General features: G+C 42.3%; 1 protein-coding gene and 8 long non-coding RNA genes across 10 annotated transcripts; 1 reads left to right on the top strand and 8 right to left on the bottom strand.

Moving 5' to 3' along the window:
* The first annotated feature begins 17,870 nt into the window (after positions 1-17,870).
* LOC121060565 lies at positions 17,871-42,188 on the top strand. The gene is made up of 4 exons (XR_005814865.1): positions 17,871-18,288; positions 30,977-30,981; positions 41,077-41,083; positions 42,175-42,188. It is a non-coding gene; the product is annotated as an uncharacterized LOC121060565 (long non-coding RNA).
* Positions 41,921-64,841, bottom strand: LOC121060562. Its single transcript, XR_005814862.1, has 4 exons — positions 64,500-64,841; positions 52,758-52,962; positions 44,828-44,946; positions 41,921-42,166 (listed from the first exon to the last, which is right to left on the bottom strand). It is a non-coding gene; the product is annotated as an uncharacterized LOC121060562 (long non-coding RNA).
* A 41,462-nt stretch (positions 64,842-106,303) lies between these two features.
* On the bottom strand, positions 106,304-218,435 carry LOC121060563. The gene is made up of 6 exons (XR_005814863.1): positions 218,286-218,435; positions 218,111-218,196; positions 217,339-217,456; positions 154,239-155,123; positions 107,047-107,201; positions 106,304-106,597 (listed from the first exon to the last, which is right to left on the bottom strand). It is a non-coding gene; the product is annotated as an uncharacterized LOC121060563 (long non-coding RNA).
* Positions 120,792-127,863, bottom strand: LOC121060564. The gene is made up of 3 exons (XR_005814864.1): positions 127,838-127,863; positions 127,582-127,764; positions 120,792-122,281 (listed from the first exon to the last, which is right to left on the bottom strand). It is a non-coding gene; the product is annotated as an uncharacterized LOC121060564 (long non-coding RNA).
* A 22,686-nt stretch (positions 218,436-241,121) lies between the features above and the next one.
* On the bottom strand, positions 241,122-245,530 carry LOC121060572. The gene is made up of 4 exons (XR_005814877.1): positions 245,370-245,530; positions 244,385-244,475; positions 242,457-242,544; positions 241,122-241,577 (listed from the first exon to the last, which is right to left on the bottom strand). It is a non-coding gene; the product is annotated as an uncharacterized LOC121060572 (long non-coding RNA).
* A 481-nt stretch (positions 245,531-246,011) lies between these two features.
* LRRTM4 (leucine rich repeat transmembrane neuronal 4) lies at positions 246,012-453,645 on the bottom strand. 2 transcript variants are annotated; one of them, XR_005814857.1, is made up of 6 exons: positions 453,395-453,645; positions 452,858-453,138; positions 452,399-452,603; positions 448,768-450,314; positions 246,715-247,310; positions 246,012-246,538 (listed from the first exon to the last, which is right to left on the bottom strand). XR_005814857.1 is itself a non-coding variant. In XM_040538445.1 (5 exons), the coding sequence occupies exons 3-5, from the start codon at positions 452,400-452,402 to the stop codon at positions 247,089-247,091; spliced, it is 1,773 nt and encodes a 590-aa protein (XP_040394379.1). In that variant the 5' UTR covers positions 452,403-452,603; positions 452,858-453,138; positions 453,395-453,645; the 3' UTR covers positions 246,693-247,088. The 2 variants fall into 2 exon arrangements, 1 of the variants encoding a protein (XP_040394379.1); XM_040538445.1 differs by lacking the exon at positions 246,012-246,538 and having other exon boundaries at positions 246,693-247,310.
* A 21,398-nt stretch (positions 453,646-475,043) lies between these two features.
* Positions 475,044-484,636, bottom strand: LOC121060615. Its single transcript, XR_005814897.1, has 4 exons — positions 484,445-484,636; positions 481,948-482,178; positions 481,054-481,284; positions 475,044-476,182 (listed from the first exon to the last, which is right to left on the bottom strand). It is a non-coding gene; the product is annotated as an uncharacterized LOC121060615 (long non-coding RNA).
* A 25,344-nt stretch (positions 484,637-509,980) lies between these two features.
* LOC121060588 lies at positions 509,981-546,825 on the bottom strand. Its single transcript, XR_005814883.1, has 4 exons — positions 546,083-546,825; positions 545,325-545,431; positions 527,673-527,790; positions 509,981-510,521 (listed from the first exon to the last, which is right to left on the bottom strand). It is a non-coding gene; the product is annotated as an uncharacterized LOC121060588 (long non-coding RNA).
* Positions 514,763-522,610, bottom strand: LOC121060589. Its single transcript, XR_005814884.1, has 4 exons — positions 522,409-522,610; positions 521,033-521,125; positions 519,159-519,261; positions 514,763-514,847 (listed from the first exon to the last, which is right to left on the bottom strand). It is a non-coding gene; the product is annotated as an uncharacterized LOC121060589 (long non-coding RNA).
* Positions 546,826-547,273: the final 448 nt, after the last annotated feature.

The raw sequence follows: 547,273 nt of genomic DNA, 5'->3' as shown, positions 1-547,273 counted from the left end.
TTTTAATGTGGAAAGCTAAAATAGTCTGTCTGATCCTCATCATTAAACCCGTATAAAAGCAGTTGATGAAATGCTTTTTAATGCATCATGTGGCATTTGCATTACTGCAACATTGACATTGATTATTAAATAATCACTAAAAGGAGCAAACAGGAAGTAACAGTAATTCTAAGTCGTAGTTTTTGCCTGCCATTCACTAATGCTAGATCAAGACCCCTGAGACTTGCTAGGATTCAATACATGTTCTGGCAGGTCCTCTTGCAGAATAAGGACCTTTAATTTCTTGTCATGAGTGAGTCTGTATTGAACAGGTGTGTCTTGATTCATACGAATAGCCTTGCATCCAGGAGTTTTAAAAGAGCTGTTTGGAATGCTCACTAACTGATTAATATTAGTTCTTATTTATTTGATTTGGTATACCTTGGTAACTATGAGGTTTGTAATGGACTTAAAAAAACAAAAACAAAAAAAAAAACTGAAAATGCAGAGAACATCTACCTGGGATAGCCTGATTAGGCTGGGGTGGGAGAAGAATCAAGTAAAAAGTAAAAGAAGAAATATGCAAGAGAATTTTGCAACATAGCTGAGTTGTTTATCTTGCAGTCTGTTATTTGTTTTTGTCTTTATTGAAGTTAGAAATTGATTCCCAGAGCATCCAAAATTCCAGCTGGAGCCAGTAAGAGGCGGAAGTTCTCAGAAACCTTGGGAAAGTGGGCTGCTATATAAGGAAATACCATCAACTAGTGGTTAAAGAAAAAGACTATGCAATCAGGACTCCTAGGTTATATTTTTAAATTTACCTGCTGTTTGAATATACTTGAAAATCTCAATATCCCATCTCTCTAGGGAAGGCAGTGAGGAGGAGATCAGGTGAGTGACCTCTCAGTTTTGAAAAAGCAAAGGTCTAAAACTGGAAGAGCTGTGCACCACCAGGGGAACTCTACAGAGGCAGTTGAAGCAAACTCAGTCCTGTTTCAGGAAACACAGGGAGAATGCCTCTGGTGTATTTGTATTTAAATATGATGAGAACAAGTAAAAACTTGGTAGTTTTGTATCTCATGGAGTGTGAAATGCAGGCACAGGGTAAATAATATGCTTGTCAGTCTGCTTGGATAATGGAGGAGAGAAATTTATTTCATAAATATATTCACTAGAAGGCAGCTTAAAATCAGTTTATGGTGGTTCAGTAGTGTTTTTTTCATTGTAGATGATCACTTCTGATGTCCGTGGTTTGTGAACTCCTAGTCATACCTTTTGTTTCCATCAATTAGAATTAGTGTTATTTTCTGCTCGTCTTGGCAGCAAACAAGCTGGGATGAAGGATAGAATAGAAGCACTGAATCCCAGAAAGCTTGAACATGCTGCACTTGAGGAGAAAGAAAAGCTGTATTTCTCCTTTCCACAATATCCCGTTCTTCAAAGGCAAATGTGCAGCTCCAGATGCTTGTGGATTCCTGTGGCTGTTTGTATACCTGCTGTTGACTAAGATCCTGTCCTGTAGAGCAGTAGGAAGTGGAAGATGCCAGGACAAAGGCAACAGAGCATTGTATATAGTTTAGAGTTATTAACAGTGACTCTCCCTGAATTGTGAAGGGTTTCCGTTGAACGACTGTGGCATAGCTAAGCCTGTCTGCTGTAAACTGTTGGCACCAAGGAATGAATTTGCATGAGGTGCCCTCTGGCTAACACAGTGCAGCAGCCTTAAAACAAAATGACACAGAGTTATTGGTCCCAGGGTTTTGCTTTCTGGGTTGACTCTCATCACCACAGTGGTATTGGTGTGCATCATTCTCTGTTGTCAGAGGTGACACTTGTATGGTTTAGGAAAAAGATCGATTTCCTATCTGTAAGGTGGAGACAGGTACAGAAGGACTACGAGACTATTTTAAGCACTTGTGTATCTAATTCTTAGTAACATCAGTGGTTACGCAGCGGGAGTATCTTTGAGTGAGGTTTGTTCCAGTTCCCTGATGGCATGAGAAGCTGAATTTCCATCTCTCGTGTCACATCCCGTAATGCTATTTTCTCCTCTGACATTCACTCAGAGGTCTGTCCTTGCATTCAAATCTCTTCTGACATTCAGATTGGCTATGGCAGATGCTCTGTTGGTCTTTGGGTTTCTGGCTTTCCATGCTAGCTGTATTCATTGGCCCCCCATCAATAGTCTGTGCTCAGCCACAGAGAGGGACCTGCAAATGACTGGTATGAACTGGGGATGCCTCCATGTTGAGTCTTCATGTGCTGCATATGAGATTTTTCATGTGAATAGTCAGATTTTTCATATGAATCCAGTCTCCAAAGATCTAAATAGTGGACTACTTCAACTCTCCTCTCACATAGTTCAGCGTGCTTTTATGATGGCCAAGAGCACATGGAAATTTTTAAGGGGAAGGCTCCAAGAGCCTGAGGAGCACAGCAGTGTTAGAATCTACGGCTTGTGCAACACGGTTGAACAAGGGGAACAACATAAAGGGCAGCCGACTGCAAAGCTGTTAGCATTCTGCATGGCACACAACTTCAGCTCACTGTTAGATCTGCTATTATAATTCTCTGTTAATTACATATTGTTGATTATATAACTACTTAGCAGTTCCCCCTCTTTTAATGAGCACAGCTATTTTCTGTCCAGCTTCAACGGGGAAAATTTCAGATCTCTAATTTAAAAGTAATACGCTCAAAGAAAACTCCAGAGGGCTCCTGGGCTTATGCTGTTTAATATGTTTTAATGCTCATGGTGCCTACAGGCTTCTTTCAGCCTAAAGAGCACTTACGGTCATTCCCCTTATCATATTAAATGATTTTTTTAACTAATAAACTTTATTAATAGAGCTAAAAACCTGACAAAGCCCTCATCTCATTGTGAAGAAAACCATTTTATCTAGGTATACTGACACAAGTGGTCATGTAACTCTGTTAATTTGGATCAACACACTGAAAGCACTTTTTTTCTGACCAAACACTTTTTACACAGGTACTTTTCCTCTGAAAAGCGTGTGATACAAGTGTGTGTTTGCTTACAGAAAGGTAGCTGTGAGCTCCCATAATTATTAATGTTGGCTGAGAGAGGCCAATGTGCTGGAGCATAAAAGGAAAATTAAGGCATAGGCAAGCAGCAGCCTATGGACAAAGGCCTTCAGGTCACTGCTTGCCCAACAGATTTGTAGCAGACAGGCTGCATCAGTGACAGTAACATCTTAAAGCATGTGCTGAGAACCCCCTCCAGTTTTGCATGCTGCAGCAGCAGAACAAATGTTTTGGACATGGACAGTTTTTTCATTGGAAAATATGTTTTTGTCTGAAATTGTTCCCCAGGAAGATGTAGGCTTAGAGAAAGTTTTAGGTGGAAGACTTGTCAAAACAAATCACTTCAACTTTCGAGCTTGGTTTTCACAAAGTCAAATTCATTTCACTAAGTTGTTACTAACTTCTAATTTCTCAGATACATGATAATGTACTGGCATGTTTTGACACTGATTGTGGTCTGAGCAGGATGCATAAGAATGTTCATTAAAGAAAAAAAAAATAATAAAAGTTTTGTTCTACAAGCAGGTTTGAAGGTATGACGTGGAAGGAAGAAGTGACTGAACCAGATCTACCGTAGTGTCAGGAAGGCTATAGCAGGAGTTCAGTTTTATTTTCCAGCTCTTGTACCTGAACTGGAGGCACATCATTTATGCTTGGTGTTCTCCATTTTCCTAACATGATCAGGGACTTTCTCAGTCTTTTAGCATGATCCTGCTGCCAATATTTTAAAGGTTCAGTAAATGATAAATATGTGAGCAAATGATTAAACATTCTGTGGAGCTGCAAGCTGATTATAACCACCTAAAATAACTGCTGTTGATGTGCTTTTAAAGCACTACTCTTATCTGTAACAGCCATTAATTATTTATTAATCCTCTGTGCACTCTTTATAGGTGTGACCTTACTATAAATTGAGCCTGTTTGATCTGCTGTTGAGGGCAAAGACTGCGTTCCTAGAAAGATGATGATTTATCTGGAAGTTGCTCTTCATCTTTGCCTTTTTTTAAATGCTGCACAGATAAATACATCTCTTTAGCTAGAGTGTCCTTTTGTTTCCCTAGTATGCTTGATTGTAAACATACATCAAGTTGTTTCCCTCAAGGGGCCCTGTTCAGATGCATCTTGAGTCACATTATGGTAATAACATTCATTTTTTGCATTAATAATTACAATGAATGCCTCTTGTTCAGCAAAGTATTATATTGCTCTGATGTTTTCCTTGCTATTATGAACTGCTGTGCTGTTGCTGTGTATTTTATGCTGACAGTGCAGGTCACACATTGTCCATGTATTTTCTTTTTCTGCATTACTTGTGCCTCTGGATTATATTGGATAAAACAGAGTTAGGGTTAGCTAATCCATTCAGTTCCTGGATCTGGCGGGTGAGGACAAACTGAGCATTGACATTGACTGCCATGCTGCTCTGGTGAATTTTTCTAATGTGATCAGGCAGAGACACCCACAGTCATGTCTGTTATACTGTAGTTTGAATTTGAGTTTTAACCTGAATGATGAAGTATTTTTTTAATCTTGTATGTTGTTCCTATTTCAAGAACAAATAGAGAGAGGAGTCAGGGGGAAGGGAAAAGGAGGAGCTGTGTAATTGTGCTTATTTACAAAGGATATTCAAGTTCAGTTTCCCAAATGAAAACTGCAGACATTAGAACATATATATATATATATATGTATATATATATATTTTATTATTATTATTTTTTTAATCAGCAGTGACCAGAAAGTTTTTTATCTTTCTTGGCTTTTTTAATGTCATTCAGTGTCTGGCCTTTGCTTTCTTCTCCCCTGCACCATTCTTTTTCTCTCCCACACAGCTTCAGTATCTGTGTTAGATATATTAACTCAGAGGAAACTGTGGCTAGTCAAAATTTAAGTTTTGTCACTCACTTCTCTTGGCTGAATTAACCAGTTAAAATAGAGGCACTGCTGTTTCATTTTCACGCTATGTAGGAAAGCACTAGAACAACCAGCATGAATAAAGTTAAAGATGGTTGAAAACAAACTCTAGAAGAGAATTCCATGCCCCTAACCTGTACAACTTATCTAGATAGGAGGTGGGAAGAAAGGCAGACTATCCACTTCTGCAGAAGAGGAAATAAACTCAGGTGGTGACTTGCCCTAGGATCAGATGGAGTTTGTTTCAATGCTATGAAATTAAGACATTTTTGGTTTTCTAATCCAATGCCTTTAGCAGAGTTTATGCTTGAATTCTAACTTGAATTCATCTAAGGCTCTGCTGGTGCATTACAAAAAAGAGGGAAAAAGCTTTGCCTCCATATTGTAGAGGAAACTGAACTACAATAATCTCATAGGGTTTTTAATGTCTTTTTTATTTTTTTACTGGTACATCCATTCACCTGGGGTCCAGAACTATGGCAGAAAAGGCAGTTGTGAGGAATGCACACCACAAAACTTCATGCAGTTTTTTTTATATTGGCAGGGTAAATCAGTTAGGTTGGTTCAAGTATTTAAGGTATTGCTGACTACTAACGCTAGCTTCTAGGTGGTGTAGTTGAAACTGTATGTGTGTTTGATGGAGTGAGCTGAGGGAGCCAGTAAAAGGTCAAAGAAAATCCCACTAGTGACACCTGAGCATCCTCTTCCCAGGAAGAAACCAGTCTAGTATAATAGGGAAAAGCCCTGTAGCAGTGAAGTGGGTAGATAGCAGCATTTACAGAACCTGCTTGCTAGATTTCCTGGGCAGAAAATACATACTCTGTGACTGGTGATAATCTTCTAACCTGGTTAGCCTAGATGCAGAGATGGAAGTGGTAGTACTGGGAACTCTTGTTTAGCATTCACACAGAGCAACTTTCAGCTTGTTGGTCAACTTGAGAGCCAGTCCAAAAAAAAGAAATTAAAGACAGCTTTTCTTTCTCCTGAACAAGGCTAGGGTGTAGAATTGCTAAGGAGAATCTTCTTTCCCCTGTGAACAGCAGAAGGGAAGGGATGGCCGCAGATGAAACCCTGTGCTAGCTTAGAAAGCCAGAGGCTTTGTTAAAAGCCATGACCCCTTAAGTTCTGAAGACTGTCATAGAAAGAAAAGATCCTTTGGATCTTTTTGGCCCTTCTCCAACCCTTTGTCTCTCCCTCTTTCCTTTAAAGCAGCAATTTTTCTTTGTGCTCCCCCCCGTCTCAGTTCTGCTTAGCAAAGACTCTCCAAGGAGCCAGTGCGGACTTGAACTTGGCACAAACAGCCAGGATGACGGCTTGAGCTCAGTGTCTATACAAATGTCCAGGATAAACTACTGTATTAATATTTTAAATGATTTCCTAATAGAGTGTGAGCTATGGCAGGGACCCATGGAACAAAGTTTTCCTGGTGAAAACTGCAGTCTCTTTTTAATATGCAGCTATAAACAGTTTATTTTTAAAACTTATGGGGAAAGAGCAATGTTTTTGTTAATGGAAAATCCCAACACCCTGCTTTTGGCCTTACACCTATTTTGTTTCTATTTCTGTGGAATTACGCCAACTTTTCTTGGGAGTGACCCTGGGGAATTTAGTCCTGTCTCTTTACAGCTATAATACTGTAAATCAGTGGGGGAAGATCATCATTAGGGAGAACTGGAGAACTTCACCGCAGTGAACTCTCACATCAAATAGGTTTTATGTGGCTTTACAAAATGGGCTGTGGTTGCATTACCCTAACAGCCTATCCAGTGTGAGACTCCTATGTTACCTCAAAACAGATTTCCAGCCTTCACGCTGTCCTCCAGCATTGTACAATGGGGATATAAGTGAGAGCTGGCCATCATCTGAAAAAGGGGTTTAAAGTGTTTTGCAAAAATGTCTTTGCATGCGTGTTTTCCATAGGAATGAACTGATTTCAACTTAAGAAAAGGAGAACAAAAAATTCTGAATTCAAAATCCAGTGTAATCTAAGGAGGACCTTTTTACAGCGGTGCAGTGTGTCATTTCAAAATGACTGTTAGAGGTTTGTGTTTGTCTGGATTTTGGAATTTAATGCAGTACTCCAGCTGACATGATACAATTTAAATTTTTTCATGTGAAAGATGCATTCTTCTTTTCTTTGTTTCAAGTCACAGTGAGGTTATATTTTCTCTAGAACAGAAGTGCAAAATATGAAGGCTGTGGGTGGTCTACGTTTTATATTTGTATATACATAGTCCTAAAGCTGGTGTTAAAAAAAAAAAAAAAAAAATCATTCTGTGCATTAAAGGTGAGGCTAGAAGACGATTTATTTACTCCACCTCCCCGTGCTCAAAGCAGTGTCAATTGGAGCAGCTTGTTCAGGGCCACGTCCCATTGGATTTTGAATGTCTCCAAGGATGGAGACTCCATAATCTCTCTAAGGAAACTGTTTCAGTGTGCGACACCCTCACAGCAATAAATAAGTAAATAAGCTTTTTCTGATGTTTAAATAGAATTTTCTGTATTTCAGTTTTTGCCTGTTGCCTCTTGACCTGTCACTGCATAGCACGGAGAAGAGCCTAGCTGCATCTTCCGGAGTCCCTCCCATCACATATTTATTTATGTGGATGAGGATGAGATTTGCCCTTCCCCACCTTGAGGCTAAACAATTACAGTGCTATCACCCTCTGCTTGTAAGCACTTATTTTTTTTTTTCTGCAGAGGATTTCTGTTTCTAGGGTAGGATATAATTCTATGAAAAAAAGAAAAAAAAAGACAAACCTGAAGAACTGCCTTCTTTTCTAATACTCATGTGGAGAGCAGGGAATTCTGACACTAAGTGTGTTTGAAGCCCAGTGACAGCTACCTTAAGGTCTGACTCAAGAGCTGTTTAACTTGGCAAAGTCTTTGATTTGACTCTGGCTTCTGAAAGTACTGAAAAAACGTTTACTGTTTTGTACATGTAACTAGATGAGTCAATTCATAATACTATGTGGAGAGCTAGTCCTTGAAGGCAGTCATATTGTGTTTCTCATCCATTCCATTTATCAAGGGCAATCACCCTGCCAGTATATCTCTATGCGACCCAAAGTGCACATAAAGTAGACTTCTGATTTTTAACAGGAAGCAAGTGCTGTGGTGTCTTTTAGTCCATTGTGACGCACATTTTATCAGAGGAAAATATTTGGGGTCTACCTTTAACACAAGCAGATTCCTGACATATGGTAAAGGGTTATTTTTTATTATTTACGAAATTAATGGAAAGGAAACAGCAAATGTCTTTGATTAGAATTAATGGTTCATTAGCCTGAGCTGCCATTCCCTGCTAGCACTGTGGATCTGGATGGTGAAGCTGATGAATGACTCTGGTTAGAAGAGTAGTGGGGATGGGGATTCACACAGAAATACTAAGTATGAATAGAGCAGGAAAACTGTGGAAATGGTTTCTGAGGGCAGGTGTGTGAATGTCTGACCCTGCATTCCTTCTGGGCGTAGCTAAATGTGCACTTCATAAACAGCTGTAGCTGTGGCAGATGTTACTGCCTCGTGAACCTGGAGACTTAGTCTTTTGTGTTTTGAAGCAAGAACTGCCTCTTCACACGATGCTGTAATGGAACCTGTGGGGTCCCAGCACTGAGACAGGGAACTAGATGAAGGATGTTGATTCTGTAGGTCTTAGCTAACACACTTGTCCTATCCTTGTGGTTAACATACAACCCCAAAGATAAGGGAGTAAAAGACTGTATGCATAGATCATGGAGCCAGCAAGAACTGGCTTAACTGCTGAAGTTTATTAAAGAAAGAAAAGGTCGGAAGTTTAGCAGCAAGGAAGACTTCTGACCTTCATCAGAAGACCACCAGAGTACACTGGACGACCATCTAAGGACTCCAGTACGTGTGCGAATAGGGGCGGGAACCTATGTTAATAATTCTTCGGAGACCTGATGAATATGCAAGAGACGTATGGGAAATGAAACGAATATTTATATATCCCACTAATATAAGCACACTGCCAGTAACCCTTGGTGTGTGTGTTAGGCGGAGCGATCCCCCAAGCCCCCAGTGCCGTAATAAAGAATATATCCTTAATAGCTTTGGTTACTGAGTTTTCACTGTATCAGCACAAAGAATGGGACCCAGGAGGTCCACAAGCTGTACTGACATGGAACGGGGTAGGTGATAAACCTGAAATCACACTTATATTGAGGAATCTTTTTCATGACCAACCAAAAACTTAGGCTGTTTTAACCAAGGTTTAGATTTGGGTGTTATTCCCACCTGGGAAAGGCGGGTGTGTGTGTGTGAAACAACACAAGAATTTCAGGGACATTAGTGAGAAAATCAACTCTTGTAGACAAACAGATCAGTTGTCACCCCTCAAAGCACTCTGTTGTGTCAGAGACAGCTGTTGCCTTTTATGTCTGATGTGGGTGTGGGTAGAGAGTTACTGTAACATTCATAGCTGGGCCCCACAACAATGCAAATGTAATAATTTTCTCACTAATACATATTCTTGGTGTTAGTAGCAAAGAAGCCAAGCAAAAAGTAATCCATCATGTTCTGTAAAATTGCCTATATAGTCAGAAAAAAACACACAACACACCCCTCTCTGTGCTGCTTTTCTTATTTCTATTTTATTGTTTCTATTTAATGAACTGGCAAATAAATTACATAAAACTGTTTTATAAGCCAGTTACTTATTAATTCCATATTTTCTGCAACAGGTCCTTAGATTAATGAATCAAGGAGAAGGAAAAGTCTGGTAATGTAATTACACAATTACCATTACTGTAGCATTTATTTTAAGGTCATGACATAGCTAATGGAAGTTTTATTTATTTATTTAAAGCAAGTGATCTTAATATTCGAAATTTTACTTTAATTTGTGAGTTTTGGTATTTCCTCCCATTTCTTTTTGCTTTTTCTGTTTTTCAGTGAAAACATTAAAAAGGGGTTGTTGACAGGACTGGAACAGCTACCTTCTTTATGCAGATCCAACTGTGGTTGCAAGCTACAAACTGTCTCTTGCTCTAAAAATGACTTTGTTTAGTGTTGAGTCAGGGAAAAAAAAAATGTTTCTGAATGAATACGAGGCACTAAATACCACACATCTCCAGTAAGGAGAATTTTGTGCCAAGTCCAAATTATACTGTTTGTAATTGCCATCATTTAGGTGTAACCTGAGGTTTTAAAAAAAAAAAAAAAAAAAGAACAAAAAGTCCAGTTCAGCCAAGAAAGTAGCAGTCTCATTGCCAGAAGAAGACAGACATGCTGTATTGCTTATATTCTTCAGAATCTGCCTAAAGAAAGTGTTATTCTGGTAAAACAAAACCGTGTCTTTGAGAAACAATTCACTATGGAGGAGGTAGAGATTTTTACTGCTGTAGTTACCTGCAAGAAGGTGGACAATTAATAATGGTATTTTTGCATTTGTATGGCTAAATATTTTTCCCGGGATACTGATGGAAGTTTTGGCAAACACAGGAATAGCCATTTGGTTCTACAACCACTGGTCCTCTCCACAGGCTGCCGGTATCTGCTTGGTCATTGAGACCCTACTTCAGGATGGGGCCAGAGGGCAGCATTTCCTCCAGTTCAGAGGGTCAGCACCTTTCAATTTTTCAAGCATGCAAGATGCTCATCTTTATCCTACTCTTTTTGTATTGATATATTCAACCAAGAAGGGGAGAGTTTGTTTTTTTTTTTAAGGTTTTATATATATTTATTATGTATATACATATACACACATATATATTCTCATGTTATATATAAAGGTAACACTTTATTCAGTTCATTTATACCTGTTTGAAGCTTTCCTAATGAAACAAATTCTTAGAAACAAATTCTTAAAATGGGGTTTTGAGCAATAGTTTCATGCTGGAAAAAAAAAAAAAGTATACACAAAGAAAGGAAACATGTCCCATTAATCTTGGGAGTGTAGGATATATTATTACTATTAATTCCAGCAATTAGGAGGAAAACATAAGAAATTACTCTTAATAAGCTTTTCAGATAGGATTTTCTTACAATCTACAGGGTCATTTGTATCTATTTATTTTTATTTTTTTCACCAAATGAAATTAATATTCACTGCACACTCTGATGTGACCTTTATTTGTTCACTGGCAGATACAACTCACAGCTTAATATCCAAGTATTTTTTTTAATCTTTTTTTTTTTTTTTCCTCTTTACTTGTCAGGACTGATACATGGGGGAAAGTACTTGTTTTTTTTTTTTCATGATGCAGAAAGACTTCCACTGTCTCTGTACACTTCTTCCTTATTTATCTTGTAAGTGGAGGTATCAATGGTAAAAGGGAAAGATCCTTCTTTTGGGAATTGTATTCTAGGAAAACATGGACATTTCTCTTACCGTTCAACCCGCAGGAAATATTTTGGCTTTCATGATTTCACGTCTATTTACTTAAGTGATAGAAAAGTAAGGACAGCCTTTTCAAAGTCCTCTGCTATGAGAATAGCACAGAATTTAATTGTTTCAGTGGTTAAGAACTTTTCTGAGTTCCAAGCTAAGTATTTTTTCACATGCATTTGTGCAAGCTACAGTAGATGATTAAATACTGCAGCAGAGTTTTTCTACATACTACTCCTTATTGAAGTCAGTAGTTATTTTGACAGCATCTGCAATTATATTTGTAGTTTGTTTATTTACATAACATACAGCCCAAGCATGTAACTGGGACTTGCAAAACAACTGTATTTTTACTCCTGTAACATCATAAGCCTTGAATTAGGGGACAGAGAAGTTAAAATCATTCCCTAAACCTCTGCAGCAGCGAGAATTTTAACAATAACTCTCCCTGCAAGTTTACTGGAACTATCAATCACCTGAAATAAAGTATTTTTTTCCCTCTCATGTAGTTAAATTAGATGAACCCTCATTTTCTCTTGTTCAAATTTTTGACATTTTCCAGTCTTTGGCATGTAAAGTTAGCCTTTAGACCACGGTATTAGTTTTTAATATAGAAAGATGCACAATGTTTTCATTTTAGTCTTGCAAGGAACAAATCTTCTGCAAATAATGTTCTGATAATACTTTAAATTAGGGGTTCTTTACCAAATCAGTCTACCTAAAAAAAAAAAAAAAAAAGAAAAAAAAAGTATCATTCAAAAAGGATTTTAAGTATTCTTCTGATGTCATAGGCTAATAAAAAATAAAATCAATTTTAAATGTGAGGAATCTTGTATATAATTTCTTGTAAAGCAGAAGGTGGGTAGTAAACCTATAATCTTCCACCAATTTATTCACATAATAGCATTCAACAAAATATTGTATTGAGTGAGTAGCTGATACATCTTCCAGTAATTTAAACTTTTATATGTAGTTACTGCTTAGACAAACTACTTTCTAGTCATTATTAGTGCAAAACATGAAGTAAATTTTTCTTCAGCTCTCCTGTTCTCTGCTTCTCCTTTATTGACTAAGTGCTCTTAGTCACATGGTCTGAATTTTTGGGTAGACCTGTGTGATGTCAGGAGTTGGGCTCGATGATCCTTCCAACTCGGGATTTTCTATGATTCTATTACTGGCCGTGTAATCTGCCTTCTTAAGATAAGACTATTTTCATGTGTAAATTGTTATCAAAACTATACTAGTATTTCGGGTGGTTTTATGTGTTTGTTTGTTTATTTTTGAGATGGAGAGAAAGCTTGACAATTGTAAAGGAGAGAAAATGCCGTCATGGAATATGGAATATTCCATATTCCAATATGGAATTTTCAGAAACACTTGAGATTTTTGTTTCATGGTTCTAAGGCTTAAAAAACTTATGTTTGAAAATGGGATTTGATCTCTGCCAATTTTTCAGAGCTTTTTAGCTGTTTTCCTTCACTGTTTAAGGCTTCTGAGGATGAGCATAAAAAGCAATTGTTACCTTCTTGGTTTTAGATGCTGTCCTATACTTTTATTTGTAATTATTTAAAATAGCCTTTCAGAAGGGCATGCAATCTTGGTTTGGAAACTACTGATGAAAAATCCCCAACCTTCTCTGGGTAGTTTGTTTCAAGAGTTATTCATGTCAATTATCAAGATAAGCTTCTTATTTCTCATTTGAATCCCAGCCATTTTTCTTATATTTCTTTATATGCTAAATTATAATGGTTCTTTATTATTTTTTTTTTTTTTTTTACTAGGGCTTTTGATTTTAGAGTAAAATGTTGTAGACTTTTTTTTTACTCAGAGGGTGGTGAGGCACTGGAACAGGTTGCCCAGAGAGGTTGTGGATGCCCCAGTCCCTGGAGGCATTCAAGGCCAGGCTGGATGTGGCTCTGGGCAGCCTTCTCTAGTGGTTGGCAACCCTGCCCAGAGCAGGGCTGTTGAAACTTGATGATCTTTAAGGACCTTTTCAACCCGGGCCGTTCTATGAAACCCTATGAGAGATTTGAAGGAAAAGTATACTACTACATCTGTAGTAGCGGGAAAATCTAATTCCATATAACTTTATGCTTCCTCTGAAAATCTGAGTTTCTGAAAATTAAATTCTCTGATTAGGGTCCTGTAATAATAATGCTTATGAGCTCTCAGCCCCCAGCTGTTAAAGATGGATTGGCAGTTCATGGAAGATAGCTTGTTGTAACTTAAAATGTGCTTCTCCATTTTTGGCTTTAAGTTAGAGGACTTCATACTGTAATCTGCAATACCTAGCATGTTTGATTGCTTGGTATCATGCTGTAATTTTGCCAAAGTCTTAGATTGCTTCAAAAGATAGTCTAGAGCTGTTCTGCAAGTATTTGCTTTCCTGTAAGATGCGTCTCTAGCAAACGCCTGAAGAAAATAATAGCAAAGGATAGAAAAGAAGCCAGTCAGATATCCACTATAAATTGCATTTATGAACACATTTTCCTTTCCAATCTACTGGCTGTACTTCACAATGCTTTCGAACAGATAGTTAGTATCTGGGCATTGGAATATGCTACTCTCTTTAAACAGTCACTTAAAGATACGCTTAAGACTGCTATAATCTGTGCTAGCATTCAGAGTTTTCAAGATGTCTAATGTTAAATGCCTTCTTAGTCATGTTCCTCCACCAGCTATGAAGGGACATAGGCTCCTGTTCAAAAGCTTTCTGCTTCTTAGACATGGATAAAGCAACTCTGCTCACGTGCAGGTGGGCCCTGTGCAGCAGTGACTGTGCCGTGTTGGCTAGAGAGTTAATGCCACTGGGGACTAAGATGAGGAAGATAGACCTTTTTAGTCTCCCTGCTAAATTTATATTTTACTTTAAGATCCTTCTTTCTGGGTTAAATTCTCCGAAGGCTAAAAATCACTAGATTTAGGAATAAATTCTTTTCTTTTAAAAGTGGTGGGATATTAAATTTAGAACCTTTTTTTTTTCTTTTTTTTTGTTCTGGCAGTTACTTAGATGGAGCAATGTTATTTATTTATTTATTTCCCTTTGTCTATTGTGGACAGTTCTACCACAATTATTTGGGTGGGGGAGTAAAGGGGGCATTTCTATGTTGCTTAATCACAGCTTTTTAGGAAGCGAGGAGGACTGTGATATGCTCAGGAAGTGGACAGACAGAGGCATTTCAAGTGAAAAGCTTATTCCATTTGTTGTGGGGTTGAATTTATCCTACATAAACAAGAATTTATTCTGTTAGCTTTGCCTGGCACTACTATGAACTTCAGAGTAGCTCCAAATACAGCTTTACCAAAGAATAATAGTGTGCTCTGCTGCATGTTATTCCGTTTAGGATGCATCACAGTTGGTGGATGAGATGTGCCGTGGAGCTTTAACGAAGCAGGTTTAAAGTTCTTGCAAGTTGTTCATGGCTTATGATCATAGGCTTCTACTTAGTAACACGTTGCAGTATTTATGGACAGGAGCAGAGCATGCAGAACCATGTTGTTGGCTCTTTTTTAGCTCCTTATCTTAACACACAAAGAAACAACCATCCTTCGTTAATTGATATTGAAATTTAATCTAAATCAATTTGTTTGGAATTTAAGATTAAATTAATTTAAATAACTTTTGACAGAATAATCTTTTGAAAGGCTTTCCCATATAAGTTCCCTACCAAAGTAAATCCTTTTCATTGAATTATTTACTAGACAATTTCATAGGGAGAGTTTCAAAAGCCCTCCAGGCAATAATAAAATGATCTTCACTGTTACAGTCACAATTTGTTCTGGATAATTGGCTGCCTTTTCCCATTGGGGAATAGTATAGGTTTCTGTGCTAGATAGGTGCCTCTTTGTGACAAGAGGACAAAGTTGTGTCGTTCTTATGGACCAAGTCCGTATCTGAGTTTTCACTAAACAAAAAACCTTATACTGTAAACCTGACATGTAGACTTGCAGTGCATTACAGGAACAGACTTTACTGTATTTTTCTTTGTTTTAATTATTTAATATCCCAGATGTGTAACTATCCTATAAAGAAACATCACTTAACAGGCCATTTTGTTGTCATATATAGGTGTATAAATGTAGACAGTATGTTTGCAAATGGTTGTTTACAAAGCTAAATGGAAAATAGGTTTCTTCCTGTGGAAGGTTAAAAAAAAAAAAAAAAGGGGGGAAAAAAAAGTGTATTCCATAATTCTGTTATCAGTGCTTCAGAGGAGCAGTGAGTTAATGCTTAGGAAAAAGGAAAGAGCAAACTTTGGATATTTTTTCTTTGACTCTGAACCCTTACATTTTGTAGGAACATGCATGGTAAAAGTAGATGAAAGTTGAGACATCAAAGAATTCCTCATTCCTTAAACTATTTTTTAATTACATTTTAATTGTTCTAACTGAAAAGCTTGCTTACAGAGTTCCTCCTGAGAACCAGAAAAAAACTCTTGATAGTACCTGGTATTCCCTTGCACATTGACATGCACTGCTGTGCAAGGCGGTACCAGTGGTAGAAATCCCTTTCCATACGATGAGAAAATGTGCATTAGAAGCTGTTCGTCTTTAAACTTCAGCGGTGACCCATGAAGTGTTATACACCCAGTTCCTTTCTAAGTGTTTATATATAAACACACACATAAATACATATATATGTTCCCCATATAAACATATATATTGTGTGTGTATATATATACACATGTATATATATATATAGTTAAAATTGTCCTTTCTAATTATTTATTTACTTAGAAACTTGAAAACAAGCATAATGTTAGAAAGCAAAGAATGAAAGGAAAAGAAAATGATCACAGTGTGCTTTTTTTCATTACCTTTGTATGCTGTGGCAAGTGACATAATTCTTTTGTTCTTGTAGTTCTTATTTAGAAAACCTTTTATTCTTTTCAGAACTGTTCATGATACATGCAGTAATATTAACTTAGCCTGTTGTTCCTGACAGTCACAGTGTTTGATAAAAGATCATAATGAAGAAAAATGAATAAAATACCTGTTCTATGATAGCTCATGAAAACTCCTCTGAAAGGTGACTGATTTAGTGTGGTATTTCCAAAGATTCTGGGAACTGGGTACCTAATTCTCCTAAATTCCTAGTGTACCTAGTGTAAGCGTAGTGGGTTTATGTGGTGTACCATGGTGGGGCAGGTTTCCACACTGCAGCCTATCAAGGAGACCACGGTGGAGCAGGTAGAACTGCCCTGAAGGAGGCTGCAGCCTGTAGAGAATCCCCGCTAGAGAAGATTCCAGGCTGGACCTGTACCCCATGAAGAGTGGACCATGCAGGACCACCTCCTCCTCTCTTTCTCTTTTCTTGTGCTTTGCCCCGCCTCTCTCCCAGGTAATTGGGGTGGGTGCCAGGTGGGGCCTAATGGTATGTGAGCCGCAGGTGTCCCATCAGAGAGCTCTTTCTGTCTGAGCTGCTCTTTAGGGTAAGTGCTTTGTTTTTCCTTCTGTCAGTTGCAGGGTTTAGGGTGGGTTGGAGTCTATGGGCTGATGCATTTCCAAGTTGAGAGAGGTAAGCACATCTTTTTGAGGTAACAACTAGTAGGGTCTTTTAGAGTAAAGCAATCTATATAGTAGTAGGTGCCTTTATTGCGTGCAGCTCTTCTTCAGGTGAGTAATTCTTATAGCATGTTTACAGATAGGATGACAATGTTACTTTGCGTGTTTGCTTTGTGGTTCTAGGTCCCTTATGATTTTTGCAGAATTACAGGGCTTACTGTGAATGTGACTGTATGTCTTCACCTGTATGTCAAATATTATCAAAGTTACAACCTTCGTGGTAAAGTGGTTTAGGGGAAATGTATCATCCGAGTTCTCTGTGTCAGTATGTATCTGAAAACAGCAGCAGTAGGCATGTAAGGTGTAGTCTTTTTCAGGGTTAGGGACAGTCTGTTATATTTTTGGAGCTTTTTCCTGCTGTTTTGCTGGCTGTAGAGTCTTTAGACCTTGTAGCCTTCTGGATTTTAAGTGCTTGGAATTCCCTTAATAGAGGGATATTTAGCAGAGGTTGCTGGCTAACTTGTTTTTGGGACGCGGTGGGGTATGCTTCTGTTTTTGGGTTATATTTTAATCTCTAGGTATATCAAGCCATTTGTGTAACTCTCCAGAGGATTCACAAAGAGCTTCAGTGTGCACCGCAATGGGCTTGACCACATAGGTGCAGTATTACCAAGAGACTGAGCAGGGTCACCTTCTTCAGCTGTAAAGGGTAAGTCTGTGTTTGGAAAGAGAGAAGGAGCAGAGTCCTGTTGTGTGTGGGGTTTCGTAAAGGCTCCCAAAGGGAGTTCAGGTGTACCCAAAGGCTTCCGCTGGGAGCACTTTTTGATGGGAGAAACTGGCGCCATTGGGAGTGTGGCCATGGGGGTCGACAAGCCCCATGGTTGGTGATAACACTGGACTCTTAATGATGAGGCTATGAGGAGTGTTTAAAAGAAAGAAAGAAGCATGATTCAGGAGATGCCTTGCTGTCTCGGTCTGCTTGTTCTCCAGTGTTAAGACATGGAAGTTGCTGGGTGTTTGCTGTTGCTGGGCAAAGTTGTTGACCAATGAATAGTTAGTGGAAAAGTACTGCTGTAGAGCAAATGGTTTAAGAAGTGAGCCTGTCCTCAATAGGGGGGAGTTGAAATTATGTCATCAATAAAGTAGTAGCAGTTACTGGTCCTGAATGAACCCTGGTGTCCATGTGGTCATTACCCCACAAATGGCGCGTGAACAGGGACCTGAAGAAAATGAACAGGGACAACTTGAAGAACAGGGACAGGGTAACAGAACAGGGACAAAAACAAAAAAAAGAATGAACAAGGACAGGCTAGCAGAACAGGGACCAGGACAGGAACAGGGACACTGATCGCCTCATTAAGATAGGTTTGGTCAAACTCAGCAAACCGCTCAGAGAAGCTTGTACTGAAAGTCACTGAAGGGAAGCACACCCGAGCTGGAAGGAAGCTGAAGCTGAGACAAGCGGACCTGCGCACACAACTGCCCCTCACTGGCCGAAGGTAAGCAGTTGTGCGCTATGGGGAATCATATGTCGTTAGAACCAAAGAATGTCCTGGTAACCTCCCAGTTTATTCCTGTTACTACAAATCAGACAGTTTATGATCCTGAAACATGGGACCAAATTGAGGTCAAGCTTTGGGACTCTGCTACTAAAAATGACAAGGTTGTGGCGGGATTGCTCAGCACCTGGCAAGCAATCTCTGAGGCCTTAAAGAGCCATGTGGGACCACAATCAGAAACACGTGGTTTGCCAGATAGCGAGGGAGTTGCAAGCTCATCCACCGATCCTCCTGCTATGCCATCGCCTCCCCCGCCATCACAGGCCTTTGCTGTTGCGCCCCCTGGTGACTTGGACGTTCCTTTTGATCCAGGCCCTACAGGCCCTGAAAAGGCGCCGGATCTGTTTCCCTTCGATCCGGGAGGAATAGGATACACAGGGCCCGAAGGCCGCGTTGCTTAACAGCTTAAAGCGAGACATATTGTTCCCACGACCTAGCTCCTGAAACTCACTGGTGTTTGTAATCAAGAAAAGGAATGGAAAGTGAAGACTGTTACATGATCTGAGAAAAATTAATGAAGTCATGGAAGATATGGGAGCACTTCAGCCGGGATTGCCATGCTCCCCCGGTCATGGACAATTAATAGTAATAGACTTAAAGGATTGCTTGTTACATGTTTGCTGGAATTTGGAAAACTTTGCTAAGTTTATGTTTCAATTGATACCTTTTCTGCCCTTATTTTTGCATCTGTCCATGCAGGAGAAAAGGCAAAGTATGTCCGTAAAAATCTTCTGTCAGTATTTGCGACATTGGGAGTGCCAAAAATGATTAAAACAGATAATGGGCCAGAATATGTGGCCCACGCAACCCACTTTTTTTCAACAGTGGGGTATTCAACATCTGATGGGTATACCTCATTCTCCCCACGAGTCAAGCTATTATTGAACAGGCCCACTGTACCCTAAAAGCTATACTTCAAAAACAAAAAAGGGGGAGTAGGGGTGTGACCCCCAGAAAAAATAGCTAAAGCATGCTACGTTCTTGAATTTTTAAATCAATGGACAGAGGAAGGTCATCCAATTCACAAACATTTTAATCACAATACTTTAAACTCAGTTAAAGAAAGGGCACAAGTCATGGTAAAAAATTAAAGCACCAATCAATGGGAAGGGCCCTACTTGAGGCCGAGGTTATGCTTGTGTTTTAACAGGAGCCGGTCCTAGATGGGTGTCAGCACAATGGGTCCATCCATCCGACTCATCATCTGCCTTAACATGATCGCAACATTCTCCTCCGCAGTTTGGAACAAAACTCCGTCTCAAATAAAGAACAAAACTCCGTCTCAAACAAAGAACAACATATGGGAGGGTCCTGCTGGCATGCAGGGCCCACAAACAAGGACTCCAGGAGCTAAAGGGGCAGACAGAGCCCCCCGCATGGGCAGCACTCAGTGCCTGCCTCTCCCAGGGATGTGGTTACAAAGTTTGTTAAAGATAGGATTAGTATGCCTGGTAGTTTTTTGCTGTGTCTTAATTAGTGTTAATCGTGCTTTCTTAATTTGTGTTTATTGTGCTTTCTTTGTTAATAAAGAAGGGGGAGACGTGGGAGTGTGGCCATGGGGTTCCACAAGCCCCATGGTTGGTGGTAACATCTGACTCTTAACGATGAGGCCATGAGGAATGTAAAGAGTTTAGAAGGAACACAGAAGGGTGATTCAGGAGATGTCTTGCTGTCTCGGACTGCTTGTTCTCCAGTGTTAAGACATGGAAGTTGCTGGGTGTTTGCTGTTGCTGGGCAAAGTTGTTGACCAATGAATAGTTAGTGGAAAAGTACTGCTGTAGAGCGAATGGTATAAGAAGGATGCCCGTCCTCAGTAAAAAGAGAGTTGAAGTTATGCCCTCAATGTGAGAGAGTTGAAGTTATGTCATCAATAAAGTAGTAGCAGTTACTGGTCCTGAAAGAACCCTGGTGTCTGTGTGGTCATTACACCACAAATGGCACCTGAACATGGGCCTGAAGAACATTACACCACAGTCTGTCATTTCCAGCTGCTGAGCACCCATATAGCAAACCCAGCTTATACAGAGCTTGTAAATTCATATCCTTTTTTTTTTTTTTTTTTTAATCATTTTCAGGTTTGTAAGGCCACTCCTCTGGGCTCGCGGTTTCTCCCAAGGTTTACTTTCATCTGAAAATTTTACTGGGATCTTCATTACTGGTTTGGTGCCGAAAGTAGGAAAGTAGAAAGCCAAGCAGCGCTGGGCCCTGAGGGTCTCCCCCAGACCTCTTTTCAGCGCCATTTTCTGCCAACTTTCTTTAAGCTTTTACCCCCAAAACAACCCAACCACGTGCTCCTTGCAAACACTGATTTAGAGAGTCAATTTTTCTCCTTCCCAATGGATCATTGCAAGACTAGGGCCAAGCTCACCAGGTGGACTACGAAGGCTGACAGCCCCTGGAACGGATGGAGCCTATTTCAGTCCAGCTGAACACCTCGAACAGAGCAGGTTTCCCCTCGTGGAGAGGCAGGAGCAATGCCTCACTTCTTCCTGCTAGCAAACAGAGCGCATGCCAAGCACAACTTGGTTTTTCTGTTGTTTTGCAACCACTTCTAATCCTGAATACTTGAAAATGTGGCCTTGGAAGCGTTGGAAAAAAAAAAAAAAAAAAGCTCTACATGTACATAAATACTTTTTTCTTATTTAAAAATGTAATTATACAGCCACAGCGGGACAGAATTTACAGTATAATTATGCAAACAGAAGTCAGCGAGGCCAGCGTCTGCTCTTCAGTCGAGACAGGCAACATCTCAGCCTGCAATAACCCTATTAGCAGAGGCTGATGAATAATACACGTTTCCTATATTTGCTTTAGGGTGCAATTCACCCATCTGCAGAGGGTCAGCACAAGAGCTATGTTCTAGTGAAGTCTTATTTAATACCTATAAATAAGGCATAAGTGATGCATGGCCTTGCACTGTTCCTTTACATGGGGGGTGAAGTACAGCCTTATGAAATCTTTGTCTCAGCATGTGCCTTCTCCTTGTAATCCTATTCAATACCAAGTGGATAAAACTCGATTGCATTTCCCTCTGGTTCCCTCTCACTGTACTTCGAGAAGGACAGTTCGTACTTGGGTGCTGGCAGCCAACTTTGTGCACTAAAAAAAAAACACCATAAATCTACATACATCATTTTGAGTTGAACTATTACAGCATTACAATCAATATTTGATAAATGTGTCTTACAGAAAAAAATACCTAAGTCCCCCAATAACTATTTCACTGCTTCATCCTGTACCAGAAAACACAGAAAAAAATCAGGGAGAAAAATATAAGGACCTTTTCTGGCTGTTGATGTTGATTTCCAGTCTTGATTGTTTTTCCTCTTTCATTTATTCACTGAAGAAAAGGAGGATGGCAAATGGGAAAATTATGAAAGAAGGGGAAAAGCCTAGATAACAAGGATAAAATTATAACTAAAAGACAAAGAGGTGGTTTAAAAACTGGACCTCTTAGGTTTTTCTCTTAGTTTTCTACTCTTACAGTAAGAAATCAGAAAACCTCAACAGAGAGAAATTGCTACCTCCATCAGAAGGCAACATCCTGACAAAGTATTTACCATCAATCATGCTTGTAAGGAACTAACTCTTGCGATGGGAGATGAAATGTAGGCTGTGCAGGTTTTCTGAGGATGCACTGGTCATGTAGACTGCTGCTTGCCAGAGCGTGTTGTCCCGAAAATGGCCAAATTTAAGGTGACCAGCCCTCCAATCCCTTTGCTTTAATAGAGTCTGTTTTAGCAGAAGTCTTTTAACATATTTTTCGTTCCTGCAATTTGCCACCAGATGGCATGCACATACCACGCCAGCTGGGAAGGAATCCGGTGGGTCAGCAGAGGACAGCCCTGGGCCGAAAAATTTGGTTAAAAAAAAAAAAAAAAAAAAAAAAAAAACCCTTTGGCTACCTTGCCAAAGGGAGGAGGTGATGCTGGGGTTATGCCTCTGGTACTGGAGTAGGAGGCTCTAAAGTTGCTTTTGTTCACACCAAGTGACCACACGTCTCTCCAGAATGTATTTCCTTTGATTAAGAGGGAGGATTTTTCATTCATGTTGGTATTTGGAGTGGCCATCAGCCTCGACGTGCCAAAGAAGCTGTGACTTCCTTCTAATCCTTTGTGTCAGAGCAAGTGGTGCTATTGCCCCTGCAGAGAGAGGGGGGTCTCCGAGGGGCTGTGACCGGCTAAAATTCAGAGCAAATCTGAAAGATTTCTTTCAGAAAGATGATATCTGTAAGAAACTATGCAGCCCTAAGCCTGTGCTGGTTTGTGGTTTGAATTTATTTATGCCTGATGCTCTGTTGAGATTCTCAGCAAGGGAGAATACTGTGAATAAGACCTGGACATGAGGGAGGGTGAGGACAGTGCCAAAACTCTGCTGCTGCCTTTCTGTCCCCAGCTCCCTGGTCTGCAAGTGCTCAAGTGACATACAAAGGTGACAGCAGAGGCAGAAACGGGACTGGCGTGCTACAGGCAGTATTCTCTGCTGAGCAGCAAGAAAAGGTCAAGATATCCAGCAATTACCATCCTAGCACGGGCTCACTTTTGCCTACTGGAAATGCTCTCTTCCAGGGTCCTGTCATATGCTAAATGCAATCTCTCGCGTTTTTTGAGCTATTTAATTACTTTTCTTAGTATCATTTGTGTTGATTACATTTTTTTTGTTTTGGTAAGAGAGCTGGAGAGTGCCTCACACCACGAGCAAAAACGCTGCGTGATTGGCAGCACTTCTCAGCACGGCTTCTGATCCCACTCCCCCCCGCCCCGGTGCTGGAAATGCTAATGATGTTCTGAAACGATGCGGGGCTCCTTCAGAACGAGCTGATATTTCCCTGGTGCACACCAGGTACTGATGGAGGGAACTGACACTCACTCCTGGTGTTTCTAGCTGGACCACAAGGTCATTTTTCCTTTACTCCAGAAGTGGAGAAGGCTCTGCCCTGCCCTAACCATCCTCGAGAGGCCATGAAAAGCGTCTTTTTCAGGGAGGATTTTTCCTAAAGCAGTAACAAACCTCCCCTAACAGCAAATTAAGGCAGGAATTTCTGCACCTATTGTCAGCTTTGCCATACGGGGCATTGTGTCGAGCCGTGTCCTCCCACTGCCTTCACTCTCCTGGCGCAGCTCTGCTTGCTCCCCAGGCTGCCTCCGTCCTCCTAATCGTGGTGACCTCAAGCAGAATAATGACCTCCTATGACATTCTGACAACACGCTGCTTAATACCTTTTTGCATTTAATAAATTAATACCTTTTTGTGGTGCACAAGCATCACAGCATTGGCTTATTCCATTAGCTTCACCCCCAATCTCTTTCTGTGCTAATACTACATAGCCAGCTATTTCATTTAGTATTTCCGCACCCACCTGTCCTTATTCTCTTGGCCATTTTTCCATGGCACGGGCTCTTTTTGAATTGCCAGTCTGTCCTCCAAGGGCTCTAAGCTTCCCCTCCTCTTGATGGCAACACCTGCAGTGGGATGGGCGCTTCGATCTGCCCCGTTTGGGAGACACAAACACCCATCAGTCCTTCTCCCACCCCAAACTGCTCCACGCTTGCTGCTGGACTCATCCAAGGGCAGGTGGCAAAAGAGGTCAGGGCTGGCTACGGTGCTCAGAGCAGCACCCTGCTCCCAGCTGCAGCATCTCGTGGGGACCTTTCGTGTCACCTGGGGCACAGCGGGGGGGTCACCTGGTGGGAGAGGAGGTGCTGTGTGATGGGAGATGTCCTGCCCTGGGCTGGCTAGGGAAGGACAGGAGCACAGAGGGATGTGTGTGCTCCCTGCTGCAAACTCCCCTTAAAAACAATTTGCTTGAGTCATTCCCCGCGCACCACCCCCCCCCCCCCCAGCCCCGACCTGCAAGCCTGGTTTTTATGTACTGTGGTAAATGTTATGCCTTGAAAAGACCCACACATGAATAAAAAATCAGGCTGTCACTCTGCCGAGCTCCTTTTAAAGAGAAATTGCTTAAAGCAGCAAGAAAGATGTCTAATCTTGGGAACCTGGGAGTCAGTGTTTGCGAACGGCTGTGCGAGGGGGAGAGGCAGGAGGTCACCGCAGTTGATGCTCATGAATAATGAATCTGACATCGTAGCTATGCAAATGTAACCTAACAAGCTCCAAACTAAATAAAAATCCTGTTTGTTACGTTGGTTTTTCACCAGCCTCTTTTCCCAGCACTCGCTCGGATTTCTGGCACAGTGCGTGGGTATCTGAAGAGGTGGAAGTGGGCGATCGACAGCATTTTGGGTGCCCTTACGAATCCCAGAGCTCTGAGCCATTTGTGCATCCTATAAATATGAGACAAGATGAGCACAGCCCAGGGATCTGGTCCTAGGCAAGATTTCCTGGACTTTTCCGGGAAGAAATAGGCAGCACCAGGAAACTTTCTGTGTCATTGAGCTGTTCTAGAGCAAACTATTTCAGGCTCGACCTTCTCCTAACCATCTGGTGACAGCCCCCAAGGGAGATGGAGGATTGGCAGCTTCTCTGATTGTTGCTTAACCCCTCTTCATTCTTCAGCTTGCTCATCTCGTGCACAGCACTGAGGCTCACTATGGTCCTGAGCTGATGGGTGCTTGGTGTGTTGAAGCACGTGGAATAGATGGGAAAAAGTGTTATCGGTGCGATACGGCCACTTGAAGGTACTTAGTGCCTGTGACATATTATAATACAACACTCCATGTCTTCTAGCCATTTTATAAACCCGGATTGACTGGATGCAATTCAAAACCACTGGAAAAAAAACAACAAAAACACGCTGAATTCAAGAGCGGGCCTGACCCGGGGGTGCTGCGTAGCCCCTTTCCAATCACTAGATCTTTCTCCTTGCCTTCAACAATCTCACAAATGGATTGCCCAAAGGAATACAAAGCCAAAAGCTGCAGACCTTATTTCTCTACCGAGGTAACCTTTACAGCTCCGATGAACAATATTTTACACGGCTATTGCTTGAACAGAAGTCACTGCATTGTTTTTTATACCTCTGTCTCTTGTCAGGAAGAAGGTAGAGTAAATTCTCCTTGGACAGCTCGGTGAAATCCTGACCCGTGTGCTGATCGTAGCTGTGTTTTCTCAACTCAGAGCATGGGCAAGGATGCGCGTCAGGTTATTGATGAGTCCAGCTCAGCTTTCACCTTTTTTTTTTTTTTTGTCAGCCTTATATGTCTGGTTTTAGTTGTGCTGTGCCTGTTTGAGCCAGTAACACAACCTGACAGCAAGGCGTTCCCATCAGAACAGCTGGGTCTAGGTCCATCTGCTTCTCCGCAGAGATAAAACCAAGCCTGCACGGTCCTTTTGCGATGACCAGCAGCTTTGGCCAAGCGCAGAGCAGAGGAGAACAGGAGTAGATGTGTGCTGGATTCAGTAAACCCAAATGGGACCAAGACCCCAGTACTGCACTCCCACTTCTGCCCCCACTGCTCAGACCAGGGGCTCCCTGGAGCTCAGCCATGTTAAGGTTGATGCAACCTTAATTGAATCATTTTTTTACAGGGAGCGTGTAGCTGGGAAATTACCAAGTCCCTGATTTTTTTTTCTTGCTGTGCCTCTTGTGCCACATATTGACAGGTGCCCTACGGGCAACGGGAACAACTCGGTCTGCATCCCGGTGTCAGATAGCGCTCGTGGTGAATGGCCACCAAGGAGCCAGTCTTCTGACGAAGCACAACCATCTTCCTACTCTTCACCTGCTAGAAATTATGCCAAGCAATTACTGAAATTGAGTGTGAAATAGTGCCAGTGACAGAGCCTGATGCAGGCACCAAAGGGAAGATGGATCCGTGCCTCTTCCTTCCCTGTTCCTCTCCTGGGCTTCCCCCGTGGCCAGCTCTGCCTCCAGCCCACACCTCACCGAGGGTTGCAAAGGGTGCTGAGCTGGAAGATTGCCTCCAAACCTCTTCCCCCTGTATGGTTGGTCGTTCCCCAGTGCTGGCTGCAGTTCTTTGTGGAGGAGTACAAAACACCAGAGGAAGGTTTATGCTTTCTGAAAGTTGTGATCCATGACTCCTGGGGCCCCAAGGAAGCCTGTCCGCTTCAGCCATGCTGCCTTTTGTACCTTCCTTAACATCTCTGCACTTGTCAGCACAGGGACGTAGAGGCATGAGGACAGAATAGAGGAACCTGTGTCCTGTAACGACACTGACCAAAGCTGAGCTACGAAAAAATTAAGAACAGAAGCAGCAGTTCCCCAGAAGTGGGCATAAAGGACAGTTGGTTCTCATCGTCACTCGTAAACGAAGAGGAGGACGAAATTTAAAGAAAAAGAAGGAAAGGTTGGTGTTAGGAGGCTACTGAGGCCAGAGGTGCAGGGAGCTGCTTACCGGAGGGTTGCAGAGCCCTCGCCTCCCTGTGCAAAGGAGTTTGCTGCCAGGCTGTCCCATGGGATGGTGACAGCTACAAGCCCCCTGCCCGTGTCTAAGCAATGTCTGGTTTCTGCATGCTCTGTACAATAGTTTTGGGTAAGCAGAAAACGTCAGCTGTATCATCTTAACCTCGCTGAACGAGTGGGAATTACAACCTAGAGGCAACATAGTTAACGCGGGCATTAAGGACGTTACAGAAGGGGTAGCTCTAAGTAAATCTTTCATGTAATTAACGGTACCGTTCTGCAAATTAATGGAAATTACACATTGAAATGCTTGGACGACAGCCACGCTAGAGGGAAAGCGCCGACTTCTGTCTGATCTCAGAGATTGGCTGCTCCTGGCCTGCCAAATGCTTGAATAGAAACTACCTGGAAACCCAACGTGTTTTTGGCACAACACAGGAACGGAGCAGAAGGCCGCTGAGACAAAGCGAGGGGAAGGACTCTATCCTCACTGCTGAATTCCTACCCGAGGATAACAAAACCAAACAAACACAGAAGCCCAGAAACCACAGACCACGAGGAAGCAATCGCACAGGTTAAAACCTTTCTGTCCCTTCCCCTTTACCTTCATCCTGGCTCCTTCACCACAGGAAACTCTGTGCATGGGAAAACATACAGGGAATGAGTCATACTCCAAATATTTAGATATTTATGCCTTTATCTTGGGCAGAAACAAAAACAAGAAGGAGCAGACACCTGGTGAGCATGCCTCCTGCTTGCTTCTGCACGGAGGGCTGATGTAGCCTCGAGTCCTTTGCAGCAATCCTGGGAGCGGCCAGTTGGAAAGCTGCATGCAATCATGACCTTCTTAAAAAGAAGGAACCAAGGGAGCACGGGCTTCTGCTTTGTACGAGGCATGGAAACTCAGATCATTGCCCACAGACAGAAAAAGGGCCCCTCTGAAAACCACCAGCCCCATGGAATGAGGTCACACATCCTCACTCCTCTGGTTTCACCCGTTTAATAGCAAGGTATCCATCCGAGGGCTACAGTAATACCCATCAACCTCTAAATCAAGCACAAAGTCCATTACCACTGCACAGCATACACATTTTTGCCATTCCTGCCCTCCTTGTTTCCACTGCGGCTCCGGGAGGAGCACTGGAAACAAGGCGAGATCGGATGAGAAGAGCTCCTAATTGCGCAGCGCTTCCCCTGGTGCCAGCACGACGGTGTTTGCTTTGATGAGGAACTTGGTGTAGCCAGCAAACATGCAACAGCCTCGCATGGAGGCTGTTAAATAACGAGGAAAGATGCTGCTTTTACACAAAACAATGCTTTGCTCTACACGACAGCAGCAGCTACGCTAAGCACAGCCTTACAAAGAACGCGGGGGACTCTCCTCCTGCTCTCCACCTTACCTTTTATTGTTATTGTTATTTTTCTTTGAGCATTTGGAAGTCGCCGCCCCTTTTTTAGCAGAGAGAAATTACAAAAGGGGTCTTGTCAGGAAGCCTGCAAAAAGCTACAAGAGCCCGCACCTACACACGGAGCTAACGAGGGAGATGCTCCTGAGATCTCGGTGTTGGACTGTGGGCTCCTGGCTTCCTCTCCCCACAGCTTCCCCAAACCCTGAGCATCTTTCTGGGTTTATCTCTGGCCGATCTGAAATGAGAAAGCATCATTTTTTTTGCTCCTCAGGACTGCATTTTCAGGAAATAAAACCGCTCATGCTCCAAAAGCCCTGGGGTTACCCGTGCAGGATGCACTCGGAGCCTTTATGCACAGCTGCAGCTTCTCAGAGCGCAGGCTGTAATTTCTCCATGCCTTCCCCTCGCCCATGCTGACAGCATGAACTTTCCCTGGGCGCTGGGTGCTCGCCTGTCAGGCAAACAGCAGCTACTTTCATATTTTTATTCATTAAGGGAGTGAAGAGCGGAAACAGCCAAATGTCTCCCATGGTATCGGCGCACTCTTTTTAAGGTGATATGGGCCTGATCTCGTCAAAATTAATGGCTTATGGTTATTCATGCTATTATTCTTAATGGGGCCAAGCATATACTGTACCCAGCAAGAAGCAGTGCTTGACTTGTCAAAGATTTATGGCACATCATGACCTGGCTGGGCTAACTGTAAAGTATAAAAACTTCATTGTTAATAACGATGCTGTGCTCAGAATGAAAAAAATGAACGAGGAGGGAAAGGTACTGCAGGCATCCACCCATCCCAGCATCTTCTCAAGCTGGTCATCTCCTGGCCACAGATTGCTTAAAAGCATCATCGGAGGCTAAAAGATGCAGCGAGAAGGGGACTGCTAGGAGATGGCTCTTCAGACTTCATGGCAAGAGCCATCCTTTTATCTGGCAATTGGAAAGCAAACATTATCCTTATGTGCCTCACGATGCTGATCCAGCTTTCCAACTGGTGCAGCCCTCTTTAGAAAGCCATCAGCCCAGGATCAGCCCCTTAAAACCCCTGGTAAAAGCACACCTGCACCACGGAAGACAGAGCTGGGTCCCAGGGTTGTAACTGAGGGGGTCTCTTTTCATGATGGGGCTCTCCAGCAAGGCAAGGGCATCATGTGAAGACAACTGAGTTCAGAAAATCCCATCAGATTCCCCCCATCGGAGATCACGCCAAATAAATTGCAAATGAAAAACCTGCCACGACAGGGAAAGAATGAAATTCAATCGAGCAGGGGAACCCCATCATAATTAAAGCTCAGATGCTGAAAACATTTGCACAGCCTAAATGATCGCGGAAAGACTCAGTGAAACCACTAGGACTTCAGAGGACACAGACTGAAAATTGCCTTAATTAAATAAAAAGAAAGAAAAGGCATGGAGATTTATAAGCATTGTAGGACTCCTGAATACTAATTCCTGACTGTAGAAAAAAATATTCTCCCATATGTTTATTAAAAACATATGCCTCTACTCATTAGGCTGCAGAGAAAATGATTTTTTGTTCCTCCGCTAGAAAGAAATGTTTTTCTGATTGCAAATAAGTATTTCTGTAACAGAAGGAAACCTCCTAGGAAACAGTCTCCTGTAGAAATGGCTCTGGGTTCCTTCTTTGCTCTAAGTGCATTTCTTTTTTTTTTTTTTAATCAATGCATTAATTATTATTAGCCTTACAAACAAAACATCCCTAATCGCTTTATTCATTCATAACAAGAACTGTGAAGAAGTATGAAAAGGGCGGGTTGGAACCACAGATTGGAGACCTAAAAAAAAAAAAAGTTTCCCTAGTTTTGATGTCTTAAACACCTGGGTCCCCGGGTTCATTAAGAGAGAGCCATCTCTGCACCATGGTTGATAAGGAACTGAAACACCGAAGGCCTTGATTAAAGTGCTAATATTTCTGCATCAGAGCAAGAGAGAGATTTAAATTGACGTTAAACTCTAGTGAGAGCCTAACCTGCCCAATTATAGGGCTAACACCCCATGGCTCTCGGAGCTGTGAAGTGTATGTGTTTTAATGGGGATTTCACGCTGGACTGCCAGTTCTGGAGCCTAAACTTCCCCGTGGACTACAGAGGAGAGGTAACAAAGGCAGCTGAAGTCGAATCCTTTCTCACGTTTATGGAACCACCTCCCTCTGTCCCCATTCTCCCCATATCGAGTAAAGGGTGGAAAAATGAAAAAAAAAAAAAAAAAAAAAAAAAAAAAGGCCACCCCTTCGGCAATTTTACTGAAGATGGACAATCTCGCTCAGCTCCTAATACAAAGCCTCGTTTCCCACTCAACATAGAAATATGACCTAAATTTGATATATTTGGATTGTTTGTATCGACTGCGGTGCCTACACATTTGCTCACATCCCCAAATGGCACGCACAAACTGCTGGTTGTGGCAGCACAGGGGAAAATCTGGAGTCCTACTCCAACACCAGCTCCTCAGGCCTGCTGCCCATGCTCCCACGGAAGCACTTGGGATCTCACAAGGCTCCTTCAATGGGAAAACAGAAGAAAAGACACAAAGGGAGCAATCAACAGGGTCAACGCTTACAGTCACAAGAAGGGAAAACGGAATTATTGCATTATGCATGCTATTAGCAGCATCTATAAGCAAATCATTTAGCCCATTCATGCCCCAGCCACCCCACATGAAGAGTATTTCTGAAAGCTCTTGAGAACCACAAATATAAATGGGTACTTGTCATCGATTAGCATGCTTTTTTTCTTTTAATCCAGCCTTGGTGTAGTCTTAAAAGAAAACTTGGTATTTCACATAAATAGCACAAGACTCTAGAAGAAGATTTTTTAAGGAAAATATTGACTAGTATGATATTATTTAGTAAATCACAAACTGAGTCAAGAGTTAGCGTGTGTTTTCTACGTGTCTAGGCATACCGCACGAAACATTTGCAAGAAAAACAGAGAAGATATTTAAAATTGTTTTTTAAAAATCCATTAAAACCCAACAAGAAGTAACTTCCAGTAATAGCAATGCTTCGCGCTGAAAAGCTCTTTTGTCTGCGTATTGGAAAACATTTTACTTACAGATAATGATAGTTTACAGCACTGCCACATTTTGCTACGCCTATATTTAGTCTGCAGCAACGTGAAAGCAGCCTTCAAGGTGCAGGTCTTCTACCGACAAACACTGCATGTACACGGAGTACGGGGCACTTTCAGAGCTCAGAGGAACTGTAGGTTATATAGATGGGACAAAGAACTGGAGGATGAAAATTATTGTGGTGTACAAGGAGTTTTTTTTAAAGCCTGGAGGCATAAATGACCAAAATCAGACAGTCAATCATATGAAGCCTGCCTCTGCTGGGGATTCATGCTCACAGCCCCTGAGCCTGGTGCCTTCAGGTGGTGATGTCCAGGCCCAATGGGTTGGTATCAATTAGCAGAGCCAGTTGATACAGTACTAAATTTATCAAGAACGTCACCGAACTGAAAATAGGCTTACATCATATAGGTTTGTCTGCTACTGCTGTTATTTTCATGGCACCAGAGCATGTGCAGTGCATGCTCATGCATGTTGTGCCCTTGGGGGAGTCTGGGTACGTACCAGCACCTCTTGACGCTACTCCAGCCAAGCTCTTTTCTTTGCTGTCTTGTTTACAAATGACTCGTTTTTAAAAGTAGTTCCTTGAAGCATATTTCAATTAACTGAGATCTGGAGATCTGCTTCATGCTGATGAAAGATCACCGGGAGGGACCCGAACACCTCAAAGCATCCCAGGTAAAGGACAGATACACGTAGCATTATAGCAGCACTCTCCAGGCCTTAAAACATGCGTACAAATCAATAAAAATCACAGCTGAAAACACAGGTATCTTCTTTGTGCTCTGCCTCAGGTTCAGCACTGTTAGATCTCGCTGATGGTAGCAGGGAGCTGGAACACAAATCCAGGGAAATTTGCTGATGATAATAAAATAGCATGTTGCCTTGGAACCGACACACGTAGCACACCTCCTGGCTTGTGCTTTTTTTTTTTTTTTTCCTTCTTGTAGCTTTTTCTGCAAAAGAAGGAGCCCTAAATCTTATGCAAACAGTTCCCACAGTGTGGACAAGTACGGAAGATTTCAACAAATCTTCCAAAATTACAGGGATTCGCATGCCATCTGTGTCTCTGAAAAGGCAACAACCAACATCGACAAGCTTATCATCTCCTCTGCTCCAAAAGGCGAGGAAATTAATGCCAACAGTTTCTGCCACGCAAAGGCCACCCGGTCCAGCAACCGGGCCACCAGCAAGCAGGGTCTGGAGCCAGTCACCAGAATGTGCAGGTTGTGGGTGGACAACGGGTGCCAAGAGAGACCCGGCACGTTTTAAGAGGGGACAGCCAGCATCCACAGCTGTTCTCCTGAAACACAACCCTGGCTAATACCAACGCTGACAAACCAGCAAAGGAACAGGCAGTAGTAACAGATACAAGCACACAGAACTGCAAACTGCACCCATGCTACCCAAAAGGTGGATAATGAAGAGTTGGCCAGTGCTGAAACTGCACGTTAATGAATATTTGCTTTTGGGAAATAGAGGGTGAAAATCTTACAAGTGTTTTGCTGTATATGCAGTTTCCTGTGTTGTTTATGAAATACCTGAACCAATGAAAATTATTTGCAGTCCCTTACCCATAGCTGAGGTACAGGTACATTACAGGTGCTGAGTCATTGATAATTAAGGAGATGTTAGGAACATATTTTTGCAGGTAAAATACCCATTAAAATACAACAACACCTACCTGCAACCACTCAGCCAAGGCTATCAGATCAAAGCAATGATGCACAGACACGTGTATCTCCTAAAAGCATTGCTAGAACTTGCTACCCAAAACCAGCAGCCCAAACAGTCTCACTGAATATGTGATTCCCAAGCTTTCAGCAGCAACAGCTGATAGAAATCACAAGGAGAAGGGTAGGATTTCTGAACGAAGGGCCTTAAATACGTAGTAATTAGAAAATGGAGAATACCTTTTACAACCAACTGTAGTGTCTGGAACTTTCCTTTTAGCAACAGCCAACGTAGGAAAACAATCAGTCTGTTGTTATCTCTGATGTTTCTGCACACAAATAGACTGTAAAAACATTCAATTGATCTCCTTTTTCTCCCCAGAAAAAAAAAAATCTTACAGAAGCGGAGAAGCTTCATGTATTGAACAGCACGAGCTGTCCTCAGGCCCATCCAAAGGGAAATGCCCTCTTGCAAACGTCCCAAAGACACTTAAAATCCGCTGTCAACACAGCAAAAACAAATTGGAGATGTGCTCTCATTGTAATCCCATTCTCTGAAACATTGCCACAACTCAGTGCTTGCTCTACACACTAGGAGTCACGCCGATTTCTTCCTCTTCTCCTGTTTGTCTTATTTTGACTATATACTCACTGAGATACGGTCCTAAATGTACATGTGGGCACATGCAGCACCAGCACAACAGGGAGTTGCAGATGATTGACCACCATGAATGCTTCATGAGATAAAAACTGGTATCAGTATATCATTTATATCGCTGAGCTATCCCCTCACTCTCTTAGGTGTAGTTAAAAAATGAAAGGTTCATTGCACAAGTCCTTATTCTCTGGAAGGAAGGTTATAAACTTTTTCTCTGATCTCATGTTGTTTTAGTCCGTAATTTGCATTTTGGGAAAGGAAAAAAAGCCTTTCCGTAAGACTCCAGTGTATAAATCTCAGTTTATTGTTTTCTATCAGGGCAAAATCTTAGATCTATGCCAGGTGTCTTAAATTAATAGGCTACAGGTTTAAAGGAAGGAGAGAATTGCCAAAAATGTTCCTGCATTTGTTCTAGCCTTGAAAAGCCCTGATTTAATTAATCTTCCTTCATCAGCAGCAGAAAGCATGGGTCTAATTGCAAGCTCAGAAGCACCAGTTGTCCAAGTGATTGGATAGTAGTTAGAGATGAAAGAGAGTAAAACAAGGCATTGATGAATGCAGGTTTATTAGGAGCTCTGTCTCATTGACTTGTCTCGTGAAGCAGTTGGAAATCGGCTACAAAGTAATAAAAGAAAATTAAAACACATAAAACTTTGTTAAAGTAATGTGGAAAGGCCTGCATTAAACCAAAAAAAAAAAAAAAAAAGAAAAAAAAAAAGAAAAGAAAGCAAGGAGCTCAGAAGTGAGAAGTAAAACACATTGTAAAGACTTGCTGTCCAATCCAAAGCCCACTGAAATCAATGGCACAGTGATATACTGAGTGGAAGCACGTTGCTTGGCCATTAGAGGTCTGTGTGGGCTATACGGGACCATGGAGCTCATGTACTTATTGCTACAGAACAGGGCCACCTTGGGTAGAAACATCTTTGTGCAGGGGTACAGGTTGGTATATGCAACAAAGGCAGAGCACATACAGGACAGCAGATTATCAGCATCACAGTGCTGGGGAGAATTCCCCAAGGACATCACCTGCCCCTACACAACTTCTGCGGAGGCTTCAGCACGGGGCAAATTCTCCATGTCGGATACACCGGGGCAACTGAAAACCTCCAGATCCTACAACATTATGTTTTATCCAACATTGTTTCTTTGGAGCAGTCATTCCAATAAAGTAAAATCAAGAACCTTACAAACTTCCTCATCTTGTTGGGAGTAAGGTTTGGAAGAACTAGAAACTCACAGGGCTTTTTTTTTTTTCTTTTTTTTTTTTTTCCCCACTCCATTTTTCACACCTCGGCTCTGGTGAGCTACAGAAGCCTGGAGATGACTCAGGTTTACGACTGAAGCTGCACATGAAGCGTCCTTTTGTGCTCCGTGCTGACTGCACGCCACCCACCGAGCAGTCCCTGCTCCCGGCAGCTCGCAGACGTTCTTTTTGGGGCTGTGAGACTGAGACATCGCTCGTCTTCGTTCCTGCTTTTGGTCCTACTCCTTCCTCCCTGGCTGCCTAGTCATACATCCTGGCTGGATGCGGGCTTTGTCCCTCTCGGTGCGGTTTGTCACAGCAAAAACCTAATCTTGGCTGGGTCTCCTGGGTGTTCATGTAGTATTTAAAAAAAAAAACAACAAAACTCTACAATTTTGGTAATATGCAGCTGGCATAGATGGAGATAATGCAGTGGGAGGAGAGAGAAGACAAGGTAGCAGTGGAAATTAGTGTGCTTGCATAAGTCAATAATCACAGGGGTCTCCCAGGTGGCACCCATCCTAGCTTCTAAATTTAATAGATTAGATGGAAAATAATGCCTCCCCCAACACTTCCCCTTAGGGGACTGGTACTTCTCAGGAAAGCATTTCCCAGTAATTAGCACCTGTGTCTTACAGAAATCAGAGCCTGCCATGGCTTCTCAAGCAGGGCAGTGGGAAGCTCTGGCACATTTGCATTTTTCTTGCTATCAGAAATGTGCTACAGATCATGCAGTCACCTGAAGCTCCTGGGCTGAGCCTCTGAGGAGGCTGGTGGCAGCGCCCTGGGGTTCAGCCCGATGCGGGATGCTGAGAACAGAGGCAGCAGCCAGTCCCCAAACAAAATAATCGACTTACTGGCACTTAAAGAAAGCTTGAGATTATTCTAGATTAGACCTGAGAATGCAGATCAATAGCAGAATTTATTGTATACCTGCAAAGGTTCAGGTTAGTCCCACAATTTCCTTCAAAAAAATCAGGGCTGTCCTCAAGGCAAGCTTTGCCTTCTCCCCATGCCCAACTCTATTGCAATCAGCTCGTCTGGATTTTCCAATCTCTAGCAGTTGACAGTGAAAAAAAAGAAAAAAGTTTTCAAGAGGGTTGAGTGTTACAAGGAGGTGCCATCAGCTGTATCAATGACTGAACACACAAAGAAGAACAGAGCAATGCCGTTCACTCACACCGTACATATGTACCAGCTTGTCCCGATCCAACAGAGGAGATCACCACATCAGACGATGTTCATACTTAGGCTCACTCCTATATATACACTCAGAAGTACAATTTGAAGCCTTACACTGGTGCAGATACGTACCATAATCTAGAATCCCACTATGATACACTCAGAGGCTTTTTTGGGAACGACAGGAAGACCACAACATTGCTGGTGAACCCCAAAGCCTCTGCTCATACCTGCTGGGTTAGCTTTGCTAGGTGAGAGGAGAAAAATAATTGATGAGCACAGAGACTCGAGGGACTTGTCTGCTTCTAAATTAAGAGATAGCACGCTGGTAATCAGGAAATGGAATTTGAATAATAAACCTTTTCCCCCCTCAGCTGCATGTTTCCCTGTTTTCACTTGCAAATCATCAGCGCCATGCTCGGCGAGGACAGAACGCTCTCTGACTTTCCTGGGAGAGCAGCCTTGGTGTTGAAGAAGAGCGATTTGAGCAGTGCGAGGTAGCCACAAACTCATCACAGAGGGTCGGGCTGGCAATTAGGAGCTGAGCAACGGAGATAAAGCCCTTGTATAACTGCCCTTCCCCATGGAGCTGTCCTGGTAGGTACCTAACTTCCTTTCATAAATCCTCCGAGTATTAGATTGCATCTGTAGATGGCTAAATACTCTAGTAAATATGACACAACATGTGTTTGTTTCCCCCTCTCAAGCAAACATAACTATAAAGAGATCTGCTAAAGTATTATAATCAATATGCCATTTGAATGTGGAGAAAAGGGATTGATTTTTAATGAGGCACTTAGTTTTCTGAACGAATCCCATTTTCTTCCAGCATTTTGATTACAGCCACTTCTCTGATCCCAAAACATCTCCTGCTTCGAGAATTACTTAAAAATAGTCTTTGTGTATGGAAAGTGATTGATTCCTTTATTTTATTTTGCAAACCCAATTTTGCTTGCTCTGTGAAGAAGATCATACAATTTTTTATTTTGCCTCTTTGTCACTTTGTTGCTTCACAGGAGGAGAAAAAAAAAAGGAATGTAATTATTTTGTGCTAGTGATTAAAACAACGACAACAACAAAAAATCCCTTTGTGGTAGGGATATAAACTATCAGCTCATCAGGACTGCGAGGGCTTTCAATCTACCATGACTGCTGCTACTTTGAATTTGTTCATAAACTGCGTCCCCATTGCGGCAAGGGAGAGGACAGGAGCGTTATCTGGGAGGGAACCGTCTCGTGGGTGATTTTAGCCCGACACAAAAGTGTACGTAGCTTCATTCAGCTCGGTCCATACCTAGAGCTGTTTTGCCATAGGTTGTGTTTGTCACTAGCTGAAGCTGCAAAGAAAGCTCCTGCAGAGCACCTGCGCGATGGGAAGCTGGCCGTAGCTTCTGGTCCAAGAAGCCTTTGGTCCTGATCCCTGCAGAATATGGGGAAATACTTCTTTCGGGGCCTGTCTCCACTAGGCAAAGCAATATCTGACGCTTGAGCTCGATGATATGAGTGCCAGGATCCTAAACAGCACTGCGTTTGTGCTGACCCCAAACTGGAGTTGCGTACTGGACGGGAGCCAGCTGAACCTCTCGGCATCAACTCCGTGTGCCAACGTTTGTAGAGCAAGGACCGAGCTCGCTACCTCAGCTACTGCTCATGTCCTACCTCCAGGGACCAGCAGCTTGTCATTTCTGTGGCTGTGCACTGCTGGAGCTCCACTGGGCAACTGTCACTGGAGGAGATCAGGCCCATGGTTCTTTCTTATCCAAGGTAAATGGAAAACAGACATCCAGCACCCAGGCAGGCACACGAAAGAGAGAATTTATTGCTTAATGCTGCTTTGTTTGACTTCAGCTGAAGCAGGATTGTGACCTAAAAGTAAGGGATGATTTATTTATTTTTAAATCCACATATTTCTAAAGAGGAACGCTTTAAAAATAAAACCTTAGTGGAAAATCTGCGTTAAAGATATAATCCAGTAGCATTGTGGTTCCTTATCCCATAAAGTTGCAATTGAAAAAATGGGGCAGATAATGTGAGCTTTTGTCATTTATATCTGAGAAGACTTCAGGAAGCAAAGACTTTCATGTGAATCATGTAAAAGGATTTTCTGCAAAACTCTGTCTGAGCGAGAATAAAAAAATCTCTCAACTCAAGAAAGGGCATCGTGTTAAACAGATGTTACAATATTGCCTGACAGGTCTAAAACCCTCATGAGCTCTAATTTTAAGTTTGCTAAACCTTAAAAAGTTTTCAATTTATTTGTGTCCAAGTGTTCAGAGGGTTTTTTTTTTTTTTCCTTCCCTTTTGAGTACAATCTCTGTAGGAAAATCCTGGTTATCAAGATTGCAAAGTCAATGATTTAAAAATACTTACAGAAAGGAGCATGCCAGATTTTCTGCATTCAAACCACCCTCCTGCAAGCTAAAATATGTATTCAAATCAGGCCACGTGACCAAAAAAAAGATGGGATTTTGAGACATTGGCTCGAAAAGTGAGATCCCTATGGTTGGAAACACAAGAGACACTGGATCTAAATTAGCATTGCACTGTTTGCATAATTTTCTCATGACAGCACTGGCTCCTATGACATATCCAACATTCATTGTTCCTGCCACGATGCTTTAAAACACCAGATGTAAACAGTAAATCTTTGTTTTCTCTTCCGGTAAGTGGGGCAAATGCAAAAGATCCATCATCCAGCTCCATTTTGGAGTTGGGAGTAAACTTCCCCCTTCTGCAGCAAGTGTTAAAGCATGCTCTGAACTTCCTGATTAGTATTATCTCTGATTAGGCTGCAGATAGTCCTCTGATTAAAGTGCTCTTGGCTATTTTGGAGCTTCACATAAATATACATGAATGTAAGAGAGGAGAAAAGAGTAAAGAGACAACAAAGCAGGGGCTGGCAGCTACTGCCCTGGGATACAGGGGGAGAGCCAGGGCCTGATGCTGCCCTGCATGAACCAGACATGGGACCAATGAGGGGGAACTTGTCCCTTGGGAATGGTGCTCGGTGCTGGGATGGACCCACCCGAGGGCACTAAGGGCTCCCAAGCAGGGCCAGACTGAGCTTGACATGGTCCAGGTGTGATGAAGGAGACAGGGATGTTTCGGGCTCAGTTACAGCAGTACATACTGCCACGCAAAGCTGGGCTCTGCTCTGAGGTTTTACGTTCAGGTTTCCAGCTCCGGATTAACAAATTCACATTTCAAGTTTTTCATTTGGTACATTTTCATCCGGTACATTTTCATTTGGTGCACACCAAAAAGCAAAGATCCTCCATTTGCCCACTCAAGTCCATCCTACATCCCTAAAACCAAACACTCTTCCACTTCTAGGATATGTGGGGAAAATATAAACGTGGCCTGGGGTACCACAACTATACTTCAGCTCCCTGCGATCAAAAACCTTGTGATTTAGGTCCTGAAGTGCTCTCTAGCCATGAAGAAAAAGGGATGAAGCTTTATCCCATACTTGCTGAGCTTCTCCCACACCAACTTCCCTCCTCAATAGCTGACAGGGCCAGGACCTGAGAGACAAGACCGATGCTGTGATCTAGGCTGGTAATTCTTACTTCTCCCATCCTTCAAAGCCTTTTTATTATCATCTAAATCAGACAGAAAGGAAAAGCAAAACCATATGGCGCTTCCCAATACAATGAAAAATCAGTAAGATCAAATTAAATCAATAACACTCATACTTCTCTACCCCTTCCCTGCACCTTATTCCTTTCCCAGCAGATGTTTCCAGCGTGTATTCGCCACGGCTGTCACACTCCTGGGTAAACAGCAGCCCCCTCTGCTGCTGCTGGTGCTCTTTTGATCTGAAAGCAAAAAAAAAAAAAAAAAAAAAAAAAAAAAAAAAAGCAAGCACTCCTAACCAACAACGCTGCTTTTCGTTTTAGGCAGCTTATTAGTAGAGGCTGTGGGCACAAACCTCCCTCCCCTCCTCTCCGACACCTGGAGAGCTGTTACCAATTGTTTTCTCTTGAGGCTTTTCATCCTGAATCCCTGTCTCCCATGGTGACCTTTATTCTCACCAGGTTTTTTATTTTATCTCTGCTTTCCCTCTGAGGCTTTGCTAAAGATGAAGGAGAACTTGTTCGGCTGTAATAGTGAGCAACCAGGCTTTCAACCCCTGAACCGTGCGGCGGTATCTGAAACAGAAGGGACAGAAATAAGGCAGTGCCCCCATGGTCCTGCAGCATGCGTGCAGAGACCAACATGTGCCTTCAGAAGAAGATGCAAGCCCCCTTTGGCTGCTCGGTAATAGAGTTTCTTCTTTCATTTACAGAGTAAGTGTTCATGCTACAATAGGGGAAGACGACCGTAAAAAGAGGTGCTCAATATTTCCAAATGTCAGCGTGTCAAACTGACAATGCTGAGCAACACGCAATTAAGGTTTCGGTGAAGGCTCCCCAGTAGTTTGCTCCCCACCGCTGGAGCTGCCTAATTTTTTAGTGCTCATCCGTATTTGACGAATCACAAAATTTCAGATTTAGGAGAGCGAACAGCAACATCCACCTTTTTCAGCCCAGCTCGAGGGCTCTCAAGCACAGCCAGAAAGTAAGAATGCTCCTTATGTCTCTCAGGGAAGCTGTCCCTTCAGATCTCTACAGCAGGATGTGACTGTGTGCGCTAAAATTACAATCTGGCCAGAGACGTGGACGCGTGCCCATTTACTGATCAAAAGCACCAACTGTCACGGTAACGAGAGATAAGGAACTACTTATTTTCACAGCTTCCTCTGTGCTCAGCGCACATCACAACCTTTAGATTACCATCTCTGCAGCTCTCCTGAGCTCCATTTCCATCTCCTGCATTTTACAGGTGGGGAAACCAGCCGGTGACCCCATTAAAGTCATAAAGGGGTGCCCAAAGCCTCCCGAGGCTGGCCCCTACGCGCCGGAGTGTCCCACATCCCAGCTTGGCAGTAACAGCCTGCTGAGTCTTTGTTCCGACTCCATCAATCCAATGGCCATTTAATAATGTCCTATTTTTATAATGTGGATACAAGTCTGCTGGGAACTGGACTAAGACCAAATCATCTTACGCGAGCCCTGAACATCCATCAGCTGTTTTACAGCGGGCAGTCATTTCTTGCCTAGGTGTGACTCACTGTCCATAAACCAAGGAAGAATTCCACAACTAAGATTAACTGTAATTAAGATGAGTGACCACAATGACGAAACGTGCCCGTTAGTGTTTGGTTAAAAAATACACATTGCAGGCCCTTCCATTTTTTCAAAATCAGATTTGTTGCTACGCACACTTAATTGTTAATGAAACCAACTGGAACTGCATGTGCAGCTTATTTGGAGCCACCACCTGAGATATATCCGATCTGAACGACCGGGTCATTTGGTCTATCAGTTATGGGACCATGGGGAAAACATGCGTGGAGAGCTGATGTGTGCAGGGAAGTGCTGAGGCACTAGCTGGAAAGCTGGGAACTACTCTAATTACTGCTCTTTAACTTCGTATGCCTGATGCACTTTGTTACACTACATGGGGCATCTCCCCTCAGCACCTCAGGATTAATGAGTAACAGGAACAGGTTCCCGGTTCCAACACGTTAGGCTATAGATCACTGTTCAGCCTCACAACGTCCCGACGTTGGTATGAGAGGCTGCATATTCAATTGCTCCTCCTGAAAGTATTTGCAACTTTGAAAGCAAATATATTGTGCGTAGCAGGAGAAAAATGAAGTTTTCTGGCAAGACAGGCACACTTCTTTCCATCAGTGGAGGCAATTCAATCAAGAATGCGGGCCATTTATTGCAATATGCACCTTCTCTGGGGCACCTCCTGGAGTACAATTCCATTAAATCTCTCTTTAAGTCCCTGCCTCTCACTTTGCTACTGACTATTCTCTGTCTTTTTGTGGCCACAGCTTAGTGCAGATAGAAGACAGACCTCTGCTGTTAGATAAAAGCTGGATCTAAAGAAAAAAAAAAAAAAGGCAGATAAAAATTCACAGCAAGAAAGGATGGGTAAAGTAATTTGTTTGCACAAAAATACTCCAGGGTCAATTCATGTAACTGGGTGACTATGTTGATTAGTGCTAGACACAGGGTCCACATGCCTGAGTTTAACACAGCTGCAGCATTTTCTTAACATCAGTCCCTGTCTTCCTGCAGTTATGTGAATATCTGCTCCTTAGCCACGAATAAATACCCCTTTAAGAGTTGCTCCATTCTTAGCAGCTTGCTCATCTCCTTGGCTCTTCAGCAAATGCCAGATCTGTAGAGTGGAAGAGAGAGCAAGAAAAAGCACTGAGGAGCACTCTGCGATAAATACGCTCTCCTCCTTACCACCGGGGTGGAAACAGAGTCCTTCGCAGGAGGCCCCTGTGCCACTTGAGTTCCACTTAAGCCCTTGAAACTATGCTTTTCAAAAGACCTTGCATTTCTTCTCAAGCGCTGAGTGGTGTTTAGGCATGCACAGGACTTGAACCGATGCTCCACGTGAGACTGAATTTCACCCCCTAATAAACAGAGGTCCACAGACCTGTCTCAGTAATACCAGGGAAAATCCAGGACAACCCCCTTGATAATAATGAATTTACTCCTGTTTTTAGGACCTGCAGGGTCGGAATTTAGCCCTTTAGCCATCACACAACTGCAGTGAGGGTGCTTTAGCTCGAGTGTATGCCACCACATCTTATTTGCATATCTGTCTGCAAGCTAGATCTATAAATGGTCCTGATGCAACTAATAATTCAGAGTAAAAAATGTATCATCTTAATGACTCCCTCCCAGTGATAATTATGTATTTAAATAGTTTCTGTCAACCAAGAAATATTTTCTCTTCTCAAGGCATTATTTTCTTTCTTCCGGGAAAGAAACAAACTCTTGGGCTGACATTTCTTTGGTAAGCTACAGAACATCAGCAATGTTTTCAAAATTGTCCATGGTGGTGAAGGGTATCCTCATTTCTCCATAAAGGAACAGAAAATAAAAACTATCACCATCAACAGATGGACAAGCCAGCGGGAGGATTTGCAAGAGCCACCTGAAATAAACTAAGCTGATAGAATTTGGCACTTCTATCAAAACAGATCTTGAGCAAAAGCTTCTAAATTCAGCATGACATACATTTACATTTCTTTTACATTTTTTTTCACTGCGCTGCTGCACCTGAACAGTAACACATGAACACCACCAAACGTACTGTTATCGCCTTCCTCGTACCCCAGCCCACCCGAAACCAAGTCGATATCTTCTGCACCAAATAACACAGCATCACACTTGATTCGCACGTGGGAAAGGTTCTGGATTTGCAGGGTCTGTGTTTCGTCTTGGAAACCTCCGTCCCACTCACACCTGAGCTCCTTACACTCACTTGACTGTTTTGCCCTCCAAACGGGGGTAACTACTCCTACTCGTTTGCCAGAGGAATTTCTCTTTTTCCAAAACTGTCCTCAGTGAAGCAAATAAACTGCATGCCATCTGGGTTCTGCCATATTTTTCCATAAAGGTACCATCCTGCACTATGCACCACAGACGCCATACGTCTGGAACAACCTGGATTACCAACGGTTCAACTTCAAAGGCTTGCTCATCTGCAGAGAGCAACCAAGTACAAGGCTCCAATTTCTTTTTGATTAGGCCTTTCAAAGCATCCCTCAAGAATCAAAAGGGAAGAATATAACATTATTCTATGGCAATTCTAACATAAAAGCTGCAATATTAGGCTGTTTAAAACAAAAAAAGGGTTGCTCTCCCCCCCCTCCCGGTTCTGGAATGAAAAGTGCATTATTATAAATATAAGAAAACCCAACAGCCTCCTGATGATAATGACTCAGTCAATTTATCATAACAAAATGTCAATGTCACCCATAGAATGATCATGTAAGAATACTTCAAAAATAGAAAAAAAAAAAAAAAAGAAATGCACCCAATTCTGGGATGACTGTAGGGGTTGCTTATGAAAGCGGTGAAAGTCACAGGCTTAAGTGATTAAGTTGAATATATAGCTCATTCATTTGCAATTTGATTTTAACTACGGACAAGATGAGTGAAAACAAGAACGGGAGCGTCTGCATCATAATATTAATAAAACTTAATTAGGAAAAGATTAGCATAGGAGAAAGAAAAGCATCTTAATTCACCTTCCCTTAGCCTGCCAATGCGTCTCTTGCTGTTGATTATTATTTTCAGAGAGCTGGTGTTTACAAAGGTTTGATTAGATTGGAAGAATGCAAATTAAGAGGGAACTGGCTGACAACATATTCCCCTCTGTGTGCAAGAAGGTGCTGGAAATCACAGCAGGCACCACCGCAGGATACCCGGACTATCTAGGGATGGTGTTGGCCATTGTGCATGGCCATGCCCGAGTCCCAGTCCAGAGAGGTTCATGGGTTTTGTTAAGGTTGTGGGCTCAGCAAAATGGATGGGGAAATACGGTGGGCAATGCTGTAGGCAGAGTTGCATGGAAGAAGACACAGAAATAGTGCTGAGAAGAGGCCATGGAGCCAGGTCAGATGTGGCAAAGATGAGCAAAGCAACCGTAGCAAGGAAAAGACAATATATTTATTACCAAGCAGCGGAGTATTAGAATAAAAATGAGAGGAAGCATCATGTGTTCTCACTGTTTCCTCAACGGGAAAATATGCTTTTCCTGCCTACATTTATTTAAACACTAGCACACAATTTGCCTTTGGTAATACGTTTTAGTTTTAATCCAGAAGGCTGTTCCTAGAACAAGAAGTGTCTCTTGCGCGTCCCATAGCCACTCGAGGGGGGCTGGGGAGAAGGAAGCTTCCAAGTCGAACAATGGCTGAAAGATAAATAAAAGGGGCTTTTTTTCTATAGCCAGCTGCTGGACTAGAAGGGCTGAAAATGATTTTGGCTTCTGCACAATAGCACAAAGTGGAAAAAAACCCCACACCACACAACATACCTCGCAGGCAATGTGGAGGATAAGGGATTTTGAGAACAGCAGTTCGGCTTCCTTTATACATCCAGGTTGCCCCTTGCCTCTAACACCCAATTCTTTATTTCTGATGGATTCAGCAGAACCTTCAAGGACAGAAAAAGATGACAAAAAATTCTTCTTCAGACACTACCCTACATCTTTTGTTACAGTATAAAGGCACATAATCTGTAAAAATCATTTACTCTCTCTCCAGCCGAGGCTAGCAAACTGATAGCTTAGAGAGAAAGCCACTTTGACATTTTATTCACATAATATTTTTAAATTATATAAGCTCTGTTCAAGTCTCAACACTGAATATAGTCTGAACCAGTCAAGAAAGAAATCTGGCTTTTTGTAACTGCTACCAATAACTTAGGCATTTACTGCAGAGATGTGATAATAAAGAGCAAAGAATTGTTTATTTTTATACTTAACCTATAATACACATTTCCTTACAAAAAGGAAGATTAAACCAGTTTATACACCACAACTGTTTACAGAGGTTAACAGCTACCTTTGACCTCGGTTTAGAGAGCAAATGCAAGGCATTAAAATTAGAAATATGACCTTTACTGTACCTATTCAGGTACGTCCTCCTCATGACCGGCTGTAATAATGGTAAACAACAATGCAGATAATTTAATTACTCTGTTATTCGTTCCACCATGTCATCCCTTCTCCTAGCCCATACATGTACGAGTCGTGTCCCTGCAATAAAACTCTGGCTTAATGAAAACTCGGCTGCAGAGTCCACCCACTACCCATACACCATGTCCCAGTGGTTTAAAATTCATCTCCCACAGCTATTGTCACTTGGCTTGCATAACTCCTTTGGGCAGGCATTTATCAGCAGAACCGACTTGCGCTTAATCACAGTGAATGCAAAAATAGATTTTTCTGCCTGGTTGGTATAGCTTTCTCATATCTATGAGTTTTTATATCACATGCAAAGAGTGATTCCCTTCCACATGACACTTAGGAGTAGAAATGTTTTAACTAGAAAGCTCACGAGTGTTTGACATTTCTCTTCATAAGATTTATCATCATCATCCACAATTTTCCACTTCTGAGTGGGCTGCAGCTGATGCATGAAGATCTGTTCTGCCTTTGTAATCCACCCTAGGATGAAAAAAAGCCAGGTGAACTGAGCCCTGGAGAAATACCAGCTCCTTTTCTCCAGCCATTCGAACCCTGCTCCACCAGGGCCAAAGCCATGAACGACCCAACCTGTCTTAAATAGCAGCACGAGGCTTGCAAAATGGATGGCAGAGCATCAGACATGAGCTATTCTTCCAAAAATTGTCATCTTGAGCATTCCCATACCTGAAGCACTGTTGTGGTTTAACCCGGCCGGCAGCTAAACACCACACAGCTGTTCGCTCACCCTCCCCCCTACCTCTCTGGGATGGGGGAGAGAAACAGGAAAGTGAAGCCTGTGAGTTGAGATAAAGAAAGTTTATTAAGACAGGAAAATAATAATAACAATAATAATAATAATAATAATAATGATAATAGTATTACTAATAATAATGTGTACAAAACAAGTGATGCACAATGCAATTGCTCACCACCCATTGACCGATACCCAGCCTATCCCCGAGCAGCCAGCCCCCCAACCCTGGCTAGCCACCCCTATATATTGTTCAGCATGACGTCAGATGGTATGGGATACCCCTTTGGCCAGTTTGGGTCAGCTGTCCTCGGTCTGTCCCCTCCCAGCTCCTGCTGCACCCCTAGCCTGCTCGCTGGCAGGACAGAGCGAGAAGCTGGAAAGTCCTTGGCTTGGTGTAAGCACTGCTCTACAACAATTAAAACATCAGCATGTTATCAGCGCTCTTCTCATCCTAATCCAAAACATAGCACCCTACCAGCTACTAGGAGGAAAATTAACTCTGTCCTAACTGAAACCAGGACAAGCATTCACAGTGCTGTAAACTGCCCCAGCTGGGAACAGCAGCAACAACAGGAACAAGACAATAGGGTTTTAGCAGCGGTTTATTCTGTTCAGCCAGTTTCCACACGTTTTCACAGGCTGCACAACCACACAGGTGTGTGAATCGATCACATTAACGCCTGCAAACCCCAACAATGGTATAAACGAGATGTTAGTGCAACATTTCCTCATCGAGCTCTTACTTCTCAATTTAAAATTCACCCACAAGTTTAATAGGACAATTACCGTCAGGAACTCTACTGAAAGGGCCTAAATTTGCAACTGCTGCTATCTGGAAAAGAAACAAAGACATGATAAAGCAGCTGTTGTCACTGCCTTGTGCATGGCAGCTGAAGGTCTGGCATTAGCCCTGAAAAATCACTTTCTGAAGGCATGGGCTTAATACGAGAGAAGGTAAGAAAGCCACGGTCCCAGGGAGCAAAGTTTCAAGATGCAGAAGCTAAATCCACGTTGGCAATGGAGGTCTCTGTGCCTGGGACCAGAGGCTCTGCGGGGCACACAGCAGGCTTCGTCCTGATGGGCTCGGACATCATTGCCCAGAATCATATCACACAATTAACAAGAGCAGCCAGAAAACACGAGAACAGGAGTTTGGCTGAAACGCTAGCAACTGTGATGCTCTGATTCCTTGTGCTACCCAGAAAGACAGCAAGGAGTTTACCTACAGCCCCGGAGGTAATAAAACCCAGTGTCATCCCTGAGATATGATAAATGAGCTCCCTTTTCCAGTAGCTGTGTTTCCAGTTGCTATGTTTAATGAGAAATATGCCTCACTACACTTGTCTTATTTGCTTCTTCACACGCCTGGACGCGATGTGGAGGGTCTGGGGGTTAACCCCTCCTCTCCTCGAGCAGCGCAGAGTCGCAACTGCAGGGCACGGCGTTGCTTTTGCTGCCACCGCTGCAGTCAACCATGGGATGCGGCAGAGAAATGTGGCGTGACCCCTGCCCAAAATGAGAGGCTAACACGTGGACGTCTCTCCCCAGGTGTGGGCATATCTCTGTCTGCAGTGAGAGGTGTTTTCTTCATAGCTCCCACTGCAGGCCATGACAAGGAGAACAAGAAATGTAGCAGCATCTCGTCGTGTTGTCCTTACTTGTAGCAGGGGATTTACATGCGTGTCACTCTTCCAAAACACTCTGCTGTTATTTCATCGTCCACCCACTGGCAACAGGACACTAACAAGTGTCAGAAATCACAGCATTAACTCTGGGCATTGTTTTGCATTCCATTAGGTCTACTACATGCTTAATTAATTACCGGCACACCAGTAGAGATCTGACTGATGACGACTGCCTGCTCAGTGGGCTTCTCCTGGGTGTGTTCCCTGCTGCAGAGGCTGAGCTGCTGCAAAGCCTATTTGATGCCAAATGACACCGTACGACTCCTAGTTCGTGGGGAGTCCTGCCCGAGCAGGAATGAGCTACAGCTATGCAAGAAAAAAGCTCATCCCAAGTGGCCTGAGCCCCCTGAAGCAAGGGAGGAAGAAAGGAAGAAATATTGAGGTCCTGCCCACTGTAGAGGAGCAGGCTGCAATCTCTCTGCGCCGCAGGGAGTGCTGGCACAGCAACCTCCTGCCCACCATCGCAGCACAAGCATCCCCTGAGTAATGAGGCAGGTGAAGGATGGATGGCTGCAGCTTCACAAAGAGCCAGGGATGATTGATGGGCCCAAAGAGAAAGATACGATTCCTTGATTAAAACAGAAACTAATTGATGGGCTTGGAGATGCAGATGATGGCTCTCAGCTTCCGTCCAGTGACAGTGAAAGGTGGCTGGATGGAGAGCCAGGAAATGCTGGTTCAGCACAAAAAGGTAAAAGGAAATGAGAAACTTGGGTGTCACCAGTGTCAAACGCCGGTAGAAGAAGAACAGACTCAGCAGCACTTTTTCCAAATATCCTGGGGGACCTGTTCTGGTCACATGAAAGGAGTGGACAAGGACTCTTCAAGGATGCTCGACACTTCTCCAGTCTTCAGGCGATCAGAATTTACGGAGTACTCAGCAAAGACAACAGGGAGAGAGGGCAATGGGAGGAAGGATGGCAAAACACGTGCTGGTTTCAGAGTTCCAAGGGCGTCAGAGCAGAGGGGCAAGTTTCCAGCCAAGGCTAAGCCTAAAAAGGCTTCTCAGCCCATCTTACTTCACACGTTACTAGAAAATGGATTTGAAAATAAATTCTGCACATTTACATACAGCTAGGTAATTGCTCCAACACCTCAATGAGCCAGGGTCTCGAGTCTCAGGACAAAGGAGTTATGTCCCATCACTTTCACCATTCCACCCATCACTTATACAAGATTATCATATCGAAATTTTTTATTTTCTAGTCCCCTCCATGTCATATCAAAATTACCCAATACAAGGAAGGTTCAAGTTTCTGTCTGCCACAGCATCCCTTTGGCTAAGCACTTAGGCTCCTCATTCCCAGTCAGAAACTGGGATTAATATTCCCTTTCTCTTCCCTATTTAGACGAGAATCTCTCTGAATGACTCTCCTTGAGCAGGTACAGCACCATGCACAATAACTTCCCCATCCTTGACACGCGCTGTAACATAAACATGAAACTAAATGATCCCTTCGTTATTAATGTATTGCATCCAGAAAACTCACTGCAATTTCTGCTAAAGAAGGTCCTGAGTGTTTTTATAGCTCTCATCATTTATCCCCAATGGCCGCAATTTTGAAATTATTAACAAACTTAATGCACAAATAAGGATTTACAAAAGTTTCGCTTGAGTTTAGTCACACATTTAGGTCCAGGAAACTTAAATTTAGATCTATGACAGATAGTCTACGAAAGCTTTTGGAAACCTCAATGAGGAAAAATCCATTACAAACTCAGAATTAATCTCAACAATCTTACCTATTGATTTTTTGCCTTTTATCAATTGAACTTCTTGTTCCTGAATAACTCATTTACAGGTAATAGACTGAAATAACAAAGTCCTACACAGTTATAATTGACACTATTTCCTAGAACATGTTCATCAGAAATTATTGGTCTAATAATGATTTTTCAGATACTAGGATAGGCTAAACAAACTCCAGGCTGCCATAAAGAAGCAGAAAGCTTAATTAAATTTCATTTCAGACATCAGACTCCAGCATCTATCTTCTCTACCCTCTGTAAAATAGGACAAAAATCCTTTGATTCATTTGCATGGGCACAAATGACCAATCGTAACTCACACCATAACAGACAGAAATTTTGCTTTTCAAGCCAGGCTTTGTCCACGATTTGCTTTCTGTAGAACCCCATTTAGACACGTAAAAAGCTAACACTGAACAAAAAAAAAAAAGATATATATATATATATGGGTAACAAAACACTGAAGCATTCAGCGGGGACTTTCTCAGCCCACAAGCAGGCACGTAACGGGGTGTGAGCAAACAAGGCAAGCTACTTCTCTTTTCTGGCTAAGGACCATAAGAGAGAGGCTCCATGTCAGTAAAGTTACAACAGGGCAGAAATTTTTCTGGATTGTCTACCTGCCTATTAAGGTATTGATGCTACCCCAATGGTCACAGCATCTCTCTGATACCTGCTCCTGCTGGGTACTCCCAAGCAAAACGTCATCCCCAACTCATCTGTTGGTGCATTCTGCATTCACAGAAGTCAAACAGCTCAAATAATTTCAACAAAAACACATGCTTGCACAAGAACAGCTTTTCCCTTATGGCAGAGACTGCATGGCCACCCTTATAACTCTGGTGGATTTCTGCTTTGCTAGAAGACAACAGAAAACGGTGGAGGGACCAAGAGAGTGGCCTTCCATAGTTAGCAGAGGCAGGGATACAAACACAGCAAGGAAAAGGAGCCTTATTGGATTTGCCATGAAGAACAACGATACTATCCTGCATACAGGAGGAATTAAGGATTCTCTCCTTTGCTGTTTTATTTCCTCAGAGGTTAAGGGGAGTGAGAGAACTTGTTGAGTATCCTTATTTCCATGCTCCTTGTTTTTTGACTGATTTGTTCCCTGTGGTATGATACGGAGATTGTGTATTACAGAGGTCAGCACTGAATCCCAGGCGCTTTCCAGGCTCTTCATTGCTATATAACTGCCAGTGCAGTGGGGTTTAGAAGCCCAGGACAAGATTACAGTACATTTGTAAGCACTCTGTACTGCTACAGTGATAACTTTCATTACCCCAAGGAGCTTACAACTTGAATTATACAGAAGACGGAAGGAGTCAGAATATTATATCCATCTCCCCTCAGTATGGGAAACTAAAACAGAGAAATTCAGTGGCCTTATAACAAAGCTTTCAGAGGATACTGAGCAAGCAACCAAAGCTTCATCCCAAAGTGCCATTTCAGTCCTTTAACCTACAATAATCCAGAGTGAGAGGAGGCAACAGGCAATGAGAAAAAGCACCTCAGTTAAGAGAAACTGCCAGTGATCGCTGGCCTCACTTTATTTGGAAATGACCTGAAAAAATGCATATTTCCCTGAACAGCGGTCACCTATCGCCTACCGCCAACATCCCATTCCCCTTCTGTAAGTCATCACAGCCCAAGGGAAGGGGAGCTGGAAGAGGCTGGAGGACCCGATCGCTTCTTCCCTGCTCCCTTCCAGATACGTACATGGATTTAATGAGCAACGTCTACTTTTGCATTTCCAATCTATTTTGCAGAATATCGAGCGGGACATTCAGAATTTATTATGTTGGTGAAAGCAGCGTTGTACAAGCCCGCTTCCATTTCCACCATCACAAGGCTAGAGCCTGCCAACGTGAAATTAGCTACAAATCCAGGGAGCTGGCGCTAGGTGAAGCAGGTGGCCAGGCCTATAATTAATCCATATACTTCCTTGCTCTGGCGGCACGCCAGCAATCTCAACTGAAACTAATGCGTGAGCAGCCAGAGTTGCACTGGAAATAGTCAAGCATCAGGCCCAGGGAAATAATTAAATCCTTTGGGTGTCCGTTTCAAAGTGGGGCTCTGGAAGAGTTTGCTCGTCACTGCTACTGCTTCTTCGGTGCTCCAGGGGATGGGAACAACAACAGGGAAGATCCAGGTTAAAGCTCATTTTTAAATAGGGCCAACATCTGGGCCACTTGTTTCAAGGAAACTTTCCCGGGTTGATTGAAATGCAGCTGTAAGTCCAAATCCCATTGGTTTTGACTGGAAAGCCATCCACAGGACAAGGCCCTCCCAAGGAGCATCGCTGTCACTCTTGCTCTCTTTCGAACAAAATAACACATGTCTTTTCCTGAGCTCTGAAACTTCCGATGATAAGAGCAAAAACCGATGGGCAGCATGCTGATTAAATTGTTCAATTATTTGGTTTGCTTGCTGAGGTTTCTGGTTTTGATGTTTTTAAATATATCCACATTCTTCTAGGCCAAAGTTTCTTGCCTTTGAATTTTAAATAAGGGCTTTTGAGACTATAAAAAAAATCGTGAATTAGAATTCTCTAGTTAGGTAAAATGGGGTCCTAATTGATAATAATCAATTCAGTGTGTTCAGCTATTGTCATTAGATACAAGCCTAGAATATATGGCGCAAAGAGTAATTGCTGATGATGAATGCAGGAAAAGGTAGTCCATGTTTCATTTGTACCACGTCCTTTTTATTTGCATGAAGTATTATGAAACTAGACAATCATTAAAGAAATGTAAAAATCACCAAATGGACTCTGCAATAGAGGTTCATCTTTTATTTCGCCCCATGTTTTCCCAGAGTTTTCTTTGGACTATCTTATCTTTGCATTTCTATTTAGTCAAAATTTTCATTTCTCTCTCTTAGCCACAGAACTGATTGACAGAGTGACAGCAGAAGAAAATAAAGAAGGAATTAATAACAAGAAGTGTTTATTCCTTTAAGAGAGACGAGGTGAGAGGGGACTATACAAATATGAGCTGCTGTCAATGAGAGTCAGTGCAGAGGTTAAAAGGTCCAGGAGGACCAGACTGATTGCCAGCGGGGCCGAGGGGAGCAGCAATAGCCCTACCTTAACACTTGACAGATGACTGAGAGCCACCAAAGATCTGGAATTGCCAATGCTATCGTCTGTGACTCCTGCTGGGGAGTTCTCCATCTGCAGCCCGTTTTGACTCTTGATCCAGCTGAACATGGCAAGTGGGCGTGAAGAAATCAAACCTGGACGTGGCCCATGGGCAGAAGGAGAAAGAGAGGAGAAGGAGCAGCTGTTCTGCCTGTCAAGGGAGATGAAGATCACTGAGTGAGAGTGATTTACGGGCCGGCAGTATCCACTGGGACAAGTGTTAAAGGTCCTCACTGCTGCTGCCTGTTCTGCCTCCTTCCCAGCCAAGTGCCTGAGCAGTCTCGATACACTTCTTATCTGTGCAGTGTCTGAGCAACAAATATGCCACCAGAGAGACGCTGTGGGTTCCAGATGTCAAAAGCAGTTGGTGAACAGATTAAAATGAAGTTTGCTGTAGAGCCTCTAAAGGACAAACCCTGAGCAGGAGAAATAAACCTCCCCATTGGGGCAGGGGTGGCACTCCTGCACTGCTGGCTTGATGTATCACACTAAACAGAGATGTGAAAGGTCTCTCCCTCCTCCTTGGTTATTTTATCTTTCCCACCGAGCAGGAAACCAGCATGCTGCAGCTTCAGTCCTTATGCAGCCCCCGTTTTCCCCTAACACACATGGTAACTGGTCTGAGCTGAGCTCCTCCTGCTTTGCTTAATGCCTGCAGCAGAGATACCCACTGCAGATCTCATGCTGGAGCAGGTCTCTCATTTATCTTTTCGGAGGCCGTATGAAGTCTTACAAATACTTAGCTCATTTCCTTACTTCCATTTTTTACTTCCATATCATTTAGGCAGCAGTGTATCTCTCAGGGTTAGCTCATTCTAAAGGAAATGTAAGATACGGCGTCTAAAATGCACAGATTACAGAATAAATAAATGGCAAGTCCATTTTATGGTATTCCAGTAACTCTAGAGGGTACTTACGCCTGTCTTTTACAGATTATTCATTCCTGCAGCATGCTCCTAACACTTCTTAATCATGCATTAAGTAATCACTAATGAAAAGAAAGCTGCATCTTGCACATGGCTGTGACCAACCTTTTAACACACTTCATCACTGAGCATTTTCCCGCAGTCTTTGCCTAGGCTGGCCACACTCCACAGTTGGTATGTCATTATTTTAGGCACCGCTGGGTGTCACAAACAGGTTCCCAGTCCCTCACTGCCCTCCCAGCCCAGTTTTGGCAGGAGGGATGGGAGCCTGGGCTGCAGATGGGAGCAGCAGCAGAGGTGCACAGCGGTGACTCTCCTGTGAGCATTTCATGTTATCCATGTGCTCAGAGGGGGAAAAAGGTGAAAAAAAAAAGTGAATATTTTAATCTAAGGCCAGGTTTCCAAAGATGGTGCTTGGGAGCCAATGTCCTCTTGCAGTTGGTGACAGCTGGGGGAGCTCAGCACCTTTCGATGCCAAGCTGGTTATTTTTTATTTTTGCAATGTCACTGCCACATCAGTTTTACCAGCACTTCTATTTGCTCCGTAGTAATACCTACAGACCCTGTGCAGACTGAAGCTGTGTTCTGCTGGGCCCTGCCTGGAGGTGCAGGAGGAGATGCCTGCAGCAGCAAGAGGTGGTAAAAGGAAGAGAACCGCTGCCACAGGGCAGCTCAGGGCCACGTTCAAGGTGTGGATACCCCCTGGAGATGTCAAACCCAGCGGCTAGGCCGACCCAGCAGCCCAGCAGGCCTGCCCCGACTGCCAGCCCATCTTCTGCCCATTAGGAAAACTCGGCTGTTACCACTTGTAATGCATCTTCTGGCTTAAACAATCTCCAGCTCCCCGGAAAATAAAATAAACACAAACGCGCAGCATCTTAGCAGCCCCATTTCTTATTCAGTCGCTGACAATACCTAATGAAGTGGATAAATGATTAATTAGGAAATGATATTTCTTTACAGAAACAAGCTCTTGGGGATTAAAAAAAAATAATAATCCCTTGACACTGTTGTTCACTGGTCTGTTACCCACTATTTTTAGCAAGTGGAGAAGGAGCCGAAACAGCACGAGAGGAAGCACAGCAGTGGTTGATCAGAGTGCTAACAACAAACAGCCCTCCAAACAAATCGCCAGGCATCGTTTAATGCATAGCTCCCTCGCTATGCAATTAAGTCCTCTGCCATTCCTGATAAATACAGAGCTCCAGGAATGGTAATTCATTGTTAACATCAGACTGCTGAAAAATTAGAAATCTAAGGGGGAAAAAAGGGGTGACTTTTTGTGATCCACGTTGCATTGTGGGAGATACACTGCCTGGAGCAAAAAAATAATGAGAATAATATAATATTGAACCTTTCTCTCAAAGAAAATCATTTTACAGCCTTCCCATACCAATACACACTAGACTACCGTGTCCGAAACACCAAGCAGGATATTACATCTCTTAAGGTATCTTTCTGCATAAGTCCAGGCTATTATTAAGAGACATCCAATTAATAGTTTTAAAAGATGCATATAAAAACTGCAGCTACAAAACTTTTATTCCAGTTCCACCCTAGCAGTCAACTGAATTATGCCATAATGTCTTTTAATTAAGATATTTACAATAGCACTGGGCAAGAAATTCAGAGCGAGGCATTTGTCTGCTTGCCATTCATATTCAGGAAGGAGATGGCAGCGCTCAAAGCCAGCAGCACAGCCGTCGAGAGTTCAGTTTAAAAGTTCCCTTTGTACCTGCTGCTTTATAATACATAGTTTTGCTTCTTTTTATGTTCCAGAGTATAGCAAAGTAAAAAAAAAAAAAAAATTAAAAATATAATTCATATATCCAGCTGCAATAATGAGAATAGTAATAGAAAGGTCAAATCAACCGTACTATCCCAGGCAATAGAAAACAAACCATTGATTTTAGCTTTGGATTTCTGACCCTTAAGTCTTGGCTATTTTCATTAAGGATACCTTGTTTTGTAAGCAAAGCAGCAAAACCAATGAAATAACTCGAAGAAACACTGACAGCAGTGATTCTAATTTTTCTCTACAGCTACTGACAAACAGCTGAATGCTTTCAATTTTCTTCCCATTCCTGACAGTACTTTTGGAGAGAAACACTTCAAAAATGCATGCTTACATTTATCCCACTGCAGTTCAACCTTTGCAACACCCAGGTCCTCCCCATGAAAAATAAATAACTCGCTCTCACTTCGCATTTGGAGAACTTCTAATATGACATTGAGTCCTGCCTGCATGTGGTTGGTGCTCAAGGTCTCTCCTAGCGGCGTCAATAATCATCTGAGCTTTGCCTTTGGAGTTGTTCTGCCTCCATTTTCTTTTGTATAAAGCACAGAAAGAGAGCAGCTGAAATCAATCTGCCTTTGCTGTGTTCACCTCCCTCCTTTCTCATTTCTCTTTCCTTCTCCCCAGAGAGCGGAGGTGTAAAAAGCCATTTCTTGGGAGCTGAAATCTTTGGCATGACTCTACGCTCGGTGTTCCTTCCTTGCCCCTAGCCTGCCAGACGCGTCCCCACCTCCCCACAGGGCTGCTTAGATTTCTAAGATAGGTATTCCAAAATTAGCACCAGTCCTCTGCTCTTACACCAGCACTTAATCTCAGTGGCCTTTATTGCTTTTCCACCATCAGGACCCATCAGAGCTGAATTCCAGTTACATCCTCTTCGTCCAGCGTTTATCCTTTGCTTTTCCGAAGGCCATTTCCCAACACGACGTGACTCCTAAGCAGATGTCCTCGGGACACTTACTCCTTCCCCCCAGCCAGCAGGCTGGGCTGTTTCTCTGCGTGCGCTTTCCTCCTAAGGGTTTCAAAGCCAATAGCTCTGGATAGAGACCATTAAGCCTTAAATGACCTATAAATTCCTATTAAAAAAAAAGTTACGTTTAATTCATTTTCCAAATTTCCATCCAGCATTGCCTCTGCCTGTGTCAAACTCCATAAGGATCAATAACTCCAAACCTGGTTGCTATTACATTCCTGCACAGGAACAATTAATATCTATCTTGGGGTTTTACACTGCCTCATTGCTGTGGTTTTTGAATGTTTTCTGCACAATATCAACCACATCAACTGAGTCCTCAGAGGATATCTGAGAGTCTCCCACAGATCTGCCTTTCCTGGGAAAAGCAGTTTCTGCTTGAAATGTTTTTTTGTTTGTTTGTTTGTTTTTTCTTCCTCAGATAGGTAGAAATATGGAAGAAACAGGTAGACAAAAATTCCTCTTGAGCAAAGCATCTAACATTGATAAAACACGTTTCCCTCGGGTCTGACGCAACATAACCCCTTGCCACCTCTTGGAAAGCAGATTTTCAATCACCCTCTGCAAAATTATTTTACCCTGCTCTGTAAGTCTTTTTGTTTCAGAAGAGCTTGAAGAAAACTCTGTAGAGTTTTTATTAAAAATACACATTAACCCCCTTTGATTGATCCAGGGTGTGCCCTCAGAGGGGGTCGACCTGGCCCCCAAGCACGGCCTCCACTTTCCTTGGAGGACTCCTTTTAGTCTTTCACAGACTTAGGGAAGGGTTTGCTTCTGCTTGCTGCCCCAGTCCCTCGTGTACACAGCTCAGGTCGCTGCCACATCAAACGCGACCCTGGTGACGCTGTCTGTCCTCGGGCCTACCTGCTCTCTCGACGCACGGCCACGACAGATGGCTCTGCTCACACTCGCGAGCCAGCAGCTCTCAATCATGTTGCTCCTAACCCTTCGCAGGGCTGAACCTGGAGATGAATGCCTGCTCTTGTTTGCAGCACATTTTTAACGTTGCTTTAACTTGAAATATTTATTCGAGTCGCAGTCCCTTTGCTTGCTCCTTCTGGCTCACTTTATGGACACAGTCACTGAGGAGCAGCAGGCAGTGATGAAAGGCCCATTTTAAAAATTCTGCACCCTCTGTAACTTCCCGCAGGTGGATTTATTAAGGGAAGTTTAATCAGCTCAGAGAAAATCCCCGGAGTAAAATGCAGCGCAGGCTTCCCTCAATTAATACCTACGCAGCTCTTCTTTCTGCCATTGCTCTCTTCAGCACGGGGCTTATTTCCTCCGAAGGAAATTCGTGGGAAAACAAGACAGCTGCTCAGCTCATCCATGGAAAATCAGGGTAGCTTATTGGAGTGGAAATCGCTTTAATCGCAGGGAGAACAAGCAGCGTGGAAGGCTGTAACTCACATGCAGACAGAACAAGCTCTGCTGGACTTTCTCAGCGCCCACCACGGATTAGGGGAGCCCACCCTGAGCAAGGGCCAGGCCCCTCCAGTAGCTCCTGCTGGAAACAAGAGCCAAGGAAGGGCCGGACTTCAGCACATCTCAGAACCCTGGCCCCGCCACCATCGGAGGCCAGTGGTTTTGGAAGTCCTAATTCTAGACACGGACTTGGCGAGCTCTGGACCCTGGGTTGAGATTTTGGATGCGTGTGCTGGATTGCTCCAGAGGAGGCCTGGCTCACCCCTGGCCACGGCTGAGCGGCTGGAAGGACACTTGCTCATTTGCTTTGCTCTGAGCTGCCCTCTGGAAATACGAATCTATTCACCTGTCAGGCAGATTTGATTCCCAGCATGTCCTTCCCCCATGTTGCTCTGAATCACCGATGTCCACAGTTCACAGCACCTGAGCCACGCAGCGAAAGATCTCTACAAATAGCTCTGGCGAGCTGACAGCAGCCTGGGCTGTCATGACACAACCCCCGAGCAAGTCAAGGAGAGCCCGTCCCTGCGTCACCCTGCCTTCCACAGGCAGCCAGGCACCAGAGCAGCTGCTGCCACAGGTCTTTGTCCATTAAAGCAGATATCCTCCAGCAGAGACCCCGTTAGCATGGCCTACCAGAGTAGGAATTGTTGGGGCAGCAGGGAGAAGGGTTTCTTGTTTCCCAGGCTCCCAAAACCCAGACATAAGCCCACAGCAGCTCACTGCAGCAGTTGCAGAAGCCCAGCCAGTGCTAGAGGCTTAATGCTCTGGGGACAGCAGGTACAAGGGGTAAATCCAAGGACTAATCCTGCTGCAGCAGTGCTCTCAGAGGCCCTGAGCATGGTGCTAACCCACCGCTGCCCCAGAGAGCCCACCATTGTCTCTTTCATAAACACCCGAAGACCCAACTGGAAAGAAAACTTCCAAATTCCTGAATAGCCAGAACTGTAGGCTTTTGTTTCCAGCAGCAAATTCATCTGGTGCAAGAACGATTTCATCTCCTATCACTCTACTTTTCTGCAAGAGCACCATTCTCCAGGGAGGAGTTGGAGCTAGAACCTGGGAGTCAGACTGACGCACAGTTTCATAATCACCATAAATCCGCTAAGCTGCTGCCAGCTTTCTCAGGCATTTTCAGGTGTTTGCAACCCAAGAGCCCAAATATGTTTATGCTAAACATTAAGGGCATGACTTGGCTGTGTACACATAGGCTCCTGACTCTGCTTCATGCCTGTCCTGCTTAAAACTACGGCCAAGCAGCAATCGGCGGTGACAGTGAGTTCAGCCTCAAAATGAGCTTGCACAGAAAGTGCAAGCAGCAGCTGAGCTGCAGGAGCCCGGCGTCGGGCAACCCAGAGCTCTGCTCTGCAGATGCGAGCAGTTCTGGATGAGAAGACAGGCTGACACAAGTGTGCCTGTGCTCGTTCAGCTGGCTACACCAACCCTGTTTTAATTAGTAATAACTGGGATGACTCTCAGACAGCTCTCAGAAATGGTGCCCTTCCCAAAGGCTAACGCAGACGTAAACTCTGTTCTAAAATCTGGCAATTTTTCCGCTATAAAAAATAAATAAATCCCATACCCTACAGGGATTTCTGTCCTGGGGGATGCTCGTAGTGGGGAACCACGCAGGCGTGTGCACATGGAGCAGAGCAGGGGAGAGAATGAGACTCCGTAGTGGATCATCTGTTCTCTCACCTCAGTGAGCAGCAGCAGACTCTTAGTCAAAAGAAAGCTTTTATATGTTTCATTATTGTTAAACATCTGAGACAAACCAACGCTGACATCGCATAGATACTTCCCATTCCTGCTAGCGCATTAGGTTTGTGCTTTATTACTCAGGATCTTCCCTACCACCTCCAAAATGCCTGGGGAAAATAACATTAAGAGATTAAAAGAAAAGCTATTGCTTAATATTAGAATGAAATACATCCAAACTCACATGCTGTTTATGTAATAATAATTACAGCTAGGAGAGTGTTTCCTGGGAGAGCACCGAGTCCTTAAGCAGGTTTATCTTCCTAAATGAATTTGGCCCATAAACTCTTTTAGTAATCTCATTCCCAGCCTTGTATTGTTAATAAAAGGCATTACATACAACATAATCAAGAACGGTTCAGGAAGAAGGCTGAACGCAGGCTTAAACTAGGGTTTGAAGTTCCAATTCCGAGGTAGAAAGCAAACCAAATGCCCCCAAAGCATGGTATGCTGCTGAGATGACGTTTGCGGCAGACCTCATCAATACAGTATCAGAATGATGCACAGGACTTGTGGAGATGCTCTTTGCCTGCTCTCTTCTGCCCTGTGCATATCCGAATTAGGCAGACTCTGGAGTCTGAAGTGGGACACGGACCCCAGAGCTCTGAAATTCCTCCACATACTTGCTCTCATGCACTGGAGGTGCCCAACTCTGCAGGCTCAGCTCCCCCCCACAAGCCATGCTTCATGGTACCTAGCTGCCTCTCCTAAAAGACATCCGGAGAAAATGGTTTTCCACGTCAAACTGTGCAAAATTCAAAAGGCAAGCAGGACTACACACTGGGAGAAATGCAGGGGGACGAGAAAACAAAGATAGACATCCTTGATTCTGACTTTTAAAAACCTGGAGTATTTTCAGAGGAAAGGGGGAGTTTTTATCATGTAATTAAACGTTCGGTGTTTTCATCCATAGCTGACCTACGGATGGCTGCATTTCATCACCACTTCACTCCCATGTGCCTCTCCTCCGTTCCAGTCTGGTCCCCGGGACTTTACTGGCACAGAGAGAATAGAATAAATGTATTGTCTACCTTAGTTTGCACTAAAGACACCTAAAACCTTCACAGTTCTTTAAGGGGGGCTGGAAACATTTGCAGCCAGGCATCCATCTGATCTAGTTTGCTCTGGGCTGACTCTGAGACATCTTGAAAATTTAATGTAATTGGAAAGGCAGGAGGTGTTGCTCCGTGATGAAATGTCATGATTGCACTGGAGACAATGACACTGCAAACACCGTCCTAAAGGATGCCTTTGTTTTCCCTTCCATAAAAAGGGTGGGGAGGCAGGAAAAGAGAAGAGAAACAGATGATTTGTGTCAGATCATCAGTTTGATGTCCCATTCTGAAAAATGTTTTGTTAGAAGGAGAAGTCAATTAATTTGATCCTTCCCTTGGTATGCTCTGGGTGAACACAAATTTATTCGGGTAGAAAGACCTCTGACAGATGATGTGCTAGAAAAAATTCTCAAGGCTTTTGGGCTTGATTTAAGATAGGTCTAAATGCAGTTGCTGCCGATGAAAGAGGAGCCTGCGTAAAGGACACACTTTAGTACTCATGTTACATAAACGTCTCTCCAGACAAATGACAGCAGGAATCATCTTGTGGCTGAGGCATGGGGAAAACAAGGGCAGAAAGAATTTGGGGTCAGCCTGTGACTCTGTCACTACCCCTCCGGAGGACATCTGGTAAATATCTTAAATACACCGGGCCTCCATTTGCAAGGCAGAAGATGGTTTCTCACTGATTTGGATCAGAGCTCTTCAGAGCAGGGACTGAAAAAAACTAAAACACATCCAGAGATATCCTAAGCTTTGACAGTCGTATCATTGATGATCTGCAAAGAACTCTGTAGGGGAAGCCACAAATCTTGAAATAATTGCTTGGGCGCATCTACCTAAATAAAACCAGCGCTGCCAGGCATCACTCAAATTTGTCCTCCGTGCTTTAAAATGGATTTGAGCATAGCTTCATGGCTTGGGAAACTGAGGCAGACACTGTTTCCACTGAGCACAAATTAGGGGTAGACTCAGACGGAGCACTGGTCCACCACAGATGAGTGCATGGCGCTCAGTGAATTACCTCAGGTTTCACCCAGTCCAGAGGCGTGCTGAATTTACTGAAAGAAGCATAGAAACATTGAACTAAATTTGTACTTGCTTTAAAATGTACAAATTTCTCCAGCTAGAGCACTTGTATTACTGAAGTGTCTGAGAATGTCACAAACATTTATTATGTCATCCTTTCTAACCCATGATTTCCTCTGCTTGACTTTGTGCTCCTTAAAAACATGGTAAGAGATAGTCCTTGCCTAAAGAATTCATACATGAGACATTCAAAGGAGTGAGAGAATATTAATATTTTATACTTATACAGACTATTCTATCCACAAAGAAAGAAAATGTCTGTTCACAATTAAGAGCAGGGCAGGAGTTCAGGACTGTGTTACTGACTATGCTAAAGATTTTGAGCAATTGGTTTTCCCTCTGAATGCCTCCTTCACCCCTATTGTACCCTCTTCTGCAAGGATGCGGCGTGAATTAAAAGCTTTGAGTTGCTGCACTGAAATGTGAAATGTTATTTATTGTATTAATGCTTTTGCCTTTGACTATTACTGCAATCTTGTCTTGTCAAAGCTAACCCTGAAGATATACACTGTGTTGTATATTTATATGAGGGTAACAGCATGTGCCAGAGACAGACTGGAGGTCTACGATACGGGCATATTGTCTACAGAGCATAAAAAGAGAGATCTAGACCCAAGGCAGATGTCTTTGGGTTCCACAATTTCAGATTTTTATGGTTAACTAACGGCGCTCATAATGAGCCTGATATTTCTGCGTATCAAAATTATTCTACCACTTTAGCAGATGATGTAGCACATTAATTTTTATTTCCAAAATCAAGGCCTCTGTTTTGTGAGAAGGCATGGAAAATTGCAGTCCCAACCAACAGCAAACTTTCGATCCAAGTGGACTGCACGCAGTATTTGAAGTAGCTGGAGTTCACCTGTAGACTTCTGATGCCCTTCTGAATGCAAAAAGAAGGCTTACCCATCTGGGTCTGTCTGTTGGTTATCTGACTGGCATGAGCTCCTGGTGTTTCTATTAAATAGCTTCTATTTATCCAAAGAAACATTTGCTGTTAAAAGAAAAACCAGAAGAGCCAAAGCCTTTCATTGGAAGGGCTCTCTCCTTCTTGCCGAAGCATGGCTTGAAGAAGATGCTCACCATATGCTTCAGACTGAAAGGCACTCAGCGTGTTACTGACACTTGAACCTCGCCACAGTTTCCTCTGGCTCACTCCTGACTCTAGAAGTTGGCAATTTCAACACAATTTCAATGAAAAAGAGCCTAGATTTTTCTAAGTGAATAGGATGAAGTTCAATAGAATAAAACAACCAAGGACAGGGCCTCCCATCCCCAAATTCAGGCAAAAATTTGGCTAAATCACATAGCTTTATAGTCCCTAGGATGAAGGTTGTGTCACTCTAAGTAGTTGCTGTTGCCTTTGATGCCACTGATCTAGCAAATCTGAATGAAACAATTAAAATGATCAGCTCCTTTGTCTCTTTGCACCCCGTTCAGAGCCATGTGTTTGCTGCTCAGACCTGCTTTGTACCTGATCAATATTATATGCTCTGTATTTTAATTAAGTGGGAAATATATTTTATTTTATTTATTATATATTATATATATAATAATATAACATATTATATATAATATATATACATATATTTATATATTATACTTTATTAAGTGGGAAACACTTTGTCTCCCACCTGCCAAGTGTAGTATTCAATGGTTGAAGTCCCATAGCCTCCCAAAATACTTGTGCAGTTCCTCTCTGTCCTCAGCAAACTCCAGGAAGAAGTGGTGCTTGGTGAAACTCTTCCGACGTTAAGAAAGAAACCAAGCCAGGACTAGTGTATTACAGAGTGCAAGTGATGCAAGCAGTCCATACAATTTTAATCCCTAACTCCCATCAGAGAGAACAATCAAGATCATGGGGCAAGACAAGAATGAATTTTAATGACAGATGACATAAAAAAAAAACTATTGTATGAGCCAAAAAGGGATGCATGTCACTTACATAAGTCTGCAGAGAGATAGTAATCTTGTTTCTCCATTTCACAGCTGAATTAATTCACTCCACCAGCTTCATACATGCCTAAAATCACAGTTTTAGCCCTGAATAACTCTTATCTGCAGCCTCTGCAGCCTCTGCAGCCAAAGCCAACTGTACAATCATCAGATTTATTTGGGCTAGTCCTGATGCCCTGCTGGATATAGCGCGGGCACAGGGTTTCTCTGATAAGAGGGGCTTTTCCATAAGACTTGATACTTCCCTTAAAAGCCTTTTGCAAACATTTGTGAATTAAGTTTGATAACAGCTGTGTGAGGCAAGAAAGTATTATTTCTGTGCTCGTTTTCAAAGGGGGAATATGCCCAGGCAGTAAAGCTCTGATCCTACTTTCTATTGCCCTATCAGATACGTAGGCACTTTTGGGGATCAGGACATAGCTGTCTTGCTCCAGGCCACTGAAAAACTGTGATTATAGCTCAGCATGCCAGCTCCTGGCCCTATAGCTAAAGCTCTGAATGATCCCATCCCTCCCTCAAAGCATTTCATTACTGCAGCAAATCTCCAGTACTGGTTTCCTGTCTTCCCATCTAGGGACTCTTCTCCTTTGTCCTCCCTGTAGCCCGAAACCCTTATATATTATTGTAGCCTCACATCTGCATGTTGTGATCCTCCTGCTCATTCTGGAAATGAATTAGTTCCTTAGGAAATCCAACGCAAGATCTGCTTACCTAGGAAAACTCCTGAAAGACTCTTCCTTCAGGCTCTCCCTTCTCCAAGTCCGATAACCTGGTGCCTTCCTTTGCCTCCCCTGGCTCCTTCACAGCACCTACAGGGGGGCATCTTCCCAAAATGAAGGAGCTGAGCTCCTGGGACAGCTCCTCCTCCTGGTAGCATGGAGCTGTTTGGTTCAGGCCAAAAGGCTGCTCTGCCTCGCAGAGTTTCTCACAGCTGGCATTAGTCACTTTTTCCTGGGCCATCTGACTACCTTCGCCTTCCAGCATCTGATGTAGGTGCCTAATTCAGATAGCTCAAAGCACTGCGTAAGGCACGAGCTAAGTTCTCCAAGTCAGGTCCTGAGAAGGCTGCCCGAAGTCCCATTCAGGTTTGCATCTCTTTTTCACAAGGAAACATTGAAAAAAGAAAAAAAGAAAAGAAAAAAAAAAAAAGGTAGATAATGAGAAGTAACTAAGTGCAGCTTGGAGTTAACACTTGACAGCTGAGCCATTGACACTGACAACGTGCGTGCTCCTAGCCCTTTCCAAGTATCAGATGTGTCAGTCTAAACATTAAATGTGGTTTAGACATTTAAGCCATGGCCTAGACTTAAAAATGTTGTCAGTGAGAGAAGTCAATTGGGCTTACTTTGGGGAAACCGGGGCTCTTAGGTGCTTCTTCTAGCTTCAACATGGTGAGCACAGGGGGCATTGGTAATGCCACGGCTACCCACATCAGGGACGCGATGCCCAAGCTGCAGTCAAAGTCTGCACTAAATATTGAGGCTGCAGTTTGGGGTCTCAGCTCTCTGGGCATGGTGCCCACAGATGCTGTGACAAAACGCAGCAAGCAGAGCAAAGAAAGAGTCAATGTAGCAAAAGGGCGCAGCGCTCCAGCTAGTGGCTGGGGAGCACGGGCGTTTCAGGATTTTCTTAACATCAGGCAGGACTGCAAAGCAACCATGACACGGATCCCCAAACCCATTTTAATGCCTTAACAACAAAGCCATTTCCCTTCCTCCGTACAGCCATCAGGCATTATTCTTCAGGCGATGTCATTTACTGCTCTTGGTCTTGGTTAATGCTGCTGTTTTCCAATTACTATCCCATCTGCTCCGGCTGGTTCATTTGTGCAGGCATGGCCGTGACCTCCTGAACCCCTCTTCTCTGGGCAGCTCTGCTCTGGCAGATCCCGACTCTCAAAACCAATTCTTCTCAGGTCAGGAATTCAGAGGACTAATTGCAGAGGGCACATAAGCCAAAGGGCCACGTGTACTGTCACAAGCATTTCTTTGTCAAACAGTAAATGGCTGCTGCAAGTCATCAATGTATTCCTGCTGCCTCGTCCGTGGATGCTTACAGGGAGGGAATAGACAAATCTAAAGAATTCAAACAACGCAGCTTTTCCAAAGTCTGAACCCAAATTTTGCATGACCCAATTAGCCTGCAGAAGTCAGGGATGAAGTTCAAAGGCAGACCTGAGGCCCTTTACTAGACGCCATTATAGGTTTGTGCTGTAGAGAACCAGGCCTTCTGATTAAAATCCCCATTTGTAAAGCAGAGGGAAATTTGGATCTACAGCCAGCCGTGCTGCCCACCCTCATTGTCACACACATTTGTGCGGCTTGCTCTGTGCCGATTTTGTACGCCTCTTTGGCCAGGGGCTGACGTGGGACCAGTTCACTAGGCAGTACTGAAAGGTAGATAAATAATATTGAATGATTGATAAAGCTCGGGATCAGCCATGGTGGAGGTTCAGAAATCCAGGAAAAGGTGGTAGGTGGATGGAGCGATTTAAGAAACCCATATGCTTTCAGTGCATCTACAGCACAGATGATTTCGAGCCACAGGTTTGAAGTTCATCTGTCCCATTTTCACCTGGTTTATGCAGCTGGGTTCGCAATGCCTCTCAAGTCTCCTTTCATCCGTTATATTTCTTCCCTTGCTTTTCACTAAGAAGTAATAAACTCCCTTAAAGTGACAAGGGTACCGGAGTTTGTCTGGAAAGAGGCTCATCCAGGACTGACAAATGTTCTCAGCCTTCGTGTACCTTGTCCAGTGCCTCAATGAATTCACATCATCAATTGCCCAGTACTCCAGCCTGATAACAAGTGCCTAATCCAGAAGAAATGCTCCTCTGATGTACTTTTGACAGCACCTAACCGTACTGGCTCATAGAAATGATGGAGAAGATCTCTCAGAGCTGGCTTTCTATAGTCTATCCTTCTGACAATGAGAGAATGCTCTCAAGAGCATACTTTATATCATCGCCTGGTGCAAATCTCACGGGAAGCCATTTCAGCCCTCGCGTCTTTGAGAGCTTCCTCGGTAATACAACCTAATTCTTTTGTTTACTGTCATCTCATCAGTGCTCTGTACGTTCTCCCTCCTGGAAGTTGCATCTGGTGGTATTTGGAGCCTTCAAATTTATAGGCTGCCATCAGATGATGCAGAACCAGAACCTCAAGGAAAAGCAATAACATTGCATCCATTCCTAGATATTTATTTTCCTGCACTAGCCTAACACAGTATCCATGAGATCTCGGGTCCACAATAAATTTATCACAGCTTACCAGCATCAGCTGAGCCACACCGAGCAGAAAGGACACCTGAGACCTGAGGGTTGCCCTCAACATCAGACCTAAGTGATGCGGCGAGTTTTGCATCTGAATTTCACTCTCTGATGGCAGAGACCATTTCCTCCTTCAGGCTCGCTGTGTTAAGCCTATTGCACTGCATCTTCAGCAGCTGTCAAGCCCCTGAGACCTGTGCTCATGTGCCCAGCCCACTCATTGCCCCAGACAGTGCATTTGCATTCCTCACCATATCAAGCAGCCCTTAGTAAGGATAAGCCAAATGCTTTTCCAGGAAACCACAAGTCTGTTGTCATACCAAGCAAGTGTTGTTTTTCCTTTTTTTTTTTTCCCCCCAAACTTTACTTCAGAGACACAAAAGTCCTATTTAGAGTTAGAGACACACCAGACATAAGGCGACTGCCTAAAATAACCACCCGCTAACACAGGACGTTCTCAGACATAGCAAGGCTTCCCGCGACACGGTTTGGGCTGCAGAGATTAGCCTTTCTCCCGCTGACATCCCATGACCGTCTTCTGAAGGCTTTTTCTTTTGATGAAAGGATAACACCTACAGCCGTGTATATTATTGTTCTTTTTAAGAAAGATCTAGTGTAAATTTTTTTTTTTGGGTGGGGGAGCTGTCCCTGGCTTTCTGTCACATCAGATGGATGTGAGAGAGCTAAGTGCATCTGACATGCACGGCGCAGGGTGCTGACAGCTTGGGTGGCAGAGAGCGTGCCAGCCAGAGAGCGAGTCTGGAGGCCAGGGCCTGTTCTCAGCTCCACCTCTGAGCACCAATGCCAACTGCGAGCGAGCTTCTCCAGCTCTGTTCCTCCTCCTGCCTCTTGCCTGCCTGCTGTATTTAGCTGAAGCTTTGCAGGGCAGGAGCCCTTCCCTCTCAGGGGTGCCAGACACAGGGGTGGAGACGCAGAGCTGCTGGGTGCTACGTGGCAGCGCGCTTTCTGAATGCTTTTCCCTGCCTCTCCGTCTGACAAAGGACTTGAGGGCATCCCCTTTGCTACCTGGCAGCAGCACCTGCTCCTTATGAGGAGTAAGCACTGCCTTACCCAGTATTTTGGATCCAGTATTTGGGCTGTCATTCTCACTTGCCACCATTCTGCAAGCCACCCCGCCTCCCCCAACGTGTGCTCCCCTTCCCTCTCACCTCTTGTCTGCTGCTGATGAATGCTCCCGTGGCTCACTGCCCATTTCTGCAGCACAGCGGGGTCTATCTGTTCTTGGAGCATCTCAGCCCATTGCTCACAACAGCCCACATCTTTCTTCTCCACATCCACAATCCACTTACCGATAACACCAAACATCAAGAGCTATCTGGTTCTTCACGAGAACCAGAAATTTGGCTCTTGGATATCTAAGCACTTCACCAAGAAGAGCATTAACTTCTTTTCTTCTATTTTTTTTTTTTAATGTGTGAACATACGAGAGGGGATTTACTTCCTAAGGCCTTCCTAGTGCAGAACTGGAGAGCAATCAGTTCACTGGGACATTTTTAATATTCCAGAATCATGACCAAAGTCCACTGCACACTGAAAGTTTTTCTCAAATTACACTTATTGGAAAACCAACTTTCTCTTGCTCTCAACCTAACAAATGACATAGTGTGCACAGAAAATAAATACACATATAAAAAAATTGTGAACCACGTCAGAAAGCCCACGGTATTCTATCTTAAATCTCTCCCTTTGACAGACAGTGGATTAAACAGAAAATGAGTTACATCTCCCCAAACCATATAAATGTGAGTCCCACATTGCAAGGTAGCATGACAAATAGCTGCTGATATATAAGAATAAAAATAAACCATGTCTGAGATCAGTGCCGGCATCGCTGCTTGTATCTGCCATGAAAATCAACTCAAAACCTTGGGATAAGAATTTGAAGTGCATGGTTTCACTGGCACAAAAACTATGAAACCTTAAGGAATAAATAAATAACAATAATAATAAAAAAAAAGAATGAAAAGGTGGTTCATAGAAAATAATCTTTGACTCTACTTTGGTTCTACTGCTTCCAAAGGAAGAAATTCCCAGGAAGAAAAGAAAATAAACAAAGGTGTTGCCAGAAGCACAAGTGATCTATATGCAGATGACACTAATTCTAAAAGGAGACCCGGACTTTTAGAAGCATTTCAAAATTCACCCTATACCTCCAAATTATTCAAAGGCAGTGATGGAGTTGTTTTCCTTGAACAACAAAAGGGATACAATGAAAAATCTTGTCACCCCACCATAGAAATATTAAGCTAAAAACTACGTCTCCTAAACTTTAGCCCTTCTTATCTAAGCGTCCAGAAAGAACGTTAGTGCATCCCATTAATAAATCCATCTTTTTGTCTGGTCGCCAGAGTACAAAAATTCGTGACAATGCCAGCAAGCTAGGAGTCTGAAATTGAGTTGGGAGGTCTTCTGCTTTCATCTGTGGATTTGCACAACTACTGATCAACATGGTAAATCCTACTTCCCAAACTGCTCCAAGATTATGTCTAAAAGACTTCAGAACTAGCTTGATTTGAGATATCACATAGGAATTGCTTTGAAAGGGTCTGCCAGAGGTGTGTGCACCTATGTTATTCCAATATCCTATATGCTCCAATCCAGCACCAACACTTGCTAGCTCTGCTTATGCTGATCTCTAACATTAGAAACACCAGCAAGGGATTTGGCCAAGTTTTCAAAAAGCTACAAGTCGTCCTGGCTGCTGAACTGGAGATGTTGTAGAAGGGCTAGATTGTGAGGAAGCAATAAGCACTCGCCATCTACATACCAGCATCTTAAATTAGCTAGCTAATTGGTGGTGTGTCACTTTTGATATCCATTTACATGAAATATACTCATTTTCTACGTGGACTAAAATACCTGCAGTACTCAACAGCAGAACTTTATACAATTTTAGGGTTGTTGCTGGTGGTTTTTTTCTTTACTAACAAGGCAGGCCTCTGATGCAGAAAGCAGTCCAACACACCAGGCAGTCGCACAGTGGGCTTTACCACCACTCTCCGGCCACTAGAAATCATTTTTTCTTAATTCCATGTCATCTTCCCTCTTCTAATCTTCTTTGACAGGTGCTAGCTAAATGCAGGAGCAGGAAAAAAGAGAGTTTTCACTGTTGGAAAGATCCGTCATGAGCATTTCAGCCTTCTCGTGGTGTGACTTCGCACATGCCACTTGCTGCTGCTCTGCTGCTTTGGCAGCTCAGTCCTGACCGGAGGAAGGACCAAAAGCAGCATTTGACACTTTGCAGGATCAGGCACACCCAAGTATCACATCTCTTTTACTCAGATATTTCTAGCACATTAGAGCTCAAGGAACTTTGCCAGCCTGCGTGAGCTTCAACGCCACACACGTTTGCAGACATCTCGGGGTGACACTTTCTGCGTGGCAGGCTCAAGGCTGTTGCTCCCAGGATGACTTGTGATTTGCTAGACAATGTTGCACTCACCTAAAATCCCAAATTCCCCTCTTTCTGAGCAGTGGATCCTCTTACACTTGGCAAGCAACTCTTCCCAAAGGCACGTGGAAGGTTTTGAGTACTGAGGATTAAGCCTCAGGGCTGGGATTCCTCCTTCCAGGTGGAAGACATCTCGTCTCAGCTGAGTTCATTGGTGACTAGCTTTTCACCAGCAGAAGATTGCAGTGTGAACCTTGCTGTGAGTGGTGTGGGGAGATTTCGAGGCACAAGGAGACATCTTGGCTGCATGTGGCCTGATATTTCTTCTGTGTAGCAGCAGGCCTCCATGCCCTTCCTACGACTGGAAACACTTGAATGTTTCAGCTGGCTCAAAGGCAGAGGAACTAGTGAAGTACTTACGGGCACCGTAGGCACAGCATAATTATCCAACAAGTTACAGGAGGGCATCCTTCTTCCCCTGAATAATTAAGACACTTTCCATTTCTGAGAGCAGGACATGGGATCTGGGGAGAAATGTTTGGAGGCAGCATAGCAAATCCTCTGTTTCTCATTCTCCTCTGTTATTGCAATCTCCTCTTGCTATCTGTCTGGGGATGCTGCTAAATGAAAAGGTTTATGACAGCTCTTCAGCACTCAATCATATAAAACACTCTCTAAAAGACGTTCAGTAAGTTAAAGGAACTGCCAGCACATTTTTTTCTTTTTTGACTCATAGATTGGGATTTTCACAGAAGTAAAGGAAGTTTACATGCTTAAATTCTATTGGATATCAATGGGATTTGGGTTCCTAGCTTCCTTAGCTTTCTGCAAAAATCCCTATCTTACTCTGGATTTGCATTTCATCTGAGGAAGGAATAGCTTGCTGTTAATGCATGAAAATAAGGTTAAGAATATTTCTAAATGAGCAGGGATTTTAAAGCCAATGAGTCGCTCCCAGTTTACACCAATGCAGCTGAGAGCAGAATTTATATAAGCCTTTTTTTTCCCCTAAAAATAAAATGAAGTTTCTGATACAGAAAGAGAAAGCTAACATTTATATTGAGCTTACTCTCTGGCAGACTTTGTCTGAGCAAAAATAACTCTTTTGGAGCAAATTCTACTCCCACGTCAGCTACTGTGAAACTCCAGGGATTTCAGAGTGGTTCCTTTGGATTTAGCTGGATTTACTTGCCCTGATCCTTGATGATGAATGGAGGAATTTAACATTCCTGGGAAAAAAGATGGCCTCTACACAAGGCTGCCTCTAGGAACTCTGCTGCCCTCCACACGCTCAGGAATAATCAGCCAAACCAGCTGCACGCACTCGGCAACACCAACCGCTGCTCACAGTTTTAGTGAAAATAGCAATCTCCCGAGAAATTTCTGCTTTGAAAACAAGATGTAGGGTGGGTGAAGCAACTCAGTACAGAGAGAGTTTCCATGAAACAAGCTGCACAAGAGGCTACTGATTTCAGCATCAAGAATAAAAATAAAATAAAATACAGTAGGAGTTCTGATTAATTTCAAACAAAAGACAGAGTAATCACGGGCTTTCTTCTCTCTGCTACAGACAGGTCTGTTGGGGCCTCAATTCTTCTCTCACATTTACACTTGTATAAACCTTGAGTAATTTTTTTTTAAGTCACTATTTAATCTGTAGTTTTTTTCCAGGAAGAGGATCTGATCTACAGAAAATCTAAATCAATACCAGCTGGCTTTAGGTCAAAGAATTTGGACCTCAAGCATAAAGTATACCTGTCAGCTAGATATATACAGACATATATCACAGCCTGCATGAAAATTACCTCTTATTCCCCCATGGCAACTAGTGGCTAAGTAAAATATAATTAATTATTGTATCTTTCTGGCCTTTGATAACAAAGGTAATCAAGTCAAGCATTTATTTTTGCTCAGCTTTGCAATAACTACTTAACTGAAAAAGCAAAATTCCTCTCTCTCCATTTCTTCTCTGCATGGACGAGTTCATTTGCCCAGAAAGGGACGTGCCAGGAACTGTTCCACCGAACACAATCAGCTGCAGAAGAGACAACCAGGACTGCCACAAATCTATAAAGCAGCCTTCCCTTCTGATCTGTCATTCACCTCCCAGTTGCTCCCGCTCTCACATCTAACGTATTTTCCTTGCTGGTGAAAGAGATGCTAAACTAACTTCATCATCTTTGAAAGGCACAGAACTTTGAAGGCCTGTCAGATGAGGAAGGTATTAAAAGCAGTGCCTTGGTCAAATTCCTAAGATCTCCCCTCTATTCAGACTAAACCTTTCCTTTTTATTGAAGAAAGAAAGTAAAAAAAATAACATCTGCTCCTATCAAAACACTTTCAAAATAAAAAGTCAGGCATTGGTATCCAGATACTTCTGTGAGGCTGCAACTCTCCCATTAACACAATTAAGCTCAGTGTCCTTTCTATAGGCTAGGTATTTTTACAGATTTAAACTGCTATTACTCATGAAATATCTCAGAAACATGCCCTGATGATTATTATACAAGCCTAGGACTTGAACGAGTTCAGTTTTGGTTACTGCCATGCCAAGAACTTCCCCTGTCAATTAGGAAAAGTCTTCTAGTGATGCACAAATATGCAGTCATTTGCCTTTCAGCAGAGCCCCTCTCCTCTCCAGCATGGGGATAATAACTTCTGCCTACGTCAGATGGTTATTTGGAGGAAAGACACACTGAAGCAATGTGCTCTGCAAAAGACTGGCTGGATAATGGCTACATAAATATGTCAGATTTTTTTTCAGTCCCACTCGGTGATTTGAACATGATCCACTGGATTATACTAGTGTGCAACTGACAGCTATGAATCTTTGTGGTCTAGCTTTGCCTCTGTCTCCCACAGAAGTACACGAGGGATTCAATTTGGCCTTTTATCCTGAAACGCGGATAGCTGTATTTTATGGCTCTTGTTTCCCTTCCCAGTCAGGAGTGGGAGTCTGGGGGGGGAAAAGGGAGTTAGCACCTGACATTGCCAAGTCCAGCACGCCATGTGCCAAGAGGAAAAATTTATTTTGTTCACGACTGTTTCTGACTTCCACTTCCCCCAACTGGCTGGAGATGCAATTTTCAGATCTGCCTGAGGCTACCCTCTCTGTTTAGAGAAACAACAATAAAATCCCCAGTACAAACTTAACTGCTATATGCGAGCATGTTCTGGGAGCTCACACTACTTGCATCTAACACTGTTTTAGGGAGCTCATTGACTAATTATTTTCAGAAGCTAGCAAGGTTCATTAGATAAAACAGACAACTCTAATGAAGTTTTGGAAGCTGCTTATGCAACATTCAGAAAGGGGAAAGAACATCACAGACAACTATGAGCCTATTTCTGGACAGCTAAGACGAAGCTTGAATTTTTTCTGACTTCATAAACATTTTCAAATTTTACTGAGAGAGCTGTGCAAGGACCAACGAGCTGGCACAGGACTGGATCTTCACAGAGCAGCTGAGGTTGGAAGGGAACCTCTAGAAGTCATCCGGTGCAACCCTCCCAACTCAAAGCAGGGTTAAACCTCTGTGTGGCTCTACGCTGCGCTTGCTCCCATACGTCTACGTATCCCTCTGTACTCCAGAGGGGTCTCAGCAGCACCGAGGAAAGGGGAATAATCGTCTGTCGCCCACCTCTGCCTCTCTAATCAGGCTTCAGGGTGCAGTGAGTGCAGCTGGCTTCCCCAGCAAGCAATCCTGAGGCTGTTTCTGTCAGTAAGAGGAAAAGTCTCGTAGCAAACTCATTTTCTGCACATCAGGGCCAGAGAGCTCAATTTCACATCCTCTCATCTGCCATGTGGCCACGGTGCACGAGATGCTTAACCACCACGAGTGGAATGGGACTCAAAGAAGATTCCAGAAAGATTACTGTCTGCTTGGGCTGTTTTCACTGTATATTTCCACAAGCCCATTAGTTAGCCCATCACAATTCCCATGCCTTTGGAGATATCCATATTTTAGCGCATTATCTAATTCACAGAGGTCTATTGATTCCCAGCTTTGCTCTGAAGGGCAGTGACTCATCTTTCAGTGCACACAATAGAAGAGCTGCTAATAAAAAAAACATTTAACATTTAGAGCCAGAGTATCTGGATGAGAAATGCTCCTACACTGCAGACATCCAGGCTTCGTGAGCTGGATTCAGAATCCGATGGCTTTTTATTCCCTCCCTGATGCGGAATACATGAATGCTCCTGATGTGCTCATTTTCTAGGGAGCTGGATTGGCCCTGGGTATGCAGCCTCCCGGATTAACTGACAATCATCCGATGTAATGCATGACCTCAGCCAGCTTATAGGAACTTTCTGTTTGTGTGCATGCATTGGAGAGAGATGAGAGGGTTTCTGGGGAGCGAAGTTCACCCCTGCCCACAAAAGGACACGACCACACTGTTTTTTATTGTCTCTAAGCCTTCAAACCAGGGTCTGAACAAGGCTGAAGAAATGCACAGCCCCTGTACCGAACAGAATCTTACAAAATTAATCCACACAAACTTCCAGAACTAATTTCTTTTTAAAGCTAAATGGATGAGAAACTGACTGGAGAGAAAACTGCAAAGGGAGATATTGCTGCTGAAAAACACAGGGATCATCTATCAGTCACTAATCAATAATGCCTGAGCAGCACCAGTTGCAAAACTCACATTGATTTTAATAGGAATCTTATTCAAAGAGACTCAGTGCCACCTATTGTGATTTTGTCTGACTCGTGGCATTTTTTCCTTAACAAGCGTTAAAAAATCTTCCATTTTTCAAAGCCAGTCTTTAAGAAGCATGAGATTAGGCGAACATCTCAGCTTTTTATGCATGTTTGTTTCCCAGCCCATGCGGTTGCAGAGAAAGACCTCACAGGACTGAGTAACACTGTACAGGGCTCATAACCCAGAGGGCAAACTACACAAGGCTATAATGCCTGTTTTGGTACACACCTCTTTTATTCTCTCCCATGACCTCATGAGCTGTTAGGTCCAACTCTGGATCCAATGAGCCAATACTTTGACTCATATAGCACCTCGCAGCTTAGAAGAGCAGAGGTGAACTGGCTTAATATGTTACAGGAACAGGAGACCACAGTTTGATGTGCACTTAAGCATCTCCTTTTTTTTTTCCTTTCCTTTTTTTTTTTTTTAAAAAAAAAATTCATCAGGCAGCTGTGCTGTCCTGGGTAGAAATAAGTGGTTGGTTGGAAATAAGGCAAGGACTGGTGCTTTTTCAGTACTTTGAACTGTAAACATTTCTTTACAGATACAGCAACACCTATCTGACCTCCTGATAGTGACAGGAGGTTTAATACTTACCTACGAATGGTGACTGTCATCTGAGAGCACCACGCACTTTGTTGGCATGGTTTAAGTGATGCAACATGAACTCTGGAAGGGGCTACAAACAACTCAACCTGCAGCTTTCCCGGTCTGGGAGAAAACAGACAAACAAACAAAAAACAACCAACCAACAGAAAATAATAACAACAAAAATAGCTTTAAGAGTCATTAGCCAGGGAAACAATATTGCTTGCTTCCCTGCAGGACTGACTCACATGACTGACAAAGCATGCGTTACGATGCTAATGCTAATGCCTCTTGTGCCGAATCCATCAATTCACAAAATGTAAGGTCACAAGGCAACATTATAGGTCGTCTTGTGCAACCTGTGTGGCACAGGCTGGAGTGTTTGTTCTTCAGCTTTCTTTATGGAGCCCTTGACACTGAATATACAAAACCCAAACCCTTCAGCAATTCATCTACCACTGCAGGAAGGCGTGTATCGGAGCCCACCTCTGTCTGTCTCTTCCTGCTTTCCCGAGGCAGGGGCAGAATTTCACCCACCCTTTCCAAAATACCACAGCATGCATTTGTGCCAACTGTGGAGGAATCGTGTTTCCTTCTGACATTACAGGTGCATCCAACAGTCATTCCAAGAAGCCAGTTTTCCAGCCACTGAAGCAACCTACATATCTACACGCTCTTAGTTTGCCACTTTGTTGTACTTCACATGCTATCGAATTGAAGCCTTTGTCATGAATAAACCAAGATTTGTTAAAGGAAATGAACCTCGGTAGGGTGAATGTGCTGTCTTAATCCTTTAAGATATTTCTCCTGTTCTCATTTTCCTCCACAGAAAACTTGCTGCTCTAGTGGACTTCAGATTCTTCTTGATCATAAAGGAGTGACGTTTACAAAAATACCAATTCCACTAAAGCTACTGTAATAAAAGAAATGCTGCACTACTGACTAATGCTCTTCGTTCTGGCAGAGGACGTTAACTGGAGTTTTTAAGAGTCAAATCAGTTTAGCAAATTGGGGACCATTATGCAAAATTTTCCCAATAGCTCCGCCTTGTTTAATCAAATACTTAACTCCATGCCTATCCAGGCCAGCTTCAATACATTTTTTAATGAAGATGTTTTCCAGGATTAGGGCCAAATGAGCTGAAATTCATCACTGCTCTGAGGTAAGTGCAGTGCTGAAAAAGGGAAAGGAGAATCATTAAGTTTCCTATTTGGACTAAACCCGGAGCATTAATTAGGACATTAATTCAATTTCCCTTCCTATGTCAGCTTTTAATTAAGCATTAATTTACCCTCCTATGTTGGCTTTGGGGATCACATGGAATCGCCATGGACTCTATGGCACCCTACTGAGTGTTGCCAGCTGGGGTGGAGGCTGGCAGAGCAAGAGCATGGAGGGAAATGGGACTTCCAGTACGGGGGCTCAGCACTTGGGCAGGGGGAGAACGGCGATGTCCAGGGCTGCTGCAGGGGCTCCATTTCTCAATACAAATGCTCGGATCCTCCACTAGTGGCACAAGATCCTCGGCAGACGCACAAGATTACTCCCATTTCAGATCTGGATCTAAAATTAATGCAGAAAAATTGCTAATGGTGTCTTAGTTAAATTATCCCTCAGTTAAATCCAACCCTTTAAAGCATAATATTAAACTAACAATGTCTGGTGGCTCTTATTTCATTATGCCTCCATTTCAACTTTTTAAGACTTTCTTTTCATTTCAGGATATTAGATTTGATAAAATAACAATGGCCTTAGTAGAGGAAAAAACTTTTTCCTAACAAATCTTGTACTGCTTCGCAAAGATAGCTCTTTATGATCTTCATTTTCATTGTACACTTCGATTCCATTACTCATTTCTTTTATGCACTGGAGTTCAAAGAATAGCCACAGCTACTCAGAAACACAGAAAGACTTCAGCTATCCCCTCATTTAGAAGCTTTTAGGGAATTAGGACTTTGCTGTGGATAAAGCACAAAATTGGGTTAGGTAATCTGGATTGTAATCTTGTTTCTGCCCCAGCCTCCCCAAATGACGTTGGTCAAGCCATTTCACACATTTCTTGCGAGACTGGTATAAAAGTTTCTAGCCCCAAATGGCTGCTAAGAGGATCCATTCATAATCCTCGTGGAATGCTGGAAACACTTCTGCCTCCTACACAAAAACATTTATTCCATCAGGAAAGAGAAAAGATGTATGATCTAACTGAAAAGGTTTGTGACTGGGGAAGGAACTCTGTGTACTTCCCCTGCTCTTACAGCAGTACTGCCAGAGTCAGCACGATGAGCTAGATGGATTGCTGGTCTTGTTTGCTATGTCTGACGTGTGTCAGCTGGTCTGACACACGTCAAAATTAATCACGTTTCAATCCTACTGCCTTTATTCACTCAGTGAGCACAGGACTGGGAGTTTGAGGACCCCAGGGACAGTGGGGAACTCCTGCCGCAGGCAGGAAAGGCAGAGCACAGCTACGGGGTTTCTGTTGTGGCGCATGAATTATTCCATGTACAGGACTGCAGAAAGGGGTCTGCTGCGAGCAATCTATGGGATTAAATGTTGCTACAGAAATTACTGGTCCAAAGCTTGAAAAAGGCCTATTTGCAGCCACCAGAATAAATTCACAGGGAGAAAAACATTGCTTAAAAGACCTATGCTGTTCATCTCAGAAGAAATCAGCTGATCATCACTGGGGTGCTTTCTGAACCCATTTAAACCAGTAGGAATCTGCCACTGAATTTAATGGGGCTAGAATTTTTCTCATCACATTTCCACCGTTACAGTGAAGAGATTATTAAAGTGCACAAGCGTGATTCAGCAAAGTCCCACACCCTCGCCACCCTATTTCCAGCACATTTGGCCAAGCACACACTTTGGCAAAGCGGTTCAGGAGGATATTCAAGTGAATTATATTTTGTCATATTAAATTAAGAGAGGAATCAGTTAAAAATCATTTTAATCAAGGAAACAAATGGAAAAAGAAATGGAATGATCCCTTGTAGACTGCTTTTGACATTTGTGGATTTGTTTTGTATTCCCTCTTACTCAATAAACTGCAGGATGACTGAGTTCATTTCACAGAAGATGGATTGCATTTTCTTCTCTCAGTTCTGCAATGTCCATTGAATTCAACCAGAAAAAAATTACTGTGCTTTAAAAACTCATGATTCCTATATTATTAGAGTCAAACTGTACTGCACACCTGGGGCAAGGGAGAGGAAATGAACACAATCTCCATGTATGATAGAGGTGGTTATCTAATAATGGTGGTTAATATTTAGGGGGACTTTTAAAGCAAACGCACTGAGAAATGCAGACAAAGCCAAAATTGAAAAGCCTAGTTTATACATAAGCCTTCACCCAACCCAAATTTATCTTTTATTTTGTGAACCATTTTGAGACTGGGACCCATATGGGCTCGCTTGCCCAAAGAAAGCAAAGACATAAGGGTCAAATGTGGCCAGCTGGAAAGGGTGTTGAGCCCCCTACCTAACCCAGGACGGTCCCTGCCACAGCCCTCCGTACCTTTGGGGTGAAAGGGCTCCTAAATATTCTGGGCAACTGGTCTTCAGTATCTTTCCACATCCTCTAGTGGCACGGCATAAAGCAAGTGGTCTGTGTCAGTACAGTCCAGTACAAAGCCAATGGCTCTGTAGTGACATATCAGCTGAGGATCTGCCTTGATATTTTCACAACAAAGGGCAGGAGAGAAGGAGGGTGAAATTAAGGGGGGAAAAAAAAAGAACAAAACAGGAAAAATAAATAAAAATAAAACTGAAACCTGTCTATTCCTGGCAGGAACTGAAAGCAGAGAGAGGGAGAGATTGTTCTTACACCCAGGAGGTCCTGTGTGTAATAGAGATAGGCACCAATTTAAGATGCTCGGTAAAGCTGCAGCCTGGATAAGAGATCTGCAACACAGATTGCATAAGACAGATTTTTGTTTGAGGGTTTGGGTGTTTTTGGTAGACATAGAAGATAAATGTTAACCCTTTATCAGCAGAAGCAGAATAATCAGTTATATCTCCTGTTTTTAAGCTTCTGTGCTCGCTTATGTTATTATTTGAAATCCTCTGGTGCTTAACCCTAGTGAAACATCATGGTGCCACTGCTGTGGACAGAAGACAGAGCATGCTGCCCAAACGAAATCCCGACTCAAAGTCTTGGTTCTGCAGTTTCAGTGTCGCTCCAATCCCTGTGCAGAATCAGGCTGTAAAACATGATCGAGAAACACCTCTCCCTGCCTTTTCAGTCAAATAAACTGCCTGCCTCCACACATGCTGATATTTTCCTTCAGCAAAGCTGAAATGTCAATAAAAATATTTCCATTAGACTTTTTCGATTTTTTTTTTCCACCAGGATTTCTTTATTATCTCATAGGTGTCAGGTGCAAATTGTGCACCAAGGACACTGCCTACAGCCTGGGAGCTGCAAGCCTGCACATGCAATCCTTCACTTAGGAATTTGCAAATTGGCTTCCCTGTTTAGTATGAGAGAAGGTTGTTAAAGATTTAGCAGACCTATTGCCAAAGAACTACTTTGGGAGATTGTTTTTTTGATCAAGTCTGTCTTCCATAAAGTCTCATTTGAATGCTGTTAACACACATCACAGACACTGATGACACTGAATTATTTAATGCTACACACCTATCTAAGATGAAATCTTGCAGATCAAAAGAAAATGTTTACTTCAGTTGTATGTGGTTTCTATATACACGATATGGGGTGATGAGACAAGAACTGGAAAATATTATGGGAATCACCTAATAGGAATTAGTATAAATTCCTTTTGGTGGTCCTTCACTGCCTCTTACACACCTGATTCCCAGCCTTCTCTGTCCTCTGATAACATTGCCTGTCTGCTGGCATGCCAGCTTTCAATTCATGGACTGCTGTCCTTAATATTATTCCTGCTCAAGTCCCAGTGTGTTTTGGTGTTTACTTGTTTTGCAATAATAAAAGATGATATGGCTATCCACAAAGCAAACAAAAGGGCTCTATTTTCCCCTGTTGTTCAGGGTGAGTGGATGATTCAGAGAATTTACGAGATAGAACTTTGCTCATGGGTAACTGGTCTTCATTCCCTTCAGCTTGACAATGACCCAAGCCGGCCACCATCCCATGTCTGCTCCACGTGAAAGGAGCTTGCAGACTTTGTTCCATTTGTTTTAGGCTATTGAGACACTAAATTAAAGTTGAACTAAAGGTCCAGTTGGTTTTTACTCCAATATTTTACAAACTCTTGAGATCCTCCCAATTCATTCTTCGAGCAGGTAAGAAAAATGACAAAGTCCATGGAAAAAAAATAAGCAGGAATTGTCTCTTTGCCCCCATTTCTTGATGGTTTGGATATCACACATCATAAGAACCTTCTAAATAGACAAAGCCATGGTGGTCATGGAGCAACAGTAAGGATGGAGCTACACCTTTTGCAAGATGCCATTATTTCCAAAATTTGTCTTCTTACCTTTGTGCGACTAAAGACTAAAACCTCTAGATAGAATCAGTCTCAAAAGAGGCACTTGTGCCTTCTTCCTCTCTTGTCCTGCTGACAGCTATGAGCATCGTGTGATCCACACACCAAAACTACATGAACGCATCAGTAAGGATAAGGACATAATCAGATCAAAATGCTGCACTTGTCTGCTCTCCCAGCTTCACCGGTCTCCCATTTTCTTTCTGGGGAAAAGCAAGGGCACAGGTTCAATCTAAAAAGCCCCAGCTAGTCTGTGATCGAGCTGCCTTCTCCATCTAGTAAAACTGAGGTGGCAATTAGGGGCTTTGGGAGCATCTCTGATACACAGTTTCAGATCCTCACAGAGTAATTTCAGATAGAATGGGAACCCATTACCTTAAGAAATGAGTTTTGAGATCATATCAAACGTTTCATTATAAAACTGCAGAGAAGTGAGTTGTGAAGCCTTACTTGAACAATTAAACATCTCAGGAGTACTCTAAGCCATGTTCTATAAGCCCTTGCAACGAAAACTAAGACTACACATTCAGACCAGTATACTCTTTTCAGTGGACAAATAGACTTCTTTTTTTTTTTCAGAAGTATTCAACGTGTGCTGAGCTGGGCAGAAGTCTAAAGTTCTTTTGCTAGTGCAAAATTAGGCTGAAGACCTTGGCTTGAATGTCTTCATGAAGGCAGATGCAAGACCAATGGACTAACAAATACAGAAATTAATTTTATGTATTCTTCACCATTGTCTAAAGTTGTTGAAAAGCATCTGTGGAACATGCATTATTAGCACAAAGGCGCTGCTTTTGCACAGTTTGAGGAAAACACTACTATCAGATCTATCTTTGGATGCCTTGTATCATCAAGTAGAATCCATGTAAAGCCAATTAAAACCTATTTGTCAAAGGGTAGAACTAACATCATAATACGCATGGTCTGCTCACAGCTCACTAGCTGTTACTCGAAGTCACAAATCACAATAACTATTCTGTTGAAATTGTAAAAGAGAAGCTAGAAATCCTGCTAAACTCAATGAGCCATTAAATAGTTGACAATATTCTTTATAGAAACCTAGAATAGTTAATTAGTCCCAAAATACAAATGGTGAGCATGAATAATTACCACCATACATTCCAATCAAGATATCCAAGGCTAGATCTGCAGCCAGCATAAATTGATATTGCTTCATGTACGGTGTCAGCTTATACCAGCTGTGAGCTTGGCCCTAAAAGGTTCATTTTGTGCTTAAAATACGGGGGTCTTAGATGAGAACACCTTGGTTCTGTTCCCAATGCTGCCATTGACTTGTCACACAATTTTCATGTTTTTCCTTCTTATCAAATTGCCTACTTGTGTTGCGTTTGTCAGCTCCGTTCTTAACACATACAAAGGATCTGTATATTCCTTCATCTTCCTCAGTACAGTAGCTTCCCCCAGCCACACACTACTGTTGCTTCTGTTCCTGCACCTCTTATCTCTAGTGCTCCATCCCCTTCCCTCTCCTCTCCTCTCCTTTTTGACATTTCCAGGCTGGCATTTCTCTCTTCAGACCAGTGAGGCTCTGCTTATTGACAGATAGAACATTCCCCCCAAATTTTGTACTGATGAGATGTGACATTCAGAACTTATTGCATTATACAAAAACAAACAGAGAAATGCCATCAAGTTGAGTGCAGGGAATTGCTCAACCAATTAATATTTGCATATCCTTGGATGAAAGATATCAGTAGTACAAAGTATTGTTATTAATAAAAGCCCACAGAGATTCTTCAGTAAGGCAAACACAACTAATGATGTGTCTTGCTTTCTGTCTTGGCACCCTACCAAGTTTCACGAAACACCAGCTTCTTGCTCAACCAAGAAAATCTGGTAAAGTTTGAGGGGGTTTGGATGGTCAAACTGGGAGACAAAGTTGTGAACAGAGGGAAAGTGTCTGCACCTGTATCACCACAAAGATGTCACGATGTGACACCATGCACTGAGTGTGCCAGCAGAATTGTCCCTTCCCTGAGATCCCTGCCTTAATTTCCCTTACGCACTCTTGATCTTCAAGGTGACTCTTCTTCCAAAAACTAAACCAAAGTGCTCAGCTACATGAAGATAAGCAAAACTTGAACATTTCTTGGATCAGGATCTCAGGACTTCTCACTCCATAGGAAATTTGTTCTGCATCCCTTTCTGCAAAAGGGAAATTCTGCAAACCTGCACAAAGCATCAGCATGAGCAACATCCAACTTTCAACCTTTTCAACCTTTTTCAGTCCTGTCTATCTAGGGCCTGTGAGCAACCTGGATGGTGGTGATGTGAAACATAGTCTTAACCAGCTGAAAAAATGCCCATTTAGTTGCAGCAGCTAAATGACCCATCACGTGTCTGTCTTTTAAAATGAAAATAGGTGCTTGAGCATGGTATATTTGAGGACTCTTAAGTGGTTTCTTCCTCTTTTACTGCCGCAATGTCCATGGAGAGACAACTGCCAGAATGTGCTCGTACAAATACACTTGCTACAGTAAACAGCTGCAGGCAATCTGGTGCACCCAAGGACCTTGTGTTGATTCTGCACTACTCCTTGGAGGATTTGTTCCTCCTTGCAAATTTAAAGACGTGAACCAAGGAGGGATCAACCCCTTTTTCCTGTACATTAGCTGGCCTGAGGCCAGCCATGCAAAATGTATTAATAGAAACTGACAATGTTATACGACTACACCAAAAAAAAACAGAGAGATAAAAACATCTGAAGGAAATAATACTTGAAGAGGAAAAAGGGTCAAATGGTGGTTCTTTTCAGGGGTGTTACTGTAACATTGAGTTTCAAGAAAGAGAATTTGTTAGATTTCCTGAATATTGAAGAAAAGTAACAAATAAAGGAAAAAAAAATCTGAAAAATCTGCATTAGCATTGCCTTATTGTCCTTAACTTGAAGCACAGAGTTCTCAGTCATTTCAACAGAAGTGTTCACGTGGTTAAAATGAAGTGCATCCTCCATGTCTTCATTCAGGGCCTCAAGGACAATGATAATGGTCTTATGGATGGCAGTGGTCAGGAGCCAGCTGCTGGCATGAACTGCGATCTTAGAAATTCAGAGCCTGGCCGCAAATTCTTGCCAACATTACAGCGATAGACAGCGGCGCTAAGTTGGAGACAGTAGCTAGATCCTGCTTTGATATGACTGCTTGGTGTTCTCAACAAGGACTCAATGCAGCCAGTGAGGGACTCTTTTCTTGACACCACAAACATACTAAGAGGTCACTTTTAGAACTACAACATTTCTCTCCCTCTTTCTTCCATTGCCACCCCTTCCACCTACTCCCACCTCTCTTACACCTCACTCCCAGTACATTTGCAACACCTGTACTGAGGGGGCACTGCTCTGACACATCAGCCACGCCAGCATTTCAGGAAGGAATTAAGAAACCCCAGGTAAGGAGTAAGGCTCCTGTACTGGTGCAGAAGGGCAGGATGACTTTGTTGCCTCAGTGAGCAGGAGGGCTCAGATCCCCATCCCTAGCAGGAACGCGCTTGTACTGGAACTGACAGGAACAAAACGAGGGTGGAGTAATTAGTGAGGGTACAAGAAAGCAGCATTAACAGGATAGATTCCTCCTTGGTGTAAGGGGATTGATACTGTCGCTGTCCTCTGAACAGTTCTTCGAGGAGTTGAATCTATAAAAGCTCCAACAGATAACTCCATCTGGACTCAAATGGCACACTCTGGCATAAAGCTTCATGAGCTTTAGTGGCAGCTTGCTCCGTCTGGGTGAAGTCCATGTGGAAGACTACTCTGATTTGCTGCTAGAAGCAAGGGCAGAATCAAGCTCTGTTTGTGCAAACTATTACTATTATTTGAACATCTCTGCTTACCAAGTTCCCAGCTTTCTGCCAGGACCGGCAATGAGCAGGTGACTGTAGCAAGAATTTCCTTGTAGGCACTTGGCTTTAGTTTCTCTTCCTAAAGACCCTACCATTTTTCCTATTGAAGTAGTATCAGATAAGTGACATTTAAAGCTTAAATAGCTTAAAATAATAAGAAATATTAAATATATATATATATATATATATATATATATAAATAAAACCTTGGTGGCAATGCTGGGACAGGCTTAGCCAGTCGTTATTATTGCTTTGACTTGAATTCAATTAAAATTTTGAGTTGCACAGTCATAAATTCCTACTGAGGAAGAAGAATGTCAATGAAATTCCAGTAAGGGGTCGCATAACCCCCCCCCCCCATCTTTAAAATAACGCAGTGCTACTGATTGGGCCATGATAGGCACCAGCTTTGAGTATTATACGTAGCAAAACAACGTGAATTTTCAGAACAGATGTCCCTAGAGAAAGACTGCACATAGAGGGAGAGAATTCGGATGACATTGCACTTGACACGTGCAGAGAGTAACGAGCATTGTTGGATTTGAACAACTACTTGGCAACTTCAGCATGGGAGGGATTTCAACAATGTTTACCTGCTTTTAGGGCATTGAAAAAGAGCAAAGGTTTTCAAGAGGGACATTCAAAGGGAAAAAAAAAAAGCTACTACTAATAAAAAATAACTGATCATATTAGAACAGAACAGCAAGAAATTCTCAAGTCATGCCTGCAACTTTTCTGATCTACAGCTCCTAACCTCAACTTTAGCTGGCTGTTCTGAGCAATGAAGTGCTGTCTCAGACACAGCCTAATTAGCTCTGAAAAAGCTGATATGTCCAAAAGAACAGCACATATCCATGTGGAAGATCCAGCTTCTGTCCCAGAAGCCCAGCAGCCACAACATGTCAGCGTCAGTTTGGAGTAATTAGTGCAAGACTGTTTGCAGCAGGGAGGTCAGCTCTGGTATCCCCGTACAGCTTGCATCAGGCAGTATCAATATAGCTTAGTGATAGAGAATCTGTCAAGTTATTTCCAGGGTTAACAACTCAGACTGTTAAAAATATAAATTTCATGTGTAGCCTGAACTTGGCTGCTTTCAGGTTCCTACTCCTGGGTCTTGCTATGCTTTTGTCAGATAGATTAAATAGTCTGCTATGATCAGAAACATCCTCCCCACATGGACAGTGATAAACCATGATCAAGTTACCTTTAGAAGGATTTTCTTCTTCAAATAAAAGTAGCAGGTACTCAACCACACTAGGGCTTCTTCCACCAAGAAGCTAACCTTACAGAGAATGCTTTCAAAGCTACAAAGGACCATTTAAACGCTCATTTCCCGCTGAAAATCAGGGGCTCCTGGGTGTCTTACTCCATTTGTTAAACCTTGAAAAGTCTCCTCCCCTGTCTTGGTCAGCATTAATGGAAAATAATAAAAACATCATTTAAACGTGGAGTGTCAGAGAGGTGATTCAATTATCAGCCCTAGCTGCCACAGTTACCAGCAAATTAGAAAGAAAAGAAATACAAAATAATCCTTTTCCATTCCCTTCTATTGTGTCAGGACGGTTCCTCCCTCCTTGTCTGGTGAGCGATTTTGAGAACCTCTCCCATCAGTCTCTGCTAATTTGCCAGGTAGAGACTGCTCAGAAATGAAATAGGGGAAGGGGAACAGAGGCAAAACAGGCCACCTGAGCTCTTCTGCAATGCTTGGCAGGATGCGCAGATGATCTCTTACTGGATGCCTGGCCACGTCAGTCACCCAGCAGCAAACACAAGGGATACAGAGAAAGGAAGGCAAAGGAGAGAGCACAACCCATCTCCTCTGTGCCAGCTGGTCCTAGGGGACAGCTGTCAGGAGCTGATGGTTCCTAACAAAACCTGCAGAGGAGAAACACACATCACAGCAGCTTTAAAAACAAACACACAATGAAAATGATACGTTGCAGGTGCACAAAATAAAATAATCCCTGATTTTAAGGGGAAAAACCCACCTGCCTAGCTACCACAAGAGGCCCTACCTGCTCTGGTGCATCTTTATGTCTTCCTGGATGCATCTCATGCATTCAAAACTGCTTCGGTATTTTCTGTGTTGCAAATTTGAAAATTGCAACTCTGAGAGAGGTTTTTGAAATGTGCAGTCCAGACCCAGGGCTGGACTTGGCCAAAAGGCATAAGAGGAACGGAGCTGAGGAGATCCAAGTGCAGGAGCCAGATGCAAATTGGAAAAGCCACTTTCTGCAGTGTTGGGCACGTCATTTAACTTCTGCATGCCCGTGATTCCCATTTATAGTGTTGATTTAAGAGCATTTTCATAATTTTAAGACCAGAAAATAGGAGCTTCAGAATTACCTAGGAAGAATCTTATATCGAAAACTCTTAGTTAAATTGACAGATACTTTCGCAGGGCTTTTTTCGCAGGGCTTTGACAGTGATTTCTGTCGAGCGCACAGACAAATACAACCACACATTTTGCTGAGGCTCCTTCAAGCCCTTCCACTACGCCTGTGCTCCCTGGAACCTCTCAGGACAAAGCACTTGGCTACAAATGCCACTTCGTGGTGCTAGAGCCCTACAGACCCTGCCTTGGATGGCCACCGTGCTCCTTGCCGAGCGGTGCTGCACGCCGCAGAGTAAGCTCCTGGCTGCCCTTGCCTGAGGAGCCCAACCAGTAATTAATCATACAAAAATATAATTACCTCAAACCTCAGCAACCTGAAAATCAGTCTGAAGAAGAGTTGTTTGCTCTGGGCCGTCTGTTTCAAAGAATATCCAGATGACAGGAATTACAAAAGCCTGAAGAGGAAATCATGTAAGGGTTCGACGCCATTTCTCAGAAGCTTTCTGACCCCATCTCTCCGTCCCTCTCTTATTTATACTTGTGATTGTATCCCTTTCCTGCTGATTATTATACCTCTTTGGTTCTTGTTAGCTGACCTCCAACAGGCACATGTTAGGAGGAAAGCATGCATGAACTTTTCAAAATCAGCTTTGCTCTCCTCCAAGGAAAAGGCCACTACACCTTAATGGCTGCAACTGCCTACAATTTTAATGAGAAGAGGAAGCCTTTCTTTCCATTTTTTTTTTTTCCTCCATAGGATGTCTAAGGTCCAGGCCCAGTGCTAGTTAACAGAGGGAAAAAAAAAAAAAAAGCCCTCCCACTCCACAAGAAAAATACATTTAATTAGGTAGCACAGTTCTAATGCCTCCAGTGCTCTTTGGTTTAATCTTCGCAGTTGTCCATTTTTGATGGAAAATTTGTGCTGATTTCATGGTGGCTGCTTGGAAGAAAGTCACCACACTTCATGGTTATTTCATAGCTTGGGGTGAAGGGAATGGTGAACAATGATTTAATTATGTTTCTGTAATAACACTTCAATTTCCAAATGGCTGCCTATACGTATTAGTACAAAAGAAACACAGCTCCTTTATTTCCGTTAATTCTGTGACTTTACTGCTGGTGGAAACTGAGAAGGGACTGACAACAGAAACTAAAACAGAGACTCTTTGCCTGCAGAATGGGGATAACATCCACGAGAGCCGTTCATGCTCCCACTTGCTGCAGCCCCATCCATGTGCAACATCTGTGCCCATCCGCAGTCAGAGCGAGCACCGACAGCAGCTGCAACACTGCTGGATCAAGCCCACCATAAGAACAACCCTGAAGAAAGGAGTAGCACGAGGCACTGATCAGCTAAGATAACTCAGATTACAGACGGAGAAGAAAGTCAGCCAAAAAGCTTGTGGCTTCCCCTCACTCTGGACTTCAATTCCCCAACCAACACATCTTCCAAAATCCTGTCAATGTAAGATATCTGCCTTCCACCAACACACACCACTCCATAAAATAGATGGCGTATTTAAGCTGTGAATTCCACGAGATGGCATATATACAACTGAACAAGTCTTGATGATCTATCTTGTCAATAGGACTGGATCAGAGTGTTTATGGATGTGTTACCATTGACATAAATATCAAGGAAAATAAAACATAACTAGACCCCAAAGAAAAACCCAATCAGTAGTGTCTGCCTTCTAATTCCTCATTAGATAGAATGTCAAAGCCTCAACTTACTGTACAATCACTCCATCTGCTCCAGCCTCTAATTTCACTATGAATTGAAATAAACATAATTCCTGAAAATGTAAAAACATCTCAGATTTCCAAGCTCCTTTGTCTCTTCGCAAATTTTTACAGCCTCCTGTTTGGCACAGTGAGCTTTTCAAGTGCTACCAAGCTGATTATATTAGAGAATACTACAAATTGGATAACTCAAAACCCTCCTAGAGAGCTCTCGTAAAACTCCATGGTTGGATGGAAACTGGAACAGATGGGCAAGCTCCACCAAGCGCTATATTAACCCTGCTGTTCTCTGACTGGTGGCCAACAACACATTCAGAAAGTACAGATCTAAAAATAAGTCTCCAAAACAGAAGATGATCCAAAGCTTTTAATACACGGTGGCAAGGCAGATGACCACTTGGTGACATAGTTTTGCTATGATTACAACCAATTTCTTCCACAGAAAGGCAAGTTTTTCAGCTTCTCGGTGTTTAAAAGAGAGAAAGTATTTAAAAGGAAAAGGCATGTGTCAAGGCAAATTGGTTGCCGCTCGTCCATTACAACTGAAATACTTCAACCATCACCTCATTACATACAGAGTAATAGCAAAGAGCGTGCAACGAGGGCCATAACTGGACTAGAGAAATGGAGCAGGAGTCCTGGGGGTAGATTCGCAATGCTCCAACCGGTGCAGCTCTATAAAAATCTCTCTATTTTTGCTACCGACTACACAAATTCCCACTGAATTCAAAAGGAGCTTTGGGTATCCAGAGCCTTTTAATCTCTGCCCATTTGAAGTTTTAAATACCCATCTTTCCTCTGTGCCACCAGGGAGTTGAATGACGTGCTTTCACAGTTGGCCTGTGAGTTCTTGGATACCACGGGGCGAGACTTCCAGAGATGTCAGAGCAATTCAGACAACCCCGAGATGCTCCGGAAGGGTCAGATTTGGAAAACATTCTGTCTCTTTACAGCAAGGACTCTCCTGTTTTGGAGACTGATTTCTTCGGCAGGCTGCCTGTGCAAGGCAGCAGTTTCAGCCCAGCAGCATGGACCACTGCAGATCCATCTCACCCCCATTCATAGGGCACTATTCAAACACCTGCCAGGTAATATCCTCAGCCACAGCATCTCCTGCTGGGCAGACACCCGACTGCTTTACACCAGCAGCACAGTACAAGCAATTCAGCCCTGTGTGCCTTTGGTATTGCCCTAAAAGCCAGCCATAAGGTAATAGCCTAGCCCCGAAAAAAAAAACAAAACATTTAAAATCTATTGTTTTTTCCGTGATTAGGTATCAAAAAGACTTGTCTTGCAGTGAGCTCCAAACAAGCAGATCCCTGCATTTGTTTGTAGATGCAGTTTGTACAATGATCATTCCCCCAAACAAACAAAACAAGCTCTACTCTTTATTCTTTATGCTGACAGGCAGGAAGGCTAATTGTTTAGAATTGCGTTTCAAATGTCCCAGTTGAGATAAGTGCCAGGAGGTAGAGGTAAATCACACAACTACCCACTTGCTGCCTCAGAGTTTAAATAAATAGAAATACGGGGCTAATTAATATTTAGGAAATGCAAAACTTGTCATCTTAAATCAGGCTGAAACACAATAATCACATTAAGTGCTTACTTCAGCAAAATACCACTGAAATGCTAAGTGTTAGTGAACTACGTGCGTATTTATCCACTTAATTGACTCCTGGCTCTGACAGAACTCTATTACCCAGGAGTTAGAAGGAAATTTAATTCTGATCTGTGTGTTTGCACTCAAGGACTTCTGTTTGACTTCGGCTTATTTTCAGTTGCAGAACTGAAGGGCTACATTTTTCCAGATGTAATAGTACTAAGTTGAGCAACAAATGTGACATTTAGCTTTTCATGTGATGACCTTCCCTTCAGAGTTTGGAAGATTTTTCATCCTGTTCTACTTCAGTTTCACTTCCAGATGTCCTTTATAGCAGCTGCTTGGTGCATTCACATGCACAGAGGCTGGTAGGAAGTCCTAATGCAAATAGCCAACTACACTCAATCTTTTCTTAGGCTAAGTAGGCAGCCTTCATTTTATTTGGTACCTAAGCTTTGTAATATAGTGTGCCACTGACGTGCCAACATCAGCTGTGTGCTCCCTTCTTCAACATAACTTCCTCACATTAGAGAGGCTCAGAGGGGAAAACCAGAAAGTTTTAGCTCTGTGCAGTAATAGTCTGTTTGACCACCATTTCCCATACAGGCCACAAATACAAAAACCCAATGCCACTCCATTTTTTGCAGGGTGCTCTTGCACAGATGCCTTCAGAAGGCACAGTTCACGTGACAGCTTGACACAGCAGATAGCTGTACAATGCCTCTCCTAAAAGCCAGGCTAAAAAGAACCCAAATATTTAATAATCTCTCTGCTTTAACAGGAGGAAGTGCGATCACATAGCTCATCTGACAGGCTCACATTTTCTTGCTCTGGGGTTCATAGCCAACTGGGACCTCCTGCTGCAGGCAGCAAAGGTCTGCATGTCAGCAGCTCGGAGCACTGGGCACTTCCAGGGGATTTCTCCGCACTCTTCCTGCATGTGCTCTGAAAACCAGTTTATTTCGTCCCGTAGGAACAAGGCTTGAATGGCCCTGCTGCTCCTTTCAGTTCTCCTTCTACATGTGACACATTTAAATATTTAACAAGTTCATAAGGTCTCTGTCACTGCCTAACTTGCCTGTGTTAATACACTATGAAAATCTTCACATTTCCTGCTTGTCACCCTTCAACACGAAACAAGATCAGCTAATTGTGCCTCAGATTGAAAACCGATTTCAACAGACATTGTTCTCAGATTTATCACAGACGGTACTAAACAGAGGAACATAAAAACATTTACAAGATTGTCAGGACACAGGACTTCATAGATTAAAGACAATGTCTTGAGTCACATGAAGAAGTAAAACAAAGCAATGCTGCCTACAACATGCAAGGAAATCTTACCGAAATCAATGGGACTCCCGTTGCAGGATCAGTGTGTCTTGAACCAGATCTTATTTTAGCATCTATTTCTGAGTGTTTTCAATGTAATAACCTGGCCTAGAAAGAGTCGTTTGAAATTCAGTACTCCCAGCCCAGGCACTGCTGTTAAGGTGCTGATGCCAGTTTTTGATTCAAGAAAATCCCCCATGTAAGAGAAATGCTCACAGGTAACAGAGCAGGGGGAGCTGGTGCAGTGAAGGGAGCACCTGAGAGGGGACAGCATGAGGAGGCCGACAGTGAGGTTCGATAGGAAGCAAAAAAGCCTCAGAAATAGCAGTGTTGGGAGAAGCAACGTAAGGGATCCCTTGCCTAGCTCCAGTGCTCTGAGACAAGCCATCTGCAACCAAACTGCTCTCCTTCTCTGCCTCAAGGAAATAAAATAAAACATAGGGAGCTGTTTTGCTGCTCAATGAGGAAATTGAGATAAGGTTCGTGCACAAAGCCAAAGTGACACCGCTGCTTCACTTGAAAACAGAAATCGATGTTTCAGATCCCTTTTAGAGACCATCAGATAAAGAGAGTGCCTTTGATTTCCACTCCGCGAGGACAGGTATGAAACAAAGCCTTTGATGGACACTCCAGCCCCTGTCAGGGCCTGCACTTTACACAGCACTGGCGGGGCTTTGCAGGCTCTGTCCTGAGGACAAATGCCGCCCCTAACCTCCACATTTTCAGCTCTGGCCTGCTGCACCTGACGGCCAATTACCAGAAGGAGCTTGGGGCAGTGCAGATGCAGAAGGAGGAAGGGCACAAAGTGCTCTGTCCCAGCCATGTGCTCTCCGAGAGCCGATGAGGCCTGCTCGGTGAGGCCAAAGCCAGGGAACATGGCAGGAATGAAGGCCGGACGAAGAGGCGGCACCGGTCACCAGTGGCAAGAGGTGGCCTCCAGCACAGACACCTTCCTGCACTGCAGAACAGTCACTTGCACTGGCAGAGTTAAACCCTCACAGCGATGAAGGACGACTGCAAAGGCTTCCGTGTCTGCATTTGGGGTGTCTTTCGCAGGCCATGGGCCTTAAAAATGCCTGTGTAGCAATGCAAGTGCTAAAGTAACACTTCAATAATCCTGTTCAATGTGCTTCAACTTTCTTTTTCATGAAAATAAGCCACAGAAAAGACCCTCAATGAGTTGCAAATACAGCCTGGAAAAGCTCATTAAAGGCAGAGCCTGACAGTCATTATTATGTATATGTCAAGTTTAATTCTGCAAAGAAACAAATGCCATTAGTGCTCTCTCAGGAATCAATACACACCTCGTATCTGCCTACAACAGGGAACAAAAATGATGAGGGGGGGGGGAACAGAACAAACCACCACACACGTTGGTGAAGTCTAAGTACTCAGACTCCTTTATTTCCATACTATCCCTACTTGAGTCATTAAGAGACATTTGGTACTGTTTCCAGCCATGAAGACTTGCCGCAGGCCAGGATTAATGAGTCTGACTTCTATTGACTCAATTGCACCCAGATCAGAAACACTGGAACTCCAGCCAAAGTTCCAGACAATATACAAATAAAAGCTCTTGGTAATGGAGCAGAGGACCAGACCCACAACGAGATATGAGCTATCAAGGGCCCCATCGTTTACTTCTTTCTTCTTCCCGGTCTAGCTGCGCGACCCTGCGCAAATAGCCCCCTGCGCTTTCCTTCCACAACTCGGAACAAATCACGAAAAGCCGAACCACAAAATTCCCCACACAGGGAATTTTCTTGTAGTCAGATGTGTGTGAGCGTGTACAAAAGCACAAAAATGCATACATCTCTATATAAGTCAGCGTTGAATTAGATGCACATTAGAGGAAGGGGGACTCAGTGTTGCAATAACACAAAGTGTTCGTTTTATAGCATCAATTCCAAAACAAAACCACAAAGCCAAGATGTCATCGAAGCTGCCTTATTTGCTGCACAGTCAGTCTTACAAAGCAATCAGAAAGTCTGCAAAGAAAAGGAGGGGTTACAATTCACAGGTTTTCCAGTTAGTCTCTCTACTCTTGATTTATTTAAATAAACAAATGCTCATTAGGCAGGTCAAAAGAGTGGCTGAAAGTTAAGGACACCATCCTACGACTCAAGATCCATTCCTTATTAAAGGTTTTTTTTTTTTTTCCTGTGTGAACTAGAAGTGACTAAAGCCTGCGTGCCTCAGTTTCCTTGTAAAATTGAGCTAATACTTTCCTACCCTACGTGTTCAAATATCATGGTAGTTGCTATGAGCAAATAACATACAACATGCTTAACATATAGTACTAACAACCCTTGTTCTTTTAACTACGCATGCCTGCACTGGGACATCTGAATTTTTTAATTGCTTGTTCTGATATTTTCAGCTGAAAGACTTTTACCTGCAACTCAGTTTATCACTAAAGAAATGGGAAGAACGGCTGCATCCCAAAAGAAGGTCCTGACAAGGAAGACAAGGTACTTATTTACTCTTTACCCCTCCTTTTCAAGAGTCAAAAAACGACCTATAAGGATAATTAAACTTAATGGGTTTGAGTACAAACATCACATCATTCCGCACTGGATCTCAGATGAGCTCAAGACAAAATTCCTTACACAGTAACCTCCTTGTTCCACACACCTGTGCACTTCGTAAATGGCTCCATATGCTTAATCGAAAAGAAATCTAATTACCTTAATTTACTTCATCCAAAAGTAGAGGAGTAAACTATATGTTTAATTATAAACTTTCCACTTCGGGCAGCTATAATTAATGAGTCAAGGAATCATGCAATATGCCTAGAGCAACCTTTATTACTCCTGAGGTACCCAAGCACCACTCATGGTTTAGAGCGAGTCACTTCCTATTAGTATTAGGAGCCGAAGTGCCTACCTAAGGCATTAATCATGGAGTGCTACAGCTCTAAGACTTTTAATTATGTACAGTGTGTATGCTATACATGGATTGCACACACACAGTGCAATGTTAATAAATAGCCTTCCTGGGGCTACCAAGGGCCTTGGTTTGGTTTATTTCACACTGTTAACTTTTATGCAGACGTGGGCTAGGTTGTTAGAAAAATGAGACCGTGACTCCCAGCACTGGTCCCGTACAGGCTGGACCGAGCTGCAGCTTGCAAATATTGAAGAGCGAGTACAGTCCGGAGGGTGGGATGCTGATGGGGGAGCTATGCCACTTCCTTCAGCCAGCTTCCTCCCCTCTCTGAGAGCATCTTGCCTCCAAGTCCCCTCGACAATGGATTCCTCTGTACATCTCTCTTCTGCCTCTCCCTAGGTTCTGAGCTAGAATTTCAGGGTCAATTTATTATTATTATTATTTTGCTTCTTTTATGTCGAAATGACGTCAGGCCGCACAAAAATAATGTTGTCAAGCAAGTTACAATTCCCTCCGTGCTCTAGAGAAAACACTATAGAAGAGACTAGACGGTCTCCTAGATTCACCACATTTGATCATGAATGAATGGCTTTAACTAAGGTCATTTTTCTCCACTGCAAGGAGAGCCAGTGCTCTTCTTGAGCACAGCTAAGAAGGCTGACCTCCAGAGGACTCTACACAGCTATTAGCATGAAGAAAAAAAGGCTTTGACAAAGTATAGATACAAACAGAATAGATGGGGAAAGGGAGAGGAGAGGTATTTACATAATTACATGGTTTGTGTCAGTGCCAAATGGGAAAAGTCAGTGATAACAGGTAGGGTAATTGCTAGCCCAGAAGAGAAATAGAGCATCTTTGGTAGCCAGTTGGGCTTATATTTGAACATGGAAAACACACAATTTAAAAAATAATCTGCAAGAACAATCAGTTCAATATTTTCCTTTAGTAAAATACAACAAAATAAAGTTTCTAGAGTATGCCTTCCCCAAGATCCTCAGCTATTTTTTTCCACAGATCTACCTTTTGTGCACTTCTGTCATTTCCCCTTCCAATGCTACAGAAAATGGTGCAAGTGCTTTCCAGGCACGGCCTTGTGTGCTGGCTCCATGCAAAGCAAACAGGTTTGCTTAGGCCAAATATTTGCTTGTGCTGGTTTTAGCTGCACTGATTTCAACAAGGTTTCAAAGGACAATGAGTGCAGTCAACAGTGCCTCTGCCAAGTCATGCTAGCTGAGGCTCCAGACCTGTGTTTCAGGGTGCGAGCTGCCTATATTGCTCTGACTTTCCCTGCTGGATTGTGGTTCCTTGAACACCTGGGCACAAACAAATTCTGAAGCTGAAATCAGTGGCAGAATGAACAAGGTATCCAGCTGGGAGACGTTTACTGTTCAGTACAGGTTCACCTGCATGACCGCAGATGGTGAAATCAGTGGAATATCACCCGTAAGAACCACCACTACCTGTCCGTGTCTGGGCAGAAACCACCTACAAATATGGGACACAAGCTCTTAAAAAAATTCACCACACATCTCTCAATTTCATTTTAAAATGTTACAGATGCGTTATTAGTCCCCATTTATGTCTCTGTTTCTGGTGTAACCTTGCCTGTAATGCCTACCTAAAAAGCATGTTTTAGCTCACACTGTATAGACTTAATTAAAAAAAAAAAAAGCTAATCTGCATGTTTAAGAGTCTCACAGACTGATTCTCAAATCTTGTTTCATCAGGGCATCACAGTAAGTACAAGAGCCCAAAGGATCTCTCTGTAATATTTATACCCTGCTATGCCTGCTTGCCCAAGGCTGCTGAAATTTTCATTCAAAAACGAGGCAGTAAAAGCAAGCAGTTTTGTACACCAGGAGTGTGTGCACCAAAAAGGAAAGGGGGGACCTAACTCATCTCAGTTCTTGTTGGACTCTCAGCATAGATTTATACATAATTCTTTTATTCTCAACAGGTTCTTGAACATGAAACCTGTGAGAGAAAAGTCAATCAGCCATTCACTCCGACACTATAATCTGCCTACCTACCTTACGAGCAGCTGTAATTGTAAAAATCTCTCCTTTGAAACTCAGTAGATAACTGCCTTTGTTCTTCAAGTGCATCATGCATTATTCCTAGGTTCATGACAAATGCCTCTGAAGAAAAGATCTCCAGAAAGCCCTGTCACACTGACTACGTTCTGAAGAGCTCTTGAAGTATTCATACAACGCTGTAAAGCATTTCCAAGGCAGCCTTCACATATCTGTTACTTGAGGCCACCCATTTGGTTTCAAGTATGTGAACAGTTCAGTTTTAGGTGCAAGACTGCCTCTTGTTTTCACGTGTGTTCATTACGGATACTCCCTCAAATTGAGGAGAGAAATGAAGGCCTGTCTGTACAGCTGCCTCGAACAGCTTTGCACCAGCTGCACTTGTCCCTGGTTGCTCCCAATAAACAAAAATTATTCAAAAATACTCTTCTGATCATCACAACACAGGACCCAGACCCCCTGTGAAAAAAAGGGGAACATTTTTATCCCTCTTTTAGGGCTTGCAAGGAAGTTGCTAAATCACTTACCAGCATCACAGAAGAAATCTTGAGAAAAGCTTTGAAACAGTCTCGCCAGTTTAGGCTAGTCCCCCAAACACCTTGGCTTCCTAACAGATGAATGCAGAAAACAAGCAAAAAGGAACCAAACTAAGGAACTTTTAATAATTTCTCCTTCTGGGAGCGGCTAGGGGTACCTTTGTATGCAATGAGAACTAAGAACTTCTTTTGTCCTGCTTGAGTTCTTGGATTCTTTCTGATGAGCTTGGACCCCACTGAATTTTCGACAGGAGCTCCCCGATAAAACACCTCTCCTCTCAGCGAGGACAGCTTCCTGCATTAGCAGCCACAAAATCATCCCGAGTCCTATTTTCCTTCTTTTTTTTCGTGCTCAGCCATCTCTGTTGCCGGCTAATTACTTCAGAGGCACCAGCAGCACGCAGCCCCGTGAACCCTCCCGCGATGAAGCAGCGAGACCGAGGTCCCATTTGCAGGACAGTGCCCCTTTTACGGTGAGAGCATCTAGACAGGCAACTGGTTTATAGCTGCAATATACAGTAATTCAGATAATAACTCTCAGGAAAGACTTGGTACCAGGAAAAATGAGTACCATCGGCAGAAAATAAAGTAATAAGCTAAAGGAGACGTTTCACAGGTGATCTTTACAAGATGGGTAGCCTGGAGAAGTCCATTAAAGAGACCATGAGTGTCTCTCTTCACTAACATGCCTGAAATCTAGCTTTCCATCTCAGTCTTTTACTCGCTGGCAATTTCTTCAAAGTGCAGTCTAACCATGCTGACCTTAGCTTGCCCTTTACAACGAAAGCTGTGTGGGCTGTAATGCTGGAGCATCAGCCCCACCAGACTTACTTTGGTGCTGACCCCACTTGCTCTCTGCTCTTGGTCAGACAAGCTGTCACCATTCCCATCCTACGACACGCTGCTCACCCCAATTGTTCGAGTGCTAAGAGACTGTATTACAACAATGATCTCGGTCTCCCACTGTGCTGTCGCTTTCCATGGGATGTGCAGCAGGATCTTATGGCTTTTATAGCTTCATTTCAAGTACGTGGAAACTCCAGGCTGCTTCCCCTGTCAGCGTGCTGCTGGAATGAGAAATCTCGGCTGGGATAAAGCACAAATTCAGAGGTGATCCCTATTCTAGATCAGGAAGTAAATGAGACAGCTAAGTGGTGTGAAAAAGGAGCCTCCTCATTTAATGGGACTTAAGACGGATGGAGAAATTCGGGTAAAGTTGGAACGAGTTGTGTGACAGAGCCAAGGGTCGGGCTCAGACCCCACTGTTCTGGGCCACTGAATTTGCTGACAAACCCTGAACTGGCAAGGGGTTCAAGCAAAAGGGATAAAAAGCAAAACAACAAAGGAAAAAAAAAAAGGGTTCCTCCAAGAACAGAAACACCTCTGATGACTTCACCACATGAAGGGGTTTAACAAATGGACTGCTAATTACCTCAAATGACTGAGTTGGCCATAAATCACGGTTTAAGCATGGGCTGACCACCTGACACCTGGACATCATTCCCGAAGGTTGGTGTAGGGAAGGACCAGATGCAGAACTGCATTTTGCAAGTGGCTCAGCAGGCTGCACCGTCTGCAAGAATCAGCCGTCAAGGACCGTGAATGGCCCTTCAGGGGAACTGCGCCACAATCAGAGGAACCCAGATTTGAATTTCTTTTAGGCTGAAACAGAAAAGTTTCCAAATATTTCTTAACTCCAGCATGGTTAAAAGCCTGGCTCCCGTGGTTGGAGCCATGCCTCTACTGTGAGCATCTCCCAGTGGTGCTCAGTGCTTGCCAGAATTACCCCCTTGCCACCTCTGACAGCAAGTATTTGTGAAAATAGAAGCACTTAGTTGAGCAGGGAACATTTTCAGTTAGCATAAACTTGTGTGACTCCTGTGAAATCAATCAGGCTACTTGGATTTTGATCCTCTGTACTCCTTCTCACACTCCTTTCCCCAGTTTCAGGAGCAGACCTACATAATGAATGTCTATAAATGTAAATTAGCACTTAAGCACTAATAATTACTATATTTGATCACCTGTAAGCAGCTACAGTTTTACATTTGTGCTTCTTGATGTAAAGAAAAAAGAAGAACATTTTAGGCACAGTTATTCTTTAAGAAATGTATCAAAAGACTTTAAATGATAGATCCTTAGATATCTGATTTTATTATTATTATTATTTGGTCTTGATTAACTGTTTCCATTTATGACATTTACTACAGAAGAAAATGGTGGTTGTCAAATGCATTAAACCTCTGTCTTAAAAAGTTATGCTTCCAAACGACACTTAAAAGACTTCTCTTCCAAAAAGTTTGTCCATGATGAGCAGCATCAGGACTCCCCCTCTACCCCTGAGCTTCTAAGCTCAGTGAGCTGTGAAATAAGATGGTAGTCCTTGCTCCACACAACACACAGCTTAAATACGCACCCTTAACACTCCCCAAATCAGGCATGATTTGCATTCGACAGATGAAGCAATGAGGCCAAAAGAGACAAAGACTTGCTCCCAGTCCTGAACTTGCTTGGTAGTAAAGCCTAAATTTAAACTTCTTTTCAGCTCCAATGAAAGGGCAGAAAAAATGACTCCCCACAAACAACAGTTCGTTATCTGACCAAGTTTTCAATTTGATATTTCATAGCAGGTATTTAGTGCTATACACAAAGAATATGAAAGGAATGACTGATGGTTACTTTCTCTTTTCTCTCCTTCACTCTCACCTGAAAAATCTAGCTTAGACAGATTTTTCATGGTCCATAAAATCTGTCTCAGTTGAACAAGTACATTTCCACGTAAGGAGCCATCTCATGCACACTCTGCTGATAAAAACTGAATAGTTGATAACTGATTATATGCCAATCACAGCATCATGGTTTGTTGGCTTGCAGAAGACAGGCATGTTTCTGAACCTTATTATACATGATCCCCAGAACTCTTTCTTTCAAAACAAATTCCATGTGGTGTGGTGAAATGCCTGCAAACTTCAGAGAAGCAAACAAATTTCCATTTCAGAAAAAAAGAAAAAGATGAAATGATGCCCTGGTTAACTTTTCTGCTCATTCAGAAACATTACAAACAGAAGAATAAAGAAAAAACAGACAGAGGAGAGGAACACATATTAAGGCTATTAAGGTTGGGCTTGAGTAAAGAGAAGAGGAATTTGGCTTGGTGGTGGAACATGGAATAAGAGTGACTTTACCACGGTGGGCTGTGCTGCAAAACCTGAAATGGGGCCAGAATGCTGCAGAGAGGTTTTCAAAACCATAGCGGTGAACTAATCTTACAAATGATAGATAAACCTCGGTCATATTTGCTTAGGTGAGTGCTTCTGCTTCACTCAGTCCAAAGGCAGCACGTCAGAAGGGAAGGATGGTCTTGAGGTTGTCCGAGTTGTTCACAAGAACTGCACTCAGAACTTGGACCTGGCAAATTCTTGGATAAATTCAGACTTACTGCCTTACAGACTCCATATATGGCTCAGCTTTAGGAGCCTAATGCAGTAAGCCAAATAGCCACCTAGACTCCATATTTCCCTTATATTCAAGGAAAGGCAAGATGTCCCTCAGAGCAGGAGACTACACCACCGAACAACGTGCCAAAGAGTCACTCCTCGTCTCATAATGAGTGGAAAACCCTCTTCTGCCACCACATTGACTTCATCTTACTAGCTGACAATTCCTTGGTACAGGGATTTACTACAAATTTCCATGGCTTTACCCCAGACAGAGCCAAGACTTCATGAGACTTCGGAGTCTATTCCATCCCCTCTATAATCACGTGAATTCTTTCGAATTAGCTTATTGGGGTCTTAGCTGGGAGTTAAGTTCTGCACCTTCTGCTCATATCTGAGCTAAAGATGATGATCACGGCATTTATTGGCTATAGTATCTCTTTTTTAGTACATTTATTAATGACTAATCCTCATGTGAGCGCTAGGCACCTTTGTGCTAGTCTTTTCATGCTTGCATTCATTTAACCAGGGCCAGAGATTAATTTCCCTTGCATTATCATTGCAGTGGTGACCTGCAGTAAATGTTGAGTTATGGCCAAACTTATCACGAGATACTGTTGCTGTTCATCATATCCAGCAATAATTCTCATTTTTACTCCATAGCTCAAAAATGGAGAAGCAGCGAGATTCCTACAGTAAATCTTGCAAGATATTGTCTGTTAACATTTAATGCGTGGCACCATGGCATAGTAAATAATTCCTTTTGTGAAACACCTAGAACTTATCCCATTTTATTATTCTTTGAACACTGGCAAAGACAAAACCAAAATCCAGCTTGTCTTGGGTATTAAATGATATCACTGAGATCATAAACTTCTCCACCTCACATGTACTAGCGCTGAGTGACATTCAGCTAGAAAATATGGATATGCATTTTTAAGGGCCCCAATGCCTCCCTCCCCCTTTTGTCTTTCTGGACCTCATCGTCCCCGTGTAGTGTGCACTCTGCCTTCCACAGCCATCTTTAATGTCTAGTGCTATATACTGTAATGAAACTACTTACAATCAGACGCTGAAAAGTCATCAATTTAATGACTTCACAGAGCATAATTGGTATTGTAACATGTACACTAAATAGCTGTTTGAGTGAGACATGGCTTCATTATCTTCACCCTAGAATCAAATTGCCCCCTCCCAAATGAAACAACACAATTCAATTAAAGAGATTATTTGCTTCTACAAAAATTTCTCCATAACATTTTTTTTTTTCTTTTAAACTGATTTCACAGATTCATCTAAGCTGGAAAAGACCTTTAAGATCACCAGGTCCAACCACCAAGCTGACCTACAGAGTCCCATCACCGAACCATGTCCCTTAGTGCTGCATCCACGCGTCTCTTAAATACCTTGTAGAGATCTACCAAATTGTTTATACTTAGATATATTGCAGACATTAAAGCTTACAAAACAACCTAAAGGCTGGTCCAGCTTGACCAGTTCTGCCTCTGAGTGGCAATAACAGATGCTATTTAGGCAGAACATCCAAATCATGCCATATCTTTAGTCTGTTCTCACATTTCCCCTGCATCCAGGATTGCTGTATTAAACAACTCTTCTAGCACCCATTTATGTATCAATTGTCTATGAATTTGTCTAATCCATTTGAACCTCCAACACTGTTTTTCTCTGCAACCTCCTGTGATAGCAAGTGCCAGAAATCCACTACCCTCAGAGTAAAGAAGTATTATCTGTTTTAAACCAATCTCCTAATTTTTATAGTGCTGAAGTTATACCTAAAATATTCAGATTTTAACTTGCCTAAAAAGAAAGTGGGCATTAACAGATTCAAGCACTCGCATTTTAAAATGAATTATTGTTTCTTCTATTATTTCAGACAGAAAAATGAAAACCAATGGGAAAGCACACAACTGGAACTCACATATGATGCAAACACAAACTTCAATCTAAGTATGCATTTGGAGGGCTTGAGGGAAAAATACCAGTAAGGAAAAGGAGTATCAACATGGAATTCAATAACTAAGGTCACACAAAATGGCTATTTTACATGTAAAGTGAGGGTACAGAGGGCAGGAGGGAAAAACAGCATGTGATGGACCCAAAACAAACCTCAAACTCACACCACAATACATATTGATAACGTGCATCCTCCTTTTTCTTGGGCTTTTGTGCCTTTAAAAACAGAGGATAAATATTTACTCTGCTGAACGCACACAAAATGACTATGCTGTGTGCTACTTTTAGCCAAATTTCATCTTCTCAGTATAGTACTGCAACAAGATACCATCCCATATTTGAACATATGCTTGCTTCATTAGCACTTTCACTTGCAGGGGAGAGAGATTGAATGCAGTTTCTGTGAACACTGCAAAAGATGTATGCCAGCATAGATGGAAACACTAATACCCCACAGTGACAAATCACTGTTTTATTTTAATCTCAAAGTTCTTTATCATGGATTGAAATAATCCAATTTTTCATGAAAGAGACTCAGGCACATACAGATCTAATCATCATAATTGAAAATAATTTTGTTGGAAGAATGTGTTAAGACTGATCAATAAGAAATCTTCGTGGTAGGCAGCATACAAACAAACTAGAAGCAGTAGCCAATTCCCGTCTCAAAGAGCTTATGACCCAAGTATGAAAGTGTCAGTGACAGATCCAAAAGCGGAACCTAAAAACAGAATAAAAAAGGCCTTAAATGGAGCCAGATGGACCCTGCCCAGTATCCTGCAGTGAGATTTCTGGAAAGGAATAAATAAACCTCAACACTGACATCTTACAAAATGCTACTGATTTCAAAGCTTGTACTGCTTTCAAAGACTTGACTTTCTGTGCTTGGTATCAAAGTCCACCACTGGAACACTGAGACATACAAAAATGTAGCAAATTTATCAGTAAGAATACCCAATAGAAAAGTGTTCGTGATGCCTATGGAGAAACTGGACTTTCCCCCGGGATGAGAGAAGAAACAGGGAAAAGAATGATTCTGGGCAATTTGAAAGGACCTCAGTGGAAAGTTTTCCTAAGGAAGCAGATAGTTGTCCAGATAAAACATACATGTCACAACCACCAAAACAGAAAAATTCAGTCAAGCAGAGACGAATTCAAGAGGTATCACAGTGCCTGCAAACTTGTATTCCTTGCCACAAAACAATCACAGGTGGAAAACCTTCCCTAGCTCTAATTGAAAGTCAAAGGCTCTTAAAGTTACTTACACATTTTTGAAAGCATTGCCTGAAGTGCTTTCTGTTTGCTTCTGATCCCATAATGCAACTTCCAGTCCTCTTGTAAGCTTCCTAATCCTTTTGCAGTTACAGCTACAAGTTGCCAATATAATTTTATGTCTGATCCCCCTGCTCTCAAAATGTGCTGCTGTGCAACTCCAAATGAACTCTGTTAGCACTGACCATGAAATCACTTGCTGTGATTTGTTTGCATATATATTGAAAAATCAAGTGATGTTAGTTCAGATTTGTGAAGAAGGGGTGGGGGGAGAGAAGAGAAAAAAACCTTAGTTGCCTACAATCCATAAACTCAGCAACCTGCTGCTTAACACTGCAGGGGGCTCTTCTGTTTTCTCCGTACCTTCTATCTATTTATGGTTCGCATAGCACTATCTAGTAAAACAGAATTAGCTTTGAGTTTATGCAGTGGCAAGTTTATTATAGATATAAACATAGCGGTCAGAGAATAGGTCGAAGAAATGTAATGAATGGGATCATTGAATTTCAGTCTAAAACCGTGAGGAACACACAAGAAGCTGATGCTCTTGTGCCTGACCCTTCACTAAAGAGCATCCCTTCTATAAGCAGCCCTTCTACTCAGAGAGGGCCCAGCTGACTGCTGGTATACAACAGTGTCGCTGCACTGACTTTTGCAGGACCATGCCAACTGAGGGTCTGGCACAAATATCATAATGTGAGGCTAGAGCTGACAAACACTAAGTAGAATAAAAGAATTCAGTCCCGGAGAAAATGAGAAAACAGTATTCTTCATTAAGAGCACTGCGTGCTTCTACCAGCTGATAGTTCCAAAGCGATGGAGAATAAATTCTGGTCTCAGCAGTTCTCCTGTATTGCACATCCAGACTGATAACTCCTCTGCACCCAGCAGCGTTTATATTATATTTAGGAGTGGTCCTAGCAAAGTACTGGAATGGTAGGACTAGGTCACAGTGCTACGACCCGAGTTTATCACTAAGCTCCGACTCTCGCATGCATTGAGGCAGCTTTTCCCCTCTGAATCACCACGCTGCTCACGTGGGCGACAATTAGGAGGAGGAGGAAAAGGTGGCATGGAACAAGTTGCGAATAGCAAATCAACGCAGCCAAGTCATCACAACATCTCGTATGTGCTCTGGATGGTGTGTTTTCCAGCTGCCTTCCTTCACTGTGCTCCATCTGATGCATGCACTATGCTCAGAATTACAAAGCACTGTAACTGTGAAGGTTAATAATTGACAATGGACAGTAAAGAGTATCTTAGCCATCTAGCTGAAAGTCAATGATGCTAAACGCATAATTGTCCAGTACAGCTATATTTGTTTCAGGTATACTGCAGAACATTTTCTCATGCCCAAGATATTACTCTCTTGCGATCGCAGGAATATCTGAACCAGATCAGCCTGCAAATGCTTCTGGAGGAAATTGGGTTTCTCCGCTCTATTAGGAGCATTCCATTTTTATGATTAAAATCAGAAAACAATGTTCTTCCCAGTTAAAGTGAAATGTGCAAAATACGACTTTCCTATAACTAGATTTCCAAATACTTATCTAAAGTGCTCTGAAAAGGTATTAATAAATAAGGATGAAAAATGAAAGCTGCATAGCAAGCATGTTTCATAAACTATATTTGCTGTGAGTTATGGACAACATGCTTTAGAGAAATAATAATAATACTTTACACGTCTGTACAGCACCTTTCAGTTGAGAGGCTTCCATAAATAAAATGCTGAGCCTTAATCAGAAAGGAAGGCATCAATTTCTCCATTACACAAAATCAGGTAAAAATCCAGGCAAAGACTAATAACCAGCCAACAGTTCAAACCATAGCCGACAAACTTCTGCATGGACCCTTGCTGACTGAAGTACTTTGGTATCTGCTCATGATCCGCTCAAAGCAAAGGCACAACAGGCTATAGCTAAAATTAAGCACGTACCCATGTGGTTGGAGTTTGTGTGTTTTGAGGATTTTTTGATTTTTTTTTTGCACTAGGATGGTTTGTTGTTCCATGGATAGACACAGAAATATAAAATGATAGATGGATTACTCAAGATTGTATCTCATTCTGAGAAAATGTATTATTTTGGAAGATCTTTACAGCAGAACAAGGAAGAACAACTGACAGATCCTAAAGGCATCTAGCCAACTGGTTCCTGCCATCATAATAGATATTAGGGAGCAAAATACTTGATAGTCTGGACTGAAGTGATTTAATCCAGCATCGCACAGGTAGGCTTGGGCTGAAGTCCCTTAGGCACCACATAGTCAGCTGGACCTGTCTCCATTCGTATCTCAGCAGGTAAGGCAGCTAACAGTCAAACTTTTTGGGTGTTTGGTGACTCACAGAACACACTGCGGGGAAGAAAAATTATGTTTTCACTCTAGTATGTGAGCATCGATTCTACAAGGGCAGACAAAAAATCCAAAAGATGAGGTACATACTGAAAACGTAATGCGACCGACAAATGGAAATAACTGAGCGGCCTTTTCTTCAACACAACCAAAAAACCCTAGGCTCCAGGACTTTGCATCTTCCAGATCACAGAAATGGAAGAGCAGCAGGCTTTTGTGGGTTACAAATGTCTAAAAATGTGCCATGTGGCTTATGATGAAGGACAGCTGAGAGGAAAGGGGTACAGTTGAATTTTGATTTAAAAAAATAATAATAATGAAAGTCCTTAAGGCAAAAAGAGAAGAAAAAAAAAAAAGGAGAGGGGGTTACTTGGCATACGGGGATATGCAGGAAGCTCTGAAAGACCAGAATAATGCACCATCAAAACACAACCTTTTTAAAAGAGTACCTTTTCTTCTCTGCTCAGGTTGTCGTCTTTTGTTCCATCTCATTTCAGTGACCATCAATACATCTGTCTTTTCCCTTCTCAGCTGGATGTGGTTGACAGTAATCCAATTGGATATAAGCCCAGATGCATTTCTTTCTTTCTTTCTTCTTTGTAATCTGTATTAAAAAAAAAATCCACAGAAGACAAGCATTACTTACAATTTGAAGTCAACCTCTATTTCAAAGCGAGCCCCCTCCCTAACAGAAAATAGCACAGAAAATCTATTACACAAATGAAGCTGACAAAAATTATTTCCTTTCCCCTCAGTTTCTGTTCTCTTTTAACATAGAGCAGGGCAACCTGACTCTGATAATCCACTCCACTAAATATAATGCATAAAAGCCTTCTGATCCATCTTTAATTAGCTAATAACGCTGAACTCTGCAGAAACAGGGCAGCCAACTTCTTGGTTCAAACACCGATGTGCTGAGGTTGGAAGGGACCCCTTGGGGATTGCTGAGCCCACCCCTCTGCTCAAACCACGGTCAACTACAACAGGTTGCTTGCAGTCTTGTCCAATTGTGTTTTGAATATCTCCGAGGACAGAGACCCCACGACCTCTTCCAGTATTTGATCTCAAACAATCTTTTCCTGCCAGGAGTCACAAGCCGTGGTCTCCATTTCCGAGCTGGCTCCGCACAGATCCTGCCCGTACCTCCTTCTGTACAGCTGGGGGCACAGGGAAGTCACTGAATCATCAACTCATTCAGGTTGGGAAAGACCTCTAAGATCAAATGGTCCAACCTTTAACCTAGCACTGCCAAGTCCACCACTGAATCATGTCATGAAGCTCAACATCTACACATCTTTTGGAGACCTCCAGGCATGGTGATGATCCAACACTTCCCTGGGCAGCCTGTTCCAACAATTTCACAACCATTCCGGTGAAGAAATTCTTCCTAATATCCAACCCTGGCGCAACTTAAGGCCATTTCTCCTCATCTTATCACTCGGTGCTTGGGAGAAGAGCCCGATCCTCACCTTGCTATCACCTCCTTTGTGGCCTCCAAGTGCCACAAGACCTGCCTGCACAGACCCCCATCTGCATGCCCTTCCCCATGAAGCACTCTGCAAAGTGCAGTGGTTTTTGGCTGTTTTGGGTGCACAAACCTCTGTGCTTGCTGATGCTGTGCTCCAGGCCAGCACGTACCGTGGGCTCGCCCCCCTACCTGCTGAAAGTCTGCATGACCCTCACGGTGACCCTTGGTTTGATTAACCGCTTTTGAAAAAAAATCTTTCTTCCTGATACGATATTTCTTTGTCGGACAGACAAAACTTCAATCTTGCGGTTTTAGAAAAGAACAACCTGGCCTTTAAAGCAAACAGATCAGAAATGGACCCCTGAGAGAAGCTTTCCAAGCTCCTGTACAATTTCAGCCCAGGCTGCAGACAGTCAGAGATGTGCTGAACTATCTGGGGGCAAAGGGCTGCTCTTGATTACCTCCTGAGATCTCCTAAAATTCAGTAGCTGCCTTGCCAATTCAGCACAGCCATGCTTTGGTGCCTAAGAAAGTATTCCTTCGGACTCACCTCCCTTTTTTTTCTTTTTAGATAGAAGTTAGCCATTACATCTGCAGAGAACAGGCTGAAAACATGAGTTTAATGCACCTTAAAGTCTCAGAAACCAGGACAAAACAAACAATTCTCCCTCCCAGCACTCCTCTCTTCCAGCACACCTGATTCCAAATTTCTGAATATTCAGAGCCCATAATGCTGCAGGATGTTTATTTTATTTTTTTTTTTTTCCACCTGCACAAAACGTGTTGCTGTTAGGGTAACGGGGGCTGACGTGTTCCTGTTAGATTTTTCACAACTGGCCACATCTGCACCTGTGGGAACTCAGCAGGGGCCAAAGGCTGTGCAGAGGCAAGGCCAGAGAAATCGCCAGCCAGGCAGCACCTCCCGGGTTTATCCGAGCATCTGCAGGCGCCGTGGAGCAGCCTGCTCAAGCTGGGGAAGCACCTCGCTGCTGCACACAGCAGCCTTCTGAGCCAGCTCGCTCTGTAACACCTGCAGAGCAGTGGGGACGTGGTAAACACAGGTTCCCTGCCTTCTGGAACTGCTGGCGTTTTGTTTTCCTCAAGTCTATGTCAGTTGGCACCGATGCGAACGCAGTACGAGAGAATTGGAAATCTCTGGCTCTGCCTTCTGTCAATTTAATCGACCCTGCTCTTATATCCATCTGCGGGACGTTCCTCTGGCCTCCCAAACACCAGCGAGCTGCACAGGCTCTATAAATGCCTCCTCCTCCAGCATATGCATTACAAAACACACTATTTTGTGCTCTTCTGAGCCAGCCAGCAGCTCCATGTTACGTAAGCTCGGGCAGAGATCAACATTTGTCACATGGATTCCTCTTCAGGAGCTCGAGGTGCCGGAGCTTTCCAGTTCTTCCCCCTCCAGTTCCGTCTCATCTGAATTTGCCCTGACACGAGGAAGGCCAGAAGGCTCTCTGCAGGGCAGTCAAAGAGGGCAAAACAGCCCTGGGTAACACAAAGAACTGGAGAAGAGCTAGGGAAACGTAAGTCCAATTTCTACTTCCACAGACACCTTCTCATGCCTTGAAAGGGATCGTGCAATCTTTCGAGACCTGATATTCTCACTAGTGCAAAAGGTACGAGTAGTTTTCCATTCTCACTACTGCCTCCGACACCAGGCTCGGTCAGCGCTTATTCTCGCTTCGGGCCTCAGGATATCACAGCTCTAACAGCAGCCACAGAGCTCATTGCTAACAGCCAACAAACCGGGAAACGCAGCCATTACCATTCCACAACCTCAAGTTCCCTGCTCTCAGTGGTAACGCCAGGGACTGCATCCAGCAAGAAATTTCCTTTCCCAAATTTCCAGCATCCCTCTGCAGCCACTAACACATGTCCAAGTACCAATTACCAGAAAAAAACAATAAATAAAGTTCTCTTATTTTTCATCCTGGGCTTTATCTGCCTCTGGACAACATTTAAAATAAAATGTTTTAATCAGAGATGGTTAAAAGTCATCTTTTTATTTATTATTTATGAAGCATTATTTAACGAAGCAGGTATTTTCCCCTCTCCCATTCCCTCCTTTGCTATGCATCATCACCACGGTCATTAATTTTAAATAGAGCTAATCACCATCTTTTGCTCTTTGAAAAAACATCTCACCCATCTGCACCGGCAAGACCTAACCACAGGGAAAACAGGGTTTGAGCCTCGTCAAAGTCAAGGAGGACAGCAAGGGAGAATGTGCTAAGATACACCCAAGCTGGTGAAGAGGAGGTGTAAAAGACACCATCTGGATAGCCCGCATCGCAGGGTGGATTTGCTCAAAATTAGGATAGACGAGGTTGAAGTGGTAATATTACTCCTCTCCTTCAGGGCAGCCACGGCTACTCCAGGTTTAGAAGGGCTGCACCAGGTCAGCCCCAAGGGTCCATCCAGCCCCGCATCAGCACGGCCGGTCGGAAGAGCAGCGCAAGGAACCACACAGGCAGCAAAACTTCTCCTGGTACACGCTCCTAGCCACCAGCAGCAGTGCTTTCAAGGTCTGTGTTGCCATATTTTATTAGATAAGCAACCAGCTCGAAGCCCCTGGGCACCAAAGCAGTTGCTTTCCCAACACCGCTCATGTTCTGGCAACCTATTTTCTTCCAGGAGGGAACCCGAACCAAGAAAGTCCACCAGCTACTTCTCTGGGGAGCCAGACGTGCTGAAATAAAGACATCACACAAAGTTAGAGGCTAATGCAGGGCAACAGGCTGGTAATGTCCCGGCTCTGTTATTCAAGGATAATTGAGCCCCACGTCTTCCAAGACAAAAGCCCCTGCCCAAAATCAGCTGGACTCTGGCTCATGCTAAATTAATAGAATTTAGGACAAAAAGGAATTATTAGCTCCCCTAGTGTGACATGCTATGCGGCATGCTCAGTATTGAGGTCAAGCTAAACAAATCCATTCCCAGGCCCTGAAGTCACAGTGAAACTGAAATGGACTTTTTTTTTTGTCATCTTTGTGTAAAGCTTCTTTTCATCTCTGGTCATTTCTTTGTGCCAATTAGTTGCAAATGAGGGAAGAGGCGGAAACCGCAGCAAATTTCTGTCTCCTGTTAAACTTACAGCTCTGTTTTACACACCTCAAAACTTCTCACACTTCAAATAAGCCAAGGACTAACTCGAGTATCTGAAATGAACCTCCAAACCTTTTGAATTTTCCCTGGCATATGCAGGGAAGACAGCTGCCAGTCTCAGTGTACATCCACTTAGACTGCCGTGCAGAAATACACAGAAACTATTTTATAACAGACTCTTTCTATGATTCAACTGAAGCTTCGGTTTCTGCGTTCGATGACTAAATATTGGTTACACGAGGAGGATTTTGGCCTGCTTTTTCCAGTGCTGATCACGGCATCTATTTGCTCCATTAACCGTGACGCCGATTTGCCTCTCGTTTGAGCGCTGCGGAGTCATCTGCATCTGTTTAAACTGCTGAGCGTTCACTTGTAATACTGCTTGCAGAAGCAGGAAGATGCTTGAAAAGTACCTAAATCCTGCTTCCAGCGACGCTGGTGCAACCCACGCAGGCTTCCAACAGAAAAACCAATGCATGATGCCAGCCTTAAGACCTCCCGTAGCACACAGGCGCTCCAGGCATACACCCAAAATCTTGCGCTAACCCCCAAAACATGTAGCAATCATTGCTTGCTAGCAAAGTAACTCCCCCTGCCCCATGAGCTGCTACCGTCCGGGGAAAGCTGGGTCCCCACTGCCTTGGCTGGAAGCCTGTGGAGCTGAGGCTGTGTTTCTCCCTGCAGGTGGCTGCGCTGCGCCCAGGCAGACCTGGGATTTCTTGAACGCTTCCCTTTCTGAACACGAAACCACTGAGCTGTTGAGCTGCTACTAAACCGTATTTGCAAGCTGGAAAGCAAACAGGAGAAGTAAAAATAAAATGAGCCAAGCAGGCTCGGTTATCGCAGCTTTGTTGCAAAGCTTTCTCCGGGTAAATTCAAGCTCGGCTGAAGGAACAATGCAGCCTCTCCTTGCGTTTCCCTGCACAGGGCACCTCTACAAATAAACATTTAAGAAACACAATCTTTCTCCCCTTCTCTCGCTTCCTACCGCTGTGATTTACAAGGTGAAATTAAAAATACACACATCCTAGAGCCTGGAGTTTTACATCTTGGGTCGCTGATTTATAAAAGCTGCCAGTGAATTTTAAATGCTCCGTTTTGATTTAGAAATCATCGCTTCAAAGTTGCATTTATCTCAAATATTCAGCTGTATTGCACATCGCTGGAAATCTGATTTATGTATTGCAGAATGTATGCAGATAGACTACAAAACATATTTATAGATCACTCCCCCTAATAATAATACATGCAGCTCACCCACCCAAAAGATATGCACGTATTCATATGTGCGTAAATGTAGATACGCGTAGATCTCGCATCTTTCTATTAAATCCTTCTTCACTTAACTACATTTTTTGATGGTGAGATCAGGTACCACGTCAATATATAATGAGAGGCTCTGTGATGTCTTCCTTCCACCCCCTCACCTGATCATTCCTGCTAACACGTATAAAATTCAGCTTTAAGCTCCATTTCCAGCTCTCCAGGTGCCTCTTTCTCCTGCTGCTGCTGTCAAAGGCGGAGGCTGGATCCCAGCACGAGAGCTTGGAGTTGCACGATGGCAACAACGGGCTAAGGAATTGGGTTCTTTACCCGATCCCTTTGGTAAGGGTGTGGGATTGCCTCTGTTGTCCCATCCTTTCCTCGCCAGGCTGGAAAGACGAGAGATTAAATCGAGCCACGAGGGCACTGCCTTCCTTACGTTTGAAAGGAAAAGACCTGCTTTTCCCTCTGGACTCATACAAGAAACACTGGAAGAAAAAGATGAAGGCCAGATCCTTCACAGGAAAATGGAGGAACTTTCAGGGGAGCAACTTTAACAACAGACTAATTTTCTTTTCCCAATTCTGTTCCTCTAAAAGCTAACGATTCCTCACCTCTCACATACAAAGCACATCACCTGCTAACAAGCATCACACAATGCCTCATCACCTACTGATTTTGATTAATTAAGCCCAACAGCAGCAAGGAGTTGGGTCCCATTGTGTCTGATGCCCTAAAAAGCTCTGGCCATTCAGCAGCTTTTCCTGCCAAAGAGCTCTCAATCTAAACCTGCAGCTTTTGCAGGTAGCAGAGCTTGGGAAGCGATGAGATGAGTAGTGCACACATAAAATAGATGCACGGACTGTTTTAGGCACTAGTCTTGGACTTCCCCACCTAATTTAGCTGTTTTCAGCTTAAAGTGCATTACACTCTTCACGCTACTGGACGTGCTGATGAATGACTTGACGGATAAATTATTGTTGAGGAAAAGGGTCGGAGGCTCACCCTGGCCTGGCGCAGAGCCAGGGGCTTCTCCCTGCTTCTCTCTTTGCTGGCTTCACTAAAACCTCCAGAAATTCAGCTACAGAAATCACACCTCCTCTCGCCCCTGCATCCCCCCTTCCTGATTGCCACAACCGAGACCGACTGCACGGAGGGGTTTGTTAGCAAAGAGCTCTCCTGAGGCAGTATCCCTGCTCCCCGGACAGAGCAAGCGTCCCCTCTAACCGCTGCCTCCAGGCTCGCTCTCTCCAGCTGTGATTTTTCCACTCAGCAGCACCAGAATTGATGCCCCTTGTGCACATCCCGGGGACGTTCTGAGGTTTCATTGATTCCTACTGCTTTGGGATCACCAGGCAGAAGGCAAGCAGAGGTGTGAAAGGGGTGTTTAGAGCATCTTGACATCGTGCAAAGGAGCAGAGGAAAAAAACAAAACAAAAAACTAGGAAACTTCTGAAATTCACCCTTATGCTGGCTCTTCTTTGCAGGGGTTAATGTCACTCTGTGCTTATGATTAAAAACCTGCTAGCCCAGTCATCTACAATTATTTATAGACTGAGCAGGTGGCATATATTGTGCTAGCAGCACTCTTCACGCTGATTAAGTTTGTGTTACAACCTCGTGTACACCGAGGGCTACTGACAGGTTCCTCCAGGTTAAACACGATGCTCTCCATCGAAGCAGAGGTAGAAGCGCCTTGGACTTTGCTCCCTCCTTCCCCTGAGAACATCAGGAACTAGGTATCTGGGGAGGGATAAGGAAGAGAGGACGATCCTCTTTAATCTATGCCATAGAGAGGAACAAATTCAAATTAGACCCACCAAAAAATTTGTTTTCCCAATCCAGGTTTGTACTAATCCAGCTCATAAAGGCTTTGCCTTGATTCGCGAAGCCAAGGGGGCGTCAATGTCCTTAGCACAGAGGTGCCGATGAAGCACAGCTTCTCATCCACAGTTACTGCCCCAAATAGACCAGGGACTGTGATTTTAAGGAAAAGTCACCGTGGCACAATGTGGTCTGTCTCCTACAGTCAGAATTCAGACCATTCTTTCTAGAGACCAAAGAGATGGGACTTATCCCCGAATAAGATTCGGAATTTCTCATGTTGTCTTTAACAGAGGGCTTCTATTTCACTCCACATCCGAGAGCTGGACGTGCTAAAGGAGGCAGGCACCTTGGGAAAGCCTTTGGAAAATGTGATGCCAAACCTCCCTGAAGGAAAGGCAGAACTGTGCACGAACATCAGAGCAGTCCTGTCCTACTGACCTTCTGTAGCCTCTTGCACCAGAGTTGTGCCAAACGGATGGAGAGAGCTACCAGTTCCCTTCTGCACGCTGGTGTCATTGAGGGAAGGGATTTCGGGGCTACCAGGGAACTGGACAGAGCATCTCTCCCTCCCCTGGGGAGTCCTTTCTATGCTAAAAGCTGTCAAGAGGAGAAAATGCACATGCAGAGGGAAGGAAGGGGAAAAGCGACTCCCAAGGGACAGTTATTTGCTCAACTTTCTGTGCAACAAATTCCCTGTGCACAGTACGTTTTGAGTATTAATAGGTATTTACGCAGCCAGAAGGCGGGTTTACGAAGACATTGAGCCGAGATAAATAATAATAAAAATATAATATGAGGGAATCCATTATCTGACTTAAAGCAGGGTAATTAAAAGCCGCACATTTCAGCTGCCAGAAGTGGTAATTCACGTCATGCTGCAACTTTACGGACACGTTTCCATTAACACCATCAGTTATGAGTAATATAATTTCCTCTTCACTGAGCACTGCTTACCGAATTTCACCTTTTCCTTAATAATGCACATTACTAAATTCTCCAAACAGTTGTGTAATTTAACTAGGTGTGGTAAAAACCCACTGATTAACCTGCCTGCAATTTGGAACATGCGAAGCAATACACAGAGTATGATTCTTCAACAAAAATTCAAATTTAGGAGAGCAATGGGATTTGGGGCAATGGTCTAAAAGGTGCAATTACGATAATATGCTAGGAAGGCAAAAGATTAAGCTTTTTATTATTCTGTAACATTTTTTATATTTTATTGCCAATAATTACATAGGTTTCTCCTCTATTTTCACTGCCTCAACATCTCCTAGGTTAATTATGTTGTCAAGATCATGTCAAAAAGCCACCGCTAAAATTATGATTCTCATTACACGATGATCTAATCAATTTTGTGTGGTAATTTTGGCCCAACCTATTCTACCAACATACACATCTTGCGCATGGAAAAATCTATTTCTCTGTCACACTGTATTATCCCGGTCTTCTTGTGCCACTACAGCTAAGAGCCTGTCAGCAGTGATCAACTGCAACCTCTTACGTCCAACACAGACATTAAAAAAAATCATTTCTGGCTGACACTTGACAGACGTTTTCATTACAGAGGCCAATTATATTTATTTGGATTTTCGGTTCCATTTGAATAGACGGGATCAGGCCTCACCCGTTATCCTGAGAGCTGTTAAAACTAGAGGCTGATCCAGGAACTAGTACCATGAATCTAAACCACTCCTGGAAAAGAAAAAATGCCTTGCTTGATACTTAGGTAACCAAACTAAGGATTTAATTTTACTGGCATCACAAAGCTGAACTACATTTTGTTAGCCAAGCACACAATTATTGAAAAATCTGCACCCTAGCAAACGTCAGAAGATGAGATACAAGCAAAAATCCCTGAAAACATCCCTAACAAATAGCTAAAACGACCATAATCTGTGTGTGAAGCCCTCTGTTTTATTGTTGATAATGATAACAACTGTTTAAATAAATGTATACAGGGTGTTATATAAATAGGGAATTGCCAGTTCCCAAGTTTTATTCTGGGACAACAAGCACTCTCCACAGGTTTAGCATAGGTGGAAATGTAAAATAGAAGGTCAGAAGCAAGTAGAAAGGTCAGATGTCTGGAGATGGCCAGCTGTAAAGAGATGATGCAAAAGTTGCCAGACTTTCTCATTCCCATGGTTAACTAGAAATGCTTCAGGCCTGCCTGCGTGCCCACATCTTGTGTTTGCTTCCTACAAACATTTCAGTGGTTGGCTTTTTACTGCCAAAAATGTCTTGGGAAGGGGAGTTTCAAAATGGCATATGCGAACATGCCTAACGACAATGTTTTAAAACATACCCGCGCTCAAGTTTTTGCTCCCGAACAGCTTGCGTGATCAGCAGTCAAAAATAATGCTTCATGGTTTACCAGGCTCATCACGGAATGAATGACGGAGTCGGTGTCACAGACTTGCAGCTCCTAGAGCAAGAAAGATGGAAGTAACTAATCCACTGGAGACAACTGCGACGTGCTCATGAGATGTGGCTGCTCCAAACAGCGGCAAGGCTGAATTACATTCCTATGCAAAGGCCAAAACAAGGCCAAAAGCATTGCTCACTGAAGTCCCACCAAGATCAAAGCAGTGCAGAGGGCTTGCTTTATAGCATGGAGAATGCCTAACACTTGAACTGAATTATTCAGCGCAAAAATATTTTCTGAGCTGTAATTACCTTGGCACACTTTACGCGAAGAGGAATACAGGTGGGGAAGGTATTAAAATCCTAATTTCTTTGATCACGATGCGGTAGTCTCTTGCAATCCCTAAACAGCATACATAACAATTTAAACCATGTGTGATTTCAAAGTAGAATTCAATATATACACACAAATCAGAAATCATGCAGTACCATTAAAAAAGATGGGTCAGCTCTGCACAGAGCAGCCTAACTCAAATGAATTCAGCAGAAGAATCAAAGCATGCATTAGCCAAGGATCAGGCACAAAGCAGTAGCTTGAGTTATACTGCTGGCAAGATACTGATTTTAAATGGGCTTTGCATCTAATAACAATTTGAACTCTCGTATAAAAACAAAAGCATTCCTTCCTTGTAGCACTCAGAACGACAAAATATTAAAGCAGGCTTATTCACTACCTGCCCTGAATTCCTCCAAACTGCAGAGCTGAAAAGTTGCATAAACCTTTATGTAAGAAATAGGGAAAATCAGCTCGTGGGGACAAACTGCCCTCTGTCTCTCAACCCAGCCAGGATCCATCCATCTCAGCTTGCTTTATAAATGGTATCAGTAGCTGTCTTCCCTTGCCTAGCACATCTCCTGCCTCTGGCTCTCACATCTCGCCCCTCTGGAGAGCACAACAGGTACTTCTGTTCTCTTAGATGACTCTTTGAGGAGCCTGGGCCAACAAACAGATCACCTCCTCATCTCCTGAAAGCCAGGAACCCACCCGAACATCTGTTGAGGTTTGACACGTGATAAATGCACTTCATACAAGCAAGCGACCGATGTTTCCTTCTGCTTAGCCAATGCCTCTGTAATTTTTCAACCGACAGTCAATCATCACTGGAGTGTAAATAGTTTGCTGTGTGGATTGGCTAAGCTACCTATTAATCAACCAGATTAAAAAGATGATGGCAAATCTCCAATAATTATGCAGTGTAATTAAAAGGCTGGGAAGCCTGATTTAGGGCTTATTAGCCCTCTAAGTCCTTCATTAGCCACATTAGTTTCCTGCATCAGATTCCAAGGGGAAAATATTAACACTGCGCTGCGAGTCACAAATATTTGACCACTACTTTTAAGTATTATGTTTACTCCTGAATTTTTTGACCTTGGGAATTTCAGTGCACAAGACCAAACCTGCAGTCTTTAAGTAGAGAAAAAACCATGCTTTACATACGGGAAATACCGTTTTTCATAGGTCAGGATAAAAACAAGATCAATGATGAATAACCTATTTTACCCTAATGGATGTTCCTCTGTACCTCCATTCTTCTGTCTTTAAAATGAGTAAAGAATATTGATCTGGCTTAATAAAAAATTTTGATATTCGCTTTCCATTCTTTTTTCATCTTGTGTGTACAAATTTATATTTTTTGGTATATGAACTCCTGCACCATGGCAAAAAGAAGAGTGGGCAAGTCAGTGATTTCACCCTCAAAAAGGTGACCAAAATCCAAGTCAGATATCATTAAATAACCTCGCAATCTGTTTGTCCCTCTTTAACTAGAGTCAGCCAATCTCTTCCAATTTGCCACTAAAGCTTAAGATGATGGAGACAAATGTAGATGACAAGGGCAGAGTTCACAGAAGCTGTCCTGCAAATCAATCTGCTTTCCTACGTGCAAGTTCTCCGAAAGAAAAGACTATTCTCCCCAAACTTAAATGCTAAACAGATTGCTCCAATGCACCGAGGTCATGACAATTATGAAGATGTGGAAATGACACCAGGAATCTCTAGAGATCTCAGGTTGCTCTCTCGGAGTCTGTCTGTGGACAGGGAGAGTTCCCCTGCGATCAGACCCTCCAACAGATCACCCAGCCTGGTCTGGTTTCTGCTCAGCAGCACGGGACTGTCCCCTCCCGACATATACGAGGCAGAGCTGTAAATCGTAGGACACAAATGCCAAGCCACAGAAGCTATTATTGCACAAACAGCATCTGGCACCTTTTGACGGGCTGCAGAAGCAGATGCCAGTGCACAAATGCCAGTACTTCTCAAGTGGCTCACCCAGTGTGATACCAACTGGCTACCTTCCCGCTATGCTCCCAGCTGCCAATGACTCTTCTGTGCAACCTCCTCACCTTTGAGCAAGAACTGACGTACAGCCCTGCAAAGCTCAGGAAGATATGCCATTTTTTTCTTCCGTAAAAACAGAGTTCTGCTGGGTTAGTGGTTTCTGTGCTGTAGATCAACAGCTCCCAGTGTCACCTTCTCATTTTCTCTGCTGTCTCCCATGTTGCGCTGGGATCCCAATCCTTCACCCATCATGGAAGCACAACCAGACACCTGACAAATCCTCCACAGGAACCTCTCATGCTGTAATTTCAGGTACCCATCCCCAGACTACAGTCACGTTTCTTAAGCAAGCCTTGTAGATCATAATAATTCATAAAATCATTAGCAACGTAGATCATAATAATACATAAGAGTTCCCACCAAGACAGAGGCACACCAGGTTCTACAGTTGACTTAGTTTCTCAGGTTAAAAACCCTGTTGCTCTGCAACTCTGCTGCTTTCATCATTTTTTTAGGCTGCAAGTTGTCTTGGACAGTATTGGCATAGTCCCTCTTAGCATGGTTCTGCTCTTTAGTTTTTAATGAACTTCACTGTTACAATCTGTGTTCGTTGAGAAAAACCTCATTTACATGATCAGATGGAGGAGCTGCCATTCAGCCAAGGACAGTCACCCAAGTGCACCACTGCCACCCACATCAGGGCAGGATTCGTGCCACCCACCAACACAGCACCTCCGCTGTCATACTCTGTTATCAAACAACTGTCTGTCCTCCAACACATCTGTAAAATGAGAAGTTCCTCCTGCCCTCCTTCTTAACGGAGCTTTCCAAGCCCGATGAATTATTATTTTGGCTGGGCCAGCAATGAGCTAATCAGAGCTGCTTGTTTCTAAAAGCCTCTAAAGCAAAATCCAGATTGTTGCTTGTCTCCGTCTCTCCGTGGTGCTAAGGCACCACTCTTCCTAGGATGATGCTTTCCTACAAAACAACATCCCTGCTGTAAAACGTGAAGGGATCTGTTAATTAAGTCAGATTGCCAGTGGCTCCTGGTGGGGAGGCAGCTGCACTGCATGTTCCAGTGTTTTAAAAGCATCCTGGTGTTCAAGAACATTGTCATTATTTTCTGTATGGCATCCTCCCGAACACCATTAGACACACTGAAACAGCACATTTGCTCGTATATCACGTTGCAGGTGATCGGGTCTCACTGGAAGGCTATGGCTGCATATCGCATCAACTTTGCACGCTTCCTTCCTCTCCACTCTTCCAAGTGGGCAGTGAGGGTGCTGGTTTTAAAGGGTTTACAGCCCAAATACATAAAAAAAAATGTAGATAACAGCTAAATCCAATCAACAGAGAGTCGGGGTGAGAAGTACAAGGTAACAACATACAATTATTTTCAGTGTTTCAGGCAGGCACAGCCATCCAGCTGCTCTGTCTTCGCTTGCACGTAGACTCAGTACAGCTTCATCCCCTTTACTGAAGCATGAAAAGGTCAACCCCCCAAAAGGCCCCGAAGCCACCAGTTCCAGCTGTAGGAGAACTGTTGTCATGTGGAAAATAGCCATAGATTGTCTGAAGAAAAACATTTTACAACTCCAGCCAGGCTTTAGGATGCTGTGGAGAAAGTCAGGGATTGCAACACATTGGCTCCAAGCAGCAAACTGCCTCTGGGCCAAGCCTGAAGGGGTCTAATTTTGCTTTGCATCCTCTAGCCGAGCTGGTTTATAAATACGCTGCATCTAGAGCATACTAGCACATCACCTAGACTTACTCAAAGCGAGTGTGCACGCAACATGGCCTTAGGAGCTCTGCTAATGACCTTGCTTCTTTGCAGGAGCTGGGCTGCTGCGGCGGCACTGCTGATAGCCAGGTAGCTCAGAGCGAGCCCGGGCAGCCCCTGCAAGGCACGCTGACAGCTTGGGGTGCACATCTGAGCTGTTTCTTGAGCAACCTGAAGTGGTGCAACAACAGGACAAAGCCTTCTTCACCCACCTCGGGACTGCAGCTGGAAGAGCACCGAGAGCTGGCCAGAGAGAGCAGAAGGAAGGAGGGGGACTTTTGGATCAAGGGCTCTTCACAGAGAGGACAAAAGCGTTTATGGAGAAATGAGGTGACTGGGAAAGGTTAGCGTGTTGGTTGGGAAGGGTTGATGACTTGGCACAGCTTAAGAGGTGACAAGGTAAGCGGGACCAAGCTGTGAAGGCCTGTTAAGATATAGACACGCAGCTCCCTTCGCAGGGCATCCACAGTCCAGAGCAGCAGTTTGATTGTTCTGTTCTGACTGCTTTATGTCAGTAATGGCAAAACACGTCTGCTCAGCTGCTGAAAAGACAAAAACCAGGTTCACTTAATGTCTCCATAATCATAGAGATAAAAACAGATCTCTTACAGCACCTCATTAGGATCCATTGCTTTCAGTTTGTCTGATGAAACTGACACCATGGCACAGGCAATTCCAGTTTTATCTTAGTGAAATTGCTGCGAATTTAAAATTATGTGTACGTATGATGGGAATAAATGCATCTTTCTCAACTTCTAGCCGAGAGAAAAAAAACACACGTGAGTTAAAAACAACACCAGCAGCTGCATCTTAATGAATCCTCATCTAACGAAACCCCTTAAAGCTTTAAGCTGACTATCACCTATGTAAACTGGAAAGCCCCGGTACGCTTTGGTTCTCACACAGATGCATTTTCTCAGTCTTGGCAACACAACTTTGGAGAACCTGCTATGTGATGAAAGCCTCTGGAGCAGGAGCACCCTTTCATACGCTCGACACCTTCCTTTCTTTGGGAGCTAAAAGAGGAGCAGGTGGAGATGACAGAGCTTTGCGCTTCAGTGGTTCGAGTGACGAGATCCTGCCATACAAAAAAGGCTTCCTTTTTCTTCTGTTCCCAAAATATTAAGAGGGCATAAAAGAGAGTTAAATGGCCCGTCTGGAACACCACCACCACGGGGGCAGAGACAACGGCAGTCGGAATCCTGTGACACATTAGGCAGGCAAAATAGCTGAAGGCAGTTTAATGTGATGCAATTAGCCCAGCGCTCCTCCTCTCCTGCCATTCACGAGAAAGGAAGGGCTTAATCAGTGCGGTGAGAGAGCAAACGAGAGACAGGATCTGAAAGTCTCCTTCTCCGAGCACCAGACAATAGGGAACCCTCTAGCTGAGGGATGGATAATGCTAAAAGATCCCATTCTGCTGCTCTCAACCGGACCTAGTCCCAGGCAAAGCACCTGGGTTTTCAGTTCATAAAGTGGGGTCAGGAGATAACTGCTACTATTACAAATAATTGCCTGCAAAAAAAAAAAAATGCATTAGGGTAAGAAAATACAGAGCACATAAAAGCTCTCGTTAACATTCTTTATACGTGCTTATCATGAATTTTATACAGGGTTAAATATATTTTCTGGTGACTAACACTGCAAGGCTGAGGATTAAAAAGGATAATGTACAATGTGATTTATGAAGTTTTAATGGAAAATCCCCATGGGTTGTGTATAAATCTTATTTATAGCTTTAAAAGTATGTAATATACTTATTGTATATTTTAAAAACTGTGGGAGTGCAGTCTCTGTCATAGTTAATCCATTAAAAAAAAGCAACTCCTAGGGGGCTCCTAGGGATAAAGCATTTGATATTTTAGAGACTATCAGTGTGTTCAGTGTGAAATGTCCAATGTGATTTAGTTAGTGGGGGAGAAAAGGGGAATAAAAGAACCCAAAGCGTCTTGAAGGAAGGAACAAAATGGCTGTTTTAGAAGTTAAGCTTGATCCATTTGGATAAAGGGGACAAACATCGGGGTGAGAGGAAATTCAATCATTTGCTGAGGGCTCTGTCCTGATGTCTTTGCTAGCTAATCTCTGCCGGAGGCCTGAACTTAGAGCTCCATCTTTGTTTTTAGATTAGGAGAGCCACTGTGGGTCCCCTCATCTTAGTTTGTGAAATGATGCATGTTCTCCTGGATGAAGATAATCATATTAAGTTGAACCCAGAGAATCCAGTAGCAGGAGCTGGGGAGGGAAGGCATGGTGTTCTCTAGCTGTTTTCCTAAGCTGCTTTCTCTTATCCTCGTGAAAGTCATTTTTATTTTTTTCCTAAAGGTTATGAAATCAATTTTACATCAATTCAGGATATTAGCCCATGGACTCTGTGCTTCAGCTTGACTTAAAAGGGGGAAAAAGAGAAAGTGAGTTCTGCCTCTAAAAAAGACTGCCATCAGGGTAGATAAGCTGATAAAAGGACTAACGAAAAAATTTCTGTTTCAGATCACATCGGTTTGTTCTTTTCACTGGTGGATGTTCATCCTTTGGGCATTGGCCCAGAATACCCCCGTAGCTCCTAATGAAGAAGTAAGATTATCTTGCAAGATAAAACCAGGCTATATGAAATATCCTGTTTTATATTGTGTAAGGTTGTTGGTTGGTTATCTTTAATAATGGGGTAAAATCCTGGGGTCTGGCCAGGGAAACTAAATCCCTAACCTCATCTAAATTGGGTACAGAGGTTTGAATAAGGGTGCCTGAAAGTTAATTTTGCTTTCTTGTATTTCTTACAAGTTCTTAGAAGGATGTTGATATATGTGAATTCCTAGACTAGGCAATCAGAGCCAACGATTCATTTCCAATGTGCCAAAATGAGATAGCATGGTACTTTGGATGAGAATATTGCATGAAATAAGATTTTTTAATGATATTTCTGAGAAATGATCATTTTTCTCTCCAACCACGCTCCACTCAGATTTATTCCAACTGTCATGTTGCTCAACATTACTGCTGGGTGTCTTAATAAGAATGTGAGGAATTCAGACATATTTCAGACTGCCCACAAAATAAAAGGTAAGCATGTGCTAGACATGCTTCTCTTTTGAAAGGTGCTCAGTATGGTCATTCAGGTAATACATTGATGTTTCAAGTATTTTACTTCCAGGTCAACCTCTGATTTTCTATTTTAGCAAGGCAACTTGAGGATACAAATCATGAGCACCCTGATGAAGCTGGATGTTTGATGAGATCTGCAGTTTGCTCAGTTGCAATAAATCTGGTAAAATAAATTCTCAATGGAGCACTGACACTGCACCAGGACTGGGGCCCCTCTACGCCAGGCCAAACACTCCCATGTGGAAAGAAACAGTCCTCACCTGAATTAATCTACAAGCTAAATCAATAGAATAAATAAAGTTAACATCAGGAATTACAGAAGGAACACAAGTCTTGCCAGTCTTACAGTGCTGTATCTTATTAGTGCATCACACCTTTGTTTCCCAAGGCACAACCATGATCCAAATCTGCCTTCTCCCTTCCAAGTTCACACATTAAGGTAATCTCTTATGCTCAGGTTCCCGAAATAAAAATAGGGATGATTCCGAAGTGGAGCACCCATCTCCAGTAAATGAACTGGAAGCCTACAGACTTATGTCTGTTATGTATGTCCCCACCTTCCTCCGTGGGGGAATAATCAGGACCTCGCAGAATGATGGAAGGGATTTTTGCAGAGGTATATCCGCTCTGAAGAAACTGTCTCCTCCTACAACCCCCCTTTTTCCATGGTGTCTTCGTCACCATTGTTTTTAACCTTGATAAATTGGCGCACACGGTCTTGTTTCTTCTTCCTGCAGTAAATTACCTGCTTCAGTGCTGGTGCCACACACCAGATGCACTCAACATATGGCACACAGAGGACTGCCAGAGAGGCCCATTACATCCTGATGTTCAGTTCATTTGAAAAGATGTCATGCAGCGTAAGCCCAGGCAGAATTGCCACTCCCTCTGAGCTGTGATCACTGGAGAAGGGTTTCACATCACCGATACCTCAGGCCTCAGCTCCTTTTGCAGGGGGAAGAGGATGCTGCTGCTAAAGGAACAAGCCAGAGCACCTGAGATAAATCTGAACTAGTCTAAATGGATCGTGCCCCCATTTCCTCAGCTCAGGGCATTTTTCAGCTTGAGAAGGTTGCATCAAGCCTTCTGGTACCAAAAGAGAAGTGCTTGCATCACAGCAGAGAAACAGCAGGGAGAAAGAGCACATGTCAACACACAGCATTTCCTTCACCACCTATGAAAACACCTTATGAAAGGGATCCTTCACGAGATACAGAAATACAAAATAAAGTAAGTTGCTGTTAGAGGCCATGCAGGTAGAGGAAAGGCTGAGCAGGGAATGAAGAAGCAATGTGCCAGTACAACAACTGACAGCATTTTATCAACCTGGCCTGAAAGGTTCTAGAGGACTTCAAGAAGCGCTAACTTATTGGAAAGCCAAATCATCACCTATAAAATATTTACGCTTCTGACAGCCTTATAATCTGAAATTCAGAAAGAGAGATCTCACCGGCATTTTTCAGAATGGGAAAGACAGCTGAGAAATTAAAGAAGGGTGATACAATTTTAGCAGATAATTGCAAAAAACCAAGCTTGAAAACAGCCCAGCTAAAGATACATTACCCAGCAAAATGGTCTCTTGCTGTTATCAGAATAATCCTTAGGGGCATCTTCAGTCCTATAGAATTTAATAGGAACAAAGCCCAAGAGGATTTTGAAGCAAGTGCATTAGAAGTCTGTATTTGTTATAGAAAATGATAACCTTTCTATAGGGTTTTAGGAGCTCTCCAGCAGAATTATATAGCATAGCAAACATTTCCTATCACATTTTGTAGGATGATTTAAAGGTTTTTTTTTTAATGCCAACATTACAGATACTGAAAAGATCACTACTGTTTATCTTAGAGAGGAAGAAAATACCTAGTAGCAGAGGAAAAGTATGATGAAATAAACCCTAGAGAAAATAGGATGAAAATTTCCGCACACACTTTTGTGAACTATTAGGACAAAAATAGCTTTTCAACATCATATTCAGATATCATGAAAAACAAAAGTCAACTCATTTCAGAAAAAGGAATCAGCAGAAATGAAGAACATTCAGAGTTACAGGATTAGCGCTGGATTGGGACTTCAGGGTCACAACATAAATATTTTGTCATGAATTAATTTAACAAAATTGTTCAAGTAATGGCATCGGCAGCCTCTCCCCACAATCAGATATAAAATTAATAGGGAGAAATTGTTACTTAATGTTCAGTGAACAGCAGTGGCTGGCTCTCTCCAAATCTCATTTCTACAAAGCTACTTTACAGCAGAGTACAGCGGTCTCCAATTGGAGATAAACATCAGGCAAAGGCCTTTCTATTATGCCAAAGGAACATAAAGGTGCCTTTTCAGAAAATGAGAAAGTGCCTGTATTTTCACTGCCAGCTCAGAGACCGGTGTACCTCAGCACCCATTACAAATCAAAGGCGTGACACTCTTTAACATCAGTTCAAGCTTTTGTCCTTAATATTTAAAAGGACTGTCTGTGATCCCAGGAAATTCTTGTAAATGTGAATGCTTCACGCACAAATATGCCATGACACACCTCAAATAAACCTGAACAGTGAGGGTTAAAAAACTGCCAGAGTCTAAAACATTTTCATGAATTCAAAAAACAACAAAAAACAGACGTCAAAATCCTCCTTTCATACTACTATATTGCTAGTACATCATTAGCTCCTGGGGACTTATTTCTGATTTGTAGCAGCGAATGGGAGAAGTGAGACCTATTTATCTCCCTGCTGGAAAGTCTCTCCTACATTAAAGAAATCTTCTTAGCCCTTTGCTTTTCTATTGAGTTTTCAAAAGCAGAAAATCTAGAAAAGCGTTATACTCATAACTATTTTTTTGCCTTTAGTATTCAGTCTCTCACAAGGCTGCCAATGCAGAAATTATACTAAAAGCAGCAGCAAATTAGGTTAGAGGATTAAGGAACAGCAAAGCTTTTAGGGGTGTGTTGTGCATCTGATTTTTCCCTGCTTTTCACCTCAGGTAGAGATTGCAGGTACTTGCAGGTACTCGTGCAAAGCGAGCACACAACCTTGGAAAAGCAGCAGAGAGGCAAGTCTGCAGTCTGTAGTTAATATTACTCCACCATCAATAGGAAAAATGTTATGAATGGAAAAAAAACAATGTCGGTTCCCTCCTAGTAGAAAGACCCAGGAAGGCAGAAGAGGTAAGGAGCTTGATCAAACTCTATAAAGTCTGGGATCTGCTTCATAAAAATGAGTTCCCACTTTCCTGTAGCACTGACTGCACCTAAGGAAAAGTGAAACCCCGAACAAGCATCTTTCCCTACAGACAGTTATCTGCAGTCTGTACATCTCAGGTCAGCCTTACCCTTGCATTCTGTCTTCACCCCAGAGCAGATGCTGAACTTTGAGACGAGTCAAAGGGTAGGATTTTGTGTCTGTCTGTCTGTACATGCACACATGGTATTGCATTTACAACCTGTACCAAAAACCTTGAAAGTCAAAACAAATACAGAAATAAATTAAGACTACTTAATTCTGAATCAGGTGGTCTAAGCAGAAGTTCAATATAATTTAACTTCGGTCAGACTAGGTCAACTGGTTCAGCTAAACTAGGTCAACCTAAATTTACACTCGTGAGTGTCCCACATAAACCCATTGACTAGTTTAGCTATCAAAGAGGCGACTTGCTACTAGCAGGTTTATAGCAGGATGCAGCTTTAAAAGCCCCCATGAGCTCCGCTGTTTGTGGGTAGCTACTGAAATACGAAGGACAGTTTTCTTTAGATGCAAATCTGAGAGATATATTCAGCTGCACTTGCTCAATCCCTGTGGCTCAAGAGTCCTGATTCATTTCACTTTATTTTTCTTCCCCTCTGGTGGTAATTTGTGAGTCCAAGAGAGCTCTTCCTACTGCAAGGTAGGGAAAAAAAAAATCGGAAGCTGGTACAAGAATCTAGCAGGAATGCTCATAACATTTCAGTGGAGAGACCGTAGCAGAGGGCTGGATGCACACCAGAATGAAGCATGGAGTGGTACTCGGCTGGACAGAACCAAATGCACTCATACCACCTAAGAATCAAACCTGAGTGTGGCATTTAGAGGTTAAAATCTAAATGAATCATTCAGAAACTGGTCCCTTACCAGCTGATTGTGCCAGCTGTCTACTTCCTCTAGCTGTGATTAATTCCTTGTCATTGCCCAACATGTGCACTGAAAAGCTGGTAACGATGAGTTCTTATTAATAGCAGGTGTACAACTGGGTCATGTCTGCAGAACACAAGCATTTCTTACCATGAGCAAGGTCTAACCTAGTCAGGAAAGGGAGCTTTCAGCTGAGAAAGGAAACAGATACAGAAGGACCACCTAATCAGCTGTCCCCCAGCTATTTAGCTAAGCAGGCATGGGCTGCAAACTGCAAGTTTAAAGGAACTTCTTTAGCAAGAGCTGAAGACACCCACTTGTGCAGAAGGATCGGGACTGCAATGTGTATGCTTGTGCATTTAGGTAGCAGGATGATATTCACCGGCTCTTGAGAAAAATGCATCCCAATAGTTGGTACCAGATGTCCTCCAATCTGCACACACAACCCCTACTGCCATTTCGTTTTGGAAGGGGTGCAGAACTAGCCGTCTGAGCACTCACGATCATTAAGAGATCTGATGGCATTTAACAGCCCCAGAACCCTTGCCAAGCTCCAATTTGCTTTATCACCTCCTGCCTAACTAGAATCTCTTCGTGTAAAATCAGTGTATAGTTTTTGACAGGAAGCCAAGTAAAACCCGAACTGCAAACTTTTGCTAACTCTGGACCGTTCTCAGAAAAATAAAATAAGCTGATAGCGGGGAAATCCCAGTCTCCAACAGCATATTAAAATAATATATATAGACAAGGCAGACAACTAAGGAAGAGAAGAGCTATTTCTCTCCAAAAATATACTTGTGAAGGCTACAAAGTCCATGGTAGACACCAGAAGTGAAGCCAGATGTTCAGAATCTGCTGCCTTAACCACAAAACTACTCACCTGCAATTAACGTTGTAAACACAAGCAAATTCAGTTCACCTAAGGTCAGTCCAGGCTGCCCTCGTCTTATGGACAACCCAAGCTGGATGACATGCTTGTGCAAACTTCTCCCATTCCTGGAGTCCTCCCGTAAGGAATTTCCAGACCGGTGACCTAGTTCAGCAGCCTGCTCTGCTGCAAGCCGTCAAATGCCTCCGAGGAGCTGGGCTTAACCCCGTAAAGCCGCTGTGCAGCACGGATCCTCCCGTTAGCGCTGAGCATCATCCCCAGGCAAGCACGGCGTAGCTGAGTCAGCACAGTGTGGCAACCAGCCTAATTACCCATGTTAAGAAGATAATTATCCCGGGCAAAGCACCATAATGATGCTGCTTCTGGGACTCAAGCTAATATCTCTGCGCAGGCACAGCGGTTTGCTGGGATGGGTAAAGCCATTTTGGGTCGGGCCAGGCAAGTGCTTTCCGTGCCCTGCTAAAAGGGGAGGGGAAGGTGGGGGACAGCACTTCCACTCCTCGCTCCCCTCGCCAGGGCGTTTGTACGATTTATGGGCCCGGAAGGGAGACAAAGCTCGAGCAAGTTCTTCAGCTCTTGGATTTCAAATGGGACTCTGAGCGGCTGGCAGCCTGGGTTTCCTTTCATGGCCAGGTCCCAGGTGAAACCAAGTAGAACAGCAGCTTTAAAAAAGAAAAGGTCCGCTGCCTTCTGCTTTTTGCTTTCTTCTCTCATTACGACTTTCGTTCTTCTGAAGTCTCAGCTGATGGCTTTTAAACAGCTTTTTTTAAGTAGATCTCATGGCAACAATCACACCCAAGAATTCATTGAGAGGAATCAAGTGTTTTGGAAGGAGAATATGGAGGGGGTGGGAAAGAGGGGAAAAAGAAATATGATGCTTTCGGGGCAGCTTTTTTCTAAGAAAAAGTTGGTCACAGTGTCATAGCCAAACTCAGCAGCAGTGAGAGCTGAAGATCGGTGTTAACCAGGCACCCCAGTAATCCAGGAGGAAAGGTGGTAGCACATCCCCGTTAAGCTTTCAGAAGCACAGCCTGGAAGCAAGTCCACAAGTCGACAATCCCAGATCTGACAGTAACAACCCTCTTGTGTGTAATGGTCTTATAAACGGGGGCCTCTCCTGTCACATTAAATGGGAAAACCGAGGCAGATAAGCAACCCACAGTTCACGCAGCAGGTCTGTGGCACAGACAGCAACTGTACATGAATCTCTTGGCTTCCTTTGCTCTGGTCATCCCATCAGGCTGCTTGCCGAAGATAAAACCAACTACCCACAGCCCTGGCGTGGCTTCTCGTTGCATCTTTCAAGTGATGGCTAAGCTAGGACTGCAGCAATTTCTCCAAATACTTATGCGCTAGTAAGAATTGACACCTGATTTCTAGCAAGAGATGGGATTTTTTTTTCCCAAGACAACTTCCAGCTATTAGAAATTATTTCATTATCTCTCCGACTAAAAAGCCCTTTATAATCACATGACTTCTTGTGGGGATAGCCTGTGATCAAGTTTCCTTTCAGCAGTATTTTGATTAACTTAATAAATTGAACTCCTTAATATTTTTGTTCTAAGGGGTATTTCCACCCTTCTTCTCTGAACCTGATCTTCAGTAATAGCGATATCCCTGAAGAATAAAAGACTGTTTTGCTTTCAAACATGGAAGCCTGATGACAAAGGAAAACCTGTTACTATTAGCAGAGCATTTTATCCGGTGTTAAAGCAAAAAAAAACAAAAACCTGCAGCTGCTGCTAGATTTAAAACAACAACAACAAAAAAAGCAATTCCAAAACCTGCTCCTTAAAAAACAAACAAGCAAACATTTTGTTAGCAGGGGAGTTTTGTTCTACAAAATATTGGCTTCTCAATATATGATCAAGATGCTATAAACCCTGTTCCCCAAGTCGTCATGTAATCCTCGAATGCCTGAGAAGCCGCAGCACCAGGAGCATCTCAGTGGTGGTGACAAAGCCACGTGTTTGCAGTGCCTGCGGATCCACCACAGGTGTACAGGCAGGGCTGCAAAGGGGAGTGCCAGATGCTGACACCAAACATTTCTCCTCGCAGACCTCAGAAGCAAAGTTTGCAAGAATGTGAATGGGAACCCAAAGGAATAAGTTAACTTTTTTTTTTTCCTTTTAAAATTGTTTCAAGAAGTGCGCATCTCCTTGACTTTAAATGTCATCCTGGCTCCTACATCATTTCACAATAATCACAGACACTTGTAATTCTACCTAGACCAGTCCTCAGTTTTGCCTCAGTGCTATCTCCTCCTCTTCGCACAAGTGAGTTTCTCACAACATGGGCTACTTGACATCTTTGTGGTTTTGTCCCCCCCCCCCGCCCCGGTTTAGCATTTTGTTTGTTTTAGCTGATTTGGCGAACTCCTCAGACTGCACTCGCTTGTGCTCCCCTGTGATTCACAAGTCACTTAAGCAATACAGGCTCATCAGTACAGCTATGGAATCTGGGAAACTGCTAATATAAAAAGAAAAGGCATATAAATGTGAAAAGAAAAAGAAGCGTGGTAGGAATTTCAAGTCGCTACGAAGCTATCAAACAAAACAAATTACTAACATTATTATTGCAGTAACAGTCTCATCTGACACCTGCTGGGGACTAGGAGTTCCAGAAACAAGGGACATTCCTTGTTTTGAAACAAACTTTTTGGTCTAGTGGTGTGTGATGTTCAGTGATACCCAAGCTAGTAACTGGTGCACGAACTCATCCTCTCTTCCCTCCAGGTTAATGCTAAATCTCAGCTAGCCCTATACTCGGCAATTTAATGTATTTACCCAGTTGCAACCTGCTAATGTTGGTGATTCAGTTAAACCGTATTGCTTATGTCCTTTCTGTAACTTATTTGTCCTGTGACACAGGACAGGAACTTTCGGTTCAGTCTTCAGACTGAGCAGAGCCCAAGGGGAGCCTTTTTTGTCAAAGGACACCAGTTCAAAAGTTGCTGTTGGCACACGTTATCCCCTTCCAGATGTACCTGCTGGCTTGTACACCTTACTGCAGAAGGCATATATATTGATTTTCTTGTTCTGATTCTTTACATTTAAAGATAACTAAAGATCACTGAGCATGAGGAATGAGCTTTCCTGACTGCTTCCCAGTAACTCCTGCATGATCAATGCAGAGCCTGTGCTGCTCCTGCTCTGTCAGCAGAGTAGCCCCAACACACCTGGTACATCAGAATTGGCCTCTCTCTTTTGACAGACATGCCCTGCTTGTTTTCCAAGTGATCCTGAGGGTGCTCAGACTGTTGCAATGTATCCCCTAGGGCCTCATTACACTGAATATTCAAGCCTTAAGCAACCTCTCTTCGGGCATCTACTACAGAAACTACATCAAAATAACGTTCTACCCCTACAAATTACCATTAAAAAACGCTTTTCTGAAAATAGACTTGATAATTAGTGTCTTTGATTGCACAGGGAAAACTGTTGAATCTGTTAAAATACATTTTAAATGCCAGCTTTCACTTCCAATGCAGTGCGAGGAAACTGAAATTCCCAGCCCACCACCCACACAATCCCAGGTACCACTAAAAAATTAATGACTTTTCCAGGCCACCTAATGCTAAAAAGAACAGAAACAGGTTTTCAACACCCGTGGTTTTGCCTTTTACAGATGGAACAGGCTTGATATAAATGAGCAGGACTAGAAAAACACAACTTTGGGGCTATTACTAGCTGCAAACATCTGCATTGTGGCCCTATCCAGACATCCCATTTAGGACTGAGCACCACTAGACACCATTGAAGCAAAAAGTTTCTTTCCCTTTTGGCATGCAGTCAATAAGGAGGGCATAATAAGTCTAGTATGCTTAGTCTGTAGAAAGGAATCAATAGAGAGTTTGTAACGCAAGAGACAGATACTAGATAGGAAATAACTTTTCAATTACTGAGCACTACCTTGCAGCTCAGCTCCCCTGCACAAATTACCTAACCCAAGAGCCACAAAGATTTTAGAAATCCCAAGCCTCGCTGCACTCAATGAAAGTTAGATACTCCAGCCCCCTGTATCTACCTCCTCGGTGGGAACTGCCTTCTGTGCTCTGCAAAAATGTTTAGAACTATGCCAGAATCGTCACGTGGCTTTAAATATAATGTGATGATGAATATTCCAGAGATACCCTTCAGTTATGCTTCCTAAGCCACTGTATGAGCAAAATGACTTGAGGGTCTTGCTGCACCTGGAAAAAATTTCCTATATTCTACATTACTGTCGATGATCTTAATCTCATACGCTTCTTCCCACTTCTCCATTTTAGCAGCTGTAAAACATACATAAAGACTTGGGAAACTTGCGGGTTTTGCATCCTCCAGGTGAAGTACACCACAGCTGAAGTACTGAGCACCATGAATTCATCCCAATGGTAGTGGTTCAGAAAAAAGCCAAGTTCTCTAAAGCCAGCTATTATACTAGAAGAATTTTCCAGTCTAAATCCTACAGGATGTCTTGCCCTTTTTGTTTTTAAATGTCAAAAATCATTAGTGCACTTACATGGGTAAAGCAAGAAACTTTTTACTAATGCGACTTACGTTATTTAGTGAGGTCCTGTAAAGGTGGCAGCAGCAGCAATGGTTTGCCTTCATTAGCTACACTGACCATGGTTCTTGCATGCTGGCTACTATAGCTGTTAGCAATATGATCTGCTACGGGCAAGGCCTAAAAACTCCAAGATGTGAATTCGTGAATTAATTCTAAGCAAATTCTTCACGCTTATCACTAGTCAAACCTCAGAATATCTAGGCATCAAGAGCTGGATAACTAGAAACCGTATCAAGACGTTCAGATTTTCTACAGGTGAAGAGACGTAAAGCAACAAAACAAGCGGTGTGTTAGAGGACCATTTCTTTGCACCTTCCAGGGGTTATATCAAGCACAGAGGAATTCAGTGACACAGCCACTGACCTTGTGACAGAGTCAGGAACCAAAGTCGTGTCTTCTGAACTTCTGTTTTATGCCTTAGACAAAATTTTTTGTCTTGTAAACTCCTCTAATGAGAGTGGTGGCTTCAAAGGTACTCACAAAGGCTACACAGATCTTTTCAACAGCAGCACTGTCATCAACTCACTTTGAAACACATTAAGTGAAACAGAAGAGTCAGAGTGATGAAAACTGCTTCTATAAAACCAAGATAACCTTGCAACAGATGGGCAGGAACTCCAGCATCCTCTGTTCAACATCCCCTAATTACTGCTCTGATCTTCTCTTTTCTGGCCCTTCAAGTGACCATGCAGAAACAGCGGTGCTTGTGATACATATTCAAGACAGAAGACAATTGCTGACAATAATTGGATTTAGCAGGTTTTTAGAGCAGAAGGCTGATATATACAACAGCCATAACTGTACTGGCAAGATGGATCTAACGGCCATTAAATTTTAAAGCACTGCAGGACCCACACAATATTTGGCAAGCGACTATACTGACAAAATTATTTTCTTCGTAGTTCGTAATGGCATGTAAGGCACCTAGGTGGTGCCCAAAACAGGAGATGGCTGTTTCTGATGCCACATTTTTGATTAGGGGGCAACTGATTGGATTCAGATTAAGATGACCAGAACCTGGTGTGCTTTCAGAAGGAGTGAAAACATGATCCAGAAGTTGAACACAGCTGTGCTCAAAGGGGAGCAGAGAACAGCCTTCAAGTATATATATGAAAATAATATAAATATTTAATACTTATATATTAAAAAAATCTGCACAAAAAATGTTTTCCACACCCATGGACAGAGCTCATATTATACCAAAAGACATGCAAGCTAGAGAAAAGTTTTTGCAGTTGAGGAGGCCCCAAAATAGCTGCTGCTTCGGAGTTTGTGAAATCTCTGATGGCTTTGTGAAGTCTCTCCCAGCCCTATCACCCACAACAGCTGAGACCCCCAAATTGGGTGAAACAAAAGCCAATGCTACATAAATTCAGCCTAAAGATGCACAGCTTCTGAAAGCAGCCAGATACTCACACAGCGTAGTTAGGAAAACGGCAAATTCTGTGTCACTTGGAGTCCTAAATCGAGGCTCTATTTCCTTCTAAAAGCTATTCGAAGGCTCTCAGAGGCATTAAAGTGTGTGTAATGCAGATGTTAGGGAGGGACAGCTTTCTAGCCCCTGTTTCATAGAAGCTGATTTCATAAAAGCTGATTATCAAACGATTCCTTCTGGCCTTAGTAAAGGACTCTCTATGAATAAGAAGCTCCAGAAGAAAAAAAAAATCGGAGAGATTTCTTTCATGAATTTGGGAGAGATAACGTCAAAATTCATGTCTTGAGGTAAATTACAGCATTACTCAAAGTCCATGAACAAACTGTTAACTTGCATGTAAGAAAAAATAAGATCACAAAAGGCCAGTCCTTCAGGCAGGAGGATGCAGCTAAGTATCACCGAATTTCTTTTAATTCAAAAAAACACATGTAGACTAAGAGGGTTTTTTTTTTTTTTTTTTTTTTTAATTTTCTTTCTTTCTTTTTAAAGGATCTCAGTAGCATATACTAAAATAACCGGCTTTAGGGTGTTACAAAGAAGAAACCTTAGTCTCCACAATTGAGGCAGCGGGAACAAGTCCTTTAAGGCTGTTATCAATTACTACACCACGGAGGAAGTATATTAATAGGGCTCTTTTGTAAGTTATAAGCATACTGTGTACTTAATATTTTGCTTGGTTTCTTGGTGCCACTTATTTCCCAACAACATCCTGGCTGTCAACAGGTATACACAGAAGTACTCATTAGCAGTATTGAAGGATGGTTTATAGAAGGTCAAATAACGGGCCATGACAAAGCAATTATGTTCCCAGCTATAAAGGTCACTTTTACTCATCATACTAATTATCTTGACAGGACTACATTTACTTCCACTGATTTCAATGCAGAAACTTCACCAGCACCTTAGCCTTTCTGATTTCAACGCTGCAGTTGCCCCAATTGCTCTCGCTAATGCACGCTTCCCGATGCAAGACAAGCAGCAAAACCAGTCTCCTGGGGGGAACGAGCAAACAAGCGAAAAAACCAACCACCACCACCACGAAGCACTGCAATTAAAAGTTACATACAAAGTTAGCCTGCGGTTTTAAGGCCAGATTTTCACACGTTTAGCCTTTACCGTGGTGTGAGGAATCACTGCGGCACAAAAGGCAAGATTTGAAAATCAGCACGGAATCACACAGGGTTTGGAAACCTGGGCACTTCAATTTTCTGGATCTAGGGGGTGTTACATGTAAGATTTTCAGAACTGCCACAGGAAGCCTTCTCTCAGACTCTGAGCCTATGCACTTAAGTTATATATATATATATGTATTGCTGTGATATAAGTTATATACACAGCGATACCACTCTGTGGCATACTCACAAAAACATTCTGCCTTCAATTCATTTCCTAAATTCCCAATTGTCCAGCCTTTCTTGCCAATAGGATTCTCAATCGGTTTCTTTAATAGTTAATTTGTTTAGTCTGATCTATTAATAGACAAAAGCTGTGCACTCCTGCTCTCTGCCAAACCTCTGCAATAAAATTGACCAGTCTCTCAGAAGTTAAGTTTTCCAAGGTGCAGAATGCCTGAGCTGGATCCTAGAAAACTTCCTGCAGCCCTTTCTGTTCTGAGATGCAATGGCTGCGCTGCCAAACACCACAGAAGTACAAAATAAAATTAAAATCTTTAACAGAGTCCTTGATTCCCCACTACAGTTAGGACTACGTTTGTGACTCTGTGGTGGTACGTGGCACAGTTTCAAGGCCTGAACATTGTGAAGAGATTCTGCAAGAGAAAGAGGCAAATGCAAACATCTTCCCACCTCATGTCTGTTTTATTTTCCCTTGGCTGAGTGACTTCCGCTGCTGAATCTGCTCTGTTTCTTGGCGGTTTAACCAAGGAGATGGTGAGAATGAAGAACAAGAGGGAAAAATGCATCCCCTCCCAATGATCGTTTCCAATGTTGTGCTCAAATACATTTAGGACATCGCTGAAAGGCAGCAGCCTTCCTTCCAAGCCTGCTGAGCACCTGAAATCCCTACTGAGTTTAGGCTGCACTCTGAGTGCCAAACCCAAAGAGAGGGTTTGCTGCCACTCCACCTTTTCATTTTAGGGCCACAAACCAGGTTTTCATCCTGCTTTTACACACTCACGTCATGGTCTCTGGTCCAGGCAACTCCTGGTGCTGCGGGGTACGATGGGGCAGCCTGTGACAACGACCAAGCCGCCGGTTTTGAGGGCAGAGCACCGCATTCGTCCTGTGGATCTACATGCTGAGTTGCCGTAGACAAGTTGCTTTATGTAATCTGGCAATTATAATATCCTTGTTCATTTGCAAAGTGCTTCAAGGCCACGTATGAAATGAAAAGTATTATTAATGAGACAGCAACCATCTCTTTCAGGCAATAACCGTTTTCTCTCTGAATTAGCAGTTGACTTGCCCTTATTAAGAACCCAGCCTTCATTTCCAGAGGACGGACGGGTCTCGTACACGGCTACACAGCAGAGTGAACAAAATGTAAACAGCTCCCTCACGTACCGAGACAGTACGAGCACAAAAGCAGCTCCCCTCCTCTCAAAGCATCCTCCACGCTGCCAGGAAATACAGGATCAATCAAACGCAGCAGCCCTCGGGTCAATGGTTTCACACGCATAGGAAAGGTCAGTGATTTGTTTACAGCCTTCCTGGCACCACACCATAAGATGAAGGGGGAAAAATAGTTCTACGTATGGCTCATATAAATCATCTTAACTAAATTACTGGCCTGCTTTATTCCATACATCATGAAGTATACTGAAAAGAGAGCCCGCTCTCATTTACCAAGAAAAAAATGAAGGAAACTAACTCCTTCACATATCAGAGTAATATGGTCATGATCCTATAAATATGTCATATTTCAGATTGTTTTTAAAGTAATCTTTATAGGAAGTTCACATGCTGATTTATGGCCAATGAGAAAATACGGCGCTGAAATGGCTGTAAATGCCAGAGGGAAGAGAAAGCAACGTTTCTTCTCCTGGTGCTCCCACCCTGACTTCATTTAGCAACAACAAAACTGGGTCAGAGCAAGATAAGCAGCAGGTTATTCAGGAGAAATGAGACAGTTAGAAATAGATTGTCTTGTACAGTTGGTATCACACAATTAAAAAGTCAATTCCCTGTTAGGCTTTACAATGACCAAATGTAAAAAAATAAAATAAAAATAAAATAATACATAAATAAATATAAAAATATAAAATAAAATAAAAAACCTGAATTCAACCAAACCAAAACCGAGAAAGCTGAGACAGTGGCCAGAGCTATCACAGTGGGATTTTTGTGGGCTGATTTTAGAAAATTTATTACTAGTGTAAGTTTGTAATCAAAATCTGTTATTATTATTATTTTTTATTCAAAATCTTAGAGCTGGAGGGAAATCCTTGGTCACTATGGGATGAGCACGGCCCTGCTGGCACACCACACGCTGCCCATACTCCTTTGGGGCTAAGGAGGTGGGTGAGGTTTCTGAAAAGCTCAAAACCTTTCATAGGAGCAAATTAAGCCCTAGGAAGTCTATCTAGCAGGAACAGAGAACTTTTGAACAAACCCAGGACGTCAGGGGAAAACATCCACTTTTGATTTTTAAATGAGTTCTAAAAAAAAAAATCAAGTAAACATAAAAGGAAAACAAGCTTTCAGCACAAAAGACATGCAAATACTCAGACACCCGCTTCGTTCCAGGGCTATTTTTCCTGTATTTCCTCAACTATTATTTGCCTTGATGAACACACGTAATCACTCCCCAGAAAACTCTCCCCACACACAAGCATTTTTTTGGAGAGAAGGAAGAAAATATTTCTGATTTCTCATTACCTATTTCTATTTCTGGGCCCCCACCAATTTGCATTTAATGCTAACTATAAAAGGGACCCAAGGAACATGGAAGGCTGTTTAGTCATCAGTTTAAATCTGGATTCCTTCTTTTATTTCATACAAACTTGGAGTTTTAATCAGAAGCAAATGTAGGACACTTACCTACTGAAATTAACAGACTTCACTGTTAATTTCACTGAAACAGTGTGGCCCTCAAGTATTAAATCTTAAATTGCTTTCTGGGGCAGAATCGCTGGTCTACTTTTTATGGTCACAGGAGCATTGCCGAGAACAGGCTCTGCGACGTACCCAAAGACATTCAGCGAGTCAATGCGAGATTCAGGAGAAACGAGAAAGAACTGGAGAGTCAAAGCCTCAATTTTCCCTGACAAACACTCTCCTGCACTCCAAACTTTAAAATGAAATGACTGACGCAGCCTGAATCGGCCAGAGAGAGGAAAGTGAGGACAAGACAAAAGCTCAGGCTCACATCAAGAGGGCAAGCTCTTGTTTGTTCAATTATTTGAACCCAGGGAAAATTAGATGGGGACTTAGTATGAAAGGGATGAGAATGATAACAGATAATGAGGTTGTTTTTCATTTATACCAAGGTCTCCTTGTAACACTCAGCCTTAAAATGGCAGAAAAATAGGCCCTAATCATTTCTCTTTTGCAGAGACTGTTACCTCCACAGCTAATGCAAGGACTTGCCTCTTGGTACCACTCCCCCTTGCAAGGTGAAGTGAGCAGCAAATCAGGACCACGTCGAGGAACTGATTACGAAGGCTGCTATGCACATCCTTTGTCTTCAGAGGCCAAAATTATTCTGAGTGCATCAAACAAACGCCGTGACCCCGAACTGTGGGAGGCACCAAGCTGTCTTGCAATTGCCTTTGCTTCCTACTCCCTCTTTCCAAACACGAGTTACAACAGTAGCTGAAGTTCAGGCCAAACGCGATGCCAGCTCAGACATCAGGCTCCCAACAAACAGCCAGGGAATACATTGTGAAGCAGATGTCTGGCGTATATTTTTCAGAGCTTTGTCTGAATAAATATGATTTCCTAACACTGAAGGACAGGCCTGCTTTCTATAACGCAAACATATTTTCCCAGGGACAATAGACTCATATTTACGTGCTAATTAGGAAAGAAAAACAGAAAAGAAAAAAAAAAGCAAATCAAAGCATTTTAGTTTTCAGTCACACATGGCACCAGCAGTGCTCCTGGGGCTGTTTTCTTACCAGGCTGTGCCCCTGTGGGGTGGGAAGGCAGCCGACAGGGCACACAATTCAGAATTATCCAGCCTCGAGCTCCTCTCTTAACGTACTGGCAGAAGAAAAGGAGGGGAAAAAATAAGAATCACCTCTGCTTCCCTCACCTTCAGGCCTACAGCAACCTCGTCACCATGATATTCCTAATCTGAGCTTATTTTACAGGTCATCAATTCAATTTCTCAACTTCTTACACTTTTTGGTGCTCCCTTTTAAAATAATGTCATGTCAATCAATCATTTTCTCAAGGGCTCCAATTTTCCCTTCAAGCCTCTTTAAAAAACCTGAGCCTTCATTCCCTGTTCCTTACTCCTTGCCTTAAATTCACCTACTTCAGCTACTCAATATCTTCAATTGTCACCTTCCTGATTTTATTTTATCTCTGCATGCTTGGTAGGCAGAGATAACAAACACACACAAGTCTGGATTCAATAAATCTCACCTGCACTTCTGGGCATTCTGTTTCAGTGCAATGACTTATTACAGGGCCAGGAAAAAAGATACTAAAAGTAATAATTGCTTTCAAAACAAACAGAAATGTCTGATTCAAAAACTTGAAGTGCGGAGAAAGGGAGTAGAGAATATGCCACAGCTGAAAATAATGCCTTAAATCCCACCATCCTTCAAAGGAAGGAGTCGGTCAAACTCAGCTCTCACCTGCAGGCTTCAAAGTACTTCAAAGAAAGACTCCTCAACACTGCATTTTCAAAGCCCCTGGAAAAATATATTCACCAAAAACCTCAACTATGAAGAAGTCCCTAAGTGCAATCAACTCTGAGCTCTTAGCATACAAGTGACTGTGTTTTCACCCTTTCCTCAGCTACCAGAAGGGCAGAAATCTCAGCGTTCACTCAAACAAGAAAAACAAACAAAGAAAAAAACCCAGCACCAGGTGAGATTCTGATGTTTCACAGAACTTCAGAACTAGGGGGCTAAGAAAACAGCACAAGAGTTTGTATCTCAGAATTACAGAAATGTGCATGCTACTCAAAGATCTGCTTTGCCAAATTGACCAAATTGTGCATTCACTGCCTTTCGAAGGGCTGCATGGGCAAGAAGCTGAGCTTCTTATTTGAGCCTTTCATTAGAGATTTTGAAATTTCAGTCAATAGAGCAACCCAGATTTGCTTAAATTGCATTTACAAATTTGGATCTTAAAGAGCAGTAAGTATAAATGCACTTGTACTTTGCATTTGCTTGGTGTATAGCCAGGGTAAAATTGCAGTAGGAGCTGTGGAGATAATGCATGCAGTTGGAGCACCACGCAGTACCTCTTGTGATACCTGCATATACCATCTTTGGGAAACCTGAACTACACAGCTTGTAAAAGATTAAAAACCAGCTTACCAATGCTTCACGTTTGATACGTAAGAATACAGAAAAACTGCAATCAGATATTCAGACTGAATCTTCAGTCAAGGAAACACTCCTAAGCTGCTTCAGCAATCCGAAGGAACATAACATCCAAAATTAGAGAGAAAAGAAAACAAAGCAACCTAATAATTGTTTTCCCTTCTTCCACCCTTCCTTCCCCGAATAACACTGATTCTACTTCCCTTGTTTGAGTAGATCCTGAAAGCAAGCATTAACTCTCAGGCAATGAGCCTGAATCGGATTGAAATGTATGAGCACAGCCACTCTATTTTTAAGTAAACATTTCTATCCACTACGTGGTAAGGTTTTTTATACAAACTTAAAGAGTTATTGCAGCTTCCTTGAAATACGCAGGCTTTGCATTAATATATCCAAAGACCTCAGAAAATTTTGGGGCCCACAAGTATTAAGCAGTGTTCAGAAAGATGGTGACTTGTGAGACAGGCAGGATTTAGGTAGGTGAGTTATTATATTTGACAGAGCTTTTTATCACCTTTATTTATCAGGAGAGCATTCAAGAGTACACAATAACCTTTGCAGAGCTAGTTAGAAGAAAACCCGCAACGATAGAATTCAAAGGCTAAAATAACGGTATTAGTAGGGTAAGTATTTAATTGGTTACACACTGTTCGAAAGGTGATGGATTTACATCTGTTTTGCTGAGCTCCTACTTTCCTGTATTCTGCAAGAGAGATGGATTGCATTAGGAAGAACCTGGAAGTCTTCCAGAAGAGTACAGGGCAAACACAAAGTTCACTTATTTGCTAGCGAGCCGCTGCTTATTATGTTTCAAGTTGATTAGTAGCAAAAATTAACATTTCATTAAGCCCTCCGACAGGAGACAGGACCCTTTCATTAAACAAAAAAACCCCACATAATTAGCAATAAGCATACATGGACTTCTTTGTGCATGGTTCTTCATATTATTTTTAAACTGATGAAGTTATAACTAAGACTTTTAGTTGCATGCATGTGAAGTAACAGAAAGGCTCGGTATTTCCATGAGTTTCAATGAACTCATGAAAAAGTCCTATCCTCAGTTCACTGGTAAGGTTGAATGCTGTTTAGGATTGCTGACACACTTCATTTATTTAAATTGGGAATTTAAAAAGGAAAAATCTTTTCCTAAAGTGAAACCCAAGCTATCTCCACACATAACCAGTGACATCTTTGTCAGTAGTCTGAAGCCCCTAAGTCTTTCCAAAAATCTCCTGGCAGAGGCCAAACCTCAGCAGGGTGGTGACTCGATAATTTAGTGCGTTTAGTAGACACCCAGAGGTTGAAGGACTCCTTCCATTTCTTGATGTAATCTCTGAACGATGCCTCGGGAACAGGGATGTCAAGGAGACATGTTTTATATCTGCCCGGTTCAAAACAAGTGTGTATTAGCAGGTGTCTCCCTTTTATCCAATTCTTCCCCGCAAGGGCTTATCAATTTTGTAGCAGATTCAGTCACAGTCCATTTCTGTCAGACTTATCAACATGGTAATTCAAATTTTGCAGGTGTGATTACACCTACATGAATACTGATGAGCTGAAAGTCTGACAGGACTTTGAAAAATGTGGACTGATTGCAAACTGCTGCAACCGCTCAGTACATCTTGGCCATGTTAACATGCAACAGGCACGCCACAGGAGATGGAGGACTGAAAAAGAAAAGCACGTCAGCTATGAACTTTCATTTAAGATAGGGACCTAATTTTTATTAGACGGAAAATAACAGAACAACTGCAATTTCTATTCATTTGGGGTGACAGAACACTCAAAGTTTCTGGAAATCCTGCCAGAAGATTTTATTTGAGGCGATGTCGATTTTGGAAAGAGGTAAATAAAAACAGGACCTTGGTCCTAAGTTTTAATGAGTCCCAGAGAACATACACTATTCAGTGTTCGCAATTCAATCAATCATCTGTGTGATCCCCAGTAAGTAAAAAAGGATACGAGGCTAGAATTCCAATGACTCAGAAAACCTGGAGATCTGGGATTGAAAGTTAGTAATTTTCCATGCCAAACATCTTCCTGAGAGAAAGCTACTGTAATGATAAAACCAGGGATAGTGTGAGCATAAGATTTTTTTGTTCCTTTTACAACAGATCGTTTTCAGAGAAAGAGTCAAGAGTAAAAATTTCCAAATGAGAATTGTTGAAACATTTTAAACTGATTGTTCCAAGACATTTGGCAGATACCAAAGATAAACATCTGACTGATGTCAACAAGATAGAAAGAACTAGCAATTCTGATACCTGACAAGATGTATTACATCCGATTGTTGCATCAGCATATTGGTGAAGGCACCCCAGTCGTTTGGAAGCATCTCAGATGGGCACTCAATAGAACAAGTTACTGCCGAAATCAATGCCTGAAGCATTGGAACATGATGCAAAGCTGCTCATCACTTCACCCTAGCTCCGTGGGGACACTTCTTTACACTGACCATCCGTGCTGATATTACATATACCCCATAACTGGTCAACGTGGCACTTGAGGACGTAGTCTAGGATTCAACTTGGTCCTTCTGTACAGAGATAAATTTTGTGTTCTGTAGAACAATATAAACATTTTTAACTAAAAGCAAAGGATAATACACTGGAAAATATCAGAATAAACCCCACCTTCCTGTAAGCAGGGCAGAAACGATTTAGAGAAGCAGTTCAAGTGGCCCAAAATGTTACTGCTGCAAGTGAATCAACTTAAAAGACTGTAATGCACCCTCTTCTTCCTCTCATTTGCACCTTTCCTTATTTTTCTTGTGCAAAATTGATTTCACTGCTTTATCCTCCAAAATAATCAACTCAAATAGGTCAGTTACTCCAGTGCATTTACTGGAGCATTAACATCAACCATTTAACATCAGCTAGGGTTTTGCCACATATTATATTTTAGCAGAAGGAAGAAACTGATAATAATCCACTGTGGACGCTAAAGAAAAAGTGAATTGTATCATCTTAACACATATTTGACGTAATGCCTCTGCGGCCATACTTTGTGTAAGCCTTCCAAGGGTCCTCTGACATTAGCAAAGCAACATACATTACCTAATCTAACATATATTACCTAATCTCTCTTACCATTGCCTTTAGGATGCAGGTCAAGCTTTCAACCGCTGAAAATGCATGGCAACCGCCCAATATCGCCTTCCACACACCACATTCTTAAATGCTTGCTAAACACTCACATGCATGTCGAATGAGAAAGTCTATCAGGACAAGAGACAAAAGTGGAGGGGAAGATGCATTTCCTGAGCTCCCTCTCTTGCTAATCGTTCTTCCATCTTCACTGCAACGTGACAGTCCAAGAATAACACGGTTAGAAATCCAACAGGCAGGAGTGCACGGGATTCAGAAGGGGAAAAAACTTTGCAGAACCTTTGACCAATGCAAACCTCAACCACCTGAACAATTTCAACTCTGATGCAGCAAGCAGAGCCTTGACCCTAACTCAGGCCAGTCCAGCTCCCTCATTTCTGTTCTGCATGTTTGCAAGGCCTTCCAGAAAAGATTGGTTTGCTGTGCTAAAACCAGCCCTAACTCTCGGAAAAGCACAAATAAGTGATAGAGCTAAATCGTAACCCAACTGATTTTTTTTTTTTTTTTACATTTGCATTTAAAATTTTAGCTTTTAGGTGTTTTTTCCCCTCTCAGACCTAGACACAGCAGGAAAGAGGACAGCACATGTAAAAAAAGGGATCCTTGCGCAAGGCTGCCTATCTCAGCAGATAACATTTTGAAAAGACAGTAAAATGATAAGAGCTGGCAACACCTCGTTTAGCACAGGGCTTTGACCTCCCTTGAAGGTTTGAAATTCTACTGTAATAGAATAAAGTGACAGTATTGCAGGTGCCGGATTGTGCTGGCCCAGATTCTGGGCTGCGTGAACCATCTCAAACTCAGCTGAAACAGTGACAAAAGCAGCCTTTGAGTACTCCAAACCAGCTTCTACAATCTTCAACGCTGAAGAAGTAAAAGCTCAAAAAAATAAGAAGTAACAGCTCAAAAAAATAAGAACTAAAAGCTAAAAAAAAAAAAAAAAATTCCCACTGCTGCACTTCCTCTTCGGTGTTCAATGACTCAGAGCTTTCCAGCTTGCTTTCCTCAGTAACCAGCAGAGATTTCTGCCTTTAAATGAGTGGCCACATTTTTGGGGCTTCCAAACAACAACACACTGTCAGTAGCATGATTTGTTCGCCCTGCTGGAAGTTGCACTCCTTCGTATTTTATTTGTTTGGTAGGTTTTGGTGTTCCTTTCTCTCCAAAAATTCCCCGTCAAATTAATCAAAAAAGTAGCAATAAAAAGCAGACAGAAGAAGAAAAATAAGAAACCTGTCTCCTACCCACCTTTTCTGCATATTGTGAGATCGAAGCAAGCAAGTGTTCCTCTCCAGGCAAGTCTCCTGTGGACGAGAACCCATGAAATCATTAGCACTACGGTCATTATGTGAGGTTAGGAACAAAACTCCGCATTACATCTGCCTTTTAAGACCTGTCTGAGGCTAGAATTTGTGGCAAGTTCACTTCAATTAGCTCAAAAGACTGCTTTACAAATCGGGCAGCTTCTCAATGCGCCAAACCATTCGGAAGCGGGTTTGTGGCGGGGCAGAACGACTTCACACAATGAAGCTCCTGCAGATTCTCTGCTCTGCCTCAAGCTCTCAGCCTTGCTTTTGTAAGGTCTTGGACTCCTATCAAGGAGAATGCATCCCAGGCCTACCTCGAAGACAGTTAATTAACACAGTGCCTAACAGAAAGCAGCATTTTTCTTTCTCTTGCTGCAGGTTCATGCTGATATGTTACTGATGCAATAGTTGCCTTACTATTTAGACACGCTGCCTTACAACAGAACTGTTCCCCAGCGGTCATTACAAACGCTGGTTATGAGCCTAATTTTCTCATCCTAGACGCAGAAACCCTATCAGTGGCCTCAGCAGAAGCTCAGACCTTCAACCAGTCCAGCCCAGAAGCATTTGCTGTCCATCCTCAGATAGCAATACCTATCTTTTTCTCTCAACACACACCCTGTAGGTAAGAAGTTGACCTTCAAATTGGTTCTCCCTCCACAAACTATTCATTCAGGTTATTTAGAGATGGTTGAGACAGCTACATGCTTCTCTGGCCTATCTTAAAGGAGTGCTGAGGGTGTTAGCCTGGGGAAAACACTGCCAAGATTTCTAGGAAAGTGAGTTCTGACATCCTTCACTGCTTCGTCCTTTGTAACTGGATGGTCTCAAAAACCAAAAAGCAAAAAATGAAGATGGTCCCACAAAAATCTAGGAGGAACCTCCCCTCGACGCCCACATTTTCCTCCCCATTTGCCTTTATTGACTTGTTTAGGGATTCACAGCATGACTTCAGCTGTCCTTGCAGAAACCCATTCAGCAGCAAGGGAACGGCCAAGGCTTGCCAGTGTTTTTCTGTGCTCACTGACAACTTTCCAAGCTCACAAAAGACAGATGATGGGATTGGCTTACAAAAATCCCAGGACTTCTCTTGTTTCATCTTAAATCCCATTGATATGCAGTGTGAGCAGTCTCCAAACGCACACAGCAAAGCAACAGATCCGTGGGAGGGGAGTACTTATTTCAAAACATGGCTGCAGCAATAATAGACAAAAAAAACACAAGACAATGGAATAAGAACAGCAAATGGATGTACCATTCAAGCGACAGGCCTCTAGCTGTGGGTACACAAAGCAAGCTCGTATGCCAACCAGGTCTTGGAAATACTTGAGTACGTTTTATAGCTATAGGAGACACTGCCGCTAACCTGACACATAACGAAATTCCCCCCTGATTTCTTTAGGACAGGAGCCTGCCTGAAGTCTAATTATCCCTTCTTTTGTCTAACGAGCATAAAGAAACTTGAAGTGTCGTGTCCTTCAGCGGTCTCTCAGCCCGCCTTCTCTACAAAATAGGCACGCTCGCTTTTGCTCTGCAGCACGGCAGATTAACAAGGTATCAACAGGCATTTCTTTAACAGCTCCTCTCAAGGATTGTGGCTAGGCATTTTCCAAGACAGTCCAGCGTAACTATTAATTCATGGAAATGCCCTATGCTTGATTTCACCGGTGTCCTCCAAGTCTCACCTTTTGTTTTAGGAAGTTCGAACAACAGGGAACACAATCCCAAAGGGAAGCCACGTCAGGAGAACACGAGAAAGTTCATTTTAGGCTACCAGGAGACAAACGGGGAAGAAAAAGGGTTGCCCTAGAAAAGCCCTGGCAGCATTGCTCAAAAAGGGCTGGCTTCTGGGGGAAGGAGGAGAGGGTGTTTGGGGTAAAGAGCAGGCTAAAGAAAGGGCTGGGGAAACAAACAAAGAGACCATCTCCCACTGCTCGATTCCTACTGCACTGAAGGAAATGGGAGTTCAGGTATGTGCTGTAAGAAATCTGAATCCAAAGGAAATCTGACCTCATAACCAATTTCTTCTCTGAATGGAAATAACTTGATTAGACCTCAAATTCCAGTTAATAGCTCATGTCAAGCAGAGCAAAGGTAAGTTTTAATTTATCTTGACAAATAACTTACACTTAAGTGACCTTTTTCTGAATGTGCATCATTTTGGCTTCATTTCATACAGTCACAAAAACATATCCTTAAAGAAAATTTTCCCCGAGTGGAGAGATTTTGTCTGCGGGGAAACTCAACAGGTTTTCACACCTGCCCACGAGCCTGCCCAAAGTTCTAATTTTTCGTGCTAACATATTGTAAGGAATAAATTGCTGAAATATCTCATTACACAGGATGGTTCCATCAAACAATTTTCTTGTCATTAAGTGCTCCATAGATGCACTTAATGGGCAGCACTCAGATTGTAGCAGAGAAAGAAAACCAAACCCTTCTAAAAACTAACCCCAAACTAGTTGTTCATTAACTTAAAACATCTCTGTAATAGGCAATTACCGAAAGAGCATTATCTAATGCTGGATATATTTTCACCCAAGGAAAGAATGACTAATCAAGAGTGGTGTCGTTGCTGATATTTGTCTCTGGAAGCTTCACTGATTACAATTCTTCTTCTGCGAAGCCTCTTCCCCTTGGTACGACCGAGAACACAGACGAGACGAGCAGCAGAGACAAAGCACCATGTAGCACCCCGAGGTTTTCTACAGGGACTGCAAATACAGGGAGAACAAATGCTCCTGCTTCTTCAGCATCCATTTTGGAATCCAAACAGAAATACTACTGCAAATACAGTTTCTCGAGTGACATCAAGGCCCAACTAAATATGAGCAGCATCTTTACTCAGCTGTCACAACACGTTTCATTAGCACATTTAGAAAAAGCCTTAAAATATAAAACAAAAAGCAGCTGTAAGAACTGCAAAGATGCCTGGGTGGGAGGATTGTATTTCCCAAATCTACCTGTTTTTCCCCCAGGAATCTGATACGTAAAGACCTAAAAGATTCACATGTTTAGGCCCCATTTCTTCTGCTTAGGGAAAACATTAAGCATAGGAGTAACTGTAAAATCCCAGTAAAGGTTATGGATCTAGAGCAGAAATGCTCTTCCAACAATAAGTCGCTCAATGAATTATTCTGTATTGTCATCTTCATAATACCAAGGGCTCTGAGCTTTTATTAAATCACAAAATGAGGTCTTATTGCTTTTATTAAAGTGTCACCTAGAAATTCCAGCTGCAGGCCAGTAACCCATAATGAAAGGTCCAATACAAACATTAAAAAAAAGAAAAACTTCTCAGAGAAACAAAACTGAAGGCAGTCTTAGTTTTATTTTTATCCTAGCCTTTAACAAAAGCCACTATCCTTTAACAAGGACCCTCTCTCTTTAGGGTTAATACAGTGGTGGCGTTTTGTACCAAAAGGAGCTGACTTCAAAATCCTTCACACAATTGCACTTCGCTCTGTTATCCGCCGGGTCCGCACAAATAAATAAAAGATCCCCTTCCCTGATGAGTTTTTCAAAGCTGTTTTGCGACGTGTAAGCACCTGACAGGCCTGATCAGCTTTTCATGCGGACACGAGCCACGTTCGCCCCTTGCACAGCTCAGCAGCGCTCCAACAAACCCCACAGAACAGACATTGGTAGCAGGGCCGCGCTCGCCTGACCTACTTAGTGCCGTCTCAGGGCCAAAACTCAGCGCTGCCCATCCTTGTTCTTTCCACCAGGTAACACCTCTTCGTATTCCTCAGGAGATAACGGCAAACAGAGTGGCTACGAGGCCGGTTCAAAGCGCCGCCGCCACACATCCAGCCTCCTTTCTTGCCTTTCAGCGCAATGAGATCAGTACAAAAGGGCCTTGGTATTCTAAGCCGCCGTGCCAACTTAAATTACCTTAATCTAAAACCATGCCTGCTCTAAAATCTCTCCTCTTTCTTAGTAATACTAATAAGGAGCCAAACTGCACGGACACTGTGGAGACAGAGTTTTAGATTTAATACTGTACGTTTAAATTAAATGGGCCTAACACACTGCTTTCTTTTCCTTTTCAAGTCCCATCTTTCATCTCCAGATCCTATAGTTGTTTCAGCCTTGATAGAGTTAGAAAAATTGACAGCTCAAATATATAAATATTTTAAACATGCAAGGCAAGTCTAGGTCTCGAGGGAAATATCCGAGCTTTTCCAATATTCACATCTGATTATTTATGCAGTTAAATAAGAAAGGAAATTGCTAACAAATCTACGCACCGGTTTGGCACGCTGTTCCAGTTTGCCTTTTCCTGCTCTCCTCCCAAAATTACCAGCTGATTAGGAGTGAGGAAGAGGAGCCTCGTTTTACATACCGGAGTGAGACTTTGACACCGGTTTTCCTAACTCACAGCTCTGCCAAAGACATCAGCCAAAATCTTGGACAAGTCACCGGCCCAGTATTTCCCCTCCATAAAAACAGGAAACAGCGATGTTTCCTTTGCCAACTGGTTTCTGCCATCTACTTCCTTTCTGCTTCATGGTGGCTTTGCTTGCTTTACTTTGACACATTGGGCCAGGAGGTGGAGGGAAGCAACCTTTTAAACCTGTTTCTGGAACACTTTTTGTCCTGTATACAAATAAACCAAGCTGAGAGCTATAGAGAAGGCCTGTAAGCCACTGACACTTACCTTTATTAACGCTAGAAATTACGTGCAGATCAGCCTAAATGCCTCTGTTTAAATAACACAAGTGGTGGCTGTGTGCTTGGGATCTCTCTATTTCCATTAAATTTGTGTCAGCTCCTTCTCCCTTGAACAACACTTTACCCTTATCACTAGATTCGCCTAGAAGTTCTGTATATATTTTGTGCGAAGAAATTTTGCCTCAATCACTTAAAAATTAGTCCTTTCTTCCCCTTGAATACTTATCTGCTCATGTTTATGAATAAGTTACAGCTACGAAGAATTTACTGGCATCAGTGAGTGCCTTCTGCTTATGTTGTTATTCTTTTCAGATCTTCGTATTCTCTCTATTTGAAACATTTGTTCTGTAGTTTTGCAACTAGCAAGGAAATAAATTGGAGGGAATGTAAGCAGATGAATATATGCCCATATTAATCTCAGCCACTTCAGAAGCAATACAATAGCACTTTGGTGCTTACATCAAGATTGCTTCTAGACTTCATCTTGAAACTACTCCTGGAGCAACTTACCCTGTTATTGTCCCCTGCTGCTACCACTGAACAGTAAGAAGCTTTCACCTTGCCGAAAGTATCCTTAAAGCAGAACTATCTTGGAAGTGCTGCTTACACAGTTCAGTGAGCAGCCAGCTAACTTCGTTTAACTCATCTCTTTAGTTGCCTAACCACGTACCAAGGCAGACAACATACCCACAACTGCTGTCAATTCTAGGACGGGGTCTTTGCATGCCTGAGGAGGTAGTGACATCTCAAACAGCCTAACCACTACGACCATAACCATGTCCTTCACTGCAACATTTGATGCTCCACTACACACACATGCAGGTGAATAAGCACTGAGCTACCAATGATTTCAGCAGGGCCAGAGTATGATGCTCAGCAGGTCTGAGAACCAAACTCAAGAATTGGTGTCATTATGTACGAGGAGATATTGATTACTAACAAAGGACAATTGGGTCCTGTTTAAAGTGGCATCCTTGGTCTGAGAAACTCCCAGTTAAAGATGAAGAAGAGACTTAAGATAGGCTGCTGAGAGATGACAACTGTGTAGGCTGAGATCGTGCATTGGGAGGGGAACTGCAGAAGTTACTTTTCCAGAAAAGATGGGCCAGACAAAGGGCTTTATAGTGGAGATCAGGAAAATCAACGTTCTGTCACTACATCATTAAACTGATGTTTTGAACTCACTTTCAGAAGTTTAACTTATGGACACTTGCATTTCATTTTTCATATAGAATACATGCAAGAATGGGAAAATTCATACTCTTCCAATTTCTTAGCTAATATGATTTTATTTTTATCTCAGACCTTCTGCACACATTCTTCAGCAATTCAGGTACCTAGCTACCAAACTGCCAATGTGCTTGGACCATTACATGCAAAAGAACACACACACACAAATACTCAACATGGAAGAACCACCTCCACTGTCTGTACACCAACTCCATTTACTTTGAGACCTACATGTTCACAGCAACCAAGGACCTAGTCTGTATTTAGTAAGATTATCTTCCAGTCAACAAATTCATGGTGGTCTACTACAGGCATGAAGACAATTTTCATCTTTTGACTTCAATCATGTAGAATTTAAACCTAATTAAAAGTAACTGAGAGCATCAAACTCAAGCTTGGCTTTTTATTTCTCTTGTACTCTGACAGAAACACAAAAATAACGCCAAAGAACTGAATCAGCTCGGTAGTTTTAGAAGTTAGAATTACTTCCATTTGCCAGTTTTACTGGTACGTATTAGGTATGTTCCATAACTTTTAATAATGCATTTTTTTTTGACTATATTTATCAGGATGTCAGAAGGTAACAGGTTGAATTCATTATGATGCAAACCTGACACCTGAATAGAAACGTTGAAGGATTCTGCCCTTTAAAATTTCAGGAAAATAGCAGCAAATTAGAACTGACAGGATGTTACTTTGATCTGACAATCATGACTGTAATTCACATTGAATATTGAATATCAGTTCCCTTTTAGTTCCAAGAAGAGTGGATACAAACTATGCAGTTTGTGCATCTCATCATGTAACAACTGACAACACCAATAAGCTTTCTTAAAGTAGAGCTGCTTGGAAGAACTATGTATTATTTTGCTTTATTTTGACACCCACACACTCGACAGAATATATCTGAAGATATATTAAGAATCATGTGCATGGGCAAAGATTGTAATCTGTCACTCACTATATGAAACCATCTTCTATATAAATACTTCTCTTGCTGATGCAACAAAAGGAAGTGGGTTGAAGCAAGAAGAATTTTCTATTTGCAGTTTCTATATTCTGTGTATTTTATACCAGGTTGTTTTCAGTTAACAGATAAGCGATAACTCTATGCAGTGTTACATTATCAAAAAGTGAAATGCCATTTTCTTTTTATTAAAAAATCCCGAAATCTGCCCTCCTGTTCAGTTGAGTAGAGGAAAAATATTACCAGTAGAGCTACCACAATTTCAGGGACTAAAGCAGGCTTTAAAGTTATTAAATTCTTCACAGGTAGGAGCTAGATGAAGTTTTGGAAATGACATCTTGGTATTCTCCATCCAACAGACCAAGTACATATTAAGTCATTGAATGCTGTGATTTATATTCCCTTAAAAACAAAGGAACAAAAACATACATGTGTGCACACTGGGATTATACATCCCAGCTTTGATACTTACTTTTTTGTTAGAAAATCCCCTACACACGCTCTAATTCTCTTCAGGTTTGTCTGCTATTGCCATTATCAGGATACTATCACTTTCTGCCCTCTCCAAGGGTTTCGTTGATGAACCCAGATAACTGGAAATCCATCAACAAACCTTCGAACAGCGTTCCTTCAATTTACGGAAAGGATGGGCTGCACACATGAAGATTAACAGGAATTAGTGGGACAACTCAAGGGACCAGTTTGCACAATCCAGTTGTCTCCAAAGCCTTGAGCATATTTTAATTCAGTAAAACCCAGAGTCCCATAGAAAAAAAAAGGATCAAAGGATCACAGCAACACAGTAACACTTTGGGCAAGTCGCAGTAAATACCTATGCTATTCAATGAAATTTTACTCTGCCAGATGGGTGACTTATCACAGCCATAAAATAGTTTAACGTTATCCCCTATCTCACAGTGTCATTCTTACCAGCGCAACATTACTCTGAACTGCTACAGCGATGATCCACTATCATTTGATGCTTTCAGCCACTATGCAAACATTCTGTGGGAGAACCCACACAACCAGCTCCAGTATCTACACAAAATTGTGTCCACACCAGGCCCTCACTACTTGAGAGATGTCTACACATGAAGATCAAATCTACTGCAAATTACCTGGTAGAAATAATGTTCTCAAAAGCAAAAGTCACTCACTGGACACATTCCTGGGCAACCTGCTCTAGGTGACCCTGCTCAAGCAGGGAGGCTGAGCTACATGAGCTCGAGAGGTCCCTTCCAACCTCAACAGCGCGATGATTCTGAAACACAATTTTAGTGACAACTGGACAAGATCAGACAAGCAGCTAAAACCTTCAGTTTTCCACCAGATTTGACTACTTCATTTCAGTAAGCGTTGGAAATGAAAATGATGATTCCATGCAAAAGGTAAGCAGTCTGCATTAAATGACTCCTTAAACGTCCAAAGTTCAGGAGTTAAATAGGCAGCTCCAAGGTCATTATGGAGCTTCATTCCACTGAAGACGTTAGGGGCTCTAAAAATAACACTGAGCAACGCTTCCATCACACTTTAAATCTTCAAAGTACGTACAGACAGTCATTTACTAAATGCTAAACCAATTTTTTTTTTCCTCTCTGTACGCTGTCATAATTTCACATAGGAAAAAAATGGCATGGAAAGCCATATACTTACTGCCACAACTTGTGCTTCTCATAAGTTCAGCAGGCACAGGATCATTCAGGATATGGACAGGGTTACAGGGCAGCTTTCGGATGTCTGATGAAGGAGGCAATGCTAGTTATAGCCACCAGGGTGCTTGCTAGTTGAAACCTCAGGGTATCTCCACAAAAGTTCTGAAGCTTTAATTCCAGCTGAGGCAATGATGCTCCTGCCGTTGTCAGCTCTTTCCGAACATTACTATGAGATTTTCAGATGCACCTGGACTGACTCAGCAGTTACAGTCAGCCCAAGACTAAGTCTAGTCCTATTTAAGGAAAATAATGCTTGTGGATTCCAGTTTTGTCCCTTGGGTTGGTGAAATAGTAGTCATTTCTCCCCACAACAGGGAAAAGACATCTTCCAGCTAACAGGTTCCTCTCCTGGGAAGAAAAATATGCCTTCTGGCCTTCATGCAACTCTCTGGCTTCTTCTTCCTCGATGTGCTAGGAAATCATTCACTGGTTGCCAAGGTACTGACAAGGAACAGAGCAGGTACCACACCAGACAACACAAACATCTCCGTGGCTCCTGAGGGCTTATATATTCCATCACTGACCCGAACTGGTCGGGAGCATGAAGACATTACAGTGTGCGATCAGCGAGGATGACAGGTCCTTTTCAAAGACTTCATCAACAGAGAGCAACAACACTGATCTGGACAGAAATTCTATGATCTTCTCATTTTTTATCAAGATACAGATAACTCCACTTGAATAAGTAAAGCCCATATCATAGCGTGAAGCAACCTCTAATAATTTCCCCAAATTAACAGCACTGCTTCTCCATACCTCCATATCTTCCTGGTAATTGAGAAGCCGCAAACATTAAAATTGCTTTGATGATCTTGCTGTACAGCTCCTGAAAAACAGAACAAACGCGAAATTCACTACGTTACTGCAACTGGCAGATGTTACCATTAAAACATTCCCACTTATTTACAAGGGGACAATTACATGAAGCAGGAAAAGCAGTAAAGAGCCTTCATTAATCAAAAATTATTTGTCATCTTGGAGCATAACTTTGTCACATTCAGCTACAGAGCAGAAAGCCTTTCGTGAGAAAATGCCTTAATACAGTTGTTTTAAGACAGCTGCAACATTTGGACCTTCCAGCATTATTTCTCCTCTGCACAACACTTCTCAAAGAAAAGCCATCACCCTCCATTTGCAACACATGACAAGCAGCCATCTACACAATGTAGTTTATGTCATTATCTCTTATTTCTTGATAGATTACATTCTTACACCAGGGCACATCAAGCAGCTTTGTCAGCTAACGGCAAGCAGTAGCATGATATGTTCTTGCAGTCCATGAAGCCATGTTAAAATAAATGCTTTGGGTTTCAAGCCTTAAAAGCACCGCATCTCCCTCTAGTGCCTGCTCTGCTACTGGATCATGATCTACTACTGCTGCCAAGCAGTGGATCCCCTTTTCTCTTAAAGGTTTGGAAGGGGCAGGATTCAGAACTTGTAGAATAAAACAACTCAAGATCCTTGCCCAAGGGACAGGGGCAGTCAAATCCTTTGCGCTGCCTATGTAGGCTACAGTTATGGTGGCAGAGCACACCCCCAAAAAGTCACTTTCAGAAGCAAGGATCTGAAAACTGAGAAATAATAGCTTTGATGTTGTCCAATACACCCTTAAGTTAGCTGCACTGCACTGATTGCTTCCATCTCCCATGATCATATTCTTTCCTCTCCCTTACTTTCCCCAGATGTAGGGACCATAATGAATAAAGCAAGCTCTCACTTAACCAAGAGCTATTCAACACTTTGTCATCTCCTTCGGTGTTCAGCGAGAGGTCCTATACCTTATTTACAGCGTATTACTCTAAACCTTCCCTGAAGATACAATTAAGCTCCTCACAGGGTTTTTTTTATTGCTCCCAGCACTCTATTCTTTAGTTTTTTCAGAAACAATTTATTTTTCACAGCATCTCTAAGAGATAAAAGCCATAATGTCCAGATGACAGACAGCAAACTGAGAGAAAGAGGTCCTTTATGGTCAAGGGAGACCACTAACTTCAGGTGTTTCATTTCCAGCGCCTAGAATCTGATATAGACAACTACACATGTTCAGATCAGGGGTTTCCATTGTTTTCAAGCGAGTGCTGTTCCAACTGCTCAGCAGTTCTGTGCTTTAATATGCAGACCAATCATGTTTTTATTGTAATGGTTGCAAGCATATGAATGAAACTACATGCATCAGGAGAGGAATCTTTTGTAACATTAGTTCTCCCCCAGCCAGTAGGTTTGCTTACAGGCAGGCCAACTCCCCAAAGCAATTTATTTCAATCAGTAAGGGCACTGCTGTAAGATAAAATTCATCACTACAAAGAGATACAAGGACAGCTCCTATAAGCAATTTAGATCCTATTTTTGTAGTTTTAAATAGCACCTAGAACACGTGATGACACGTAAGACAGAATTTCATTTGTGCGCTCTATTATGCTCTTTTCCATTCAATATTCACGTTTCCTGTTGTCTCTCAATACAAAACTGAAGTGTTCTTAAACAGTTGCTAATTGTAGTGCATATTTAAACAATAACCTACTGAACTGTTTGCCCTCCCGGTGGATATAATCAGGTAAGACCAATTTGCATCTGCAAATGCAGGTATACAGATTACACTGCACCTGAAAGTGAAGGAAAGCACAAAAAACAATCATCAGCAGGTTCTGACAATAATCTAGAGAGGCTGGACAAAGCAAGCAGCCATTACCCAAAATGTTTAATAACCCTACACAATTAGTAAGTGTGCTTAAGAAAACAACTATTTCTGTTCCCAGGGCAGCGGGTGCGGAACAATCCTTTGCTTTCCTATCTTATTCAAGATATTATTACCACATGAAAATCCAGCTTTTCAGAACAAAGACACTGACTACCAAGTCAACAGAAAAGCTATTTCCAACATCCAGTCATTACCCAGTCAGAGCAGCTTCCCCTAAAAGCCAGATCCCATTGTGCACAGTAGCGCAGATGCACAAAGCAGGTACAAGCTCTGTTCAAAATAGCATACGTTTAACTGAACCAAACCAGGCAGAAAGAGACAGGGCCCTATTTTGCACAAAAGAGGTTGAAAGACTAAATAATTTGTCCTGAATTACAAGAAAGTATATGGGTGGCAGAGGTCAAGTTTCAAACCCTCATATCAAGCCCCTAAACTATGCTATCCCTCTTAGCCTTTCAATCGACAAAACCAGAGCTGGTTGTACACATGCATACTGGAGCACTCCACACAGGATGTTGTCCTGATAAAACTATCAGCACTAAGAAGCAGAAAATGCTGGAAAAAGCATCATTGGGAAATACTGACAGAGCTAAAGCAACTTGGATTACTATTACACTGAGTACATCTTCACAGACTTCCTGTGGGAGAGTTACTTGTGTGAGATTCACTTTTTGTGCAGTTTAAGATTCCTGTTCACACACATCCTAATTCCAAAGAACTAGCATAAGAGAGGATAGCAGCCCTGGGTTCCAGTACTAAACAGCTTTTGCTGTGAAATCATCTCCCTTCAACAAGATTTTCTACAATTTTCTGTATCTCTTCATAAATACAGAGTTTATTCAGATGCGTACAAGACTCACTCCTGCAATCTAGTGCTCCATTGAGCTCTAACCAGGAAGCTCTTTTCTATCCGCTTCTTATGCTCCACCTATCCTAACCATGAATTTAGTTATTTAGAGCCTCTTTTCCTTCCAACTTGCAGGCCCACAAGTATAATACAGTAACAAACAGCACCCTGCTCATCCAGTGTCCTCAGAAATCAATATCCTCATCACCTTGAAGATGACAACTCTGTCTTATGGACTCTAGCAGCATTCTAATATTCTTAGCTCCATGCAACATGATGAATACCTTGAATGATAATGTGAGATCTACTGATATGGCAACAACATGGAGGGAGCATAGGCCAGCATCTGTCAGCATACACTCTACTATGTTGTACAAATAGGAGGGAGAAATAGGAGGATTAAGTTATTCTTTAATTTAAACAGCTTGTTCCTCAGCAACACACTTGGCAACAGTTTTCCCCCTACTAGAAATAGAACCAAAACTTTTGCTATTGCTACTTTCCGGTAAGGTGACTTCACAGACATTCACAGATCATTGATCTTCGTCCAAATTAACAACGTGAATGTGGTTGCAATCCACCGTGCTGTATTTCTGTATAAAACCGCTTCAAGAAGGCAGCAAGTCAAACATCATAACTGAGATCACCAACATTCACACGCCAACATCCACAGACAAAAGGGAAGATGGCTCCACACTTCAGGCTTCGTTTCTGTAAATCCCCTAACCAGAAGGAAGAGACAGGTCTGTGGCTCAGCCGAAGGAGTTAACCTCTGCTCCCCAAGCTTCCTTGGATCTAAAATCACAGAATGGTTGGAACTTGCAGCTCGGAAACATTTAGCTCTGCACATGTTTGTAAAACTGCATTAACGTCTCATTCACAGTATCGCAGGAGAGGCGTAAAAACAGCATTCAGAACAGTAATCACTTCACACCATCTGCAGAGCTGATGTTAAGGGAACTCTGGACAAAACCACTCCTCCACAGCTAATGCAAAGACAGCTGCGTTTCTTGCATTACATTGCACCTGCTTCCAATTCACAACATTTGCACATGAGGTGAGGTCTGGCTTGCAGGCCATGAATTTGATCGTCAATTTTAGTTTGGTATAAAAATGAACGAGCTCTGCTGCAAAGTGGAACAAAACTGGGTTCACCAAAGAATCATTTAATGCACGATTGAAAAAAACTCCTACAATCTTCAGCCTCTTGGACCCCCAAGACTATCAGCACAGTGGATACAGTATTCCCATTCAGCCTGCGATGCTTCCAACCTCGTCTCATGCCATTAGGCTGGAACAAACTAGCCAGCTGGGAAAGCAGCAAAGAAGGACCAGGACAAAGGAGAAAAGCCACATTCCTCCTTGTAACATTGCTCCTAGTACTGGTGGAAATAATTTGTGCGAGGCAAAATGGAACAAATCACAGTAAATCGCATCGTAGACTAGCATCTTCTGGTTCAAATCCATTCCATTATGCTCTGCTCCTCGGCATTAAAACCTCAGCAGCAGCATGTTTTAACCCAACTATGAGTTGCAGCACTTTGCTAGCAGGGCCTCCTCCCTCCATTCCATTTGCGCAGTTACTCACTGCTCTTAGTTTGCGGGGCGGTTTGACTAACATACCTGAGAGCTGCTCGGAGACCAGGTAGGCTTGGCCTCCTCCAGTAACGAGCACTCCTCTCTGAGCTGCCATTTCCCCCTCAGAACAAAGCCCCGTTTTCAGCCTCGCATGTTAAGTAGCAACTGGAATTTCAGTCTCTACAGATGGGGTTTATTCAACTTTTTTCATCCCATATGGATCCACACGTGCGCTACACGAAATCAGAACACCGGTTGGCTTAGCAGAGAAGCTGAAGCACTCCTTCACCACTAGAAACAGGCCTTAGCATACGGGATTCAGGCTGCCTCTGCCAAATGCTATTCCACAGAGGAAAACAGATGGTTCTGAGGGCTTCTCCTAACCCCCCTCCACCTACCAGTACTGCCATCGCCCTCCCGCGTCCCAGGTGCAACCATCACCTCCCAGCTTTTATACATCAGACTAAAATGCTACTCAGCCAAGTTGGTCTAAAGTACAGATGAAAGCTTAATTCTGGTAGTTTAGTTCTCCTTCCTGCATTCTTTCAGTCCTCAGATGTTGTTCTCCTCTCCCGAAGCCACCCCCGCCCAGCTCCCACCACTTTCCTCTTTCAGCAGCACTGCTGATAAAAACAAATGTTTATTCTAAGTTCATCAGCTGAGAGCTCTAAACCATTTACATTGGAGGTGGGAGGAAGGGGAAGACTCAGGGTCTCACAGGGCAAATTGTTCAGCTTGCAGTCTCAGGGAAGCATTGCTTCCCCCATAACTCCACATCACCACAGCCACGTTCACCTGTCATGGCTTGGGACTCACAGGATGGCTCCTGGAAACCAAGCAAGCCTTTTCCACACAGACATGAAAAGGAAAATGGTGTGCATGAAGGATTTAGGGATGAAAAAAATAATAAAAATCAACTGAAAGCAGAGTCTGTTGGCTGCCCTCAAGAGCCAGGCTCGACTGAAGTTCCCTCCATCCCCAGTGGCCATTGCTCGTGCCGCCACCACAGCGAGCCTTGGGTGATCTTCACACAGCCACTGGGGAACAGCACCTTCCTCAGGTCTTCCTGACCCTGTCACATCCCTTCTTGTGGTTTTGTTGTACTCTTAAGTATTCTGATATGACTAAGTTTTGGTTTCAAAAGATGAGCTCAAAGTATGCTGTTGAGGTGAACCCAAACACTTTGCTAGGCCCAGTGCTGGCCTCGCAATCACTAACAGTGACCTTGATCTTCATATGCCAAGGCACAAAGAATGCTCATGAATAAGCAACAATACTTGTGTTTCTAAATAAAAATAACATCTCAAAATAGCTAGGACATGAGCAAATATCAAAGCATAAATTCACGAGTCTTAGGGCTCTCAAGGGAGACAGCTCAATCTGAAGTGTCCTTTAGGTAGAGCCCAATGTCTTTGATAGTTCACCATATTTGATCAAATAAAGCTATTGATCCTTAGCATGAGAGTTCAATACCGGCTATCAGTGCTGTAAGAGTAGTACAATAAAACCCTCAGTCTTTTTGATCTCTGCTGAAGCATTTCATCTTGACATTTGTTAAATGTATCAGTAGATTGCTTAAAATGAGAATGGGGTTTTAAAAGCTTACTGGAAAAGCAAAGCTCACATTAAATATTCAACTTTTACATTTGGTAAGTTTTACATTTGGTGCTTTTCATTAACTGTATTGCCCAGCCAGGTATTATTATCCAATTCCATTTTAAGCAAGATGGTGAGACCTAAATGGATTTCTAAATATATGTTCTTGGCTTCATTCTTACAAGTGTTTTTTATGACAGTTTATCTGCTTCTGCACCTTTACAGTTAATCATTCCTTCAGACCACCTCCTGACCCCAATCCAGCAACAGAAACATGGGGTTCAGACCAGAACATCCCTCAGCAGGACAGAAGCCAGATGGCATTGTTAGCAGGCAAATAAAGGAAAGGGAGGAACAAAAAGAACATTTTCAGTCATCTGAGCCTAAGAGTCAGGATAGATTGCCACATCAGTGATACCAGTGCAACCCAAAAGTAAATAAACAAACCCATAGATTTTATTACTGTTACTCTGGGCATAATCTTCTGAAATAGGGTGTGATGGGGTATGCAAACAGGCAACACCATCTGAAGCATAAAGACTTCTTTACCATTTATTTGCTAAGCTCTAGAATAGGTTGTGCATCAAAGTTCCTGCAATCTGCACCCTTGGTGGTGACTTTTGAAACAACCAGAGGTGGCCTTTGACAAGCTAACTCCTAGCTTTAAAACATGCTCTGGTTTCAGTAGAAAGCTGGATCTGCAGAGGTCCAATCTGCAAGTTTCTAACATCTTGTGACTTAAAATTCTGAACACATAGCAATGGTCACAATGCAGCATTAAGTCACTGCTAATTTCTCACTCCTTACCTCAGCGCCTGTCAAGGAGCCAGAGAAAAATCAGCTTTTTAGATATCTGGCCTGGAGCATGCCAGACCCTACCTAAGATCTGGTAGCCTGAGGTAGGAGGGGAGCTGAGGATAATAATGTTACAAGGCCAGGCTGCTAGGAGAAACAGAGACAAGTCTAGCATTCACTTACTACCTGGTTTATAAACCAGTAGAGAAGGCAGACTATACACACACAAAAATGGATCCATGCATCTTCAATTGCATAGGAGCAGCAGCATATTTGGTGTATCTTATAGTGTTCCTATAAGTTGTTCTTTCCTGAGGTGATCTTGAGTATTCCAAACCTATTTTGTTATGCACAGGTGCATGCACTTTACATTCAGCCCTGCACGTACCTCACCCTAGGATATCAAACCTTAAATCTGCCAGTATCTCATGAATCCTAAAACTATACAAACTCAGGGACAGATTCGCAGCTGGAGTAAACTGATGTAGTCCACACAGGTTTATTAATTTACAGTCTTTAAGGCACTGATGCCTAATCCTTATCTTTTGAGAGAACTAAGATTTTAGAAATATCTTTTTCTTTGATTTTAAAAACCAGTCAAAGCAAAGTTTTGTGCTTCAATCTGACATTTTGATCCTGACGGCATTGTCCCTGTTGCTTTGTAAAATTGAGACTGAGGAAAGGAAGGTGAAAGTTTTATGGAGGTGAGGAGAACTGAAAAAAAATAAATAGATTGGGAAAAATAGAAGACAACAACAGATAGTCTCTCCAGAAACCAGTATCACTAACTTGATTCTCTCTTGCCACACCATTCCCCATGCAATAGCAGGCCAGTATCAGAGGGTGCTTGGAGCAGGAAGAGGTTTCACCGGTGATCACCACATCCACTGTCCTGAGCAGCCCCATACACAACCACGGTGCAGCGACCAACAGGCTGCTCTGCTTGGGGAAAACAAATCTGCATCCTATGTTCTCAAGGCAGCAAGAAAACTTAAGAGACCTGTTACTGGTACCCTACGTGAATGGCACTGCTGTCTTCCTTAAGGAGAGTCGCCTTTGGAAGCGAATGGCTTAGAATTACTAGTATTTCTGTGTGGATACATCTGTGTGATTTCAAATGAGATTTCAAAGCCTAGAGAAAAAGTCAAAGCTGCGTGCATGCAACCTTGAACTCCTGATGTTCCCCCACCATTAGGAATTTTTCTGAGGCAATAGAAGAAAAGTTAGCAAGTAACTTCAACTCAAAGCGTTTCTTTCCCTTCTTTGTGGTCAGCATCCAAGAAGCCCTGCTGAACAAAGATCAGGCTGAATGACTGAAAACAGAAGCACTCAGGGGAGCAGACAAAAAAAGTAAAAAAAAAAAAAAAAGCTTTCCCCTTCCCTTTAAGCTAAGTTTATAACTGTGTATGAAAGAACAATCAAGACGATTCCTTTTGAGATAAGAGGGCAGGGAACTAGGGGAGAAAGAGGCCAGAGTGGTTTTTTTCTTCTCTTTTTTTAAAGTAATATTAGTATCAAAGAAACAATTGGTGAATTTGCTTCTCAAATGCTGGGAACTGGACTGGAATTTGCTAGTAGACAGAAAGTCAAAACAAGACCTGCAGGTAAGTTGCATCTCCTTAAGTAGCAGTGGAAGAATTCTGCAGTTGATGTAATTTATCTTTCTCTTTACAGAACAGTCCAGTAAAACCTGACACTAGGCCATATAAAATTTCCATACAAACATAAAGCATCCCAGTAAATAGGCCCATTTCTTCTCTGAGACCATTTGGCAAGTCCTGTAATCGCAGGGCAGCTGTCAGGTTGAAAACATTCTCTAGTTTCTCTCCTGTCCCTGGAACAAACAGGGAAGGAGCCTCTGGTGTGCAGGGAGATGTCATAGGGTCTTCACAGGTTGTACTGGGAATTGTCTAAGAAGAGAAAGCCTGTCTTTGGGATTTAAAGCAGCATGCTACGGAAGCAGCAGGGAATTGAACAGTTCCCAGATCTGCTGAAAGGCAGCCTGCTGCAGGCTGCCCACATCCTATCAGGAGACAGACCTCAGCAAAACTGGTGCCTGGGTACCAGACAGCCTTTCCTAGTGACGCGAAGCAAGGGCACAAACTTGGTCCAACAAAAAGAGGTGAACTCAGAGGTGACTGGGAAAACACACGTTGCACCAGCTAAAGCATCCAAGTCTTCCTCAAAGCAAGCCTGGAGGGGAGCGCATTGCAGTGATCTTGGCTGGAGGTAACACAGTCTGCACAGTTGGGAAAAAATTCACAGGAAGACTAGCTGAAGCAGAATAACACAAACCCACAAGAAAGAAACTGCTTTGCTGCGGAAACAAACCTCACTGCAGCCTGAGCTACACTTGAAGCAATACTGAGCACTAGATCTCCACTTTGGGATGAAGTGGACACTGTGAATGCTGAAGGGCCTCAAGCACAGCTCGAGCAAAGTCAGCAAGAATGAGGATGAGTCTTGAGACTGCTTTGTAGGATTCCACAAGCTCTACTAGATGCATTAATATTATAGTATTGCCTAGAGAGGACAACAGAGATTCTTACAGTAGATGCTATATAAAGAACAATCAAAAACCTTGTACTCCCCAAACTTGAGATAGGTGACAGTAGAAAAGGGAAATATATTTCCAAGAGTGTTTACATAACACAGTGACAAGGCAATGACTATACCCCCAGAAGTACTAACCCCCCTGTCTGTCGCCTCTTTTGCAACGCTGCCTTCAACAGTTGCTTTGCAAGAGAACAAGCTGAACCAGACTAAATGCGTCATTTTTTCCCCCACTGTTCTTTTCTACAGCTTTAACCTCTTTCCATTGTTGCCTGGCTAGTTTTGAAAAGCTTAATCAGAGACAATACTCTAAATCTCTCTTTGGCAATGTTACTAATCTGTTTATTATTTTCCTGCAAGAGTACAACCCTGATATGAAGCCTAACATAACCAAAATGCTTAATTACATTCTTTCCCTTGGGATGGGGGAAACATTTCAGCCCATGTGAAAGCTAGAGGAGTTTTAGTGGAGAACACCTTTATTAGAGAAGGCAGAACAGCAGGATTAAAAATGGAATGCAAACTTTACTCAAATGATACCACTACCATTATCCCTCAAATCAAGGTGCTATATGAAAGACGAAGTCCTCATGTAACACAGAATGTACTAAAGTGTTGGTTTTGATTGCAAGCTTCTAGCATTCCAACTACTTAATGAGTTCTCTGTTTACTTGTTTTCCCTTAAACAAATAAAGTAAGCCAGAAAACGCACTGGAAAATTAATAATCATTATAGACTTCTCCACAAGCGCCTGCAGTAAGATAAAGAATAGCTATTAGGCTGATTTTCAAGACAACAAACTCAAGAAGAGAGATCGATGTGCAACTCAACACTGGCCTGTGCTCAGGCTGGCTAAGGCACCCTACTTAGAAAGGCAGTTCCTCATTCCATGCAACTGGAGAGAGAAACCAGAAAGACATGCCCAGATCAACTCCAGTGCAATGAGTTGGTCTCAGAAACTCCCCACCTCTTCGCTGTCTCCAGATGGACTTTTGGGCAATTTTAGTGCCTAAAATGAGATGTGCTGTATCTGTGGCAGGTTACGTACGTCTAGCTATACAGGAAATGTATGGCAGTACAGAGAATGAAGTCCAGGCTTCCCAAATAAGTACCTTAACAACCTGCTTTTACTACACAATATAGTCTCAGATTCATCAGCTATGACATCCCATCTCAGTGGTGTAAAGCTGATATAACACAGCAGAAGACAATGGAATTTCAGTGGAACAAGGAGGAGTCAGCCGCTGAAAGTGGACAAGTCAAAAAGCAAGAGTTTCCTATTTGGTTACACTGGCTTAAATCTAACAGCACAAAATCTGGCTTTTGTTTGGAGGGGGCTTAAAAGGCGTTCAATCATGCTTTGGGAAACTCTGCTGATCCTTGTGGCTGGATGGAACTGCAATGCTCAAAAGAATGACTGCATGACATATAGCTGAGAGGCTGCTCTGCCTGTGTCCTTGCTCATCTGTAAAGCACTGCCATACAGTGCTTAATGCTAAAATACCTGCAAGCCACAGGTAGGCTGTTACTGGAATTTCTGAGTAGTAAATATAACTAATTCTCCATAACAATTTTTTAAGTGGTCCATCGTCAATAGATTTAACACCACTGAGCATCAGTGCACAAACAAATGTATGACCCTTCTCATCTCAAAGCACTGCTAATTTGTCAGTAGACACTTGTGCATCTGGACAACCATACATACAAACAGATTCCTTCTTCTGTTTGCTTTACTGTGACATTATCCATGAAAAGTTATCACTTGGCATACGAAGTAAGAGCTGCAAGTAAATTTATTTACCAGAGGTCCAATCCTTTAGGTTGCTGAATAATGCAAGTCAGGAAGCATCATCAGATCCTGTCAAGATGTGTAATGTAACATTGATTTTGCTTGGAAGAAAACAAAACAAAACAAAAAACACCCAAAAAGCTATTTTATCTCAATATTCTGACGGTGAATTTCAAAATTAGCAATTAAAATGTTAACCACAAGCTAATAAGACTTTCTCTGGATGGTCTTGAATGTATTTTGATCAACTAAAACAAAAATAAATCAGAAAATGTTTCAGAACAACTTGAGAATATTCAAGCCATTTTATTAGGAAAACCTGAAAAATTAAATGAAGCCAACAGTACCCTAATGTTTTCCTCCATCCTGATTCAGGAAGAGGATCCAAAAGCAGCTGCTGCAGACTTGGCGCTACTGGTTCAAGTGACCAGTCCAGGGTCAATGATAAAACTGGAAACATCCAAAACTGGCAGCAACAGAATCCAATACCAGAACACTTCCCTTGCTTATCAGGTCCTGCAGCAACATCAATCTCAACAAAATTATGAGCCTGTTTATTAGCTGATACATTCAGGAGAAAAAATGTGCCATCCAGCTACTGAGAGAAATAGCATCAGTTATCTTCGCTGTCATCTGTAAACACCAACATGCAGCTGCACATTAGACTAAAATGGAGTAAGGTCAGACCACGGAAAGGTGTTGGCATTTATCACACACAGTGCAGTTGTGTTCAGTTATCACTTGCACCTGTTACCAGGAGGCTGTTTGGCTCTGTTCTGAAGCCAGAGCTAAGCTTGTTACAAAAGACATGACATTGCAGTCCAAAAAAGCCCCAAAACTAACATCAACAATTACAAAAAAACAGCAGCAACAAAAAAAAACAATACATAAACACCCACAAAAAGCTGCAGCAATGGTGCTTCTTTCCCTGCTTTTCAGAGATCCTGCTCTTCTGAGACAACTCTGGAAAACAGAACTGTTTTCAAATGCGCCAGAGCACCTTATGCCTGCTCCTGAAAAAAAGAAAAATCCCCATGTTTCAGATATTCCTCCTTTCCTTTGTAATAATAAATGCCCCAAGCTCAGTTCTGCCTTAAGAGCACAGTATACTCCAAGCCACTTTCTTATTTACTTCAAGCATTAAGCGGATTAACAAACCAAGAGGATATTAGCTGTATCTACATACCTGTTATAACCATTAATCTGTGTGCCATTGGTGGCGTAGAACAAGCTGATATTAAATAAAACGAGGAGCTAATCTCCCAAAGGGTACAAACCCTTCCGAGTCCTGTCCCCTTGCCTGGAAACGTGCCAACCACGTAATTTTTTTTCTTCCCTTTCAGGTGTCTCAGTCTTGCCAGATTCAGCTAGGAAAAACGCTCTGCTTCCATCTTCTTCTGCATGGCTCAAGGGATGAAGGAAGGCAGGTTCGGATCAAAAGCCTCAGATTAATTGTCGGAGCAACCGACAGCGCACTCCCACAACGGAGCGATTCCTCTTCCACAAGTCCTTTTGCAAAAGGACTGGACAACGAGCAGGAGCCCTGCTCTCAGGCCCGAAGCTTATAAGCTTGCCACTGGACCCTTGGAGAGGGAAGGTGTGAGAAATAGGCAGGGAACATCCAAGGGCAGAGCACAGGACAGACCTGAGGGCACCTTTGGGACTATGCTCCAACAACACAAGGCCCATTGAGGCCCCTCAGTTGACAGTCCAGGGCAAAAAGATGTAGGACTTCTGGCATACTTTTAACAGGTCACAGCTACGCTCTTCACCAGCCCTCAGGTACCATCACCATCACTCATTACCAAAACGACAGAGGAGCTGACGGAGGAGAACGAGGACCTCATTCACACTAGCATAAACCGGGGATAAAGCACAATTATACCAAAGTCAATGAAGTTCAGATAAGAAAAGCTTCGGTCTTCCTGAAGCAGGCATTTGGATATATTATGCAGGAACCTTTACGATGTAATGTTTGGCCTTGGAGATGACATTGTAATTTCCTCAGATAATTAAAAGATAGAACCAAATACTGCTTTAAGAGACACTTACAAGATACCCCTGCACCTAAATAATACTAACGTTAGGACTGAAATAACATAAAAAAGGGAGAGACTAATTTTGACCTTGTTTTAACTAATCGAGACAATGCTCATCAGATGGTTTTATTAGGCAAGCAAAGGTAGAAATGGCCACATCAGGCCCCCCCCCCATAATGTAATTAAACAATGCCCACAACCCCAACGCGCTGTACGCAGTCTCTGGGGACAGGAACTGAGGACGAAAAGGCCATGAATAACAAAGGTTAATCACATTACCTAATGCACTCAGATGCTCCAGTGGCCAGGACAGTAGCAAAACTAAATAAAATCCCTGACGGCATATAGACATCATGGGTCAATGCAGGACAGATGTAGTTAAGTAAGTCAAATGGTAACAACTGCTTTGTGGTTTCCATACGGAACCACTGGAAGGCCTTCTAAAATACATTAATGTCTTCCATGAGATACTGGGGCTCCAGGAAGATAATTTAGACAAGCAATTGAGTTTATGGATCAGGACTATTTATGACGAACTGCGACCAGTCAGCTCAGAAACAAACCAGGACAAAAAAGCCAGGATTAAGACAAAAAAAGTCTATGAATATCAGTAAAAACAGATTATTATAAGTGCAGATTATTATTTTTTAAATCAGTGGCCCCTCAGTAACACCTGAAATCAACATAGAGTCTTGGTGAGGTGGCAAGGGGGAGCAGACTGGGGACTGCATATGGGGATGCAGTTCTCAGAACTGACCCTCAACCCCAGAAGGGAGGGCTGTTTTGGACGAAATCTCTAACTACAAACTCCATTTTTGGGCCAGGAAGAAAGTTTCTCTATTCCTCTAAACATCAGCATTTTCACTCTCGGGAAGATTGACATCCATATTGGATTGTCCCACTTCATCAAAAGGCTTTCCTTCAGAAACATTTTGCTGCTAAACCTCAGAAACACCGGTCAAATATATCAGCCTCTAAGAATTTTAGGGAGGAATAAAACAAGAAAATTTGGAGACTCAGGATGAAAAACAAGACGTCTTTTCACCTGGTATCTGAAAACTCAAGAAAACACTTTCAATCTACTGCATCTACATGGGTCAATGGATCGATGTACCTAGAACTAAGTACTAGTGCAGAGTTATAAATAATACTTACACTGTGTAATTGATGCCATTAACAAAATAAACAGTTCCTTTGTTTGGCTGCAGGATAAGAATTATCTATAGATCTTTTGCTAGAATCCTGCTAGAAGATAGATCCAAGATGACAACAAAATCCTCAGTGCAGGGTCATGTATTAAGGCTGTACATTCAGACTCATCAGAAACAGCAATTTCTCTTTCAAATCATTGCTAAAGAGGTTAGATAAGATGTTATTTATGGTATTCTAGCCAGCCTTCAGTTTTTACACCACAGCCCTTTTCTAAATCAGTCTCGATGCATTTCCCTGCTCTATTCAAGACAGTACCCGAGGCTTTGCTGAAATGCAGATATTACTACGATAATTCATAAGGGGTGCCCTGCTCCTACCCAGAGATGCTTGTCTAATAACAACCATCCTTTATTCATCCAAGTACCGTGTGTTGTCCAGGGATCTCCACCTGACCTGAATTCTCCCCCTTTCAGAGTTGTAACCTTCCAATTCAGTTAAGGTCTGGCCTGTTACATTTATAGGGTGGTAGCAACCAGATCCATTTTCCTCTCCCCTTTCAAAATCCCTTCTCAAGGCTGGAAAGAAACAGACTGCAATAATATGACCTCTAAGAGTAAGGACTATGGAGACCAGGAGACAGGATAGTTTTACCAAGACCAAAATGAATATTCTTCAATATTAAATGGCAATTTTGAAGACGGCAGATTAGTTAACCTATTTCCAATCAACATGCCCACAAAAAGTATGCTTCGAGCCCAGCCCAAGTTACTCATTGTGCTTTCAAAGCCCAGCATACATCACACCTGAAAACAAAGCCCAGTTTGCCTTTTTTCCAGCCAGAAGTATCCCGGCATACTGCTGGGTATGGTCTGCATCCTTAGCCTCACAGAAGTGCTTAGGACTGGACTTTTTTTTTTAAACTTTCCAGAGTTTGAAATATATCCTACTAACCCTAATGGGCCCAATTTTCCACTACTTATAGCCACGCATAGTAAGGCATGTGCAAAGTAACATCTAAGTGGATGAAAAGCTATTACTGTGATTTGGCAGCATTTTACATCCACTTAGCACTAACTCTGCACAGGCTTAAATGACTGCACTAGGTGCAAGGTAAGAAAAAAAAAAAAACAGCCACACTGAAGTCAATACAGTTATTTCTGACTTGGGATTAAGTACGATCTGAATAGGACCGCTGTCTCCTTGCTCAGATGGTAGAACTATTCCCAGCTTCCCATCCACCCCCTTCAACCACTTGGAGGCGGGGAGCTCCAGGCAAAATACTATCCAAGAATAAATCCTTATCAGTATTAGACACGTTTCCTTAGCAACAGGTGGAGATCTTCATCCAGTGACAAATATTTTTTTTCCCCCATTGAATTTGAGAGAAACACTCATTTGTATGAGTCAAGGAAAATAGAGCTCACGTGAAAGGGCAAGAGTCCGTCCTTCCCGAGGATGCTACAGCAGTAAAATAGAACAAGCCTCCTAAGGTGTCGTGGGCGACTGCAACCTTCCACTTCCCCTGGTATGGCAAAACCAAGTCCATAAAACACAAACGTAAAGCATAAACGAGGTCCTAGTCAATCTGAGTCATTAAGCCCCAAAGCTAAAAGCTAAAAGAGTCAAGAGCTCTCTGTCACCTCCCGTTGCTCAAAAAGGAATATACGAAAAGCAAAAGAGATGAAAGGAATTCATCCTAGCCTGGATATTCTGGGTGGGGGGGCGTTATAGCTTTTTGTGAGATGCGGCATTCCGGAGAGTGGCTGCACTACCAAATGAGAAGCGTGCAGATGCATACAGGTTCCACATCTAGAGAAAGGCCTAATGTTATCTGGTAAAGTTATACAGGTTTGCAGGAAAAGAGTTACAGCTCTGAATAAAGTTTCAAGTTATGACCCTCGTTCTTTGCTGCACTTTATGGAGTAATTTATGTTAAAGCAAAAGGAGTGCTAAATGCTACTAAGTCAGCATGGTGGCTTTTTGTTTTAATGGATGAATATTACTCCAGAGAAGCAAAAGATGCAACTCTGGCATACCTCCAAGATACTCTTGAGTAACATCGTCCTTTTTAAGCAAAGAATGGGAATAAAGAGGAAGGAATTGGACTTGATTTCTCTGGGTGGAATCAAGAACACAGAAAGCTGTGATGTAATGTAGCAAAGAGCATAGAAAACTAAGTACAGAACATTTTTTCTATGGCAATTTTGGGTATCTGCTTTTCAGAGACATTAAATATCCCCTCGTCCTGTCAAAATGACTCTCCTTCCCCAGTCACACACATTAAGTGGCTCGCTACATCAGTGACTATTTCATTAATGATTTCTGTAGGTCTTCAGGACTTTGGAGTCCTGCCACACTCAGCCTGCAATCACACTGAGCCACAGCCCACAGAAATGACTAGCCAGATAGCTGTTATTTCAGATAATCTGGACCAAGTACACTGAAATAAGCAGTTCCACCGAGCGCACGGCTGTGCAAGATCAGCATCTGATGTTGGGTGGAACAGAGTATGTTTGCTTTAAAACCAATCTGAGTGGCAAAAAATGTTCGCCTTAAGCAGATGATTATTAAGTATCTGGAGATATATGGCACCTTTGAAGCACTCTGAATGGTTCTATTTTAAGCAAAGAACTAGTCATAATATGCCAGAAGGCATGACACGCTTAGCAGGGTTCAGTTCTAACAGCCATTCCCTATGCGTTGATACAGGGATATAAACTTGTGATTGACAATCCAGGCAAAATCTCTAAATTGAACCATCATCGTTCTTTTTATAAGGAAAAAAAAATGTGGAAACAAAAGTGGCCGCACAGAATATTTTGATGCTATTGCTGAGTTCTAAACAGGGACAGCTGGAATGACATCACTTGCTGCTTTAAAATTAGGCTTTCCACTGGCTCCGAAAGATTTCGGAATCATTTACTCTCGCAACATGGTCTCAGGGAGAAAAAGTCCCCCTGAAGCCAAAGGAGGAGACAAGGCAACCTGGCAGCAGCCTGTCCCCAGCTCTGCCGCGCGGGCAGACGTCTCCATGCCTGGCGATGCATTTAGGCACGCACGCGCTCCCTCCTGATACTCTCCCTATTGGCAAAACCGGACTGAATGCTATAAAAAGCTCCTGCAAAAACAACCAGCAGCTAACGCAGGTGGGAGTAAGAATACATAAGAGGATGTAAGAATACATAAGAGGATGTTTGTTACAGGATACAAAACCACGGGGCTCCACAGTGATGTCCCCGAGCTCTGCCACACGATCCCAAGTCAGTTCCTTGAGGGCTCTACCCCAGCAGGGTTCCTATCCTAAAAGTGACGCCCCAGACCTCTGCAGAGGTCACTGTGATTGCTTCCACACAGGAGATGCCCGGAGACAATAACACAAAGCAACATGAAACCTCGAGGCTGAGGAAAAGACGGGCATTGGCAGAACTGACAATACCACTTCCCATTCCTTTCCCCAGGGATTTGATGCGATCCATATTCTCTTCTGGTTTTGCACCACCACTGGAAATAGCACTCGGATATGCATCGCACAGGGCCACATTCCCCCTGTACACATTCAAAGGCAGTCCATTTTAAAAGATGCTCCACACTTGACTCAACTTATGAACTGGTCACAGACAATTATTCTGTTTTAATTTCTTTCATTTCAGCGCCTTGTGCATCTGCTGGCATTCAAGTTCACGCAGCGTTTTAAAGTGTTTTCCATCCGTGCCCCCTGGTGAGCGCATGAGGTGGTTGGCTCATTATATTGAGCGTGACATATTGCAGACATCTGAATAGGTAAAAACTGAGCTTAAATTAAGAATAATAATAATAAAACACCCAAAGAGACCCTTCAGAAATTGAAGAACTAGAGGGGAAAAAAGGTAGTTAGAGATTGTTTAGGGAGAACAGAGAGAATAATATTAATACCCTACAGAAACGTTTCAAAAATATCTGCACCAATACAGCCTAAAAAAAGATCACTGTCTTACACTTTAAATTCTTAACGACTTAAGTGAACAGATAACTAAACTTTTCTCCTTGTTTTGAAGGCGTATCTTGGCTTCTGGGCAAATATCTGAAAATAGGACCCAATGTATACTCTTCTTGGTCTAACTGCTGTCTAACCTGCCTCTGTGCCTGCTTCAGTTTGCCAGCATGTAAAAGATGCTCTTGTTAGGTCCTCAAGAAGAAATCAGAAGTAGCCGAGTCCTCTTGCATATATGAATCCCAGCAAGTTCAAGTCTTCAAAAGCAGCTCAGGATTTGAGAATAATAAAAGTGATAAATGCTCATTTAAGCCTCGATCCAGCAGCATGTGAATAGAAACCTTGGAAATTACATCCATATCTGCAAGAGCAAATAACTGCGGGTGTAATTCTGTTTCCTTCCTGGTCCCACAGGCATTCAGCACTCCAGTTTAGCTCCAGCAAAGCTCTGAAGTGCATTTACCCCCAGGTTGAAACACCTCCCCAGGGAGCGGTTGGTGCTCCTGCAGGATTGAGCTCTATTGAAAGCAAAGAATGGCATGGTTTATGGGCTCGAATGCACCACTGCTAATAGCAGCAAGACCGAACAACCATGGCAAACACCCCACATGCAATCCCTGCAGCTGGCCAAATCAGGGTAATGTTCACAATCCTGCCTGCCTTTAAGACCTTTTTTTTTTTTCCACATTAGTCCAATTTCTGAGTAATGAATTTTTTAAACTATCAAACCTCTACTCCAGCAATTGCTGGAGTTTTGAAATATGGAGAAAATTAACACAGTTACAAGAAAAAAAATCAAGGTTCAAATAAACGTCTAGTAACTTTTAATATTTGCAGTAATAGGATTTGGTGCAGTAATTTATAATTTTTGTACAAGCAACAGCTAAGATTAATGTTGGTAGTTATTATATGCAATAATTATAGGCTTTTTAGAAGCTGCCTGGCTGGAGGGACACTGCCTGTTTGTACAAAAGATAATTATGGGACAAATTTAATTTTCCAATTCCCCTAGTTAGGCAGCTGCTGCAGATAAACACATACCTCATTTTCAAGTGCTTGTTCCTTATCACTGTCTTTGAAGTGTCACAACCCTTATCAAAACTGAATTTTCATTCACTGCCCAAACGCAGTGGAGTTTATCTAGGTACTTACATAGCTCCTGTCATTAGGGGCACTTCACTACCTTAGAGCCTGGTGGCTGTCAGCTGGGAATCCCATTCCCTAGAACAGGAAGTACCAGCAAGTACCAAACTTTTTTCACTCCTTGCAAACCTCAAATCCAGTTTGTCATGAAAGCATTGCCCAGGAGACCATGTTAAATGCCACCTGATGTGACCCCTGGATCACTTCAGGAGCTTCAGCACCTATTCCAGCCTAACCACCTGCTCCTCCCGCAACAGTTTATGCGCTGATACAGCCTTTGGGACCAAAGCACACTCACAGCACGAGTAATATAACAGGACAACGTGCAGTTATGAGGGGCCATGCACCTCAGTCTGCAAGAGAGTGAGCTGGGAACATCCCATTCTTAATTAGCATGGGAGGAGCACAGAGCACTTGGGGTATTTGGGTCTTTTGCTTACCTAATACGTACCAGACACTTGTACCTGGAAGGCCTCTGAAACAAAGTTTGTAACCCAGAAGAGCTCGAAGGCAAGGAGTTGCTGTGGTTTACGCAGCCTGTTTACGCAGCCTGTTTGATCACGGAGTCCATCTCCAGCATTTTCCCTTACAGGACTCCATTCTCTCATCTCAAGCCAAAAAGAGTTTTGCCATTTATTTCCTGGATTAAAAGCCGGATGAGGCTTTCAGCCCAGACCTCTGCTGACTGCTACCTGCTAGAAGAAAAGCCTTCAAACATCCCTCTTGCTGTTACACAATTAATTTCTTTTCCCGCAGGCTTTTAGGATCTATTGAATTTTTTCTTTTTTTTTTGCCTCTGCTGACTCTTCCACCCTTTCTAGAAAGTGTTGCTTAGAAGTTAGCAGGCAGAAAAAAATTAATGAGATGAACACAAAGAGACTCCAAATGGTTTCCTCATTCAGTGCAAACTTCATCCTGTACAGAGTTGCCCATTTCCTGTAGTCAAAATCAATTATTAATAAAAACATAGGCTTTGAAACCAGCAATTTCCTGCTATCTTCCCTTTTTTTGTCAAAATATTTACTTTCTTTTTTTCCTTCAGCACTGTCACCCCCTAATTCTGCTCTTCAAAACTCGTCACACAGCAAGCTGTGAACGCAGCACCAGGCACCAGCATTCCCAACGCGTGCTCACAGCACTTTGGAAGCCCCACTTATCTAAAAACTTCTAATTTCACCTCCGAGACTTTTAATTCTGTGTTCCAGGCCTTACCCCCCACTTTGTGAAACACGCAGCAATTTTCTGTGATTCTCTTATCTTTTATCTACTTTGATTATAAAGCTTCTGTGCTGAGAGATGTTGGTCACCGAGCATCTACGACACCAACATAGAGACATTTCCTTCAAATAAGGACTCAAAATTACAATCCAACTGATTTGCAGAATACGAATAGAAATAACTCAATACAAATAACTCAGACAACTTGGAACTGTGTTCAATATATCAGGCTAACCCCCCCCCCCCCAAGTTCCACCCTTACCTTCTCTCCCTGCCTTGTCTTCCCAGAACACCTCTTCCCAGGAGGTGGGTGCAGCACTGGCACCACTTCTCCTGGGCTTTCTTGGTTGCTTGCTTGCTTTCATGGACATTTCCCAGTAAAGAGCTCCACCAGACTTCCCCTTCTGAAGATTGCTCTATGCACATTTTATCCTTGAACTTATTTTAAATCACATGCATCAGAACTACGTTCTAAATTTGTCCTTCAAGTTAAGAAATCTATAATTTGGTGCTTGTTCAGAGAAAGATAAAGAGCATTAAAGCAGCTGGCAAGTACAAAAACTCAAGAACAAAACTAGTCCCGATACCAAAAACACATTTCAGTATAATGGACCATATAATTAATCCATGAACAAGATGACAAAGTCCCTAATCATAGAGAGAGTCAGCTGTTTCTTTGTCGATTTGGTTACTAACTCAACTGTTTCATTTAATACTCCGAGTTAATGAGGGGTCTCATATCCTAACAAGCTGAACATTAGTGAATTTCTACACTGAATGGAAGAACCTCGGAAGGTTTAGTGGCAAACTGAAGCAGTAATTAGTAAAATTAAAAGGTGACAATGATGTTAGGAGTTTATATGAACTTCACAGTGGGTTCTAAACAGAAATCATTACCTCGGAAGGTAGTTTTACTTGGAGATTTATTTACTGAGAACATGAAACCTGTTAAAAATTGATTTCAGTGCAGAGAAAGAAAACTCATGTGACTGTGAGACTGTGTGGGGAAAATCCCTTCCTGGTGAACACTTTACATGGAACAAGGTTAACATCTGTAAACACCTTTCAGCAAAGGCCTTGGCATGCTCTTTTTCTTAGCCCATAATAATTCTTCTGATACAACTGACTCCCACAGATTAATGACCTGGCATTATTAAAACGTTGTTTAGCATTCCCAATTAAAAGCCCTTTCTGTAATATCAATTTGCATAATTACACTGGATATTACAGGGCCCAATTCTCCTATACCCTGGAGTCTCTTTACATCATCTCGACAGCATTTAGCTTTACACCACAGCATTACACCTGAATTGCTGTTCCTTTTAACCATGGCCTTTGTTCCATGCTTTTAACTGCCAGCCTTGAGTTGGGGGCAGCTCACGCTGCTCGTGACGCAGGAGATAATTTACACCAATATTTGCAAGAAAAATAAACCAGCAACATGTGCAGCAGTGCAGAATGCAAACCCAAATAAAGGATATGGACAGCTGTCCTTGCGATGTGTTGTTATTTAGGATGTTTTAAAACATCATTAGTTTAATTGAATATATATTTAAATGGAGTGTTTCAATGGTTGTTCTGAATGTACAGCTAGTTGGAGAAAATTAACACAATCTATTTACTTCAAAAGGCTTTGGAATGAGTAAATCAACATCATTTACAAATTATATTATAGCACTTCTAACAATTTATGTCATTGAATTCACGAGTGCTGTAGGGAGCAGTTTGGTTGCAAATGTTTTGGGAAAGAGCTGGCTTAGGACTTTGGGAGTTTAGAGAGTGCTGCATAAATTTTCACAATGGCTAAAGCCGATGGCTTTCCCTTCTTCAAAGCACATTGTTATTTAAAGAGTTAAGTGGTCTTACACTTTAAATAACGATCCATCTTTAGAAGGAAAAAGAACACACGATATATCTCACACACACACACCCTTCCATAAACGTGTATTTGCTATAGTTTCCATTTTCTAGCACACTCTGAATAACCTTGCATGAAAGAAGGAAAAAATCAGAGCTGCTACATATCAGTGCTCTCCCACTGCATCGGTGGGGCTGCTTAATTTCATCCCAGCACCGAATCAAGCTGCAGAGCCTGAAGCAGAGCTTTGGCAGAGCTCTAAGGAGTCGCTCAGTGCTCGAATGCTGTAGGCAAAGCTGCTGCAGGGAAGGAACGTGCTCACACAGAGCTTGGGGAGAGCGAGGCAAAGACGAGGCCCTTAACCCTAATTAGGCGAGGAATAATGTGGGAGAGAGATTGCTGAGATGGTGTCTAAAGGTTTCTCAAAAAATACCTGGCACAGGAAATTCCTTTAGAGTCCTCCTTGTCTACGCTAAGGGTAAGCACTTGAGTTTGTCCCAGACTTCCGGAGATTCAGAAGCATTGCATCTCCTCCAGCCCCCAAATCCTTTGGTTATTTCGAGGCAATTGAAGAGTGAACTCACCTAATCGCACGAAATATGGAGATGAAAACACATCATTCCTGCGTATGTCTGAACCTATCTCAGTGCTTGGGATGTGGGGCTCACCACTGCCTTATTTTCTGCCCATCTGTGGGATAAAACACAACTTCCAAGTGAAAAAGCTGCTTGAAAACACAAAGCTTAGCAGATACTGCTATTATGAATTAAATATTTCCATCTAGCTTACATTGTAGTCACAAGCTGTTACTGGTATTTTGGCTTTCTGATGCATCTTTCCAAAAACAACCAAGAGAACCTCTATTTATATATGTTCATTCACATCTGAATAATCACGTTATGTTTTGAGGCCATCACTTCATATCAGAAGATGGCAATTTTAGGCACCGAGGGCGAATTGGGTTCGTATTCCACGATGGATATAGGGGATGCCACAAGAAGGCAGGAGGAACATGGATCAGTTCATAAGATTGGGTTGCCATTCAGAAGGACAAAGGATGTGTCCCTGGTCCCAGTATCTATGCAGGGACCATCTTGAGGTCTCACATACGTGATTTCCGTGGGCTTCACAGACCAAGCACATTTCTTTATTTACAGGTGAGAAGCTGAAGCGTGGAGTTTTAACGAGACCTGTCCAACATCGGATGGCACAGCAGTGTTGGTAATGGCAGAAAGCTCTGGTCCCTCCCAACAGCCTGCGGCAGGAGAGCAGAGCTCTATTAGCACAAAAAAAAGACTCTATTAGGACACCGATATCCTGTCACTGTGATCAGGACAAGACTACATCTGCAGCAAATGGCTCATAAGATTTAGCCTGATGGATATCTTATTTTACATCCTTGAGCATCCCTAATGGTTTGTGAAACAAGAGTAAACAACATAATGGATCAAAGCTAGGATAAGCTACCCTCCAGAGACTTGATTTAGATAATAAGATGAAATAAGCTATGACAATTTAAAAAACTGGTACAAGAGCAAGATAGCTCTTTGCCAAAAAGGGGCTGACAAAGACACCGCTAACACTTTCCCCTCTGGCACCCCACTGTCAATAGCAATCCCATCTCAAATCGTAATTCCCCTTGCATAGCTCAGGGGCCAACTGAAATCGATGGCGTTATTAGTTGGTTTGGAATGTAACTGCATCTTTCAAGGTGTTTTGTTGGACTGGATCTTTTCACAGAGGTAAACTGCATTGTTTACATGTAGTTACACAAAATAAGACGTCCAGGAACACACTGCACAGTGTCACCAAACTTCTATGTTAAGTAAACACATAGCTTCTTGATCCTGCACATGACTTGATAATTGAAACTGGTTTGAATTCATTTAAATGGAAGAAAAACCGTCACAATGAAAGTTGTGATCTATAGGAACTGCACAAACAGATCATGACTTCGTTTCAAAATGGTTGTGTGCTCCCATTATTTAATTCAAAAAATTATTAATCCTTTGGAGTTCTTGAGAAGATTATGGGAAACAAGGTCTTTTGATCAATTTTAACACTGTCCTACAATGGCCATCCACTTACAGGGTACGAAAATGTGTTAATTCAGTTATTTTTTTTTCCATAATTTTAGGGAAAGTTTTTATTCCAATGAATAGAGTTGTTACAGAAAGTACAGATATCATTAATAGATGTGCACTTAAGGGCTTGGGAAGGGAAAAAACGGAGGAAAAATGGAGGAAAATCCTCATCCAAAGCCCAGTGGAACCGCTGGAAAAATATTTCTGGACATCAACCATGCCCCAAAACAGGGCTATTCTCTCATTTCTTGCATTGAATTGATGGTTGCATCCTACTTTAGCAGGCTGGACTGCAAGAAAGGCAGGAAATTTCTTTAAAACCCACTTGAATGAGACACTTTGAAGAAGAGGAAGCAAATAAAGCAGGTAAAGACATTTGCTTAAAATACAGATGTGTAAAATGTCATTCTTGTCCAAAAAAGGAGCAGAACCAGACCTAACTGGAGCAGCAAAACCATGCCTGCATATGGACACCCTTCTACAATAGTCATTGTTCGAATAGCCATTCTTCCATCTCCTCCCTTCTGTACACCATGAATGACAATAAATCAATGAAACCGCATCCAGTTTTTAATTACAGGGTACAGTTTCGTTTGAGGAATTGAACAGGGTCTTCCCAATGGAAAAGTGATCTAAGCTAGTAAAAAAAAATCCCCAATTAGTGAAAAATACAAAGCTCTAACATCCTCAGTGGAGATTCGCAAGTTGGCGCCTGCTAAGGAACCCATCCCTCTGCATTTGACGGGAAGGGACTCTATACAGAGGAGTTAATATAATGGCCGTTAAAAGTCAGCATGAGCCAACTGTCGCCATGCTGTGGTACCAGAGATAACCATAATCTGTCTCTGCATTAGCCTAAGAAATTACAGTGACAGTTGTGTGATCTGTTGATTTGTATTCAAATAGCCCCTACTGCACCAGCATGAAAAGTAAATTATTCACTTGTTTTTTTCAACTAAAAAGCAAAGGGGGGGGGGGGGGGTAGAGAAATGATTTTTTTTTTTTTTTAAAGCTGTTAAATGTCATCATATTAATTCTTACAGGGCTGAGAACACCCCGCAGGCTTAACCTTTAGGATTACTTAATTCCTGAAAGCAGTAACAACCCTCTGCATTTGCCAGATAGCCCCTAGAATGACATCCTCATTACACATTCAGTATCGAGACGTATCTCCGAGGTTTGCTCGTACCACTGTGCCCTGAGATCCTTCACCAACACGTCCAAGAAGCGAGAGAAACGGTCATGGCAACCTGTGCCCCAAAACAGGGCTGGATGAAACCCACGTTCAGCGACATTCATGGCCATTCAGCCGATGCAAGGATGGAGACCACAGAGCCCAGGTCTCCACCGAAGTAATTGTGCTGTACACCGCTCCAAGAACATCGTGGTCCAGTACCAAGTTTCCAACATCCATCAGTGTCACCTTTCATCGCTCTGATCCCAGCTGATGAAGCCAAGATTCCTGCTTTACCTCTCCCTTCCAGGCCAATTCAACTGGACACTTTGCACCGTGCATCTCCTTTGCCAGAAGAGCTAGAAAAGCCTATGGCAAACAGCAGAATTAATTAACGTAAATTGCTCCCTAAAATTCGCTTGTTTAACAGTTTGCTCTGCAACAGGTTGCGGGGAGGAAATGAGCCAGATGCTCAACTAATGCTAAATTAGATCCCATTTATACAGCCAAGCATCTGCATTATTACGCTTTAATATTTCTTCAGGTGGAATGTACTGAAAAAGGTCATTACTAACCTGAGCGTCAAATCCCATCCAAGTGTAAATTGTTCAAGTAAAAGCGTTCAAGGTGTCTTTCTACTTGCACAAGGCTGCAATGGTTAACACCAAACCAACAGCAGTTAATAAACACACGGAGAGTCGTATGACATCCCTACCTCGCAGATCTCCAGCGAACACCAGACCAAACACAGTGTTTTCCCTCTGAGTCTTGGAGTATTCAACCCACAAGTCATTAGAGACGTTGAGCAAAACAGATAACTCTAGTACAAATGATTTTTAGCTCTTCTTCAGACCACTGTTTCATTTTTTTTTCCCCTGCATCTCCATCTATAACATACGTTCATTTAAAAGAACGTGAAGTATAACTCAAACCCAGCCAAAGTTATCAAACTCCTCTTACTGCAATGGGGATTTTAAGTAGGCAGAGAAGACTGCAGGTAAAAATTGCTTAGAAGGAAATTGTACCGGGTTACTGTTTCCCTATCTTTTGTCACCACATCACGAAGCTGTTGGCATTGTTATAGCTCCACCAAAGGATAGATGTGGACATAAGTGCAGCGGAAACCACGTCGATCAAGCTTTGCAATAACAACTACATCATGCCTACGACACACCCAGTTTAGGGAAAGTTTCACATACAAAACTGCTGCCACCTGGAACACTTTTGCCATCGCACCAGTGCGGATCAGGGGACAGACTGAGGAGACCGGATCAGGAAAATGACCGTGCGGGGTTCTGGGCAGCAGCATTCTCATCTGGAAGCTGACAAATTTGGCCTCGATGAAGGGACTGTCAGATAGGTTGAAGACTGGCTGTAGCGCCAGGCTGAGAGTTGTGCCAGTTTTAAAACGCACATCTCCTACAAATCATTCCAACCCTTGCAGCACACCAAGAGCTCAACATTTCACTTAACCCTTTCCTATACTTCCTCATTTACATTATAGAGACACTTGAAACCATGCTATGTTGATCTGAAACCAACGCGCAACTCAAAGCACAGATGAAAAGCTAGCCCAGGTGACAGAACAAATAGCTACACAAGAATTCTGAAATATTAGAGGATTCAAGAGGTCTATCACCATACACCCCAAAACGTTATTAGAACAATCCAACATCCTTCACCCAAGCACCATAACGACATTCAACAAGGATTTTATGTATGGCCTCGAATCCTAAAATGGTCTCGCAGCAATCCGTGCAACCCTCATTTAACGGGGAGCAAGGGGAATGCTCTTCTTCGAGCTGGCACCTTGGAAAGGTACCCTGCAAAGGTACCCTGCTCTGTTGCACAACTAAGCAGTAAATGAGCACGGCCCAAAAGAAAAATCATTACTAAAAATCAAAATGTGACCTTTGCATTGGAACAAAATTAATTAACAACAAAAAAAAGTAGTTCTTTTGTACTAGATTTTCACCCATAAGATACTATCAGTTTTTATGTATTCTGAATAGAATAAAAAAGGAAAGGGGTAACTCAGAGCTCGACAGAGAACACAGTGGAACAGAGAAAGCTTCAGTCCAGTTACTACACTGTGTTGAGGGCCACACCCTATGAACCATCTAATTAGTTACCTGGTTGGTCCGAATGGGTCAGGAAAGGAGATTAGGCACATTTTGCCTTTTTCTTAGTGACACTGAATTACCCCAGGGCAGAACAGATGAACAGCTGCTGTTACTCCACGAGTCTAAGTCATTAGAGTGCTGCCCTAGAGTGAAAGTATAATTTATTACTGTTACTCACTGGTATAAGAGGAGCCTAGATTTAATCCTCCTAAACTGAAATCAAGAAGTGGTTGATCTCAGCCAGATATCAGGCTGACAGTAAAACCGACATGATCTAAAATATCATGCCTATTTTAGTAGAATATATATATAATAGCTTTGTGGGCAAGCCTCATCCCCCAGCCCAGTACCAATGGAGCTGTGTGGGTGCAGCAGCACATTCACTAACACACGGGATTTGCATGAGCATCTTGCTGCACACGCAAAACTACACCTCTTCCCAGCATTTTGTAGGGGGTTAGCCCATTCATATACACCCAATAGCCACATATCTAAGCCACACAAATTTTTCAAGAGTTATTTTGAAGTTCTTTTGAACTTATAAAAAGTTATTTTTCATAGCACATCAGTTCTTTTTAAACCTTGCAAAAAATATTAATGAGCCTGCACATCTACACCAATGTCAATCTGCTAGAAATAGATGGTAAATGCCAGAAAAGCCTTTGGTTTTCAGTTAAACCTCAAAATAAGGGGGGGGAATAATTGAGGTGTGGTGTTAGAGAAGTCCTTCCCATGACCAAAACAACAGCAATCAATCTTCCTTCATCCCAAAGATGCAAACACACCCAAATGATCCCCTTCTGTGTTGTAGCAAAGCTCAACAGAAGCTGAGGAATGGTCTTCTCCACCTTCTCGTAGAAGTTACAACCCGAGCAATGCTACCCCGGAGCAGGATGTGTCCCCCATCTGCACACATTTGAAGGGCCAGCAGCCCAACTCCACCTGGACTGCAAGCACAGCAATCATCAGGGACGCATCCCTGAGCTGCACGGGGGATTCTGAAGTTGTAAGAGAAACTGACTTGGGGGAGTGGAGGTTTTTTTTTTATTTATTTTTTTTAATATTTTTTTAATTCATTCTGGTAAGGCAGTTGATTGACTTATTGCAAACAAAGTGCGGCATTAAGAGACCATTTGATTTTCTAATTCCAGAGCTACTTGCAGAGGAGCTGCTTCCACAATTTTGTTGATTACTGTTACAAAATAGGAACATTTGATCTATTATAAATACTATACAGAAGACAGGTTTTTCTTTCACTTTTTTTTTGCATGCTAAATGACTGATTCAGGGACTTCTCATGAAGGGGCTGTCTGTCCCATCTTCTTGATTTATTGCTCTTATACGACAAGATTGAAATCTCTAACTGTTTTCATGACTCAAAGATTCTCATTAGGAGTTATCGGCAGAAAACTCTAAAAGGTGGGTTATTTTGGTGCTCAGTATTTGAAAGACAGACCAGTGTTTAGCAATGACTGTTTTTTCCAATTCTCTTTGGGGAAATGTGTTTCTTTTATCGCAGACAGCGTATCTATATTCATTCATAACTGTTTGGAGAATCAGCATAATATTCCCTTCCCTCCATTATCTTTTCTTAATAACTTTTTTCTGCTTAGTGATTTTTTTCTTAGGCGGTAGTTTAATATTCTCTTTGGACGGTAAGAAATATTATCCCTGAATAACAAATGCGATTTAGTAACCTTGTGCCTTTCTCCTTGACTCAATTATTATTCCTCCTGGATTTTACTCCTGCTACCTTCACCAAACATTCATACAGTTTGGGGAAAGTTTCCCCCACTCTGCTGTAGTTGCAACGGCTGCTGGCAGGATGACCTTAAGTCTGCATCTCCTTTTACCCAGTTGATTTCCAGGGAGATGAAATGGGGTTCAGTGGAAGAGCCAAACCTGGACCCAAATGCTTGGATTTGGTTCTCTGTCTTGCACGTGACCTTGAGCAAGGTCTGATACCCCTGGGTTTCATTTCCCTGCAATTAAAAGTGGGAATACCACCACTTGTTTTGCATTGGAAAGCACTGAAAACTCTACAGATTGTTTTTTTATTAATAAATACACAAGGGAATTTTTGTTATTAACCCTGTATGTTAGTACCTCAGGCTGCAGCGAGGGGAAAACGTGCAGGAAGCTTCCCAATTTTAAGACTAGAGAAGAACATCTCTGAACTTCTGCATAGCACAAACCATCAAATTTCATCCTGTTACTCCTCCCCGACAGTTTTTCAAGTTATATTCCCAAGATCCAGGCTAGCACACTCCCAGCCTGGCTCATCTTTCTGAGGAAAAACTCAGACTGTATTCACGTTTGGGTTCTGCTGTGTGGAGCTGATATTTGTACAATACCTGGCACGGGATCCTTTCTGGAATAAAGGCCTCTACGTGTTCCCATGATGGAAGTAATAAAAATGAAGACTGTCTACAGGAAAAGCTGGCTGATGTTCTCCTACAGTGATTAATGAGAAATCAGATTATGGATTAGCGTAAAAGAGTCTACAGCAGGTAGGGTAGCAAACAGAGGGATGAGATTGTAGGGCTGGGAAACCCCATCACTGTGCATCCCTGGATACACCCACCGCAGTGGCCAATTCAAATGGAAAAGGGAAGGCAGAGGGAGAAGTATGGCTGCATTGCTTTTTTCTACCCAGGCATGAATTCATCAGCCTTTTTGCAGCACGCAGAAGTGACTATTTGTCAGCCAAACAGCAGGCCACGCAGTTAAGAGGGAGAAGACACTGGTCCAGAAGCTCCAATATGCCACCAGCAGGAGATGTATGTTCAATTCCTATTCATGCCAGAGACTCCTAGATTGATCAGAGGTAAAGCAAATTGAGGACACTTCAAAAATTGGATGGCAACCTCCCAGCTTTACACCTTGGAAAGATCTCTCTGCAGCTTGTCTGCAACTTCACTGATCTACAAAATGGAATCAGTATCCCATTTTCGGCTAGTGCTTTGTCTATTTAGACCGAAGATCTTTCAAGAAGCAACAGACTCATCTTTTTATGTACTGTAATGCAAATGTGAATTATCAGGTTTCGGCTGCCTGCTGCCATGAACCCAGGAGCAGTGAAGCAGCACCCTGGGAAGTAGTTAAGGACATACTTCGGTATGCATGAGCTGCACATCAGCAAGTGTTATCAGCTGCAGCTTTGCATCTTTTTCCCATTCAATTCAAGTAAATCTAGCCTCCCAGATCCTGAATTTCTCTGGAGATTTAACCAGGTATTTTTCAGATCTTAAAAATAAAAGTGTCTGCGGTTTTGAACACCTTTCTGGATGGGGCAAGCAAAAAGGAAGAAATTTTGCGTTCAACTACTAGAAGCAGTGGAGCTTTTCAAGCAATGAGAGACTGATCCCACCTGAATGCACCTTTCATTTGGCAAGGATCCTGCCTTGAGACACCCAACTTTCTTCTGTAAGAGAGCAAGGTGAGACAATCCTCTAATGCTTAACCAGTTATGTAGAGGAAGATGATGGAAAGACTAGGAAAAAAATCTGCCGAAATAAATACGTTCAGAGGGGAGATGAGATGCACTCAGACAGTGGAGTTGTTTAAGCAGTGCTGGATGAGCCGTGACTTCAATGTGCATGTCAGTGGGGTTCTTCAGTCATCTGCCAGCTTTCTGATAAAAGCCCCGTGGACCCCACTTACAGCCACCAGCCAGACCCCGATATAGAGCTGAAGGCCAGCCCCTGACCCGGCGGCTGAACACAAGCTGGGGACATCACACCAAGCGTCAGCATAAAGCAGACTCAAGGAGCTGATGAGGAAATTAAACGGGATATGCTTCAAGGTCAGACTAAGAAAAAAAACCTCCAGAGAAGTAAAGTACAGGAACGCTTCCTGTCTCCCTGCTACGCTGGATATGGAAACAGCAGGTGGCAAATGAGATTTGTATCATCGAAAGAAAGGAGGCAAAAGAGAAGTCTGGTTTTTTTTTCCAGCATGCACTCCCTTATCTGAGCTAAGATAGGAGCTGAAGTGTATCCAGGCTGACTGTCCAGTGATGTCAGAGGCTGGAGCATATGAGAAAATAGCTGGTAGCCAAAACATTACAGCTCCAAAAGCAGATGTCAGAATAGCTAAAGACAAGCTGTAAGACTAAACAGAAGTAATGGCACAGAAGATATTTAAACATCTTCCTCAGATTGAGCACAATGTAATTCCCTCGGGCGGGGGAAAGTCCTTCTGTATTCACTGAAATCTTCTGAAAGACACCAATTCTCAGGGAGAGGGTGTAATGAAAAGGATAAAAACTTAATGCATTAAGTCAGCCAGCAAAGAACAGCCTGGGCTACTTCGAATATTTATGATGAAGTCTTCTACGAAAGACTCGTTTAGAGGAGACCTGACAGCACACTGATCACTGCTCCAGAGCACGAGGGGACAAACAACAGCACCAAGCTCCCATTAATCTCAGTGTATTTACCGGGGTCCTTCAACTCCCAGTTTTAGCAGAGAGCAAGGAGAACGCGCTAGCCAACCAAATTATTCTCATTAACTTCTGCTAATAGGCCTGATTAACCTTAAGGAAAAAGGTTAAACATCTCTTCAAACCACAGCGCAGAAGCTATTTTTCCTGCATTCTGCAGCGATATGACAAACGATAGCATAGTTAACTTCCAAGGCTTGGAGAAGAAGGTCATATGAACTAAAAGGCTTCTGTGCTGAGGCCCCACATCCCATAAACAAAAAAAAGGCAAAAAAAAAAAAAAAAGGGCTGCCATTTGTTCCTCCCCACCTAACCACAGAACTGAGGTGTCTGCAACAGAAGCCATCTCAAAACAGTTGTTCATGCGTGCAATTCCCAATTAAGCCGGGATTTAACAAATCCACATAGCTCCACCCCTAATTCAGACCGTGCCTTCATCTGAATTAGTTCGGTTGTGTGCACAGCCTTAGCCAACCAGATGGCTATATTGCAAACATCAGTTGGGCCCTGGGAAGGAGGAAATATGCCACGTAGGTCAGATGAGGCGTGCGCTGAGCCAAGTATCAGAAGCAGCAAGAAAGACTCCAGTACATCATCTTGGTACACGACAAAGTTTTTTTCCCCCAAAGGAAAATAAATAGTCGAGCAAAAATAAATGGCAGAGTCCAGAAGAAGCGATCAGTCCTCTACTCAGGAATGAAAGCAGAGCTTTGAGGAGACAGTAATGTAGGAGAATTCACAACTGCAAGCAGTGAAATCAATATTAAGAACAAGGCTGTGGCCAAGAATATCCTTTACAGTTGCAGCATGGCTCATAGGATGAAAGAAAACAGACAAATTAGAAAGATATGATTTATCTGCTTTGAGAAAAAAATTGGTAGATAGGAGCTTTTGAGTAATGTGGCTTCAATACTAATTAACCCAGAACACCAGCAACCGAAAACCAGAATAAGCTAAACAAAACAAAGATTTTTGTGCCTGCCCCACTATTAAACAAACTCAGTTCTTGTAAAAGCTAGATATGTTTATCAGCAGAAAACCTACGTATTATTGCCACTTCTATCAGAAACTGAGTAGATGTTTACGAACATTTATGTCTATCTACAGAGCAACAGGATTGTGAAACTATTTTCTTCAAGCATTTTTAGCATTATCTCTTGCCATTTTAATTGCATTTATTATTTATTAAAATCCCCAATTCTGAAGTCATGTGATGTCAGAAGCACCACATTTTTAAGCCTCCCAGCTATAAGGAATGAAAAGCATAAAAATATCTCCTAAAGGGCTCCGCATTTATTTTTCATGATTTCTGGGGGACAGAGGAAAGGGAAAATGATTTATGATTTTTCAATGCTTAAGTTGTCACAGCTGCTTCACTTTCTCCTGTTATTTGGTAACAAAATAGAGCCATCCATTCTTAACGCATGGATAGAACAAGAATTTCCATGCTCTCCTGTATAATGCAAGGAGACAGGCTCAGAAAAGGAACCCAAACCTTCTCCCAAACACTTAGGGTGTTCTGACCTGATTATCAGTATTCTTTTTGGCATGGGGAGGGGGACAAAAGGCAGCCCGTGGAAGCCAGGCACCACGCTGCCACCATGCACAACACTCCAGAATCAAATTAGAGAGAAAAAAAGAAAGCAGCGAAGCCATTCCCCTTTCCTCCAGCTGAGCTCCTGGCCTCTTGCAGGGCAGATCTGCTTTGCCACCAGAGGAACTCAGCTTCTCGTGTCACTTTGGTGAATTATATTTGCCGTGTACCTACTGAACCAAGCAGCCTGGGGAAATAGCGACTGATCACAGGTCTCCTGCACGGCGCTTGCTGACTTTCATGCTGAAAACCAAGGCGAGGTTCTTTGCAGCGGAGAGCCAAACCACTAAATCCACCCTCAATTTAAAGGTGCTTGGAGCCTGTTGGGAGTGGAGAGAACGGGGAAAAACAGTGTTGCATGGGAGGTTGGGTGTATAACAAGCATGCAGAGCAGTGAATACTTTTTCTGACGAAGTTGGCTCAGTAAAAAATGAGATGTCCCCAGAGGCACCTTCCTTAGCACCAGGGCTTTTCGTGGACTAAACTGAGCCTACATCCACAGCTGCATTAAATCTGCTCATCCGCTTTGATACCACCTGTTCTCTGTGGCAGGAATAAAGTCAGGTCTGAGCAATGACAAAGGGAAAGTCCCCACAAAGGCAGCAAGCCTATTGCATAGGGCACCTGCCCCTTTAGAATACAAAGCAAGCCCAGTTAAAAAGCTGCAGAAGACAGCCGGCACTTTCCAATTGCTTTTGTAAGGTCAGTGGGGTAGCACCCTTAGGATTTCCTGTTGAAAAGCCTACGCCAATGTACAACTTCAGTAGCAATCAGAAAAGGAATTACGGACATGGTCCCTGCTGAGCTGGTGCACGGGTTTGGGCAGGAGAGCAACACGAGGAACAGGCATCTCAAGCTGTGTTTAACCCGGATCACAGCAACGCCGCCAGCTTGCCCCCCGAATGGCCACGTTCTGCATTCCCAACTGTTCCAGCAGAGCACGTAATCACCTCGTCCTAAACCAACGGGATTTACAGTACTCACAAGCGAGTGATACTCTTTTCCTAAATGGGTTTGTTCGCCGGAACTCAAAACCTGCAGGATCACAGGGAAATTTCAGAGGGTTTTTTTGGTTTGTTTTGGTAAAATTTAACAGCATGGGTAGCTGCTTGCAAAGCCCAATAAAAATAGGAAAAAAAAAAAACAGGCCAGGTCCAGGCCACCAAGAGGTTTCTAGCTTACATCAAAAGGTACCAAACAGGTCCTTTCTGAGAAGTTTGTTTCAAAAGCACCCGGTGCTTGTTGCTATTAGAAATAGGCTACAAGACCACGGTCCATCAACGTTCGGGTCCGAGTGCCATAGCAACCTGGCTGGTCCCGACCGTGGAAATTCAGGCATAGCACAGATCCAAAGCAGGGCTGAAAGAAGAGTTTCCAATGCAATTTCACATAGTCTGCAGCACTGGCAATCTGCACAGACATCTTTTGGATCTGTAAGCAGAGAAAATTTGATCTGGGAGTCCTGGAGAGAGCAAGCAAAAATTTATGGCATTCCCCAGGTCATTTATTTTTCATAGCATCATTTTTCTGACCATAAGTACGTTTTAAATGGCAACAGCAGAGAGCCAGTGAGGTTTCTAAATTAAAATGAAAAAGCCCCATGGTTTCTTTCTCCTTCACTGAATAAACATATTTAAAAGTAGAAGAACTCAACTAGAAAGAAAGCACTAGTAACAAAGAATTTTTATCACAGCCTATCTGTGGTAGCCCCCAAACAATGTGACACCATCTGCACTTCCCTGATTTCAGAAAGCGGCGATGAGTAATAGCATTCGATTGTCTGTAGGAGTGGGGAGGGGGAGGAGAACTCAATGCCATTCCAGCAGAAAATTGATTGTTTTATAAAGATCGGGGAGCATCGTTCTAACCCTACTTGCATTCCAGTACAAACTGACTCCCAGTATAAGCCCAACTGGGAACGAAGCTGCTGCGGATACATGGGGCTAAGCAGCCGCCCCATTTGGCTCAGGGCTAACTTCTAGTCTCTGCTCCGCAGGAGAAAGAACCTGATATAAGGCTTGATCTGAGTTTTCCCTGTGAACAGAGACCCTTTTCCCCTTGCACATGTCAGGCGTTCCCAGTTCAGGACTTGCAGAACCTCTACAATTCAGCACCACACACGTTATGAAAAATCCTCGGCAGCTGTGCTAGTAACTTATTTTCAAACATCTTGACTAACACTTGGAAGTAAAACATCTCCTGTTTCTATTCCATTTCCTTCCACCAGATACAAGGGCTTCTACAGCTCCTCTTGTGCATTCAGCTCACGCTGTTTTCATTAATACCAGCGTTTTGTTCAAGAACTTTATCTTCAGTGATAGTTATCTAGCCCTAGAATTCGTTCTCAATCAGCTAATAAAGCATTCCTATTCCCTGCTCGCTCTCCCCTTTTGTCACCAAGCAGCATCAATCCCCATGAGGGAACCTGTAGTAGAGCCCGTACAGAAAAACAAAGCTATATAATGAAGCATCCCATTCTTTTGGGAACATGCCACACGCAGACTGAAGCGCGTGCACACATCAAATCTACGCAAACACATCAAAAAGAGGTCAAAGAGCTGGAAATGGATCGTCTTCCCAAGGAGCACTCAGGCTGATGCACACCCCTCATGGCAGGGAAGGGCTGTTCCCACTTCACACCCAGCAGAGGCGAGGATGCTCCGTGGTCACCGAATCACTGAGAGCTTCCCAACAAGCCCGTGTCCATACAATGAATTGCTGCGGTTCCCCCGCTGCACCCACCTACCTACGGATCTCACGATGCATTTAGGGGATGCAGACATAGCGAGCTGGGAAGGACGCCATGAATTCAGCTCAAAGTAAGAGAGTTAAACTCACTGGGTGCTGGGTGGAACAGCTGCCCCTTTGCCTTTGAGAGGCAGCTGCCCCTTTGCCTGTAAGCAAGGAAGCAATCAGAGACCTAACTGGACTTTAAATGGTCAGCGCTGAAACAAAGCACTGCAGCTGATTTAGAAGCGTGTTCACTTACCTACCTAAAACCAGAGTCATTTGCCCTTCCTGTATAAATCAAGAAGTTAAAGATAGATAGATACAGGCAAAGCAGCTACTGTAAATCAAGTGATTGAGCGAAGGAATCCAGGCGGAGCATGGAGTCCCTCAGCCAGACAAAAACACTGCATATGGAGTCTCTCTCTGGAGAGTTATGATCCCAGATCGCTATGTTGAGTAATAGCTCACATTTATACGTTGCCTTCCGTTCTGTAAAAACACAAAGTGCTTTGCTGATTATATATAGACAGAGGTCAGTCATCTCCAAATAAACCCAGCCACTGACACAGCACAACATGGCAGCAGCTCTCTGCAAAGCAAGCCAACAGCTTCTGAAAAGGCAAAACAAAGAATAAATCCTCCGAATATACATTTCTTCATGATTCGGAGATGCAGAGTAAAATCAGCTTGGCTAACATTTTGGCTAAGACACTGTAATCGCTCCTCCTAAGAAGCGGTCAAGGTAGCTCGAGGGATACAGCAGGGGGTCAGGGTGGGTGGAGGGTTTTACATCCCTCTTTTATGACCCTCCAACCTCAGCTGTCTGATGTTGTATGAAGCTGTCTGAATTTTCCGGGTCAAGAAAAACAAAAATCAAATGAAAACAAAAAGAGTATGAAGGAAAACAGATTCATTTGATCTAAAACACTCAAAATGATTTGGAAAACCTAACAGAAACCCAGTAGCAGATCTCTTAGCTGCAAGATGTCAGCCCTGGCGTCTGGGAGGCAGATGTGAAATACCAAACCTTCAGAAGGAGTCCATATTTCAAAGGTCCAGAAGGGGCTAAAAGAGAAGAGACCACAAGAGAGGCTACTTTATCACGCCATGTAGCTTGCTTCCCTGCTGTTGCTGCCACTTGTCACGCTTCTATGATGCGTACTTTCCTTCCCCCAAACCAATTTCTACAGTAATAAAAAAAATTAAAAAAACTGCAAACAACTAAAGGAGTATCAAGGAAAAGGAAAAAAAATAAAGGCTGTTACAAGGTTGAGTGGCTCCTGGTATGGTCTGTGGCAGGAGTCATATATTTTGCCTAATTAAGATAAGGCTGTTGCTTCTTTGCAGATTTCACTAATACAGAATTTATTGATGCAGCATTACACAGCATTTTAAAGTGATAAAATACAGCTGACACAGAAGCCAAAGGCACCCTGAACTGAAAACTGGAGAACACACTAATTGAGACAGATCTCTAGGCTTTGGCTGAGCATCAGTGCTTGCCACTGAATCCAGTATCTGGTCCCAATTCAAGGAAGCAAGTACTTCAAGTACCGATTTAAAATTCATTCCTGCCAGTTCTGACTTAGGCGCAAGTGTTTGTACTTAGCCCAGGTGTTTGGGCAGATTCCTGTGCACCATTTCCAGCAGTTCAGCACACCACAAATCCAGACTAGGAGCCGTAAAAGCACCAAGAGGCAGCACGTCCACAACCCATGCCCCAAGTACGCTGTGGATGATCCAGACCCCCTCAGATTACAGTGTTTTGGGGTTCTGGTTCCTTCTGGCTCAGCACCATGGCACAAGGGCAACAAGCTTTTTGAGATATGACTCTGACAGCTGCAGAACTGTGCACGCTATCAACACATCACGAAGAGGTTTTGCTACAAAGAACCTGGAATACAATGCACAGTTCCACAAATCTTACTCAAATTAGTGCAAAGCGGAACAACTTTCAGGCAGAAAGAACCCTTTTTCAAGCAAAATCCTAAGTTTCCTGAGCATTGCTCGCTAATGGAAACCAGATGCCATTTCTCTTGCAAAAGGCACTGATTGCTCCGTAATATACACGATAATGTCTGACCTGAATTAGAATCACCTGCAAACAGCGACTTTGCAGCAGCTCACACCAGCATGCAGATGTCAAGGCAAGTGCCTATTTCTAGATTCAGCTACTCGGTAGCCCAGGAGTGGAAGCAGATGCAAACACCCGTGCTGACAGAGTTATTAGAAGACACCACACTTCAAAACACCCTTTTCTTCGCCATTGGCTACGTTGAGTTGCACCGCACTGATTGAAGTCGTGTCGCTTTGCATTGCGCCCATTTAAAGCCTGACGTGTTGTGATACAAGATAGAGTTGAACAGAACAACACGCTAGCTCATGTTTAATCCAGTCTCCATTTGCCATGGATGCTGATTATCTCTGAGATTTACGAAAACAACTGTGATAAATTACTTGACAAACAAGATTAAAATCCCTGAAGTTCTTTTATTGTTTCCACTAGCTTCCAGGCATCAGAAGTGCTATGTCACATTAATCGAAATTCCTTTTAACTCTTTTAGACTTGCAATGTCAAGTCTGGCTTGTTTCAATTATTTTCAAATCTGAGTATTATTCTATATACGCACGTTGCACAATCCCTCAAAACCATTCTCAAGGGAAATGCATTTCTTTCGAAGTCGACAAACCGCCTTGCACCCCAGAATCTGCTCTGCACATTTACAGCATTAGAGGCAAACCGTAGGTCCACAACCATGCACAAATAAAAGCTTAAAACAACCACAAACCGCTCCTGTCAACTCCGCGAGGAAAAAATTAAATAAAATCAAGCTCGGTCACACTAAGTATTTTAAACAGAGCATTCAGAGTAATGTTTTAACAACCGGCTGGTGGCTGAAGTGCTGGCCCAACACAAATCCCTCTGCTGATGCCTGCTGTGTGCCATTGTTTCAAAACAAGTGCCCGAATCAAAATGCAGCACGAGAAGTGTCAGACTTTTTGGCCCTGTTCAGATGAATGCCCTGAAATGCCTACACTTCCAACAGTGTTTTTAGCAGATCTCCTGTTTCTGCCAACTGGACAGCAAAGCTTTATCAGCACAGGTTTCCCAAATCTTCTGCCAGCGACCTTTTTGGTTTTCCATCATGCTGAAAATATTGCAGAAACATTTCTCCTCACTGTCCTGCCTTCGTGTTAGGGCTGTTCCAGGTAGAAAATGGACAAAAGTCACTGCAGTGAGATTACTGTTATTGCTACAGTAGCAGCTCTGAGTTATTATTCCAATTATGTACTAATTAGAAGAAAAAGACACCGCTGATAGATTTTTAGGCAAAGTGTTAAATTAAAAAAAAAAGTAACATTATGCTGTTGACAAAGGGTAGGGAATAAAATAGGTCATTCATTGGTCTTGTAAATAAGCTAATAGCTCAGGGAATTTGGGGAACAAGTGAGAAATCAGCTGAGGATTCCAACTCGAATACCATCCGGAATGAATTTATAACCCTCTATACAAAAATAGATACTTTTCATGCAAAATGCATCTAACAATAAAATGAATCAAGATAATACTGCTTAAGATGCCCAACATACATGTGCATGTATATATATTAGATTTAAATATGCTATAAATGTAGACTTCTAGTTAACACAATATATGGATGGCATTCATCAGATCCCACTGGTAGGGCTATGTCAGATTCCTGCCCCCTATGATCCCTGGGGAGGAGGAAAAAAAAAGGGGGGATATATACAAATCAGAAATGGGTTCCCAAGCGTGTCCTATTTGGAAATCCCTGACTTATTCAAACCCTCAAGAAATCAGCCCAAAAAACCCAGACGCCATATAGTCTACATGATTTTTTTTATTTTTTTATTTTTTTTTTTTAGATCAGCAGGTCTTTGAGCAGTTTTACCACTTTAAGCAGACTTGTCTTGAAAACAGTTTTCAAAGTTTTAACATTACCATGCATATATTTCAATTTCCATCTTGATTTTGATCAAACGCAGAAAGCCAACCAACTAAAAAGCTATTCTTTATGATTGGGTCCTCACCTGTACTTACAGATTTCAATGGAAATCAAATCAATCATCTCTGCCAAGAGTGAACATCGGTTATTAGGAACAAAAGTTAAGCAGCATAATCAAGGTATTCTTTTTCACCTGACACTCTGGAACTAGTCTATTACAATCCAAACAAAGGAAAATGTATCGTGCCATCAGATATGGGATGTGGGAAATGCAAGTCACAGGATGAGATCAAGATATACTATTACAAAACCTTCCTTATAATTAAAAACTGTCTAAAAATGGTTGAGGTTGGGAAGAGATGAGTTGTAAGCTTTCCTTTGCTGAGCCTATTCCCCTTCCCGTGGGATTCAGACAAATCAGAAAGGTGAAGTGTTGGATGTCATTACCAAGTAGCACTCGAGGACATCAAGCAACTCTGTCCTGCACCCACAAGCTCTTCCTTTTTGTGGCTGCTGCAATCGCAGAAACGTGGCTGCAGCATCAGCTGGGCAGCCTTTGGTCAACACACAGCTTCTAAGGACATCGTTGCACTCTCTGAAAGCCTCAAAATGTTAATCTAATTGGAATACAATGGGTACAGTTCATGCAGATAACTTTTTAAAATCAGAAACAGGAAAATAGACTTCTTAGATTTTGTACAGGAGGGTTCATAGCTTTCACTTCCTTCTGAAAGCTTTCTGGAACCTACTCGCAAACAAATAATAAAAAAGGACAGAAGAGATTTATACAAATCCAAAGATAAGACAAATGTTTTCATTTTAAATAATCCATACCATGTTTTTAACCTGACTTTAGCTACCAACTTCTTGTTTAACAGTATCACACATTGACATACAAAAATATTTCTCGACTGTCCCAGTGGGACATAAGGAATTGCAAAATGACCTCTAAGGGAAGAAGCCATCATACGAAAGTCTAAACTCAAAAGGGGAAGAAGAAAATGAAGCATTTGGCTGACAGCTGCAGTCTGCTGGGAAGGCTGTGGATGGCTGATGGGTTTAGGTCCAGAAAAAGAGAATAAAATAATCCCCATATATTCTGTTAGAAAAGGAGGCAATGATGTTCAAGGACAGGCAACAAGGAATCACCTGCTCATGCCTCACGCCTTCCTAACATGATCTGGGTGGATGAGCTTGGATCAGAAGCTTCCTTCTGCCCAACCACGTGCCCAGCCTGACCCTGTCAGCTTTTGCACCGCGAGCTGCCAGGCTCTGTGACCAAATTTATGTCCATTGACAAATGCGTGCACGTGGAGCATTACAACAACGTACCTCAGCTTCTCATGAATCTCCTTTAATGAAACCTTCTCCTGGCCTTGTACGACTGACCCCAAAGCCCGGGCTGTCCTTTGCACTGCGTGGCACAGAGCAGTAGCTGAGGTTAGGAGTCATCTTCCCCCAAATTAGCTGCCCTGCCCTAATAATGCTTACAAAGTGCACCCTGCCCAGTGCTTTCACTGTTGCTTTGTGTTGGCTGGTTGGGCCCCCAAGGGGAAAAGGGAACACGAAGAGAGTGGATGATAGCGTGTAATCCCGTGTCCTCCCCCTTGCCGTGACCCCAGGTATGCTGAGGATTATCCCCCAGCATGTCTCTAAATATGGGATCAAAGCCATGTATCAAAGGCTGGAGGTGCCAACAGCATCCAGGAAAATGAAGAGGGCCAGATCCAGTTTAGGAGGAGAAGGGAGGAAAAAAACAGGAGGATGCTACAGGCCTACAGACTGCTGCACGTGGTCTTGAGGGATGCGACACAGCACAGGCTTGGTTTGAAGGTGTTACTATCCTGCTTTGTGCGAGAATTCCCCAGGCTGCATCCCTGCTCATTTGCAGAGGACTCTGGCTTCTCTCGAAGAATTTATTTTTACCCAGAGAATTGGGCTTGCTGCACTTCTCATGGGCTCGATCCTCAGCAGATGGAAGCCAGTATTGCTCCACTGACGTCAATAGTCACAGCTTGCAAGGACTCGCAGAGACAACACTTTATCCTCTGCTTATCTCCATCTCCCCCCCTCCCATTCCTATTTCTATTTACTCACAGCAGAGAGCACAGCCCATGGCTGCCATGGGCCACAAAAGCACACCGAGCGATCCTTCCCTTAAAGGAAATGCCTCCTGTGTGCGCCCCAGAAGAGCAAGGCACTGCCTTCAAGGGGAGAAATGGGGATTTTCACACCTGGCACATCACACTAAGACTGGGTACCCAGGCAGATGTGCCTGCAAGGGGCTGCCCTACATCACCTGCCCGCAGGGTCCCTCTAACATATGCTCCTGTGTAGTAGCCAGACACATTATGGCTCCAAAGCGGCACTCGAAGTGTACCTAAGATTGCCAGTAAACAACGTAAATTTTAAAGAAAAGCCTTGTCACATTACAAGTTCATCCTCTGAGGAAAATGGGAGCTTCGGAGCGCTTTTGATTTGTTTTCTGGTTATTAACACATCACACCGAGTGGTTATGCTCCCACAGGAGCGATGCGCTCCAGCTCCAGAGCTGCAAGCCGAGGGCCTTGCACGTTCACAGGGCTCCTGAAGGCCGAGCTGAAAGAAGAGAGGGAGTACCCGTACTGGGGCTGCTACTGAAGTTATCCTGGGTGACGAAACGGGGCAATAAAAGAAGACAACACAACATGATTAGGCTCCTGCCTTCTAGCATAATCTCAGCCCCGGAGTTGCTTTCCAATAAATGGACCCAAAACACTGAGAGCTGGCAAAAAGACTTACCATGGCACCTGAAGTACCAGTGGTTGTAGTCACTGCTGACACGTTCAGGACACTGCCAGCCCCACAGACACCCTGGGTGCCTTGTGGCTGTGTTTCTCTCAGCCCAGAGCCTCAAAGCAGCCAGAATCACCTGCATCTAACGGACTGCTCACAGCTAATCCTAAATTCAGAGGCCCAGAAGTGGGTCTCTTCAGATAAGCCAAGAGTGCACAGAAATGCTGCGTGTCAGCTCTTCAGCTGGGCACAGAATTACTCCTTTAAGAGATTATGGCACGAGCTGGGCTGCAGCATCGCACGTTATTCACTCAGCCCGAAGTCAGGGAGCAAGAGACACCGGGGGGCTCAGGCTCATCGTTTCTGGGTGACTGCTAAATGACACGCCAACGATACATCTCTGAATTATCACGATTCCAGGATGTGAATCCATTTCTATGTAATTAAGAATATTTAATGGCCTGGACAGCTGATAGTAAGAGGCATGAAAATAATTCAGTTTCATTTCGGAGCAAAAAGCCCTGCCTACAATAGCTTGTGGTATTAACAATGTATGTTTAACTACCCTAGTGCAACTATCAAGGTGTCACTTAAAGAGTGAGTAATGGGGAGGGAAGGATTTTAAACGATTCCCAACAAGACCCTGACCCTCTTCTTTCTAGCCATTAGCAAGTTTCTGAAGCATTCAGAGCAGTTCCATTTGTTCTCAATCACTGGGAGTTTTAACTGTGGAATTTAAATGATTCTCTCTCGGACAGATCTAATTTTAGGAGCCATTCAAGTGACATCCCTCTGAGCTACAGCACATCAAGAAGACACTACAGGAGCATCCGCAGCACTGTTTGCTCCACTGGAGCAAAGCAGACAAATACGGCTCATCACTTAGATGAAGTGGTACACGATCTAGGGGATAGGCCCAGTGGTGACGAGCAAAGAACGGTGCATTAAAAAGAAGGGAAAAACACACCTCCAGCAAATTTGGTAGTCGAGTTTGCAGCCAGAAATCTCAGTAGAAGCAGGCTGAGGTCCTGCAGCCCCCGGCAACTCCAGGGAAATGAAGATCTTCAATTTCAGAAAGATCCGTGAGATGAGGGTCTGGCTAGAAGGGAAATCTGAGCATTCATACAAATTGAAAACGCCTATGAACCAGCAGCCATCTCTATGGCCCAAGTCTTCCAATCCAACCCAAAATGTAGTTTACAGAAGCCAAGATAGCCTTCCATAAAGCTTTGTGTATACAAGACAGTGGAAACCTTCTGAAAAAAGAAAATTAATAAAGTTAGCGGAGTTCAAAGTGTGCAAATTTGACACTAAGCACGTGAACTAGCTGTCTTCATCAGGTTACAGACTCTGTTGCAAACTCCTAGTGGCAAGAACGTAAAGGATCTTTAAAGCGCTGCCATTGCCCTATGCAGATATCTCCTACTTAAGAGGCCTGTCTTTTTCTAAAAGGTTTGATCTGAGCCACAGAAGCGAATTACTGCAGATGTTGAAGCTGTCAAAAAGCTAACAAATAAACAAAAGCCAATGAACAGGCTGGTAAGTGATCGCTTGCATGTTCAGAGGAAGCCTGAGGGCTTGCACCACCGCTGTCTCCCTGCAAGTGCTGTTAGAGATCACCGCTTCACGAGGCTTAAACCATTGCGGAGCTGCTTTGACATCATGGTTTCAAGCAGATGTCAGAGCAGCACACAATCCTCTTGCTCTCAACTTGGCAACCATCTCCTTCTGCTGTGTTTTACACACAGAACATATTTCAAACATCCGCAGCGAATACATCAGGGAAGCTTGCTGTCTCCATAGCGTCAGCCTGATTTACTCCCTAACCTACTTCTGAGCTCCTGAACACAAAGCAGAGCAGGGCGAGCAGGCTGGGCCTTTTCAAACTGGTCAAATGCTTTACCAAAGCCACTCCAGGAGGCTCAGAGCAAGTTCCTCGAGTAGTCCTTCACCCGGAGTCTGAATTTCAGCCCGTTCTGCAAGCATGGTCCAAGTCTAGTCCAAGACTTTAAGCTGCAAGGAAAATACCACCAGCTTCCTTGTAAATTTTACTCACCGCACATGCTGAGAAAGAGAGGTTTATGCAAGAACTTTGCTCTAAGAGGAACTTAAAAGATGCATTCATAGCCCAGATAATACTATCACATTCTGATCTGCATGCAGTAGATAAGTTACTTCTGCTATGACTGAATATGGGAGTACAATACATGCATAATTCTCCGATAAGGAGTAAATCGAATGCTTTGAACAGAGTACAGCATGCCAGCTCCAGATGTTAAGAAAGAGAATATGCAGGAAGAGTTACACAGGAGGCCAACAAATCTCTCAGCGCTGATAAAGAGTGGGAGATGTTTACTAAACCCAAAATTTCTGATATGCACAAAGGAGAGCGTGAGTGAGGGAAGGCTGGAGGAGGAGGGCAGGGACCAGCAGCGATGCTCTTCCTTCTGCGCATTTCTGCTCTCCCGAACAGCTGCCCCTCGTAACAGATGCGCCATCATAACACCAGGTATTGCAGGCCTCCTTGGAGAATTCAGACCTGACCAAAGTGTTTTCCATATAAAAATCCAATAACTGAGCTCCAAACTGCTTAGCATGAACAAAGCATAATCTTTTATAGATGCTGTGGTACTTGGCTATGGACGTGAACTCCATATACAACAGCTCCTTCTTGCTGCAGTCTTTAATCTTATTAGACTTGACTGCAGATACTTATTTGGCCCTTGTCATTATGCATAATATTATATATTGCTTTCTCATTAGAGAGGGGGAAAAAGTTTCCTCTGTACCAAGTAGACTGGCTGCCAAGATCTGGCATGCCTCGCTTGCGGTGCCCACTTGAGTGAGTCACACTTCCCTCCCCTCTGCTGGGAGACCTACACAACATCACCCCCTCCTCCCGTCCTCGGAGGTAAACTGGTGAAGAAACAGTGTAGGAGATCTTCAAGTGTCCAAAATAAAATAAGCTATTTTAAATATCAGCTGATTACCACATCCCCAGCACATCTACCAGTACATAATGCTGGGATATTGATTTATAAAGTGGACTTGCCTCAAGCAGGTGCAGACTGGTGTAAGTGACCAAGACACAGAGGCTGGGATTTATAGGAGAGCTAAAGGAACCCACCTGCATTGAAAATACCTTGTCTCTCCTCCTCTCTGCCTCAGAAAAAGCTAGGAACTGAAAATAAGGAGAGCACTGGTAGGGACAGAATGAGCATTCCCAACCTGGTAGGAGATGAAGCTCTTTTTCAGGCAGAACCTTGGATAGGAGCAACTCTGCAGAGACAGAAAATGATTTGATTTAGCTCGTGACTGGGAAGGGAGGATGTACTTTGTCCTCATATGAGTTCACAATGTAGATACTTAACTTTTTAGATACTTAACTTTTGGGGTAAGCTTGGTTTTTCACTCTTAGTTGAACTCAGCTTTTGACACACAAACAAGAGAAGGCTCCCAGTTCTTCTGTGATTGGGCTTACCCCGTGGTGAGAGCCCCTTATTTTAAGGCAAACCCCTCTACTGTGCTGCTGATGTCACTGATACAACCAGAGCAGTGCAAAGGAGGCAGTGTTTCCTCATCTGAGTCCATATTCTGCCCACGTGGGACCACAGCAGTAACCTATTTAGCACTCGCATTCATTACCATCACTGGAAATCACTAAACAGAGAACCTAAAGGAATTGTAGGCAAATACCCACTGAGCAGAGGAGATCACCTCTTCAATTAGTCAGCAAACCCAACCCTTATTTCAGGGGAAGGAGCATCGATCCAGTCACACCTATTTGCAGTGATGACAGCTGAGCTACAGCAGTTGAAACTAAGGACATCTCACAAGGCAATATTCCGGATTTTAATTTTTTGGGGTCATATTAATCCACATCCTTGCTAATTTTGAAAATTCGGTAGATTGCAATGGATCTTCAACTGCTATTACAAAATACTTTTTATCACATTAGCAGTGAAAAGATGTTTGCAGTGTAACACTCCCTGTACAATTTCCCCTCCTTATCATCATTCTCTGAGCAGTGTTTCATAGAAAGAAGATATGCAGCATAAAATCTCCCTGAATATGAAATTTTCTGAGTAATTCTGTCACTAGTCTCCCAGGACATCCTAGTCAAGGATGAACAATTCAGTAAAAGCCCTACAGAACAGGAGAGAAATTAATCATGCATTTTAAAGTGTTTGGAACCTTCTTATAGGATTTAATGAAGAATTCTGTTGAGTTTTTAACACTTATAGGGGAAAAAAGCCTCACCTAGTCTACAAATCAAGCTCTAGGTGTATATTAAGTTGATTAACATGAGAGAAGAGCTTGTCCTATCTAAATGCAATTCCAAGGTAACCCTAGACTTCTTAATGGACTTTGAGATTTTATTTATTTTATCACCTACATGATTGCATCCATTTCCACAGAAGTCAACAGCAAAGATGTCATTAACTCTGGACCAAATCCCTTCCAAATACTCATTCAATTTTTAATGTTCCAAGAGTGGAAGTTATCCAGTGGCTACTACATAAGTTGGAAATTTTTAGCATCATTAAAAAATAAATGGTTTTCCCCAAGAAAACTGTGAGGAGCTTGCTTCTGAAATAAACCCTTCCATTTTCTTTAACAGGCAAAATTGAAAGCAGGTATCAAACGTTTCATACCTTCCCCAGCAAGTGCGGCGGGTCCAAACTGTTAAGGGCTTTATGAAGTGGCTAAGAAATAGCCTTTACCCTTAGATGAATGATATTTGTTTTAAAGTACCCTTGGTACTAGCACATGACAGTAAGCTACAGCAAATATCACTGCTTTAGGATATCATTTCAGGATAAGAGCTTAGGCTAAGTCACAAAAGGAGAGGGCATTTATATGGGGTAACAAAGCCACCCAGAACTGTTGCACATTAAAAGCAAAAGAGAGCAACCTAACAAGAACTTCAGAAATCATAAAACACCTTCTTACTTCACAGAATAATCCAGCCTCTAGTTAATTGATGCCAAGAAGAAACCATCCCTCGAGAGCATGTTATCTTATGACTGCATACGAGGGGGTATTTTTGCTGGCACTGATTGCTGTCAAGAAGAGGATATCGCAGCAGCATCTACGCTAAACATATTCAGGAAGACCACCGTACAACAAGCTGCTACCGACAGCACAGGTGAAAATTCTGGATGTTGAATCACGATCTTAATTTTTTTAATAGCATGCAAAGACTATGTCAGTAGCACTTTTCATTATCCACTTCACCAGTCCAGAACTACTTGGTAATTATGCCCATCCACTCTCCTTTGACAGAGCTAGCTAACAGAACAAGAGCTGCTGATAATACACAAGCTTCTTGTAAAGAATTCATGTCAGAAAGCAATAATCTAAATAGCAAAGCTGATGAGTTTGCACAGTGCCTTGCTCTAGGGAATAAGCATATTCTCTAGTCTGGAGCAAGTATACTTGGGGAGCAAACAGAGAGGGACTAAGACATAACTACTTTAAAAGCTATTAAACAGCAGATCCTACAAGCCTTACCTTTGCCAACCAAACAAACAAACAATTACAGAAACACTGCAAAATAAACAACTTGTTTCTTGTCAACTCGAAACAACGCCTTTTGCCTGTATTTTTAGGCTCTCCAAATAACAGGAAAAAAAATCTGTTATGTTGATAGAGCACTAAAATTTAGACACAAATCACATTTCATAATGAAATGCCAAATAAGTTTTCTGAACATACAACTAGGTGTAAATAAAAGCTCTGATACAGAAGCCTGATTTAACTTCAGTTGACTTCAGCTAAACAAAAACCTTCCCACTCCAGTAGCTATTGGATTTGGTTTTTATATTTCAGTTCCCATGATCATTTCTCTCCATTTTGGAGTTCATTGGGCCTTCAGAGGGGAGGAGGAAAGATCTTTGAGCATCTCAGCCACAGCACAGTCCTAGCTCTGGAAATAATGTGCTGCAGTGGGGAGGAGGAAAGAGCAAATGCCATCATGATATTGTTTATTGTGCCAATTTAAGGAAATACCGTGCAGATACAGAGAGGGGAACCAAGGCTCATCTACCTGTGTTATACATGGGCAGGTCAAGTGAAGCTTCAGCAGTAGCATCTCTCTTATAGAAGAGATGCTTTTCACGTTGCTGTACTTGAGGGAAATCAGCCAGATTTCAACAAGTTTATATGCCTACATGCAGTTATGCATTTAATGCTCATTTACTCACACAGCTAGCAGAACAACATATGCTAATGCTGTCTCAGACTGCGAAGTCAGTACAGGGCAACCCTTACACTTGCATGTAGTTCATGCTAATTTGCAGATGCTCAAACACCTAAAGAGGCTTGAGACGTGCAAATCAGTGCAGAGACCAGAGCATTTTAGTGCCCAGACAAGGGAAGGGCCTGGTGCCCAGGCAGGTGTCCTGACCTCCCAGCTTGCAGCCCTCGCTTTTGCTACAGTCAAAGCGGTTTATAGGCAGAACTCACTGACTGCAAACTCCATGATTCCTCAAAGGATGCTTAAACGGTTCACCGAGTTGGCTGAAAATAACGTCCCTGTTTCCCCTAACCCAACTCACGTGTGTTTTTAGTTTTCCTCCCATCTTCACCTTTACTCTTCAAACAAAAGGACTCCAAGTTACAATGACCCCTGCAGCATAAATCTCACTGATAGCAGCTCAAAACCTCACTTGCTCACCTTTTCCCAACCTATTAATATAGAAAACATGTTACAAGATGCAATTAAAAACATGTCAAGATAATCTTAAGAGAAAGTCCACAAAGTCTCAGACACGGTATTCCCCACTGGCAATGAAATACATTTTAAATCTGAAAAAAGATTCTTAAAGCCTTCATTTGTTTCCTCATAATCTAAGGCACTCCTTTAAGATTAGCAAAAAAAAATCTATAGTTTAAAACCACGTGCTGAATTTCTAGGTTACAACTTCAATAAGTTAATTGAACTTATCAGCTCAGAGATCATCACCATAGTAGCCTGAAAGACAAGAGTTACAGCTAAACTGATGTATCAATCGATTTCAGCCCTTATAAACTATCCAAAGATTAAGATTCTTGGGCTAGATCAAATATGCTAGATTAGCAGTAATGACATAGTTTAGGCTTTTGCAACCTCTGTTCACAGACCAATCTTCTCAATGCTGCAGATAAAGCTGCCTCATTAGACAGTTCTCCATGCAGAGGCTTATAATATTTCAGTTTGTCATCTTCTTCATACCTTTAAGTCAAAAAAGAGATACACCTTATTAAAAAAAAATGTATTTCAGCCATTCACTGTGACACTTGACAGGGTTTTGCACATACAACTTGTAGAGAACAAAGAATTTTAAGAACCAGCACTTGGGTAACAAGTCAGCCTCCTGAAAAGATTTTTATGGGCACAATTTCAAGATCCGATTTTTATAGTGCTTCAGAAAACTTATTTCTTAATCCATTCAGCCACAAAGAAATAAAAAAAACTTTTACCCAAAGAACAATTTTTTGGGTTATCAATGTTTTGTCAGCATCCCTAAGAACGATACTTAGATGTTCCTTTATTTTACGCGCCATCAGTTAATCCCAAAGGTCTCCCTGAACCATCATCACGGCGAAAGGCAGCACTCTTGCCAACTCTGTCAGGTTTTCCTCCTTGGTGTCAAGGCAAATTTGTAAGGTTCAAATTGCTCATTTCATTACGCAATGGTACTTTTCAGAGAGCTGGTGGCAGATACCACAACACGTACTTTTTGTTTCACGCTCTGGACGTCTGTCTCTCCCTGGGAAGCAGCCCCAAGATGAACAGGGAGAAAGAAGAGGAAATAATTAATGCTCCCAAAAGACCAGAGCAGAGCTGGTAGGGAAACAGGAGGGAATCAAAAGCCGAGACCAGCTGAGAGGCGGAGCATTGCTCTCGATTCCTTTCGGTGCCATCCCCTGGAGAGCATCTTCCATCAGGTGAGAACATCCTTCTGATCAGCTTCCTTCGTTTCAATTGTCATTTACCTCTGGGGATGCAGACTTCACTTAAAACTATATCCCATCACCTTCTTGTTAGTCATCCAAGCAGTTATATCCCTCTTGTACATTTTATTCCATTAGGAGAGTTATAAAGAAATAAATTAGAATCACAACACATCTACAGCTTGCTCTGAAAGAGACTGTTAGCACTTGACTCACCTACTTAGGTGTCAATTTAGCACTCTTAGCTGGATTTAAATTGAGTCAAGACTGATCTGCTTAAGACAGAATCTGCACCTGCCCCCCCAACACTTTAAATAATTAGGATGAAACAAAAAAGTCAAATATTACTACAACCTGGGAGCGTGCAAGAACTCAGAGCGTGACAGGCTCATTCTCCTGCCTCATTCACATCTGAATGTTGCCCAAACAGCCAAGCCCAGCAGCCTGTATGCTCCTCTCAACACACATCCTTGCCCAAGCTTCTACAGGGAAGGGTGAGCCCAAAGCCATTCCCCTAGATTTCCTGCTCCTTGACCATGGTCCACAGAAACCTAAGTTTCTTAGGAAACAAATGCTTTTAGCATTCCAGGATGCTATTTTCAAAACCATCTTTCTAAACGCAACCTGCCCAAGCTTTTCAATCAAATAGCAGCCAAGGAGTAGGAGGGATGTGGCATCTTTTCACTTGCTGTCCCAGCCTGACAGCACAGCAGCTGGTACCAGGTATTACAGCAACAAAAATCTGCAAGGAGCAACTGAAAACCGCGTGAAGGTGCATTTAGCACTAATCTCAAGTTCCTCCTCTCCTCACCTTCCTTCCATCATCATCTTGGCATCTAACATCAACCACCATCAGCACTTTTGCATGTTATTTTCCACCTGTGAGCTCTTTGGGGCAGATCAAGATGCCCCAAAATTTGCAGCACCTAACAATTGCCCAGTCTGTAAGGGGATCACTGCATTACTCCTAAGAGCAGTGATTTTAGACCCCGTTCTTTTGATGCCAACATGAACGCTGGTAATAGCCTCTGTATTTAGTCCACATTACCAGGCAGTAGGACCACCTTCCCTAAAATTAGGGGTGTCTGAAGTTCAGATATGCATTAGAGTAGGAGCAAGATTTTTCAAAGCAGACAATAATTGTGGTTTTTTTTGTCCTTAATACAGTGCAGAAGCTTCAAATAAATTGCCTTCTTTTTTTAAGCACATCCACCAATATCCTAAACCAGGCTCTTGCTTTAAGTCTGATGCAATCATTTCTGAAAGACGGTCTTAGATAGTTAATTATCCGACAAACAAAAAGACCAACAACAAATACTGGACAAATCAAATTCCTCAGAATTTCTCTACTGATATTGTCACCTGCAACCACCCTCCCACAAATGACCGAAATAATAAGACTGCAACCCTCCAGAGCATCTCTAACCCCTTCCCTATCCATTTTAAACAGGTCTCTTCAAACACATACGAGCTGCCACCCAGCTAACCAAGTTCAGAGCCTCAAAACCAGCCCTGGCTGGCCTCAGGATTACAGTGAAATTCCACAAAGTTTGTCACAGACTGCATTGCTTATTTTAGAGAGAACAGTCCTAAAAGAGTTTTTATTTTGTTTTTAATATCAAAGCAGAATCTTAAGTAATAAATCTAATAGCGAAGCAGACGGAAGAAACACGCATGCAGCTACAAGCAGTCACTGCAAGCTCAGACATGTAACATCTTCTAAAGCAAAAAGCCTGCTGCCCCATCTTCTTGGAATACATCAATCCAGTAATTAGGTGTATTAAGAGCTGTGTCTGTCGCATTTCACTCATTTCTACAGACATAAGAAGTCACATTTATAAGTCATTAAGCTGAAATAAAATCTTTGCTGGGCTTAATTAATTTAAATATTCATGGCAACAGGATAGCAGGGGAAAGCGTTGTTCTTAATCAAAACAGACATTGCTGTTCTATAATGCAAATTGCAATTTCTTATGTGGACAATGCCAAGTACCTACAATAAAAGGGAGCCGAACATCAGCGATAAGCATATAGAAAACGCGGCTAAAAAGGATTCACATTGTCCTCTACCTCTTGAACAGAAATGGGCATTTGCTGACCCAAACATTTGCTTAATAATAAAGTCATGCCTAAAACAGCAGTTCCTTCCAGGGTAATTTATCACAATTTACTCAGGCGCAAAACTCAAGGAAAAAAAACGGAAAAAAAAAAAAACTGTTTTCTTGAGGTAGTTATTGAAGTTATTCACTTGTTCACAGCTGTTGTTCAGCCTAGAGCCCTGGTTCTAACCTACGCAGCCCTTAGCAAACGCAATTCCTCACAAACCACATTGAGGGCTGTGTCGCGAGCTTTAGCCCAGACCTGTCACCCCCATGCCCCTGAACTTAGCCACCAGCCTGGGTGACACCAGGTCCCCCTGAACTCCAGCCACAATCAAGTTGTCTGCTTCACTGCCCTGCGCCTTTTTCTCTGGCAGTGTTTAGGCCTCAGGTAGGACCTCAGCATCCCCAGGGATTAATTCTCCCTGTCCCACCAAAAAGGAGCCGAGCTCAAGGGTAGGCCAAGTGCTGCCCAACCTCATGGCACCTTTGACGCATTCCTCCAGCAGTCCAACACCTCCTGCCTACTCCCTCCCCTCCTTACTCCAGCGTTACTACAGGGTGGAACCAGGATGGGGAGGGACCACAATGAACCCCCATCCCCTGTGCAGCTCCTCCATGGAGCACGCAATGCTGTCAGGTGGTTTCCAGCCTCTCAGACCCTCTGAATTGCCGTTCTGAGAGCGATCTTTCAGATGTTAGCAAGTTTAAAATGGAAGCATTGTTCTTACAGCAAACCCACCCCACATCTGTGGAGATGGGCTCTCTCCTTACAGTGCTGCAGCAAACAATTTTCTTTCAGAGATTTGGCAGAAGTGCCAATGATTGCTCCTCTTGGTCCAAACCTTTGTAGTAAAGGCACATGCCGAGGAGGTGAGAGAGCAAAGTTCCCCTTCCTTCTCCGCCTGAGGGAAATCCATAAAACGGAGCCCCTATGGCTGACCTGTGCTGTTTGGCAGGAAAAGTGATACAAGATTTGTTGGGTTGAGACGTGGCACAACAGATTGCTGAAAAACTACTTTAAAAAAAAGGTAGAAAATACAGTTTCCTATTTTTATCTGTTAATAGCAGCTCTGGTTTCATTATCTGCCATCCCCATATCAGGCTCTGGATACAATTAGCATCATACAAATAAAATACTTGATGGAAGTAGCAACATGTTTACTGGTAATGAAATGTTTATGGTTCAATTTGGTACACTAGTAAAGAGTGAATGCATTTACTTTAGGATGCGAGAAAACAAAGTGTAGATAAGCACAGAAAATCACTGACTCAAGACATTCACAAAATGTTATTATTATTCCCCCCAGAAAAGATAATATTGATTGCTGAGAATCATTTGGACAACAACGTGTTCTCCTGATAGAAGTCAACAGCCCATCTAGCAGTCATCTGTACAGAAACAGCACTGACCGAAATGACCGAAATAAACTCCCTATCTGAAGTCTCCTTTGATAAAGGCCCAGTACAGAAAAAACTTTGGCATGACCTCCTCCCTCCACCGCAGTTGTCCTCTGCCTAGGATTTGGGTCTGACATGGTGCCTGAAGGACCAGGTGAAAACTCTGCCACAGCTTTTGCTTGACACAAGACAAATCATTTCGCCTGCCACTACTTCAATTTCCATTATTAAAGACAGGCAAAACACTCTTTGCATATTTATGACAAAAAAAAAATAAAAAAATAAAATGAAGTTCCTAAGGGCAGGAACAGATTTAGACAGTGCCTTGAATAACAAGAGCCTCAGCTGTGATGAAAGGCAAAACAAATACCTCTACTGCACCAAACATTTAAAAGAAGTTCCGATCTAATGTAGTTTAACACATACTGTAGAGGGAGGGAAAAAAAAACTTGAGAGAATTTTGTTGCTTTTAACAAAGATTAAATACTATTTATTCTGGGTTCAGCCACTATTAGGAACAGCATCATAGCAGGAATACAAAGATTCAGGTGGAATCAGTGGGATTTCCTCACTTCTATTTTTACAGTGGCTGGTTGGCAAAAGAAGAAACAGATCTTACTCTGAAGTGATGGAAAACAAAGAGCTTCATGCAAATCAGCAGGGCAGACCCCAGGTTTTCCTTTGTTTAAGTTTCTAGGTGATTCATAGCCTCATCCTTTCTGCACTCTTTCCCCTTTGCCTTGACTGTTCTGAGCACCCCAGCTTGTAACGAAGGTGCACAAGGGCTGTAGCTCAGAGAAGCATCAGAGACAGAGAAAAACAGGGCAAGGAAAGAAAGGGAGAGAAAGGAAATGCGGCCTGAAATTCAGGAGAGCTGGAGAAACTTCATTCATCTCGACAGAACAAAGGCTGATGAATAGTAAGCGTCAGATCCTGAAGAGACCCCGGCACTGCACAAGGTCCCAAGTATTCCTGGAAATTATCTGGACCGCCCCAGCCCAGCAGCTTTTGCAGAGGGCTTAAAGAAATGCATTTATCACGTTACTTCTGTTGGCCAAGCTAGCAGGCTAACCCAAAGACAAGAGGTTTCATCCATCTCATTTAATCCAAAATCAGTGGTTCTCAGCCGGTTTTGACCCTGATTTGTGCTACAACTGATAAATGCCGAGGGCTTTGCCCAGGCTTACAATGACCTCTGACATTTCTGTGTGATCTAAACGACACAGAACCCCCTTGTTAAAATCTGCTCCTGCACCTGTAGAGTCATTTGGGTTTTCTTTCCATTGCAAGCGACAGCAGGGTCAGGCCTCATTCACCAAATGGATTCACTGACTTTTGAAGAGAGACGCCTGACCTACCAGCACAGACACCAACTGTCCCCCCCTCAGCAGCACCTCTTGAAGAGCCAAATAAATCTGTATGCAGGTTCTGCTTTTTTTCTCCCTGAAGCATAATAAAGTTGAAAAAGTCACGATTCGAAGTAGCCAGTGACACTTCAGTCTAAGAGCCAACTCCCCCAAGAATCCTGACAAGCAACAAATGAGCACGATATAAAATATGCAAGGAAAGACTCATCTTTGCCTAAGGACTGGAAAAGTTGCTGAATCCCAGCCTACACACCTAAAAGAAGGGTTTCTTTTCATTGGATGTTATTTTATTTTTTTGGGAACAAGTGCACTTGCTACGAATCAATTCTCTAGTACTTCAACTACAAGGAATGTGACCCAGGCTCCACATAGATTAAAGCACACCAGCCAGAATCAGTCCATTAATTAAGCATTCCCCTAAAAGTTTGACTACCTTTCCTGTTTCAGGTGAACTTTCCAGAAGATCCCAGAAGCAGAAGACTTCAGGGGCCTCCGTGCTCAAGCACCCTATTGGAAAATGCTTTTATTATCCGCAGTCACCCAGGACTTCCCTACCATTCCTGTTCTCACGCCAGGCATCCTTTTTAAGGGGTTGTAAATTGACCTTACCAAGAAGCCCACTGCAAATAAACATATTGGACTACTAGTCCAATATATATGCTACAATACTGCTAGCTGAATCATACAGTAATGCTTCAGTTCCTGACTGATTCTAAGCTGGGAAATAGGGTATAAAAATGTTTCAGGTTATAATTCATGTAATGTTTCTTTACACACAACCTTTTGCTATGTTTTTTTTTTTCCCCTCCAAAGAAAAAAGCAACCACACAATGCCAGTAAGAGCGTTTGGCCATTCCCCCATCAAGTTTATAGCAGTCCAGAACACATTATTTCTTAAAAGTTCAGTATCATATAGACTTCCACTGCTTGAGTATAAACGGCATTCCCACAGAACTTGTTCCACGGATGAAAAAGAAAGCCTTATTTTGCCCACGTCACTTTCTCTATTTTCAATTTATTTTCAATTTGTTCAATTGCCTTCAGGATAACAAGTTTGATTTTATGAAGAGCAGCGTACCTCTCAAAGAATTTATCAGTCTGTTTATTCACTACTCAATTGATTTGACCTTTACTGGGTCACCTGCCACTTGAAGTCATCTTAAGGAAATCTAATTAGCCACCATGCAGCAGAAAGTTCTTAAACCAGGTTTCGACGCCATCCCCTAGCTTCCAGAAGTGCATCCTCATTTCCCGATGATTATAGAAGAATTGGAAAGTACTCAACAGCTTCAAAACGATCCAGTTCAAGGTATGTTGCCACTGCCAAATTCACCGGTAACAACATAAAAAGAAAACATGCCATAGAGAAACAGACTTACTGAAAAGACAAACGAAGGAAACACTGCTCAAAATGTCAAAGCCTCTTAAAATTTTGGTTGACTATTCTTAAAGGTTATTCCATCAGCATGTCAGAAGTGACTTCTGAATATCACGTACAAAGGGTTCCATTATACATTAGTGGAATTTCAAAGAGGTACAGGTTGCATCAATTTGCTAGAAATCAAACTTTTTTTTTTTTTCTTAATTTGTATTTCCGGCCCAATGCTGTTTAGGGGACCAGATTTAAAACGTGCTTAGACTTGATGAACCTTCCCCAGCAGCTGAAATCTGGGTCAATTTTTGCAGTGGCAAGAACACAAGTGTGTGCATATGTGCATGGAAGGAAGAAAAATAGGTATGTATATTTGGGGAAGACTTTTTTTTCTTTTTAAAATCATTACTGGTTAGGAATACCTACCCACTGAGACGCTCTACCTGGGATCACCATCCTATTTGCAGTCTCTTCAGCAGCAGTCTCTTCACACCTCAAAAGCAGGTCGATAAACAGCCACCCACGATCAACACCACAACTCACTTCTTGTTGGCGAGGCAGGTGGCTGCTTTCACAAGGATGCACCTCATCCTCATGAAACGCCTACAGCTAGAGCCACCATCCATCTCCCACGTTGCCTGACACTGCCAGCAGAAACGATCTGTCCAGCAGACACACTACACCACTTGGAATTTCCACACCTAACCCCTTTATGAGAGCTCCCACCAACTGCACAGCCCCGATATTTGCTCCTTCCATAATGAATTCATTTAGCTTCCACAATGTCCCTCACATTGTTGCGTGAGGTACTCACAGACACCAGCTTAGCAAGGTTAATCTACTCACACCATACCAAATGAGAAAAAGCAACCCTTTCACAAGGGATATGGCCATTCCTGTCAAGTCACGTAGTTGTTCCCATTGCCACCGAACACTGCAGTCAGTCCGAGCAGTTCTGCACCTCTCTAAAACGAATCCTGACCTTCTATTCCATTGTGTTTTAAAACCACCATAACGCTGTGGAAGCCCACTCAGTTAACGTTAAACTAAGGCCACACTGACTACCCCCAAAGCAGCTCACCAATATGTGCATTTTCCACGCTGGGAAATTTTTGACAGGTCCGTCTCAAACTTTCACATGCCGCAAACGTGAGACGTTGACTGCAATGATTCCATCCGATCGCTTCCATACGCTCGCTTCCATCGTAAGCTAAAATTAGCTCGCTCTGAGCGGATTGCTTTGCTGAACTAGGAAACAGAATGCTCACAAGGATGTTGAAGCCTCACAAGATGGTTCTATCCCATGTAATAAATGTTTCATCTACCCAACTCAGCTGAGCCTATTGGCAGGGATCCGCTTCCCATCAGACCCCACATGTTGAAAAATTCACTGGTTCCTCAAACAGACAGTAATTCTTAGATTTAGACATAATTGCTTGTTCGACTATGACAATGAATAATTAGCTATGAGCCTCAGAAATAGGAGCAAGTCAACCACATCTCAGGTAAAATAATGCGGAGATGCTCTACTGAAATCGATAAAGCCGCAACATATTTATACCAGCCAAGGATATGATTTCTTAATGAGGACCATAAATATAAAAAGAAATTCCCACTCAATTGCTCCACCTGCCCTCCCCCAGCTCACAAAAGACTATAAAATCATCTCTTACATCACTGACATCTTGCCATCTGATCTGAAAAAAGACATCCTGGGCATTACTATTTTTCTACTTTTGCTAGAGAGAGTTTATGAACTGAAAACACTGCAAGTACAAGCTTCGCCTCATCTGGGGAGACTCACAGATGATGGCATCTGATGGAAGAAATGTAATACAGAACTGATAGGCTAACACATGAAGAACACAGATTGTTTCGTGAAACCTCTAAATTCTGGTAAAATCTTTGTTTAAACATTCATCCTGCTCAGAAACCACACTACTGTTTTACTTCAACCTTCTCTCCTTTCTTATCTTCAAGATCACAAAATTGACAAAATTTTAACAAAGCATTTTTATGTATTTTAACGTATTTCTCTACCTTGAAACAATTACTGCAGACTTCAGCCTACCTCCAACAGTCAATGAATTTCAGCATCAGAAAACAGCACTGAAAGTTACATGTGATATTTTGGGGATTGCTCAGAAACTGGAATATAACAGAAGATTGGTCCCATCCTACACAGTGCTGAGAAGCTTCCCCAGGAGGCGAGGGCACTCTGCAACTCACAAATTTTTCCATTTTCATTATTTATAAGTGAACTAGAAAGCTGTGTGGGAATGCAGCAATGAAAAGAGAGATGGAGTAATGCAAAGTAGAAGGGTGCCAAAGAGGTGCCCATCCTGCACTACCTGGTATAACTGCTGCTATTGAAATCATCAGCAAAACTGCTATCTAAAAAAATGGGAATTCATTTCCAGGGCAACATTGGTAGGAGGTGAAACATAAAAGTGAGTGATGGGTTAATGAAAATAAATGGTCTGAAATAACAGTGGTTTAGTAAGGCACATATTTATCATGTTATCCAAGTTGACTACATGAGACTTATTAAGTTGAATCAGCCCTCATAGAAGCTGAATAAATGGAGACAATTCTGATGATCCCAATGCTTTAATCTCCCCATTCACACTATATTAGTCAGGGACAGAAAGAGCAAGAAATTGGCACAGTGAAATACCTTAATTTTTAATGTAAACCTTTTGCAGAAAAGTCAACTTTAAAACAGGCATATCACTTCCATTTCTAATTATGAAACATTAAAGTTATTATGAAAGGAGCTATTTCATACTTCCAGAATCTACTTGTTAGCTTAAAAGACTATTCAATTGCATGGCAAGGAGGCGAGGGCAGAAGAACAATTCCTCCAGGAAATTTTACAAAACAACCTTTTACTGTTTGCTTATCATCTTCCAAGGACATGGATCCTCTGCTAACAATACTGAGTATAAAAATAAGCTAGTTTGGTCAGCAACAGTGAAAAGTTGATAGGTGTACAAGGGAGCAGCAGCAAGAACTTTGGATCTTGAGAGATTAACCTCGTGACTCAGCAGAATAAGGAAATCCCATCTCCTCCTCAGCTCATGTTTTTAAGAACACATGTTACAGCTATGCCCATCTTCTGACCCTCCTACAATATCCAGACTGAGGGAAGACTGATGTTTGGAAAGTCATCAGTCACTGTGCCTTCTCAAAAACAAACCAACCCACCCAAAACCACTCAAAAAAACCCCTACCCTTTTATCCCCTCCCAGCTAACTAAAAGCTCAAAGATTTTTATATAAAAGTTTGTACTGAAAGTTTTGCAAAAGGACTAACGGATGAGTCACCTCCACTCCCCAAATGAAATCATTTCAGTTCCACGATACTACCACATTTCACACAGTCACATCTAAACTGACTTCAACAAAAACAAGTTTCTTTCAGATAGTGTTAAGAACAACAACAAAAAATGTTTCCTTGGACCTTTCCCCTAGCCTGAAAAAAAAAAAAACCACAGCCTTATCCAAACATGAGTTTTGCTCGTTCCAAGTCTTCTATTTTTTATTTCACTTACAGCTCACAGCAGCAAAACAGAAGGATGGCTGTCCTGGGCCAGGTTGAAGGCCCAGAAAGCCCAAGGTCACTTCTCTGATCCTGGTGGATGCTTGGTAAAGGCATGTAGGAAATAGCAAAACCTGATGATCCTTCTTTTCATTTCCTCTTCCAAATTTCTACAGAACCATCTATTTGGAGATATTCCAAGCCAGAACGTGCATTTTTATCTTTCTTTATTGATCCCTAGCTGCTGTTCTTTGTTTTATCTGATTTTTTTTCTGTGTACTCATTTGTAATTTCGTCCTCTGAAACACTCTGTGGCAATGAGTCCCACCACTAGATAACACGCTGTGGGGGAAAAAAAACAAAACCAACACCTTCCTTTTTTTTTTTTTATAAACCTGCTGATGAGTTTAAAAGGACCACTGTGAAATAACCTGAAGATGCTTCGAAGTTTAAAAAGAGAAGTGGCAAATCATCACCTCTACCTGTAGGCTGAATTCGAGTCGCTTCAGTTCAGACTTACCTTCTGCCAGCACCACCATGAAACTGCATCGGTGTAATTTTTTCCAAAGTATCATGGTTATACAGAAGAGCTGATAATGGACCAATTTATACTGTGACATCAATGTAAATCCAGATTTACAGTGTCCAACAAAAAATTATTAAAATGGGTTTTGCTGCCTTATAATGGGTCCTATAGGAGCCATTATTTCGAGAAGAAACCCAATAAAAAAATTAAATGAAAGACTACCTTACAAACCTGCTACCATGAATCAAGTTTTTGGGCTAGAGTTTGTGGGATTTTGTACATTTTTAATACCCAGATTTTAAGATACAGATACTTCCCTGCAGCTAAGTCTACTGCTGGTCTGTGGTCATTATTTTGCAGTCTTGCAAAGGGCACAATATCAACTCTTAAGACAATAATGAAACTAGAACAGAGAACCCTCACTCCTCTAAATCAAAAAGAAATGTGTGAATAAGCCCCCAAGCACCTTTCATGCAGGAGAACTCTAAAGCACCTATGAGGATCATCAGCCTTATTCATTTAAGAATTCATTGAGTCTATTTATATCCAAAAGACATCACTGGGGAGGCATGTTGGCTCTCAGACTTGAAAAGTCATTTTAGTGGCAATTCTGCCACAAAATATAATGACCATTACAGAGGTCACAAGAAGCATTTCTGTAAAATGTTACCTTCTGCTGACATTGTCCTTCGTCGGTGCCTTGGTCAAGTGCTTGGGACTGATCTCAGCATTTCCTCCAAAGGCCCGCTCCTCCTATGGCTGTTACTGTAGTGCTGTGCCGTAACAACCTCATAAAAATTCTAAAGGTCAGACTTGAGCTTCAATGAACACATCAGCAAGAAGTAAAACCCGAACTGCAATTGGCTGCACAAACACTAAATATAAAATTAATGTTTAACAGCTGTTTCCACCTAAACTCACAAAGCAAAACCACATCAAGGTGAACCTGTCCTACGAAGAACAACCCAAGTCTTGCTCTCTTCCCCTCTCATTAAGGCAACATGATGGCCTCTTTCTGTAGAGGATGCTGTTCAATTAACAGCAGTAAGCAATACCTACAAGATAATTAAGCCTTACTAATTCCATATTAATTGAACTAGAGGATACTGCTGGTCCCCTTTTGATCTGAAATTCTGTCCTAATGCAGGTTTAAGTAAAATCTGCATTTTGTTGGATAAGAGACAAGCGATCAAAGCGTTTTACCTAGCTCTGCAGCAAGTTGCTTCCAATACATCCGATCCAACACTCAGCCTCTACTGTATCACAAAGTTTCAAGCTCACCGTACAACTGTAGATGAAAGGAAAAAAAGTCCTACAAGTTTACAACAATATCCCCACCATTGCTCTGCTACTACCTGATCCTTAGCCATCAGCCCCATGAGCACATGTCGCCTGCTGTTGATGAGAGGACTCTGACAATAGGGCGAGTCTCATTATCGTACCTCCACACGCATCTTCTGCCCTCCAAGGCTCCCAAGGTCAGCCAGGTTCTCCTTGCTGTGGCTCTCCAAAGTTTATCCGGATACACCTGGGGATGAGCACAAAGCCACAGAAAGCCTACCGATGGGTGTGTCGCTCACTCGCTCTCTGAAGCACTGACTTCTGAGCTGCGGCTACCTTTCATGACCGTGACTTTTAGGTTCTCTCTGTAGCGGCCTCTTCAAGGCCCCTTGCCAAGCCTTTTCATCCAAGTCAGACAGTCGCGTCTTCTTTCTTGGGTAGCTCTGAGCATACTGTTGTAACAGAAGGAAAAGCTCAGCTGTTCTGGACCTCTGCTCTGTTTCATTTATTGTGGCTTTCACAGCTGCACAGCACCCAGTTTTGTGAGGCAGGTCAGAAGGTGAAGAAAAAGGTGCAAGAAAAGAAAACTAACCTCCCCAAGAAAGACGTTAGCGCTTGCAAAGATGCTTGGGGGAAAAGAAATATCATAAAAGTGGCTATATTTATTCCAGGGGATGCGGTACAACCTATTGCCACTATCTTTGCAATTGAATTAACACTGTGACCAGAAAAGGCTAAGCTTTGTCATACAAACAGTGAAAGTCAGGACTAGAGGTTAGTGCAACCCACAAATACGACCTCCAACAACGCAGCTTTGCACAAAAATTATAAGCTAAAGAACTGTGTCAACAAACCCAAAGACGTTGTAATGCAGGGACACGGCAAAAGGCACGTCACCTCACATCTGCAGTCCACTGCTGTAATTGAACGAACATTGCCCCAGAAGTCAAACTTATCCTTTACCTTCCCTCTTTCATATTGGCATCCTATTAATCCAGGCACCTAAAAATCACTAAAAGCCAAGAGCAGAAACTTATTTCCTATTAGCCCATGCTAGCAGCTCACTGCTCAGTACTTTTTTTAAGCCCCATCTTATTTCTCAAGGCTTTTCCAAAGCCCAGGGCCCTGTCACTTGGAAAAGGATCAGGCAGAATTTAGGTTGCCTGAACGTGGCCTTTGAGGCACAGGCTGTCCCATCCTTCTGTTAAACTCCGGCAGCATTGCAAACGGTCAGCATTTATGGAAATCGGGTCACAGGAGTGTCAAACACTGGAAGACCGAAAATGCAGAACAGGTTACACAGTGAGCGGACCACTGTTAGAGGGCTCAAGCATCGAGATGAATTCATTTCCTCCAACAAGCCAGAGCTTTTCCATGTTGGGATTGGTTTTACTGCCCCTGAAAGGATCCCCTCTTCGTGGAAGGCAAGAGGTCATTTTGTTTTTTTCGTGTCATTGCAGCAACCCTGTCAAATGTTAATGCTTATTGATGTTTGCTTCTTCCAAGCTGCAACAAGACCCTGAATTAGAAGGGCTCCTGTTTTGGAAGGAACAAGGAACCCACGTTGACACAGCAGGGATTACAACCCAAGGCACTGATTTCTCGTGTGGAAAACTGCTTGTGTTTGCAACATGCTGTTCAGATAAGAAGTGTGACAGGGAAAGAAATTTCAAAAGTTGCTCGATATGAGCAAAGGAGAGGAATAAGTATATAAGGGGGCAGGAGGGAAATGATCTGTACAAGTAGATTTCACAAAAAAAAAAGATTCCACATACAGACTTTAGTCTTTGCTCTAGTGAAGCATTTGCTTCTCTCCCCATGGTCCAGAGATAGGGAAAGTAGGGAGGGAGAACAAAGGTCCTTTCATAAACAGGGATTCCAGTCAATCCATCTTCTGCTGTCCACGTCCTAACAGGAGTGCTCTCCATGACTGGCACAGGAGTACATAAAAAATGCTCATTCCTAGCACTGTCCAAGAGTGAGACCATCTGCAGCAGGAGCCAGGCCACAGCTTCATTTTTAACACTACAGGCGCTCAAACCAAGGGTCACGGGGAGACAGTAGGGTCAGCCCAACTGACCACCCCAGAACTGACATGTATGTGACAAGCCTGAAAAACACCACGGGTTTGGTAAAGGATGCAGCACAAAAAGGAATACAGATGTACACATCAGCAGATCCTCCCCTAAAACAGACAAACCTCAATAGGCTGAATTATGCCATACAGATTCTGAGATGAGCAAGGAGTGAGGATTAACCAGCCTCTAGTGCATGTTGACTCTAAAGATCCTGGATGGACCAAACTATTATCCACAGAGCACCTGAGCATCTCTACCTGCAACACACCTGGTTGATTTCTATCTGCCAGATGCAACAGTATGAGATGACAATACCTAAAACCAAAATTACTGTATAGCATGGGGGAGAGGGGCATCCACAGAGGCAGCAGAGTAGGTGACATGAGTCTGCGAGATTTCAGGTTATAGAAGGCCAAAGAATCACAGAACTTGATTTAACCAGAGTTAAAGATGAATAAACTTTAGCTCAGCTCTCTTCGCTATTCAGAATAACAGCCACTCACATGCTAACACAAGAGCATATTGCCTGATATTTAATTAATTACGTGTGTAGATACTCAAAAGTACTCTGAATTTGGATAAATCCAAAATGGACCTGAAACTAGAAGAAACTATTCCTAATTTACAAGGCCATTGACGTCAACCAACTTGCGTATCAAAAATGAACATGGTCCTTGGAGTTAAATTTAGATGATATGTTAACAGGCACCTATTTTCCATACTGCGTATTAATTGATCCGTTCTGCATGCTTACTGAGGCATTCCCGTGGGTGGAGGCAGCTAGATGACAGAAGTGAACTCGATAACGTTACCGACATTGTTCGAGCCCATGCAGTTACTTTTTGTGGGCTTGCTTTACCTCTAAGAGCACAGCGTGAGGCAGTCAAAAGCATGCTGGCTGGAGCATAAAGATAAACTTTCTGTAACAATGACAGAAGTCAGAAAGACAAAAACATTGAAGCAAAACAATTTTAGCAGAGAAAGAAATAAGCACAGCACTGCCGTCACCAGCTGCAACTTTAGAAGTCAGTTTCTCTGTAAGGATAAAGCTAATCCATCACAAAAGCATTACTGATCAATACTGGGTACAGATTTGTAGCTGATTTGGGAAGCCACATGAAGCAAGTTTCCTCTTGGAGCAAGAAGAAAACACTCTGGTCATATAGAAGGTGAGTGACCTAAGTTTGAAAACCCCAGGTCTTTTTTCTATATGATGTGGAGACCTCTTTACCCGCACCCCAAATGAAAGTAAAATAACTAGCAGACTCCTGAGGCAGCTCCCAGTTTGGCAACAGAGACTTTTGTGTCTAACAAGAGATGCCAGATTCAAAACACTCTTGGAAATTGGGAATATTTATACCTACTCTCACCCAGGAGTAGCCCAGGTCTCTATCTGGCGTAGGAGACGATCGCAGTCTCAGCACTGCACCACTCACCACGTTTGTTTCCCACATTTCATTTTTTATACCTATAATCAGGTATTAATCATAGATTGGGAACCCCATGAAACAATTCACTTCTGTAGTCACTGTGCCCAGCTTTTTACGTGGGTTACACCTCCCAACCCTGCCAACTTGGGAGCTGCTAGCAGTGCACACAGAAGATATGGCGACAAACCTATACAATAAGGGAAGAGTTTGCTCCAGAAATAGCAGGGCAGCACTGAACATGGAACAACATGGACTTGTTTGCAATTCCCATGACTGCAGAAGAGTCACTTGATCTTCCAAGGCACGGTTTCCATATGAAGAAAGGAAGAAAAGGCTTGCAAGCCCTCGTTGGCAGAAGCTTGCAAAGCTTACCCTAGGATCAGGGGAAAGGTGCTGCCTTCAGCAGCAGTAACTTCAGCGAGCACCTCATGGTAAGCAGCCTCATGTACAGATATGTACACATCAGCTCCTCAGACCCCCTGCTCTGCCATTTCTCAGGATACCAGTGAAAAAGCATCAGTGCAGAGCCTTCTGTGACAACTGCTGTTGATCTTCCTGCACCCCCCTCCACGCGCTTCCTACAGAAATAGAACAAGAGAAGCATTTTCGAGTATTTTCAGTCTTTTAAGTAAGGGCAGGGAAGCAGAGAAAAAAGTACAGAAGACTTCCAATAAAATGCTTTACGCATTTTGGGGAAGCCAAGGCCTATTTGTTAGTTCCACTGGAAAACAAAAATTGACTTTTAGCTGGTGCCATTCCAGAGCATTGGCTTTCGGTGCGCGCTGTCTTTTCACATTAGTGAATCCGCTGCTGCATCCCAGACTGACAGCTGTAGAGAGGGAGCACAAAAGCAAGAAGTGTTCTGTACTCACAGAAGAGGCATGGAGGCAATGCAGCAACTTCTCCCAACACGCCTGTTCTGCAGGCACTCATCCCGAGGGCAATTCCCCGTGACACATTCATTTCTCTTCTGCCCGGAATACCAATACGAGTGCCAATTAGGAGGAGGTGACTTGGGTGATTTCGAGCCTGGCGTAGGTCAGCCCTCAGATGTCTGCAGTATGCACAAAGGTGAGTTCTCCCCCGAGCACCAGCACAAGGCTGAAGTGACAACTTGAATTAGATGGGAAGGGTGTGCAGGTCTCCTGCTGCACCTCTGGAAGGGGAGTTGCTTTCTTCCTTTTTTTTTGGAAGGATCAGAGTCCACGGTGAAGGACTCCAGGAAAATTTAACTTCAATCCTTTTGGGCGCAGAAGGCGTAGGGGAAGGAGAGCCAAACAACAAAACCCAACAACAGATTTCAGCAGTGAAAGCAACACGGATTCAGTAACGTGATTTCCATAATGGGGTAGGGGTGGGGAGGTTCAAAGAAGCAAAAATTAAAGGTTATCTAATTTTAACATTTCAAAGTCATGCACTGCAGTGTCCACTATTCAAATCATTTTTGCTGTAGAGTAAAATAGAGGGTTAAGAAATCTCAAAAATACTTTGATCTCCATGAAAACAAAATAAAAGACAAAACTTTGGAATCAAAACAACTGCATGCCTCTTCCTAAAACTAGTTGCAAACAAAAAGACGGGTGTGTTACGTCTTTTCACTCCTACATTTCTACTAGTGATTAATATCTTACTGACCTCAGATGTGATTTTGGAGACCTACCTAAAATAGAGGCTGTGAACAAGTTGATTAGAGGTTTTAATCTACATTACTTGGGTTATATAGCAGATGTCCCCAAAACACGTATGTATTTATTGTTCAGTATGCTTTTTAAAACTAATAGATTGTCTACATATTTCTCAAGTTTCCTCCCAAAATGTGTTGCACAAATATTTGCCAGTCCTGCAGTAGAGATTCTAGACGAGCTCTGAGGAAGCCCAAAGGAGAACTGGGCACTGGTCCCCAGCTTTATGAACCTCTACGTCTCAAATGAGTCCTAGAAATCAAAACACTTTATAGATCTGACATCTTTACTTTGAGACTTCCTATATGCTTTCAAAACAGATTCCCACCCTTCCCCCAAAAGACACAAAACCGAGCAGCCAAGCATTTCAGTTGTATTTTTTTTTCCTACCAACAAAACCAAGTTCAAATCTGCTCACTGCTCCTCCATCAAGACCTGTTAGCACACGGGGAGAAAAGTCTTCTGTTTTAAAATGGAGAATCATCACATTTACCCAGACAAATCTGAACTCCGCTTACTAAGTGCTAAAGAGAAGCTATTCAAGTTCTCCATATGCTCGGCAGGGCTTGCTAATCTTGGGAGCACCCACATCACACATGCTCTACCCAACTCCTCTTCCCCACCCTGCCTTCAGCAGATGCCAGTAACATCGATGCATCTGTTGCTGCCTCACAAGTTGGTTTTTATGTGCACTGGGATTTGAAGGGCACTTTCTGGAAAATAAACCTGTCACGGCAGCTGGAGAGCACATCGGCAGATGAAGGTGATGATTTGAACCTCCGAACGAAATCAAAATTGTTTGTTCCAAGCTCCCCTCTGATTTCTTAGAGCCTGACTCTGAACCCCATCCCAATTTTAGCCTGCACCACAGACACGAGTGCTTAAATTGAGCCACAATTAGGCACAAAACCCTGTGCTGCTACCAGCACCAGCCAGCTGGAGCTCCAGGAGCTCAGAGGGCTGAGCCACTCCATTTCCCTGTTCTTTCAGAAGGGTCCGGCATCATGGGGGCTTCACCCCCAGTGTGCTTCAGGTGACTGTGACGAGCAAATCAAGTGCCAAGCCCCTTTGCTGTCATTGTTGTTGCTGTAAATAAATGGGCGCTGTTTTGTTGATTAAAATTCTTTCCTGGTTTTGCAGTGAAAGCAGACATTGGCTCTGCCCACGGTCTGGTGAACCGATTTTCTTTCGCAGGCTCCAAGGTCTCTGTGCCCTGGTACTCCAACTAGGGGTGCAAGCTAACAGCATAGCACTAAACAAAGGTCCTGCTATACTTCTTATAGCTTTTTTTTTTTCCCAAAACTCAGTGACCTTTTGGAAAAAATAATTCAATACATAAAATGTTATTAATGCTTGCATTTATGTACTGATATGCTTTAAAACCTCTGGCTCCCCAGCTCCATCTGTTCTACCTACAAATCATAAATTCCTAAGTGTTATCTACGTACTTGGATTCTCACCCAACCTCTATTAAACTCAGCAAGAAAATCTGCTGGTTTCAGTGGCAATTGGGATGAAGGCTAATTTCCGCCCCCCCACCCCATAAATACCATAACGAGCTGTTGCGGCAAGGCTCATCACTTCTGCTGATTCCATTTCTCTGACCATTTTCATAAGCCTTCAGAAAGAAGTTTTCTTGCTTGTTCATTGGTGACTTTTACCCCCAAAGGCTACAAAGAGCATTTGGAGAACGGTACTAAGTAAGAAATGAAAAACTCTACACGGAGTTGCTTGCTCAAGCGTATTGCTCAGAGCCAGAAACAAATCTTGTTGTCAAAACTAGAAACAAACTAGATGGGAACGTGCCCATGACCAGATGGTGACCTTGTACACCGGATAGCCAAGCCTTGATTGCACTCAGCACTGGACTATACCAGGTCAGCAGTGTTTAAAATAACCCACGTAGCACTGATGTCACTCACTAGCTATCAGAAAAAGCAACAAAGAATGGAGCCTTACTCTTTTGGATTCACCAAATTGCCAAGATACAACATTGACAGGCAGAGAATACACTCCAGCTGACGCCCTAATCAACTTGCTGTATCATTGCCCTCACCATGTGGCACCGGATTAAAGTCAGATTAAAAAAATTCACTCTTAAGCTCTGCTCAAAGAGCAGGAGCATCTCAGCTCCTCCTCAATCAGTTCCCAAACAACTGGTTTTCTGCCCAGTGCAGTAAAGAAAGCAAGCGTCGGAAGACAGGTTAGAGATAACGGGGGACCATAACGTCTTGATGTTATGCTGGGATACGGAAGTCCCGAATTAACTAAGGTACATGTGCAATAGTAAATCAGTAGTAATAAAAGCTTTTTTCTTTTTTTGTGCCCCTATCATTCAACACAAGTTTCTTAGGACCATTAGTGATGGCGTATGGCTAGTGAGACTAGATGAGGTTGCTCCAAGGCTGTGGCGAGATGCACAGCAAGGACTGTGTTAGCAAAGCTGTGTTTGAAGGCAGTTTCTCCTGGCCTGTCCAGGACTGTTTATTGTCACCATTGCCCTTCCAAAATCTTCCAGCTCAACAGCAAATGCAGTCACTCCCTAACACAGGGGAATGTGCCAAAAAATAAACAGCAAGACCCTTACAAAATAAATTGTCTTACTGTTTAAAATACTTAAAGTAACCTAATTCATCAGCAAGGAAAACAGCATATGTGATTACAAACTGGAACAACTATTTTTCCTACCAAGGGCATGTCTTCATAGCGAGCTTTGAATATCATCTTTCACCTACCTGCATCCACACACAAGAAGGCTTCAATCGGGTGACACTTTCTCCCTAGGATAGTCAGTCATCCTTGGAGAGAGGCTCAAATGTGAAACAAAGCTGTCACTTAAACTGATAGCCTGCCTTTCTGGCAGGGAAGATGCCAGTTCGCTCTTTGGGGTGCTGAATATCTTCCCTAACGGGCTGGCTGGAAAGGAAAAAGTTGAATTTCATGAAACAAGCCAGGCTTGGAACTTGTTTTTATAGCAAAGCAAGACCTTATGGAAAGTTTGTTAGAAACAAACAAGCTCAGAGACAGCCACATGAAATGATAGCTTTAAGTTCAAGTTCTCTTCTTTTTGATATGGAGCTAGAATGAGATGCTGAATCACTCCTATCCCAAGGGAACGTCCCAGTCCTAAAGCTGCAGGACCTGCCTTTGTAAGCCAATCCATATATGACATGGAACAAACTTTATGAAAACAGCTTGGTATCTGATTTGACAGTTTGGTACTTAAAATGCTTCTCCGGGACAGGGAAAGTCAGCAGAGCAGGAACCAGATACCCAGCTCCTCCACAGCCCAGGGAATACTCCACCTACCAGCCCTTCTGCAGCAAGTCTGCTCACCAGCCTCCCGCATCAGACTGTAAATTTTGCCTAGAAAAGTTTCCAAGTCATAAACAAGATGCTTCCCCAAAAAGCTCTGGGTTTGAAATACACTGCGACCAGCAGGTTTTCCTAAGAAAACTGCCCCCTTGGGTGTCCAAGCAGTAGACATGCAGCATACATGCGCACAGGAGACACAGAAATACCCTCTCCAAACGCTGGAAAAGGCTTGGAGAACAGCACACGGCAAAACACCTACAGCTCCTAGCAAATATATCGCAAGTGAGAAAGGAAAATCTGAAAGTGCTTTGCAGGGTGGCAATTTATAGCCGGGCTGAGGCCACAGCTCCATGTAACACCCCGAGCTTAACACGTTGGCTCTACCCCAGGCGCTTGCTCCCCTTCCCCACCTGAGGAATGCCGTCTACCAAGTCCCACGCACGCGGCAGGCAAGCAGCCACACTGCAATTCAGGCATCACCCAGACTCTTGTGTAACAGAGACGTGCCCTAAGCGAAGCAGGTGAGGCTCCGAGCAGACACTGCTGAACTCCCTGCAACATGCCCAAGGCAGTTTAGGATGCTCCTACCCCCAAGACCCCAGCATTTCCAAGGCAGCACTATCTGCAAGCAAACACCCACTTTTGCACCGAGGTATCCAAGTTCCTCTGCTCTCATTAGGCCCACTCTCTATTTGCCATCAGTTCTGCAAACCTACAGCACCTCCTCCCTGCACCCACACACATCTGGTCAGAATCGTTTTCCCTAAACAAACTTTGCTTTCCTCCCTGCAGTTTCTAGGGATTGGCCTTATTTATTTTTCTATCAGCTCTGAGCTTCAGCTGCCTGTATCCCTTTAAGCGTGGCTGTTCCCCATCTGGACATCCCCTCTCAGGCGTGCCAAATGCTACAGAAGAGATAAGCAGCATTCGACCCCTCTGTTTTGCGCTGAAGGATGCACACAACAAGCCTAGGGCAGCAAACATCAACTCAAACGTGAATCTATGCTCCAACTCCAGCAGCAGCTCTCGCGTGTGCAGCGCTTATGGGATCAGAGCTTTCCCCATGAACCCAGAGAGGAAATTTGGCAGCTACATGCCTAGCACGGTCTTCCACTTAGCCCCACAATGCACACCTCACCTTGACACGAGAGCCTCCCTGCCTCGGAGATTCAGCCCAGAAGTGCAAACCCCCAGATTTCACAGCTCAAACTTTCATTTCCAGCAGGAGCAAGTCGCCAACGCAAACCACAGGGCCCCGTTTGCCTCGGGCACTGCTGGCTGCAAGCAGCCCCTAAAAACAGCCCCAAGGGCTCAGGCAACTCCTTTCCAAGCAGAGATGGTCAGTCATGCTCAGGCACCCAAGTCTGTTCAAGCTCACCCCACTGAGTTAATTGACAGCTTGAAACGAGCCTGCTCGTTACGCGATCGGGAAACGATCGGCAGCACGCCCCACATCTCATCCCCTGCAGACAAAACCCAGGTCCCTGCTAACTCAATTAACCCGACAGTTGTTTCTGGGCTAGGTGAGGCTTCACTTACTGCAAAGCATGCAGGAAGGTGAAGGCGAGGAGTCTTCTGGGGGAGAACGCAGACAGATTAAACAGCGGTAAGGGCACGCAAGTCAGATAGAAGAGCGCGCATCAGCATGAGCAAGCAGGCTGGGGAAGGAGCCAAAGGCAGGGCTTTGGCAAACTCCTCTGCTGCTCAGAAGGGCACGGGGGGAGAGGAAAACTTGTGTTATAGGAGACTGAAGAGGAGTCAGTAACTCTGCAGAAGTCAGCAATGATTGTTTCTAGCCCTTATACAAGAATCCTTAAACATTTCCCTTGGTTTCAGTAGGTTTGCTGCATTTCTACACAAACCTGCTTTGGACGGCCACAGACCTAGGTCCCATCACAACTGCAGCTCATCCAAGTAAACCAAAACTACAGCATGTTGTACATCACAGAAAGGGGTAGGACAACAAGTAAGGAGCTACATCAACAGCCTCTAAGTCCCAGAGCTATGGGGAGAGACGAATATTTTAATAATTTCTCTTCCCCCCCCCCCCAGCAAATGATAGAAGCAGTTTAGAATGTACTGCATCACAGTAAACCTCCAACTTCTGCGGGAAGCCTTGTCTCAAAACCACAGCAGTCTGCCATATACAAGTGGCAAGACTCTGAGAACTAACAGACATGCATGTTCATTGGAACATTACGTAAAACCACAGGCAGAATCCTTACAGAAACTAGCAAGGCAAAAAAAAATGTAATAGGACATGGAAAAAGTAAATGGATTTGGGGTAGATCTGAAGTTCACAGAAGCCATTATTAAGCTCCAGCCTTCATGAGTTCAGCTGTTCTCAAGCTGGCTGCAGAGAGCCCTGCTGCGTGGGATGGATTATTTCATCTCATTCGCCTGCTGCAGGTTTGTGCCTTGGCCCTGGTCACCACCAAAGATCTCGGCAGACGCAGTGGTTTGCAAATGTGGGCCCGTCATGCTTAGCCAACAAACACTCTGAGCCGCTCAAGCAGCACAGGCCAGCAGTAACCCTTCCTCCAAGTTACAGCACCAAGCACATCACTACACAAACCTTAAAATGAGCCATGTCTTGGCCAAAGCAGCCCTTAAGCATCGAAGGCACAGTTTGATCCACCGAGAGGGCAGCAATTCCTATCCAAACAAGCTGCTTTTGGTGCCTAGGTATAACTTCTGTGCATCACTCAGCACAGCACAAGGAACAAGAGAAGACCTGGATCCCACCGCTTGCCCACAAGAAGCAGGGCTCGGATGAAGCCAAGGCAGGACGTGCTCAACAGCCTCATGCCCGCTCCAGATTTCCAAACCATTGGCAGTGCAGCAAGCTCAATGCTCGTCACAGGGCACCCTTCTGCTCTCCACGCCTATCTCCATCAATCTGTAGGATTTCAAAGCCTTCCAGGATTCTTGTCGTATCCAACTGAAACCGGTCACCAGGCTCCACACAGACATGAGCATGCAGATGTCTCGTTTCCTTAGGAAAGCAAGACGACACGGCTTTTTTTACGCTTCCTCTCAGTGCATGGCTTTAGGCAAGGCATTCTTCTTCTGTTTATCCATCTGTGAGTGAGAGAGCGCATCTACCTTCCCCACAGTCACAGATGCTTAATTAATTCAAAGGGTGAGACTCACCCCTTTGCAGACAGCCAGCGCAGGACCCACTTGCACCCTGCTCCCAGGATTTCAGAGGAACGCGAGCAGCGCGCATATAGCAGCACACAGAGAGGTCACCAAAGTGAAATCCCCGTCTACTCCTCAAGTCAACTGAAGCAGATGCACCCGCTACCGAGCTGCTAGAGGAGCATTCCCATCGCTCGGGGGCTATTTCTAGTTTCTCGTGTTTACCGGAGCTGGTGCTTCATTTCCCCGGGTTGACCACTTGTGCTTGCTTGCAATTGCCTGCTGGCATCTGTCACACCTCCTTAGAACCAGGGCTTCAAGATTTCTAGGTGTGCGCGATACTAAACACGATCCATCCCGTGTCAGTGCCCTAAAACTCTCCTGTCTTACAGCACTGCTGCCAAAAGCACTAGCTCAAGCTCTGGCTTAACACAGGTGTATGCTTTGTGGATAATAACCCAAGTTTGTTTTATAAGAACACAATATTCACTGGCAAATGCTTCTCTACACATCAACCACTATTTGCTATACTCTACAGGACTATTCAAACATTTTCCTCCAGAGAGCAGATGCCATATGGGTATGTAGGCTCAATTAGCACATGCTGACAGATAGCAAGACGCAAAAAAAATTCAAAGTCTTGGCAAGCTCAAAAAGTTACTGCATCGATTATGTCATATCGCATCTTGTGGTGCCTTAACTTTTGAGGTTTCTGTGCTGCGAGAGGGGAAAAAATAATCCGAGAAGCAACAAGAGAGATTAAAAGGCAAAGATGGAAGGGGCTCCTCAAGGCGGCACCAGGCTGGGAGCGATCAGCGAGCAACGTGGCAGACCATCCGGCCAGCTTCCCTTGCCAAGGGTGGGCAAAGGCCCTTCGTGGAGCAGACGTTTTATTACTCACAGATCTCTGATTGCCCAAACTGATCTTAAAGCACTTTGGCATGTCCCAGGGGTCATTAGAGATGACTTCCTCCCCGCATTAATAATGAAACGGCTCTTAACCAAAATTAAGAGTGGAACAGCTTAATAGCATTTTAAAATTGACAAATCTTAGATAGTTAATTTCTTATTCCCCTCTTGCCCATACAATTAGCAATGGGAGAAAACCTCAAGGTTTTCTCTCTTAAGAAGTGCTCAAGAATCTTCAAAACTTCTACAGGAGATGGATATGAGCAGTCATCCCCTCTGATTAAAGACTTTGACACCTCCTTTGGTGCTGTGCAGGGACTGCACGAGAGCGGACAAAATATACTTCAGCAAAACCAGAAATAATGTCTGGTTTTCCAATTAGAAAACCGATGACACTGCGAGATAGATGTTCATCCTCTGCTGTTATCAAAGATGGACGATTCGCTGAATTCTTTCAGGCTGGGTACGCGGGTGCATGTCTGTGTACTTGCCACCACATCACACAACTTCAGCGCACATCTTGCAGCGAGCACCAGCTGGACATGGCACATGACCCTTCGCCTCCTGGTAAACGACCATCTGTACCTGCAGACACTGCTAGAGACTTGAATAACAAAAAAAAAAAGCAGAACAGTACTTTCCAAGCCCACCTATGTGGCTGAGGAGCCAGTTTTGATTTTCAAATTAGAGCAGAAGTTTCAATATCTGTAGCTCTCAGGTAAAGCTATGAGTTCTGCAAAGACTGCTGAGAAAAGATTTTTGATAAAGATTTATACTTTTCAGTCAGTTGGGGTAGTACCGTCACAACATTCACGGCTGAGTTTGCTGACAGAGCCCTAAACCCTGCTTCTCTGCCCGTGAATTTATGGGGTGGCAGGGGGCAACCACCAGCTAAACAGGGAGCAGGCGACGGATGCCCTCCACAAGGCAGAGCTTTCCATTTCTGTTTGACTCATCCATCAGGAGCAAGCCACGGGAATCAGAAAGAAACGATGCAAACAGTCTCACTGTGCAAAACCCAAACCTGAGAAGGGAAAGAAAAAAATCCTGCCTGGTCATCCCATGCTGCTCTTGCAAGGGCTTGTGAGCAACGTGACATAATAAATATACATTTGGACTTGCTAATCACCTTATAACGAGAGCAAGGTAGGAGTCTGGGGGTGGGGAAAGACACAAACAGCCCTGCCTTAGAGGCAACGCTGCTTGAGCAACCATCACATTCATCTCTGCTCCAAGCAGATGTCGCACCCTTAATTTACCCTAGGTGTACACAAAATCACAGCAGTGAAGGATCACAGTGCTGAATTTACACAGAGAACCATCCTCTGAGGGACACCACTCCCCAAGGGCTCAGCAGAGGCCATTTTAGAGGGTGTCGGATCCTTCTCGGTTTCATTTCGATGGCTGTATCTGGACTACAGGTTTCTAGAGAGGCACTTCAAAGCTCCAATGAAGTTCAACGTCCCTGGGCAAAAGGTTTTCAAACTACAAAGCCTCAACTGCTTGTTGACCCAATACTTAAGGGAAATAGGTGGAGACTCACTGATCAAACAGCAACAGGGAGCAATTCACTGCTCTGCTCTTAAAATCATGCTGCGAACCTCTCTCATACACCTTTATGGGCATCAACTCGAGGAAAAGGATTTGAAGATCAGGGAACAGTCTCACATCTGAGGATGGGGACAAATGACCTTTTCCAGCTTTGAAGAAATAGCAAAGGGGAAACATCCTTGGCTGTTTTGAAGGGGGAAAAAAAAAAAACCACGCTCACAAAAAGAGACAGATTTCTTAGATTAGACAAGCAGAAAAGCATGTTGCAGAGCAGATTTCCAGAGTGTTTTCAGAAACCTGCTGCAAAGCCTGTGGCAAGAACTTCAGCCTTCAATAACGTGCCGGCTGGCAGCCTGCAAGCAAACTTCTGCCGCAGTCCTGTTGCTCTCAGAAACGCTGCTTTTGCCAGCACGTCCCACCACCTGATGCTCAGCACACTCGCATCCCTCCTCCACCGCTGGCCCTGCTGCTTCGCTCGCTCGGACAGAGAAACAGACAAAAAGGGGCACAAAAAGGAGCAGTTGTTTATCCCCGAGCGGTGCCTCCACCTTGATTCACTGCCAGCTCCTTTCCCCCTTCCCACCTCGTCGTGTGCGCTGCGCAGATGTTTGACTCTGATGCCTGCTTACTTTCTCCAGAGCCTTACTGCAGCAGCTGGTCCCCTGAGACAGCTTCGCTTCCCCTGGCTCTCCCTTCTGTTACAGGCAGAAGGATGGCTCGCTGCTCTCCTGCAGGAACGCTACAGTCCTCCAGCTCCCACGTTAACCACAAAAGCCTTGCAAAAGGAAAGATCTTCTCCCCTTTTCTGTCTCTTTCTTTTCACCCAAGCCCCAGCCTCTTCCCAACGAGCACCACGCCAAATCTGGCTGCTCTGCGAACACCGCACCGATAACATCCACCCACGCGGCAGGGCCCAGGACAACGCTTTCAGCAGATTTCGGTGGCTTCACACCAAGTAAAATTGAATCCAGGCTGAAATTAACACCAGTTTACTTCCGTAAAACAAAAGCTTTGGGGCACTTGGCAAGGAATAGGAGGAGAAATAGTGTAGTGCTGTCTACGTAGTATAGCAAGACAAGAGGTATTTCACCTCCCTGTGTGAGGCCCAGTCAGAAAGGCCTTCAAACCGTGGTATGCCAGCAATAACATCTGTTGATAGGATAATTTTTTTCCCTTCCCCAAGAGAATACCAACTAAGATGCAGAGAAGGAATGTTGATTTAAGTAGCTCGGCAAAAAAAAACCCTTCTGTTCTTCTGAATTAATGGCTTCTGGATAAATGGAACTTCTCCACCAGGTTAAGTTAAATTTAAGCCATGTTCCAAAAATATAAAATTTCTTCAATTTCATTAACATTGAAAAGGAGTCTATCAGAGATGCATTTTCATGACATACAGTTCTCAGGCACTATATTTTATATGGATGTAATTATTCCAGCTATTCATCACGGAACTACAAAAATCCAACCTTCAAAAAGTATCATAACGCAAGATTCACTGAATCCAGCTGATATTAAATATCAACAGGGCTCCATTATCAGTTTTTGTATCTGAACACAGTAATATCAGCTATTACTCTTTAATATTAAAGTTGTATCTTTGCAAGAGAATTACTTCCCTTGGCAACAATGGTAAATGTTAACTACCTTGAATATTTCAGTCACATATACATTATGTATAAGATTGTGATCTGCTAAACAATAATGGAGAAAAACAGAAAGCGACAAAAAGATTTGCTTTGTGAAAGATTTCTTTCTGTTCTCAGAGAAAAAGCACATGCTATACAAGAGAAAAATATTTGGAATAACGTGTCAAGTCTTTTTTCCACTGGGACGCAGAAATCCGATTTAGTATTTCTGAAAGAACAGAGTTGTGCATAGCAAAACAAAGCATTAAAATAAAATGGTTAATGTTATTTGTATGACAGTAATGTCTAAAGACTCCAAGCAACACCGTGGTGAATTATGTAAGGCACTGTGCATGCAAACCAAAAGAGGTCCTTGTCTTTCTGGTGGATTTGAATTGTAAACTCTTGACAGCACAGATAAAGCACAGAGCAGAAACAGTTGGCGTACACAGATCAAAGCAGAGCAAGAAGAGAACCCAGGTTTTCCCAGCTCTTGTTTAAAGCCCTATCCAAAGGTTACACTGCCTCGATCCAGTTGCTTTCAAGCAACATACTGATGTACTATTCCCACATCCAGGATCATGCGAGTCCACAGGGTTCTGCAAAGCTGAACCAGACAACCTGAAGCCTCCAACTCTGTTGCGGACACCTGTGACAAGACCTCACTTTGAAAATGGATGCAAATTATAAATCTCATCGCTTTCCCAGAAAGCAATGTAAACCCGCATTAGGATCAGGTTTAAATTACTGTTTACATTGATAACTAAATTGAAAATTACATTGCTTGCATGCATTACACAGGCTAATTCCACATCCCGATTTGCAAATATTTACAAAGCTCTAACTCAGTCATTAAACTAGATACTTACAGATCATTTGGAAACCACCAGTTTATGTCAACTTCATTTTTCAGGGAGTGAAATGAGGCATTAATGGGTAGCAAAGCAGCTGAAACTTCCCATCATTTCTTGTTCAGATGCACAAGGCAGGAAGGTGGTTATTGACAGCAAGGCTCAACAGTCTCAACTGTGGTGCCAGCGATGGCAGGTTATGCTGTTGCTGTTTTCTGCTCTCCTTCCCATTCCTGACCATTTTGCCACCCAATCGATCCATTTGTAGCCAAGTTTACCACTTGGCCATCCTAACGGGTATATTGAGGCAACAAAATGAGAAGCAAGGGGGCTACTATAATCAATCCTGCCACCAAGAAGCTGTCACCCTATGCCCAAACATGTGAGCCCTTACCTGTCTTTATTAGCTTGCATACTGCATGTATACTACTGTATGCTGGTCTAATTCAAGCAAGATACTACTTTTGAAATTGGCAGGTCTGTCTTCATGATCATGACGCCAGAAGGAAGCAATTTAAAGCACCAACAATGCTGCAGAAGAGCCCACAAATATGTTGCTTTTAGGTATGCCATATCTTTTCCCTCCTGGAGAAGGATTAGATGTCCTCGCTCACCACAAGTAGTGCTTGACTTTTACACACTCCATCTAATTTCACCAAGAGCACTCATACTATTCAGCACCAGTATCTGCACTGCAATCTAAAACTTGATAGCTATCATGTAAAACTTTTAAGAATATAGATATACTTCAATGTAGATTATAGATAGTCACAGACAGTAACACTTGCTTGTCTATAAACTGATTTTATAAAAGCTATATACACCTATTATGGATTGAGATGTTAAAAGGGCTCTTGAAACCCAAAAGATCAGGGGGTCTTTCACAGGATTGTAGAACTGAACAGATTATTGAATAACAATCACCATTAGCCACTCCTTCTAACATAACCTCTATTTTTTTAGATGCAAAAGCACCTATAATCATTGTAATTTGGTACCAAAAAATAAATCGTTCTACTCATGTCACCAAAGGCTGCGCCACCCCGCAGGCTAAACTTTTACTAGTTGTCTTTAATTGAATCACTGTAGGGTTTAAAAACTCACCTTTGTACAAGCCATTTAAACACTTTCCCTAATTTTTGGCCACCTTTTGATAGTAGGGCATGAAGTTAGAGACTGGCAAGCCACACACACTACTCTGCCTGCACACACTAGTACTCCCATGGTGTCTACCTGAGTTCTCTTTTTCTACTTGTACAAGAAAGGAACACTTTTGTTCTGAAACAAAAATAACAATGCAAGTAGGAGACAGACTGCACAAGGACACCCACCCAAACAGTAATTCCTAAGCATCTGGGGAAACACACAGCCCTTGACACAGACATTTATAGGAAACCAGCATCCCTAGTTTGAGTAAGGACAACACAAGCAAACAGTTGAGACTTCTGTTGCATGAAGAGGGCAATGCATTTCATTACCCATCACTTCATTGACATTTTTCCGAGAAATGTTTAAAGGTCTCTGTAAACTCATTTCTGAGGATAAAGACATGAATTTAGGCTCCTCCAAGAACGGTCAGCATAAAAACTTACCACACTGTAAAAGCCAATATTGAAAAATCATTTCAAAAGAGAACCCAAGCCATTTGATGGGCACAACAGAAATAGCACAGAAAAGAACTGTTGACATTTCCTTAGGATTCATGCAGAGCTAAACTTGCAATAGCTATTGATTTTTTGTTTTCTTCACAAGTACATATACATTATTTAATACCACTGAATAGTTTGTAAACCAACTTTCTTGTGCTTTTGAAATATTGATGCCTCTCAGAAGGTTGAAACCTCTACTGTAAATCCCAATTCCATGTAAAAATCTAAAATAGTGCACCTTAATCTGAACAAAAGCAAAAACTAAGTATTTTTTCATAATTGTCAGGATACCCTTTATGGTTTTTAAAAGCCAGTGTTCAACTGCACTCCACTTCTCCCTACAAATTTCTTTTTCTTTTCCTTGTTCAAAAAGGACTTGTTCCGAAACTCCTTTCTTGCAAGTTCAAAAGTTTTCACAGTAGGCCAGCAGCCTTTTTAATTTAGCAACATCCCTCCTACTACAGCCAAAAAATCAATTGCTTCAAAGAACAGACCAAGAAAACTCCACATAAACAAGTATCAAATAATCTTCATAGATAAGTGGTCAGCTTACCCTGCAAAGACTAAAAGCCTTTCTTCCGTTCACACATCCTAACAGGACCACAGATAATTTTGTTGGAAGGAATTCAATGACATTTTTGTTATTTACACTAAAACAACCCCTAATACTTCAACATAAATATTCATAGCCACCGTGCCAGTCTTCCTTCCTCCCAGCTGAACACCAAATCATTATTCAGTTGAGATTCACAAGGGACACAACAAATAAAGATCAGAGAGCCAGGTTGAGGAGCTCACAAGCTCTCCAGGGGGTTCACTGTGCAGTCAGGCTCAGGAGCCCCCAAGCAGCAGGCTCAGTGCTTGAATGTAAGCATTTGAATGTAAAGACAATCTCTGCCCACTGATACTACAGATCAGCATTTCTCAAGTCTTTTCTACATGTGGTTCGAGAATGGGACAAAGTGGTAAGTCTTGCTCAGCTTCTACCAGATATTCAGCAGCTCTTCTCTTTGTCTTTTTTCTCTATGCAGCATCCACTCCTGCTATTTAAACACTCTGATAGCCCAGGATCAGACAGGTAGGCAGCAACAAATTTACATTAGCATGCACTGGGTTTTGTCACACCTGCAGAAACGGTAGGACTGGGTGCAGTCCTGTTAGTCCTAGCAGCATAAGTCACCTTGATTTCCAGCTTCCACATCCTTCAGAAAACTGTCTCAATGTTTAAAACATACTAAAATTCTGTGCTCTGCTAACACAAACGAGAGAGAAAAGCTTTTGATGTTTTCCATGTGTGCTTTCCACAGGGATTTAACTCAGGCAGGCAGCTACCTATGGGCAAGCCGAGGCGCAGAGCACTGAAAGGCAGAACTCAGAGGAAAATGGTTATGTACCTTTACTTACTCAGAGGGTTCTCAGGAACTTGAGGGATTCGGTCTTCAGGAGAAGAAAAACAGGGGACAAGATGAACCAGTTTACCAAACAGCACTCATCAGGGTTGCTTTCTACCTCTTCGATGTTACTCCATCCTGCACAGATACCAGTAAATTGGGGTAGTTGGGGCACTGGAAAGACAGGATCAAAGTTCAAGGCCCACTGCCTTGCTCCCTGTGGAATCGCTCCCACCTCGTTTTAGGCCACTCCCTGTAGCAGGATTTCGCTCACCTGACCATGCATTTAACCCTCCAGGCCATGCCCGTGCAGGGCACAGCAAGCTCTGCTTTGCCAGCTCTGAACACAGATGAGGTGAAGCACCACAGATGGTCCTGGGCTGAAATCTCACATCCCTCCTTTGACTTTACTCCCCTAACACAAGGCAGAGGCCCTGCCAAGAGGGAGCTGATGCGACGTTTCTTCTAGGGCACCAGCAGGGCACTGCTGTTAGGCCTCACCCAGCTTTCCTCTCCGTAAGAGATGCACTAAGCTGATGTGTGCCATGCCTGGCCTGTGCTTAGGTTTTCATATACTTATTAAGCTGTCTAGGGTGATACAGATTGAAGGTTACTGTGTGTAGTGAGTCTGAACACAGGTCTCTAAACTGCACAACTGAAACCTCAGCAGAACTTCATACAAGCTATATTCTGTGCAGCTTTAACAAACGTCCCTTTCTTATCATGCATCATCAATTAATTTACTCTGGACTTCCAGACATCACAGCACAGCCTTCTACTAGTACATCTACATCTCTATTGACCTGTCTTAACCATCTGTCATTTGCATTATTTATCAAACTGACACCACGCACAGTGCTCCACCAAAAATATACGGAAAAACAGCCAGGAAAAACTTGCCCAGATGAACTTAGCATCTAAAAGATATAAGGCGCGACACGAGAGGAAAACCAAGTGTGCCACAGAACATCTTTCAAAAGGCACTGGACAAGACAGAAATTCACTGCCTTTCAATCGATACGCCTAACTGTATTACACTGATAATCTAAGACCTGAAGAGAGGTCAGCGATGCTCACAACGAAGGGATGGCTCCCAGTGGCGATTCCTGCAGCTTTACCAGTTACTGCATCCAGGTTTTGTTCTCGTTTCCTTGCCTACAATACCTGACCCTTCTCGGGCTTACTGTCCAGGGCTATCAGTCAACATTTTCTTTTGATGGTTACTGCCAGCAGGAGTCTAGTAATGCACACCAATCTCACATGTGCCTCGCCTGTTGCCATCCCCACTTCACCCAGATTCCTAAAGGTTGTTTTTAGCAGTTAGACAGCTAAGGAAGTCCAAGCACAATAAGCTGTAATGCATTTAGATAGCCCCATTTGGCTTAAAGGCACTTTTACCTCTCTACAGAGCTGCTCTCCAGAAGTCTATTTTCAAAGGGAAAGTCAGAGCAAAACAAAGCCACACAAAACCTATCTGAAATTTCCACAGATCACAATTAGGATGCTTCTGCTCAGAGCCATTTTGTTGTGCTGCAATTCCTCGCCAAAAACGTTATTGAACGTGAATAAAACATATAAATTAACTGCTACCAAGAGATATTAAAATATCTATTTATGTAGCTACATACTTCAGTATCTTCTCATTGATAGCAGTTAATCAATACGTTTTATTCTATCTATTCTATCTTCACTACAACATTAACACTTATCTAAATGTTTCTCCCAACTCAAAGAGGTAATCCATCCAAGAAGCTAATTCTACACTTATTTAAGAACAACTTCATAGAGCTTACGGCTGACTTATCTGCATAGACAAGCACATAGGTAGATAGGGATGCACACTTCAAAAACGCTCTAAGTTATTTTACTTTCTGCAACTCTAAAACCAACTACGTTTTTAAACTCTGTGCATTTAAGCAAACTGACTGCATGCTGATCTACTGGACCAGACTGAGTTTCAAGCACTACTTCAAAACTTATTTGCATGGATAAATACAAACTGCTACACACTTGCATCTCAACAGGTGCGACTTCAGTTCTTTAAAGACTAAAAATTCCTTATTTTGGCATATTTTAAGAGTTATGTGCTCCAGGTACTTACTTGTAGGTGTGTGGAAGTAGACTCATTGCTGGGATCTGCTCTTCCAAAGCCCCACAAAGCAACAGCACCAAACTGCAGAAGCCCAAACCTCTGCACAGAGCCAAGAGCTTGTGACCACCTCCAGGTGAAGCAATTCAACCATCAGAGCTAAGCTGCGTCTCTTCCCCAGCTATGCCTTGTCTACCAGCTGCTGTAAATGTGTTTTTAAATAATGTGAAAACTCTTTGCTAGGCAACAGACAAGCTGCAGACTTTGTTTCTTTTAAATGCACTAATAATCCATTATTTTTACAGAACTGTTTCTTTCTTAGGTGCTCTGGAAAGTACAAGACAGGCTTAAATACAGACCACGTTTTTCAGAAGCCTTAACACCTCTTTTATTTTAACCTTTGTTTTTTTTTTTTTTTTTGCCCCAAGTGTTTTCAGGTCTTCTGAGTCATTTAATGCTTTATTGAGAGAGCAGAGGCGGGGACAAAGAAGTCATCGTGGCTGCTAGGACCTTGTAGCGAAATGAGAATCTCAGTTCCTATTACAATTCCTATTGTTTCTTTTCTGGGTGAAGGAAAACAGAAAACTATAAATCTCTAAGGTCTCAAACTCCAGCCAAAAAAATGCCTCATTGCAACAAAGTCCCTAGGAAGCCAGTCCGTATGGAAACAGAGACTTACAACAAAAGGATGGCAAAAAGAGAAAGATGTCCTGTATGTGAAAGTGGAGAATGTGAGAGATTCAACCAGCCCAGAAAAAAGATTATGGCGAGGCAAGACTGGTCACTGCTGTAAGCAGGCCACTAAACTTATGATAACTGTTGATGAAGGTGCTCACCCTGAGTTTCCTGCCTCAGCATCTCCAGCTGATTCCACTTGCTGTTGGTTCTCAAACCTTTGACAACAGATTTTCAACAGTGATGCACAGAACAGGGACAGATTTGTTTGTTCTTGAAGTACGCCAACACCAAGCAGGTCTAGAAGATAATCTGAGCCACGCTTCGAGCCCCTTGCTAGTTGGGCTACTGAGAAAGTGAACTGCGTATCATTCCCAAAGCACTTGCAGATAAACTGTAAAGTAATTAATATCAGAATTATTGATGCACAGCAAATATTTTGTGAAGAATTTATCTGAAACTCTGTCACCACTTTACACTTTACTGCATTGATTTATAAATCATTGAACAAACAGTGGCATGTCCAATAAATATTTTATAAATGTTTGCCAACAATTTATCTTACATAATATGATATAAATACACTGCAAATACTGAGCATGCTATTTATAAATTACAACCTGCATATCATTAGCTACGGTTTAGAGAACCCGTTCATTCTTTTGCCTAATAAAAGGAACTTAAAAAGGAATTTAGTCCCACAGTTGGGGTGCTGCAATATGAAACACAAATCTCTCACGTGTAGGCTCCTCTACCTAAGTTTAAGAGGAAAAAAGCTCCCTGACATTGCTCAGGGTGTTTCAGGGATGGCACTGCTTTCTTTTTAACACAATACTAGCTACTGAAATTCCTATTTCCAATGCTTCTTACAGCCCATACTCTATTTGTGTACTCTTTTGTACATCTGTACCCATCTGCTTTTCCTGGTGTGATCCCCAGAGAAAAAGTTCTTTGGACAAGGACTTTTTTTTCTGTTCTTTATAGCAGCCAGGATTACAGACCTTGCATCCAGCACTGGGTCACGTGCAGGGTAAACACCACTATGAACTCAAACAGGTCACTGAAACCCCAGGAAATTCTCAAGTAAGGTGCCAGGCAGCCAGAAAAGAAAGGCTGTGAGCAACCAGATGTAACTTGGAAGTTACCTGTGTTCACCAGGAGGCTGACCCAGATGACCTCCAGAGGACCTTTCCATCCCAAATTTTCCTACTGCTCTGTGATTTAATTTGCCCAGTCTTCATGCTTTTAATAAAAAATAGTCCATCTCTTTCCCTGAAAATTCAGCCTGAATAAACAAGCAAGTCACAAGATGGTGACATAAAATCTATTTTGTTCTAAACTATTGGGGTATGCTTTTTTTTTTTCTTCCCCAGCAAAACGCTACCACTGCTGCTTATGATAGCTGCCTTCTGTTTCAACTCTAAATCCCAAGAGGACTTTGGAAGAAAATGCTTTCTTTTTCCTGCTTCATCAGCCTATCAAGATCCCCTAGTTCCTGCTGTTCTGAGAACACACTTTTAGCAAATGAGTGTGCTTCAGATCACTGGGGAGTCCGAAGTGCTGATTGAAAGTCACGAGCAACCATAGTTTTTACGTTATCACATTGATTTTGCTTGCCTTTTAAATACGCAAAATATCACTGGGGGGTATCGCTGGCAGGGAAGGAGGAAAGACATGAAGGGATTTTCAGGCTTTATTATTTATTTCTGTTTCAGTTGCACCTGAAGTTGTCATTGAGAACATGGCTGCACTAGTGCAAAATGCCGGGCATGAGAGGCAGGCTCCGCACTGAAAAGCCTTTGATTGAAATGAGACATGCTAACATCTAGGAAGAGGGAAAAAAAAAAAAAAAAGGAAATTGGTATTCTCAAGGTCATGTGGCAAAGCAGTAACAGTCAGCATCGCCTGACCCCACATGGTTAAGGCAGCAGCCCCCCTGGAGCTCCTGCAGCCGCTGATGCTATGAGCTGTCTTAAAAGCCATTGCTTCACCAAGGGCAAGGCCAGTTGTTCTCTCCATAGTGTCCACAGGAATGCAACAGGAATAAGACCTACTACCTGGCCAACTGGCAGCTGATCACCTGCATCTTGCCTCCGTGAGAGGCAGTAACTCCTCACTTACTCAAGGCTGCCTTGCAGATGCACAATGGTTCAGCTACTACTGAGTTTGGAATGACTCTCTTCCTTTTCTGCCCAATTTTGGATACTTCCTAGAGGAAAAAAAAATACAAAAATTACTTAGAGAAGCAAGAATGCATTTAACAGCTTATTTGTACCTACTTCAGAAAGCTTGTCTTACCTGTAGATCAATCATGCAACAAAAATAAGAAATAAACAAGTGTGTAGCTTGCTTGATTTTTAAAGTTGCCTAAATAATTGCCTAGTGCGATTTATCAAGTCACTGAAGCTCATCGTGTCTTTGAAGCGAGCAGATCATGTTCACACCCATCTCTCCAGTTCATTGAAGACCTCCAAAGCACTGAGTTAGCACTGGGGGGCTGCTTGGCTCTGACATTGTGGGAGAGAAACGTGGGATCTGCCTGCCTCAAACGTAGTTTTATTTTTGCCTCACTAGAATGTGTCTTAGCACAGTAATGACAAAGGTGTAATGTATCCCCTGACTCCAGTAATGACTGATATAATTCTCTTCTGTAGACTAATTTACTCTAGCCTGCCTACATATTATTAAAATGCCAGCCACCAGGGCATCAAAGCAAACAATGGGCATTAAGCACCAGTGAAATAACTGCACTAGAAGCAAATGAGGGAACATTTGCTTCTGCAACTCCACCAGTGCCCCCAGACCTTGGTGACAGAAGTGCTGTATTTGTGGCTTTCCTCATTTTGCATTTGTCCTCTCTGTATTTCTATTTTAACTTTTCTACCTGTACGGCGTTAGGGTGGCTGGAGTTTTAAAGAAATGGTTGAGTTATTCTTATTTGTTAATTACACTTGCTACAGTAAGGATAATCAAATCTCATCTTTCCAGTGATGAGCAGAACTCTATGGTGATCAGGAAGAACATTTGCTGCTCTCGTAGGGCACTGGGGAACACCTGGAAATCTGCAGTTTCTGGGGAGCGAGATTAAAACCTCTCCTCTAACAACACCAAACTCCACAAAGTCCGTCTAAGACTTCTTTATTGCTATCATGCTAGGTGGCAGGCATTCCAATGCTTGTGTGTGGGCAATAATATCAGACGGGTCATTTCTTTTTCTAAATTAAAGGCAAGATTCCAGCTTGACCGACCTATGGCCTTATCAACCCCCTTCTCCTCTGTATAGGTTTAAAAAACTGAATTTAAAGGAACCCAATTGCTGGAACCTCCTAAAAAATAATTCCCTTCACTCTAATACTTTAGAAACTCAAACCATCATGATGCTTAAAAATACCTATAAAAGCACTAGATTTCCCACATACAACGTGGCAAATTCCTTCAGGGACTTTTTCCAATGGGCAGTCACGACAAAATTGTGTGTATCAATCTTCAGAACATTTCCAATTCATTATGGGAAACAGCAGCTTATTCAAAAGATTTCTAAATCTCAGGGCAAATATTGCCGGCCTTGGAAATAGTTCCAAACAGCAGATTGCTTTTATAGACTCTTCTTCCTTGGTTGCAACTCCTACCCACAGCATTACCAGCACGGTGTAATTTCAGTGCCCTACTGACATTTGCAAGGCAATTATTAGCAGGAGAGACAGGTAGCAGTCAATTTTTTTCCCAAAGCCTTCCAGAACCTATTATTTGGTCGCACCAGTTGTTGTCTTTTGCAAAGCACAAAGTTCAACAGCTTTGGTCTGAAGGTCAGGCTGATTTTTTTTTTCTACCTTGCCTGGATATTGCACAGCCGTGAGCTCTTGCAGCAAGCCTGCAGCTTTCTTTGGGAGCTCTGCGACTCTCAGCGCTCAGACACAGTGCAGTGACCATAAAGATGCCATCATAAGCAAACATTCGGTAACGAGATCTCTTCAGTAAGACTACTTGGTGCTTGCTAGGAGAGGAATCATTAGGGATACCGCAAAAGATTATTATTTCTTGGGCCTTACCTGGGTATCTGGTGAGCTGTTCCATCCTCCCTTTCAGAGCACAGCCACTTCCCTCCAAACAACTGGATGAAGAGGAGTGAAAAGACCTTTCCTAAGAAGAGTGCAGGCATATTTTTAAGCTGAAGGTGTAATATAATCATGATTCCAGGAACTGACACTTGAAAAACAAAAAACAAATATGAAACTCGTAAAAAAAGACTAGAGTTGAACATGTTACAATTCTGGCTTTTTTCAAACCTAGGTTTTATCAAATTTCTTTGGTTGTAATTGCAGCCACGGTAGACACAATTTCTGTTACATCTTGAGTCCCAGATAGGTTTGTATAGAGCTCTTTTAGTTTGATCACTACAACCACCTAATTAACACTAGTTCAGGTAGCTCGGTACATGCTGCCATGACATCGTGCTTCGATCCAAAGCAACCCACCGCATGAATATTCAGCTCTTTGTGACCTTTAGCACTTAGGTAAGGCATAGCTTTATGCCTCCAACACATTCTTAGAACATGACCTCCTAAATCATCAAGAATACCAAAGAAAGTTGTAGACTTCTTGCCCAAACTGGCATCAGTTTTTAAACAGCAGAAAACATTTACAGGCAGAAAGGCATGAATTCAACCAGAAGCCTGTGCTCGCAGTGATGAACCTTGTAACAAAACCACTACCGTTCTCATCTCCTAGGAGCATGGGAATGCCACTAGGCTTTTGATGCTCACTGAAATGTATTCTACTGCTGATCCAGAGCCCACAGGAATCAATGGGAGAGAGAGCAGATGCTTCTATTTTCAGCTTAATAGGCTGTGGGTCAATGTTTTAAACTCAATTTGAAGAAGCCTAGTGTTTCAAGCGTCTTTTGCCCTGTCTGTAGCAGCGCTAAAGCTGACAGATATCACAATGTCTAATGCAGCTGGTTGTAAACTCATCACCTAGCCTTTCACTCCATTTTCTTTTCATTTCCTGTCTAACACTTAATTCTAAATACATTACCTTCGATGCAGCCAGTTGACTTTGCACGTCCATGTTTCCCTGCAAGCTGCCTAGCATACAGAATGCATACATCCATACATATTCTTCCTTTCCTTTCAGAGAAAAATACATAAGTTTTTCAGGTGAGAAATGCAGAAGACAATATCAAGTTGTGAACGTGATACAAGTATCAGCACTTCCAGAAATTCATGCATCAAACCCTTACCTTGTGGCCAAGTGTATACACCCAATAAAGTACCTGAAACAATCAAGGAATTCTAATGCCCATTGTTGTATTATTCACCCTCCACTTAAAAGCATTAGCTTCTAATGTAGCTTCATCACAGGGTTTGTATCTGAAAAACCTGCCTTCTGATATAAGAAGAAAAAACGTTTAGTAAAACCAGAAGGCTTGTCCCACTCCTTTTTCCCCTCCTGCAGGATCATATACGTGTTTTTTATAAAATCACCTCAAAACCTTTTTTTAGACAGGCCCAATACATTGAGCTTCTTTGGACTCAACTTTTCCAAACCTCAAACAATTCCTTTGGCAGTAAGAAGAGGTGAAACAGGACCGAGCGTTGTTCCCTTAGGCCACTGAGTCACCGTGTCACACAACCAGAGAAATCATTCAAACAGTAGCTTGGCTGTGGTGTCCCAACCACAAAATAATATGTTTATTTTTTTTCCACCACTTTTTTTTTGTTGTTGTCATTTTATTGATAAAAACTACACAAAAACTAACTGATCATAATAATTAATTAAAAAAACAAAAAACAATGTTACACATTCTCCTGTGTTTTAGAAATTGTGTCAGCCAGTGAGTTTCACCAAAACACTCTTGCTTTTAAAGATTTTCCTTCTGATCCATTTCAAGCACATCACTTCCATTTTGGTTCCCAAATGTCCATTAATTTTGCTTACGGCACCGCTGGACTGTAAATATGAGAGTCGATACACCATTTGCATGTTTTCCCCTTTTTTTAGAGCCCGAAAAGTAATTATAGTGTCAACAATGAAGCACAATGAAGATAGTAAAAATCAAAAGCACCCTCCATAGTGTACAGCCTGTCTCTTAAATGTACATGCACCCAAGTTTCTTTGTTTCTGCTGCATCAATTGCCAATGTCCTTTTGGTTCAACATAAGCTTTAATGCCCATGTCTGGTTTGAAATACTAGCGTTTGACCACTAAAAAAAAAAAAAAGAAAGAAAAGAAAAGAAAAAAGAAAATATATATCTTTCGTTTGTTTAAAAAGAACAAAAATATTAAACAGATCTTTGAAGAGTAATAAACACTTAATAAGGAATCATGGCTGACCCATCCCACCCAACCCCTTGCCCTTCCCAGCCCCTTTATTTTTTACCTGTGGTTCTCCTTCCCTGGAACCGTGCAATGTAGAAAAATCAAATATACAAACAAAACTCTTAATCCATCCCTTTATGTAGCTAGAGTGAAATCTATTTTTTTTTAATAAGAACTCGACAATCTCTCTTTAATATTTACATTGAGGAATTTGTTTGAAAGTTTAAAGCAAAGAAAATCCTGAAGTTCTCAGTGTGTACTGCACGACAGCATTTCCACAGTCTGCGGAGTTTGCTTTATCCCCTTCCCTTTGTCTGTGTTGGAACATTTGTAACTGGAATGGTAGATTTTAGCTTCTTGCCCTGGTCTCTTCTGAGATGAAAGGTCCCTCAAAAGAACTCCCCACTCCGCCCCCTGAAGAAGTCGCCTCCGTCATTAGTTTGGTATTCTCTCAATGTAAATGGCTGGAGCAGCCGAACGCGCAATCGTAGCTATGAAGCTGTGGTCTCGACTGAGTTCCAGGTTGGTCGTCTCAGCCTGCTCCCGGGACATGGTGTCGTACCCCTTATTTACATGGAGAGGCTTGTGGGCTTGGCAGTATCCGATCACCGGTTGGTCGTAACTGTAATAGGGTAAAGTCTTCATGTGGTGAGGAACCTGCACGAGAGAAGAGACCGAGAAAGAGAAACGTGTCAGCAGTGCATTTAGCCATGCATTTCTTCAGCTCGTATCGCAGCGCAGCCTCAAACACCCTCGCAGGAAGACAAACCTTTGATACTTCTAGGTTGTATGCAGCACCTGCAGTTCTCTCTTCAACAGGACTACTTAAATTTGTCTTAGTTGGTGGGTCCCCACTTGTGCACGGATGTTACATCTGCTGAAAGCCTATGCAATGCACCACCTGGCTAGGAAGGGTAAACTGGAAGCTGCTGGTAAGACAAACCTTTAAAAACCAGTGCCTAGAAAGGGGCTGAGCATTTCTACAAAAGCCAGCCCAGTGTGAGCATGTCAAAGGACTCGAAATGCTGACGGCCAGCACGTGTAGCTGGTGTTAACGGCATGAAGGTGCCACAGCTGGATGTCAGGCAAAGGTTCTTCACGAGGAGGGTGGCTGGGCACTGGGCAGCCTCCCTAGGGCAGCAGTCATGGCCCTGAGCCTGCCAGAGTTTAAGAATCCTTTGGACAATGCTCTCAGACACATGGTCTCATTTTTGGGTGGTCCTATGAGGACCTACAAGTTGGACTCACAGATCCCTATGGGTCCCATCCATTCCAGGGTATTCTACGATTCCAGCTTTCAGCACGGCTGGACCACACGTTTATTCCTCCTACGACAAAGCAGCTTGCCCAAGGTCATGATTTCGTGGGTTCCTTATCTTACCAACCTCACCAGGAGCCTCAAAGAGCCTTTATGGATGCTTGCTGGAGCTGAGCAGATCCACACCTTGTAAAAATGTACTGGAAAAGTCTACAAGAACTATCCTGATTTTACTTTTTTCTAATGTAAATACAAAAATTCCAAATTTCCCCCCCTTTCCTATTTTTCATAAACGTCCTATGTTTGCAAATGTTAATCCTACAAGTAAGTACGATTTATGGCACATCAGACACAAATCTTTGCAGATAATTTTATCATCTGCAAGAGATGAGCTGATCGCGTAGAAGGAAATGTGCTCTTAGGAAAAAAAATCACACACTGCAGGAGATACAGGCAAGAGTTTATTCTAACACAGCTAGAAAACCTGAGCTCATTATAGCAGGAGGTTGCCTACATATAATTCAATCTTGTAACAAATGCCTCTTTATTTTCCACGCTGAACTTTAAGCGAAGACTACAGCACTAATTTATCACAAATGTTCATTGCAAGGTGCACATCATTCAAACAGGTACATAAAAAGCAAAAGGCATTAAGAACAATTATAAGTTCTGCAGGGCGAGAGTTCCTCTTGCATTTGGATTTGATAAGCAGCAAGAATCCTCCCCCCATTTCTCTGCAGAACGCTGGAGAGCTTCCAAAACTCTTCCACTAGCTGGAGCTCCGCTGAAAACGTCATTTTACGTGACAGTTGAATGGCAAGCATGCAGAAGACAAGCTGCTCGGCAGAATTTGATGGGACAACTGTATTCACTTGTGGATCAAATTCAGCCCTAGTGCAAGAAACTCTTACCTCCCTTTGGATACAGTAATATCTGTGCCAATTTGTATCAGGGCTGGAATTTGTCCTCAGCCTTTAAGGCAGCTCTTTATGGTTCTATAAAAGCCAAGGACTGTTTGTGTTCTGGAGAGTTGAGAGATTGAGGTCTTGGCTTTACAGCAATAATACACAGTACATTAACCACCTGAGTCCTGCATGCAGCGCTGTTTACTTGTTTTCTCCCCTTCTCCAAACAGGAGTCAGAGGAATCAGGATCTCAACAGCATCCCTGAACAGTGGATAAACTTGTTTCCTTTCCAGCCGGGTTGGTTGAAGAGAACCTCTCAATTGTTTTCACTTAAAAAGTCATCTTTGTGTATGTCTGAGGTCACGTTAATAGAGGTTGGTGTGCCTCATACGTGTAGGAAAGGTGGATAGTCTTTATTAGTGTAAAAAAATAATAATTAGGTGTATCAGGCTATTCTTGAGCTTAGAGTTGCACGTTTATCTGGAGAAAGTGTTTCAAGATGAAGGAAGCCCAGCTATGGATGTGCACCTCCCTGTTCTCAGGCATGGCCCTTCTACTGCCCTTTTTCTCCCTCTTTTAGGTCCTAGATCTCATCAAGGGAATTTAAGAGAATCATGTCAAAATCCTGCCAGAAGCATCATCCTTGAGCTACCTCCAGTGAGGAGTAAATGAAGAAAGTTTTTGGGATGCCTCTCGAATCGAGGTGGGAAGCCCAGGAACCTTCCTGCTCAAAGGGAAAGCCCCAGAGGGCTGAGGCCCCAGAACCCAGCCTGCTTTCCTTCCCCGACACTGCTTCCAGAAAGACACGATTGTCATGATCAGTTTTCACTTACAATGAAACAGCAGTGCATGAACACCGGGCTCACAAAAGCTTTTTCAGGACACGGCTGCGACTATACAAACTATTGCAGAGGTGGGCAGATGCACCGCCACTCATTCAGATGTAAGTAAAAAGGATGGAAAAACACCAAGGACATCATTTGCAAAGCTGTTCTGCTTTTCATTCAAAAAAAAATATTAATATTTTAAAAGCATCTAAGTTGATGAAAATTAATTTTAAAAATATTTTTCTTCAGGTTCTAAAGTAACTTTTATTTTGTTTCATTATTGCTACAGAACTAGTGCCTGAGATGCCAAGAGATACGACCTTCGACGAGTCATTTTATGAGCTGGAAAATGAGAAGATGATGTCCTGCCCCTGCTTGCCCTTGGAGACTGGAGGTCTTTGAGGCAAGGGTGTTTGTGCAGGGACTGAAGCAAGCCTGCTCTGACCTAAGCTGGGGCCTTTTAGCTGCTACGGCCTCCGAGAGAGGAAATAAAAAGCAGATGACCAAAAGGAAGAACACCGAACAGGTTACCAATAACCTCCCCCAAAGTAAACGCAGACCCTGGGATTCTGCCATCACTATCTTACGGCCTCTTCCCTGGAAGACACAGTTTTCACTGGGGGGAAAAGGGGAGGAAGGGTGAGAATTTACCTGCTAGCAAACCAAAGGTAGAGGCAGGAACAGAACCAGGATGCTCTGGCACGGTGCCTTTTGCTGTCTCCTCCACGCCACTCGCTGCAGCCATTTGTGCTAAAAAACTCTTTAAATTTGTGGGTTTTTTTTCTGTGATCTTTAGGTTCCCATCCAATCCAAACCATTCTATGACTAACAAGGGGATGCACTCCAAAGTCACTGACACACACGTGCTGGACACAGAGGTGCCACACATGGGCTAAAAGCAAGCAGGATGCCATCCTCTGCTCTAACGCCTTGCCATAAGGGAGCGTACGGCCTCTCCAGTGCTGCACACAGTTGATTAAGTTGATGAATGAATGAATCTCTTCTCCAAAGAAAGCACCGACTCTATTAAACACCAAGCTTTATAAGCACTTCAAGTGTTCAGCAAGGGTTTTTGGCTAATGGGCTGGATTAGTTAGCTCGCATTAACTTCTGAAGCCTGCACCTCTGCAGATCTTCCCTGGAAATGTAATAAACATTGCATCTTAGGAGCCACGCACTTGAAACAAATGTTCTATTACAAGTAAAATTTGCATAAACCCCCAGCTACAGGAGCAAGATAAAAGATTTAGTGGTGGAAATTCAGGAATGTAAATCTTCCCTTTTGAAGCTGAATTGACATTGGAGAGGTTAATGGCTCAAGAGCGTTGCTGCCAAATAACAACTTCCTTCAAAACAAGCCGGACTAACTTCAGTTTACCTGAGACTCAGTGAAATCCCACATCTGCATTCAAGATATTTCTCAACATTCCCTGTCCAGTTTTCCCTTGACATTCAAAAATGATGTTCAGTTAAACACCAAGTCATTTCAACATGTATCCACATTTCAGTTCAGGCATTTTTTATTTTTAAACACCACACTGATTTTTATCAGCAGCTTTAGTTACTTGCATCAGAAATACTGGGAGGTAACTAACTTACTCTCTAAAATGCGGATGTTTAATACACAAGAAAGTTCACTTTAAAAATTTCAGTGATAAGAGTTCGGTTTCAAGTTCTGCTTCACATGGATGCAGCCATTAGTACCTAGATTTTTAAACAAAACAGCAATAAAAATCCTTATTCTGGAACTTAAAAAGTATGTGAGCAAGGATGAAACCATAGCTAAATACCCACTGAACTTGAGGAGCTTTAAAGAATATTGGCTTAGGTCCTAAATGAATACCAAGTGACCATATTTCTAAAATATTTTCCCTACCATCTTTCATAGCATGTTAAACGCCCTCATTCACCCTTAATTGCTTGCACTGCCTCGCACCAGGAGGCTTGAGACAACCTGAAATTCAGCCCTGCTATGAACTTGAAGCTAAGACACCTTACATCAAGTAACACCAAGAGAATTTAACACAATACCAAGTTCTTCGTGGTGACTGCAACTCCTGCTTAAGTATCTTCTTTGCTCACAGCACCAGACTTACTACAGGGAAGACTAGCTGAGGATCAGACAGAGATTAACGCTCTGTCTCGCACAGAATCACTCGCAGTTCTGCAAGATCTAATCACTAGCAGTCCCAGGTTGAAATAATTTCCTGGTAAACTGTTAAATCAAATTTTGGAAACAAAGCTTTTCAGAACAGATCTATTTCATGTTGGAAATATTACGAGTTTTTCCTTTCAGCTTGGTTTTGAAGAAAGATCTCCAACCATTCATTATCCTGCAGAGAAGGAAAAAGAAGGAAAATCTTTCTTGAGAAACAAGAATGGCCATGGATGTCTGAATGACTCATAGGACCGGGATTATCACCAAAAGGACAGACCCGTAATATAAGGACGGGCTGACAATCTCAGCAGAGTTTCTGGAAGAGGTCTGTGGTGGCAGGGAGCTCACTTTATTTTTTTCCCTGAAAGCAGAACGGCATGAGGGCACAAACTGCCACAGGAACCTCAGGCACGTAACTGGCAAGAGCCTAAAAGCTGGAGCACGGTGATGGAAGTGTCGTGCCAGACCATTTCAGCTGTCTCAGTCTGAGTACCTTGTCCTTACCCTGTTTAGGTCTTCAGTTCTGTTGCTCGTGTTCCCAATGAGGAAGAACACTCCATTTTAAAAACTAAGGACAAGCTGTATTTATCCTGATGGAAAATGGAACAGGACAACCACCACTGCCTTGCATTAGACACATTTCTAAAAAAACAAAAAACGAAGCATGAATATTTTCGGGCAGTTAAACATTATCTAGTTTCAGATTTGCTGGTATTCTATAACCCAGGTAAACCGAATTACGTGTAAATACTTGCCTAGTTAGTGATTACATGATTAAATTACACACAAATTCAGAAGTTGTCCATATGTAGTGGAAACTCAGCGTTACAAAATATGGAAGCTATGCTTTCTCATTAGTGCTAATATTTAGTAACAGAACACCATGACTTCATTGCTGAATTAACACCATAGATGTTGATAAATCAAATTCAGAGTTCATTTAAAACCCTAACATAATTTAGAGTAAAAATAAGCAAGACATACTATCACAGCTTTACAATTAGCGAAGCATACTGCTTCACCTTAGAGATAGATTGATTAGGTACATTAGGCAGATATAGCTGGTATAAACAATTTCAGTGGATTTCATGCTGCTGAAAAATGACAGCTAACAACCCTGGAACATCCCTTTGGAGTCAGTTCAGAAAAACATTCCTCTTCAGGAAAACACACAATCAGATACTTCCTGATAAACCCATTAAAATGGACAAAATACGGACTTTAAAGGTAGTTCTGAAATACCAATGGCTATGTGTTTTATTCGGTTTCCAATTGGAATAAACACAAGAGTGGCTAGCTGTTTTTTTATTTTAAATAAACCTTTTGTTCTGAAATTTGTGTTGCCTAAGGTAAATCTCATTTTGGCAAAAAAAATAAATCAAAATTGCATTTATTAAAAAAAAAAAATGCAGACCCCGAAAGTCTGAGCACTCCGTTACAGGGTGGTGTGAGGTTTTTTGGAGAACTGCTTTTACTGAAGTCGTCTGTGCGACATCCAAGCATTTCAGGAGAACTGTCAACTTGATTTTTATGTGAAGGTCTTCAATATCTGTAATTAGCCCAGGTTTTCTAAGAGTTACAGATCCCGCTGGGAACTGCCTGAGGTTGGTGTGCCTACATTAGGCACGAAGCATTAAGCAGGATCCCTTCGGTAGCTTGAATTGTAGGTGCAATTCCCTCAATCAATTCCCTGCAATTTCATGTTCAATTTCCTCCCCACTCCAGACAGAAGCCACTTGGGTGCCTCCTCCATCTATTTCCTCCCAAATCAGATTAACGGTCTGTGCAGCTCCCTCTGGGAGTCAGGCACAAGAAGGAAGCCTCAGGGTGTAGCCACGGAGCCCAAGCCACGTGGTGCTGAGCCCACTGCCACCCTGAAATCATTCCTATCACGAGGGGATCCCCCACCAGGTCTGCATCTCCTGGTTTTCACCAAGAAATTGAGAATGTGCAGCCACAGACAGGTGGTGTTGGGGGATGTATTGCCATTATTCCTGGTTTCCTGCACACACACACACATGTACGGTCTTAAGTGCTGGATGAAGAAGGTTTTTTGTCCTAGACAATGTCTCCTTAGCTTATTCCCACCGTGACAGTCCTACAAATGGCTCTCCGTGAGCATCCTACAGCCTTTTAGCTCTCTGCACGATGCCTTGCTGCTGACAGAGGCACACGTCCGCCAGCAAGCACACAGAATAGAGGGAAGAGGATCAGTGATCCCCTGGGATCTCAGCGGCCCAGCTGGAGCTGTGGCTAAGGCAGAGCCCTGCTACTCACTGAAATGCAGCTGCTGGATATGTCGTGGCCCAAACCGGGCAGTGCCTTCAGCAGCCTGCAGTTACCAAACGTCCATCAAAGCAAGCAGAGAGCATCTGGGATAGGGACTGCTCGGACCAGACCTGGGGATGAAATCAAGGTCTTCAGAGCCAAGCCTGAGCTCTCATCAAGCATTCGGGGGCTGGAAGAGGGCAGGGGCATCTCCATCTAGCTATGGATCAGGAACCTTTTCTGTATTTGAACTTAACCTGCAGAGAAAATCAGTGGAAGGTTGTGGATGGTAGGTCTTGGGTCGTGTCCTAGTAAAAATAAAATTGGTATCAGTGGAAGTTTGGAGCCTAAATATTACAAACGACTGGCAGGGGGGACACTATTCTTACTCAATTCTTGTATTTCTAGCTGGGAAAATGGGATCCCAAAATTGACATAAACTATCAGGAGAGAGATCCTACTAGGACAAGTGTAGAGGAAGAGCAGGCAGGAGGCACAGGGCAGAAGAGAGTGCAGCCAGCAGGTACTTCTGCATGGCCTCTTACATTTCCATTTATAGTTCATAACAAAGTAAACTCATCATTTACAGACATAATAAATAACCACAGGAATTAAACAACAGTGTATTAAAAATGATTATAAGCATATTAACCTAATAAATTATATGTCATGGTAGTAAGAAAATTATGGATCTATAGGACCATATAATACTGCAAAATTGATTCCATATAAAAAAAAAAGTTGATTAAAACACATCTATTAATTTTTCATACGGCATTAAAAATTTCATCAACTTTTAAAATGTCTGTAAGCTATACAGGGTTTACCATAAAGGCAGAATTTTATGATTTATTCCGTCGTTGCAGAGTGTATTTCATGTCTTAAACCCCTACATAATATCACACTGTCAGTTCTGCTCCTATCATGAACTAGATTTTAAGTTTCCCTTTCCTTCCCTACAGATAGCTCCCTAATCCTTCCAGCCCATCACCCACATGCCTTTCCCTTTAAAACCAAACCTCTCCACAGATTGCTTAACTAAGTGTGTTTCTCCAAAGATCAGGAGGAAAATCATGCACACCGCACTGCTCCCTCTACGGGCCAATTTCATCTTTCAATCAGTAAATGAAAAGGTTTCCCTAAAGAGAACTCCCAGAAAGGAGAAAGCCTTCTAAGCCTTGTTATTGTTCCTTGGGCAAAATATTTCTTCTAAATAGCTTTATCTGTATTTCATGGAGTATCTGCTCGTGACAAAAAGGCTCGCTGATGAAAAGCTTGAAGTGAGATTCCCAGTAACCTTCGATTTTCCGCCGTGGAGGGCCGATAAAATAAACAAACTATCCAGATATTCTAATTGGAAAGCCATTAATATTGCTTTCAGTGCTATTAGGATAATTTCCTATAGAATTCAACAGGACGGGGAGGTTGGGGTTTCAAAAAAGCTTTCACATTACTTAAGGACAGAAGATCAGCTTTGCAGAAGCCCCGCAGTGCCTTGCAGCAGTTCCCTACCTCGAGTCCCTCCGGTATCTTTGGGTGCCGAAGCACACAGGCATTCAGATCTTGAGTTTCTTTTAAGGCACCTCAGTCTTCATTTAGATACTTTAAAAAGCAAGATTCTCCAGAGGAATTCCTGCTCCCTAAGTATCGCATTACGAGCTGCTAAGCGTAGATCATTTGTACTTAACCTCCGAGGACAAGGCAAAGGTCCATCGAGCCAAGTCTCCAAGGGATCAAGAAGAAAGAGCAGAGCACAGGTCAGCAGTGTGGTAATAACGTCCACAGAGCATTCTCCTGACCTCCAACGCTCCCAGCTTCACTTAGCTTTCTAAATTGCTGGCATTTCAGGCCTGAAATACCACGGGGCTGGATCTTCCCACATATTTAAGAGCCTGAGGCACCCTCCTGGGCCCGGGGATGGCTCCGCACCCTTTGGCAGATGGTCGGATTTGCAACTGCACTCTTAAGGATCACAGCACCGTGATCACAGCTCCTCACACCACCTGCAAAAGGCATTAAAACAATCAGGGTGAGAAGAGGACATTCCTAACTGGGAGCCTTCCTCCAGCCCCAGTACTTGCTGTTCCCTCCTACTTGCACGTGAACAAACTGGAATCCTTGGCTCTCCCATGCCCCCGTCCCAGACAGGAGGATCGACCAGCTGACTGCACAGCGGCTGCCCTCGAAAGGCAAGGCTGACCTTCTGCTTCTGATACCTTGCTGGGGTCACAGGATATCCTGCAGCAACAGGGCGGATGGAGGGAGAAAAAAAAGCCCAAGAGGCATCACCTCGGTGCCAGCTCCCTCTGGTTGAGTCCTACGTGGAGCAGAGGAGAGGAGCCAGGAAAACGAAGCAGATGGAGATGGATGCTCTGAGTAGAAAAGGCTGCAAATTTTCCTGTCATTTCCCTTTTCCAGCAAGGCATGCTCTCAGCCAGCGAGGCCAAACACCATGCCTGTTTACCTGATCCTGGGGAAGCTCCTCCCTGGATTTTAGCACAGCAGGTGCCACAGCCACCTACGTCCATACTGGAAATGCCAGGAAAAGGCACCTGGGAGGTGAAGCAGAGCCTCTGCAAAAGGTCCAGCAGCCAGTTTGGGAAGCAGAGCACTCTGCTTCTGTCGAAAAAGAATGACAGCAATAGAGGAAAAGGCAGAGTTCTTTTTCCATGCAGCGATCAGAAAGATGGCAACCTGCTCCATCCGTTACCCACAATAAATAAGTGCAGTATTTAACGTGAACATCTGATAATGTCACTGCCACACTGACAAATGAAGGCACTGGAGAATGATTGAAACAAGTCTCTGTCACATACTAAAATACTGCCTTTTCATTAGATCTGCACAGAACTTACAGTGTGCAAAAGGACTATCCAGAAATTGATGGCTTTTTCAAGAGTTTTAAATACTATTTAAAGTTGTACATGAAAGCTGAACGTGAAGACACCACAAACGTACTCCTGGAAGCTAGAGGCACACGACTCGAATTGCACAGTATTTCGTCCTCAAGGCATAAGCAGTTATAAACAATGCAACATGAGGGCTTGTGATTAAAAACTACTGGTGCTAGAAGAAAGGGGATACTGGGTCCCTTATCACACTGATAAAAAGTAGGAAGCTTTTCCTCCTCCATTATCTAGTTATGCTATACCCAAAAGGTTTTGGTTGGAGTCAGGTGACAGTCTCAACCTATTTCTGGTTGAAAACAAATGCTTAAAGCCACATTTATAACTGGCACTAATTCCGTTTAATGCGGTAATATTAAATATAGAGACAGCATCCACACCCTGCATCCCCAACAAGCTGTAGGGTGACAGAGCCCTTCTCCTCCATCAGCGTTTAAAATTCAATGCTCAACATTATGGCATCGATCTAAGGCAAGCAGATCATTTGTTTCATTTTTCAATCACCCTGAGACGATTTGAAGGGGCAGAAAATGGGAACCAAGAGAGAAATAAATGGCAGAAAAAGAAAAAAAAAAAAGCTACAGAAGCTCATGCTACTGTTGTTTCCCCTGGTCTGGGCATCAGATGGTCTATGCCAGATCATCAACATCCAGAGCTGTAGACCAGAAAGGTCTTAAGAAACCAACAGCAGAGGAGTGAGCAAAGCATTGTGACTGTGTCTGAGCGCAAATTCAAGGCGTTATTATTTCTCCTGAGAAGACAGCGAGATACTAATTTCCTTTGGGATAAATTTGCTCCAGTGGGATAGAACAAACCGCTGGCACTACAGACCTTCTTGGACACGGGAGGGAGCTCCTATTAGGCTGAATGTCTCAGCAGGATTCTCTTCATGAGAAATTACAACGTTTTAATTGCCTCCACTGTCTCCTAGCAGAGGAATCAGTGTGTACGGTGGAACAAACACACTGGAAAGAACATTAATCCAGCAGCAGAAGGGACAGCCTCTCCTCCTGATGCATGTCACTTCCATTAGCGCTGATGGGAGCAGTGTGCCTACGCTGAGAGGCGACTGCAACCCCCCAGTTTCCAAAAGGTACTGCTATATGACTCATATTGGGGTGAGGATTTATATAACCTCCATCTTCACTGAAAGGCTGAGGAACAGGCTCAGGATCTCGCAGCGCCGTAAGGGAAGGAACAGTACGGCAGAGCTGGAGGGAAATGGCTATTTTGGGTTCAGGGAAAGAAGATAATTTAGGGATGAGGGTGAAGCGTTGGCAGGATGGCGCTAAGCTGCGGGTGACACGCTGCTTAGGGCAGAGGCTGGAGGACTGGGGGCAGCAGCTTTATGCTGGCAGAGCCAAGAAGCTGGAGCTGAACTTTCTGAGTTTGTGCCCTGACCCTGGGAGACAGCCCAGCTCTGCAGGGATGGGGAGGAAACACTCGGCTCTTTCCCCAGATCCTCTGCCAAGCCCGTGGAGCACACAGGCTGCGACAGGAGAGTGAGGTCAAGTCCGTAGCAGGGTGCTGAGGGATGGTGCTCTTCAGCCCAGCAGCTCCAAGAAAAACCCCTCTGCCTGAACCTCGGAGTCTGCCCTAGCTAAAAATATATGGCCAGTGGCTACACCTGCATAGTTCACCCCACGTACCAAACAGGACACTACAGAGGAATATTATGGCTGAAATTAAATTAAGTATCAGAAAAAGCTTGGGAACACTTGGATATGAACTGCTACAGAAACTCACTGCATTACAAAGGCCTCTCTTGATCCTGGATAGGGCAAACATATTCTGCCACTGCTGATCTACGAGCATGCGACTTGCAAAGGAGGGCTGCAACAGCAGCTCTGTTAGCTGCTCTCTGAAGAGACCCCTGAAATGGCAAACAGGAGAACCAGAAAAGGCAGGGTAAGGACTCGCACAGTAGACAGCATTAGAAAATTAATAACAAACTTGGGTTCATGCTTCAGTCATGTTCTATAGAATCTTTGTATATCAGAGATCAAGCAAGCAGAAAATTAATGCAAGACTGTCCAGCGTTGCAGGCAAGGACATTTCACAATGATAGCATTATTTTTTAATACTCTACAGGAAACAAATGACTTTTTCATTCCTCTGGGCGAGTTTTGTAATATGCAGGAAAATCATCAGTAAAGACATATTCAGAATCCCTGAGAAAACTGGAAGAAAGATGGGTTAGGAAATATTCTTGGCGTAGCAATCTTTGCTGCCACAAAACCAAGCGGATCAATTCAATTACTCCATGAAAGCAAAACCAACAGAAATAGTTATTGTGCAACAGTGGCTTAGTGACACTTTTAAAGCAGAAAGGGAGGTCTGGATGACATTCAAAACAAAATGCATGCTAAATCCTAAAAACAGGCACTGTATAACAGAAGAGGAGAGTGTAGCAACTCCAAACACACTGAAATCTTAAGAAATTGAGGTTTGGTGGTTGCCCCAATGAGAACTGGCACGGAAACTACGTGGTCGAGATGGCTAAGAAGCAGATGAAGGGTTGTACAGTCCCTGCAGAGATGGAAAGCAGCAAGTTGTCTTAATTTTGTCCCATTTCTGAATACCAGCAGAGCTGCTCCAGACGCAAGTTGAGGTTGGAACAGCCTCGGGACTGCTCCGTGTCAAGCTCACCACTCTCCCCTTTCCACCAGCTGCCAGCTGGCAAGAGCCAAAGCTGTAATTATTGGCGAACAGATCGTGAGGTGGAAATCTGACCGGAAGCCTGAGCCTAGCTCTGAAAAACAAGAAATGTTCGGAGCCATTCAGACAAACAGAAATAAAGCGCCTTGCCTGTGCAGCTGAGCACTGATGAGCGTAGCCAGGAGGGGGCTGCAGAGCTCGCCGGCTGGCAGCTGTGCTGCTCGCGCTGGCGATCGGGGAAAAACCAAACAAAGCAGGCTCGGACCGATTCTGACGCAATGAACATTAATAAGCAAAAATAGTTGTTGCCTACTTAGACCCTTTCTGTGCTTGAGCTCAGCAGTAGTGACAGAGTGTAAATGAAAAGAGGCAGGTTCAAAGAACCCTGCTGGAAAATAAAATCTGCCCTGCGAGCTACATTTTGAAAACCGAAGGAGCTGCTGTTAGAAATATCTGCAGCTCACGTCAACAGGACACAGCATGCTCGAACAATCTCTCAACCAGCCAAGCATGAGCCTAACAGTTTCCAGCGACTCCGGTATTTTTTGAACTTGTTCTGTTTGGGAAAGGTAACTCCAGTGTATCAGAAGGGATCAGCACAGAGGGAAGCAATTCAGCTCTGGCAGCGTGGAGCATTTCATCAGTGCATTGCTGGAGTGCTGGAACACGGGGCTGCGACCGCCGACAGCCTCCTGCCCGGGATCTTTTCTCGTTGCAGCCACCTAGAACAAATACCCAATGTATCTGGAAGATCAAGGCAATATCACGGCCTGATCCCTAACCACCCAAGAGTGAAACAGACTGGGAGAAGCAGCGTAAGGAGATGAATAAGCCTCTCATAATCCAAAATCTGTTGTTTATTTGCAGTGCCTGGAGGCCTCGACCAAAACTGAAACTACGCGGCGGTAACCAGTGCTCATGCGCTGAGTGAGAGCCCTTGCCCCGAAGAGCTTGTACTCCAGACAGGCGTGACAGATGAAGGGTGGGAGAAAGAAAACAGCAAGCAAGCAAAAGATCTCAAAACTGATGCACAGATTGAGGGACAGATTTTTCCACAAGCTAAATAGATGAATACAGATCTTTTATCCCTAAATGACTTCCCGTATCATGTGGCCACTGTGCCTGTGTATGTATTTGTAAGCGGTACAGCCCTGTACGAGCACAAGAGTTGGTGCTGAGTACTCACAGTGTCCACAAGATACACGTTTCAGAGGATTTCCAGCAAAGTAGCTCCAGTCTGGTCCCATAAACACCCAGAGCAGATCTGGCTTAGCAAAGTGATTTGGTCTCCACTCTCTAAGGCTGCTCTGGGACGTTAACTGACGCACATTAAGTGAGGACAATCTCAAGATCCACATCAAGAGTGGGATCTGCATTAGAACACCAACATTAAATGCGTCCTCTGCGAGCCAGGGATAGGATTCAGCTCTCTCGAGTCCCAAGACAGTGCAACATTACTCAAACCTCCCAGTTTAAAGGTGTTTTTGACTTTGACAGCTGTAGTTTCAGGTGATGCTACAAACCTCCACATGAGGGGTTTACGTACACCTACTTTAAGAGCCCTCTTTACTTTGTCATAATTAATCCAAGATCAACAAAGCCATCACAGAACTGAGCACAGACAGATGCTTAAGCAGGTCAGTCTGGTCTTCCTTCTAAAGACAGCACGCAGCGCTCTCATCTCACCCCATAACAGCAGAGGGAAAGCACCAGAGAGCAGCTCTTTGGCAGAGCCCCTCTGAAGCAGAGTTGGAGCCCCAAAAGTGGCTCTGTGCTGATGACAACCTGCACAAACCTGAGTCTCAGCACCTCTCTGAGCATGCACTGTGGCTGCCATCGCCATGTGGGTTGCACAGACCCCTCTGCTCCTTTCCAGCCTCTCCTCTCCAAATAAGAGAACAAAGGTGACAGTGGGACTCCAGGCCACAGTCTGTGCACCACTGTGGCAAAAAGGCAGAAAGAGGAAGGCTGAAAGAAACGATCCCACAGTAACTGCAGCATGAGACAGACAAAAGATCATGGAAAAGACATTGGATTTCTATTGCACTAAGGCTTCTCTCTGGGGAGCACAGAGCACGCTCCTGAGAACACTGCATCGAGGGTCTTCACTGCCAGCAGTGAGCAGTGAGAGAACCTGGAGGAAACAGAAAGGGTCAGATCAAACACCTCCCACCCACACAGAGGGGCTCTGGGAAGCAAAACAAATCAACTTATCTCCAAAAATGCTTTCCTTCTCACCAGGGACTGGACAGGCTTCCTGAAACACAGAGCATGCTGTTTAAAGATGACACTGCTAAAAGGTAATGCTCTTTTTCTTTCATCTGTCCCCAAACAAGAATGGAGCAAATGAGGGATAGTTTTAGGTATACGAAGACGAATAGGGAATAGAAGACAGAAGATTTATCTTGTTGATAAATCAGTTCTGTAAGAAGAGCAGAAAGCACTGGCCATTTCTTTGTATCTTTTAACATCATACATAAGAATGTTTTTCAATCAATTACAATGGGCTCAGGAGATTACTGGGGATTTCAGGTGCTAAATGAATGGCGCACATTTGGCATCTGGAAATAATTCACACTTGCACAACACAAGACCTAGTGCATCTGTATCTTCCGCAAAGCCAAACGCGGATAATCACACAAACAGACATGACTCACAGCAAGCGTACTCCAGTCCATAAGTTTTCACACATCAATTCTTTGTAAAATTTTATAAAGAAACCTGTTTTCAGCCTGCCACATTTGTAAGTCAGATCATGGTAGCAACAGGAATAAACAACAGTTGTTTGCCCTTGTGCTGCACCTTTCATCCAAGGGCTCTGCAGTCATTATTCAGATAAGTCTTGTGTTGCTGCTTTGAGACAAGCAGATATCATTATCCTCGCTTTATAGATAAATAAACAGAGGTCAAAGAAATCCCCCAAGGCAATCTAGAGAGTTAAATACCTACATCAAAGGGTTTAACAAAGACTGATATCACTATTCCTACCAAAAAGGCAAGGAAACAGAGAAAGACAAGTTGAAGCTGTGAGCCCAGAATCAGATAACTGGGCCTGGATCTTCAGTCTCCAAGAAAACTTCACCTGAGAGCTGTCTCCCCATTTCACAACTAGTATCAGCTCTACCTAGAAACAAACAATCATATAACACACCTGAACACACCCCGGGTTTGTTTACTGTGACCTTCTTCAAACAAAACATTTGCTACAGAAATTAAATATTTACACGGAGCTTCCAGTCATCATCTCCCTGCTGGCGCGGTTTGCCCGGTGCCTCACTTCTGGGTGCATGTCCCTCCAGGCCTCTTTCGGGAGTCGATGATCCTTGTGGGTCCCTTCCAACCTGGGATATTCTATGATTTTGCTCTGCTGCACCTTCCCCAGGGACTTGACTGTGAAGGGATGGGTCAGGATGAGTCGGGACGGATCACGTCGGTGCAACTCGTGCGAGCTGCCCCCTAGGTGAGCTCCGGCCCCAGCTGGGCCCTCAGCCATCTGTGCCTGACCAGGCCTGAGTGGAACCGTCCCTGCTGCTCCTCTAGCATTTCTGCTAGAGATGTCAGAATGTTCCTGAGTAATTCTTTTGGATATTCAGTACTTGCTTATTTGCCTAATTCCATCATTTTTCAGCTGGACTTTTGGCTAGGGGTAATGTTCATTTAGTACTTGGGTGCACAGCTCTGTTGTGTGATACGGCCCTACTACTGTCGGCCGTAAAGACCACGCTGACAAAAGGCTTTTGGAGGAGGCATTAAAAGGGGCTTTAGAAGCCTCAGAATCTTAAACATTAAAACCAATGATTCAGATCAAAGGCTATTAAATCAATTAGAGATGGTCTGCAATTCAGGTCAATGAAACTCTTGCTCTACTTCTGTGGCATGATGCGCAGTCTTTTACCTCGGTCAAATTCAGCTGGTTTTACCCTTTATGAAATCAATAGGACTCTCCCAGAGGGCACGGCCCACGTCGTGGCGACTGCCCTTCTTCACCACAGCTCTGCCCAGGGCGTACGGCAGCTGCTCCAACTCGCTGACGGTCCCACTACTTACCAGAAGGGCCTCAAACAATGGCTAAAATGGAGTCCTCTGAGCACCACCTCAGGTTAAATAATAAACAAGGGTGGTGAGGCACTGGAACAGGTTGCCTTAAGGAGTTGTGGATGCCCCATCCCTGGAGGTGTTCAAGACCAAGCTGGATAGGGCCTTGGCCAACCTGATCTAGTGGGTGATATCCCTGCCCATGGCAGGCGGTTGGAGTTAGATGATATTTAGGGTCCTTTCCAACCCGAGCCATTCTATGATGACAAGGCCCTTCTGTCCTCCCTGTGTGTTCTCTCACTCATATAAACAAAAACATGGGAAGGCTATTTAAGTATCCATTAATTTCCTAGTAATTATGGTGTTCCGCTCCTCCTCTTTACCCCGAACAACGCACATGAGCTTGTACCAAAACAGAAGCCATCAGAGCAGCGTCAGAGTTCAGCACCTACAGCCAGCCCCTTGCTACCTCGACACGGTGCCAAGGAGGGGCCTCAGAGCCCTCGTCCCCTCGTTAGGAACAAGCCACCGAGTCGCGGCAAACGATGGTAGCGCGGAGTTGCCAGCTGGACAATGGTTGACATGGTTACCCTTTTCCTTTTTGTGCTACAGGTATGTAGTAAGTTCAGCTTCAAAACCTCACTACAATGCGTAACACAATGCCATGCAGTCTCTTCCTATTACCATGGAAGAAAAGAATGTGCCATTGACAGAATTCAGTGCCCTTTTAAAGCAGAACAGCTCTGACATCAAAGCTCACAGCACTCCTCTGCAATAGTTGTTCACTGTGTCTTTGTGGTCAGGAACTAAAACATTTTCTGAAGTTCTAAGGGAAAAAATTATCTCCTGAAAATGAGTCTCGTGTACTAAGTGCTGCAAATAATGAACAGCTGCACTGTTTCCTTTGGAAGGTGAAACGAAGGAAATGCAGCCTTAATGTGCATTTAGGCAGGAACGGTCAGTCTCCAAGACGTTTATTGGGCATAATGGAAACATTCAGTTGTCAAAGGGAACATTCAAAAAAATTGACAGTTAGGCAGGATGCATTATTTAAACACATATTTATCTATCAGAAGGAAAACAGCTGCAGATTAGGGGGGAGTGTGATCAACCATGGCTCAATTGTAGCCTCTACCATATGGTTTTTGTCTGACGGATTAGGAGACTACCTTAAATCCATTTTTCCCCCTGTTTGCAAGTGGGGCCTATGTACTGCAATACAAAAGGAAAATAAAAAAGCGCATCTATCTTCACAAGATGTCCTTTCTTTGAGGGCTCTGCTGCCACTCTGTGACAAAAATGACAGCCCCCTCAGCACACCCGATGCGGTGTGAATTTGTACACTAACGCCGCGATGGCAGTTCTTGCACTCACGCTCTGCTGCAAGACTTGCATTCAGTCCCCTTACCCATCCTATAATCCTTCAAGCCTCTTTCACCCATTCCTTCAGTCCAAAGCTGGTGGGTATTTCACTGCAAGGAGCCTGGTCTCCTGGTCAGTTCTAAAGCCTTTTGTAGCGGCACACTCAACCTGCCCTGCTCCACATACATTAATGCTCCAACACTTTTTCTACGTGCATCCCAAAATAGCCTGGGAAAAAAAAGCAAGCACCCAAACCATGCTGCAGCCTAAATCCATTTCTTGAAACAAAATTACTATGGAATCATTAAGGTTGGAAAAGACCTCCAAGATCATCTGGTCCAACCATCCCGCTACCACCAATATTGCCCACTAAGCCATGTCCTTAAGTACCACATCCAACCTTTCCTTAAACACCCCATGTTTGGTCCTTTTTGGGCTGTACACCAAGGGTGGGAAGGGACAGTAACTAACTACTGCTTATTCACGTATATTGGTTGAATTGCATGGCTTGTTGGAATCATGGTCATGTTCGCACGAAACACTGCTTGGCCCAAGCTCAGAAAATCTCCTGAATAATCCCCTGTGCATCGCATGGAAGCTGCCACACTGGAGCTCTGATCCTAGCCCAAGACCTGGAGGGGGCTCATGTAATACAGAACAATTAATTCTGGCCCTGTTGAAGACAAATAGGACCTTGGCAATTGATGTGGCTGGCTGCAGGATGCCCTTTCAGGCAAGGAAGGAACATGAATTACTTTTCCTTTTCACACAAGTCAGACCTTTCCAATAGTGATAAATGCAATTATCAAACCACAGTATCTTTTCTGTCCTGACAAGGTGCACTTTACCTAGCCCAGATGTGAGGCAAGGTCCCCACTCCGCAACACCACGACCTTCATGCTTTCCTGATCGTAAACCCTCAATAAGGACGGGATGCCGCAGAAGCTCCTTTGGTCCCCCAGCTCATACATGCCCTCCGAAGCACATAAAAATTGTAAATCCATTTTGTATAAAAGCAATGGCCACAAAACACATGCAGTGGAAACCTTGTCGCACTCAACGCTTGCTGGGGAAACAAACTCCTGCAAATCTCCCCGACTTTCCCATTGTGCCTGTGCTTGCCCTAGCTCCGATGCGCCGCTGTACTTGGTACAGTTGGGGAACCACTGTTCTGTTGTCTAGCAAACTAACTCCATGGCAATTTAAGCTTCTAGTGGATTATTGTGACCAAATAAATAGCTGGCTCAATCTAAGCAATGTGCAAAGTCCATAGCAAGATTACAAGTCGACTTTCTGAAATGAGGCCCTGTGGCTGATCCACCTGTCCTCAGTGTGTAAGAACTTAGGTCTGACCCTACAGCAACTTTTCATTGTTTTCCAGAAGCTCCAGGCAGCTCAGGGCTCTGACTAGCCATTTCCAGCAAGGTCAGCACCCATTTCCAGATTGGGTTAGGCTCAGAAATTCATTTAGACATATTTCAGCCCACTTAAAGTTAGGGAACTTGTTTATCTTTAAGTAAAGAGAAGTAGTGTCACTGAAATAAATTGAAATATCACTTCCTGAAGCATACCGAACTATTTCCACATGTAAACGTGCCAACTAACTCACATGAAACAAGCTCTGAGAGCACTCCCTCTTTGAGGCACTCCAAAAGGGTTTACTTAAGCCGACCTACACAGCAGCAGAGAATTCTTGGTGTAGCATAATGAAGGGCATTTGTCTTCTCCTAAACACAGTCTACCAAGACGGGGGAAACAAGGACTTTTCGCACTCTGGGGTGCATTAATAGGAATTCTCTTCACTCACTGTTGTGAGAGCACCATGGCTATCAGGAACTCCACTTCTCAGAGTTGTTGAAAGGAGGTGAGGAAAGCCCCTGCTCTTCAAATCTGCTGGATTTGAAGAACAAATCTAACCATCTATGGATGGGCGTCACCTAACCCCATAGTTGCTAGCTATTCCTTCCCCTTTTACAAAATCCATTGCTTTACATTTGTCCCTACATTTGGCTTTACATTATTCTTCTGAGTAAAGGTGAATTTCTTTTTTATTTCCCCCATCCCAGTTCCATATTTTCAAACCATACAAAAAGCTTGGAAAGCTTACACCTACTGCAATATTTTAATAACAAGATTATATACTTTTTTTCCTTTTTGACAGCTCATTGTAAAGGAGTAATAAACTTCAGAAAGTTTTCTTCTTTGTTGGTCTGATTATCTGTGGTTTTATTTATTTATTTTAAAAACTATGTTAACTCTATAATTGAATTTTATATCACGGTACTTTCAGGATGTGTCAATTTCAAGAAGATCAGAGAGCAAAAATATTTTATGCATTTGCAGTTATGGGTCCCTTGTATAAGTCCTACCAATTTTAACTTTTTTCATACGTAATATTTCAAGGAGAAAGCACTTGAAAACTGCTTTACAGGCCTGCAACAGACTTTGCTGCTGGCAGATTATAATGGAAAAAGCGCTATCAAGAAACAACATTATTTCAGGCTCTGTTTCCAGAGGTTGGTTGTTCTTTCTTTTACTGAACTTTTTAAGTGCCGCAAACAAAGGATGGAGAATCAGGATATTTAGCTGTCTAAAGATGGAAATAGATTTCTCTAGTGACTTTCAAAACTGTTTTCCGAGATGCAAATTGTTGGAAATCAGGCAAGTTGGGTCCTAACCTTCTGAAACATTTCAGTAAATCCCATAAAACACTTTCCTAATATCTTTAAGCTACCTGAGAGCCTCTGGAAATCTGGCTCCAATGTTTCACGTGCTTACAGAAGGGAGGAAGCTTAGATTAGTTTTTTAAAACTTCTTATGAGATTCAGCCCCGCTGCTCTTCAAATCCGTAGAGTGGCACAGTCTGCTGCAGGAGGAGAAGCCGGACCCTTTCTAGCTAGAAAGATGGCTCCTGTTGTTTCTGACAAAACCAAATGAGAAACCAAACGTAATGAGAAGCAGACTTCTTCACAAAAGGGAGGCACTGACAACCAGCGGCTGTAAGAGACCTAAGCCCCGTAGGGTCAGGCTTGCTTTTGTGGCTGTAAACTCGATGATTGCAACCGTGCACCAAACCCTGCTCTAACACCGGTCTGAAGTTAACTGCAACTCTCTGACGTTTCTTCCCCAGAGATGTTTGCTTAACAGGAATTTCCTTGAACACGAAGCATCTTTAATGATTCTATCAAATCCAAGTTAACAGCTTGGGGATGTACAGACATTTGCTCTAGCATCAGAAATGTCTGTTTTAGAGCTTCAGCACAAACATTTTCTTTTTTTTTTTTTTTTTAATTCTCAACCAGGTTGTTCTATTTAGCTTGGATCTGATCATAACTTATCGGTACTTAATTGCATTAGAAACAGCAACAGCAGCCTAAAATCCTTTCACCTCTACTGAATCTATGAAGCTAGAAACAAATAATTAAGCCTGTTTCCATATAAATATGCAAAATATATGCATATTGCTCTCGCAACACACAGGTAGAAGTAAGGATATGAGGCTTATCCTCTGTTTAGTTATGCTAATTCCCTTGATGCCAGTAGATTTACTCCCTATTTATTTGGGTATAACTAACAAGAGGTCCATGCTGTTTATTTTGATTTGTGCAGGCAAAACTGTAAATAATACTACATTTCCATCACAAAAATGTGATGTCTAAAAATCCAGTATTAACGGTAAGAAAAAATGTAAGCAGCAAAAAAAAAGGGGTCCGCCAAGTTCCCCACTTCTCTGCAATCTCTTTTTACTAAGTACAACCAGCCTCATTTCATTTCTTTGTTCTTTGCCATGGTAACATGATATTGGTTTCAGAGAGCTGATTTTCAACGCTGTTTATTAAATGCACAAGCCCGTTGAAAGGTTGCTCATCCTAAAAACAGTTTTCTATGTCAGAATGCCATATAGCTTTCCTTATAATTTGTGTGTTAACATAGGAGGTTCTCTGAATAATGAAGGGATTGGTGTGTACGAGCAGCATTATCACTATACCCAAGTTTTTGTACACAGAATCATGCAGTTGAATACAGAACGCGTAATTTTGAACCTTAAACTATTTTTAACTGCTGCATATCACTGAATCGAACAGCAAACTGATGTTTGAGGGGGGTTTGGAGCACAGTTGCAAGTAACCAAGCTATTATCTTCAAAAGCAAGTTTGACCCTACTGAGTTTAGCTCATTTCCACCAACTGTTTGCCTCCTACAAAAATCTGCTCCCCATTAACTTGTGTTCTTTTGATGTTATCAAATCACACGCCGAACCCAAAGCACTCAGCTGTCCTTAATTATCTTCAGCCTCTACATCCCCATGACCATCTTGGAGCCCCTTCCCACGTCTGTTCCCCCAAATTAGTGTTGTCCTTTGGCCCACGGTTGTCTCCTGGCAGGCCCTGAGTCCAGAACTTGGGAGCAAGACTTCTACTTCTCCTCTAACCTCCTCGTCCGCGGCCAGGGCTTGATCTGAAGTCAAGAACAAAACAAAGCAACTCCAGCCCCCCCACCAGCCCTGGAAAGAGCTTTGGGATTTGAGACAACAATGGAGCAGAATTTTCTGTAAGCGGAACAGAATTACTTTGAAGGCTTTCCAAAAATTGATATTCGTGGATACCGCACTGATTTTCAATATGCCACATCCAGCAATAGCCCCACAGAGAAAGGAAAAGCAGACTTGTATCTGACAGCGACTGGAAAGAAAGGCATGCTCACTGCTAGAAACCCTTGTGCTGATACCACTGTGAGACCTGCCCACTGCAGGAAGGAACCACTGCAACTCAGATCCCAACACAGCAGCCCCCTGGCACTGTATTTTTCTTATATTTTTGTCAGTAAAACTTTCTGCTGTCTCTTCCACATGGCAACACCAGCTCACAGCTGAACAACGCTCAGAGAAAAGGCAGTCCTCAATGTCCTGCGAAGCAATGGGGAGGGAGGGAATTGCACAAATTGCAGCTACCCATACTCAGTTTGATGGAGATACAACCTACAGCACCTTAGTGAGGTGATAAAAGCTTGCTTCACACAAAGCTTTGGCTAGAGATTACGCTGTGTAAACGAGTGAGGCAAAACCCTATTGATCTGGCAGTGCACGCTTCCAAGTATCTCCAGTTTTAGTTCATTTTAATGTATAGATGGGAAATTTTAGTTATTATTGCCTGGAAAACACAATCACCCATTACGACCTACAGAAAAATTACAGATGCCATTAGTAACTCACGGCGCCTTCAGTGTGAATGTGACAAGTAGTGAGACCCTTAGGATCTCTCAAGGAATTTACATGAAAATTAGAAGGCATTTTGAATCAGATTTTCTGCTCAAAGCCGTTGGCTTCGGAATTTCTGCCTAAATCTGGAACTCTCTTAGACTTGGTTATCGCCTGCTCCCAGCCCAGCACAACGAAGGTCCCTGCGGCTCTCTTACAGGGGGCAGGGCCACCCCACGGAGACCGAAGGCAGGGGTAAGAAACCACGACCTTCCCTCATCACCCAGGAGTTGTTCCCTCGGGTATATTCACAACCAGGACGGTAAGCTCCCGTCTCCACTTGAGGGCTGCCCCGGTTGTACAGCATCCTGCGTGCAGGTGCTCCTCTGTAAGCAAAATCTCTGCCTGAGATTATCCCATTTGTGATTGTGTTCTTGAAAGCAGAGTGACGGGAAGACTCTTCTTTTACACCCCGCTAGGAATACTCTGTAGTGCATAAACAGCCGGATAAAGACCAAAGCTGTTATGTTCAACTCTTCTGCATCTTCGATTCTTTCAGTAGCTGAGTCAAAGTACGACATTTCTACTGAAAGGAGTCATCAAATTTTTGATGCCTGTTTAACAACTGTTGGATCAGTGATGTTACAAAGGCAACAAATGTAAAAAATGCTGCTCCTCCCCAGACCAACTCCCGAGGAAAGTGTTTCTCCATTCAGGTTTACGCTGATACGAGCGAATAACACGCTTGCAGAGACACGGCGAAGACGTGCCCGAGAAGAACAAAACCCGAGTACAATTAAAGAAAGCAGCATGAGCCCTGAACTTATGGGGAGCATTGCCAAGTGAATCAGCAGCAGCCAAAGAGCAGCACGGTGCGGAGCACCAGGAGAAGCGGCGGACAATCTGTTAGCGAGCTCATTTCATTCTGTTCGCAGGAAGGCACGAAGCTCCTGCCCTGCGAGGAGTGGGTGGCTCCGGGGAGAGATAAATCCCTTCTGCTCCCAGGCTCTGTAGGAGCTGAGGAAGTCAAACAGGGACCGCGGGGACACGTTTTCCCTTGCCGTTGCAGGCTGCTGCCACTCTCTGCTGCACCGGCCTCGCAGTCGGCTCTGCAGGCTGCTGTCGGGGATGCTGCAGCATGTGGAAGCGAGAGGGCTGCTCCCAGAGGACCTCAGCTCCATCTGTGTCACTCCATCCGTGCTCACTGCTGCGTCTGGCTAAACGGCACTTAAAAGAGCGAAGGCACAGCTCTCGCTATTAAGTGAACCCTCTTACGTTCATCTGCTCCCTAGTACTACAAATGCCCTCGCAAACTAGAAGAAGATGCATAAAATTAAAGACGAGTAAAAACAAAAAACCAACATCCTCTGCAGGAACTGAGAACATTTTTAAAAGGGGCTGAAACATTTATAAAAGTTGAGACATTTATACAAGACATTTATAATTTTTCAGAAAACAGGTTTTTGTTTCAGCCAATAGTCCGCCTACCGTACAGCCAGTAACTGAAGACCCCAATTCACTTGCCACTGCTGAAAAATTAACCCATGAATTTTTTATTTGCTGGTAAAAAGCAGCTCTCCAGCAACTTCTGTATGTCCTTGGCAGTCTTGCATAGACTAGAAAAGGAAAATGTTTCAAGAATAAAATAACCTTCAAAGTTTAAAAAGGGATACTGGTCTTAGTTTCTTCCTTAAAATACACCACTCTGAAATACGTATTTCCTTAAATAAACACATTTTAAGGCTGCTATTTAAATGTCTCTGCTTTCCTGCTGGGCTTTGAGGAAGCAGTTTCCAATGGCACCTCTAGCTAGGATTCCTGCCTGGGACTCGGGAGACCTGGCTCGGGTCCCAGCTCGCTGGGTTCATTCATCGCTTCTGCTCCGAGATTCCCGGCACAGCCAAGTTTTTGCGAAGTGCTTTGGGATGCACTAATGAGAAGAGCTAGCATTGTGATTATACGTTCTTAGTCATCATCCCACATACTCATTATTTACCTCCATGTTGTTTTTTCTACAGGATGGAGAGAGGAAAGCTTTAGAGTTTGCTCACAGCATCATTTGAGGTTTCTGTGCAGGCACCAAGTGGAGGAGCCTGACCTGCAAAATGAGCTCGGAGGCACATTCGTGGAAAGCCTAAGCACCAATTGTTGCAAAATCTGACAAGGTTGGGTGACAAGCCAAGCTGTCCATACACTACACAGTCACATGCATTCATGAAATGCAACTTTCTGTTCTAAAAGTGCACTATTTAAAGCAACCAAGACCTTAGTTTCAGGTCTATCCAAGTGACAGCAACCCCAGCAGTACCGTGGTCACTGGCATCAGGCTCCAGCAAGTGCTCGGGGCAAATAACCGCTGAATGCTTGTAAAGCTTTTGGAAGACGAGTGGTCCAGGTATGAAGCCGTACGCATCAACTTGAACAACTCTGCTGTTCATTAGGCGTCCCTGCTAGCAGCAAAGGCTTCCTGGAGGCTGCTATTCATGCAACAGGCATATCCTTCTATACAACAATGGCTTTTCAATGAACAATCTACCAACAACAACCACTTCGAGTATAATTAAGTAATTAATTATATTTTCTAATCTATTAAGCCTTGATTGCTTATCAAAGCATTCAGCTGGATCATTTTCCTCTTGTCATTTCCAATTAATTTTGCCTTTATTTTTTTTAAACAAAGGAAAAAGTCTCTCAAACTTCATGGGGAATCGGGGCTTCAGTGGAGCAGAAAGAGCAGTTGATATTTTTTTTGAAACCACAGTTTACCAACAGATGATGTAAACATGACTCCACAGAAGTAGAGCACCTGATTGCTTGAAAGTAGGAAGTGCTTATCGTTCGCATTAGTGAAAAACTCATAAAGCCAGTAATGCTTTTATGGCTCTAATAATCCCCGAAGCTATGCAGTCGCATTCACCACGGTGCAGGATTAAACACAGCAGCACGGGGTAATCAAGAATTAAACTCATCTGGCATCACATCTGCAAATCAATACAGACTTATATCTACTGTTCAAAATTGCTAACTAACCCAACCAAGAATACGAGGACATTCTTAGATGGCTGAGGCTTGCATAGCTCCAAAGTCTACAGAATTACGCTGGTTCAAGAGAACTGGAAACCCAACCCACATTTCACAGTCTTAGTTGTTAAAAATGAGTATGTACCCTACAGTTTTACCACAAAATAACCTGATTTTTGCCACCAATTTGTCCTGGGACTTTAGGTGAGCAGAGGAAAGCTGCGAGTATCCAACATGGGGAAGGAAAATCTTGGCTGTTGCAGGTCCCCTGTTATATTCGGGAAGGAATTTTTGGAGAGAAAAACCTACTTTTTTACCCTATGTTAAGTGTCATAATGCATTAATAAATTCCCTTATTAAAGAGGGAATTTATTTGGTCTAACAATGCATCCTGATCTGCTATGTTTGACCTCACAGAGGAAAAAAAAAAAAAAAATCAATAACCAGGGACAAAACACATCAGTGTTATTCATGGCACAGGTAATTAAACCCCCTCAAATTGTGCCCTTTGAAATTTCACAATTGCAAAAACAAAACAACAACAACAAAAGAAAAACACTCTAAAACTTGTCAAGGGCAGGATCTAACCTCTGGGAAGCACTCGGAAGCAGCCAGCCTCACCAAAGCAGGCGGGTCTCCTGGGAAGGGTTTGAAGCACAGCTTCAGATTCTCTTACATCCCCTTTGTCTGCATTAGCAGCAAATTACAAGCCTCTTTGCATGTAGTCATCTATTAAACTATTAAAAGGCAAATGAGCCAGGTTTTCTCCTTCTTACTCCTTGTCCAGCTGGGCCAGGAACATTTTTGCATTATATACAATGCATGCACGAAGATAATTGATTGCTTAATCCCTCGAGGGCATATAATCTAGCTGGAATGAATTGCAGGGCCACAAATGAGTGCTGTGGTATAAAGAAAAAGTGGTATAAAGAAATATATACAATAGTATAGAGAAATATATACAATGTACTATATATAAGGTATATAGTACATATGATATGGAAATTTCAACATAAATACAATCTATAAATACATGGTTGTGATTACAGCAACAGAAAGAGCAATCCCTATATGAAATGAGATGTAAAACATTGTGACGAGAGGAAAAGTTCTCTCTGACGGAAAAGCAGAGGATAATCTACTAATAACGGTCAGGATGCAAAGTTCCACTACAGACTCTGTGCTACAAAAGCAGATGTGCTTTGGCTGTTACTTTTTCCTTGTGATGCCAGGATTTCTAGGGTGCACCTAGGAGCTGGGACAATGCCACGTTTCCTTCCTGCCGTGGAGCTCTTACAATTCCTTTTTTTCATGCTGCAGGGTTGTGTGGTCTCAGCACAGCTCTGGGATCTTTTCCTCGGGCACTGCAGCCCTGCATCCTTTCTTGCAAGAGTAGAAGTCTCTGCAAATCTAACACAATGCGTTGGAGCAAATAAAATTTCCTCATCAGGCATGGTGGTTTTAGTTATTCTGAAGCTGGGAGAGCAGGACTGGAAAATTACCCAGCTGGGTACTGATACATCACACATAAAGTACAGTCAAATGGAACAAACCACACAAAATTAACTGTGTTTGCTTCTGAGCATAATGATTGGAAAAGATGCTTCATAAAATAAAATATAATGCTAATTATGCTTTTATGGAACATGATTATTTAGCCTTCCTCACTACAGGGAGTGGCCCATCAAAGCTAATATTCGCCGAGGTCCCAAGCTGAATTCCAGAACAGGACTTTTCAAACTTTTTCAACTTGGCTGCTATCGACCCTGAGGCACCATCACCCAGCAGAATTTCTCTGCTGACTCGGTGAACTTTGCTGCTTGCACAATCCCACAACTCAGCCGTTTTGGGAGCTGCATGCTTTCCACTCTGAGTACGGAGACTGACCACTGCTACTGCACGGCTTGGAACCTCAAGCACCCAGTGGAAAAAAAAAAATCTCAGAAAACATCAAGGAGAGAGAATTTAAACATTTTGCCAGGATCATTTTCTATTGGAAAAGCACAGTTTTTGCAAAAATCAAAGGTGTTCACAGGAGTGTATCAGTTTTGATTAATTTCTTCTTCAATAAAATTCAGAGATCTTATTTCTATTACATTGTTTCAAAGTAGACTTGAAGAAAAATATACTTCGATTTGCTTTGCCAATAACAGAATAAAAATTCAAAGAAATCTTATAAAAAACATTAGCTACCTGAAAAAGATTCAGCAGTCCCAGAGAAGTTTCTTATGTCTTAAAACAGTGACTTTTTCATTGTACTTGAACGTTATCCTCACCAGCTTAAACTTTTCCCTGACCACGTCTGCTGTTTCTCGTTAGCTCATGCAAAGGGTTGTGGCATATTTTAGGCTGACAAGAAACCCAGAACGCTTTTAGCTTGCTTTGAGAGTAGCTGTGAAAATGCTGGAAATGCAAATCGAAAGGGGTCTCGGGAAAGGAACTGTTGTCCCCAAGGCATCAGCTGTGTCCAAGAGTCAGGAACCCATATGTTTCCAGCCCCAAGACCAAAAGTCTGTCTTTCTTCAAGGAGCTGAGTTTCACCTCAGCTGTGTGAGAAAACGCCAGGATCGACAGAAGCTAAAATTGTGTCCGGAGGCATTTGGAATGGGTACAGGGTTCACCAGTGTTCCCCTGAGCAATGCTTTCTGCACCTGTTTCAAATCAAAATCCTGTCTTGTCTTCTCCAACAGCCTCTTATTTGTATTCTTCATCATTTTGGGCACCTGCCACACCAATAACGTTTCCTTTCCAAATGCAATAAAAATGATGCCTCTCAAGCTGAAAAACTTACCTGCTATTTGGCTTTTATTGGAGCCACAGCCCACGTGTAGATATGGCAGGGCTTGCTGCAAATACAATTTGAGCCTTTCCTTCCCAGGTATTTATCCATGTTTTACCGAAACGATTCACACCGACCCCCAGCTGGTTACTTAAAGGAAAGATTTCTGCAGCTGAACATCAATGGAAGGATTTGACATTGTTATCGTTAATGTGAGACAATGAAGACTTGTCAGGTGAGATTTGCTCAGAGATTTGGCATTTGGCTCTGCGTACTTGCCAGTACTAAGAAATATTTGGCCCCCCGTACTTGCCAAGGCTCAGAAATGCTTGTACTGGGTGGGGAAGAGGGGCGGGATGGGATGGGATGGGATGACAACATGCGGTAGAAATTGCCTGTATATTGAAGAAATTGCCCTCCCTTCTCTGTCCTTTGTCTTTGTTTCTATTTCAAAAATCAAAGTGGACAATCAGCACCGAACACTAGTTGAAATGAGACGCGATATCTATTGTCTCTACATCGCACACACAGACAGCTGACTGCAATGTAAAGCACCAACAGCTCTAGGCAAAGCTCCCAATGATACCCATTTTCTGCTCTAAATACCCCATTGTGCTTAATTAATTAACCCATTTATTTTTATGTATTAAATTATATTTTATATATTAATTAATACAGTATTCACACTGCTGTAAGATCTAAACCCCTTCAGTTAAGACTTCAGCCCCAGCGTGGAAGGCAGCAATACAGTTAGGACTGTACTTGAGCAGCCCCGAAATGGGACACTGCCAGACGGGTGAAAGAAGCGATGAAATGGAGTCAGCAAGGTGACAGATTTGAAACTGGGTTTCAGAGAAAGTGAGCGTTGTGCCTCACAGGGACTCTCGAAGCACAGCTGTGGGAGTGTGAGGAGCGTAAGCGCGTTGGTCTCCGAGCCGCAGCCAAGTTGTGCCCTCGCCACTGGGATGCGAACAGGACTGCAACGGGCTGGAGGGACAAAGCACGTGGAAGAACTAATTCCAGGCCACGGCTTCTCCAGGAGCTCTACCCACCTGCCAGGGAGAAAGGAAAGGAAGGAGATTCCCCCCTTTGCATTAAATTATTTTCTCATTTCAAGCCTCTGATGAGTCTAGTGGGTGCCACTGCATCCAGAGCGATGAAGCGGGATGAAAGCATTCATCAGGACATAGTTTAGTGGGTGTCATTGGTAGTAGGGTGGGTGATGGTTGGACCAGATGATCTTGAAGGCCTTTTACAACCTTCATGACTGATTCAATTATCAGGTCACTGTGCCTGCAAAGAGAGCACCACAGCAAACCCAGAGCTGTGCTAGCAAGCAGAAGGGCTCTTCCTTCCCCCTCTCCATGAGCCCTGTTATCCCATCGGGACATTTACTAGCTGCCCAGCCCCTCCTCATCTTCCCCCAGGAATGGATTTCCTGTCGGAAGCCTCACATCTTGCACGTGGGAACAATCTTTCCCATTAAGGGACAGTGATATTTGGGCTACTAATGACAGAGAGTGGCCCTACGCAACGCTCGTGCTAACAGAAGGCATACAGAGCATTTAATTCTTTTACATTTCTTCTTCCAGGATACACAGCGGAAAGGTAACAATCACACCAGAAAACTTCTTCGAGAAAAATAATCGAATCTATGTCAGGGACTCAACTTGGTGAAGAAATTCATTTCTCTGTCAATACCAGAGGAAAAAGGGTTTCTCATCCTTCTCCTTGGGTATTGAAAGTCATTCATTTAAAAATAGATATATAGACGTATTGCCGTTTTTGACTGCTGAAACAATGCACTAGCAAGACAGTTAACTGCCTCTGGATAGTAAATAAATTTCCTGCCTTACTGAGTGAGGTGAATACAAAGAGATGAAGCACTAAATCCTGCCTATGGCATGCCATCTCTATCTTAGGTTGTCATGCCAGCAAAAATTATATTGAACTCAGTCCAAGTAAATTCTATCCCAGAAACATTCCTATTAAATACATCGGGGAAGATTTGTCTCCCAGTTACATTGGTGTGAATCTGCAAACAGGTCTGTACCTGGAGTTTCAGACGCTGACAGCACTGCTCTAGACAGGAGGATTTCATCTGAGGCCCTGAGTAGCTTTCAACAGATGCTTCAGTGCTGGAGAAGGAGAATCTGTCCGAGCAGCTTATGTTATGCCATTTGAACTCTCCTAGGTCACACTGAAAACAGTTTTTAAAGTGCCGTTTCAGACAGTTACAATCCCAAGTGCATTAAATAAATCATAATCCCCTCAATAGCTGGTACGTCCCTCTGCAGATCCATCCCACTGCTCCCTTCCGTCCTCGACGACTCTGATGTATCGCAGCCCTGTTCGCTGCCAGGCACGAGACTCACAGCTACTTTGGACCACAAGTATAAAAGAAGCCCTGAAAACAGCAATAAATTAAGTGATCAGTTGTGGCATTTTAGGTAGCTGCAAACCTAACATGCTATTGTGCATCCATACCCACGTGCATCCAGTTACGACCAAGCAATTTCCCTTCCTCCTCACCTTAGCCCACATTCCTTACTGGTGTTCCAGCACAGCATGACAAAGTGCAACCTAATATATACATATATTTTTTCTTTTTATTACACAGAAAGAGAGCACCATTTTGGAGTGACTGGACCTGCTCCTGGAAGAACAGTGTAAGCCTTTAGCACTTGGTATTTGGATTTGTGTCACGAAATGCCAGAGTTTTTCAATCACATCAGCTAAGAGCTAGAGATAAGATAAGGTCAGGAAGGGAATTACATGGGATATACCCTGGTATAATTTGGCTTTATGGCTGGGGAGGAAAAAAAAAATAAAAAAAATCAGAGGCAGCCACAGAAAGCCCTAGTGATTGTTAAGATTTCATCTTAAAAACAACTTATTTACTGGGAGCCAAAATTGGGATAACGTTTCAAGAAGTGTCTCTCTGGCTTAAAAGCTTCAACCTGGTTGTCAGACCTGACTTAAGCACTCGAACTTCAGTTTAAATTCTGAGTGTCTAGGTGCATGAAAGCCCCTGAGATTGTTCGGGCTGGGGGGGGGGAGGTTTTTAAAAAATACTATTATTTGGCTGATTTTCAAGAGAGAGGCTACTAACTGCCTATATCACCTTCGAAAAGGGACCTTTGTATTCCTGAACACTTGGAAAACTTACATTAGAATTTCTCAGCCACATTATGAGATACTAGTCCATGTAAATGTGGCTTTTCTAAACGCTCAAGAGCTTTTTTCACAAAAGCTCTGACTTCTCTAAAATAGGCACCTAAGAATACTCCAGGGGAACAATGTAGGACATTGGAACAACCGCCTGCATTACACCTCAGGTTAACTACTTTTCTGTAGGTGTTTGTATAGTACCTGGCACAGTGAGCCCTGATACTAATTGGGGTCTTGGGTCAACTGCTGAGGACTGAGTGGCCGTGACCCACTTGGACCTGTGGCAAACCAGGGGCAGCTGCCTCAGCCCTCCTTTCCCCAGGTCCTCTCCTCTAACCATCACCGTGACAGCTGCCCCTGGCTGAATGACGTTCCGGGTGGCAGAAGCGAAGAGCAAGTTATCCCCAGCCACAGAAAACACCGCTCACGGTATCAGCTGCTGCAGGCCCACAGTGCTCCAAGGAAAGTTTTTTTCTCCCTCCTGGCCTTCCCCGGTTCCACTGCTTGCAGCAGGGCAGCAGATTGCCAGACCACAATCGGATGGAAAGCAGCAGCAGCACCTGTTACAAGTTAATTAGTTCGTCTTGGCTCCCAGCAGCTGTTCATTTTGGTGTAGGCTTTCTTTCTTTTTTTTTTTTTTTTTTTTAAATGTATGTTCAGCAGAGCAGGAGACAGGGGGAGCCCTGAGCATTTGGTGTTACGTGATGTCAGGCTGGAGTGTGCAAGGTCAGCTCTGAACCATATTCTCTGGTACACGAAGCGGTCCCAGGCAGGACGGTGTCCGAGCAGTGAAAAGAAAAACGCCAAGCCTGTGCTTGTCACCATGGCGAAGGCAAAATGATTTAATGTGTACTGAATCTGCTCACAGTTCCCTGTTTTCTTTGGGTGTTTTGAAAAGCACGTCTTCCTCTCTACAACTCCCATCCAAACTCACTTTCATAACCCATAAAGTTGTTTTTTTTTTTTTTTCTGGAGATATTTCATCCCTCACCCTATCTGCAAAGTGTCCATGAGGGAAAAGGGGTGAGTTTGTGCACGTGTGGTATAAATGCCTTTTTCCTTGGAGCTATGCTGGGACCAGGAAACTGGAAATAATGCCTGAGTAGAGTGGATGGGTTCACGTGTCCCTCCCCACCCTTATCAAATGGAGCCAGACCCTTCCTGCACAACAAATGGCATCAACTACTGGATCAGATGAATTCTGGCCAAGGTTATTACCAAGCTCCGAGGCAGTACAGCTTGGCACCACAGTGAGCTAGGTCCTCCCGTTAGTAAGTACCTGTTGTCTCCAGTAAGGTATCAGAGGTGGTGGTTTGCATTTGTACAGTGACTTGCAAAACGAACTGTGCCAGAGTCTTAGGAACTTCTTCCTGCACAATCATAATTACAGCTGATCAAGAGCAAACAGCCAATCTAACATCGTGCCTCTGGTCCACAAAAATCAGTCCCTTTAAAAAAAATGTACAAACATCTTCCGAGGAAGTACACGCTCAGAAAACCAACTGAATTAAATCAACCTGATGATTTCAGCTGCCTTGGCAATCTGATTATACTGATAGACTGATACAGTTATGTGTTGTCCCCGAGATGAGTTGAATGATGAAACTGGTAATGAGTACATGACCATCTACAATTAAAAAAAAGAGCTTGGTAGAAATAGCAAACCAATCAGCAGATGGCAAACAGATGGATACAAGATTCAGAGATGTGTACATACAAAACTTAATTGAAATGAAAATTATTATTCATTGCAATAAATTCAGCTTGGGTGGATGAAAGGCAACATCCTTAAGTAAGTAATGGGAAAAACGGTTTTAAATAATTAAAGCTCTACTTATGAATGTCTCCTGAAGTATTCATGAGAATCTCTTCATAGCAATAATAAAGAATATATTGCTTCCAAACAACAAGCAAAGGTATTCACTGAGCTATAACCCCTGCAGATGGGAGCAGCACCTCCCAGTTGCAGGAAGCTAGAGGAATCCCTGCACCTGGGGTGGGATGTCAAATTGAAAGCATTTACATGGATTATAACATCCTTTTCAAGAATAACAAACAGTTCCGAGCAGTAATAATAAAATTCATTCTCACATTATGTAATTTTCCCAGACAATACATTAGACCACAATTTAACAAAAAAAAAAAGTGCACTGCAGCAAGAAGGAAGATGAAATGCCTTAAGCTCCTCTGCAAACTCCCCACCAATTACAACACCTGACCTTGTGACTCAGCTCCCGAACAGGCACAACATCTGGAGGAAAGGAAATGAGCAGGTTCCCTCCCACGCTCAAACGAGCATTTGAAATAAAGGCCCTTCTCCCATCATTACAAAGAACCCTTGAGATACTATTTTTCAAAAATGTATGCCTCAATCAAATAGAATATTTGCCTTCAGACCCCCCCCCCCTTTTCTCATGCCTAGTTACAAAGCTTATTCCTTACATCTCCTTCTCTTGAATTTGAAGTAAAATAATCATTCATTTCGCCTGCCTGTGGCTTCAATACTTTTAAGCAATGCCTTTCCTCTTCTCTTAAGTTGGTCTGTATGAAGAGTTAATAAACGGGCAAACGTCCATCTGTTTGGAGATAAAATCTAAAGACTTGGCAGAATTGTGCAGCTTGTGAGAAAAATGGAAAAAAAGACGACAAAACAACAACGAAAGAAAACCACAAAAATATATTTTAAAGAAAGGGTGTGGATTCCATATTAAAGACAGAGGAGGATCCTATATCTTTGGAAAAACCATGCTGTTGCTCAGGTAAGCTACTGTGCAGTCACCGAGGCCTAGAATCAAGATTTTTCGACTCCACCTGTTCATTTGATTTGCCATGCTTTAAAAAAGTCACACGATACATATTTCTAACCATCAACCTAGCCACTCTTTGCAAGTGTTTAATGCTCAGTAAACAAGGAATTCTTTTCTGCACTGTAACAGAGAGCTGATTCGGGTACTTGAGGTGCTGAGCTACGTCTGCCTTTTCCAAAGACTGCTGAGCCAAAGGACTCGAACTTACTCCCAGGAACTCGCCAGCACGGGATCGCACCTTGCAATGGCACACAAACTAGTTCCTGACACAATGCTGAGCACAACCTCCTTAACTCACTTTGATCCCAACAGAAGCAGTGGGATGCTGGCAACTCAAACAACATCCTTCAGCAGCGTTCAGGATTGTAGGGCCCACAGGGTCTGACCTGGAGGATCCTGAATACCTGCAGACCCCTGGGAATGCAGCACAGCCTCCTGCTGCTCCAGTTGTATAGCTGCAGAACTGAGCAGTGAACATCGGAGAGAGCAGGAAAAACTTCAAAATCCCGTCACTCGTATATATTATAACAGCAAAAAGACAGGAGGATTTACCGTCCATTCTCCTCCTTCTTCTAGGGCATCAACAACCAGCGTGTTCTGCAGGGAGAGAGAGATGTGAGCTGTTTAGTTCCTTGCTGCAGCCCCGGTGCAATCCCTTAATAAAATCAGTGCACTGTGGCTGACCAAGGGCTGTAACGGCTGGGGTTATGCCACCACACTACAATGGATAGCAGAGGTCTGCCACATTTGTAAGATTTCCCATTCCTAGCTAAGGTGCTGCTGCTCTGCCGACCTTCCACCCACACACTATGAGCTAAGACTTGCTGTTAGCTCGGTTCTGGAGCTGTCTGGAAACTGGTTTTCTTTTTGCAGAGGAGGGGGACAGGTGCCACATGCAGACGTGCCCCAGCACAAAGCCCTCCTCTCCAGCAGAAAATACTGCAGCTCTCGCTCGAGCAGCTGAAAGCACACAATGAGGTTTTCTTTTCCAACTGAAACTGCAGGCAGAGGAGAGGGAGGTAGAATATTATTACCTGGGTTGAAATATGCCCAAATGCAGCCCCCCCCACACTTCTCTTTAAAGGAATAAAGGAATAAACCAGGTGCTCGCTTCTGAGCAGGGGATAATAGAGCAAAACTAAATTAGAAAGAATTTGAATACAACGTTCATCTCCTGCCTCTTTAGAAGGATACAACAGGTCTCAAACAGCACCCAGGAAGATATTTTCCCTACTGCAGGTGGCTGTTGCTGTTGTTTCGACAGAGGAATGGCATTCCAGTCTGCTGCCTAGACGCTGTCTAATTTTAATGAATTGATACCAGAAATTCCCTTGCTTGCAAGTGCAATTCAGCCCTGAGCGAAAGAAGCCCATGCTCGGGCTGCTATTCGGGGCAAGTCACACCTCCAGCTTCTCCACGAGGCCTGGAAGCCACGGAGCTGCCTGAGGAGGATGCTCGGGGTCAGATCACCCAGAGACCCCGACAGAGGCCGTGCCAGCCCCGGCTCCCCCCACATTTTCAGCCGGGTTTGGCACCAGGCCCTTTGCCCCAGGGGCTCCCAGGTACTGCAGACACTTCCCTGAAAGCACATTTTCTCTTTCCGCACCCACCTGCTTTTCCTGGCTCCAAGCTTTGACGGTGAGGCAAGCCAAGCCTTCCCTACTCATGGAGACCCCAGACACAGGACGTGGGCCTGACTTGCCACGCAACAACCTTTAGGTTTTAATGGCCTGATGACTTCCAGAAAGAAGCAAATTCGCTTGCATAAAGAGGTGACGTTTATGTGTTCGACTCCAGCGTGCTGTGTTTGCCCGTGCTGTGCAGGGGGTGCTCCTCAGGTAGCGGGGCTGCACGGCCGAAGCGTCGCCGCCTGCGGCCTAGCAGTGCCAGGCACTCGGCCCAGCAGGCACGCCGGCTGCCTCCCTTCCTCTCCTTCTCCCCCTTCCTATAATTAAAAAAATGGACAACCTCCACGCAGGCTTCTGAGCGTGCCTGCCATCTCCAAACCCAATTTCACAGGATGACAGCCTAATTAATCTTCTTCTTTTGTTTCAATAGCATACGGTCTCCGCTCAACTGTGGAATATGGTGGAATCTTGCTGGGAACACATCTGTCAGGACTGCAGTTTGAATAAAGGAATACAGCAGGCTTTTGTGTGATTATATCTGTATTTATATAGATGTGTGCCTATCGAGTGCTCCATACACGTGTAGAATGGAACAACCTATATAGTAATGTCCCGAATTTTGAGGAATACCTGTGATCCCAGACACTTCAGCATCAAAATGCAACAGGAAAGCCATCCTTCTGCCCAGGGAGATATGTTACTCCCACACACTGCACACAGGTAAAGGAAGATTACACAACTTGCCCAAGGTCACACAGAAAACCCGTGACAGAGCTGGGAACTAAGCCAACGTCTCAGACCATGGACTTAGCTCCTAAGTCACGCTTCCCCCTTGTTTGCAAGGGTCTGCCTCTACTCTCCGTAGCAGGGCTGTAATTACAACTACTGGCCCATCATTAGCACCTCTTATGGCTGTGAAACTGCAAGCCCTCATTCTGAAAAACTCCTGCTGACAGCAAAATGTCAAACCGAGTTGCTTGGTCACAACAAAATCCCACGGGCCTGACTCAAGCTGAAAACAATCTTTTACTCACGCGTTACAAGCCTGTTAAGGTAGCGGGTACCCAGGACCCGTAGTAGCTGTCTGCCCTCTAACCAGCAGCACCTTTGTGCGGTCTGTGATGAAAAATTGACCAAAACATCTGTAGTTGGACACTCCTGGGAGTAACAGCATCCCTACCTGTGCCAAACCTTGGTCTGCTTCCAGTGCTTTTGTTGTGTCTTACAGTATTTGTGGATGTTCTTAACACTTCGGTTTCTGGTGTCATGAAATTACGGGACAACCACAACCGCCCACCTGAATCTTCCACCTCAAACGCGACCATGAAGCAAACCCTCAAGAGCTCCAAAAGCTCAAAAGAAATCAATGTATTGCAGAATTTTGATTGGGGTCAGAGGCTGCTGTTTGAATGTCCAGGGCTGTCAGTGCTGCACTTAAATTACTTCACCACAAACTAATGAAAGGTCGCAGGACTTCAATCAAGGTACCCAGCCATATATAAACCTTGTCTCTCCATGGAAGCACTCAGCGCTGCATAGACTTACATCTGCTAAAGTCAGGCTCAATTTACAGTTTCAATATCAATCAATAAAATTTGGTGTCTGGGTTTTAAATACAAGAGCTAAATTTGTCTCTGCCTCAAAGGAGTGCAGCTACATTACCTTCAGTGCACTTCCTTGCATTTACAAAGAACTTGACCTGCACATGGAAATTTTCTAAAGGCAAAAGCTTTGCTTCGCACTACAGTACCTTTTTTTTTTTTCCAGACTGACTGCCTAAATTTCTGATAATAGCTAACAAAATTATTTTCGTTAATGAGCAGTGGTACCAGCCATTTTCATTGGGAGTCACAGTGATAATTAGGAAGACAAATAAGGGCCCCAAGGGGTTGGGGGCAGGAAGAACTTCCAGGTGCTTCAGGGTATCTCTAATTTGCATCTGATAAGACAAATATTTCAATTTCTGGGCAACATGTACCTTAGGAATAAGTGTGGGCTGTTTTTGTCACAACATGTCACGGGAAGTAGTCTGATCCGATATTTGCAGTCATGCAATTAAGCCTGGCATGTAATAATTAGGAAGGCAGGTGTACTCAATGCTTACTACAATGTTTCTGCTCGCTGTTGTCTTACATTAGTCCATTCTCAGTTAAGTGATCCTGGAGACAGAAGGTAGCTTCTGACAAATGCCCAAAGGAGACAAAATAGAGGTTGGAGAAAAATTATTTATGGTGGGTATGATCACGAGCAATGCGAAGCGACTAAAAGGAATTGGAAGCGAGTATGTAGGGAAAGTCTCCGTGCCAAAGAGTGTGAGACTGGAAGACAAGCTCCCGGTGGAGGAGGATAGTTTTGTGGGAGATCGTGGAGCAGCTTTCTGAAATATAATAGAGAATTACCCAAGGTCTTTTTCAAATGCCTAATTAGGCACCCAGTTTGCATAAATGAACAACAACAACAAAAAAGGAAAACAGAACATTTAATGCTTTGTCTGTCCCTTGGCAAAATCTCTTCTTAGATCCCTCTGAAACATGAATTATTCTCATTCTCTGTCAATGGGCTTTATCTACTTTTACAGAAAGAGCACATCTACGCCATGCAGAACTTCCTGAGCTGGTACGGCCCAAAACTGCCAAGTCCATCTGGCACAGAACAACAAATATCACCAGCTCTTTTCTGACAGTGGTAATACCTAAATACTACAGTACTGCTTTCAGGTACAGCCTGCCTTGCACATGCTTAGCTCGACAGTCTCTGTACTGCCTCCTGTTCCAGCCAGCCCTATTTCATCTACTGCTAAGCCATCAGCATAAGGCTCAGCCCATAACCCAAGTCCAGCAACATGAACTGATCACAACAAAACACCCTTCCAGACTGCCTACACTGTGCAATAGGAATTTCTCTCTGTCAGTCAGTACAAAAAAAAAAAGAGCACACACTACTGTGAAATGCAGCCTATACCTATAAAAACTTGATGTGGTGCTTCCCCTGCCCCAACACCAGAGCAGCTGTATCTCCAAAACCAGAACGACTTGTGAATTTTAACACTCCTTTTACATAGGGAAGTACCTCAAAAGCAGAGAAAGGTCTACAGAAGAGCTATTATGATGCATTGGATGTAGCTTATCCTAGTACTTTTCCAAAATGTCATTGTCTTACAAGTTATTTTTGCAGAGAGCTAAGTATTTTTTAAAAAATCTTACATCTTTAAATTTTAAATCTTTTTGACTCTGAATGGAAAATCCTGAATACTAGGAGCACATCTACCTGTGAAGTCTCTTGAAATGCCGATGCCTGATAATCCTTACAAAAACAAGTGTCAAGGAACAGCCAGTAATAACCACAATGAGCATCACACAGTACTGCCATCCTGGAGAAAATCCATGCCTCTGTTAAACGAGTTCCATTCTCAGCGAAAGCTGGTACTAATGAGAACTGCAGTTCACATGTCAGTGCGCAGCGACGATTAGGAGTTTTGTACTACTTCATAAATACCAATATTGATGAAGTAGGAGAAGCTAAAATACCATTTGGCATTTTTATGGTTCCCAAGAACTTCTTGTGCTATATTAAGTGGGCTAAGGAGTTAAGAAGGAATATAAACTCCCAAGCTTCAAGCCAACAGTGAAGGGCCTAGAGTCAGGAAGAAAATGTCACCTTCAGAGCAGGTCATTATGTGATCGTCTATAACAGGGATTTTTTAACCTCTTATCCTAAACTATCTACCACTAACGAACTACATATACAATTTAACTAATTCTAAATGGTTGCTTTTATTCCTCCCATTAAACCAGAACATTTTTCAAAGCTACCCGGGACATTTAGATGCTAAGTTCTCATAAAAATTAATGGGAACCAAGCTTCCTAATTCCCTAAGCATCTTTAAAAAGTCTCAGACCACATACAAACAAGTTCTATTCATTCTGAAGGCTCCTAACTCACTTTACAAGCGTTAACTGGCTCTATACAGAACACATTTCACTGAAATGCACCTACCTCTGCAACGAAACATGGCACAGGAGCACTACATAAAAATTTTAAGACTGGAAGTGAAGAATACCCAGGGGGATGCAGGTGAAACTTAATGGCCTGTGATATACTGAGGTTCAGAGCAGGTGATCTAATGGGCCCTTCTAGCCTTAGATGCTCTGAAATGAAAGCCATGCAGCCAACGAGAAGTTCAGGAAGACTCGGATGGGCTCAGGAACCTGCTGGCTGAACGGGGCAGCACGGTGCAGGGCAGGAGCGCACCGCCAGCCTTAACATCCTCTGAGCAAACCTGGCTCGAGATCCAGCTGGAAATGCCAGAGCATCAGAATTAACTACACGGCTTCCCAGAAGCAGTCGAGTGATGCATGAAGGCTCCGCAGTGGCCAGAAGCTCAGCTCTTGGACTTCATCGGATGCCAATGCCTGCCTGGGAGATTGACTGGCACCAGCACAGGGCAGGCGGCTGCCCCACAAACAAACATCTGTACAGCCACCACCTGCAAATCTCATCTGGTGTAATTGAAAAGCACGTGTAAAAACACAACGAGTTTCAAGAAAGCAAACAACGCTTCATCCGAACAGCCAGAAATCAGCTGCCCTCTTTATACCTCTCCCCGTTCCGCATCGTTTTCAGAGAAGACCGTGGTGCACATCACGAAAAAGTCTCTTCTTTTCTACTGATACCGACACGAAGCAAATAAAGTACTGCCCAGGAAAGTCTGAATATGTGCAATTAGAAACGAATACATTGTTTGGAGCATACTTAAAAGGATTATCGTCTCATGACACCCAAAATTATAATAATTATATCCACAATTTTTCATACTTATTTTCAGACTATTATGGGTCCTCTTTAGAAAAGTGAAATTGGTGCTTGCTGCCTTGACAGCAAAGGACAAATGCCTTGACAGGACATAATGCTTCTCTAAGAATAATTAAATCAAAGTATGGTGTAAATCCCAATGGTGCCTCTCCATTGGTAGTATTTCTATCAGGAATCTTCAAAACCTTAAATCCAATATTTAAAATTTATGTGTTTCACCTATGATTTCAAGGTGAGAGGCAGCTGTAGCCTTTTCCTTCAGTGCAATAAATAGCAGAACAAAACTCTCACCTATACGGTATACATAATTTCCATCTGCACAAACACAGAGAAATGGATTCTGATATATAAAAACCCCATAGCCCTGATAGGTAAACACAAACGCAACATAAATGTAATTGTTTAGACTGCAATATGAACATTAGATATATACAGAGAAACCCTGACAAGGTCAGCAACAGCTATTAGGAGACATCACAAATAGGTAGGAGAACAGAGCTCTCATTATCTTTGCTTAAAAATAGGTAAGAGAAAGTTTCAGTAAATTACCCTGAAATATTCAGAGGGTTTCTGTCAGAGAACTGGCTGAGTACTGTAACTAAACGCTCTCCTTTCAGACTCAAGCCAAATACAATTCAGATTAAAAAAGAGAGAAAATAGAGAAACTTATCTTCCCAGCTACATCAACAAGTAGGACAAGGGCATTCTGACCTGCAGCACAAAGAAGGGGAAAAAAAGCTATTTTGATGGAGAATCTTACAGGGTTCCTTCAACCGTTCTGCAAGCCACCACAGTGATGGTGAACAGATAAGAGCAGGACTGTGGATGTCACAGTATTTTACCAGAACTGAGACCTTATCTCCAACTTGGAAGGCATTTGGAACCTGAGTTTTTGGTTTAGCCCAGAGTAATGATGTCTATCGCAGCAGTATTAATCCTTTGAACAGCCTACGTTCAGACCTGGGGTTTGTTTTGTCATCAAACATCTGGATGAGTTCTGAACCTCTTTGGGTTCAGCTGTTAATAGCACTCTGAGAAGAAATCTCGTATTAGGATAAGTGCTGGATCTAAGAACACGAAGGATTGTTTTTGTGTTCTCGCAGCCGCTGCTAACAAAGGCATTACTCTATTAACCTCTCCCACTTGGATTTCCCTTAATCTGTACATGCAACTTGAAACCCTTTAAAATGTTTCCTCTGTCCCTCCTGTGGTTTTAAAAGCTCAAGTTATGCTATGATCTTTGCTTAAGAGAAGTTACTGAAGCGACGGATTCTAAATGTTATAATCCAAGCGGTCATGGCTGGATGAAAATCCAGTTTATTCAGTAATGCTACCACCCCGGCATGCAATCGTATTCATTTATGAAACCACTGCTGCCTGATGGGTTGAATAATGAAACTGCAGTAACATCAACTTTGAAGATGAAGAACACTGGGGCACAAGCTTTACGAGTTTTAATAAAATATCTGTTACATCGTTTAGGAGAAAAACAGCTCCTTTAAGGCCGTCTAGACTGACACGCTGAACTTGATTTTCACCTTCAAAGATCAACTCTGGTAGCGTGCCAAGACAGTAATTGCTTTTAGACCTTGTCCACGTTGGGATTTTGTCCCAGTTCTCCCAAACGATGGCCAGCTCCCAAAGCAAAGCCCCCACGGACGAACGATGCCCACACTTCAACCAAGGAAGGCAGCTCTGCTGGTTTACGACGAATGGCCCCAGACATGGGCCAGGGAAGCGGCGATTTGCAGCACTGGAGATACCTCTCTGGGGACCATTCAAAGCCCATTGTAGATTGCCTGGCTGGCTTTCCAGGCTTACCCAGGTCCAGCAACCTCAAACAGTCAGTGTAAGCTGCAGGAGCTGGGACTGAGCCGCAGAGAACAAATCCTTCATACTTGCCTGTGTGCAGGAACACAGCCTGTAAACTACAAACCTACAGACGCGGGGAGTGAGAATCTGCATGCTGGAACAGACCACAGAGCCTCAGAGAACTTCGTTCCTCAGTGGGAGATGGATGCCTCATTCCAGGAAGCTTTTCTGGTAACCCAAGGCATTAAAAAAGCAAGGCCTAAGCTAAAACAGCGATCTATCACATCCATTAGTCAGTATGCAAAAGGCAAAGATTTGATTAGAAAGGCAGGATACCGTTCTGATTTCATTTAAGTGACACATGACACAAGCTCGCTGCCATTCTCCAGCTACCCAGGGATCGCAGCCAAGCTCCACGACTCTACTTTCAACCTCGCAGAAGTAAATGGAGAAAATGCAGGAGCAGAAATCATGCAAATAGCACAGGGGAAGAAAAAAAAAAAAATCACTTCTCCACAAGTTTCTACGCCAGCTTTGCTGAGGCTCTGTCCTTGTCAGTGGTGGTACCTTACGGTGTGAGCTCTGCCAGTGCTCTCCAGCCAAGGCGGAGGCGCTGCTGTTGGGACCGAAGCGCCATGCTTGAAACACCCAGGGAAAGATCGTATGGTAGCAATTCGAGTAAATTAAATCCTAGCGCGCTACCGCTACGAAACGCCGAACGAGCTGAAAGTAATGAATGAGGTATCATATTTGTAGCTATTTAGCAGACACACTAAGACAATTACAGTGATGAAAGCTGCAGAGGCAGTACTGTACATCAGCCTTATTTTGTAGAAGTCCATAAATACATAATTTGACTTGGTAAAGCACTCTGGGATGGCTTGGGGTTTGGAAAGTGATATTGAAAAGAGAACCCACACGCATACACGCTGCTTATTATACTGTAGCACAAGCAATTTTATACTTTCCTCAACATATTTACACTGTGCAGCAATAAGAAGGCTGAAAATGAATGGTTGATGCCCCCTACCATTTAGTTTTTTGAATAGAGAACACTGCAATCATCTAAGCAAAAAGATCTGCGTTCAGATGGAGTACGTTCCCAGATATTCTGAGAACCGTGGGCTCACTTCTGAAACCATTTTCAAGAGGTCTCACGGAGGCAGACGAACGGCCTGCTAGGCAATGTAATATATAAAACGTAGAAGTGCCAGATTTAAAATAAACTTCCCCAAGTCTTTCCATAGGGGATGCAGAACAAGGAAGCTGAAAAGTTGAACTGATGTGCAATGGCATGAAAATCAGGCAAAGGTGGTGTTAAAAAAAGTCCACTTAAGAAATTACTAAAATAAACTAAAATGCACATCATGGGGGAGGGCAGAGAGTATCTTAAAAGAAAAAATCTCAATGTCATTAGGAGGTACTGAAAAAAATCGCTGAAGGGACACACAGCTTTTGAGCATCACTTTGATTACTGACCTGTTGAATGCTACATCTGCCTCAACTTGCCTTTTATTGAAAACTTCTAACAACCACAGACTAATCCTTTATAACCTACTAATGGACAACCTCTTAAAGAGCATGAGTCAAAAACCTACGTAAGATAAGGAGGCTCTAACAAAACAGTGACTCTTCAGCTGCCTGTTATTCTTATTGCTCAAGCTCATTTCTCACTCCACACATCGCAAATACTGTATTTAAAAAAAAAAAAAAAAGGCTTGAAAGGGCTTGATCCTGAGTTCACTGAAGAAATATCAAGGGATTATTTTTCTCTTCTCACTGGTCCCACGAGGGCTGAAGGACAGACCGATAGTATTGTCATGCCCAGAGACGGCAGAGGCATTCTGCTGCTCACATCTCTCTTTCAAAGGACGGAGATAACCCTGTGACAGGGTTATCAGTTGATCAGGTTGCTCATTTGCTGCTGCACTTGACCCAAATCTGAGGGCTCGCATAGGAGGAGCGGTCTGAGGGGAGGCAGCCCTGGCGACCGCAGCAGATTTTAAGGACCACGTAGTTACCTCCTGCCCCCAGCAGCCCCTCAGTGCTTGATCTCTGCAGCAGCCTGCATCGTACCATCTTCCTACGTCCCAGATCTAAGATTTCAGTCTCTCAGCCACATGTAGTGGTCTTCCACAACCTCACCGCCCTCCAAGAGCCCAGCACCATCCTGTTAGCACCGGTGTACAGCGACCATTATTCTCGCCGAGACTCCAGCCTGTGTATCTTTGCTGCCTTTATAATTACAATTTCATTCCAAGCTTTAGCCTAATTAATTCGTTATACATCATTAATTTTCCCTGTAAACTTCTTTTTTCCCCAACACCTCCCTTCCCCAGATATTTTAAAGTCCGGCAATTAACTTCTCTCATCTCCCTTATCATGCTGCCATCTCTATGTGCTCAGCTTGGTTATTTAGATTTTAAAATTTCATTTGTTACTTACTGACAGTGTCACTGTGTGAAAATAAACTCCCATTAATTAACATTTTTACATTAAGAAAAAGAGTATCTAGAGGGAAACCAGAGTACAAGAACTAAAAATACTGTCTGTCTAGCTCTGTCTAACTGTCTATTATGGTATAACAATATATTGCTCTTAGTAGACAGTTAATTGAAAATGTGAGTTTCGAATGGATTAAATTATCAGCTGCTCTGTGTTTTCATGGATATCAAACCCAAAGTGGCCTGTGCTACCCGCTTGGATCACCATAAATTCATGGGGACCGTACCTCAGTGCAGAGCACATGGGAGGAGGCTGGGGGGAGGAAGGGGCTGAGAAAACTGCTGGTTGCTCGGAAAACACCTCACAGCAGCAATGCCAACAACAAATTGAATTACATTTTGAAAAAAAGAGTATTTCAGGGCTGCTAATAAGCTCTGTCAGGGAACTGTCAGGTTGCTGGGCTTTGTTTTTGACATATTTTGACTACCTGAATGCTCTATGCTGTACAAGAGGTGAAATGAAGACAAAGTGGTATCTCTGGCCTCCAGACCTGCGGTATTGAGTCTGGGCCCTTTCCCTGTGATTCTCCCAGCTGAAAAACCCCAACACACCCTTATCAGCTCACCTCGGTTTCGTTTCAAAACAAACGATTGTTCTTTGAAGGAAGAGCGATCGTGGAAAAGTGACCCAAATTTTACAAGGCACCATACTGGATTTGTGAGGCTTCAGTAAACCAAGATACCAGCAAATTCAGAAATGTACGTGAATACTTGTACATATAGAGATAAACGAGTGTGGTGAGAGAGGCAGCAATGCCCTGTTTCATACGAGGGCCTGGCTGCACGACTGAAGGTTAGGAGAGGCTCTGGCTCTGCGTTGTGCAAGTCACAACAGCAGCTCAGCTTTGGCATGCGTTCTGCCTTGTGCCAGGATTTCCTATTCTGCATTAAAAAAAAAGTCACAATACCAGGGTTTGTTAAAATAGCTGTAGTACAATCTCTGCATCTGCATTCTACAAATTCATGGTGTTAGTACTTAATGCACAGATCAAAGCTACCAAAACCTGCACTGACTTAACAGACGCGTGCAGCTCCTTTGGAGGAACCTCTGAGTCAGCCAGTAATCCTTGGATTAAGAGTCCCCAGTGCTACGTTTTGGTACAACAGCCTTCATCTAAAAGCACGTCTACATGTCACTTAGAAAACAAGGTCCAAAGTTATTTTAGAGAGAAATTAATTAACAAAAGCTACATTAAAATAAAACTCAGATGCTGTGTTCGACTACGGTTTACAAGGACATAAAATGATAAATTAACTAAGTTTGAAAAGGAAATTGCACATGGTAATTACACGATTTGTATTAAATAAATAATGAATTAACATTAATTCATTCCAGAGATCTGATTTCCATTCTCAGTTTGCACAGTTCCTATGCAAGAAAGGCCCTCCTCTTTCCATCTCAGGTCTGTTAAAAGAAAGCAACGTTTGTTCTTTTACTGATTTTCTTACCATGACTATTGCAAACTCTGAAAGCCCAAAATGTCATTTTTTTTTCCAATTATTGTTTAGAAAGCACCTTGACATGATCTCAACAGAATAGATGCTACAATGAATAGATGCTGGCCCTGCAAGATCCACGCTGAAACGCAGAGCACCCCGCTGTAATGAAAGGGACAGACACAACATTTTCCAAATTACCACTCTTTTCTATGCTAGAAAATTCAGTCCAGCCTAATATATGTTTATTAGTGCTAGGCACTTGCTTAGTGCACTGCAGAAATTCACTGGGGAAATGTTATGCCACGGTACCACGCTTGGTTTCAGCGGAGTGGATGCAGACCCGCATGAGAGAAGTAATGCCACAGAGGAAAAAGGAGAGAGGGGAGATCAGGACAAGAGAGAAACCCAGGGTATCAAATGCCTGGTGCGACTGGGACCAGGTGACAGTGATTTATAATGCAGAATTAAAGTGTCACAGCGGAACTGTCACTCTCAGCATTTTGTGAGCTAAACCATGTTAGCTGCAGACAGAGCTCTGACAACAGAACAGGGCGCTGCAGAAAGGTAATGGGATCTGACACTTTTTGTTCCTCTCCAAATTAGTGCAATTCAGAAATGAAATTTTCCGTGACACTGCTGCTGTAATTTGGAAGAAGATTTTGTCGGGTATGTGCAGGGTACAGTTGGGTTTCAGGTTTTCTATACCGAGCCAGTATGGGGAGTAGGTTTAGGATGAAGCACGTGTGAGACGGTCAGCAACACACGAGCATTTGGCAATTCTAGCAGAAAAAAGAAGTTTGACAGCCCTGTTTGCTTTCATAGTCACTAAGCAGTACCAAAGTTTCTGAGCTTCCCATTGTTTTGGGGGTGGCATTAGAGGAAACCCTAACCCTGCCACTGCTAGCCTCTGTCCTGGCAGAAGGGCACTGATGCGACTCTGCTGAAGTCCCACAATGGAGAACAGAAGCGTAGCCCCGTGGCTTCTCTCAAAAGCAATGTGAAAGGAGAAGCAGACTCTTGGAGTCCCATTTTTCAGAGAACTGAGGAAAACAGCAAGGAACTTGTGACCCCAGAGCCTGCAGGGCGCTGTGTCACAGCCCACCGTGCCGTGCCATGCCGTGCCGTGCCTCCTGCCCTCGCCCCGCTCACTCTCCTGGAAAATTGCACAGCGCTGCCTCGCATCCAGAGCTTCCCTCAACATGAGATTTTAGATGGAAAGCATTAATTACCTTTAGAAAAAAATTAACGGTCAATGGTTTCAACAGCTCCTAATGAGTTTTGGAATTTTTGTAAGTTCAGTTGCATTAGAAAATAACAATGGGCCTTAAGTTAATTTCATAAGCCCAGAAGAGGCTGAGATAGAAATCGAAAAGCTAGAGGATATGTACATTCCCTTTTCTTCTGTATTTAAAATGTAATGCCCGCTTCTTGTGACATTCAGAGTATTTTAATAAAGACTACAAAAGAATATTTGTATGTACTATGGCCCTGAAATTTGGGAAACTCCAGTCTAGGCAGACTGGGGTTATTCCAATTCATATGTTCAATAAAACAGCTGAAAAAAGCTTAAATGCAATCGTGGTGGTTAAGAATCCTTCGAAACCCAGAGTAACCACTGTGAAGTTAATTCTCTTATTGAAAAGCTTTGATTTTGAAAGCCTTTTTCTTTTTCCTTTTGTAGGATTTTCAACATACAGGTATGCGCTCATGTATAACCAAGGGATAGGTTTACAGATTAAAAAAAAACATACTGTGAGTTCTTGTGGGAAGGCTATTTTGCTAAGGAAGAATGTAAATTTGGCAGAGAAAAGCAAAACCAAGACGATGCTGATAGCTGTCTGAAAAAACATTGATGGAAACTGATTTTACCACTGGAAGCAGACACTAGCAGTGAGGTTAATAACGGAAAAAGCAATTTTCCATTAAAAACAGTTTCACAGGACAGTTTTCTACTACCTGAGAGACAGCTCCACACACACACACCCCTTCATAAATCAAGTATGTTCAGACAAACAAGTACAAAATTAAATGCAAACCCATTTTACATGCACACAAGCATATATTGATAAATATACACCAGTTTTGTAAATGCTTTGTTTCCTGTAACAACTTAAAAATATTACACAGCAACTGTGTGAAGCAAGTAAGAGTATGGGCAGGAACTTTGCAAACCAGAAACCCATCCTACCTACAGAGCTGGTCACAACGTCGAGCTGCAGGAAAACGCAGCCAAGGCAAACTTCCTTTACCCAAAGCAACTACCGTGGCAGGCATGGACCTTACACCATGAATTTTGTATTCATCTTTACTCACCACATCACGTCAGCTGGCTAAATGATGCTGAGACTAAGGGATGCCAAGGGGAGGAAAGTCCCTTGAGCTTCTCATCTCCTTCTAGGCGCCAGGAGCAGCGGGTTCCTCCCGGAGGAGAAGGCACCAAGAGTTCCACCCCCATGTTGTCCCCTCTTCCCCACATGCCCCTTTCTTTTCCCCAACCCTACACACTTCTGGGAAAGGGAAGAAAAAGCTGTTCCCATTTTACAGCATTACATTATTCAGCATGTCTGTTTCATGTTGAGGCTTACACTCCTGTGAGTAAGACGAGCAATCTAGATTTTTTTCCCCCACACTGCTTTCAAGTTTGGATGCCTTTGATTTAAAAGAGAAGAAAGCAAAGAAGGTAAATCCATCATCGAGAAGGATAGCATGAAGTAAGATATAATACATATGCCATATATGATTTAGAGGATTCTGGCCTAAGAACTAAATAGCAAGGCTCTGCATGCAGATTCATTGATAACGCAGTAATTTATGGGACAATATTTAAGAAAAAAAATTATGAAGGACGAATACGCAAAAATAAATTTCCTTCAACACAGCCTAAATTTAAAAAAGCAATCTAGCAACTGCCAATGAATACCAAAACTCTGGAGTGATTAAATAAATAGGAGCATAAATTACGCAACGTGGTTCATCAGCACGTGCGCGCTTTGGCTGGGCTTTGCAGAGCAAAGCACCCATTGCACTGCGAGGCATGCGTGGTGCTGGCGTGGCAGCAGCCCTGGCACGTGCAAACCAGTCGCCAGAAGAGCTCCCAGCTCCCCAGGTCCATGTTTCGAGCTTGGACCCGAGGAGGTTCCTCTCCCCTTTGCAGCACTGCCCGTCCTGGGGACGGGCTCGCGGTTACGCTGCAGGGAGCAGTAGGGCAGGCTCTCTCGGATGCATTTATTTTAATGTACAAAGAAGGATTTCCTTCCCCTGCCCACTTCTTTTGAAAGATTAAGGCTAATCTGAACAGCGCCCCAGTGGAAATCAAGGATTTATTTTCCATACTCACTTTTTCCACTCAAAATGCTAGCTTGCACTCACGACGCATTTATCCCTGCGTTTGGCACCACTGACTGCTTCTATTAACAGCCTTCCCCATTTCTAATGTTAACATAAGTTCCTTTACATGTACACACGCACACATTTCTTCTTTCCGGTTTTAAAGGAATAAATTAATGCTTGCAATTTCGAATGCATTTAAATGGCATCTCAGTGCGACAAATGGCTCAATCGCTCCTTCTCCCACCCAAGACGTGAGAGACTGCGGTTGATTTCGGAGCCTGTCCAAAACTTTGATGTAAAGGCTCACGTAGGCCCTCCTGTTCACACTTATTTCTGTTATTCCCTTGTAAAAGCAGTAGGGCTTACCTAACTATAATCCTTTGAACATCCGAGCCCGCAACTTTCTTTTTCTCTGCACCTTACCTTCACCGGCTTTAAAACCCACATCAGTGAGTCCTAAATTCAAGGTATTGAGGGATGTGCACGCTAGAAATCAGGGGGTGTTGGGATAAATTTAGTCTAGCTGAGACTGACAACTGTCAGGCTCCTTTGAAAATAACAGGCTTAAAAATAAAGTCTGCATTATTAACAATTCTGGGTGCGAGGTACTGGAGCGTTATAAACAAAGACTTTGCTTTCTATAAATTGATCTGGTGCTGCTGCCATTAACATGAACAGGATTCAAATGCCTTTTATACAGAACTAGCATCAATTTGTAAATCCTTGATTCATGGATTTTGTGGATTCTCACTTCTTTCTTTACTTCAGTCCCAAACACCTCAACTGAATTGAACCGCTCATTCCCTAAAACCCTCAGCAACTCTCCCTACTGCCTCGTGGGGTTTTCTTCAATGTGGATTCACCACCTTAAACTTAATGCAATGCAGAATACTCCGGGGAAAAAATAATATGTTAATATCAGCAGAAGTGGGCATTAGCGGAGACTCAATCTGACACCTTTCTCCTGAAGGGTGTTATAAATAAATTCAAAAGTTAGCATGTGAAAAAGCAATGGAGGGGCATGATGAGTAACTACAGTTAGTGACACCGCAGGGCAACTGGACATCTCATTAGGAATGAAGAGTCAGGCAATATCCATCACCTTCATGGGAATCAAAGCTTAAGCTAGAGAATGAAAAAAAAGAAAAAAAAGAAAATCGAGGATAATCTTTGTTTCTCCAGAGGTAGGTGGGGGATTTGGATATCCAACAACACCAGAAAAAGTTTAAATCATTTTTTATCTTCTCTTCAGTTTGCCAAAGCTACGAACAAGTCAAGACCTCCCCAACTTCAAGGTGACATTGGAGCTATCACTTTGCAGCTATCCATATATTCGGCTTTTTTACGTTAATTGAATTCACTCTGACAGCAAGTGGACTGGAATGATACCGGTGCAGCCTTCTATCAAGTTGCAGGAACATCTGAATAGTACCTGAGATGCATTTTGGTTCGTTTTGCTTATTTATCTGGCACAGATTTCTCTCCACACTGCCCCCCATGCAATGTTACTGCTTAAGAAGCCCAAAGGCAACACAGGCTGCACATCTGCCTTAGCTACCTAAAAGCCTTCCCTCACATTTATTATTTTGCATGTACCAAGCACACTCTTCTAAAACATCAGGACATCTGTGTGAATTTATTCTTTAACCTCTTCTGCATGACCAAATCACTGGACATGGGGGAACCTTGTGACAGGTTCACAAATTGCCTGAAATCATCTAAGAAGTCTGATCTGTAGTGAAATTTCTGCACATTTCTGCCGCAGAAATAATTATAACATGCAAGGTATCTCTCTGCCAAGAACGTAGAAAACATTGGATGTGGATTAAACTAAGAGCCCGTGGCTAAGACATCTAGGATAAAGCTTTCAGCTCAATCCATTTAAATGGCTGTTTAACCCCTTCCTTCTGCAGTGACATTCCACAGTGACAGCAAAGATAAGGTAGCTTGAAAATCCTGATCCGTGCAGGTTTAACACCAAACAAGCAGTTTCTAGTCTCCTCTTTCCTGCCTCAGTCTGCTCCCACAGCTCCCAGGTGAGAACACGTCCCTCCTCCCGTCCCGTCGCCCTCTCCTACACAGCCTGTGAACTGCTGAGCACACGGACTGCCTTCAAATGGGCGCATACAGCCCAACATACTCGCCCTGTAATTAAATTACTAATTTATCTTAAATTAAAACTAAATCAGCAACAACTCAACAGCCACATTTGGCCGTTAGCTCAATAAAGCCATGCTTTACACAGCTTTACTGTTGTAACTCCGTTGATCTCATTTCTCCTGTCTCAACAGTGGAGGAGTAACAAAGTTTAAAACCAGGACTACTCAGGACTCCTGCTAGGGGAAAAACTACATCCATACTACAAAGATGAAGGACAAACTTAACTTCTGATGTAACAGTAAGAAAGTATCTCACCTTTCTCCAGTTTTGAAAAAAAAAAAGTCTCCTGCAGCTCTGGCCGAGTCCTAGTTTATGATTTTCCAATCTTCCTATTATGATTTCTTAATTATGCAACATGCACAAGCAAGAACCATTTTACACCCAGGACCACTTTTTAAACAGTCACACGTTATCTCGAAAAACCATCAGACACCCTTTGGAATTTATCTGCGTGACCTCGAGCGATGATGAATCAGATCTGCTGTGAATGAGGACTGATTTATCTCAGGTCACCTTCCAAGACCATGCTGTCTACGAAGTTTTCCAGGGGAAGTGTTTTACAATAAGCGTTTCCCCCTGTTCAGCACATACCAGGGTGTGTGTGCCACGTACGGGTGGATGTCTGTCTGTCCTGGCACCAGGCAGACCTGGATATCCCATAGCAAGCACGGCACTGCTCAGCCTGGAGAAGAGTAGGCTTGGAGAAGATGCTACCGATGGCTTCGCTTACCTGAGGGGAGTGGGGAGGAGGAGGAGGGAGAGAAGAAGCCTGGAGCCAGACTCTGGCATGCAGTGAAAGGACAAGAGTTCGTGGCCGTGAACTGGAATAGAGAACATTTCATGAGAACCCAGGAAAAAACCCTTTTCACAATGAGGGTGGCCAAGTACTGGGGCAGGTTGCCGCAAGAGCCTGTGGAGAGGGTGCTGGGCCCTTGGCTGGTGGAAGTGAAGCTCCTGCTCTGCTTTTACCTCTCACTGCCCAAATTGGGAGCCACGCGATAGTCGCAGCTTTGCTTTATTCCCTTGCTCTTGCTCAGTATCCCAGAAAGATGCGTGTAACTCTCGCAGGCAGTTTCTGTACACTTCACAAAGTAATCTTCCTAATCATGATTTGAAGCAAAATCCAATTACAGGCCCACTCTTCTGTCCATTAGATTACTATTAGCAAAGATAAAAGCTATTGCTTGTAGCACTGCCCTCCCTCTCTGCTATCCTAAAACCTCCCACTCAGGCAGCTTGAGAAATAATAGCAGCGCACCCTGCTCTGGAATACCTTCCTTTCCCGTTAGCAGCAATGAAGGAACCAGCTGCTTTCGCAACCGATGGTGCGAGTGAATCATGCTCATTACAAGGCAGATTTGAGAGGAGCTCGATACCCACTAACTGTCTCCTTTAGGCACCCGCCGGGGTAAGCTGCCTTTTCAAAACCGCTCTGAACTCCACAGCTCCCACAGAAGGCTGCTGGGGTTAGATGCTGAGCGTGGAGGTTTTTGATTTCCAAAAAACTCCTGCCCACCACCACAGCTCGTGCAATGGCCGAGCATTAACGAGAGACACAGGACCACCCTTTCTTCTTTTTCTGCATATTGCAGTCCTTGACTGCTGTAAAGAGAGGCTGAAACGGACTCACTGCTGTAAAGAGAGGCTGAAACGGACTCACTGGGCCAAGACCAAAGGGATTGTTGAACGAGAAGCAAGGGAGCACAGCGCCACTCTACACAAAGCAGGCAGCACAACTGCTGGAAACCCCTGGCCCCCCAAGGCAGGGCGACAGCAGAGGGAAAGCAGATGCTCGGGAGGCATCTATACACAAAGCAGGCCCTGGAAGGCTCGAGAAGAAACTTACAGGCTTGCTGCAGGAACTGCTCGTGTCTTCGCCCTCTTCCTGCTAAGCACAGATGAACGTTGCTCTCTTTCAGCTACACCCCAAAACACAGGGTCAGACGTAATCTTGCTGAAGCAACACAGACAAGAGGACAGGGCAGCTAATTAAAATTAAACCTGGCTTTGTAACTGATTTCTTGTGGTTCTCTCACCCACTTGGCCAGTCTGGACCTTCCCCTCTTTATCCAGCCTGCCTGCGCAGAGCAGGGACCGCACTTCTCCTTCGGCGCCCGCACACCACCAAGCACAACGGGGCCCTAATGGCAGGCCATGTGAGCATTCCTCTCCTACACATGAGAATGTGCCTAACTGCACATGCTGCTAGGGTGAAAAGACCAGATGAACACGTTTTGCAGAACCCTAGCAGGGAATCTGCTGCTCCAAGGGCTTAGAGCTCCATTTGAGTCACTCCAGCAGAGAACGGGATCCTTTGGATACAGATTCCCTTTGAAGTCTTCTGATTACTGCTACCTGTACACTTCTTTCTGAATTATATCCCAGGGCTAAATGGAGCAGCCTAAGTTGTTTCATGTAATTTTTCATCTATTTAGCTATACCCATACGCCTCAGATTTATCCACAGAAAACCCTTTAGGTCATTAAGGTCTTTTTTTACCCTTAGAAAGTGAACATACACATTAGAAAAGTCTAACATGCCTTATGTCCAAAGTAGATAAAGATCTAACTTCCTGAGACCCCATTAAACTTGTGGAGATGATCTTTGCTTAGGGACCTTAACTGATTTTCCCTGACAAAGACTGTCTAGGCTGATACTCATCCTCAACAGGCACGTTAAGTTTACCCCACAAAAAAAGAAATGAAGGAATAAGCAAAGAAACCAAACCAAAGAAAAAAAGAATCATCACAAGGAAACCTAGAGACCTAATTTAGCAGCAATTTTTCATGTGGTTAATCAAGCTTCAGGTTTCTGTATTTATCTGCAATGCCTCCCCAGAAACTTCCAAATGCCAGAGGTGTGAGTCCAAGAAGAATCACGAGCAGTTACTGGATTTTCAAGTTGCTCACAGATATGCCACGTGAATCCAGGCTCACTTGATTTTAAGTATTTACTACCATGAGCACAATGAGATGTGACATTGCTTCTCACTGCTTTTTGCAGCTCCTGAAGTGAAGTGCTGGATCCTCTCTGCTTGTAACCTCAGTATTCCTCTGCAGAGTTGTGCTAAATTGCACTTGCTTAGGAAATGCCTGGCCTCTTTGTTTTTTCCACTTGCCTATAGCACTTTTAATGTACATATTGCTCCAGTTTTACGTACCCAAGGACATCTGCGCAGTGGTTGGATTGGAGAAACCACTCTCATGCGGGTTCAAGGAAGAGACAGCGCTTACCAATTGCTTCTTTTATAGGGCACCGGTGCTTTGCATCGCCTCACTTGGGTATTTTCCTGGTTGTGTTTTATGTAAGTGTCCATATGCTTTGACAGAATGTGGACTGGTGACTTATTTTTCAGCAAAACAACAGTTTAATGAATGTGTTTGCATCTGTATGTAGCACACACGTGGAAACTTCATAACATGGAAGAAATTGCAAAGGGTTCTCAACGTGCTGTAGGAACTACTCAAGGTTTTAAAGCCCTGTCTTAGAGTAACTCAGCTGAGCAGCTCATTCCATTCAATGGGGATAGCAGAGAATTTTTCAATGAAAAATAAAGCTAATTAGTTAAAACAAAGTCTTTTTATATGAAGGAACACTAAGAATTTATCATCTCAAAAGATGGTATGCAAAGCTCAGACTACTTTTAATTAATTTCAAGGGTAAGACTCACTTCATTTATAATATATACACACACATATTTGTCATCAAGTGTCTAAAATCAGCCTTTGCAAATATTCACTAAAATGATTTTGGAAAATCCAGTGAGGATTTTCATAGTGATGGACTATGGGCTTTGGCTGCCTAAACCTTCCCACTGTTGGCTAAATTATTCCCCCACCCCACCCCCTTCCAGTAAAAAATAACCTAGGGTAAGACTTCACGATGATCTTCTCCAAAAGTCAGGAAACGAGATTTTTCTTCTTCCTCTTTTTTTTTAGTCCAAATGCATTCTAAACAGTAGGTTGCTCTTTTATGCTAACTATGTCTGGGAGAGAATGGAAATACTTGCTGAGAGAGAGGCATAAATAGCTTTGATATCAAAGGCATTGAAAAGCTTTATTTACATTCACTCTGTGTGAATACCAGCTTCCATATGGACAAACCCATGGATTACAGCTCTGTGGGGGGAAGGTGAATAGGTTATCTAGAGCGTCTTGTAAAAATTGTAGTCTTCCCGCAAATAACATCGTTCTCAGCTGTTTCTGTTTTAATAGGTCCATCTAAACCACTTTATCATTCAAAACGGTTGTGACCCGAAGTTGTGGGGCTAAGAATAAAAACGGGGAAAAAAAAGAAAGCATAGGAGATTGTGTTCTCTTGGAGATCATTATAACAAGTGTGCTTTCTCTCCAGTGGGGATTAATGGAGAGGACTATAAGAAAGAGAAACAAGTAGTAGGAAAACACTTCATAGTCCTCTCTTACAACCTTTCCTAATGCTGCTGTAGTACTAAAGAACGAGAGAGTAATACTGAAGACTGGTTGACTGCAAGTAATTAAGCAGTGGCTTGTGCCACTCTTTGGATTTAAGAATATTTGGGTTTAAGGATAGCTGCGTTAGCAGAGATGCAGCATTGGATCACGTGCTGGGTAAGATGGCTTTTCTGCTAGAGTTGTAACAGCATTAAATTCACTGGGAAAATTCGCTAATCTGTGTATGGTCTGACACTCCAAATCTCTGTCCTGGAGCAACTCTGTTAAAGCAGATCTTTTAGCAAACTGCTAATTGGTTACTGGGGGGAGGCAAATTAATACACAGCAAACGAGCTGGCCCGGCCCCTGCAGAAGATGGAGTCTGGCTCATTTCAGGGATATACAGCGAGAAGACAAAGAAGGGATAGTCACAAGTCGCAAGGAGGGAAATTCTGATTGTAGGTTAAAGAAAAAAAGAAATATATCTTTACCATGAGAGTTGTTGAAGACTGGAAGATGGCCCAGAAAGGCTGCCGAACCTTCACCCTTGCATGTCTTCAGACCCAGACCGGTCGAGGCCCCATACAACCCAAGGCAGCTTTGGAACTGTGTGATGAGCAGGGAGCTTGGGCTAAGTGATTATCCACAAGGGTTGCTTCCAAGAGAAATTTTGCTTTGATTCTATGGCTCTAAGTGCTTCCATCCTGTTAAATCCTACTGTTGCCATGAAAAAATGCCTGAGAAATGCCATATCCCATGGCAACATAAACAAGTTAACACGGTACCAAGATAGAAAAAGTAAGAGAATTCCTAACAACGGATGCCTGCAGACTGTTAGTGCCTTTGGAAAAATGAGAAGCTGCCAATATAAATGGGGAACATCTCAACAGCATCAAGAAATGCACTGATATGGCAAAAACAAACATGAAAGCCTCTTTACTTTCCTTTAGATTCACATATAATTCTTATAATTCGCTGATCTCACAGATATTACAGCTAGCTAATGATAACCCTTCATTCTGTTCTTCCATCAGAATCCTTAAAGTATTATTTACAGACAAAGTGCTTTGCTTTGATTGCTGCCTATTTGAACCACTGGATATCAGGCAAAAATCAAAAAATTATTTCGGTGCCTGTACAGCTTCCCACATCTGATGCCTTTGAAAGGCTGAAGAAGCAAACTGCGCAGAATTTACGCTTTACTTTGTGCAGCAAAACAATTAGCTCTCAGCTCCTTAAGGATAGATGCCAGTAAGTGTCATTTCAAAGACTGCCTCTCTTGCTATGGATCTTCTGTGCAACAAAACGCAAGTATCGGAAGCACGCTACTAATTAACCTCAGGCCAAGAGAGAAAAAAAAACACTTTTGAGTGGAACTGGGCAGAGCTGGCCTCGCAGACCTGCATGCTGGTTGGGCACAGCATCGTGGTCATAGCCTGCAAAGGATTCGGACCTGGTGCAGGAAGGTTACTGCATGAACGCGAATGGGGAAAGGACTTGAATTTGTTTCCTTCTGCTCCCAGCCTGGGAGCTCAACTTGCATCGTCCTAGGGCATGTTCAAGACAGCAAATCTGAGATATTCACCGAAAATCTATTAAGACTAGAGTGGCTGCATCCTTCAAGTTAAGCCTTTCGCTAAGAAAGGATCCTGAGTTTCATTAAACCCCTAACATTTAGCTAGGAGCAATCCTTTGCAACTCTAAGAGAAACAGAACGCAAATAAATACATAAAGTTTTGTGCTGTTTTTTCTTTTAACTCACCATTTTTCTGTCAATCCAATAACAATTATTACAGGCTTGAGATTGGCACCACTGGTAAAAGGATGTTTTTCTGTGCTCTCCAAAATACTTCAGCAGCAATTGTCTGTTAACCCATGGACTTCTCTAACGAGCCAGCCCAGCGCTTGTGCCAAACAGCTGATTTCCATGCAGCTGCATGATTTCACACGAAAATATTCACAGCTTGATGATGGAGAAGATAATAAACATATGGAATAAAATGGTGTGGAGTTTGGAGAAAAGAGGGCATAAATAAAAATTCAAAAAAATGCCAGCTGGGGAAAGATGAGACTAAGTAGGTATGAATGAGGAAGAAATAGGATGAAAGAGACAAGGCTAACGTCATCAATTTTCTGAAGGGAAATCCCTCTACAGTGAAGAAAATGAATGAAACAGCTACAAATTCCAGGTGGTAGCAACATTTTCAAAGAACGTTAGTGAAAGTTAACAGCTGAAGCCTCATTTTCAGAGACTTCCGATTGCCGGTCCGGAAGATAAATCTCAATGAAAGCACACACGATGCTCCAAAGTCACCTACAACAAGGAGTTTTCGACTATCCTGTTACCTTCTTCTGGATAAATATGTTTGGAAGCTGAGCTTCCAGAATTAGGAATGAATTAATAGTTAAGAATTAATATTAGTTAGAATTAATATTAAGAATTAATAGTTAAGAATTAACTGAGATAACCCTGTAATATAACACAGACCACAAGAAGAGCAGGAATCATGTACTGGCAGAATATACGTAAGAGAGAAAGAGTAAGAGAGACTGAGCTACACACATAAACTCTAGTCATCCATACGTACGATTCTTTTAGTTGTTTTAATAGCTGACATTCATGGGAAAAAAAGAGCAAAACCCAGGCAGTGAGGCCTCATCAGTGAGAGTAACACCTTCTGCCTCTCGCTCCCCATGAAGACTGCTGAAAGTGCACTGAGCTTTGAATTGCTAAAGGGCAAGCAAGGACAGAACCGAAGGGGTGGACAGATTAATGGGGAAATGCGTAATGGAGGGAATTACAAAGTCAGCCCAGCACTGGGGCTCTCAAACAAGCCAGTCCCTTGCGACCCAGGTGGGCAATTTGGACTACAACTTTCACAGCAAAGCCTAGCTGGAAAAAAAAATTAACATAACAGCATTCCAAAAAATTTGGATCAAAGAAGGAGCTGACAATTACCCCGGTTTTTTTTGAATGTCAGGACGGAGTAAGCAAAATATTACATCTCTCCTGACACCACGGGAGATATCCAGTTTCATTCATAACCACACCATCTGGGCCGCCTGCCTTCTGTTGTACCAACTTCCCACTTCTGTAAACAGTTACTCTTGCTGGAGGCAGTTCTGTTTCCTAGAAATGCCAGCGTAACGTGGTCCTTGGCACAAGGAGGCACCGATCTAAATGATGAATGTACACCCTGGAGTGTTTATTCCTGTGTACTGCACACGCGAAGAACACAGCTTGCATTCTCCGAGTGTTTACTGCGTCTCTGCATAGGCCATCCCGGCAAATTAGAAACCGTGCTAATTTTCATTTGTATCAGTGAGACGGCATAAGCAAGGCAGCATAAAGCAAAACAGAGCAGGCACACACACCAGCCTTCCCCTGAACAGCTTTAAGATATGTTCCAATTAAATCACTGCTGCTGCTGCAGCTCTCGAAATATTTGTTCAAGTTGGATTTCTGCTGAGGATCCCGCTTCTCAGATCCGGTTGTCCCATATCAGCTACGGCAGTGCAGAAATTCAGGATTATTTCTCTGCTACCCTACTGCACGCCCTTGAGATAGCATTTTAGCCCAGATTTGCACCCATAATATGGACTTTTCTCCTTTTCTTTGCAAACCACAGCACTGGAATCCCACCTATTCTGGGCACAGTCAGAAACAGGAGATGGGGACCCTGGCATTAGGCTACACCGGGAAGCGAGCTGTGGTTAATGTGGGGTTTGGGGCATTAATACCTGGTAATACTCTGAACTACTCCTGCTGACTAGCTCCCACACTAACCACATGCTATGTAACCCGCAAATCTTCTCACAATCCATCCCTCAATCCTGGTTTAAAACAACCTAATGAGAGATTACAGCACAACTGTGGGATTTTGTGTCGCATGCTCATCATCCCCAGACAGGACAGAGAGAGGGACATTATGGGAAATACCACTCTCCAAGCATCAAAAAGACCATTTTATAAACTTAACAGTTCAATTAGTTAAAAAAAAAAAAGTTAATGTCTATATCATCGCTCACTTCTGTTTTAATTTAAAACCTTTTAAAACTTTCCTAGGTTTGAAAGCAAACACTGTTTTCTGATTATATGTCCCCTGGCGTAGCACCACCCCATATTTTGGGCACTTTGGGAAAACCAGCCCTATGCTCTACATCTTTCTAGTAGAAAAGCGTGATGAATCACAGAAATGCTCAGGACAAACACTCCCAGATGTCATCTTGCTTCCTCTGCACGGTGTAAGCCACCACCACAACAGTGAAGGCATTCTTTCAGGTTTGGGAAATCCCCGTTCCCTGCCTCCCCCAGTCTCAGCAGAGCTGTTCTCATTCTTGGCAGACACCAGACATCTACCCGAGCCCGGCCGCCTCCCCTGCTCTGCTACTTTCACAGTCAGCCTCTCCATAAATCACTGGAGTCACCTGCTTGAGCATGAACTCTTACTAATTTACAGTTTCTACTGATACTGAAGAGGCAAGACCCCAATGTGGCTTTTTAATCACTAGCTGGTGTTTTCATAGGAATACTGACGGAATCTAGAAAGATGCTCTAATTTTTTTAGAGCATCTTTTTTAGTTTCGCCCTCAACTAAACCGAGTAAGCCAACTCCTAAGACACAACACCACTGAGGCCAGCGGAGTCATGTCAATGCAGACCAGCTGCTGCTCTCAATTACCCCCACCTACATGATTGATTTTTACACAATTAAAATAGGCTTTGCATTGCTCAGATGGGTAACATCCAAGAAGTACGATGGTCTCCATAATGGCCAGTATGACAGCTGGCAATCCAATGTATTTAGATACTTTTGGGGTGATGCAGAGCAGCAGGTAAAGCCAGATGAAAGCAGGTTACAGACACATATTTCACTATGAACACCTCTTCGTGCCAGGTCCATCATACAGGACAGCTCTACTGACTTCTGCAGAGCTGTCTGCACCTATCCGTGAGCGACACTGGTATAACATTTATTTCCTGCAGGTAGATCAACTGCTGTCACACAATATGCATTTTAATATCAAATGCATAAGCACTGTTGCAAATCCACATCACCGTATTTTACAGTATCTGCTGCTTTCTTAAATACATTTTTCTTTCCTTTAATTCATTAAACTCAGAAGCAGAGAAGTTCCCTATGTATTTCAAAGGGTTTAGGAAGCAGATCCCAAATGAAAGCCAGATACACCTTAATTCAGCCGTTAAATCACACTATTGATTTAATGTACATGAACATTCCCCTCACCTTGCTTGGATCAGGTCGGATCAGATTATTCAAGATGATAAGGTGGAAGTGTCACTTGAAGGCAAAGAGAGATAAAGGATTAGCTGAACATTCTGACTGGGAAGTGGATCATATTTTACCCTCTGTCAGCTCAAACGTCTGACAATTCACAGCGGCACCCCGCGCTTCATCTGAACCGCTCAGCTGATGCAGATGGAGGGAGAAGTTCATGCTGGAGAACCCTACAGGTAAGGAACACAAAACGATCTTTCAAGATTTCTCAGATGCAAAGGATCCACGAAATGCTGCATTCGTCTCTGCCCCGAGTTTACTTTCTGGTCCTTTTCTTTACACCCAATGCCAGGAGCAGAGGCGAGGCGTCTGTCCGCACCCCTGCGCCGTGCCAGCACTAAGGCAGAGACATGATGGAAATAAATGGGCCTGCTTTCAGCTCCTCTCCCCTGATTCCAAGCCTCTTAGTCTGCTATTGATTTGTGCTACATACAGCACAGCACCAGAAATCCCAGCCTGAGTTTCACAATTAAATTTAGGAATTCAGCACTGCCGTGGGCCAGTCGGTATTACAATAATACTTTCATTAGCGCTAACAAAACAAGGAGGGAGAGAACAAAAGTTCCAGCACTGACTTGTTTTGAAGCTCCTTTAAAGGACAATATTAGGGGAGAGAGGGTGATTCTGAGCAAAGACTCCCTGAGAGCACTTTTTAAAGAGGAACTGTGATTGTCAGGCACCAATTTAAAAGTGGGCCTGCAGACAGATGTGCAAAACGCATGATGGAAAGTGCTTTGGGACCGTGGCGGGTGCACATGTACAAAGTGAACTTGGGCAAACGCTTCCTTCCTTGTGTCAAATGGAACGGTCTGGACTAAGAACGCTATTTTCCCCTATTTATCATGGAAATAACGCACTGTGCTGCTGGAAAACCATGCTCTGCCTTGCGTACTGCACCCTTGCAAGTGGCTTATGGACCCAGCACTTTCTTTTCCTTAGGTAAAGTATTAAAAATATAATTAAATATAATAAAATAAAAATATAGTTAAAATATAATTAAAATATAAAGTAGGAAGGTCAAGTATTGTCTTCTCTTACAGAGCACATGGCAGTGGAAAGGACCTAGCACGGTTAACACCATTACCCCTTTCTGCTTTAAGCACAAAAGCAGTGAGGAATTGAGCTACCTGGAACAATTTGGGCCTCTTTCCCTGCACGTCTGTGTTTCACTGCCATCAGCAGCCCATCCCGTGTTCGTTTTAATAATGCTGGGATTCCATCCTTACGCGACCATTTGCATGACTAATGCTCAGCCGAATGCCTAAATCCTCGACTGAAGTCATCAGCATTATGCTCATTTCTATTCTTCAAGCCTCACTTCCCTCCACTAGAGACCCACAACTGCGTCCCATCGCTTGCTATCAGAGACAACAAAGTTACACGAGCCTTTTCAAGCTGGTCTGGCTCATTTACTACTCTGGAAAATGAGCAATTTTCTTTTGCCTCTAATTTTATAACCACAACGCTCATATGCAAACATCCATGGCCCTTCTCTCCCGGAGAGAGAGAAATATGGTCAACTGCAATTATTAATTCTGTATTGTTGTTATGACTTTAACTGTTCTTTAAAGCCACTGTGGTCCCTTTCAAGCAGTGGAGAAAAAGAGCACTTTAATCACTAAAAGCGCATTAAAAATTCAACACTTGAAGCCTGCCTAATAGATTGATATTTCCCATGAGCTGTCAGGGTAAGATTAGCTATTAAAAATTCACTTGTCCAGAGGCATGTTAAATCTACCTGAAATTGGGCTCTGCTTGTTTTCGTGCTTGTTTGTATGTTTAAAGAGATGCTTAAATTTCGATCTCTTTGCAATTTAAATAAACCAGAGAAATGTGTGTCTTTTTACAATGTTTTAAGATCAACTTTTAGTTCAAACGCCAGCAGACACTTGATCCTGCTTGCCCTTTCCAAATGCCACAGCTGCCTTGATGTCTGTAGCAAACCCTAGATAAGGAGCACCGTGCAATCATTCTTGCTCTGAATTTGAAGCCTTGAGTCTTCAACTCCCCAGACTCTGCTTTGTCACCACAAACTTTTCCATTAGCTGGGATGACGGCTAAATTACTGGAGAGACACCTCCAGCTGCAGAGAACCAGGCAGGTCAGTTAAAGGTGATGCTGAGCCTCTGAAAGCGCACAGCCTTCTCCAGACAGAGCCGAGGGAAGGCACACGATGGTAGGAGTCTTGCTATGGACTAAAACTTGCCAGAAGCCACCTTCCTCAGTTCTTCAGTTCTTCCATTCACTCCTTCAGAAAGCTGCAGGAAATCAAGCCTGCTGATATTGGCAAAGCACTGGGGATGTTTAGTGAAAGACACGTTTTTACAAAAGAAATATAAATAAGAAAATCAACCTGCTGCAGTCCTCCCACCTGCAAAACCCAGACTTTGGTCATAGCCCAGCTCAAAATGCTACTGTCAGGATGTGTTGGGATGTTCCAGCCAAAGGAACCCTGTCACCAGCCAGGATGCTAAGGTGCAATGCGAACACAGAATTAAAGGAGTCCCCATCCTCAGCAGGCTTGCACACTAGTGCAAGAGACCTCAAACAGGATGTAAAAGCAAAGACTGAAGTAGCATCGATCAGCATCTCAAGCTCTCATCACAATGTCTCGGCAGATCGATCGTTGTCAACCTTTTTTTTTGGTCTAGTTCCCCCATAAAAAGAGAAAGAACCTGCCTGTCTCGAAGCCTGGCAGTGTTGGACACCTTGTAGCTTTCTGATCGTAAACAAATAACATACACAATTTAATTTAGAGGAAAATCTGAACTGTGTTTGCCAGTCTAAGTGAATTCTCCTATGACGAAGATTCTATAGATAGCTTTCTATTGCATTTCATGGTATTTCTTCCACTGTGATGTTACAAGCAGAAACCACACTGGGAACAATTTAGGACTGAATAGAAAATGATAATGTCTAGACAGCAACTATGCCTGAAGTATTTTCGAGGAATATGAAAACAAGAATTCCCATCAGTTCTGGGCTGCAAATAGCTAGAAGCTAATAATGACAATGTTAATTTTGATTTAAACAGATTCAAGGCAGGTATTTTCAAAACAAACTCAATGACCTGGAATAGGAATTCTAATTTTCAAAGCTGGACAATTATTAATCATTTATATTATTCAATTAGCACCGACATTTCTAATGAATAACATTCTTTATGTTTCCATCTGGTACTCAGACGCATCACTTAATTTTATTCTTAAGAAATAAACGGAGCTGCAAAAGGTTTTTTGACACACATCCAAAGGAAGGAGAGTGATATTTGTCGCTGGTTCCCCTTTTTCATTCTAGAAAAAACATTCCCTTGGAAAAAAAAATTAAATCCTGAGAGTATTTACTTTTTTTTTTTTTTTAAATGTCTTCTATTCCCTCTCAAACTTAATTTTTAATGAAACTTACAAAATTTTGTTCACTGAGCATTTTCCTCGTCTTTCTTTGGTGCTAGAAGGCCAGTCAGGCTCAGACGTTCAGAAAGAGGTCTTCATGCAAGTATTTACACAGCGAACTACCCAGACTAAAACTCATTGCTTCAGCTAGTCAAAAACATTCCTATAAAACCTTTCTCCTCATATCAAAACAGGCTGCTCTGACTCATTAAAAACACCTTACAGAAACACGTCGTGTCAAAATACTTGCAGGAGAATTTCAAAGCATTTGGTTCTACTCAGGTCAAATAAAGTCAAATTTGCAGCATTTAGTAATTACCTCCGTTTCGTGAAAAAAAAAAAAACACCAAAAAGCTTAGATTTTTTAAACAAATATGGATTTTGAAGTTTAAGGATTTCTGTGTGCCTGTCAGAAATACATATCTGAGTCCATCCCTATATGTCCACAACAAGGTTCATTATTAAATGCATGATTCAGAGCCCAGCTAAGTCTGGCAGCTCAGCTCCCACAGCCACTCCTAGCTTCTTGGCTTTATCCTGAGTGAGCAAGAAAAATGAGAAGAGGAAAACCACTTTTTTCACCAGTAGAGATGCTCCAAATCAAATCGGCCCCTCCTGAACATGGCAGAACCCTTCCCATTAGCAAAGCTGCTTGCAGCCTCGGCCAAACACTACGATTTCAAGGGAACAACAGAAGCAGTCTTTAGGGTCTCTAACCCAAGTAGCTCCTTCAAACAGTACCCTGCCCATAACAACACCATTTTATTCTATTGGTGGAGTCTCTGCACGACTGCCCCGATAATGAAGTCCATAAAGGATGCCGTCTGCCTTCTCCAGAGCGACAGGAGCAGCCACTGCCTGGCAGGGAAGGAAATCAATGACTCCAGTGCAAGCACCCTGTTGGCTACAGTGTGGAGTTATCAATTTTCTTCCCAGCTAGACAGCAGCTGCTTCAGTCACTCCACTTTTTTTTTTTTTTTAAGAACAAAAAAGAAAGCAGAACACCAAAAAAAATAAACAGACAAAAAATAAACAAAAGAAAAAAAAAAACTAATCAAACCCATCCTCTGGACAGCAGTTGGCCATGGCATCACAAATCAGCTTGGAAACATTTATAGGAAGGAATCCCGTATTCATGTCAAGCTGAAGGTCCAGGTCCTTCCAGTAAGATTTCAGTTTTTACCCAGCAGAATATGCAAGCCTTCAGCCTTCAACACCAGGGCACGTGCTCAGCGCCATACACAGACCTGACTCGGAAAGCAGATCGCCTCGGCTGCCCTAGAGCTGAACCTAGAGCTGCAGAAGGCTCTCCCACCAGGGCAGGGTCTGGCTCACTGTCTTCCACTAAATATATTCAGCTCAGCATTGGTAAAATGAGTCATGTCTTCAGAGCCCGGTCTTCCTATTAAGGGAAAATAATAAAAAAGGATATCCGTAACTAGGCAATGAGCAAACAGCTCAGCTCCCCTGAACGCGCTGCTCGTGCAGCTCCCTGGTCTGCTGGCTTCTAGCACCGGACCAGCCTTCACCTGGATGAAACAACCGCTGAAGGGACCGATGCTCTGCTGGTGGTGGTTGCTCCAGTACTCACTGATAATGCATCCCGACTGCTCGTTTTAAGGAAGGGCAAAGAGAGACACAGGCAGATCAAGATTTCGGCTGCATAAATTGTTCCAAGAATTCTGGGACAGTTAAATCAGCACTTTCCAGAACAAGCACGGCTTTAGAGTATAAGAATGCTCTTTAATGTGTTCTCCTTTTAAAATAAAGGTAGAATAAAACTATTTGAAGTGCCACTGCAGTGAGAAAGATGATGAAATAAACACAAAGTCATCCGTTAAAAGCTTGCAGACCTACTCGGTTTTCCCACAGTGACTTTGGAAAGTCATTTGCAGAGCAACGAATTCATAAATGCTAATGACAAATTAAGTTTTAAACTTATCGTACATAACGGTAATCACCTGTGCGTGTGCATTTATCATATGGTAAATGAGTTCTACGTGGTAACTCCTTGGAGAGGAGAGTATCGTTGTGCTTGAGACAGATGGGATGACGGCACGGACGAGACCGATGCCCTACAGCACATACACACCTTGGTCACCTCATGGGTGGTGGCTTCCTTCCCTGCCCACATGCCCAACTCTGTCCAGGCAAGTTCACAGCATTTCAACAGCCTCATGGGTTCTGTATTAAATTGTTGGTGCCTTTTGATTTTAGCTAGACTTTTACATTAATAAAACCGCTTTCCCCTTGGATGGCATGCAATGGATGAGTACAATCATCATGAATCCATAAAATATTCCAGGACACTCAATAAACTTGATACAGTGCATGCAAGCCCATAATTAGTACAGCAAAAGTAGCAGGTATTTCATATTTAACCAACTGCAAGCGTCAGCTCTGCGCACATGCATCACTGAAAGACTAAGTGAAGAAGGAAAAATAAGGAACCACTAAATATATTTATTTCAGACAAACAGAACACCAGGCACTCACATAGACAACACTAGCTTAATGTAATAATTTAAAGCTTGGGCTCCTATGGTAGCATTACAGAACAAAGTTATTTTACATGACAGAATACGATTTCACACCATTTATTTTATTATTCTGCCAATTGCCTACATCAGTTCTGAACTGGGCCAAGTGGAAACCTGAACACAAACACTAAAAAACGAGCCCGTGAAAATTCTCATCCTCATCACCTCATTCCACGACTCCTGGACCACTACCAAATTAACTCACTGCTCTTCCTTGCACTCAGGTCAAGATCTGCTGACCCCGAGCCCCTGCCTGCTTGGTTCCTTTGGGGCAGAAGGACGCTCGCCCTGGCAGCCGCCAGGTGAAGCACACATCCCACATGCCACAACAGGTTTCCGACTTTCAAATGGAAGCCTCCAGGATCGAGACAAATCCATCATTCTAATGCTCAAAACTGAGCTGTTGAAACCAAAGGAAATGATCCGTACAGTGGATCACTAGCCATGTGTTAGAACGTCGCTCCCAGAATTAATAGGTACTATGTCATGCCTTTGGACAGCTTTCAGCCCATTCCTAGTCAGCTAAAAAGGACAGAAGGAAATTTCTGCCCTCTTTCCCCCTGCTCTCTCTCCCTGCCTGCCCCCTTTTAAAATCCACAGCGATGAAAACTGAGTAATTCATAATCTAATTTTAGCAAAATAAATACTGCTAAGCATAAACCTAAAGATTAATTAACGAAACAGCTGAATAACGAGGAGCTACAAGCTCTTTGCAGACGTGGGACTGTCCCGGACTGCCTGGAAGCCCCCTTGGATCAGGGCTCCAAAGCACCACGCCTTCTGCAGCAGCAAACAACAAAAATAAGTGTGATCTTACTGCTCCAACTTCGCCAGACTTTCAGCGCCTTTTCTGGTTTCGGACTGGCTGTGAAATCGAGGAGTGCTGCTTATTTCAATTATACAGCCATAATAAATCCAGGTAAAACTCTACAGCTGCTAATTAATAATGAACGTATGGTTCCTTTTACCCTAAGTTTCACAGTGCTTTCTGAGCCTTGGGATGCATCCCAGTGATCCACACAGCGAACAGCTCCTTTTAGAATGCTAAACCTGGCTACACAAAAGGGCAACGAAACACACGAGCCCTCGGCTTGCGTAGAACAACAGGTCCCACAGCTTAGTTCTGTCCTGAAATAACACACAGAATTTAGAGTGTCCCTATTTCTCTCCGCTTTAACCCCATGCTCAAGTCCTAGAAGAACCACCAAGTTATCTCAGTACTTTTTCAGTGTCTCACGTTTTCCCCTCTAACACAGTCAAGGGGCTGTGCATCCTTCCCCATATTTTCTCAGCTCAAAGCAATGAATAACAGCATGTTCCCTGTCAGGTCTGCAGCTCTTGATGTATAGTGGCACAATGCTACAGCCAGGGATTTTTTTCTGGCAGTGTTCTCGGTCATTCAGCCTGTCTTTCCAGTGAGGAACATTTTTCCAGTTTTCTGAAATAAGCAGGTCTGGTTTGGCCTCTACTTCAGACAGAGGAGGTGGAAAAATATCCCAACATCTTCATTCCATCAGTCTTTGAAACCGTGTAGACCAGAGAGCGAACGTTTGAAGCTGGAGTGACCATGAATAAGTGGGTTAAAAGAGGGGCGAGGGAAGGAAAAGGAGGATGGCAACACGTACTTCTAAACATACATATAGCAAGAAGCCTAAAAGGGCTGTGTCCCAAACGTTGCTTTGTGGTGACAAAGTTGGATATCTCAAAAAGTAGTATTTTTTAGCTGCTGCATTGCTCTAATCCATGAACTGAGGGATGACTTTCAACGTGAAGTGCGCACCCAAAATGATTTCAGGTGGTTACATCTACCCCATCTGTCCGTACAGAAAAATATCTTAAATTGCTTTAAAAGTCACCATTAGACAGTACTAGAAGAAAATGACTAAAGTTCTTACTACTGTGTTAATTCTAGTCCACTTTCTTGTTTTCTGAAAACAGAAAAGACTCCCAAGATCTCACTTCAAAACTTATGGCTGACAGGTATTCACCATCCTTGATGATTTCAATAATTATCGTTGCTGAATGAATATATTGACCCGTAGATCCTAGTGATGACCACTTCCTTGTTGAGTTGTTACAACTGATAAATTACACTTAGCTGTGTATATATATGAACAGTCTCAGGAGCAAGTATTGAGAAAGAAGGATTCTGGTTTTAAAACCGTTGTAAGGGAAGCCACGCGAGTGCGATGTGCCAGAAAACCCCAGCACACAAAGCACTTCTCTTGCTCTGAGACTCACAGTTTGCACCTGAAGTAAAGCCATAGCAGTCGTCTTTTTTTTAAGAAGTCCTTTGCTGCTGAAGACGTTTCAATGCTAGATTACACCAGCTATCTGTTAGCTGAAGCAGTTTTACAGGAGCCCAGCAGACACTTTCTGTTCCAGGTCACTAAAGTATGCTATTCTGTTTGTTTCTCCAAATAAAACCAGTAAAACTAAAAAAGTGCAGTTGTATATTCTAGGGAAATAATTCTTGGCACTGGAAAATAGCGCGAGCCGCCAGAAGATTTTCCAATTTGCTCACTGCTATAACAAAAGCACTCCCCTGAACTGGAAACTGAAATGGTGCAAGACACTGCATTCTTCTAATCTGAAATGAAGGGGAGAACTCATCAACCGTCTGCTCAAGGAACAGCACAGTTGATCCCTACTGGTAACTTATGCAGATTTAACTCCTACCGTATGCAGACATTTATTTACCAGCTCTACTGTCTAGGAACTCGGATGACAGTGGTAGCCATAACGTCAGTACCTCTAACTGGAAGTGAACTGATTTCAGACACCTTAAAAAGTAAGAAATAAATAAGAAGAACAAGCTGTTGGAAGGGCAACAGATGCACATTCAAGATCTCTTGATTTTATTCCAAGCTTTTGCCAGTGACTTAATGAACAACCACAGTAAAGCTACTTCGTGTTGTTCTCAATACATTAATTAGGAATAGCAATACTCATCTCACACACAGTTCTGCAGCTGAAAGGTGCTATGTACAAAGATTTTATTTATTTAAAAAAATAAATAAATAAAAACAATTTACCAGAATTCTCCCAAATCAAACAAACAGCAACTTCCAATGAATGCCAAGCACAACAACAAGCAGCTCTCTGTACACCAAGTGGCATTATGCAGATCGGGATTCATTTGTCATGAAGAGCTACGCATTTAAGGCTAAGTTCTACTAAATGAGAAGGAAAAATCCATGGAAAGTATAGCAGTACAAATCTTTCCACATCTAACCACCATGTTTGAAAGAATGCATTCTGTATGTAAATGCTCTCCAAGTGCCCACAGGCAGAACTCTTGCTGAAGGCAAGTAGCTTTTTGTGCCTCTATGAGGCGCAAGAGCAGGACTCTTAAAAACCCAAACCAACATCAAAATGCTGGTTTCAAAATTCCACTGTACTAAATAAAGAACACAGCAGTTGCTCCTTGTCCACAAACGCTCAAATTTTCATCTTAGATATCAATTAGCATGTCTTAGCGTTCATTCTCATGCAGATGAGATTCACTCTGGTGGCACTACCTATCAGGATGTTTACACAGACCTTGAAGTCTGAGGGTTTAATATCCCAGTCTAAAGGTTGGTGAGAAGGAAGGGTTCTCCCTGGGTTTTATAGGGAAGATGACAAGCACAGAAGGATGGCTTAACTTGTCACAACAGATCTGAAGCTTTAGCGTTTTGACGTGCTTTGAAGACACAAGCAAAAAGAATTTCATCCACCAGCAGAGTTTCGTACGTTCAGTTGCTGACACTCTCTCTGTTTTCAGTGAAATAAGAATACACAGCTACAATTTAATTGTCTGGCATTAAAAAAATCCTGCTAAATACCTCCATCTACAATCACCTCCTTAATTAAAAAACATTGCCTACTTTTTATCTATCAGAACTTTAAGTACACATAGCCTCAAAAACTATGTTCTGAAAGCGTTCTTTGTTTCAATTAAAGCCCCATCTCATTTTTCTCTCAGCTCCAAAAGAATCAAGCAGGGTGATGCCACATTTTACTTAGCGGTGGAAAATCTTAGAGACACCGACCTATGCTGTAAGCCTCAGACTCTCCTAAACACACGCTGCAGAGGAACTCTGTCCCACAGCCACAGAAATAAACCCAAACATTCTGCACTTCCATTAACAATTTGCTGAATGTTGAGACGACCACTCACCTGTGATGGACAAAGAAAAGCAGGAGCATGGAGCTCAAAGCTCTTGTGAAAAGTCTCACCACTGCTTGGCACCAGAAACAGAGGTTCCTCATCTCCAAACTCTCAACCAGACTCTGCCCCGGATTAAGTGATTTTAGCTTGACAAAAAACAAGCAGGAGTTCCCCCCAATCACTTTGCTAATTCAAGTTGCAGTTGCTTTGAGTTCCTTCTTTTAGCTGGTTCTGTGAACAGCTGTAATAACTACCAGACCACAGGTGGCTTTAATATCAGAGGCCTGGCTATCACTAAAACACACAGTATCACAGGTGTGTAAAATTATATGGAAACATAAAAGATAAAATGAATATGTTATTAAAGTGTCTTGAAGACATAATGAAAAAAAAATCACCATTTAATCTTGGAAAGTCATCATTTTTCTAATTTTAAGAACTCTTTAACATACCAACATTATACTTGCGATCAGGAATTCGTGGCAGAGAGCCCTGTTAACCTCTGGAATTCATTGCTGCGGTGACTCGTGGTTAGGTACTTCCTAGACACTTGACTAAAAGAAGAATTATTAGGGAAATAAACAGACCTAATTTGCTATTATTCACAGAAATTACCTTATTCAGTGGGAATTAATCAAAACACAGCCAGGCCCATGTATATAGCCTTGCTTTCTTCTACAAATACCGTCACTAAACTTGAAAATAAGAAGTGCCAAAGAAGTAAAACCAAGCAGTGAAGGAGCTTTTTCATTGCTTATGCATAACTGGAACCGGTAAAAGGTCACAGGATCTGATCCACTCTGTTGCAAGGAAATGGAAAACCTGAAATTGAGGGGAAAAAAAACTCCACTCCTCTAACCCTGGAGTTCATTTAACAGAGAAAAAAAATGCAGGCCTTGCAGCAACAAAACTAATTAGAGGCAATATTTGTGAAATGCATAGAGACCAGTTAATCATTTTGTAATGGCTCGATGTAAAACGTGGCATCTCCCACACACCGTCTTGGAGGTGGCAGGATGCTGGTGAGTACCTGCTGTCCTGATGCTCCAGTACCAAAGCTTTTCAGTATGCAGCACCTGCAGTTTTCATCAGTTTTCAGTTTGTTGTTGTGGTTGCATTCTTTAACAGAGAGAAAGCAAAAATCTTTCTTCAGCCCTATTTCTTGGCCTTAAATCTTTTAGTGAGCAAGAATGAGCTGCTCTCTTGATTAAACATGGGACTCTATTTTACTCCATCATTTCCAGTATTAGCACCAAGAAGAAACACACAAAAGCCTCACCGTAAATGAGCAAAGTTAATGAAAAAGAGCCTTGTGAGGCTTGTAAACCATCTCAGTGTTTCAGATCTCACTAGAACCTATAGCTCTAGCATGGCATCTTGCTTAGAGAAAAAGTACTGCGTTGTAAATGGATCTGTAAATTATCTAAGGCTAATACAGGTAATTGGGAATGGTCAGGATGAAGAAAGCTGGAACGATCTCCAAGGCAGAAGAGAAAAGGCATTGAGAGAAGGAATTTGTGCCTGGATTTAACATTTTCAGGGCTCAGTTCTCACTGCAGCCTGGCCTGATGCAAAGCTTACTGACACCAGCCAACAGGGCTGGTCTGATTTCAGGAGGTTTTAGATCAGGCTCCCAAACCAAACACCTGTGTGCACTGGAGAGACCTGTGCTTTCTCATAACTGAATATTCATTAAGGGAAAACAGCCAACAGACACAAAAAGAAGAATATAATGAAACAGTACATGACTCAACAATAAATCATCATCGATTTCACTAAGCTCTCCTGAACCTGTTTAAATGATGGAGAGCAAGCCCAAAAGGAAGCCACGCACAGTCTGCAACGTCGCATGCAAACTGCTGCAAAAGGCCCAGCAAACCAAGTGCACTTACCTGGCTGTGCTAATTACTCTGTTAGATTATTCAAAGGTGATTTATAAATTGCATGGAAAAAAAAGCCTGTGTCCTTCTATATTTCCTTTTCTTTATTTTAATTCAGTCTCGCAATTACCAGGTCCTAATCTGCAATGTCCTGATGAACGTTAATAATTAAAGTCCAGGTATTTGTTATGAATTCAATCTGACCTCGGGTTTTTTTTTTGTTCAGTTGCTGTTGTTTTCTTTTGAATCGGGAACGTTGAGGAGACACTTGTTTATGGCATAAACAGACTGGCTCGTTCTTAACAAGACAAATATTATACCAAGTTAATTTGAAGGTAGTATACATAATGCAGCATATCAGTTTTGTATGCCATATGGGATTGTGCCTGCATAATAACAACTTAAAAACAACACTGCGTTGCCAGTGACAATTACTATACTGTAAACCATTTCGGTGGGGCACACACATTAATTTAATTCATTGCAGCAGGCAGGTAAGCATGCACAGAAAAACCACTGCGAAATGACAAATGTTTTACAATTTACAACATAAATAGCTCCTTCAAGACTACAACACCCTGTCATGTCAGAAGCACCTTCTGGCACTACTCCAATTCATTAAGTCAGCCCCACTACGACAAAAAAATGTACCTGCAAACATACATTACAATCATTGCTAGCTCCATTTTCCTCTCCTCTTCATATGGATGCAATACCAGGGAATGCATTTTGGAGTTTTCATCTGAAACTCATGAGGAGTGCTATGAAATAAACCTAGAAGCACTTCTTTCCTTTTCTCTTACAGACAAGAAGTTACTTGTAAACAAGCCCTCAACATCCATGACTTAAGAACTACTTCACATGATACTGTGGGCAGCGTGCTTAATTGGGGATCTCAAAAAGAGCTGGATTCATTTTAGCTGACAGATACAGGCTTTAATCCCATCAACCGTCGTGTCAATTCTGCCAGTGATGCTAGTACAAATAATGGAGAATTCCACTCATTTTGGTGGAGCTAAATCCTGTACTGGAGAACTTGTATATATATTTATCAGTAATACCCTTTATTCATCAAGGATCCTGGAAGGCTGCCCAGCCATTCCACTTGAAGAGCACTGAGACTGCCTGCTTAATTTATATAGGAGCTTCTGAGGTGGATACATACAGAACATGAACATAGCAGGACTATACTTACTCTTTTTGCACTAATTTAACCCAACTAGCATGCATGAGAGAAGCAGGGAAAATGCTCACATGGGCTAGCAAACACAGAAGGGATTGAAGGCTCTTAGCATTTCTATTCGGGTTCCTAGCAGGGCCCATGAGTCCTCACTTATCTTGTTACGTCTCTAACCGTCATTTAAAACCTGCAAGAATATCTCTGGCTGTTCTATGATCACAGGGTGTACTTTCAGAAGTACAAAAATTCTCGCACCTTATCACAACAGTTTTTTCCCCTCATTGAGAAAAATTAAGGTGCCAGTTTCCAAGCCAAAAATAGCTACGTGCCTAAGCACCTTTTATTCATGGATCTCTAAGTCAAGGCCTAAGACGGGCAGAGCTCTGTGTTCCCCAGCTGCTCAGCAGTCAGGCTTTCACGCTCCCTCTAACACGATGGAAATCAACTCACTTTGTGACCAATGCCACTTCTGACTGGTGAAAAGCAATCCTTTTACTTCAGACAACGTCCTTGCTTAGTATTTGAAAGTGACAGGAAAATTCCCCCTGCCTCCCAGAAAAAGCAAAACAAAAACCTAACACATTAGAGAAAAACCAGCACATCAGAGTGTCTTACGCCAAAACACCTAAAAAAAGAAGAAAGTAAGATTGCCCAGTGTTACAAATCAGCTGTAAATGCAAAGAAACTTTCTACAAGCTCTTTACAAGCTATTGTCTTTTCTGTCCTTTCTATTGACTATTTTAAGCCGTTTTATCTGCGCTGGCGTCATTTGTTGCTAACCAGAGTAATCTCCTTGCACATAAAAATGAAAAGGCTTCATGAGATTATGTAAAATCAACCAAGAATAGAAATTAATATACATACTAAGGAATATATGGGCTGTTAGTGTGCAAGACAAGATTTAATCTTTGGGAAGCAAACATTCAGACGTCTTTAGAAGACATTCATCCGTTCGTATAAGAAATTACCACGTCTTGAACTGATTTATTCTGACAGACTCAAGACAGGTTTGCAGGAGCAGCTGGTGTGGCAGCACCAGCTTTACAGGGAATGTGGTCAGTAGTATCACGCTCAGGACAATCACTTCGGCACTCTGGGGCATTCCAGAAGAGTAAAAAGGTAAATTTTCATGTTTCTGGGAAATTGGACATATTTCTGCACATCTATTACAATGTTTTCCCACTTATCCAGAAGAAGAGCTTAAATAAAAAGGATGCCACAACTGACTGGCCCTTTCACCACCCTACAAAACTACAAAAATGAAGCAGTCAATAATTCTGTGTCTGACAAATGGTTTCAGGGAAGTGAATGATTAGCATTAACACTAGGTAATGTGAGCGGGGCACACAAATGCCTTCCTACTATGCATTATAACGAAAATTGCAATTAAACTGTTCACAGCAACTTTTTTTTCTTTCTAGATTTTGTGTTTCGGAGTACACAAACTTCTCCGTAAGCTTCCCTAATAATATTCCTTAGCATGCAGAGGTCACACCACTGTCCTCAATGCATGGCTTTTTTCTGTGACAAAACATCTCAAACCCTGGCCATTACGGAGCAAGGTATAAAACAGAACAGGAGCAAAGCAATGCAGTAGATTAAGCAAAATTCAGTTAAGTGCTGCTTTGAACAGAATGTGCATAAGCACTTTCCTGAGTGATGGCCTTAGCTCTGAATCTCATTAAATCACAGACAAAACTGCTGAAAGGACTTACCTGGCTTTAGCTCCTGAAAGTCACTGTAAAAAACATTTTAGGCACTTAGGAGCTCCATGTCTTGTCAATTTGCTGCCCCTATGATCACCGAGTCTTACCTGCAAGCCAGCAGAAGCGCTCTGCAGCAACAGCTCCTGCCCTCCCCCAAAGGCCACCTGAGCATGGCGTCTCTCCTCGGCCACCAGAGCTCAGGAGCAAACGAACATTCAGGCACAGCGCTGCGACTTCCAGCCCCATCAACAGACCAGGGAGGAGGCCAAGCAGGCACAATACCTCCCCAGACGAGACGTGAGGGCAGCCTGACGGCCAGGGCTTGCCCCTGCAAGATGGTGGCAAGAGGCCTGTGAGGCCTGAGGAGCGCCGGACCGCCAGCGCCCTGCTGGGCCCGCACCTCTGGGGCACAGCATGGTGGAAGCATGGCCACGTCAGGCCCAGATCTAAATATGAACTTTGGAATATTGAACATCAAAAAATGACATTGAAATGTCAGTGCTAACCCAGTAACCAAAACTGGGGTACCCTCAAACACAGAGGAAACTGATGCCCTAGTTTGAAAGGTTTCGAGTCACCACGATTACAAAAGCTGCCACAGTGCCCTCCTTGAACGTGAAAAGCCCAAGACACACTCCATTTTTAATTCACTTTGCTAGTTACAAACAATAGAGATGCTTCAGAACAGTGAATTACGCTCTCTCTCACACTCTGAGCACTGCAGTAAGAATGAACAATGAGATGTGACTATGACGGAGAGCCAGCCTTTACATCTAAATTTTAACTGAGAAGTCTTTCTGCATACCTTCCCTCACTTATACCATTGCAAACTGCGAGTACTACAATGCTATCTGCAAAGTAATGAATCTTCTTACTTATTTCAATCCCTTGTCTGCCAAACTATTATGAAAAATTCTCATGCATCCTGTTTCTGTAGTAAGATACTGCTCCTGAATTATCTGCACATTGAGCATTAATGATGAGATGCCTTGTACCTCTGTAGGATAAGATGTCTCTAGGTTTAAAGATCCTAATGATTTCCTTGGTGAAATAGATCAGTATGCCTGATAAAAGCACTCCTCCATCCCTGACAGACTGAATCTGTATTATCATGCCCAGCACAGATGACTTATCTGTGTTCTCAGAAAAGTGGGGTTATAGCCTTCTGCTTTGTACTACCGTAACCACGTAACAAAGCGTTAAAAACCGCCAACAGCAGCAAGGCTGGCCCTTCCCACGTGTAACCCTACCTACTGAGGTAAATACACTCACTTAGTATAAAGAGAGTAAATATTTTTACAGCGTGGGTTAGACAAAAGGTGCGCATCAGACACATTTGGCTTCCCTGCTGGCAGGCAGCAGCAGATGGGTGCACAGAAGTGACCCAGCACCGCGGCTGGGGAAGCTGATACCCTGCAGCATCACAGCTCCACGCCAAGACTGAAGCAGGGGACATGGCGAGGAAAACCTGGCTTGGAAAGAAGCATCCCAGGAGAGCTCCCACATCACCAAAAGCAGCACTGGATGCGAAGGATCCCGTGGTGCCAGGAGCCAACCTACACCACAGCACAGCAATAAGGACGCGTTACTCGTCTTACCCATCTGCAAGAAGATATTCTTGGAGGCAGGCTGGATCCTTGGGAGCCATTATCTATCTCATGGAGCATTGCTCTCTTTGGCTGACTTGGTACCTGCTCTTCATTCTTTCTCGGTTTTGATCCACAGCCAGGGATCAAGCCTTGCAAAACAGAAACTCAGCTATTGTACCTTCCAATTACTCTCCCCTCCCCTTTTCAAATGATCCCAGCTAATTACCCTGAGTGGACAAAACAAAATGCTGCTTGCCAGATGAAACAACATGGTAATCAGCAGCACTGTGCCAAACAGATAGTCCTCAATTATAAAAAAAAAAAGGTTAAAAAAAAGGCAACAAAACCACAAAAAAAAACACCACGCTATTGAGATCAATGTCTTTTTTGCCACATCTGGAGTTGATTCATGGTCCTTCAATGATTTTACCAGGAAGCTGAAATAGACATATCTGAAATTTGCATGTGTCTATATTATACAGAGTAACTCATTTAAATCAGAGGGGCTTTCACGTCTTTTTATTAAGAAAGCAAAGATAATGACTCAAAGAAAATGCTAATTTTATTTGGTGGTTCTCTTCCCATTCAACTTCACTGATCAGAGAGACAAATTAAGAAAGATAGTGTGCTTACCCAGAAGTAATTTGTTAGACATCTTCAAAAATCGATGCTTGACACAAGTGAGTATCTTTTTGCAATAGAATTTTATTTGTCATGTTGGGCTAGGAGCATCAGTTAATAATTCACTCCACAGTTCCATAAACCTCCATTGCTATCTTTCACACAACCTTGCAGTTTCACAGGCTGTTGTTAGGAGTAGCTTAAAATAGTCTGTTATCAGTGCTGACCCTCACTGTTATAACTCAAACAGATGCACTATCTGTGATCATTCTGACAAGGAAACAAAATAAACAACCCAGTAACTTTGAAAAGGACATACACACTGAATACATACACATATAATGGCTAGCTACTCAAGAGCTCCTACTGTAGGCAATGGAAAGGTCAAAGCACCAACTCAGAACTGCTCTCCCTAACACCACCATTACGAACTGGCAATGGGTCAGAGCCCCTAAGCTCTGACTCAGACCAGGATTTTCTGTTTTCCCAACTTATTGGATGCTTGCATGTATGCCTGTGGCTTAAACGGTAAATTAAGAGTCCAGAACAGCCAAGCTGCAGAGGTCAAGGTACCTGGGCTTACCATGGTTTGAGTTCACATATTCAAAGCAGCTAGGATGTGGGCTTAGGATCTACAATGGAACCCACAGAAATCTCAAAAACACAGATTAAAATTATTAAGTAGGCAAACCAGCTTGGAAATGGCACCTCCTTTGAGTCAAACACGCTGTTCATCATTCTGAAAGTGTCATCTTTAGTGGCAAAAACCGTCATACCTGATTTAGTTCATCCTGATTTCAAACTCATGAAATAGTGCGTCAGCATGAATTCACTGTACTCTAAATGCTACAAGTCTTTGGTCCAACAAGTATCATTTTTGTTCAGTGACAGCAAATTACACACGCAGAGGCAGAATTCCTTCTCTCAGCCATCACATGGCTAAGGTGCCACCAGAGGGTGCAGCGTGCCCCAGCCCTTCACAGAGGTGCTAAATCTGGTCACTTCTCCCCTGCTGCTGATGCTCCACACGTGGGGTTAAGACTGCAGCACGTAAGCACCGGGACCGATAAACAACTCCCACATACCTGTTCTACAGTTATCTGTTCCCTGAAGTCTTCACACTACAGCTGGCCACAGCAGCAGCTCTGTTGACCCCAGAGCTGAAGGAAATTCCAAAGTTTCTGGCTGAAATTTCACTTCTCCTGATTATTGCATGCGTTCGCTTCAGTTTATTCCCATGGTAGAGATGGAACCTGTGATTGCTACAACTTTTTTTGACAGCACAGTAAACTCTCCATAGACTCCCATTATCTCTCTTCCACTTAGCACATCTCAGTAATGTAATGTTGTCTCCACAGGCTTGCGCATTCAAATGGGCAAACAATTGCAGAAACAATTCCACACTCTACGCTAGGAAATGGGGAATTATTGCTACTGGAAATCAGAACAGAAATAACTGTAGGGTAATGCACAGCAGTCATTTTTAAATGCAGAATGTAGGATGCTGTTAATGCAATTTAACTTTTAACACAATAGGAGTTCCTGAAATACCCAACTTTGATGGATTCTATACAAGCATATGAATACACCTGTAGATTTGACTGCATGACGCCAGCAAGGAGACTATTTTGGTGCTCTGTTGTTTACAGTCGAAAGAAACAAAACCTGGCAGAGTGAAGAAACACTGAGAAAACAGACAAGCTAACCCAAATTCATTTTCTCACTATTGTAAACTCTTCCTTTAAAATGCAGGATACTCAGACAGATGGGCGTTAGGAGCAAAATCCATATGCTTTCTTTAAGAAGTCTCGCAGAAAACTCACTGAACTGTGTTTGTGGAATTAATCAGAGCAGTGGCAAACATTTCGGATTTGTAATGTGCATAACCAGTGTTGCTATAGCTAAGGCTGAATTGTTCCATTACAAACTCTGATGTTCTGAGCTTAATATTCCTAGCTGAGAAAGAGAGTTTGGACTAAATGCAGAGGGAATGGTTCTGAAAAAATACCTACCTAAATTCAGACTTTCTGGCAGTAACACAAAATATATTTACTACTGAGCTAAAAATCAATAGGTAAAGAAACAGGGGAAAATACCTTCCTGATCGCTGCAATAAGTAAACACATTCGTTCCCATTAGTTTATAAGGATATCATTAAAAAGCCTACACTGTGAACCATCTGCAGACAGCGCAAGCAAGACTGGACAGAGAATTAATTATAATTGTCAGGAACACTACAAAAAAAAAGTTATATTTCTATCTTTAAAGCTTTGCATATTTGTAACTAACCAGATATTCTCCAAGAAGGGAAGGTTAATAGCATAATTCTGAGAACTACCAGCAAACAGTTGTTACTGTGGTTCAGACAGAAATTCTAAAAGAATAGGCTGGGAACTTTCTTCCCATGATAATTGAGATGTTGTTACTCAAGGGCATCTAAAAAATCTTTCTGCAGTTTCAGTGTAAGCTCCCAGGGATAAGTTAATGGTGGGTGAACCATAGGTGTTGGATCCTACACTTAGCAATATAAATGTCTGCATGTTCTACACTACTTAAGCCCCAGGACAGACATGGCTCCCAATTTTTTGTTTTTAAAGGGGGAAGGAAATCAACTCCGGCAGTTTATTTTTACATACATCTTTATCTGTTGCAATCTACCTGGGTCTGGAATAACGGTATCACAGCAGTTCCTTGTTACTGTTGACTCATTTTCTCTTCCATTGCCCAAAGCAGGTTACAGCCAGAGATGTTTCTGAAGTGGAAATAATGCATGGTTTCCTTGGTTAGGAAATAATCACAAAATTAGCCCTAGGAAAGGATGGAGCAACACACTACCAATCTGCCAACAGGCTATATTTAATCTTCATACATTATAAAAGATGTTTGCTGCAACAAATATTTTTTTATCTTAGCAATCAACAATTCTTTATATTGATCACCGCGGTGATTCATAAATTAGCTCTATCGCAGGAGAACAGTGGCTGCAATTTGATGGTGCTGCCTACGGAGAGAGACTTCAGCGAGACTCTGATCTTCCACTGCAAGCACAGCACCACTTATAGACCTTGTATGACAAATAAAACACTTTGTAAAGAATATACAGAAGAGCTTTGTGCTAAACTACTTCTCATTACATAAAAGCTTTTAATGTATTACCAGTCTTAAACCAAATCTGCTGGGGGGATATTGTCTCTGCATACAGTAATGGGATTTAGATTACACCATCTTTCAGGAATATCTGTTTTTTGTGGCTGAACACGGGCTGGAGTCGTTAATGCTTGAAAAACAGGGCTGGCCTCACTGTCTTTATGAGGCCTGAATGTAATAAGCATCTTCCCCCATTCCTGTGAAACTCATGACCTTAAACCACACCCAAAATACTCCTTGCATAACCCCTTCTCTAAACGCACGTGTATTACAGTGAAATCTAAGCGCGAGGGCGGAGAACCAGCAATATTGTAATTGCTCCTACAACACATTTGAGTACTTAGACCCAAGAGGACTCATCGTTTGCTGGTTGTTAACTAGCTGCTAATAACAGAATTAGGCCTGATTATTGCAGTGGCCACACCAAGGCTCTGCTAGGCTAGAGAAGCTCCCCCAGGACATGCTGTGTGTGACACACAGGGGCTTCAGATGTTAGCAAAAGAGCCTGATACGGGACAGTACCATCATCAGGAGGGAAATAAAGTTCAAAGTCTGCTCTGTCTTCAGTGCACAAGCACGTGAGAAAGCCTACCTCCTCGTTCAAGCAGGATCAGAGCCCTCTCTGGTGCCACGTGGGCATAAGTTTGAGGCTGTCCATGCAAAGTGGATTTTTTTAAAATGAGAAATAATAAGTTAAGATATTTGCCTTTACAGTCTATACATTAAACAAACAGTGAAGAACAGGTGTGGCATGCTAGTTAAATTGTTTTGTTGGTTTAAGTTGAATTAATGCCATTATTCCCAACTGCACAGTGTATCAGATTTGCAATTAAGCAAATACTCTCACCTGATTAACCAAACAGTTATTGTAAATGAAGGTTTAAACTATAGTTGACAACAACAGTCAGATGGTTCTCAGCCTGTACTCCAGTTCTGAGTAGACATTAACCCCAGTATCCCAGTCCATAAGTGGGCCACATTTCCCCTAAAAGAATATTTATCAGGTGTTGCAATTTAGATTCCTAGTTTAAAAACTGAAGGCCTTGTAAAGTACACAGGCTATAATTTCGCTCCCCTTTATGTGAGAAGGGTTTGTATCCATCCCTCAGCCACCATCAGATTTAGCCTGAAAACCAGAGTTTAGCAGACTGCATTGTAGCACGTATATTTTTTACTGCTGTTGTATTATTTTATTTTAAAAAGGAACAAGGTCAAGCCTAGCAGAACCCATTTTAATCTTCATCCCTTTTATGCCTGGAGTAGTTTGATCACATTAAGGGGATTGAAAATCAAGGTCCACAAGCCATATGGGACAACCCCAACATTAATCTAGTTTGCCTTCTATGCCCTCCCATCTCCCCCCCCTCAGTTACCCGCTGAACACACCTCCGATTTGGTCGTGTTCAGAAGCGGCTCTGGGCTGCGGTCAGGACAGCAGGCAGGACATAGCTGCTTCAACTCACTTACCGTGCCGGGATTATCCGAATGCTGAGATTAGAGCAGTGCAGGCAGCTGGGACCCCCCCCGCTCCCAGCCCCTGCGTGGGAGGGTGGAAGCTGCGCACGACGGGCTCATGCACTAAAGCGAGCTGCTTGGGGGGTCCTAATGGCGCTGCTTACACGTCCTGCCTCCAGCCTTGCTCCTTGTGAAGAGAGAGAAAGAACTCACGGATCCTCAGGTGCTACAAGCAGATCAGCTGGAAAAAAGATCTCTGGGCTCCATTTAGGGCTAACCAAGGGAAATATTGCAGTTAGAGAGAGACTCAACTGGATTATCTAAAGGTTCCTTCTGGCTTTCAAAAATGCGTACAGAAATCTGTCAGAGACAGCTGATTATCGTGCTCAGTATCCTAAGCTGAACACCAGGCTACTGAGAAGGAATTTCAGAACACCAGTTTATGAAGAAAAAAACCCGAAGTAGAACAGTATGTGAAAGGTTCCTAATTTAATTTTCACCACTGACACACAAATTCTGGCCTCAGGCAGGCCATACATTCCCACTCACTCTCTATCCTAAAGCGCACTGCACGGCAGCAAAATCAAGTCCCACGCTTTTTTTTTTTTTTTTTTTTTTTAAAAAAAGAGCAGAATCCATCACGTGTCCAGGATGGCCCAGAGTCTTTCACTTCCACGACTGGTGGGATCAGTTCCACTGAAATATCTCTAAACAAAAATCCTTTAGCATATCCATTTAGCATTTCAGGTTCCTGGAAGGCTGAGTTTAATATAGCCCCTGTTGTTTCTATGCTATGCAGAATGAGTGCAAGTATTTGTGAGAATCCTCCTAGTGCTCCTCGTTTGTCAGGGAATCCAGGAAACAAAGACACAGGCCTTCCAAAATTAAAATACAAAGCACAAGCAGGTTTAGTAGAATTTCTTATTAGCTTTGAAAAACGACTACCGCGGTGTTAGAAAAAACACAACGTAGTGCATTCTTTCAGCCCAGGAAAGGAACGATTGACGCTCTGCCGTTTGTCCATTACAGCAAATATTAGCATGCACCGCAATTTTCTGCCTGACACAATCATTTTAATTTTTACCAAGGACAAACGTTTTGAATGGCGAAGATAATTAATCATTTTCTATTCCAAAAGAAGCCTCATGGTCTCATCGTGTGTTTTCCCCGTTTTGTAAATCATTTAATGATTTTCTGCTAGTTTAATGTTACCTCCCCATACCAAACTGATTACCAACGGGAAATATTCACGACAGAGGCTCTCTCAGTAGGCAGCGAGTTCCTAAATCATCCAAGATTTCCTGCTACTGGGGCTGCTGCCCTCTGAAGCAGGTTGGAGTAAGCACAAAAGCAGCAGGGTCAAGCGCTTACCTGTGATATTTCTAGTCCGATTCAAAACCAATAATCTGCTACAAAGGGAGAAAGAAACTTCACTTGGAAGCCCGCATTTTCAAATTAACTCTTCAGTCACTGAGGAAGAAAAATACCTCTCAGTTTGCTCAAGGGTACTCTCAATCTCTTCAAAACAAAAGCTTCCGTCAGCTGTAATACACATTTCATCAAGATACACAGAAAAGTCTACGTGTAGACATAATCAGTATTTTAAATATAATTCAAATCTGATATACAAGGGTCATAAACCAGTTAAGAGTTGTCACTCTCTCTTTTAAGAATGGTTTAAGTGAGCAATGAGTAGCTATTTTCTTATTAGAGAATATGGCCTATAATTCATGTTAAGTGCAGTGTGCAGGAAAAATTTTACCTATTTGATTTACAGATCAGGCCTCTTATTTGTCATTTTGCCTCAAAAAGCGGGAAGCAACTGGCTCACCTCGAATATCAGAGAGCTGACATAAAGCATCTGATGCTTTGTGCACCGCATGAACGTGTACCAAGGTGGCTCCGTTAAGTGGACAGAGATATCTACTGCCACTTACACCCCAAAATGCCTAGTAATAAAGCTGTCTCAAGCCTCCCTAGCATTCATATAGAAGCTCTGACAGCGAGGCCTTTAAGAAACGTTGAGCCCTGCACAGCTCCTATTGATTTAAACTGAAGCTGAACTATTCATCCCCTCAATATTATAAAAACCTACTTGCCTTTTTGCCACTTTCAAGAATATTACCCTCACGGAGTGACTTTCATCTCTCTCTTGGCTACTTGGCACTCGTGGAAACAGCTCTGGTGTAGCGAAGGCGTTAGAGATGCCTGGGAGCAGCCCCAGCGTGGTGCGTCCTGCCACCATGGTGACACCAACCACCACACCATCAGTGTCCGTTCATTTTAGACACTCGTGTTCCTATGGTTGGGCTCTGCTCCTGCCTCACATCTGTGCAGCCTGACCTGTGCAGTCACGTTCAGAGTGCTGAAGCTTCGGCGAGCTTCTGCACGGAGCGGTGGCAGATCACGGCGTGATTCCACTCGATGGAGAAAGCTCTCAAAGCTTCATGCAGAGCCAACCTGGCATCCTAATGAAGTACGCTCTGTTTTGCAGTGTGAAAACCAATAAACTAAATGAATTTCTCAAGGTCACGGGACGGAGTCGATAGCAATTCAAGCAGAGCCCAGATGACTGACACCTTAATGACAGATTGACCGTTCCTCTGCACTTTGACTCGCTCGCAGCAGGGGGAAAGGCAGACTGGGGCTTGAAAGTCAAACAGCTACATTTTAATTTCGCTGTGCGCTAGGAGAAACAGGGCCAGCGCTATGTGACAACGCTTAATCCCGTTTCTAAAGAGTAGATTACTAGATGGAAGCACGGGTATGTGTGTGTGTGTTCTCCTTATATCATACGTGCCTGCGTAGCTCTCAGTTCTGCTGGCTGCGTCAGTGAAGTAAGAGAGCTCTGAATTCTCTGCTGGTCGCACGTCGGGTGTCCAGACAGCCACGGTGGTAGGCAGAGCAGTAGAAAACCAGACTAGAACAAGAAACGCAGTTGTCACGCTGAAAGAATGGGGGTGGGGAAAGTAGATTTATACCTTGAATTTCAAACTAAGTGAATTTCTGTTAGGAACTACAGAGCAAGGATCAGAGTTTCCTTTACGGCACACCAAAGGTTTATTTTTCTTGCCATAATGCACCTGGAATTCCTTTGCTAAGTGATAAAAAAATTAGGATTTAAATCCAGAGTCTAATACACATACACTGAATTTTAAAGCGCTTTTTTTTGCTAGGGGGGGATATGACAACGTTAACAATTGTGCAAATTATATGGAAGTACTTACTGAACAAGAAGGGAGAACTTGCTTGCATTTTACGTGCAGCAAAATGGTAACCTTTTCTGCCCTCACACACCTCCAAAAGCATCATTATTCGTGTCTGTTAAAATGACAAAAAAATACCCTCCGCCCAAGAGATAATGCAATTTATTAGTATTCAGTGCTGAATGCACTTGTCAATATTTAATCATCCGATTCTTACATTAAAACCTGTGCAGAGGGAGTGTGCCACTGGGGATTAGCAAACAATCCACAGAAGTGGGAAGGCTTTTGGAGGATCTGTATGGAGAAGTGGCGGCGAGAGATCTCTAGCAAAGATGGTATTGCTGGTATTGTGTGCTGAGGAAACACGAGAGGTGGCTGGGGAATAGGCTATATGAGAACAGCAGGGCTCATCCATGCCCTGATTTGCTAAATGCACACTTGAGAAAAACTGGTTAGGGAAGATTTGCACACTATGATCCAGGCATGCCTAGGAAAAGAGAGATTTAAAGGGGCATGAAACCAACCATCTGTTTGGCGATGCTGCCCCCCTTCGAGTCTGCTTGTGGAGAGTTCCAGCGTACAGTTGAGATTTTTGTTCGAAGAGGGGGACAAGGCAGAAACACGAGCTGTGCAGACCCTGCTGCAAATGCTCCAGACCTGGCACTGCAGCAAAGGGTAACGTGGTGGAGGCTTGGAACCCAGGTGACAGAGCAGGACACAGGAGTCTCAGTCATACCTACCGATTTCCTGCAGTCCCCTGAGCTGATGTAATGGACCACAAGTGGCTATAACACAGAATTTGACACAGCTGACCCAACTTCTTGTAACTTTTATGTCATCTGCCTTCTCTTTCTTTTCCCAATTCTTTCATTCCTTTTTTTCTTACTGCTTCGCTCCAGCCCACACCAGCTGCTTATTTGCAATGTCTGACCATTCCTACCCTTCCTACCTTCGCAATGTCAATCACCGAGTACACAGAAAATGAGAGCGAGCAGTTACTTCTCACTCAAGAATCTAAATCCTGACCTTTGTATCAAACCTGATACATGAACTGTGAAGAATTTCAAGTCCACCCGTATGAGGAACCGTAGCTGCTTTACAATCCACAGAGCTCTATGCTACAGATTTCCTATTATCTTATAAACAATCCGCTTGCTGTTCTGCCTCACCATGCAATGGGCCACGTGGAGCAATCAACATTTTAGAGTGAAGTCTTTCTCAGCTAGAGGCTAGTCAAATGTGTTTGCATCCGTCATTTCACGCGAGTCGAGCTCGGCACATACATCACACACCTTCACTGCTGATTTAGCAGCTACATTTCGGCGATGTCTCAGCCCCCACCTGCACGTCAGATCTATGGATGTTATACGGGCAGATCAGAAAGCTGACTCCTTGACCCAGAACAGCTCTATTCAAGATACAAAGCATGAGTCTGGAGGAAAAAAAACAACACAAACCACACATAAAAACCCAACAGACCAGAGAATATAGAGAAAAACATACCGGCCAGTATTAGAGCAGCCCCCAGAAGGTGGAATTTCCCTCCCAGGGAAATTCTGCTGTTTCAGATTTAATTTTTCCTCTAACTGAGGAACAAGAAAACACCTGCTTCTGTCTGCAAAAAAAAGGTTTGAACTGGTTCAACCCTTGCAGTCAAAAGGTTTTGCAATGTTTCTAAAAACTAGTAATACGAAAATAACACCATGCCTTTCTAGTTTTTAAATACATAACAACCTGCTATTCACAAATCATATGTAAATCTGAGCAATTTATAATTGATTCATTTGCAGCCTGCATCAATGCAAACTATGAACAAAATTGTTTTTCTCCTAAAGACCTTTACATTCCAGCAGGTATCCACACTGTATGGCTAATTGCAAATCACATCTTTCCTCCCCACAAAACGCAGCTGTCAGAACCACGAACAGGTAAGGATTTATCTGGAATGCCCAGAAAAACGCACGCATCATTTGCTTCACACTCTGTATTAAGAATTCCCTCTTCAGGACAAGAGATTAGTGCTCATCTCAGCTCATTCAGTGGTATTCCACAAAGCAACCTGATGAGAGAGGAGCCACGAGGGTGTTTGGAAGGCTTACTTGCACTCACCTAAAGAAACTCAGCACACCATGCCAAACCCGCACCTCCTCTCCTGGAGTCGAAATGCCATTCCATAGGAGGGTGGCAGCATTTTGACCAACCCTTCTGAAATCGAAAGCAGGAAAAACTCCTGGACAGAGAAGCCTCAAATTACAGATTCCAGACAGAAATACCTATTAGGAGCACGGTGTTCCTTTCACTGCTGCTTTGACACCAAAAATGAGAACTCGCGCTGCTTGCTTTTAATCCCCCTTCTTACTTTTTAGGTTAGCTAAGAGTTTTGGACCACTGTCTGCTCAGTCTCGTGGGGACTGGAATTTAAACCTCCAGCCAACAGCGTGAGAACTTCCCTGCGCTGGAATTCCTCATTGCTGTGGACAACTTGTTATTATCACTGAGACTTACTCCTCGTGGATTAAATCCCCTTCTCCTGTTGGAACTCCAGCAACCTTCAAACAGTAGGACTCTGGAATTACTGGTCTATCACCACCAGCCCCCAGCAGAAACAGCAGCAAAATTCCAGAGTAAGAGGCCATGAGAGCCACAGTGCTCCCAACCTTTTCTTTCTCATAGTCACATGCATGTACGTTTCCTTTAATTAGATATGTATGAGCCAAGTCAGCTCGACTGGGACCACTCATCCATTACTAAGTGAAGAAAGCACATGACCCCCAAGCGTACCGTACCTTGCTGTGCAGATAATGAGTCATTCTACCCACTCTGGAGGCATTCTTAGCAACACACTGATGGAAGCACCAAGGCTCAACTACTCTTTCAAAACAGTTTTCTTTCATCTGTTAGTTTGCTGATAGGTTCTAGAGTCCCTCGCTGAAAATGGAGCTTCTTGCTATTCACTGACTATGGCATGCAATGTATTTTTTTAAGAATCTGAGAGGTTAAACAGCCCTGGCCTTAGAATGAAAATAGAAAGGAATAAATAAAAGCAGGGCATGCAATCGACGTATGTAAAGTGCCCTAGGTAGTAAAACAGCAATATTAATATGAAATTAACCTGATTCATTTTGTTACGATGACTACAGTCATGACTTATCAGTGCATGGGGGCAGGGAGGAAAGGTAATGAAAACTGACAATAAAGGCAGAGATAATTCAGAGGTATTAACTAATGGAATGGAAGGGGAGAAATCCTACATTCTCTTTCCATATTTACTTTACAATAATCATGGTTTTTGATCTATGTTACTGACATTTACCACACTGAAAAGGCCATTAAAACTCACCTGGCAAATTACGGGAAGCATTCCAAGCATGACCCTCAAGTGCCCTTTGTGCAGGAGTGCACAGGTATGAAATAAAAGAACACCACCGCCACTTGGTGATAATTAATTTCTATCTAATTTGCCTCATGCCAGCCCATCAAATCCTCCCTCAGAACAAAACTTCTTCCAAACAGTTACGAAGAGAAAATGTCACAGAGATAAGACATGGTTCGGCGACAACATAGTGTTTGCTGCACCTCCGGCCATGTGGCTGAGAGCAGGGCTCAGTGCAAGCACCCTGCCACAAATCATAAAAGAACCTAACTCACAGACCTGATGATTAGCTGAAAAATACTCACTTCACTGAGTGATACCACTCCTGGCAATGTTGGGGAAGACAAGACAAACCAATCAAACCAAACCCAAACCACACCGCACCACAGCAGGGTCAGAATCCAATCTGGCCACTGTTCACCACTGCCGAGGTTTTCCCCCGGGGTGCATTAAATCCCACCTTCTTCTTTTCCCAAACTCAAATATTGGAATATCAAGAGCCACTTCAAGAGACATGGAAACAGCAGCCCTCTGGAGAAAGGACATAAATGACATTAACCAGTTAGTAGCTGTATATCTGGAGTGCTGTATGGTGACATCAGGACAGTGTGTGCTGAGCCAGGAGCTTAAGGTTTGCTGCACAAGAAGGCTTAATTTTAGAATTCAAACCACTGCTATGCTAATGTGCTCTTCGGATATGAGGTCTTCATTTGAGACTGCAGATAAATCATAATAGCTGCTCCTCATGGCACTCAATTGCATTTTAATGTGCAGGAAGAAGGCAGCAGTTATGTTGCTAGGACTTTTGGCTTTGTTTAGACTTACAAATTCTGCCTGGCAATTGTGAGCATCAATTTTCATATTTCAAAAGTGGGCACCTTTAGCAGAAGGGAGGTAAGTGACACAATTACACAGCGAGTCCATGATCAAAGCCCTGATTCTGTTTGACAATTCTAGTCGCTGGCCTGCTTTAGCTCCCTCAGTGATGCTCTCAGATCAGAAAAGCCTTCGCCTTGACAAAAGCCCACGTTGCACAAGTCGATGCCATGTCTATAAACAGTTAGATGTGGCCCTAAGTGATTGGCATAGGTGACAGAATGCTGCTGCATGTGGGTTTACAGCAGTTTAGCTACAGCAAGAGCTGTTACAGATACCCATCCGTGCCAACAAACAGCAGCTGCACCTGCCTGAGGGCAGCTTACCATAATCTTCGCATTCCTCCAATGCAAGAGCACGTCAGTGGCCAGCATCCAGACGGTACTAGCACAGCTCGACAGAAAAATCCTGTCTCTACACCGACCTTTCAGGATGGCACACGCATGCCTGTAAAATTATCTGTAATTAAAAAGATCATTTACTTCACTGACCACGACATCACCTCTCCCATGAATCTCCCTCTACTGATGCAGGCAGCAGATGACGTTACGTATGTCCGCAGAGCACTTGCCGTATCTACAGCTGATGTCACCGTGTCACATCTCGTGTCTGTGAACTAAAACACTCACCCAGTTGTATCAGAACTCACGTGCCTCTTTCCTAAAAATCAAAGCTAGAGTTACAGGGAGCGCTGTGGGAAGGCAGCAATGGGACCAGATTTCTGTAGAAACCAGTTCTCCTCCGTCTGATATTTTCTGTAAAACTCAAAGTTTCTACTCCACACAAGTTCCGATGTTATTTTAATGTCCTCATCATTTTTTCTTTGAACTTCTGCATTGCATATTTTGACATGCTTTTTTTTTTGTTTCTGAAAAACTGTTGTCGTATGTTTAATGAATAATGAAACATAAAAATAACAATTAATTTTGCAGCGAGATTTCTCCCCCTAAATTAAACAACCTAATTACGCTCTACTCTCATTAAATAAGTCACTTTTATACACAGTTTTACAATATACTTAATGTAACTTGGCTCCCAACTATTCTGAACCCAATTACAAAAAACAGTACCATGTTTATTGCTTTCATCCCCTATTACGCCATTTAAACTCCTGGCTCCCTGAGAATAGTTTTATAATGAGATAGGCTGTAACAGTGGAAATCAAATGGATATTCAACCAGTAAGTCTGGCTAAACAGTCCCTGACCTTTAACAGAGTAATGGGTAAACTGAGCCAGAGGGTGATCCACCAACCACATACTTTTGACCTTTTCTAAATAGATATATTTTGCACACAGAAGGTAAGTCGTTTCCTCAAGCAAGCACAGAAGGGCAACGGCAGAACCAGAACAAAACTTTTAGATTCCTCAGTCTCAATTTTCACATCATTTATTAGGCTCAAGTGAGCCGTGGTTTGGCTCAATCCAGGACACAACAAAAGCATGCAGCCAAAACAGCCCCAGGGCCACATTTTCTGCCTGATACACACCAGGACACTTCCCTGGCTTTCCAGTTAACCCCAAAAGCAGGCCTGTACTCAGAACTGGGCTTACAGGGCCTGGCAGCTTGCCCAAGGAATGCTCCAAGGAACACCTCTGAAGACTTGCTATCATGGGGAAGTTTTTACTCTTTACTGCTGCAAAGAAAGAGACACAAGCTACAACAAAAAGCCATCCCATGCACGGAGAGGGGGAGCCAAGGCCCAGCTCCGGGGTTTCTGTCCAGAGCCTCCATTTCTCCCACTCCTTCCACCTCCAAACTTTGTCACCATTGCATCCGAAACATCGTGCGGTCTCCTTGGCCTCAGAAATTAATGAAAATACAGGGCCTCTAACAAAACAGGTGCCTTTATGTGTGAGGAGCAGCTGAGGGAACTGGGGTTATTCAGTCTGGAGAAGAGGAGGCTCAGGGGGAGACCTTATTGCTCTCTGCAACTACCTGAAAGGAAGCTGCGGGGAGCTGGGGGTTGGCCTCTTCTCACAGGTAACTAGTGACAGGACAAGAGGGAATGGCTTCACATTGTGCCAGGGGAGGTTCAGGTTGGAATGAGGAGACATTTCTTCTCAGAAAGAGCAGTCAGGCATTGGGACGGGTTGCTCAGGGAGGTGGTGGCGTCACCATCCCTGGGGGTGTTCAAGGAAAGGTTGGACGTGGTGCTTGGGGACATGGTTTAGTGGTGACATTGGTAGCAGGGTGATGGTGTGACCAGATATCTTGGAGGGCTTTTCCAACCTCAATGATTCTAGGATTCTATGATTTTGCAACTCTATACACGGAGCAGATATACGGAAGTACATTCAGAAGCTCTGGGAACACTTGACAGAGCAGTTTCCAAGGCTGCACTACACCCTCAACCCCACTCTCATCTCCTGGTGTTAGGGGGCTCGGTGCCCCGTAACACCACAACTCAACAAGGCCACAGCTCAACACTTGTCACGTGGGGGGTGGGCAGAAGGCACACGCAGGCTGTCAAAGTCGTGTATACAAGAACTAAAATCTCCATTGAGCATTTTGAAAGCTTGTCAGGAAAATTAATTACCCTCTTGATTTAAGGAGTTCCTTTTTGTCCCAACAGACAAAGGCAGCATTTAACTATTATAAGCTTATATCTGGTCGACAAAGACATCCCATTCATAACATAGCCAAAGGCAATATACAGCATATTCAAACAGAGATTCCCCGGGGCACCCAGTTCTTTAGCCCTCCTGTGCACTGTTGATTTTTGTAAAAATTTCCCTAACAGTAAAGGCTATGCATATGCGAAAAGATTTTGTGTCAAGAAGTTCTGCAATGCATCATTTTATTTCCTCGGAGGATTTTTAACCTTAATTCTTGTGAAGACACCTCAAAAATTAACAAAAATGCCCACATTTTACAGAAAATGATTAATTGGCCCCAGAACACACAGATCATGCCCTGACTCAGAAGTTAGCCCCTCCACCTTGGTGGCTAAACTCTAACGAAGAAGAAAATCTGGGTTTACTTCCTCCCAAGCTATTCACTTGTGTCCTTTAAGTTTAGCATGAAAAGGGAGCCCAAAGAGTAATAACCTCTAATGCAAGACACTGAACAGGCAGAAACTGAGTCTGCAAACATGCGACGAAACAGAGCCCTGAAATTAAATGTCCTTTTTTAATGAGAGAAGTGGGTCACAGTCTGTTTTGGAATGGCTTTTTTTTTTTTTTTTTTTTCCCTCCAGAGGAAAGACAGAGCCACAAGCAAACCTGGAGCCACATGTACTCAGAGAGGGGAGACAAACACGAACCGCTCACAGGCTCACATTCTTGAAGTACATGCAAGGCAGACTGAAAAGAAAGAGAACCCTATTCTTCAATAACCAATGGCACTGGGCAGCAATTACAAAAGAGGAACTGCGAAGTATGTATAGGAGAAGCTGTGAAAAAAAAGCCCACAACATTATTTGGCAAACTTAGATCAAAAGCATATACTAACAACAGAAATTTTCAAAGCACTGCCAAAGCCTTTGAGAACAGAAATAATGGAAAATTCACAAGGATATCTCTTCTACCTTCCTCTGTAGTGACACCACTCTTCAGCAGCACTGTCCATAACTGAATGAAGCCTCAGGATTGCTGTAGGAGTAGGTAAAATTATCACCTACGTTTTTAAGTGAGTAAAAAAATTTCTCAATGTCAGCAGATGAGTCAGTGGTGAAGTGAGGGCCATCACACAACTTACTGTAGCCCATAAATCATACCAGGCTGAAGAAATGCATCCAACTTCATACCACTCAGTAAAGGGAGGGCTGCCAACACTATCCAGGGAAAAGCAGCCCACTAACATTCCTTTCCTTTTCAGATCTTTAAAGTCCTCATCTAACAAGCTGTTACACCACTGTTGTTCTGCTTTATCTGCATGAGTCTGACTTCCACTGCAGGGCAGCACTCTTACAGCAGAGCCAACCCAGCATCAGACTCCCTGCTGTAAAACCTCTCAAGCCCTTCACAGTGCAAAAGTCATCAAGTGACTTCATTTCGAGATCACACAAGGCACGTGGAATTAAGAACAACAACAGAAATCACCCATCAGTCTTCCAGGAGATACGGTTTGGTGATGTGCCCAAGAAAGTCACATAACCACATCATGATCGCACAGGGGTGCTGAGCCAGTAGACCTGCAGATATGCAACTCTTCTTCAGGATCTTTTTACTGAATAATGCAAGGAAGTATGAGCAATTGGGTTTTGAGCTGACCAGTACTACATCCAGTACATCGTTTCTTGTAATTTGCCAGCATTTCACAATAGTCAGATGCTGAGAAAACCATTTGAGGTTCCAGGGATTTATGTTTGATAGCCCCCTGCGTGATTAATGCTGGTTTACATTCCATTACAAAATTAGGCCATAGGTGACACGGTCTTCAGTTGTGCAAAAGAGCAAGCAAAAGACCTGGCTAATTTTATCACCGAGATTGATTTCTAGTCACCTAATTAGCCACCACCATATCCAAGTGCATACCACTACACATTTGGGCTTACCCCCCTCAGCCAAGCAGAAGCAGGAATATAAGCGACTGGAGCCAGCTTTACCAGACAACAACAGCTGAAAAATAAAACGAATTTGGGCTGCGGCTGGAGCGGAGAGGAACAGAAAGAGGGTGACAGGGGAAATCGTATTTCTGGGGCACCAAACATGGCTTGATTTAAAAATAATACTCACACACACACACACAGAAAGTAAAAATCCGGAAGAAACCCCAACTGTTGAAACTGGGCAATCTCCACCAAAATACCAGAGGCTAGGCTTCCCAAGAATTCAGCACCCAGCACTAAGCTAGCGGTGCTGGGTGACTGCTGGTCCCCAAAGCTCCTTTCTGGCCTCATCAAGGTGCGAATTGTTTGAAACTCTGGACCCAAGATTTTTTTTGCATCCTACTTTTTCATTTTAGTCACGCTCACCATTTCCTCCCCAACATCCCCTCTCCCTCCAGACCAACATGGACCAATACTACAATAAACATACCGAGGGCAGGCAATTACCAACTTGCCAAAATGAAATTCACGGATACCTTATGTGCTGCAGGGACTCTGCAGCACAAAATAGAATGAATCATGTGTGTCCACTGAAATTAAACCAAATACAATACTGTCTAAGTAGAGCCATTCATCACTCAGAGGGCCAAGGGGACTGTCATATCGTATAACGCTCGAGGAGCCTTCTGAAGAGAACATTTTCTTTGTAACTCAGGATGAAGGTGGAGGTCGCAATGGAGGTGTTACAGCAGCAAAAGTGGGTGCAACCACTGCTTGACCTAACCTACAGAAATTTGGGGGATTATTTACATCTAAATGTCAACAATTTTGCAGCATTCAGCAGATGACCACTTATACTGTAAGAGCAGTTAGAAGCTGATCTCGAGGTACCTCTTGGTACTGCACCAACATCAACGGATGTTCCTCAGAAAGATTTTTCATGCTAATGATTAGACTGGAGACAACTGAGACCAGGAATACTGACGAAGCCACAATCCTCCGCATGAACTGCGAGCTCCAAGAGCTGCTCAAATGTCATTTTAGACTTTTTTTTTTGCAGACAGCATGTTGAAAGGACTTCTGAAAGAGCAATCAGGGTTATTTTGCAAATTACCATGGAAAATTTGCAAGCACATGGGGAGAAGGCATAAAACTGCTCGTAAATTTAACATAAAGAAACAAACACAATTATCTAAGATAGAGCCATTCAAATTGCTACAATACTTCTAAAATCCATAACATGATCTTGATCACTTCAAGTCCAGTGCAGTTGGATAATGAATACCTCCTGCAATGCGCTGAGCACACTCGTCACCTCATGATGGCAACAGGAATCGTTGCTAACAGCTGCCAATTTACAATGTTGGTACCAAGCACGAGTTACCTGCTTCTGATTTTGTCTATCCTAATTGCTTTGTTGGAAACGTGCTGTCCCCAGCCAGACTTCTAGCTCTTCTGCTCTCTGGTCGGTCCAAACGCTAACGTGAAAGCCATCTTTTCTGGGTGGGATAAAACCGAATTAGACAGGACAACCAAAAAAATTCTTCCTCAACGATCTTCAGGAAGGTGACACCACCTTGCCATCTCCCTAAGGGGATGCTTTTACAGGATCTGTAACTGTTGTTACATGATGCTTATCACTTGACTGTCAGAGGAGGGATCACTTTGGCCCTCATCGATGTTGTACCCGAGCATCTGATATCAGTATCTGCTACTCCCTTAACGCCTTCACAACAGGAAAATGTTATTACCAGTTTATAGAGAGCGAAACAGGAGAAAATTAAATTATTTGTTGAAGCAAAACCTAACCTGAGCTGGGAATACGAATGGGAGCTGCTGTGTGTGCTAATTCTGTGCCCTACCCCCTGGGTCAAACATCAGCTATAGTGAGCCTACCTAAATCCCGGGGGTTTCAGTCCCCTTACAGCTTTGCCCGTTTGTCACGAGTCACTCCATTACTGGCATCTGTAAGGCTGGGGAGCCAGGACGGGGACAGCACAACAAACCTGAGCACCCTCAGCAGGATGTTCTACTCAGCTCAATTCTCTTTTCAACTTATCTTAAGGGAAAGGAAGCCAAATAGCATCGCTGATTTTGTAACTCGTGCAAATGGCCTGAGTAATTGACAGGGTTTGCACTTTATAGAACCATTTTGTACTGCATATGGATGCTTTTTTCAAAAGAAGTGAGAAAAGAAATTGGTATATGAATATGATTTTAGAGGATGAGAAACCTTCCTCGCCCATTCACCCAGTGAGATGAATGCTGCTGGTTATGGGAAGCAGCCATGATATGATCAGGCAGTTTCTTCTGTCTCATGGGAAAAAGGTAACTATGGAGATAGTCAGCAAAATCATCAGCATAACTGGTTTCATTAGTGCCTGATACCGAGCATGCAGACTGCAGGCGGATTCACTAACCTTTTTCCTTCTCTTAATTATTGAAAGGACATTGCTTTTATCTGGAACTGCTAAACTAAAGGTGGCAGTTTGGGTTTTACACTATGCACTTGAAAGAAAAATATTAAACCCTCCCATTCCTGGCTCTTGAGAGCTTTCACTATTGAGGGAGGACGAGCACACTCATTTCAGGGAACAGTTATCTGTCAGCATGTACAATTTCATTAAATTGAAAACATTTCATAGAAACATGTCTATACTGACAGAGCTACTTTATAAGTCAAAATGTTTTGTTTGAGGTTTTTCATTCCATTCCGAGACTATTTGGACATTTGGCTTTGCTGAGATGAAATTATTTGGTTTTAGCATTTATAGTCCATTCATTTCAGTATTTATGAGACTATCAGTCTGATTAGTTGTTGGGTTTTTTTCTGAACATTTGCTCCACAGAAATATTTTTTCCCCTGTTCTGTTTAAAGGGATGAATTTATTTCACAAGCAAAGCAAACAAAACACCAAATTCTAACCAGTCCTTGTACAACAAATGCTCACAGCCCGCACAGAACGCCAACTAATGGACCACGTGTTTGTAGCTCTTGGGGATGGAGCAGAGGATTTAGTTCAGTCTGTGGCGTGCTAGGTACAGAACAAAACAGAATTAGCAGAGTCTTGCACAAACAGGACAAAACAGAGTCAACACCTTTGTCTCTTTCCATTTTGGCAGTAGAGAGCGCTTTGACTTCCCCTCCTAAAATGCCAGTCCCTGCAAACGAAGCAGTATGGGGAGTATTTTAGCCAGCTGCAAGTACGTGGGAGCAGCTGAGCTGCAATGGCAGTTCAAGTTTCCAGGTGTATATACTGCTTCCTGCTGACTCCTTTACCTGAAATCAGAAAATGTAGGTGCTTGTACCTCTCTTATTTTTTTCATTCAGGTCTGTAATAACAAAAAGGGAATCCAACAGGAAACATCCTTAACATTAACATCCCATCATGACTTCACTGCGGAGTCTGAGCAGGATGATCCTGAGCATGCAGTAAGACAATGAGAAGTAGTACTGGATTTATTAGAAAGAGAATTACTACTGGAATACTGCACAAATAGTTGCCATATTTCTAAATGGCAGTCTCTTCATCCCCTGGCATGAGCACAGTCAGAAGAAATTTTTTTCTGATGTGATTTTCAACAGTAAGCAGCCCCAACAGCCAAGTACTTCTGGTCAGAAGGGAAAGCAAGGCTGGAAAGCCTGAAAGAAACAACATGACACACTAAAGGATAAACTTTCAAGATGCTTCATCAATCTGCGCCCCTTACCTTTGATTGCCCTACAGTCCTCAGCTGAGGCCACGTTTTGTATTTTAGACTGGAAGACACAAGAACAGCGGGAAGAGGAAACCTTGCAAGGTTTGTGGTCCTCCTTCCCAGTCCACCCTCACCACAGACATCAACTACCAGCTCCGTACTGTCAACTAAATCAACAAACCCTCGGAGAGAAGAGCATTTGTGGTGCCAAACTCACACGAAGTGGAAAACGAGCAAATAAAAACCACATCCACCAGGACGGCTAGGTACTGCAGGCACACAGAGACCTCACTTTCTATGTGCCTGTTCCCAGCATCAGGCAACTTGAAAATGCCAGACGTACCTCAGACGTGTGCCACCATTAATCCTCAACGTCAAAACACCAGACACTAATGAATATGAAAGGACACAACTTCTTCCACTAAAGGAGCCTTGAAACCCGAGAAACATTCTCTTGCAGAAAGACAGCAGCAATCTCCGGATGATTAAGAACTGCGGATATTTAGCCCACACATGAGGAATTAATTATAAACATCTAGCCATGCACACCGAGCATCCTTCAATCTGCAAAGCGCTTACCAAATTTTTAACAATGATTTTTTTTTCATTACACCATTTTCCCCTCTCCCCCCTGCCCCTCTCCGAGATATTATTGTTGGAGGATGTCATCAGTGCTGTTTCAGATCTGTCAGATATAATCTTCTAATCTGCCAACTTTTCACAAGGAAGGGATGAGCTCATGTACTGACTGACAAGATGTGCTGAAAAGTCTGGGCTTTCTCGAAGCCTGTTAAAAGTTTAAGTTCCCCCATTGTGTGAATACTGTCAAACTTGGCCCTGCAATTTTCATAATGACAGCTGCTGTCAGTTTAAAAGGGTAAATTATTCAGTTCAACTGGGAATGCTGACAGTAACTGTAAAAAGGGCCTTAGCAATGAAGAAAAAGGTTCCAGATATCTAAGCAAAGATGTAGTAAATTCACTAAGACACCTCAGGAATGCTCAACTTGAGCTATCTTCCAGCCTCCCTCCAAAAGCCTGAGAAGCTATTCACTTTGGCAAGAAAAGAACAGCATAAAATTAAACCACATGACCAAATAAAGCTTAGGAAGTCTATAGCCAAGTCTACAAAGAAATTTAGGCGCCTGTAATTACGCACCTTTAGCCCATTTACAAGGACACCACACAATTTAAATTGTCCAACTGCTATGTATGGGAGATCTGAAGCTATATGAAGTGTTTTAAAAGTCATTTGAAAATCACCATTAGGTACCTGTCTGCATTTTTGGAATCTCATTTCCACTATTTCCTGTTATGAAGGGGACTTACCATGGATATTCTCAAGTTTCTTATCCTCTGCCCCGTGGCAGAGCTAAAGGTCCACCTCTGCAGATCAATCCCCTTTGGAGACGGACAGAGAGAAATAAGTTGCAATTTCATCACTCCACTGGTTTGAATGAAAATGAGGAAAACAAACAGAGCAACACGACTTGCCAGCATTGCAATGTGCGTCATTTATGCTTTGCAAACGCCTACTATTCCCATTCAAGATTTTCCATCTGCTCTTTCCACACACTGTGCAGGTATAAAGGATGGCAAGGAGGAGCACAAAGTGCAGGACTTGCTGTTCAGCATCTGATGTTGTATCTCCAGCTTCCTTCTGGAACAGGTGAACACGATGAGGGTTTCAACAACTGCTTTCTGCTCTGCTTGGAGACACAGCAATACTCCAAGCCTGAGGCTTGCAAGTACATTTCAAATGGGAAATGTTTCCTGTACAAGATGCACAGCATTTTCCACATGCTACTAATATATTTGTGATTCCAAGCAGTGAAAAAAATATATTCATAAATCATGGGGGATTTGGCTCTTTGAAAAACTGGGGCTTATTTAAACCGAAATGCACTACATCACCCCAGAAAGAGACGAAATATCACAACTATCTACTACCTAAATCCATTATAACTTGCACCATCTATTCTCAATTACACTAGACACTGTGGTAGTTGTACGAGCTATCAGAAATATTAAATTAACTATGAAGTGATACAATCTCCCTCAGTAATCGCAGTCATCAACTTTCTGCTCTCTGAAGGAACTGGTATTGCTGGCTGTAATTGCTCGAGAGTTCTGAGCATCCCCGCTCACCTGTGTTCCTGTTAATTCCATGCTCTGTTATCCACGTCTCAGCAGCCACATCTACTTATCTGGAAATGGGATTTCAGCCTTTATAAGAAAGTAAATTCTATGCTCCACACATACTTGCAGAAGAAGGTACTCGTTACTCATTTCCTAAGGGGGCACAAGAGGCTAATCAATGCTTCAGTTCTTGGGGCTAAGGGGAGGCTGAATATTTGCAGGCTTATGTAGGTTCATCTTCATCTCTCCCTCATACAGCCATATTTTAAATTTTGATTGCTGCAGCTGTAGATAGGCTCAGAGAGTTATGTGGATTCAATTCCAAAAGAAATGCATCACCCAATCTGTGAAAGCAAAATGGTTAATGAATACCCTAAAGTTGTCTGTAGCCTTTCTCTATTGCCTAGGTCAAATGAGCACTCACTCTGTCGAGAGATTTGTTACAAGCTCTTAGCCATTCCGTTAAGATATCTGCAGCACATTCTCCTTCTGAAACTGCAACTCTCATAAATCTTCTCAAAACGATTCTGAGTTCAGAAAACTTTGCGAGCAGGCTTGAATTTAAGTTTTGTTTCTCCCTATAGCTAGTCGTGAACAGGACCATAATTTACTGAGGGTATCACATGGCCCGCAGCCCAGTCTGCAAGCAGAATAACACAGAACACCCAATCACTTCCTCCACATTCCCACCCAACATGGAGAGCAGTTCCTCACAGTACCTAACAGTGCCCCCATTAATATTAACCAGCTGATGGTGCTGAGGAGATCTTACATGGCTCCCAGACTCACTTGAAGACTGATGCTTATCAATAAAGTTGGGCTTCACCTACATCATTTTAGCAAGTAAATCAAGCCTCCTCTTCACCTCTTGATACTGTGCCTTTTTAATAGTCACTTGACAGATGTTTTTGAACTTACCGCAAACTTCTGTGTACAAACACTTGCAAGCTACCAGAGGCAACAAGAATAACCCAACGGTCCCTGAACACCAAAGCAGAAAATAAAGTTGCTGCATCAACCATCTGTCTTAAGGCAACTCCGAGGTTGCATCCCTGTTGCAAACTGGACCTGTGTTCGGAGTACCTGAACTACCGTAACGGTGCTGTGAGGAAACAAATCAGACAGTCTGTACAAGTTAAGCGGGACCCAAAGGCATCTACAAAACGCTCTCAACCCTGAAATCAGTGACAGCACGCCCTCACTGCCACTGCTGTGCGAGCTACATCGGAGCAGGTCTCCCAGTGATGCCACCCGGCTTCGGTGGAAGCCAGCAATGGGTTTTGTACCTGTGGTGTCCCTCTCCCTGACGGCTCACATCCAGTGCAGCTCTCCTAAGGGGAAGAAAAAACAAAAACAAAAACGAAAGCTAATTCTGAATGCATCTTCTAAGGAATGGATTCAAAATGTTACAAACAGGGAACTTTTGCCAAGCGTGGCAGAAGCCTCTAACCGATCCCGGGCTAGTAGCTTAAGTGAAGAAACTCCTATTTGTTATGCAATAGTGCCCTAAAGACAGACCTTAGAGATCCATATGACCCAAAAGTTCTGAGAATTTTTATCTCCTGAAGTGCATTCCCACTGTTGCACTTCTAACTAACACCAGAACAACCTTCTGCTGTAGTTTTCTTCCCTTCTAGCTCTGGGGTGGGGAAGAAGACGAATAAAGAAAAGAGGGGAAGAGAAAGGGACAATCAGGAACAGCCAAAACAAACAAAACCCCTCCAAATGATGCTTGGTTCTTACTCTTGCCTTTGGTTCAGGGGCTTTGAATTTTATTCAGATGATTAGTCAGTTTCCACTGTCAAAAAGATTATGAGATTGATCTTTGACTAGGATTAGAATAAGGCTTTTAGTCTTTCTAAGCATGGTGCACATTTTTAGTAGAAAGCTTCCCCTTCTGGACCCCGATTTTGTATTATTAAGAACAATCCTGCTCCTCTTCTTCTTTGACAATCCTTACTCACTCCTCTTACAAATGATCAGATGACAGTGCTATTACAGCAGATGCTTGTGTAGTGATGTTAAGAAAATATTTAAGATGAGCACAGTTCCACGTATGCAGTTGAGTTGCTGGAAATAAGGAGGAGGAGCTGATCCTAAGGAACAGCTAGCTCTCCGTGAAACACCAGTGCCCTACAAATCACAACCTAGGAAGTTCTGTGTTGTGAGAGTACACAAAGGGTGAATTAGCTTGTATTTTGTCCGTAATGGTGCTGTTAACTAGGGATGGCAGCAGCAGCAGATTCTTCTAGAGTGCAGACAGAACTGGAGACTGCGAGCATCGTCTGTGATGGGTGCCCTGTAAACAAAGCCAGGCTTACAGATGGTTCAAGAACCCGTTATTACTACTGGTCTTCTAACAGTATCAGTATGAGAATGAGTCATTCTGGGTGGGGGAAAACAAATGAAAAAGCCCTCTGTGCAAATACCACTACTCCAGATTATTTAAAAACTCATGGAAGCTGAAAACCTCCCTACGGAGAAAATTAAAGGGAAACGAACCCCCTCCACCTGAGCTAGCTTTATTTTATAGCAGGGTTCAAGGAGTCCCTGCCCTTATCCAGTACTCCTAATCTACTATTTTCTGAACAAGAGCAGATCTGATCTCCACAGAGCATCACCTCCATTCTGGTGCTCCACCAGCAGGAAACACAGACCTGTTGCACACCTTAAATGAAGAAGAAACATTGCAGTAGGCATGCAGGACCACTGATAAGCATCATATCCGCTCCTTCACAATTGAATTTCCCCCAAACAGAGATCTGGCTCCCCTATTGTATCTTTGTGTCCTTATATCTAAGCATGATCAGCTTGCCCTCCATACCGCTTTCTCCAATTTTGCAATATTCTCTCTGTAATGAGGTCGCCAAGACCATCAGGTTTCAAATTGAGCCTCCTGGAGCAATTCTACAAACCAGGCTTGAGTACATTTCTAACATAGCTTTGATGCTTCTTCTCTTAATTTTATTTTGGTATCGTTTCCTTTATTGCTTTTAAGCACTGCAGCCGTACTTAGTATTTCATTCTCCAGCACTGCAGCATTTCATAGCAATAACTTCATTTAAATGCAATTTTGAAACTGTCTTCGGCATAATTTTAGTTATATTTCTATCCAATTGGAAGTACAAAACAGTCTTATTTTCATGGGACACCCATCACCCGATACACAGAAATGCCAAACTCTAGAAAGCACCAAAGTCAGTACAGCCGGCTCAGAACCTTAAGAAAAGTTCCCGATTCTACCAGTTTGATCACAGACCAAAATGTAGTGATCTACACTTAAAATCTGACAGACTGTAAGAGTGGACTCAGGCAAATAATATGTGTTTTTTCCCCTCTATCTCCTAGCTGTCCAAGTTCATTTTATTAGCACCCAAGTCGATTTCAGCACTTATCTGAAAATCATTGATGCTGTAAAGCTATTTACCACTGAACGCTTATAGGACCATTTACTTCCAGCTGAGAAAAAAATCACAGATGATGCTATAGGTACATCACTTCAGAATTCATACTTCTTGTCCTGCAAACAACAAAGAAATCCATGCAGCCTTATCATCAGCTAACTAGTTAATCCAAACCCATCTCCCTTCCTGCAACAACGGCCTCTACTCGTGTGCTCGCCTCTTAGAAATGGTTAGAACGGACCATGAAGAACTTAATTTCTTGTTCAAAAACCATCACCTGACCATCACCTGAGGAAAAGATTGCTTTTAGGGTAAGGTTTGCAAAAACATTCTGTTTTGACTTTCATCTGCTCTAATTTAAGTCACTGAGAATGCTAATTGTCGACTTCGGTCAGAGGAGAGCTAGATCAACAAAGTGGGATTTTGGAAATCCCATATTCAATATATTCACAATCATGCCTTGCCATCTTATGGAGGTGTTGAGAACATTTAATTAAAGCTGATACAACACTGAGGTCTCAGTTGTGAAAGGTAATAGATTGAGGCAAAAAATTTGTTAATTAAAGGCCTTCTATTCAGGTAGCTTTCAAAAACTAGAGGACAATAAACAAAAAAGTCGCAAAAATCATTTTGAAACATTTTATCAGTTAACTAATATAAAATTCTTTACTGGTACTCAGTTTTTCCATTTTCTGTTTTTTTCTAAAATATAATTGACTATTAGATTCTCGCATCAACCCAGATAAACACTTTGTCAAGGATCTATGAACAGTCAAAGAAGGAACAAACAAATTAACAGCGGTAAAATTTTGTATGCAGTGGTGAAAGGAGAGAGACGTTTCCAATACCATTATTTTTAATAGCAATTAGCGTGGTCTGAGTTTGATGACAGTGGCCAGGTCCCCTGCAGTGTGCTGTGAGTACCTATGTTTCCCTTGAAACATGACTGTTGTACGTTATGTCGAAAAAGGCTGCATTGCAGGCATTGATGCCGAAAGGAAAGTTTCGAAGTTTCACTCTTGTTCCACAGGGGCAGAGCTGCGGGGAGCAGCAATGCTTGACAAGACCTGGAAAGACATTTCTAAGACATGGAAGACATTTCCTTGACAAGGAAAGGTTCAAAGTCATCAACTGATTCCAAATGGTTCTTTTTGAGATATCAAAATTTAAACGCTTCAGTATTTCCAAAGAGGAACCTTTCCCAAACAGAAGCCTGTAGACGTTTGTGGAATTTGCAAGACAGGATGACAAAGCTGCACGGCGAAGCTCCTTTTCGAGGCAAGTCCCCAGCTCTCAGAAACCCTCGCTAGCAGAGAGTGAGAAAATGGGAGCAAAACCAAACAAATAAACAAACAAACAACAGAAAAATAAACCCTCACCAGCAAAAATTTCCATTTCATTAACTAAATTAAAGGAAACAGTGACACATATTATCTAACGCTGGAACCAGAACTGTTTCTGCTTTGGGGCACTGCAAGGACATCTACGAAACTGTTGTTTGAATTCTTAGTAAATATCCACCCTTTTGTATTTCACTTAAAGAAATGGAATAGAAATGGCTCGTCTAGCAGAGTTTACCAGCAAGAAAAAATAAATAAATCACAGTTCATACCCTGTGTCGTGGCATTACTAAACAGGTAATTTGGAGCATTGAATAAATTCATGCAGGTGCACAAGGTTTTGTAAACTGTCTGCTGAAGCACTCATGGTCTGAGCATCCCAGCAGTGAGTGCTCTAGAAAGTAAAAAAATAAAATATTTAGGAAGAAACTACATCAGACCAACAGACCTTAGATCAAGTGCTGAAGTTGCAGAAAGCCTGCGGCTACGGTGCTTGCTGTTCCTAACGGAGCAGGAGGGGATACAGGGCTCAACTTCTTTCTGTTCATACACCCAGGCACACACTCCTGCTCCGCTCGACGTACTTTTTTTTGATGGCAGCAGGCTCCTGTGGTGCTCTACAGCTCCGGTCTTGTCACCTTCCTGTATCTAAATCCTTCGTATGCTGACTTTCAGAAGGAAATGCACAATGCTTTGGAGAGGCAGAGCTTTTGTACAAGATAATTGTTGGCCTACTGAGGGCTGAGAACTCCCAGCACAAATGCCATGCTGCACACTTCACTTTTTACACACAAATTAATTGAAGCATGGCATAGACTGAAGGACAATCCAGTTTTTGTTTGTTTGTTTATTTAAATAAAGTGCAGTGTTCCCCCAAATTGTTTCCACTTATCCTTTAGACAGATGAAGAGCATACATGCAAAATGCATTTAGGATATGTGTGCGCACACAGGAAGCCTTGTAAGCATCCTCCTTTCCGTGGTGAGAACAAAGCAAGTCTGATTTAAGCTGCAACTTTGATAAAAAGGAAAAAAAAAAAAGAAATGTTATTACAGTTAGCAGAATGAAACCCTCTACAAGGACTTGACAGCTGAGAGAAATAACATACATTAGCTTAGAGTAGTAGAAATTAAAATTAAAGGAGGAAAACAATAGAAGGCAGCACTGATGTAAGAAAAACTGCGTGGATATGTAAGCTACTGCGTGTGTCCAAATCTCATACCCAGGCCTAGCTCAGGGCTCACAGAGGTGATATAATGAGGAGAGTAAAACATATTGCAAGTAATTTAAGACTCTTTACCTCAGTGTAAAGGTCTGCACTACGTTATATGTCATTATCAAGGTCAGGGGCCTAAAGAAAAGCAGATATATACACAGTACGACTTGCGAAGAAAGCAACTGGTGCGCCAGTCAGTAAAGCCAGGCACGGCTGCAGGGTCGCAGAAAGGGATGCAGGAGCGACAGCCTCAGCTTGTCCTGCCACATGCGGCGTGAAGCAATGCCGAGACACGCCGAGTGGCACGGGAAGGGCAGTCAAAGGATTCGGGAGAGCGAAGGAAAGGGAAGAACTGATTGCTCTCCTCTAGCCCTTTGCTCTTTCTGCCTCCTCTCCAGACTCTGCTGATCACAGAGAGATTACAAGAGACGGTGTTCCCAAACTGAGAAACCTGGAGAAGAGGAAAAATGAAGAAGATACAATTTCCTAACTAATGTTGGATGTTTCACAAGGTTTCTGGCCAAAGAACCAATATTATGTGATTTTTTTTCTTCACGGAAAGGTTGACTAGAGCATGCTGAAGTGACACTTCCAAGTGGGACTGAATTGTTGTTCAATAAGATGTGACACGGAGAACACCAAGGGTTGCTGTTGTACTCAGTTACTGTGATTAACAATGTTGTCCACAAAGACTGAAACTTAATTAACATTTTTAAATTGTGCTTTGACATTTTTAGCTCTTCCTATAAAAGCACTTGTGCAGCTGTGTCGTTAAAACAGAGGCGCTTCACAGCTTTAACTGTTTAAACTACTCGCCCGTTGGAGGCGGATTGGGGTTTTAGGCTTCTGACAACACAAAAATACTCGGAGTCCAGATGGACGTTTTTGAACATGAACAATGTTTGTCAGCATTTAGAGAGCTTGCTGCAAGCTACTGAGGTAATTCAGTGACCGGTATCAGTCTCTTCCTTCTCAGACAGGACTTGGATCACACACAAAATGTGACCAGTGAGTTTTGTTCAGATAGTATCTCTCAACACTGGAGTACTCTAAGTTTGACATCAGTGAACTGATTAACACGTACCCTTTGGCAAAAAAAAAAGAAAGAAAGAGGAAAGAAGAAAAAGAAAGAAGAAAGAAAGAAAGAAGAAAGAAAAGAAAGAAAGAAAGAAAGAAAGAAAGAGGAATTCAAACTTCTCCAAGAACTTGTGCTGTCCCCATTCTATTTCAAAGGAAAGCTTCCAATTAAAGCAGGAGTACCAAGGAAAAGGAAAGACTGGGAATGGGAAATGGAGAACTTTCTTCCTGCTGACTTATGAGCAGCAAAATAGAGCAGATGGACAAATACAATGGAAAAGAGGGAAACTTAATTTTCTGAAGAGGGAATTATGATTCTGTTAGTAAAGGAAAAGATATAACTGTTTTGTATTATACATGGAAATGCATGGGGGAAGGGAAAGAAAAAGCTGGGAGAAAGACTTTTTTCCTAATTTCGCTGGAAATTTACAGTCCCTTAAAGCCTCTCAGTTGGAACAGAAATCGTGTCTCATCTCTTTTACAGTGGGAACTCAGTGCAATTTAGTAAAATTCACTCTTCTGGGCAGAGGAATTTTAAATAGCTGCAGTTATATATACTGCAATAGGTACACACTGCAATGTGTACACACACCAACTAAGACAAGCTACAGTAAACAACTGTCATTTGTTTTACTGAATATTTAACAGCTTCATTTGGAAAGCAGAGCTATTTTACTTTTTATATGTGCACTAGGTGTCAAGACACAATCACATATAAATCTGTTCAAATCAAACCTAAACCAGAGCCTCTTATATAAATACACAATACAATTAGAAGGAAATGGTCATCTCAATATTGCCACGCTAATGAGAACTGCCTCTATGAAATGACTATATTCATTTAATTAAAAAGACCATTATGGATCCCATTCAAAATGCTGTTCATTGAACTCTTCATATAAATCTAATTTGCTTCTGTATAATGTTAGGAGTATTATGTTTATTTGAAAAACAGGTTCTGAAGAACGAAGTCTTAGGAAAATGCAGTCACTCCCTCACAAACGGGATTAAAAGAGCTAGCTATGAGCATGAACACTAAAGATTATTTCCTATAACACTCAGGACTCAGCGTAGTATAGATGTAGTAGTTTCCAACCAGCTCCTTTTCCACTGTACTTGCTCCATTCCTGCTGCAGGGGCAGCTCAAGTACATGTCCAGCAGTTGCTGAATTACCACAGACTTCAGTCAGGCCTCATTATCAGACAGTTTTAGGAAGAGCTGTGCCGTCCTGTCGCAAAATAAGAACCTCAGAGAGAGCACCTGCAAACCACTAGAGCATCCGCCACCGTGTAAGCTACCCCTGGTCCTTAGCTCATAGGAGCAAAGACACATTTATCATAACAAGTGACTAACATGCAAAACAGAAATAACGAAAATGCATCAGGACAGAAGAATTAAGGATGGATAAAACAGGAATTGCCATTTTTCAATGAACCGTCGGAGTTGAAGCTGAAAGATGCTGAAGAATATGAGCCATCCCTCTGGGAAAATGTGTAGTAAAGCACCAGTTTTTTGTTTGTTTGTTTGCATTTTTACAATAAGGTAAAAAGCTACTATCAGCCAGACCTACATCTTTTGCTCTGAAAATGCACTGCAGGGTTGTGCAGTTATTTTGTTTCTTCTCTCTCTTACTTCAAAGGCATAGGTAATGGGGAATAAGACCTTCGCTATGCAGAGCGATCATTCTAAGGGATCGGTAAATTCCAGAAAGGCAACCCCAGCACAGTGCTAACTGCAATACAGTTGCCCCTGCTAAAAGAAGGGACAGCCTCAGCTCAGCACCATACCTGAGCCTACCTGGCTTTAGGAAATGCACTGCAACACACAGACTTACCTGCTCTCCCAGGAACTACAGCATGAGATTTTGCACTGTGCTGCTTTGCATAATCCAGGCACATTCCTGTGTACTCTGTGATCAGTCTCTCTATTTCCTTCACCCACCAGGCCCCCACTACCACCAGCTGAGGAAGAATGGCAAAGCTTGAGTGGGGGAAGAAAAACTGCCATCTGACATGCATGTCTGGCTGATCCACATAGCTTTTCAAGGCTTTGGGATCAAGCATTGCCCATGAAGTGTGTGTCTAAACCTGCTGGGACTCTCATTTTGGATAGTGCCTCCAAATTCTACAGGAACACAGAAAAGTTATGACCTACGTGTTAAAGACGTGCTCAGTTCCTGGGCTGAGCTTTAGTTTCTAACATCAAACTTCGTCCAGACATCACAACACTTGAATTATTTATGTGATTGCTAATGGTAAGACGCAGCATTTAAAACAAATGCCTTGTGCCCCAGACTTTGGCACATACATTTACTCCTAATGAAAGCATGTAATGCCAGTGACCTTCATTCCAGATTTCAGCTATGCTCAAAATTTAGCTCTCCAGAGACTGAGAATCATGGGCTGCCTGCATTTATATCCCATGCAATCCTCTCAAATAATAGAGCTTGTAGCATACATAGCAGGCAATTTGGCCCACAATAAGCAGAAGGCACGCTTTCAGTTTTTACTGCAGATTATGGCACATTTTGTTAAGCTGTCAGACATGTCCGGTAAAAGCAGGCAAAAAAGAGAGATGAGCCAGCACTGTTTCCCTTTAGTACTTCATATCTGCAGCATTACTAGTTTGCACAGGCCCTCAGAAAACAGGATTTTTAGGAGAGCCTTATTAGTCATAATATCTATTTCTTGTCAATGTAATTGTGTTCTACCAGATGCTTCCAAGTGTCCTGTGTGGTCTTCTTTAACCTACGAGGCTGTATTGTCGGCTGTCACCACACCAGCTCAGGACCTTCTTGTATATCACATACGGATCTATGAGGTTAATGTGGGGTCTCGAGGATCTTTCTGTTTGGTCATTGATACCAGAAATTGCTACTTTTTTGAAAGTAAAAAGGAGAGAATGCAAAACAGTGATAAAGGATCACTTTAAATGGAAACTTCTGTCAGAAGAACCACTGACCACCATCAGCAAATGCTGCCATGCTCTAGGTATCTCCAGGTTCTTCTGGAAGCTCATTTTCTGAAGTCTCAACTAAGAATATTTTGTTCTCCGTAATATATTAAATATGAAAGCTTGGGAACAACAGCATAATTGTTTTCTTAAAGAAATGGATAACTTCATTTTAAACTCATGCAGCTTTCGCATTACCAACATTATATGCTGAACATCTTTGGTACATGTCCATAGTGCTAATTTAATCTAAACAAGAACGAGGGGGGAAATATCAGACTGCAATTCAGTAAATAGCATCAGGTCATAGTTTTCTTCAAGTCTCCAGCACACCAGCAATCACTACATGCAAATCATCTCCCCTCTCACTGACAGAGAGCTGGAAGTGGGCAGAATACTGTATTTGACCTGCCTAACCAGCTTGTAAGGAAGGGAAAGCCAAGACATAAATGCAGCTTTTCTCCCTGCTTTACTGTATTGCAAGAATTAAAACTTCCAGCCTGAGGAAGAGAACAAGGATAAGAACAGACCTATTGCATCAAGCCAAAAGCCAATTCAGTCAATATCCTGTCTCTGTTAGCACTACATGCTATCAAGGAGCGTAAGAACATGGGAAGCATACGCTGTCTTCTTGCGGCGATGTGACTTTCCGAACCAGAGCTGTTATTTTTGTGCTCAGACAGGATCCAGCCCCACGTCAGGAGACTTGCTACATAGGAACCCTTGCAATTCTACAATAACAACCGTGTAGCACCCACAGGCATCTTTCTCTGTAAGTTAACAGAGTAGGCAAAGGAAAAGAGAAAAAAAGACCAATGTTTAAGAAGCCATTAAAGATTATATTCTTAACTATAGCAAGCCCTAGCAGATGGATCTCAAAAGACTTCCTCTAACTGTGACAACATTAAACTGGCAACAAGTTAAACTGTGAAAGATTCTTTTTTTTTCCTACCTCTCTTTAGGTTTTCATCGAGACTGAATAATTCCTGTAGTCCCAAGAGCTCAGCTTAGGTAGCCTTTATCTGTTATCCTGTAGTGAATGCTTAGGGAAGATGAAACATTAAGTTTTGCCTGATCTCCTGAAGACTTTCACGGGAACCTGAGTGCTGTGACAGCCTTTCTGCACTTGGTAATCTTTCTTCATGGACCTATTTGCAATAGGATAAAAAACAATTGTTTAAAATTGTATAAATCTTTTAAGGGAGCTATTCAGAAGTAAAGAAGTGTTGAATTCACAGTTGCACTTATTAGCTATCATAATTTAATTCCAAGATCAGCTTTCACTCAAGTAGTTGCCAGTACCAACACTAAATGGCCTCTACTTCCCACTCAGTACAGCTCTGATTGAATGTTTCTCAAAAAAAGGTAAAACCTAAGAATATTTAACAAAGCTAAACGGTAAACAGCTTTGGGCAATTCCTATTTGCCTGGAAACTGCAACCTGGCTGCAGGCAGTGTGGTAATGCAAGCAGAAACAAAAGCTAACACTGATCATGATTTCTATTGCTTTCTTTAACTTTTAACAACCCAGCAGTCAACATGGTTGGGACACAATCATCTCTGTGTCTGTCTGCACACTAAACACCATTGGTGATAGCGTGCAAACATTTCACATGAGCTCAAATCTTCAGACGTGATGCTGAATGACTTGTTCTGACTTACAGATTGTTTTCAAGGAGGTTCAAAGCCTGGAATTTAAAAAGTCAATCAGGAGCTTCGACATGACACTAATAAGTCAAAATTAAGGTGTGTCAATAGGTTTTGACAGGAAAGTTATCACCACATTACATAAAACACAGGATTTCATATAACTGTTCTTTGGCATATCATTAAAATACATTGAGATTTTGATTTAAACCATCTTGGATATTGCTGTGAATACCCTTTAAACTACTACTTGTCTTAATAGGCAGTATACAGTGAAAGAAACGGCAACGAGCTGCTAAAGAACCATGTACCTGTCAGCTGCAATACCTTCCACCCAAAGATCACAGCTCCCAGCAAACCAGGGGAAGAATTGCTCCTGTACAGCAGAAAGCTCTCTCCTCTGGAGACAGGAGATGGCAGCAAAGAGGCACAGGGCAGGTAAGAGCCTTCCCACCATGGTCCCAGGCTGGGGTGAGGGACACCAGCTCGCCCATTGTGAACAACTTCTGTCCTCCCTCAACTGCTCCCATAGGGGTGGCCTTCCACAAGCTCAGCTGTGAGCATTTAAGCATTTTTCCAGTGCATATCTCGCTTGGTTCATACCCGCTTCTCCTCCCTCGTGTGAGCATGGGAAGGAGCAACAGGGAGGAGAGCGGGACTGGAAGGCATGGGGAGGAACTTTGTAGCACTTTCTGGACACTATACCTTGTTGCATGCCTAGATCCACGAGGGTGGTGGTGGTGGATTTGAGGGCCCTGAGGCTGGAGGGGAAGATGGAGATCAGAAAAATCTTGTATTAAGAGGCCTGTGCAAGGAAAACAATCACAGTGGGCTGATGGTTGTAGGAAGAGTGAGGAGGAGACTTTTCAATTGTATTAAAAAAGCACAGCTATGGGACAGAGTAGAAGCTGGAGGTGGTGAAGCCTGGATATGAACAGAAAGCCTTCAGAACTGTGCAGCTTATTAAAAAATATAATTAAAAAAAAAAGTGTTTCAACAAAGGTGAAAGGCAAACAAGTGATGTTTGGGGCAGCATGGGGCTTTGCCTCAAACAGCTTTCGTCTCCCCCTAACAGCTCGTTCACTGTCCACAGGCCAGCAGAGCAACCCTTTGCCCTTAACGTCAGCCCAAGGGCTGTCTGGGAGCGCAGCCATACCAGAGGCCGGGCCTCAAGGAGCCCTCACAGAGCTCAGCTCCTCTCTCTCAGCTCACCTGGGGAACTTTCCAGGCAGCCACCATTTTGTAGCCCCCAGCCGCCACCTGTGGCGGGAGCTGCTGTGAGGCAGGGCTCAGGCTCGCAGGCCGCCCAAGTGCCAGCTTCAGCAGCGAGGGACAAGACGCTCATGACAGAACTCCAGAAAGCTGTAATTTCCCACCTCAGACCACCAATATGCCCATGATGATGAGTTAAGAGAGACGTGGCTCACTGAAGTAACTAAGAGAAATTCTCCTGCTCTCAGTTGTGAAGTCCCCTTGCATCTGCTACTCTGCATAAATAAAAATTGCTTAGACATGACATCTGCTCCTGAATTATGTTAAAGCTCCATCTCTGGAAGGAAAACTCTGACCTGAAGCAGCCAGGCCCACGCAGCGCTGCCAGAGGCCAGTCATTGGCAAACTTCATGTCTGCAGCTGGTAAATGCTGGTTATTCCTGCTCAGAACAGGAACAGCAACAGCAATTACACTATAGGACCTGTACCTTAATCAGCCTAAGAACAGGACAATTTATTTTCAGTGGAAACCCCTCCCCCCCCCAGTAATAGAATGATTAGTAAGATACAGGATGCACAGTCAGGAAAAAAATATGTGTCAGGGCTTGTCTTCTACTGGAAATTAAATCCATGTCTTATAAATAACTATGTACTTCTGTTACGGTTCAGTTTCTGTGCATATAAATACACAGGTATTTACACATACTGATCTCAATTTGTCATGAAGCTCAGTGATTTATAGTGATGAAGAGATGTATATGCTCATGTGCATGACAGGAGCACGGTCAGAGAGCTAGACTGGTGAGCAGACTGCATACATTTTAAGCCTTCTTCTTTTGTAAATGTGCCCTGGAATACATAGACCATTAAACAGAATATTCTTCTGGACAAGTTTTTCAGAGAATTAAGGAATTTCATTGGCCAAGTCCCACTAAACGTAAATAGGAGATAAGGATTATTCCTTAGGATTCTGGAAAATCATAATCATACATGTCTATTAAGTGTCTTGTATCATGGACAGTTAATCTCTATTACTACATGCAGTAGACAAAGCACTCTTTGGAAGAGGTTCTTCGCTACGGAAGAAGTAACTTCTTTAAAATAACAGTATGTTTACAGAATCCAATACAATTTTAGAAGTTTTTTTCATTATTGTTACTACTTCTGTCATGATGCACAATTTAAAATTACTATCATGACAGTTCACTTGTAGCTATCAATGCTGCCTTTGTGTCTGCAACATCCCAAACATACCGAGTGAATATGTATTTTCTGTAGCTCACCTAAAGCCATCCAAAGTCCTCAGAAGAAATGAACAATACATACATTACTGCTTGTGTCACCAAGTAGGTGCAAAACTATTTCTAATTAGTTGTCTTACATCTTCTACCTCTACTCAATTACTAGTGCTACAAGAAGGGTAACTACAGCTATAGATCATTTGCAGACAGACAGTGAAATTGGCATCAGGAAAAGCATATGCAATATTTGCCCTTGTTGGGCCCAGGGTTCACTGGTGCTGAGTGACCTTGCCTGTGCTGACTTGAAAGAGCGGACAGTCTGCTCAACCGATACGAACTAAGCCATGTTTCGCTCCTTCTGAAATAAAGCAGAACAGAGAATCGTGCTGTAGGGAAGGAATATTTATCCTGTCGGTGAGATGGGATGCAGCCAGCACATGCTGTGCTCTCTGAATATCTGGAGATGCTAGTTTGTCTTCAGGGGACAGGCAGACAAATTTAGAGCAACCCCTAAGCAGCCCTTGAAGCACAAAGCAACCATGGAGGTTATTTCAGGCATTTCCTAAGAGCAGAGCCGCTCTCTGTCTTCTCCCTTACGTACAAAAGACTAAAGAACAATATAATTATGATTACGAATCAGCAATACTTAGTTCTTGAAATATGACAGACTAAAGCAAGTAGCTCCTTTCTGTGTAATTTCTGCTTAATGCAGCTTTGTAGTTAAAATTTAGATACTAGAATTTATATTAAAGACTGCTGCTTTACCCTTCATCTCTATAGCCATTACACATTATCCAGCAGATAATACAAACAGCCAGCTTTCACTTAACACGCAAAGGAGAAGAAATGACAAGGTCTGGAATTATATTAATGTATTGGAAAGCACAATATTATTTTGTTCAAATATGTTTTTGGAAAATAGTTATTGAAGTCCAAGGATATAGCTCAAAAAAACATCATTCTCTGGACAAAAGCAATAGCTGCTCAAAAGCCTTATATGAACATCTGTCACATTGTCCTCCCTGCCTGAAATGTTCTATTATTTAAATCCAGCAATATTTCATGTTTACACAAGGAAGAAAATTCTGTGTTCTCTAACATTATCAGGGGAAATTCAGGGGTGACAGAAATGGTGGTATAAATCTCATGTCAAGGACATGGAAATGCAGACATGTAAGAAGTGGACAGCTAGGAACAGCTGGAGTTTACATCAACATGAGTTAGCCACAGAGAAATTTAAAGATGATCTGAGGCTTCTGAGACATGACTGCAAGCTTCCTGTGCAACTCTGAACATGTAATTCTGTCTATCAGTCTCAGCTCCTCTCTGTAAAAAGCAAACAGGAGTGATATGAGGAGTAGTATGCTAAAAATTGCAATGAATACTGATACGACAATAAAGGGAACATTTGAAAGCACCAGAAATAACAAGGGTCTTCCCTCATTCAAAACAAAATACGTGATATAAAGTTCACTAGTATAAAATACATCAAACCAATAAGGGTTGCCTTATCAATTATGAAACTGCTCTGAAGAAACAAGGTTTGCATTATCAGCATTGGTCTGTTCAGCGCTTAGTTTCTCTACTATTTTCATCTTCCGTAAATGTAATTGCAGTGACATCTGTTTAAAAGCAGACTGACTCTCTTGAAGATACCCGCGTTAGTCTGTATTTACACCACCTTGAGAGCATAATTTTGGTCATTAACAGGTTAAACACACTTCTGATGCTGTTGTGAAGGCTCTGTTTCTTTATATAAATGAAGTGACATTGGATTCTAACATCACATTCACATCAAATTTAAATAAGAGCTGCCATACATACATTAATAGTTACGCTTGCTAATACTGGTTCTTAATGTGTTATCTGTGTGCTTGATTAAGATTACTTTTATTCCACACAGATTCCTGGAGCTTAATGCCAGAAAGAAATACTTCATCCACGTGGTCTGATGACGTATCTCTTATAACCAGAAACTAATTCTGAGCATGTACAATCAGAACCCAGCAAAGAGTTAAATCAAAAATCCCCACTCCTGGGAAAAAATACATTCCACTTTTTACCAAACTTCCCAGAAATAAAGCAAAAGGCAACACTGAAAATGTACCGAGTTTAAACCTCCATAAATCAAGCTGTTGTTAACAAGATACATACACGTACAGCCAGTTAATAAATCCATCCCTGACCATACAAAAGGTGTTGTTCAAAAACAACCTTTTTACAACGCTCCAGAATATAAATGTATCTCCCTAACAACACTATACCCCCAAACCATGATCCTGACAGTAAGTAGCTCATTATCAGCCTTTTCCTTACGCGTCGTTAACTTTAAGAGGGGGGAAAGAAATGGAGAAAACACTTAAGACACTTCAGTGGGGTCTGATGTATATTAAAGCAAACAATGGTTCCTACTGTTCGGTGTCTCTGGCTTGTCCTTCATACTCCAACCTCTCAGCATATTCCTATCATGGGGAAGGATTTGAGACTCATAAAACAAGACAAGCAATAAACTATGATTTGACTTAGCTGAATTACTTTTTATAAAAAGAAACATCTCTCTAAGAGAATTTTGTGTTGAAGGAAGGACTAAGAGTATTAAAAATGAACTATGAGAATAGGAAGGAGATTTGCATTTGCCAAAGTGAGAACAATGCACCCCTGATTTTTATGTACAGAGGTGAGCTTCTCCAGGCTGCCTTTAAAATCCTGTCTCGATTCTTAGATAACCCAGAACAAAACACTTTCCCAAGAAAGACTTTTCAAAGATTTCAAATGTTTTAAGTCCAGTTCCATTAACTAAACAGTATTCTACACACTTACTTCCATAGGATTAAAGCTATTACATCAGCAAACAGTTTCTTTATATTTCATCCCGAATGGACAGAAGAGTTGGCATGACCGGGTGCACTTCCCAGTGGAAATGTCAGAATGGCTGTGGCTCAGCATCTGCCCCCAACAGGTACAGTCCCCGCCAGACACTGAGCTGCTCTTCCCTCCTGACAGACATGGGATTCAGTCTCTGGGGGCTGCCACTGGTGAGTTACTACTGCTTCTTATATTATTGGCCAGCCCAAACGAGTGAAAATGTTCACATATACTTCAGAGAAGTACCAGAAAATGTGTGTATTTATATAAACAACTGAAATCATGTCCTTTGTCTTCTAAAACTGCATCACCCTGGAGCTGAAAGCATGTTAGAGCCTCTGCTGAATCAAGCCTCCCTAACAGCGATTGCCGCTGGTCTATCTGGGATTTCTAAAATTCAGGCTAGCACAAAAGTTCAGAGTTGCTGAGCAAAAGCAAGGAATCTGAGCTGTGTGTATCCTGGCTACACCCTGGCAAAATAGTTTAACCATTTGAAACCTTAGGGATTAAACTGTTTCCTCTCTTCCCAGAATCTACCTTGGTGAAATGTATCTTCTGAGTGGACAGTACAAGACACATTAATGGACAACCAGTGAGATGCTATTCTTGCGCTACATGTACCAAAGCTCAAATGTGATCTGAATGACTCCCTAGTGTTTGAATTTATATGCAACTTGGGGACACTGGATATTGTGTGTTGCTACACAGAGCTAAAACATTGCAATCTCTGTTGATAAATCTTTGAGAAAAATGCATTTTCCTGAGCTGCAGCTATGGCAACAAGCAACCCAATATTGAGCTGGGTTGCATAGTGTAATATACAAAGGATCTTTTTGTTAACTTCTGAAATAATTTATTGGAAAATCTGGGGCAATTAGACTGCTGTCCATGTATTTTTTTCAATATAGATGCCTTCATATTCCAGAATGTTATCTAGTAAAAATTGAAGAAATCTTTTTCTTTGTTTCTATGAGCTGTTTTGTTTCACCAAAAAAGAAAAGAAGACCCAAGTCAAACACCCCAAACTTCAAATTCTGATTTTTATGAAAATCTGTGACTACACAATTGGCTATACAGGTTCCAGGTGTATTGTTATTACATCGCTTTGATGGTGGAACACCTTTGGCATATGGATGCAGCAGTTTCTGAATTATAGCAAGGATGGGTATAAAGACCTAAGCCTTAAGCCCATGTCTTTAATAATATAGCTCCAAGATACTGCTCCTTTTGTTCAAAGGTATTTGAAATATTCAACTTTTGGCACTAATGTTTCAATTAACAGTGCCCTTGGTATGACCTGCTTACAAATTCTTAGGATGTTGTCATCTGAAGTTATCACTTCACAGGGGAAACAGTCATTCTTGTGCTACTTTAAAAAGACAAAATAAAACAACCTCCACAAATTATTAATTTGCCCAAGTGAGTGATGTTCGATGTTCACAGGCAAGGCATGGTTATGTCTGATACCTTTTTTTCTTGGCTATTTGACCTCCGGTTCTCCGCAACATAGAAAAGCACTGCAGGTACAGCTCTCTGAGTCACAGTTTCACCTCTGGACTGCTACGTAAGTATATGTCTGCAAGGCAAAGAGGGGTGGCTACACAGACTGAAGATAACAGCACGTGTTAGAAATTTCAGGTATCAGCAGGGTTTGTAAGGACCTTTTCCATTCTACCTGAGCAGAAGGACTTGCTCTTAACGCTAGGTGTAAGAGCGGATGAGTGGAAAAGTCACAAAGGGAAATGCACGATGTACACCGCAACCGTGAAGAAAGGGCAGAGTCCTTTTGGAATAAACGTGGCTTTAAAAGCAGCTGGACCCTGCAGCCCTGAATTCTTCTCCTAGCTCTGTCCCTGAGTTTTTAGTTAACAAATCAATACATGCCTCTGTATCTCAATTTCCCCTTTTGTAAAATGAGCATAACAATACTGGTTTCCTTTGTAAAATACCTTGAGATCTATCAGAAAAGGTTAGGTATTATTGACAATATCCAGTTTGAACATGAATTCCCTAAGTGTGGCTCCTGCAGTCCCAGGCAGTCAAAAAGTAATTGAGAAACCATCCGCATACAAATTACTAAATAATGGACTCCAAACGCTTGTATTTTCTTTTATTTACTCCTAACACGGCTGCAAAAAGTGCAACCTTTCCTAACTGTTTCTGATGTCAAGTACTTGCATTTGCCTTTACCCTGTGTTTACCCAGAATGTTATTTTCACAGCTGCCGAGAACATCATTATCAAAGAAACAGCCAGTCTAAATTATTAAGAAAACGGAACAATTGATGTTTCTATAATACACAGTATTCCCCATCTGAGCCTTGAAATCAATTATGGAAAACATTAGGCCCCTCTGTCTTCCCTTGGATCAAATTCAAGATCCAGTATTTTATCATCATTTGTTTCCAACATTATAATTGTCCATTGACTTTGATTAAGCTCTTTTTAGCCTAAGCTCTTGAGCATGAAGACTCTTCTTGCCTCTGAATGCATAAAGCAGCTTGCTTTGTAGCAGTTCCACCCTCCCCCTTACTCTTTATTTCGTCGTGCAGCTGAATTTGTTATTCTCAAGCTATCTTCTGCAAACTTCTCTCCCAAAACCTCTTTTTTTCCTTTTATTCTCAGTCTTTATAAGAGAGGTAGGTGCTAGTCTTCCTTGGGTTTCCTTTCCTAGCTACAAAGACTTCAGAGTCGGAAGCACATCAAAACAAGGAGATGTTCATCTGCTTGCCACCTGCTTTTTAAATTTCAGGCAGGACTCCGCATTACTTAACCAAATTACAGTACTTACTGAAATTCAGTGCAGAGTTACCACTTCTTTGGAATTCTGGGGTGTCCAAGTTTGGTGCAAATTCAATATATTAAAAGCAAAGCACCCCAAGTGCCAACCAATCACAACAGGCCAAGTGCTCATTCTACCTGGTTGTCAAGACAAAAGTTGTTTGAGCCGAGAACCAGGTTCTGAGACTCAAGAGATCCCCTGTGAACTTGTTGGTCTATCTGGTTTCGGCGAAGTGCTAGACAAAATTGACATTTTTATGCCACAGGGGCATTCTGTTTTAAAGGCTCTCACGTTACAAAACTAAAAATGCTGTAACATTCCTAAATGTTACTGCATGTCCCAGATTTCACTGCTTCCGTGACAAGACGAAGAGAAGAAATCATCAGGGATCAGGCAAGAGCAAGTCCTTTGCTTAAGTGTCAATAGCTGCTAGAGAAGGTTAGCAAGCACTGAGCACTGAGAAGCTAACACTGTACTCTGACATCCTCACGTACTCAGCGGGGCCTTTCCTGACTGTTGTCTTTGATGTCTGCCTCCAGGAGAAGTGAATCGCCCCTGTCCAGCTCCAGCGACCACCTAACCTTCATTTCCATTAAGATCTGCTTTCTCAGATTCCTCTCCCCACCGTCTGAGGTACTGTTACCTCACTCCTCCAGCTGAAAACCTGCAGACCAGAGCAACAGAGGTAAAAGTAACACTCCTTTTTAATAAAGACAACAACGTGGACAAATTTCTGAACCTTGACAGGACCCTGAGTGTTTTCCTGTTGTAACATAGCCACTCACCCTGCAAACCTTTCTTTTAGCAAGAATACAAAGAAGAAAAAGGTGCCTGTTTCCAGCAAATGCATTACCTATCTCCCTCATCCACCAAAATTTTTAAGCATGCACCTTACTCTAAGCAAACCCTTTTGAGACTATCTGCACATGCTAAGTAATTTAATGTCCAGCGCCCTTATCACAGTGCAATTCTCCACTCCAAACAAATTAAGCCCATAAAGCTTCATTTTGCAGGGATGAATTTCACCACGGAATGAGGAGGGAAAAAAGAGAGAAGGAAGGAGAAGGTTAAGAGGTTTTGTCAGGTCTGCAGGCCTCACGGGTGCGCTTTGGATTAGAGCCCAAATCTGGACTCTAAAGGTGCTGACTTTAAAGCTGCTGGAGTTTGGAGTGAATATTGTTTAGCTGCTTTAAAAGCAGCTGTTTTGCTGGCTGCTGCTGCTAAAAGAATCCAGCCACGTGGGGCACGGCCAGTTAGAAATCCTTATCACTCAAGCAGAAAGTCTGTTATCCATTCAGACATTCAGCCTATCCCCCCCACACTTTTTTTCCCCCTTTTTCTCTTCTTAAAACTACTACGCATCAGATGATTGTATTGACTCATCCTCCCACAAAAATGAACGTTCTGGGATGTTGAGAGCATATTTGAAATCAATGTTTTCCTTGACTCACTGCTGTAATACCCAGTTCTTCAGGCTCATTTGGGTCCTCTCTAAACTGAAAAGCAAAGCTCTCATTAGAGACAAATTGGCTCCAGAATAATACAGATCCCTAAGCCCTTGTGAGGTTCTGCAGAACTTCCTTCTGCAATACCAGGCAAAGCAATGGACAGGAAAGGTTAGTAGTGGGCTATTTCATCAGTAATTTACATGCCAGCTTTTTGAAAAAGCAGAGAGGACGTGAAGTGGCATGAACAGAAACAGCACATAAGTTTGTACCAGGAGAAAGGTGTAACTAAAATATACATCTTGAGTTTCCCCTCTCTTGCTTCACGCCTGGAAGGAGATATACACGCAACTCCAGCTGCACGTCTTTCACAATTTGACTCACGTGTTCGAGCCGATTAAATAGCTGGTTTCACTCAGTCCTCACTGCCCAGAGAGCAGATTCTCCTCTGCGATGCACGAAGCTGCACATCCCTTCCCTTATTTGTTGCTTTCTACGCTGTGCTTGCACGCTTGGCAAATAAAGCTGGGATCACTAGGATCCTAGAATATGTAGGAAATGCATGTAACAAATCTGGATTTACACGGCAGCAATGTCCAGTTCGGTACTGCAATTTTCAGAGGATTTTGAAAAATTGGAAAAGTACAACAAGAAAGGCAAGTATGATTGGTAGGCTTGCAAAAATGGCCTTCAGCAAAGGACCTTAAGACCTCAATCTATTTATCCCATTAAAAAAGAGAGAGGCTAGCTTATCATGTATACATACTTTTTGAAAAAGCAAATAGGAAGCACCTAGGAGATTTATAAAATCTAGTACAGAAAGATATCAAAAGAAACAGTAGCTGGACATGAAATGCCAGACTCATACAAACCAGAAGTCAGGATTTATTCAGTTATTTATACAGTGAAGGTGGGTAACCACCGGAACAAACTGCCAAGGGAAATGGAGGCATCTCTGTCTTTTGAAGTGTTCAAATCAAAGACTGAATGACTGCCTGGCAGTATGCATTAATCGGACATAAGTTACTGGGCTCAGTAACCCCAGGTGAAATTGGCAGCCTGCGTATTCAGGAAGCTGGACTAGATGTTCTAATGGTCCCTTTTGGTCTTAAAATGTATTAATTGAGTGCACAGAATTAATCATTTTAACAATACATTGTGCTTTCCTGCCTTTGTGCATTTTAATGAACAATTCCAAATTTAGTTTAGCTCCCCCAACCTCTGAAAACAGGTTTTATTTTGAAAAAAGCTCAATTATGATACAATTGATAAAATACAGGGGTCCCTCACTAAGGATCTCTCTGTCATATGGTAAGAACTACTGCTAGCTGTTACAACAATGGTTTCACTCAGAAATTCTCAGATATCTTGGCTTTGCAATACTTTTGGTGGCAGACGTTTTAAAACTGAAGCCCAAGGAAATTTCGTATGATCAGGATACAAACAATTCTTACCTTGGATTGTATTACTGGATCCCAACCAAAAAGATGACTTTTAAGATAACAAAGCTTCCTACCCTCCTTTTCTTGTGCCTACATGTTCACACTGAAAAAACAGTAATTTCCTTAAAAATTAAAAATATAGTTTTAGTTCCTCTAAGGAGCCAAACTCCTGTTTAAAAGACGCTTTGCTGCCCTGATCGGAATCAGTACATTCACTTCAAAAACTGCTAATGTGGAAGCAACACTGGAAATATATGCCATATCAAGGCATCTTTGTTTTATATGAGAATCTCTCTTTCATTTCTTAAAAAAAAAGTCTCACTGGGAGTTGCAGACTCCTAGGGACAGTATTTTCTCTTCTGATCTGTACAGATTTTAGCATATAACGTGTAGACTTTTAAAGTTGAGACTCAGCTGAATTGAGTTCATGAGAAGAGACAATAGCATCTTACAGAAAGGTAGAAGAAAGGTAGAGAAAGGTAAAAGGTAGATGCAGAGTATCTTTCACATCTTAAAGAGCACGGGGGCATCTACCTGCTATTTTACCACATGGCAAAATACTGTCTATTTAAAAGTATCAAGATTCAAAAGTCAAGTTTAGGAGGAGAAATGTGAATGGGTAAACAAGGGTCTAAACAGAGAGTCATGCTAGTAAATGAGAATGTAAGCCTTTATATAAAAATAATAATAATAATAATTCTAGATCATGTGACTAAGCAGAAAGGTATACTACAAAAATTTACTGTCTTTAAAATACTGTCATTTTCATGCCTATCTTATGATCCTTTCTTCTGCCACCATCCAATTGTCCTCCACTTGGACATGTTCTGTATCACACAGCCCAGTGCAGAGGATCTGCCACAGACACAGTAAATCCCCATAACACAGATCCTACAAGGTACCATTGCTGTTTACCTCGATGAGAGTTGGGAGGCACATGAAAAGAATTCAGGTCTCTTTGGGGAGGGGGGTGTGCTTCTAATGAGCTATGTCTGATTTACAACATAGCATGTACTGATGCATCAGCTTTCCAGAAAGAACCATTGCAGTTACATTGGAGAATTGAACAATTTTATCCAGCTAGCTCACTACCTCTGTATGTCTCTATATCCCTCTACTGAAGATATAATGTTGGAAAGGAAAAAAATCCTTTCTTGACCTTTTTCTTCTGGGTACCGTACGTGTTACAAAACCAAATCGAACACATGCTCAGAAGGTGGCAGGTAGGAACCAAGGCTGGAAGAATTAGATTGTTAATAGCTGCAAAAAATAGCTACACTTCTAACCACTGCAAACCAGCACTGTTGACAGAGTGATGGAAGGCTGACAATACCTTCCCAAGCAGGGTGAGGCTATCATAACCGAGCAGATGATTAGTTTTAAAACTTTTAATGGATCTCTGTCCACTGCAGTCTGATGGAGTGAACAGTGCTGATACCCGAGGGAAATGTGAAACTATTTTATATCTCATTTGCAGCAACGAACACCCAGGAGGTACTTTCTTTTGACAGAATACATAAGACCTACCTGAATGCATTGCATTAGCTTTCTGTGTGGCTCCATACAGCAGATGCTAATATTTTTTTTATCCTGGGCTGGCCTCATTAAGCAGCCTAACATAACAGGGAAAAGTAAACCTAATAGAAAATTTTAGTTCTGTTTTGTGTACAAAAAGCATTGGCTATGCAGGGGGGAAGCACTAGCAAACAGCAGCAAATAATAACCTGGATTTAAGATAAGGGGCAAAGACAGAGCTAAAAATGAGCTTACACAGAAATGCACTGGGAATGGAGAAAAGTACAGACTGGCTTCGTACTGACAGCACAGAAAAGCCCATTTTGTCCCGTTACGGGAGGAGGTTGATGTCTGTCTTAGACACAGGGCACATGGTTTGGAGTTAAGTCAGCTGAGAGAACAGTAACTTATTACTAGGTGCTCACTGGATAGTGGCACTTCTTCAGCTGCCCAACAACTGTATCCCTACAGGGCAGGCTCTCCAGGTAAGGAAACAGAGCACAGAACACAAGATCCCACAACAGATGAACTGGAGAGGCTACTAAGTGCGGGCTGAGCTGAACCAATCAACAAGTAATCGAGTTACTTGGACGTAGCTGGAACACCATACTTGTTGCTTGTTCTCAAATCAGACTTAAAGATGGTTCTTACTGCTTTTGGACTCTTGAATGTTCTCACAGTCACTAAGCGACCTGACTCTAAGGCAGCTGAGAAAGTGGCCCAAGTCCCAAAATCAGTCACTTTTCTGCTGAAGCTCACAGTAACTGCATCTTTGCTCTGTTCCTGTCACAGGTTGAATATTAACACCGCACAGGGCGTGCATACCATGTCTAACAGTAAGCTAAAACTTACCTTGAGCTCAGGGTCTACAAACAATTCAACAATTAGCCATGTAGGCAGTGAACCGTGATTTCTGCCGCTTAGCCAAGCTCCGCTGGTTCTGTTGTTACCTCCTCAAGTGTTTCATCTGCTTGCAGCAATCTCTCCGGTGAGCAGACGGTTGGGTCCCTAGGGAGGCGGCTATCTGCTCGCTACAAAGCAAGGGCGACGCAAGGCACACGGGGGCCCGGATTCTTGACGGAGGCCAGAACGCAAATTTTACATTTGCCTTAACCCAAAATGAACCTCCTTTGTATAGCTAACGAGCTTCTCAAAGGAATCCCGCAGATTTCATAACGTGTTCCCACAAATAAAGATCCTCCACTAGTACGGTATCTTCCGAGTATTGCACATAAATATTTTAGCAAACAAGATTAAAATTCCAGAATGTACTTTCTCAGCCCAGAGGCATCATCTTCACCTAAATAACAAAAATTATGGAAACATTCAGAAACGTAAAAGTTTCATTAGTTTGCAAAGTGAGTGTCAAGTCACAATTATTCCAAGGAAAATGTAATATTGCAAAAATTACCAGAGCCATCCTTTTTATTAACATTACTTGATAAACGTGAGCAGGATCATGTTAAAACTATTACATTAATATTCCTCAGAGAGTTATACTATAATTTTAGCTTCTCTTTCTCACTCTCACTCATTTTGCCCTGTGAGTCAACATAGGAGGATGGTTGGCAATCAGCTCCTGCAATTATCTTTCTCCCTAGATTTGAATTGTTAACCGTAGCTTCCACTAATAGAACTGCAAATGAATAGTATCCTTTTCACTTGTATTTACTGGATGAACATTATGCTCAATGACTCTTGTGCTCGAGGCAGGATGCTAAACAGAGGGCAAAAAGGACAAGTTTTATTTCTATTAGCTTGCTTAATGGCTGCAGTGAAAATAAAGACAGGAGCAAAGACCAAAGGGCCAGACTAGCACATCCAAGGTGACCGGATGGCTCAGAAAGAATGCAAATGGATGTCAGGGATATTTCCTCCTTTGGGGAATTCTTGCACAAACACAGGATAACATTCCCTTGTTCTAGTTGTGCATCCAGGCTAAATTGTGGTGAGTCTCTGGCTTCTCTGGGCCAGATTCAACAGAGAACTTCTAAATGTCCTTGATGATAAAAGCATGCATGAAGACTAACCTGAGAAATTTTAAGACTGCACTTCACAACGCTCAAGTAATGCTGTGAACACATTTTACAAAGAATGAAAGAAGTCCACAGAAACAACTTGATAATAACTGGCTTTTTCTGCCTGCCAAGTACACAGCTGCTCTACTAGACTGCAAGCCGCAAGTCCATCGATTCGTCTGTTCTTGGAGCTGCTTACATGGATCAAGAAATTCCAGTCAGAAATGAACACTCTGGGGTTTGTGCCCATATTTTGTTTCATATGACAACAGTAATTACGTGATCATATGGTTGTGGCATAGTTCTATTCAGTGAACCATACAGGTGAATTCTTGGTAGCAATGCTCTTTGCTGGCTTTTGGAATTCATGCACAACCCAAGACAAACATTGCAGAGAAGCTATTCTAGGCTCACACAAAGGTGACACTGGCTTTCAAACTAGAGGTAGCCACAGTAAAAAGAATAGGGGAAAGGCAAACATCAGGCCACACGGCTGTTCAATGTATTTGATGATGGCACATTGCTTTCAGAACTTACATAATCACCTCGCTCTGGAAAATGCTCCCCTGAGAGAGGATGTGAGCCATTGGGTTTTTAGACCCAGGAATTTCAGGTGTTACATATTTCAGCATTTTTCAAAATGAAGAGCGTTACTCGAAAAATGTACTCACACAGCTGTGTCTTGCTCCATGGCTATGGTGCTCTAAGGTCAAGCAATTGCACCATGTTGTATCTGACCACCCAGAATAAGAAAGTCTACTGGCTCCGACTGACCTTCCCTGCTTTTCAAAAATGCATTCCTTCTAATGTCTGGAGCTTTTTATATTGCTCGTACATCATTATTCCTCTTCCTAAAAAAAAACCTGTTCCTTCCTGTGTTTCCTAAATTTAAACAAATCAAATCTGAAAGCAAAATGCTTTTCATTTTCATCAAAACTTTCAGCAGAGGAAAATAATTTCCTTTCTCCCACCTCCTTTCATTTTCTGGTAGGCTCTAATCAACATCCCACATGCTAAACTCTTTTGAAAATCCAAAGTGGAATCATGCGATTCAAAATACTCAAGTCCCATTCACTTTCAACAGTCTTTACCCAGAAGATACTTTTCTCTTTGGAAAGTCTGGCACATAATGACTAAACATTATGTCCCCTTTCTGCTGTTTGACTCTTTAATACTCAGGTCTTTCTATCCTTCTGCCTGTTCCCTTTCAAAACTCTGCAAAATTGCATCTATTTTATGCTATTCTCCTCTTACTCTTGAAGTTTCTTCCACCAGAACATACATGGACTTCTGTATTCATAAAAAGGAACCAGTATGTCCCAGATCCACTCATTACTCCTTAAAATGTAATTAGTTCTTCTAGCACTGCATGTTGATTGTGAAGGCAATGTCTCTTTGATCGCTATAGCACAGATAGAAGCCACAGGAGCCAAAAACTAACCTACTGAATCAGTGCCAAAATTGTCACTGGCTTCAGCTGAAAGAGAAACAAGACACATCAGTTCCCACTGGGGACTGCTGCCATGACTTGAACTGATCTGTACTGCAGCCTAAAAAAGTATCACATAAAATCAAGAGGTACATCATTATCATTCACTTGTAATACACTAGACCCCTTCAAGGACGCACAGCAGAAATGGTGGCATCCTTCAGTACTTAACTAGTCACAGTAACCAAGTTTGTCAAAGCACATACGAGAAAGCTAGCTGCTAAATTTTAATCTAGAAAAATTATATGCATTGGAACACATCATTCCTATCTATAAAGCATTACATGCAGCAGAATTTGCTGTTCATTCAACCAAAAAGCAATTATATAAGCAGAGCAATGGGAAAGCATCTTCACATCTTCATAGGACCAACAGGACAGAGAATAGATCAAACCATGAGAAATGGAGGTCAGGACTTGTATTTCAAGGTCACTGAGCATAAAGCTGGTTTTGTTATGGGGATTTTTGTTTTGTTTTAAACAGAAAGTTGGCAGAAACTACAACACTCACCCCTATCCAGAATCCATAAAATAGATGTATATGTGACACTCAGGTTAGAGAAAATGTTAAATGAAATTAGAAAGAAGAAAAAAAGAGACATCTGCACTATCTGGAAGGTCTTAAAACTCTTTCCCTGCACTTATGTACTTACAGTCTTCAGTATTCCTTACATAGAAGATGAGATGGTAATCACAGGGATGTTTCACTGTCAGGAAGCAACAAATTCAGTTCGAGTTCTACAACCATAAAAGCATGGCAAAGCAGAATGGGATCACTGCTAGAAATGTATGGATACCACGTACTGTAGCGAAGCTAAACTAGTGAAATAACGAAATCTTCCATGCCAGATTACATACTATGTCTAAAAAAAGTTATTTCTTCTACGCAGAAGCAGTGGCTTGGGTTTACTGATCAAAATCTAAGGATACCAACAAAATTATACTGCTTAGAAATTTAACTTAGTGTAAACCTCTTTTTCATATTCTACTCCGCAGTAAAGACTTCAGTATACAAAACTACAGGCACAATTTTTAAAGAAGTCAGTTCCTGTTTACATATCTGAACAAAGTGATGAAATGTAATCACAGTGTTTGTTTTTTCTACATGTGGTTGAATGCTAAGTAGTTTTGAAATTCTGATTGCTTATTTACAAGGCAAATTTTCAAAGCACTTGAATGCTTTCTGAAAATCTGACCATTGTCACAATCTCTGCTTTAGCAGCTCACAGGAAAGCTCAGCTCTTTTGAGCTCCCTGTGTGCATTCACTATTTAGAAATTTAGGCACAAGTGCTTTTGGATCTCTCTACCAACATGTCTGCATAGGAGTTCCCGGGTTTCTTCTCAAAATAAGATGGACTCAAACAAATACTGATGTCTGTTACACAAGTAATATTCTCTTTTCTATAGCTGTATACACTTAATATACTTTTGTCTATTTAGAACGTGCTTCAACAAGTCTTCATAATTGAGGCACACATAGAAACTCTATTACTGAAAGCTCCATCTACTGGTTATGAAAGAGTACTTAACTCAGAAACATCAATGTCCATCTTGCCAGCAGTTCATAAAAGATGTTAGAACATGATTTAATTCCTGTTCCTTTACTTCACATTTCCTTCAATGTGTCCCCAGGCTCCCTGTAAGCTACTCTCAGTGGTAAAACATTTTGTATGTAGTTTGTAAATCATCGAGGGAAAACTTGAGTTGTAAATTACATATACACACATGCCTCATGACAACATACAGAAAAACGGGTTAAAAAAAAGGTAAATTCTTAGGACTGTAAGATTATTCTATACAGCTGACTCTCCACCAGGTTTCAAACACACACACTATATAAACTCCCATTTAAATTCCAAACTACAGAGACAAGGGCACAGATAGCTTTACACCACGAATGACACAAGGATACATCAGATGTAAAATTAATGTCTTATCAAAGTTTTGAATAACAGCTTACAATTTTGAGGCAGAACACACACGTTCACTTTGGAATACTCATCTCATTATTCTTACTGCCTTTTCATCGTGGTAATTCTTGTCTTGCTTTGTTTATTTTTCCATATGTTACTTAGGCACTAAATATATTCAATGCCAAGGCATTCACGGGGTGAAAACCTTGAACAAAAGAGAGACAAAAAAGTACAACTCAAGCAGGGAAAAATATCTTGTGTGAGATGACTACTTAAATACGTTTGTTTGTTTTTTTTCCAGAACTAGTTTGATTCAATAAATTGCTACCTACTAGGAACAGCACTTGTCTGGTGACTGTAGAAGCACATCCCCATTTTAGACTTTGCTCATAATAATTGATTTTCAGGAGTGACCTCACGTGGGGATTCGATGAGAAAATGGAATCAGAGCACTCCAGCAAGACTCTAGGTTTCCCTGTGCTGCTTTATGAGCCATTTTGACACTCACCGAAAACTTCCAGAGCCGAAGGGTTCAACGTAGGCCTGAGGATTAGATGACCTTGGACTTGAGCAGCATATTGCAGCCATCACCTCCAGGTGAATGCCCGCCATCACCATAGGCCTCAGTCCCAGCCTGCTCTGCCTGGCCCCTGCCTCCTCGGAGGACATTTTGGAACTCCCCTCAGCCACTGACTTTGACTAGCAGGACGCACCGAGCAGTTTGGTTGTGCTTCTTCAGCACCTCTCTGCACCGCCACCATGCATGTTAGTAGCAGTAATTAAATTGTCACCCTTTCTGGCTTCTATTTACACTTTAAAAATGCAGCTACTGAGACATGAATGTGCCAGGTGATGTATTCAAGGTCATACAGGGAACCAGTGACCAAGTCCAAAACTAAAAATCCTGCCAGATCAACCCACACGCTCCTTTTAAGTCAACACACTGGGTTTTACAACACTTTGCGCCAGCTTTCAAAGCCCCATTAACACAACTCAACCATTTTTCTGCTTCCCAGCGAGTCTCACAGGTTGTCATCTAGCCCCAGAATGATCAACACGCTGTTAAGGCTTCCATGGAAAGTCAGCAGTCACAGGAATATAATACCAGAAGCCAATGAGGCATCTTGAAAACATCTGCATTTTAAGGAATAATTAATAAAGAATGGCATTATTCATTTGCAGCGTTGGGAAATCAAGGCATAGGACTGCTGAAGCGAACTGCAGGATCTATCATTACGCAGATGCCATATAAATCCGATATTACTTCTTACTCATTTTTGTAATACAAGGAGGAAAAACAATATTCATTGAAACAAATGCAGCAAACTGTAGAAAGTATCATTTTCATTTATTATTTATAAATAATACTAATATCTAAAGAGCAAAACCCCATACATCATGAGAGCTACTGTACAAGTAGTAAGGGAGAATTTTCCCCAGACAGTTTGTAATCTAAAAAGAATCAGATGAACATGTTTATGAAGGGATTTTTCCAGGCACATGCAACAGATCAGCAGTAGTGCTGAGTTCAACCTCATTTTCTTGTACTATCCGCTAGATTTTCTTAGTGCTTGCATTTTATTTTTTTTAAAGTCCTGAATAGATACATATTTGTTTGACCAGCATAAAATGCCACAAGCTTCCAAACTCTGTTTAGAATCACTGGATATTCCTGCCATAAAAATAACATATAATCAAATTAAAACAATTTTGGAAGGTTGTACCTATAATTTCACAGGATGCAATAAGGACCAGCATTTATTCTGAAAATAAAATAAATATTGAAAGCAGGAAAATTAGTGTAATCTCAGTGCTTAGTAGAAGACAAGTTAAAACACTAGTTTTAAACCTATATTTCATCTGAAAAAAGTGCACGTAGCTGCAGTGAAACCAATGACAGCTACTCTGTGTGATGGAAATAAAGCACAACAACTAAACATTTGCTAAATTAGTATTTCCAAATTAGTCCATAAATGATTTTTTTTTTAATCTGAAACTGTCAGTCCACAGCAATAGGCAATGAATATGGGGTATCATAAAAAGGAGAGGGAAAGAGAGAGAGAAGAAAGAGTTTATTACAAATACTGAGTACATGTGAATTATCTTTTACAAGGCTGTAGACATCATCAATTTGAATGAACTAAAGAGGCAGTTTGTAAGAGGTTGATAATGGCTGCAATGCTGAAGTTGTAATCTCATTAATTATTTTCCTGCATTCTTTTCACCCTTCTAAAACTTCTCAAACATCTCTTCTCTCAAACTCCCACTCTTTCTCTGCATTTCTCTCTCTTTTCCAGACTGCTAAAATCATGTGTGCTTTCTCTCAGGCAGCATAAATAGTCTTACAGGACCTGTAGGAGATAATCTGTGGTTTGGTAGAGAAACAAAAAGGCCTGACATGAAGGCCACAGTTCAATGATACAGCAAATCTAGCTGTAGGGCTTCTAGAAGCAGATGAAAACCACCATGGCCATATGATGCTAAGCACTGATTTGGTAGAAATGCAGTCTTGTGAGCATAATTAGATTACAAAAAAAATGAGGTTTTAACCATGCAAGTCTAACAGGCTTTATGCTAGATCAGATACTGTTTGTCTTTCCTATCCATGCCACTCCAGCTTTAGGCCAGATCAGGGACTGCCCATTTCTTCCACACCCAGCAAACAATCTGCATCAAATGCCAAGGCTGGAATAAACTCAGTCTTTTTCTCTAACTTGAAAGAATTGCGATCTTATACCCGCATCTGAACAAGATTAAATTGGTACTACTAGTACTGCCAATGAAGTATAAATGACTGCAGAACTACAGACTGGCTTTGTGGACCTAAAAGGTTGAAGAATCTTTCTGATTTACTCAACTTCATTCATGCACTGCCCTAGAGTAGATAAAAGAAACATTCAAAGCATTGTTATTGTAGCACAAAAGTGATTTTGAGTTTGATAAAGCCACACGTCTGGACTTTCTGAACATCTGCTATTCTACAACTAGTCCAGACTTTCTTGACTCTATATAGCTGTTTTTATTAAATGTCCTGGAGTGACTTCTCACCCATATTCACAGCATCACGGAACAGTCGAGGTTGGCAGGGCCCTCTGGGTCTTCACAAACATGAAACACTTGTTTGTTCAAACTCAGACCAGGATTCGTGGTTTTAGGTAACATAAGAGAGCACTGCTTCTTGATCTGGTTCATACGTTACAGTGAAATGATAACTTGAAGATGTAACTTTACAGCATGAAGTGAGTAACCATATAGTTAGGTCAGTTACACTGCTATTTTCTCACTCCTGGCCCAAAAGTCAAAACGCATCCACAATTTTCAAGCCTAGCTCAAACCCCACAACCCATAAAAGCCTATTATGTAGAGATTGTTTACGTCCACCACAGATGATGTAGATCTCTATTATTCATTAAAAAAGGCAGAAAAAGAACCATACTGATTTTTTAAAAATTAAAGAGCCTCTGACAAAACGATTCAGAAATGGATTCTCAGGAGATGCAGGAAGGTGGAATCCTACCTCTTCCACTGATATGTTTTTTTGTTTATGGCAGAACTTGAAAGCCTGCTTGCTATGTGGATTTCAAAGCTTCAAAAAACACCCATGGCTGAGAAACCATTGAAAGAGAGGAAAGGAAAAGAAAATCTTTCAGACACTAAAATCACCTGCTCATCTATACACTTTGGAGTTTTCCACCAGCACCTGGCAATGCACTGGGATAGCCATTCAATGGTACATTACCTCTTTCCTGCATAATGAATATACCATACCTACCAAGAAAACAAAGAAAAGGTTTCCTTTTCAATGTCAAAATTTAGCAATCTAATTTTTATTATATTTTATTATTATTTTTTATTTTAGTAAGTAGGGGCAAATATTGAAGACCTTATATATATCAGGAATTTTGCCAGAATTGTAACTTCTTTCTGTGTTTTCACAAAGAAAGGTGCAGGCAGATGGCCGAAGCACTGGCTTGTAACTCAGAAAACAAACAGCGTTAATGACATTTTTACATTTCAGTCAGTTTGTATGTCTCCAAGTCCTTTGCAGAGGGACTCTGTAACACTAATGCCATTCACAAATGGGGAAATGGAGGCTGAGCAGACGCAATCAAAGTAACGATGGGCTGAAAACACACTGTGCAAGTCCTGGTGTAGGCCTCAGGTACATTCAAGTCCTAGGCCAGCCAGACACATACATTCAGTGCAAATCAAATTATTTTCTCTGTAAAATGTGTTATTATTTTCTTATCATTTATGAGGTGATCCAACACAATTTTGAATGTTACAGAGATATCTGCATTTCATACCAATTCTATCTGGCTATTTTCCACAACTCTATCACCTGTGCAAGAAATACATCTATCTAGCAGGGAAAAATCAGTCAGAAAATAATGAAAATGACTTTTCAGCCTCCCTGAGTTACAATATTCTAGTCAGAAGCTAATAGAAGTTGCCCGAGGAAGCCATCTGCCACAATTTATGGAAGTCCTACAAAATGCAAAAACCTTGCTACGTTTTTAGCACTGTCTACAGACACCTCACGCATTACAGCCATCTCTGTGACAATAATGACTTCTTGTGGGGATAGAAATCAGAAACTTGGCTTCAGAAATTTGTTTGCTTTTATGCATTATGCTGAAGGCCCTAGGTCTGGTTCGACTTGCACCACTTAAGCATTGTTCATTAAGTGATTGTTTATTTGAATGTCCTTCATCCTCACTCAAAACACAGATTTACCTTTGGTACCAAAATTAGTATTTGTATTATTTTTATGAAAGTTTTGTCTGTTGAGCTGACTGTTTCTTTCATAGCTCTATATTTTGGTCAGTCACATCTTCTTCTCGTTTAAGCATTAAACTCAAATCCCTACCAAATTGGATTTTCCTGTCTACATTGTTTCTTCAGTTTCATCTTGAAGTGCTCCATGCTGCTTTTCTGCTCTGCTAAAAGCTACTGCTCCTTTCCAGAATGAGATGCAATTCAGTTACACACTTCAGCAAAAAAAACCCACAGAATTCCTTCAGTACATGCCCAAAGCTTACCATCAAATTAAACATTGCTTTAGAGAGGAAAACTTCCTTCAGGTGACACCTACAAGCCCAAACCTTCCAACAGAAATTTATCTATTTGGTAAGACTTCACAAAACATTTTGTGTGACAAGCACTTCGAGCTCCCTAGAAGAAAGGTCATATAAGTATTATTACATTCCTATCACCTACAAGAAGCTGATTACATGACATTAATACCTTGCAAAGAATCTTCATACCCCTCAAGAAAATTAAAATAAAATAAAATAAATAGCTTTCTTCAAAGCATCTTACTTCACACTAATAAAGCCTCTCTACTATGACTTAAAAATAAAATACCATTCTGGTTAGCACTTTTTGAATTTCAGTCCTCCCATCATTCTTCTAGTTCTAATTTGTGAAGTGGGAAAAAAAACAAAAACAAAACCGAGTCACCTTGAGAACATATTTGAAATATATGAGAGTGCAAATTAAAATGACTGATGAGAGGCTGAGGTGCTGTGAATGTGTCATATTTTTAGTGACGTCCATCGAATCAATCAGCAATCAAGCAAGATTAAATCATTGCCGGGTAAAGCATCTTTGTTCTACTTACATTTCAAAGGATCGGACCTGCTGTCCTTTTGATACTGTACTTAATCTTCTCTTGAGATTTGTACCTGCTTGAGGCTATTTGTTTAGGCCTCATCATAGAGGTTTGAATAATAATTAGAGTTTCATGATGGAGCCATGCTACTGGCTAGATTTATAGCACTCCAGATGGCTGGGGGATGCCAGATAGATTCCAATATTTGACTGCAGTGAAGAGTAAATTTAAGATTTCCCTCAATGACCTAACACAGAGGAGAGAGATTACTGTGGCAATTACTGTATGATCTCTGTCACCCCTACAGCATTTCATAAAACCACTGGAAATGCAATTAGTTTTCTGCATGACCCACCTTATTTACAAAGTGCACTGCTGTGTTAAATTATTTGGCAAAAGACAGTGATTTTCCAAAGCAATGGCAGTTCCAGGTGTTTGCATCTAATGTCGATGTAACAAGATATGGTAGGTGCTGAGCACAGGTCATGACTTGGAAAGTCCACTAAAGTGGCTTGGATGAGTGAGGTCAGGGCAACTTGTGCTCTCCTTGCATACAGCCCAACTGTCCCAAGCTGCTGCTCCTTTCAAGGCTGGCATTACAACTTGAGTTCATAATCATGTTACTTTACGTTGACATTACTGATGTTGTTGCATTTAATAAACTTGTGATCTTATTAAAGTGATGTACAGGTTTAATAAGATCAATAGGTATGGTTCAGGCTCCAAGGTAGGGAGCAGGTGGTGCTGTGAATCACTGTCGCGTGTTCATTAATGACTGTGGGGGGCAGATTGTAAGACCCCACTGCTCCTTTCAGCTCTATGCTCCTGGGTTCACCAGCACATACCACCTGCTTGTTGGGAAGCTTCTATTAACAGTATCCTGTCTGCAGCAATAGTAGTAAAAGAAAGAGAAAGGGAAAGCAGTTTACAAAAGGCCACATATATGTCAGAGTTTTCTATTGGTGTAGTAAAAATTACCCTAAAGCTAGATAAGCACTAGGTTTTTTTATAATACCTGAGGCAGTGTGCCCAGTGCATAGGTCACCAGACAAAGATCTTAAAGGTCTCCTCCCTTTAGCACTAATCATCTTCGTGATCTGGAAAATCCACCTCTCCTCTTTGTTTCTCCTCCCATTTGAAGTTTGTTTTCACCACTAGGATTTGTAAACTTCTTGGTACCTGCCATACTACTTACTGCATGCTTGTAGAGTCCATAACAATACACACCTTTGGAATTATGGTCATACAATTAATAGCTAACAGATACTGTTGGTGTTTCAGTTGATAACGGCATCTAAGTAAAGCCTGCATTTCAGCTGCTAGGTCAGCATTCTCATTTCAGTTCACAAATGTTTGCTGTATTCAACTGATTCAAAAATAAAACATTTCAAAGCAACAGAACAACACACAGCCTATTAATTAAACATTCTGAAGTCACTCATTTGCTAGGAAAACAGATTCCTAGTGAATACTTCATCTGCTCTGCTCTCAGGTTGCTGATCGAGTGGCTTTCCATCAGAATTGCCAGTGCCATCCTACGACTCTATGTTGGTGTCATTTTTTCTCTTCCAAGGCAACTTGTATTTCTCAGGCATACAAAAGGAAATCAAGAGGAACTTGGGTCTCCACAGAAACAACTTTATACTAGAGGCAGAGAAAACATTTTTCCTTACATGTGCATGAACATAGACACAACCCAATTCACACGGTAATCTTCAAGCTGCCCCGTGTGGGACGACATTAGCTGGACTGATACAATCACAAACTGTGAACCAGAAAATAGCTTCTAATTTTGCAACTCAAATCAGCTCTTCGCTAGTGGAGCTTTCTCATTTCACCGATCTACACAATGCAAATATCTTAATAGAAACCTATTTCATGGCTATGGAGGTTGCTATTCTGTTGCAACATCAGTGAACACAGTATTGCTTATAGCCAAACAGTAACTCATAGTTTCTTTCATTAAAATACTTTCAAGATGAAAAAGTATTTTCATTATTAGGTATCAAGGTATCTTTCAAAGTAACAACAAAACCGGAAGCTGTACTTTGAGGGAGTCACATTAACAAAGGACTACTTAAATTATAAAGCGGTTATGTAAGTGATGAACACTGCAGGATGCATATAAAAATGGTTTTCTGAAAATATTCTGTGGTATTTCCCTTTTCCATGGGAGTTGGCTGATTTATAACACTGTGTTATGTCAACAGACAAAAATCTAGAGGGTATTGGGTTTGGGTTTTAATAACGTTTAGTGAAGCAAAGGGCAAGTTTTGCTGGAAAGCTTCCCCTGCCCTGACAGCTCCAAAAACAAATGAATGAAGGCAATTTGCAATACCCAGAAAGTCCCAGCGAAGTTACAGTCCTGTCCAGCAGGCTACTACCCACGAAGGAAAGATCAGTCCATAGCAATGGGTTTCTTTTAGGGGGAACTTATGCTAAGATCCATTGCATCACCCCAACTGGAGCAACTTGGGGGCTTAGCTCACTGCTCACCCTGGCACCTTATATATTAATGAGTCATATCAGGCGTTGAATGATTCTTCTTCTTCCAAGTCTCTCATCCTCTATTTGGGTAAAAATCTGTTAAGTTTGTCATCCTTCACTGTGCCCAATGTCACCAGAATTACCTTCTGCACTACCTGCCTCAGAACATGGGGACGCTGAGAGGTTCCCCTCACTGTAACATCTCCTCTCCATCCCTTGTGGGCCGTGCTAGGAAATCCTCCACGATCTGTTTCCAAATATATCTGAGGTAGCCATTGCTTTATCCTTAGTTTGTTCCTCTGTAGATGTGTTTGTTCATACTCATCCTGGCTGGGCATGGTAACCTGACAGAAAAGGTTGAGTCAGGTAGGTATTTGCGCAAAGATACACAAAGTATGTCAACTGTGAGCTTCTGGAGCCAGGGTCATCTCTTTGACCTCTGCTTGTACCGCTTCTACCACAGCGGGCTCCTGATCCGATGCTACCTTTGAGTGCTAGCACAATAATAAAAAAGGAACAATAAACCAGTGCCTTTCCAAACAATAAGCTGGGAGTTGCTGTACGATGGCAGTGGTTTTGATCAGCAACAGCATATTTCTTCCATGTTTTCAATCTCCAATGGACCTTTCTAATTTACTTATACAGCCTCCATTACCATGGTAACTGAATATGTCAGCCTTCGAAGTACTTATCCTCACAACACCCTTACATGGAAGCTCAGTAATTCTGTGGGTAGATACTCAGATTACTGGCTCATGCTCCAATTCCTGTCCCTGTGTATTCACTACTGTAGTCCTCCCTGCTAACTACATTAAAACCAGCACAAATATGTCTCCTGTAAATAGATTTCCCCCATTTGCTCCGGTCAGTATCTGAGGTGCATACCCAGGGATCCTACCAAGCTCATCCTATCAAGACCAAAGTCCATGTGGGAGAATCCTCTCTTCAAAATGCTATCCGAAACTACCTAGAGGATGAATGCACACACGACTACCTGCATTCCAACCACATATTAATTTGTTGTGCAGAAATACTTACAGAAAAATGAAATTAGCTTTCATTTTCTCTCCTCGGCCAATGCACCTATCTGCCCCGTGTCATGAAATATCCCGAGACATTTCAGCAGTGAGGCAGAACAGTGAGCATTAATGTCAAGCCAGCGATTCCAGCCTAACTCTGAGCTGCGACAAGAATAGTAAATGAGTAATGAACCCTTCTCCAAAACACTCTCTCATTAGCAGTGTGTCCTCATTAAAAGGGGCAAATTTACCATAAACAATTGCATCCCTTTTGCCCAGACCTCAGCAGCAGCTGACAACAACATACAACATTTACCCCCTGCCATCCAGTAGGCAGTAACACCAAATTTAACTGAATGCACTACATGGCCGGCCCTCCTCCCCAGTACAACCAAAGCTCTAGGGAAGGGAACCAAATACAACAGGCTTTAATATATTTCTGTTTAACCTCCGTTTGGTATACACAGCATATCATCCCATTCCTCTCTCATCTGACAGACACGAACTCCTCCACATGATGAGATCGGGGTGCTGCAGTACTTTTGGAAATCCCATCAGGCAATTGAGTCTTCTAGCATTTTGGACACCCTTGAGCAATGAAGTTTCCTAATACATTTTTGAAGATAAGTCTTAGGCCCTTAAGTCTACACTGAGTGCCTGAAATCACCAGAAAGACCTTTTACTCTCTGTATGAACTCACGGCATGGTCTATGAAAAGACTGACATGCAAGTCAATGCAACTACGCTGAAGTGAGACTAACAGAATAACAACTCTGCTCTGAGAGGCAGTTGCCTTTTGGGAGCAATTGATTTATTGTATATGACTATAACAAGGCTTTCAATTATACTCAGTCTTTAAAGAAAAATTAGACTTAAGAGTCAAGCTTAGGCAAATTACTAAAAGATGGACACGTATCCAACCGAGTTCCCCAACCCCTTCAAATGAAGAAAAATACTCTCTTAAATTAAAGCTCGATCCACATGATGGCCTTTTTACAATCCACAGTAATATAAAGGGGCTTTTCTATAAACAAGATTTGGGTCCAGAGATTTTCATCCCAGTTCTACACATATTTGCAAATAACTCATTTGCTGGACAATAAGCATATAATGAGAACATTACAAACCAGATGATTGGAGGGAACCTTCATCTGCTGAAAAGCCACAGAAGTTTCAAAGGCTAATCTACAGCATAATGTTTTAAATCAAACTAATAACAGTCAGTCAGCTCTGCTCAGAGAATCTGTACAGAAGACAATCTTATAATTATCAACAGTGGAATTAACGTGCAGCATTTATTCGTGTGGTTGCGCTAAGAAACCAGTTGTTGGCCCGCTGGAGATGGGACCTGATGACCTCATTCTCCTCCATCTGTAAGTTCTCATCTCGCAATAAACAGCTCTGTAGACACCATTTCCTGAAGACACTGAGATTTTTTTAGCTATAGCCTTAGTGACACTTGGTTATGCTCTATTCCCAAATGCTCTAACAGCACCGCAATCCTTTTGTTCATTTAATCCCTTAAAAATCCACACAGAGATGTTTTTGGGGTACACAGTGGCTTTCATTTGGGTCAGGTGTTAGGCTTCCTTTTATGATTAAAAGGGGATATGATGTAGCTGGGGTCATGGCCATAAACCAGGACATGCTCCCAGGTACAGACCACCCTCTCTGTACAGCCCACGTGCTTCAAACATCTCCCCACTGCACCCCAGCAGAGCTTCCAGTAATAGGGCTGATGGGGAGTCTTGGCATCGGTTCTAGGACAGCTGGGTGAACATGCTCCTGCACGGCGCTCTTCTCAGGGGGCCATCTCTGCTCCCCATAAGCTCTGAAAATGGCAGTGTGGCACAGACTGACTCCAGCAAAAATGAAAACGTGAAGCTGGAACTGAAAAATACATTTCTCATACCAAAAAGCACACACTATTAAAAACCTGTCACATACTGACAAAGTCTTAATGCTCTCGGGAGACTTGTGATAAAAGGTGTTGCTAACTACACATGCATACATACACACATATACATCCTTTCATATGCATGCCTATGGGCAGAGAGTTGGGATATAGAAATATTTGGCAAAAAGTATGCAGACCTCAAAGTTAATTTTGCATATTGTCTCCCAGACAACTGATGCAAGTTCAGGAGGCATTTCCCACACATTTTTTTTCTTTTCCTTTCTTTTCTTTTTTAAAAAATTCCCAGATTAAAAAAAAAAAAAAAAGTCAATTTATATAAATCTTAAAATCGTTTAATTAAAAACCATAAATCACAGAGCCATTTCAGTCTAGCTGCCTGTACATCTCCCTCCCTGAATGCAGGTTTTTCTTCTAACATTTCTACTGACCTGGAAGACAGATAAGATGCAAATGATATTCAAACCTTTTAATTGCTTCCACTAAGCATCCCTTTACTGCTTTTACAGAGCAAACGGTGTCACCTCCTTCACAAATGTAATGCTGCGCTTCTGACCAGATCTCTGCTCACCTTCTTCTAAACCAAGTGTTCGGAGAGAGTTATGCTAAATGGATGTGTCCTTTTAGGCCTGTGACAGATTATTTCTGCTTGATCTGACCAAAATATTTCTTTTTTTTTTTTTTTTTTACCCTTGCTTCCTCTTCTCAGTCCCCCCTCAGATGTGGCAGTTCATTCTGGAGCTCTTAAGGGCCTCTGTATTTAAGGAACCTAAATACAGAATCCCCCTTTGTTTAACCCTTTATCACCCCCATGGCCTCACCAGGGCCTGATTCTCTACACCTCCAGCAGAGAACACTAGTAATGCTGACTTCCAAGCTCATGCCTAAGCTTAGGCAAAAAGACACTCATGCCTCATTACTTGAACTTGGGCACTCGTTTTCTCCAGAATGCTCAAAGCATCCTTAAAGCAAACACGCAAACAAAAAAACCCACCGTGGAATATCCAGCTAGAGCTCACACAATTTGGTGGTAGTGAAAGGAGTTGACTAAAAAAATCAAACCCAATCATCTTTGCTTTCCACAAGAAAAATTTAGCAGGATGGGTTTTTTTCTCCTCTGCCTTACAAAGCCTATTCTTCTGAGGATTAGGAATGTAAATACAGTGTGGGTAAAAAAAAAAAAAAAAAAAAGGTACGCATCAGAAAAATCTAAAAGTTTTCCCTATAATTTTTCTCGGAGAAAGAAAAAAAAATAAGCATTTCCTGACTGGCTGCAATTACAAATCCTCACAAACAGGGACTCTCCTTGTGTACAGGATATAATTCCAGGAGTTCTCATTCTCTGGCTGGAGAATCAAAGTATCCAACTAGTAACAACAGCAGATTAATGAGAAACTTTAACATTCAAAGCAGCCTGAAATAATACAGCATCTGTTAAGGTGGATTAGCACCACTATAACAGCTGCCAACAGGTAAGTAAAACTAAGAGAGATACTTAGTATAATGCCAGTTTCTTTACAATAATCCACCCAGAAATTAAAAAAATAAAATAAGAAAAAGAAATTAACATGAGAAAAGACTTCAGGAATAAATTGTGCCACCTGATCTGATGTTAATTAGGAGACTCTTGGACAATAAAGTTATATGGTATTTTGAGTTGTTCTCAGACATAATGATGCATAAAAATAACTCAGTTTATTCTTTTTCTTCCCTCGTTTCTTTTACTTTAAACGTACATCTTCAGATACAACAGCTCAAAGCTGGTTCATTTGCAGCTTCACCTTTAGGTACATTATCTGGTTTCTTTTTCTGCCATTTCCATTAAAAAAAGAAAAAAAGTGACTCAGAAAAAGTAAAAATGGCTCTATACCACCCTACTGTACAAAATAATTACAGCATTCCCTGCTGAGTGATGGGCTCAGATGAAAGCCTCACAGCCTGGATATTTCGTCCCATTCGTTTCTAGCAGCTTTCCAACAACAGGTGCCGCTGTGTCCGGTTTCAGCACCCCGAGCACCTCTGTGCCCATGCTGCCATGCTTTCCGTGGCCTGGAAGGATGCTGCTAATTTGTTTCATCAGAGAAGGATATAAGCATTAAAAGCTTAACGATGCAGCTCATTTAAATACTGAAGTCAATGAGGCTACTCACATGAGTAAATGCTCACCAGCACCAGTAAAATGCCTCTAATTTGGTGCCCAATAGTTATCGCTTTTGTTTTTCACAAGCAAACAGAAAGAAACAGACAAAGGCCAATGTTTTTTACTACGGCCTCCATTCTCCAGCTTTCATTATTTCCTCACAAAACAGGGCCCAGTGCAAGCCAGGACTGAGCAGCCAGGAGCATCCCACATCCTCGTAAAAGCTGATGGACCTGCAACACCCTGGCAGATCCCGAAACTGCACAAATTGCACATTTCCCAGTCCTGCGTTGCCCATTCTGGCTGCTGGGTACAACGAGCGTGGCCGTATGGGCCAAGCAGCCTTCAGTCACCTACCCCAAATCTCACCACATACCACTTTTTAAGCAGGGAAGAGATAGACACCAAGGCTTCCATCCTCTTTTACTCCCTCATTTTGTTCTTTATCACTTGACATCACAGCACCACGTTCCCTTGGCAGGAGAGCAAGCCTGGGCCTGCTCTCATAGGTATGAGACACGCAGGCCACAGTACAGCCTGAATAAGCTCACTCAGAGGCTCCAGCACCATGTAGGCCTTGTTCTGGGGCTAAAAACAGAGTGGCTGGAACTTTAACCTCTTTAAGGCAGTCCAGATTTTTTGGACCTTCTCCCTCTTGTCATAATCATATTCATTCTGCATATGCCTAAGTGATGAATTTGCAGAGAGAGGAATAAAACAGGTTTTTATGCAAGTTTTATGCATATCTAAATTTTCTCCCCCAAAAAGCCTTCATTCTTCTTCTTCTGAAAGCTCTGCCAAACTTAGGTGCTATTTCTGGTTAGCAATTAGCAAAAGAATCAGTCCCAAAAATACTGCCGTTACCAAGCAGCAGGGTTTAGGAAAGAGGGAAAAAAAAGAAAAAAGAAAGAAAGAAAGAAAAAAAAAAGAACACATGCTATAGCCCACTGGCATATGATATTCTTTTAGAGTATGAACAGGATTTCACATCACATGCTGGGCTTTGATTTGAGAATCCACTCCTAATTGTGTGCTCTTTTTCCTCTGTGCCACAATTATATCTTATCCTGTCCTCAGATCTGTCTGATTTCCCGATCCCTGGCACATCTAGCTAATTGACCACCTGCATCTGCCGTCATCTGACATGTGGGGCGATGAAATGTCTCTCTTCTCAAAGTTCAGCTGCCGCTACGCCTGTGTTCTGCCTGCCGCAAAGTAACCCACACGCTGCCCCTGACGAGCTGGGTGGGAAGCCTTTCAGCCTCCAAGCCACGAGGACAGCACACCGCTTCCGGACAGAGTCGGCGTTAGCAGGACTCCAGCACTTTGCGGTGAAAATCATTATCATCATCCCCACGAAACGGGTATCTGCAGGAATATAATTACTTGTTCAAGGTCGGTGGGCCAGTTGCAGGGACAGACATGAAGCCTAGGACCCTTGAGATCCAGTCATATGTTCATCAGGGCTTCCTGACGATGCAACGTCAAAAAAGATGATGCACGGTACAAATCCACAAGTCACTACTGATTGCATTTACCGCTGATTCCAGGAGACGTTGCATCTGTCATGTTGTCAATAAACCTATTCCCTACTTCCTTGGAGAACCAGGCTTTGCCTCTGGGAGCTAGGTGGAAAAAAAAGGTACTGTGAGCAAGATGCGCTATGCCAGAGATAACAGAAACTCAGGAGCACTTTCTGTCAGTGACAACTTTGTGTAGCTCGTCTCTGTTAGCTTATACCAGCAGTAGATTGCTCTCCAGCCTGATTCTGGCAAACAACAATGGAAATGGAGCCCAGGAACTGTCTAGTTCATGCCTCAGTTGTGCCAGGGAGAGAAAGAGCATAGGCAGATGGCCCTACCTCCTTCTTCGCATCACTCATTAGCACAGAGAACAGGTATTCATTCACAGGTATTCATACACGCAGGGTTCGATAGCCTTACAACCTGGGCTGCATTCTCCCTCAAGTTACTTAGCTCCAAGCCAGAGCAAGCTGTCTTGGGTGCAGTTCTATTTTTCAGCCCACAGATTTCTAGGGGGAAAACCAAACAAACAGCCTTCCTGAAGATCCTACAAAACTGTGCTGCATTTACGACTGATTCGGATGCATTTCCTTACTGGAATAATAAGCACACAGGAAACATTCGGGACATGGGAGGAAGGAAAAGTCCATCCATGAGTGAGATCGAGAGACAACAGTCTGAGAAACAATTAATGAGGTTTAGCCCAGCTGTCTCTCCCCGCGGACTGTAAGAGAGAGGCCTGATTTGCTGCATGCCTTTCCTGTTGACAAGTAAAGCATGTAGTGGAACAGAGGGCTCCTGTCTCCATTTAGCAGTGGGCATAAAGAGGTTGTTCGAACACTTGGTGATTAATGGGTCTTTCCTAGCCATTTCTGATAGCAGGTAGCGGGGCTTGTCTTTGGAGAACTGATCAGCGTCAGAAGCGTGGTCATGCTCTACCAACCAGCAGTCGTGTCATTCGCCAAGTCCTGTTTGTGAGGTGCAGCAAATTGGGCCTGACTTATTATGCTACTGAACATGAACAAACTGGTTTTACCCGAAGTCTCAGGTTTTTATCACTGTGTCACATCTTGCTTCAGATACACCTCACGGAGCCTTACGCCAGTGCCTGCAGAAGCGCAGCGAGATCACAGCAGCAGTTCGGCAAGCGCCCTTTTAACCACTTCTGGAAACATTGCCATGAGCCTCTTTGCTTCTTTTGGAACCCAAAAACTTTTGAAATTAGCCCTCACCTTCTATGCCAAAGACCTACTTTTAACATTGCAAACTGGGAGGCAGAGCTTTTCGTGTTCGTTCAGATTCCTTCAGCCTCATGACACCTGGGTAGGATGTTAAATGCAGCCCCTCCCAGCCCCTCCGGAATATCTCCCCATTTGGCCATCTCCTGTTTTCACCGATGTTAACTGAAATAGTTGTGTATTTGAAAAAGGAAGATAAACAGAGAAATGGAGGATATAAATTGACTTCTCTTGAGTCAACACGTCGGTGACAGACACCCTGGAGTATCAGAGCAACTCCGTAAGCAAACCACTGCTGACATCCTAATACATAGAAACACTCCTAGCACTTCAAGGGGAAAAACTGTGGGCAAGAGCAAGTGACGGACATGAATCGTGTCTCAAACCATTGGTCTATCAGTAAACCAGGCTGCCAAAGGAAAGCCAATCGGTATTAGAAGATGCATTCTCATCATTTCAGTGTGCCCAGTTTGTCAGTGTTCACAAAGCTCTCAGCGAGCAGCCTTCCAGAATAACCTCCAGGTAGAAAGTAATGCAGCCAACACACTTGTCAAGGATGTGCTCTTGAAAAGTGCAGCAATTAGTAGATGGATGGCTAAATAACTTTTTCTGCAAGAATTAATTACTTGAGAGTGGATGCACACAGGGACATAAATACTTAATTTAAATACACATGGACAGTAAATATGACATGGAGGAGAGGGGGAGACAGACGCAGGTTCATCAGAACCACTAACTGCTAACTGAATAGCCAAGGAAAACAATAAAGTGCCTTCTTTTCAAGCTGTCTTGTGGGCAGTTGGAGATGCTGGTTACTTCTTAGAATGAAAAGCAAAGAGATGACTCCTTCCTGACCTGAGATTTTGATCAGCAGATCTCTTCATAAGACAAGATCAAATCTTGGAATGCTCTCGTCTCAGAAGGATCTGAGTGCCCAACCAATCTTTCACTGCAAATGTTGTGCTGCCTTTTCCTTTATGGCTGTACTTTCCCTGTTGTCATCACCCACCGCAAATGCATGCTGTTTATCAAGGACCATCAAATCAGTCAAGAATGAAAGACAGAAAAACGGGATAATGACAGTCAGCCAAGCAAGGTGTTAAATGATCAACGATTATGCTCTGAGACAAAGAAATGATGGCTAGTGGGGTGTTACTGAATAGCAGAAACAATAATGGGGGAAAAAACTAATGTGATGTAATATGATAAGAAATGGTGTAATATGAAAAAAAAATCCTGCATTGAAATGGGGAGAGGAAGGCACATGTGAAGAGGCAAGGCAGAATCTCCTCAGATCAGGCCATGAGTTTAGTTGGACAGCTTCTGAAAGTGAGCCTGTGATCTGAGCAGGGAACTAGTTATACCTGCCCGTGCAAACAGAGACACGCTACAGACTGCAGGAACTCAGGTGATGTCAAAGGTGATGGCCAAGCAATAATCCCCACTTGGTGAGTACCTGGATGCCTTTCAAGATCTGAGAATCCTGCTGGTGCCACACGATGCACTTGACTACCTCAGAGTATAAGGTTTATGTTGCAGCCACAGGTAGAAAAACACTGGACAAAAGATTTGTTACAGTTTTATATGTGAGTGCAGAAGTGAGATGATACAGCTACGAAAAATGCTCCCGGGACACACAGTGTCTCCTCTAAAGTTGTTCTTTCAGAAATGTTCCGAGGTTAAGTACTTTGTTTTGCTGCTACCAGGTTGGGAGCGCAGAGTGTTTTGCAGCATACAAATCAATTCAGAAAAAATTAGACTGTCCTTTCATACTTGCACAGTGCTCAAGAGACTGCAGTCAGAGCAGTTGGAAACTGAACACAACTGTAAAATAAATTAAGAGCTGTAACAATTAATATTTCAGCTGCTGAAAACCGTATGCTGATAATCTTGTCCTTTTAAAAGTTCTTAGTTTCACAGGTTAAAATTTAACCATAATTTGCATTACTAATAACTGCTTTAGCATCACATCTAACAATATATTTCAACTTTAAGGGACTCGAGATAGTTTCCAAAGAACTGCATAAGCAAACAATACTCAGTGGTCTCCCAGACCCCAAAGATGCCGGTATGCAAAGGTCTGCCCAGAGCTCCCTGCAGAGTCCACCTGCTCCTGCTGGAGCCCTCAGGAGCTCCGTGCCAGTCTGACACTTGTGGTTCTGTCTTTCTAGAGAGCTGAACCACTTCAGATACTCCTCACGTCTCCAACAGTTCATCTAGAGGAATTATTCTAAAAGTTGAAAGCAAAGTATAAATGAGAGCTACAAAAGCATTTTTCAACACCATTAACTAGAATTAGCCCAGCCAAGCCATTGCACGTTGACTGCATATATTTTTCATAAAGGAAAAGTGGAGGGTGGGTAGAAGCAATGCTTGGGATATGCCATGCAACATAATTTTAGTTGTTTTGATGTGGAAGGAAAAAAATAGAATTAATTAAAAGGATGGTATTTTAGGCTGTGTTGCTGTGCATGAATCCAAGTGCAGCAAGTTCCTCTAAAAATAAGTCTATGCAGAAGAAATTAAAAGAACAAAAAAGAAAGGTTGGAGGTGTGATGAAATGACTAATGGTTCTATAATAAGTGAGCAGCTTACTGCTTAGTTCCATCGTGTATGTGGCTGTTATTTTTGTTAGGGGATTTTATGCAACCAGCATTGTAGTTGATAAGCCAGTGCTGACTATTCAGTTGTTTTAGGTATTTTAATTACTACATTTCTTATTACTAGAATTATGATGAGTACAAATTATTATTGCATTACCATATATATATCAAAGAATCTTGACCCAGAGTCTCTGAAAACGAATGAATACGATTAACAGAACTTGAGTCTGGATAAAACTCCATGTCCATGCCGAGCTGGTTTTTAGCTCTCAAGGTACATGCATCAAAAGCGTGTTACTCCAGCATCTTTGATCTCCACAGAACAGTTCAGTGATTCCTAAAGATCTGAATTTCCACTAAAGCTGCGTGTGTCTCTTCTGACTACAGAGCATATTTACAGAAGTGACATTAATGGGCCTCGGTTAAGTGCCTAGCATTGCCTGGAGTGAGTACTTGCCCAAAGAAACCCACGAGAAGACTGACTTTAAGCTCTTGAATCATGAATTCAAGGTCTTGGATCAGATCCTTAAAAGTGAGCACCGCATACAAACGATACAGGAACACAAGCAGTGCAGGTATAAATGACAAAAGATAGGCATTACTAATGAGGGAGTGAACAAGAGCAGTGCCCAAGATTTCCAGGCAGTAGATCTGTTTAGTTACATCTTCTCACCGCCTTTTCAAGATGTTCACAACAAATTTTCCATTTACGTTTCAAAAACACGGTCACCTTGCAGTAGCCTTTTGGAGTAACTTAAATCGTGTTCTTTCAGACACAGCTACATTGCTGCTGATGCAAAACAGACATCGCCGTGCCACTGATGTACAAAGATGCATAGAGATTAATTCAGCCACTGCAAGAGCAGAGAAAACCCAATAGTTGATTTCTGTTGCATTCATCCTTTATCTCCACACACTTCTGCCAAGGGTAGAATTGGTTTTAACATCCAAAATCCACATATCAAAACCAAAGTACTTTAACACGTAATTAATTGGCTATTCAGCAAGCTGGTAAGATCAGTGTTTGAACATCTAACTTGCAACAGTAATAATCTAGTTTTCAGAGGTTCTGGTTTTGTCAACTTTGAAGTTATCTAGGACAGCTTCTTGGCAACCTGAAGAACCTCATTTTCAAATATTCAATACACATCAGTGGCCACCAGGCCATTTTTAAATACATACAATGGTTAGACTTTGAAAAGAGCTCCAAAAAAGTACCCCTATTTTTTCAAAAAATAAACCCAGTCGTTTCCTTGAGTGCTATAAGCAGAAACAAACTCTTTTAATATTCCAGTTGCCACGCTCTTACAACTAGAAACACAATCAAATTTTGGCCATAACCTTTCTGTGCCTTGGACTGTTCTTCACAGAATGAGAATACAATCTAATTCTCCTCTGCAAAGTACTCTGAGATTAACCACCGCTAATAATTATTCCTATCAAGTGCTTTGAAATCTGCAGCTAAAACAGTTGCAAGCAGCACGATTTGTTTTCTTATTAGATAAACATCACACGAGGAAGGATGTTTCTGTTTTTACGTAGACTTTTCTATCTCACCCTTGGCTCATGCCCTCCCCAGAAAGAGATGGGATATAGCACTGGGATGGAAAACAACATTGTCATTGTGTTGTCTGGTACGTAGCAAGGTGCTTAATTATGCTGGAAGCCCCCTGTTATGTCACACACAGACGTAATGATGAATATGTAACCCAGCCATGCTGAGCTTTTATAACTCCTTTCTCTCCCAATCACCTCTGTGACTTTTCAGATGAGGCTGGGCGTCTGTTTCCTTCGGAGCAGGACACACTCCCTGACAACACATCCTCATTACTGTCACAGTGCATTGCAGCCTGTTCCTATATTCAAGCATTTCAAGGAAAACTTTACATTTTTGCAGTAATTGCCTTCAGATTCCCAGTTTATTAGAAAGAAAGAAAACTTGTCTTTCTCTTTATGGCCTGGTTCAAAGTGATATTCTCACCACTATTGCATTTTCTAACACAACGCTTCTTAAATCAGGCATAGCATCAGGAAGAACACTCACATGCCGAAGTGCTTCCCTTCTACACAAGTCCTTCCATTTCTCCTCTAGTATCTGAGCTTCTTCCAGCAGATATTAAACTATTTTAACAATAGCCAACACGAGTAGCTCTGTCTCCCTGTAATACCAGTAACACAAATGCTCTGACTTATGCTCTCATTCAAATCTATCACCTTGCCTTGGTAATATATTTTGAATTTAAGTTCTGTGAGGCAGTAGTTCTTCTGCATGTGTAAAATGCCTACTGCAGTGCATCTACCTGACACACAATTATAAATAAATCAAATAAAATCAAAGAATTGTCTCCAACATCTTGAGAGGAAAAGGGCCAGATCTGTGAGAGGGCCCCACAGGGCCTCCTGTGACCTGGCCTCGTTTTTTCCCCAGAGGAATCGATGCACCACACGATGGAACTGGCCCTCACAACAGGTTTGCCTTAGTATTGATGAACTTTATACAGAAGCGTTTTAGATTAGAGAGAAGAGTCCTTAGTGCTTTGTTGGATCAAGAGTTCGTAGCCAATTAGCCTCAGTGCAAATTAATATGAATATAGAGTATGGAGTCGCGCATTCTGGGACACAGTTTTGGCAGCTCCTAGGCTTCAGTTGAATTGCAATGCCAGTGTTTTCACTAGTTCACACCAGAACTAATAAAAAAACACCACAAAAACCTGCAGAGGCTGCCATATGCCACTTACCTGCAGAAATTAAATAATGGATTCAGCTGACACCGACGTGTACACATCTGACTGAAGGGTGGCGTGCTACACAGAGCACTCCAAATTGGACATCATCAATGTCTGCAGAGCAATGGAAGTGAAATAAGGAACCAAGGGAAGCCGAGGTGCTCATTAGTGCGCTGAAGAAGCAGAAACACAAGGGGAGGGACAACGAAATGGGAAGGTGGGAAATAAAAGAGCTCTGGGAATTAAAAGAGCCCCTCCTCTGGGGGTCACCTTTTGTGAACTGGCAAGATTGAACAGAAAACTATAGCCTCCCAAGCATCTGCTGGGAAGTCAGGTTGGGAAAGACACAGGAGAAGGGCTGGCTTCCCCATTCCTAGCCGCTAAGCAGCCACACCACCGCCAGTACTCTCAAGAATTAAGGCCAATAGCAGATAAAAGCTCCGCTCTCAAGGCTGAAAGCTACTTGCTCTGTTGGACAGGACTGGCTGCTACTCTTCCCAAGACCATCAGCAGAGCCTCCTGGCCAAGAATTAAAAGCCAACAGTATCATGCCTGAAAGATTCAAGCACCACAAAGTAAGTCAGTGCTTAGGCATTAATTTTGACTGTAAATTTTCTGCCAGTCTAAGGCTCCTGTCCACTCAGATCAAAAAAAAGGTTAATAGCAAAACCAGCTGGAATACTGGCCTCTGGTCAAAATGGCTTAGTCTGTCCTGAGTTTTGATTAAAATTTTCCTGAGAATTTCCTGGTATGTTTCAAAAATGGTAATAAATAGGAAGGGTAAGAGGAATACAAGTCTGCCTTGTACAGTACTTGCCTCCTGGCTCCATCCAGCACCGGGTGGTCTGGTGGAAGAAGCACAGACAACTTCAACGAAGAACAACAAGACTACCTCCTCATCATTTCCACCACTCCTCAGCTTCAGACCGAGGCTTTTCACCTGGTTTAGCAGCGTACAGAATAGGAGGAGGCAGCGAGCAGAGCTGCAGCTACCTGAAATGTCTGACACGTTACCTGTCTGCCAGCAGAGGCGTGAAGCACCTCTTAAAGAGTGCCGGTACCCTGAAGGAAAGAGCGCGCTTTCTGCTAATTTGGGACTCCCTCGTTATTTTGGGGCAAGCCTTTTATAGGGAGAAGCATTGCACAAACCAGGTTAGTTTGCAATGGACTTGATGAAACCTAGAAAGTAAGGATTAGAGGTTAAAAGTGGCAAACTGGAGTTGTATGTATTTCCAAACCATGGCGAACATGTAGAAATAGGAGTCCATACGATTATAAAACCAGAACTCTTAGTAAAAAAACAGAACTCAGAAGAAAAAAAAAAAAGAAAAAGAAAAAAAAAAAAACAACTTATAAACCAGAACTCTTAGCAAAGGTTCTCTTAGCAAAGCTTGGAAACTGTGTGTGATTTCATGGCACAGAAAAGATTTGGGGTCACAAAGTGTCCATCCCCCCATCCCGAAAATAAGGTTTTGTGGACCCTCCAAACAAAAATAAGTGATGTGGGCAAGGCCAGAGCTTCGTGGACAATGGACCAAGACTCAACACTCAAAGGCCAAACGCCTCGGCAACATTTAGTGCACAGAACACAATCCTTGGAGACTGCATTCTGGGGCTATTTCTGGTTTCAAGATGGACTAATCTAACAATCAAAGCAGACTGATTAGTAGTCAAAATTTCTGGGGAAAGCAAATTATTTTAGATGCCACAATATGTGGAACAGTTTAGTCAGCTGAATTATTTTTTGTACTGCGAAGAGACAAGAATTTCTAGCAAAGGGGGCTTTTGGGGACTGATACTGACAAAATGCCTGTAAACTGCTGTTCTGCTCTCTTCCAGACTTGCACTTATGGGTCCAGACACTGTCATTATGTGCAGGAAAGGAAAAGGATGGTTTGGAGCTTGAGGAAATGCAGCGGGCCTGCCACAGATCAATCAGGATCATCCTCTTCTTTCCGTGCCTCACTTCTCAACCTGTAAAACGGGGATAAGAATGGCCTTTTCTGTCTTGCCCCTATTAGTTTGAAGCTGTGTATAGGCGGATCTTTTAGCCCCAAATCCCATTCACCCGTTCCCAGTTGGACACTATTCTCCTACAGGTACAGCCACTTTACTTCTCAGCCTTGTTCTGCAGCCCAAAGCAAGCCCATGTCCTCGCCTTGCTAGCACTTTTATCTACTGTGCTGTCCAAGTTGAGCCTTTTCTTTATGACGGGATTGTCATAAACAACTAAAACTGCAAAAATGTACTAATTTTATTCCACACACAATGCCGCACAATTATCATCAAAAGCTCTTTGATTTACTGGCAGTGAAGAGGAAGATTGTGCTCAGCCCCAGCCAAACTGGGTTTTGGGTCTTTTTTTCCTTCGGTATCTGGCTTGCCCACCTACCCTATGGCACAATCTGTTCTAGGCAGCTGAATACCACTGCTGCTTCGCGGGAGATGGGAAGGATTGCAGGCCTTTCTTTTTTGGGAGCAAAGTCAGCGCTGTGCAAAGATGGAGAGAAGGCTGGTTCGGTTTGGATCGCAGCTATCGGATCGGGAGAAAGCAGCCAAAAGTGTTTATGGGGAGGCTGAGAACTAAAACCTGTGTCCCAGTTAGATGATCATTTGAGTGGCTCGTTCTGGCGACCTTGCTGTTTGAAGCTCATGCGTTTGCATGATGACTCTTTTCCTCTTTTTGTCTTCATCTGGGAGCTATTCAGGATTAAATTTACAGTGGCTGCATCTCAGTGTTTCCTCCTGTTTACACCAGGAGAAAAAACCTGCTCACCCAGCTCACGGAGGAGCAGGAAGCTTAAGAGTTAACCAAGCAAAGCCAATGCCGCTTCGTCCAAACACACTCGGAGAAACTCTGCTCTGAGGCTGACACGAGGTCAGGAAGAGCTGCAGTCCCTGCAAGGAGGACATCGGCACAACTTTTGCCCTGCCCCAAGAGGAGGGACAGAAACGCTACGCCAGACCCGGCATGGGTACGTCTGCGGTCTGGCCAGGTGCTAGTTTGCTCCTGGGACTGGTTAAGCTTTGCTCACCCTCAAATTACGTCCCTAACACCACGCCGGTAATCACTGCATCATCACCAACACGAGGATCTCAACGCTCTGGGATCAGCGCCCATTCCGTCTCCCTACTGTCAATGAGAGAACAAAGAGATCTGGTGGTAAATGGAAGAGAAAACTCAGGCTGAGGTTGCACTTCTCCAAAGCACTGCTGACAAACTGGATCTAGCATAAACCATGTTGCCTATCGTGAGTTAGGTTGGAACTGGTGCAGGTTAGAATTTACTGGATATTATTCTTTTATCAAACACCTATAAAAAATGTAAGAGACCTTCCAGACTTCAGTCCTTACCGTTTACTCTCCATCCTTGAACATCAGATTTGGCATTCCCTCCAATAACCATGACTTCTTCAAACAATAATTTCAATTCCGAATATTCTCATTAATCACACACACGCCTCTTGAAAACACATTATTTTTACACCTTATTTCTTTCTTGATTTGAAAGCCATCTCACAGTCATGAGTTCCAAAGAATGACTTTATGTTACATAACATGAAAAAAATACACTGAAAAGCTTTTGTTTTAAATGCTTCTTGTCAGCTTCTCAAAATGTTCCATTATTCTTTGGGCTTTTAAGTGAAATTCAAGCACTACACAATGCTTCAACTGCCCTCCTTGATGAGCAGAGACTTACCCTTAATTCAGAGCATCACAAATTATATGTCATATCTCGAGCTGATGTGCATTTTCATCAGTAAGATCTGGAATCATGCTAAACCTTTAGACAGTCTCTCTGCATTTTATAACCTTTGTAGGCTATTTTAGAAATGATTTCTCCTAACTAACATATGGTATTTGTCAAATATGCAGACCAAAAGCAGGGTCTTTTCATGTGCAGTAAGCCTAAGTGACAGATGAAGGTATAGCCAAACTTCATATTTTATTTAGCGTTGAATAGGAACGAATGTGTGCTGAACTGTAAATGATCAAATTAGGTAATTTCAAACACACCTCTGAACTCAAGTCACACAGAATAGCTTCCAGTTTTTCAGAAGCAATGGCTGATCTTCACCTACAGACATTTTCTGTTCCTCGCCTCCTGATTTTTGTGTACAATCTGCAACCCAGCACTTCCACGCAGATGATAAGAGATCATTTGCAGCCTTCCCTGAAGTGACTAATGGATTCAAGCCATTCAGCACAGATAGAACTGAAAATAAACTGGATCAATGGACTAGAAATAATGGAGTTCTATAATCAGATTATTTGACCCCAGGCATAACGGAGAGCCTACCTCTCTCTTAAACCAGGCTGAGCATTGGTCACAACACATCCGAGAAGCTGAGCAAAAGGACCCAGATAGTTGAAGTAATTTAATGAATGAAAATAATGTCTGATGAAGGAGTTTTAAGAAGCCAAAAAGATTTACATGCTCCCATTCCATGCTCATTCAAGGCAAATTACATCCTTCGCTTCTTTAGCTGCCTCTGAGAAATTAGCGCTGTTGCAAGCAATTCCTTCACAGCTCCGTTTCCCCGTGCCCCACCAAAACCAGTAGGCACCCTTCACATTTCAAGGTCTTCTGTGATACACAGAGCTCACTTAACCACTGTCAAATGCAAGAAAAACTGTTTTAAATGCAAGTCCTCGCGTATGCACTGCAACAGTTTTGATTTCTCCCAGCAGAAAGTGGTGTTGTATGCGTAACCTATGTACACATGCACTTTAAGAAGCAAGCTCACATAACAATACCATTACTGTCATTTTGCACCTAAGTGCTAATTGCAAGTAATTGGTCCAGTGCCTTCTGCCCTATTCCCATTAACCTCACTGGGTATTTTGCCTGAGAAAGAACTCTAGTTAGTGAACTCTGTACCCAAGCGTCTGTCACTAGAAACACTCTCAATATCCTTTCACTTTAAGAGGTAAACTTTAAAATAAAGTTGGTTTTGGTTCCCTCTCCCTCCCTTCAAACACCGACATGGGGTTTCTTTTAAAAAAAATAATATATATATGTGTATATATATATATATATTGTTTTACCAAAGGCTACATCACTCCAGCTGGAGTTTGGATCTAAAAAGATGAAAATATCTCATGAAGGGCTCTTATGATATTTCTGTTTGCACTCAAAAGCAAGGAAGAGCTTGCAGCCTTCTACAGGAAAACTGTAAGAAGTTTTCCTACAGGAAAACTTATTCTGAGGTTTTTCAGCCCGGTTGTGGTTGATTGGAACAGCTGCTAAATTCCAAACTTCAGGGTTTCATCTCCCAACACCTTGCATGAACTTGATGGAACAGGACCAGCAAGAGCTGTCTTCAAAGTCACACGTTTGCAGTCCTGCATCTGGAACCTGTATTTCCTACCTAGCCATGCAGCAAGAGTATACAGCACTTGAAAAGGAAAACAGAAGCAAAGAAAGCTGGTTATAATGCAGTGTGATATTACTAATTTTTCAAAAGGCTGGGCAGCAGAGCAGAGCAGATACAAAGAACTCACCCAGACTTTCCGGACACTTGTCCCACCTCTGTGCTGCCCCCGTCACTGTGCTGGCACTGGGGATTGTGCAGCTGCATGGTGCACTGCAGCAGGGAACTGCTCCAGCTCAGCAATTTTCGACTTATTTTTCAGAAATAAGTACCATTGTCAGCAAATGGGAAATCACAGACTCATCTAGACTATCTGAAAATGGATGAAAATATTGTTTCTAAAAATTATTTTGCTTTTAAATAAAAGCAACTTATTTGCCCTTAAAAAATGTAGAATCTGACATTGAAAAATACTAATGCAAACGTTACCCATGAAACAATCTTTTTCACTGCATCATTCAGATAAATCAGTTACCAGATTGCATCAGATCCAAGTGAGGGCCAAGCAGCAATATTCCAATTTGGATAAGAATGTCTTGCTGCAGTTCCATAAATGCAAATTACACGATATCTACCTCAACGCTTTTTAAAATGTCTCTAGAAGCTGTATTTTCATAGACATATTAAATTATATTTTAAATAGGAGGGAAGATGAGATTTTCTTTTATTTCTTTTTTTTGCAGTTGAGCCCACAACCAACCTAGCTTAACCTGCACAGCATTGCTGTAACTGTACTTTTTGAGGTTTCTTGCTTTTTTTTCCTAGAATACCAGCCACCGCGACGCCAGCGTTCACCCTGCTGTGGTTCTGGCAGCACATACAGCTTATGCTGGACCTTGGAATTTATTAACCTGATCCACCAGGGAAGGCAATGAAGAGACCCCGGTAAAAATGATGTGTTTAACTACAGAAGTCAACAGATGAGGCCTTAATGCAGTGCCAACGTCTTGCTAGGATACAAGCTTGGGATCAGCTGACACTGTATAAGTTGTGCTGTTCGACTGACATCAACCCTATCTTTTATTTTAACTGTCTTTTCTTTTTCCATATAAGAAGTAAATTGTATTAATTTGGTTTTAATTAGCTTGAGGTTGATAAATCTAAGCTTTCAACTCTAACATCTGTGGCACCAGAGTGTTTGTAACAGAGCTTTTTAAATTCATTATGAGAATAATATAAATCAAGTTTACACCTGCTATGTACTGAAACTCATCTCATTTCTGCTTAGCCAATTTAATTCAAAAGTCATGGTAGCAATATTACTTTCAAAGAAAACTGCAGACTTTTTTTTTTTTTTTTGCTCAGCTTGGAAACTGCATGTTCAAAGCAGGGAAACGTTTCGCAGCAAATTTATACTATGGAAGAAACCAGTTAAGAATAGATCAGCTTGCAAATCTACCATCAGAGCCTCCTTTAGCAGAGCTGATAAACTCGGAGCCAGGATAGACCTTGGTTTTGTGTGATAGACCTTGTCTTGGTCATTCTAAGAATATAAATGGAGAATCCTCCGAATGCTCAAACCATGAAAGCCAACAGTGGCATCCTCAGACTCAGGACCGCACGCTTCTGAGTTCTGCAGATTTAAAATCTTTGGAATTAGATGTTTCATACATTTAAACCCATGAAATCTGAATGAGGGGATTGGGGATTAATGATATTTATCTTCACTCTTTTCCAAGACTGGCAGAGCCTACACGCCACGCTCACACACGCAGTTCGGACTGGCTGCACCACTTCCACTCCACGCTCACTCTCCGGATTAGGACCACTGAAGGTCTGCTTCCGAGCTTTCCATCCATTTCATTTAGCAGTGCTGTAACGTAAAACATTCATCTAAACCACGCTGTTCTTTAGAGATTACATCAGTGTTTGTAAAAGACGTGAGTCAAATACTCCCTGTAGTAAATTAATGGATAACTTATGTAACGCTTAAGTACTGTGCTTCTATTAAGCAACATCTCTAATCTGGGATGGATGTGCTGAGTTAAGCACACTTGTTGACAATATGCAACAAAATTCCCTACAACATGATTCTCTTATGAGATCTAAGAGCCATTGTTACTAGTAAAATTGTAGTGAATTACTAGATTTGCAAAGTGAATAAATAAAATTTTGAAAAAGAATGTGACAAAAACAAGTGACTTCTACTTTGGGTAAAAACAATTCAAGTAGTAAGGTGGGTTAAGAGCCTAACTCCCATTGATATTCGGTGGTGAAAAACCTCTGGAAACAACTAGGCTTTTCTGGAAGTGTAACCCACTACCACTGAAAAATACTTCCTTGCCACACAACCTCAGTTTGCTTTAGCTGAGCCCACTGCCATTAGTTTCAGGTTTGCTCTACTGGAACACAATACTTGGACATGGCTGGCGTACTCATGCCTAAGTCACCACCAGCTGAAAAACTCCACAAATGCACAGCGTGTCCCACCAGCACGTTCTCATTTGCTCGAGCTGGGTGTGTTGGACAGAGCCAGGACCAGGCACAGCCTGGATGCGATGGCACCAGCGGCCTCGATCCACCCAGATGTGGCTGGCTGCAGTGGGATGCTGCTCTGACCAGAACGTTTGAGAACCTCAGATTATATATATTAAAATCTCCACTATTAAAAAAGGCGGTACGCATTGTTCTTCGCAAGAAAGACTCTTTTCAACCATGATTAATTTGTAAAACAGCTGTGTTCTGCCCATGCATTGTTTCTGACCTAATTATGGTAATGTGCATGGAATAGATTTGATTCAAGCGTCGCAAACCATGGCACTGTTAATCATGTACAGTAGTGTGAATATTCAGATGAACACGTTCTGGCTCTAGGCCACCTGGTAGAAAAGAAATATCTGTGCCCTAACCACAGACCACCACTCACTTGTGGATCTTTAATCAAAATCCTCCAGCTCACCTCGGATTTCCCATAGATATTCCCCCAGTGTTGGCTTTCTGCTCTTTTTATTCACATGGGACGATCAGATCTCAACACTCCCCAAATTCAGTGGTAGCAAAGAATAAAACAAATCACCAAATTCCAGTAAAATTGAACACGTGTCACCCTTGCAAGTCTGGCAAGTGCTAAATTTACCTGTTAATTCCACATTAAGTGATGCTGCTATTCCCCAAAGGTTGTTTAGATGCATTGGGATGTTTTTTTCCCCTGAACATTATTAGAAACCGTCATTAGAACAAGGTACTGAGATAATGGCCCATTTTTTAAATAGTGCCTTTAATGGCCCCAAACATTAACTCGCAAACAAATCACAGAAAGCAGTGGATATTGTGATGAACACACCGTTAGTAGAGAAAAAATTAAAGCAGGTCTAGATAGAAAATTGAGTCCAAATTTCTCGATTCTAAGTAGAATTAACTTGTGAATTATTTTTTCCTTTATGAGATTTGTTTTTACATAATTATTCTCTATTCCAATATCGGAATAGCAACTGCAAAAATTTATGAAGTAAAAATCTTTAAACAGTAAATGCTAGGCTGTTTTTTTAAAATCAAAACATTTGCATAAAATAATAAACATCCTTTCAAGTGAAAAAAATATTTTTAACTGCAGATTAAAACCTGGATTTGTGTGGAATTTGTGTTTGTTTTGATCACCTGGTTGATGGTGTATATGTTAAATACAGGATTTTGTATCAAAGTTTTGCTTACGACAGTTCTTTCCTAACAAAAAACAAGTTGCTTGATTCGTTTTCAGTGTTTTTTTTTTTGATTAGTTATATTCGTTTTGATTATTATTTTTTTAATTAGTTTTTCTCAACCCTCTTTTTCAGATTCACAAAAAATTTCAAATCTGGGGGATGTCCCCACAAATCAGGTATAGCAACACTGTCTTCTTTTGAGCTCTTGGATGCAATCCAGGAAAAATAGATGCCAAGAGATTAAAGACATGGGGTTCTGCTTGTTTCTTTGCTGTTTTACAGTAACCTTGCCTGTGAGCAGGAAAGTTGTGAAGGCTGCAGAAGGTAAATGGGGGCTATGCTGGGTGATGCTGAGGTTTTTGTCGAATCTGCTCATTCAGCCACCTGCACACCCACCTATCGTGCCTATGCTTTCACAAGAGGGTTAATGGCTGCCATTAATCACCAGTCTAGTTAAAGCACATAGGTAAATGATGCTGCTGTAATTCAAGTTCAATCATGGGCTCATTAAATAAATTGGTGACGTGAGAGCCAAAATCCTAGAAGCTGCTGTCAGGATGGCAAAGGCTAACGAGAAGCGAAGCTGCATGAAAGGGATCTCCTTAGGGACTGACCACAAACAGGGGTATCGATGCCAAGAAGCTAAGTGAGCATCATCAGCTTGCATGAACGTGGCCTGGTGGGAAGCAAGGACAACATTTCTGGATGAGCAAGACTTGCTGCAAACAGAGCAGCGAGCATCGGAACTGTCTCCTCTTTTCTAGAGAACAGCATTATAGAGTTACAACAGTAAACTGTACGGCACATCATCGATTTCTCTTTCACCTGAAGTCCTGAACTTTTCAGACCAGGAGATCCCGTGGTCCTGTATCCAGCTTGGTCGGCAGCCCGCTGGAACACCTCCGTCGTTACCTCCTGCCCCATGCCAGCCCCTTCAGCACTGCTTTAGAGCAAGTCTGCAACCAGATTTAGAAAGTGATCCAGCTTAAGAAACGCCTCTCCTTCAAATAAAGGAATAATAAGCACAAAGGACCATAAAACATTACGAAAAAGAGTAGCTGCCTCACTCATTTTGCAGCCCATCTGAGAGTGGCGTGTTGCAGAAAGATGATGTGGTTTAAGCCAGCACTGCTGGTTTCGTTTCTTCCGACCAAAAACTTCAGCAGATGCTTGGGTTAAAACGCATTAAAATCCAAATCAAGCCTATACCTATGGGATATATTAGCACAAGGCCTCAATCACTTTATAGCAAACTGCTGGAAAACATCCTTGAAAGCCTTGCCCACATTGCTGATCAGAGATAAGGTCTCCATTAATAAATGATGCAGAAGTCCTACCATCCTTCAAAACAGCTTTTTCTTTCCTACTCGCACATGCACACAGCCCCTCAAAACCCAAACCACCCTTTCTTCCAACGTCAGGGCGTTTCACACCGTTTCATCTCGTTGCTGATGTCGCCTGACATCTTATAAGCCTTGAAAACAGTGCTGAGCACAGAAAGCCACCAGGCTCCCTGAATTACAGCAGCGAACTCCCCCATTTCAGTGGGTCCCCTCCTTCCCTCCCCCCCCAACACATCCTCAGCAACACCTCAATGAGACAGCATTATGCAAAAGAGCTGTCACTGCAAAGTGTTTTATTATGCTTTGCCTGATTATGCTAATTCTAACTCTGGGAAGCCACTTGGCTTTCTCTCTTCCCTTCCCTCCTCTCCTCACTTCTCTGTTCAGCTAGCAAAGGGTTTTTTATTGAAACGGGGAACATGAACGCCGTTATGAAACAGAACAAATTAAACAGAACAGTCGCGATTACTTGTCTTTCACAAGGCATTGCATGTGTTGCAGGAGCAGCGCTACAGGAAGCGGCAGCCTGAGCTGATGTGCTATCTGCTTAATTTTTCAACTATTACCATTATACGTGAAGGAATGACTGCCACAGAAAAGGGCCAGGTTTTCAAGGAAGTCCAAAAGCCTAAGGCCATGTGCCTCTGTGCCCACCGCTGGTGTGCAGGCATTGCTGAGCCGTGTCCAAAGTATGGGGAGAGTAACCTGAATTTGGGACTCTGAGTCTAAATGGAGGTAACGTTTGTGAGTGCAAGACACTGAGAAGTTTCCAGTTCTGGATGCCCAGTCATAGAAATGCACAAGTTAATTCATGTGGGTTTTTTGAGTCATCATAATACTGATAGACCTGATTTCAGGCCTGAATCCCAAAGACACCTCAAGATAGAGATGCTCATCCCAGCAATGTGAAACTGGATCTGTACTCCGAGGCAAACCTGTACTCCGAGATCCCTGTCCTCTGAGGCAAACCAGCTGACAGAAGTCTGCATCGGACAAAAGCTCAGCACCATTCTGCTACAGGCAACGCTGCTCCTGAAACAAAGCTCGCCTTCAGTAATAAGAGAAAGAACTGCAGCAGGGCCAGAAAGCTTCAAGAACTTGGTGCTTTGGATCCTTGCGAGAGCAGGGGATCTGCTGATGGGCAAGAAGGCGCTCTAGCCTTGCTCCATCTACGGAAGGAGCCCGGCAACTGACCCTCAAGAAGATTCCTCCTTGGCTTCACGTACGCCAGCTGGCTTAATCCTGAGCCCAGGTACAACGTGCACCAAGCAGACACCTGAGAAATGTCATCCGAAATTCAATTTGTAGTCCTGGCTGCTCATAAGCACTTCAGAGGAAGGAAATCAAGCTCCCTGCAGAAGCTGCCACACATCAAGGACAGGGGGAAGGGATTTTCTTCCTGCTCTCTGCAGGCAACCCACAAACCCCCTGAAGGATGGGATTAGCACGACGCAAGCATGGTGCAAACAGGCAGAAGCCTAGTTCCCTGACAAAGTATCTTGTAATACCAATGATTTAGGTATTTAAGCGCTTCTATCAGAAGCTTAATTATTTCTCTACAGGAATTCTCCTGCTCTAGAAAAAAAAAAAAAAAAAAACTTTTATACAATTGCTGATCTTAACAAACCTCAGGATCCCTGTGCCTACCGTCCTCCTCCAGCCCCTTCCACAACTCCGCTCCTCGCAGAGTTCCTGCACCATCTGATTTCTAGCCCAAAGGGACAGGAAAACGTGATGCAAGACTAATCCTGAAGTACCAACACCAGACTGGGGATGCGGGAGAAACAAAAAATCCTCCCTAACTCTTGGTAAGAGCCTTTCCGAGTCGCGTGCCTGACCCATGAGCAGCTGTAGCACCAATGAACGCGTCCTGCAGGTACCAGCATGGCACTCCCAGGAGACTCAGCTTTCTCATTTAGTCGTAGAGAACATTTTTCTCGTGTTGTCCTCTTGCAGGCTTTCAAGTCATGGCTGCAAAATTAATGATAAACAGACAGCACCTAAGTAAATGTTCAGCTCCCTGAGAGCCTCCACAATTAGCAAGGCTGATGTCATCCCGGAGCAAACCTTTATTAACTGCTGCATTTTGGGGTCGCTGCCTGATACGTCCATCATGCTGGGTGCCCGGCACTCCTGTAATTGGGAAGCTAACAAATTTATCACCTTCTTTTTAAAAGGCAGCATTGTTTAATGCACGCATACAGATCATAAATACGGTACCTTTTACAAAAACAACATCAGCCTTAGTATTGAAAAGCAGTGACAAAAAGAAAGATGGATGAGTGGAAAGTGTTTTGTTTTATGAATGGTGCGTGAATTCATTGTTCAGCAGATCTATTTTTGTGCTCGCACTGCAACGGCCCAACTACTTGCAAAAACTATCCGTTTTGAGCCCAGGATTTCTGCCAGATTCTGAACAGCTCAAAGATGGCGACGCAGAGAATGACAGGAGCTCATACCACAAGAGCTGACATGGTCAGGGCTAGAAGTTAGCATCTGGAGAACTCCAGGTTATTCTTTTCTTTGGGACTATATCTCAGGAGCCTCTATACCCCATTACCCACTTCCTTTCCAGGGTTAGAAATAAAGCCAAGCCATCGCACTGATCAGAAAATGACTGATGTCTAACAGTCACTTGCTGCTTCAGAAGCCAGAAATTCTTTCTACTCTAAACCCTCAAATTCTCCCTAACCAAGTGTTTTATGGCCAACGGTGACATTATTTTGCTACCTGCCTAGTTTCCCCGCTTAGTTTTGAAAATATGAGCTTCTGACTTGGAGAAAGAGGGGAAGTCCTCTGCCTCCAGAATATCCAGCACCTAATTCCCAACTCCACAGAGCGTACACCTCCAGGGAAGCTGACAGTACGAGGATCTCAGCAAGTCTTTAGTGGGCTTCAGCATCTTTAGGACTTCTGACTTGCTCCCCCCCCACCACCACTCTCGGCTCTGTTTGCTTGTACTTTACTGCTGACCCACCAGATGTCTCGATGCTGTCTCAGAATGGAAGCCTCTGAATCTGCACATTTCATGTTGAATATTCATTGAAATTCCAGGTTTTCTTTACTAGCCTGGTTTTTCACTGCTCTAGTAGAAGAATGAGCCTCTGCAATCCAGAACTCCAGCAGTGGAAAAACCTTTCTGTCTGTGGCTTTGGCTTAACTATTTCCTCTTGCTTAACTGCATCTCCCATCCCGTGCTTTATCTCAATCATGAAAGACCATTTAAAATCCAAATCTATACCATACGGTCAAGACTTCCTTCTACTTAGAACCACGTTGATAATTTCTTTGATCCTCCAGTACGCCAGCACCATGGGATACCAGCGTTACTAGTGAACAACTCTGAACATCAGACCTTTTTCCTCCTATGAGCCGGGAGACAGCTATGTGTTGGGACAGAAATCTGCTTTTCTGCTGTTCAGCTGGGTTTCTCTAGGTATGAAGAGCAAAAGGTATTTCTGAAAGCTCATTTAATACACTTAATATTGCAAAAATACCTAAAGACCCTGTGGAAAAATAATTTCTTTGTAATCCCAGCAGCAGTAAATATCATTACAGTGACCGCTCTTGTAATAGTGATGCCTCCTTCAGACCATTTACTGCCACAAAAGAACCTATTGCACAAAGAAAACAAGTTATATTGAACCTAAAGCAAATTCACGAGCAATATCCCAAATTTCCAGTGTTTTACAATAAAGTTTGATATTCCTCATTAACTGTGATAAATCCCCTCTAACATTTTCTTCCCATTTCCAAAGCCTGCCCGAGTCAGAACATATGGAAATCCTATCCTGCCTAACTGGAAGATGGTACTTAACAGGGTTTTTCAAAAACCTGGCTGAGTTTGGTTGCCATTTTTCCTGTCACTACTATAACTGAAGGGAAAGTAGAAAAAAAATAAATAGAACATTGGTGATGATTACAGTGCTTCCAATGCCATCCTGAGGCATGAAACACTACATCTGCATCTTCTGGATTGCATCTTGCAACATCCATCAGATTTACAGAGAGTCCCTTTCCATTGCTATTTCTTAAAGAGGAAAGGAATTGTAAATGTTCTTTAAGGGAATTTACAATTCATATTCTTTTAACAGCTGTCCTCCCATCCTTGGAAAAGTAACTAAATCCAGAGACTCTGAATTTATGCATGCAAGCTTTCCAACACTTTCTGCCTTTTCTTTCATTTGTTTGAATTTCATTCTACTTGCCTGCTTGTACAGACCATGCACTGTGATGTTACAGTCTCCATCACCTAGGTGTCTTACAATATTGACAGCACCCTCTTCTGGATTAGCATGCGATGAGCTCTGTATTTTAAAGACGGAGCACTGAGGCACAGTGTGTCCTTGCAAGGTGCTCAGAGGCGCAAAGGATCCCGAGATGTGAATCAAGTTGACCACAACCGACTAGGTCTGCTTCTTGCTCTGGCTCACGTATGAATGACATGGGGTTTGGTTTGGTTGTGGTGGTTTTTTGTTTTTTAAAAGCTGGCTGGTATAACCCAAGTCTAACTTAAAGCCAAACTATCAGCAACACTAAGTCAAGTCCCAAAACAGCATATCCAGAACTCCAGGATTCAAAAGAAATGTGACTTATTTTTTAATTAGCAACTGAAAGAATTGAAATATCTGTGATAGTCTACCTAAATCCTACAGTCTCGCCCACCAAATACCCAAGGATTTTGGCCTCTGCACTCCACTGCAAGATAACGCGTTGGCTGTAGTCTCTTCTCCCATGGAACAACATCAGCTGAGATAATATCTTATTTGTTTTATTCATGTTATTCATTGCCCCTAGACCTCAAGCTCTGTTTTAAAGCTGTGAAAACAAGATGTTAATCATTATCTTTTTGACAGAACACAAATTTCACACTTTTTTTTATTTGTCCTGTATAAAGAACTTCACATCAAGCGAGGGAAAGCAGAGTGCATCCTCTCCTAGGAAGTGGCTTTGACTACAAGGTGGCCAACAGAGCTGCTGGAGTCGATTCCTGTGCCAAAAAGAGCTGTAAGAGGGATGACAAATTGTAAAGGAAGAAAAGTCAAAAGAGGGGAAGAGGCAGGAATTAGGCCTTTATTGCTACTTTCTTTCCTGCAGCCCCACATCCTTGTTGAACCGAAATAAATCACTTCAAGTTTTGAACCGTGTTCGGTTTTTGATGAGGATTAACGAGAAATGTGAGTCGAGAGCTACTCCTAGTTACAATGGAAAGGAAATGGGTACATAAATAATGGATCGACTGGCAAGGAGGAACACTTGTATCTCACTGACTACCCAGCTACAATTGCTGCCCAGAAGCAGAGAAATTACACTTGTTTAAGGACCAATTACCACCTCCCCTAATCTATGCTGAAACAACTTTTAGAAGTCTTGCCTGGGGTCTCTCTGTATGCTCAAATCCCCCCATTTTTGCTGTTGGTAAGCAGGATAGGTGCACAGGTTATTTTTGTGTTCTGTGATTCAATCTGAGGTAGAACCTTGAAATGCTAATGTAATACAAGCAATAATTTCACATACACATACACCAATAAATGATAACCAGCCCAGGTTTCGGTACAATAAATCTAATTTTTTGTTGTTGTCATACATATTATTCTACTGAAGATAGATGCTTTTGTGTTGTTTCATAGTCTGATTTTGTACATGTTCATCCTTTTAGTGATATTTTCCTGATAAAGGAGTGACAGAACAAAAGAGAATATGAATGAAGTTAATAGAATATGAGGTTTAAGAGATACATCTAGGCGCAAAAATGATAGCCTAACTAATGCCTACAGTCAGCCATAAAGGATTATATCCATAACACATTCTAGTTGGTAAGCATGTTAACTTGCTCCTCGCCCTTCTGAAATGTAACTTATCATTTGAACAGTGTAGGAGTTTTCTCATTCATACCCCTGGGACACTACATGCAAATGGTGATGTACATCAGCCGGGATGAGCTGCTACACCACCCAAGTGCCAGTTTAAGTGCAGCTACTAGGGAAATAAAGGAAGTTTTGCATTTCTTCATCAAAGGAGGCAAATACAGCTAAAAACATCCAAGAGATACTAGCTCCAGTTTTAAAATGAGCTATCATTGTCTCTGATGCAGGGGCAGGAAGGTAATCAATTCCTTTCCACATAAATTCCTTTTGCAGAATTCCTGCTGGACTCTTCTTGTTCCTCTACTCACTTCAAATGGGATAGAGGTTCCATTAAAACCAACAACAAAACTTCCTGGACCCATGATTTCACTTTGGCTTTGGCTTTTACGTACCCAGGAAACAGAGGCAGATAACGCTTCCAAAGGAAAAGAAATTTCTCTTCAGTACCCTGCCATGAGAGTAGGAAGAAAGCATGAGGGGAGAGGTAAATAATGGTTGCAGAAAAGAAATGGCTGCACTGAGAAGCAGAAATTCAGCAATACCAGAGAGAGGGCAGGGTAGGCAAAGTATCTAGGTGCTCAGCAGCACAACCTTGTTGTCAGCATCACCTGCGCACAGATCCAGCTTTCCTCTAACGAGGTTAGTATTATTGCACTCATCAATCTAGACAAATCAGCCGCCTCATGTCAGCAAACAACACAAAAATACACGAGTGAATCCGTAGCCAAACAAATGCACGTGTGCATGCACGCACTCAAAAGTGCTCAGAAAATAGAACGGGTAACTTTTGTTCCAACGGACTCCCCAGATAATGTACCAGATCTAGAATGGAGGTGGCATCCCCAAGTCACAAAATAATTTGGGTTGGAAGAGTTGTCTTGAGATCACCTGGACTGATCCTCCTGCTCAGGAAGGGTCAGCTAGAGCACCCACAAGAAAAGTGTCTGTTCCAACCCATCCAATCTTTGTCCTGGAGGTATTTACAAGAGGTGGGGATGCAGCACGAAGGGACATGGCTTAGTGATGGGCCTTGGTAGGTCAGGTTGATGGTTCAACTTGAAGGTCTTTTCCAACCTAACTGGTTCCATGATTCTACCCAGAATTAAGACCATCAAGAACAGTTTTGTGGCAAAAGCATTTAGCCTTGCTCCTGCCCCTCTATCTCCACAAGCAAAATAAATAGATCTTACCGTGTATTCCAATACTTAATAAACTCTGCCTGCCTTAGATCAAGACAGAATGGATTCTAACAATAATTGTCTCTCCGAAAAAATATACCTTTGCCAGCAGCTTCCTGCTATTTACATCAAGAGGGTTCAAGCTTGAGTTCCTCTATTGATTGCAACTGTGGGAGAGAGGTGATGTCTCAAGCAAATTTCAAGCCTGTCAAGCCTTTAGAGGTCAAAATCAACACCTTAAGTTTAACTGCAAATAAGGCAAGCATTTCTGACCACAGAATACCAATGCTGTACAGCACCATCACCATATGTCACGTCAGGGGCAGGACTGTCACCAGGTGAACCACGACTGAATAGATCTGCATCGAGAAAAGAGAGGTAATGCAAGGAGGAGCACATAGCACCAGTCAGAGCAGCAAAAACTTCCAGCTCAAGTTCTCAGAGTGAATAGGACGTCTCCAGAAAGGTAAATCCAGCTATGTCAAACTACCCCATCTATGGAAATTATTATTATTTTTTAGTAATGGAAAGGAGTACTTATTTTGAATATACCTCAATGTTCTTTAAAGACACTTACAGAAAGGAAAGACTTAGCATAAAATAAAATTTTCAGGTTCTGAAATTAAAGAGAATTGCAGCTTACCAGACAGAATAGTGTTAATCCACTACAGTTTTACATAGGATGAACCCCCTGCTTTGCCTCCCATTTCTCCCTATCAGAGTATTCAGCTTATAACAGTAAAACTTCCAACTGCACCACCCTGAAGCACCAGTTAAAATTAAAATCTATTGTAATTATGGCTGATTGAAAAATAGATTTTTTGCTGTGTAGAGCTCTTTGGTTGTTGTTGTCGCATTTGTTATTGATCCAGACCAAAGAAAGAAAACATTTGACAGAACGAGAAGTTCAGTAAAAATCTACTAAAATGTCAAAAATGCTTCAGTTCAAGTCGGTAGGGTCAGCAGCTCTGGAAACCCTGCACCTGCACTTTTTCTGATGGCACAGAGGGACTTCATCACAATCACGATCATACTCACCGCACTGACTGCGAGAAGTCCCAGGAGACTCCGACAAATTACCCCCTTGTCAGGCAGCAGGTCTCAAAAACTTTGTTCTGAGAAATTAGTGACTGAAACATTTTTATTTATACCCCCAAACTTTCATATCCCTCAGAGGGATAAGAGGGATTTTTTTTTGGACATGTTTCATCTGAACTTTCTACACCTTTGTACTTGCACATTGTAAAGTGGATTCTCTATTTTATAATTAGCAAATGGGTCAGTAATAAAAAAATACAGCTTTTCTTTGTCTTTAGCTACCCTGTGTCCCCCTGCAGTATGTTTTATGTCGCTAGCCATTCGTATTAGGATGAGACCACAGCAGAGATACACACAGAAATTTGAGGGTTCCTGAGCACTGTGCTTACTCTAAATGCATCCCAATTATGCAAAGACCCAGGCTAAATAACTCCGTCCTCATACACTAGGAGGCTTCAGTGCTTAATAACACTCCAAATCTCTCATTTCTGTGAGGCAGGGTGGGTTCGTGCCCCCACACTGTGCCTCAACACACGCTGCTCGTCCAAGGGAGAATTTTCTCACACCATCTTCTTGGACTCGTGTTCGCTTTCCTACGTGTCCCTTCCTGTTTTTATGCTCTTGCATTTCATTGCCCAAACTTCTTTCAGAGGGGACAGGAAGAAAACAGCTTTAAACCTGCTGTTTTAAAGGAGAATATGCAGGAACTGACCTGTCATCTGAAACTGAGACCCCGATGCAACCATCTGCTTGGACACCCAACAGCAAGGCTTCCGAGTCCTACAGTTAATAGGTATATGGGAGTCTTGCTTCATTCTTAACTCTTGGCTGCCTTATCTGCCACCAAACTGCTGACAAACAAAATTAAAAAGTGCTAAAAAGTTGTGATGATTATAATAAAAGGACTTATACTCCAAAGGCACATAAACTTTTTGGAAGATCTTGTCATAGTATCCTGAAAATGTGTGTTCGCCTCCAATTAAGACAACCTGACAAATACTTCTTAAGCCCAAAGGTGCCATCTAATTTCCATATATATGAGTCTAATAAAAAAGAAAAAAGAAAATACAAGTCTGATGCTTGTGTTTACTTTCCCATTTTCGGCAAAGCCAATAAACTTTCTGTAAGTAGAAAAGCTGGTGAGCTTTGCTGTACCCGGTCACCACAGAAAAAAAGGCCATGCAGCCCAGTGCTTATGGATTTCTTGGCCAAGAAAGTGAGAAATTGAGATGAGACCCAGTACAGGCTTCTCCCTAGCTAGAATTATTTTTCCATATAAAAATAAAATATTATACTTTAAAAGAAAAATACTGACTCATTTTTAGACTGTTACCAAATTAGGCTATGAAAGTCAATTAAATCTTGCAGTCTTGAAGCTTGAGTTCCAAGTTCTTGGCACCCTGCATACAGAACAGGGTGGGGGTTTTGTTTGTTTTTTAAGTGCTCAACATGAAGTTTGTTAATATTTGTAAAGCTGCCACAAAGAAAACCCCAGTCATGATCTGCAATAAGATAACAAAACCAAATAAACAGCAAAAAATCAGGTTATTTTGACAACTCATTGTTGAAACCTTCCACAGATGATAACTTGCTACCAAAAAAACAGATCTATGCCTTTATCTGTTATGACATAGACTCTATTAGCTTGAAATGGTTTAAGACATCTCTGCCGAGTTCCATCCCCTAATTAATATGACCTTTCCGTGCTGCTGTTCACTTGCATTTCCACTTGGCCAGCACAGACCACTTTTATGAACTTTTGATCAACTAAAATCTTTAGGGTAGTTAAGGAAATCAAAACACATCAAATGAAAGTTTAAACGCCAGAAGAGGCGAGTCGATTAAATATGCCCTTCAAAGTACAGCAGAATGGTTATGCTCTGTCTTGTTTTGCCTTACGTAGTTACATTTTCTTGTACATTTCTTCAGCATACTTAATGAAAGCTATCTGTTGACTCATGCAAGGAAAGGTGACTCTATTCTCTCACCGATGCTGAATTTTGTGCCAGGTGTTAAAGCAGCTTGACCCAATATATGGAACGGAACAATAACATCAATAGCACTGTGCTCTCAGGAAAAATACAATCTTTCTTTGTGCCAAAGTATTCTGCTACAAAAAGATGATGTACCTGCTAAAAGGAACATAAAATTACAGATCTTCCTCCTTTCAGCTGCCTATCCCCTGTCTTCTACTGTATTAAGTTTTTTTTTTATTCTTTATTACAGGGGTGCCTTGAAAAGGGGATGACCCACCCCTTTGGCAACAAGCTGCAACTTAAAAAGATTGCTGCTGCTGAATTTGGTGCTGTACCCCAGAAAAGCTGCTACTTTGGGCAAATAACCCTTGTTTCCTCGGCTCTCATCTTCCGATTGAAATCAATCAGAACATGGATACTGAGGCACTTCTCCAGATTCCCTCCTTGTTTTTCCTATCAGTTGTTCAGAACCACACCAACAAAAGAAAAAAGCCCAATGGGCAAAGATTACTCAAGCCTCATTTTAAGCATTCCCAGTGATTTAAATCATGGAACAAGACTAGGCCCCCCTGGTGTCCCTTACAGAGCAAGAGTTTCTCTGTTTGCAAGTAACCAACAAGCTAATAATCAAAACAAGGCAGGGAAAGGAAACAAGGACAGAGAAGTCAGTTGGCATTTTGTTGTTGCTTGGCTTATTTCTTTTCAACCATGAGATTCAAATAATTAAAAGAGAACTAGACTCAAAGGACCTTTCTTAAATCCGGAAATTGCAGGCATCCCGAATTTTCATCTAGTTTTAACTTAATATTATTGTAGGACAGGGTAGAAAAAAAATGCACAAACCTTTGCCCGTATTTCCCCCATGAAATTCATTGTATTGTCAGAAATTTTCATCAAAAGCACAAGTTTTTAACTGGCCCGTATTAGTATTTGTGGCACATGCATATAGGAGTGAATTTCCATATCCAGAGAAGGAAATAAACACGATCACTTTCAACTCATAACCAGGGGAATTGAAAATCATTCACTTCATTAAAATTGTCAGAATAAGCCCTTTGTAATATTACCATGTTCATTTTGGCACTACTTCTGTGAGTGGAAAAAACAAAGTGTGCCTATGCATATATGTGAACATAAGAACACTTTTGGTTGTTGTTCCTTATTAGAAGGTGCTGGGATTTGAGAGCTACAGGACCCGGCAAGGGGTTCAAAATGAAGACAAAGCAGTTTTAGATTCAGACAAGTCTGGAGCATCTGTGCAAAAGCCAAAGCCTCAGATCAGATGTTCTCAAATATCCCATTCCCTGGGCAATTTGGCAACAGGCTATAAATTGTGCTTAATCCTAAAAATATTCATCGGTTGGTCTTCGGTTGTCAAGGAGACCGGCCTGTAGGATTCTCTCTCTCAGACACACCACGGCAAACCCAGAGGGACCCACGGTCCGGGGAGCTGCCAGCCAGGTCCCTCGGCATCTGCAGCAGCAACACAGCGACTTTTGTTACTGCACCAGCTCTTGCTCCCTAAAGGCATCAGCTCCATGTGAACACGTGGTTCCTGTAGCCGTAAGGTACTGTTTGGCCACTGAACACCACGTTTTCCATCCACAACCTCAGAGAACTTGCTGGTAGCCAGAAGATAGCCTGGCTTCTACTTACAAGACTCCAGGAGTCGATCCTTTAACCTGGGAAAGGCGGCGACTGGGACACTCCTGGCCCAAAGCCACTTCACAGAGCAGTGGATTTCTTGACAAGTCTCATGCTTCTTATAGCTATTTTGAGGATTACTTAATGTCTCCTCCTTTGAAATTCTTTGAAGATCTGACCGCTAACTACACCTGTGTGGAGCGAACATGAGTTCTGCAATCAGATCAGACACGTTCGTTTCCGAGGGATGTGTGCCCTTGCTTTTATTTTCCCAATAAAATCTTTTTTTATACGTTTTTTAATGGAGCACCATTAAAATCAGTCAGTGTCAAACTACAAGGAACAATCCCGGAAACTATGTTCCAGGCAGATATTTATAAATTCATTGCATTTGACAAGAAAGTAGCGTTTTCCAATGCTCACTGCTAGGAATGCAGCAAACACCTAGTTGCTGTGGTTACCCTAACGATGCTGAGCCCACCACAGTTGTCTCTGGAGCTTTCACAGAGTAATATACTGCACTTGGACCAGATTTGGATTTTCACTTCCTTTTCTTTCAAGAGGAGACGAAATGTCAAGAACAAGAAATGCGAGGCTTCCTCGCAGATTTATTACCCTTTGCATTCTGCTCCATCTGCACTCAACACACAAATTAAAGGAGTAAATTTGTGTGGATGGCTTTGAACAGCCACCAAAATCAGAGCAACTGTTCAAAAAAAGCGTGTATATGGTAGCGATGACAGGCGGTCCTACAAGCAATGCATAGACAGAGGAAATTTCCAAAAAAGGTACATCCATGCTTGACACAAAAAACTATTGTGGCATTTAGGAGCCAGGACCTTTCAGCTCCACCATACAAATGCAGATGCTTCAGCTCTCCAGCAAGATAATGAAAAACACCTTATCAAACAACATCATCTTCTCCCTCATGATCCAGGACTGGCTTAAAGATGAAGAACGTAATCTTCTATCTGTGCATATTTTTAAAGCATTAAGTATAACACTTGTATGCTTGTTAACTTTGTAGAAACTCAGTCCTCTTAAAAGCCAAGGGAATTTCTATCTGTGGACATCTTGTGACCATGACTTCCAAAGACTACTTTCTGTGAAAAGAAGTACTTTGTATTTTTTTTAGTTTCCTATCTTTCAGTTTCTTCAAATTTTTAAGTAATGAAACATAGGAGAAGCTCCAACTAACTGTTCTCCAAATCGGTCATTATTGAGAAGACTTTAACCATGCCTCATCTTAGTCATCTCTTTTCCAAGACCGAACACTTCCAGTCTCGCTCATGCCCTGCTAAGTGCTGGGAAAGCAACAATTAAATAGCAAATATGAATAGAGAGATACCTGCAGAAGTACTGGCAGACCACCTTTCACTCCTGGTGTGTATGCGCGCGCGCATCCCTGCACACGGCTAGTGGTAAGGTTTCACAAGGAAACACTCCAAAAACTGGTACACAGAACTGCTCTGGGCTGCCCAGGCTTGTTGCCACGTCAGCTCTTTGCAAACAGCTTGTGAAAGCAGAGGCACGATATCTCAACACCTAACAGCACCTTAGGGCCTGGAGAAGGCAGGAGCCCTGTGTGAGCAGTTCTTCTGCACAAAGAGCGATGGGTCTTTAGCGCGAGTGCCACCACCTCCTAACACCCTCTCAGGACAGTAAGCACTGACCTATTTCAGAGAGACAAAACTGAGATTTTGGGAGACTTCAGCAGATGCCGTGACATTGAGATATGCCGTTATGATCTCATTAGGACAAAATGCATTGTCTAAGGGAATAGATTTCAAGAAACCTGCATTTAATCCCAATGCAATCCCATAGGATGGATTTACTCGACACGCTCCACGGTCGCGGGCCAACCGTTCACTTCTTCCCTCCGTATCCATCTCCCTTCTCACCATTTTGTTCCATCTCTTCAGAGCAATTCACATCCAGGCCAAGGAACCCGACCGCACAGCACCTAGCACTGCAAGTCTTGCGCTCCCCTGGGCCTGGAGGTGCTGCTTACATCGCCAGGTGAGCAGCAGTAACAAAACAGCATCAAAGGATGAAAAGAATCGATTATATAGAATATAAAAGATACCATTTACCATCCTTACGGCAAACGTGAGATCGAATACATCCACAACACCTGGGAGTATTTTGCAAACAAATTCACAACAGTAAGGGAAAAAAAGCAAACTTTGCTGGGTAATTTATTCACAATGAATAATTCTTCCAGTTCTAATAGTAATACATAATTACATACCATGATGGAGTATTATGTATTAGTTGGGGGTATTAATTAGTTAATGTTTGTACAGCTTGTTGAAGATGTAATGTGCTTAAGCATTATTATTAACCAACTGGAGCATTCAGTTTTAAATTATTTTTACCATAACTCAGAGCAGTATCACCTACACTCTTTCAAAGAGCTGTGATCAGCTGAACATGGTATCTGCTGATCCTTTGTCAGGAAGCAAAATTCACAGCACAAATTAGGTACTAGGAGGAAGTATTAGCAGCTCCCTCGTTGCCGAGCAGATTAAAAGTGAGATGATTTATTGCCATTTTAAAGTACCCTTCCTTGAAATGGAGGCGTTACTTTATCTGGCACACACCAGATCCCGCCAGCTCAAGCTTACCAGATGAAATCAGATGGAAACTTGATTTGACAGAATACCAGAAGCTTCCATGGGCTTCAGAGTGGTATTGTGGATGTTCAGTACCTCTGATAACCAGTCCACTAAAGTAAGCCATGTAGGTGCCTTATATTGTTATTAGCTAGATTAGAAAAGTCAAAGCCAACACACAAGATGTATCTGTCCTTGCTCAAGCCTGATCAATTTACTGCTCAATTACTACAAAAAGGACAAAAAAAAAAAAAAAAGACTATTTGATATTAAAAGCTTTAACATCCTGCTTCTGGGACTCAGAAAGAACGAACTCTGAGGAAGCACAGCATTATCATTACGAAAGGTTTTTGACTTAATAAGATCTCCACTATACACAAGACAAATGCAACTTCTCCATAAACATCCTAGGTTAATATGCTCCAAGCAACCACGCCAGACAGCGCACTGCTTTTATTCTTCCTCCAGCTACAGAGACGAGATGTAAAGCTAGCGGAAATTTTCCCTGTCAGAGTGGCCCACTGTCACTTGGAAGGCAGCATGTTGGTATTTATAGCTGTCAAACTCAGACCTAAGGGCTCTAATGCAAAGAAACACACTTGCATTTTTATGCTAAAGGAAAGGAGGGCTGTTTTTCACGAGGAGCTTCATCGAGAATCATCTAGCTTTCTTTCAAAACTTTCAACATTTGCATTTTTTAATAGTTCTGGGCCCTAGGTAAATGATCCATGAAAGAGAATATAGTGCACATCCATTTTATGCAAGATCCACAGAAAATGCCTGTCAGTTTGCATCTGCAAAGGCCGAGCACCTCGGCTTTTGCTTCTGGAACCTGTCCAGGAGCATCCCACACTGAAAACCTCTGGGACCGAGCAGCCAGGATCCCAGAGGTGCCTTTGCCACGTGTGAGTAACTATTCATGGCTCGAGGAAATGGATAATGAAGACAATTGTTACATTTAGCTCATTTCCCAAAACTACCTAGCACCGTTTCATAAAGGGTTTTGGCCTCCGTTGATGAAGTCAGAGAGGAGATTCATTACACAACTTGCAATCACATTCAGTTCCTGACAGTCTATTTGTGTACATACATTACCCCTGACAGATGCTAAAATGAATGTCTCCTAAATCAAGTGCAGTGTGAAAATGAAAATCAAATATTTTATGTTTAGATGAGTCACTGCTATTAATGTCCTGTATCTGGATTCTTCTGGGAGTCTGACTCCACAATCTCATCCCAGTGTATTTTCTTAATTGTGTGTGAAGCTAACATAACTGGGTGGCAAATGATGCTATTTTACATCCCCCTTTGTGAGTCCAAGTTTAGCTACCAACATGCAAGCACATGCAAGTTTGGTCCAAGTGACAGCTAATGGATGCATTAGCACTCTTAGCGTGGAGCTGCTCCGCTTAAACTATGCAAAGAATGAGTAATGGCTAGGGAGCTCTTGCTTTGAGAAAGAGATGAGCTGGCAAATTTTCAAGGCCAAATTAAGAATTTTGAAAATTGGGCCCGCGTTTGTTTGCAGCAAACGCGTTCCTTTTTCCCCAAGATTTTTCACCAATTTGTTACAGCCATTGATGCGGCTTCTATTAATTCAACAGCACCACAGCTATTAAACACTTACACCGGCGGCGTAGCACCTTAGCTGAGCTTAAATTTACTGATGAGCAGAAAACAGCACTTTAATGATTCAACTTACATTGCATTCTTATCGGGACATAATCACCAGCAAACCCGTGCATCCCCAACACACCATGCTCTCCCATACAGACCTTATGCTGCAAAGCGGTTTTGAGCCCCTCACTACAAGAAGGACATCGAGGCTCTGGAGCATGTCCAGAGAAGGGCTATGAAGCTGGTGAAGGCCCTAGGACACAAGTCCTGTGAGGAGCGGCTGAAGGACCTGGGGTTGTTCAGTCTGGAGAAGAGGAAGCTCAAGGGAGACCTCATTGCTCTCTGCAACTACCTGAAGGGAAGCTGTGGGGAGCTGGGGGTCGGCCTCTTCTCACAGGTAACTAGTGACAGGACAAGAAGGAATGGCCTCAAGTTGTGCCAGGGGAGGTTTAGGTTGGAAATGAGGAGACATTTCTTCTCAGAGAGAGCAGTCAGGCATTGGGACGGGTTGCTCAGGCATGTGGTGGAGTCACCATCCCTGGGGGTGTTCAAGGGAAGGTTGGACGTGGTGCTTGGGGACATGGTTTTGTGGGTGACAGTGGTGGTAGGGGATGGTTGGGCCAGATGATCTTGCAGGTCTTTTCCAACCTTAATGATTCTAGGATTCTAAAGATATCTAATTCCAGCCCACCTGCCAATCTTAAGGATTCTGTGATTCTATGCTTTGCTCAAGCCGGGGCAGGAGCCACAAAAACTGGTTACAACTAAGGCCAGGTCATGCCAATAGTTGGTAAAAGACACACATGCAGATGCTGTGACAGCAGCATACGTCAGCACCCAGATTCTCTTAGTGACAGAATCGGCACAAGGGGCTTAAAGACTTCTCGGGAGCCAGGCCTAACTCCAGCACATCAGGTACTGTAAGGCCAGTAAAGCCCACGTGCATGATTGTCTCTGAGTATATCGCCTTTCTTTTGTCAAGGCATTTCTCATTAAAGCTTTAATAGCATACTCTTCCATATAGAAATAACTGATTTTTTTATTTATTTTTTAAATCCTTGGTTAAAAGTTGATGCCCTCTAGCCAAGAATCAAGTACAGCATGTCACTTCCGATAGTATCTATTAGTAGTATGAATACTTCTGTGGTTTCCTAGTAGCACTTGTTCACACTCGGCTAAATCAATAAGCAATTTCCCCGTATGTATATAATATACAGTAGCTGTGCCAGGAACCAGATGGCTTATTCTATCTGCAACTGAGTTTAGTATTTTACAAAAATAATAATAATAAGCAGAATGAATTTTATATGGAGGCAAAACATAGCCTTTACTTAATTCTTCATGTACTACCTACCGCGGCAAAAATAAAAACAAAGGCAACACCAGTATAACATAGCAGGGGTGAGCCAGAGACTTCACCATGCCACACACTGCAAGCAAAGACAGTCCCAAGACCAGCGGAGCTGCAACACCTCCTATGAAAGTGAAGCCTTCCAAGGAGAGCAATTCCAATAGGTAGAGCTTAAGGCCCTGATACTGGCCAGTGCAGGGGCACTGAATGTCTTACTGCAGCCCCAGAGGGTAAAATTCCTGCAAATGACTGTTATTCCTGCAAATTCCTGCAAGACTGTTAAAGTCACAAGTGTTCTGCCCATTCTTAAGTTTTCCTTGCATAAAAGGCAAATCCAGTTCCATCCTCTGCCAACTGCAGCTGACTCAGGATGCAGTGAGGAGAAATATATCCACCTATTTAGTTGCACATAAAGTGAAACAAAACCAACAGAAAACTAGACAGATTATATCTAAGCAGACTGCTGGACCAAGTGTCTAGTGCTCAGCCAGCAACCCCAAGGAGAAGGAACGACTTACCACGCAAACCCTAGGGCAAGCCCTGGCGACTCCAAGCAAGGCTCAAGACATGCTGAAAACCAGATCCGACATCCTTCTACATATGCACTGCAACTCCTGAAACACTCGAGGGAGTCTATTATTTAAAATCAACATAAACACAAGTTTTGTTTCTGGATTACCTTTAAATCGTTTTATGAAGCATTAAGGAAAATGAGAAATATATTGGTCATTGCTTAGAAGAAAGGTCAAAGTCCGTCACACAGTATAAAAAAAATAGAAGAACCAGCTCAAGCACTTAAAAGTCATGGAAGGACAGAAAAAAATAGGAGAATATTGATAAGGAAATCTTTTAAAGGGTCTCCTTTTCTCCTTCATTTTCCTTTAAACAACTCTGCCAGGCCCCTTGTTCAAGGGCTTGTAACTCAGTTTGCTCGGCTTGCCTCGTGCCTTTTTCGAATGCTGTTCAGGCAGTCCTGGAATATGAGAGCTAAACGATTCCTACTACTTAGCTATGTTTCTAAATAGCATCTCATGAAACCGCAGTGAGCACTGGAGAGGTAAATGCTTGCAAATGACATTTTCCTACATTTATGTGCTGCCTGCTCTTCCAAATGGCAACAAAAGCTACAGACGAATGTGAAAAGGGCAGATTTATTCTTATTTTTATAACGGTAGCTTCGAGAACCCCCGGTGGAGACCCACGCTCACAGACCCAGGACCAGAAGTTTACGCACAGCCCCATCCCAAGGACATTTAGCATCCAAGCTGACAAGAGGCGACAGTGGATGCTGAACTGCAAGGAAGCGACTTGTTAAGGGCACTTAGCTGCTAATGGAGATGTCAGAGTGGGAGCCATGCACGTGGCTCCTGTGGCCGTACTCTTCTTACATTTCTTCTTCACATACAAATGGACAACTTCTTGCTATTGGAGATAATCCAAAACACTCAATTTTTAGGTTTGAAGGAAGGGGTGAGACCTCAGCGAGAGGAGTACAGACAGACTTGGGAACATAATTTTCTCACAACTTTCTTGGTGGCATAACGGGTATTCAAGAGTAAACAGCTATCATCTGTGTGTATATACTGAAATCAGTATCAACAGCTTGGGACAGGCTGTATTATTTTGTTTACTCATTTGCATATAGTTTAGGAGAGATGGAAACAAACTGCAGAGACAGTTGGGATGTGCATTACTGGAGCAGACGGACTCTTTGTGCGGGGGAATTCAGCGATCCAGATCGCCAGCTCTAGAGCCAGGAGTCCTCTCTCCAGCCACCAGACAGGTACAACAGCTGTGCCATCCCCTCCGCAGCACGCTTCAAAGCTGAGGTGGAGGAAACAGTGAGTCCCTGATCCCTGGTATGTCTGCCAAAGCTGCTGAAGTGTTTCTTCTGCACTGCACTATTTCTACAAGTGTTATTTCTTTTTGTTGCTGTGATCCTGTGGATCAGGAACCCAGGGTTCTGGGTACAACACAAACGCAGAACGTTCCCATTCATATCAAGAATCATCAAGTGCTTTCTACACAGACCAGAACAGTACTGAGACTGAATCTTTTCATCTGTAGTTGATGTAGCTGGATTCGAACTGACAAATCTGAGCTGAGATCTGATGCTGACTGCCCAGCGGCAGAGCTTCCTGTCTTTCAGGATTACCTTCACAGAGAGGCATTCAGCACCTACCCCTCCCTGCTCCACTTCCACGTTCACCTGGTCCAGAGCGCTGCAGTGCCATGCACCAAAGGGCACCGGAGTGGTACGGAGATGCTCCAGCTGGGCTAAAGAAGCTGTTGATAAACAATTTTGTCCAGCTGTACCCAAACCTGTGCACTCATCTGTATAGACACCTGCAATTGCATCTGTAATGCAGTCTTAGGTAAGAAGTGGCTTTCCCTGACACGCTCCTCAGTTATGAGAGGCCCCGAGTGTCTCCCGCCAGGCTCCGAGTTCTCTCAACCTTACAGTTTTCACTAGGATGCGAGGATGACTCAGCCTATTGCAGGAGGTCATTCCCAATTAAAGCTGGTAACGATCCTCTCTACCCGACACCGTTCCTGTTCAGCTGCTTTTCTGGTCCCCGATGACCTTTCCACGAGTTGATCGCACAACACTCAGCACCACACAGTGTGGCCAGAATGAGTCAGCACAGGCTAGTGTTCCCTGCTAGCATCATAAAGAGGTTTTTAAGGTCTTTCTGTCATTTTGAAATGGAGGAGTGGCGCACCCCAATTTTCATTTCCATAATTACCCCTTGCGTCCCATTTCTGCTATTGCACATGTATGTAAAATTACATTTTTATAATAAGCCTGTTCTAAATGAAGGGGAAGAGTGGCTCTCTTCTGAACAGCTCATTCCTCGCATCTTGGGAGGATGCAGATAATCCCCTAATTGGCATGTTTCGCTTGCCACCATGGTGCGCTCATTAAGAGGATTCTCCCGCACACCCCGCTGCACGGGGACACCTGAAGGAACGGCTGGGCAGGCAGTGCACGGAGAGACCTGGCTTTACACCGAAGGCAATGGTCAGCAAAGCCCTAGAAACATTCATGTGTGTTAATTAAAGGGAATCGGGGGTGGTCTGAAGCCCTCAGTCCTTCCTGCGGTTAGCAGAATAGCCAAAGGCGGCTGGACAGAGACAATGGCATTTCACACCTACCCCAGGTGGCTACCGGACTCTATGCTCATAACACTCCCAGGCATTATCTCAACTGGCTCCTAAGTGGACCCCTCTGGCGAAGGTGGACACCGTACTGTTCAGATAATGAGCACAAACGGCGTGCTAAACTGAGCAGCGGTAAATCTGAATTTCTCAAATGCTTCTGAAGGAAGACAGCAGCACTTCTCAGCGTCCTGGAAGAGAATATATTCAAGAGAATTGTCCAAAAAACATAGAAGCCCATTGAGGAATGTTATTTTCTGGTAACTTTGGGGTGATGTGGGTTCCAAAATGGAAATCAGACGAGAGATAATAAGCATCTGGATGGCTGAAAAAGAAAGCTTAGCTTAAACCCAATAGGTTCTGATCCTGTCAATTACACACATGGTTAAAGCCATTAGACATATTTTGGCTTCCATAGGATTCTGTGCATGTGTAAGGAGATTAGGAAAACCAATTTATAGGCCAAAGGTCTGGTTAATAGCACAAGGGAGGAAACAGTTGTAGAAAGAAAGAGAAACCTTATAGCCTAGTCTCCAAGCTAAGCTATGAAAGCAGAGCGACAGTCTGCAGGCAGGGACCAGCTTTTGGCTGCAGTTGGGACAAATACTGCATCTCATTGCACTGCAGGAGGACAGGGGGATAAAGCCCTCATGCTGCTATGCCAAAGCAACGCACTGCATTTGGCGTATAAGCTGGATCTGTAAGTGAAAGCAGAGAGAGAGCAAACAGCAGTGAGCATGAACACTTCTTGCCATTGTACCCCAGGGATGCGGGAAGGCATCCGAGCCCAGGGCACGCTGCTCCGGAGCCCAGCTGCAAGGTCACGCCAACACCGCACTGGTTTTGTTGTTCTGGAGCTGCCCTGTGTCATCCCAGCTTGCAGCACACGAAGCGAGCACAGCTTTGCCTGCACTTGCCTCTACAGCCCTGCACTTAATAAAACCAAGGGACAACTTGATTACAATTTATCAGCATTTTTACAGGCTGTTTAGACAGCCAATTCACTGTAGCAGGCAGTCTAAAAGTATATACAGCATCAGGAAGAGGGGGGTCAAACTCAGCAGGGCCTCTGCAACGCTCCCCTGCAATAAATATAAATTAGTGCTATGAAAAGCAGAAAGGTGAGAAAAATCATCATCAAACTTTTTTATTAATAAAGTGAATTTCTTGCTAGAAAATTTAACGTAGCCTTGTAAAGCATAAGGAGAGTGAAATATCACTTCAAGCTGCCTTTAAAAAAAAGATAAAAATGGACAGCAATACGGCTGTAGCAGTCTTTTCTAAGGATCCTTACTGTAAAGAAAATTGGCAAGTTCAAGGACCTTCCTTGAAGGAATCAGCTGAGGCTCACAGGTAGGCAAAAAGACATGCCAAAGGAGAAGGGGGGAAGGGGGGAAAGAAATGCTTCAGATGATAAAACATCAAATGGATGAAGAAGTAGAAATAAAAAAAAAAAAATCAGAACTGACTCATTGGAAAGGAGACAGGTGGCAAGCAAAGCTTCTAACAGCTCTCTGTTTGATATTCAGGCTGTTGTCTGATTCAAAGATGATGATGAAATAGTCCCAAGCAAATGCTCTCAAAAGGAAACAAAGTAAACCTTGCATCCACATAATTAGCAATCAACACAGGGAGAGAAGAAAAATATTTAAGTGCCTACCTGAAAGGGAGTGAATATTGCAGCGTCGTGAAACAAAGCCACAGCCTGATGCACAGGGAAAAGTAGCCATAAACACCAGCTTTCAATGAGATCACAAGGTATAAATATTGATTCAGTAAACACAAACAGAGAGAAAGCTGATTTTTTTCTTTCCTCTTTCTGAAAGGTCTGTAAAGACTCTGGAGTTCAGCGAACAAACTGTGCACATTATCTGTAAGTACCATACCCATACATAACCCACACGCACAACAACAGGTCCTTTGCTTTTTTTATAAACACGGCTATTCACAAGTGGGACATTTTTGGCAATAGCTACTTCACATGAATAAGTTCTGTCACCGTGGTTTCTTCTCTTTTTGCAGAGGAAGGATGGTCTTGCAGGTGCGCTGGGTTTGTGGTTTCAAATTTTCGCTCCTCCAGGCTTTCCTGACTGCACAGACGTGAAGTCCCTCTAGCCACTGTGGTGGGTATTCAGAGCATGAATCCTCCAGTGAGAAATCTAAGCAGTAAGCGTTCCTGAAAATCTGACCCTAAATTCGTCTGCTACTAATTAAATGAAACACTTAAACACAAACTCAACCAATCATTAAGGAAACACTTGAAAATAAATGTTCAATCTCTCCCATGCTAAGGGGTAATGTAGCGAGACTCTCGACTACAATAAATTAAACCCGCACAACCCTTGTGTATAAAAAGTCCTGGATGATGCAGGATATCCAAAATGAGACCTCTAGAAAGGTGCTGCCTTTTTAAAACGCATTTTTCCCCCCAGAAACCGTCTGACTGATGGGTCTCTGCTTCAAATCTCAGGATCAAACGTGAACATCACTTATGGTTTGTTCACCAGTTTTCTATTTTTCTTATTTGTTTTATGGCTACAGCTCCTTTTGAGTGGGTTTCAGATCTGGCTTGCATTTGTAAATAGTTTATCGAGAGTTAATAAATTATTAATACATGCTTTAAGAAATTATCCGAAATCATATGCGACCTCTTATTTATGTGCTTATCCTGTTTTAAAATTCATCAATGATTAACTAGCACTTTTTAAACCTCTTACCAAATGTATCTTTAACACACACTGTGACTAATTAGTTACTGCATTCGGTTTGAAATCTGGCTACACCATACCGGAGGTGAACTGTAAAAACAATGCTAAAGAAAAAGAAAACTAAAGGGAAAAGGCATTTTCAGCTGAAACATGTTTTCCTTTGTACTTATTACTCCTCTTGCATGTAAGGGTTTTGTTTGCAAGTCTCAAATGTTTGCAATTAGATAGGGAGAACTTTGCAATTTTGGCCTGAACTGCTGCGAAACCCACTTCAGGTGACAGTAGGACCTTTGTTTTAGGAACGCAACGAGACTTTCTCCCAGTGATATATTGCATGTAAACAGCAGAATTAGCACCCGGTATGACTCTCAGCAGAGTTGTAGTCCTGACAAAGCTTATCAGACAGCAGCACATGGTTAAAACAAAGGCTCAAGCATTTAATTGGACAGAAGTAAAAATAACCCCACTCCTGCAGAAGTCGAGGAAGGAAGAAGAGAACCCTTAGATTAGGTCCTTGGAAACGTCAGGATCAAATTCTCCTTTGTTGCCATCAAACTTTCAAGAATCTGGGAAGCTTTTTAAGAACCAACTGTACACATTTAGTGCTGAACCGCACCGTACGCAGGGTTTTGAGCCTTTGCTGGCAATGACACCTTGATGTAACTGAAGAGGAATTCAGCAGTGTGATTTGAAGTATGTCAGTGAAAGAACATACCCACGTCTAATTTAACTTCACATCCTCGATAAGCACACACTAAAACTTAAATATTACTGCTCTGATGCTACGACGAGACATGGTTCGGAGGCTGGAGAAGCAGGCAGGAAGCCCGCTGCTTTCAGCCCTGAAGTGCAGCACACTTAAAATATCCCAACTGACCATCAGACATCAGTCCTTTTAAAAGGTGGCAAAAGACTGCACCCAAGTTGTGAATTACTATCGCAACAAGGTGTTAAGAAGTGCCTATACTTGTACTACCATAGTCAAGATCCATCAAGCTTCTACAGAATGATGCTACTGACAATTTTGCCAGTGGGACAAAGCAAACAAATGAAAGAAATCTCCACCTGAACACAGACGAGTCTTATTTTACCACACGTTTAGTGACTGGCTCACAAAACTACTGAAATCTCTGAAGGTTGGTGGAAGCCTCTCTGGTCCTCTCCCTTCTGCCTGCTTACAATCCTGGTGTTTTCAGTCCATTTTTGTACGGCCATTCTCATTTCTAAGCCTCTGGCCCCGAGATGCTGTGGCCTATCCCACAGTCAGTACGTGGCCAAGCACAGATTTTACCTCCTCACCTTCTTTGCTTACGATGCTTTCTCTGCGATTCATGCTGGATCCCAACCCTGCCAGAGTCCCCAGACAACATTATTTCTTGAATTACGAAGTAGTATAGCCGGGCCTGTAACCCAACGGCATTCTTTTCACTGCTTCCTACAGACTTGAAAAAATTTCAGTGAACATCACTTTGGCTTTTGCCTATTTCATCCATCTGGGAAGGCAGCTTTGCTGTTCCCATCACCAGAATATCTGATTGCTGGATCAACAGCTGAAGGCCAGAGCAGTATTTGTGAAGTCACTGGGATATCTTCTGTATTAAGAAGGGACTTTATGTGTGCAAAATAATAAACCTCAGCACTAGATTTGTCACCCTGATGAACTGTTTGCCTTAAAGAATTGCCTTTATTGCATTCCCCATCTCGAATTCAGAATAACCACATACTTAAGGCACACAGCAGCTTTTGCTTCTGCTGCTTTTCGTTAAGACACACACAAGGAACCCCCGTACGTGCCACGTAAAATATCTCCCCCTGTTAACACCGTCTTTAACCACAGCATTAAGATTTACCAGTGATGCTTTCAAAGCCCAGGTCTGTGCCTTTACTAATCGGGCACCAGAAGCCCTGCTGTGCTTGAGAAAGGTGCTTTACCACAGCAAGCTGAGCCATTTGCCTAACCCTGCTTTTCCCATCCATCTCTCTTTTTCTTTCCTTTCCCTTCCCAATGCTGGCCTGCTGTCAGAGCTGCTGCCAGCGGAGCAGGACTGCTGCTGCTGTGCAGGGACTGCAGAGGGCACAGTTCGGCAGAGGGCAAAGCTCGTGCACGGACGATTCACAAGCTTTATTTATTTTTTTTAAACAGGCAGGATTAAAACACTTCTGCAAATCCCCCTGATGAAGGAAGAGAGTTACTGCTTGCTACGGATGAAGAGAAATCATTTCCATTTGTTCACCTGATGCATTTTCAAAGGGAGTAAGATTTTCCCCTTTCAAGTGCTGATAATCCTGCCCAGCGATGCTGCTGTATCGCAAACTGAAAGACAGACTGTAAGTCCTTTCAGGTAAGGATTTATTTTAAAGCAATGTTCTGGGTCTGTAAGGTACCTCACAAAGTAGGACCTTGACCACGAAGAGAATTCTAAATACTGCTCTAGTGAAAAGAGGTGGAAAGAAGCCGGCGTACTTAACTCCTACCTTTGGCCGCCCTGACAAAAATTGTCACTGATAGTTTCAAAGTGAGAAAAAAGTATTTTCTATTCAGAAATGAAAGCATCCATAGGAAACATCCATTCATGATAAAACTTTAGAGATAAGTATTAAAAAACAAAGTGGAAGTTCTTGAGTTAGGGATATGGCCAACTAGTTATTTTTTTCCTGAAAACAAATTTTGAAGGGTAAAGTTTTATTTATTTATTTATTTTTAAAGTATTTATTGGAAAGAAAATGCTCTTTAAAACTGTGTTTTTGATGTCCTGCAATAACTTCCCCCCCAGCTCCACTGTCCAGGGCACAACCTGTAATTAAACTCAAAATGAAAATTCAAGAAAATAAAGCTTGGAATACAATTCTCAACTTCTGCAAAGGTCTGCAAGAACCTAGGAAGTGAACATAAGCCTTACTCCTCCCATCTTACAGACGAAGAAACAGAAACATGGGAGACCTGAGTTTGTATGCCCCAAAGTGATCAGCGACAAAGGCTGAATGAAATGCACCTCTACAGAAGTTAGGTTACGAATGGTTAACAAATATACAAAATAAAAGGAAACTGCATGAAGATTGTAGCACTTGTAAATAGTAATTAAAAACAAAAAAAGGCTTAAAAAAACACCCAAGGAAGCTGAGTGCTAAGCCTGGCTTTCTAAATCAAGCCAGAAAGATACCCCTGAGAAGTACCTCCCAATACTTCAGATATAATTCAGATATAATTCCGGCAATGCTGAGAGCGAGGTAGGAGGTGTGAAGACGCATGCTTGAAGGAGAGCAAAGTGCGATGAACTGAGGCAAGGAGAAAGATCTGGGCACAGGAACAGCTCCGAAGTACAACAGGATCGCTTTACCCATGGCTGGTTCCTGCATGGCATTTTGGTTATTCTCAGCTGCGGAAATAACCGAGAGCTGAGCTAGCTCCAGTAAGCCTTCCGTAAATTCTTCCGACGTCAACTGTGAATCTATCTTCAGCAGTTTATCATGCCAAATTAATAGTGGAGAGTGAAAACTCCTGCCATTAAACTCATGATAAAAAATTCTTGGACTCCTGGACTCATTAATGATTTTTAATTAATTACCTGTAAGCGGAACATTTGTTACTTTTGCAGAACAGGACAGACTTGGAATCGTTGACAAATGCCTTCATTTTTGCCGCAGCTCAACTACCAAAATCCTTTAGTTACAGAAGCTCTTGATGACAGTCATTCTAGAATGAGATCTATCCGGCTTGAGCCCGTCTTCTTATGGGGATGGAGCTACCTGAACAAATCATCAGCAATCATATCCCCATTGAAGTATGGTTTATCAAAACCAAAACAGTAATATTCCACAGAGTCAAGGCTAGCACCACACAATCGTTGGGGAGAGAAAAAAAAAAAACAGGTATTTTCTTCAGGCTTTTTAAAGCAAACAAGTTAAAAAGGCCCAACTTCAGAGTATGACAGCAGATCCACAGTCATTACACTGGGTAATAAAGGAACCAACTTTCAGAAGTCAGTCTTAAACCAGAGCAACATGATGGTGAGCTCTGTGACTTCCAAGTGAATGTAAACTTACTGTGCTGCTCTCGCGATGCACCTTAAAAGATATCTCATAGTGTGATAAACTACAATTTTAATGCCATTACCCCGAGGTTTGTATCATTGTTTCCTGGAAATAAATATGGACATGTCACGGAGTTTCTGCTAGGAGGTCCCTGCAGGTCGAGGCACAGGGGAACTGAGAGTCCCTTTGCAAAGCACCCCCGGGGAGCTCCAGGAGAGCACGGCAGGATCAGGAGTTAGAGATGAGCAGCTGGAGACCTCGTGAAAACCGGGATGAAGGGAAGAGGAGATGGAATTTCCATGTGGTTTTTTGTGGTTTTGTTTGTAGCCTCTCTTCAGTAGGCTGGATGTTGTGTTCGGACATCCTGAGTGACATTTTAAGTATCAGATACTTCTTCCTCTCAGATGAGCTTAATTTCTTTGAGGAGGAAAGGAATGATTTTAACAGCTGAGCAGCTATTTTTCACTGCGAAGGTTATTAACCTTTGGAACAAAGTATTAGAGAGGAGGAGTCTTCTCTCTAAGTCTCCATGCAACTTTTGTGGAGGCACTTTTTAGTCGAAACAAGCTCCTGGTTTTACAACCACTTCAGTTTCCCGATGGTTCTTTGGCCCTTGATATACAACAAGGCAAATCAGGTGGCTAACAGCCTCTTTGACTCTAATTTTTTTGATGTGCATCAGCATATAACACCTCCCCTTCAATCTTCAACAGATATGGGAAATAGCAAATCCGCTAGGTATACTTTTTATTTAAAACCTACACGGAAAACTCACTGAAGCAGTGTTAATTGCAGTCCTTTGTCTGTTAGAGACCTAAACAAAGAAGTCTAGACCTTGTTTCTAAGAGCTAATATAATAAATGTTTGGGAAGTAATCATAAACAGAAAAAGGTTAATCAATTCCTCAGATTGCCGAGGCTTCATGCACACTGGGACTCTTAATATATTCCACAAATAAAGGTAGGCAAAGAGAGTACCCATAGATTTTGTTTTCAAATAAAAACTTCAAATAATTCCAAATTGCCCGTAGGTCACTTCCTTTTCTGATTTGTGCGATTCGTGTTCCAAATGCAAAACCCCACAAACTGCCTTCGTTTCCCCCTTCCACTTTGCCTGTGACATTGATGTGGCTTTTTAAGCCAGAAGCCTAACGTATGATTTAGACAGGGAAAAGAAAATGATAATGCTGGGAAAAGAAATGGATCGGAAATTTACATTAAAATCATGCAATTTCACCACGCTGCAGAAAACTACTGGGACAAGGGAGCACCTGAGTAGCTGTGAGTAAGTCTCTGTTGCATCTGAATATAGTATAGACATTTTAAAAGAACTAAATAGGCATGTGCTAATACCACACCAACACAAAGCAGACCACTTCAGACAGGCTTTTATAGCAGGAACAAAACAGACTCAGTAGGAGTCCCTTAAGGCTCCCGACAATACCTTTCTTCTTTCGAGCTGAAGTAGCAGCTCAAGCCCCAGCCCTGCTCCGCGAGCCACCTAGCAGGGAGAGAGCAAGAGGCAATCCTCCCCTGCCAGCCTCGGTGGAAGCAGATGGGAGGGCAAAGCCTATGAGACAAACAGGCGAAATTTTCAAAGATTTAAGGATTGGTTTCACTGCTTAAATTCTAATGAAAGTCAACATGACCTTGCTTTCTTTTCCTTTTTTGACAGTTTGCAATGCTCACACGATAAATTACTGGCGGAGCTGAGAACGGTCCCTGATTCCTGAGGCCCCCGGTCAGGCTGGTGGATCTCACTCCGCCTGCCAAGCTCGTGAGGGCATCCTCCAGCCTTGGAAGGCAAGGCTGAGCTCTCCCCTTTATATTCTCACATCTTATTTCACTCTGAATCATGCCAGTCAGCACGACACGTGTCTATACTCCACAGTTCAAGTAATGAAGTGGTAAGGTTTCGTTGTATAATTGGAAGAGCAGGAAGGATCCAGAGGAGAAGACAAAGATTTAGCCCGAGGTTCTTCCATGAATTAGAGCTATAAACAGAGTAAATTTCAGTGTGCAGAGCTATATTAAATGGGAGCAATGCATAACTGGACAGTGCATAATGCAGACTTGAGGATGTTCCCACTAACATCGTTTCTCCCTCGTTCGCACACACCTGAGAGAGAGCTGCGCTCAAACCAGGGGAGAGCAAAGGCTGAGGAAACAGCTTTGCACAAATTCTTGCTCCACTACACCACTTGTGGCTCTCCTTCCTTTTTAGGAACAAGGATGAGAAGGACTTTAATCTGAATTTGTTACCAAACAATCTGTAGTATTATTAAGTTGTTCTGTCTGTTGGCAGTTACAGCACGGCAATTATGGCCCTCCTCAAGGGAAGGGCTACCACTTGGGAGCAACAGAGGAAACTATGCTGAGAACACAGAGACCTCTAGTTCCACAAAATCTTTGATGAGACATAATACATGGAAATGAGATTGTAATTAAAACGTCCTAGGACTTGTTCTTTACATATGTATGTTTGTGCATGTGTCTACATACAGGCACCGACCATCTGTCCCGACCTCCAGTCCTCCTTAATAACGTTCTGTTAAATTAAATGGATAATGATGACCCAGAAAAATCATTTCTCTCATCTCCACATAATGTGAAAAGTACATGGTAATTAACTAGCCTTTAAGAATGACACTGTCGATTATTTCAGGACAATCAAATAATAGCAAAGAAATGGAGTCTGAATGGGAAGGCCAGTGTCAGATGTACAGTTTGAACAATAGTGGTTTTGCCTGTCATTCATACCAAATTACCGCAGGAGGGGGGAAAGAAAAACTATTTATAACCTGTCAGTCTCAAGAAACCACAATTATGATGATTTAATTAACACATGGAGAGGCTTCAGGCAATCACATCGTTCTAAATTTAAGAAGTAGCACATTTCAGGCCCAAGATGATTTAGAACATTAACAAATGCTAGTTGAACCAGGGCAAGAATTTGATGGCCTTGTTGGTTCCTTTTAAAGCATCCATCATGACACAAAGATAATCCAAATGGATGTGTTAGCGGAAGATGAGAGCAGTGAAGAATCATCTGGGGTTTCAGAGGCCATCACACAGAGGGAGAGCTGATTTTTTATACGAGAACTGAGTTTGAAAATGAGCAAAGCCACACAACCCAAGTCCATTCATCAAAGACACTGTACGCATTAGAAAAGTTTGAAAAAAAGTGGAGTTAGGATGCATGAGGGTGCAAGGCACTAAGAGTGAGGCTGACCTTCCCACGGAGACCTTGACGCTTCCTCTCAGTGACAAGTAGGTCCTTCCCTGGCCTGATGCCCAGGGGAGAGTTTTATCTGGAGCGGAACGGCCTTTTTCCTACACAAGACTGAGAGCTGGAGTCATCCACTAGATAGGATATTTTCCGAGGTTTCTTAAAGCCAGGATCTCAGTCCTCACTGGTCAACTCATCTCCTGAAAGTAAAAAGTAAACTGCTCTTCAGGTCTCCGTTTCCACTTTCTGTGCCATACTTATCCGGATCACTCACTGCATCCTATTCTTCCCAGCACAGATTGATTCCTTCGCTATTTTCATACGGTGATTGAACGTGAGGGTTATCAGCTGCTACTCAAACACCAATAGTCATAAGTAATAACACTAGCACCACACTGAGATTACCATCTTTCACTTCGTTACTGCTTCCTTCTTAACTGGATTAAACTACAAGGAACATACAGGGAAAGCCTACTTCTTCCATACAAAAAAAGCAATATGCCAGTGTATTTGTTTATGAAGAAAACTAGAGTTTACATGAAACAAAAATAATGAAGCTTCTGCCTTAAAACAGGTTCTTTCATTGTGTGTCAAAAACTGGAGATCAAGATTGCTTTTTCCACAATGTGTTTTTATATCTGTATGCAATAGGAAGCATTGCGCACACCCCCAGTGCTGAATGTATCAAAAGATCTTTGCACACTACATAATTTCCAAGCTCTGCCTGTTGCAATGAAGAACATGCCACATTCCCACAATAGATTTAATACACGCTGACTTCTCAAAATCATGTAATTTTTCTCCTGATATAGCACTTTTGCAATGCAGTTGAAATGTTCAGACACAAAATACTGAATATTGTTAAATCACAAAAGAACTTAGAAATTTCAGTATCGGAATCAAAACTCATGTATTAAGGTCAGTCTTCCCTACTCAGGTCTCTACACAAACCAAACACATACAAGCACACAACAGCAACACCCCACCTCTGATCGTGTTACTCTTCCCCATGGGTTAAGAACATGAACGTTATTTTTGCTTCTACTTTTCTGTATTTCAAAGGAAATCAAATAATACAGTGAGAAGGAAAGAAGAGAAAAAGAATGGAACTTGAACAGCAAACAGCTGTTGCATAAGATCTGCGTGGTGCAGAAACTAAAAATTAGAAAAATGTTACTTATCTGATGAGTTTTGAGATCTACAGATTAAAAATATCATGCAAAACATATTTTTTTTTTTTGCCATAAGTACAGGAAACAAAAAAGGTAAGTCCAAGCATCCTCACAATGCCATAGGATGTTACCCACTGACAGAGACTGCCTTGGAGCACAGAGCTTTTAAGGAAAGACTTTCTGGCTTGCCAGCATCTATGAATTTCTTATGTTGTAACCAACAATATTTAGATGTATCGAATGAACCCCTTAAAATAATAAACTAAAATACTTGAACTAAGAAACGATGATCCTTGTGGGTCCCTTCCAACTCAGATATTCTCTGATTTTGCTGTAGCTACAACATGCCATGGAGGGTAAGAGCTTACAGATGGTCACTGTAATCTGGCCTTTCACCTTTCCTACCTTCCCCAGTCTTGCAGCAGAAGGATTTCCATCCGAGCGCCCATGGCAGCTCTCCAGCTGCTACATCGACTAGCAAGAGCTTTCTATTTCCTTTGCACTTTTACATGACTTAAAAAGGCAAAGACGAAACCAATTCATCAGGCCAAGAAGGCAACGTTCCCACAATTAACCCCCTCCTGCCCCATCCCTTCCACAGCATCCTCTGGCTTCTAACAGGGCTGGAATCTGCAGCTCGGTGCAGAGGCAACAACCCCCAGGAAATCCCTACCACTGATCCAGTCATCATCTTTTTTTGTAGACAGAGAAATCTACAAGCAACCTAAGCTTATTTGGCTGTACACCAGGCAGATATGCTAAAACCTAAAGAGTGTCAAACCTGTTTACTGCTGCAGCCCATCTGCATTCGGTCCCCAAAATACCTGCCTCGAAATGCCTGAACGCCAACCACGCAGGAATTTTTCGTGTCATGATGTTTACAGCACGGATGGCACGGGGAGGGCTGCCCGCTTCTGCACGCCGAGCAGCTCTTGCTAGCAGCATGTCCCCTCCTGGAAGAACCGGGAGGGCCATCTCGGTGGAAACCCCACACCTGCGCAGCTGAGACCTGAGCCATGCTCTCAGCGCTTGGAGAAGTGCAGCTCCCTCCTACCAGGGTCTCACCGTCTGCCAGGAGTTTGTGTCCAGGAGCATCCCTGCCAAAAAGCGGAGTAAAGCAGCGTGTGCGGAGCGTGGAGCAGCTCCATGCGGTCCCGAGCAGGATCTGTAAGGTGACAGCCTTAATCCCAAGAATCAGGTCAACCCTATTGTTCTGGAGAAGAGTTTGAGGAACGTTTCCAGCAGCGAGGTACTTACTAATAAGGTTGTTTGCCTCCTTTAAAGTGAGATTTTTGTGTGCGCGCACGTTTAAAAGAAGAAACAAATGAATAGGTTAGACAGATTTCTCCCTATTTCTGTTAGCGTTCTCCCTCCTGAACCGAAGCATATAATGGGCTAAAATGGATTTTTTTTTTCCCCTCCTTAAAATACTGGCAGCACATCACAGAGCTGGAGCAGACGCAGGGGTGAGAGAAAAGAAGGAGAGAGACGGAGAGGGCAAACTGCATCTGTCACAATTCCAGCAACGCAGGAATCCTTCACGGGGCCTGAGCAATGGTTATAAAAGAAATACAAATATTTTCTGCTCTCGTACAAAGCTTTCACAGCGCAGCATCCTCTCCGTTCCACCAGTCCTCGCTGTGCATAACACAAACGGCAAAGTTTCTAGCGTATGGACAAAGAAAGGGGAGTAGAAGAGGTGGGGAGAGGCAGGAGGATGCTGTCCTGCTGGTTACCCTCCCAGCCCAGGGCTGCTGTAATGAGCCCTCGGTGCAATTTCAGAGTTCAGTCATTAGCTGCCAGCCTCTGGCTGAGCCGTAGTGAAGCAAATGCAATGGCTGAAACCTGCTAAGGGAAGTCCCATGCCTGTGAAAACCTGGGAGATGGGGGTTCAGCTTCCTCTGCCACTGATTTCTCTCATTGCATAAGAGCACATCACTTTCAGCAGCTCAGCAGCATACGTCTTGCGAGACCCAACGTTAGATCCGCTCATCTCCCACCCAGGCACCTGAATGAGGATTGTGTAAGACTTCCCGAAGCGCTCAGCATCCTCCTGCAGCTCCCTTTTCAAATTTACAGCCAGCGTCTCAATTGCTGCTGATGCGCAGCTGGCTGAGCTCTCCCGGAAATACGGCCAGTCATTTTGGTAATATCTTTGGGAAATCTCACACTCTGCAAGTGCTGAGCCCTGGAAAATTTGCCCCCGTGCATTTATGACTGCATTACCAGTGCTTCTGTAGCACAGCCTTCTCTATACTGACACGAGGCTTGCAATGCTAAGTAGAATAGCAGGATACAGAAGGCTCTGAATGTTAACGAAGTCTTTGAGGGTAACAAACACAAATTTCTGTCTTTGGTCCTAATCCTGGAGACATTTTGAAAATTTACTTCCTCCTCCAACCTCTTACTGGTCCTGTGCCTAAAAGATTTCACCTCTGAGCCACTTCAGACGTATTTCTTTCAGATATATTGCACCGAGGAGAAGCCCTAGCAGCTTAGCCTTCGCTTGCTCTCCAAACACAAACAGAGCTTATGACAAAGTTTCTTCAGATTGATTCCCCCTTCAGTTTACATCTGCAGCAGGACTTCAAGGTCCATTTAAAATCACAGAGAGGCGCAAAAGAGGAGGAGGAGCTGTAGCACCAAAGGGTATGAGAAAGGTGAATGAACAACAGCCATCCTACAGCCCTCCAAAACAGTCACTGGAAAGATGACTGCGCCTCTTTGGCCCTAAAACGAGGGCAGCAGGCTGTTCCCACCTCCTGAAGTCTTCTCCTTGCAATGCACTGCCTGGGGAATCGCCTTCCTTCTCCGTTACCCCAAACCGTCCAAAACTCAAGCCTCTGCCACGGAGTCCTTGCTAAATATGCTTTATAAAAACTTAAGGCTAACGGAATGCTGTCACTGTTCTTAAAAAAAAAAAAAAAGAAGAAAGGAATCAGCCAAACCACAGAGGGTTTTCTCTCCCAACGTCCCATAAGCTCCTGCTCAGCCCCTGGGCATCCCTTCCAAAGCTGTGTCACAGAACCATGAAAGCCTCTGCAGAGCTGGAACCTTGCACCGAAGAGCATCTGGGCAATGGAGACGATTTGCTTTCCTTCCTTTTTGCATCTTGTTCAAAACAACCCAGTATGGTGTTTAATACATGTATAATAAACACCAATGGCGTGTCAACATTTCCTTTTCAATTAGGCTCAAAAGGAGGAGGTCAACAGCAGCCCAATATGTTTGCATATGTTAGACTCCTTTACCAATCTATTTCTTCCCACTGGCAAGAGGGAAGCATGCAGAATTCAAAGCAAACATAATTTTGTGCGACTGATTTAGTGGGGATGAATACAAGTGACAACTGCCCTGGTTTTCACTCCCATGAAAAACACAGGAGCATCACAGCAGCCACATGCTTGTACAAGACCAGGTGGGCTTGTTTGTCAAATGCTGGGGTATGGTTGGACCTCCAGAAGTAAAAGTGTAAAGAGGAACATCATGAGGGCTGTGGCAGTTGTCTCTCAAAGGGTTTCGCATCCAGTGTGCTCAGTTAACACACAAAAGATGTTCACTTGGTTGCTTTGTAGCTGCCAGCCTGAGAAACTGGAGATGAATAACCCAGCAGAGGGAAGGGAACATTTCTGTAGCAATGCTCCTGCTCCCCACGTAACCTCAGTGTGCTATAAGCAGATGTTTTGCATGTGCTATGTATGGAATACATAATGTTACAGCTTGCTTTATACAATTGCTTTCTATGCTCCCAGAAGTTCAGCAAATGTACAAATAAATATGAGAGAGAGGGGGAATAAGATGCACTTGCACAAAGCAAAGCAAGTAACAAAATGAGATAGCAGCAGTCTGCAAACTGGATACTGAGAGCCAAAATCATAAGCATCCAGTTATTTTAGAAAGCTTTGCCAATAGACTAAATAGAATACCACGGGCCAGGTGTCAGTGATTATAATCCCACTGATGCCAAGAGAGTTGCTCCCATTTACAGCAAGCCTGACTTTGGCTCTCCCTCCGCAGTGCAAGAAATAATTCATAAAGCACGGGCTCACAAAGGCAGCCTCGCAAAGCACACCTGCATGGAAGGACCCAAAGCAGGGCAGCCCTGGCACACCTGGGAGGCTTTGGTGCAGCCCAGAAGCTGTGCTGAACTTACCACCATGAGCACCTGCTCACATGTGTAGCTGTTTTATAAAAAAAAAAAGCAGCTGCAGAAATGCCTAAGCATCTTGTTTCAGCGCCAGTTCTGCCATGGAAAGCAGGCGGGTTGTACATGAGATGAGCTGGACGTGCCTAAAACCAAAATCAGCACTGTGAAAGTAATGAGCATGCCCACACAACCCTAGGCCACACTCAGAAGCTATTCATTATCACCAACTTCCAACAAAAGAGCATCCTCAGGCATCTTTCCCAGGTTAAAATGGAATTAACCTGTTATTTCTTTCCCCAGAGACACAGCTTTTGGATGCCTAAGGTGCTTACAAGTACGTGGGGAGGTAAGCATATGAAAGCAGACAACTGTTTGAAAAATATTAATAAAAGAGTAAAAGCAATAAAAATATAAGCACTGAATTCTGCAAAAGGCTCTGCTTTCATGCTGTAAGCAGGTACTTGTTTCTCTCTAAGCAGTCCTTTTTCTGGGGGAAACCTCAGGCTGAGCCCAATGAATTCACAAGTCAGACCTACAATGGGGTGGGCCCGTGCTAGGACTCACTCGTCCCAAGAAATAGTTTTTCCCCAAGTATCTACATCTGGCTTAATTAACTATTAATAATGAGATGTTCCATCTTCCTTCCCCCACCCCCCACCCCCCCCCACCCCCCCTACAACAAAGCCTTCCCACTGCTGAAGATACTCCAAGGATTTTTTTCTCACCATTTCTAAGTTCTGTGCAGCACATATCTGTCCTTTCACAAGTGGAACCTTGTAGCTATGGAGACGAAGGATGTTAAATCCAAGCTGAAGATAGTATTTCGGGGGGGGGGGCTCACGGTTGCTACATGCATCTTCAGTGATCTGCTGCTTTCTGCCTCCTGAAGTCTTCCTACTAATAGGCAACAAGTAATAAATCACCAGGCAAACACAGAGGGTACGTGCTCCCACTCACAGCCTGGGCTACATTCAGTACAGGCTCCCGGATTTCCACCACAAGTAAGAATCCCAAGGAAAATGGGATAAAACACGTTGAGCTCTGCAAACTTGCGCACCAGCTGAACTTAACCTGAACAGAGCAGCTGGGTAAAAGTGCTGTGGCACTGCGGTAGCACCTGGAAACCAGGTGAGCTGGGGTCCCCTTGTGTTTAAAGCTGTGTGTAACACTCAACATCAGCACGAAGAAATGTATGCCATACCGACCTGTTACTGGACCTGGTAGGACTCTTCACTCTTTTATTTATCTGCCATAATGCAAATTACCTGAATTTCAGTCTCCCAAACAGTATCCCTTGCCTTTTGTGCACTGCAATCATGATCCAAATTCTGTTACAGATTGGGGTTTTGCTACAGGGACTTTCAGTTAAGGCACAGGGATTCAGCTGTCCTCCAAACCATCTTGTAAATCACACAGAGCAGTACTGCAGCTAATGAAACTTCCGTGGTGTTAAATGCGAGCAAGATGAAAAGACAGCCTTTCAGGTAAAATTAATGCTCCCGGTGACCGCCAGAGAAAATTCCAAGTAACTTTGTTAGCATCCATTACTTTCTACTTGTGTTGTTAACAGGAAAAACAAACCAAAAACCAAAACCCCAGACCTTCAATGGCATGATACTGGCCGAGATGACAGGGGTACGACAGGTGCTTTTCTCTTTGTGAAGACAAAACCACTCCAGAGACAGCAGCGCCACAGCACACGCTTCTGCTTTTTTCCTTCCCCTTAGCTCTGTGGTTCAAGATCAGCTAGGGACGTCAGGTGCCAAACACAAGACACCTTGCAGAAGCCCTATTTTCTCAAAGTGCAAAACATCCACTTTTCAAAACTCAGGATCTTGGAACTGCAGCTGCTGAACGCTGCTCGGCGTTCACATCTTTCATTCTACCTGGCTGTCAAAGAAGCTGCTTAAAATCTACCGTCTACCACAGTCCATGCAATTTGTAAAAATGGACACGAATAAAAGTCAGCAAGCACGCTGAGAATGCATTCAGGTAGGATGCCCACGACCAGAGCAGAGAAACCCACCGTGGTCCCCTAAAACCACATCACGTGCAGGGTTAGGTAACAAGAACTGAAACGGGACCGCGCAAACCCTCCTCATCAGGTGTTTTTAAGCAACGGTATTCACAAGTGAAAACATTTCCTCCATACAGGTTAAGTGCCAGTGACAATACAGCAATGAAAAAATACAGTATTTTCTTCCAAAATAACAGACAAAAGAAGCACCAGGAACTTTTCCTATTTGTATTTCTCATCTACTTGCTAAGTCAAAATAATACTGCATGCCTAGTACGTAAAATTATTGACTCCAGCAGAGTTGGGTCTCAAGGTAAGCCTTCAGTTTCAACTAAAATACATTAAAAAAAGTAAGAAATCTCTCTCAACCCAGATATTTGTAGCTGTATCATTCAACTTGGGGCCTTTGCAAGGCTCAAGTTCAGAAAAAGCTAATGAGGAAGCACGGATGTTTGTGCTTATCCAGCAAAACAAGCACATGCTCAACGCCAAGGCTGTGCTGCAGTCCTGTTGCCCCCAGGTTTATTCCTGAACCACACAGAAAATGCAAAAAAGCTTAGGCATTAGTGCTAAATACATCAGAAACCCTCAAAATTTGACTTGGGGTCTGGATTAGAGAGGTTTCCATGCTTACATTTCAAACAGAAAAGGTTAACTCCTCTGTTTCTAGCAATACACCAAAGATGGGACTCTTGTGGTCACTAATAATAAAATGGGAGCAAATGAGAAGAGCAACACTCCTGATGCCTTAATCATAGTTGTTTGCTTCAACTTCATCTAATTCTTTCAGTCTGAATTGTTCAAAAATCATCGCCGCCACCTCCCTGATTGTTATAATTTAATGAGATAACCTCTCATAATGAGCAAACCCAAAAGCAAAGACAACTCATTCATCTTTCTAGCATTTAGAGACACCTCAAGAGCTTCAAACATTTACCTCTCCTTCCCAGCAGCTGAAATGGTTTTAGGAGGATCATGGTTCATACCTCACATTCCCTGGAGCCAGAGATGGTATACGTGCAGGGCCCAGATCCATTAACGGATACATCCATGGTCTCAGAGTTTGTTGGCTTGTAGTCCACGTAATACTCCTGTAAAGGGGAGTTCATTTGCCTTTCAGACTCTCTGGCCTTTTTCCTGCGCCTCTTCATGAGAGAGTGCTGCTGGAGCTGTTTCATGCTGGCTGGGTAGCGCTTCCACGACACGTAGATAACCAACAAAATCATGGCCACGGAAAGAAAGAGGGCCACGCTCCCCGCGATTATTTTGTGAAAGGAAACATGCTCGTACTCTGGCTCCACTGCAGGCGTCGGGAGGTCTGCAGAAGGGCTCGGCATCACGGATGTTGGCTGATTGCTTTCAAGTTTGGAAACGGTGGGTTTAGGAATAAAGACGGGTCTCTGAGGGGTTTTGGGCGCCTGATAGGATCTCTCAGTAACCACCACCTGGATTTCAGCACAGATATTATATGTTTCCACGGCATCGCTCACTTTTTCGCCCTGGATATGTTTAGGGCCTGCACATATCATAGTGCTCTCTTTATTTCCCTTGAAATTCTTTAGCCAAGTGAACAGAGGGCAAATGCTTCGAGTACATTCCCACATATTTCCGGACAGAGTGATGGAGATGAGCGAGATCCACGTGTTGATGGTCTCCTGAGAGATGTTGGTGAGTTTGTTGGAATCCAGGTTCAGCTTTTGGAGGTTGGGGAGGCACTGGAACGTCCCGGGCTCTATCCCTGTAATGTCATTTCCTGATAAATCCAAGTTGTGCAAGGAACTCCAAGTCCACGTTAACCCTTGGCTGATAGACCGGATCCTATTCCACTGCAAGTAAATCGAGCGAAGGTTGAAGAGGCGTGGGAAGTGGGCAAAATTGATCTTAGAAAACTGGTTGTGCTCCAAATGGAGCTCCGTCAACTTCAAAAGGCCAGCGAAAGCATTACGGGATAAGCTCCGCAGGCGGTTGTAGCCTAAATCCAGAAAATCGAGGTTTCGGCAATCTTGGAAAACTCGGATCGGGACGGTCTTCAGCGAGTTAGACCGCAAATGCAAGATCAAGAGTTTACGGAGGCCCTTGAACTGCTCGGACTGCAACACCTGCAACTTGTTGTACGAGAGGTCCAGGTTGCGGAGGTTGGGGACTGGGTGAAACGTTTTGTTGTGCAGATGGGTAATTTTGTTGGAGCTTAGAATTAATTCCTTCAGCCTGCGGATCCCCTGAAATGCATCCTCATCCACGGAGCTGATGTAATTATGGTCAAGATAAAGCCATATGAGCTGATTCAGGCCCGCAAACTGATTTGATTTAAGCTTCTGAATGCTGTTGTACCGTAACGATAAGCCTTGAGACCCTCCAGAAATATTCTGAGGGATGTCTCTGAATGCGTGAGATTCGCAGTACACAATCTTGCCATCGCATCTGCAGTTCTTGGGGCAAGCTCGCTGAGCCCCCGCAAGCATAACAAACAGCACCATAGGAAGTAGCACTAACACCACACTCATGCCTCTCAGCTGCTTAATTAAATGGAAACCTACAATATTAAAAAGAAAACAAATGTGCATTGTAAAGCTATTAAAATAAATCACCAACAGATTACTAACGTCAATGGGGTTTCTAATAAAGCTTTAGCGAAGCAGTGGATTTGGAGGACAACCTGTTTGCATCCAGTCTTGCACTTTTTGTTGTATAAATGCCTGTCCTTTGAGTTTCTGGCTTGCCATCTCTCCTACCTGCACCATCACCAGTCCTGCTCGTGTTATTCAATTACTTTTGTGTGATTTATGATCCCTTAGAAGGACCAAGAGCCTGTTTTCTATTCGCTTTTCTCCTGTACATCATCTCTCAATGTTGCTGCTATATCCTTATCACTAGATGCTGAGGTTTTAACAATAAACATATTTGTCAAGTCACTGTGCTGAATGCTCCATAGTGCTGGAAAGGAAATGAGCCAAAGCTTCTGCTATTTACGTGGTGCTAAATATGTTCCTTGATAAAAGCAATTGCAAGTTCAATTCCTCCAAAAATTTCTGCAAGAAGTGAGAAATTTACTTATAATAAAGTTCAATCCATCTTTAAAATATGTATTTATTGTAAAATTAAAAAGTAAAGGCTCTACTTTTTGCACTAAGTCATTTTTTTTAAGACTAGGTTTAAGTTGCTCATTATTTTCACGTACCTAAAATATATAGAGATGTACAGGAAAAGTTCAAACATAGAGGGAAGTATACTATATAATGCTAGCATGGGACCTGAATACCAAGATAACGTTAGACGACATTTCTTTAGAAGGAGTCTTAGCCTTAACACATATTGATGTGAAGTTATCTACATGTAGCTGTGAATACCTACACATTTACTGTTCTGGCTATACATCTATTGCATATCCTCTGTGAAAATATACATACAAATACTTACATATAAACACTGCCTTAAGAGCAGCAAAACACAAAGTTTAAAGGGGTATATTTGGATTTCGGCTCTTCCACAGCTCTATTGATTTTAAGATTTTTGCATTTCAGATGTCAAAATTCTCATGTAGTACCAACACTGTTGCATGACCACAGTGATATTTTCTACATTCCTTGAATAATTACGAATGGGGTTGTGGGGGGCTGTCAGAAAATCCAACACATACGCACGCTTTCCTTAGCCTGCAGTGATTTGAGGGCTGATGCCTCTGTCCAGAGTTGCAGTCTTGCTAGGAATTAAGATGCATTTTTCCAACAGGAAATATTTTAAGGGCTGGGATCTCCTTGATAAATAATTACTTTATTATTTGTTGCAAAACCGTCCTTTTTTTTTTTTTTTTTTTTGCTGCAGTTATTTAATCCGATTTTAAACCAATGGGCAATCTACGAAGTAATTCCTAATCTAAAATGTCCCTGACTATGTGACTCTGCCATTCACTTTAATGGTTAGATTTTTTATTTAAATCGTCATTTTTTGCTACTGCCTGTGTGCCAGCAGCAGCAGCCAGCTAGAAATATGTTCTTGCTGTTACAGACTTGGGGGTTGGGGGAAGGAGGGAGGGAAATAAACCTGTCACACTTGAAAAAATAAGACTGGCAAATGACTGCTGGAAATCCAGCAGCAATATTAGGGGTATCTTTTCAAAGACCAAATGAGCCTTTTCAGAACCACCTATACAACAAAATCCCCCCCTCCCTTCTGCTTCCCACATACTGCAAAGTGTTAACAGCCCTTTCTGACAGCCTGAATAATGCCGCTACAGGCTCATCGAATATGAATATAAAGCCAGGAGGAATTTGGTGTGAGCGTGCCTCATGCATGTATGTACTTCTCTGTGTGTCTGCAGGTGTGTGGGTGGGTTGCACAGACAGCCAACGCACTCTCCACAGCCCTTAACTCCGTGCATGCATTTACAGATTAATTACATATAAAACCACTGCAGGAGGAAAGGTGTGTTGGGGGGGGGGGGGGGGGGGGGGATACATGATCTAAAAATACAATAGCAAGTACAGTGAGTCACCTGGCAAAGGAACGCACTGCTGCTGTTTAGGCTGTTTTCCTCTCCTGAAGAGCTAATAATCCAACTGAAAAATATACCATACAGCTGCAGCTGTGCTAGCAAACAAACAAGAAAAGTTCACTTACCCATCCTTTTGTCATCAACAAATGCCCTCCTTTTCCTCTCTCCAGCTGTTTTCTTCTCTCTCTTCCCTTTTTGCCTTCCCTTTGCCTCTCTCTTTTTCAAACCGGTCTCTTTTGCCTTAAACCAGCAGCATCTTCATGTCACAGCACGGTTGCCACTCACATCACCGCCATCCAGCGTGCATGCCAGTAACCCACACAAAGTTCCCTAGAGAGGACAAGCAAGAATTTTGGGGATGAGGAAGGGAAAGGAGAGGGAAGGGGCTGGGGGTGGGGAAGATGGGACGAAGGATGGGGGGGAGTCTGGGAGGGGGGGTAGGGAGGGACTCTAAGCTCTGAGAGCCATTGTGTAAGTCATCAGAAAAGCAGCAGCATTAAGTGGCAATCTGCAAGTCAAAGCTAGAGCTCACCGCGAAGGTAAAGCAACTTCTGGGGAAGAAAGCAAAAAATCTTTGCCGGTACCTAGCATCTCTCATTCTGCTGCCTTTTGCCATTCCCAGCCACAGCGATCCATCCTCCGGCTTCCCAGCTCCCGGAGCAGGCAGGCCTCCCGTGCTGGGGGAGAGCCCGGTTTAAAAGCTACGCAGGCAAGGTTTCTCCATTTAGCTGGTCAGGTTTAAAGTGTTTTGTAGCTGTGCTGAGAGGCAGCTCTTGTCTAATTCAGAAGGCTTTCCAGAGAGTGATGATGCTTTGGAGCTTGTTGGTGCTAATGTTCTAGTTTGTGATACACTGAGTGCCCTCCACTGGAGAAAACAGATCACACATTAAAGGCATGAACAAGTGCTCCTGTCATTGCTATGCAGACTTTCTCCCTTCAGAAAAGAAAATTAAAGACACAGCATTGCCTTGCCCACTGTCATCCCTCCCTGGACCCTTTCGCCTTTCCCCAGATTATTAAATGTTTATCTGGGGGATTTTCTCGCGACGGGTGTAAAAGACTGAATAAAACACCTGGTCCCTGGGTAGTTGGCAACCTGATCTTTTTCTAATCCACCTGACCTGAATATTTGTCTTCGGCAAATTCGGAACTGTTTTTGTTTTCCTGCATTCACGGGGTGAGAACAGGAACAGGGATGTCTGCAGATTAAAAGTGAAAGTCATGTTAAAGGAAGGGGGGTCAGGAAATGCCCAAACTGATCATTCACAGAAAAGAAACTTAATTACACGCACCACATCTGACTGTAAACATACTGAAAGCAGCTTGCTTTTCCTTTTTTAATCCAAGTGCTTTTTTTTTTTTTTTTTTTTTGGTCAGAAAAACACCAAGTTTGTGAGCACTGCAGAGCTGAAGATGCAGAACTATGCCACCTTTTCTCTTATAAATCCCCCTTCTCCCCAGCCCCCCCGGCTCCCAGGCAGGGACTCCTCACGCCTGTCTGGGTTTCGGCAGGCTTCAGCCCCAGCCCTTGCGGTGAGATCCGGGCTGTGCCACTTCCACGGCGTTTCACCTTCTGCTGTGCGTCTGGCAGGCTTACCAGGGCTTGAATTCGTTCTCCCTCGGTTCGACAGGAAGATGTCAGAGGGATTTGGAGCCAGAGCAGCACCACGGAGCCTCTCATTACCCCGTTAACCAGCAGCAGCAGTGAATATTCGCCCCGGCGGAGGCCCCGCAAACACACACGTGCTGTTTGGGGTTTCCAAGGCAGCTCAAGCATCCCAAGGCAGCACTGTGCTGTGCCCTAACACTTGTAACCTGGGCTCCTAAAGCTTATTTCCTTGCGCAGTCTGCTCCCTCTGTCCTGGAGTTTGGATGCCAAAATGGTGGATTTATTTTATTTATTTTCTTAATAAAGTCTGTCATGAACTGACACTGCGTTATTCATTTTTTAAAAATTGCCCCTTTTCACTGAACAGCATCCTGCCCAGCGTTTTACAGCCCGTATCGCTTGACATTTCCGTGCACTTGTACTGCTTATTCCAAGTTAACACAACAAAAATGAAATTCCATAAAACTCAAGGGCAGACTCGGAGCTCCTCTGTTCCAGTTCCATGCGACCCTATTGCCACTATCCCAACTCACCACTGCCCAGCCCCAGCACCTTGCCCCCCGCAGGAGCAAACAGGCTGGGACACAGAATGGGCAAAGTAGTCAAACTCCATTTAAAAATAAAAAAAATCAATCCACAAAAAAAAAAAAAGAAGCCAACTCTTTTTCCCCTCTGTCTGCATCCAGACTGTGACATCTTGAAACTTCTGAATAAAAAAAGTTTTTTGTTTGTCCTATTATGAGAATTCGTGGCTATCTGCAGATCGGAGCCAGATTTGAATAAGGAAAATCTAATTAATCCCTGTTTTTACTCCAAAATGGCCAGCTATGCTCACACCTTCCTCAAACAAGGTTCGGAACTTCATTACCATAAATGATATCGAAAGGACTTTTTCCAGATCTGTATTAACTACCTCTGCATTATGGTCAGTACCACTTCAGCTAACATTCATATTTATTCATGATACAATTTCCTAATAAAGGTAAAAGCTGAAGTGTGCAGCTATTATACCTCGTGTTGATAATTCTCCAGGAAGAGTCCATTTGAAACTCTGCCAGATCACAGACCGACCTGAGGAGTGATGTCTAAAGCAACCGTGCAGATTTCCAGGGGATGTCTTTTCCTGGATTCCTGGATCCTTTCATCTCGCAGGAGCTGAAGCAGCGTTGTCATAAGCTGTCCTGCTGTTATGCACTTATTGAGGTTCAAAAAAAAACATGTTTCTACAAAAAGTTTTAAATAATTTTAGTTTCGCAGAAGTCTTCTGATACTGTAACTGGAAATATGAATTCTAAAACAGAAAGCTTTGATACTGTACGTAATCAAAAAAACAAGTGAGCTTTCACTCAACAACATAAAGGGGGTTGGTTGGTTGCTTGTGGGATTTTTTTGGTTGGTTGGTTTTTTGTTTTGTTTTGTTTTTACATTTAAAAAAAAAAAACATTTGACAAAGAAGAAAAAAGATGGGAAACTTCCAATCAGTCTAAATAGGTGGTTCTGGAGAAAAAAAAAAAAAGCAAACCTCATCAAGGAAAGGAGGATGAAAATGCCCATTTGTGGTTTTGTTCTGTTTCTTTGGAGCGGTGAGTGGAACAAGACACAAGCTCAGAGAAACCTGAAATGTTCTAAGTGCTTGGCTGATCCTCGTCCAGCTGGCAAAGCCTCCTGCCACCTGACCAGGAGTTACCTAGAGAAATTATCCATACTAATAAGTTCATGTGCCACGGGATCTATAGTTTCTCTTCCATGATAATGAACCTGTATTTGTCTAGTTAAGTTGGTGATCAATACTAACAGTTGTAATTTTATATACATATTTGTTAAGTATGCTTGGAATTTTGGCCTTGAGCCTTTCAGCTTACCAGCTTGTTTCCATGTACAAAGGCTTAGCAATTAATAGCAACAATAGATTATATTTACATTGCTCCTGCATAGTGTAACACATTTTACTGGGAAAGATACGTGCAGGATAAAGGAGCCTACAAGGTGTTTTGGCCTCTCCACAGCATGGCCAGATCCACGTCTGCAAAGCTCCTGACTCGCTCAGGCAGCAAATAGTACTTTTTGCTTCCCCTTGATCTACTAAGCCATTAGGGTGCATTCAAGTTGCATTTTCAAGGCTTTACAAATTCATTTAGACTTCTTGGACAGATTTAGAGATTTCTGACAAAGAAAGAACGATTACAGTCATCCAGTCTGGCCTCCTATAAAATAGAGGACAAGAATCCTCCCAAAATACTTCTACACCAGACCCATAATTTCTGCGACGATGTCTATTTCATAAAGATGAGTGGCCTTTCTCTGAAAATCACAAAAGCTGCAAGAACTGCCCAATTCCAGTGCAAGTTGTTGCTGTGTGTAACAATCCTCACCGGTGAAGTGTTTAAGAGCCAGAGATTTTTGGAAAAGCCTATATTCAGCCCGGTCTATATTCAGGGTCTCCCCCTTACCTCTGTCTGGTGTTTACTCCAAAGGCAGGCACAGAAGTAGAGCTTTCCAGCTGCAGTCTTACATCAGCCACAGCAGGAGAGTCTTGCAGATGCCTTTGTTCCCAACAAGTCCTTTTTTATCAGGTGTTCATGTACCCTGACGCATGCGACGGATCCTCCAACGTGCAGCCAAAGACACAACCCCAATACCTCCAACCAAAGAATTTTTGCTCTCTGGGCCACCCACAACAGCTGATGTGAAGCACAGACTCAGAGAGTCTCAGCTGTGGTGGTTCCAGCTTTGGTCTCTGCATCTCACCCAGGAGAGCAGAGCATGCGCCAAGCCAAGACAGACCCTACACCAGCCCATCTGTTGAATGCTTTTAAGTTTCTTTTCAAGCAGACGTTCTCACAGGCATCCCATCTTCAGCAAGATGCATTTCCTCTTCATTTAATTAAGGTTTTATTTTTCTTTCCACAGACATCTAATAACTACTTTTATTTATAAATTTATCTGATTAATGACAAATGTCTAATCTCAGCTTTAATTACTTTTGAAACAGTCAAGAGCCTTAGGAAACCTAATCCAGCCATAAACAGGCAGCCAGCAATACCAAACTTTCATACTCTACAATTAACTACAAACGAAAGCCCTGCTTTTCTATCCAAATGCCAATCCCTTAGTTTACACCTCTAATAAATAGTTTACAGGGTCATAAATCGGAACGGAATTTATGGGCAGGATGATAAAGCCAGAAGCTACTGAAGATGCTTCCTGCTGCCAGCATTTGGGAGACCAAAAGGTGGTTGAAGCTACAGCAGTCTGACCACCATCCACGTTAGCTGGGATGTAGCACACTGAACAAGCCAGAAAGGAAAATGCTGACGATGCTAAGAGAGGCAGAAGCCTGTTCTTGGCAGACAGCAGGAAACTAGAACATGAAACCTTCCTAATGGTCTGATTCCAGAAAAGAAAAGGAACCAAAGCAGATGTACAGTCTCACCTCCTTCCTTCTGAGAGGAATTATCACGATGACTTAATATGCTGTAATATCTTGGCTGGAGGACACATCCTGCCCAGTGTGACCCCAGCACACAGGATCAGCACATCCCGGTGGTACGCAGCATGGGGTTTTGCCCCTCTGGTTGCCCTCTGGTTAAATGTCATGTCAAGTTGCGAAAGCTTTTTTCTTTTCTCCTTTTTTTTTTTTTTTTTTTTTTGAAATTCACCTCGCTGTTATTTGCCAAGTAACAATACATCAAGGAATTGATTGAGCAGTGACGAGATAATCAGCGAGGAGTATCCGAGGCACAACAGCAACTCGGACTGCAACTTTGCAACTGTCTGCAAAGGAACAGCTCGCCTAGAAAAGAATTAACGTGCACACACATACCAAAGACAAAGCGACTAAATGTGACACAAAACCACGCTGATGAGCTCCTCAAGATTAAACTACTCCTGCTTCTCTCTCTGTTGGACGTGGCTGCAATAAACTGGGGACCCCAAGCCCTGTGCTGTACATTAATGTATATTTCATGCTCCAAGCCAGAGCAGTGGGGTTTTTGCCCTTGGAAAAGGGTCAAATTAAGGCAAAATCTGCAGTAGTGGCAGGCTAACCTGTTAATGGCGATGCATCCTAAAGCTGTAATGGTATTTTATGGCATTACATAGGGCACAATAGTGAATTTGCTCATGGAACACTTTTTCTGCCATCAAGGTGGCTGTGATCAAAAGGTCTCCCAGAGCTTCGCATTTTAGGACCTATTCTAGGTCAAGAGCACTCAACAGAATGATTTTATAATTGGCATCTTCTATTTTATTAAAGAGATACTTTTTTTTCAGTGCTCATTATCCCTTCCTGTCCATTTCTTTTTGAATATTTACGTTTGAAATTTCTGCGTGGTGTCCTGAGCTCCCAAAAACAAGACAATGGCTTTGTCTTTTATCAGTATTTCTACATATTTTTGTGTTCTTCAACAGTCGTTTAAAATATTGCCTTCATACAAGGAAAGATTTACGGTCAGAGTTTTGAAGGCATAATCAAAGAAGAAAAAAGAATCTCTCTTCGGCCTGTGCTGGAGAGCAGCCTGGAAAACCTAAAAGATCTACTTAGGTGAGCCCTTATATTCATATTTTGTAGAAGTTTTATTTAAAATAATGAAAAAAAACACTAAATTTAATCTGTCTCTGAAATTGTGCATACTGCTAGGGACTTCAGAATATACAGCCTTTAATATCTGCCTTCTTTCAGTGATAGACAAGTCTGTAATCAGGTACTGAGAGATGTATTTTTTTTTCTTCAGTAAGATATTAGAAATTAAATTAAATAAAATACCCTACCCCTCAACTGCATCAATTTGATTAGGAGTCTATGAAGCCTTCTTTGAAAACTCCTACAGCTTCTAAAAATACTACAGTGGCTGAAAGAATTAATCACTAAATACAGCCAAGAAACAAAGCCTCTGCTTTTGAGCAGCACTCGTCAGAGCAGTCTGGGATCTTCATATGATTTTGAAGCCTGGGCCACCTCGGAGAGCTTCGTGCTTCCCTCTTGTGCTACCAGCACAAGCTGGGTGGTTTTCCCTTCCACCTCCCCTATTCCAGTGCAACAAATACGTACGTGGAATTGAAAAGACAGTTTCCTAGTGATAAATGTTCACCAGAGGGATATCTGACCTCTTTTCATCAACTGAGAAAAATGGTCAAAGCATTTCAATGGAAAAAAAACCAAACCACCTAACAAAAACCACAAGCAATTCACCAGGAGAAATCCTAGTTTTGAAAAAAAATAATTCTTACTTTGCTTGGAAAATACCCACAACCCCAGATGCCCAAAACTTTCAGACACTAAGTTCTCTTTCATTTCAGTCCTTTGCTGAAAAGTGATTACGCTTTCTAAACTAGCCAGGTTTTGATCTATGAGACATAATAAACGATCAACAGAAAATAGACGGCATTTTAAGATCAAAAAAAAAGGAAGATTTTCTTTAAAAATACTTCCCATTAACTTCCTGTGACGGACAGCGAGAGTCCCACTGTTCTTGTTGCTGTACCACTGTAATTTTGGTATAAGAATCCAGGAATAATCCTACACATGAAAATCAACTTTTAATCATATTTCTCTATTTCTTCATACTATATTGCACCACGCTGGTAAGCACATGTAAGATTTTCCCTGCAGTTTCTCATAACTGCAGCCAATTGAGTAAAATTAAACTGTACTTAGCCAGATAAGATGCTCGGGAGCTGCAGAAAACAGCAGCATCGGTGCAAGGGAGGAACACGCAGCTGTTAAGCTCTTGCCTACTAAAGACAATACCAAAGCTCTGGTCAACCACTGCCGAATGCTTTGAGGCACTTTTGGTGGACCACCCTTGTAAAGCAGCTGGGTTTTGGCAGCAATTAGAGTGGGCATTTAAGTCAGGTTTCATTCCAGCTTTTTCAAAGTGTTTCATTAAAACAGATAGGATTTAAATAAATGAATTCATCCCAAAGGACATCTGGACATCTGTTAGTACCAAAGTAAATTTCTGTTTAGCTAAACCCTGAGGCTTTATCTATCAGATGGATAATCTTCAACATTTATATTCCCTCGCCATTCCCAGCCCCCCATCGTTTGGCACCTGCCAATCTTGGATGTAGGTTCTGGAAAGAGCCCTGCCCATCTACAGGACTATCTATCCGGACCTTGAAAGAGAATAACGGCCCAAATCCTGGAAGGTAACCTTCTAAACCCCTAAAAGTCAGCAATTTTTAAATGCAAGCAGATCCCTCAGAGCTGACTTTACCATGCCTAGACCAGCTACTGCAGAAGCCACCCAACTGCCCCAGACTAATATATTTATCAGAGAAGCAGTAAATATTCAGTCTGAAAGGTATCAAAAATATAAAATTGTTAGTGAAACATTTCTCTCCCCCACTTAGATGGCACTTACTAAATTCAAGATGATGCTGAAGCAAGTAATAATATGTCATTTACCCACAACTCATTCCTCTTTTCCACGCTGACTGTGTTTAAGGTCATCATTTCTACTGAAAATGATCCTTGAGTTAGTTAATTGAATAGAAGTAATTCAGATCTGGCAATTGTTAATAAATTTGAAGTCCTATGATTTGGTTAATCTTTGGGACCATCAAGAGGCTAAGAAGTCACTTGTCTTTAATGTTATTAAAGACGGAAACATCTACGCTTTGCGGTATGATGTTGCTGCATTAATGTACAGTCATTTATGTTTCAAAGTGCAAAATGAGAGTGTTGGCATTCAGGAACGGCAGACGTGACAATTTTTAAATCAAGACAAGATTTACTAAACATGTCCATAACATTGTAACCGAGCCCATTTCAGGCCACAGAGGGGACATTTCACACCCCTCTGGAAGACTTACCCAAGCATGTTAATCGATGGTCATTCATGCAGCCGCCTTTTGGAGGGATTTTTTTGTTTCTTTGTTCCAATGGGGTAGAAGAGGAGGGTTGGAGATGACGACAAGAACTCTGCAAATACAAGGGCCCAATGGATAAACACAGTCAACCTCAGAGGGACATTAATAAAAGTAGGGGGAGTGAGGAGGAGAGCGTAAGTTCAAAGCCTTTGAGTCAGCTGCGCACTCCAAACAAGACTTCTTTGCAGTTAAATGATCGAGTTTACTCTACTTCCCTGCAGTCTTAATCTATGGGTTTTCTTTCTGAAGACCTAATATTTGTTTGTTTGTTTAATCTAATTGAATGAAATCATTTATCGTTTGTGGAATAAACATCTCACCAAAATTCTTTACTGCAATCCAAATAAACTTCCCTCCTTTGTCTAATTTTACCATGTACTTTATTTCCAAGCTCAGTCTAAAAATGAGTATCCTCTACAGCAACACTATTTGGGAAGTTTATAAAGAGTTAATACGATGTTACTACATGTGTTAATACTCTTAATTGGCAGTTGCAGTCCTACATATGATTTATAACGATGTTTTAACCATCTCTAACACCTACAAGCCATGCATGCAATTGCTATTAAGCATTTGTTAGCCCTGCATAAATTACATACAACTACAGTCTTAATATGAAATATGATCAGTTTCCCTCTAAAGGTGCAATTTTCATTCTACATTCTTCTTCTATACACGGCACATGGAAAGTGCTTAAGCGCAGCAAAGTGCTGTTGTGTAGCGGGAGAAACAACACTATGAATCTGAAGAAGTGCAAATTCCAAGAAACAGCTCAATGACAAGCACAGAGTGGGGAGTGGGAAAGATGGAAATAGGGAAAGGTTTCTTGATAATGTCTCTGCAATTTTCCTAAGGCTAAGAAGAGACCATAAGAAAATACCACGTGCTTACTTTTTGTCTTCCTCTTATATTTTAAAAGCCCCAAATTATCCAGGCAAAATAAATACATAAATAAATAAAATTCTCCAGCCAGCAGCATCACAACTGGCTAGCTGCAACACAGACTTCCACATTGTCCTACCAGCATCCTTTATTTCAGGAAACGAGAGCTGGGAAGATCATTCCACCTCCAACGTACAAATCAAACCACTGGCAGAGCTAGCGAAGAGGTCAATGAGGCTGCCTACAGCGGAGCCAGGTGTGATGGTGCTTCAGCAACACGTGCGTTTGTCCAGGAGACGCTGAAGGAGGATGACCAACTGATTTCCATACTAAGCATCAGACTGCCACTAGCCAAGCCTGGCAGGAATCGGGGCAGCCTGGACTCAAACCAATGACCTCCTATAAATGACTATGTCGATGCAATCCCCAAGTGCTATTGAGGCAGAGAGATATTTAATTAAAATATCAAGAATAAGAGACTCTTCCAGCTGGACAATTATTCAACACAGGACTGACTATGCACTTCATTAAGAGATTGTTATCGGGACAAGACACGTCCATGTTATTGGAAATCGCACCTTTAAGCAAATTTCTTCCCAGCTCTGGGATTTGGTGAGAAGTGGTTGCTGGAACTGCCCACTGAAGGGACCCTTGCTCCGCATTTGGAGTCCAACAAGGCTCCTGAATGGGGGATTTTGTCACGGGTGCATCATTTGCTTCCAAATACGCAAAATATTTTGCATACTAAAATGTTTACGTTTCCCAGCACAGAGCACAAAGGGAAAATGCTGTTGATGCTCTCAGTATGGAACACCATTGCACAAAGCCTGCTCGGATAACATCTTGCACAGACACCCGGGATCTTGTACTTTTCCTGTAATGCCACATTTTACCCTCTTTGGTCCCAGCTACACCACTACCCCATCAGACACGCTTTCAAACTACTTAGCACTATCCCCAATGGAAGTTATTGACACCTTCAATTAGCCTGTCTGGATTTCATGTAAATATCTTCAAGTCATTTCTTTTCAGATGAGCCTGGAAATTCTATAGGCTACAAATGTGTACAAATTCTCTAAGCTAATCTGGCGCATTTTGAAAGAGACAGATGTGTTCACACTTGATGCAGACTAGGTGACGTACATACACAGATAAACAGGAGTCTATGTATGGAAACGGGCACATGTATTTTATGAACTAGATTGCACATCAAATTTTGCTCAACATACTTTGCACGATGCCACTGAAATGAGGATGACTGCAGACATCTGTATAAAGTTAATTGGTAAGTCTTTCAAAACATGACTTCTTTCAATGTACTTTACAAGCAAAAACAATAATTACGGGGCCTGATTTAGTGATTTCTAAGGTACCTATACTGAGTTTTAAAATGAGTCTTAAACGAGTGCCATTTAAGAACATGATGGAAATTGGATCCTGCTTGCCTAAATTATTTTAGGAGAGTTTCCTGGAAAGCAGAGCGTTGGGGTGGGTACAGTAGCAGGTGCAGGAGGACAGACATTGAGGGGGTTTGCATGCATGCATACATTTCAGTTCTCCCAAGGAATCAACCTGTCTCATTACTACATTTTAACTCATGCTGGGCATTTTCGTAGGGGTATGTCTGCAGTACAGAGATACATGACCCAGCCAATAATAACAATTCTAATCATAGGATTAAACACTATGAACTCAGGGGAGGTTTTTAGGAAAATGAGAATGTGTTTCACTATATCAGCTTGGACAGGACTGCCTTACTTCTTTTAGCTTTCAGCTCCAGAGGAATGATTTGGTGGTAAGGCCTACTTCGAATCGGAACAGCCAGGCTGCTTTCAATTCCCTTCCTTTAATCTGGCCTCATTCACAATGGCTGAAATAGAGACAGGAATCAGAAATCAAATGCTGGTAATAAAAGCTAGTATGAATCTTTGTTTCAAGGGCTACTGAACTCGCACCTTGGCTTTTCCTTCCCCCCTCTCTCCCCACTGCTAGTAAACTATGAATAAATTAGCAATTGGAGTGTAATGGCTGGAGCAACTTCATTAATATACTGTCATCCTGCGCAGAGGTACAACTTCTGACATTGAGGCTCTAATGTCCTGTGAATTATTGATGGAAATGTATACATTCAAGTTCTCATCCTCAACTCTTCATATGTGAAGCGTTCGATCGTCAACATTTGGCTGGTACATTAAAAACAGCATAAAATAAAACCCTTTCTGGATTCCTCAGTGTTCTTCTACACTTGTCCCAGCTTATCATGAACGTATCCTTTATTTTAGCGTAGCACATACAACCAGCAACACTGTTCCCCTAGCTGTATGCATGGAGCCACATACACAGGTAAGAAAAAAGAGAACTTAACCAACTAAGCAAAGGCGCAGAGGGAAGATGACTGTCTCCCCATTTAACAGATCAAGAACTGAGACTTCAAAGGACTGACATGCCCAAAGCCTTGCAAAATGTCTCTTTGATGCATAAAATGACTTTGAACAGAACCTGCACCTTTTCATATTCTACCCATGGCTTACCCATGACCCCGTTTCTTGTCATCCAGGCAAGCGCCCCAGTTATGACCAAGCATAAAAACCCTCCAGGATACAGTCAAGTTCCCTAATCGTGGACCACATTAAATACTGTGGATTTAAGAGCCATGTTAACCATGAGCCACTGAAAAAACGAGGCACATAGTGATAAAAGAAGAGGCAACAAACACAAGTCAAGACACAGGAAATGTCATCATGGGATGATTGCTCACAGAGTTTGTGGAATCTCCACCATCAGAAATATTCAAAATGGGACTGGATGCAGGCTGAAGGAACCTGACCTAGTTGAATTGCTTCGAACAGAAACGGTTGGAATGTGGACGACCAGAGGTCCCTTCCCACATCAATTACTCTATGAAAGGAAAAGAAGCACCTGGAACTTTAAGGGTGAATTAGATACATACCTTAATGCTTTCGTATAATTCTATCAGGCACCACTCAGTGTTTTCAGTAAGGAAACAAATCTGTAAATCACGACTGAATTTCCCCATGTGCGCCCTCATATGAAAGGATAGGTTTTCAAATGTGGAGTACCTCAAACTGGAACCTGAAATGCAAAAAGAAAGCTCTCAGCACACAATAAGCTTAATTCATCCAGAAATCTGAATAACAGGACAGGCAAATAAACAGCAGATGAACTCTTCAGAAACAATACACAGCTAAATGAAAGATTCCAACTGATTTTAATTGAATATTTTATTGGATTTCTATTTGAGTGTATTCAAAATAAGAAGTCTCACCAAATTGGATTTTTTCTTTGATCAGTCTTGATTCCATCTAACATACACAACCTGGAATACCCAAACCATTAATCCTCGCTATAGTTTTCATTTGTTGAGGAGCTCACAAAGGCTTTCTTTCCCTTGCTGCCCTTTTTACACTCTTCAAACCCTGTTCATAGGGAGTTTCCAATCTACCCAGCAGATTCATGACTTAGGTGATCAAACTCCACTGACATTAGCACCATTTTTATTTTTTATTTTTTCACAATAAGATGAATAGTAGGAAAAGACTGTCCTCCATCTAATGTATATTGAAATTCTATACAGGCCACAGGAGTACATCCGCACCACTGACAGTGGGTGGGACTGCCCTTAAAAGACAAGAGAGACAGGCAGGCAACGAGGGAAGATTTGCAGAAGATCTGCTTCTACAAGCCCACCCTAACCCCCTGCTCAGGTCCTGCTGTGGGTGCAGGGACCCGAGTGGAGGCATCCGTTAGCCTTCTCCCACAACTGCACTTCTAAGTACCAGCTGTAGTACCAAGTCTCTTTCTTCTAAGCATTTGGAATCTGAGCAAAGGTAATTTCCTTTCTTAGCCCTCAATTAAGGCATGAAAGACCGAGAATGGCAGCCTGTAGCTGTTCCCCTTCTGAAAACTTTAGTAGAAGGCACTGGGATCCTGCAGCTGCTGCTGGTCATTTTCCCTGCATCATTAACTTCTCTTCCCCTCTCATGCGGTGGAGTGGGATCACAGCTGAAGGGTTCAGTCGGATCAAAACTTTCTGATCTTGCTCTCTCTGTACCTATTGATGTCACCATGGCAGGTATACCTGCTGATCAAAGCTAACAAGCATGTGGCTCCAGCATCACCAATTTGCTCCCATTCACGGCACTCGGAGGTGTCCTACAGGAGACTTTCCTGGCTAGGAGGAATGATGTTACTCATTTTACTCACAGACTACAGCACAGCCTCGAGGTTTCAACCCAATACAAAGCCTCCCTGAGGCTACCCAAGCTCCAGAGTACCTTCTCTGTACTTTGCTATTTATCTGACTGAAGTACAGCGTTATTTACTGTTTGCATTGCAAGGGCATTTAGAAGTCACTGCGATGGGCATGGGTACAAGTTGCTGCCCAGATGGATGAAAAGACAGCATCGTCCAAGGAGCTAATAATGCAAACAAAACGCTGAGGTGGATGGGAACAGACAACCGTGTTCTGACCACATAAAAGCAGGAAACAGAACTGATTGGCACAATGCATGGCAAGATAAAAATATCACCTATTTATGCATTTTGTGGGAAGGGAAAAAATGAAAGGAATTTCAGGACAAACAAGGAATCATTCTTATAAAAATACAAATCTCAACTCAGGGATTCACTTGGAAAAACATCGTTCAGCAGGTTGTGGAAATGTATCTTTCATGTTCTGCCTTATTTAACAGTACTAACTAGTGCAACTTATTGCCACAGGATCTCATTAACCTATGAATCAAGATTAAAAAAACTTTATAGTGATTACCAATGCCTTCAAATTAATAAGGAGAAAAGCAATATTCAAGTATTTCAAAAGAGGGCTAAATCTTCTTACGTACATCAACCTTTTATTAATGGGTGCTAGAGGGAATATTTCCTGGTGGAGAAATCATCCTTTACCTACTGCAGCACCGAGTACACCTTGTCCTGAAGGAGGTGCTGGAAAGGAGAATATAGGAACAACTGGACCATTTCTGTTAGGCGCAGGGGACATACTATTTGACACCCTTCCAGAGCATTATGTTACAGAGGCCGTATGTTCTCGCATCAGTAATCTTCCTCTAAGGCTGCTCCACACGAAGCTAGAGCACGTAGCTTGTACGTGGCCCCAGCACCCTGCTCTGTGTGTCCCGGCTTCAGCAGGGGCTCGGACCAGGCAGCCCCAGAGATGCCTCCCAGCCTTAACCGTGCAAGTTGTACAAGCCAAAGCTTCTCGCAAATTTCCTTCTGAAAAACTTGCTTTACTTGAAGCCCTAAGTCACTGTGAATGGGGAGGGGAAAAAAGGCCTGGAAGCTCTGGCGGCAGGCATGAAGTGGGGAAGAAATACCGAGTGCACCAACAGGAAAACTTTGCCTTGTCACTCCTCATTACCACAGCTGTTACCAGCGAGGTTAAAGCCTTGTCCAGAGCACGCTCTCCAGCTGCTGAGCATCCTTAAACCTGACGGACACCAAGGGCACTCAGCACATCTCACCATCAAGCCTTTCTTCCCCGGAGCAGTTACCAAAGGAGCCTCTTGTGCAAGCACCGATTACCCTTGAAATAAACAAGCAAACACATTACAGAAGAGACTTAACGTCGCAGTTTTAGAGCTTAGAGACGATTTACAATCCTGCAGTAGTACACGGATGTTTTCAGAACAAAACTGAAATTGAACCTTAAGGTTGATTTACGGAACCAGGAAGCTGAATTTCTGAATGCTGCTGTCATGCATGAGATGTGCTCAGAGACAACTCAGGCCATGTTCAGGCTTGAGTTATACGGGAGTAAATCCAAGCAGCAGACAATCCTCCCCACCCCATGTCTGCAAAAAAAGCTGTGGAAAACCTCTCTCTGTTTAGAAATAACTTCACCTCTATCGCCACAGGCCTTCCAGAATCTCTCCCTCTCACTGCTAAGGGCAGTGGCACAAAGATGGGATCTTCGGAGCTCAGCTGCTTGTTCCCACCTGGAATTCTCTGGGTTTGCCATCAAAACCAAGGCGGCATCAAGCGCTGTGTCGCACACGGGATTATTCTTCTGTGGAGCCCTGTGGCTCTCATCTGTTTTATTTATGTTGTTTCTGGTAAAGCCTTCTTAGAGATCTGGAACTGTATGAAACAAATAATAGGGTATGTGCTCTAAGCTGTTATCTGGAGCTCACAGGAAGGCTACCTACTGATTTGACCCTACCAATTTTTCCTGAGTTAGGCAATTTGGGATTTGGACAGCTGCTTGGACACACAACCCATTTCAACCATCAGAGGCTGCTGGCAGGCTTTCACTAGGTGACACGTTTTTAATACATCCGCTATTCTGCTAGAAGAAATCCAAACCACTTACAAAGCTAACGAGTACAGAAAAACAGGGATAAAGCTACTTGAAAAGTAAAACATTAGCCAAAAAAAGTCTTAAAGCACCAGCAATGCACACCCCCTTTATCTACATGGTTGTCAAAGGAAATGCTGTTATTCAAAGTGGTGGGTAATTGTCTGAATGTTTTCATCTTCCAGGACTTAGACTGCACTGAACCACAAAGCCTTGCTTGTAGAGAAATGTATTGTAGTTGAAAAATACCGTCCCTTTAGTATTCTGCTGCGTGTACTCGTTTTGAGTAAAAGCAAGCAATCACGCAGTCTAGGAGACTGTCACTGATGAACCCTGAAATAGCCATTTAGCAGAAACCACAAGCAAAAGCAAAAATAAAGGTCATTTATTTAATTCTGAAATCTACCTCACTCCTTGCATTGTACTAAATACGCTATTAAGGATAAAAATTAATTGAAGTGGATGCACATCCTGCCAACCAGGAAAAAAAAAAAAAAACACCTTTTATTTGCTTCTAACCTTTCTTATTTTCATGACAACGTCTGCATTTTCTCTCTTTAAAACACAAACAAGTCAATGTAAGCATGGCTGGAAGGCTAAGATGATTATGGGATAATTCGTGTTTGCAAGACCAAGCAAAATCAATTGCAATTGTTTAGGAACCAAGCACATTAAATGGTGGTGAAAAGATATTTGCTGGACTCTGACAACATGGCTTTTTTAAATCCCAACAATGAGAAGGGATAGACTGACAAAAACCCTTAGGAACTGGTTCAGAAATGTGCACGCTATCCTATCTGCAGCGGTAATGCAAGGAGTCATCTGTATCTGCTGCAGCTGAAATACAAGTGGATCTTGACAATATTTAAACAAAAAAGTGCCAATCCCTCCCCCAAAAAATTGTATGAGAGAGTGACTGGCTCGGGACATCAATTTAATTCTCTGCTATACCAGATTAAACACAGAATTACTCAATTAACTTCAGATTAATTATGCCTCTCAGGTAAACATGCTACCTGTCACCTGGGCTAGCACAAGGCACTGAGTCACAGGGTATCAGATCGAACCCCGCTCACCCTGACAAGAGGACCTCTCGTCGCCGATCAAACCCTTTATCTGCATTTTTAACCAACTCCCTCCACTGACAGGGTGCGCATCAAGTGGGGTCACACATGTTCTAGGAGAAAAATTCCCCTCGGGTATTTCGTTACCTATTTTGTGTTCCCAGGGGTTTCTGCTGCATGTACAGAAAACACTGACTATGCCCTCAAGTTTGTAAAGCAAACAGATACAAACTTGCTGCTGCACTGATTTATTTTTTTTTAAATAAGAGCTGCTGGTTCTTAATGGGTTCTCAAGTAATGTGTCTTGGTTTAATTATTTATGACGATGCTTGATGGTCTCATTACTAGGTCATACATGACCTCTGGGTAGTGTCTTCATCCTTCCAGATTAATAAGTTATTGTGACACAAATAACTTTGGCAATTACTTCTTCTTTAGTGCCAGAGAGAGATGTATTTTTTGCTCAGGAAAAAGGTCGATTTTAACAAACACAAATGTCCTTTAAAAAACAGACAGTACCTCCACACTCGAGAGGCCAATTATTCATTCTTTATCCATTTTTTTTAATCCCAGCTCCTGCTTTCTAAGACTTGGGCGAGTTGTGAGGGTTGTCTTGAGCTAGGTCCTTTAGATAATCTGCACAAAAAGCCTAAGGAGTCCTTTAACTCTTTGTCAAACTGTTGTAAACTCTGTGCAGTGTCAGGAAGCACCCATTTTTAAGGTGCTGACTTTTAGTCAGACTTAAAAAATTAGTATCTTCCATTATTTATCTTCAGAACTCCTTCATAAGATAGAATTACCCACTCTTTAAGGACAGCTAGATTACAGAATATCTGGAGTGACAAACTGGAAATGACAAACTACTGCAGGAAAAGAAAAAAACACTCAAAACACAAATTGAGAAAAGTCAAAATGTAGATGCAACTCTGCATTAATGCAGATTAAACTCTGCATTATTTCAGTGCAGAAACACTAAACAATATTACATACATATGTAAGTATTTAGTTCCTACGGTAATTATCTAAATAATGCAAGGTGGGTTTCCATTGCAGCTGAAAGGAGACAGTAGAGTGGAGGATTCCAAAATTATCTCCTGAAACAAACATTTTTTTTTTTTTTCCTGGTGGTAAGACTGTGTTTTGAATTGAGATTTTTCACTCGACAATTTTCAGTCAACACAACTGCTGCCCCTCAGCAAAGGAAAGGATACTCCTGGCCGTGTCCTCTGAAGAGCAGAGATGTCTCCCTGGCGTGCTGCATTATTTAGGCATGGGGCATATTCGTCAGAGGGCTGACAAAGAGGGATATTCTCTGTGAATTATTTTCACAGATTACTTTCAGCATCTGATCATCCCCTTTTGTGTCTTTGATTTTCCTTCTCAGAAGCAAACCGCAATTGGCAGGTTTCATGTTCAACAGTGATGAGTTCCTTCATCCTTTGAGCCTGACTGTGCAGGGCTGTCTCATCTGTCCCCTGCAGGACTGAATTTCAGGGAGATCCTTTTCAGGCATGGCAAACTCTTGACGCATCAAGCAACAATGCTCAAGATCATTCTAAGAAAAGCATTCATGGAAAGGAAATGGAGCTGCATTCCCGGGCAGCTGGCAAAACTTCTCATCTACTCAAAGGACAGAGGTCAAGGGGAAAAAAAATAATCTTTAAAAACACATCTTTAGTCTGACTTTTCCCATCCCTGCCCAAGAGCTCTAAGTCAGGAAGGAGGTGGTTATTTAGCTGGAGTGCTTGTGGCTTCACCTCCCCCAGGCACCTCTGAAAATCTCACTCATCGCTTTCTTTTTGTGCTAGTTCCGATTCCTGTGGTTGTTTGTCAATCTATAGAAGCCCATCATTTGGAGTTAAATTCTCACCTAGCATGAGAACAATTCAAGATTACACTCAGCAAGAAATGCCTTCAGGGGAAAAAAAAGCATGAATCTGCTAGAAGAAAGGCGATCCATAACTGTTTGAGTCAACATTCAATTGTGATTATGAATGCCCTAAAATGCTGACCACCCACACTGATCTGGGAAAAAAACAACAATAACAATGAAAAAACATCAAACCACCACCATCAACAAACAAACCAGCATGGGAAAACCCACCGAAAACATTCAGCAGAGTGGGATGAGCCTAGAAATTTGGTTTCTATTTCTGTCCGCATTTTGACAAGTTACCTCCCCTACCTGTTCTCACCTTTCTTCCTACTGGAGCAAGGCTTTTCTCAACCAGTTATGATGATTTACGCTGTGCCAGCAGCTAAGCACATGAAGCACAAATTGCATGCAGAGAATCCTCAAGGGATGTTCCCTATTGAAAAGAAACTGGCACGAGACACCTATGGACACCCTGTTGAGGCTGGTTTATCAATAACAGCCTTTGAATTTTAGGCAAAGCACACACAGAATTATGCCGGGAAGTGTTTAACACAGCTCTTCTCACCAGTGCTTGCTTGGTAACAGCATGTTCCTTGGGGAGCTGAGCACAGAACCACGCAGGAATCCCCACAAGCTCTTCCATGGTGAGCAGCATCTAGCAAGTTAATAAGGTTTTCTCACATTTATAAAAATAGGCACTTACCAATTGTGAAATACTTCTGAAAAGGCTGCCTTGGTCTATTATTTAAACGTGGATTACTGATGCTGCAAAAACAGCAACACGTCAGGAAATATATTTTGTTATTGTGTTTATTTACCTGAGAGACTGGAAGTGCCCCCTCAAGACCATGTCAGGTCTTAAAAGTTTTCATTAAAATCAAACATAAAACCTTGTCGTTATACTCATCATCCAGTCAAGCACTTAAATGGCTCCTGGGAGGGCTGCTCTAGCCTGTCCTACACTTCATACCATAAATTCAGCAGAAATGGTCCAGAGACTTGCTTTTTTCTCCACTTTTAATTAACAGGGGGTGGGTGAGTGGGTGAGTGTTGCACTCGGTTTACACAGCTGCCCAAAATACATGCCAACATAGCAGCTAAAATAAACCAGTTGTCAAAACTAGTTATTGTCTTGAAGAAGAATAAAACCAAGAGTGAGATTTTAGAAGAAAAAGGAAAAAGAGCAAGAAACAGCAAAGCTCTTTTCCTCCCCTTTCCAAACTAATGTAAAAAGCTGAACTCAAGCACAAGACCCTGGTGTTGGAGTCCCTCCTCTCCCTGATTTTCACAAGGCAGATGTGATGACGGGTGGGTGGCACAGCACCAGTCATTTCCAGGGTTTCCTTGCTCCAAGCATCCCATTGAGCAGTTAAAAAAATCAGCACACATCTTGGATGAGGACTCGGGAGCAAAGGTAAGTTCAACTGGGGAATAACTATTAGATGAGACAGGAAAACCCCTGGTTTGGAGGTCTGGAGAACTGGAACACCCTCTGTGACGTTCTCCATATTATCTCTAAATCGCAAGTGTTTTTGCAAAATTTGCTTCAGCTCTTTAATTTTCCAACAGTAATGATGAAAAATTCCTTTCAGACTTTCAACTTCACAATCTCAGATCAATCCCTCAAAACTCCAAGGCTATGAGTTGCATCCCTTCAGATATGTTTCCACTAAAATGTAGTTTCCTGAAGGATTAACAACACATAGAGCTCATCTAACAGCTATATCACCTAATACATACCAGAGAGAGAGATTTGAAGAAAATGGATATCTGGGTTCCAACTCCATCAAAGACTAGTAGGGCTTGCCAAACTGAGTCCCTGCTCGTTTCTGTCTTAGCTATATCAAAAAGGGATATATGCATTTGAAATGCGCTTTTCATTTGAAAAGATACTGTAAAAACGTACCTGAGTTCGTCTTGTTACTGCCACTGACATAAAACTTGTCAAAAGGGCCATCCTGTACAGGCAACTTGGGGATATCCCTCAGGAGCACGTTACAATAATCGGATCATGCTGTGATTTACTTGACACGCAGTCTGCCTCCCTGTAGGTTTTCAACTTGTAATAATGGCCCACTTGTGTTCAGAAAAATCAGATGTTTGTCAAAAGATTCTGCATATTGCTTTCATTTAGACCTCGATTCAGCAAAGCATTTCAAATATGCTTACCTTTAACATATGGCTAAACCCCACTGAAGCCCTTCATACACACTTAAGTGCTTTACTGAAGAGGACTGGAAGCAAGCACATTTGCAAAGCAGAGATACAAGGTGTATATTAAATGGGTCTAACTTTCTACAACACCGCAGAATTACTCAGTCTGCTGTTGTAAGCACAGCCAATCCCTTATTGCACCACTACGTAGAGGAAATCTGACTTCCAAAACAAAACAAGGCCCACACCAACCAAACTATTTTCTTGAGCTCTGGGGGAAGCCTCTGCTTGTCAGTAAAATACAAGAGACAACACACGGCCAAGGGACATTTTCCTTCCCATCCTGCCCAACTGCTGGTGTAAGTTTTCTCAGGGCACGGCTGACAGCCCCCCCAAGAAAAACAGAGCAGGGAGACACTCGAGCCACATCAGCCACAAACTAATTCCTGCCAGAACTCAAAGCAACAGAGTCGTGTCAGCACAACACTGTGTCTAGATTAATTAGCTTTGCTGAGAGGCTGAGCTAATTAGCCTGTGCGCTGCCCTACTACCCACTATATTGCTTTTAGACAAATCAGCCTGCTCTAACCTGCTTTCCACGATGCGGATACAACCTAGAAGACATATCCCCTAGCAGAGTTTGAAGCTAACATGGTAAGAAAATTGTACGAGGGGCTTCACGGAGTGACCTTTTCCATGCTAACAGGACAATGATTACTACATCCCAATCAGTAGGGACAAACAGGAACAAAATGTCCTTGCCGTAACAAATGCAGCGGATAATAACAGCATTGATTCCAGCAGGAAATATTAATTCAGGACATTCAGATTTCAGCCATTTTTAGCACACCCTCCTCTCTCACCCTCACCTCTGCTATCTCCCTGACTGTTTGTGCTGCTTAGCCCGGGTGTTCTTTGCAAGTCTCAGCGCTGCTTTGCAGGACAGATGAAAGGTTCATTTACATGCCTGTAGCAGCTGTAGTGGAATTAATATTGGTCTCATTATCTTAGCTTAGGATGTACAAGCCACTGGTTTTGCAATGCATACTGATGCAATAAAGAGGGGAAGAAGGAAAAGAAGGCTGGCTATTTTCATTACAAATGATTCTGTAAGATATAGCGAAGAGTTGAGGAAATCCTAGAAAGGAGAGAGTTAATCTGGAGTAAAACCCCAAAAGCTAACAGCACCTAACACAACTAATTCAAAAAAAAAGTTGTTGAAGTATGCAGTCTATGCCATGGTATTTTTAATTAAAGGTAGAAGAAAAGTGAAATCGTTTCATCCCTCATAAAGGTAGGGCCCAGTTTTGAAATACCCATTTCCATCCATCTACAACACGGGCATTACCAACGCCAAGGCTTAAAAATTCAGGAGACTATTAAAGAAGAGATTTTTCAGGAAGAGATTTATCAGTTGCCACTGTTTAATGAGCCTGTAGGGTTCACTTAGGTCAGCTTCTTCCAACTTTTCTCCTAACATTACATACAAAAAAAACCCTGTCTTGGGAGGGGGAAGTGTCCACGAACATCAAGTAGTGTGGACATTAAGAAAACGAGTGAGTATCACGGCCCTGCTCCATGAGAAGTTGTCAGCACTCGACTACTGGAGGAGAGGGAAGGGAACAGGGTGTTTTAGTGGACTTCAGTATCAACACCATACCTCTGAAATCCTTTGCAAATCATCTGCAGCCAGCACTGCACGCAGCAACATGCCCTCCAACCCAGCCCCCTGCGACTGGGGAGGAAACAGCATTCTCCTATGCTTTATGCAGAGGAACATCTCAAGGAAAACATCACAAAGCAAGGCACTTAAACTAAAATGAACTGAGATTTTCCTCATTCCCTAATTATGATGCTACCTTTGGAGATCATAAATAAGGCCTGATTCACAGCACGTTCAAGTCAATCTCCTCATTGATTTCAGTGGATCTAGAGCAATCCCATCAGTATGCTGTGGAACACCTAACTAAATAGGATTTAAAGCTGACTGCACAATGAAGAAATGTACCCATTGTTTAATGATTGATGAGGGAAAATGTCAGATGAATTATCTGCCAAATGATACTGGGTATCTGTCCATCTGTTACAGAATTTTTCCAGGTAACAACAGAAAGAAATTAACTACATCGAGTTCATATATAGCAGTATTCTAAATTGGGAAGCTCAGCTCTTTTCATAAGTGAGTCCAGCATCATTATCCAAGTACAAAAACTGAAGTGGTAGTGGAAAGGTGGTCACAAGCCCTAACTTTAGACTCACCTGGTGCATGCATTAGTAGGCTGGTTGAACAGCACAAAGGCATGACGGGCTCCCGAAGCAGTTCAAAATCCAGTTCTTCTGCAGAGGCTGTGAATTACAGAGAGCACTTCCTATCTCCCACTGATGGTACCCAAAATGAAGTGAGGCGAGTGCTTTCTCAAGTCATCCAGCAGTACACCAGTAGCTGTACACATCCCCAGAACTGATTCGTGTCTTTCTCAGGTCCTGATTTTTCATGCAACTCCAGCTGCCTCGGCTCCAAACACACCGGTGTGTTAGATCAAAGTGAGCCTGAATTTAATACCATTCAGATTTCACTAACACTGGAACCACATCACTTATTACTTTTTTCCTCAATATACTTTTTGCCTCCAAGTTAACTGTTACCTCTCTACCCTGCTTTTAAAAGAAAAAGCACATCTTTTCCACTACATTCCCACTCTACTTTCTCTAGAAGTTCCACTTACCATGCACATCTTCCATCAAAGACCTTTCACTCCCTCATCTATTGGGATTTCTCACAACGAGAAAAGATGACTACAAATTAAGCAGTGCAGCCTGAAGACAATAAAGTTCATGAGATTTGGAATGCCTCCCACCATGCCCCCGACGACACTCTGTCAAATCAGCAGAACATTTTTTTGAACAGTGACTGGGTTAAAGCTAAACCATCCTGAGCACAACCCCGCCCTGATTTACTCTTGACTTTAGTTAAGGCATTTTACCTCAGACATTTCATATGTGCAGAGAAAGCCTCATCTCTGTGCAACACTAGGATTTTGAGATGTTTAGATTCAGGGGGATTTCTCCAGTTTGTCTCCAGCCAAATATTCTTGGTGTATTTCATAGCCAACGACATTTCTACAAAAGAAACCAAAGCAGTAACTCGACCTATCATAACCTACTACAGTTGCTCCTCATTTTTAATTTATCCTTCTCCTTTGACTCCAGAAGACAATCCTTTACAGACAATGAATCATTCATGAGATATGGAAAGGAGAGGCTGAAAGCAACTCAGTGAAGAATGATTAGGCAAAACCAGGACTGATGATGTCACTGGGCAGGTTCACTCCTGCTGGGTAAGGGACGTCCAAATCACTCAGAGAAGATTTCAGACAGCAGATTTTAAGCTTACGGCAGAGGGTAAGGGCAGCTTAAGTTAAATTTGTATGGTACCCATGCTGATAGGAAGTGCCGAGATGGATGCCTTGAAAGACACAAATCATCCTGATCATCTCTCTTCCGATACTGCTATCGTCTCTTTGATGGACCTTCTCTCAGAGGCCTCTAGCAAAGAACCACAACAGATACTCAAATGTGTCCGCATCAGAGCAAAGACAACCCTAAATCAGGCAAAGCCAGTCCTAGAAGAGGTAAGCAGCTCAAAGCCCTGGCTGCTGTGAAGTACCAGTTCTCTGTGAACTAATCCTAAATCACGTACATAAGGAAAGACCACGGATTTCAAAGTACGAGCCAGAGATCGTAATGCCAAGTAAATCCTAATGAATTTAGGATGGCATTTCTGTACCAGAATGCAGCTTCCATAACAGTTAGTGACATACATGTTTTTCCACAGCAAATTCTGTGTCTGTATGCTGAGTTTCTGTCAGTGGTTAGCTTATCTAGCAGTGAGCTTAAAATGCTGCTTAGCTGCAAGCAAGCTGCTTCTTTAAGCCTGCTCACACACCTAATGCTGGGAACGCCTTAGGCTTTGGGTAAGTCTCTTCCAAGCATCTTTCCAAAATATGATGCACCTAAGGAACATTGTCTGTATAATACGTGTTTAATTGGAAAGAGGTCTATTCTTTTCAGTGAGTTTATTTTGAGCAAGGGGATAATGATTACCAGAAGATACAAACCCATACGTTGAAGATGAACTCATTTCAGGAAAATAGTGATTTGAGAATTTACAGGTGAAGGAGACTGGAAAGATTCCTGCTGACGTTGCTTGCCCTTGGATTAAACCAAGAGCAAGGATGAAGTCTGAAGTACTCAAAGTGAATACTGGAAGTCCCTAAGTTTTTTCCTCTGTTCATAATAGCATAGCCCCTGTCTGCCAGCATATCATCATAACACACACACACACACAAATAGTCATATACTAACAATGCTGCTGAAAGGGAAAAAAAAACACACCCCGTAAGACCGAGGACATGTCAGTAACTGTCTGTAGGCACCATCTGCCACCAAGCTCTTTTCATAAATCCTTCTGCTGTTAATGTTTTTCTTCCCCGGATCTGTCCATTCAAGTCAGATGCACTGAGAATCCAAAGGCTGAAAAGGTCAAGGGACACCTTTTGCTCTCTTTAGGCAAGGTATTTCTCTCTTTCCTCTTTAGAAAGCAAAGATCACCACTGTTAAAAAAATCTGGATCATATTTGGAAGCAACATGGGCCAAACAAGCTGCATAAAATGATAGAAGATTTCTGTGCTATTTATTCATAGTTGAAATTCAGTATCTGCAGTGAGCTAGACCATACTGCTGGTGCTGTTGCACTGGGAAGGGTTTGGGTTGGGTTTTTTTTGTTGTTTTCTCTCTTTGGAGACGAAAATGATGGGGAAAGATATCAGGTGAGGAGAGAGAGAAGGGCAAGGAAGGAGGTGAGGGAGAAAACATATATACTGCCTGGTCCTGCCATACTGAATCCGAGAGATGCAGCACCACTGACGAAATACTGCTTTTGTCAACTCAGTTCACATCATCTGAGGAACTCGTGTAGCAATGCCAACACAGAAAGTTTTGCTGGCATATGCTGCACGCTGCATGGAGAACCTGCCAACACAGTTTTACAGGAATAATTACAAAAACATCTATGTCTTTGTTATCCTTCAGTTCCTGAATCTCAGAGCTAACACATTTTACCCCTGCAGCTTTCCCTATTACCTCCAGACACAACCAAGGAACACAGAAAGTGAACTATGACAAATTCAAGGAAGTTTAGTTTTCTCATCTGATTACTGAATCCTTACTCCTATGCAAATACGATTTAGCAGCAAGGCATGGGAAATCTATAGCAGTAAAATAACTTCAACCACCCCCCAGTCTCCAGTAGCAATTCACCATCTTCACACCCATTTTCGGACGAGTAACTTGAGGTATATGGAAGCTAGATGCCCTTCCAACACTCTTGTCCCCACGGCGAGGCAGTGGCACGTGGAAGAGCAGTACCCTCATACCACAATGATGACCAGTGAATAATTAAGAGCCTGAACGTGGAGGGACAGTGCAGCATCCCACAGGGGCAGGAAGAGCAGAGTGCCTGCTGTACAGCCCCTGCTTGCAGCATTTCAGTCCCACTGGCACAGCGCAGAATCCCCGAGGAAGTGTACGAGTCCTGCAGTGTTTGAAGCTGCCAGCCACGAGCTACTTCAGCAAAGTGGACTATGGAAGTTTGCTGTTTGCACACGTAAAAGGTGGTTCTAAAAAACTTGAGTTCCATAAGAGGGGGTAATTTCCAATTAAGGTAGCATGGCCTGATTTCAGTTACAAGATTAACTTAGTTATGAACAATTATTTATTTTGAAATAAATTCTGGCATTTCATTTAGCAACGTATAGCCCTTAAAACCTAACAAGGTACGACGATTTGTACATTTTAAATAGTGTTTTTCGGAAGTGATACAAATGTACATCTCAGCAGCTGCCAGCTCTGGGTGCAGTGCTACGTGTAAGAGTAGAGAAGTGGTATACTGCATGTGAGCTCTGCTACGTTTTCATAGCAGTGCATGTGGAATAGACTAGTACAGCCCTCTTGTTTATGAACTAATCCTCTTGCTAGTAATAGGATTAGCATCAAGAACAGATGCAGAGTAATTCACGGTGCATTTCTTCCAGATACAAAACTCTGCAGAACACATACTCTAACAGTAACAGGAAAGATAAATTCATGCCTGGAGCTATCTGAAGGACAATGAAAAACAGGCATCCTTCCTGTGTGCACTTAGTCTTAGCACATTTACACAAGACAGAACACCAGGATGGGGGCAAAGTGGATGCAGTCGTTATGTTACAATGACAGGTGGTGGAAGACTAAAATGTGCCACAGAAAATGCTTCTTTCTTAAAAGAAGTACTTTGTTAAGGTATTTTTGGATACCTTTGCTATTGACTATCTTCAGGCTGCTTAAAAAACACATTTTGAAATGGCATTTCTATTAAAGAATGCGCACCTATAATACCTGTATGTAAATCTCACTTGTAGTCTGCTCTCTGAAATTTCTCGTGTCCTGTGCTTTGAGAAATTGTTGACCAGTAGGCTTGTGTCATGTATTTTGTGGTTACACATAAAAGACAGAAATCACAGTTTTCAAAGATTTCAATTTTTACGTAGTATACAGTCATGTAACACATGAACACTTCTCAGATTTCACCTTAAAAGCTTGAATTTCTCATGTCCCTTCTTTTCTACATATCAAAAATCCATGAGCCCAATTGTCTATTCAACGGGTTTTGAATTGCTTCACTTGCTACAACAGATTGATAGACCTCCACTAGTGAAGAAAATCTAGTTCACAAATTTATTCCTAAGTGTAGAGGCATGCTGTAATTACCTTTACGTGCAGTGAGTAAAGCCCAGCAGTGCCAGGCTTATGTTTTCTATAAGAACTATAAAATCCTACGGACCAGGACATTGGTATGGTGGTGTGAGGGGCTGACATGAAATTAAAAATAAACAAATAGAAATAATAATTCATCCCTTTTTCGTTTGCCTCCTAAGTCTTACCAATGCATCCCAAAGCTTTTGTCTGAGATCATGTGAACAACAATTAGCGTTTTTTTTGGTTTTAACTGCAAAATAACTTTGTCATGGAATCACTGCTCCCACTGTGGCTCCAAGGAGAACACCACTGAACAGAGGTTTGATTTAATAATGATTACAATTTTAAGAAAAATGATTACAAATTTAAGAAAAATAAAAGTTGATTTTAATATGTCATTTGTGTACTAACAAAACCAATAAAAGAAGGGAGCATAGAGCTGCAAAAGGTATTGCTTTTGGATGAGCCACATTCTAATATAAAACATCCCTTCAGTTTTGTTATAAACCAGGTACAGCATACAGAAAGAGGCAATCATTTTGATTCTTTAATTTAATCTCCGATTTCACACCACAATGCCTAAGGAGGGTGAGCCAGCCACACACACTGTCAATAAATGGAAATTGAGGTCAAGTTATCTCTTAGGGAATTTGGGTTCGGATACAAACCCTGTAGATTGGAACCACAATCTCACGTTATTATTCACATTTTTGCTAAAGAAGTAATAAGTAATACTTGGTATTTCCAGCATGCTCCTCATTGAACAAGGTCTGTGTTACATTAAGTGAATTTTAATTAATTAAGCCTTCCGTGGGCAGAGAATTACAAATATTTTATGACTTAAATCAGATTGACCATTGATAATTACATTAAAGAACCTCAGAGAGGACCTATCTGAAATTCAAGTCCGTGGGGGTAAAGACTGCATATATGGTAGTAAAGGACAAAGCTTTGAAGAACAAGAAATTTAAATGTAGCAGATAGAGAGAGGAGAAATAATACATTATCCTTACTTACAGATGAAGAACTGATATGCAGAGACAGAAGGCAAGATTGTAGGGGGAAAAAATTATGCAAGGAGCACAAATTTCTAACTTAGCGTTTCAAGTTTCTGACTTAGTGTTTAGGAATGTGATAAGTAAGATTCTCAAAAGTGCTGCGCAAACACGAAATGTAATAAATGCTAAGCACTTACCAATTCTGAAAAATCAGACCATGTATTTCAGGCTTTCTGTGCAAGTTTCTATTTTTCCATCTGCTCCAGCCAAGTGCCATGTCAGAAGCCAGGCAGGCTGCCTATCACAAAGTTTTCCTGAGTGACAGATAATGACTCCTCGACATCACCTTCCATTATAGACTGCCTTCAAAGACGAATGCCTCATAGTTTCGGGCCTTTCAGTAGTCTGAAACTATTCACAGGTAGCATCTGCGGATAAGGGATGACCCACTTCAAATTTACTTACCACACAAAATGAAGAATAGCACAATACTCAATAGAGTTGTCATTTATAAAAATATTGGTGAGACCTGGTCATTCAGCTCCTTTTTATTTTTATATTATGTATTCTTAGCATATATTCCTTTTTTAAATTCTAAGCGTTTTGTTTAAAAGCACAAGCTTTGTGAGAAGTTGGCCTCTCAAGCATTGAGATTCTTTGATTCAAAGATATATTTTATTCTCTGGAGGGATGCCACATGTGTTCATTTTTCAGTTATTAATTTTTGCTAACAGTTCAATCTCTGCAAGATCAAAGATAGTTTTTCTATTTAGGTCAGTCATATTTTTCCCAAAATGAGCCAAATGAAAGTTTATGCATAGTGCTATTAAAATGAAAAATAAAAAAAAAAAAGTCTTTCAAGACATTTGCATGCTCTGTACAAAAAAATGAGTAGAAAGAAGTGTATTACAGAATTTGTACATTTGTTCCAGTAAGACCCATCCAAATAAGGAATAACCCCAAACCAAAAGGTTCACAGACCTTATCTTGAATTTCTTATGCTCTGCTTATACAATTTAGTGTCGGCCTAGACTTGTCTTATTGAGGAGGAAATACTATGTGATGATCCTTCCCTGAGCTCCCCTTCACACCTCTACTCATCATGCTTTCCAGATCTTCCCCCCAAGAAGTCTCTAGAAGAATTCCACAGAACGATGAATCGTTTGCCTCCCTGTCTCCCTAGGTACAACTCTAATTCTAATAGTAGCAACAGCATCCCAAAAGTGTGAAAGATTTCAAAGATTTCAACTGCAGGATTGCTCCCAGAGCTGTCCTGACTTCACATCAAACCCAGCAAAATCAGCCCTCCAGAACTGGTTTGCCTGCAAATACAGGGACTTGGTTATTTATTTATTTATTTATTTTCCCATTTTATACCCAGCCCTTGTCAATACGCAGTTACCTCAACCTTTAACGACACTTTTTCTTTATTTTTTCAGCAGCAGTAAATGCCCTAATTATTCACATAAAAGTTATGCTGGGTAGTCTTTCTGATGTTGTAATGCTGTCAATTTATTAGGCTGTAAACTTAAAGGGAGCTCAATATTACAGACTTTTTAAGGTAAAAAATGAGCATGTGTTATTCCAGTAATTTTACACTCTGCAGACACACTACAGAAACAAAAAAAGAAAAAAAAAAGAATATAGAAATGGTATTTAATCCTGTACTTCATAAGAGATAAGCACAGAATACCGTCTCATCTTCGGGGTGCAGTGCTACCTAAAATTTTCTAGGCACGCTTTTTATCTGGCAATGTAAACCTTAAAAAGAGCAGCAGAAGTGAGAGTTGGCATAGCACAGAAAGCAATTTAGTAGATTATCATAGCGCTAAATTGTACCTCCAGAAAAGCATATGTGGACGTTCCAAAAATAATCTGACAGTTTATCAAAAGTGGCAGGCACTGCCCTGGGTCATCAGCATAATGGCTAGGAAGATATAAACCATACATCACTGATAGAAGTGGATGGTCAAATTGGAAAGCAAAGGGGAAGGGAAGAGATGGGGGGGAGGAAGAGAAAAAAGAGGGACAGTACTAATTAGCATGCCGAGCTGACGATGACCGGGCTGGTGTGGGCACAGAATACTAATGCAGCTAGTATACAAGGGGGATCAATATAAATGTCGTTCCCCTTAAAGCCTTACTAAGGAGCAAGACTGCTGTCCACACGCCTATTACCAAATATTTCCTTATAGCATATGAAAGCATATGCAAGATGATGGGGCTTTTTCTTCCCCTACTATTTATTCTCCCGCTCTCCAACCATCTACTCTCTTCTGAATCTTTTTCTTTGCTGAGCAGAACCAGATTTTTTTTTCCCCTGCTTTGCATCGCTTCAATTAAACACAATTCTCCCTATTGTCATTGCAGGAGAAAAACGGTAATGTGAGTTAACAATGTTAGAGAAGGAAGGGGTTTTGATTGTTTGTTTGTTTTTAATAAACATCAACAGCCAAGTGATTATGCTTAGTGAACAGCACTACAGCAATGCTCTTAGGAGTGGAAAAGACTCCAGACATAATGAAAATATTTAATCTCCAAACCTAGATGATAACATCACAGTCATTACTTAACTAAGCTCGAGATAAGGCAAAGTGCTCTAAATATCACAGGCTCATGTTCCAGCAGAGTTCAGAAGTTTTTTTTCCCCTCTTTTTTTGGTGGAAAAGGGTTCTGGGAAGTACCAGGAAAATCTGCGCGTAGCCTGTTATGAAAATCCAGAGCCAGCAACAGGCATTATGCAGGCTGTGTTTATTATACATATGTATATATATAAAGCAGAAGCAGCAATTGACTCGCCCAAGGCTACAAACTGTAGAAAAGCCAGAAACTGCTGCCAGTTCTCCTGCATCTTTTTCTATTGCCACATGGCCCCTCTCCTTACAAAGCCAACTGGAGTTATTAAAGAAAAGAGGAAGGGAGGACTCCGGCCTTTAATAAGACTTGCAAGATGAATTATGTTATATAGAAGGAACTCTTCATGGCTGCTTGCTGAATTGGGTTGGTTTCCCATAAGGAGACACAGGTGCAATTCAGGCATCTTCAAGAACTTCAGCATGAGCCTATTTGTGTTTACATTTTTGAACAGCAAAGGGCAATTCCTTTCAGCAGCAAGAGATGCTAACATCAGTTCAGGTACTCCTTCCCACAGCTGGCGAGTCAGGGTGCGTTGCAGAAGCTGAAACGTGGAGCAGCTGACTTGTTTGCTCAAACGCTGGGCAACCTGTGGCACCAGCAGGAACAGAACTCAGCAAACACGGCCAACACCAGAGCTGGGAGAAGCTCCCAGCTGGTACCAGCAAGGGAGTAGAAAGAGATCAGGGATACTGCGTGACATTTTCAAAAAGAACCTGACTCACATTGAAGCTGGAGCCCCAACAGATTTTGGAGTGAGTGGGGCTCCCGAAAAGTTGAACATACACACTGAACTCCAGCAGCGATGACTTTTAAACAGCTGACTATTGCTATCGTGTTTCAACAACATGCTCTGATGCTATGCAAAGCAAAACCTGCCATAGATGTTCTCAGTGTATCTTAGAAAGAACCACAGGGACAGACTGGTGGAAGGTGCACTCACACAAAACACACCTGCATGTAGATTTAATCAGCAGTCTTCAATTTGCAGCTGAATCCCACTCACAGCTTCTTTCCTACCAGCTTGCCTGCTGTACAGTAGTACCCAGCTCAACCAGGGCGATATTGTCTCATCCAGTTCCAGGTGTGCAGAGCCACGCCAGTCAGATCCTCTTCGCTTCATTCTCACTAAGAGTTAAAAGCCCTATGGGAGAAAAAAGAAATGGTGAAGTCGGGAACTTGCAGAAGCCAGAGCAGCTCCAGCTCCTGGCTCACCCGCAGGTTTCTGTGGCTTTAAGATGTTTGGCACCCAGACAGAGCTCAGCCTGCCGAGCCAAATCTCACACAAGCTCCTTTTATTTAGTTTGCTACTCGCTGAGGGGGGAAGGAGAGCAACTGTGGCAGAAACAACGTGTGACATGAACACAAAACAAATGCCTGAATTTCAACTAAATTCCCCAAATTCACAGAACTTTACTGCAGAATATAGGACGAGGGAAAAGCAAAGGACAAGAAGGGTTTGTGTCCTTTGCAGTTGGGATAAAATGAACTAATAGAGCAGCTCCAGTGTTTGGAGCAGCAATTTTTGTTGTGAATCCAGTCCAGAGTTCGCTTCCATAAATGTGTATCCAGAGTAAAGCTATTGATGGGGCAATTGTGAGTGTCAGACCAGAAACAGACCCGAAAAACCAAACAGGCGAGTCTGCATTAGCAAACAGCACATACACTGAAAAACACAAACAAATTATGTGAACCATTACCCACCAAAAAGGGCTAAAGATTATCTCATCCTGAAAGTGTCACTAGCATTTACATGCCTAATATGTATGAAAATTCCAACCAGCTGACTACAAATTGCTTTGGTACACTCTAGCATTTTACTATTACTAAAAAATTTTGCAAATATTTTGCAGTATCAGATTGTTTCAGGCTCTCAGCAGTTCAAAAACCAAAACTGGGCAGAGTTCACCAAAGCGATGTCTCACAATGTTGTGCCACAACTGATGAGAAACTCCCTTTTCAGGTTTGGATGTGTAACATACCCCACATCTGCCCTCTTAGCAAGGAGAGGAAGCTTTGATTTGCACAGAGCCACTAACATAAATGAACATGAAAAGGAAATCTGAGGAGCTTGGGATTTGCAGAGCCAGATGTCCCGAGTTTGGGAAGCTGCCTTAATTGAGACACTTCAATAGATCATTTCCTCAGCAAGGACGATGACACCAAAGGTCGCTTAACTTCAGAAGATGAATTTTCTGCAGGGTCCTGGAAGAGTTGGGTGGTGCTCAGTCAGGGAAGAGCTATCGCAGCTGCATTTATCGCAACCAACAAACACAAGATTCATCTCAGCTACTAAACGTGCTTGCTGGTATTTCTTATTTTGTGTGCCTAAAAAGGGCAGAGTTATTTCCAACAATCTTAATGATGGCTGTTCTTGTCCACTGCTAATGAGGATTAGGTAACACCTGTTATTGTCCTCCTGGGAGAAACGTCCTTGCTTTGCAGAAAAAGCCATCCACACAGCAGGTAAGGGCACCCAGTGGCTCGGTGACTGAGTCAGGAACGAAGCTTACGGTAGTTTTCTAATTAATGCATCATATCACGCTGCTACAAAATTTCTTAATAGTTTGAACACCTTAAATGGAACAAGCCTCTTCTCCTTGTAGCTGTTTTCGTGCTCAGTTTGCGTTAGTTCCTAACCGTTTTCATCTCAGTATCCCTACAGCAAACAAAATCTTGGAGAACAGCTGATGTATGAAGCGCTGCTTCATCTTTGTGCTGTTCTTAATGCACACAGTTATTTTTAAACAGCTCCTTTTTCACACTCCTGCCCATTAAGCCCCAGGGTAAACAAGAGCCTGGTGGGACCTGCTTGCAGTCTGGTAAAAATAAAATGTTCTTCGACAGCTCCGCATTTCTTGCTGTTATATTTCTTCAAAAGACATGTAACCGTTTTAGTGAGTGCACTGCTAATGAAAGAAGTTTCAGTACTGGCTTCAGCGAGCGTTGTGCTCGATTCCTTTATGCGAGGCTCTCGGAAAGTCACTCCCACTCTTTCTGTCCCGTGTATTGCTGGAAACCATTTGTAGTGTGGCCCTTTTCCAGCATGCAAAGTTCTATCTTGTGTTTTTCCTACCACCAGAAAAAAAAAGTATATGATGACCTTAAAAAATGAAAATATCTTAGAAGATATTATAAATCTGGAGTTCTGTTTGCTTTACTTAGTGAAATTTAAAGGACTGCAGTCTCAAGGATTTCTCCTCAACCACAAGAAACCTATTTTAGAAAGCTAAATCTCATATGAAAATATGATGCCTGCAGTCAGTGGTTTAGGAACCCAAACATAGCCTTATGAATAGTTCAGACAGACTTCATAAGTGGCTGTTCAAAACCAACCGCTGTTATGATCAGTTAACCTGATTCTGCTGAAGTCAACGAGAATATTCCGTCTCATTTCATTACAAAGAATCTTGGTAAAAGAAGCGTGTCAGGGATTAGCTTCTAGTGCAAGTTCAAGACCACTTTTAAATCATTTAAACTGTACAGGAAGCGCATCAATAAAACGTTAGATGCTGATGTGGTTTACTCTCCATATACAGACCATTAATTCCCTTTTCCATTCACAAGACTTGAGCCCTAATTTCAAACCCTATGGGCCAGCCGCCCAAGAAAACACAGAAATTTTGATTACGGCTTCCCCAGTATTTCTCTCCTTGACCTTTCTCCCTTTTGACCAGTTGCTACATCCTCTTAGAAGCTACCCTGACACGTTCAAACAAAGCCAGCATGGTGAGAGACAGCATCTCCAGTCATCCTCCTCCTACTCACTCATTTAAAATAAAAACAAGGGGCAGAAGAGAAATTTTCCTGAGGTTGGAGCTGCCTCATTTCAAGGGCCTGTAGATCACACTGGCCTGACCACATACACGTTCAGAATAAGCTCATGGTATCACATTAATCTTGTATATGACATTATATTTCAGCAGCTTTGCTGGAACTGGGAAACTTTGGTATTTCCGTTTCACATCAGCTTCAGGATTCATGCTGAGCCAATTCTAGGTATGTATCCCTTCACAATCATTTCATAAATGCTGCTGTTTCAAAAATGAATGGTGAAAAGCTGCGCTTCTGGGAGGATGAGTTTGGCAGTTCACACAGATTACACCTGCTCCATCTTTAAGCTTCGTCTACAGCTTTGAGAGAGAAGATTGAAGGATTAAATTGGGAAGAATTGACTGTGTTTGGAAACAGACTTGGTTAAAGACACTGCTGTTACAGGAATCTGCAGCCCCTACATATGCAGCCCTCCATCGAGATTTCAATTCCTGTTATACCAACCATAAAAAAAATAAGAATGGCTTTATTGGACTAGAAGGTGGTCCACCTCTAGGAACACAGTAAGGCAAAGCCAGAACAACGCATCCCTGTAAGACACTCACAGCTTGCAGCAGTCAGCTCTCAGCACTAATTAGAGCAACAGATTTTAGGCTAAATAACCTTTGACAGATTTTCCTCTTACTCCCCACCAATATTGTCTGATTGCTTTTTTAACTCATGTAGAAGTTTGGCATCCACAATATCCTACGGCAGAGAAATCCACACTTAAATCACGCAAAGAGGAAAAACAGTTCTGCACTTTCCCCATGCAACTCGCCCTTGAACATCTTTATGTTCTAAGCAAGACTGAACTCGTTTGCTGTTTGATTTCTCCATGTTATTCGTGATTTTACAGGTCTTTGTCATACCCTGCAAGTCATCTCTTTCTCAGACATAGAGTCCTCGTCTGTTTAGCGCTACCTGTATAGAAACCATTCCATGACTCCACTGAACCCGTTGTTTTTTCTCAGACTGAAGTTTACTTACATGGCTGTGACCCAAGTCACATCAGCCTCTCCATGCCTCAGTGCGTATTGTAAAATGAAATTTTTACTTACCTTTCAAGAATATTACAAAAATTCTCACAAGGCAGTGATGCTAAAATGTCCCATCTATCAACCTAAAACAAATTACCTTGCATGCTGCCCAACCTCTGCAAAACAAACACATGAACCACGAAGGATCAGGCAAGCTGGCTGAAGTGAAGCACACTCCTGACCCATCTGGGTTTGATAAGAGTATTTTATACTGCTATTTTTTTCAGTCAAACACAGAAGAATTTAGAACAGAGATTCGACACCATTTTAATGGCACATCTAGCTTTTCCCTTATCTTTCTCAAGAACGGATTTTGAGAGGAAAAGCTATCAAGGTGTTCAAAACAGCTGGAGAAAGATATTGACATAACGTCAGAAAAGTGAAAAGTGCTTTTCTTTAATCTCTGAAAATAGCGATCATTACAAACTTGTCATCTTATTAGAAAAGCAAATCAATGATGCTTGTTTTCTTGCTTTTACAGCATAATCTGTGCTGAGGAAGAATTATACTGATTACTTTGCCAATGCTTAGAAATCCTGAGACAGAGCTGGACAGGCTGCTCATTTGAACTCTCTCTGCCGTCCCTCCCTCTCTGTGTCTTCAGGACACGTGGATCTGCAAGTTAAATTCTTTGACACCAGGCTCCCTGGCTGGCAAGCACAGGATCAAAGAGTAACTTTGGAACAATAGCATTCTTTGGGGGTTTAATATGAAGCTAATTGGGATCTTTCTAGTGATTTCCGTGAAAGGCTGTGTACCTTCAGCCCACAGAAATGAGCTCAGATATGCTCATGTCAATGATCTCGATGAGTTGAGTAGAAAAATGCCTTAAGAACTAAACCTGAAAATCATTTTGTCGCTGCAGAAATGTCCCTTCATTCTAGATCTGTTTCAGTCAGTACAAACCACAGGCAGCAACCCACAGAATTCACCACCAAAGCTGGTATTTTTGAAAGAGCCTCTACGAATACATGTAAGTTGAATCAGAAGTTAGAGCTCTGCTCCTGCTTATCAGGATTCTCACTTCTTTTGTTAGAACTCCAGGGAGAAAGCATGCATAAAGATATCTACTGGCTGAATAAAAAGAATAAATAGCGTAGTATCATTGCAAGGAAGTGAAAACATTGATTTAAAAGATCAGGTCTTTGCTGAGGCAATATTCCAGCCCCTCACCTTCCCTTCAAACCTCTGAGATTCACAGGGACAACCATGTCATTTTGACTCCAGGGACAGAGGATTGATTCTCAGAAGAAGCTGTGCAGTTTGGAATATAAGGTGAACTCATTTTCAATTTCTAATTAAAAATAAAAAATATTTAAAAAATAAACTCTTTGGGTTCTATAGGTTACATCCTACATGACAGACAGACAGCAAAGATGACAAAACTCTAGCTTCACGTTCAGATGTTGTGAAAAAGCACTGCTCACCTCCTGCAATGTCACCACAACATAATCATTCTTTAGGTACACTGACATCCCTGGGGTTGATATAAATAACACCAGTCAGAAAGTATCGTAATTATTGCTGTATTTTAATGATTTTAATAAGCTAAGAAAATGAAAGATAGGTTAACTATTCATATGCGTCTGACAGATTTCATTAAAACCACACAGCATCTCCATGCTGAAAGGTCTCATTTGACACATTTTATCTCCAGGTCAAAACACAGTGCTTAGATCTTTTCCAAATGCAATCATATTGCATTTACAGGCTCTGTTCCTCTCCGTAACAAAGGAAGATTTTAAGAGAGTAGCACATAGGAAAATACTGTTTGACAAATTAGGTTTAAAAACAGTCATTATCCCTAGCATTGCTTAGGCCATTTGTTTCTCCCTCTGCTGATAGCGTTATTAATTACTTGTGATGTGCATTCTCACCACTGTGCTGGGTACTGCACACTCTCAGAATACTCCAAAAAGAAATCTTTTGACAATAGAACTATTACTCAATTATATTGATAAAGAGGAACAGTATAAAATGACTGCAACAAGATGGAATAAAGGATCCATGAAGAAAAAACAAACAATTTTTAAAAATTTAAGGCCAAAAAAAAGCCTAAAACAATATTTAGCTTTAATAAAAGATTAACGTTTTATGTAAGAAATTTTGTAACTCTTTTGCATTGTGTACATTGAGGAGCTCCAGGCACAGACTGGGATGTGACATCTTTCTACCATAAGGAAAGAGTAAGGGCTGTGTTAGAAATCCAGAAGACAAAGAAAATCAACCTCTCACTTTGTGTCTGCAGTAAAGTCAACAACTGAACCTGTTAAATAAAATGGTAGTGATTTTATTTCATTGCTGGTAGCAAGAAAAATAAAAAGATTCTTATCCTAAAGGAAGAAAAAAACAAATAAACAATGCTTTCTGCTACTCTATCACTCCTCTCAGAAGTTTAGAGAGAAAGGTACATTTCAGTAATCTTTTTACCCTGAAAAAAAAAAAAAAACTGTTTAAAGACCACGTTTGCCTCTCTCCCTCCTGTAATATTCCAGATTTAGCATAGCCAAAAGTTTCTGGCCTCAAAACAGCAATTCTTACAAGAAAAAGGAACACAAGCAGACAATCTATACTAAGCAGCCAAAGGAAGGGTCAACAGTTTTATGTACTTTTTTAAAGTTTTCTTCAGACAACAGCTCTTTCTGAACAGATGTAGAAGCAAAGTTCTAAATATTTTAGATAAACATTTAAGCATGTCTTTATTTTAACAACAAAAGATTTAGCTTTAAGAGCTATATATCTAAGAAACATAACTTTTGTTTGCTAGGAAGAATGAAGTGTACCTTTAATAAATAATACAGTAAATAATTTCCCAGTGCCCTTTTAGTTTGGTAAGCCTTTTAAGCATTCTATTTCATCTCCACGAGCACTCAGCCCTGCTCACCTTGCCTAAATTCTTTGGACCTAGGGGATCCATTTAATGCCTCACCCTTTGGGAAAGATAAATTATTCACAAGGACTGAGTGTTTGATAAAGAGGAATTTTAGAGATTTTTGTTCACTTGGTCTGGAAGAAAAAAAAAAGAGCCAGACTAGTTAACATGAAAGCAATTCCAGCCACCTGGCTGTGCATGGGCCAGCAGTTTCCACAGGTATAACGTGAAGGTTAAATCCGAGATGCAACACCGAATGCTTACGTTCAGTTGCAGACTCCCCGCATGGTATCAAACTCGACGCGTAGACTTTCTCTGCTTTTAAACGAGAAAACTAAATCCTTTTGCATGTTTGACATGTTTAAATTGAGAGCTCTTCAAGGATCCGAGCAGAGAACTGTAAGATCCTGGGCTCAGCCAGGCTCTCTCAGATACAGGCCTACTAAATACAAGGACAAAAGAGTAGTGAGGCCAGAAAATTTCATTAAAAAAGCTTCAAGTAATAAGTCAGTTTTATAAAAGTTACTCCTCCATTCATACCACAGAATTTAATCTCTCTCATATTCTTCCTAAAGAATAAATACTTAAAAGACCTGAAGAAAGAACTGCAATCTGTAGGCCTTTGCCGAGCGGCTCTGCGCAGCTGCCTACCACTGGTGTCTGGCCACACTCCCCAGCCAAGCACCGCCCTTAGATGGACAGAAATGTTAGAACAGCTATCATGGCTGCAAAAGCATTAGGTAAGGGCTGCTGTGTGCAAATACAATTTGAGGGAACTGGGGTTGTTTAGTCTGGAGAAGAGGAAGCTCAAGGGAGGCCTCATTGCTCTCTGCAACTACCTGAAGGGAAGCTGTGGGGAGCTGGGGGTCGGCCTCTTCTTGCAGGTAACTGCGATAGGACTAGAGGGAATGGCCTCAAGTTGCGCCAGGGGAGGATTAGGTTGGAAATGAGGAGACATTTCTTCTCAGAGAGAGCAGTCAGGCATTGGGACGGGTTGCCCAGGGAGGTGGTAGAGTCACCGTCCCTGGGGGTGTTCAAGGAGAGGTTGGATGTGGTGCTTGGGGACATGGTTCAGTGGGTGACATTGCTGGTAGGGAGATGGTTGGACCAGGTGATCTTGGAGGTCTTTTCCAAACTTAATGATTCTGCAATAAAGATCCCTTATTATTAAATAAAACAACTACAACAAGACTTGTTTCTACTGCTGCCCTGGTCACACACAAGGTCTGTCCATGTGGAGCTGGGGCCCAAGACAAGAGCAAGCGGTTATGTGCTGGCCTGAAGGCTGTGCTCACAAAGTGAAAGAGCAGAGGTGCTGCAACGGGTGACCTCACATCCACATCACCTGAATTGCAAGCAAAGACTAGGAACACATTCCATCCACACTGGCAGATCGCCTTAACTTCTCTATTGCAGTATCTCCTTGTCTGCCTTAGCCATCCAAGGTAAGAAGTTTGCCAACAAGGCTGCTTGTTAATATTCACTGAGGCAACAGAAGGCAGCTTCTGCATGGAAGCCCAAGATGAATTTCATAAACAAACACGGGAAATACTGTAGCTCGTAAGAGATGCTGTTAACAGCAAAAGGTTTTATTTAGGAGACACGCTTTCTCAGCCCTACCAGTGATCCCTTTTCTTTCCAAGGGCATTGACACAGACCAGGCAGGGTTTTTCCTACAGGACACTCAAGAGATACTTCAAGCTATTCACTAATATTAAGATAGTAGAAGAATACCATAAGGGAAATTGGCAGCCAAATAAAGATAATGGTAAGAAATTAGTACCATGAAAGAGGATTAGCTCTACTGAGCTTAATAGGATCACATATCACCTAAGCCAGAAGATGGAAGCAAACGTGGGCAGCAAACACCACTCTCCCTTCCTCCCCTCCCACAGGCAGATGCTGCAGCTGGTGCAGCCATACCCCTAGCATCTCTTTAGAATAAACGTGGCCATTTGAGGTTTCTAGGAAATAATGACTTGCGCTAATTACTCTAATGAGGATTGTACTTTGCACTCCCTGGACTTTCCTCTTGCTCAGTTTGTCTTTTCTTTTTCATATGAAAACACAATGTTCGAGGACTTAAGTCTAATGAGCTTGGTGATGTCAGTCCAGTTTCTCTTGGAGCAACCTCCATAACCAGCAAACCCAAACACTAATTAGGCCCCTTGTTGCTAATGTCTGCAGTGAAGCCAAGGACAGAAGGGATATTAACCTACCTCCTTTACTGGTGTAATCTTAAAGCGATCCCTGCAGATTTAAACTGAATTACAATTGCAAAGGGTCAGGAGGGAAAAAAAAAAAAAAAGCTTTCAAAGTCCTCACCTCAGCTTGAGGACAAATCAAATATTCTGAGGTTTGATGCATCCCTGACTTATACCAATGTAATTATAGCTTCAGAGAAGGTCATTATATTGATTTGAAACAGGTGAGAAGAGGAGCCCTCCCCGCTGCCCTCTGTGATTACTGAGGCAGTCCAGGACAGTGCCTGAACACGAATTTGAGGAGAAAGAAGGAAGAAGCCCACAAGCAATTTAACAGTGAATTTTGGTGGTACCATCTTTTTTAAACTACAGAATAGCAAGTTTCTGTTGTGTCCAAGAATTTTCCTCATGTAGAATTTGTGCCAGGTACCACAATGTTTCCCTTCCCATGTGATACTGAGAATTAGCCTCACGTGTCAAATCCTCCAGGTGTCCTTTCAAGACTTCTGTGGTTGAAGAAGTGGTGGCAGCACTGACAGTATGCCTCCAACCCAGTTCATAGCCACTGAGGTAGCTACACTTAACACTGGCAGGCATAAATTGTGGTGCTGAGGACCAGATAACGCTGCCCATTCTGCTGCCTCCCTCTGCTATCAGCACAGCAGTCTTCAGCAGAGGGATGGGGCAGATAAGGTAAGGGATAAATCACCTTGGCAGAAATCCTTAGCTTGGGAATCTGAGGCTACTGAAGGCATTCTCGCTCGTACTTGGCTGCCTCCTCTTGCTGGCCCCGAGTCAGCAAAGCATGCAATGGAAATGAGAGAGCACAATGCTAGAATACCTGGTTAGCTGGAGAGATCTTTTCTGGAGGGAGAGGGAGACAATTTACACAGCTTCATGTACCTAGAAGTATACACCATTTGTAGAAATGAGGACAGCTCAAAGTTTTAAAATCAGTCTTTTTTGAATTATTCCAAACTGGGTTTCCCCAAAATAAAAGCAAATGAAGAGCTTATGCCCGATAGGTCCTGCTGAAAACCTTCTGCACACCTTAACTAAGTATTGCAAACAATACAAAATCTACAGGACAATGATTGGGAGTCTTGGCACACATTGCGACGTCTACTCGTAGTGCTAGAAATCTCTAGGAGTTCCCTAAAACTAATATATTTTTTGGTATGACTTTTACAGTAATAGCATTTACAAAAATAAAGGACAAACGGGTTATACTGGTTGAAATACTGTTTTAAAAAATGTTGGCTCTTCTGAGGTCACCAAGGAGCCTTTGGAGAATATGCAGTAGGAGTGGTACACAAGAAACGGGTGGGGTCTTGGAAGACAAACTGCTAGCAGAAACAGGAACATTTGCATTAATTAATAGCCAGTGTTCTGTTGACTCTCTGTTTTTTCTTCTCTAAACAGTCATCAGAAATTGCCAGCTAGCCAGAACCAGATGGCAGTCCTCACTAGGCACCGCAGCCATATTCTGCATTCATTATTCATGCACAGCTCCTACTGAAGTCAACGAGAACACTGAGCAAACAACAAATGTCTGCTACAAAACCCGAAAACTTCAGCAGGAATTCCACTGTGTGGCAGGGCCTGTTGTTCACTTCTCCTATAGCTCCTTTGCCCTAGGAATACAGGGTGGGTATCAATTTAAGTCTAACAGAATTCAGGCCAAAGGGTAGAAAATAACAGTTGATGTCTTCTCTGATACAAAGCCCACTGAAGTCAATACGGATTTTGTAACAAAACTGAAGGCACAATAATGCCGTAAATACCAGGACGAAGAGAGCAGTAAGCATCTGATACAAAAGCAGCTGTAGATGTTAGGAGCTGTCCAGAATGAAGAAGGAAATATCCTGCTTGAGATGGGCTGCATTTTGAATCATCCTTTGACGAGGCAGATTAAGCTCAGGATGTTAATGTCTGTCGTCCAGTGGGGGAAAGAAGGAGTTGGAAGGGGAACCTCCACCTTCTTTTCTTCTCTTCTGCCTCTACACTGTTTAAAATCTACCAGTTCATGATCTCCTTTCAGAAGATTGAACTGGATTTATATGGCTGGAGGAAGAATGGGGTGCAACAGGTACCGGAGGAGTGGGGAGGAAAGCAAAATCTTTGAATTGCCATCCATCATCAGAGCAACCACAAGCTACAGCTGATGGCTGCAGGCCAGGATTTGTTTCCAATCTGTGCTGGGAGCAACCCCTCGCTTCTGGGGATCAGCAAGGAGACACAGAGCCCTTTACCCTTTAGGACACCAGTTCAAATCCAGGTCATTCCTGGTTTGAAGCACTAACGGGAACTGACTGGGAACAGATTTTCCCTCCTAATCTAAAGGCAAAGTGAGTTCTGCTTCAGGCAGCTGCAGTGTGGAGCCCCCGGCGCCCTCCCCTCCGGGCACACTGCGAGCTCCCCCTTCTGTTCTGCTTCCACCACCAGCGAGGGGATGCTGCAAGGACTGGGGGCTCTCCACAAACACCAAACCAGCCCCGACACCGCTGTCCGTTCAGCAGGAGTCAGAGTTCCCCCGGTACCAACAACTGTTTGTGCATCTCCAGACAGGTACAGTCATAACACATTTTTTTTATTTTATTTTTAAATGGAAGCCACTCTGCACAGGCCCAGTCCCAACGCTGGCAGCCTGCTGCGCCTCCACATTGCTCACAATCCCGTTTGGATAGAAGCTCAGCAAACAAAAGCCCTAGCTATTTGCAAGGGCATGAAGAATATGCATTTCACTCACTGAAAAGAAGCCCGTGATCTCATAGCAGGCACTGAACCACTGTTTAATATTTTTTTCCAGTATTTCCACTGAGAAAAAAACTTCGAGCTGCACCGCAACCTGCCTTAGAATGCTAAAAGAACAGGAAAATTAGAACATTTCACTTACGAAACTTTGCCATCAATTTTAGGGAATGGCTAGGCAAGTGTTTTAGGCCTACCACAATTGTTTCAGCACATTTAATTTTCACTGTACACACCCTGTAGTTCTGCTGGTTTTCTTCCCCATGCCACTTTGAAGAGAATCAGAATTATAGAACCATAGGATGGTTTGGGTTGGAAGGGACCGAAATCCAACTCCAAGCCCCAATTCTGATTATTCAATTATCATCTGGGTCAAGAAATATTTCAAAATACCAGTTTCCAGTGGAACAGATACCCTGAACTTCATCTATGCTAAATATGCCCAATTTAGAGGCGAGACAAAGATAAAGTAAGGAGTAGGTCCACAAAGGAATAAATAAATAATAATAATAATAAAAAAAACCCTTATGGCCTCCTATCTTACCCACATTCCCATGTATTTACTGCCACAGTTCAGGTCCTTCAGCCTTCGCTCAGCTGCAGAACATCCCAGAAACTGCTCCAGCCCCCAGGCAGTGGTGGTTCTTCCCTTCTGTAACAGCAACTTTTACTCTGTTTTCACCAAGAGGTTTCCCTTAGTGCCCCACCTTCAGCTGCACTGTCCTTCCAGCTGTCCAGAGTTAAGAAAGACCCCAAACGCGAAGCTCACCGCAGCCAGTTCTGCAGTCTCTAAACCTGCGCCCCTCTTGTATGACTCCTGTGAAAGCTTCACAAGCCCATGCCAACTGTGTGAAGTGACAGAAGGCAACACGGTCCTTTTGATTCCCATACTTCCCTCGAGCTTGTTGCTGCAGACTACTGAGCTGCCTGGCGTGTGTTCAGCTTTCTGGATGCGAAAACTGCTTGGAAAGTAACGTACGAGCCTTACGTGGTTTGATGAACTGCAGATTTAATCTGCGGTGATCCCCAAATCAGACATATTTGAAGTAAAAATGAGATGCCGTGTTAGCCTTTTGAAGGATCAAACTATTGCAGCTCTGTAAATTAAGACATCCTAAAGCTGACATTTACACAGTCTCTTTTATCAGTAGTAATGCTAGTACAGACTACACAAGATGAGCAAAATTAAGTTGAATTTCAAGGTTGACACAAAGAAAATTCATACGCATATGCTTTTTGGATTTTCCTTGCAAAAGGTTCTTTGCACTTGACATCAGTGCTTACCGGGGATCCTCATGTGCTGAGTGCTAGACAGGGATGCACCAAATAATATCTCCATTTGGGATAGTTCCACATTTCATGCACGCAGACCCCCAATACAGACCAGACGTGCCAATCTCCTGGTGCAAAGGTGGTGAGTTAGGAATAATCCCTCCTGGGCCAGCCTGACTTTGGTCACACTGACCCGAGATGGTTTTGCTCTCAATCTGTTTAGGAGCTGAATCATTATTTCCAAAGCAACACGCTAGGCTCGTGATACTGAAACGCAGGAAATCTTTTTCACAGCACCCAATTTCAGTAAATGAAATAATTTCCATAGGGAAAATTGAGAAAAATTGCAGAGCGCTCCATCTTACATGCTAACTGCAAGATGTTACAGATTGCAGGTAGAAGAGCGCACAAGTACATCTTGGCTGAAACCTTTTTGGGGGGAAAAAATAACCCAACCTAACAACTATCTGAATTCAAGCATCAATTCTCTGCTTCTGCAGGGAGAAAACAGCGATGAGGTCAAATATAAAGAATCCATATACAAGGGAACACATCAAAGTAATTCTCCTAGTCCAACCACTAACATTTTACTGGGCTGTGATTTCTGTGCAGGTGCACCGAGAATTGGGCAGCCCGCAATGGAAGGGGAGGCTCTTCAGTGGCTTGCCTGACAAGCAACAAATAATGAGCTTTTTTTTTTTATGATTTCCTTCCCAAAACATGCTTTCTGCGAGTTGTTACCAGCAAGAATAATAAAATGTAAATTGCTTTGTTTTGACAAGTGTGGAGTAAAGCTTGCCTTGCTTCAAAACATTCCCTAGCATTTTATAGAACATATAGGTTAACCAAAAAAAACAGAATCAAGAAAAGAGAAAACCCAAATATTCACGAGAAAGCACATGCTCTGCTCCGTACGCTGACTAAACGCTACTTATCAGTACCATTTGACACAGTAATTACACCGAAATATTTCTGTGCAAAGGCTGAAAGTAGAACATGTTTAGGACATTTTTGCATTTCAGTATGATTCTCCAAATCTGGCTGCCTTGCTGTTCTCATGTTAATCAGGTGCACCAGGAAATAAAAAGACAAAAGCATAAAGGCTCTACTAAATGCTCCCTAGCAGCAAGAAAATATTACTGACAAGTTCCTTAAGATGCCCAGCATCTACTGCAATAAATTCACCCAACAGCTCAGTTTGCCAGTCAGCACTTTCTGGCTGTATGGCCTCTGTTAGTCCTTTTTCTTAAACCAACTGCATGCAACTTGCTCAGAAAAAGATGTGAAGTCAAAAAAATCCAACCGCAGCAGGTGATAAGTGTGATAAATCTAAGAGTGATGAAATAGCATGGGGTTTTTCTTAATGAGGAACACAAATTACCTATATTGGGTAAGTTCTTCGAGTGCGGCTGTGGGGTCTACACAATTCTTAAGTGGCCATCCTATTCATTTTAAAAATCCAATCAGCGTGACTGGTAGCTGCGGGAGGTTGACTTAACAATGCTGGCTAGATGTGGTAGGTTGTTTTTTTTTTTTCAGGCATTTCTATACTGAAAAAAAATCCTTGCAGAAATACAATTATACCAGCGAAATGTGTTTTCACTGGTGTACTTTATGCTGTTTCCCTGAGCTCCCTTGCTGGTGCGTGTTCCATCTGCAGTGGAGGGTTTCCAACACTATTTTTCGTAGTGTGCATTAGACATTATTAGAAAGGAAGCATTACTAAGCATCCACTAGGAAACAACACCTAGAGACTACTTTTTGGATGCTCTCACTAGAGCTGATTTGAAATTGTATTTGCAGTTTGGTTGAAAAATATTTTTTAAGTTTAAAAACATCTCTTCAAAACATCAAATATATTTTTGAAAATATAATCATAGCGTTACAGTTTTCACGGCATGCACGTGAGGCATGCGCAAGGACCACAAGTGGGAATTTAGTACAAGTGCCTGTTTGGAGCCAGAACAACAAAAAATATTTTTCTGCTATATGTTTTTAAGACATACCACCTGCACAATTGAAGGCTGTAATTATAGGGTGCTTGTAGACGCTTTATTGACTGGAGGTATTTTCATAATGCCATCACAGCTGCTAGACAGCTCCTGGAGACAACCACAGCACACATTTATCCCATTTTCAGACACTAAACTCTTGTAGGGAAAAAAAAAAGAAAAAAGCAGGAGTTGGAGAGCTTTGGGCTACCCTGTGGCTGGGTGAACAGGTGAGAAATTCAGATTTGAGTTCATCAGAATAAAGCAACAGTCTGCAATTTGGGTGTACGCTTTAATTGCAAGACTAGTGGATGCTACATTGTCTGTAGTATCAATTTCTTATCTCTATGTAATATAGAAGAATGATCCCATCAGCATATATGAAGCATTTTGACCACAGCCACTCCTTTGATTCCCACAGGGATGAGAGGTAACACTGGATCCAAACAATCCTAAATGTGAAACCTCCCCTTGGCCCTTCTATTGTCACTGGAGTGGACTGAACAACCCCAACCCATCCTGCACAGCGCTAAGTTATACTTCTGTCGTGCACTACCCAGGGGAAAGATGCATGGAGATATTCTTGACTACAGAACTACCCTAAAGAAGTCTGTCCCCAGATTAAATCCCTGATGATGACACACTTCACAAAGACAGAGTTGAGGACTGAATTCCTAAATTCTTGGCCTGAGATCACACAGGAAGATTATGGGGTACCTACAGAGTGGACCACTTCCCAGGCTTGCTGCCTGACCATTGAACCATCCTTTCTGATTGCAAAAACTTCTTAACAGCTTCTGAAATACCAGCTACCTACATTTTGTTTTTCTTTTTTGGAACCAATTCGTTAATTCCCTTGCTGTTTGCACTGTTTCATATGACAGAGAGAATACCTAATGATAGGCAAGTTTTGTTGAAGCCAGTAGCTAATTTAGATCTGGCTTTCCTTAACAAACCAAGAATCTTCATCTATCCTTTTAAGTTATCCTCAAAAGACTATTTCAACACCACAGATGAAGACACAATCTTTTTAAGTAACTGTTTTATCCTCTTTGGGAGGCAATTAAAGAGTGCAAGAAATTACCACCTTCTGTTTCTATTCTTGTCATGGATGGATAATTGGTTTACTTTAAGAGAGGGAAAACTAGTCAGACATTGCCACATTTCTAACTACTTAAAGATTATCAGTGCAAAAACATTCTGCCAAACTGAAGGACAACATTTCTAATGAATTTACATACAAACTCACACACCCTCCAACAACCACTATGGCAACTATGGTGCTCAGAAATACACACAACTTCCTCAGCAGATGCCTTCATCCATGCAGCTCCCACTGCCATAACTGCCTGTATTTCTTCTGTCTGGGACATCAACACAGCTGTAAGGCAAATAGAGGTAAGTCTTTGCGGGATCAGGACCCAAGCATGCTTTTCCTTTCCTTCCTATGTCACTGCTACGGTGCTATGTTGCTTTACCTGTGAAAGCCAGCTGAACATTTTATCTGAAGGTTGAAGGCGAATACGAAATGAGGTAATGCGGATTGCACTGAATTTTAAATCTCAACTTGACAAAAGTTTCGTGTTTTGAATTTAGTCCAGTTGATTGGTTTTGAGTCTCCTGAGTTTCGGTAAATATACCCAGATTAGGAAGAGGTTAAGAAGAAAATGAGGAATTTCCAATTCAGGAACATGCCTGTCACCCTTCCCAGCCTGTGCAGGAAGGAGGAAATGATGTTCTGTTTGCGTTCCCGAACAGTCCTGTTCGGCAGGCCCTGTCAGCATCAATTAGAAGCATGATCTATGTTAGCTTTTTGTCAATGCTCTAACTAGTTTAGAGCTTGCTCTTCAACTAGAGTCTGAGAATCAACTTTTGGAAAGACAAATCTATACAATCACTAAAATTGATTACGGGTGGTTGAGAGAATTACAGAACATCTCTGAATTGGATGTATATGCAGAGCGCACACCTAAACTTGAAGGCTTTGAAATTCAATTACAGAAACTAAAATAAATGACCATAATGTTTTCCATTATCAGATACACAGAAATCATTTTCCCTTCCTTCCCCTGCTCCAATAAAACAAATTTCCATGGCTTTTTTCCTAATCAACAAACTTAACCTTTTAGCAGAGTCCTTCAACAGTGTACAAATTTTTAAGCTAACTAATGTGTCATAACTATAGAACAACACAGCAGAGGATTTGTGACTGCAAAGCACAGGATCCCCATTTAAAAACCAAGTATCTGGTACTTACATTGTATCTGGTCTAACCGGATAAAAAGGGGAATACTGCACACAGCCACACTACGCAGTACCTAGATCCTGAAAAATGAAGATGAAAACAATTTCCTTACATTCCTTCAGTCCTTGTACGAGACGTGTTGTGTGAGTTCTGTAAAACTCACATTATGTCTGCTACAATGCTCAAAAATAAACTGTTTTTACAAGTCACAGAAGCTAAGTTACAAAGCCCATGACACTGCTTCCCCTCAGAACCTGGCCCAGCACTGCAGCTTGCTGACAGGCAAAAGGATTTATCATCAAGTTGTGTAATTTCCCATAAACAAGCCTGGAAGCTAAAAACATGTCAGAAGTATGACCTTTGCATAAGTGCTTGGCATAAGCACTTTATCTAGGTACTCAAGCTGGTATTTGCCTAGCACACAGCATCAAGTCCAGGTTTACAACACATTTTTTGCACCTTCGATGAGCTAAGTCACTAAAGGCCATGATCAGCAGTCAGTGTGCTGGTGCTGAAAGTCCTTAGGATATATATGGATGTGTCAGCAAAAGGACTTCAACTGATGTTGGAACTGTCCAGGAGATGACTGCGAATCAGGAGCAACTTCTGAGATTTCAAGCCTTTCATGCTTTTTTGGAGAACAGAGCTGATATCTGAGCTTTTCCCTTAAAGGACGACTTGGGAGGACTTTGCAGCCCCATTAAAGAGCTGGGTCCCAGCTTCACCCAATTCATCAGCCACTTGCCTTTCCAGGTGGCTTCTGATGGAAGGGATCTGAACTCCTACCTGTGATAGTCAAGATCTGTGCATGTCTCAGCTTTTTAGCATGGAATTTTATTTCAATGGCAATTCTGAGGGAATTAGAACATCCCATACAGCAAGATATAGTGCCGGAATTAGAATCACATCTAAGCTGTCTCAGCTACTCCTAAGCTTTCCTTTATAGGTATATAAAATCTACATTAGAAAAGCATTCTAAGCCTTTTCCTCTCCATCCCCCTCTTCCTCCTTCAACGCAGCATGGTTGGGACTCTAGCTTTACATCTCCACCAACAAAGGCATTTTCAGTTGTCTGAGGAGAAAAGGAGAAGAGAAAACAAACACAGAGTTGCCAAGGTTACTGACAATCCTTGCTGAAGAGACGAATGAAATTGATAGGGAGGAGACGGGAATAAAACGATACTCAGCTCTAACTTGATTTTTACAAACCTCCTATTTCAGATGTGACTGATCCTAGACAGCTTTTTTCTTCTGGGAAATTTAAATCAATTTGTATTTATCAGAGTTATTCATATGCCACCTTGCAAACTTAAGACTCAAACAGCACACATGCAATTGCCTTAGCTTTTGAAAGTGTTGATCTGCTAAAGCTCCTTACTCCACATTATATTGAAATGATATAAAAATCCATTTATGCCGTCTCAAAAATCTTCAGCCAGAAATAGTAAAGCTAAAAATAAGACTTTTTTCCTCTGCCATGGGAAAGATGACTGAGAAAGATGCCTTTCCTGCTAACTGTACTGAAAGGAATTGGCTGTCATGCCCGAACCTTATGTTGGTAATGTCTTAACTGTCTCGTAAGCCCTCTGTTGCAAACAAGTTGTTCCCCTTTTATCTTGCAAACAGGAAGATGAAATTGCCAGCACTGTGCTTTTGATTTTCCAGCCCTGGTCTTCAGCCACGTGCTGTGGACAACTGGCGACAAAGTTCTGTTTGCTGCTGATCAGCTTGTTTTTCTTAGTTACCTTTCGCAGGGCTCGCAAACGCAGTCTTGAGATCCCACGCTGAAAATCACTATGCTACGTGCCCAAAGCCACGTTACAATAGGAAAGCACTCTCGCATCAGTGACCTGAAGTGCTAGCAATTAGGTACTTGATTTCCAGTCACTGAGCTAATTTTCTCAGGCTATTATATTCCAGACTCTGCTTTGGCATTAAAGGCTTACCCTCACAACTAAACAAACCTTGAGTCAACCCATGGAGGCTTCAGATTCACAGATCTAAACCTTGGGACCAGAAAGCAGCTGGGAGCTACCTCAATTGCATATAAGGACTGTGCATTGAGCGGATGACAAAACTGGCCCGTAGCACTGTAGGTACCCTTGAAGTTTTGTCAATTATGCACGTCAAATATGCACGCTGTCTGCCGTTAGACACGTACACTGGATGCTCTCTGTATCCACGGAAGAGGCTGGCTGATGGAAACAAGTCAGCTCTGACAACAGCCAAACTCAGCTTGCCACATTCATCAGGGATTCACCCGTTTCTAAAACTGCCACAGTCCTGAAGCTCTCCACCAAGCCTTCCCGAGCTCCTGAATCCCACAGATCATTTACTTGGGCGACGCACTGCGTGAGACAAGGACTGAGCCTGTGCTGTCCTCTGAGTACCAAGTAACGGGCTGCGGTTGACCTTCCACCCATCGCAGTCCGAAGAAGTTGGTCCTTATTTCAAGTTTGCATTTTGCTACAGGCTTCTGAAAAGAACATTAAAAATCTGCAGCTAGCTTGGTAAAGATCTAACGAGCAGTTTTTATTGTAGGCTGCTGACAAAGTGAAGACAAATCATCTCGGTTTTTGAAGTCTTGCTTCTAAATAAAGAAGGAGCCTCTCTGGGAAGCAGTATATTTGGGGATGGTAAAGAAAGCATTTTTGAGGACTTCTAATCTTCATTATTTACCTTGTAAATCATGACCCTGGGAAATTGATTAAATTGTACAGCAGCAAGAAGTTCATTCGAGGGAGTAATCAAACGAAGGTAATACGAGCAGTGCAGTTCTTAGAGCTTTTGAAGCAAGCAGGACTGGTCCATAAAAGTAAAGGATAGAGCTGTCCTGGGGAGAAAGGTCCTTCAGAGGAAAGGATAACGTAAGCTCCTCATAACTGCTTGGCTCAATGCAGTAGCGCTTCCAGAAAAGTAGATTTGCAATAAGATTACAAGAGTACATAACCCTGAAATAACATTTATCTTTACAATGTTATTGTGAGTGGTTGAAAAATGTTATCACTTGGCAGAAGGGGAACTGGGAATCACAGACATTAAGTTCTGGATTCATTCTAATGTTCTCCCAATCTAAGTGCCAAAACTTGGTGTCCCAACCAAGAGGTCCCCAGATTCCCTGCCTAACACTCTAGCATCTTACTGGATATGAGTCATAAGTTTGGATCCATTGGTGGGGAAGACAAAGAGCTAACTCATTTATTCAAGCCTAGGTTGGATGGGGCTTTGAGCAACCTTCTCTAGTGGAAGGTATCCTCGCCCATGGCAGGGGGTTGGAATTAGATGAGCTTTAATGTCCCTTCTAACCCAAACCATGCCATGATTCTCTGGATTTCAGGAAATGCTGTTCTTAACCAGCCCAGCTCAGGCCCACTAGAGCCTTACCTTCCTAGCAGCACCCAGATTTGACCAGGATGTTTTCCCATTCCTGCACTACGTAAACATCCCTAGCACAGGCTAGATAAAAGAAGCATTGTGCTTGCTTTGCTGAGACGCAGAGGCACAATTCCACATGGTTTCTGTACACAACACAGCAAGGCTTCTACCTGTCAGATCCTTCCTAATATTTTAAATTTTAGCTAGAATTTAGCAACACCATGACAATAACTGTGTCAAAAACTAGGGATTTGTCTGATTTAGATCACCTTAAGAGTATGTGACTCAGGATCTAGGTAACCATCCTGAATTATAAGTAAAGGTGTGTTCTGTTCAAGCACCAGATCTGCTTAAGGTACAATTAGCTGGGAAAACATATTTCAAAGCAACTTTTCAGAGAGCTTTGAGCAGTATGGATGGTATGGGCTCGGTGTTTATAATCAAGTTGCTAGATATGGGAAATCCCGTGTCAATAAAATCCTGACAGAAAAAGATGCTAAGTTTTATCTAGCAGAAGGAAAACTGTAATGACAAGCTCGAACTAACAAGCTTTGCTTAGCCCTGGCAGGTCAGCTAACATAATGATCTTCAAGCTGTTAAGGAGACAAAAAGAAGGTGGCTTTCATCACTGCCCACCATGAAAAGAATGACAAAATAAGCTTGCTGAGGTTCACTCTGCCACCAACCCTCAAAATATGCACAGTTGAAAAATCCACATCACCACAGGACTTCATCATTTCCACTCTGGGCCCCTAACACATCTAGTCTTGTCTATTTTAAGCAAATTAATACGCAGTGGAGTTGGAAGAGTTTTTTATTTTCCTTTTGACAAAGAAAAATCTGATTATTTAGTCAATTTCTTAATCACAAAATTATGACCTTATTGAATTAGAAAGCTCATTCCACAGCAAAACCATTTGTCAAGTCAGGAGCAAGAACCAGATGCAGAATAAATCTTAAAGAACCCGTATTTGTCACAAAAGACATAAAGGCCCATAACTATTTGCATTACACACATTATATCACAGAATCATCTAGGTTGGAAGAGACCTCCAAGATCACCGAGTCCAACCTCTGACCTAACACTAACAAGTCCTCCACTAAACCATATCACTAAGCTCTACATCTAAACATCTTTTAAAGACCTCCAGGGATGGTGACTCAACCACTTCCCTGGGCAGCCCATCCCAATGCCTAACAACCCTTTCGGTAAAGAAGTTCTTCCTAATATCCAAACTAAACCTCCCCTGGCACAACTTTAGCCCATTCCCCCTCGTCCTGTCACCAGGCACGTGGGAGAATAGACCAACCCCTACCTTGCTACAGCCTCCTTTAAGGTACCTGTAGAGAGCGATAAGGCCACCCCTGAGCCTCCTCTTCTCCAGGCTGAACAATCCCAGCTCCCTCAGCCGCTCCTTGTAAGACTTGTTCTCCAGACCCCTCACCAGCTTCGTTGCCCTTCTCTGGACTCACTCGAGCACCTCGATGTCCTTCTTGTAGCACAGGGCCCAAAACTGAACACAGTACTCGAGGTGCGGCCTCACCAGAGCTGAGTAAAGGGGGACAATCACTTCCCTCGCCCTGCTGGCCACACTGCTTCTTATACAAGCCAGGATGCTGTTGGCCTTCTTGGCCACCTGAGCACACTGCTGGCTCATATTCAGCCGACTATCAACCAATACTCCCAGGTCCTTCTGTGCCAGACAGCTTTCCAGCCACTCATCTCCCAGCCTGTAGCGCTGCTTGGGGTCGTTGCGCCCCAGGTGCAGGACCCGGCACTTGGCCTTGTTGAACCTCATACAGTTGACCTCAGCCCATCGGTCCAGCCTATCCAGATTCTCCTGCAGAGCCTTCCTACCCTCGAGCAGATCGACACATGCGCCTAACTTGGTGTCGTCTGCAAACTTACTGAGGGTGCACTCGATCCCCTCATCCAGATCATCGATAAAGATATTAAAGAGAACTGGCCCTAGTACCGAGCCCTGGGGGACTCCACTAGTGACCGGCCTCCAACTGGATTTGACTCCATTCACCACGACTCTTTGGGCCCGGCTATCCAGCCAGTTTGTAACCCAACGAAGCGTACGCCAGTCCAAGCCAAGAGCAGCCAGTTTCTTGGAGGGAAGCGCAGCCCCTCCGAAGCACGACAGCTCGTCCGCAGCAGCTCCTGGCACTTGGAGCAGGACGGGCACAGACTGCCACGGTCCCTGTGGTACGCCGACACTGAGGACATAGCCAGGCTATGTCGCGTCCAACAGGAGGAACTGGGGTCTGGCGACCACGCTGGCCGCCAGGCCAGACCCCCCGCCTGAGCAGGCAGACGGGCCTCACCTGGGGATGGGCTGGGGGTGGCAGCCACAATTATCCCAGGAATAAATTATGACTGTTCCACCCTGCAAAGCCTCTGCCTGCACTTATACCTGCATCAGTCAGCGGAGGGGGGCTGAACGCAGCCCTCTCCTGCTGCCCATGGGTTTGGAGATGTCTCCTGATGGGGAGCGGCTGCGGGTGGCAGGTCCCCGAGTGAGACTTGGGGGTGAGAAGTCATTTGGGGGATGAGAAGTCATCATGGGAACGGGAGCAGCCACAAAGGTGACCTGGCCCGACTGCGAAAAAGGCTGACAGCAAAAGCCTCCTAGAAGCCTGCCAGAAGAGAATGCCTGCCAGCTGTGGAACCGGGCCTGGCAACCTGGAACATCCTTGGAAGGCGCTGCTGGCCTCCTGCAAGTGCAGCCTAAGGGTACCCAAGTCAAAGCCTTGATTTCACTTGACCTGCAGGTACTGGAACAGCAGGTTCCTTATGCAAGGAACTGTCCCAGTTGCCACCAGAGAAAGTTTAGTGCTGGGGGATGGCTCTCAACGAAGAAAGTCCTATGAAGATCAGATAGGCAATGATGAAATCCAATTGCATTTATCACTATGGATCCTGATGCTCCTTTATAACATTCCAGTATAAAAGCAGTACGTAAGAGAATCAAATGTTCATAAAAGACTAAAACCAACCCGATAGTCCCATTACCCTTTAATAAATGCAGAAAGATGCCTTCTGCGTAACTGTGAATCAAACATAAGAGTAGCACGCTTCATATATAGCCACAGGTACATACCAATCCTACAGTCACACAAGAAGTAACCACATAAGGTGAAATTCCACCAGCTGAACATGTTGGTTTTAACAGCAGCACACTGTCGTGTTGATAAAACCTCTTCAGCACGATTTGCATATACTTAATCTTAATTAATCTTAATTACAATTATATACTGCTTTCAGATGGCGGTTTTAGTGTATAAACACTACAGAAATGAAATAAAAGAATTTTAAATTCTTTCCCAAATTCAAAACTCCAAAATATTGGAATCTACAGTCTAATGTTTTCCTGCAAAGAACTACAGAAAACTTTATTTTCTCACCCAAATAGAAGAATCAGAATTTAGTACTACGTTATTAATACACTGAAAGTCACACTTTGACACATCCATATGGTACATGCTCCACTGGATATCCAGCAGACAGATTAAGCACGTGGTTCAGCTGGAGTGCAAAAATGCACTTGACTGAAATAAAGGGAAGTCATTGTATGTCTCTGTGTATGAACACGATAAATTGGATTTGACAAGTTTTAGTAAAAACCTTCTTACACTGCTATTCAAATACGCAAGACCCAGTTACATAATGAAAGAATTCTGGTGCTAAAGAATAAAAAATTCTTCATTTCTGAGGTTGTCTTGGGAATGCCTCAAATATAATCTTCTAATAAACATGAGCTGTTTCATATTACGTTGAAGGCATAAACCTATTCCTGTACTTTTGGCTAATTTTTACTTTTCCTCCACTTCAATGTCATTTTACTAAATGAAGCCCTTCTGTGTTGAAACTGTTATGAAAAGTGTTAGTCATGCAACCATACCTCAAGTAAAATTGGCTCACGCACTTCAAACTCATATTGCATGTGACCTTTATCATCTTTCCAGTCTGATTTATTTTTGGACATTTCCACATCATGTCAGGATTTGCAGGCATTAGAGGGTGAAGGATCAGAATAAATGTTGATTACAGAGAAGAAAAGATCCATACTTCTAAAGAGAGCAAATATCAATTTCATAAAGGAAACAAATCTGAAGAATCTGAAAGAGCTAAAGCAAAGCTGAAGTCCCTACTCCCCATACCATGTATAACTTCTCTTACGGTAACTACAGTATGTTCTCAAGGTTTTTGACTGTTTGCTTTCTCAAGATTGCATATTTTAAAAAGTACTATTAGCCCCTTTGCTACTCAAGAGAGAGAAACACAACAAGGATCTGGTATAACTCAGTCTCGCCATTTTGAGGTACAGGATTTCTTAATCCCAAATAAGAAATGGTGATGACTACTTGAGGCCAGTCTCTTTCGAGTAAGGGAAACAAGTTTAATTTAGCATCTGGTAGATGAAAAAGATTTGCCTTGTGACTTTACCTATTTGAAATTCACTGTCTTCAACACATGAGTCAGCATTCAGCTTTCCAGATTACTCTGACTCAGCTGCCTGGAAGCAGGAACACTTGCAATTTTATGCCAGTATTATGCAGAATGTCACTACAAGAGACTATTGTCCAACAGTTGCAGACAGAAAGATTAAGCATCGACATCATTTTATCTGTTTTTAGCAAACTTTCCTAGTCACATTCCTATAATACCTCTGCTAATGTGGTATTTGAATGGGAAAGCATAGCAAAAATCTGGAGCCGTCTGTTGAGCTTTAGGCAACTCTTTTCATTTCTCTGTGCTAATGTGTGCTCATTTCTGGAAAAGCTAATTTTTTTTGCCTATTTAACTTGCATATTAATCTCCATTGAACTATATAAAATGAATTTCAATCTTCATGTAAAAAATGGGAGGATGGTTTTCGATTCACACCCTTCTAGATTTTCATCAATCAACCTTTTCCGCTTAAGTACTATTTAATCAAAAAAGATGTGAGATAGCTCCTAAGATTTATCTGGGCATCACTGAAATAGAAAATACTGCCACAGCTCCCACATATAGTTGCTCATGAGACTGACGTTATAAATACAGATATAGTCCTCTAGCAACTTTCTTCTGCCTCTGAGGAGCAGGAGCACCCAAGCCAAAGCCTTGCCCCTCCTGTTTCTGTGTAGTGAGCTGCTCATACAGGTATCTCACCCAGTTAATCTGTGTCCTCATCAGAAGGAGCACACTACAGCACCTTTTCCAAGGCAGGGAGCCCTGTACGTTCCTCACCTACCTCTGTGACCCATGTGGAATATCCAGCCTTCAACAGGTGTTGCCTCATTAACACTTCAGAGGAGCAGAGCCCTATTTTCCAGCAGCACGATCCCATCTCAGACTTCCTTACTTGTCCTATTTCATGACGTCGTTATGCAGAAGCCAAGTATTGCAGTGGGGCCTGGTTTGTTCAGTAAGCACTGGGGATTGAAGGCAGGCATCTTTCCCCATGTTCCCTGTATCACTAATCGTGGACAAAAAACAAACAGAGCAAGGCTTAAGAATTAGGGAATTTGTCTGTCTAGGAAGAAAACATGAATGAGAAAGATCTACATGTAAAATTCACTACAGGGAGGAATTCACTTCTGAAATAATGCAGTATTAAATAGTAATGATAAATGCAATACTGAAAATTACATTGTTCTTTAAGTCTTAAGATCTGCCAACAATACAAAGTGATAATGGTCAAAGCCATACAGCTGTGGCTACTCCGCAGTGAAGCAATTATATAGCTACTCCTAAACAAAAAGGGAAATAAAAGTTATTTGCATAAAGTGCAACTGTAATACACTTGTGTGTTATGGACTATGCTAAATTATATTCGGTATTAATACTCTGTAACAGCTTTCATACTGCCCTATGGGTACTCAATATAACGATCAATTCCAGTGTCAGCTATAACACGGAAATACATATTGCTATAAGAAATTAGGATACCGCATACTCAAGGCCCTTTCCAAAGCCCAGTGGAGTTCTTGAGTGCATTCTTTCTCAAAGTCCATTGGGTTCAATCATCACAAATCATTAAGAAATTCAAACTGGCAGTTTTAATGGTGCCCAGGGGACTTGGGCACTCAGCTTCCATTATGCTTCAATTTAACTTCATTATCTAAGATACCAGTGAACTTTTGAAAATACCAGCATAAATAAGATCCAGGGTAAGTTACAGTACAACAACAACAAAACCTGAATAAAGTATCTTATGTACTGTTTCTTCTTCATATTTTAGAAGTGGCTTGTCAAACTGTATGGGAGAGCTGTAATTATCTATTAAAATCTACCAAGAAGTCCCCAAATTATCCAGGAGTTTTCTCCTATGAATCCTATGAAGCATACACTCTTCCAGTCTTCTTTTCATGCTGTAACAACTTGGATCATTTGCTGTCCTCTCCCTGCCTCCAGAACACCCTGATGAACCAGGAGAATGTGTCTCTATTCAGTAACTATAAGCCTACAGGAAAGGTTTTTTGAAAGGTCCCTTTGTTAATATTTTACCTTAAGTTTACTACTGAGAGTTTCAATTTTAAAAGGAAAACCATATAAAACAGACTAAAAACATAAAGGTTAAAGTAACCAGAATGAAAAAAAAAATAATAATACTGCTGCTATAAATGCTGTATAACAAGTAAATGCTGTTCCATATGCCACAAGATTGCTCACATGTCAAGACATTTTGTGCAGAGGTTACAGATGGAATAGATCTATTGTTAAAGACAAACATGCCTTGGGACCCATTGATTTTCATATTAGGTCTGGCTGAAGATTCACAAGGACTATCAAGTACACACAGACGCACACACACACACACAAATGCTCCTCCTGAGAGCAACACTGATTGCCAAAAGGATAATACAGAAGCAGAAATTCTGCCTCCCTGAGCATTAGACACTGTAAAAGAGAAAAGCCAGCAAGGTATCTTAAATACGTTTTGAGAGAGAATTCAAACAATGTCCCATTTTTAGAAAAGTACAAATTAATTCTAATATTCAAGGCATGCAAATTATCATGAAAAAATGTTTTACCATCTGCATTTATCAGTTCCTGGAGCTAATCTGCAAACCTGATCTCCCAATTTGAGATTTGTCCCTAGATTATGTCTTCTTGTGGAAATATGTCAAAAATCTGCATGTGTGCACAATAAAAAGCTGGAACAGAGTTTCTCCCTCCTCGGTCATAAAAACCCCTATTCATTCTCAAAAATAAAAATATCTTAGAGAAGAGATCTGCTTTAGGTTCTTACTGCAAGTTCAAAAAACAAACAAAAAAAACAACCAAAACCCAACCCCATCCTATAGGAAGCTTATGGAAATAGTTCAACCAGGAGTGTATAACACAAATCTCTTTTGAAAGCCCTGCTGCTTGCACCCAAATCTCCTTCCAACAACAGTCAAGATGCTGTGAACCTCCATGGCCCTTAACCCACATTGAGAGAGGAATACAAGATGCTCAGCTTCCTCACCCTCCTGAGCTGGAGCTTGTCCTTGGCTTCTGCAGATTTCTGCAGTTCCCCCACCCTCAGCTGAGCTCAGAAAAGATTGTTCAAGTTCTCCAGTGGTGGTTCTCTCACAGCTTTAGCCCTTCTCTTTCAAGAAAAGGATGATAAAAGTGTCAGATGCATCCAAAACTCCGATTCTGATGGAGGACCAGCACTTAACGCTGCGAAAGCTGCAGAGCTGCACTAACCTGGCAGTAATGATTTTGGTTTAGCAGGTCCTAAATGATTAACTGTAGCTGAGATCAGGGCCTCTGCATTAAGCACTGCGTGTCTACAGATCAAAAGGAGCTCTAGCTCCCAGCTGTGCAGTCTGAACACAGGAAATCTAAACCCAAAAATGAGGTTGGGGAAAGCAGCGAGGCACAAACCGACCTGCCAGAGGTCATTGTGCTTCTCACACGCCTCCCTCCCAAGGAAGGTACAAAATGTTGTGTAGTTATTGTGGAAACGTTAGAATAAACATGGAAAGCAGCGTCAGAGAATCCGACTCAGCAACGTTAATCTGAACGAGATGCTGAAGATACAGGTGCAGTAAAGTAATAATTTACAAAGGTTCTGTGTATCCTTTAATGAGCTGTAAAGATGTATTTTTGGTAAATTGCAATTTCAAAGGCCTGACCTTTCAGTAATTTTTTGCCTGGTGAACTCTCAAGTAACTTTTTGACAACTCCTGAAAGTGAGAATTGTTAAACCCAGTACGAGAGCAGCTCAGTCCGGCTGCTTCCTTCCTCCAACAGCAAGCAAACCACAATTAATTAGTAGAATATGAGAAGACAGCACACAACAAACATACTTTTTCTGCAACAGTCTGCCTATTTCAACTAAGCACTGGTTTAGGAACCCCCTGAGCCACAGGTGCCCGCTAGACCATCGTGTTAAATAACTAGAATACCTCTACACATTTGAGCGTGATGTGAACTGCCTGATGCTGCTTGACCAACCCTCAGTCTCGCCAACTCCAAGATTTTAGACATTTAAGAGCCAGACACACAAAATGCAACCACCACAAACTCCAGGGTTTTTACACTGTTCATAACGTCGACAACTTTTACTATATTCTTTAGATTTGTGTCCCTTTGGCATGACTTCGGCCACCAGCATACAAAACCTATTAATGCCACATATTCTTCACTGTTGCACAAATCAAATGCTAAACCCACCCATTTTAGAACTCCAAAGATATCACATTTCTAATCTTTGGTTCTCTGATTTTTTTTTTCCTTCTAGATATTTCCTATCTTGATTCCTACCATACTCCTCTACAGAAGTTGATATATCTTAAACTACACGGCACTGCCAGAAATAGAAAAACTGCCTCTCACTTTATCATTAAAAAGCTCCTTGTTTCTCAGATTTATCTGCAGTATTAAAACTCTCTTTGTTTTAATTAGTACTGCTGGATGATTCATGACATTTCATGACAATAATAGCTGTTCTGGATTTTTTTTTTCCTGTTTAACACTTCCTCAGATAATTTGTGTCAATTTTGCATTGCTTTTAAAGCCCTATATCCATCGAAAACATTAACCTCCAAAGAAAACTCACTTCGCCTAAAGACTGCCTTCCACTAGTGATGAAGTCGAGTCGACCATTCATCATGACTCTCAATTTGAGGCTCAGCTTGCAGGCCCCTCAAACACATCTGAAGAGATTTTTGGATGTTTCGTTGAGTGAATCCCACAGCTGACTCACTGCGGTTTTGTAAACCAGAGGATGAAAATGAGCCCTTCTAATTTTATTATCTATAAACACAGAGCAATGGTCACCAAACATGCTTAAAATTACGTGCATGGGACAGATTCATGCATCAGGGACACAAATATTATTTTATGCCACAAATATTATTTTATGCTTCAGTCTCACAGGTCAAGGAGTCCTCAAGCCCAGCTCCTCAATCTGCCAGTTTGGAATAAGCTGGAGGATCGGTGCTCCCTGTCTCACCTGACCTCACCCTGGGATGCTGTAAGCGTTTCTATGTGTGCTTTTCAGTGTGTCCCATACTTCCCCCAAGGGTCACACAACAATCCTGCAAGCAAGCATGAGAACCAACCTCCTTTTGCCTGGAGCCCAAGTTCAAAATCAATACTCAAATCTTTGACAGTATCTCCATATAAAACAAAGAAATTCAGCTTGTGTTTTCCGAAGGGCTTGTCCAGGTACAGCTTTTTTTTTTTTTTTTTGGTGTGTCATTCATTCTACTTACGTACAAATTGCTGCACGGTCTCCAGAAGTCAGCCTGAGAGATCAGCCCACGCACACAGAATACTTTTCATATAATTACTGCCAGTGATCGTTCTGTTTGGAGTACAGATGAAAAGGTTAATTATTACCAGTGGATGACCACTGCTGACTGAAGGAGAAGGAAAAAGTAGCATTTAAACATGTAATTGCCAGCCCATCTTTCCCACTAACAAACATAAGGAAGTCTTTGCTTCTGTAATCACTCTTCCACATGTAACCTCTCATTTTCTGAAACAAACTCATGCAGATTTGTACTGAAGAAAAAGCAGAATAAACCTGACTTATTTGTGCATCGAAAACATCCGTGGGGAACAGGGACAAGGGTACACTGCTTCTTTGTGACTGTGAAAGTGAACTTACAGAGATTCTGCTGCTCACAAAGTCACAAAAATCCAGATTGAAATCCATTATTGAAAACAAGGCAGAGAACAAGTTTTTTTGTTTGTTTTTGTTTTTTTTGTTTTTAAGCTTTGCAAAGACCTGAAAGATCCTGGAGTAAACCTACAGTGAAATTCTCTTTCCTCTCCGCAGAGAGGCACCCCAGCAGCATTGGCCACTTAAGACGTTTTTTTCTAAAAGAATCGGCAGCTTTGTATCCCTACGGCTGTATTTAGCCTTGTGTGTCGCAGGAAACCAGCACAGATTTGCATTCACCCAGCTCAGAGCTCTGAAAGACCATCTCATTTAACAATATAGGATGCAGTGCTCAATTTTCAGCACCAAGCTTCAGCAGAGAGATGCAGTAACAGCAGGGAACGCAGAGGTGAACCATGAAAACATTTGGAACCCTGACAACAAGGAAATATTGAAATTATTGACAGCAATTAATTTAGGGAAAAGAGGACTGAAGTGAGACATAATAATCACCTTTAAATATGTAAAAGATCTGTGCAAGGAGAAAGGGAATATATTCTCTGTGTCCATGGTGGAATAGCATAAGTAATGGGCTTACACTGAAGTAAGTGAGATGTAAATTAGGTATCAAGAAAACCTTTTAATTGCAATGATATTTGCCCTGAAATAGCAGCAGAATTAAATGCTAGGAAGATAGGCATTCCCATCCCTGGAGGTTTTCAAGAACACACACAAAAGGGCTGTTAGGAATAGCAAATGCACAGCAGTCTTGCCTCTGGGCAAGGATGTGGTTTGAACAATCCCATGTCCCACCAGCTCCACTTTCCACGATTTTGCGATTATGCAATCTGCACAATTTCCCTGAAGGATACCAACGGTTAGTCTGTTTTGTGAATGGAGCCAGTAAATAACCTGTCATCTTGCCTTTAAGGTGTCTGAGGCATGACCAAGTCGAGCAGGGCAAGTTACACCAGTATTACAGCTCCTACTCCACAGCTCAGATCAGGATTTTGTTCAGAGAAGAATTAGCTTCCTCCTGCAGCTTGGCACCCCTTCTTAAGCTCCATTAATAATTGCAGCTCTGAAAGCCTACCTTAAATTTTCCCTTATTGTAGAAGATACCCCATTGACTATGTAATGATGCTACTGCACAGCGATGCGTGTGACGTATATTAAAAATGACAATCAAATAACAATATAAAAAAGTTTGAGATGCCTCTGTGACACCGTTTTCCATTTCCTAAATGTTGTGCCATAACAGTTCACTACAATGCTGACATTTGCACTTGCTGTAACACAGGCAACTCCCCACTGCTTGGGAAGGTGCTGAGGACCAGGGCATAGTGTCAACGTATCACAGAACTCACACGCATCTAGACAATAAAATCTATAATAGATTATAACAAATAATCTATAAATCTATAATCTATAAATAGATTATAATAAATTATATTATAATAAGTTATTTTATAAATAAAATTCTGAATTCTTTCCAGCTATCCAGGCGCTTTGGACAGTAATTTCATGTTGTCTTTTGTTTGACTGTGAGGAACTTCCCATTCCTTCCAGTTCAGAAAACACAAGTGACATTGTGCTCAATACTAACAAACAAACACTGCCAACACCTCAAGTCAAGCGGTTCTCAAAAGATGGATTATTTATATGGCAATATGCCCACGTGGTTGTAGATCGTAAACTCTCTATTACAAAACAACACCCTTTATCGGCACATCTGCACATTGCGTATTAGATGAATGTGATAGCAGAATGCACAAAAACAAGCAAATTTTAATACATCTTTTCCAAGGTTTGGGGGAAGGGGTGTATCCAAGAAGACTACCTGCTGACATCCTTTGAATAAAAGTTTACAAAGCAGCCAGAAAAAGGAATTTTTTTATTGATTTAACTCTTCACCAAGACCAGGCAGATTGAAAATCAGCACTGACAAAGATTTATAACACAGATGGAATGAGTTATGGGCTGAAAAAAAAAAAAATAGTATTGCATGCACATACAGACGAGTACCGGGGATGTGCATGGGGAATGTGGTTTCCCCCCCCAGTCCATCCCTACGCTAGTTCAGATCTCCGCTCGAACAATAAATTCTCCACCATCTTCTAGGAGACTGCACTTAGGCTTAAAAACCTATTTATGCTTACCGTACAATATAATGAAAGCCCTGGAAGCAGACAAACAAGAGGAACTAAATTATTGCTACATTATTTGGTAGGTTGCATGGCCAGTATCTACAGGAGTCAAACCCACCATAAAATAACTAACCTGCTTTCTCCAACCAAATTCTCCCTTGACATAGTAAAACATGGCCCAGAAGTATTCTCTGATAGTATTAAATAAACATCTGGGGGGTGGAAGGGATGTTAGGATTTAGAAGTCTGGAAAATACACAGCTCTCCTGAGACACAGTCATCCATACAGCTAAGCCTCGCAATCTATTTAGGACTTTCTTTTGAACCTTAGTAAGGTTTTTAAGCCTTATCTGATGAGCATAATGATATTAAACTGTTTTTCATTACCCATAAAAAATGAACAAAAAGGATAAAGCTGCTAGCATCTCAGGCTATTTGAAAGGAATCAATAGTCTGAATCCCTCAGTATACCCTGCTCATAAAAAAAAAACGTTTTCTTTAAACAAAGAGGAATTGTTTGGACATGAGAAACTAGTTTCACATGAAGTACCTTCACAAAAAAAAGTACATCCTAGGTTGATACAAGAAAAACGTAAAACAGATTCTCACATGCAGTTAGATATAGGTATATATGCTTACGTGTAGCATGTCTGCACATGCATTCATGCACTTAGAGGAAACATGCCAGAACCAAATTCACCAGCCCTGATAAAGTTTACAAATGCAGACAGGCGACAGAGTTAGGGCAGAATGGGATACAGTAAGCTGGAGGCAGCAGGAAAAAAAAAGTCTGTATCTGAAGGCATCAAAAATTCCCTTAATTTCCAGTCTCCCTATTCACTCTGCTGCACTGTGCAGGGCAGACACACGATCCTACAACAGAACACCTCCCAGCAAAGCGTTAGCAGCTACGATTCAGAAGCAGAGCTAACTGCGACGTTCCCAGTGTGATTTTTTGGTCTAAAAATATCGATTTGTTCGAGCTGCAGCTTTTCACAGGACTGCATCCATTTCAGGAAACAGCATCGTGACAGCATCACACCCGGCAACTCCTGGTCAAAATGTGAGAGACGATGTTTATAACAACAGTAACATGCTTTCCAGACCACTTGCCTGGGCTATAGGAAGAAAAAAAGGCTCAAAACTGTGCTCAACAGCTTATTTTATACATTATTTTCCTAATTTCAGGCTTCAAGTTCCAGCTTGGCCTGATTCATAGAAGGGCTTAGGTATTCTAGGAACCTGCTGAGCAAAGCACTGATCTGTCTTGGGAGGGTGTTAGCTTTCCTGAAACTGGTGGTTCTCTTTTTTACTGCAGAACTTCAGGAAAAAATAAAATAAAATCAGCATGGGGAAAAAAATGAAATCCCCCAATGTTTTTACTGAAGAAGAGCAAGCACTTGTTTCTCACCAGTAATTAGAGGTGTCAGCTTCATTCTCATATGGACCATGCCACATATTCCTCTGGTTTGTAGGGAGGATGGATGCAGGCCAAGACACAGGGAAAAAAGAAATTAAAGCCTCACAAATCTTTGTGATTCATAAATGGGTTGCTGTTCTATCACTTTAAAGCTACTTAATCTCTACTCTTTGAAACACACCCTATTACGCACTAAATGATTAATATCATTCGTTTAATAAAGAATTTGTCCATATTAAGATATTCAAATCTAAACCATCTTAAAATAGAAGGTCTTCATCCTCCCATGGTGTAAATAAGGATGATTCCTTTGAAGTCAATGAAGCTATGGCAATTTATGGCAGCTAAGGATCAATCCTGCATGCCTCCAAGGCTTAATTAACTCTGTGTACCTTTTCTAACACATAATGCTCTCAGATGAATTAATATTTAAGCTGTTATCACCTGTGCGATGTGGAGCATGTATTACTCAGAGCTGCATGAACAGGATATTATTCTATTTATATTCTTGTGATGGCTTCCCAGATGCTGGGTGAGCTTTCCTTCCCTGGAATAGCAACAGTTATTTTACTTACATGTTCAGTTCAAGCAGAAAAAAAAAACAAACCATGACTGAGGAGTGAGCCTGTCCATAGGTAGTCCTTACAACTGAAGTGCTTCTTATGAAGACACACGTAACTCACACACACACAGAAGTATACAGCCAACTACCTACATCAAACCGAGGAGGCAAGCTTGCAAACACAGCTCAAAAAATGGAAAAGCCTTCATATAAAAAAAGGCTTTGCTATTAGAAACAAGAATGAATAATTTTGCTTCTTGGGGAGAAAACAACAGCACGTGTAATTGCAACTTTTATCCAATGGGCAGTATTCGGAGTCAAACTGGGGACAATAATTTCCAGCACAGCTTACTGCAAAGTTCATCAAGGTGGGTAATCAAAACCTGGCTCTCATCGGTACTATCACCACTGCCCTGTTATGGCTGTGAAAGTAACTCTATGACATCTGTATTATTTTTAAAGGTTTTTAATCTTTATTGCTTCCATCTTTGGTTTATTCTAGTAGAATAAAGCCTCCTGTCTCAAAGCAAAGTAAAAAACACCATGTTGTTCTGAAGCTGGCATATTAAATTTTCATATGCAGCTACTGGAGACAGATTTATAAACTAATTAAGTGTAACAATCTCATAAGCACTGCTTATATCTGAAGAGTCTCATATCAACCAGCTGAGTTATTCCAATGGATAAAAAACTTATTCAATAGGAACATGTTTCAGAATTAGGCCAAAATTATTTTCTGTCTAATGTAGCTCAACCCATGTGTAAACAACTTCTGCAAATATCTCCTTATTAAATTATTTGATTTTTGAATAAGGAAAGCTTGGATTCATTGATACATTTTGATGAGCTTCCCTCTATTACTGTACACACCAGTTTTTCTGCTATTCTATTTCAACTAAAACTTCCACAGGATGGCAAGAACTGACATCCTTCCCCCTTCTATTCCTTACTTACGTCTAATCTACTGTTCCTCTGATCACAGTTACAATTCAGCCTCTCTGGTGATCTTTCTTGTGCAATGTTTCCATACTGTACTACAGAATGCTTATACAGGCACTCCAAATTAATCGCAGGTGAACAACGAGCAATATTTTGCATGCAGCTTTACTAGAACAAAACCAAACAAAAATATCAGAATTTAGGATTTTGCTAGTGTTGTAGCCAGTTTAGTACAAAGAGCAGCTAAAGCTATTTTTCTTCCTGTCTACCCCCCCCTCCACTGCAGGAACATTGCACTGATTTTGTTGTATGTTTGCTCCTATGCCTAGCATGTATTTTCTGCACTCTTCGTCACTTCAACCTGCTTGTTGCTTACAAAAATTCCACAGCAACCTATATTTAAGAACCCACTTCTCCTCTTAATATAAGCAGGTACTGAAGCAAAACCCATCAATCACCATTAAATCACGACCAAGTATCTTGAGCTGTAAGCCTTTCCCCGTTGGTCTTCCACCGTAACAGAGACTATGAAAGAACAGTCTTCTAGGATTCTATTAAATCAATTTTCCTAAGGGAAAAAAAATGCATTCTCTAGAGAGTTGAATGTTATCATTGCCCATATACTCAGGAGACTTCCAAAACTCCCTCTTTAGAAGTAGACTCATCCACCCAAAAACGTGCTGAGAGCTGTAGCCTGACCTTGGAATTCCCCCTGGCTGGGGTCAGGGGAGTGCATTCGGAATTGGTCCCAAATGACTTCTTTTGCTGAAATTCCATTTTGCTCAATGACTCCAGGCACATTGTTAGTTTTGATTACCTGCAAGCACCATGATACACCGTCTTGTCCTTCAGCGTTAGTTCAGCCAAACCCAAGGGCCACTGGGTGGATGTTTCTTTGAAATTCCTGAGGCTGAAAGGCAAAGGGATGGATGGGAAAGAAAATCCGAATTCTGGCGGAGCAAACACATAGGTATAGCATATTTTCATGGTATTTTCCCTACCAGGTGACAGAGATGACTATTTCTGACTGCATTACCAAATGTAGGCACTATCTTGGAACTTTTCTCCAAACACAAGATGTATTTTCAAGTCTGCCTATGTACCACAGGATGTACAACTCCGACATTGCCTTTAGACTTCTCGGGATTTGATCAAAGCTCCTTTTCCTGCATACAACTCTTGTAAATATAAATGCATGTACATACACATGCCTGAGTGCAAGAAACCCTGCCATAAGCACAGTGTGCACCTGCTATTTCTCTTGAATCAGAACAATTTCCTCCCCACCACTATAAAATCCCTTCTGAACTCAAATCGGGCTGTAACAGTCCAGCCATCAGCTGTCTACTGCAGAGTTTCACTGTAATAAAACTCTAATTATGACCACAGAATGCACTCTTGAGCAACAACCTGTCTGGAGGCGGAACCAGATTACTTGTATACATGAATTATAAAATGATGATAAGCAGAATCACACGGGAATAAATCCATTTATGACCTACTGCTGACAAAGGTAAAGATTTAGCTAAGCAACTATTTGACTTAGAGCCACTTTCTTGGGTCTGCTTCGCTTAGCATACATCAAAAAAAGTCTTAGAGCTGAGCCTGTCCAATGATTGATGGGCTTCTATTACTGTTACAGAGTCAGTAATATATAACCTATTGTTTGGGTAATAACTTATATGTTTTCTTACTTTACAAGCCTGTTCAGTGTGGAGTTTGATGTATGGAGTGTTTTATGCACATCTACACAAAATATAAGCAATTTGTTTTCATTAAGGGAAGATATATGTAAATAGTTTCAAAAGAGATTCTGACATCTTTATTCCTTTTAATAAATATCTAACTAACTCCTCCCACTGCAGTGAGTGGGATGCTTGGAGACATTTTACTGGTCCCTGTGAAACCGTTTCACGTGATCAGCCCTGCCCGATCTTTTCTCTCCCTCTTTGCACCTGCTGTTTGGAGGGACAGGTCTCTTGGGAAGCTCTACACAACTACCATCTAGCTCATTAAATTCATAAATTCATTTATGAAGCTACCTTAAAGCTAGTTAGATTTTGCTTTTGATGGTTTCATAAGCTATTTGCATGTGGATGTAGGTGCTTCTCTAGCTTTTTAGACTTCTCATCCATTCCAGTACTTGAACTGTTCACTGGACACCAAAGATTTTGAGATGTTTCAAAGACAAACGTCTAGTCCTTGGAAGATGCAGTCAGGGAATGTCACTATAGCACACTGAAATGCCACTGCAAACACAGGAAAGGAGGACAGCTTACAACAAGTGTTAATCAGCTCAGATCCTCAATAAAAGTGGTTGTACTGCATAAAACAACTTTATATCCACCTTGATACCATAGTTGCACTAATTCTCACTAGCAATCACCTACAGAAGACTGTAACATATTGTATACGTCTGTATTTATAAACGAATCAGAATACTCTGTGTGTACCCATATATTCTGCAGTGATTTTGCATCTCAGGGCCTTTCTGGACAGGTACTGTATTTTTGTGTTGAAGAGCACCTAATGAATTTATCTTCCAAAGATTTCTTCCCTTTCCTTCATTTTGGCATCCACAGAATCTCATGGATATGTTATTTGTTTTGAGCCTGCCACTTAGCAGTTTTCTTTGACAATCTGTAAGTCACAAGGGGATGAGAAGAGTCCCTTCATAGAGCACGACTGTATGATTTCATATAGTCATCCTCTACTACGATTTCACATACCTCTGCCAGGTGTCCCCTCACAAGTCCTCTTTTCAAGGCTGAATCATCTTCCACTTGTCTATTTCCAGAGCGTTTGTAAAACAGGACAGGAACAGATCCTTACACATTATAAATGTGACTAATTCAACTGAAATTAGATTTAAGATTGGTTTAAATTCAAAATTAAGCAACTCCAGTGGTCTCTAAAGCTTAGGCTCTCTATTTGTTGAATCACAGAGAATCGACACTGCCAGTTTAGTGATCATCAGTCTCTTCTCAACGGAGCTGGATGATTGAGTTATTTCACTTCATCTGAATTACTGCAGCCTGTCTCTTTTCTGAAAAATATAGCGGGCAAGAAGCTGACACTAACAGCAAATATTTTAGGATAATAAGTGTGAGTGCACATGGCCTTGCTTGTGGAGTTTACATCACTGTGGGAACAATCCGAAGCCAGAACAATTTTCTTCAAGGAAAAGGCCTTTTCAGGCAAACTGTTTACAACACGGACAGAGCAAGGCCAAGCATGGTTCCAATTCTGCTCTCCCATCAGAATGGAGCAGACTGATTGACACTGCACTATTTATAGAGATTTTCTGGATTTATATTGATGGAATAGAACAGAATTTGTCCCAGTGTGTCTCAGACATAAACAACTGAGATGATGACACAACATCTGCTGTCTCTTCCAGCATCCTCACTTTATTACTTAAGGCCAATACGGGAGAGAAATGCAAAATCTTAGTATTTAATTGCTGGGCTCTTGCCTATTTTGACAATACTTTCCTATGCCTCCAGCTGACATATTCCTCTCAGTGCAGCTTCTAAGTTCAAACTCAAACATCATTCTGCTCTGTTGACCTCCATCAAGGTCTTCACCCATTCCTGTACAGAATAACAGAAATTCAGCCAGAGATCTGACTTTTTTTTTTTTGGGGGGGGGGGGAAGCCTCCTAATTTTTGAATGGATATTGGCTCTGAAGAGTAATTTGTATTTGCTGTATTTATTTTGAACTTCAAAAAGCCATTTGGAGCAAAGTTTACATATTTAAGGCCAAGCAACATATGCATTTTAAATCATATTTTCATCTCAGTGATAGCTAAAATAAGCTAGATGAGTTCTTAAGCAATATTTTTAAGAAAGGGTCTTAAAGGCTTTTGTTGTTGTTGTTGGGGGGAGGTTACACGGAAAAGTTTTGAGTTGAATTTTTCTCCCACAAATATTTTTCTAATTGACATGAAAAATATATTTTATTTGAAGACATAGGAAATTTCTCACCGAGTGCTCACTTCTTATATTAAAGGAAAAAAAAACATTTTTTCCCTCCTCTCTGCTAATCCTGTTTAAAAAAAAAAAACACACTTTTAATGTTTCTATGTTTTTGACAGCAGACTGAATCCCTTAAAGATTGAGAGCATGGCTGAAAACTCCCAAACTTGCTCCTCAGTGCATTTTGCCTCCTGTCCATTTCTACTCCTAATTTAATCAACTTCTAACACATCTGCAGTATTTATCATAAGCTCGTCTGCTTTAAGCTAAAGACTCAAAAAAAGACATAAAATCATGGCATTACATTGATCAGAAATAAAGCTTGCTTAAGCCAGAATACTTATGAACTGATTTAAATCCTAATGAGGCTGACAGTTACCGAGTGGCAGAATGAGAACAGAAAATAGCAGTGGCCTTGCTGTACTGTGAGGCAGCTGTTCAAGTGGACTGCAATTAGCTCCTAGAGAAAAATCTTTATCATTGTTTAACTACCAATATCCCTCAGAAATGGACTAAAATCAAAATTCCACATATACAGACTTTCAGCTTCCAGCTCATTTCTGGTACAAATGCAGACTCGTGCTTGGGAAATGACATGCAATGGGATGGGAATTCAATAATCTTTGGGGCAGGGAAAATCAAGACTTGTAATTTTTAGCTTGTTTCTTTCTAATGTTCTTCCTTCAGTGAATTCTCAGACTATCACCACACCAACGCTAATAGAAAGTACTGTGAATATGCAATGAAGGGCTGGAGGATCTATTATCATATCTCCTTGGATCATGGAGAGAACAGAAAAATATTAGTCTCATTCAAGTAGAGGGTAGCTTGCTTACTAACACAGAAATTTTTCTTGCTCTTAACTGACCATATAATTGTGCTGTGGTTTTTCTGACCATCTTGGACTTGGTAGTTGAACAGGGTTTTTTTTTATTATCTAAAAAAACAGCTTTGTATATTGAGAAAGTCTAAAGGGTTTGACTAGGAACTGCAAACCAAACTATACTATGCACTGTATGCACCAAACCATACCCTAAAACATTTACAGTGCCAATGTAACTGACATGAGAAATACGTACAATGAAAGAAGCAGAAATATTAAAGAACAAACTTTGAAAAATAAGGTAATTAAAAAAGTATTTTCCAAATTCTTCTTTGGAAACCAACTCTGATGTTTGGAATAAAAATTCAGAATGGAAAACATGGGGGGAAGGGGGAGACTGGTTTTCCTACTTTATCTTTCTTTCTTTTTCCCCTAGAACACTCCCTCTTCATTCTGCTCCTCCTGTTTTAAAAAGCAACGCTGGTATATTCATACCATCAAAAGCCAATATAGTTTGCTTCATTTTCCCTGCATGCTTTAGTGAGCAGGCCTGAAGTTGAAGTTTATGAACATTTTCTTCCTTCTGAAACTGTATTTTTGGAGACAGCTTATTTACCAGAAAAATTAACTCCAGCTACAGCTACTGCAGCTTTCATCAGGTGAACAAGAACAAGCCCCAAAAGACAATTAAAATAAAAAAAATTGACAGACTGACTTTTTCCAAAGCTTAAAAAGCTGATGCTTTACAATTTCCAGCCACTTGCACAGACGTGACTTATTTACGGTATACAGATTTGGCTTTGCTTTCCTATAGATCCCTCTCACGCCCAGCACCCTACAGATGACTGGTACCAGCCAACTAGCAGGTATCCCTACCGATATTCATTTGAGCTGATAAACAAGAATGCGGTCTGCAAGTTGTTGTTAACTTCAAAGAGGAAAAAAAATCCCTGCTATTAGCACTGTAAACATAAAAAGAGGAGCAACTTTATCAATACACACTAGGTTTGCTTTATACAAAATACTGAGCAAGAAAAAGCTGAGCTGGAAGTTCCCCAAAACCTGAGCTGCCGTTTGCAGCATGCGGTTTAATTAGACAAACCACAGCATCGTGGCGACGGGACCACAGCAGGCACTACGGACTACATTAGATTTTTAAAAGTTGAAAAATTTTAAGCTAATACCATTCATTTCATCTTCTCACTGACCTTTCCACTTCAATTTTCCAAAGCATCTACCCTTTTGCTCACCTTTGCACTGTCCTTTTAACATCGCTATTAAATATTTATATTACAGTAGAGCCCATATCAAAAGCAATACTCTATCTAGAAAGCACTGTGAAATCACATAAAATCATGGCTTTTGCAAAGGATAGCCTTTAATTTATGAAGTAACGATACTGTTGCAACACAGTAGGACAAAAAATTACCGGTAAAATAAGCAAAATATGTTTAACCCAAAGCTAACTACAATAAAGCTACAGGAAGATGAGAGACCTGTTTGTGCAGCAGGCTCTTCGTAACCCCTGGTGCACCTTGACCAGAGCTACACAAAACTTTTCATCTTTTTTAGCTGCACAATTGCAGCTCTGAAATACACAAGCAGCCAGATGATTTTTCAGCTTAACTGGCAATACGTCAGAACTTCTTTTCCACAGCAATCCTTTTACACTATCAAAATAGAGGACTGACAGAACATAACATATGTCAATTGGCATATGCAATACCTCGGAGTAAAATATACACATATTTAACCATATACTGTTACTGCCTGTTGGTAAAGTAACACGTTGTTCACAGTGAAAGGTATAATCTTATCTGAAAAAACACAGCTTCAGCAGCAACATGTGAGTGTATCAAGAAAATGAAGTTAAAGGAAAGAGTCAGCACTATACATACTGACACAACTAGTAAACTTAGCTATAAAGTGTTCAGGAAAGAATTAGTTCAAGGGTTTCAAACGTGCCCTGTAGTCATCATGTCTTAGGTAATTAAAGACATCTCCAAAACCAGAATAATCTTATGCCTTATAAATCTGCAAAGTTGTTTGATTTAATCTTGCTCCTTGCGTACTTTATTTAATCTAAATTCCTCCCTGTCCTGAGGAATTCATAACCTTCCACCTTAACACTAGTAAAGCTTAATTGGAGTATAAACAGGTTACAGGAACTGTAATCTCATTAAGATTTGCTCTTAGGCTAGACAGAGAATCACAGAATTGTTTGGGACCTTAAAGATCATCTAATTCCAGCCAAAAAACACCCACCCCACATGACACAGGAAGCCACAATCCCTGGCTTGGGGGAATTCAGCTTTCAAACAAACAAAAAATCCACATCGGGATTCAATTGTCCTTAAGAAGTTATCACTCTGCAACTCCACTGAATAATTAAGAAGTCTGCACTCCAGAAGCCCACCTATGTACACTTATGCTCCAAAAGTACTTGGAAAGAACAAGAAAAATGTTAGTCACTATCTCTTTTTAATTGCATTCTTCCATTGTGTTCATTTCCTATGCTTGGAAAAAACAACTTTGAATTTATATATGTGCACGCTCGTGTGTTATTTCTTGCTTTAGTAACACACTTCCAATACACCATAATCGATATAATTCTCCTGAATGATAATCAGGTGTGTTAAGGAGATTTCTGACTTACCATCAGACATGCTTATGAGAATTCAGCTACGCTGTAGCTCTTCTGCAAGTTCTATGTTGACGGACTTTATTTATGTTAGCCTGGAGCTTGGTTGATAGCAAACGACTTGGGCTTAAGTCTGTGGAAAAGAAAGAATCCAAGACCTGAATGTACTGAAAAGAGCTTTGAACCAAAGATTTTTACCAAACAGACACTGAGAGGTGCTTTGTGCAGCTGTTCTTCAATTTGGGAAATTTAGGGAAAAAAGTGAAGCAGAAAAATAATTTCTCCCTGACCAAAGTAACGGTGCCATATAAAAAGATCTCGTGATGCTTTCCATAAGAATTAATTAAATCTCAGTTTGGCTAATTCACTCAAAATTTATGGCACAATATGGGAAGCATCTGCCACATTCTACATCAGAAACAAACACATTTCTTTGACTGATCCAACCTTCAGAATCAAGATAACCAAATATTGCCCTGATACATCATTTCCCTGTAAGTCATGGTCAGGGATCACCTATACTCTACCCCACCTTCCCCAAACTTCTCCCCCATGTCCAACCTATAGCAAGACCTCTCTAACTGTCTGCATTCACTGCTGATTTTCCAACACTGTTTCCCACTTGCATGTCAGAAGAGCTCTGTACTGCAAACCTGGGAGCAGAATTTCATGCAAAACAGGTAGATTACATAATTATAGAAAAACTAATAGAGTACTGAGATGAACATTAAACCAAAGGGGAATGCAACTTTTATTTTCTAACAAGGTGACGCTATGGTATTGAGAAGTTAACATAAAGCATCTACTTACCACAATCAGAAAAAGAACTGATGCATCTTAAGAAATCAATAACCACCTGTAAGAATTGTTTGCTTATGGATAAAACTCCAAAGTTATAGGAAAGTCCTAGATCAAATTTCAATCTAAACTTTATTCTTGCAGACAAATTCAATAAATTTTCCCTCAGTACCCTTATTTAGGAAAAGAAAAGCTGAACATAATAAAGGAATTATTAAAGGAGCTTATTAAAGGACTAACTAAGGAATGCGTGAAACCTCGTAAGAGTCACTGAAAGTAAAGCAGTCTTAGAACAAAACCAGTCTTAAATATCAAGACCAGGTTTCATGTACTTTTATAATAACCACTCTATTAAGCTTCACATTGACAAAAAAGTTGTGGGTTGTTTTTTCTTCGTTTGTGTGTTTGTTAGGGGTTTTTATTTTTGTTGTTTTTGTTTTTTTAAGCAGTATCAGGCGAGCGCTAAAACTAGATTTAGGGTGGCAAACAAACAACAGCAGCAGCACTTTTTTCTCCAGAGACTGGCAATTTTATACTTGCAGACTCAAACAATCTTGCAGCTAACGGCACCCTATGACAAGCGGGGGCTGTTCTACCAACATGCAAAAATTGACAGCACCACGTGCCAATTTTAGAAACAGCTATCTTCTAATACCAAGCATTAGCAAGAGATGCAGCAAGACAAAGGAAAGTCCTTGAACCCAAACAGCCTTTCTGATTGCAGCCGAGCTCCTCTGACATAAAAGATAGCCCCAAATGTACAAGAATCTATATTGTTAGTAAATAAGTCGATGATTAATGAAAGTACACCCGCTGGTTGTCAGCAGGAACATCGCAGAGTTAGAGAAACAGCTGGATTTGGAGATTTGGCTCTTACATGCTCTCCTACCAATTAGAACCCAACACTTAATTGCCTGGAACAAAGCCCAAGTCACTATTTCTTCTTATGCTATGGCCTGATGTTTGAATGTATTTATTTCATTTCAAGGTTACATTCTGTTTATATCTTTTTTTATTAGGCCTGCAGCAAAACATCATAATTGGACACTTTTACGATCACACTGATTCTTATGGTTATTTTTATGACAACGATTGGTGGGTACCTGTTTTTCCTCCCCCTTTGATTTGCATCTTATTAATTCAAGGCTATTTTTAAAAGTCCAAGAAGAATGGAATGGGAGTCCTGTTTTCCAAGCAGCCACTTTCAGGGAGCTTTGAAAAACAAAGCATTTTTCCTACCCTACCAAACACTCCACAATAGCTATTTCAGTGTTAACCATTCTGTGAAACAGCACCGCGGCCCACTGAAGTCAACATTTCTCAACTAGCTTTGCAGAACTGCACAGAATGACAGCAACAGGCATTACGGCCCTTTAGGAAGTTACGCTATTCCAGCCAGTACAGAATATACCTGGCATTCTCTTTTGCTGTGCCTCTTACAAGAGTACGTTACGTTCTCCATGTAACCTACTAAATTCCAACGAAATGTCTTGGAGCCAGCCTCAGCCTTCTGGGAGAGCTGCATTTTAGGCTTAGAGAAACACTGCGGTACTGTGGATCTGAAGGAAGAACTTGCAGGACAGCAGAGGCACCCAGCACATCATCTTCAGCACCTATAGGACTCAAAAAGACATTATTAAGTACCAGATTCAGCCTGCACTCAAGTACCAGCTGTAAGCGCTTCACAAAGCTGAACACAGCAGAGCAATCCAGAACTGACAAAACCAGCAACCTCCTGTTTCAGCCAGCCAGTTAATTACTCAGTGGTACCCAAACCATAAGGTTCGAATGTCTCTATCACATACACACAAAATATCAAGGAGCAAAGCAAAAATACTTCCTCTAAATCATGACAAACTCCCCGTTCACAGCATTCACCTTCCCAGCTTGTCCCATCTCAGCTACTCAGGTCGGGGTGGTGCTAAAAAAAATTACTTATCTATTAATAGGGGCACGGGAAGTTCACTTCAAAATTTATGGCGTCTGCTTTAAAGCATTAGAAAAGATGTTCCCTCCTTCATCAACAAATGGGTTTGATGGAAAGTCTCCAGGAAGATTTTCCGTATAGTGCTGATAAACTAAAGAGCTCAAAACTCTAAGCCACACGTGAAAATAGTGATACAGCCTGAAAGAGGTTTTCACCCAAAAAGTAGTGAAATGGTACAAATTAGGCATCTTGTAAACTTACAAAACTTTGAACAATTAAATAACAAATAAGAATTATGTATCCTTTTTTTTCCCCAGAGGTACTAATGCTACTGCAGCATGCCTTCAAAGAAAATAAAAATAAAAATAAAATTTTTACTTATATAATATCTAGCACATATTGAGACAAGAACACTGTTTTTTTTGTTGTTGTTGTTTTTAAAGACAGTTAAAAATCATCTCCTCCACCCACACAGAACATCAAACAGTTCTTTAAATTACATATACTTACAAGAAATCAAATTCAGCTAGAACAAGGTGATGCTGTTTTTCAGAAGAATTTCCAGCAAAAACTGCAGCTTCAAGAAAAATATTGTCCAATCTTTTTGTCACAAATTAAGTAACAGATTTTGTTTGTTTTAAAGTTTAGTTTTCATTTTGTTTATTAGGCATTTGATGATCGTGCCTGGAAAAATTTCAGGGAGAAGAAAAACAGAATATATAGGCTTTAATTTGAGCAGGTTTCTTCTCTGGCCCCTCAAAGAACGCAAATAGTCTCTGCTGCCAATTTGTTCGCTCTGTTTCACTCCAGGGCTTGGGGAGCCAGTTCTCTGCTGAAGTTCACTCCCTTCACTTTCTTCTGAGATGAAATCTGGACTCAGGCAATGGGACAACTTGCTCTACACTCCAGTACAGGCAATATGAGTATGGTTTGTGCCAAACTGAACTTCACCCATCACAGTCCTGCAGCTTTTGCAACCTCAAAAACACTCCCGGCTGCCTCTGAGGCCTTGGTGGGCCGGGACAACCTTTTCAGCCTGTTTGGCACTATGACGAACCACCACAAAGATTGCCACAGGTTGCTCAGAGGAAACTTAGAATCATAGAAGCATTAAGGTTGGAAAAGCCGTCCAAGATCATCAGGTCAGACCATCTCCCTACCACCACTGTCACCACTAAACCATGTCCCTAAGCACCACGTCCAACCTTTCCTTAAACACCCCCAGGGACGGTGACTCTACCACCTCCCTGGGCAACCCATCCCAATGCCTGACTGCTCTCTCTGAGAAGAAATGTCTCCTCATTTCCAACCTAATCCTCCCCTGGCACAACTTGAGGCCATTCCCCCTAGTCCTATCACAGTTACCTGCAAGAAGAGGCCGACCCCCAGCTCCCCACAGCTTCCCTTCAGGTAGTTGGAGAGAGCCATAAGGTCTCCCCTGAGCCTTCTCTTCTCCAGACTAAACAACTCCAGTTCCCCCAGCTGCTCCTCACAGGACTTGTGTCCCAGGCCCTTCACCAGCTTTGTAGCCCTTCTCTGGACACGCTCCAGGGCCTCGATGTCCTTCTTGTACTGAGGGGCCCAAAAGTAAACACAACACTCGAGGTGCGGCCTCACCAGAGGAGAGTGCAGGGGGACAATCACCTCCCTGGGCCTGCTGGCTACACTCAGCCACACATCCACACAACAGGAGGTGTAGCAAGGCCTAAGCAATAAGGGTAAACAAAAGCAGCCTACACCGAGTGGCCCCGGGTGAAATGTTAGCTCCTCTTTATAGGAAAGAAGCACCGCCTCAGGAGGCAGTCGTGTAGCTCCAGACTGGACATCAGTGCAGCTGGGCCTAACTCCTACCTGTAGCTGGCCTCAGGAAAGTTCCTTCACTTCTGTGCAGTTGACCATTTATCAAATGCTAACAGCAACTAGTTTTTCAAAACACTTCTAAGTTCTGCTGCTGGCAAAAAACTATACAAGAAACATGCAGTTTGCCCACCTTGGATAACCTCTTCGTACAGTGCCACTCTTAGGTAAGCTGTATGAAAACAGGAGGGTTATTAAGGACAGGGGTTTCTTTTCAATCACCCACATTCATAAGGGACATTGCTGCTACTTACAAATAAATCACTATATTTACTCGTGAAACTAGGAAAATACTTCTGATTTACTTGTAAAGGGATGGTCCGTATTTAATTGAATACCCTTCCATTAACAGTTCCGACAACAACATTGCTTTGAGAGCTGTGACAAAAGAGAGCTAATGCTTTCTAATAGCATATAAAGATTACACCACTGAGATTGACAGAATCATTGGCTTTATGTCACAGAACACAAATGCCTCCTTTCTTCTGTATGATGGTCTGTGCCACAGAAATCCGTTGAAATCTGGGGAAAAACATACAGGGAAATTATGTTTCTACTAAAGAGAAGCTGAAGCAATGAACTTTTTTTTTTTTATATAAATTAAAACAAGCTTGACTAACAACACTCTTATACTCAATCACATGAAAGTGACTTAGAGTACTTAATTGACTGTAGTTCTCTACAGCACGGACAGTGATATCGGGTACATGTTTTTCCCCAGGGAAATCTCACTGAAAAATAAAGCCTGTGTGGATGGACATAATGACTGCATGCAGGTTTGAAATGACACAAGTAAATAGCAAGTTTTGCAGTCAGAAACTTGATTATTGAAATAACCTATTCCCCTTGTGAGCATGACTCCTGACAAATTAGAGAGAACACAAACACAGAAAGAATCCTAGCTGCAGGGAGCAGGCAAGCACCCCGAAGTCTTCTACAGCTAGTAGGACCAATGATCCAACACACTCAGCACTTTGGAAACCTGGGTCTTAAATCTGGAAGAATAAGATCTTTTCTTTAAGGATTATTTCCATTACCTATTGCATATGAAAGATCATCTCCTTTTTGTGGATTGCTCTCCTACACACTTGTTTCACGTCCCTCAGAACTGTACTGGGAAGTGTATTCAAATGGTACAAGGCTGCAAGACTTGCAGCAGATTCTTTCAGTGAACAACTTGATCCTTCTTCTTTCATGGGAAGGAAAAAAGCCTTACAATAGACAGAGGTTAAGAGCATACAGTCTTAGGTTTTCTTTGTAGAAAGCATGATGCAGAACAGAGGAAAAAAAAGGCTCTATTAGTAATGTTGATCCACATTTTGATGAAAGCTTAAAATGTAAATGAAAAGAGAGAGAATAGGGATGAAGCATCTTTAAACTTGCAACAAATCATTTTATATTGATAGAGTCCTGGGCTTAAATCCAAGCACAGCTATTGCCTTAATGCAGACTGATTTCAGGAGACTTAAAAATAGCCAAGATACTATGGTGATTGGCAGGCACTGTAGAGACAGCTGCCAAAGTCAAATTGATTTTTTTTTTCCTTTTGAAGGACTCCAGATAATTTAAGCAAGGCCACAAATTAAAGCACACACACATGACTTCTTGATGGTTTAAAAAACCCAGTCCCCAGGAGGGGAGCTATTTCCCCACCCTCACCTTCGAGAAGCACAGGGAAATCATGTGCAGACTGACCCCGCAACGCTGGCGAGCATCCAAATGAGCAGTTTGCTGCAATCTTGCCCTGTGCACGATCATGCCCGATTCAGCTGCTGTACAATTCTGACAAGTATGAACTCTAGGGCTTCAACAAATGGCGATTCCTAGTATTATGCACTATTAACAGATGGGACCATCTCAGGACTTCAGTGGGCAGAAAACTCAATTACACTCCGTATCTACTTAAGGCAGAGCTGCAACAAGAGGTCGCACAGGCTGCACTAACAGGCACAGGTCACTAGCTGGATTCGCGGAAAGACTCCAAATGTAGCTAAGCTAGAGAAGGTCCAGAGAAGGTCCTGAGGGTAACAGAAGGCATTAGTTTGGGCATGTTGCTTTTTTTTTTTTTTCTTTCCCCATGTTAAAACCTTCCATTTGTACTAAAAGGTCAGGCAGGCAAGGGCAGAAAGGACTTGGGGGTGGTGATGGTGCTTGAAGCGTTTTCTAATCCACCGAGAACACTGTCTGCTTACACCTTTCACGCATCTGTCTAAGGCTCTTGAGATATTACTTCCACCAGCAATATAAATGAATTCAAACCTGCATTACAAGTCTGATGAATTTTCAGCTAGTGGCATTTTTAAAATAAAACACATGTCAAGCAGTCCCCGTCACACGGCGTACAATACATCCAAGTGCTGGTACTTCCCCTATGCGGAAGGTTTGCTGCTATTAGCAAAGCTCAAGCCTTCAATTGTTACTGGATGTTAATAACCCAGAGAGATTTAAATACGTAACACTGACACTGCTTGTTGCTTTAGCAGTGAAGGTAACAAAACCAACCAGTTTAGTTTACAACTGCTTACACAGTCGGCGTTCACAGTGTAGAGCTTTTCTATCCAACACCTGTGATATTCTTTTGGTCTTCAGTTTTGTACTAGAGATGCTACTCTTCTTAGAGCCAAAGTAAGCAGAAGAGTCCTACAGTCACCTTTCTGCCCATAAAAATGATACAGGTGGATATTGGTAAAGGCTAACATTAGTCCTGTTAGGCTAACACAAAATCATCAAATCATTAAGGTTGGAAAAAGACCTCTATCATCATCTAGTCCAACCCCTAACCAAGTACTAAAGTCCACCACTAAACCATGCTACTAAGCTCTACATCTACACGTTTCTTGAATACCTCCAGGGATGTTGACTCAACCACTGCCCTGGGCAGCTAGGCAAAGGCTGCACAACCCTTTCAGTAAAGAAATTTCTCCTAATATCCAACCTAAAAAAGGCTATAAACCTATAAAAGGCTAACATAAGCTCACCTCCTCAGTTTCCCTTTACAATCAAAGTGCTCAATGCAGTAAGCACTGCCCAGTAAAAGAGCCTAGGAAGATTAGTCTTGAAACATTGCTCATTAAAAGTACCACGCATAGACACGAAGCAACTTGCTGGAAACCACCTAAGAGTTACGACAGGGCTGTATCAGAAAGGACAAGGTTACTGCTTTCATGTCACTGCACCACCCTCTTTCCAGGATCCAACTCCTACCTGCACAGGTAGCTGAGATGGCCTGGGAGATATTTTCTTGCCAAGTCTTGTAATCACAGTGAATTCATTCACCTAATGAATCTAAGTTTGATAATTACAGCAGCAGCATTTGCACATGCATGTACATTCGTATGTTCTCAAAAGTAAGAAAGGCCTAATGCATGAAAAAAATCCAAAAAGAAAAGCTCCCTATAATTGGAATAGAAGTCAATCCAGGATTCCAGATATTAAAGATAACTTTAGAGAAAAAATACCTAATTTTTTTGTTCATTATAATTTGTAATGCATTTCTCTTGCAATGAACTTAATCATAACTACATGCTTAATATGGACAAATAAAATACAGAAACCTGCTCTGCAAATATTATTGAAACAACAAATGATCATTAAGCATGGTTTTGTTCAAACTATAAAAGTCTGTATAGGGAGGGTCAAAATGAGAAAGATTTGGGATTGTGAGACCTGATTCCACACATCCGTACCCCAAGATCTTAATAGTCAGATGCCCTTTGATTTCAATGAAGTTTTGGTTAAAACCTCAACTGCTTGCTCGCATGGTCCTGGATTTCCCTATACAGCCACTCTGGCAAAACCCAGCATCTGTCACACTGTCCATTTCAGTAGCCCTTTTTTTATCACAAACCTTTACACAGTTGCAGGGACAGGGTAAGACACTGATTCCCCATTATAACTTTCCCTATGCTAAAATCGTCCTTGTGCAATCACTAAATAGGATCCCTATTTAAAGATCACCTTTCCACAGTCCTCCAAGACCATTAAAGCCTAAGTATCCATTACATGTTCTGCCCAGCCTATTACAAAGGTCAAATGTTCTAAGACAGATACCTTTCAGCTCCAAATTACACTTCCTGAAAATCATACTGCTTGCATTCTTTTTTGAAATACATAATGAGATTTCCATACAGAAGCACTACTGCAGAAATGATAAACCCTTTGTGTAACACCAAGACTTAGAAAATAACATCTCTGCTTAGTTCAATACTGGACAAGAATGTCAAAGTCCCAGAGAAGTTTATTCTGAACATTTTGAGCCAGAGCTGGTACAGCTCATCAGGAACGGAACTGTGTTGCTTTAGAAAAATAATTATAATTAAGATCAAGTTTAACATACCTTTCATTATCAGCGGTAAGGCACAACAACTTCCAGAACAGTCTAACATACAAACTTAGGGGACTGTGTGTCACGTTTTACACAAAAAATGTTTTATCATTATCTGTATCATCGTGGCTACCTAAAACCCATACAATTCAACTCTGCCTGCTTATGAAACTATTAGGACACACACATAAAAGTTAGTTTCCAAGCAAAAGAGCCTAACCCAGGCACCAGAAAAATAGCAATAAATCGCCCAAAAAAGACAAATGAGGATGGTAGGCCGGTAAGGTGAAAGTGAGAATATGAAATCAGCACGTGAAAAATAGTCTGGCAGACAAACAAAAGTCACAGCTCTTCATCAAATTCACCATAAATTCAGGTTTATGACACACAGCGGTATTACCATCTTAAATAACATTCTCTATTACGGCTAAAAGGAACATTTTGATAAACAGAGGTTATAATGCACTAACACAAACCTGAGAAGAGAACAAGCTGCACATGGACAAAACTCAGTAACACTCCCTATGTCATTAAATAAAAATGTAGAAACTGTGGGGCAGCACTAGAGAGCAGTCTGAGTACCACAGACTGGATTCTGTCACTTCTAATCTCATAATGTTGCAACTACATCCTCAGCACTACTTGATAAGAAAACAGAAAAAAAAAAAAAAAAAAGCACTTGAGACGCCACGGGAAAGTGCTGCTGCTGCTGAAGTTTCCCTAAGATTATCAAAAGGGGGAGACATTGCTCAACAGAGCTATGTTGGATGCAATTGAGATAACAGTGGAGATCGTCAAAAGAGCTACCCTGACAGAAGAACAAAGAGAAGTGATGGCCTAGGAGTTAGCTGAAAGACGTGGTTACATCACACTCAAACTCCACAGGCCTTTTCTTAGGAACTTGGACAAACAACTCCCCTCGTGTGTGCTTGAGACTGCTGCCTCCAATACGAAGATTTGTCAATTCCTTCACCTTCCTTCTGCACTTATACAGCAAACTGTTAGAACAGAATGAACATTAAATGTACTACTAAGCCACAGTGATGTTCCGGGTTATTTTTAAGTCAGATCAGACCCCTCATCTGCTATACATACTACATGGCTCCACAAACTGCTAAATTATCCCAACAGAAGGCTCGAGATCCGCGGGCTAAGAAAGAGGGGTTTACTACCTTTGGGCACATGCACAGTTTCATTGAACTGCACTTTTCAGAAAACCACAAAAATAAAAAGAGACCTGAAAATGAGCACCAGCAATGACCACAAAAAAAAAAAAGTTTTTGCTGTGCCTTCCTGAAAGGAGTGTCCCAAATGAAGACAACAGCTTACTCCAACTCCTGCAGTCCGATGGTACAACGCCTTTATCTTTTAGAGTCAGTACAAGTAATTTACGATTTGAAGTTTAGATTAAAATGTTTCATTGATGTCAGGGAGTATTACACAGTCACAGCTACTTGATATCAAAAAGAAGGTATGGTACTTGGGAGATGATGTGCTTTCTGTAGTGTCATGGAAGGTATCTTTAGGAGTTGGAATTCTGTCCTATAAAATTTGCACATTTCTCAGAGGAACTTGACAATAAAGGTGGATCACCTCTCTTCAGTAGAGACATTAAAGTCCTTGACGGTTCAGACTAGAAGTGAAAATAGCTGGTTTTGTTAGTATGCAATCCTGAAGATTGATCTTGTTTTATTCCCATGACTGGTATTTTCACAGATTAAAATTTGCTCTGCAAATGAAAGATGTTGACCTACAGCTCTTGCCTGCAGAGATAGAGTCACTGCTCCTCTCAGATGAAGTTCTTTCCCTTGACAACAGCCAAAGACCTAGAGCTTCCATTAGATTATTAACAATGTTATCTGGAACTGAAATCTAAAGGCTCCAGAAAGAACATCTATGACTGAGGGAGTCTGTCATGGTTCATGTGTGTAATATTAAACATTTATTTTAAATGCAGGTAATGTACAAATACTCTAGGTGGTCCTGTAATGGGAAGAAAAAACAAAAACGGAAGACAATTCTTCTCAACATTTTCCCAAAAGTAGTCCACATAAATATCACACTCATGACTACCATCCTCGTCCTGGCAGGTAAGCCAGCCAGCCAACTTATTGCAATTGTATTGTTACAGAGCCAACAGCCTCATTGTGTTATTCAAACTATCACATCCATCTGCGTGCTGACAGCTGAAAGCTCAGAATAACTTGCAAGTTGCCTGGAGATGCCCAGCTGTTCGCTAGCCAGCTTAATTAACCACGGGCCTAACTGAAATGCTGCTGTAGTCAACAGGAAAACTCTACTAATGCTAATGGGCTTTGTATCGGTCCCTAAATCCAGTTGTGCTTCTCAGTTGAGAGACTAGCTTCAACAGATTTCAAATGTCTTAACACTTCCTAATTTGTTTCTTAAAGGTCAGAGCTTCTAGCTGCCAGATAAAAGGTTTATTTGTATTTTTGTTCCACGTTGTGGTATCAGACGAGAACCCGTGCAGAAGCCCAGATCATCATGTGGAAGCAGCACCAAGATGCAGCACGTAAGGAACAGCTCGACTTTGAATCCCCAGAATCTTTCTACATTTCTGCTAACTTTCCCTCTTCGGCCCATTTTAAGTGTTTGCAGTTTTCTTTTACTATTAAAGCCCAGAATCCTTGTGCTAGGTCACACCAGTAGTCCCAATTTAAGTTGGAATTCTAACACCGGTGAAATCTCTCTAAATATTCCCTATAGCTTGCGATGGCTATTGGAGCATTTTAAAAGCTCTGAACAGGGACATCACTACCAATTACACTCCAAATGGAATGACCTGGGGAAACTTATCTATAAAAATTATCTTTAAAAAATTGCCATTAAACTAGCAATAACCCTGAAGAAATAAAGCATGTCGCTTTGCACTAAAAGCTTTCCCATGTGAAAAAATATCAAGTTATTCATGAATGCACATCCTGATATTATTTTGGCAATAATGCATTAGGAAAACAGAAGGGATAACCCAAGCTAAGTGCTATGATGTTAATGTATTAATTTAGAGAGGTGAAGAACATCTGCATTAATACACAGCCCTCCAAGAAAGCCCTTACACCATCTAAGACTAGGATTTACTGAAATTAGCACTTCAGCTTACGCAAGAGATAAGGAAGGAAAAGCTTCTGCTGGAATTTATTTATAAGGGTTTCAGCACTAGCACTATGTAGTCAATAGAATAACTTACTACTTGCAAAACACAGATTAAAGATGACTAGTGGACAAAACATCGCAACAAGATACGGTGCAGTGACAGGCCCAGGAGTTCGGGGGGGTCTCTCCTTCAGTCAGAAAGAAGCCCGTTCATCTAGGTACAGTAAAAATCTCATTACTATGTACATTTGCAGAGTCTATTACCATTAGAATTAGTGAAAATCCTAATTAGAGCAGGAATGCAGTGGTTGCGCATGCCAGCATGTATTCTTCAGACATAGTATTGAAAATAAATGTTTTAGTATGTACTAGGTTCCTCCTCCTAGTGGTAGATTAACATTTCATTTGGAAAATCAGACTCGTGTTGCAGAAATTGCCTTTTTGGTTATAAGGCACAGAATTTGAGATCTCTCTCTCTAGATTAAACTGCACACGCTGGCAGCTTGATCTGTGGTTCTAAATATAAAAACCAGGCAACGAAACAGAGTGATACCTTTCACGGATCACACTAAAAGAAAAAGCATTAACACACCAGTTCAGAATTAGCTTTCTCAGGACTGTGAATCTTCATCTTCCCATTATGATCCCATAAGAACAGCTGTCTGCTGTATTTCAAGTGTTTCAATTTCCAGCAGTGACTACAGAGCTTGAAGTCAGTGGTTTAGTTCCCAAACTGCTATTGTTTATGAAGCCAGATGAACCATCTCACCTAACACTTGGGGTTAAAGTAATGTAAGATTTTGCTCCGAAATTTAGATAAGAATATCAAGATTTCAAGTAACAGACTGCAGAAGGCCTCAGTGGGAAAAATATAGGAGAAAAATAAAACTACATTTTCGGTAGTTCAGTATTCACGAATCAACACTAAGGTGTCATGTAATTCTGGGAAAATCACCGTATAAAAATTAAGAGAATATACTTTGGATTCCATCATCTTATTGAGTTCAACAAGCCTGTTGTCACAATTTCCCAGGTTCCCTATACAACTCTTAAGGGCAGAAGTATCACTTAAAAACACAGATTCTTCCACAATTCAAAGCTAAAAAAGCTTTATGAAAAAATCTAGAGTAAAAACTTGTGTTGACAGACAGAGGAAGAATGCAGTAGAATATCAGGAAAAAAAAAAAAGAAATCAGAAGAAAAAGAAACATTAAAAACAGGAAAAAAGGCTTTCAAATGTTCAGGGTTTTCTGCTGCCCAAAGTACAAAGTGGTTCAACAAATTCTAAGTAAAATTTGCAAGCAAAAGCATTTCAATTCATTCCCTATTAGTTATTCCCATGTTTTTAATGTTTTTCCCCTTGATTTATCTTACTTTTTTTTTTTTTTTTTAATCAGAAGTGACTGAATACATATTTTTTTCATCTATTTAATGAAACTGAAATCCTCATCATGTCTGTGACAACCTCCCTGTTTAGCCACCTGAACTACATTCGATATCGGTCAGTAAATGCCGAACGTCAACAAATTTTAAGCAGTTCCAACGTGATGCTGCCTTTTCAATCTCACGTTGAACTTGCCTGATATCAAATTAATCTTTCTTGCCAGGCAGATCATATTCGGTTAGAATTTCCTCCACTGAAAAGTTGCATCGATGCTCTTTTGAGCAACGTATTATCCACATATCTGGGCAAAGGACAAAAGCAGCATATTTGGGGGCTTATCACTGCTCATGACCTTTGAGGATGCAGACTTCTGACAGAAGAATGCAGTAGCATTGAATTCATCAAATACCATTAGATCTCTTATCAGATTTGAGAACTTTCAATTAGAGAGGCATGTAGAACTGGATGGAATTTCTTGACAAATAAGCTCTAAACTCAGTTTCACCAAGACTGAAATCTCTTCTACTTGTCAAATCAGACTAAATTTTGCAAGGCTTGTCATCCAAAAAAAAGTAAAAACGCAAGTATTTAATCGCCAAGATGTTTCATTCACAAATTTGAAAAAAAAAACTTCTTCATTTGGAAATATCGGTTCCAGTGCAAATTTAAATACAATAGTTAAATAAACTGAAAAAATATAATTTTGATTCATGCTGCCAACCTGCAATTAAACTACTACTTGTTTTCGGTAGCATTCCCTTTCTTCTGTCTTTTAAGTTTGAAACTTTAGTTATCAAAGAAAATATTGGCCACTAACTGTTCTATTCTGCTTTGCTCGGCCATACAGCATTAGGCATTTTTAATTTTATTTCTCATATAATTAAACTGCAAGATACTCTAATATTATTAGCAAATCTGCAAAGAAAAACTTGCCCAGGATCATCTAGGGACTGTGTGACTGCTAAAAATTAAGCCCAGGTTTCCAGGTCTTGTGCTGCCTCCCCAACAACTGGAATAATGCAATTCCTCTGTTGGCCATGCACATCTTGCTTGGGGTGGGACTGCTTTTTAGTCTGAGAGAGGAAAACAAACAAAATGATTCTCAAATATCACACTGGAGCAGGCTAAGAAAGGAATTTAACAGTCTCACACTTGTGTGATAACCATACAAATTACAGTCCCCTGAAATACTGGCAATTTGCAATGACTGTGCTTTACCAGATGCAAAGAAATATGATGGAACAATTAAGATGATTAGTTTTTGTTTTTTTTTTTGTTCGAGACTAAGTTAGAATGCAGTTTTCACTTGCAGCTTACTTTAGGTCTTGAGAAAGTGCCATTTTTAAAGAGAGAAAGGTCAGTCTCGTCAACTTAAAAATTAGGTAGTGTTGTACCATCAGAACTGCATGTTATTTCTTAGAACCCTTCCCCTTAAAGGTCTTGAGAAAAGCATGCACACACACATACAGATTTTTCTTTTTTCTTCTTAGCTCCAGCTATGCATTGTTTTTGGAGGATGAAGACTGTTAAAGGTTTTTCCTGCAGTATTTGCCAGGAAAAGTCCTTCCCAGACAAAACGGCCTTGACTGCCTAATATCTTAATTTGACAGACAATATGTATGCTATTGACAGACAGGAGACAAAGTTCAAAGTATACCAGTGGGAAGCGAGTCCACTATCATTTTTTAAACATCTTAATAGCTCTTTAAGATCAGAATTTAATATCATAGCCCCCCTCAGAACTACTCCAAAGCATTCTTTGCTCATTAATCCCAGTTGGCCATTGCAGCAATGAGGTACAAGGGGGGGGATTAGTATTTTCCAAAGGCTTTTAGAATATTTCTGTATTTTTATGCTATTGCAGGCTACATATTCTCTTTTCTTTTTCATCCAGAATGGCTGAAAACATGGAGAAACAACTTGGTTGCACCTGGAGGTGCAAATTGGGAAAAAAAAAATCTCACACCTTTTCTCTTGTGGAAGACATGATGAAAACTGAAAATGTTACAGCTCACAAATATCACTGGGTTTAATTTCTAGAATATTTCAGCAGTAGCTCATCTAAATTTTCAACCAATTAACATTTTTTCCCATATAACTCCTCCCAGGGATTAGAGAACTACACATGAATTAAAAGGCAACTAGGTTTCCACACTTGATCTGGTAGATATTACAAAGACAGCCAGATGGAATAAAGAGATTTAATCTCCCTAAAATTCCAAAAACCTTCAGGGCTGGTATTAAATGTATATCAAGCCTGGAGCTGCTACTCAGCCTTTGTGGAATTTGTCTTATTAATTTGCAAAAACATATAGTAAGAACTTGAATGGGTTAGGACAAAGCATTGAATAAAAGAGTAGGGAGGATAGTTGATCCAATTCTATCATTATATTTCAGAAAAAAGTCACCTCTATCAACAGTTACATCTCTAAGACACAAAACAGGCAAGTAGAGAATCAATTATGAGTAAGATTTGGGCCACTTCAAAGTTCTCCAGCTAGTGTCTAATCACTTCACTGTTTATATGTGAAAAATACAGATCTCAATTCCAAGGAGACACCGTCCTTACCTTATAGTCCCTGCATGTACAACGCCAAGCACAACAGCCTTTGCTGTCCTGACTGGAACTTAAAGGCATCTTAAAGTAGTGTAAATAAGCAGTAGCTGTGTACCTAGGAGATGACAACAATAACAACGCACCACAATAGTCCTTACACTATTTTATAGACTTCTTTGTATCATCTTCCACTGTCAGCACCCCATTCCTTTTCAAACACCTTATTTGTTTTCAATTAAAGTTTTGAAAATTTCCTATTAATCTTAAGCTAGCATTTCCTCTCTTCTTTTTTTTTTTTGAAGGCTAGAACTATCCACGTTCAAGAACTTGCTTTAAGGGGTATTTTGCTGGCCCTTATACCCACAAAACGAACAACCCCCCCAGTAAAATCCAGCATATTAATGCAGCATTTTACATCTCCCATTAATGTCATCTGCCTCCCTAAGGAGCTCTCCTTCACATAGTGTTTCATCACAGAAGACGTTTCCAATGTGACCTTTCCTTTCGCACAGCTGTACTGCAGTAAGAGGTACTACACTAAGCCAGTCAGAAGGAATGGCCAAGCACAATTTGCATTTACAGTCATGTCAAAATGTATTTTCATGCTATTCAAGACAAAATGTTGAACCTGGAGAAAAGAAATGCTGGACAAAAAAAATGAAGTATTTCAACTCACATCAAAAAAATCTTGTGTAAACATTTTGGTTTCTTTATACTGCTAATTCCTATTCTATTAAGATATAGTACAGCATACCACATTGTATTTGAAACAAGATAGATTTTGAATTTCGGTAACTTTTCCATGGGAAAATAAGACTAATGTATTCTGAGGTATTTCAATTTCATTAAAAAAATCTTGCCGTGTAAAACTGTTCTATCAAAACCCAAATCCAAAATACTGACCAGAATAATAGTAGCCATCAAGTTGTTGTTATTATTTTTTTTAAATCTAACATTAAACAAGTCATTTTTTCATGTTAGCTGCTTTTCTATGATCTGTGCTGCTCTTGTCAAGACCACATTTTCAAAAGATGCTCAGCTAACAGTCGCTGCCTTTAGCAAGCCCTGGGTACAATGTTCTTCAGTAAGTTCGTCCTGCTCAGCATGGTATTTTACGTTATTCTACAATGTTATTCTCAACCATTTGCCAGGGATCACAGTGGTCTACAACCATCCCTTAAAACATCCATATTCATTTTCACTGGAAATCTTATTTCAGTCATGTCTCTCTAATAGCACAATGAGTATCAACTTGGGCATGTTGAAGCTTCCATCCCTTCTCCAGACTAGTGAACAGGAGGAACAGGAAAAGAAAGCCTTTAACAGAATCCAAGGTCAGCATTTAATACTCTCTTTAATGCTAGACTATCAGTGTTGGAGGCCTATTTAATTCCTTTTAAACTGTCAGTTAACAAGTATAATCCTTGTAAATAAACAGACCCTTGTGTGAACAGGCTCTTTTGATCCTTAGGAATCAGGCTAAACAAGCAATGAGAAACATCTGAAGTCTGATGCGATAATCAAAGCATGTCTTCTGCGTGTTGTCTGAGCTGGCAGCTAACTACAGCTTCAATGCACCTCCTGAGCAGCCTTTAGTCTTGAATACTTCATTACAATACACTATTTTATTTAAAATTTGGGGAGTTTGAGCTTTATTGTGTATATGTGAAGCCTCTACAAATTCCTCTTCCAACAAATATATTCACAACTTTTCTCTGAGTTTTGGAAAAAACCCATACTTCTTAAAATTAAACAGTGTCTGCATTGGAGTTCACAGGTTGTCATCCAGCTGTAATGTAGTGGTGCAACTGTACTTTAAAGAAAAAAAAAGTGAAATGCTACCCAAAGCAGTCGAGATTCTTGTTTCACTTTGAGTGGTTCTGCAACAGGTAACAGCACTAAGTCAATGTACACACTTTGCTAGGAGGGAATCCTTCTGCAATGCACAGGAGGTAGAAATGTAAATTTAGCCCTCCAGTCCAGCTATTAGTCTTTGTAATGATTCTGAACCACAAATATGCTAAGATAGCATCTCATTCTGCCTGTGCTCGAGTCACAGGTGCTCCACAGACTCCTGATTTCTTTGGTCTTTTATTAAGCTGAAGTCTGGATGGGCACGAGAGCTAAAGGAAAAGGATTACAGGGGTTTATTCAGCGCTGTTAGTGAAAGAAAATCCCTGTCTCACTGCCAGATGCATTAAACTACTGATCTCACAGTTGCATAAAATTATCACTGGCATTAAATCTATGCTAATTCAACCCAGAGCAAGGAAAGATGATTTAACCCAGCACCCTTTTCCAATGTCATTCAAAAACTCTAATTAGAGAAGCACTCCTGTTCTCCCTTCACACTGTATTGTTATGGGTATTATTTAAAAATGTATTATTCGTATTCATTAAGCAGAATGAGAATAACTAGGGGGGCACTTGGGCTATATGGCTGAGGAATGCTGTTTAGACATACCTGATCACAGTTTTCTGCAGAAACATTAACCTCATGTTACATAGGTTCTTGCTTGGCTTCATTCATGGAAATGACACGAAAGCAAATTGGATGTTCTAAAGTGAACATTATCTTCTAAATCCCTCTAAAGAGGGAAACCTTCAATCTGTTGAAATGACAGGTTTAGAAGTTAGTTAGAGCCAGGAGGTGAACTGAGCCAGGAGCTGGACTCGATGACCCTTGGGGACCCCTTCCAGCTGGAGATACTCTATGATTCTATAACCTTTTTCTTCCTTTCCCTTTACTCCTCCCTGCAAAAAATAACAACTCTCAACAACGAAAGAACATTTTCCTCACATTGTACACCTGCTACTTTTGAAATGTATCGTGACATCATCAGACTAAGAGAAGATCACAGAAACACTCAGATACATCAGTGCATATAATACCTGAATTGTGTTAGCAATGGAATTACTGTGCTCCACATCCCATTCCTTGAAGCTGCTATGGTCACACACAGCACGGAGAGGGCCAACAAATAAAAGCCTACTTCTTAAACAAGAGGATATGAAATTGAGAATTTGGGGGCTCAGAGCACAATTGACTGAATGGGGATTAGAAGAGGTTTTTACCCCAGGGAGATTTTTCTATGGCAGTTGTTTCTGTGGAGGCCTACTGTAGGTCTTTACGTCTCTTTAACGAGCTTGGCACACATCTGTGTTGAGACAGACTATCTGGCTAGACGGATCACTAGTCTGATCTAATATGGCAATTTCTATGTTCTTAGAGGAAAAAATAAAAAGTAGTGTAATAACACACTCCAGGGAAAAATCTAGAAAAACTTAAAAATTAAAATAAAACCATAAAAATTGCAATAAATTCATTTTCTCTCTCCTGTGTTGCAATATGATTTTATGTGCAACATTAAAACTACAACATGAGTTATCATTTTAAGCCTTACTTGAAAGTGACTGTGAGTAGAGGCAGGCAACTGAAATACACCAATCCTGGTGGATGAACCGAGTTTATATCCATTCTAATTACATTCATAATACACTCGTTTGAACTACCATAGGTATTATTTAGATGTATGCTATACATTCTGTCTAAAATAAATTGAAATAAAAATATAATGCATAACTGAAAAATATACTCTGTACAAAGTACTGTATCTCACTGACAAGTACTTTAAAAAAAGGCTAAAAGTAATAA

Source organism: Cygnus olor, chromosome 27 (genome assembly GCF_009769625.2).
Source record: "Cygnus olor isolate bCygOlo1 chromosome 27, bCygOlo1.pri.v2, whole genome shotgun sequence".
Classification (NCBI taxonomy): Eukaryota; Metazoa; Chordata; class Aves; order Anseriformes; family Anatidae; genus Cygnus; species Cygnus olor.
The sequence above is the reverse complement of the archived record's forward strand: the minus strand, read 5'-3'. Positions and strand labels throughout refer to the sequence as shown.

Coding starts and splice junctions, on each gene's coding strand:
- LRRTM4 (XM_040538445.1), bottom strand. Junction 247,311..448,767: donor CTGGCTCCAGGGAATGTGAG/GTATGAACCATG, acceptor TCTCTCGTGCAG/GTTCCTCACCACATGAAGAC.